This window comes from Emys orbicularis, chromosome 2, assembly GCF_028017835.1.
Source record: "Emys orbicularis isolate rEmyOrb1 chromosome 2, rEmyOrb1.hap1, whole genome shotgun sequence".
Lineage (NCBI taxonomy): Eukaryota > Metazoa > Chordata > Testudines > Emydidae > Emys > Emys orbicularis.
Window position 1 is genome coordinate 208,067,013 of NC_088684.1, and position 543,215 is coordinate 208,610,227.

A 543,215-nucleotide genomic window follows, 5' to 3' on the forward strand; every position below is an offset into this window, starting at 1 on the left:
CCAGGAGGTGTATGGTCTCTCCCTAGGAGTCCCCAGACTGGTTTGACCTGTTTCTCCCCACTGTTTAAAGGAAGAGCTAAATAGACTTCATTAGGAGCCTCTTTTGTTATTTTAAATACTCCATCACTGAGGCTACGTCTTCACTACAGGGGGTGGTCGATTTAAGATACGCAAATTCAGCTACGCGAATAGCGTAGCTGAATTCGACGTATCGCAGCCGACTTACCCCGCTGTAATGACGGTGGCAAAATCGACCTCCGCGGCTTCCCGTCGACGGCGCTTACTCCCACCTCCGCTGGTGGAGTAAGAGCGTCGATTCTGGGATCGATTGTCGCGTCCCGACGAGACGCGATAATTCGATCCCCGAGAGGTCGATTTCTACCCGCCGATTCAGGCGGGTAGTGTAGACCTAGCCTCAGAGCTGAAATCACCTGAGATGGGGCAGTGTCTCTGCCCAGCCTGCAAAGAGCTGACAATCAGTAAGAGACTGATGTGCAGAGGTCCCAGCAGAGAGGCAGATGGCATCAGAAGATGCCAACTGTCAGGCATCTGGCAGAGGCGGCTGGCAGAGAGGGGCAGCGGATGAGTGCCCGAGCAGTGGAGTGAGTGAGGTGCCTTCTTACCTCCACCCAGGGTGGGAGGTGAACTCTGCAGATGCATCTTTGAACTCTGGGTCTGCACTGACCAAGGACAGCAACTGTGAGTGGAGTGCAAAGAAGGGATGGGCACGCTAAAGGGACTTTTGGGTTGCTGGAGTGAAGAACCTGAGGGGAAAAGGACAGTGCCCAACTTACTCGGGGGTGGGTCTTTTGCTCATGGTTTATGTTTATGAACCCTGTTTGCGGTGTTTTCCCAAATTAACGCTGAGTTACTTCCCTCCTTTTATTAAAAGTTTATTTTCTACACTCAGACTCTGTGCTTGCGAGTGGGGAAGTATTGCCTCTCAGAGGTGCCCAGGGGTGGTGTGTAATTTTCCCAGGTTACTGGGTGGAGGCTCAAGCCAGTTCTATGTTGTATCGATGGAAAGGAACCCCTAGATATTGAATCCCACTTTGGGGCATTGCCCAGTGGCAGATCACTTCTACCTTACTACGGGATCTATGCGGACCCCCTTCAGGAGACATCATATATCTGAGAAACTCTGTGGTAGGTGGCTCAAAGATACATTTTTCTAGCTTTGCACATTGGCAGAGCCTTCTCAATACGTTGTGCACATGCTGTTCATGTGTGGACTGATCCTGGGAATAAATTAAGAGGTCATGTAGATAGGCTACCACAGCTGCAACAGATGTTTAGAACCAGCCAGCAGGTAGGATGGTGCCACTTCCTGAACACAATGCTCAGTCAAAGACTCAGTCAATGTTATTTATTAACAATTGAGTGCTGGGTGGCAAGGGTGAGGGGAAAGGACACGCAGGCAGAGAAACTGAAGGAAGTCTGGATCCATCACTCAAAATAAATAACTTTCTAATAACGATAAAGTGGCTGTTATTTGTTAGGTAATGATATACCCTGAATCTTATGCGTGATACAAGAATCAATCCTTAAGCATGCCAAGGACTGTTGAGAACATTTACTGGATTACGTAGGTGAGCCTGGTGCTAAATAAAGAGGGATGCTTCAGAGCATGTGTGCCTGAGGGGGAGGGGAGAGAATAAATGCTCCTATCTGATGATATTAAAATATGTATCACCAGAGACACAACTCCAGGCCTGCAGGTATTAAATAGGCAGAATGTATTCAGGAAAGAAAATACAGTTAAAAACACAAACGCTGTGTCAAAACAAGTGTGTAAAACCTGGAAATAAGATGTATTTTTAAAGGTCATGTACTCTTATGGACCAGCATGTGGACAGTCTGTCCTAGTAGTCAGAGCATGAGTCAGCCAGGGGTCAAGCCAGAGTCAGAAGTCAGAGGGCAGAGTGACAGACAGGACTGGTAATTGATGGTGGAAGTGAGGCGCAGAACTGAAGGAGAGGCAAGGATCGAGCATGGAGGAGGAGCATAGTGGGAACAGGAGCAAAGAGAGAGGTAAGGCAGGAGCCAGGAGCAGAGCCAGAGTCAGGAACAGGGCTGGTGCAGGAGGGAGGCACAAGCAGGGTCCAATGCAGCCACAAAACAGGAAACCACCTTGTTGCTCTGACAACTTCCTGTGCCTCCTTCTGGCTTAAATAGCATGGATGAACCAACTGCTGAAGCCTGGGCAATCCTCCAATCAGGGCTCCCATGGGTAGTACCTTGGCTGAGGCTGTAGTCCTTCTGGCTTCTCAGCCTACCAGGTTTCAGCAGACATTGGGTGGAGGCCAGGATTTAGTGGCTGTCTGGGTTCCCAGGCCCGAGTTCAAGACCTGAAACATCACATGTACAAAGCTGAGCAGTATATTACATAGGTTCAGCAAGGAGGAGGAACTGTATCAGAAAAGGAGGAGTCCGAATCCATTTAACAAAGCAAATTTGTGGTTACAAATCAATGGAGAGTGGCAAAGATGAGGGGTTCTTCAGAAGATGATTCTGGGAAAAGGCCATTCAGTAATGAGAACTCTAACAAGATTGTCTGCTGTTAATAAGTGAATCTATATCCATATTGTAAGATGTGCAATCTTAAAACGTACTCACCAGGGAAAACTGCAGTAATACTGAGCATTTACACAGAACTTTTCATCTTCAAAGTGCTTTACAAGCATTAGCTAATTCTTACAACATCCCTGAGAAGTAAGGATGACTGATGGTCCCCCTATGGATGATTGACTTGTGGGAAAAGACCCGGTATTCTCTCCTTCATTCATTTCCCATTGGCCAGCCACACATTTAAGGAGATGAAAATTGTCTAACATACTGTAAAACAACTGAATAAGTGTTTGCGCTCATGCAGATTTTTTTTTTTATAGGAAAGACAAATTCAAATAAAGAACTCAAATGCATGAAGACTGATTCATCAACTCAGACCATTTACCCATGCAAACAAGTCCCATTTTCTCTCTCAGAAAATTAACAAAGAGGTGAGCCCTAAATAGTCTCACTTTCTTGCTAATTAATTTATGTTGCACACTTTAAAAAAACATTACTTTAGAAAACATGATGTATTGGACAAATGAAACCCTCTCCAACTCTCCAAAAACTTAATTTCATTAAGTGCATAGGAAGATGAGGCCATTAATGGTGATGAAGTGGTTTTTTTTTAATTAGCTAGAAAACAAAATGAAAATCCTTTGGTAGACAGAGGGCAGCAAATGAATTAACATTGAAAGAGATTAAAGGCAAAAATTTCCTCTCAGATCCACACAGGGAATCTTGACTCCAATATTATTTTCTCCCTAATTGTATGGAACTCTCATGTTGATATCAACACACATAGAGGGAGCAGAGTATTGGAGACAAACCCATGATCTTTCTGGCACGTCTGACAAAATAATTTTGCCCTGCTGTAAGTGTCTCTCCATCTCTCTTCCTCTTGGCCATTCTTCTTCCCTAAGACACTTGCTGTTTTTCCCCCTGCCTAAAAGAGATGGGTAATATTGCCTAGTTTAGGCTTCTTATCAATTATATTTTGCAGACTTCAGCAAAACTATGTGCCAATACTTTAACCCCTTACCATACCAAATGAAGAGGTCTGCTTTTTGCTGTGAGAATGAGGTGAGGCCTGTTCAGAGAAAGAGGGGGGGCTTGATCTAGTGGCTATGAGCCTGGGACAAGGTGCCAGAAAATCCTGAGTTCCCATCTCCTTCCCTCTATCTTTAGGCAAATGTATCCTCCTCAGTTTCCACATCTGAAAATAAATCTAATACTTACAATGTTCTTAAGAGGGTTAATTAATTAGTTAATGTTTGTAAAACAATTTGAAGATAAGTGCAACATACATCCTCCCCCACCCAAACCAAAAAAAACCAGTTAAGAGGGAGTTAAAGTTGAGAGTACATATCAGTAACTTAAGGGTAAAAATCATGACAGGGATAATGCAGTTACCCCAAAACCAAGCATTACAAACTCAGGAAATTCAGTGTTAAGGTTACACTTAAAAGAAATTCAAACATTTCAAGGTGAGAAATACAGTTACTTCAACAACCTTATCGCTGCCCTATAGTGAAATCAGGCAATAACCATATGTTCATGATATAGAATTGTAGTGTTTGTGGTCCATATTAGATTTAACTGATTTTTAAAGACACATTAAACTTTTTTCCATTAATGCATCACTACAGGGCAGAGTTAAGGTTGTTTAAATGCCTTAACTGTGCCGGAGGGAACGTACACCCTAAATCTCAATGTATTTGTCTTTTAAAGGCTTCCCCTCCACTCTTTCTTCAGTTACCCCCAGCAGCGATACCTCAATGTTTACTGGAGTAGAGGTAGCAATAGCCCTGGGGAGCCTTTAAAGGACTGATCTTAAAGGGCAGTGACAGTAATCTCTCTTGAGATGTGCCCCAATCTCCCTTATGCCACAGAGTCATTACAAACAAAAGAATTGTTACATGGAAATTTGCTGTAGAGGAAGGGAAGTGGTTGACTGAGTTACCTCTGATGTTACAAAAGCCCCACTTAAGAGTTATCTAAACTGTTGACCAAGGCCCCTCTATAGCCTATATAATAATAACAATTAGATAAAAATAACTTAGCCTAATTACAAACATCGTTTCTTCAAATGCAGCCTATACACAAGATTTCAATTAACTTTAGATGGAAAGTTTGAAGTGTCTGTGTTATTATTTTGTTAAGGTCATTTGGGACAAGGAAAATACTGACATAGATGCTAAATTTCTTAAAGGACACAGTTTTTAACCACACTAATTAATGAATGTACCTGTAATTTTCAGGAATTAATTCTGTACTCAAAGAAAAAGTGCTCTAAATTGTATTTTTCATACAAAACAAAGAGGTGGAATCCCCTTTTTAAGTGCAAAACCGCACTAATCCTTAACTATGGAGTTGTGACTGTGGCTTCCATTATACTAAGTATTATTGTTAGTTTACGTCTTGTGATTTTTCACTATGACCCACATGAGAATGGGTGGGCAAGCAGATCTGGTGACTGAACTGGCAAATTCTAATGATAATATTGCAAGCCTGTCGTACACATTTTTATTTAGCTAATATAGTCAATATTCATATGTATGTTGTATGAAAAATGAATCATGTAAACTTTAGAAAGTCAGATCAAATACAGCTGAATGCATCTATCAAGAGGAAATTTTTCCACTATCTCACATATCCAAAAAATTGTAACTTGAAGGGAGGGTGCACCCCAGTGTAATAGGCCAGCACAAGGCCTATTAGCCACTTACATCCTATTTACACCCTCAAAATAGGGCTTTTTACTTTAGCTCTATTATAGTTATGTTATTTGTGATACAATAGTGCCTAGGCTCCCTAGCTGAGAGTGAAACCTCTTTGTGCTAGCTGCTGTACAAACACACAATAAGAGACAGACCCTTCCAAAGAGGGTTTGCAATCTAGGAGTACATCTGCACAGCAATTGGGAGGTATAATTTCCAGCTCAGGAAAATGGTCGTGTGGCTGTGGTAGCATGAGCTAGCCATCCGAATACCAAGGGTTTGAGCAGGATTGTACTCAGACAGCTAGCAGGAGCCACACTGCTACTTTTAGGTGCTAGCTCGAGCAGGGAACTGCACCTCCAAGCTGCTGTGTACGCATATCCTAAACCAATCAAGCAGACAAAGGGTGGGAGGAAGGATGTTCTATTATCCCCTTTGACAGGGACATTAAGTGATTTGCCTAAGGTTACACGGAAGTCTGTGGCAAAGCTGCGAACTGAACCCAGAGCTTCTAAATATCAGTCCAGTTCCTTAACTGCAAGAGCATCTTTCCTCTCTATACCCACCACTGTTCAGCAAAGCACTTAAGCAAATAGTTATCTAGGACCAATTGAGGACATGCTTAAAGGTATGCCTGTGCTTAAGTGATTTGCTGAATTGGAGCCAATATCTTTGTATTGACTTTGGCTTTTTATATGACAGCTACTGTGCTCTCTCTGTTCTTTTACCATTTTTATTTTAACAATTTAGTCAGCAGCCATGGGCTACATTTTTAATATAACTGACTTATATGGGGGAATAGGGAAACATACGTACCATAATAAGGCTTGTGTTGTAATCAGATTTGAAATTTCCTTCCAACACAGTGACTTACAGACTAACACAGAGATAACATGGTTTGCATCCACACCAAATTTAGTTATCAACTGTGTTCCAACTGAATGAAGAAAACATTGTATGGACTGCTTAGCGGTGAAAGGCTTTGCAGTGTGGTTTAAGGACCTGATCCAAAGCCCACTGAAGTCAATAGAAAGAATCCCATTGTTAAATAGCAAAGTTGCATTAAAAAACATACTGTCCACACTTGACATGGAAATCATGCTACAGTCAAGCTAACCTAGAATAACACTAACAGATTGTATTCACAAATGGTTGTCAAGCCTGGTGTAAAAGGATCAAGCCACAGTGCGGATAGGGCCTATATTTAAAACAGCTGACCAATTCTGCCCTGGAAAGCTCCTTTCATTACTTTTTTATCTAAAGGAAAAAATAAATGCAGACACGTTATTACAGTTTGTATAGTTTTTCTTCTGTAATGCACGAGATTAGTAATTAAATGTTGTTCTGCTGGTCTTGTGGCCATATGCCTACAATATGTAAAAATACATTTGCTTCCCCCTTTTAAAAAAAACATTCCTTTTGTTCCCACTACTGACTGGCTGTCAGAGTGAGCCCTCCAGATTCCTGTGCTGGTATCCATGGGCTCTTTCTTGCCAAGCTGCCAGTCTGGAGCGTCACACCTTACTGCCTTTAAAGATTGCCCTGCAGAGATAGAGGAAAATGGCAATTTTTACATGATGCAGTCTGGCGGCCCAGGAGATTTGAAGTCAGAACTGGTGCCAAGATTTACCCAGGAGAGCAAGCAGAGGCAAAACAGAGAACCTGGGCCAAAGGGAAAAAAATAAAGCAAAGGAACTGAGAGAGGAGGAAAACGTGGTAGAGTCTGAGAAAGATGCTGCTAAAAGGGCTGAACTAAGGGCTACTGAATGGACATTACATGTTGTTTGCATGTGTTTATTAGGAGGGTCAGGGTCCTAAAGAAAGTCAAAGGGAAGAGGTCGGCTTTTTTTGCATGGCCCAAATTGTAGTAGATTGCAGAATGTAAATGAGACAATTATTACACCAATGCTCATCAAGCTGTGCTGGAAAGACTTCAATAGCCTGATGAATATGCATGCAAATTTGTTAATTAAGTTAATTATTCTGCTGAAAATTCATTTGTCTTCCAAGGACATTTTCCCAATGATTTTAACATGCTTGTGCCATTAGTCATGCTCCATGCTATTTAACATTACTTTTTGCCCACTTTTTCTTTTTTTTCTTTCTTTCTTTCCTTTTTAAGTTCGAATATGAGATGATTGGTTCTCTTAGCTGACCCCTGCAATGCTGAAAGATGCTTATTGCCAGCTCCACAGAAATCTCCGAAACCACACTTCGTTTAAATATTTGCTTGATATATATATATATATAATGTCCCTGAAATGTCACATAGGAGAGGGGGTAAAAAACCTCAAACCTCTCTGGAATCATTAAAACTGGAATCTGAACTATTCCACGCAGTGACTCTAAGAGATAAATCTGTGCCTGCTAGAGGCTATTTCTCCAGTTGCAGGTTTTATTTGGCACAAGTAGTTACCTTGCTCTGAAAGGTGTGATCTTCTCAGACTTTTCTTCCCTACACTGTACAGCGATACACAGAAACATATGCGTTCAAACAGAACAAGGACTGAGATACTTTTCTGTCACCATGAGGGCCAAAACCTGTTACCATAGCAACAAAAGGGAATAGTGAGTTAAAATCATGTCTAAGTGGCAAAATGAGATACTTTAAAGAAACAGTGAATTTTTTTTATCTCTGCAAAAGAAAATCATGATATTGGTACAACTTCACATGATAAGCTCTCAAGATTGGAACATTTTACTCTCTGTTTTCAAATTCCCATAATCTGAAGATGTGTCAGAAGTGCATAATGCAGCATTTACATTTCTAATATATATAATTCTCTATATCTCTCCACAGTGTCTATCTATGTTGAGCTTCCTTAAGTTCACTTATTTTTATATACTGTTGCACATGAAAAATAAGCAATTTCCTCCTCAGCAAACGGGGAGAACCTCCCAGTATGGATGTGGAGTTACTTGTGCCTCTATACAACAAGGTCTATTCTGAGCAAAGCTGAGGGGAAAAGGATTATAAAGACGAGAAAATTGTGGATAATGGAGTTTAAGAAAATTAATTGGCAAGATTTCTCTTTTGTGCAGTCCTTAAACATTACACAGTCTGAATGGCACTGCAGTGTCACATAGATCGTAAACCAATTAGGATGATATTTTAAACCCTGTAATTTCTGTAATTCCATCTGCTTTAGATGGTTTAATTAGTGAAAGTTACAAAAGCCAAATATATTTGAATATTTTGAAAGCAAGCCCAAAGGCAAGAAATAAGAGTTACTGAAAACACTTGATGTGCATGTGTGCATATTGCATGAATGTATTAAAAAAAAAGGGATTGCTTTTTTAAATGGAAGATGGTCTAAAAAATACAAACGGTGAAATCCTGGCTTTATTGAAGTCAATGGCAAAAACTTCCATTGACTTCAGTGGGGCCAGGATTTCATCCCAAAAGAATTTGACTGTCAGTCCTCATCAGTTGTTGTTCTTGCAGACACATATTTCTCCTCTCATATGTAAGGACCTAATCCTGCTCCTATCGAAATCAATGGCAAACTCCTCAGCGGTGGTAATATTGGGCGCTTTTTTGTGTCTTTTAATTCGGGGACCCTCTGGTGCCATCAATATTAATGTGTTGATTTCAAAGGCTTGACTTTAATGGGGAGTTCTGCTTTAAAACTGATGGCTATATGTGGTCCCTATTTTGGTTGTTTTCAATCAAATTTCCAGTGCTCTGACCTGAAGCAATTCCCCGTGTACTGTTCTGAATCTGTAACCTTTGCCCAGTGGACTGATGAATACATTGCATAACAATCAAAAACAAGTTTCTTAAGTTCTCATTTTGCTGGATGATTAGGAACTATATTTCCCTGGTCTGAGATTTTAAAAAAAGGTTCATAGTAGAATTTATCATGAGAAATATGAAAATAGTATGTTATCAATGTATTTCCAAATTTGCTAGCAACAATCAAAGTGCATAACACTTAAGGCCCCAATCCTGCAATCCTTACTGGCAGGAGAACCCTGGGAGTGAATGGGACCAGTCACATGAATACGGACTACTTGCAGAAACAATCCCTGAAATTGCTTTAATAAATTGGAAAGCGAAATTCTGTCTAATATTTTAGGAAATTATCATCAGCTTTTTAAGACGTTAAAAACAAATCAAACCATTAGTGCTGTACCATGTTTGTTTAGTTATGGTACTACTTCTGCATAGCAGCTGTGCATTATTATGAACCTCAGATAGCTTCAGTCACCAATGACTGACAGCAGCATATTGAATATAGGATGTATGAGATTCTCTCATCATAATGTCTCTCTCACACCATGGTTGAGAGACAGTAGGTGTCCAGCTCTGTCCTGTCTTTTTCTGCTAGGTTTTTGAAACATAACAGAGTTTAATTATTTTTTAAAAAAATACTTGTCTTTTTAGTTAACGGGAATATGGTAAAAGTAATTAGTTATTAATTCACTCTATTCCCTACAGTTTGAACAAACTACTTTTGTTTTAGCTGTAGTGAGGAATGTCAAGTTGATGAAAATATCTAACATAGCAACAAAAATTGTCAAAGGATAATGATCAAAGAGAAGAAATAAATTAAAGCGACCCAATAATTACATGTAAGTGTTCAACAAACAGTGGCTATAGAGGGGCCTTGATACAAATATGTATCTTTATATGGCAGCAGCCCCTGCTAATATTTAATCTACCCCCTTTTTATATTCATGTCAGGAAAGGATTTACTAATGAAGAATAGGCACATATTACCCTTTCAGTTCAGTATCCATTCTAAAGGTAGTATTTTTATTTGATGTTGGAATAATTTAATACAAAATCTTTCAGCAATCTCAAATTGACCCATCTGGTCTAATAAAAATGAACTGAACTTCATAGCTATGCAGGTTACAGAGAGAATTCAATTCGTATTACAACTGCCAGTTGCTCTTACAGATGTGCTTGTCCTTGCGGGTATTAAATACTATTTCATTCTAATACATTTAGCGTTTGGAGATTAGAAAACAAAAAAGGAAACATAGTATGATACCTACAAAACTGATTTTAAAAAGAAATTAATAGATTCATAGATATTAAAGCTAGGAGAGACCATTGTGATCATCTAACCTGACCTCCAGTATAAAGGCTACAGGACTTCCCTGTATTAATTCCTGCTTCAGGTTCAATATCTGTGCTATTTAAGAGAAAACTTCTTATTCAACTCTGATGTCCAGATCTAGCCAAGTTGCACTTGGAACAGCTGAGGAGGAGAAGACAAAGGTGGCTTTAAGCCATCTTCGTGTTCCCTTATTTTAGGATTGCTCAGGTGCAAGGCCAGTCCCCCACATAAAACAGAGCAGCCTCAAGCCTGCTCTACTTTACCCCAGTTGCCAATGGCATCCAAGAGCTCTTCTTGCAGTGAGGAATTACTGGATAACGTGAATGCCCTGGCCATGCTCCCTTTTCCCTACCTATACCCCCAATGTGGGAGGAGGCTGGCCTAGGAGCTGTTACAAAAGTTACTCTAGTGGCATAGTAACGGCTACAGTGGAATCCTCCAATGGTAGATCTGCCAGTTTTATGGTCACTTTGTGCCAGTGGAGCACAGCGCGGCCGAGAACCTGGACTCTGCCTGCCAATAGTCCAAGAACCAACCTTAGATCAGGCAGAGTTATTGAGCCCAGTCCAGTAAGCGAGGCCCATGGGGAAAGCCAATAACAGCACTGGTAAATTAGAAAAGATGAATGACAACAATATAATCTTATACGTGTGTAGCCCCCCTCCTGGGTCATCCCAAAGGTGGTAAAGTCCCATATTCCTCCTCAAGACCCACTTTGGGCCCCTATGTTCTGTGTGCTCAGTGCCTACACCTTGGCTAGTAACTAATAGACAACCCTTATGAACGCTAGGCTATTACAGATAATTACAGGAAATCAAGGAGCAGCAGTTAAAGATAAAGAAACATTTGTTCCAAGAAAAGATGGGAGTAAAATAAAGAGGAGGAAAGGGCAGGAACTAGGGACAAAGGGAAAAGCAGGGGAATCAGGGATAACAAACAAATGAGTGACTAACCAATCACATAGCAACAATTTAACACTTAAGATACCACAAGTATGGAACAACAAGAAGAATGCCCCCAAAGTCTCCCCCAAGCCTCAGCTGGCTGGTGGAGCTGGAGATCAATGAGAGGCATGATGCCCTGCACTGGAAAGCCACTCTCTCTCCCTCCTAGTTGGAGAGGGACCCCAGGATGTCTCAAGCCCCCGTTGTCCCCTCGCTCCCAGTGCAGAGGTGGCCTACTGGGCTTAGCTAGCAGTCAGTCTTCACATGTAGAGCAGAGTATTGGGGATCAGTATCCCCGTTATGGAGCTGGGAGCTCTGGGTCGTCACAAGCCCTCAGGTCAAGAGAGAGAAAATTGCATCTCTCGCCTCCTGCTGCAGGAAGCAACACCTCGGCTGTATCCCTTCCAACCGCTCTAACCCAACTCCTTGGAGACAGCTCTCTCCACAAACACTACCCACATGGGGGAGTTGTCCCGGCCACATGCAAGCTCTCCAGGGCTGCAGTTGGTCAACCAGGCATGTCAATCAGGCTGTGGCCCAGTAACAACAACTTTTCCCAAACATGGTGTCTGTCCAGGCTCAGTTCACATACCTGGGCAGTCCCAAGCTATATGCTGGGCCCTGCCCTGATTGTCAGCTGAGCTCCTGGTCTGGTCTCCACAAGCAATTTGTGCCTATCAAGGCTCAAGCACAAACGAGGCAGGTAGTTTCAATTCCCCCAGTGTCTACTGCTGTCTATGTGAGCTGTTGGGATCCATGTTTCTCGAGCCACCAAATTGGCATGGAGACTACACCTGCAATAATGTTTACATTTGCCACGAGTTATGTAAATACATTGCTCAAGAATAACTGCATTGACTTCAATAGACTTACTTTTGATTTTTCACCAGTATCACAGAGCAGAATTTAACCTTGTTATATTTTTTACTAGGGTGACCAGACAGCAAATGTGAAAAATCGGGACAGAGGGTGGGGGGGGGGGGGTAATAGGAGCCTATATAAGAAAAAGACCCAAAAATCGGGACTGTCCCTATAAAATCAGGACATCTGGTCACCTTATTTTACTCAAATCAACATGGTAAAAAAAAAAAAAAAAGGAGGGGAGGAGGAAGGAAATGGTACTATTATTAAGTGAGTGAGTCATGGTAGAGTTTGGTTTTGGTAGGACTGGCAATACTACAAAACTAAATCTAATCCTATTACTGTCTTAAAATTAATCTCGTTGCCCATTCTCTATTGCTATGCCATAGGGCACGCAGGGGAGCCTCCCTCTGTGGGGAATGTTGCATTGCACTCATACACCACGCCAATTATGGCATGTATGTTCGGAATGCTTTTTGGGATTATCATGTGAAATGCACTAACAATACACCAATGGGAAAATGAACCTCCCACCCCGACCCCCTTTGAGGTACACCACCAAGATAGGCTCTGAAGTTTGCTAATGCTCTGTCACTCTAAATATTTCACATTTGTAATTATACAAGAAGAAGTGAGGAGCTCTGAAACCAGAGTAGTCACCATTCAAAAGTCAACAACTGCCAGTGGATACCACATAGTCACTCCATTCACATCTGACACCAAGGCCAGGTCTATACTACAGATTTGTTGCTGGGATAGGTACAGTGGGCAGGATGTGATAGCTGACTGACATAGCTGTGCTGGCAAAAGCTCCCAGTGCACACACAGTTATACTGCACAAAACTGCATTTCTACCTGTATAGCTTGTTTTGTTTGGGGCGGGGGAGGGTGTGTGTGTGTGTGTGTGTGTGTGTTTGTAAAATAAGGCCAACCAGCAAAAGCACAGCTTTGTGATACAAGTTGCCGTCCCACCAAGAGTGCTTTGCCACTATAGGATATAGCTATACTGGCAAAATGCTCCTAGTGTAGACCTCGCCTAAGCATAGGGAAAAGCTGTTAATTTCAGCTAGCACTATGTGGCAGCTGTTGGCAAATGCTGGTCCCCTCTACCGTTTATTAAAAAACAGTGTAAATTTACTTACCACTGAACATAAAATGTATCCCACCATATGTTTTGTGCAGCGGTGGCTCCAGGCACCAGCGCTCCAAGCGCGTACCTGGGGCGGCAAGCCGCGGGGCGAGGCCTGCCGGTCCCTGCGAGGGCGGCCGTCAGGCTGCCTTCGGCGGCATGCCTGCGGGAGGTCCGCCGGTCCCGTGGATTCGGCAGCAATTCGGCAGCAGGTACGCCGAATCCGCTGGACCAGGGACCTCCCGCAGGCATGCCACCGAAGGCAGCCTGCCTGCCATGCTTGGGGCGGCAAAAAAACTAGAGCCGCCCCTGGTTTTGTGATCATTGTTTGGTACTTGACCCAAAATTTCCAAGGACTGTAAGGGAAAGCTCTGTTCATTTCACGGACTGAGGTAAAAAAACAAACTTTTAACTAAGATTTTTACCTCACATAACCCTGGAATCACCACCAGTTTTCCTTATAGTGAGTAAACATCATAAGCCTGGTCTCATCTACTCCCAGTTTCCCTCTCAGGTCTGTTAGGTGAAGAGACAGGATTGCCAGCTTTCATGATTTTATTGTTAGTTTTGCCATATTTGGTGTTTCTCTTAAAGCCCCACCTCAGGGAGTCATTGGATTATATGAGTATCTCAGCTTTCATTTTAAAAAAAAGTAAGTTTTTATTCCTCATGGTTACAGACTGGAGCTGGTTCTGAGCATGCCCTAAATCTCAAAAAATAGAAGGCAAATGAAAAGAACTGCAAACTTTAGTATTTTTTTTAAAATCTCATGATTTTTAGGCCAATCAGTTAATTTGGGGGACCTGACTCATGATTTTTGAATAATTAGGTTTGGAAATATTATAAATAATACCCCTTTATGCATTGCTTTCTACCCTGTTGCTTTCTCATGTATTTTTACATATACTAGAATTTTTAAAGATATTTCTTCAAGAGCATTAAAAGGAATTGCATGATGGCCAAAACAACTTAGATTATTTTTTAAATTTCTGTTACAGTGGCTGAGCATCTCAAGTTTAATGCAAGTTGAGTGAATATCAGGTTCATAAAATAAATAAATAAATTAATGGAGATATCCTATCTCCTAGAACTGGAAGGGACCTTGAAAGGTCATTGAGTCTCTAGCCCCCTGCCTTCACTAGCAGGACCAAGTACTAATTTTGCCCCAGATCCCTAAGTGGCCCCCTCAAGGATTGAACTCACAACCTTGGGTTTAGCAGGCTAATGCTCAAACCACTGAGCTATCCCCCCCCCTTCCATCACCTACAAATGCCTAGTTGTTATGGGCCTGTATGTTATTGCACAGCAAATTCAGGTTTAGACGATAAAGGATTAACTATTGAAGCATACTACACATAGAAAGATTTCCAGCCTAACTCATGGCTTCCCAGAACTGCCTGTACTCTTACAGAAGCAGGGGGGAGCACACCAGAAAGGCACAGAGAGGTGAAGCTCTAAAGGAGATAGACAAACAGCACATGCAAATATACTTTAATTGCATGCAATTGCAAGGGGCTCAGCAGCATTTGTAAATGATCATATTATTAGAGAAATACAATGGAAAAAATTAAGCATAACCATGTTGGGATTTCTCTGACTTGAATTCAAACCTTTCATTGCAGCTATTGATCTGAATCTCCTTGGCTAGAAAACCAAGGATATTTATGGTGGATTTCATGGCTTTGTTCTTAGAGAGAGAGACACTGAGACTGTATCACATTTGACATGCACTGGTGATATAATGCCAGTTAAAAATAACAATTTGTTGGAAGGAGATATTCTCATGTATTAGATTTTATATCACGTGAATTATCCTATTTTTATTTCCATTTAAACCTGAAATGGCGTAGACTTAGAGAAATATGAGATCCTTCGTAAAAGTAAACAGAGAACAAATGGTTTGAGCCTTTCCTCTGCCTTCCCCACATTCCCAGCTTACAATTTCAGATGTGTTACTGATTATCAGAAAATGTGCAAACCATGTAGTGTGGATGGTTAATATTCTATTTAGACTAAGATCTTCAACCTTGAGCTTGTGAATGTTGCTGTGAGCTCTGGTGGTTAAAGACAGAGGTTTCCAATTATAGCAGCGCAAGAGCTTAATGTGTGCATCTGTTCTGCAAAAAGGCTAAACGTCTTTAAAATTTTAACACAAGTGCATTGACATTGCAAAAGGAAAATCAAATGTCATTGAGAACCGAATGGTTAAAAAGGTTGCACAGGCTCTGATTTGCATTTTTTGGATGGCTAATTAGGTCACAAGGGTTAATATGTTAAAGAATGGTCTGTCTATTATTATGTTGGCTGTCAGAGCCTATCTCAATCAAGCATAACTACAGATTACCAGGCAGCTGTCTTTGATCAAAATATGAGTCCTTGTTTAGTCTTGGTTCAAAATGAAGACCCCAATAGCTCATATTTTAAAAGATTTTTGGATTATATATTCTGTAGTGGGTAAAAGTTCAGTTAATGAAAACAAAAGCTTTTGTGAAAAAGCACTAAACTGCTTAGGACTTTATGATTTTGAGCAGTCATTCTGCTCTATTCCAGAGTCAGAAATGGTGTCATTGGCACCATTTTTCCTCTGCAAACAAATCCAAACTAATCCAGCACAACCCTGTTTTTGGGACTTCCACAATATGGGGAATGTTTCCGGAAGGCTTGTCCTTTCAGTGTATTTAAATGGAACAAAACCACTATTACAGGGGGTATATTCCCCTGTTATAGTGAACAATTACTTGGCAGAATAGGTTATTTTAATGGACATATCACTTTAAACTAAGCTTTCGCATCTGTTCTGCCCTCTAATTACAAGTGCAAAAAGAACATAATTCACAATTGCATCATAAAAAAAGGAATCTGTAAGTGATTTAAATGCATGTGTATGTTCTTTAGTCAACACAACATGCAATCTGCTATGTTTTTCCCATGTACTGGGCACAAATCAGATGAAAACCTAATGTACCAAGTTTAGATTTTTTTTTACCCCATTAGAAGGAATTTTTCACTGTCTGCAGAAAGAGGTAAACAAATAAAGGCACTGAGTAGATTCTCCTCATCTAGTTCTTATAGGGTGGGGATTGAATGAAGCTGAGAATGTAATTCATAGCTCTTAACAAATGTAGTGTCTTTTTTTGTCTATGAGCAATTTAATATTTTCTAGGGGGGAAAATTCATTACATTTTTTCCCCATTTTTGGTCAAAATCACCAATTCTTTGAAATTTTCTATGTCTGTTATTTTCTCAAGTGTATTTGATATTCAAAATAGTTTGCTGAATAATTTCTACAAATAATTCTCAGACTGTACATTGGTCACAAGCCATTTGACACAAATATTCACTATGCCAAATTTGAGCAACATTGCACAGCATTTCTTGAACACAAAGGTCACCTGGTAATATTGCTTTACTTTGATTCAATTAAATTGACTCTCAGAATCAATCAAAAAATGGAACTGACTCCAATGAATGTTCCTGTTGACATATTTTAAATTCACTTTCTATGAATATTTTCTTCAGATTCACTGTTTCTATAAACATGCCTGCCAGTAACTTTGTGTATGTATTATATGTATACTTGGGTACTTATTGCCAGCTGGATAATAATCATCAAAGCAAACTTTTAAAGTTTTTAAAAGGGTAAATAACCAGTTCGATCATTCAGATAAAACGATTAATATGTTAACTGCACTTTAATTTGGAAATAATTCCACCAAGAGTATTGCTATACTGTTTATTTGTCAGTAGCAGCTGTGCATTGGTCAGCCATCACTATGATTTCCACAGTGACTTCTACAATTCTGCTTAACATGCTATATGTTAGTGGACTGTGGGATTTCCTGTCCTCGCTGGGTCAGTTCCATAACATTGAGTTCCAGTACAAAGGACTGTAAGTTCTTAAGGGATCCTATATGTTCCCAGGCCACCAAAGTATATGAGAAGATTCATTTATGTTTGCTATTATGTCTTGCCATACACTTATCCAGTAAAATCAAGCTAATTACAAACCATTGTAGCCCAGTGGACAGGGAAATCTGTTGCCAGTCTTGTCTTTTTCTGTCACTGCACCCCTTTAAAAATGGAGGGGGCTGAACAAATGTTTTAGCTTAATGGTGAAACACTGTGAGCCAGTGCCTACATGTGTGTGTTTGTGAGACTTTCACTGAAGCCTCACTACGGCACAACTTGGACCGTTGTTTGGGAAACTCTGGGTTAAGGATATGTACTTCACTCAACATGTACAGTACACATATCCCCCAGGGCTGAGGTCAATCTCATTTACATTAGTGCCATCCCATGAAGTCAGTGGGACTTAAAGTACCCAAATGAAGTTGATGGGCTTTCTCTGGGGTAACCGAGAGCTGATTTTGGCCCACTGACATTAATACATTTCTCTGGGAGGAGACTACACTCATAATCCTTTCGATTATTGCTAATCCTAGCAATTAGGGTGACCAGATGTCCCGATTTTATAGGGACAGTCCCAATTTTTGGGTCTTTTTCTTTTATAGGCTCCTATTACCCCCCATCCCGTCCCGATTTTTCACACTGGCTGTCTGGTCACACTAGTAGCAACGTACAGTGCATACAGACCCCCAGGACAGCCAGCCAGTAGGGTGACCAGACATCCCGATAAAATCGGAACGGTCCTGATATTTCGGGGTGTGTCCCGACCAATCTTTGGTCGGGACGCAAATTGTCCCGATATTCGATTTTTTCTTTCCCTCATCTGGTCACCCTACCAGCCAGCCACCTGTATGTTGAACATACACAAAGCACTCTTGGACTCTGTCACAGGTCACTATCTAACTACAGCTCTACCTCAATATAACGCTGTCCTCAGGGGCCAAAAAATCTTACTGTGTTATAGGTGAAACCGCGTTATATTGAACTTGCTTTGATCCACCGGCATGCGCAGCCGCAGCCCCCCAGAGCACTGCTTTACCGCGTTATATCCGAATTCGTGTTATATCGGGTCGTGTTATATCGAGGTAGCGGTGTAATAATTTGGTTAGAACCAAAACCTAGAAACCTCAGGCCTGATTTTGATCTCACACTGACATAACTCCATTGAAGTCAATGTAAAACCAGTAAATGAGGGGAGACTCTGGCCCATTTCCTTATCTGCACTGTAGTCCAGGATAATAAGAGAGCCTGGCTTGCCTAACTGGTGTTTCCCACCTCAACACGGGATGGACACAGGGTCAGATTTTGTTTGGAATCAATACTGGAGATGGAACGTCTCTGGATACAGTACATAAACAGAAGGTAAAACAGGTTGATAACCATTTGCAGTAACAATGAACAGTAAGTTATGGTGGGCAAAAACAAAGGATATACATTTAGCACTAATCCCACAGACTCTACCCATGATATGATAAGTCTGCGCCATGCAACAAGGAAAAATAACACTCTTGAGGGTTCAGGTGGTGCACACAATGGAGCTGTCTTGGAAGGAAATGCTACTATTAGTTTCCTCAGCCAGTTTCTGTCCATCTACCTATCACTAATTATAAGCCAGACGGATAAGCCACACCAAATAGGCTCTCACCCTTCTTTTGCAACAAAAACAGCAGCTGTCCCAGGAGCTGCCATGCTGTTGTTGTTGTTGTTTTTTTCCCATTCACCTCTCAGTGGTTGCAAGGAAGCCATATTTTTCTTGAGGCAGGGGCTGGATGCCCACTCTCTGATAGGCTGAGTGCAATGACACGCAGGAGTGCTAGTAAAAAAGCAGTTCTGGTAAGTGTCACTCATCTGGCGTGACACATGCATTTCCCTTTGGTACTGTCAGTCTATCCCACACAATAGCTGTGATCTCCCAGCTGTGGAAGAGAGTATGGTATCAAAGGCGAATGATTACTAATCCTTTTAGGGGATAAGTAGGGACGAAGATGGTGAGGAGCTGTTACCCTAAATCCCCTTCCTATGCTGTCTTCTGAGGCTGACCAGCTAGGCTGCCCCAAAAGCCCATCTTACACTTTTGTAGGCTTTCATTGCTCCCAAGAGAAACTTCATCTTCGAGGCCCCTGCCTTTCCTGTTAGACCAGCCCATTTATTGAGCTGAGCCCACTGAGCACTAGGTCCTGTCTTCTAAAACACTAGTGGAGTGTGGGCATGGCAAACTCCTGCCACTGGACGGAGCGGCCACTCCAGGCTAAGCTTCAGGTCCCTCTCCTCCCTGGACATAGATCCTGTGGGGAGACATTCCTCCCCTTCACAACTTTGTTTGCTGTCCGGGGAGGCAGGGGGATGAGCTGATCCCCTTCCCCTGACCTCTCCCCCTGACCTACAGGGGTGAGCCCAGCCTCAGGGTCGTTTGAGGTTCTGCCTTGTCAATTAGCTGTCCATTGCCCTGCTGATTTGGCTCAAAGCAGCCAACCTGCCCCCTACAGTCTCTGACATCACCACCTCCTCCAATCCTCTGCGTCTTTGCGCCTCCTCAGAGCTCCCTGTCTCCCACAGCTACTGCTGTTCCTCCTGATAAGTGAAGAACCTGTGCCCTCTGCTATAGTGCCCCTCCCCAACTGAGGGTCTCTCCACACACAGGGGACAGCAGGAACATGGCAAAAGCAGGAAGGCACCAAATGATGTAGGGGGAAGCACTTATTGTTTCTGGGTGGGAGGAGTTAATTGCAGTTGACTTTTTCTGGGATTGAGTCTTGCAGAGGCTCTTGGAATGCTCTTGGAGATAGCCAATGGTCTCCTGCCATTCAAAATGTTGTTGCTTTCCCATAGCTCCTCACTTCTGTTTGGATGCTACAGGCCTGCCTGGGGGTGGTTTGACCTATATGGACAGGGGAGGAGTTTTGTACCTCTCCACATGCGACCTCACTGGTAAGAAAAGTCACATATGGAGCTGTACCAAACTTGCCAGCTCGGCGAAGCTGCCCTTTAGTTCCCAGCCATCATATGTCATGAGTCAGGGTTACAAAAAGTGACACCACTGTCCAAGGAAACAACAGTGCAATGGGTTTCCCTTCTCCCACTAGCTGGGTCGCAGGCAGTGTGGGTTGAGGGAGATCGGGCAATGGAAAGAGAAGCATAGTGGTCTTGGAAATGGTGTGGTTTGGAGGGATCACAAACACTACTATGTAAAGGGCACTGGCTGTGTTAAAGAACTGCTGGATTTTTAAAACTATGTGGTCTTGCCTCCTTCATTTAGATACCCTTGATACTACCATGTCAACCAGAAGTAATGCTGCCAATTAATAAAAACCATGTTACTTATTAGAGTGAGGAGTCTGTCACACAATGCAGCCCAGCCCAGAAGGGGAAATAGCTTTCAATACCTAACAGAGGATAGGGACATTTGCTACCGAGTAGTCTTCCCATGGCTCTCTAGTAGTTGCCCACCGGAACAGGACTACAGTTATATTTGTAGGACTGCAAATGTTTTTGCTTATGTAACAACAAAATATTAAATATATGATACTGAAAACACAAAAGAGAAAATAGTTCTATCCGGTCAGAGATTCTATTATATATATATTTATATATATATGTCTATTTACTGGGATGGCACCCTCAAATTTAAAAAAAAATTCAATTAAATTGATATGACGCCATCTAACATTTAGGTAAGGTTACTGACACATACAGCGTTAAGCATGCCAAGAGTTTCATTGTCCTCAATAAGACTAGTCAAACGTGTACATTTAGGAAGATGCTTAAGTATCTTGCTGAAGGAGGCCCTAAATCATCAGTCAATAGAAAAAAAATCTCAAGTTTTTACATTATTTCCTTTCTTCTTAGAATAAACAACAAAAGGCATCCACAGCTGTCCATTAGTCCATATGTTTCTCCTTTCTGAAGCAAACTCTCTCACATTCTCATGGCAAATATCTATTCAAATCTATTTGGGGCCTGCAAAGCTGATATCAGCGATACCCCCTACCACCCAACTAATCTGGGGGAATTTATTTAAAAATAATGCACTGTTTATAGTGGGCATTTCTTCCACTTTCCATGCAACAACCACACACATTACAGTACATCTATTTCACATTAGTGTGATATTATACCACAGATATTTAGTCATATGGCTTGTGGCAATTGAATGCCTATAATTTCTGCATTTTGCAATATAACATTATCCAATTTTCTTTAAATAACTGGGCACATCAACAACATATGAACAAAGCTTCTTTATTGCTACAGTTCTGTTGAACCTGGTCCAAATAGGGAAATCAAGCGACAAAGAGGTTAAGTGACTTGCCAGAGTATATACTATGAGTCCGTGGCAAAGCCAGACATAAATCCTCAGGAGTCCTGTCAGGTTTCTGCTCTAACCACTAGACATGCTCCAAAACAAGGCATATCAATGGAAGATTAAAATTGGAATAAATAGTATCAATAGCTAAGGCCATGTCTACACTTACCAGTAGATCTCTATTCAGCGGGTGTCAATTTAGCAAGCATGGTGAGCTCTCTCCCATTGATTTGTGTACTCCACCTCCCGGAGAAGAGTAAGGGAAGTTGGCATGAGAACAACTCCTGGCGCAGTGTAGACACTGCAGTAAGTCGACCTAAGCTACGTCGACTTCAGTTACGTTATTCATGTAACAGAAATAGTGTAACTTAGGTTGATTTACCCTGGTAGTGTAGACCAGCGTTAAGACTATTAAAAAGATTTCACTTCAGATTAAAAGGCTACGGTTCAAGTAAGGTGAAATATAATAGGTTTCTCAAGAAAGGCTTGTGGCTATTGGTGCCACAATGGTTCAGCAACTGGCTAAGCATACACTTCTGACTATGCTAATAAGTCAGAGTGGAATCAAGGTTGACATGTTTAACTACTTTTAATCTCTTTTCTAATAGGATTAAATCCATTATTCATTGACATTTGCATATTTTGCACTATGATGCTAAAATGTGATACTGTTATCCTCAGTTAAAACTGATGTCATAGAGAGAGGACTATAGCCTACCCAGATACATTTCTATACCTGCCCCCATGGCAGGATATTCTTCATGTTTAAACTGCGTCCATTATAACAGGCTGTTCCTGGATGAGATTACAGGGAATTTCTATCATCTTTATTATAAATATAAGTATGCACTATAAAGCAGAATTTACTCAGGCAAATTGCAATGAATACATATGTGAATTTTCAGTACTCACTAAGAGCTAGAGCATGATCAGAGCAAATCAGAAAATGGAATTTCTGTTTCCAAGAAATTCCAACATTGTGAAATTTGTTTTCATCCCAGATCGGGAAAAAAAGTTGAAATTTTCCACAAAACAGAAATTTAAAAAAAAAAAATCACTTCAGAAATGTTGAAATGCTTCATTTCCATATTTTCAATCAAAATGAAACATTTCAGCATCCCCAAAATAGAAATGTTTTGTTGAATTGACCCATAACACTTTGTCCTGAGTGTTTTAAAAAATAAACTGTATTTTGCTATCCCTATTCTCTCCAGGGTCCCCACCCTGACTACATCTCCCATAATGCAGTGAAAGTCATGTGACTTTCATGATGCACCATGCAGCTCATTTCCGATGTTGCATTATGGGAGATGTAAGAGATACTGACCCATAGTGGGAAATGTGGCCCAGAACTACAGCTTTCATAAGGCAACATGCACATGATAGGGAAATGTTGAAATTACTTGAAACAAAGCATTCTGGGTAATTTCAACAAACCAAAATATTCTGATTCAGATAATTTTCCTGGTGGAAAATTGAAAATTTTCAGCAAAATCAAAATGTTGCCACAGAAAATTTTGATATTTGCAGAAACTGCATTTTCCATCAAAAAATCATCCCCGTGAAAAATTCCCGCCCAGCTTTAATCGTGACATTATGATCTAGCTCCAAGCCAGGAGCAGCCCATTGTTGAGCTGCCTCTAGAGTAGCCTGGAAGGGAGAATGTGAATCCAGGAGTCACAATCTTCCTCCTGAAACCTCTGATGCTTCAGAGAAGGAATAGGATGCAACAAGTCTATATCTGGTGAAGTGTGCACTCCCCATCATGCTGGCATGACTCTACTGCTAGGTGTATGGTGAGTGTGTGGCTGAAAATTAGGTCACTGGGGTACATGGAACTTGCCTGATCTAACCTCCCAAGCTTGGAGAGCTTTATCGCCAAGACCTGCACTCATTACATCTTTCATAATGTCTATATCTTGATAAGTGTCTTGTCCTTGCGAACGAAACTTATTACTATATATTATTGTTATTGTTTATAGTACAGTAGCACCTAAAGACCCCAATTCAAATTGGGTCCCCATTGTGCTAGGCTCTGTAAATACACACAGTAAGAGGTAGTCTCTGCACTAAAGACCTTACACTGGTAATAGACAAGACAAACAAAGGGAGGGAGGAGAAATGGAGACATGTTGTAAACTTGTCAAAGGTCACACAACTGGTCAGTAGCAAAGCTAGGAATAGAACGCAGGTCTCCTGACTCGCAGGCCAGAGTTCTATGCGCTAGTTCAGACTGTCTTCCCAGCCAACAGGTGCGGCTCTGGGTTACTAGCTGTCACAGACAGCATCACACAGCAAGTACAACAGGAATTGAACCCAGGTCCTTCAACCAAAACATGTCCTCTTGCCACTTGAGCTAAAGGAATAATTCTATCAGCTGATTGTAGTAGCGTATCTGGGCCCAGTTCAAGTTAGCGGTGAACTATTTTGAAAGCCAATGTCAAAGAGGAAGTCAGGAACTGTGAATTCACACAAAGCAAAAATGTGTTTGCACGCCCCCTTGCAAAGCTGCACACTACTTTCATGCAGCTCTGCTTACAAAATATGCAATCTAAAGGAAGAACTTTGAGTTTCATGGAAACCAAAAATGTAGACTGGATCCAAGGAGTTTATTTTACGTTAACCGTAGGGTAACAGCACGTAGTGTCAGAAGATTAGGCCAAATGCAATCTAAGCTGTGCAAGGCTAATCAAATAGGATAAAACTCACACCTAAAGTGCATTAGAAGGGTGTGATGTCTAGAGTGTGCGAACGTGCTTTGTTATAACTGCTCTGTGTAGAACCTGCTGGCATGAACTAAAAGGTAATGCAAACCAAGTAGCTTTTAGTTTGCACCAGCGAGGTCTATATGGGGCAGTGAGAGCAGCAAATTAGAGCGCTTCACAAATCATATCCCTCTAATATACTTTACTGCGCCTTGTAGACAAGCCCTTAGAGAGAGGGGGCCAGTACAGGGCCAGGCATCATTTGAGCCCTCAAGGTCCTCAGCACAGAGGTGAATTTGACACATAATGAAAAATAGTTAACTATTATTAAAATAACTTGGAAATATCATGTCTTCTTCAGTTTTAGAATTGTAAAAATAAATGAAAAACAACAAACGAAACCCAGAAGAAGAGCTTTGTGTAAGCGCAAAAGCTTGTCTCTCGCACCTACAGAAGTTGGTCCAATAAAATATATTACCACACCCACCTTGTCTCTCTAATACCCTGGGACCAACACGACTATGACATCACTGCATAAAACAAAGCCCTTAGTCCTTTAAAAAACAGAAGGTTAAACTACCTGCTGGTACCCAGTTGTAAGCTTGACGAGTGAGAGGCAGAGAAAGGAATTATATTGAAGTTATGAAATACCTGCAGATTTTACACCCAGATCAAGCCTGCAGGAAGTCACATTGTTCTTATGAATGTTCCATATATAAACCTCATTGTGTGCCATGGAGGAGTCATTAAAATCCCTGGATCATAGTGACCTCTAGGGGCAGCCTGAACATCTGCAGGATTTTCCTTTTTCCGGATGAAAAGCATTATTCTGCACAAAAAGAACCTTGTGAGGATTCCATTTGGGCCCATCCAAAAATCCTGCTCTCACATGCAGTCATGGAAATGCCAAGATTCATTTTTTACTTACTATTCATCTCCCCTATTATTTACCTTTGTCAGGTACCTCAAGCTCTGAATATGTATTTCCAAATATGAACTTGACACAAAGAGGTTGTTTCCCAGCAAAATGGATTCATATAATAAATAGCATAAGGGCATAAAAACCTATGACTCAAATTCTCTTAGTACTCTGTAATCAATCTTGTTTCCATTGACCTCAGTGGCAAAACATCAATTCAGTTCAATGAAAGAAGGAGCCAGCCACTGGGCAGTTAAATCTATTACTCCCAAAACGAAATCTAGCAATAGCCTTCTAATTAAAAATAAGTCTTTTAAAAGGAAAACAGCAACACAGCATTAAGACTTCTGGTACCTAAGATTAAATCATTCACAAGTATTGTTCTGAGTCAACGTGACTCCTTTTTTGGCTTTAAAATATAGTAAGAGCCTGATTCCCATTTACTCTAAAGCCCCTTTACATTGCCAGAGCAATGTAAATGGACCATAAAGTGGTGAAATATAAACACTTACATGGGTTAAGTTTTAGTGCACGCTGCAATGCATGAGGAATTAGAAGTTCAGTTGCTATTATTTGTAGAAGTTGTGTAGTTAATTTGCACCATGTACTAAAATCTCCTGGGAGCTGGAAAAGGTTAATGAGTAAATGAGTTATTTTTGGACCAAACTCCATCCAAATTCTTAAAGAATGGGCAGGGGACAATAAATGGAATTTTATAACATCCTCCAGCTCCAGTCTCTCCAACTGTCAGCAGGTTCCAGTCTATGGCTTATAGTTTTCAATAGGCTTCTCCACAGAGGTCTGGCCTGCACTTGAATTTCAGTAATCATCATCCTTATGGATTTCACCCCAGGCAGTCTAATCCTACCTAAACAACAGAAAGTATGCAGTAAAGAACAAATCTCCTGTCTCTTCAAGGGGTGTGGAGGGCTTTCTGCCAGTAGCACCAGTGCAATTTAGCTGCCAATGTGGGACAGGATTTGGAGAGGCAAGTTCTGCGTGGTCTCACTGCATGAAGGTGCATGGGCCTATATAAAGGGGTTCCCAGGCATGAAGAGGTTTGGCCATGAGGATAGGGGATTTGATGCTACTACACAGTTCTTCCCCTTGCAGAGGTAACATCATAAACCCAAGGAGACTACTCTAGACAGTTGAACTCAGTAAAATATCGCTGCTGCCTCTCCAGGACCTTGTTGGGGAGGCTCATTGCACTTTGTCCCACATGAAGAGAGCCCCAGTGCCCAGTCAGGATATGTGGGCTACTCACAGAGATAGGGATGTGTCCCCAAATTGTTTCACTGGTACTGAAATTTCAGCAAATATGAACACTTTACAGGAAAGCGATCACTAAAAAAACAGCAACCTGTTAGCTAGGTAATATAACCAGATTTATTGGTCACCAGACCAGACACAGGAAAATGCTGCTTTGTATAGAAGTGGCCCATTGCTTCTTTAAGCAGGGGAGAATCAGAGCAAAGCAGCCTTGAAAATCAGTCATCCATTACAAACCAGAACATATTGACATCCCAGTCTCTATCCACTCAGGATGGAGGCAACATATCCTGATGCCAGTATTGCTCCAGGCATTCGGAGACATCTGGTCATTTGACTGAAAGGTAAAGACTCTTAATAGAAATGAATATACATGAAAATTAATTTAAAAGAGCGGGGAAAAACCTCTTGCTAATGCTCCTGGTATGATTTCAGAAAACAGTCAGTGAAATACTATACTTTGACTATGCACCAGACAACAGGAAAAAATGTAACTCCACTTGCTGGTATTGCTTCAGACAGTAAAGCCAGGATAGTGGCTCGAAACCAATTCAGTTGCATTTCCATAGCTCAATGGTAACTGCATAGAAGAAACCAATAATACAGGTAGTAATTTTCCCAGACAACACTAGAGGTCACCCTAGAACAGGATTACTAGCATTCAGAGCTCCTGTTAATCCATCTGGGTAACAGAGTTGCTTGGGGCAAATTTACCCTGATGCAATGAAGTTACACCAGCATGAATTTTGCCTTCTGTCCCTTAGTGCCTAACATTTCACACTCGTACCCATTATTTTCATCCATTTAAAGTTTAATATATTATTCTTCCTTGACACGGGTAGAAATAACTTCATTAAAGTCAATGAAGCTACCCCAGTGTAGAACTAAATGGTGTAAGTGGAAAGTGGAGCATGTTCATGATTATTTTCATTCACTCTGATTACTTGTGGCAGGGGTTCTCAGACTTTTGTACTGGTGACCCCTTTCACACAGCAAGCATCTGAGTGTGACCCCCCTTATACATTAAAAACACTTTTTTATATATTTAACATCATTATAAATGCTGGAGGCAAAGCGGAGTTTGGGGTGGAGGCTGACAGCTCACGACCCCCCATGTAATAACCTCATGACCCCCTGAGGGGTCCCGACCCCCAGTTTGAGAACCCCTGTCTTATGGTATTCACACATATAAGCCAAGCAGCCACACTGCAAATAGTGCATTTCAATCACCTAACAAATCATGGAAAATGGAGAGTGGATGAATAATGCCAAAAATAAATAAATCCAGAAATAGGGCCTTATACCTAAGCCTACTGTCAGTGAGAGTCTTTTCATTGACTTCAATGAGCTTTGAATCAGACCGTATTGAGTTGCCTTTTTAAATGAATTCTCTTCAGTTACATTTGGCTCCTTTTACATTTGATTCCTATGAACATTTGAGCGATCAAGTCATTGGCATAGCTCTATTCTAGTCAATGAAGCTCTGCTGTTTGACTCCCACTGGGGATCTGGCACTCAGAACTTCCCTAAAATTCGGGAGGCTATTCAACATATGACGAACTTTCTTTGAAGCCATTATTGTTTTGTTTGTAAAATTCACACTTGTTAATATGCTCACAGGGGCTTGAAAATCAGCTGCAAAGAAAAATCAAAATCCGTTTGTCCTAGCTGGTGGAACTGCTACTGGCGCATATTTACTGTGGTATAATCTAATAATGGCCTGTGGTCCTGAGTACAAGTTTCTGCAGTACTTCTGGCTTCATGCTGGATCTATGTGGGCTTGTGATGTCACGTGCTATACTAAAAACGTGGGCTGAAATTGGGGCCCCATATTAGTATTGGTTTTATGTGGATCTAGTCTCTCCCTTTCCTAAATTAATACTTCTTTGTGAGGGGGCCTCCATCAATACAGGGGTAACTGGATGAAAGTTAATGGCCTCTGATATACAGGAGGTCAGACTAGGAGATCTAATGATCCCTTCTGACCTGAAACTCTATAAATAATCCCACCGGCATAATTTTCATTTTCATCAAAAATTTTCATGTGGAAAAAATATAGGTATATTCAGACCAGCCCTAATTCAGCCCTACATGCCATTAGATTTATCTTTTTCCTGTTCAGTTTGCAGGCCCAATTTTATTCCAAGGTATTTTGGGAATAGAATTTTTTAAAGATAAACAAAGATTTAATAGAATATCCACTGATAAAAATAAAAGCAAAGCAAGGAACAATAAAAGTCCAGAAAGCAGTAGAAAATGTCTCTTGATGAAACATAACATGGGGGAAGAAATGTCAGGAATGTCATGTTTTTAAAAGGTGGCCACTCTTCAGCTAATATTCATTTAATATTAAGGAGAAAATCTGGCTTGTAAACTCTTCAGGACAGGGATCATCAGTGAAATTCTGGACCCAATGACTTGAGGGTCCTGGTAATATCTTGGTCCCATTGATTTCGCCCCAGGTCGTCATATATTTTTATACAGCACCTAGCACAATAGACCCTAGATGGGGAGCTGTGAGCACTACCATAATAACAAGAACAGCAACGACAATCTAAGATGATCTGGGCACAGTTCAGTTTGTTCATCAGTCTTAGTTCTGCTACATTCAGGTGGCGTCCACTTTTCCCCGCTGTTTATTCAGATACATTAGAAAGTATTTCTGAGCGGTGTTATTCAATAACAACAATGATTAATTTTACATGGACTTGAGAAGTGTCCCTAGGTAAGCTACAGAGAATAGTGCAGGGAGTCTTTTGTAATTTTATGGAGTACTTTAGCTGGAACCCTGGGTGGAAGACAAGAGATATTTCTTTGTAGTATTTAACTGCATGGAAAAATTTGGCAGCAATAAAAGACATTTCTTACTGAAGACTTTAAAAACATCAGAAAAAGTACAGCACTTCAACCACCTTAGGTTTCTGTAATACTCTTTTTGAAGTCTGCACAAAGACAATAAATGCATGAAATGTGTAATCAATCCAAAACCACTGTTGTTGCCAGCTAAGAAGTCCTTCGGAGGCTTTTGCCTGTGGCCTCAAGTGTTAAGGCCAAACCAATTTATATAACAGAGATTACTACTAGTGAACATGGTAAAGTAGCATCCAGAAACCTAATAAAGATCAGACACCAGTCCTGAGGTTATAGTATGACAAACTATCATGACAGATCTAAATCAGAAGAGTGGGTGTGGAAGGAAGAAAGTATTGAACTTACTTGTTTTTGGAGTGCTTTTCTGCTCAGAAACATGAGTTAATAAAGAATAACCTGTTTATATAGTAGTCAACCTATAAGGAAAATTGGATCACTAAGTCCATGTTCTTAAATCTTCTTTTCTATCTCTAATAGCTTTCTTGGATAGACTCTTAGCCTCTTATATAATTTCTGTACACTGCTAACAGGGCATTTCTACTTTTTAATGGTAAATTGGCACAGGAGGCATGAAATAAAACAGTAACTATAATATTCTGTCTATTGCTGAAGATTTGCTCAATAGCAGTGAGTTGTTTTTATAGCCATATAAATTTGGCTTTTCTGAGTTTATATGGTTTGAATTTTACTTCCAGTGTTTCATTTGGCATGTAGTGCTTGACAGCACTAGCATTGGACTGTAAGGTAGACAAATAAAGTTTTGTGGGAAGAAAATGTTCGCTCAGAGATTCCAGTGCTGAATATTGCGAAAAACTAGGCAAGGAATGTTTACAGCAAGCCAGTGGGCAATCCTCATTCCTTTCCACTTCCAAAATCATTTCCAATTTCTTTCTTTCTCCAGATATTTTAATTCCCAATAAAAAATTAAATTAAATACCTTTATTTCCTAATATATTTTATGTAAAAATTTCACCAAGGTCTCTTTAAGTGCAATTGGCTAAAGCAGAACAGCTAATCTTTACAACCATTAGGGAAGAATTGGTCTGATCACTAAGTCCTGTCTTCATTATCCTGCAGGTTTTCTTTGGCAGGCTGCTCCAGTCCCTATGCTTATGATGATAATGAATTGGATTGGTTGTGAGCTATATGAGCTTTACAGGTAGTGGGCTTAATTCTGCTCTCAATTACATTCATGCACTTCATAGCTTTATTCATTACACTCAGGCACATTATTCATTACATTCATGCACTTTATAGCTAGTGGGCTATATTCTGCTCACATTTAAGGCTCTGTTGAAAGTAACTGCACTTATGTTAAAGAAAAAGGTGACAGATTAGATGACGACTTTCAAAGTCAATGAGAAAATGTCAAGTTTCTAACATCACCTTTCTGTTCATGATTCAGTGTGGAGACTGAGAGCCAATGATTGCATCTGCAGCATCACATTTATTGCAATCCCTGCCCTGAATCTCCATAGTCATAAACACTAGGTGGATAAAACAAACATGAACAGATGGGGTTGAAGAAGGGAGCCCAAGGAAACAATCAGAAGATACTGGACAGCCCACTAAGCAGCTGTTGCAGCACACCATTGTCAGTATGCATCACAGAAAAGTTTTGAGGAGGGATTTGAAAGGTGGACAATGAGGTGGCTTTGTAGAAATTTATAGGGAGCTCCTCCAAGGATAAGAGGCAGCATTCTACCTTGATTTGTTGTATAATAGAAGATGCAGCCATTAAAGTTTCCATGATACTTTCACCAAAATAAGGATGCACATGCCAATGTCTAGGTCAGATTCCAGCTTGGTTAATTACATTCTGCCTCTGGAAAATTCCTAAATTGTAAGTTACATTGGATACATACTCTTCACCTTTGATCCTAAGCTGATGCATAGCACGGCTGTACATGCTTCTAAATAAATAAACAAATAAATGCAGGATTTTATCCCACAGGTGACTGCATTTCAATGGTAATTTAAGTGCTCGCTCTCTCAATAAATGTTTAACACAGCAAATTTATTAACATGAGTAATCTTTACTCACACAAGTAGTTCCACTAATTTTGTCCTGTCCTCATCCATCTTCTTTAATGTGCTGAGGCACACACCTGAAGATCTGTACCCCCATTTCTTTCTCCTTAACCCTTTCTTTACTTTACAGTCTGCCCTTGGTTTTCTATAATCCATTTTAATCTACCTGCATGAAATTTACAATTGTCCATATCTTATTTCAGGATATGGCATCATTTGGGATTCAGTGAACTGGGCAATAATTAACCACATAGCACTTTACATGGCTGAATATCAGTACTGAAATCATTCACAAAAATTAAGAACCTGGGTAGTTCAAGAACGAGACCTAGTAGAGGTCTTGATCCTACCAAGTGCTGAATAGCCTGTCCCCAATGGAGCACATCACTAGCATGTGCTCAAAGGACTTCAGTTGGACTACTCACACACTTAAAGTGAAGCATGGCATATCTGCTTTGCTCTACACCTTGTAGGCTCTATCATACAATGAATTAATATACTTAGAAAGGTCAGACTAAATGGAAGTGCTCCTCCTCTAGTTCATGAAGCCAAATTACAGCAGGATACATATTTACGGCCAACCTTACTGTTTCTATTGCAGCACAGACCTGGCTATCTGAGAAGGTTTTAGGGATGTATCAGAAACATTTCCAGGAATGAGGTTTGGGATGAATGGGGAAATTTTACATTGGAAGGCATAACCCACATTTCTGTTAATCAGATTCTCATTCAATGGAATTATATTGCACCACTATGGGAAAAGTGAGGACTTTCAAGTAGACTCTTCTTTGCAAGGCTAAAAGAGCTTGTTCAGTACTCCAGCTGTGTCTATTAAAATCTGAATTCAAAGTTAAAGAATGGCTCGTGTCAACTGATGTCAAACCTTTATATTAATCTGTCATTTAAAGTATGTAGTTAAAGTAGATTGAGATGGATGCAGCAGTGTCAAAACTTATGTCGTACAATACAATAGGCATTTTTTAAAAATCATGGAACTAACCGTACTTTTGCCAATCACCATGATTTTCAGTTTGCTTGTATGTTACATTCCTTTCCCCACCCTTTGTCTGTTTTGTGTGTTTAAGCCTCGATTCTGAAGTTTACAATGACTGGCAAACTGGTGCACACACACACAAAGCCCTAATGAAATCAGCAGGACTCCATGCAGGTGCACCAGGCTCCCTCCATGTTGAACACTGCAGGATCAGGGCTTTAGATTGCATTTTTTCTAGCACGATCCTCCTTGAGACCTCTAGGTGCAGTTGTTATTAATATAAACAAACAGTAATAACAACAATGGTGGCTCGGGAGATTAGTACTAGAATATGGAGTCATTCATCTGTAAATTATCCATTTAAATTGGCCAAGATCTGTAGTTACTAAAAGTTAATTCCATGTAATGACTCTTTGGTGACCTATCTGAAATGATCTCAGTCCAGTTCCTAGTGGACAATGGTCACATTACAAAAGTCACCGTTATAACTGTCTCCTTGTGGGCACACACATTAAAGAAGCCAAGAATTCAGGTCCCAATCCTGCAAACCCGTACGTACAGTCTTACCTTTGTAGTCCTACTGAGACCATGCAACTTCTCACAATAGTAAGTTAAGCACATTTGTAAGTGGTTTGGGGATCAAAGCCTAAACGGGGATGGAGACTGATCTGTCTTCCCATTCCCAGAGGGGCCTTGCTTCACATCACAACTGAGGCACTTGACATGGGGCAATATGGGGGAAGCTTGTACTGCTGTTGCCTTTGCTGTACCTGCTCTGTGTATAAAATAGTGGAGTTCACTTAAAGGCAGGGCCGCCCAGAGGTGGGGGCAAGTGGGGCAATTTGCCCCAGGCCCTGGGCCCCACAGGGGCCCCCACGAGTATGTTGGAGGCTCCCCCGCCTCCATCTTCCCCCATCCCCCGGCGTCTCAGCCGGTAAGGGGGCGGGGCTGCAAGCTGCAGCCGAGCGGCAGGAGCTCAGGCCCCACTGGAGACACCACGCCGCTGCAGCACTGGACGCGGCGCGCTGAGGCTCTGGGAGAGGGGTAAGCGGCATGGTAAGGGGCCGGGGCCGGGCACCCCCCTGACCCCATCCCCCCGCCCAGCCCCTCTGAGCCAGACACCCCCCTGACCCCATCTCCTCACAGCTCTGAGTCCAGCCCCTGTGAGCCGGGCACCCCCCAACCCAGAGCCCAGCTCCCCATCCACCCCCAGGCAGAGACAGCCCATTGGCACCAACCATCACCATCACCCAGCGACAGCCCATTATGTAATTGCAAATGTATACATACCATTAAAGCATTTAATGTTTTTAAATAATGTATTTAGTGTATTTTCAAATTATTACAAATTAATTTTTGAATGTACTTCACTGGTTATTTTTTACATTTCCAAATACATGTTACTATAGTATTGCAACTTTTTTTTATGGAAGGGGCCCCCGAAATTGCTTTGCCCCAGGCCCCCTGAATCCTCTGGGCGGCCCTGCTTAACAGAGCCACCAGCCTGGCATCTTTCACCAGAACTAAGTATTCTTTGGAAACAGTAAACATTAGAAAGGAAAAACAAAGTATAAATACTTATTCGAGCCTCGCATTACACTGGATGGTTAAACACAAAGACCTGGGAGAAACAGTCGTTCCCTGCTATTTCATGGATCATTCTGAAATTAAAGTTCTTAAATGTCCCTTAGGAGGATAACTTTAACTTTCAAACACTCATGTCACTCACTAGCCTTTAGAAGCTCCTTAGCTTTCAAGATGAGCTAAGCAAAACACATTGCATCTCTTTGTTGTTGTTAACATTGTTGATTGGCATCTGAAGGACAAGTTTCCTCTGGGAATATCTGAAATGTTCTGCTGGAGTAACATATGTTCAATAAGGGGGGGGGGGCAGAAATGACCTGTGTTTTCTGCTATATGATGGGAGAACACTACACAGTAAAACAAAATACTAAGAGCTATGCCAAAAGGAACAAGAAACATTAAATCATTAAAAACATTCCTACCAAAATGACCAGAGAATATTTTAAGGGGGGAAATACCTTAAAAGGAGAGTTTTAAGAAGGCACGTGAAAAAGTTGGGATCTATCATAGTTTTTAGTTTGTAGTATTTATTTTATTCCAAAATAATTTTGGAAAGAGAAGTGTTATTAAAAATATTAGAATGTGTCCATTAAAATAAAATAAAGACCCTAAGGCCAAGATTTTCAAACATGAGGGCCTAAAGCTGGGCTCGTCAATCCTTATAATTTTTACAATTATCACACCCATACCATAAAGTGAAATAAAATAGAGGGATGAAATTGCCTTTGAAGATAAGCTTCACATTGAGAGGGCCAATTAGAGCTGGTTGAAAATGTGAAAATCTATTTTCAAGAAAAAAAATCAAAATTATTTTAAGAACATAAAAGCTGCCAGACCGGGTCAGAGCAATGGTCCATCTAGCCCAATATCCAGACTCCAACAGTGGCCAGTACCAGAGCTTCATGGGGAGTGTACAGAACAGAGCAATTTGGAGAGATCCACCCTTAACATAAGAACAACATAAGAATGGCCATACTGGGTCAGACTAAACGTCCATCTAGCCCAGTATCCTGTCTACCGACAGTGGCCAATGTCAGGTGCCCCAGAGGGAAAGAACAGAACAGGCAATCATCAAGTGATCCATATCCCCTGTTGCTAGGGTGACCAGATGTCCCGATAAAATCAGGACTGTCCTGATATTTAACCCTTTGTCCCGCATCCCGATCAATGTACATTCGGGACGCCTTATTCAGGTAAGGAGGCAAGCAGGAGGGAGGTGTTGAACCCGTGGAGCACCCACGGGGGAAAATTGCAGCCAAGCTCCCCCCTCCTCGCCTCCTTCTCCCCCGCCCCAGCGTGCCGCATCCCCGCTCCTCCTCCCCCCCAGCGCTTCCTGCTGCCTTACACCTGTTTGGTGGCACTTAGCACTTTCCAGGAGGGAGGGGGAAGAGCGGATACGCGGTGCGCTCAGGGAGGAGGCGGAGAAGAGCCAGGCAGGGGCGGGGACTTGGGGGAAGGGGGTGGAATGGGGGCGGAGTGAGGGTGGTGCAGGGGCGGGAAGAGGCGGAGGGTGGGCGAGCACCCACCCAGCAGAGAGGAAGTCAGTTTCGTAGGGGTGAGTGGCGGGCGGGCGGGGGGTGAAGAGGCGAGCGGCAGGTGGGCGAGAGAGTGGGCGGGGAGGCGAGCGGTGGGTGGGGGACTGAGGAGGGACGCAGCAAGCCAGCGGCAGGCCGGGGGATGAGGAAGGGCTCAGTGGGGGGGCCGAGCGGGGAGGGGGCGGGACCTGGGGCAGAGTGGGGGCAGTTTTCCCAGTACTGAAGTCAGGCTTACCAGCCTGTAATAGCCAGGGTCTCCTCTGGAGCCCTTTTTAAAAATTGTCATTGTGACGGGTTGGATCACAGAAACCCCCTTGGGAGCTGCCACCCAATGTGCCAAGACTACTCCTGCTTCTGTTTTCCCTGCCAGCTCAGGACTCCAGCACCCCGTCTCGCTGAGCCAGACACTCCTGTCTGCTCTAACAAAGACTCAGGGTCTGAATCACTTGTCCCAAAGCTGCAAGTTTACCTGAAAACCAGCTCACAGGAGTGTGCTTGTCTTTAGCACTCAGATGCCCAACTCCCAATGGGGTCTAAACCCAGATAAATCCGTTTTGCCCTGCATAAAGCTTATGCAGAGTAAACTCATAAATTGTTCGCCCTCTATAACACTGATAGAGAGATATGCACAGTTGTTTGCTCCCCCAGGTATTAATACATACTCTGAGTAAATTACTAAATAAAAAGTGATTTTATTAAATACAGACAGTAAGATTTAAGTGGTTCAAAGTAGTAACAGACAGAACAAAGTAAGTCACAAGCAAAATAAAATAAAATGCGCAAATCTATGCCTAATCAAACTAAATACAGATAATCTCACCCTCAGAGATGCTTCAGTAAGTTTTTCTCAGACTGGACACCTTCCAGGCCTGGGCACAATTCTTTCCCCTGGTACAGCTTTTGTTCCAGCTTAGGTGTTATCTAGGGGATTCTCCATGATGGCTCCTCCCCCTCTCTGTTCTCTTCCACCCCTTTATATATCTTTTGCATAAGGCGGGAACCCTTTGTCTCTCTCAGTTTCCACCCCCCCTCACTGGAAAAGCACCAGGTTAAAGATGGATTCCAGTTCAGGTGACATGATCACATGTCACTGCAAGACTTCATTACTCACTTGCCAGCACACACATATACAGGGAGACTCACAGGTAAACAGCCATCTGCAGACAATGGGAGTCATCAAGATTCCAAACCATCATTAATGGCCCACACTTTACATAATTACAATAGGCCCTCAGAGTTACATTTTATATTTCTAGTTTTAGATACAAGAGTGGTACATTTATACAAATCAGATGATCATACTCAGTAGATTATAAGCTTTGTAATGATACCTTACAAGAGACCTTTTGCATGAAGCATATCCCAGTTACATTATACTCACTTATATTTTTATAAAACCATATAGACTGCACAACGTCACACCCTCCTCCTGAACTTACTGCCAGAGACTTGGACACTGACCATGGCGGAGGCAGTATACCTAAAATTCGTTTTTGGGCTCCCCTATGGGGCAGACACTCCTGTGTCCCCCAAAAGGGAAAGAGACCCTGATCCAGCTGTAGGCTCACAGCTACCAGCTATGAGAGACCTTTCGCTGGCCAGCAAAATCCCCCCCCTTTCACTCAGGTTGGGTTTGCTTCCAGCTAGAGTCCTTGGGGTTTGTTCCCACCGCAGCAGTCACCAGGACCCCAACTTCCAGCTCCAGGATACATGTCTCTGTGCACCTCTTCCACTCCATTACAGCCAGGTCATGCTTCTGGGTCTTACTTGCTTTGTCTCTTAAGTCCAGGCTGGTGGGCAGCCTTTTCTTTTTCCAGGTCAGCCTTTTTCCAGGCAAATTGTACATCAATTTCCATTTGTTTTCCCTTGAGACCATCACTTGATGAGCTGGGATACCACAGAGAACACCCTCCTGCCAGAACAGGCACCCCTCCCCTCCTGTCTTGCTAGGTTAGACACTCCAGTCAGCTTCAGCACAGACAGAGGTTGGGCCACACCCATCTGCAGTTCACTGAAACTGAGATGCTCTCAGCTCAGGGGCTTCTTAGTTAACAGAGACATCCCCAGCGCCCATTGTTCAGTCTTTCTGGGCAATTTGCAACTTGTGTAGTTTTAGCTTCTTTTGATCTTCATTCTTACTTATTTTGCTTCCTTTTCTGTCCCTAATTTCCTTTCCCGAAATAAGCAAACAGAAAATAACAAACCAGTAACTACTTTGTCTGTTCTCCAGCCACCACACTTAAAACTTACTTAAAATCACTACCAGTATCTCAAAGCAATCAGCTGTGCACAGATCCTGCTCGACTACGCCACTGTGACGGGTTGGATCACAGAAACCCCCTTGGGAGCTGCCACCCAATGTGCCAAGACTACTCCTGCTTCTGTTTTCCCTGCCAGCTCAGGACTCCAGCACCCCGTCTCGCTGAGCCAGACACTCCTGTCTGCTCTAACAAAGACTCAGGGTCTGAATCACTTGTCCCAAAGCTGCAAGTTTACCTGAAAACCAGCTCACAGGAGTGTGCTTGTCTTTAGCACTCAGATGCCCAACTCCCAATGGGGTCTAAACCCAGATAAATCCGTTTTGCCCTGCATAAAGCTTATGCAGAGTAAACTCATAAATTGTTCGCCCTCTATAACACTGATAGAGAGATATGCACAGTTGTTTGCTCCCCCAGGTATTAATACATACTCTGAGTAAATTACTAAATAAAAAGTGATTTTATTAAATACAGACAGTAAGATTTAAGTGGTTCAAAGTAGTAACAGACAGAACAAAGTAAGTCACAAGCAAAATAAAATAAAATGCGCAAATCTATGCCTAATCAAACTAAATACAGATAATCTCACCCTCAGAGATGCTTCAGTAAGTTTTTCTCAGACTGGACACCTTCCAGGCCTGGGCACAATTCTTTCCCCTGGTACAGCTTTTGTTCCAGCTTAGGTGTTATCTAGGGGATTCTCCATGATGGCTCCTCCCCCTCTCTGTTCTCTTCCACCCCTTTATATATCTTTTGCATAAGGCGGGAACCCTTTGTCTCTCTCAGTTTCCACCCCCCCTCACTGGAAAAGCACCAGGTTAAAGATGGATTCCAGTTCAGGTGACATGATCACATGTCACTGCAAGACTTCATTACTCACTTGCCAGCACACACATATACAGGGAGACTCACAGGTAAACAGCCATCTGCAGACAATGGGAGTCATCAAGATTCCAAACCATCATTAATGGCCCACACTTTACATAATTACAATAGGCCCTCAGAGTTACATTTTATATTTCTAGTTTTAGATACAAGAGTGGTACATTTATACAAATCAGATGATCATACTCAGTAGATTATAAGCTTTGTAATGATACCTTACAAGAGACCTTTTGCATGAAGCATATCCCAGTTACATTATACTCACTTATATTTTTATAAAACCATATAGACTGCACAACGTCACAGTCATCACTTAGGTTCTCCGCAATGGCCTTATTGTCTTTGAGTGCTCCTTTATCATCTCGATCATCCAGTGGCCCCACTGGTTATTTAGCGGGCTTCCTGCTTCTGATGCACTTAAAAAAAAATTTTGCTATTACTTTTTGAGTCTTTGGCTAGCTGTTCTTCAAATTCTTTTTTGGCCTTCCTAATTATATATTTATACTTCATTTGCCAGAGTTTATGCTCCTTTCTATTTTCCTCATTAGGATTTAACTTCCACTTTTTAAAGGATGCTTTTTTGCCTCTCACTGCTTCTTTTACTTTGTTGTTTAGCCACGTGGCTCTTTTTTGGTTCTCTATGTTTTTAAATTTGGGGTATACATTTAAGTTGAGCCTCTATTATGGTGTCTTTAAAAAGTTTCTATGCATCTTGCATGGATTTTTTTTTCTGCTGTACCTTTTAATTTCTTTTTAAATAACTTCCTCATTTTTGTGTAGTTCCTGTTTCTGAAATTAAATGGTACAGTGTTAGGCCGCTGTGGCATTTTCTGCAGTACAGGGATGTTAAATTTAATTATATTATGGTCACTATTACCAAGTGGTCTAGCTATAGTCACCTCTTGGACCTTGTGACATTATTGACATGAACTGTGACCGTATAGATCATTGTTGCAATCAGGGTCCTATGGTTGCACCAGGTCTTGTATGGAGAAGGTGAAATGGGGTGTCTATGGAAAGGTTGTAGTTTGCTGATTATGATTATGCTGTCTGTATGTGTGTATCATTTTTGTATTTGAAGTTATGAATATTGGCTATGTACTTGTATCTGAATGTGTTTGATTCTAAGTAGCCTCAGTGAAGCATTTGGTCAGCATCTTGAGAAAGGACTATTCTCAGTAAGTGCCCAGTCAAGAAACACTTAACTGACAATGGACCTCGGGAGATGCTAATCCACATCTGAGCTTTCCTGGGAACGTTCAGACTAACATGTAAACAATGGCGTCGGCCTGCAAAAAGCTGAATCAGTCATGGTCATATGACTTGCCCAGGTGGCTACAAACTCCATCTTGTTGCTGTGATTTTGCACAGAAGAACAAAGAGGTTTCCACCCACGAGAGAGAATATAAAAGGCCCTGGAAGCCCCTCCATTTTGTCTTCAGCTGGCTTAAGAGATGGCCTCTCCACCCCCAAGAGATGCCTGAAAGAAACTAGAACAAAGGACAGTAACTACGGGGGTGTGAGTGATTGCTGGACTCAGACTAGGAAGGAGTCCAGGCTGTGAAAGAAGTGTATTGGAACATCTCTAAGGGTGAGATTTACCTGTATGCAGTTTCTTAATGGATTAGGCTTAGACTTGCGTGTTTTGTTTCATTTTGCTTGGTAACTTACTTTTTTCTCTGTCTGTTATTACTTGGAACCACTTAAGACCTACTTTTTATATTTAATAAAATCACTTTTGCTTATTAATTAACCCAGAGTAAGTAATTAATACCTGAGGGAGCAAACAGCTGTGCATACCTCTCTATATCAGTGTTATAGAGGGCAGACAATTTATGAGTTTACCCTGTCTAAACTTTATACAGAGTAAAACAGATTTATTTGGGGTTTAGACCCCATTGGGAACTAGGTATCTGCGGCTGGAGACAGTACTGCTAAGTGGTTTTCAATTAAAGCCTGCAGTTTGGGGGACGTAGTTCAGACCTGGGTCTGTGTTTGCAGCAGGCTAGTGTGTCTGGCTCAACAAGGCAGAGTTCTGAAGTCCCAAGCTGGCAGGGAAAACAGGCTCAGAGGTAGTCTCAGCACATCAGGTGGCAGTCCCAAGGGGGTCTCTGTGACCAAACCTGTCACAGACCTAATCCTGTGCTCCACTTAGGACAAAATCAAGAATTGCCTCTCCTCGTATGGGTTCCAGGACTAGCTGCTCCAAGAAGCAGTGATTTAAGGTGTCAAGAAACTTTATCTCTGCATCCTGTCCTGAGGTGATATATACCCAGTCAATATGGGGATATTTGAAAACCCCCATTATTATTGAGTTTTTTATTTTAATAGCCTCTCTAATCTCCCTGAGCATTTCACAGTCACTATCACCATCCTGGTCAGATGGTCAGTAGAATATCCCTACCATTATATTCTTATTATTCAAGCATGGAATTACTATCCATAGAGATGGGGTCTAAATTAGCTGTAACCACTCAAGAAAGAGATATTGGAGTTATTGTGGATAGTTCTCTGAAAACATCCATTCAATGTGCAGCAGCAGCCAAAAAAGTGAACAGAATTTTAGGAATCATTAAGAAAGGGGTAGATAATAAGGCAGAAAATATCATATTGCCTCTATATAAATCCATGGTATGCCCACATCTTGAATACTGTGTGCAGATGTGGTCGCCCCATCTCACAAAAAATATATTGGACTTGGAAAAGATTCAGAAAAGGGCAATAAAAATGATTAGGGGTATGAGGAGAGGTTAATAAGACTGGGACTTTTCAGTTTGGAAAAGAGACGACTAAGGGGGGATATGATAGAGGTCTATAAAATCATGAATGGTGTGGAGAAAGTAAATAAGGAAGTGTTATTTACTCCTTTTCATAACACAAGAACTAGGGGCCACCAGTTGAACTTAACAGGCAGCAGGTTTAAAACAAACAAAAGGAAGTATTTTTTTCACACAACACACAGTCATCCTGTGGAACTCCTTGCCAGAGGATGTTGTGAATGCCGAGACTATAACAAGGTTAAAAAAAGAACTAGATAAATTCATGGAGGATAGGTCCATCAATGGCTATTAGCCAGGATGGACAGGGATGGTGTCCCTAGCCTCTGTTTGCCAGAAGCTGGGAATGGGCGACAGGGGGTGGATCACTTGATGATTGCCTGTTCTGTTCTTTCCCTCTGGAGCACCTGGCATTAGCCACAATAGGAAGACAGGATACTGGGCTAGATGGATCTTTGGTCTGACCCAGTAGTGCTGTTCTTATGATGCCATCTCTTCACAAGGCAGACGTGCAGTCTGATCACAATCCATGAGAAAGCCTCAGAAAGAAGTAACTGCTGAGTGCCCCCAACTGACTACAACACATGTTTTTGAGACTCCACTGCTCTGAGATGGGGATAAAATTCTTCCCACGGCAGCCACTACCGGTGGCAAATACAGTGATCAGTTCATGCATTCCAGAGTACAATGCAGGTGGCTCTGTGGAAAAGGAGACAGTCTGTCAACATGCTATGATACCTTCACATCTCCAATGGGAGGCTCCTGCCCGTCTGACAGAGCACTGAATAGGATGGGTGGCTACAAGCAGTAAAAAGATACATCACAAGGAGCAAATGTCTCAGCAGGTTACCTCTACTACCAAGTGAGGGATGAGCTGTGTGTACAAGACAGGATTTTGTTTCAAAGGAACTAGGCAGTAATCACAATCACAACAGATTTAAGAGCAGACATCAGGAGATGGATACACACATCACACCCAGGGATAGAGGCATGCCTGAGATGAGCCAGGGAGCTTATCTACTGGCCATGAATGAATGCCCATTGAAAGAGTACCTGGAACAGTGCGAGAAGTGCAAATTGTATAGTGAGGAACAATGGGACACACTGCCGACATATGAAATCTCAGCCCAATGCTGGGTAAAGGATTAAAAACACCTGATCACTTTTAATGACAGGCACTACATGGTCACAGTAAATTACTACTCTAATTTGTGGGAGGAGGACTGTTTGGAGGACACTCAGGCAAGGTCTGTGATCTGGAAACTGAAGGCACATTTTGCAAGGTATGGCATACCTGACACACTATGCACAGACAATGGGCCACAGTACACTACAGCTAAGGGTTGGGGGAAAGTCGACAGGTGCAAAGGAGCACATGGGTCAGGCAGAGACATCCCCTACGGATGAATTTATTTAAGAGGGAACTATATCCTAGTACAGAGGATAGGAAATAAGTTGGTAAAGTACAGGTAGGAGCTAGTGAGGAACAGTTAAACATAAGACTCATTTAACCATAATACATGAAGGAAAGCAACTAAATACTGACAAAATGTACAAGTCCTTATATACTGATGCTAGAAGTCTAAAGACTAAGATGGGTGAACTAGAGTGCGTGGCATTAAATGAGGACATTTTAGGCATGGCAGAAACTTGGTGGAATGTGGATAATCAATGGGACACAGTAATATCAGGGTACAAAATATATAGGAATGACAGAGGTGGCCATGCTGGTTGGGGAATAGCAGTTTATGTTAAAAAAAGCATAGAGTCAAATAAAGTGAAAATCTGAAATGAATCAAACTGTGTCAGAGAGTCTCAATGGATAGATATTCCATGCTATAAGAGTATAGCAGTAGAAATAAATTATCGACCATCTGACCATGATGGTGGCAGTGATCGTGAAATGCTAAGGCAGGGCAGAGATGATACAAAACCAGGTGATTTCAACTATCCTCATATGGACTGGGTAAATATCACCTATGGGTGTGATGCAGAGATAAAATGTGTAGATACCCTAAATCGGGGGTTCTCAGCCTTTTTCTTTCTGAGCCCCCACCCCAACCCCACCCCACCATGCCATAAAAACTCCACAGCCCACAGCTACTGTTTTTCTGCATATAAAAGCCAGGGCCAGCATTAGGGGGTAGCAAGCAGGGCAGTTGCCTGAGGCCCCATGCCACAGGGGATCCTGCAAAGCTAAATTGTTCAGGCTCCGGCTTCAGCCCCGGGTGGCGGGGCTTGGGTCACCAGGCTTCAGCCCCATGCGGTGGGGCTTTGGCTTTCTGCCTTTGGCCCCAACAAGTCAAATGCAGCCCTGCTTGACGGGCCCCCCCTGAAACCTGCTCACGGCCCCCTAGGGGGCCCCGGACCCCTGGTTGAGAATCACTGCCCTAAATGACTGCTTCTTAGAGCAGCTAGTCCTGGAACCCACAAGGTCAGAGGCAATTCTTGATTTAGTCCTAAATGGAGCACAGGATTTAGTCCAAAGAGTAACTCTAGCTTAACTGCTCTGTAATAGTGACCATAAAGTAATTAAATTTACATCTTTGTAGGAGGGAAAATACCAAAAAACCCACCATGGTAACATTTAACTTTAAAAAGAAGAAATACACAAGAATGAGGATGGTGGTTAGACACAAATTAAAAAGAGCACTCACAAGGGTGAAATGCCTTCAAGCAGCATGGAGACCACTTAAAATACAGTAAAGATGCTCAGACTAAATGGATACCCCAAATCAAAAAAGACAAGAAGAGGACCAAAAGAATGCAACCATGGCTTAACAGCAGAGGCCATTAGAGGCAAAAAGGCATCCTTTACAAATCCAAATCATAACAAGGAAAATAGGAAGGAGCACAAACTCTGGAAAGTAAAATGTAAAAGTATAATGAGGCAGGCCAAGAAAGCAGTTGGGGGGAGGGATAGCTCAGTGGTTTGAGCATTGGCCTGCTAAACCTAGGGTTGTGAGTTCAATCTTTGAGGGGGCCACTTAGGGATCTGGGGCAAAATCAGTACTTGGTCCTGCTAGTGAAGGCAGGGGGCTGGACTCGATGACCTTCAAGGTCCCTTCCAGTTCTAGGAGATAGGATATCTCCATTAAAAAAAAAATTGTTTTATAGTATATCAGAAGTCATATGCACCGACTCCGTGGTGAGAAAAGTTAGTGGGTGCTCAGCACCCACCAGAAGCAAAGCTCCCCCCCTTCTGGCCCCCAGAGCCTCTCCCCCACTGGCAGCCCCGCTGATCAGTCCTCCCCCTACTTCCCAGCATCTCCTGCCTGCCATGAAACAGCTGTTTCACGGTGTGCAGGTCGGCTCTGGGAGGGACGGGGAGGAGCGGGGACGCAGTGCGCTCGGGGGCGGAAAGAGGAAGGGAAGCGGAGCAGGGAGGAAGAGATGGGTCAGGGGCTTGGGGGAAGGGGTGGAATGGGGACAGGGCTGGGCAGAGCCGGGGGCGGGGGTTTGAGCACCCCCCAGGTAGAGGGGAAGTCGGCACCTATGTCAGAAGTATGAAACCTGCCAAACAGGAAATGGGGCCACTGGACTACAAAGGTGTTCAAGGAGCACTCAAGGAAGACAACGCCATTGCAGAGAAGCTAAATTAATTCTTTGCATCGGTCTTCACTGAGAGCCATTCTTTTGTGGTGACAAACCTGAAAGACTGTCTTAAACTGATGTGTCAATAGAAGAGATTTTAGGACAAATTGATAAACTAAACAGTAATAAGTCTCCGGACCAGATGGCATTCACTCAAGAGTTCTGAAGGAACTCAGATATGAAATTGCAGAACTACTAACTGTAGTATGTTACCTATCATTGAAATCAGCCAGTGTATCAGATGACTGGAAGGTACCTAATATAACACTGATTTTTAAAAAGGGCTCCAGAGGCAACCTTGGCAATTACAGGCCAGTGAGCCTAACATTAGGAACAGGCAAATAGGTAGAAACTATAGTACAGAACAGAATTATCAGACACATAGATAAACATGATTTGCTGGGGAAGAGTCAAGGGAAGTCATGCCTCACCAATCTATTAGAATTCATTGAGAGAGTCAACAAGCATGTGGATGAGGGTGATTCACTTGATATAGCATACTTAGATTTTCAGAAAGCCTTTGAAAAAATCCCTCACCAGAGGCTCTTAAGGAAATTAAGTCGCCATGGGATAAAAAGGAAGGTCCTCTCATGGATCAGTAACTCGTTGGAAGATAAGAAACAGAGGGTAGGAATAAACGTTCAGTTTTCACAGTGGAGAGAGGTGAACAGCAGGGTTCATCAAGATCTGAACTGGGACCTGTGCTGTTCTATGTGTTAATTAATTGATCTGGAAAAGGGGGTAAACAGTGAGGTGGCAAAGTTTGCAGACAATACAAAATTATTCAAGATAGTTAACTCCTTGCAGTCTGCTTTTGACTTATACAGGGCTCTCACAAAACTGGGTGACTGGGCAAAATGCAGATGAAATTCAGCGTTGATAAGTGAAAAGTAACGCACATTGGGGGGAAAAATCCCAACTGTACATATAGAATGAGGGGGGCAGTGTTAGCTATTTTCACTCAAGAAAGATCTTGGATAGTTTTCTGAACATTTCCAATCAATGTGCAGTAGCAGTCAAAAAGGCTAACAGAATGTTTGGAGCTATTAGGAAAGGGATAGGAAAATCAGACAGAAAATATCATAATACCACTATATAAATCCATGGTGCATGCACACCTTGAATACTGTGTCCAGTTCTGGTCAGCCAGTCTCAGAAAGGACATAGTAGAACTGGAAAAGACTCAGAGAAGGTGATCAAGAGCATGGAATGGCTTTCATATGAAGAAAGACTAAAAAGATTGGAGCTGTTCAGCTTAGAAAAACAAACAACTAAATGGGAACATGATAGAGGTCTATAAAATCATGAATGGTAAGGAACAAGTGAATAGAGACGTGCTATTTATCCTTTCTCACAATACAAAACCCCAGGGTCACCCAATGAAATAAATAGGCATCAGCTTTAATGTAAACAAGAGGAAGTATTTTTTCACGTAACACACCATTAACCTGTGGAACTCATTGCCATGGGATGTTGTAAAGGCCAAAAGTATAACTGTGTTTAAAGATGATCGAGAATACAACCCCATGCTTGGAGCAACCCTAAACTTCTGACTACCAGAAGCCAGGAATGGAAGCCGGGGGTGGATCACACCACAATTACCCTGTTTTGTACACTCCGCCTTGACCTCAGGTACAGGCCACTGTTGGAGACAGGATACTGGGCAAGATGGACCATGGTCTGACCTTGCTCTTATGTTCTAACTCAAATGATTCAGAGCCTAATGGGAATTAGAGCACAAGACTTCTTCCCATAAAGCAATGGGAAGGCAGAGTTGGCAGTAAAGCCAGCCAAGAGACTAATGGCAAAGGCAAAACAGAGAGGAAGGGAACCCTACAGGGAAATGTTAGACCATCCCCATCCATCCTCCCAGGGATTGGACAGTAGCCCAGCACAGGGACCAATGGCCTGGAGAACCAAGACTCTGCGTCCCATGAGGGATAGTCTGGTGCAGCCCAGTGGAGGAATGAAAGTACGCAGAAGCAGTTAAGAGTATGCTGTGCTAGGCAGACAGCCTGCTACAACAAAGACACGACGCCACTATGCACAAGTGAACAGGTCTGAGTCCAAACAACAAACAGCCACGCAAAGTAATGGCAAAAGGCAATAATCCAAACTGCTGTAGGAACCAGATAATATGAGGTAGCTACAGACTCAGGACAGTGGTACAGACAAAACTGAAGACAACTGCAGAGTAACAACATAGCCATGGCCAGGACTTGGAGGATTTACAAAGAGCCTCAGCCATCAGCTGGCCTGACATAGGATAGTCAGAAAGAAGGTATATGAGCAACACAGAAGACCCACAGGATACCACCCAACAGAATGAAGACAGCAACAGGATGCAAGCAAGGCCCCCACGAACAGCAATAGCCAAACAATAAGGAGGAGACTGGTTCAAAAACCAGCACACTTGAAGGACTATGAGGCCTACCAGGCCTCAATGGGCTGGTGGTAACAGCCAGGTCTCTGCTGTGGTCTATGTATTAGTAACCAGCTCTGGCCCCAGCAAGTCAGCATGCACACAATACCCAACCACACAAATTATTAAAAGGAAGGATGCAGCAGCCTGCATAGAACTTGGAAGAAGGAGCACAGGTTGCAGGAAGAATTTGGAAGAGGCACGAAGAAGTTAGTCCATATGCAAATGACCTGAATGCTAGCAGTAGGTGCAACACCTCTGTATATTGTTCACTTAATAAAGAGACTTTTAGTTTTATAAGCCTGGAATGCTTTCATATTATCACCCAGCACATGGTACATGAGACTCCCAGAATCTCCAGACAGCTTGCTGCCGTCTGGTACCTAACAAGCATCTCCTAGCCCCAGACCCAAGGCTGGAATGCCCCCTACACCAGGGTTCACAAGGGAATCTCAGGAGGCAACCTTAAAGTTGTCTTCCATAGCACCTGCACTGTGACAATTCTCTCCTGGCTGGATACGGGGCTTTTAGGGCTGCTTTACACTGATCTGGCCCATTTATCTTGCTTAAAAGGGCCAGAACAGAGCTAGGAGCTTACCTCCCCACCTTCCCCCCCCCATGACTGCATTTAAAGGCCTAGCAGTAATTAATAGTATCCCTTTCAAAGTTTAAATTAGCCTCAGTCACCTGTCACTTGGGCCTGGTCTACACTATGAGTTTAATTCAAATTTAGCAGCGTTAAATCGAATTACCCCTGCACCCGTCCACACAACGAAGCCATTTATTTCGAAATAAAGGGCTCTTAAAATCGATTTCTGTACTCCTCCCCGACGAGCGGAGTAGCACCAAAATCGATATTGCCATTTCGAATTAGGATTAGTGTGGCCACAATTCGATGGTATTGACCTCCGGGAGCTATCCCACAGTGCACCATTGTGACCGCTCTGGACAGCAATCTGAACTTGGATGCACTGGCCAGGTAGACAGGAGAAGCCCCACGAACATTTGAATTTTATTTCCTGTTTGCCCAGCGTGGAGAGCACAGGTGACCACAGAGAGCTCATCAGCACAGGTAACCATGCAGGCCGATAATCGAAAAGGAGCACCAGCATGGACCGTACGGGAGGTACTGGATCTGATCACTATATGGGGAGAGGATTCAGTGCTAGCAGAACTTCGTTCGAAAAGACGAAATGCCAAAACTTTTGAAAAAATCTCCAAGGGCATGATGGAGAGAGGCCACAATAGGGATTCAGATCAGTGCCGCGTGAAAGTCAAGGAGCTCAGACAAGCCTATCAAAAAACAAAGGAGGCAAATGGTCGCTCCGGGTCAGAGCCATGGACATGCCACTTCTACGCCGAGCTGCATGCAATTCTAGGGGGGGCTGCCACCACTACCCCACCTCTGACCGTGGATTCCGAGGCGGGGGTAATCTCATCAGCCACACCTGAGGATTCTGCGGACAGGGAAGAGGAGGAGGAGGAGGAGGACGAGCTTGCGGAGAGCACACAGCACTCCGTTCTCCCCAACAGCCAGGATCTTTTTCTCAGCCTGGCTGAAGTACCCTCCCAAGCCAGTATCCAAGACCATGACCCCATGGAAGGGACCTCAGGTGAGTTTACCTTTTAAAATATAAAACATGGTTTAAAAGCAAGCGTTTTTTAATGATTACTTTGCCCTGAGGACTTGGGATGCATTCGCGGCCAGTACAGCTACTGGAAAAGTCTGTGAACGTGTCTGGGGATGGAACGGAAATCCTCCAGGGACATCTCCATGAAGCTCTCCTGGAGGTACTCCAAAAGCCTTTCCACAAGGTTTCTGGGCAGTGCAGCCTTATTCCGTCCTCCATGGTAGGATACTTGACCACGCCATGCTAGTAGCAAGTAATTTGGTATCATTGCATGACAAAGCCTAGCAGCGTATGGTCCTGGTGTTTGCTGGCATTCAAGCAACATCCGTTCTTTATCTCGCTGTGTAATCCTCAGGAGAGTGATAACGCTCATGGTAACCTGGTTGAAATACGGGAATTTAATTAAGGGGACAGAGGTGGCCGTTCCCACTGGGCTGTTTGCCTGTGGCTGAAAAGAAATCCTTCCCTGCAGTTAGCCAAGCGCGGGGGGGGGGGGGGGAATTGGCCCTGAGCTTTTTGTGTTTGGCTAGCAGGGATCTTCCCTGATACCAGCCACGCGGTGGGGGGAGGGGTAAAGCGATCATCCAGAGAATTGGATGGGGGGGGTTAGTTTGTTTTCTGCAGCTGAAGGTTAACAGGAAAACCGCAGCACTCAACGGGCTTTGCTTGGTATGTGGGAAAGGAGGGCGCAGAAGCCGAAAGACAATGGCTTACCATGGCCGCATGCAAGCCGAATTCTGTTGCCCGGACCTGTGTCTGTGATCTCTAGCAGCAAAGCCACAGGCACTCAATATTAAGAGGCAAAATGCAACCTTGCACAGAAATCACGTGCTATGTAATGTGAATAGTGTTTTTTACTGTGAAAGAGTATAAGCATTGTTCTGTAAAATGTATCTTTTTAAAAAATTCTCTCCTTTTTCCCCTCCCTCCAGCAGCTGCAAATTTTTCAAGCCTCCCTCCTCCGTCCCGAAGGCTATCTCAGATAAGGCGTCGGAAAAAGAGGACGCGAGACGAGATGTTCGCGGAAATCATGGAATCCACCCGCAGTGAAAGAGCTCATCTGAATGAGTGGAAGGACACGGTTTCAAAGTATAGGAAAGATGCCAGTGAATGTGAGGACAGGAGGGACCAACGTGAGGAGAGGAGAGACGCTCGAGATGAGAGGTGGCGGCAGGAAGATCAGAGGAGGCAGAATGCAACGCTGGGGCTGCTGCGTGAGCAAACAGACATGCTCCGGCATCTGGTGGAGCTTCAGGAACGGCAGCAGGATCACAGACTGGCGCTACAGCCCCTGTATAACCCCCCTCCCCATGTTCCATAGCCTCCTCACCCAGACGTGTAAGAACGCGGGGGGAGGGGGGGAGGCTCCGTGCACCCGCCCATTCCACCCCAGTGGACAGCCCAAGCAAAAGGCTGTCATTTTTTTAACCTTTTTTTAGTGACCTTTTCCTTCCCGCCAATCCTCATCCCAAACCCCACCCGGGTTCTCTCCCTCTTTTTATAATCAATTAATAAAGAATAAATGATTTTTAAATGATAGTGACTTTATTTCCCTTGAAAGCAAGCTGTGATTGAAGGGGGAGGGTGGGTTCCTTACAGAGAATGAGTCAATAAAGGGGGCGGGTTTTCATCAAGGAGAAACAAACAGAAATTTCACACTGTAGCCTGGCCAGTCATGAAACTGGTTTTCAAAGCTTCTCTGATATGCAGCGCTTCCTGGTGTGCTCTTCTAATCGCCCTGGTGTCTGGCTGCGCGTAATCAGCAGCCAGGCGATTTGCCTCAGTCTCCCACCCCGCCATAAAGGTCTCCCCCTTACTTTCACAGAGATTGTGGAGCACACAGCAAGCAGCAATAACAATGGGGATATTGGTTTGGCTAAGGTCTGACCGAGTCAGTAACGATCGCCAGCGACCTTTTAAACGTCCAAATGCACATTCTACCACCATTCTGCACTTGCTCAGCCTGTAGTTGAACAGCTCCTGACTCCTGTCCAGGCTGCCTGTGTATGGCTTCATGAGCCATGGCATTAAGGGGTAGGCTGGGTCCCCAAGGATAACTATTGGCATTTCAACATCCCCAATGGTTATTTTCTGGTCCGGGAAGTAAGTCCCTTGCTGCAGCCGTTTAAACAGAGTAGTGTTCCTGAAGATGCGAGCATCATGAACCCTTCCCGGCCAGCCCACGTTGATGTTGGTGAAACGTCCCTTGTGATCCACTAGTGCTTGCAGCACCATTGAAAAGTACCTCTTGCGGTTTATGTATTGGGTACCCTGGTGCTCCGGTGCCAAGATAGGGATATGGGTTCCATCTATCGCCCCACCACAGTTCGGGAATCCCATTGCAGTAAAGCCATCCACTATGACCTGCACATTTCCCAGAGTCACTACCTTCGTAGCAGCAGCTCAGTGATTGCTTTGCTACTTGCATCACAGCAGCCCCCACAGTAGATTTGCCCACTCCAAATTGATTCCCGACTGACCGGTAGCTGTCTGGCGTTGCAAGCTTCCACAGGGCTATCGCCACTCGCTTCTCAACTGTGAGGGCTGCTCTCATCTTGGTATTCTGGCACTTCAGGGCAGGGGACAGCAAGTCACAAAGTTCCATGAAAGTGCCCTTACGCATGCGAAAGTTTCGCAGCCACTGGGAATCATCCCACACCTGCAACACTATGCGGTCCCACCAGTCTGTGCTTGTTTCCCGGGCCCAGAATCAGCGTTCCATGGATAGAACCTGCCCCATTAACAACATGATCTCCAAAGCACCGGGGCCCGCGGTTTGAGAGAATTCTGTGTCCATGTCCATGTCCTCATCACTCTTGTCGCTGTGCTGCCGTCGCCACCTCCTCCTCGCCTAGTTTTTCTGGTCCTGGTTCAGCATAAACTGCACGAGAATACGCGAGGTGTTTACAATGTTCATGACTGCTGTCTTGAGCTGAGCGGGCTCCATGCTTGCCGTGGTATGGCGTCTGCAGTGTTCACCCAGGAAAAAAGGCGCGAAACGGGTGTCTGCCGTTGCTTTCATGGAGGGATGGGTGAGGCTGTACCCAGAACCACCTGCGACAATGTTTTTTGCCCCATCAGGCACTGGGATCTCAACCCAGAATTCCAATGGGCGGGGGAGACTGCGGGAACTATGGGATAGCTATGGGATAACTACCCACAGTGCAACGCTCTGAAAATCGACGCTAGCCCCGGTACATGGACGCACACCGCCGAATTAATGTGCTTAGTGTGGCCGCATACATTCGACTTTATACAATCTGTTTCCAAAATTCGAATTCTGTAAATTCGGATTAATCCCGTAGTGTAGACATACCCTTGAACAATGCGTTAGTTTAAAAAATGGTCACACGGCCTATGAACCTGTTGAAAGAGTTCATTTTGTGTGGGGTACACCAGGACTCAGAAATATACTGCACCTCTGCCAAATCAGATAATTAACAAAATAAAACCGTCAAAATTCAAGGTACAGGGCATATGAAGGCAAATCAGCTCTGCAGTCATAGGGACATAGATGGGCTGCCAGAGAAACAGATCTGTTAAATAAATACATTCTTCATATGCTAACCCCAAACCTATTACATAAAAATAGAGCCCTCTTAACTGAATACCTGCTAAAGGAGTGGATGTGTTTTTGGCATACCAGAGTTGTATATTTAATAGGTTTTGCAGTGCCTGGAAACCTTCTAACCTACCTACCTGATTACGTACCACCAGACACACAACATCTGGGCAGGTATTTATCTTGTTAAATTGAACATGCACCTGGCCCCTTAATTATCAGCGATAATTGACAACTTCATCATCTCAGAGCACTCCTCTGCCCATGCCACGCTGGTATAGGTAATTAGGTAATAATTAATGTTGCTTTAAGTGCATTTGTTCCTAGGAGCTCAGTTTTTCCATACTTATGTTAAAAATGTTTGTTTTATCACATGAAAGACTGAGCATGAATGAAGACCAGCCTAGTTTGTCACAAATGTCTCAGAGCACAACATTGTCCAAGAGCTAACACTGAACTGGTATAAGTTTAATTTTAAAGGCACAAGCCCATAGGCAGGCATCTTGGGCCAGGTTATATACTACAGACAGCAACACAAAAAGCAGAAAGCAAAATTCCCAGCCTATGGGCCACAGTACAAGGTCAGGGAGGGGAACGACATTCCTCGACCAAGTCCAACTTTCATGCGGTACTTCCCTCAACTCCCCAACTTTCAACTCTGTGGAGGAGGAAGAGGGGAGAAGGCATCTGATGGACAGGAGAGCAGCAGTGCCCAGTGGTGTATCCTGCAGTGCTTAATCTCTGCACTCTCCCTCCCTGAAGTCAATCAGCAACTACTGGGCTGCTGTTTTTATTAGGGTTAAACGTTTGTTTGTTTGTTTAAAAAAAAGGTGTCATATCCCACAGCCTGACTAACCCCTTTTGAAGCTCTGGTGTCGACAAAGCAAGTTGTATTTTAGCATAACCTCCTCCCTCAATAAAGCTCACAGTCATGGAGTCACAGTGCCTGGGTATAAGGGATATAAGATCCTTTATTTTAACTTGAGTTCCTTCTGTTTTATGTGCCACTTAATCTTGGCCTCCCAAAGGACTGTAATTTCTTATGTTTTAAAATTAAAATTTCTTTTTCTTGATAATTTTTTTCCTGTTGAAAATCAGAAGGGAGGGAAACATTTTAGCCCTGCTTTTAACTATCTTTCAGCAATCTCTCAAATAAAATATATATACAAACTTTAAATTGCTGCAGTCTTCTTACTGAATTTAAAACTTGTATTCTGATCCCAGCTAATATCCGAGCATTTCATTTTTATTCAGCTTTCTATTGTCTGCTGTCATCATAAAAATAACATAGTAAATAACACCTAAATATCCATCAGGATTAAAAACAAATCCACATTGCACAGTCATGATTATTCAATTTAGATAAACATTGGGATAACACCTCCTGATCTCTTTACACATGCCACGCACAGCCACCAGTTTGGTGTAAGGCACACAGTATTTGGCCTTTGGTGGCAAAGCACTATATAAAGGAGGTCAGTATCATCATCTCCCTTTTACAGATGGGGAAACTGAGGCACAGAGAGGGGACATGACTTGTCCAAGGTCACCCAGCAGCGGAAGTGGGAATAGAACCCAGCTCTCCTGAGTCCTAGCTGGGTGTTCTATCCACTACACCACACTACCTCCCATTGAAGTCAGGGAAATTGTACCAGTTTATGTTAATATGATGGTTCTTCAGCCCTGTGAAGACTCTTCAAGGTCACCAATTCATCAGGTATGAAATATTCTTCATGATACCTGAATTGCTGGCTAACTTTTAAAAAAATTGCACATGTAGAGGTTGCTGATTTTCAAATGATACAACCTACATTAAAACGGAGGGAGATATGAAATTCCAGTGAAAGATAGGGCTATAAGTTAATTCCTTCAGACACACATGGGTAATTATAGTATGGCTAGGTCATTACAACTGTACACGTAATTTCCATTGCCCTTTTGTAAAACAATTCATTTCTCTGCCTTCAAGATTTACTTCCACTAAAACAGTTCTCAGATGAAAACCTCCATTCATACCTAGGTTTAAAATGTTAAAACCTTGGAAGTGAAAATATGAGCAGATATAGGCCATGAAATCCACTTGTGCATTTGAATATGACACCAATCCTTTGAAAAACAGATGCCATCTAGTGCATTGTAATTCTGGCACCAAGCTGCCTGAAAGTACAGCAGTTAGCTAAGGGGCCCAAAAATCGCAATAGTCAGATATCAGCACATTTCAAAACTGCATTTAAACTTTTTCCAACAAGCAGTTATGACCTAAAGTACATTTAAAAAAAATTGCAAATAAAACATTAGTAATATGAGCTTCCCACTTGAAAAAATTTAAAACCTAGTGGTGCAGATTCTCAGCTGGTGTAAATCTACACCTACTGAGACTGGACAAGGATCTTGGCCCCTTAAGGTACATCTACACTGCTCGTTTCTTTTGATGGCATGTGGAGTACACACCTGCATAGCCCCCTCACCCCCTGGGGGTATAAATAGCAGTGTTGCCTGCAAGCCACAGCTTAGGCAAATAGAGTGAAGACGCATCCTATGGGTGTGGGTATATACTCAAGTACAGACCCAACACAGCTCTATGCTCATTCAAGCTGCACCTCCCCATTTGCACTGCTATTTGTAGCAGTGTAGTATCCTGCTGCCTCCCTGCTACTGGAGCCTTTTCCTGCAGCACGAAAAGACTCCCACAGCAGGGAAAGGCACTGGCATGGAAGAAGCAGTGGGGAAATGCACAGGCTGCTCCACACTGCGGAGCCTTCCTTTCCCCACTGCCTCTCTGCTGCCAGAGCTTTTCCTTGCAGTAGGGAAAGGCTCTGGCAGCAGGGAGTACCACTGGGAAAGACTCTGGCAGCGGGAAAATTCTCTGCCAGCTCTCCATTGCTGAAGCGTTTCCCCACAGCAGGGAAAGACTGGCAGGTGGGGAAAGCTCAGCCTTCCTCTGTTGCCTGCCCTCTGCCAGAGCCTTTCACTGACGTGTAGCTGCACGCTGCAGTGTAGTCACAGTATGCTTTTCACTGCGGTGTGTAGCTACAAGTGCACTACCTGCTGCTGCCAGTCTGTAGTGTAGACATCGTCTTAGAGAGGCCTGACAGTCTGAGGTCTGGAAGAGCTGTTCATAAAGCAAATAATGTAATTATTTTAGACTGTGGGCTAGTTTGTTCCTTTTGCATCCTCAGGTGCATTGCAATTCCTCCCCAGGAGGAGTTCAGTCTGGCTTAGACAGAATTCCATCCTGAGGCTCCTGGACTGTTCACACCAATGTGGCCATTGAATCAGACTTGGAGAAGTTACAGCATTCAGTCAACTCCACACCCAGCCAATTTTGCTCGCCAGGGTAGAAGGTGGGGCAGGGAAGATGGGCCTTGAGTTGACCCTGTCCTCTTAATCATCCACACCCCTTTCAGGTAGCCTACACTCATATAGATTCTAGGAGGAAGCAGGAATTAAACCACTCCCATCTCCCTTTCTCTCTGAGCTAGCTTTAATCCAGTTTGTACGGGTGACAATAGCAATGAAGACAGCAGCGCTGGCTTCAGAGATGGCTAGCGAACCAAGTATGTATCCAAGGTCCATGTGGGTTTGTACTAGTCATGCTGAAGCCTACACTGCACTGTCTCCCTGCTATTGTTACTCGCACCAGTTGGATTTAAGGTAGCTTGGGAAGGCTAGCCCATGTACAGCTTTTGTGACTGACCCCCCAAGTAGCAGTGCAAGATCTCTTTAGGTATTTCATGGCTTCTTTCACTGTGTCCTCTCCTCAAACACTATGGCATTAACCATACTGACAGTTACATGTGCTTAAAATTTTGATCAGAAAAAAACAGAACCACTCAGAGCAGTATGCACCACACCCAGTGCTGAGTGTTTGCAAGACCAGGCCCAAAAGGTGTGGTTAAAAGCACCACACTTTATTCATTGTTCTTTACCCATTGTTGTTCTGTGCTTTGCTTTTTTTAAAAAAAGAACTAGAGTGACCCCCAGAGGGCAGTATCAAATCATCAATTTGCATTCTTGGGACAGGAAATCCATTGCTAGGTCCTATAAATAAACACATTCACACAATAACAAGAGAGATATTAGGAGACCCAAATGTTTTTGGTTATTATTTTAGCTGCTGCTTCACTTAAAGCTTTTACTAATCCTCAAAAGCAAAATGTTTGCTGAATTCCTGTTCTGCAGGAGCGTCATCATACCCTGCTTTGCTTACAGAATGTTTTCTTTCCCCTGGAGAAAGCTTTCCTGGTGGAGAACATTTGTTTTTACTTTCAAGGGTGATAGCTACATGTCATGGCCCAGACCTACTTTGAGTATTCATATCTCCTTTGGCCTTGCACTACATAAAGCAATGGTCTTTCTCCAGTAAAAAATGTGCTTTGATTCAGAGTTCAGATACTAACTAAACTCAGTCTGTCCTTTTTTATTTACCTGATAGTTTTCCCTTTTATAAACCACAGGTGCTTGAAGGTTCCTGTATAATTTGAGATAATTTTAAACATTCACACAGAGGGCTAAAACCCAAAGCATCTTTTCCTGTTACTCCTGTTTGTATTATCTTTAACCATTCACACTTGTTTTCAGCTAGCCATTTTCAATTGATTGTTATAGTTCTACACTACAGCTATAAAATGCGTTGGAGAATCAGCTTATAGAACCAGATGGCATGATACTGCATGCCACCGAGCACCTTCAACTCCCATTCAAATCAATGGGCCTGTCACGGTCCTCATTGGAGCTGGGAGGGAGGGGAGAGAAAGTTTTCCCATCCTGTGAGAATTTGAGATTTAAAAAAAAATCTGACCTGAATTAGGACAAAAATTTGAAACCTCAAAAATTTTCACAAAGTGAAAGTCTGATAAAAATGCAGATCGGATCTGAATTATTGAAATGTTTCATGGCAATATTTTGAAGTGTTGCATTTTTGACCTTTTCAATTTTTGGACTTTTTATTATAAATGAACTTTACATTTCAAACTGAAAAGTCGGTTCAACCTGAAAAGCGGAACGTTTTCATTTAAAAAATGTCCCATTTTGACCATTTCAAAACAGGACATTTGTTAAAAATAACCCTTTTCCGCAGTCTCAGTTTTGACAAATCAGCAAACTCCCATTATTTTTTTTATGTCTAAGTGTACCACTCCCACTATGTGAGGCAACTGTCTGCCACTTTGTCACAGCTTGCAGGAGTTTTGGATTGGTTCATTATTTGCATTAGAACCACGACATTTTACGTGAGAAAGGACAACTATCGATTTTTTATTTATTTTTCTATAAACTTTGATTCTCTCCTGTTGCCCGTGAGTTAATGACATAATGATAGCAAAAACTATCTAAGCCCTTCATTTCGTGGGTACAATGGACTAAACCCTGGGGTCCAATTCAGTCTTACTCCTTATTCAGGCTAACTCATGACTGGCAGTCTTATAGACAGCAGCAAATACCGTACACCATATTTGGTCTCTTATGTCAATATTAAAATATGGTTGCCTAAAACTAGCCTCCTAAACCCATATTTAGGCTCCCTAGCCCAGCAAATTCCATGGAAGTCATAAGCCTTTGCAGGACTGCAACCTTACTGCTTCCTCAGGAGCTACGTGGCTCACGTACCTAAACATTTTAAATGCATCTTGCTTCAGGTGCTGTTAGTACAGTGCTTTGATTTCCATCCCTCCACCATTAGAGGCATGTTCTGTGACGTCTCACTTTCACCCACTCGGTTACGTTCTCTACTGCCATTGAAAAAGCAATGTGGATCCTCAATATATGCAGAGTTCAATGAACATGTCCTTGACCTCAGAACTAATGCTCTCACATTTTCATTCCTTAGCCTGAAAATGTCATGATTTCTAACATGCTAGCTCTTGCTCTGCTCTAAATTTGTAGTTGCTGAGCCTCATTCTCCTTCCCCCTTAAACCAGTTTTAGACTGGTATAACTCCATTAGCGCCAGTCGAGTTAATCCTGATTTATACCAGTGCAAGAGCAGGGTCACACAGAGGTTTTTTGGGCCAAATCCTGAAACTGATCACATATCCCCAAAACTGAGACCCCAAAGGAAGGGGATGGTTGGAGAGACAGCCCACCCAGCACTCACCTCACAGCTGCAGCTCTTGTCCCATGGGGCTGGGCCTGGCTTCCCATTCAGGCATTTGCAACCTGGTGCACATAATCACAGCACCATTCAGGTTTGGCTGGACTGCCTCTCCATCATGATGGAGGGGCATCCATGCCAAATTTGAGTGAGTGGTTTTGCAGCACAAGGGGATCTCAGCACTAAGTCACTTAGCTTCTCTTTTCCTCAGTTATCCATCTGTAAAATGGGGAGAATAGTATTTCCCTATCATATAGGGTGATGTGAGGATAAATACATTAAAGATTGTGAGGTGCTCAGAAACTTCAGCACAGAGACCATGTAAGTATCTTAGCTAGATAGAAATATCTGAAAGTCAAAACAATCTAAATATATATTTAATGGAACATTGTTAGGAAATTTGGGCCCTAAATTTAGGTTCTGTGGAAAAGAAAGAAAGAAAGAAAGAAAGAAAGAAAGAAAGAAAGAAAAGGAGGGGGGAGAAAAAAGAAAGGAAAGAAAAGGAGGTTGCAAACCTTTTTTATTAATAGAAATATGTTCTTGATTTTTTAATCTTTTATAGGTTTTTTTTATTTAAACATTCTCCACTGAAGTGTTGGGACCCCAATCATAACAGCATTGATTGGTGATACTACCGGAAGAGCAAAAGCAACTAAAAACAGAAAGTAAAACTTAAATTAACTGTCAAAGCAGAGTAAACAAAGTAAATAAAATAAGTGCCAAATGTCAACAAACAGCATCAACACTGAAAAGTAAATACAATTGTTAAAGTTTTACTATTTTGGGGAGGATTCAGAAGTGCTCTGAATCCTAGTGGTGGGCCAAGTTATTGGTTGTAGCATACGATTCCTGAACACCACATTGGACCCAGTTAAATGCCTGATATGTAAGAGTAGGGAGCTGGGCGCATAACGCCCTTCCCAGGGTTAAAGTAGTAAAGTTGCAGTCAGGCACTTAAAATCCAGCCCATGTGTCTGTTATTCATTTGCCTGCATGTCCTGATCGCTTGGTTAAAGTTTTACTATATTGAGCCCTAATCCTGTGAGCCCTGTGCTTGCATGAATGTCGGTGCAAGATCAGAGCCCCGATATTTAATTGTAAAATGAGCAAGGGAATGTTATCTCTATTTCATCTTTCTCAAAGATAATGGCTTTACAAATATACTATGTATAAATAGGTAAAATTACAGGACATTATTACATATTTATGGATGAATTAATGTTATTAGTTAAGATTAACTTCGATTATCATTATTAAATAAAAAAGATGTGCCATGAAAATATTAGTAAGCTATATTAGCTATACTTTTAAGTATAAGATCAAGAAGCTGATAGTAGGCACATGTTAGAAACTGAATAACAATCTATGGAAGTCTAAATTGCATTTTTCATTCATAAATGTAGGGTCTGTACTTTTGGAATAGTGTCATTAGGTTATTAAAAAAACAGGAAGAAAAACATAGGGGAAAAAGAACTGTGATGACATCTTTTATTTAAAATGTACAGTGTCAATCATTACAAATATAGCTTGACAGAGATTGTACATCACAGCCCATGGCCCTTTTCTCTACAGTAGTATTGCTCATTGTACAGTAACCATAATATCTAGGCTAGACAGTGTTCCTTAATGCATTCTATAATGAGCCTGTTTTGGGGCTAGCGCTTTTAATGAGTATATTAGGACTAATTGTTGCACACCGAGGTATATGCAGTGCAACCTAGTGGTCAGAACAGGGGACTGGCCAAGTGACTGAAGTACAATCAGAGGGCAGAGCCAGAGTCATACTCAGGAGACTACTCAATGGCCAAAGCCAGGAGTCAGAACAGAACCAAAGAGCAGAGCTGGAGTCGTGGGCAGGAGACAAGGCAGGGGTCAGAGCCAAGGGCTAGAAATTAGAGGTTCAGAGATAGGCAGAGACTAGGGCGGCAGAGGAACAAGCAAGGAGTAGAGAAAGGGCCAATACAGGAAGCAGGTCTGGCACAGCTGCTCACATGGAATACACTTAGCATCCACTGTGCTGCTGTTGCTATGAGGCTTAAATATGGATCTGTTGGTCCTTCTGTCCAATCAGAGAGCACAGTCACTTAGTGAGGGTTTGTTGGGCCAAGAGATCATTGGGTTACTAGGCAACTGCACCCAGGGGCAGCTGAGTTCCTGACAGTACCCCGCCGAGGGCTCCTCCTATTCTCAGAATATTTTTGGTGGAATTCCTTCAGGAGATCAAGAGCGTGAACATTTTCTTCTGGGTCCCAGGATTGCTCCTCTGGCCCATACCCCCTCTAGTCATGGGGTTTTCAAACTTCATTGCACTGCGACCCCCTTCTGATAACAAAAATTACTACAGGACCCCAGGAGGGGGGACCAAAGCCTGAGTCCACCCAAGCCCCGCAGCCTTGCATGGCGGGGTGGGGGGGCAAATCCTGAGCCCCACAGGGGCAAAACTGAAGCCCAAAGGTTTCAACCCCAGGCAGGGGGCCTGTAACCCCGCCACCCAGGGCTGGGGCTGAAGTCCTTGAGTTTCAGCTTTGACCCTGAGCGGTGGGGCTCGGACTTCAGCCCCGGGCCCCAGCAAGTCTATGCCACCCCTGGCAACCCCATAAAAATGGGGTTGTGACACACTTTGGGATCCCGAACCACAGTTTGAGAACTGCTGCTCTAGTCTATCAGATACTGGAGCTTCCCTCTGACTCGCTGGGAGTTGAGGACCTATGGACTTTGTATTCCTCCTGTCCATGGACAATTACTGGGGATGGAGGAAGGGCTACCCAGTCAGGAAAAAGATTGTCGATGAATGGCTTGAGGAAAGAAACATGAAAGATGAGGTGAATCTTGAGGGATTCTGGGAGTTGAAGCTTGAAGGCCACTGGATTTGTTTGCTCGATGATCTGAAAAGGACCCAAGTTTTGATGGTCAAGCTTGGTGGAAGGACAGTCTGTTCTCAGGTTCCAAGTAGCGAGCCAAACCTTTCCCCCTACTGCAATGCTTAGAAGTTACTTCTTTAGTAGCAAGTAAGTGCTCCTTAAGTTCCTGGTGTGTTTTCTGGAGGTGAAGGACCAGGTCTGTGGTTGCAGGGATGGCAGAGCTTTCAGGTAGGTCTGGATGGAATCAGGAGTGAAAACCAAAATTTGCAAAGAATAGGGTCTGGTGGGTTAAAGGGTGGGAGCCAATCAACCTCATGGAAATTCAGAAAACAGTTTACACACTGCTCCAGGTTCTTGTTGACTCTTTCAGTTTGACCATCAGTTTGCAGATGGTAGGCTGTAGAGGTTAGGGGCTTGGTGCCAAAAAGGTGAAGACATTCCTATCAGAATTGAGAAATAACTAGAGAGCCTGGATCTGAAATGATGCATGTCAGTATGCCATAGTACTAAAAAACCTGCTCCAGGAAAGCTTGCACAGTTTCACAGGCAGATGGCACGGTGTGGCAGGGAATAAAATGGACCATCTTGATAGGGAGGTCCACTACAGTCAGGATAACTGAGTACCCTTAGGAGCATGGTAACTCCACTCTAAGTCCATTGAGAGGGTGGACCCAGGCCACGGAGGGGTAGGGAGAAGTGGAAGGAGGCCCACAGATTTGGCTTGCAGGTTCTTCATATGGGTGCAGCGGTCACAGGACCTAACAGTTTTTAACATTTAATATTTACAAATATTTAACAGTGAGGGGTTCAGAGGTAGGCAGGGACTAGGGCTGGAGCACAGCAGGCAAGGAGTGGAGCAAGGGCTGGACAGGAAGCAAGTTTGGCGCAAATGCAAGGGTGGAACGCATTGAGCAGCCACTGTGTTGCTGTTGCTGCCAGGCTTAAATAGGGATCTCTTTGCTCTTCTGTCTAATCAGGGAGCACAGTCACTTAGTGACGGTCTATTGGACCCAGCCGAGCTCACTGGATTGCTAGAAGACCACACCGGGAGCCAGATGAGTTCCTGCACTAGCAGTAATGAACAAATCTAAAGAAATTTTCAGATTCAGCTGAGGTTATTGTCTATAAATGTAGATGCTTAGTCTAATTGCATTAGTCTGGAATTTTTGGCTAGACCAGGCACTCATGAGATTTCCAGGACTTTCTGGTTGTGTCTGCAAGCACAGTATTGGTCACAGAATGCTGGTATTTCTCTTTTGTCTTCTGTTTACAGAATCATTGGATTTCATAGAGCTCCTGTCATCCAAGGCTTTCAAAGTGTGTTGCAAAAGAGAGATATTATCCCAGCTTAACAGATGTGCAGACTCCTGATCCTAATCCCCTGCTCCAACCACTAGACATGCTGCCTTCTGTAAAACAGGGATTTTTTTTTTCCTGGGAGGAACTTTTGGGACATTACAGTTTTAGGTTCAGTTCAAAGATTTTTCATTTTGTTTTTGTCTTTTTAAATGAAGATTAAGGCCAGTTTTTATTTTATTAAATAGATTTCACTCCTTGAAATTATTAGAAACAAAACCCAGAGAAAGAAAAGTAACAGTACTAGAAAGGAAAAACAGGGCAACCAAATGAATAAACTGGCTTGATAAGCCAGACAAAAACAGTTTTTACTCATATACTATGCCATTGAAGGGAGAAGGGTAGATTGAGCTAAAGAAAATTTTGCTTTTAGATTCACTGTTTTCCTAAATCTGGACTAAGGTACAAGTCTTGACAAGCAAACTACAATCATTTTAAAATTTGATCCAAGTTCATACTTGACTAAAATATTGCTCCAATGCCTTGCATCATTTGACAGAGTTGTCCTTTCTGAACAGCCAGAATACAGCATGTTCTCCAGTATGAGTTTGGTTTGATGAAGCTAATGTGATATTATCAAACATAAAATTAATGGCAATGGGCATTATCATTTCATTGGACTTACCATAACGTAGTCAAATTCCCAGTTTTTCATCAAATAAATATAGAAGATTACCTTAAATTTAAGTGTCAACAGTTATTGTCTTAACAGTAATACAAAACATTCAAACTTTGAACCCAATCCTGCAAACACTTGTGCCTGTGGCTTGCTTAACTTCACTACCCTGAGTACCCTACTCAGGGTAGTAAAATTAAGTATATAAGTGTTTACAAGATCAGAGCCCAATCTTGATTTGTAAAACATGCATAGACTTCAATAAAAGGCTACCATTATCAAAAATAAATAAATAAGTACACAATTCCTTCAAACCACAAAATGGAAATGTTTTTAACTAATCAAAAGCAAAATATTTGAGTTGGACAAAAGTGATAAAAATAGTCATGTTATTCGAATAATTTTGTAGCCACTTTTTATTCCAAAAAAAAAAGTTGTAGTTTTGTAAACCTGACATTTCCAAAACAGTGCAAGTGAATCAGAATACAGGTGCACACATAGCTTCTAAATACAGGTGACATTGATAATAGTGAGACACGTTCTTCCACCAAAAATTCACAACATTTTTTACAATTTTGCAATACACAAAGAGTGAAATTTTAAGAAGAAAAAAAAAAAAAGAGTGAAAATGGTGCAGGTACCCTGCTGTATATGCAATTTCATGCTCCAAAGCAGTTACACTCTTTATGCCAGTTTAATCAATGTACAATGTGAGCCAATTCCTACCCTCATTTACATCCGAGCAATCCCACTGAGTGTATGAATTTAAATGAAGGCAGAAGTTAGGTCTATGATTCCCTTAAATCCTTTAGTGAAAACAACATATATATTCCCATGTCACATAGATAATATCATGCAGGAAAATTGTGCAAGATTCCAAAACGTGCCCATAAACAGAAGACATTCAAAGAAAGATGGCACTAAGCATTATCAAATGCAGCCTTTGCACTTTGAGTCATTGCTGCTTTTGTCAATTCAATTTACCTGAACATTCTTGATTTCAAAGAGGGTTCTTCACTATTTGTTGACATTTCAAAGTGTAAGGATTTTGTTACCCTTTATATTGGGTGCCATTCCTGCAGCGTTTAAGAAATCATCTCTTCCCCCATCACCCTTGCCCTAAGGCAAGACCTATGCACTCTATCACTTATTCGCTCAAGATAGGGATTCAGTAGGTATTAAGCAGTGCATAGGCCCCACACTAACCCTCTGCACAGAGGTGAATTTTATTCACTGAGTTTTGTCTCAAATCTTTCTCTGACTGTAAAGGAGAGTCGAGGGTGCTTGGGGGGGGCACCCTGAACATGGCAGAAACAGCCGTAAGTGATTTATATCTTTGTGCTCCCTTGTGAAAAAAACAGCACACCTTTAGCACACATCTACTTTATATACATATTTGAAGTGTACTACATTTTCATAAGGGTTTGGTTTTCTTATCAGAAGTTGATTAAAACCAACTGATACTTGATCAAAACCTGTAGGTTTAATGCAATTTGAATTTACTATTTTTAAATGTGCTCTGTCCTAGTGTATTTCATGATTAAATCTTACCATCCTAAGTGGAACTAGGGAGCAGTCACAGTGGACCGTGCCAAGAAACTGATAGGGAAATTCATGATGAGCTCATATAGAAAAACTAAACCTTTTGTGACATCTGAACCACAAAATATCTAACACCACACAGCAGCTGAGATCCTCTATGATTTTATTGAGTATTTATGGTATATTGTCACTAATCTAGCCAAACAACGTCATTTTGTATGAGTCAAGACACATATTAAATATCTTTATTATTAAATAAGGATCTCTCTCCTTTCCTCCATATCTTGACTTGAGCTAGGCAATCCCTTATACTGCACCTATTCTCTCTCTTTTATCCAGTCCCTTACAACAAAACACCTTTCACAGTCTGTAGCCTTCTTCAGTACTTTAACAGTACAAACAGACACACTGAGCCAAATACACTCCTGGCAAAAGTACTTTGAAGTCAGTGGAATTATACCAGGGATGAATTTGGCTCAAGTCTAGGATGCTAAATAGTGCAATAGGAGACAATTATCCTTTGGCTTTGTGCTCATTAAAAATAATGTGTAGCTTGTTATACCTGATTATAGCAATGTTCTTGATTACTGGATCCTTTCATGTTCTGGCTATGTGGTCATTTGCTACACCGAGGCTTGGTCTACATTACCAACGTGTGTCAGTATAACTACGTCACCGGAGCGACGTAGTTATCCTGACCTAACCCCCTGGTGTAGACACCTCTTGGGGAGGTGGAGTATCTCAGTGCTGTTGAGCTGCTGCAGTGCTGTAAGGGTAGACAAGACCTAAATCTGTCCTATTTATACTTCTGTCATCATTTTGGGAAAGGCAGCTGACCATGCTTCCAATCCGACATAGATAAGAAGGCCCTTCAGTGACAAATTTTGAGTGGATACAACATTATCTCGGTCTCCTTTCCTACAGGTTAAGATAGATACAGTTGCTACATAAAGTATCAACCTGCATCCAAATAATAAGGGGTACATAAAAAATGCACGAGTATGGACACAATTCATATTTGTAGTTGGAAATGATAGAGAATTTGCAAAGAAAATGCCTCTTCACAAGTGTAAGGATCAGGCAAGTACTCATGCAGATTTCTTGTTTATTCTTTGCATTCAAGTCTTCAGTGTTCCTGCAGTACTCTTTCATCGTGCCGCAGTATGACACCAGTTATGATCTTGCTCCTTTTTCATCTCCTTCTAACACATGGGGCTTGATTCTTCTCTCCCTTACATTGATTTTATACCAGCATATCAGGGCCGGCTCCAGCGTTTTTGCCGCCCCAAGCTTCATTCTTCGGCAGCAATTCGGCGGCAGGTCCTTTCCTCCGAGAGGGACTGAGGGACCAGCCGCCGAATTGCTGCCGAAGAGCCGGACGTGCTGTCCCTTTCCATTGGCTGCCCCAAGCACCTGCTTGCAGCGCTGGTGCCTGGAGCTGGCCCTGCAGCATATCAATGTAATTACTCCTGATGTACGCTGCTGAAATGTAAGAGCAGAAGCAGACCAATAACGTCTATAAACAAGTGGTGTACCAGTAGCACTATTTCTAGTCAGATACCAAACAGCTCTTTCTATGAACATTAGCACAAAGTTTCTTCCAGCCCAGTAAGAAATCTGCTAAAGAATTATTTGAGAGTGTGGGTCTGCATTTTAGCAAGGCCTGTGCCAGAATTCAACTCAGTTTTTAATACTAGATGAAGGATGATAGCTAGTATTAAAAGCATCCAAATATGAAACCTCAAGATTTAGAAAAACATCTAATTTGCTCATCTATCTAATACAGCCATTATTCTAAAGATTATCATGTAAACAATCTTGTAACTTGGATGTATAAAATTTAGATGGCAGGCATAATGGTCAGACCGCGTAGCTATGTATCACTAGTTTGGACAGCAACATGTGAAACAGATTATGACCATTAACAATACCAAAGACCATCTTTTATATCATGAATTTTGATATAATTAATTCCATTTTTAACCCAAAGTAATTAGTTGATGCCTAAGTGGTGGCCCAATTATATCCTTGCAGTATCTTGTTGCCCATTGTCAAAGGATTACAGCTTGTGGGAGACAGAGTTGGCCAAAGGAAGACATTCTTCACTGCTTTCTTCAGTGCAATATGCCCTGTGATCAAAAGGTTATATTCCTGAAATACAAGAGGCAATGTGGAACTATAATTCTTGTTACTTGGCTGTGAGTAATTGTTTCCCACAACTCAGATTAGTAACGGATAAATTCAAATGCAGAAAATCATATGTGAGTAATACTTTAGGTTCTTTAGCTCATAACTCAAAAATCAACTTCAGCTTAAAAAATGTGAAAAGACTTTGGCTTATTGCCATTCAATGGTCTATATACATTACCAAGCCTTGCGGATTTGCCATGTGAGGTTTTTCAGCTAGTTTCATCTGAAAGTCTTTTTTTTTTTTTTGCATTGAAGTTCAAAAGTACAATAAGATTTATATATAATATATGTATTTCCAAGGTTTTAGCCAGATATCAGTGCTTGAGTGAACTATATAGCTATTCAATAGAAACAATAAAACATTGATACAAATATAAAGACATAATCAGTATAAAAAGCTTATATTTATAAAAATACTTTTAGGTATCAGTCTTCCCCTGAGGGTATACCACATATGTTGGATTCATAAATATTGCTCTGCACTGCAGCTTGGTTACCAAAGTTCAAAGTTCAACTCTTACAGGAAATGTAAATCGCTCCAGTCACCGGACATGGCTGCAGTGGTTGCCTCAGGATATGTTCCCTAGCTTGTTAGGATGATGAAGAACACAGCATCAACAGGGCCTCCGAAAAATCTGGAGAAGATTCCTTCTTCCACATATGGAAGATACAAGAGCAGGACCAATAGGCTAGCAAGTGTGTGTCACATGACCCTTTTTTCTGGCAGTTCATTGATTTTTCTGGACCCAGTCCCAACTATCTTCATTCTCCTTCCTGTTCTTCTCAGCCTCAATGATTTCTTTGTATCTCCTGCGAAAGAAGCCCAGCTGCAAATTGAAAAGAAATATCATTATAAATAATGATGTCATGAATTAAAATCTATCCTGGTTTTGATAAACAATTTGGCTCTGATTCTAATCTCATTGGTGTAAAACTGGAAAGGTTATTGAAGTCAATAGAGTTGCGCCTGATTTACATTAATGTAAATGAGATCAGTATCAGGTCCAAGTTTTCATGAGTTCTCGGCTTCCTTTTATCTTAACTACTTTTGACAGAAGACTCCACTTATATAAAACACAATTTTAAAAAAAAGCAGTTAAAATATTTTCAGAAAACAAAAAATACTAGAAGTGGGCTGAAGAGGCAGTATTCAGATCCAGAACCAGGTCAGAACTGGACTAGAATCTGGGTATGAGTCTAAATCAGAGAGATTTTGGCAAACCCTAGCATGAACTGTCCTTGGTGATTCTGGGCCAAAATGGCACAAATCTTGTGAGATCAGATGACCTTGCATTAATTTGATCCTCTTATGTGATGGAAGTCTCACAAGATCAACTACTTTCACAAGCTTCCATTTGTATCCAAACCAGAAAATAAGCCTTTTGGGGCCTGGGTCAGACACGGAAATCAGAATCTTAAGTGGTTCTGTTTCCAGATTCTGGAATCAGTCCAGATCTAATACCTATGTATAAAAATATAGTTTTGTCAATATTTATTGCTGAATTTGTCAGCAGTAGAGGCTTTCCTGGGTAAATATGGTAATCCCTGCCCATTTTGAGTCAGGTAGTTAATTACCCTGTGATCCTAGCTTACTGAACAGCTACTCAACGCAAGGCATACACATTTATACATGCACACCAGTGGATGCTGTTGACTGCTGGAAGTGGGGAAGCAAACCTGACACATGGCATTTTCAGAACCAGTTTACAGCATAATCCTGTTCTGAATATGTCACGTGTCAGTTTTGCTGCCCCACTTCCAAGGTCACCAGCCTCCACTGGTGTGCATGTATTAATGTATACTCCTTGAGTTGACAGCTGTATTCTCAACTCCTGCAGGGTAAAAATGATGCTCGTCAGTTATTAACATCCTCTATTCACAAACTAACTTAAGAACATTTTGCACTATTATGTCACGGCTACATTTCTGTTAAATGTAGCTTTCTAGTTCAAATTCTTACTAAACTGTATTTTCTACAAATATATTTTAACCCCTGGGATCTGGAAGTCTCACACCCCCAACCCCCACACACAATAGACAGACAGGTGGATAAATTGATATTATCCCAGTTTTACAGATAAAGTAACTGAGATAGATCAGTAAAGTGACTTCCCCAAGGCCACATGGAGATTTACAGTTCGAGCTGGAATTAGAACTCAAAAGTTCCTACCTCCTAGCCTTGTGCACAGTGCACTAGATCTCACCTTCCCTTCAGTCATCATCAGCAAAGTGTTAGGTCTTGTGCTCAGTAAGACGAATCAACTTACATTCATTAAAAGAAAATCCACCCATTCATATTTCTGGAGGGGTTCTCTGAAGGCTTATTTTACAAGTGTGGTTCGATTCTGAAAAATGACTCCATAAAAATGGCATTGTGGGTGTTTCTTGTCTCTTACGGTCTTCCAGGTTAAAACAAAACAAAACAAAAACATCCACAACTTTTTTTCTTAACTCCCTGTCCTTCAAACTCATTCTATGGACCTGAAAGTCAAGCTGAGTTCTTTCCTTTTCGCACATCATTGCCAGTAATAAAGGTTTTGCAATTATGCTTTCATCTACACTAGTCACTAGTGTAACCACATTGAGAGCACAGCTTGAAGACCGTGACAACAGTGCAAACCCAGTGAAATCTTCCCACAGATATCAATGATCTTTGGATCAGGCCCTAATTGGAATCAATGGCAAAGCTCCCATTGACTTAAATGGTGCAGGATCAGGGCCCTAATGAACATTTTTGTTGATAATGCACAAAAAAGAAGAGAATCCACTTTCCTCTCTCTCAGCTGTGCTGGCTCTGCAGAGTTAACAAGAGTTAGCAGTAAGGGTACTTTTTTTGGTCACAAGTCAGTAGATATACCAAGGAGTCGATGTGTTGAGTAAGAGGGTGCCATTTTTATATAGTTAGTTATCAGCGCAGACCTACACATTCAGCACTTTAGAACTTCTAGAAGAGAAAATTGCCACGGGATTGGTTTTCCTAACATTAACAAGGACAGTTCAATTTATAGCTTTTAAAAACAGGTTTTAAACCCTAAAGGTTTCAATCCTTCATACAACCACATCACTGGAACAATAAAATCCACACTTGAAGTTATAATCAAAATTATAGAAAGGCTTTTTAATTTCCTCCAGGGCCAAACAAACAAAAGCAAACTCTTTCCCACTGTTATTTTAATAAAAGTTGTCTGTTTGTGAACATCTGCTTCAGGAATTATCTTTAAAAGTTGTGATAGTTCTGGTATTTTATTATTTCATTACTGCATAAGGAACATTTTTGTAAGTCTTTCCAGCAGGAATAGAATGAGTTGAAAACCTTAATAAATATTAACAAAGCATGAAACCCAGAATCCACAGGTTATCCTGCTACGAAATCAGGAGTGCTGGAATAATTTGTATAGTGGGGTGCTGAGAGGCATTGAACCAAACTGTAAACCCTGGATATGATGGAAACCACTTCACACCAGGGGGTGCAGCAGCTCCCCAGCATCCCTAGTTCCAGCACCTATGTATGAAATTGTATATATATCATTTGCTGTAAGTCTATGTGACTGCTCCAAAATCATGGGAGGAAAATGAATTAAAACAAAGGGAAACACATTGGGAGAAAAAAGAAAAGCTTGGATGTGCAGACTGGATGTGACCATTTTTTAAAAAGACTTGGGTTAGGGATTGGCTAAGTATGACATCCCCTAAAGGGTAAAGAAATACCAAGTTATGGGACAATATATGCTAATGCCCACATATCGCTGTCAGTAGAAACATGCTAACACTCCACATCATCACAAGGAAGTTTCTTCTGCCTCATGTTAAAACCTCAGCAACATTGGCCAACATTCATGGTTGACATATGTGTATAGGTTAGGTATGTGATAAGTTATTCAGAGAGTGTGAGTTCATAATGGTTGGGTGGGAGAAGTATGGGGAAAAGGAAGGAGAAGTAAAGGATCCAGGTGAGAGGGCAAAGTGGGGAAGGGCAGAGAGGTGATAACAGTCAAAGTCATTGGCAGCTGCTAGTGGAAACACTGGGAGATCTAATGTTCTGCTGGCTCTTGTGTCACTAGGGCAGAAGAGACAGACAAGATGGGTAAGGTAACATCTTTTATTGAACCAACTTTTGTTGGTGAAAGAGACAAGCTTTCGAGCTCCACAGAGCTCTTCTTCAACTGGTCTCTCACAAACAGAAGTTGGTCCAATGAAAGATATTACCTCACCTACCTTGTGCGTCTCATATTGTGGGACAAACATGGCTACAACCTGCAAACAACATAGGGCAGAAGAGCTTGTCTTCTGAAGGTGCTGCCTCTCTTTTGCTTTCTGCGGCTGCTCCTGGGCCTCCAGAAGAGTTCAGAAAGCCCTGTGCAGGAGGAAGATTCTATGAGAGAGCACTGCTGGGACCAAGAGTAAAGGTTGTGCCTGGGTCTCATGTGGAAGCAGGAGAGCGATCAGACTGTTTTATATATATTGCTCCAGTTCAGTTTGACGGGAACTGTTTGTTTAGGATATACAGTCCATGAGGCTGAGATGGAAGAGAGGAGTGGTGGGGAGGAGAACAGATTCTGGGAATAATATAGGGGAATGTAAAGAAGAGGAAAACACATTGTGAGAGGAGAAAAGGGGAAACAAATTATGGGGAAAGAATACAGGAGAGGAATACAGTGGACAGGGAGGGGGGGCAGCTGAAGGGTCACAATGGTAAGAGAGAGGTCGAACGACGAGAGAACAATCACCAATGACTGTACAGGAAAATGAAAATCCAGAGCCCAAGTTTCAGAGTGGAGTGAATGTGATATGAGGAATCCGTGAAGGTCCTTCTGAGTCCAGTGCTCTGGGTCCGTCCCTTTGGGTCAAGTGGGGTGGCCGGAAGGCCCAGACAACTTTCAGAGCCTTCAGCTGGTGGGTGCTTAGGAAAAAGAACCCCAAAGGTCTGGGGCTTCTCAGGCTCCATCTTCTGGCAGCTGCTAGGGAGAGTAAAGGGAGGCTGCATGGCCCAGTGCAATAGGCTGTCTCCTCTAAAGATACATCGACACTGAATGCTTCTTTTGGTGCCACGTAGAACTCATACATGCGTTGAATAGAGTAAAGACACACCTACAGGGCATGGGTATGTACACTAGTACATACCCTACAAAGCTGTCTACTCAGCCAAGTCAGCCTCCCTGTTTACACTGCTATTTTTAGCCTTGTCGTGTCTCGCTACCTCCTTGCTGCTGGAGCCTTTCCCCATGCAGGAAAAAACTCCGGCAGTGGAGAAAGACTCTGGAGGGGGATGGGGAGGGCAGCAGGGAAAGGCTCCAGGAGCTCCCCACTGCTGAAGCCCTTCCCTGCCACAAGGAAAGACTCCAGCAGTGGGGAAAGTCTCTAGCGGTGGTGGCAATAGGTAAAGCCTTTCTCTGCTGCCTCCCCATGCCAGATCCTTTCACCGATGTATAGCTACACACTGCAGTGTGGATGTAGATTGCATTTCATGCCAGCATCAGTAATGTGCAGTATAGTCTTCGTCCAGTGTGGTGGAGAAAGAGGGTGACTTGAAGAATTTGACAATCATGGCGTAATCCAAAAGTTTCCCCATATTGCAAATCTCACTAGCAATAGGTGCAGCCACCCTCCCAACAGAAGGAGCAGATATCGCTCTCTTATCTCTTCTTGAAGGTTCTGTGAACCGACCAGTATCATCTCTGCCGTATACGGACTGAGGGTCAGCCAACTTGTTCTCATCCAACTCCCAGACAATTCCAGAGAAAATAAAAAATGCTGAGCCAGGCTTTCCCAGCATGGAATAATGACGACACTGCAGTCCAATCCATCCCACTTTCTTCCCTAGCAGCTTCCCATACATCCTGGAACTGAAGCTTGCATAAATCTGGTGCTTGGGTTTTTCAGTCTGAGATTGTCAACACTTTTTCCAATGCAAAGTCTATTTAGTTACTGGAGTATGTTTCTTGTCTTCTGTAGTCATGCTGCCCTCTACAGCATTTCCTGAGCAGAAACTTGAATGTACCTTGTGGAAATAAAACTTTAATTTTCCATTTAAAGCAATACAGAATCAATGCTCTCTACAGGCTGGGGAATTACACAAGTTAATTCTTAACTTTATTCATGTCGCTCCACTGCACTGTCAAATTGTTAACATCATCTGCAATTCTGAGGTTTGTCTTTCACTAAAGTGCATTGCTCCAGCTTGTTGTCAAGTCAGGCTTGTGTTCCTTTTAGAAAAACACAGACAACTCATATCTGGCAAGATTTGCTTAAAGATCCATTTTGACATGGATTTCCTACGTGAGCATGGAGACACTCAGAAAAGAGCAATGAAAGCTGTTCCTGTGAGTTAAAATGATAAATTGCTACCTTCTTTCTGCTGCTTGATTCTGTTCTCACTTCTGCTATTTCCCAAGAACAGAAAAGGTCAAATCATTGACCTATTGCAACTCAGTATTTGTCTAACAGTAAACACAAATGTTTAAATGGTATCTCCTATGGTATCATCCTGTGGTTATCCTATTACGAAGCCAGTGGCAAGCATGTTTGGATAGCAAGTAAATTATAAAATGTGAATGAAGCTTTCTCTCACACTTGAAAAAATAGAGTTAATACGGCTAGCAATAGGTGACATTGTGATATTTACTGCAAAGTAACCTTATATAGAGTTTCTTTGATCACCAACTAGACTTGATCTCAACAAAATAAAAAAATGCAATTTTGGTCATTATCAAATAAGGTACTGATTAATGTAGTTCTAGAAAAAATGGACTGTTTTTTCCAATGAATCACATATTAGTAGAAGTCCAGCAAAAAAAAGTAATATAGATATAGACAGGTAGGCACTGATATAAAAACTATTATGGCTTATATTACAGTACCCACAGAGATAGGGACCTGTTGTGATAACAGGACCAACACATTTTTCCTAATTATAAGCTCAACTGTAAAAAATGAGTGAAAGTTCATAAATTGTCACAATTGCTTGTTAGATAAAATTGTTCAAGAAAAGATGTAAGGAAGAGACAGGAGGACTGAATTAATTTAAACAGACAGGGGTTTACTGATACCACTCAAGGACCGTGTTAAGATTATGACTGGTAAATAAGAAAAGTAGAGGACCGGAAACTAATGAACCAAAACTGATGTGCTGACAATTAGGTCCATTGGTGGACAAAATAATGAGAAGATGGACTATTTTACTCAACACTCACTTTTGGACTTCTTAAAAATATTTTTGGGAAAAATTAACAGAAGCAGCAACTGTCTGCCAACAACTGCTGCAGTATCCTTTATCATCCTGGCTGCCACCCTTACCATTTCCTGGGACCCCAGGCCTTCCTTGTCCTAATCCTGATTCCTGAGAGATGTCCTGACCAGACCAGGAGAGAGAGAGGGACCCAGATGACACCACCACCTCCACTGGCTCCAGCTAAATCTCAAACATCACCTGGAATGGGAGACTTCCCCATCCCTCCCCTGTGCTTTTCCTTCCCATCTTATTTCTTTTCTTTCCTCTCTCTCTCCTTTTGCCTTCTGTTTAATAAGAATCCTACTTAGTTGGCTAGAGTATACTGCTGTGATCCTGTGACTAGAGAGGCAACTAAAAGCAATTACCTAATGCTGATGCTGGTACAAGTTTGCTCGGAATGGCTGATAAGAATCATAGAATCATAGAAGATTAGGGTTGGAAGAGAACTCTTGAAGTCATCTAGTCCAACACCCTGCTCAAAGCAGGACCAACCCCAACTAAATCATGCCAGCCAGGGCTTTTTTAAGCTAGGCCTTAAAAACCTCTAAGGATGGAAATTCCACCACCTCCCTAGGTAACCCATTCCGGTGCTTCACCCTCTCCTCCCCCCCCAGTGAAATAGTTTTTCCTAATATCCAACCTAGACCTCCACAACTGCAACTTGAAATGATCACTCCTTGCTTTGTCCTCTGCTACCACAGAGAACAGCCTAACTCCATCCTCTTTGGAACCCCCTTCAGGTAGCTGAAGGCTGCTATCAAATCCCCCCTCACACTTCTCTTCTGCGTAGACTGTCAGTCCTTCATCAGTTAAGATTGAGCCGATCACAACACGTCTTCCAATCATCTCTCGCTGCAGACTAAATAAACCCAGTTCCCTCAGCCTCTCCTCCTAAGTCATGTGCCCCAGCCCCCTAATCATTTTTGCTGTCCTCCACTGTAGTCTCTCCAATTTGTTCACATCCTTTCTGTATGGGGGATCCAAATCTGGACGCAATACTCCAGATGTGGCCTTACCAGTGCTGAACAGAGGGGAATAAACACTTCCCTCCATCTGCTGGCAATGCTCCTACTAATGCAGCCCAATATGCCATTAGTCTTCTTGGCAACAAGGGCACACTGCTGACTCATATTCAGCTTCTCATACACTGTAATCCCCAGGTCCTTTTCTGCAGAACTGCCGCTTAGCCAGTTGGTCCCCAGCCTGTAGCAGTGCATGGGATTCTTCCGTCCTAAGTGCAGGACTCTGCACTTGTCCTTGTTGAACCTCATCAGATTTCTTTTGACCAATCCTCCAATTTGTCTAGGTCACTCTGGACCCTATCCCTACCCTCCAGCGTATCTACCTCTCCCCCCAGCTTAGTATCATCTGTGAACTTGCTGAGGATGCAATTCATCCCATCATCCAGATCATTAATGAAGATGTTGAACAAAACCGGCCCCAGGACCGACCCCTGGGCACTCCGCTTGATATCGACTGTCAACTAGACATCAAGCCGTTGATCACCACCCATTGAGCCCAACGATCTAGCCAGCTTTCTATCCACCTTATAGTCCATTCATCCAATCCATAGTGCTGTGATTGTGTTTTTCCAGCAGTGAGGTTGCAAGTGAAAGTCAACACCAGAGACAGAAGCTTTATTTTTCTATTTTTTTGTTCTTTTCTTTCCCCTTTTGTGTGTATTTGTCTTGTTTGCCATCTTAGAAGACGGGATTGGACTTTAACAGCAGCAGCAATGACAGCTCCAGACCATCTCAACTAACTTCTCTTTTCTCCAGAAAGGACAATTGCCACCATTTTCGATACCATCTAAAAAACTATCAAATAAGGGGAGTTTTCCTTCGGAAAACTTTCTCTAGTTAAAGAGAAAGGGAACAAGGCATGTTGTTCAAATGACAGTTTTATTTTACACTTTACATTTCAAAAGCTTCAACTGTTTTTACTTCTTTTCTTTATCTTTAATAAAAGATTCAATGGATATTTAATGGTGTGCTTGCCATGGTACTAAGCAGGCTAACGTCTCTGTATACCCAACCCCAAATCTTTTTTAAAACTGTTTAATGTTGGACAGTTTCAGAATCATGTTCACAGCTTTAACTCTTTGGGCCCTTTAGTCCATCTAAATTAATACAACGTACCCCATGGTGCCAGACACAGTTCAAACACATAGCAAGAGACAGTACCTGTTCCAAAAAGCATACAAGCTAAATAGACAAGAGAGATGAAGGAAGTATTATCATGCCCATTTTACAGATGCAGAATTGAGGCACAAAGAAATTAAATAAGTTGCCCATGGTCAGACATGAGCTGCGAACCGAGCCCATATCTCCTAAATCCCCATCCAGTGGCTTAGCCACAAAAGGTCATCTTTCCTCAAAAACAGAATTTCTCTATTAGCGATAGCCAATATACAGCCGTTGTTTCTAGAGTTGGCGAACTGCTGTGGTCTAGGTTCATGTACTTCATGAAACCTTTATTGTCACATCACTTTGATCTTTTTTGCAGTTTTGAAATCAAATTCAGATATTGCAGTATCAAATTTATCTGTGGCAGCCAGGCAGACTGCCAATACGTGGGCCTCTCTGTAAGGACAGAAGCATGTTTGGAAAGTATACATGTGGCTATACTTAATAGAGAAATTGTATATTTGGGAGAAGGATGATATTGTGCTTAAGGCGCTGGATGGGAACTCCAGAGATCTGACTTCACTTACTGGGTCTGCCACAGACTTTCTGTGTGTCTTTGGGCAAGTCACTTCTCTGTGCCCCAGTTCCTCATCTATATATTTCTCATGTTGCAGATGAAGAACTGAGGCACACAGAAGTTAAGTGGTGACTACAGAAGAATTCCAACATTCATGTATATTGGGTGGAATTCACCTCCACGGGAAAGACAATGACAAGACCTGTGCACAATGTCAGACCTGGGGTAATTATTGATTAGTTAGCCTAACTTTCATACCTGGACAAATACTGGAAAAAATTATTAAACAATCAATTTTTAGGCATTTAGAGGATAATAGGGTTATAAATAATTGCCAATATGGATTTGTCAAGAACAAATCATGCCAAATCAATCTAATTTCCTACTTTGAAAGGGTTATGGGCCTAGTGGGTAGGGGGAAAGCAGTAGATATGATTTATCTTAATTCTAGCAAATCTTTTGTCACTGTCCCATATGACATTCTCATAAGCCATCTAGGGATATGTCATCTAGATTAAATTACTATAAGGTGGTTACATAACTAGTTGAAAGCCCATACTCAAAAAGTAGTTATCAATGGTTTGCTGTCAAACTGGGAGGCGATATCTAGGAGTCTGTCTGGGTCTGGTACTATTCAATATTTTCATTAATGTATTGGATAATGGAGTGGATAGTATGCTTATAAAACTGGTAGATGACACTAAGATGGGAAGGGTTGCAAGCATTTTGGAGGACAAGATTAGAATTCAAAAGGACCTTGACAAACTGGAAAAATGAAATAAACAAAATGAAATTCAATAAAGAAAAGAACAAAGTACTTCACTTAGTAAGAAAAAATCAAAATGCACATCTGCAAAATGGGGAACAACTGCCTAGGCAGTAGTAGTGCTGAAAGTGATCTAGCGGTTATAGTGGATCACAAATTGAATGGGTCAACAGTGTGATGCAGTTACTAAAAAGGCGAATATCATACTGGGGTGGATCAACAGGAATGTCATATATTAGACACAGGAGGTAATTGTCTCATTCTACTTGGCATGGTGGAGGCCTAAGCTGCAGTCCTGTTTCCAATTCTGGGAAACAGTGATAAAAAAAGCTTTAGAAAACCTGCCCTATGAGGAAGGATTAAAAAACTGGGTATGTTAATCTTGGACAAAGACGACTGAAAGGAAATATGTTAAGGGCTGACAGTGATCAGTTGTTGTTCATGTCTCCATGTCCACTGAAGGTAGGGATAAGAAGTAATGAGCTTAATTTGCAGCAAGGGAGATTTTGGTTAGATATTAGGAAAATCGTTCTAATTATAAGGCTAGTTAAGCATTGGAATAGGCTTCCGAGAGGGGCTGTGGAATCCCAGTCATTGGAGATTTTTAAGCACTAGTTAGACAAACACCTGTCAGGGATGGTCTAGGCATATTTAGTCTTGTCTCATCATAGGGGCTGGACTAGATGATCTTTCAAGGCCCTTCCAGCCCTACATTTTTATGATTGTATGTTGGACATGGGCCTTGTGCTAGCTTTTTCAAGGGGGTGACATTAAAGAGCCTGCTCTTCAATCCTTACTCATACAAGGAGTCCTTACTCACGTGGGTAGTACCATTGACTTCAATGGACCTATTTGCATATAAGTGTCAGTGAAGCGAGTAAACTTTGAAGGATCAGGATCATATTTTGGAAAGTCTCTGCCAGAAAAGAGTTAATTGCCTCAAATGGAAGTGATATGAAACTAGAATTCACTTCACCTAGGCCTGCACAATAGATTACCTCCTACATTATAACCTATATGCTTAGGAAATGATGAGAATTGTAATCAATAACTAAGCACTGGCAGAATCTTAACTGACAAGCAACAAGTTGACTGTTCTGATAATCTGAGTGTAATGAAGAAATGAACTCAAGACTGAGTTACTTAAGATTCTTGTGTAGAGTAATTTACCTAAAACATTACATATTAAAACACTATAATTTGAATCAAAAAGTCTAATTATCAATATCAAATATTGTAAATCTTGAATACTTCAGAGGTTGGGTTTTCTATTATATAATACTAGCAAGTAGTTTATAATTTAAAAACTACTAAAATGAATGTGGTCAACAACATGAAGAGTTCATCTCATTTTCCCATTCTCAGAAAAGGAAAAGAATAGACTGTATACTTACTGCCAATATGTTTGGATAACCTGCTACTATATTCAGATTTCTTAAATCTCAGTAGGAACACAATAGTAGCTAAATGCTATATCTTTCCTGAAAGAGGGATTTATTTAAGATGCATCTCAATCCACATCTCCTCTCTCAAGGGAAAAGAAAAACTCAAGAAAGATTTTTAGCTTTGTTTTAAACCCAAACCCTGGCTAAACTTTAAAGACTGTTGCTGGATTCAATAAAAAGTAACTATACAATTGTATTTTGATATACTTGACCTGCCAAAAATATTTGACTGAAAGTTGTATTATTTCCTTAATTATCAGCATAAGTTACATGCTTAGTTGAACCAGTAAGAAAAGGCTTTGATTGGTGCAAGTCATTACATAGCATTTCCCCTTGTGACACCAAGCTAAGAATGAGAATGTAGACTAAACAAGGTATATTCTCCCTATTTTCAAGCATTTGATTCTGAGGGATGACCATGATTTCCAATAAATGTGCATGTTCCCTTTCTGGTATCTAGGAATTTTGGAATCAGACATATTTATTTGCAACTTCTAAGTCTACACATCCATGTGTTTCTAGTTTGGGCTCTGAAGAATGATGATTGTTTTTCTTGTTGTTAAAGAGACTTTATGAACCACAAAAGGACTTTTCTCTTGCCAGGGGATTAAATTTGTTGATAGGTGCCAGGATGAAATCTACAGAGCTTTAATGGTTCTGACATACAGAAATGCCTTGGCAAGCGCAGGTCTCCTTTCGAGGACCCTGAAGTCAGCGAAACAGTCACGCGCAATATTATTACATTATATTTATATTGTGCATTTTATCCCCAAAGATAAAAATTGCATTTCATAAGCTCTATGTATATACCACCCCTGAAATGCACCCTAGGTAGAGGATTGTAGAAAAATAGTACACCTCACCCAGAACAGTATTAGGGAAAGGGGAACTTTTGGCCAGGACATTAGAACTAACCTTTAACTTGTATAAAAAGTGCCACAAAGTCCACAACTAATCTGGTTTCTAGGGTCTTATCATACACACAGTATATAGTATATGCTGCATGCCACCCAAATGATCCAGGATGCCAGAATATGAACCTGTGGTTTCAGGAAGTCAAAGTTTTGCTAACACTGGGTGAAACTCACTATTCTAAGGGCTAAAAAGTGGAATTCAAGTGGTGCACAGGCCTTGTGCTGGGACAAGTTTCATTCTTGACCCCTAAAAACAACCACTCCAATGGTGCCATCCCTAAAAGGTCTAAGATACCCATACATAATGTCAAACAACATTTTATCAAGTCAAACTGGCGGAAATTCAGGTTCAAATAATAGGGTTTGCATTTTTAATTTTAAAAGTTAATCAGCTCTCAACTACATTATTAATTATTATTATTACTACACTAGCTCTTAGGAAGCCCGATCAAGGCCCATTGTGCCAACAAAGAAGACAATCCCTGCCTCAGAGAGCTCACAGTCAATGTCAGATGGGATATAATATATGGACTAAATAGACAAATGGGGTAAGAGTGAGTGAGAGGATAATGTAACAAAACGAATAGAGTTTAACAGAAAAATACACGTCACAGCTTGTCACTTGTCTAACCATTGCCAGGCGGGTGGCAATTTTTAGGCATATAGCAGAGGTGGGATTTAAAAGGGGACCAGGTGGCAGCTTTTGCAAACCGATGAAGGGTTTTACTCATCTACAGTGGATAGCCTGGGAGAAAGCAGAGAAGTACTTGATGGAGAGGAGGTCAAGCAGGCAATTGAGGCTGCCATCGCTGGTAGAGTAAAGGCAGATGGTAGCTTCATATATTAGCTGATCTGATGGGGATAGAACAGCTAAATGTTGAAGGGACTTGAAAGCAAGGAGCTTGTGTTTGATGTGGAGGAAGAGGGAGGGAATATTTTAGGTTGTTTAAAAATGGAGAGAGACTCCACTGAAGCAAAATGGAAAATTCTCTATATGAAATCAGAGGCAGATTTCTCCGATGGGTAGGTATGTTTACATCTATATGGAATTAAATCTTTATATGTGCTTTGATATCTGTGCTCCCAGTCATGAGACCCTGACCAGAGACTTTGAAGCTTGTTAGGTCAACTCCCCTGTTTATCTAAACCCCAATTATTCCAGTGTCACCATAGATCTTTCAATGACCTTTAATTTTGAAGCACTGCCATCATAACTATTGTTTTGTTCTTGAAATGATGTGAAAACAGGTAAGCTGGGGATTGACATGGCAAGTTTGTCAAAAGTATGAAATGTCAATGAATCTAAATAGGCTTGTCTACCTCTGCTACGGGAGCTGTAAATTTAAAGGACAATTCCTGTGATTCCTGCTTGGAAGAATTTGCTATTTAGTTGGAGAAATCTCATGCATGAAAGGTTATGTAAGAAGGGCTATTTTTAACCCGTATAGAAAAGTATGGCCTCTGCCACGTACTGAGATCCTAACTGGTCTTTGTGCCATGCTTATATGTACCCTTGTTCCTCTGCAAGGGACTGGCAATTCTATTCCTTTGCGGGGCAAATATTCTTAAAACAGACATTCAGGAGAGGATGTTGGTATAAGGACTTGCCAGGAAATGGCAGTTAGCATCCCACTTCCCTGAGGTGCCTCAGCTGCAGATAAAAGAGGGAGAGAGAATGTTTTCTGGAGTTGTAACACAGGATACAAAGCAACCACTGGCAAAGAATAAGCGCAGAGTTTTGTTTTGTTTTTCCTTCTGGCAACCGGTGAGCTGTGTGTTTTGGCCCATTGTATAAAGACGACTTATACTGTATGAGGCCCTAAATAAGGGAGAGTCTCTTCCCAAAAGGGGAAGCCAATGTTTACAATGAGTCTCCACTACCTAGGTGAATTTCAAGTTGGCTTTGTCCTTAGACAGTTTAAGACATTTTCTGAATGCTCAAATAAGATGTAAAGTATTTATAGATACTGCACAAGAATATTTAAACATTCTTCTAAATAGGATTATACAGTCACAGCAAGAAGACATAAGGCCTGTGTTTCTCCAAACAATATAGCCATGCACACATTTAAAATATCCAATTTGTTTAATTTTTTTAAAGGAACTTCATATTTCAAAGTTTGTCCTTTAGCACAGGACTGGCAAGATACTGTAATCCCTCAATACGACGTTTAGATTATAGCCCGCTGCACAAGCAAACATTTAATGTGTCTGACATTTTTATTTGGATTTAATCTGTATCTGAATAAGCCTCTGTCACTGAGGCAGTTCAAAGGCAGGATTTATTGATACAATGATCAGCTCAGCAGCCTAAGATGATACCCTCTTAGAAGAAAACCTAAGATGATATCATCTCCTGGATGAAAACCACTATACCCTCCTAGAAGTCAAAGGAGGGTTCTCAAACACTCATCTGATGACAAAGAGGGGAAATTGACCCTAGTACAGATAGAAAACTAGGACTTCCCTGCCTGATCAGAGACACTATTCTGCTAAAAGGCTTTTCTTTGCAATCCTGTCAAAGATCCAAGTTATAGAAAGAGGAGTGTATTACTGTAAAAGGAACATTCACAATGTTTAGAGCCCATTCCAATGTATCAAGAATACACAGACTATAAAAGAGTAACAGTAACCGTATTTATACATAAATTGGCACATGAATACCATGGTGATAGGCTCACTTTAGAAACACCCTGGCTCATATTAGACAGAAAACTGTTTACATGTAAAATGCATTCCTGAGAAACTAAATAGTGTAATCATGATTAATTTTACACCTGTATTTTACAAATCACTCCTTGTGTAAATCAACACAGCGCCAGTCTATGAAACTTCTCTTATATCCTCAGCTGAGCATAAAGCCCTTTGATTTTATGTTGCTTGGGGCTTTGTTTGCTTTTAACTTTTATCAGTTCAACAATGAATCATCTAAATCCCTCAATCCACAGCATTTTAAAACATTATTATAAATTTGATTATGATTATGATTATTAAAGGACACTATACAGAGGTACAGAATATGGACCAACTTGACTCTTTCAATCTATTATTTCTCAATGATGGCATAATCCAGGTAGGTAGCACCCAAAAAAATCCAGTTTCGGTGTGTGTCTACCTCCCTGCCCTGCTGCTGAATCAGCAACGCCGTACTAGCACAGCAGTGCAACTGATAGTATGCCAGTACTGTAGCAGAAACTCGTTCCTCCCCTCCCTCCCAGCCCCAAGCAGCTGGCAGCCTCTCAGCAGGTGTCATGGGAGTGGAATTGCTGCCCTTTCTCTGCAATTGAGAAGCACAATGTGATGTTATGAGCAATAATATGACAGTAGCTCCCAGGTGGCCCTGCATAACAAAGATCATCAGGCTGTATGTGGCCAAGGAAAGAACTCAATGTGTATATATGGAGGTAGCAGGGGATAAGTAGTGGCACTATGAAGTAGACCTGCTGGAAGCAGGAGACGACGTGGTAAATAGGGCAGAGGGTTCCAGCATGGGTGAACAGGGGCATACCAAACTTGGAAGAGGGAGTCAGAGTAGGGCTTAGATAGCTATTTAACTAAATCTTTACAAACAAAGGGGCACATCCTGCTCATCTGCCTTACACAAGAAGCCCCCTTGAACTACTCTACTCTCATGAGTAAAGGGAGGAGGATCTGGCCTAATCCTGAACAGAATGAGATCAGTGCCCTAAATCAGTACTTCTCAACCATGGGTACACCTATCCCTGGGGGTACGTAGAGGTCTTCCAGGGAGTGCACCAACTCATCTAGATATTTGCTTAGATTACAATAGGCTACATAAAAAGCACTAGCAAAGTCAGTACAAACTAAGATTTCACACAGACAATGATTTGTTTATAAAGCTCTATATACTATACGCTGAAATGTAAGTATAATATTTATATTCCAATTGATTTATTTTATAATTAGATGGTAAAAATGAGAAAGTAAGCCATTTGTCAGCAATAGTGTGCTGTGACACTTTTGTATTTTTATATCTGATTTTGTAAGCAAGTAGTTTTTCTGAGGTGTAACTTGGCGGTACAGAAGACAAATCAGACTCCTGAAAGGGGTACAGTTGTCTGAAAAGATTGAGAACCACTGGCCTAAATCATTAGAGCAGCAGCCATGTTCAGGGACATATTCATCACAATGTAAGCAGGCACCACTCTAAGAACTTCCATGGAGTTGTACTCACTTAGGCCAGAGGTGAATTTGACCCACGGAGTATAAACCAAATACTAAAACAATGATCAGAGAAGCAAATCCAGACTGGCTGATCTCATGCTATAAAGTTTATTATGTCTGTAAAAACATCTTAATGCTCTTGCACAATTGTAAAAATAGTTTTTATTCTGAGTGAAATAGGCAGTCATAACAGTCCAAACAATGACACTGACTTTTAAAGCACCCAAATCTTTGACTCACATTTGGGCCAAAACATATTGTTATAACTATTACTTCACTCCAAGCTTTAAAAAAAAAAAAAAACTTGATATAAATCTATTTGGATTTTTAATGTATAAAATTCAGGAATTACTTTAGGGTGTGCCAAGCCAATTTTAGCTAATAAATCTTTACAATCAGGCAATTAAGATTCCCTTCAAAGGAATGCAATTTTCCCATGTCAGTTTTATCTCACAGCACTTTAATATTGCCAGTCACTTTTCACTCTCTACTTGCTATGAATATTAAAATATTTAATACTGGATTATTGTTTCAAAGCAGAATTAAAAGCCAGCTACAGACTGCATCAATGTTTTTTTAGTCACATTTTTCTACAACAAAACCCCAAATTATCTGTAGCTTTAATAATCCATATTCCCTAGTGGACCAACTATTAAACTGGGACTCTAGACACCTGGGTTCTAGTCCTGGCTCTGCCCATGGTCTGCTGTTTGACCTTTGGCAGGCAACTTCATCTTTCTGTGCATTAGTTTCCCCTTCTATAAAATACAGACCTCTTTTATAAAGTGCTTTGATATCTCTGGATGAAAAGGGCTAGGTATTATTATTATGACTTGTTGCTGTCATTTGGGACATTGTTCCTCAAAGCATCAAATGACAAAATGGCAACTTCTGTGCATGCATTTGATTGGCTAACAAATCTCATTTTTTTACAAGGTTCAGAGAGCTTGATTCTCAATTTTAAGCAAGGGAGTGCTAATTGGTAGGTACTCTAAGGTAAAAAATGGCACCGGAGAGTGCTGAAAAAACATTGTGAAAGTTGCTATCCCTAGTAACGAAGATACCTTCACTTTCGGGTCTCTAACTACATGAAACCAGTCTTATAGATATAACTATATGCAGCAATGGTCCTTATTTCAAAGTTATGTATCACCAGAATCAAGCCATAGGCCTTTCCTACCAGATACCTCTATATTTTGATGATTATTCTGCCATCTCAATCATAGAGATTTTTAAACATTCTGTGCCAAGGCGGGCAAAAATACTTCAGATGTACCCCAAATTGGGCATAAAGAAAGATTTCAGATTACAGCCAATCATTGCTTTTCAAACTAAAAAAATAGCCACAAGATAATCCTTGTGTGGCCATTTTTAACATGGAATTGCAAGTCACATTTTGGGCCTAGCAACACACAGTGATGTGTCCTTTTAGACCACTATACAGCTGTAGCCCCAGAACCCTGCTATAGCTGGTAGAATGCATCTGTAGCACACACACACTGTTAAACTGTGTGAATCAGGTGACTGGAGCTCTCTCACCTCCAGTAAAATAATGTTGGGCCTGTTCCTGTGTGTGTTCCCCACCCACTGATAGGCTTGGCAGTGGCCTTTACATTTCTGGATTTTAAGAGGAAATCAGAATAAAAGGTTCAAGTTCCTCATGCTTCAGATGTATCACGTAGAGCGGCCATCCTTCAAATGTCAACATCTTGACCACCCTTACTACATTATAATGTCTGAGACACAACAGGTGTTTCCTATTTTAAGGAGGGTAAATGCTGACCTTTGACTACCACCACTGGATTTTGCTTTGGGACACCAAGTAATTTTGTTCTTGCCACCTCGAAAAACATATTGGAGGGAAGGTCCTTAAGAATTCAAGCTTGGTTGGCCCTCATCCTCTCTTCTTTCCTTGCCTTTGCCTCCCCCAAAAGAATAAGCACCTACTGGTTTCTGTTAGGTACATACTGAATCCGTTGCCTCAATAAGCAAAATTAGCCTGATTTTTAGGGGAGCACCCTGCAGCTCCCATTGAAATCAGTGAGCACCGTGCTTTTGTAAAAATCCGGGGAAAGTACCTCAAACTTAAATGCGAGCTAGTGATGAGTATAAGGAAGGACTCTCTTCTGTCAGGAATCACTATTACAGCTTTCAATATTTAATGTCCTTCAGTGAAGATGCCAATTTTCTATTTCATCTCCCCTGATGAAAACTCTTTTGATGTTTAATGGCTTTTTAGGTGTAGATGGCTGTTTAGTTATTAAAGTAAATGGATACTAAATGAACAGACAATCAGGATGCAGGAAGACAGATGTACAATTTATGCCAAGGTCAGGGGCTAACCTTGGTGTTTGTGTTGTGTCTGACTGATGTCTTACCTTCCATAACAGCACAGCCAAGAACAGGAAGATGAGAATTCCCACCAGCAAACTAATAGCAATGATCCATCCCACAACATAACCACGAGCCTCTATCTTGTGCAAGGCCTCAAAGACCACCTACAAAGCAATTAGAAAAGATGGTTTACAACTGGAAGCTGTATAGTTTTCCTTGATACTCATCTTATTAAATACACAGCAGTTTAGTTTCACTGATCATATTTCTAATGTAAACAAATGTTGAGATGAAATGTACATAATTGTTTAAAATGAGAAGCATGGAATGTGTCCTCAATTTTGTGCTTTCAGACTATTTTTCGCAAAGATTTCCTTAAAAATTGGATTTGAATCTCAGTAAATATCATTCAACAAATACCTGCTTTGTCATTTACCCCCAGATACTGATCTTGCTCCAGTACCTGCCTTCAAAAGTGAACAGAGGTTTGCAAAGAACACTTTATCCTCCTGTTGGTACAAATTCCCATGACAGTGAAAACATTTTGCACTTCATTCATCAATTTTTCAGTGGTGCCAAACTCCCAGACACTTCATATGGAAAACCGCATATGCTGAATGAATAAACTGTTTTCACTGGAAGCAGAACGTTCCTCCTTGCTTCATTCACTGCCCCACTTCACGAGATATGCAGTTCGAGTGAAGCTAGGGTTTCAGTGGGGTCCTCCTCATTCCAGACCCATTCCCTGTGCACTTTAACAGGTGCACAGTGAATGAGGAAAGGACTCCTGAGGATCCCTGACTTCATTCACTGTGCACTTTTCTCTACATATACTTCTCTGTGTTGCAATGTCAACCATGCACATGTCCCATGTATGGCCTTGCTTAGCTGTGCGTTTAGGTGAGCAAAACGTACTCCTCTTACACTGTGTGTGAATTTCAAAATCTTATAATTCAGTCAACTCAAAACCAATTTTCACTGGAAAACTCAGAAGTGGTTCTCTTCAAGGGAGGCTATTTCATCACATTAACCTCAACCTCAAACAGCTAAGACTGTTTTTTAAAACGGGGAAAGAGAATGTTCCTCCTCCAACCCAGGCTTACCCATTTTTGCGCAAACTTTTTCAAAAATTCACATTTGGTTAGGAATTGACTGGAACATTTTAGCCAGAAAGGACATTTTTGGAAATTATAAGTGACTGAAAACAGGGGGTTAGAATTAATAACCATCGCAACTTTAAGATATTTCTGTGGGAAGAGAATATAAATGACATGCATCCACCAGTGAAATATTCATGGGTTGGGCAAAGTGGTGCTTTTCCAACTCCTCCTTTCCCTCCCGTCCGTCTGCTGCTAGTCATTGAAACAGCACCATTTATGACCCAGCAATGGTATATGTGTGTGTGGGGGGGGGGGTGGGGGGGTGATATCATACAAATGTACATACATGGCTAAAGAAATTATCTGTAGAAATTAGATACACAAGTAAAAGAAAGCTAAAATTTGGGGCCTTCCACCTTTGATAGTGCCGTGCTAAATAACTCCTCATTTCAGCACTCCAGCATTCCACAGGCTGATATTAATGAGACTGGACCATACCATTTGTGGAAGAATGAGACGAATACAGCAAAACTTACACACATTTCATGCAAACAGTTTTTGTACCAGTTGGTAATTCTATCTATCCACCAGATCAGGGGTAGGCAACCTATGGCACGCGTGCCGAAGGGGCACACGAGCTGATTTTCAGTGGCACTCACACTGCCCAGGTCCTGGCCACCGGTCCGGGGGGCTCTGCATTTTAATTTAATATTAAATGAAGCTTCTTAAACATTTAAAAAACTTTATTTACTTTACATACAACAATAGTTTAGTTATATATTATAGACTTATAGAAAGAGACCTTCTAAAAACGTTAAAATGTATCACTGGCACGCGAAACCTTAAATTAGAGTGAATAAATGAAGACTCGGCACACCACTTCTGAAAGGTTGCCGACCCCTGCACCAGATGTTTGATCTGAATGTAGCATGAACAGCAGCAAATGTGTAAGGGAAGCTGAAACATATTAATCGGTGGCTGCCATTTTCAAAATATTTTCCCACAGCCAATTGCACCAGAACCCACACAGAGTTCTGTAACCATCAGCAAGGCCCATTTCCCCCCCTCTCTGCACTGTTCAAACAGCAGTTCAAGGCTACACCTTTCTTCAGCAGGCAATTGCACTGGGAAGAGAATTCAAGTACAGTCTGGAACTTAGATCCATGAAACCATACATCTCTCTACTGCATACACAAGGCAAGCAAAACGCAGACCTGTTATTTTAAATACAGTTTGCTCTGTGAGAATGTGGGGGAAGTAGGTTTGACTAACTGATTCTCTCTAAATCTGAGATTCCTTATTTTTCATGGATTAAAAAGGAAACAACCAAATGAGCAACAGAATAAAATCAACAACACATAAATGCCACTTTGTATTTAAAAAACTCCAAGCTACTAATATCTTCTTGAAGTGAGAGGTTCCTCTAATGCAGAGGTGGGCAAACTATGGCCCAAGGGACCCTCCTGCCCAGACCCTGAGCTCCTGGCCCGGGAGGCTAGCCCCCGGCCCCTCCCCTGCTGTCTCCCCCACCCCCGCAGCCTCAGCTCACTGCGCCGCCGGCACAATGGTCTGGGCGGCAGCACAGCTGCAGAGCCACAGCTTGACCCAGTGCTCTGTGCTGCGCGGTGGCATGGCTGGCTCCAGCCGGGTGGCGAGGCTGCCTGTCCTGGTGCTCTGGGCGGTGCGGCTCTAGCGCCGCCAGCCACCGATGCTCCAGGCAGCGTGGTAAGGGGGCAGGGAGCAGGGGGGGGTTGGATAGAGGGCAGGGGAGTTCGGGGTGGTGGTCAGGGGGCGGAAGTGTGGATAGAGTTAGGGTTAGGGGTCGGGGCAGTCAGAGGGCGGGGAACAGGGGGGTTGAATGGGGGCAGTCAGGAAGGAGAGGGGGGTTGGATGGGGCAGTGGGGGGCAGTCAGGGGTAGGGGTTCCGGGGGCAGTCGGGGACAGGGAGAAGGGGTGGTTGGATGGGGCAGGGGTCCGGGGGGCGGGGAGGGGAGAAGAGTCAGGAAGGAGAGGGGGGGTTGGATGGGGCGGCGGGGGCAGTCAGGGGTAGGGGTTCTGGGGGCAGTCGGGGACAGGGAGAAGGGGTGGTTGGATGGGGCAGGGTTCCCGGGGGGGGAGGGAAGAGTCAGGAATGAGAGAAGGGGTTGGATGGGGCAGTGTGGGGCAGTCAGGGGTGGGGGGAGCAGTCAGGAGTGGGAGTCCCAGGGGGACATCGGGGGCAGGGGGGGTTGGATGGGGCAGGAGTCCCTGGGGGCATCAGGGGGTGAGAAGCAGGGGGGGTTGGATGGGGGTGGGGGCCAGGCCACGCCTGGCTGTTTGGGGAGGCACAGCCTCCCTTAACTGGCCCTCCCTACAATTTTGGAAACCCGGTGTGGCCCTCAGGCCAAAAAGTTTGCCCGCCCCTGCTCTAATGCCAGTCATCTTGGAGAGAAGCAGTGGTTACATTTACAATTCTTTGTGGTTTCTTTCATATATTGCAGAAATTTTAGTGAACTGTTAACTTCTTTAGGCTTACAGAGGATATGGTAGAATATTTTACTTTAGCAAAAAAATTAATCCAAATTCAAGAAAATGTTTCCTTTAAAGGAAAATAAATCAATGTGAACCAGCAGATATCATACACTGTTCCTCCCTCCTTTGGGAAGAGCATCAGAATAGCTGGTCCCAAGTTTAAAGTTTCAAATGTAGAACCTGGATCTGATCGTGTGTGGTTATGAGTTTGAATTCTCAGAATAACCCCTGAAGGATGAATTACCCCAAGCACTTCTTTTTGCTAAGCACAGAACTACTGGAAAAGATTTAAAGATGTTCTAAGCTGATCACCTCCTAAGTAATACCCTCCCCGTCTCCCAGCAAACATCATGGTACTAACATGACATTTGCCACAATCGCATTGTTCAGCCTTCATCTGTCTGACACTCTGTAGCTGTCTTGTGTTATTTCCTTGTACTCTGTCTACGGCAATCTGTTTTCTCTTGTCTCATACTTTGATTGTAAGCTATTTGGGGCAGGGACTGTCTTTTTTGTTCTGTTTTTGTACAGCAACTAGCACAATGGAGTCCTGGTCCGTGGCTGGGGCTCCTATGTGCTACAGTAACACAAATAATAAATTATAATAATAATGAGATGTCCGTGCTCTGTCGTAATTACCTTTCACCTCAGAGGTAGATAAGCTTTAGCGTTAAACATTAGCACAAAGTGTGTGTAAAGTACTTTGAGATGTCTGGATGGATGGAGAGTTTCCTGTCGAGTTTGGGCTGTATGTGTTAGGAAAATGCCACCTTGAGAAACCAAACATTTTATTTTTAATCTTCCTTGTATCATTGTGCCAGTTTGGAAAGATGATACAATGTGTCGGAAGCAGCTGGTTTCTAGTGGTGGCTACAATGTGCTTCTGTCCTCTAGCAATATAAACCAGCTGACTGTTGCTCAAAAAACCGATACCACAGTTATTTCCCATTGTAACTATAGGGAAAAAAACTTTACTATCTCATATGCTGTTGGGCAGGAACTTTGGCAAATGCTGACTTTTCAGTGGTGGCTGTCTGCAAAATTAGGTGGTGTTCTCTAGCCCCTTCATAGTGTACAAATGTCCATGTCCCAAAAATCACTGTCAGAATAGGCCTTTTGTCAACGGATAGAGACCAAGGACTTAATGGAGATGGAGAATGGACTATATGATCACCTCTCTGGAGATAAAACTCTTTAGTTCAGGTTTGAGGCTGGGATAATTGGGAGAAGCCTTCACAGTCACAGCTCAAACTATGCTTGCTCAGTGGGTGGGGGGATAAGAACTGTTCTATTCATTATCTGGTGTCTTCTGGCACTAAATCAACTGTAAATACTAAAAATAAAAACTTATGACTATCTTCTTTATGGTTTTGTGGTTTGGAGAGGAGTGAGGAAGTTGTATATCTTAATTTACTTATCCCTCTGAAGCCCTCAAATACTAACCACAACCAATCTATAGGCACAACAATGATCAAGCCTACAATTATCGTATTCATGGCCATGAGAGTTCTAGTGAAGAAAAAACAAAAACAAATAATCAATACATCATACGTCAGAATCCTTATCAGCAAGAGGACATAAAACTGAACTGTGGGAAGCTGGGAGAAAAAGAAGCAATTCATCTCTATAGAGAGTTTGGAGGCAGGCAATGACTTTACTGTGCCAACCTGCCTCCCTGGTTTGAAATGCTTACAACTGAAAACTCTGTCAGAGAACAAATCTTGGACTTCCCATTCCTGTCCAGCTTGATAGCACAATTTCTTTAGGACAGCTATCATGAAGAGTAATGTAATGCTGTCTCAAATCTGACAAACTTCCCACACAGTCTTGAAGCATACATTATTTGTACAGGAGACAAGGGTGTGTTGGGGGTGGGGGCAGACTTGATCTGAAAAGAACATGAAACCGTCATAAAATATGGAGTAAATTAAAGGTTTACTTTTGAGCTCTGAACAAATGCCAAGGAAATGCAGTGAAAAACTAGGTTCTCTCTAGAATATCAGGACTTCAATCTTTATATTTCTCTTTTAAATTTCACACTATGCTTATGGATTCTCAAAGTGGCACTTTAAATGATGAGAGGGGGGAAACGTCTAAGCTGAAATGCCCTTTTTCATTGTCCATACTGTATGTTGAACCCAGTGTGCACGGATGCCATGCAGAAAGTGCTCTTGTTCCTTAAGAGCAATTTCATCTTCATCCTTTACAGTAATGCGGAATTGCACAATTTCATTGCTCTCTGAAATTTTGAACTCTTCTGACCAAGGACATTTTTATCAGCTCAACATTTTGCTTTACCAAATTAGTGTTTTATGTTTCTGACCATCTTTGTGAACAAAAAGGGGACTACAGAAATCAGTTGCTCTTAAAAAGCTTATTCTTTACCACCGCAATTCAGCAAAGTATTTTAACATGTTCTTACTTCCTATAGGTTTTAATGGTACTTAAGCATGTGCTTGAAATTAAGCTTGTACTTAAATTCTTTGCTGAATAGGGATGGACTATTGAATCAGGACATAGAAGAATGAGGAAGATAATCCAATGAAAACTGATTTCAAATGCATAATTGTCAAATTTTCAGTAGTCCTGCCTCGACTGCATTCCTTTTTACCCATATTCCTAACAGAGAAGCACAATACATTCTGGGTACCATACACTGTTCTACATTTGGGGATACACACATTATTAAAAATAATATTGTATTCTTCAGTAAACACCTGTGAGAGGTAATGTTTTGAACCACTGCATACTTATTTAAAATAACAGTACTAACAAATTGAATAACTTGTTTTTTCGAGTACCATTTTAGGGGAGTTCCAGGAGAGATGTCATACACACAGGAGGTTTAAGTATCAGACACTGAGATACCCATATGAAAGCTTGAATGTACATGAGACACTTATGGGCAGTGCTTGGGGTGAGATATTTCACTACCTGTTAACCTCCATGGGATTTGCCAATTTCTTTCTCAAGACAAACCCTACTTTTGGGGGTGCTTTGCAGCAGAAGCTTCAGGCATATCAGTTTGAGTTCTCCTTCATCCACCCAGCTAGGTGGGCTCTCACTTTCTCCTGAGAGGGGCTGACAATTATTGGATTGGTCTGAGTGAGATGAAATTCAGCCTATCCTTCCCTCCATCCAGATTCTGAGCAGCGTTTCTTCTTGCTTTACTGATACATTTTATATTTCAACTGCTTGACCACGCTTTGGTTCATTACGAAATATAGTGAAGCAACCAAATAACCAATATCAGTCAGGTTTATTGCTCTAAGCCAATAATAATATCGTGCTGGAAAACGGTTCAATATGACACCAGTCTCTGGGAAGCCATCTCATGCACAGGTGTGCTCCCAAAGTTACTCCCCTAAATCCATCTTTTTATCCCTTTCCCGTTTATAAGTAAAAGTTACAGTGTATGCCATCTGAATCTAGATTTAATTAATCAACTATCTGGTTTTTCACGGTGTGCCCCCTTATATCTTTGTTCATAACACACCCACTCCAGGTCCCAAGAGCACGAAGACACTTCTTTGGTTTGCATCGGACTAGAATATTTTTATGTCTTAATCCTGACAGTTTCCTAATCTACTTAAACCAAAGCTGACTTCAACAAATGCCAGGTGTTATGGGATACTTAGCATAAGTGAACAGGATTACAGTAAAGATAATGGAATTCCTTCTCCTGTACAGAAGCAGTTGCATGAGGCTGTCACTAGATCTAACAAGTCAATCACTACAGTCTTCTAGGACTAAAATTATTGTTCTGTGAGACACTTCCAGAGGAGAAGAGAGTCTCAGCTACATGCACCATATGGCCTCAAAGACTGCAAGACTCACCTCTGTGAAACTACTAGTTATAAACATCAGTTTCAACCACTATGAAATTATGTGAGTCTTATCATTGCAGGCACTAAGCCAAATCCAAATCCTGATCACCTTATTCACATGATTGGACAGGGCTATTTGCGTGAACAAAGTGAGCAGGATTTGACCCATTCACATCGGAGCGAGAACACATTGGAGGAAGCCAACAAACAGGACTTTGGAGCTCTGCTCCGGCTCCGCTCCAGCTCCAGGCAAAAACCTGCAGCTCCACTGCTCCAGAGCTGCTCCGCGCTCCAGCTCCGGGCTCCGCTCCAAAGCCCTGCCAACAAAACTCAGAAAAACTCCTGATACAGCCTTTAAAATTGATATCTACTAATTAATGCAACTGTTCTAAAAAAAGGGATATCCCATCCATTCAGTAATATTTTCCAAAGAGGAGCCTCTTGGCCTTTATTTAGGGTTTAGCACGTCTCTTGCAGAGAATCTATGAGAGTTTGGGAAACGAATGAAACCACATTAATGGACTTGTTATCATAGGCCTGGTCTACACTATGAGTTTAGGTCGACTTTAGCTGCGTTAAGTCGACTTAAGCCTGGACACGTTTACACGACGAAGCCCTTTCTTTCGACTTAAAGGGCCCTTTAAACCGGTTTCTTTACACCACCTCGACGAGGGGATTAGCGATAAAATCGGCCTTATGGGGGTCGGAATTGGGTAGTGAGGACGGAATTCGACATTAGTGGCCTCCGGGAGCTATCCCACAGTGCTTCATTGTGACCGCTCTGGACAGCACTCTCATCTCAGATGCACTGGCCAGGTAGACAGGAAAAGCCCCGCGAACGTTTGAATTTCATTTCCTGTTTGCTCAGCGTGGAGAGCACAGGTGACCATGCAGAGCTCATCAGCACAGGTAACCGTGATGGAGTCCCAGTCCCAGTCCCAGGATCGCAAAAGAGCTCCAGCCTGGACCGAACGGGAGGTACGGGATCTGATCGCCATCTGGGGAGATGAAGCAGTGCTGGCCGAACTCCGAAACAGTAAAAGAAATGGCAAAACATTAGAAAAGATCTCCAAGGCCATGAAGGACAGAGGCCATAACAGGGACGCACAGCAGTGCCGCGTGAAAATTAAGGAGCTAAGGCAAGCCTACCACAAAGCCAGAGACGCAAACGGAAGGTCCGGGGCTGAGCCGCAAACATGCCGCTACTACGAGGAGCTGCATGCCATTCTAGGGGGTGCAGCCACCAGTAGCCCAAGCGTGTGCTATCAGTCCCTCTCTGGAGACAGGGAAGCGGGTTCGGCGGACGAGGAAGATGAGGATGGAGAGAACATCATAGATAGCTCACAGCAGCAAGGAAGCAGAGAAACCAGTTTCCCCAACAGCCAGGATATGTTTGTCACCCTGGACCTGGAACCAGTAACCCCCGAACTCACCCAAGACCCTGTGGGCACACAGGGGACCTCTGGTGAGTGTACCTTTGTAAATATTACACATGGTTTAAAAACAAGCGTGTTTAATGATTAATGATTAATTTGCCCTGGCAATCGCGGCCAGTACAGCTACTGGAAAAGTCTGTTAACGTGTATGGGGATGGAGCGGAAATCCTCCAGGGACATCTCCAGAAAGCTCTCCTTCATGTACTCCCAAAGCCTTTGCAAAAGGTTTCTGGGGAGGGCTGCCTTATCCCGTCCGCCATGGTAGGACACTTTACCACGCCAGGCCAGTAGCACGTAGTCTGGAATCATTGCATAACAAAGCATGGCAGCGTATGGTCCCGGTGTTTGCTGGCATGCAGACAACATCCATTCCTTATCGCTCTTTGTTATCCTCAGGAGAGTGATATCATTCACGGTCACCTGGTTGAAATGGGGCGATTTTATTAAGGGGACATTCAGAGGTGCCCCTTCCTGCTCTGCTGAACAGAAATATTCCCCGCTGTTAACCACGCGGTGGGGGGGAGGGGTGAAGTGACCATCCCAGAGAATTGGGTGTGGGGGGGAGGGTAGTTAGTTGGGTTTGTGCTGCATGTTAAACCTGAAACCGCAGCCCCTCCTTTTACATTGCAAACCCATTTTAAATGGCCAACCCAACGGGTGCTTGGTATGGTTAATGAGAGCAGTACTGTTTTAAACCATCCCCACTTGTTAACAAGGTTAAAAAAGCCAAAAGACTGTGTCTTACCATGGCTGCCTGCAAGCTGAAATCTGTGGCCTGGCACTGCGTGAGTGATCTCTCACACCAAACCGGCAGGCCAAGAGGAAAAATGCGACCTTGTAACGAAAGCACATGTGCTGTGTGATGTGAACAGCAAAATCTAACGTGAAAGAGTGTACCCATTGTTCTCAAAAATGTATCTTTTTTAAACAACTCTCCCTTCTCCTCCACCAGCTGCAAATGTTTCACCTTCACAGAGGCTAGTGAATATTCGAAGAAGGAAGCGAAGGACGCGTGACGAAATGTTCACTGAACTACAGACTGCCTCCCACGCTGACAGAGCACAGCAGAATGCGTGGAGGCAGTCAATGACTGATTTTAAAAAAGCCCAATATGAGCGAGAGGAGAGGTGGCGGGCTGAAGAGGAGAAGTCGCGGGCTGAAGAGCAGAGGTTGCGTGCTGAAACGCGGGCTGAAGAGCAGAAGTGGCGTCAACTTGTACTCATAAAGCAAGAGTCGATGCTCCGGCTGCTGGAGCATCAAAGTGATATGCTCCTGCGTATGGTTGAGCTGCAGGAAAGGCAGCAGGAGCAGAGACCGTCGCTACAGCCCCTCTGTAACCAACAGCAGGAGCAGAGACCGCCGCTACAGCCCCTCTGTAACCAACAGCAGGAGCAGAGACCACCGCTACAGCCCCTCTGTAACCACCAGCCCTCCTCCCCAAGTCCCATTGCCTCCTCACCCAGACGCCCAAGAACACGGTGGGGGGGCCTCCGGCCACCCAATCACTCCACCCTAGATGATTTCCACAGCAATAAGTTTTAAAGTTTTAAAGTTTTAAAGTGCAGTGTGTCCTTTTCCTTCCCTCCTCCCCCACCCATCCCGGGCTACCTTTGCAATTATCCCCCTAGTTGTGTGCTGCTTCCCTCCTCCCCCACCCATCCCGGGCGACCTTTGCAATTATCCCCCTAGTTGTGTGCTCAATTAATAAAGAATGCATGAATGTGAAGTAACAATGACTTTATTGCCTCTGCAAGTGGTGCTTGAAGAGGGGAGGGTAGGGGAGGTTGGGGTGCTTGGTTTACAGGGTAGTAGAGTTAACCGGGTGCGTGGGGGGGGCTGCGATTTCATCAAGGAGAAACAAACAGAAGTTTCACACCAAATCCTGCCCAGTCACAAAACTAGTTTTCAAAGCCTCTCTGATGCGCACCGCGCCCTGCTGTGCTGCTCTAACCGACCTGGTGTCTGGCTGCGCGTAATCAGCGGCCAGGCGATTTGCCTCTACCTCCCACCCCGCCATAAATGTCTCCCCCTTACTCTCACAGATATTGTGGAGCGCACAGCAAGTAGCAATAACAATGGGGATATTCTTTTCGCTGAGGTCACAGCGAGTCAGTAAGCTGCGCCAGCGCGCTTTTAAACGCCCAAATGCACATTCCACCACCATTCGGCACTTGCTCAGCCTGTAGTTGAACAGGTCCTGACTCCTGTCCAGGCTGCCTGTGTATGGCTTCATGAGCCATGGCATTAAGGGGTAGGCTGGGTCCCCAAGGATCACGATAGGCATTTCAACATCCCCAATGGTTATTTTCTGGTCCGGGAAGAAAGTCCCTTCCTCCAGCTTTCGAAACAGAAGAGAGTGCCTGAAGACGCGAGCATCATGTACCCTTCCCGGCCAGCCCACGTTGATGTCGGTGAAACGTCCCTTGTGATCCACCAGGGCTTGCAGCAGCATTGAAAAGTACCCCTTGCGGTTTATGTACTCGGTGGCTTGGTGCGCCGGTGCCAAGATAGGGATATGGGTTCCGTCTATCGCCCCACCACAGTTTGGGAATCCCATTGCAGCAAAGCCATCCACTATGTCCTGCACGTTTCCCAGAGTCACTACCCTTGATATCACCAGGCCTCTCATTGCCCTGGCAACTTGGATCACAGCAGCCCCCACAGTAGATTTGCCCACTCCAAATTGATTCCCGACTGACCGGTAGCTGTCTGGCGTTGCAAGCTTCCACAGGGCTATTGCCACTCGCTTCTCAACTGTGAGGGCTGCTCTCATCTTGGTATTCTGGCGCTTCAGGGCAGGGGAAAGCAAGTCACAAAGTTCCATGAAAGTGCCCTTACGCATGCGAAAGTTTCGCAGCCACTGGGAATCGTCCCAGACCTGCAACACGATGCGGTCCCACCAGTCTGTGCTTGTTTCCCGGGCCCAGAATCAGCGTTCCATGGCATGAACCTGCCCCAGTAACACCATGATTTCCACATTGCTGGGGCCTGTGCCTTGTGAGAGGTCCATGTCAATTTCCTCATCACTATCGTCGCCGCGCTGCAATCGCCTCCTCCTCCTCAGCTGGTCCTCCTGGTTTTGCTTTGGCATGTCCAGGCTCTGCATATATTCCAGGACAATGCGCGTGGTGTTCATAGTGCTCATAATTGCCGCGGTGATCTGAGCGGGCTCCATGATCCCAGTGCTAGCTATGGCGTCTGGTCTGAAAAAAGGCGCGAAACTAGTATCTAAAGACCAGGGGAAGAAGGGAGGGAGGGAGGGAGGGAGGGGCGGGCGAGTGACGACATGGCGTACAGGTACAGGGAATTAAAATCAAGAAAGGTGGCTGTGCATCAGGGAGAAATACAAACAACTGTCACACAGAATGCCCCCCAGAGATTGAACTCCTAAGCCTGGGTTTAGCGGGCCGTTGATTTGACGGAGGGAGGGGGGAAGGAAATGAATAAAACACAAATCTATTTTTTACATCTTAAGACGACAGTGCAGCATGACTGATAGCCCTCGGCATTTTCTGGGTGCTTGGCAGCCAATACTTGGCAGCAAATAGTATACTACGACTGGTAACCATCATTGTCCAACGAGGACGGTTAAAGGCAAGGGGTTGCTGCTGTGTAGCAATGTAGCCCCACGTGTGCCAGCCACATGTCTGCCAGCACCCAGATCGCCCTCGGCCTTTTCTGGGTGCTTAGCAGACAATACTTGGCAGCAAATAGTATACTACGACTGGTAACCATCATTGTCCAACGAGGACGGTTAAAGGCAAGGGGTTGCTGCTGTACAGTAGCCAGAAGGATCGGTAAAGGCGCTCAGGCTACAATAATCTATGAGCATTTCAGGCAACCTCTAAATTTACTTGCTTTCAGACCTGAGGAAAGCTCTTCTTGCAGATCTGCTGAGCACCCAGATCGCCCTCGGCCTCTTCTGGATGCTCAGCAGACAATACTGACAGGACGGTTACCAGTCGTAATAAACCATCTACTGCCAAAAGGCAAGGGGCTGGTGCAATGCAGCCCTACGGCTGCCAGCCCCACAGCTACCAGCATCCCGAGCGCCGATGAAGGCTACTACTCATGCTGCACCGTCTACCGCCAAAAGGCAGTAATCTGCTGCTGCTGTTTAGCAATGCAGTCCCACGTTTGCCGGCACCCGGAAGACATATGGTGACGGTGAGCTGAGCTGAGCGGGCTCCATGCTTGGCGTGGTATGTTGTCTGCACAGGTAACCCAGGTAAAAAGGCGCGAATCTATTGTCTGCCGTTGCTGTGACGGCGGGGGAGGGGCGTGACGCAATGTACCCAGAACCCCCCGCGGCACTGCTTTGCATCATTCGGGCATTGCGATCTCAACCCATAATTCCAATGGGCGCCGGAGACTCCGGGAACTGTGGGATAGGTACCCATAGGCACCCATAGTGCAATGCGCCGGAAGTCGACGCTAGCCTCGGTACTGTGGATGCGGTCCGCCGACTTCATGCACTTAGAGCATTTTATGTGGGGACACACACAGTCGGCTGCATAAAACCGGTTTCTATAAAACCGGCTTCTATAAATCCGACCTAATTTTGTAGTGTAGACAAGCCCTTAAGTATTTAGTACACTAATTTGGAACCCTCTCACTTCCTGTTTCATAGTGTTCCTGTTTAAAATTGTTTGAGCTGTGAAACTGGGTGCTAAACTGCAAAAAAAAACAACAATGAAATCAGGACAGCAAGTCAGCAGGGCTGTCTAAATCAGTCTTAGCTAACAAGTCTTATTGGCTTTACGGAAATTAGCGTGATAGTGTGTCTGAGGAAATTCTGCTTTCACTGCTAGATACCAACTCTGTCAGCTGACTCAAAGGGCTGGTCTACACTAGGGGGGGTGTTACCGAAATGTCGGGTCCGCCTAGCTGAGAGCCAATAACAGCCAGACAGGGATAAGGAAAAGGTTGCTTTATTCTGCAGAAGAAAGGAGAGCTTTGCACCTTGGTTCAAAAACTCTGTCTTATACAAATTTCACAGATCTTTTTATACACACTCAGACAAAGACCCTTGCCGTGTTAACACTTGATTGGTGGTTGCCAGACCCCGTACTTCTGCTATCTGGTCAGTGAAAACCGGTTTGGAGCCAGTCTCCTCTGCCTCAAGGCAGGGGAGACAAGACAGTTCAAAAGTTCAGGCTAGCTGTGTACGTGAGGCGCCTGCTACCCCTAATGGCCGTTGGTAGCCATAACGGCTGCTAGATTGTTAAGGGGGGGGTCACTGCTGACTGTCACAGGGGGATCGATCTAAGATACGCAACTTCAGCTACGCTATTTGCTGAAGTCAAAGTATCTTAGTTCGACTTACCTGGCCGTCCTCACGGCGGCAAGTCGACCGCCGCGACTCCCCCGTCGACTCCGCTTACTCCTCCTGCTGAGGTGGAGTACGGGCGTCGATTCGGGGATCGATTTATTGCGTCTAGACGAGATGCGATAAATCGATCCCCGATAGATCGATTACTACCCGCCAATCCGGCGGGTAGTGTAGACGTGGCCAAAGCATGTCAATGAACAGCAGCTCAGATGGAGCCAGTGGCCAAATGGATATGGTACAGCATTCAGTGGTCAACAACAACAACAGAAAGAGAGAGAGAGAAAGGGATTTTTTAAAAGAAGGGAGTGAGAGGAATGGACAAAGAAATTATATCCCCCCCACCCCGTTTCTGGTTACAACTAAATAACTGTGGTTTGCAAGAAGTATTGTTCTCAGCTGCATTCCACCAGAAGAAGGAGAAGGGAAGAAAAAATATGAATACCTTGAGCCAAACCACATGTCTTAAATTTTTCTCTCAACACGACCCTATCCAAAACATACTACAGTGGAGAAACCAACAGACATATGGAAATAGCATAAGGAAGACAGAAAATAGCATTCACATTAGAAAATACTGAAATCACAAATTGATTTACACTACTAAAATATGCCAAGCATGCTCCCCTTCCGTTTCATCTTCTCAGAAACCAGCAGCAACCTTTTGTTTAAAGATTCACGTCTTTTCAGAGCATGTACGATGAACTCTATAATCACTGCAACCCAAGGCCTTCCAGGGACAGGAAAAGGACAGTATTTTTTCCAAGCATTTGATAAGAATGAAATACAGCAGACCTCACATTGTGATTAAATCATGTCTAAATTTTGAGCACTAAATAATAACAACCCCCTACAGTTCACAAAGTGCCAGTCATTGGGAAGGATCACCAAAACCTTTACAGATTGTAACATATAGGGGTGAAATCCTGGTCCCATAAGTTTCAATGGGGCTAGGATTTCGTCTCAAGTACAGCACCACTAATCAATTAAATGCAGCCACAGAAGTGCAAGAATCACTCAGTGCCACCCAACTGAATTAAAGAGAGACCTAGAGGTAGGCCAATAGGCAGTGCTGCAGGCCAGTTATGGCGGTGCATTGGCAAAGAGGTTTGGGGAAACGTGACTGACTAACCAACGGTATGAGCCCTATTTTTATACAGCTAAATCTTGAAGTCCTTATTCAGACAAAATTCCCATTGAGCCACGAGGAGTTTTGTTTGGATAAGGACTGATAGGTAAAAATTGAGTAATTACCTCATGATTTAACCCATGCAATAAGTACTGAGATACTCTACAGAAACAGAATATTTCCTTTTCTTTCCCATTTCTAACCAAACGTCTATTTCTGTTCTCTGAAATATTTCCTAAGTTTAGTTCATTTGGGGGCAGGAACGGTCTTCTTCTGTGTTTGTACAGCACCTAGCGCAGTGGGGGCAGGGTCCACAACTGGGTTCCTTGGTGCTACACCAATACAAGTAATAATAAATAATAATTGTGTACAATTTTCAGAAAACCCAATTATGCTTCAAGGACAAAAGAAATCACTTTCATGCTGACTGGTATAGATGTAAGAAAAATACATGGTATGTGTAAGATACATGCTTGCAATAGGTCAGATTCTGCATGATGAGTGGAATTTTGTTTTAGAAGAATTCAGGTGCAATGAAAGGTCCAAAATCCTGGTCTGTAAGGCCTGAATATGTCAATGGGACTACTTGCCTTGTTGAATCCAGGTCTAAAAGAATAACTGTTGTACAGCATTAAATCCACATCTTTCTGCTAATGACCATATTGCAGCCCTCCACCACGCTCAGTATATATTATGTATATAATTGGTAAGGGGTCTGCAGATGAGAGGTGTTATATAAATGTAAAAATAATATTACTCTTTCTAATTGGGACATATTGAATTAGGATGACTGCTATATAGGAGGGTGCCCTGGAGACTGATTTAGCCTAATGATAATGAAGAACAACTGCTGCTTAATCAGAACAGTATTAGCATATTCTGCGTAATAGGTATGCACCTGCAAAAACCTGGTCTGAAGCCTGGCTATACATTTGGGCCTAGCTACTTTATGTACATGGTATATTAAACATTAAGGCTGAGGTTTACAAAGCTGCCTTTGGGGACTTAGATGCACAACTCCCATTAAAAATAATGGGAATTAAGTGTCTAAATCCACTAGGAGGATTTGAAAATCTCAGCCTAAAGGCTTTTTTATGGTCATTAACCCAATATTAAGCAAATTAGAAAAAGCTGTAAACAATCTTTAAACACAGGGCTCCCAGACTGCTTGTATCATGAACATGGATAGTTTTTAAGCAAGATGGAACCATTAGAATTAGGCTCAGTAGCATCAGTGATAATTAAATACTCTGGATGGGATTTTCAAAAGCACGTAAGTGTTTTAGGAACACAAGTGCCTGCAACTTTCAATTGAAAGTATACTCCTACGTCACTTAAGTACTTTGAAAATCCTACCATCTATTTTCAAATACTGTACAATTAAAATTTCTTCCTGTTAAGGAGGGCTTCTCTGAAGATGCAAACTTTCAGGTTGCTGGGGCTAAACAAAAAGGGAGCAGTAGTCCTCTCTCACCATCAAGGGCTGATATAAAACGAGTGAATTTACAGTCCTTGTATTGTATGCACATTGAAATAACTAGACATAAAAGATGGAGCTAAAGAAAAGGTGGTGGTCTTGTCTATTAATTTTATTCCTTTTTGGTTATTGTCTTTGACCCCAAATTATTATTAAAACATTTACATATTTCAAAATGTCATATCTGATAAGATTTTGCTGAGGAAAAACCCCATTGGAGTTTCAAGGAAAATCTGAATCAGTTTAAAGCTGACATCAACCTCACAGTGAGAAGCCTAACTTAATGCTGGCAAAGGTATCACAGCAAGTCAAACCACAGAAACACTATGAAGTACTGCTGCTAGTGAATTCAAAGGAAGTCAGACTCGCTCATTTTTGTTGGCCAAACCCCCAAATTCCACTTGCCTAACTCCCCTAATGGATTCCATACTAATGGGACATGGGAACCTTTCTTTTCAGACTCAGTCACTTACTCTTGCATCTTTAATCTTCCCATTAGACACTTCCACAATCCTGAGTGTTGTGTCCACCCTCACCTTCGCCCTTGTCACAAACTGGATGACCGATGAACTGTCCTGAGAATTAAAAACAAAAGTAGTTAAACAACCTTTTTCAATTTAATAACATTATATTCTATTCTTATGCTCCAGGGCAGCTAGATTGGCAATTGAGTGCTACACTGATTAATACTGCCTGAAATCACATGCACCTTGAACTGGGGACATGGATGGACAAAGTACAGTGCATTATCTCAGACTGAAATTAAACCCATCCCACAAAACTTTGGACTTTTCTTTTTTTAATTTGGATTTGGGCTGTTTTTAAGGCTACCCCAACCTCACAACAGAAAAACACAGCACACTGCCAACCAACATAGACAAGCTCAATCTTAACCACAATGGTTCCCAAGTAGTTAGAAACGGATATTTGGAAGCTGGGATAGACTTATATATGGTATATGATAAAATTGTTTAATTATTTAAAATAATTCCAGACACAGCACACTGCATAAAGCTTAAATATTTGATTTATATTTCCATTAGTGACAGTGACTTTGCCTTGTATTTTATACAGAACGTTTAAACACAAATTTTCCAACCAGTTGCCTTTTTAAACACATTGTTTACTCTTATACAGTAGATGTTTATGTAAGGTTGCTTTTGATTTAGGACTAGATTGCGGCATCACCGTGTTCTGAGGATAATGCACAGCCATCTTGCCCAGGTGGAAAACTGAGGGGCATCAGGCACCCACCCCCAATATAGGCAGCCCTCTCTGCTGGGGGGGTGAGGAACCACTGCTCCACCTAAACCCCGCCCCCTTTCTGGCAAGTTGATCCCAAGGATGTAGCCTCCGCCTTCCTCCCAAGCATCAGGGCTGTCCAAGTGTGAAGGGCTACTCTTAACTCCCTCCCTTCTCAGTTTGCACCCACATAAGGTAAGGGAAAAATCTGGCCCTTAGTGAATAAATAGAGTGGTGTATTCTCATAATTACAGCTCAAATGAGTTTAATGAACTCTTTACCACACTAGCATCAACATTGCAAGAATAAACTGGTGGTTGGGGACACGAGTATCCATTTAAATGTGAAGTTCACTATTCTATGTGGGTGACACCATGACAGATACGACAATTTCCTGCACTTTCTTGGACAATTTTTCTTGAATTAATGTGTATGTGTTATTGTGGGATTGTATGTAACTACTCTAGCAGACATGGATAATGTAAACCTTGGGACGCATTGGGAGCTTCAAAGGACTATACTGAACAACAGACCAGTCAAGAATAAATTTTTGGGACAAACAAACTTAAAACGGGTTTCCTAGAAAATAGCTGGGAGGAGGGCAATGAAAATTACCCAGCTCCAGACCTATCCTTTAGAAACTAGGCCTTAAGGAGAAACCAGTTGTCTGGCTGATTACCTGTTCATCGTCTCTGCAAAAGCACAGACCCAAACTAGATAAAACAGTGACTCACAGATTCATGGGTGTGCTTGTTCTGAGCCATAGCTATTATGAACTTGTGACCACAGGGAAAAAACCTTCAGTGGGGTCTGAAGGACTGGTCACCTGGCAGCCTTTGTTGGGGTGACCTTAGGTAAGCTTATTAGTATGCATGTAGATTTTTTTATTGTTTTTCATATTTTTTCTCTGTAATGCTTTTACCTTAAGAATAAATGTGCTTAGCTGTGTGGTAACTTAACTGTGGCAATCAGGCTCTCTATAGCCTCTAAAGAAGAAAGGCAAAGCAGCCTGCTGAGACAGTCTGCATTCTGGGGGAATTCACAGTACAGGCAGGGAACTATGCAGAATGGGAAAAAACCCCTATCAGAAGGGAGACCCATGTCTCCATTCAAGAGAGGCGACAGCTGGGGAGTTGGAAGCCTGAGAATGGGTGCACTTGGGGATCATAGAGGAGGAAATACAGGTGCAGTTGCCCTGAACTGTGACAGATACGTGTGCAGAGGATCTGCACCGGAAATCCCGTGGGCCTGGTGCAGACCTTCTGAACACAGCTGAATTTGACAGTATACACAAATGCATGTTTAGTGTACTCAGTTACCTGCTTGCACATGTGGGTGTATTGTATGTGAGCACAACTTAAACATTTGGCTCCATCTATGTGCTCTTTCTTCAAACATGGACAAACAGCAGCATGCAAGGTGATTTCAGCTGGAAAGACCATGAAGACATCAACTGGTGTCTACCTAATCTTTAGGAAAAGACCTCTCCATTTTTGTTTTTAATCTAGTAGCTGTCACCAACAGATTTATCTAACAGATTTATTTTATTATCCTCCTAGTCTGATTATTTTACAATATCATGATCTGACAAACCTTGCTGTACCTAAATTGTAAGCTAAAAGAATATCCAAAAAAAAAAAGCTCATCTACAAAATAAGTGGAAATGCAGTAAATCTTCTTAAAATTTACAAATCCTGTTATTTCATTCATTGACACAACAGAACATTGCTTAGCCTGCTATCATGTTTCTCACCATGAATGTCATGTTTATTCTTATCTTGAGCCTTCTTATGATGGCTATGATGTTTTCTCTTTGTATAACAAATATTTGAAGTAACAGATTAAAAAAAAATTATCAGGCTTCTACCCTTGTATCTCAATTACAAACAGATAAAGATAAATACACGGATCACAGTTTATGCACACTTACTCTGCTCGTTATCTGAATGTTTTAAAAACCTCATAACTTTAACACTGCACATATGGCTGTTTTTGTTTGATTTTATTTCTAAATGTATTAATTTCTAAATGTAATTATTTCTTTTTCTTTTTTTAATGTACTTAAGAAAAGTCAGCAAAATCTAGGATTACACCTCCAGATCTACTGTTCACAAAGCTTAAAGTCTTATTTTATAATTGTTTATAACACACAGGTGATTTGATTTAAGGTCAGATCCTGCAATATGATGAGCGCTTCCCATGAAGGGGTGAGCATCCTCAGCTCCCATTGAATTTAGTGGGAGTTGAGGCCTCAGAGCACCCTCCAGGATTGACATCTTTCAGTTACCTTCTTCTGGAACTTTCCAGCCACTGCCATTGCAACTGAACTTTTACATTAAGTAATGTGTTTCCAAGTGTGCCAGAGTTCCCAAAATGAGTTAATTTCTAAATATCAGCATTTTGGCAATAATAATTGAAAATTTACAGTGATCCAGATTTAAAAAAAAAGTATAAAGGCCTTAGATAAGAGTTTCCAGGAACTATCCATGAATCCTGCGCATTCCCCCCTGACTCCACCTGCGCATATGCACACACATACATAGACCCCATTCTTCTGAAATGAGGGAAAGAGCTTTTTCAAGTATAAAAACGTCTCCACTGTCATTTGAATCCCAGCTCAGACTAAAAGGCTTCTCATATGCTTCTCTATGAAATTCTTATTCATTCACAGTATAGGATGACGTGTCCAGTAAAGCCATCTTATAGTGAGATATACAGCAATTAGAGTGGTTGAAAAGTGCCAGCTGTTTTTCATAGGATATTTAGAATAAAAACTACTTTTTTCTAAAATTCTTGCCATTTTTATTTATTTTTTCAATGAAAAACCAAAACCTGAAACAATTTAAGTTTTCAAAACTCACTTCAGTAAATAATTGTGGGCTTCAGTAAAAAGTATTGGTTTTTGAAAAACCAAAAACTGAACATTTTTACCAAAATCTGAAATTTTTAAAAACACAAATAATGTCCAATTTATGGTTTCTACAAAAACAATTAGAAAATTTTGACCACAATGAAAATTTCAAATGGAAATTTTTATTGATGAACTTAAAACTTTTCAGTGAAAAAATTTAGACTAGTTGTACTAGACACAGACGGAGGCAATATTCAATGCTTCATGTATATTTCAATATATACGTATATTTAAATTAGATTTAGCATATGAGCTAGAAAGAGGCAGAAGCACTTACCTTCTTTAATATCTCTGTATTAAGCAGCATGTAAACATCTATATTGCGGGATTCTGCTTTTGCTAGTGAGCTTAAGTTACAGCGTACAATTAAGCAGGATCTGCCTGGTTTTTCACAGTCCTAAGGGAAATAAGTAAAAGGCTGTAAGATGTATTAGGAAGGGAGGAAATCATTCATTTTACAACTAACTAGCAATACTAAACATTCCTACTGATTGAATGAATACAGTCATTTCATGAATCAATAAAACTGATTGTACACCTCCCTTATACAAAACAGTGTCTGTTTTCAGAATCTGCAGAATCATAATCATTCCAGAACTTCATAAAAACGTGTCAGAGGAAATTCATCCCTGAACTGAGGTCAGTGCACTTAAGCTGAAATTGAACACAGAATATGCATTGTACTGGGCCTCTCTACACAGGGATAAATTTCAGCCATGGCAAGTAAACCCTGCTATCTATTACTCCTGGTCAGAATACCTCCACTGAGATAAAAGGAGTAGAGAAAAATGTATTGCAGAAAAACATTTTCAACAAGAATCTATGTATTTCTATTGTATATACATTACATTGCTCCAAGTCTAGCTGCAAATACGCGTTGAAGTTCTGCACTTAGCACTGATGCAAAGTGCAAAGAAAACAATGGAAAGACTCCCAATGACATCAATGGGCTTTGCATCAGCTCATTAGCTGGTTACGTTGATTTTATATAATTTTTCACCCACTGCATTTCTTCAAACTGAATCAGTCTTTTTTCTTTTAGTATCAGGAGATATTATGCAACTTTTAATACTTGTGTTATTTTTTATTATCTGTACTTTGGTAGAATCAAAGCTTTCAGTGAGGGAGTGAGATCTCTGAGGACTACCGCAACACAAATAAAATATAATTCTTATTTTAGATTACATGAAAGTTACTCTGAAAAGAAAAAATTAGTTGACTTCTTCACATTCCTCTTACAAACACATTTATAATATATGACCCTTTTAAATTTCAGTCATATATGGAATTTCTTACCAGTACTTTTCTGCCAGACTTGGTAAAAAAAGCAAAGATCGTATGAAAAATATTGTCATTTTCTTGAGGGATGACACATGGGTTAGGGTTTTTCTGAAAAGAGCAGTTTCCTTTCTCCTGAGCAACCTGAAAGCACAATGAAGATCATCAAGACATGTGAAGAGTCAATTTACAGCACTTACAAAATTGCGTAATATGTGTCTATGAACCTTAGAACACTTCAAGAGCCAACTTGCACAGGGTTCACTGTTCTATAACAGCAATTCCTATCAGGCCTGACAAACTCACCACACCTAACACACCACTTTCAGGGTTCTTATCCATAAATAGTGTCTTGTACAGTATCAAATGAAAGCCAGTGATCCCATCCTGCTTGTTCTATCTCCGCTTTTTAAATTTCACACAGATAAAACATAGTGTGCACTTGGGAAAATCTGCCAGAGGAGAAGTAATCAAAAAGAGAAAAAGGAAAGATCTGGCATGATTGGGGCTTGATTGCGCCCAGAGATAACAGGGGTACGAAGTACACATTCATTTATATCTTATAAAGTGTGATCAAGTGTTTGCACATACAAGTCACATAACAATGTAACTTGACATGGTTTGATATCCAAAGCAATATAAAAGTCCAATCCTTCCTTCTCTAAAATATCAGGAAAAGTGGATGTCTACTTTAAACCCAGAAATTGCTATACTGGAACAGGCCAATGGATCCTCTCATTTGAAAGCCTGTATCAGACAGAGGCCAATACTAGATGCTTCATAATAAGGTGTAAAATCCCCATCCTTTTCCTAATTGTGCGATACATTTGTCTGGCATACTTTGCGAGCATGGAGTGCACAGCAATTGCCATGTATTCAATCATATTCATTCTTTAGCGTGTGTTACATGCAGCTGGGAGGGGGTGTGGCAGTGCAGGCTGAGTAGCATGTTTTTGAGAACTGGTTTATCACGAGGTTGTGCAGAGCCACAGAACCAGTAGCAAAAACCTGCCAACAGGTACCTTATACTAAGCTACTCCAAATGGTTTCTTCCAATGATTGCTCTGTCCTGATTGCAGTTTGGCATGAGTCCTGCAAACCACTCTATGCCCTCATACAATGCCATACAACACAGGGGAGCTTCTCCCTCTGTTGCCTAACTCCCGCTTCCCCCCATCCTCCCTAAAGGGTCTGGAGGACCACTGTAAATCATAATGACCTTCAATACATTTGGGTGGCAGTGCTGAGAAAGGCAAGTACCTGTAACTTATAGGTAGGGCCCTACCAAATTCACGGTCCATTTTGGTCAATTTCACAGTCACAGGATTTTAAAAATAGTAAATTTCATGATTTCAGCTATTTAAATCTTCAATGTCACGGTGTTGTAATTGTGGGGGTCCTGACCCAAAGAGGAATTGTGGAGGGGTCACAAGTTTATTGTGGGGGGGTTGCGGTACTGCTAGCCTTACTTCTGCACTGCTGCTGGTGGTGGCTCTGCCTTCAGAGCTGGGCAGCTGGAGAGCGGTGGCTGCTGGCCGGGAGCCCAGCTCTGAAGGCAGAGCCACTGTCAGCAGTAGCGCAGAAGTAAGGATGGCACGGTATGGTATTGCCACCCTTACTTCTACGCTGCTGCGTGCAGAGATGGGCCCTCAGTCAGCAGCTGCCACTCTCCAGCCACCCAGCTCTGAAGGCAGCAGTGCAGAAATAAGGGTGGCATGATATGGTATTGCCACCTTTACTTTTGTGCTGCTGCTGGTGGGGCGCTGCCTTCAGAGCTGGGTGCCTGGCAAACTGCCGCCGCTCTCCGGATGCCCAGCTCTGAATGCAGCACAGAAGTATGGGTGGCAATACCATGACCCCCCTAAAATAACTTTGCGACCCCCCTGCAACTTCCTTTTGGGCCAGGGCCCCCAATTTGAGAAACACTGGTCTCCCCCATTAAATCTGTATAGTATAAGGTAAAAGCACACAAAAGACCAGATTTCATGGGGGGGGGGGGGAGACCAGATTTCATGGTCCATGATGCAGTTTTCATGGCCGTGAATTTGGTAGGGCCCTACTTATAGGATATGTATTGATGTTTTTCATAGTTTCCATGAGCCAGAGTCTGCAGTACTTGTTGGGAAGGGGAGGTATGAAGAGGCTGGACATTGGGGACCAATTTTATAAAGTGAACTAATGGGTTTATCATCTTTCTTCTGTTTCTCTCTAGAATACAGGGACTGTTTTGTAACGAGAAAGGGGCTGCAGGGAACAGGTAACTGCTGGTTGAGTCCAAGAACAGTCAAGTGATACCCTGGCTGCTCTCCTGACTGCCAGAGCCTTGCCACATTCAAAATCATTATTAAGGCCCCTGTGCCAAAAAATACATCTAAAATTTGTATCTGCACAGACCTTACGTGCACTTTGGACAAGTTTAATTTTCAACTCAAAGAACTTTGAAAAATAGGCATCATTCTGAAGACAGAGAAAAAGCACAAGCTGACATATCCCATGCACACTATCAAAGGGCTCTTTGAACATTTTATTCTAAGTGAATTATTATAATCATAAATTCATAGAATGGTCTTATTTCTACAGAGACAAATTGTTCTTGAATATAAAACAATCCTGGCCATTTCAAATTCCTTCATGGCTAGACACGGTTTCTTGCCCCAGGGTTTCTTACCCTGCAAGGTGAATTGCATGGCATAACACCGTGTTCCTGTAAAATTTTCTACAAGATGAAAATTTTAGAGGGATAGTGATGCATGTTCTCTCTATTTTTTATTTCAGCAGCTATATGTGATCGTCTACAGTGACAGACAAATGGAAGAATTATGAAACCTTCAATTTAGAACTGCACACATTCCTGCTACCCAGCAGTATTAGGTGCGGTTGGAAAAAAAATTGTTAATTTTTTTTTTTTTTTTTTTTTTGGTGAAATGGAAATTTTCACAAAATTTCCAGCTCTGGGTTTTCAGTTTTAAACTGATTTTTTGTGGGGGGAGGGGTGTTGTTTTTCTAATTAAAACCTGAAAAAAATTGAGGAAAATTTTCAACAGCTAAAACTTATTTGCATCAAAAAATTTTAAGGGAAAAAGAAATGATTGTCCAACCAGCTCTACTTATCTGATTTAGCACAATGGCCATTTCTTTCAAAATGAGACAGACACCAAGAACAAAGCAACATTTTCTCCAACAAGATCCAAAATCTTATGAGGTTTATTGCTGGACTATTCTGACAGAAGAGTGATAGCTAACCATTAGAAAAACATTTTCCTAAACTGCAAACTTGAACTATGACTAATGCAATGTGTCTGTTATTCTTTCCCAATTTTACTTGCAAATGGACTTTTAAGTTTACACAGTTATAAGGTGAAGGGTGAATGCACCAGAGTGATGAAAACTATTACAAATTTTGTTCATCTCTCACTGGCATTCTTCAATGCGCATGCATGCCTCTTCAAGATTTTCAAGAGTGAGTAGTGCCCAACTTAATACACATTAATGAGGCCTGATTTTCAAAGAGTGGGCACTCAACACTTTCTGAAAATCATCCCCTTTAAAGGGTCTCAGCTTCTCAACTTGGGCACCCACAAACTGAAGCATCCAAAATCACTAGGGAGGATGTGTGTATACATTGGGGGAGGGATAGCTCAGTGGTTTGAGCATTGGCCTGCTGAACCCAGGGTTGTGAGTTCAGTCCTTGCGGGGGACACTTAGGGATCTGGGGCAAAATCAGTACTTGGTCCTGCTAGTGAAGGCAGGTGGCTGGACTTGATGACCTTTCAGGGCCCCTTCCAGTTCTATGAGATAGGTATATCTCCATATATTTATTTTTTGTACATATATTACTATATACATGGACATACTCATATATATGAATATGTATACAGATGTGAACATGTATATGACAAGAACTCTATCAGACTTTAAATAGTGCCAAGCATTATTCTGGTCCTCGATTGGAGCCTCAAGGCACTGCCACAATAGTTCTATTACTACTAATAATGAATAAGCAGCTAGAAAAGCCAAGCATCCCCTATTCCAGCACTTCCATTTATAAATGGCATACATTGAATGACAGGTCAGTCTCTAGCTTTGTAAATTTATTAGAACTGGTTGCTCCATTAAAGAGCCCATAAACATGTTTGATAGACAACATTTAAATGACAGCTTTTTCGGTGGGTATTTCTGCCAGCATTTTGTTGTCAGCACAAACCACAAAGCTCCTCAGAGACAGGATGTAACCATGGAAGAAAAAATGTGGATTACTTCATTCTTCAAGAATGCTGTATTTGCAACAGAGGAAGAAATTCCCATAGGATTTCTTTAATAGTCTTTGCATACTTGAACAGTCTCATGGAGCAGGGGGCAAAGGCATAAAGTAGCAATGTATGTTAGTCATATCAAATTGCACCATCCTTAACAAAAATAAAGTCACTTATGGGGTCAAACAGTTCTGGATGTAACCGCTCAGATACACTGCATATACACAACATATGCTTCAAAAATATGTAGGATATTTAATAACATTGTGTGGAACTGGTGCACTGATTTAATTTCTTAAATGGGGCTCATCCTTTCCAAGTTTTCCACACATGTTGGGGATTATGAAAGCGCTTGGAATGGTAGAAGATGGTACCAGTGAAATGTGAATGTTATTCCCCATCTAGTAAAGCAAGAATGGGTAACAGAGACAACGAAATTAGAGTTTGAACTGCTACTGCAGTCCAGACATTTAAAATAAGTAGCACCTATATCAGTGGGTCTCAAACTTTTTCACTGGCGACCCCTTTCACATCACAAGCCTCTGAGTGCGACCCTACCTATAAATTAAAAACACTTTTTTATATATTTAACACCATTATAAATGCTGGAGGTAAGAGGGGTTTGGGGTGGAGGTTGACAGCTTGCGACCCCCCACGTAATGACCTCACGACCCCCTGAGGGGTCCCGACCCCCAGTTTGAGAACTCCTGTCCTATATGAAAAGAGCCGGTTTCTAATCTGGGTCTAACCCAGGGTTTGCCTAGGAGAAGTAAAATATGTGACACCTCATCAGGCACCCCCCACCTCAGAGTACCCAAAACATCCACCTCTGCCTATCTGTGACTCCTCCCCCACCCCCCAGATGCAGTAATTCTTCCCCTCACCTGTTGTTGGCCTTGCCTAGATAAGGATTTTAAGGTGTGATGTTAGCATGTGTTAGCTAACACGTGCTAACTGACAATTTAAAAGTCCAGGCTGCACTGACTTTAACGCATGCTAAACTGGTCATTTTAAAGCTCGTATCCCTTCTAGACTTTAAGTTGGACAGTTTAGCATGCTTTAAAAGCCGTATGAGGTTTCACGTTATCAAGACCACCTTGCATGGGCTGGCACACTAGGAGGTGGAGGTGATGTGCAACTTTCCAAGGAGGGAGCTGGGGAGATCAACTAGGGACCACAGGTAGGGAAGCAGGAATGATGCTCTGGCTTGGGCGTGGGGGCTCAAGTGTATGCATATGGGGAAAGGCCCATGGGGGAATGGGACAGAGGAAAAAGGCTGCCACCATTTCCAACCCAACATAAGTCTGATCTCCCTGCTAGAAATAAGCAGCTCAGTACTAATACCACGCTTAGTGCACACATGTTACAAACGAAACCTGGCAAGCAAATACAGATCTCCAGCCCATTTTTTTATCCTGGGAACAGCCTCCAGTCCCTGTAAAGAAATTCATCATTATATCAAACCTAAGGGGTAAAGCAAAAATCCCAGGTCCCTTCCAGAAGCCTGATTCCCCTCTGAGGCTAGGTCTACACTACCCGCCTGAATCGGCGGGTAGAAATCGACCTCTCGGGGATCGATTGATTGTGTCCCGTCAGGACGCGACAATCGATCCCCGAATCGACGCTCTTACTCCACCAGCGAAGGTTGGAGTAAGAGCCGTCGACGGGAAGCCGCGGAGGTCGATGTTGCCGCCGTCCTCACAGCGGGGTAAGTCGGCTGCGATACGTCGAATTCAGCTACGCTATTCGCGTAGCTGAATTTGCGTATCTTAAATCGACCCCCCCCTGTAGTGAAGACGTACCCTGACTTACACTGATGGCAAACAGAAGCAGCTTCATTGCGCTCAGGGTACGTCTATACTTACCCGCTGGTTCGGCGGCAAGCAATCGATCTTCTGGGACCGATTTATCGCATCTTGTCTAGACGCGATAAATCGATCCCGGAAGTGCTCGCCGTCGACGCCGGTAATCCTGCTCCGTGAGAGGAGTAGGCGGAGTCGACGGGGGAGCCTGCCTGCCGCGTGTGGACCCGCGGTAAGTACCTTTAAGTTCGAACTAAGATACTTCGACTTCAGCTACGTTATTCATGTAGCTGAAGTTGCGTATCTTAGTTCGAACTAGGGGCTTAGTGTGGACCAGCCCTCAAAGATAAAAAGGAGAATCGGGCCTTGAATGTCTATGATGGAACCAAATCCACATTTGAGTGATTGTGGGGGAATATAGTTCAGCAAGTTCAGGGAAACATCAAGAGTCATAAAATTTTCTGAATGACAAATTATAAAGGTTCGGAAAACACACTTGTGGTCTGAACATAGGTCAGTTGTTTCACAAAATTGTTAATACTGTTCATCCCTAAAATGGATGCTTTCCTCATAAGTCCCAGAGTATCCTGGCTCCAGTAACTATGGCCAAACCTTCCCTCTTGAAATTGCTGCCAGATAGCTTCTATGTATCTTTATTTTTTACCATTTTAAGTGACTTTATGTATGTGTGCGTAACAAATGGTTGAAGTCTGCAAATTAAATAAGAAATAACAGATCCCCTTTCATTTGTCTGAAATGTAAAGCAGAATTTGTATATGTTAGTATCGGGGAAAATTGTTTCATGGAAGTGACCCAACTCATTCATAATTTGTGTTAATTTTATATAGACAAACTGATATGAGTAGTTAATTGAAAAAGTCATACATGTTCAGATCTAAAGAGTATAAAAAAATTCCAGGCCAGGTCAGGCTATATATAGTAGAAAAATAAGCTATGTAAGCATGTTATCTTAGCACTTGTTGTACTTGCCAAAAATGTTTAATATTCATAGATAATGAAATATGTTTGAATCAGAACAGTCTGTTGATTCTGGCAATAAATTAAGAACCTCTGAAACAACAGAAAAGGATAAAAAAATTAACCCTGGAAGAATTCAACCAACACAATAACAGCGATGTTGCTAAAGACAAAGGGGTAATCTAAGAACTCAAACATTGTCCTTAAATAGTGATTAAAAGTTGCAAAGTTAAATTACTATATGGAGATTCTACAAACACACAATGAATTCTGATAGTAAAATTCTATTGTAGGTTTGTGTACTACTTATTCAGCTAATAGTTAAAGGGCCAAATCCACAGATGGCATAAACTGGCACTGAATTCAATGGAGTTATGCTGATCTACATCAGCTGGCTCAAACTGCATGCAAATAAACCTTTCTGACCACCGGTCAGAGAGATGAATCCTTAAGACTCATCCATTCCACCACACATCGCCAAAAGTAATGTGGCCCAATCCTCAGCTTAAGTCAATGGAGCTTCATCAAATTATATTACCTGGCCATTATTTTTATGGTCTAACTATTGAAGTGTGTATAACAGGTTATAAGATTTGAAATAAGAGCCAATGTAGTCTATTATTACATTCCACTGATATACCTTGCCCCTTCTCCCCGACCCCACACAATGAAATGTTCCTGCAGTTTTAGTCACTTTACTGGTTAATAACTGGCTAAACAAATGGATACTGGCAATCAACCTCCTTTAACCATACCACAATCACCCTTCTTTTTGAGGTAAATCCACCCATCTTCTGTTCTAGGGTTCCAGGAAGTGGGAAGAGGAAGAAAGACTGACAGAGGATCCTGTTCATCCTCTGTAAACGTTAGAATTAGATCTGAGCAAAACTTTTCTGTGTGTGTGTGTGTGTGTGTGTGTGTGTGTCCATCCCCCAATGACTATTAAAGTATTTTATGCAAAGCAGAACAGCTTCAACAGGAAAGACTGAGACCCACCACAGACTACCTTATAGCACAGGGGTTGGGACTCTCTCCTACAATGTGGGAGACCCACGTTCAAATCCCTTCCCCACATTAGGCAGAGGGAGAACTGAACCCACATCTCCCACATCCCAGGGGAGTGCCCTAACCAATGCGCTACTACTGGAAGGTGGGCATCACCACCTGCTCCTCAAGATGTTTTGTGAATACAACCCTTCATTTCCTCTTATGTCAACAAGTGTCCTGACACTAAATGGGTTGATGAACAAAATGTTTCGTTTGACCCAAAAGTGAAGTGCTGTTGACATTTTTGGTTCACTGAAATTTTTCAGAGGTATCAGAGGTTCAAGCGGAACCTACTTTTTCTTCCCTGAACTGACAGCAAACCTAAAAACCAGTCATTTGCCCAGCCCTAATTAGAACAGACGCAGTTGGTAGTGCGTAAAACGTGCTAAGAGGTGGGCCTTGCTATCACATTGGTCTTGTGGGTTAAGAAGCAAGTCCAGCCATCCCCAGCTAACTAATGGGCATGTCACTGTCAAGCAGCAAGTGCTTGCTTGGGACACGTTCGCTCCTGCTCAGAGAGGCAATTAAGTGCACACCTGGACTTCTGTTCCCTCAACCCACTTTGAGGAATCCTGTAGCAGCTGAGGCACTGGGCAGCTTTTCTGCTGCCTCTCACTGCTCTGGCCAGGGCAGGATTTGGCCCTGACATTTGCTTGCAAATACTAAGCAGCCACCCACAGAAGTATTTAATCCAAGAACTGGCGCCACATGTCTAGTTGAGCAAGAATAGCAAAAATATTCAGATTTAAAGTCCGTGACTCTCACAAGAGAAAGGTTCCCTACTGAGACAGAGGGCACCATTACATAAACAGAGAGAAGAAACAGCAAGCATTACTTTGATTTATTTTTAATGCCCACACGAAGTTTAGGCCTACAACTGAGCAATGCCATACATGGCAACCAAAAGGACAGTTTACACCTAACATTCACATGCTGTATATATACACACGAGTCTTTAGCCGCTGAAATCCAGGAGGAAAGCACTGACATTTATGTTCTTCCTTCCTCTTATGTACTGTAAGAAGCCCAATCACGATATCATGTTGAACAAAGTTTAAGGTATATTTCTTTTAGAGAGCTTCTTCTATAACCTGCAAGCTAGGAGCTGACCCTTCTCTGATACCCTCCCCTTCATCCCAGCTCCTACCCAACTCGAATCAATCCCTTTCCTAGATGGCATAAAAGCCCATGGTGTTTTTTAAACCTGCTGTGTTAATGTTATTACTTGGCTGGGTGATCAGCAAAAGGCTCTGAAAACAAAGCAGAAAAATTGGTTTCCTTATGGAGTCTGAAAAGGTCACTTCTAGGGCACATTCAGAACTCTCAATCTGCCAGGGTTTAGAGCACCTCACAATGTTTCCAAGCACCACCGGGCAACTTTTAGCAGTGCTGTGAAAGGAGAGATCAATATCTGATAAACTGGAGGAACTTTGCAAGAACCAAGAGAGTCTCTATTGTACAGCTTTCCTGATTTCAGAGCAGCTGACCCAAATGTTGCTGAGTTATATTTAAACAGGTGTTTGGTTTTCCCTGAAAGACTTAGAAAACTACCAATAGCATTTTCATGCAACAAAGAGATGAGACAGGCCTCCATGGTAAGGACTCTATTTAGGCTACAGGACAGAGGGTAAGACCCTGTAATTCTCCCCTGGCTCTCTAGTTTTCGGACTAAGTGGCATAGTCTATGGTGCCTACTATCACCATACAGAGCTTCTTTATGTCCTGGCTTGGACTCAGAATTCATGGAATTAATAACTCACTACGCTATCTTTCTGCCTAGATTAAACAAAAAACTGATCCTTCTTAACCTGCAATGTTTTTAAATTCTTATTTCTTGCTGTCAGAAAGAGAGAGAGAACCCCCTAAAACTTCCACCTTATACGTCAGGATTGTTCAACACTACCTGATAATGGTTTCATTTTATGGACTCAGGAACATTCTCACAAGGTTGGATTTCAACAGTTAGGACAGCCATCTAACATGACCCTCTTGTTCCTATTCAGGCATAGGCGTTTAACCCTATCCAGCCAAACAAGGAGGCACTTTATTTACACAATCACAATCATCTTATGATCCACTTCCCTACTTTTAGTTGCAGAACGTACATCCGTCCCAAATCTCGTCAAACTAGATGCTACTATAGCAAATTATTTACAATCAAAAGGCTGACTCATAAATCAAAACTTACAGGAAACTTTTATGTTAAAATAATTAATCATTCATTTCAAGTTTTCTTCCCTACTATTTTTGGCATGTTAAAGCTCCACCAATGGGAGAATGGGGAAAAGGATATTATTCTCACACTCCCTGAAACAAACAAAAAATGCTGACTCTGTCCTCCTGTGATTCAGTAATTCTTCAGGGGTGAATTCCCTGGCCAGGAAGCTTACAAAAAGTCTATTGTACGTTCTTCACCAGGCCTCAGTAAAACTCCTGATTGCCATGATATATTCACAGCCTTCTGTTTCCTTCATGCATCCGAGAAAGGCTGGTGCATACATCTAGCTCAACTGATAAGACTTCTTGCTTCCTTCTGAGTGAAATCTAAATCCACACATAGGAAGAAGCAAATCAGCTCCCTTTACCAAGGCTCTGGGATTCCATATATTTCTACAGCCATGAAGGTGCCGTTCTCTCCAGAGAGAAAACAGCCACAGTGTAACTGACCCAAGGTGTTAATCAGAATACCAAACTACCTCAATATCTTCAGGTCATGAGTAAAGTCTGTTGAAAAAATTGTAGTGATTGACAAATGTCACTTCTTTTTCTGTCTACAAACTGACCAATAGCAGTTTGAAGGTTTGTTGTGAATATTCAATACTCACAATTTGAACTTTGGTGATGTGTTTTGATTGAATACATAGGTCCAGTTCCTTGCTTGGATAAGCATGACTCACAGTAATCAGTCTTTTTGGTGTAAGTACTTATATTTATAAATTCAAAATGTATTTTCCACACAAAAATTCTTTAGCCAATATTCACTTAAAATGTGCTGCCTCCACGAATATTCTGTCAGCACTCTCATTCACTAGAGTGTTTGGACAAAATGAACAACAAGAGTAGGAAATGCATTCAAAGGGATTTCATTTAAAAATTAAAACTAATAGTCATGGAGAACTTTTTTAAGCAAACATCCATCTCCACTCTCTAATGAAAGCACTACCGAGCACTGTATGCAAGAGTTGTTTTCTGCATCAGTACATGCAAATCTGACCAACATTGTATGGTGGTAAACAACTATTCAGATTCTCCCAGTAAACCAAAATGTCAAGAAATATTTCTGGACAAATGCACCATGAAACCAGCGATAGTTCTACCTGAGTTAAATCAATGATATTTTCATCCTATGAACAGACTATCTAAACTCCCTCATAGATTTCCACCACTATTTCAACAACCACCACCCAGCCATCAAATTCTCTGTACAACTCTCCCACACCAGCATCAACTTCCTAGACACCACAATCAGCTTTACAATGGAACCTTACAGACAACTATCTGCAAGAAACCCATGAATCACCACATCTACCTTCACAGATCCAGTAATCACCTCAAACACTCCAAGAAATCTGTTATCTACATCCAGGCACTCAGATATCACAGAAGATGCTCCAAGGCGAAAGTTCAGAATACACATTTTAGCACACTTAAAACTGCCTTCACCAAACAAGGGCACTCCACCAGAGAAGTAGATCTCATCAGGGAATGGGCCACCCAAATCCCCTGAGAAAACCTGCTTCAATACTGACACATGCTTCTGCTCTTCATGCTGATGGTAGGAACACACTCCTAGGAGATCTTTGAGAGTTACCTTTGGGATCCTCCTCCCTAGCACATAAGGGCCAGGCTCAGAGGAAGACATAATATGCCTGTCTTGTGGGATGACTATAAAAGCAGCATACACTCACAGAACCCCTCCTGGCCGGTCTAGAACAGGCTATACAGGGCAGGCATGCTATACTCCTCCACTAGATTAAAGGGTACCGAGGCAAAGGGAGATTCAAAAGATGATGTGGGGTGGCTCCAGAAAGGAAAAGATTTCCAACTGCCTTCTGTCTCCAAAAAAATTAAATTAAATTAGGCAAGAGGGTCAACAAACTATTGTCCAATATACTCCCTTGAGTGAATAACCTCTTCCATTATGGACATAGACCCCTGTGATTTCGAGGAACCAGAGAGGAAGGACAAATGCCAAACAAATGTGCATGTGCAGCAGTCATTGCAATAAGCTAGATGCTGAAGAGATGATCAGCACAATGGACCAAATTAATCCTTGGTGTAACTCTGGAATTTCCATATACAAATCTCATCTCAATGGTGGCCAGTAGCTTTAGAGTAAATAGCTGTCATGATGACAATGAGCTACCCAGAGTATTATCAGTGACATTTATGTCCTGGCATTCTCTCGCTGTGTGCATATAGCGAGAGCCAAGTCTTGAAACTTTGAAGAAAAGAAACTAAACAAATCTTCAATTGGCTGCCAACAAACAAGAGGTTTTCTGCATGGGGATCATATGAGAGAGTTCTGTTACTCTATGAAGGTGTGGTGTCCAGTAACATATCCTAACAGTCTATTCATATTCCTAATGCAGCTTTCAGATATGCACAACCACTTTAAGTTAAGATGCTCTAATATTCTCCTATCACTTGAGATTTTGAACATCTGCAGTGAGGTTGCCAAACCTTAGATCCTTGACACAGAATGGGAGCAAGTCCAAGATCAACACCAGAGACCATGACTATGTTTAAGTTTCTAGAATTCTAAAATTTCTTTTCACAGGGTAAATGAAGAAAAGTCTGAACCTGCTTTGGACTCTTCATAGGATGAGTGAATAAATTTAACTCCTCCCTTTCGAGTGTTCTGGGCCTTGCCTGACTTATGCCTTGATAAATGCAAGGAAGCAAACAATATACTGTACAAAAGGGATTTTAAAAAGTAACCTGGCATCAACCAGCAAAGACGTGTGACCCTGGCATTTATTCCACTTGAGTTTTTGTGTTTCACTCTTCTCATGAAGAGAGTAATGCTGAAATGAACATTTTTGTTGCTAAATTAATATGCTATCTTGGAATACAATATCTGTTTGTTTCCCTTTTGCTATTTATTAATTTCTTCCACAATTAATTTGTTCTATTTTTTTAACCCTAAATACATCCATTTTCTTCTAATGGTATGATACAGATTTCACCTAATCACAGAACACCAAAAACTTCTGTGAAATGAAGTTGCAACCATGGGGAAACCCCTCAAAGGTTTTTTGTAATTTTGCCTTTTGTTCTTTTAATCAGTATGGGCTTTTTATCTGTTCCTGTTGAAGGGCAAAGGGAACTGCATATCAGAAAGGAATAAGGAACTCGAGAGGAAGAACAATCTTGCAGTTAAACCACTGGACCAAGACTCAGGAGAACTGGGTTCGGTTCATTTGGGTAAATCATTTAATCTCTCTGTATCTCAGTTCCTTATTTGCATACTGGGGATCATAGTCATTTCTTTTTCTCACCCTTTGTCTTGTCTATTTAGATTACAAGCTCTTTGGGCAGGGACTGTCTCTTACTATATGCATGTTTAACACCTAGCTGGGCCTCAATCTGAGTAATAACAATAATAGTACTTTTCATAGTCATAATTTTAGTCCAACCAAACAGGCTCTTTAAATACATGATTTTGTTGGCCTGCATGTTGCTCATAACAGTTAGCTCTTCCCAGAAATCCAAAAACATACATACAGCTCACTCCAGTTTAAAACAATTCTGCTTTGATTCTAGGAATCACTTGAATGGAGACTGAAAAATCTGGCAATCCTACAAAGCATGGTCCCTCTGGATGAAGGTTCTGCCTGCACCAGATTTGGCTTCCAGTTTAAACAGACAAACTCATTTTCCAACTGTTAGTCTCTTGACTTTCATAAGCATACATACTTTCCCTAAAAATAAAATAAATATGAAACGAGCAATATGATCCAACTCCATAGAGCCGCCTGATCAGAGTAATCCAGGACTGTTAATTTAACAATAGCTTCAGGAAATCCCATGGTTAATTTGGTACAGATGCCCATGTGACAATCCATACAGATGGAGGCTTGTTGGTTGACAAGTCAAACTAGCTCTCTATTCCACTCCTACAAATTTGTTGGAAGCTCTTTATTACTTCAGTTTAAAACCAAAAGCCACACGTTTATTAAGCAATGTTTTCTTTTGTAGGAAAGTATCTAAGCTAGTGGCTATAGCTGGGGCCTGGGAGTCAAAATTCCAGAGTTCTGTTAACTGTAACCCTAATCTGCATGATTTGGGACAAGCTATTCTTTATCTGTGTGTAGCCACCTGTATGATACATACGCACTCTCGCAGGGGAGTTGAGACACTTAATGTTTGTAAGTTATTTTGAGATCTTTGAAAGCCAGGTGCTACATAAGTACAAAGTATTATTAAATATGTTTTCTATTTATCTACCTTAGGGCTGATACTAACATCCATCACTGTAGTATCTGAGCACCTTCCACACAAAGTCAATAGCAAGAATAATGTCCCAAATGGACTTCATGGGAATCTTTGGCACGTCTCCCTTTTTGGGGTAAAAACTCTGCTCAGTTAGAATTCAAGGCTTTGATATTTTACATTTAGTATAATTCTAATTTTGGTTTTGGCTTTATTGTTTAGGTTGATTTATTTCAGGCTGATTGATTGGGGTTTTAGGAGTAGGAATATTGTGAGTTCCATTCTAGTGGTGGTAAAGCCTTTTGGAAGAGGAAGGTTTTTCAGAATTTCCTAAAGATGGACAGACTCTGGAATTTTCTTATTGTATTCATCTTAGTCTTTTTGTGCAGTCAGGCAATACAATATAAGCTGCATAAATGTTTGCCTAAGATGAATTCTCCTGCAACCCATTCATTAGTGAATCTCTGTCTGTGGTTATATAGTAGTCTCAAACAAACTATGCAAAAGTCTATTTGTTTTATCAGCAATAATCCTCCAGCTTGGTGACCACATGGGAGAGCAGACACAGTTTCCTAACAAACATTTGACTTCTGCACAAATGCTTCTTCACTGCGCAGAAGACTTGGCTTATGACCTTTGGACAACCTTTTGTTATGGTAACTGGAAATCAAGATATATTTAGCACAGTCTGGTGTGGGGAAATTAACATCTCTAAAATGGACAGACTAGTTATGATGACCAACCGATCTGCCTCTTCAAGAAACACAAGAACAGTATCAGAGGGGTAGCCGTGTTAGTCTGGATCTGTAAAAAGCAACAGAGAGTCCTGTGGCACCTTTAAGACTAACTAGGGTTACCATACGTCCGGGTTTCCCCGGACACGTCTGGCTTTTGGGTCTTTAAATAGCCGTCTGGGGGAAATCCCGGACATTTTTAGCTTTTTACAAATTCCCCCCGGACAGCTATTTAAAGATCCAAAAGCGGCTGACAGGGCAGCCGCGCCGGCAGAAAGCGGTACTGGGAGCAGCATGGAGCGGCCACAAGAGGTGGGTGCGGGCGACCCGGCTCCCCCTGCCAGGGGCTCCCCTCGCCCGCCGGGGGGCGCGGGCTCCTTCTCTGCAGCACTGCCCGCCGCGGGGCTGGGGCTCTCCCGGGGCTCTGCCCTGCACGTGCCCAGCACCCCCAGGGCTGCTCCTGCCTCCCTGGACTGGCCCCAGATCCCCTCTCCCGGGGGGCTGGGGTCCTGCTGCGGCTTGCGCCCCTCTGCCTCCTCCGCGGGGCAGGCAGCCCCAGGGGGTTGAGGCCATGCCACCCCTTCCCAAGCTTCCCCCCTCCAGCAGCCCCCTGCCGGGCCTGTTCAGCCCTCGGCCCCCACCGGGTCCTGCCCTGCCTCATGCAACCTGCCCCTACCGTGCGGCGGCCCGGCCCGGGAGGACTGGGGGAGCCGCAGCAAAGCCTCGCCCGGAGCTGGTGCAGGAGACGAGCCTGGCTCTCAGCCCAGGCTCTGGCATCAGCCTGCAGCCGGGAGCGGAGCGACCCCCCGCCGGCTCTGCTCAGCCCAGCCCCGCTCTTAAAGTGACAGGGACCCCACCGCGGCTTGGCCCGGCCTGGGGCACGTGTGGGTGTCACCTCTCCCCCCGCCTGGGGGGCCCGGCGAGGGGGGTGCTCGGCACCATAGCAGCGCAGAGGGGAGGCCAGCGATGCACCTTACTCTCTCCTGCACTGCCAGCCACGGTCTTGCCTCCTTTCCCCAGCTCTGTGAGGCACTGTACACCTCAGAGCAGCAAATGGTAGCAGATTCTGCTGTCTCCAAGCAGAGTCTAGCCCTGAGTGTTTATTTCCGCAGCAATGAGTTTTCAGTTCGGTGCATTCACTCCTGATCTCCCTGGTAAAGTGTAACAAAAGCCCTTGGCATTCATTTTCTCAGTGTTTCTGGGAATACCCTTTTCAGTTTCATAGATTGATCTGGGATCTTTCTTTTGCTGTTTCCGGAGAGAACTGTTGACAGCAGGGAGATATGTCCCTGACTAGAGGGCAGGAAGCAAATTTGACTAGACCAGTTGTGACTTCCTTTTTATTTGTTACTATAAAATGTATTACACACAAATAGATTGCTAATGAACTTCCACCTTTGGGTTTCTGGAAAACAACTCACTCTAATACTTGGAAGATGCAGGGACCTTTGGTCTTAAAAAATGAAACATCAGACTCATTAATTTGGGGGAAGTGCAGTGGTCCATTTATGAAATTTCTTAAAAACATGATTCAAAAAATCCTTCTGAGACTGTATTTTAATGCTGATATCCCAATAGCCTTACTATAGAAACAGAAAGTAAAACAAAGACATTCTTGATCCAGGTCAATTAGAGCAGTGGTTGTCAATGTTTCCAGACTACTGTACCTCCTTCAGGAGGCTGATTTGTCTTGAGTACCCCTCACTTAAAAACTACTTGCTTACAAAATCAGACATAAAAATACAAGTATCACACCACAGTATTACTGGAAAATTGCTTATTTTCTCATTTTTACCATATAAATTATCAAATAAATCACGACTCCCAGATTGAGAAACACTGGTATAGTATATAGAGCAGTATAAACAAGTCACTGTCTACGATGATGGTTGCATATGCTTCGATAATTAGTTTGGCAAGGCCTTCTATATCAAAGTTACACACATTTTTACACAATATCAGGCAAACCAGCTTGGATCTCTCACTATTCATGTCTCTGTACTAATTGTGCTCTGCATCATTTCACAAAAAAGTTATTTAACTGAGCTTGAAATTTGTCATTATACTGAGATTTCTAAAAATACCCTTCTAGAAAAACTTCCATTTGGCTTCCCAGTAAAGAAAAGGACTTTATATAGCTTGTTTGTTTGAACTTCGAGGCCATACAGTCCCTGAAATGACACTGCCTTGGTTAGTGTTGTGCCCCATTTCTCACAGTACTCATGATGGGTTGGATTGTCACAGCCCAGCTCAGCCACACAAGGGAGTAAATATTATCTTTTCCAAGTAGACCCCGCTGATATGGGGATGCCCCTTTAAAGGAAGGCCCCGAGATAGGTATGGACAGGGGAGTCCCTCCAGTGGAGGGAGAGGTGAGTGTCAGAGGTAGGGTTACCATACGTCCGGATTTTTCCAGACATGTCCGGCTTTTTGGTCCTCAAAATCCCTGTCCGGGAGGAATTTCCAAAAAGCCGAACATATCCGGGAAAATAGGGTGGCATGGTAAGGGGACCGCCTCCTCCCCGGGCTCCAACTTTCCCGGCTCCTGCCGCTCTCCACCGCGGCAGGGGCCGAAGCAACTTCCCCAGCACAGCAGCAGCCGGGGGGCAGGAGGGAGGAGGGGGAATGTGGGGTGCTCAGGGGAGGGGGCGGAGTTGGGGTGGGGAAGGGGTGGAGTTGGGGCGGGGAAGGGGTGGAGTTGGGTGGGGGCGGGGTCCCGTGGAGTGTCCTCTTTTTGCACTATTGAAATATGGTAACCCTAAGACTAACAGATGTATTGGAGCATAAGCTTTCGTGGGTGAATGCCCACTTCGTCGGATGAAGTGGGCATTCACCCACGAAAGCTTATGCTCCAATACATCTGTTAGTCTTAAAGGTGTCACAGGACTCTATGTTGCTAAGAACAGTATGTAATGCAGGCTCCTTTCCTTCCCCTCTGCTTATTGCTGTATTTGCTTCTCCAAACTGTAATTAACCCGCTGATGAGGAAGGAAGAACTTACCAGCACTTCCTTGCTGGGTGGGAGGGGAAAAGAGGACAATGGAGGGGGTCAAGGATAAACAAGTAGTGTTATTTGGGTGATTTGGGAAGTAAAAGGCAGAGAGCTGCAGCAAGCATTCTAGCCTTTGGTATCTGAGATCATTACTGCATTGCTGGGAAATAAAATCTTTTAGAAGAGTTTCTGCAATAAAGCAAAAAGCTCAGAGCAACAGACAGGAGAAACATGCTATCAGTTTTAAAGGGAGTGAGATAATCTTGTCTACAAATGCCTCCAGTAGACACAAACAGTTCTAATGGGCTGTATCCAACTCTCTTCGTATTATTTTTGTGACTGAATTATGGAACAAGAACCCAATCCACACAATATAGAACGATTGGCTCATGGTACAATATAGATCAGTGGTCTCCAAAGTGGGGTGCACGCAAGGGGATCCTTCGGGGTGCGCGGCAGGAGGAGCGCCACCGGAGCAGCGCCACTTTTTCCCCCCCCTTCGGCAGTTCGGACGGGAGTCTGAGTGGCTTTTTTTTTTTGCTTCGAGAGTTTGGCCGGGAGCACCAAATTTTTTAGCGGGGTGCGTGCTAAAAAATTTTTTACTAATGGGGTGCACGATCAAAAAAGTTTGGAGACCATGGATATAGATTACGCTGTACTCTATATGAATACTGAACACAAATGTGCATTATAGTTACTCTAGGTGCTTGCATCCATAAACTGCAATGCTGTAGTGTACATTAAATGGGTCAAATCAACTTTGACAGGCAGGCACAAGTATTAAATGGCTTTCAGAAAAATTTGTTATGCCATCAAAACTTAAGATGCCGATGAAATGAATTTTAAGAGTAAATCCTGGCAATTAACCACCGATTATTCACATTCACAGGGGGAGGGATAGCTCAGTGGTTTGAGCATTGGCCTGCTAAACCCAGGGTTGTGAGTTCAATCCTTGAGGGGGCCATTTAGGGATCTGGGGCAAAAATCTGTCTGGGGCTTGGTCCTGCTTTGAGCAGGGGGTTGGACTAGATGATCTCCTGAGGTCCCTTCCAACCCTAATAGTCTATGATTCTATGATTGTTTATGCAACTTTATAAACATTCTTATTATAATTGCAACTTCATCCATTTTGAAAGGTCTGATCATGTTGACTTTAGGGTGACCAGACGTCCCGATAAAATCGGGACCGTCCCGATTTTGGGCTGTTTGTCCTGCGTCCTGACCGATCTCTGGTCGGGACACAATTTTTGTCCCAATATTTTGTGCCGGCTTTTTTTTTTTTTTTTTTTTTTTTTTTCTCTCGGCCGGCCGGCAGCACTCGGCTTTTTTCTTTTTTCTTTTGCTCTCAGCCGGCCGGCAACACTCGGCTTCCCCCCTCCCCCCCTTCCCTTCCCCCTCCCGGTGTCCCGATATTTTCTTCATCTCATCTGGTCACCCTAGTTGACTTCTAAGAATGTGAAAGCAAAAGAATAACTTTCGGGTAACTTTGCTATGCATTGTTCTGAAAGGGACACTATTCCTCTGCACAACTGCATCAGCTGATGTTTGTGCTACGGGAAGTACAGACTGATCAGAAACATGGGAATCGTTAGTAAATGTGCTTACAAAAGTCTTTTTGCAAAGCGGCTACTTCTGACCCATTTTCCAGAGTTCATTCCAGTCTGCTGCTTTTGGATATAATTTGTTTTTTAAAAGGATGTTTGTTCTGCACTATGATGCCTCAAAAGTTCAATGGCTTAATTTCCCCTTTTCAGTCAATAAAACCTCGGCAAGGAGGTAGGGTGGTCTTGTGCTTAAGGCACTAGACACAGACTTAGGAGACAGATTCAATGCCCAGCTCTGACACACACTTCCTGCGTGACCTCAGGCAAATCACTTAATCTCTCTGTGCTTCAACTCCTCATCTGTAAAACACTTCCCTACCTCCCCGAGAGTTTGTGAGGATAAATTCATTAATGCTTATGAGAAGCTCAAATACTACATGGGGGCCCTATACCATAATCTTCTTAGACAGATAGATAGAGAATAGCAGTATCAGTGAAAACATGCCACACAATCCCACAAGAGGACATTGCTAGACAGCTGGGGAAAGTGAATGTTAGTGTTAAACAAGTGCCTACATTTCCAACACATCACGGGGCCTAATCCTAAGAAGCCTAAGTTTGGAACTTTGTTCTAAAAGACTTTCATGACCTTACCATCTGCCCTAACACCCATAACTCAGTCCCTTGGGGAGCAAGTATTAAAGTTTATGGGCATAAACCTGTAAATGCCAAAAGACAAATGCCACATTGCATAGAGTGAGCAACGTGACACTGAGTCTGGACTGTCTTCTGCATTTTAAACTAGGCTGAACAAAGCATTAAAAAGGCCTGGGAGGTAAAAAATCCTGCAAGGGCTGGAGGATGGGCTCAATCTGAGCAACTCTGGCAGGTAACATGATGCTGGTTCTTCCCTCCCTGTTTCTAGATGCTTCTACAAATATCTAAACTCTTCCAGGCAAAAAGCCCTGGGAAGGGGCACAAGCAAAGCAGCAATGCAAGGTGGGCTTTTCTACCTGCTATTGTTTTGCACCAGCCACAGACTGATTGGCATGAACAGGGATGTCGGTTATGTGCGAAAGAAGAGGTCATTGGATATACATTTGCCTGGTTCCAGTGACATAAACACCTGCATTTGGGGCGTATAACAGCTGCAGCTACTTTTCCAGCCAAAAGGCTAGAAAAGCAGCCACAAATGCAGCCTCCCAACTTACCTGTGAGTTGGGGTGTTGGGTTGTACCTTTTCTGCACAGTTTCCCACACACATCCAATTACTATGAATTTGTAAAGGGGAGGAGTGAATCAGCTCCCTAGCCAACTCTTCCTTTCAACATCTCATCAATACAAAACATATTTTAACATATTAACCCAAACTTAAAAAAACCCAAAACCCCAAAAGTGAATCCTATGTCAGAACACCTGCATGGGATGGTTTTCTTGGTGGTATACTGAGATTTCTAAAAATACCTTTCTAGAAAAACTTCCATTTGGCTTCCCAGTAAAGAAAAGGACTTTATATAGCTTGTTTGTTTGAACTTCGAGGCCATACAGTCCCTGAAATGACACTGCCTTGGTTAGTGTTGTGCCCCATTTCTCACAGTACTCATGATGGGTTGGATTTTAATCGTTTTTTAATCGTTAGGCTACTAACATTTGTAAGCAACCAGTCAAAAACCCTGTTTGTGTTAATGATGAGGTATAATATGATATAAATGTTATATTCAGTTTTAAGTTTCCTATTTAAAAGGTGATTGTACAGAAAACTGATGTAAATGAACATGGATTGGCTTTATATCAGACTCCACTAGACAGCAAACTATTTAATCAGAATACAGTTAACGTTGGATCTTACTTAAGTGAGAAAAACGGAGAGTTTCACCACTTGAGGAAACATTACAAAGTACTCACCATCATCTGCTGAATGTGAAAAGTTTCAGCCCCACTGGCAGAGAGGCGGTTAGGAAACAAAATGTCAACAAAAGATTCGGGGAGTGTGCTTGGTCCAGTGTTGTAAACCTTGAAGTGTGAAAATACGTATAAATACAAGTACATATATAAAAGATCATGAATATGAAATTATTGCAGAACTGTAATTCTCTTCATTGACATTACACAGTTACTCAGAGTGAACATGGATTACAGATATATTTCCAAATTTCACTCATGTCCCTAATTTTTTCAGTCTCCACTAAGAACTGTTATATAAAAGCATGGGATACAGCAGCAGGGGTTAGTTTAATTTTTGCATTTTTGACATTTAGTATTTTCACCCACAGTGTGCACTATACAGTGAACAGCATTGACATACAATGGCAAGTAATTAAAAAGCCAGTTACCAAAATAAATTACATGTGGCTTTTGTCCATTCTGTGGACACACGGTCAATGACTACATTTTGAATGCTTCAATAATGCTGTCCAGAAGAATGAAAAGAGCATTGCTTTTCCTATCAATGTTGTTCTTTTCCATTATGGTAACCATTGCATTATATTTTGTGTGTGTTTTTCTTAAAGAGCACAAACCAAAATGGAATGATGAACATGACTACTGGAATTCTGGGTTTATTGACTGTGTTGATAGGAAATGCACTTGAGCAACCTTAATTCAGTTCAAGATTTGGGGGGTTTCAACAGAACAAGATTTTTCATGGAAACACGTTGACTTTTCATTGTAAAACCAAAGAGTTTCCAGCCCCAAACTGAAAAGTTTCAGGCGTAAAATGCAAAATTTTTTATCCATGAAACTTTCAGATATCCATGAAAAATTTCAGTTTTTAAAATATTTTGTTTACATTTTTCATAGGGAGGGAAAAAACATTTTCTGACCATTGCTAATACATACACATATATAAATGTTTATATAATCAAAATATTAAACAATCCAATTAAAAACATTCAGCTATGTTGAGATTTCTTTGTCTAAATATATAGTGATCCACACCAGCATTGTTGTGAGTCAAAGGGACTATAAATATTAAAATATCAAGTCTTCTTTCTTGAGGCATTGTATATAGTTTGAGGAATGCATGAATGATAAAGGGGACTGGTGCAGAATGCCAAGTCTTTACAAAAGCCCTGAGGCACAAGAAAGGAGAGGAGGCTCCAACTACAATGGAGCAGAACAAATACTGCATGAAATGTGAGCCTAATGTAACAAATTAGAAATTTAAAAAATGGATAATTCCACCATGATAAGGAAAAACAGTTCATGAATAAGAGGTATTTGGATTACACAACACATTATTCACAACAAAACATTTGACTCAATGCAGAGTTTCACATACAAAAATCGCCCCAAACCCTATGTATTTTTAGCAATTCATCTTTTTTCTGTTGAGAAAATGTTACTTTTCTCCATCTGGAGAAGTTTAATAAATAGCGGGAAAATCATTAAAAACAATTAAACAAATTGTGATACAAACCATGCTTTACCCATTATGAAACCCTACCCTACCCTGGGTGTGTGTGTGTGTGTGTGTGTGTGTGTGAGTGTGAGTGTGAGTGTGAGAGAGAGAGAGAGAGAGAGAGAGAGAGAGAGAGAGTGTCCGAGGTTTACCACTTTACTGGAGGGCAGATCTGTGACTTGTTATAGTATCATTTTCAATTTCTATATGAAAACTCTCTTACATTGCAACTTGTGTTTGCGTGAGAGAGATCAGAAGGGAGGGAGGGATATATTATCAATGTATAAATTCTATCCCTATACTTTATATAATTTTCTTTTATTGAAAGTAATCATCTAGTCAAAACATCAGTACATCTGGTCTTTATCTGTTTTCGAACCAATAAATGACTATGGAAAAACTGCAAATCCTCAAGAATAAATTCAGAGTCACAGGAACTAGAAGTCTGGTTCACAAGAGCTTTAACATCCTGAAATCCCAGTTTGAACACCCGGCTTTTACTCCTTTTTAATAAATAGCTACGGGCAGTGCATGACAGGAGGGGCTTAACTGCTCTGGACTATAGCCTGCCCCTAGATGGAGACATGTGTTACCCATTATGAGTTAAGTGGCATCATGCCTAGGAGAACAGGGGAAAGAAGGGAAAATGAAAAGCTATTGTTTACAATATTCTATAAATGATCCCCCACCCTCCCACGTATGTATGATTTGTCATCCCCTACTCCCATCTAGTGGTCAAAAAGGATTTGTAAAGATAACTATGAAACACAGTGACAGTAGTGAGATGAGTGCCTTTTGGTCCCATCAAAAGATCTTGTTTTAACATGCATCCCACATGTTACACTGCACCAGGAAGCTATGGCTACGTCTACACTACCCGCCTGAATCGGCGGGTAGAAATCGATCTCTCAGGGATCGAATTATCGCGTCTCGTCGGGACGCGACATTCGATCCCCGAATCGACGCTTGTACTCCACCAGCGGAGGTAGGAGTAAGCGCCGTCGACGGGGGAGCCATGGAGGTCGATTTGCCGCCATCCTCACAGCGGGGTAAGTCGGCTCCGATACGTCAAGATATGTGTATCTTAAATCGACCCCCCCCCCCCGCCAGTGAGGACGTAGCCTATGTCATCCACATGAAAAGGATGATCCCATAGACCTGCACAGGTAATTTTGAGATCCTGTGTGACGTATTTAAAACGAACCCTTCTCACCTCTACCCTTTGCTGTTAAACTCCCACATTAGGGTGACCAGATAGCAAAGGTGAAAAATCGGGACGGGGGTGGGGCATAATAGGCACCTATATAAGACAAAGCCCCAAATATCGGGACTGTGCCTATAAAATCGGGACATCTGGTCACACTATCCCACACAGACACAAACAAGCTGCACAGTTCTGGCCCATTCTTTGCACTATTCTGTAGTAGGGAGCACTGTGTACACTGTAGTGTTGACATTTACATGCAGCAAGCCTTGATTCTTTTGAGAGGGCACTTGCTCGGTCTCATGAATGAACGCTGCCTATCCTTCTGTTTAACCGTAATGCCGCTGAAAATAATGTCTCTTCCCTTTGGAAACTTGGGACTGAATCTGAGATGTGACACTTGAATGAACAGAGCTGTTCACTCTGCATGTGATGAAAGGGAAAAAAGACCAGACCAAACAATGGCAGCTCCCTGCCCATGAAACTGTGATGCCCTGTTTCTAAATCGTTTAATAATATATTAAGATAAGGAAAAACACCATCCCTGGAGACTATTGTAGTCCACTGTGAATACAGCAGCCTAAAATGTATGTCTGACACACTGTTCTGAGATAAGGAAATGTGCACCAATCTCCCCACAAAAAAATGGGCTGTCAAGAGAAGAAGCTGTAAAGGTGGATCAACTTTACCTGAAGAGTGAAGTTGAGAGGCTGAAAAAGACATTCATAATTCTCCAGCTGAACAAAACTGGATCTTTCCACAGACCCTCCATACAAAAAGGAAGTCGGGGAGACAGTTCTGAAAGGTTAAGACATGAATTCAGTCATCGCCATCTGTCTTCAATGTGAGATACATTTGTGGATTGAAAGTGTAGTGCAGAGTTCATTCAGCTGGGTACAGAGATTTAGGAGAGGTGACTCAAGGGAGCCCTTTCCTTCCCATCCTATTGTCTATACTTTGTTTTATTCTCAGCAGTAGGTCAGACAAATACAACCTTAATGGATCCTGAACTGGGTCTTTTTTCTGCTATTCCCAGTCATAATGTGAGATGTTTTTAACATCATATCTAAAATCTGTCCCTTCTTCCCCAGGCCTACGACAAAACTTCTTGTCCATGCCCTGGTCCTCTCATGTTGGGAACTGAAATCTTTCTTTCCAGACTCTCAGAGCTCTAAGCATGCAACTTGCTCTTGAAAAATGTTCCATTGGAAAGACTTCCACTGACTTCTGTGAGAGTTGGATCTACTCTAAATGCACATGCCCCATTCTGTGTTCATTTTTGGTAACCATTTATATAATCAAGTTTTACAGGTAGCAATGTTTGCAGAAAGCTAACTTCAAAGCCACCTGAGTTTCTGTGGACATCAAAATCTGTTCACACAAGTTTTCATATCAGAAATGCTCATCCACTGAGGAAAGTAAAACTAATACCAACTGACTTATCTGACCAATCACAACTCACCCACATAGCTGGAATGTCAAATACTTTTTGCATTTGGCCCACAAAGATTTAAAAAAAAAAAAAACAATAGGCCTGATCTTCCGCTGACATAAAGCAGCATAACTCCTTGGACTACAGTAGAGCTATACTGCTCTCCAACAGTTGAGAGGATCTGTCCTAATCAGCATAATTTTGGAGAGAAAAAATTAATTCACAGAAGAAATTAAAGGAATTGTTCCTGCATAGTTTGCAACAGAAAAAGACTCCAGTTTTATGCCAGTGTACCTTCACTGAGGACCTAAAATTGTCTGATCAATTACTGGTTATGAATTACTCAGTCAGCTCTATTTATCAACATTTAATACAACTAGTATTTATTGTTAAAATGGCAACAAAAGACTTAGGTAAAAATGTCACTTGCTATTGTCCCAGTCCTGCAGAACTTTCTAATTCTTTGCTGAAAACAAGGCAAGTTTTCCTTGACTAGGTTTGCAGGGGGTGGGTCATTGATAACATTAAATTAATCTGAGAAAGCTGTTTTAATAACAGTAATAATTTTCACTTACATATGGATTTCTGTCTATGGTTTCCACAGCACTTTATGAACATTAATTAATTACACTTTTCAACAACTATGGGGTTGTAATCTCCATTTTGCAGACCATGAGACTGAGGCACAGGAAAGATGTAGTGACTTGCCCATGGTCACACAGCAAGTCAGTGGCAGAGCTAGGAATAGAAGCCAGGACTCCTGAATGTCAGTCTCTCATCACTCATCACAGTGTAAAACACAACACTGTTTTACCAGCAGGACTACGAGGCACAGCACAAAACTCACAACCCCGGGGGGAGATGGGGCTAATCCTCCCAAAATGCCCTCCTAATCCTGGGATGTTCCAGGGGCAAAAAAGGCTCCCCGTGTAATTTAAGACAGCCCTGGGAACCTAAGTTACAGCAGTCTCCTCAGGTTACCATATAGGTGGCAGTGGTACTCAGAATTTCCAAAGAGCTGCATCTGACATGCCCCTCCTGCCCCAGCATGCCTCCTATGCTGGGGCTCATGAGAGGGTCTTCAGAAGGCAGCCTTACTGCTGTCTTCTACAGTGCCCGTGCAAGGAGAGTCCTCTCCCAGCTGGATACTGAGCTTTTAGGGCCTATTTATGCCACTCCATCCCTTTACATAGCCTAGGAGCAGGGCTAAGGATCTCTATCGTGGACTCAGATCCTTAATAATAAATGAAAATATTCTTTTAAAATATGGTGTCCAAAATAGAGCATCACTAATGTTATCATGCCTCAGAACTTTATCTCCTCTGATGAAACCATCAGTAAACTCAGTCCTGGTAACCAGATAAGGTGTTGTCATGCTCTGGAGTTAGCTACACCTAATGTATTTGAATGAAGAAAGTAATCCATAAAATCAGTTAGGCGGGGTTTTCAAGACTTGTCTTTTAAATGAGATATTATGAAGAGAAGGAAAGAAGCCCAAGTTGCGTCAAACTTTTTGGAATTTTTAGGATCTTCGTTCACTAACAGGGAGAATACAGCAGTCCTAGAATAATAGATGAAACTTTTCTGTGCTTGAGAATCATCAGTTTCATCAAGGAGCAAGGGATTGACTGGATTAAAGTTTAAATGTAGACTGATTTCCATGCAGACATATTTGACTCCATTATTTAAATACAAGGGTTTTTTTCAGTACTGCTAAGTATTGTATTTTCAGTATCTGGAAATTTTTGTACTTGTTAGTCATGGGCAAACCTTAACAAGTTCAGAGGATCAGGTCAAATAAACACACATCCGAACTACTGGGGTCTGCAAAACCTGGGCCAGAAACGTGGTGAGAACAGGCTCTCTCTTAAAATTTCCAGCATGTCGTGCTTCCCACAGGGACAGAAATACTATGGGGACAGTCTTTCTTGTAGTATTTTGGCACAAAATCCGGTTTGGAGCCTGTAAGTGCAGACATGTTAAAAAATTTAAATGAATGAAAAAGGTTAGCCAGACTTTTTCACGCCTCAAAAGAGGTTGAGATTTACGTTGAGGTTTGATGGCATTCTTCTTTTGTCTGAGTAGGCTCACCCACATCTTCCACATGCATGACAACTCTGTGCGCTAATGGGAGTTATGTGACTTTATTCCTGTGTAGTGTGACAGGAATACAGGCCTAAATGGTCAAACTGAGACTTGGCCATGAATCTAAAGGTTTACCCACATCCTCTGCTAACTCACACATTGAATTCAAATAAGCACAGGAATCTATTTTCTCAACTTTAACAGTGGCTAAGTGTGTCCTTTACTAATGGTATAGTAGTGCCGTGGCCCTTAGCTCAGGCAGTAGATGCTCATGCTGCATGGATTCAGTCACCACAAAGGATCCATTCAGGAGGTTGTTACAAATGGTGGCTAGTACAGGGCTTGAAGTTCTGCAGACCTCTGATGCTCAGGGTGTGCTTCCCCAAGTGGGCAGTACATGTAAACCACATTAGCCCAGCATACGTCATTATTCCTCTTCGGTGTCTGGATCACCTAATTCTGAGTCAGTTACTGCCTCGGTCGCCTGCTGGGATTGAACGTGGAATCTCTGGATCTAAAAGGTTCAGCCTCAAATGGCAGAGCTAAAGCTCCAGGTCTATTAGTTTATAGACAATAGCTCTTTATGAGGTCCAGCCAGTAGAGAGGGACATAAGAACATAAGAACGGCCATACTGGGTCAGACCAAAGGTCCATCTAGCCCAGTAGCCTGTCTTCCAAAGTGGCCAATGCCAGGTGCCCCCGAGGGAACGAACAGAACAGGAAATCATCAAGTGATCCATCCCCTGTCGCCCACTCTCAGCTTCTGGCAAACAGGCTAGGGACACCATCCCTGCCCATCCTGGCTAATAGCCATTGATGGACCTATCCTCCATGAATTTATCTACAGAGACACAGTTGTCCAGTATATTACAAGTATTTCAGCCTTGATAGTGATGTGGAGCTCTCTATTTTTATTTGAACTCCTTTCATACCAGGGAGAATGGGGGTTAAAATATAAACACAAGTTAGTTCTGACTATGAAATTAAACAGAAAGGCAAATAGTTAGATCTCACCATTATTCCAAGAATTCCAGAACATTTGACCCTAACCTTTGGCCTGGCAATTCTCAGCCATATCTTTAGACACATCCTCTGGAATGAGATTTGATTAATTTAGTCTTCCCCCCTCCCCCCCCCCCCCTTTTTTTTTTTAAAGGTCCATCACATTCACAGAAATACAGCAACTTAAATCAATGACTAAAATATCTAATGTTACTGGCTGGGGGAGGATGGGGTGCAATAAATACATCCCAGATAATGAATGACGATGTCCTGTTTTCAAAGTCTGGGAAACAAGTCTAGAAGAAAGCAGCTTTCTGGCCACATGTAAACAAAGAGAAGAATGTAATTTTCCGTTGGATGAAATTCACATGTTCTTGCTAGGATTTTATTTGTATTTTTTGTCATTTGATAATTGGTCACTTACCCAGTGATAGATGAGTCCACTTCATGCATCAAGGGCACAGACAGGGTGAGAGTGTTGTCATGTAGCGATTCAGAGTGCTCTAGGTTTCCACTGTGTCAGAAAGGAAAAATAAGCATGCTGTAAACTTACAGGCTTTGCACTGAATTACACGGGTGCAGTCAGCAGCTACTATCTCATATCGGCCTTTTACTCTGAACCTGTGTTTGAGTGATGGCTCATTACAGAGACTTTTAAAGATCAAGGGTTACATTTGTAAATTGTGCCCTGGAGGGGACCTACACACAAAGCTTGTCTTCTGCGGACTGCCTTTGTGCATGTACTGTATGGGTAAGTCTACACAGCAGCTGGGAGCATGCTTCCCAGGGCAGGTATACAGACTTGCGCTAGCTCTACATGCTAAAATAGCAGTGTAGCCGGTGTAGCACAGGTGCCATCTTGGGCTAGCCACCAGAAGAGGGTCCAGCAGGGCTTGTACTCAGGCAGCTGCCCGGCTATCCCGGCTACACTATTTTTAGTGCACTAGCATGAGTGCACTGGGAAGCACGTCCCCAGCTGCAGTGCAGACATACACTATAAGAGAGATGCTGAAAATGTACCCCTAAGATGAGAATCCATCTAAATTCACTTGACATGGAAAACTACTGTAGTAAAATAATGACAAGTCTCCAGCTTACATCCCAGACATAATCAAAATAATTTACAATCAATAATTTAAAACCACTCATTATCTGCCAGATTGTACCTCTCTTTTGCAGGAGCTTAGAACAGTTTTGTGGTCCGACTGGTCTCAAATCCGTAAACGAGGGTGTAGCTAAGCAGCTCCAAATAGAATTACCGGGAACTAGGTGCCTAAAAACCCTGCACACTGACTGAGGCGTGTCCTCTACAGCAGCCCATATCACAGTTAGTCACTTTTCAAAATGAAAGAGAGAGAGGTTTTTATTAGGTGCTATTACATGGCCTGGCAAAAGTCCAAAATATGGAGCAAAAAAAGATGAGTATTCACCTCTCATTCACTTACACAACCATGTCCATTTATTTCAATGGGCTATATAGAGATGGATTGTTTTTGGAAATCTCTCTGATCTCCCAAATTTAGAGGTGGTGGATAATAAAACCCTCGAGTAGAAATGTGACACCATGTTCAGTTTTCGCCAAACATTTCAAAGCTAGTTCAGTAGATAGCCCTACTTCAGATTACCTCTTCTTGACATAAGAAAATGACAGTCAAGAAGCTTCAGTCACAGGTTTTATCAATAAGAAATGTATCACCAACTATATTTCCTTGGGCTGTGAACTCATCAGCTCTCATAAGCTAAATGGAGTTGAGCAAAGCTGTGGATCTAAAAATCTTTGATTTCTGAGAAAGTTTGAATCTGAATCCAAATTTTGTGGCCATATCACTAACCCCAAGATGGGCCAAACCAAAGCTGAGACTCTAAATGCCCCCAAAACCCTTTCCTCTCACACAGGTTTGAAGATGACTCCAAATCAGTACCACTGACTTCATGTCATGCCGTGAGAAACATGTCATTTACTGAAATTTCAAGTGGTGTGGATGAGCATCTGAAAATGGACAAAGTTGCCACAAAGGGTACTTTTGGAACAGCTCAGATCTAGATCCAAATTTTAAGAATCTGGCCTGTTTCCACAGTTTGCGAATAGCACTTTTCCCTCTAAGTAAGAAAAAAGCCAATGCTCCTGATAGCAGGGAACACTGTGCTGCTGTCTTTTGAATGACACAAACACGGAGGTCTTTCTGCTTATTTCAGGTCACTGAAGGTCCCATGGTACATTTCCCATGAGTAAGGGCCTCAAATGTGGCCAATTTCCAACATCAATCATTGCTTTCCTAAATTCCCCATTGCTTTAAACCAACACGTAATTCTTCATGTCCTATCCCCCCAGTGTGGAATGTTGCTCGTGCCATCAAAAAATAGCTGTGACATTCCACTCAAGAGGTGGGTAAAATGATGGCTATATATATACAGTTTATGATTCTGTAGTACGCTTTAAAGCTTGTAGGCGGTGCTGTATTAATCAATACTAGTATATATAATGACTCTCTCCACAAACGATGCCTGCATATTTAAAGTATTATATTATGCCTTTGTGGAGAATGCTGTATTCTGAGCAAACCCATGCAGGTCAAAATTGCAAAGATACTTAATCTGATGGTGAGCCTGAATGCCACCAAAAGATGGAAAAATAATCCTGTTCTACCTTTTTAAAGTATTATTTCAGATTTCAGCAATGTAACCTAAGGGACCAGTTTTGGCTTTCTGCTATGAAGCTACTAGATTCATTCACGAACCTTAACGTTTGACCAAACAAACCCCTCTGACTTTTGAGCAGTGTTATTGAGGCTATAACAGGCAGCCTTGGGACTCCCTGTATAAAGTGCTAAGCTGGCTTTGCAGGTGGCTACGTTTGTTCAATAGGACTGTGAAAAAACAGGCATACAGCACAGCCTTCTGTAATTGGCTCCTTTGATGTGACTGCCAATAAACAAAAGCATGCGGCAGAAGAGTATTCCAAATACCCCACCGCACCCACCAAACACTTTGCAGTAGCCTTTCCTCTTGCACGGGTTTTAAGTCTCCAAAACTGTCATTTTGTAGCACGTCACAAATACCAAGGGAGATGCAGTGCCTGCAAGTGGAACTAGTCATCTGTGACCAAGTGGAATTCAAAGGGGTACATGTGTGTGTCTAGCCCTCTGAAAAAGGAAGAACATTTCTGTCAGCAAAGGGTACGACAGGAGACTAAGGCTAGCGACCCATGTTGCTTCCCCCAAAAGTGCATGTTTTTGTACAATAAATATTAGACTATCCAACTGTCAGGGCCGGCTCCAGGCACCAGCCGACCAAGCACGTGCTTGGGGTGGCACCTTGGGGCAGGGCGGCGCTCGATTTTTTTTTTTTTTTTGGGATTCGGCGGCACGGCGCTCGGAGGGGGGGGGGGGGGCTTCGGGCGGAGTGGTGCTCGGAGGGGGGCGGGGGCTTCAGGCAGTGCTCGGGGGGCGGGACTTCGGGCGGCGTGGTGCTTGGAGGGGGGGCGGGGGCTTCAGGCGGTGCTCGGGCGGCGGGGCTTCGGGCGGCGTGGTGCTCGGAGGGGGGGGCGGGGGCTTCGGGCGGCGGGGCTTTGGGCGGCGTGGTGCTCGGGGGGCGGGGTCTTGGGGGGGCGGGGGCCGGCGTGGCGCTTGGGGGGGCGGGGCTTCGGGGGGCGTGGTGCTGGGGGGGCAGGGATTTCGGCGGCGCTCGTGGGGGGGGGTACGGCAGGGCGGCTCTCTTCTTTTTTGCCTGGGGCGGCAAAAAAGTTAGAGCCGGCCCTGCCAATTGTTACGCTGTTTCAGACTATGCTGCCCAACTTGCAGCTGCAATGAGCCCACTGGGGGCCCCCTACTACCAGGGACAGGTTTAACTGCTATAGAGATATGTACTTCCTACACTTTCAGCACTGTGGGAAGCAGGGCCACCCAGAGGATTCAGGGGGCCTGGGGCAAAGCAATTTCGGGGGCCCCTTCCATAAAAAAAGGTTGCAATACTATAGAATACTATATTCTTGTGGGGGTCCCTGTGGAGCCCGGGGCAAATTGCCCCACTTGCCCCCCCCCTCCCGGGCGGCCCTGGTGGGAAGTAAGGAAGAACTGTTCTGTGCTAAGACAGTGCTACAGTACTGGCTTGAGAACCCTGTGAATACAGGATGTCCCTCTTCATCTCAGCCTGACTAGGGCACATCACAGGTTTCCCCTCTTATTTTCTTTACTCGTTGGCTTTTCTATAGCTTTCACTATTGTAGCATATAAGTGCCTAAAAAACACCCTCTGTGAGGCAGAGAAGTATTATTATCCTCTTTTTCTAGATGGGGACCTAGGACTTGCTGGTTAAGTTACTTAACTTCTCCATCACATATATAAAATGAGAGAAACAGGATATGAACCCAGACCTCCCAAGACTCAGTCCAAGTCCTTAGCCACAAGACTCCTTTCTGTCCTCCTTTATATAAAAAACCTCCTTCTAATTACCCTGTTCTAGATACTATCTACATGCACACACATCCAAGTTCTTGATGCACTATAGATTTCTCCCACCCCAGAGGGACTGACAACCCCTTACATCTACACCACAACCTATGCTTTGTAGCGAAGGAGGACAAGGGTTTCCTTGAGCCAGCCCTGCATATTCCCCCTTTCACAAACACAAAGTGAAAACTAACTTGGAGAACATGTTAGGCTCCTTATATGTTGTACAACAATGTGGAGTATTGAATGCATGATTTAATGGGAGGCTCTTCATAGGTTATGTTAGGTTCCTCGTAAAATAAGGGTAGGTACCAAGGAAAATTTACTAAAGCATATTGATGGATCTGACCCCAAGGGAAAAAGTTATATGTATATTCCTCTTCATTATGCCTTATAAGTTCTGGAAAACACAGACTGAGTGAAATTAAAGCAGCCTCCATGGAACTAAGCTCATGCAACAACTATGACTTACACATAAGATCACTATAGGGTGGATGAACTGCTCTTCACGGATAATAAAATTTCTCTAATGTATTAGACACAAACAGTCTTGACCCTCTGATGTGGAGGGCTCTCTTACAGTATTTCATAGCAGCAGCACATGGTACAGGATCTTGTTCCACACACCTGTCATTTTGGGGGGATTACTCTTTACGAGAACAAAGTCACTGAGCAACTGCTAGTGTTCATCTCTCATCTCCAACAGTTCTGTGGGGGGGTTCATCATGAAAGTGGGGATGGGAGGATTAAGACTGATTATGTCCATCTTGACATGGAAGGATCCAAAATGGGCCTCTTAATGCATCTGCAGTCACACCCAACAGCACAGCGAAAGCCCCAGCTAATCACATTTAAGCAGTGGCAGCATTAGGAGCACAGGGTAATAAAGCCGCACTATCATCAATTCCTATATGAATCCAGAGAGTTCCTGTGACCTAATCACAGTTATATTTTGTTTCTTTATGGCAGATCATCTTAGAAAGCAGACAGGGCATGTTATGGTTTTCACTGATTCTAAGATCAAATCCCTATGGACACATTTCTAAGAATTCTGTATTCAAAGTGATATTCAGCCTAACTCACTTCATAGCAAGTTTCACAATGTTTTGTGGGCAGAACACTGCTCAGCTGTCTCATACATCCAGCCACACCACACAAAAGATCAGAAGGAGAAAAAAATGTGTGCTCAACTTTTCAACAGGTTAGAGAAGAGCCCTGGCCATCTATCATCTAATGAATGCAGATTGCTTTTTGACTTGGGTCCAATCACTTATTTCACTCAAGCACTGGAACAAATGCTCAGATGCAGCTGAGTTGCGCTAGGTGCAAGACTCAAAGGGATGAGTGGTGAAAGATGGATTCATGCCACATTATGATCCCCTGATCCTGGAGTCAGCTATGGGCTGGTCTGCCCTCCAATACAATTTAAAGCACACTAAGAGCGGCTCTAAGGCCTGGTCTACACTACACCTTTAATTCGGATTTAGTGGCTTTAATTCGAATTAACTCTGGAACCGTCCACACAACGAAGCCATTTAATTCGAATTAAAGGGCCCTTTAATTCGATTTCTGTACTCCACCCCGACGAGCGGAGTAGCGCCAAAATCGAATTTGTCAATTCGAATTAGCGTTAGTGTGGCCGCAATTCGATGTTATTGGCCTCCAGGAGCTATCCCACAGTGCACCATTGTGACCGCTCTGGCCAGCAATCTGAACTCGCATGCACTGGCCAGGTGGACAGGAAAAGCCCCGGGAACATTTGAATTTCATTTCCTGTTTGCACAGCGTGGAGAGCACAGGTGACCACAGAGAGCTCATCAGCACAGGTAACCATGCAGGCTGATAATCGAAAAAGAGCACCAGCATGGACCGTACAGGAGGTACTGGATTTGATCTCTATATGGGGAGAGGATTCAGTGCTAGCTGAACTGCGTTCGAAAAGACGAAATGCCAAAACTTATGAAAAAATTTCCAAGGGCATGATGGAGAGAGGCCACAATAGGGACACAGATCAGTGCCGCGTGAAAGTCAAGGAGCTCAGACAAGCCTATCAAAAAGCAAAGGAGGCAAACGGTCGCTCCGGGTCAGAGCCGCGGACATGCCGCTTCTACGCTGAGCTAAATGCATTTCTAGGGGGGGCCGCCACCACTACCCCACCTCTGACTGTGGATTCCGAGCTGGGGATAATCTCATCAGGTACACCTGATGATTCCATGGAAGGGGAAGAGGAGGAGGAGGAGGACGAGCTGGCAGAGAGCACCCAGCTCTCCGTTCTCCCCAACAGCCAGGAACTGTTTCTCACCCTGACTGAAGTACCCTCCCAAGCCTCCCAAGCCAGCACCCAAGACCATGACCCCATGGAAGGGACCTCAGGTGAGTTTACCTTTTAAAATATAAAACATGGTTTAAAAGCAAGCATTTTTAATGATTAATTTGCCCTGAGCACTTGGGATGCATTCGCAGCCAGTACAGCTACTGGAAAAGTCTGTTAACATGTCTGGGGATGGAGCGGAAATCCTCCAGGGACATCTCCATGAAGCTCTCCTGGAGGTACTCCAAAAGCCTTGCCACAAGGTTTCTGGGCAGTGCAGCCTTATTCCGTCCTCCATGGTAGGACACTTGACCACGCCATGCTAGTAGCAAGTAATCTGGTATCATTGCCTGACAGAGCCTGGCAGCGTATGGTCCCGGTGTTTGCTGGCATTCAAGCAACATCCGTTCTTTATCTTGCTGTGTAATCCTCAGGAGAGTGATATCGCTTAGGGTAACCTGGTTGAAATAAGGGAATTTAATTAAGGGGACTGAGGTGGCCGTTCCTACTGGGCTGTTTGCCTGTGGCTGAAAAGAAATCCTTCCCTGCATTTAGCCAAGTGCAAGGGGGGGGGGAGGATTGGCCCAGAGTTTTTCGCGTTTTGCTAGCAGGGATCTTCCCTGATACCAGCCACGCGGTGGGGGGAGGGATAAAGCACTCATCCCAGAGAATTCATGGCGGGTGGGGGGGGGGGGTGTTAGTTTGGTTCCTGCAGGGATCTTCCCTGATACCAGCCACGCGGTGGGGGGAGGGATAAAGCACTCATCCCAGAGAATTCATGGCGGGTGGGGGGGGGGGTGTTAGTTTGGTTCCTGCAGGGATCTTCCCTGATACCAGCCACGCGGTGGGGGGAGGGATAAAGCACTCATCCCAGAGAATTCATGGCGGGTGGGGGGGGGGGGTGTTAGTTTGGTTCCTGCAGGGATCTTCCCTGATACCAGCCACGCGGTGGGGGGAGGGATAAAGCACTCATCCCAGAGAATTCATGGCGGGTGGGGGGGGGGGGTGTTAGTTTGGTTCCTGCAGGGATCTTCCCTGATACCAGCCACGCGGTGGGGGGAGGGATAAAGCACTCATCCCAGAGAATTGGATGGGGGGGGGGTGTTAACCTTCAGCAGCAGAAAACAAGCTAACAGGAAAACTGCAGCACAACGGGCTTTGCTTGGTATGTGGGAAAGCAGGGCGCAGAAGCCTAAAGACAGTGGCTTACCATGGCAGCATGCAAGGTGAATTCTGTTGCCCCGACCTGCGTCTGTGATCTCTAGCAGCAAAGCCACAGGCACTCAATATTAAGAGGCAAAATGCGACCTTGCACAGAAATCACATGTGCTATGTAATGTGAATAGTATACACCGTGAAAGAGTATAAGCATTGTTCTGAAAAATGTATCTTTTAAAAAAATTCTCTCCTTTTTTCACTCCCTCCAGCAGGTGCAAATGTTTCAAGCCTCCCTCCTCCTTCCCGAAGGCTATCCCAGATAAGGCGTCGTAAAAAAAAAACGAGAGAAGAGATGTTTTCCGAAATCATGCAATCCACCAGGAATGAAAGAGCTCATCTGAATGAGTGGAAGGAGACGGTTTGCAAGTATAGGAAAGAAGCCAGTGACCGTGAGGACAGGAGGGACCAACGTGAGGACATGAGGGACCAACGTGAGGACAGAAGGGACCAACGTGAGGAGAGGAGAGACGCTCGAGATGAGAGGTGGCGGCAGGAAGATCAGAGGAGTCGGGAAGCAACGCTGGGGCTGCTGCGTGAGCAAACAGACATGCTCCGGCGTCTGGTGGAGCTTCAGGAACGGCTGCTGGAGAACCGAGTGCCGCTACAGCCCCTGTATAACCCCCCTACCTCCTCACCATGTTCCATAGCCTCCACACCCAGACGTGTAAGAACACGGGGGGGGAGGCTCCATACACCCTCCCATTCCACCCCAGTGGACAGCCCAAGCAAAAGGCTGCCATTTTTTTAACCTTTTTTTACTGGGCTTTTCCTTCCCGCAGATCCTCCTCCCAAACCCCACTCAGGTTCTGTGCCGCTACAGCCCCTGTATAACCCCCCTACCTCCTCACCATTTTCCATAGCCTCCACACCCAGATGTGTAAGAACACGGGGGGGGAGGCTCCGTACACCCTCCCATTCCACCCCAGTGGACAGCCCAAGCAAAAGGCTGCCATTTTCTTAACCTTTTTTTACTGGGCTTTTCCTTCCCGCTGATCCTCCTCCCAAACCCCACTCAGGTTCTCTCCCTCTTTTTCTAATCAATTCATAAAGAATAAATGATTTTTAAACAATGGTGACTTTATTTCCTTTGAAAGCAAGCTGGGGGAAGGGGGAGGGTGGGTTCCTTACAGAGAATGAGTCAATAAAGGGGGCGGGTTTTCAGGAAGGATAAACAAACATAAATTTCACACTGTAGCCTGGCCAGTCATGAAACTGGTTTTCAAAGCTTCCCTAATGCGCAGCGCTTCATCGTGTGCTCTTCTAATCGCCCTGGTGTCTGGCTGCGAGTAATCAGCAGCCAGGCGATTTGCCTCAGCCTCCCACCCTGCCATAAAGGTCTCCCCCTTGCTCTCACAGAGATTGTGAAGCACACAGCAAGCAGTAATAACAATGGGGATATTGGTTTGGCTGAGGTCTGAGCGAGTCAATAAGGATCGCCAGCGACCTTTTAAACGGCCAAATGCACATTCTACCACCATTCTGCACTTGCTCAGCCTGTAGTTGAACAACTCCTGACTCCTGTCCAGGCTGCCTGTGTATGGCTTCATGAGCCATGGCATTAAGGGGTAGGCTGGGTCCCCAAGAATAACAATTGGCATTTCAACATCCCCCACGGTTATTTTCTGGTCCGGAAAGTAAGTCCCTTGCTGCAGCCGTTTAAACAGATTGGTGTTCCTGAAGACGCGAGCGTCATGAACCCTTCCCGGCCAGCCCACATGGATGTTGGTGAAACGTCCCTTGTGATCCACAAGTGCTTGCAGCACCATTGAGAAGTACCCCTTGCGGTTTATGTACTGGGTACCCTGGTGCTCCGGTGCCAAGATAGGAATATGGGTTCCATCTATCGCCCCACCACAGTTAGGGAATCCCATTGCAGCAAAGCCATCCACTATGACCTGCACATTTCCCAGAGTCACTACCTTTCGTAGCAGCACCTCCGTGATTGCTTTGGCTACTTGCATCACAGCAGCCCCCACAGTAGATTTGCCCACTCCAAATTGATTCCCGACTGACCGGTAGCTGTCTGGCGTTGCAAGCTTCCACAGGGCTATCGCCACTCGCTTCTCAACTGTGAGGGCTGCTCTCATCTTGGTATTCTGGCGCTTCAGGGCAGGGGAAAGCAAGTCACAAAGTTCCATGAAAGTGCCCTTACGCATGCGAAAGTTTCTCAGCCACTGGGAATCGTCCCACACCTGCAACACTATGCGGTCCCACCAGTCTGTGCTTGTTTCCCGGGCCCAGAATCGGCGTTCAAAGCCTATAACCTGGCCCATTAACATCATAATCTCCAAAGCACCGGGGCCCGCGGTCTCAGAGAATTCTGTGTCCGTGTCCATGTCCTCATCACGCTGGTCGCTGCGCTGCAATCGCCGCCTCCTCCTCCTCCTCGCCTCTTTTTTCTGGTCCTGTGTAAGCATAAACTCCACGAGAAAGCGCGAGGTGTTTATAATGTTCAAGACTGCGTTCTGGAGCACAACGGGATCCATGCTTGATGCAGAATGGAGTCTGCAGAGTTCACTCAGGAAAAAAGGCGCGAAATGGTTGTCTGCCGTTGCTTTCAGGGAGGGAGGGGGAGGCTGTACCCAGAACTACCTGCGACAATGTTTTTGGCCCCATCATGCACTGGGGTCTCAACCCAGAATTCCAAGGGGGGTGGAGACTGCGGGAACTATGGGATAGCTATGTAAAAGCTACCCACAATGCAACGCTCTGGAAATCGATGCTACTATGGTAGCTTGGACGCAAACCACCGAATTAATGGTGCCTAGTGTGGCCGAATACATTCGATTTTACAAAATCGGTTTCCTAAATTCGAATTATATAAATTCGAATTAATCCTGTAGTGTAGACATACCCTAATTTGCACCCATCTGGCAGCAAGAGTGCAAAGACAATCCTAACACACCTCCTTGTATCAGGCTTAACCACTTGGTATGCTGGTTAAGCTGGCTTTGTGGTCCCTTTATGCCACCAGAATATATTAATTTGGTCCTAATAATTAAATTTCAGTTATTTATTATACATCATGCAACATGTGTATTTCATAGCATATATTTCATATGGCCAAGAGTCTGCACTTTCCACCAAGAAATATGGCCAGATGAGGGACCCTTACCTTTGGGCCGTGACAAGGAATGTAAGAAACTCCTCTTCCCCAGACAAATGGCTTGTATCAAAGATCACACTGAACTCATACTATGGAAAGAAAAAGTGGCATTTAGTGAGTATTATAGATTGCGTTCCCTAATCTAGAATTTCATGTCCATCCCCCCCTCCACTTGAGCTACATACTGTATCTATCCATGCAGAAATATTCTATTTTTATATATTTAATATTAGTTGCCATACATTTGTCAGTGTATTAAGGAGGCCCTAACCTATTAGGGCATTAGCCAATAGTCATAGGGTCAGATATTCCCCAGATGAGACAGCTTTCACCATTCTGTCCATTCCGTGAGCAATAAAACTGTAAGCTAAGTTTTGACTGCAATCTTTTTTTGTTGGCGATGTCAGAGCAGAAAGAACACAACTGGATTTTCAGATCCCAGTTTGTCTTCTGACCCACCGGCTAATTGAGCAAAATTCTATTTAGCTGTCACTGAGAGACAATATGGAAATTCATGATCTCATTTTTGTAGGCACTGATCTAAACATAGCTGCACTTAAATGTACTTTTCATAGCATGAGAAGACACAAAATAAAAACAAAGCCGTGCAATAAAAACAGACTGGGTGGAGAGCCCTCTTCTAACTTTCTGCTGAGGAAGCATTACACAATCATTTTCTGGCAGCTGCAAAGCACCAGTTAACTTCCATTAGTACTGCACGCATGTTACAATGGGCATAGCACTGCTGCTGACTTTGTTCAGTGGGAACAAAGAGCCCAACCTTACAGCAATTATGAAAGGCAGCCACAGCATCCCTATGGGAGAGCTGTGAAAACTCAGTGGTGTCACAGAGCCATAATGCCTTTCCCCTGCAGGTCTACTCCTGCCTCTTCCCTTGACACAGAGGGGTTCATGAGCTATCCTCCTTAAAGTGAAAGTCAGTCAGCACATTACCTTGGACTTCGATCTCATGAAAGGAAATCCCACGCTGCACTTGAGGAAGTCTGACTCCAGCAGCTCACAAGCAATACCCAGCTCTTCCTGAAGGAAGGGGGGGAAAAACATGTGGATGAAAGGGTGGTGGTGGAAAGAGGTGACAGATTACAAGGAACAATCCTGATGAAAAGAAACAATACACAGGGAATGTGGGACCTTTGCCACCCCTAGCTGCACAGTTCCCAGAAGGTTAACAGTCAAGTCAAAAGGAAATATACAGCACTGCACGTCATAATAGTGTCTGTGAACCTCAGATACTGTTAATAAGTGCAAGAAAAAATAACAATCTTACAATTCCTTATGAAGAAAGACAAAGGAGAAACTCCATATTCCAGAGAAGGAAACATATTAGAGTCAGGGGACTATCAGCAGCCAAAAGTGTTCAGATCGTCCAGCCTTCAAACCTTGCCAACCTCATGATCAGAAGCAAGCTCCCCACAGACCAACTCTAAGCGGGCACCAGACTCTGCCAGAACTCAAATGCAAAACCTGTAGACATACTGCCAATGCTATTCTGATCAACACTCCCCCTTCCCCCCCCCCCCGCACACACACACCATGTGCCTATCACACGTGCTCCTACACATGCCTATCACAACATGTGGTGTACTTTAACTAATGCATCAAATGCCCCAACAACAACTATGTGGGTAAAACCAGACATGCACTATGCTCGCAAATGAACTCACACAGAAAAGTGATAAAAGAAACACACCACATCACCTGTGGGAGAACGCTTTTCAAAAAGCGATCACTCTATATCCGACCTCTCAGTCCTCATCCTCAAAGGAAACCGGCACAACTCCTTCAAAAGATGAGCCTGGGAACTTAAATCGATAACTCTGCTGGACGTTAAAAACCATGGCCTTAACAGAGTCACTAGTTTTATGGCTCAATAGTATTACAACAATTTATAAACACACCTTACTGCCTACTACCTTCCTTTGTCCTAGGACTGCAAAAATGTTAATTGCCCACTTTATTTTAAGTGCTCTCCTACAACATATGTGAACCCTTTATGCTTAACAATCTGTCCCACCTGGCATTTAGTCGTCACACTCTGGTTATCTTCCCAAGACCTGAGGAAGAGCTCTGTGAAGCTCAAAAGATAGCCCCTTCCACCAACAGAAGTCGGCCCAATAGAAGATATTCTCTTTAGTGATCAGACAGAACTACAGGAAAATTAGCACCTCCCAGCACCTCCCACCCGCCGGCAGACCCCACGGATCAGCCCCTACCCCCTCCTCCCCCTGCCTCCTGCCCGCGGCAATCAGCTGGCTTGCGGCATTTTGGAGTCAGGAGGAAGGGGGGAGGAGCGAGGACTCGGCGCGCAGGCTCCCCCTCCCTCCCCTGCCTCCCGAACGCCGCAAGCCAGCTGATTGCCCTGGGCAGGAGGGAGGAGCGAGGACTCGGCATGCCTCCCCCCTCCCTCCCGAATGCGGCAATCAGCTGGCTTGCGGCGTTTAGAAGGGAGGGGAGGGAGGAGGAGCCAGGATGCAGCATGCGAAGTAAAGGAGGAGGAGGTGGGGGGGGGAGAAGCGGGTCAAGGGTGGGGACTTGGGGGAAGGGGTGGAGTGGGCGGGCTGAGGTTGAGCCCCCCCACCCATGGTGCTTGCAGAGTAGGGGAAGCTGCCCTGGAATCTAACCCCCCCACCCCCATTTACATTAATTTTTATTGGGAAATTGGATTCGCTTAACATCGTTTCACTTAAAGTCGCATTTTTCAGGAACATAACTACAACGTTAAGTGAGGAGTTACTGTAGTCCGACTGATTTCAGTTGACACAGCTTAAACACGTGTTTAAGGGTTTTGCTGGATTGGTGCTTAAGTTCTTTTCTGAATTGGGGCCTTAAATTGTAAATTCCTCTGAGAAGGGATCACGTCTTGAGCGGAGTACATGATCAGTGCTCAAGAATCATCATTATCGTCACTATCAATCTGACACCATACAGACTGTTAACTCTTCAGCTGTTTCTTGTGATAATTGAAGGTCAGATCATCATCTCTGGTATCACAGACACAGCAAAATATGCCAATACAAAATAATACCCAAACAGGCAAAAATATTATCTTTCTTGTCGAGATGACTCAGAAACTCACCATCACTGATTTCACAGAAAAGGAAACACTGGAATACTTCTGAGATGTCTTAATATCACTGGAATTACTCCAGAATTACATCAGTGAAATTTACGTCAAAACTGTGCCCTCAAGGTTAATTTTTTAACTGATTGTTTTACTTGTAATTCTTACTATGTATCGATTCCCATGAACGCTATGTAGCACAGCGGATGAACTACTACCTACCTTACATTGTGCAAAGGCAGCATGCTCAGAAGCAGAGGCAGATTAGGGGTTTATGGGGCCCTGGGCCACAGCAACCCTTCCACGTGCAGTCCGCCCCTCCCCCCCCCCCCCGGAAATGGGGTCGGGGCACAGGGGCTTCCCCTTTCCCGGTGCCCCGCCCAGCACTCTGCCGGGAAGCGGGGTCTGGGGCTTCCCCTGCTCCGTGGCAGGAGCACCGAGTAGGTGGAGTGGGGCAAGCCCCTGCACCCCAACCCCACTCCCCAGCAGGAGCACTGAGCAGGCAGAATGGGTCAGGGCGTGGGGATGCCCATTTTTCAAGGGGCCCCCAATTGACCAGGGCCCAGTTGACCCAGTGGCTAATCCACCACTGCTCAGATGCTGTGTCAAATTTAACTACTATATTTAACTATTTATTACCAGAACACTTACAGCACAGGTAGTTTTAGTGAAGCATTCCTTCCATTCATCAACATTTGGAGGCTGGGAAGTTGTGTGAATAATCTGAAGTTTGTTAGTGATCAAAAGAATGCAAGCAAAAAAACCAAACAGCTGGATAACCAAGAGAAAATTTCAGACATTTCAGCTGGGAAATTTTCATTTCTGTGTTGTTGGAACTTCACTTGCTATCTAACTGTATTAACATATAAACTCCCTTAATCTGCCACCCTCCAGTGGCTAAAGGAAGACTTTTATTTACATAGCTGTCTGCTGGTGACAGTGCACAGATAGACCTGAGAGGCTGCCTTTTCTCCTCAAATATTACTTCAGAGGCCTTATCACTAGAGACCTCAAAAACAAGATAACCAAGAGGACTCCATGATCTGATAATGGCAAAAATCCAGTCACCTCTTTGCCTTTCTAGCTGGCTGCGGCCTATTCTTCCAGACCTTTTGTTTATTGACAACTAGTGTCCAGATCCCAGTTGTTTAGAGTAGCCTGTTAAGGAAATGATGAATTATGTTGCACTGGCAAATTTTTGTTTTGTTTAAAACTCTTTCAGTATATGTTGCATATTTTGATTTGGAAGACACCTTAACTTAATCAGCACGCCACTCTATTTAATATTGCACATAAAAACACTACGTTAAAAGAACATTATTTAGGTCACAAAGTAATGTACTCAGAAGTTAGAAAATGCCAGAATGATGGTTGTCTGTGCAACCTTCATTCAGCTCCCTTGTGTGTATGCATTAAGGCATAGTCTTTAATTACATGATCACATACTATTTTTCCACATGACCTCTGCCTAATTCAGTGCACAGGACGGATGATCCTCACTTCACGAGCAGCTGTTCAACATTTTGTTTTCTCATCATTCTTCAATGGGTGGCCCCAGACCTTTTTTACTGCACACTATTCAAATCGAGCTGTGAAGATGGAATTATTAATTTCCTCATGGGCTTTTCTATGGTCTTCCTCATTACTGTGTCTGAGTGCTTCAAAAAACATTAATTTATCTTCTTAACACTCCTTGCAGGTGAGGGAATGGCATTATCCCCATATTACAGATGAGTAACTGAGGCACACAGTGATTAAGATCAAGCTTTCATTAATTTTGGGTCCCCCATTCGAGGTGACTAGGACCTGGTTTTTCAGAGTACTTAGCCTTATATAGCACTTTATATTCAAAGCCTGGCTCCACTGCCTTCAGTTGCAGGTGTGGGTGCTCTGCACTTCTGTAAATCAGACTCCAGGGTATCAAGTTGGGCACCCAGAAAATAAGGAACACACAGTTAGTGACCACCTGTGAAACGTTGGGTTTAAGTGACTTGCCCAGCAGCACCTAGGAGTTCTGTGGCAGAGGCAAGGATAGAATCCATTTATCCAGGGCAGCATTCCACTGCCTGAATCATGTGACCGTTCCTTTTCCTGCTGTCCCCTGCTTCGTTTGCTACACCCCTTTCAACTTCGGCAACAAACACGGCAAAGATCCTACAGACAACAGCTTTTGTCACTACTCAACCCTGATTAAGTCGCAGGGCAGGTCCATGAATTGAAGGTACTCACCATTTCTGAAAATCAGGTTACTTGCGCTTCAGTGTTTAATTATGGGTGTTGGTGGCTAACATTAAGCATTCACATTTGAAAATTTTGGCCCACGTGCACAATACACAATACAGGGTGTTACCTCTTACGCCTTAATATTTGGGAATAATGCCACTTGCTTACAATTGCAGTAGGAAGCATAATTTTAAATTACCTGATATTTATGGATTTTAAAAATCTCAAACTCTATGCATTACTCAGATAATTATTTTGCATTTAATTCTGTATACATTTTGGAAAGGGTTGTTAAACAAAAAATAGAAAACAGTGAAGACCCTGATTACCTGTATATTCAAACAAACATGCTGGGCCAGGTAAAGGGGCACAGCTCCATTGACTTCAATGAAGCTATGACAATTTACACCCGCTAAGAATCCAGCCCATTCCATGAGACGATGTTGTAGAGTTGTTGGGGTTGCTTAAAATGTATAGCCTAACACGACTGAAGTTTTCAGTCCAGTTGGATGGTGAAGGAGCTTAGGCTGGAAAACGTTGCTTTCCTTCGAAAATGCTCCATGGCAAGTCATATTCCTGGGACAGCAAGGCAGACAAATCTCTCTTCTATTATTATGCAATGTGCAGTGCTTGCTGGGAGAAACACTGTTCTCAGGTTGGCTCACAACTGGATAGGCCCTGTTTCCAGAGTGTTATTTTTCACTAGGTGAAGTCAGCATTTTTTTTTTTAAAGCATCAAAAAAATTGCTGACAACAGTTACAGAATCAATGTAATGGCTGGGTCTGGGCCCTAGCCTGACAGTGTGCGCTTGTTTTGGAAGTGCAGCAACTAATGAGTTGCTTTAGCTCAGTGGCTTTCAACCTCTGGTCCATGGACCCCTAGGGGTCTGCAGACTATGTCCATTCGAGTTTTTTTAGGGGTCCACAAATGAAAAAAAGTTGAAAACTGCTGCTTAGCTGATCCAGTAATTCAGATAACCACCTTAACATAATACAACAAAGGAAGTTATCGGAGGATGTTGTGTTGCCTAGTGAAGGCTTGAGAAGGGAGGAAAATGTCACAAGTTACACTCATGCTCTTCCCTAATCTACCCGTCTTTTTCCTACTCTTGGAACCTATTCCTCTTGGCAAACGCTACAGGCTGGTGGGGGTCCATGGTCCATCTCTTCCTCACACCATTTTGGGTAGTATGTGCCCCCATGGGCAGTGAAAGGGAATGGCTGCTGACTGTCAGAACTGTAACAGTGCAATTTCCTGCAAGGCCCTTGAAAACCCCTATTGAATTACATTTAAGTATCTTTGGAGTCCCTTGTATTAAATGCAAAGTTTATATATTATTGTGGGATTGTATCTAACTTCTGTGAGGTGAGGAGGAAGACATGACTAGTGTAAACCTTGGGAAGAGCTAGGGAACGTCAAAGGACTATTTTAAACAATGTGCCAGACAAGAAGGACCTTTTGGGACAAAATTAAGTGCATTTCCTAGGAAACACCTGCAGGGGGAGGCAAATGCAAATTCCCACCTCCAGACCCAATCTTTTGAAGCTACACTCTGAGGAAAGAATGTTTATCTGCTAGTCTCCTGTTACATGAGAACAAGATAAAAGGCCCAGGCTGTATAAAGGAAAAAATGATTTTTGGTTGTTATTGTTCTGAGCAAAACCTATTATGAAATTGTCATCACAGGAAAAAGCCTTTGGTGAGGTTTGAAAGACTGATCACCTACCAGAGCCCTTGTAGGAGGTAATCTCCGGTAAGTTTATTAACGTGCGTGTAGGTTCTTGTTTTTAATATGCTTTCACCTTAAGAATAAATGTGTTTGCTTAGAAAGAGCTGTGTGGTAACTTAACTGTCGACAATTTTACTGTTTATAGCCTCTGGAAAGAAAAATGCAGACACTGCTGCTTGCTAGGAATAACACAGTGTAGGCAGAGAACTGTGCAGCCTCTCTCACATTCAGGAGGGAGAGAGGTGCAGGTCCCAAGAGAGGTGATGACTAAGAAGCCAGGAGCTTAAAGGGAGTTCCCTAGCATGACCACAGAGAGGGAATACGGGCGCATTTTCCCTGAACTTTCACAGTGACTATACCCTGGCTTCCATGCAGAGGGGGTAGGGTGGGGAGGTAAAAGCTCCTTCCCCCACTCCTACAGAGGCACAAATTAGCTTTTACTGCTCCTAACAACTCAGGATCAGTACCAGAGGAGACTAGGTTAGAGTGCAACAGTTAGTTGCTATAAACTACCCTACCACATACAATGTACACACATGCCGTTTGTTGGGTTTATAGTGAATTTCAGTATGGAAACAGCTCGTTTTAACTATAGCTGAATTATACAGGAAAAGGCGGTGTCGGCTTGTGGAATTATTACCTGCCATGCCACACTAGAGGTTTGGGAGGAAGTAATGGAAGAACATTAGAGCAATATTGTTTTGCTGACTACACTCAAGTCATCATCCAGGGATACAGACAGAACAATTCCAATTTTGTTCTTTCCCAGTCAAAGTGAACCATAACTGAACTGCAGTAGAACAGCAGGGTTTTCAGGCAATATAAAGTAGGTTAGCATTAAGAAAATTGCTGTCCAGCATTACAGCAGGTCACACCAAATCAGCCACTCACCGCACAGATTTTGGCACTTGGAAAGTATGTCTTCCCCTTTATAGTACTTAGTGGACACGCTCTGGTGATATGAAATTGGAGCAGTGCCATGTGAATCACTGTGCTGATATATATTAGGTAGATGTTGGAGGACATCATTACTAGAAAAAACCCTGCACAAAGAGCTCCGATTTGCCCTCCCTCCTCTGAAATATATGTCAGTTATAAAATGATCTTTTCTCTCTCTCTTCCCCCCTACGCCCATTATAGGGATAATTTTCAATTTAGTTTACACCCAAAACTTAGATCGTGGGGGGGGGGGGGAAGGGAGGACGACTAAGGAAAGAAATGAAGGTAAAGTCCGTAGGAGACGAAAGAGTGGCAATCTGGACCTACATGAAGGACAGTGCCATGTTAAGCTCAGTCAGAAGACAAGGGGGAAAACCATGTGTGCATTTTATCCCAGCAAGGCTCCATGTCTGCACCAAACACTTGTTGAAGAAAAGCAATGGTGTTGACTGCCTTGCACACCTCATCTGATATTGCCCCAAAAGATGTTTTGATGCAGACCAAAGTCATTCTTAAGGCGAACACTGGACACAACCATTGTCCATCATCATCCTTGTCATACACCCACACATCCTACTGATGGACCACTGCTCTGAGCTGTGTTCATGTTTGAGAACGTCAGCTGTAATGCACTCAGCAGAAGGTGGAAATATGACACTCTTTGCTTGATTTCTGATTGATGCAGCACCATATGGGAAGTTAATACAATGGGCAATATTGTACATGTGTAGGAATTAGAATTACTCATATGACACTGTGGTATAGTCTGCACTCAGAAATATAGCCAAGCTATCCTCCGCTTCTATTTGTGCCCTGCTGGCTCTCTCCTTTTCAAAGAGAACAGCTACTAGAAGACACACACCTTTTAGATTTTTCAGGAAGCCGAACATGGGCAATACATGGGTTTTAGGTTCTGGTATAGTGAGGTGCTGGATAGGGCTCTTAGGGACTCCTTGTTAATATTACACCACCAAATCGAAGGGAGAGTTTGGCTCATTTCCTCACCTCTGATGAAATTCACCACCTCTCTGGATACTAGTAAATTGTCCCTGGCAGGGATGACTTAACCCTCTTAAAAATTCTTCTGATGAGCAAATATTTTATCTTTTGAATTGATCAAACTGTACCAAACATAAGGTATTTTGAAAAAGATCCCATGGGAGGGAGATGCCTGAATATCCCTATGAAGTTTTTATTCCACTGACTCACACATACAGATACACAGCCTTCAAATTACACAAACTGAGGACTGTACTGTACTAGCAATATGCTCAGTTTATTTTTCAGGAACAAAATACGAACATTTCTAGAAAGTGCACTTAACAAAAGTTTGTTTGTCCCGTGGTGCTGTCTCCTTCTTTGATTATGGTTAAGTAAAACATTTTTGTTTAGATGGAAAAAAAACGAATTAATAGATTCCCAGTCTCTCTCTCACACAGACATGCACACCCCTTGGCACAGAGGGAAAAAAATTGTGGAACCCCCTTGACCAAATATTGGCAGAACCTCATGGCTTGGGTGATGTTTAGAGGTTGTTTAACTTGTTAGGCTTTATGATAATGCTCCACTCCTTCCAAAATGTACAAAAGGACAGCGACTGAAGCAACATGTCAAAAGATCTGGCACACATTACCAGAATGTACAGTTTTGTTGCTTTGCTGGTCATGTGGCATCTATTGTTTGAGCGTACCAGAAAACAATCTGAATATAATTCACAGATATGTGTGCTTGATTTTTTTTTTAAATCAACAATACCCCTCCTGTGTAGTGTCGTGAACCCAAACACAACAGCACCATACTTCTGCATGCAAACCAGAAAGTAAGACTGGGCAGAAACAACAGTGAACTTGTTTAGCCCACTTTTATTGTCCAAACTGGGGAAAAGCAGTTGATGTTTTAATATTCTTTCAGTTTTAATAAGCTAGGCCCTGATCCTGCAACCTTTAACACATGGGCCACTGGCTACGCCCATATCCCTACCAAAGACATTGCAGCTTAGAACGGACACTGTAGTCCCGGGTGGGCAAACTACAGCCCGGGGGCCGCATCCGGCCCTTCAGATGTTTTAATTCAGCCCTCGAGCTCTGACCGGGAAGTTGGGTCCAGGGCTTGCCCCGCTCCCACGCTCCACCTGGGGAGCGGGGTCGGGGGCTTGCCCCACTCCACGCGCGGCTCCCAGAAGCAGCGGCACGACCACCCCCTGGCTCCTATGCGTAGGGGAAGCCAAGGGGCTCTGCACGCTGCCCCCACCCCAAGTGCTGGCCCCGCAGCTCCCATTAGCTGGGAACCATGGCCAATGGGAGCTGCAAGGGCAGTGCCTGCGGATGGGGCAGGGCACAGAGCCGCCTGGCCGTGCCTCCGTGTAGGAGCCGGAGTGGGGACATGCCGCTGCTTCCCGGAGCTGCTTGAGGAAAGCGCCGCCCGGAGCCTGCACCCCTGACCCCCTTTCACGCCCCAACCCCCTGCCCCAGCCCCGATCCTCTTCCCACCCTCCCACCCTCCAAATCCCTCAGTCCCAGCCTGGAACACCCTCCTGCACCCCCAACCCCTCATCCCCAACCCCACCCCAGAGCCCGCACCCCCCAGCCGGAGCCCTCCGCCTCCCCACCCCAACCCCCAATTTTGTGAGCATTCATGGCCTGCCATACAATTTCCATACCCAGATGTGGCCCTTGAGCCAAAAAATTTGCCTCCCACCACTGTAGTCCATCCACCTTGTGGGATTGGGTCCCTAAAACACTATTTATAAAACGAACACAAGGTAAGGAAATGAACAACTATAATCTTCTTTTTGAAGTTTTGTTTCTGAGAAGTCACTTTAAAGTCCTGATCCTGCAATCACTTAGGGCTCGTCTGCTCTAGAGGAGTGTAAATTCTAGTGCACACTAGTGTGTTGCTCACTAACTGGCCCGACTAGACCCTTCAGGCAAAAGTTCCTTAATGTGCACTGATGTAGTCCTGTATTAAACAGTACTATACAGAGAACTTTTAGTGCATGCCAGCTGGCTCCACACAGGCCAGTTAGTGTGCATCACACTAATCCGCACTAGAATTTGCACCCCTCTTGTGTAGACAAACCCTTATACATATGCCTAAGTGCTTGCAGGACTGAGGCCCAGGTTAGTAACCATACTTTGATCATGGAGGATACAAGAAAAAGTAGGGACTAAAAAACCAAAAAACTGTAGCATCTAATCTGAAATATTTTTTTCAACTCTTTAACGGTTATTATAATAAACTGTTTCATAAATAATTGCTTCATTATTACATTGTAGGTGTATTTTACATTCCTGATTGACTATATCTGATAAACTACAAACTCTGTTGATTAATTCTTTTGGAAGAACTGTATTAGAAAAAAAATCACAGTTGAGAAAAATGGGTTCTCAAGGTAGATTAACTATGGGCCTATGTGAAATGCAGTGTGTTTTTGGCCTCAAACCAATTCCCGCTGAACAGGTCCACCCCCACATAGCACAACAATCCTTCAGAATTGGCACCAGTTGGGACCTTGGTTCGATTCTCACCATAGAAGCCATGGCTGGACATACTAAGGAAAATAATAGTAAGCGTTAATTGCTATATTTGTACATTATGGTCCTGATTCAGGACAGCACTTAGATATATGGTACATGCTTAACTTTAAACATGTGCTTAATCTCCATTGTCTTCAACGTATGCTGTGCTGAATAGGGATGTTACCCTGACCCAGGGCCTACATGAACACATTTCTCCAACAACCAGGACAATTATTTAGATCTGTAATTAATATTAATAGCCTCGGCCTTCTGTGCAGTATCCCTGAAAATGTATCTGTTCACAGCTAGTGAAACAGTTTGCTAAGCCCTTAGCCACTATACACGTGGGCTAGGCAAGTGCCTCTCGTTACCCTACCTTAAAAGAGAGTCTCAACTCTGATGATATTTGAGGGTTTTGGTTTTTTTTAATTATTTTCTACTCTTGCCTTGGCTTTCCAACCATGCTGATCGACAGCCTCCCTAACTGTGGTTTTCCTAGGATTTTAAGGGGATGATTTTTGCTTTAATTCCATCTTTAACTCTCATCACCCCACACTCTTCATAATGTTTTCATTTAAATGTCTTGGATGTTAGCAGTTTCAAGTTCATTTAATATGGCTTACAGACACCACCAGGGAATATTATCTGGCTTTCTTCCATGTAACACCAAACAAAAGTCACTGAAGAACTTCAGTCACTGTAACTCACACTTTACATAGAGAGAAAGAGAGCAATTGAAAATGCTGTAGTTCTTCAAAGCTTTTATAAGTCGACCAATCTGGGCTGAGTATCTACACGCAGAGCAAGTGCAGCACAGAGTTATTTAATCTGAGAGGTCCCTTCTCAGGCACCAAACAGAACTATTTTCAGTGCACAATTACGGTACCTGGGTTTTACATTTTTGTGCAGTATGGGATTAAAAAACAAAAAACAAACAAAAAAAACCCTGCAAGAATTAAGAGATATTTGGCAGTATTTATATATGAGAATTCCTGTCTGCACTGTACAATAATCCAACTTGAAATTATTTAAGTATTGATTCTAATCATCTTAAAGTGCATCTTCAATGTTGTCTAGTTTGTCACCCTGAATGCTGTTCTCTTTCTCTCTTCTCTACTTACAATTTGGAAGCTGAATGTCTGCTTTTTTCCTCCCCCATCAACAGCATTGTTTAGTTTCTGGACTGATAGTTAATATTTCCTTTATGTCCACAGGCCTGATCATGCCAGCTGCTGATTTCCCTCAACTCCTTTTGATTTCATTGGAATTTGAGAGCATTCAGCAAGTAGCTCATGGGAGGGGCTCAGCACCCCACAGGATGAGGGCCCATAGTCCTGATAAAGTAAGTTTTGCATTCTTAAATCAAGAAACAGGTGAGTGAGAAAAGTACTTACACCCAAGCTTTTTGTACTGTCAACATCCAATTTTCTATTCCACCCAGGGCCGGCTCCAGCTTCTTTGCCGCCCCAAGCGGCGAAGGGGGGGGGGGGGGAGAGGGGAAGATAAAGCCGATAAGCGGTAATTTGGCGGCAACTCAATCGTGCCACTTCATTCTTTGGAAGCAATTCGGCAGCGAGTCTTTCGCTCCCTCTCTTCCTCTTCGGCGGCAGCTCAAAGAGGAAGAGAGGGACTGAGGGACCCGCCACCGAAGACCCGAACATGCCAGCCTTTTCCATTGGCCGCCCCAAGCACCTGCTTCCTTCGCTGGTGCCTGGAGCCGGCCCTGATTCCACTCCCATCTAATCACAAGATTCTTTCACGAAGCCACAGTTGCTGACATTACAGGAGGTATGCAGAACATACTGGCAACATGAGAGGACATAGGATGAATCTCTTGCTTCTAATATATAGAGTGGACTGGGAGAAACAAGGAATCTTCTTACCAATAGGCTGGTCCATTTACAGTTGCAGCTGGTCATAACTTTAAAAGCAATGCAAGGTCCAAGAAAAATTCTCATATGCATTTCAATGAATTTTGGTAAAACTAGATGTGGACTTCTAGTCTGAGCAGACAACTGGAAGCAAAGATCACCTCCATTCTAATCCACTCTCTGACACCAAGTTTACTCAGTAGCCTCAAGAAACACTGCTTTTGTTTCACCGTTTGGAAACAATGTGCCCAGTTCTCAATCTGCCAAGATCAAAATGCATGACAAAGACCCAGGATGAGGGACACAAAATTACCCATGCAGGAAACTTAAAACGAGAAGGTCTTGGTTTCCGTAAGTGTAAAAACGCTTTCTATAACCTCAACTTCATGATTCTTATGCTAGTGTAAATAATTTCCAACAATAAAAGTGAGGGGACACCAAATTTGTGTGGAATATAGGTAACCACAGGCACATCTACACTGGGGGAAAAAAACAAATACGCAGCAGTGGGGCTAAAAATAGCAGAGTAGACATTCCTGCTCAGGCAGGAGCCTGAGCTCTGAGACCCCTCCCCTCCACCCCCGATTTCAGAGCCTGACCAGAGCCACTTTTAGCTCCTCAAGTTGACCCAGGCTCAGACTCACTGCAGTATAGACATACCTCAAGGGACTAAGATGAGGGACATGAGTGATATAATAACGAGAATGCCCACTGTTGTGAGTATAAATTACTGAAAGTGTGCAAATTGACCTGTTAAGCATAACTCAGTAGGAGAAATATTACCAGAGGGAAATACCCGCAGATAAGGACTTGCACAATTAGATGGTTTTAGAGGGACCTAGACAAATTAGAGGATTGGGTCAAAAGAAATCTGATGAGGTTCAACAAGGACAAGTGCAGAGTCCTGCATTTAGGATGGAAGAATCCCATGCACTGCTACAGACTAGGGACCGAGTGGCTAGGCAGCAGTTCTGCAGAAAAGGACCTAGGGGTTATAGTGGACGAGAAGCTGGATATGAGTCAACAGTGTGCCCTTGTTGCCAAGAAGGCTAACAGCATTTTGGGCTGTATAAGGAGGGGCATTGCCAGCAGATCGAGGGACGTGATCATTCCCCTCTATTCGGCACTGGTGAGGCCTCATCTGGAGTACTGTGTCCAGTTTTGGGCCCCACACTACAAGAAGGATGTGAAAAAATTGGAGAGTCCAGCAGAGGGCAACAAAAATGATTAGGGGGCTGGAGCACATGATTTATGAGGAGAGACTGAGGGAACTGGGATTATTTAGTCTGCAGAAGTGAAGAATGAGGGCGGATTTGATAGCTGCTTTCAACTACCTGAAAGGGGGTTCCAAAGAGGCTGGATCTAGACTGTTCTCAGTGGTACCAGATGACAGAACAAGGAGTAATGGTCTCAAGTTGCAGTGGGGGAGGTTTAGGTTGGATATTAGGAAAAACTTTTTCACTAGGAGGGTGGTGAAGCACTGGAATGGGTTACCTAGGGAGATAGTGGAATCTCCTTCCTTAGAGGTTTTTAAGATCAGGCCTGACAAAGCCCTGGCTGGGATGATTTAGTTGGGGATTGGTCCTGCTTTGAGCAGGGGGTTGGACTAGATGACCTCCTGAGGTCCCTTCCAACCCCGATACTCTATGATTCTATGATGTTTTCATGATTAAAGTTTCAATATCTACTTATGTTTTTTGGTGCAGTTGGACTGAAGACTATTTTCTACTTGGGAATCAAATCAAGTAGTAAATTTAAAGAACAGTGGGATGTAATACATAGACTTTTGGCTTAGAGAAGTTTTTTTTTTTTTTTTTTTTAAAGGATGTTTAGGGAACTGGCATTGTCCCTTTACTCATTAGAGACAAACATTTCCACAACCAATTGAAACCAGTTCATAGTTGTATTGTAAATGATAAATTCTTCTGCTCAAAAAGTGAGTGTTTAACAAGATCCCAATCCTAAAAACATGCTCATGCACTAGTAACTTTACACACGTATGTTCACATGCATGAAATTATTTATACATGTAAATATCTGCAGGATCACACCTGAATGAATCTGTCCTTCTCTTTTCTATTTAAAAGTATGTTGGAGGAAAAAAATCTCAACAGTTGTTTTATAAAGAAAAAAAAGTTTTCTTTGGCATTAGACACAGATTTCATGTCCTATTCCATGATCTCATTAGTAAATGTTGTGGACACACCCCACCCCCAACTTCCAGTAATCCTGGCTCCACAGCTTGGATTCTCTGCTTATTTTGGGAAAGTGACTATTTCTATGTCATTAATTAAATTTTCTCCCTCCTCCCTAATTGAGGCTATTTATGGATCATGAGATCACAGATCCTGACCTACACAGGAAGTCTCTGAGTGAAGAGGGAGAGAAATATATATTAAAAAACAGCCCTCTATATATTGGATGTTTAAATCTTTCTTATTCTTCCCCTCTCTCTTCTGTAAGTGTATTTTTAACTGCGGCAATTCCATATTCAAATACAGCAACTAAGAAAACCTAAATGTTGATGGAGAGAGAGTTAAAACATCTTTAAAAAAGTATTAGCATTTGATCCAAACCAAGAGTTTCAGGAACAGGCTTACAAAACATGACAGCTTTTCTGTAACTCTCTCTTTCAAGATACAAGTGTGTGGGAGTGGGTGTAGCGTGAGGGAGGGGAGGGAGGCACTTCTGTTATTTAAACCAAAGCACTCCCATTCTGAGAAAGTTTAACTGCTTTGCTACCAGACCTCGTCTTCTCCTCCTTTGCCCCCATTTTAGCTGAACAAACCAATTAGATTTACTTCTGCTTGATTTTTGTCTTTAAAATATTAGATATGGCAAGTCTTCACCTTCCCTGTGTTTGCTGGAGGAGTGGAGAACTGGTGGTGATGGTGGGGAGGAAATGTTAGCCCACAAACTGAAGGGACAGGGGTATTCATTATTTTATTAAGTCAGCATTTCTCCCAGCAGGAGTTTGAGTTAAACAGGTGTTAATTTTTTTTAACTAATAAAAATCCTCTCCCCACTCAGTTGCTCAAGATTCAGTGTTTTGTCATAATCTCACTTGGTCTTCGGCTCAGATTATTTGTGGCATCACTAACATACCCAAGAAAAGTAAGGGTTTCTGCCTATTTCACTATACGCAGTAGTTTGAAAGTTCACAGGATGAGAAACACTTCTTGCCATATATAAACTGAAACTTTGTTTTGGAATAAAGCTTTTAATTACAGTTGGCATTTATAAGGCACCTGCTGGTAGTGATTAGCATCTGAAAAGTGACATCATTTGCGACACCATCAGTGTGGGAGCTCTGTGTCAGAGATCACACACCAACCAGTTCCTAAACCCCCAACCTGTGTTAATACTGGTTCAACAATCAAAAGGAGACGAGGTAATATAGCAAATTATTTTGTTTATTCACTAAGGGCCAAAACGTGGCCCAGCCCTGTGTGGACTACACATAGGGGAACTCAAACCAGTCAGAATAATAGCCGACTCTTGAATTGCTGTCTAAATCTTGACCAGAACCAAAAACCAAACTTTTTTTTAAGTGTCAAAAAGTTCAAATGACTTTTTCCCTTCCTTCATTTCCTTGCACGTCTACCACTTCCTAGTTCCAGTTGGGTCTGGAATCAAATGCTACAAGAGAGGCTTGCATGAGAAATATCTCCCGCCTGACTGGAAGCAGGAAGTACTGGAAATTTCAAAAGGAAGCCTGTTCTCATGCAATTTCCAGACCAATTTTGCAAATCTAAGGCTTTGGATAATGTCTGGATAATCATCCGAATGTCTGAAAACTTATCTGAACCAAACTACCAAAGCCTTCCAACGTTCGCTCATCACTATTTAAATGTCTTTAGCAATCATGCTGGGGTGACCTCTGGAGTTCCATTTGCCTACATCTTGGAGAAGAAAGCTCTGGGAAATGTTGAAGTAAGATTATCATCAGCACAAATGTCAGTTCATTCATTTTCTACCAAAAAAGGAAAAGACTGTTCCCCTTCACAGGAAAGGTTGAGCTGGAATCCTCTAGCCGTCATGGTATTTTAACAGAGACTCTCTTAAGCAGGTCCTGGCAGAAAGCACTGCTTGCACTTGGATTCGTTTTTATTCTCTCTCTTTTGAGATCCATTTTGGCTGTCTTTTTTTTTTTTTTTTAAGAATCCCAAACTATGAAAAAAATAATGTTAATGGGATGACATCATTAAAATAAGGTCAAGTTGTACTTCCTTTTATAAGGTTGCACTTATTGTTCACTGTGTTATCGTATCATCTTTAATGAATAGATGAGAGCATGGACTATTTAGATGCTTGCTTGTAACAAAGCAGTGAGGGGCAGTGCACGTTTTTTGTTTTTTGTCTTTCAGTCAAAGTACCAAAATAAATTGTTGAAAACTTGAAGGAGAGTTACCCTAACTTCCGCTAGTGTAAACCTGATCTAAAAATACAGGACAGTCTCATAAGCTTTATTTACTTGTTGAATGGCGAAATATCATCAGGGAGTGACACTACCAAAAGATAAATAAATCTTTCTCAACCTGTATAATCAGGCTATCTATTAAAAATGTCCAGCGATTTTTTTGCGCACAGCTTTAACTTGTCCTTTATAAAGCTCACTCATTAAATACTCTGGCTCAACTTCATTAAGGCGCTTTACAAACATCTTGCATGTTGCAAGTACTTCTTGACATAGAAGAGTTATTATAGGCTAGAATGGACCCATACAGAGAAAAAGAAAGCAAGCCAAAACAATAAACAGGCCCATTGTTCAGAGTTGTGCTTTGCATCCAGCATTTCAAAATCCTTCACATGCAAAAAACTATGTGCAGTTTGAACAGTCTGAACAAAATAAAACTAAGTTTCATTTGAGGTCTAGTACTTATCCCTCTGTACACGCTGTTCTCTGGGTGAGTTAGGGTGCCAACAGTACCCTGGGTTTTTACGGAGTAAGGCACTGGCTCACTTCATAACCTTGACCAAATAACTTTTATTGCCTTGTACTTCAGTCAGCATAGCTGAGAAACAGGTAAAAACTACATCATGACTGGAAATGAGATGCTGAGATTTCCTAGGTAAAGGAATTTAAATATCACACATACAGAATGTACACTCTTTGTATAGTCACGTGTATAGAGCAATCTGTTCATCCTGGATACTTCCAAAACATCTGTCACCTTCACATCTAAACTCACTGGCCTATAAACATAAATCAGAAGGTATGCGTGTTTCTTAGGAAAATATTGATGAAAAAAATCAAGATTAATTTCAAACAGCATGCATTGGTTTACTGGCTTATAAATTAACCCAAGAACTAAGATTTTTCTCCCTACTCAGGGAACTAAGGTGACTGGGGAGATTAGTGGTCTGATTTTCAGAGATGCTGAGCACCCATAAGTATCCTATTGACTTCAATGGAAGAACATTTACGCCGTTATTTTTGGCTTAATCCAATTGTATTCTCTCTCCTCTTTCAAGTATTCTGCTCTGCTACCCAGCAATCTTACACAAACTTCCTTCCAGCCAGGAGCTAATTACCGATCTATAGGAGGATATTGATAATGCCACCCAGCTTAGCCTGTTGTTTCTGTGATGTGCACTGCAGTCACCACTATTGTGTAGACAGAGATGCATCAGTCTTGTTGTTGCAAGCCTCAGGACCACAGAGAAATTCATACATTGCTACCTTCATTACTCCTTTGCCACCTAACTGAATGGTACGCAAAAGTATTAATGGACACATCAAAAGAGATTAACAAAATGATCTCCTTTCACTTTCATGTAAGGAAACAGCAGTTAGAATAAACTTCCATCAGTAGAAAGAATGGTTATGGACAACAAGGACATTTTAGTTCGTTGTCAATCGGGAGGGAGATTTTATATTGTACATCTATTCATATTGGGGTTATTTTAGAACATATTCAACCCCTTTGCTACACACACACACACACACACACACACACACACAGAAAGAGAGAGAGAGAGAGACAGCGCCCCCCATTCATTAGTGAGCCAAAATAAAAAGACAACTGTGTACTTGCAGCCAAGCAAAAGAAACCTCATTTCCTAGAGCCAAAACTAATATCTCTCACATGCTGCAAATGGCCAGAATACAGCCCCTTTACTGCAGGTACTTTGTGGGATGCAGGTTATAACCACTACTGAATATTAAAGTCCAGGGAAAAAGCCAGCCATGTGCACATTTCACTCTTGACAAAAGTGGAACTACATTTGCTGAGTCTGTTTATAAGTTTGATCATAACAATTCACTTTAGTACAATTTTCCCCTCTAAGTATGGAAAGGGACTGTACCATAGTTCCTAAGGTGAACTCTAATCTCAGTGTTGTTTCTACCACCACATTCTTTTACAAAATAAAAATAAATTAACTTAATAGTGAATGTAATCAAAATTGGTAAATGTCTGTAGGGCCTTGTTAAATTAGCGTATACTGTACAAAACTATTTTAAGATTCATTCGTTTGTAGAAGTTATTCACCATTAATGAAATGTTTTTCAGGTGTTCAAAAACCCTTTGGAATTTAACATGTGGAATAAGATATCTAACTTCAGGAGCCAGACAGAGCTGTAGACAGATGGCGGGAAAATGTGTTGCATATCTGAGGCCAAGTCTACACTACAAATTTACATTGGTAGAACTACGGCACTCAGGGTCTAACCTTCAGTGCAGACAGCACTACGTCAGTGGGAGGGCTTCTCCTATCAACATAGCTACCGCCTCTCGCAGAAGTGGATTAACTACGCCGACGGGAGAGGCTCTCCTGTCAGCGTACGGACACTCCCCGACTTACGCAAGCGTTCCATTCCAGAACGCCTTGCGTAACTCGAATTTTGCGTAAGTCGGGAACGTATACCCGACCATTAAGCAAAAAAAGAAAAACCAAAAAACCCACCACTTTCTAGCTTATGGAACTTATGGAACTTTTCACGTAAGTGCAGATTTGCGTAAGTCAGGTTTGCATAACCCAGGGAGCGTCTGTATTAGCGTCTTCACTGAAGCACTACAGCAGCACAGCTGCACCGGTGCAACTGTGCCGCTGCAGGGTTTTAAGTGTAGACCTTCCCCCAGTCCAGTTAGAAGGCTTTCTGGCTCCTTTTCCCAATGGCTCCATTAACTGCCCACATAAGAAAACATACTCTTGGCTAGAACCACTTGAACTGTGCTTCTGCATTTCCTGCAAGGAATCCAGAGACTTTTTTCAGAGCTCATATTAGCAGTCCTTAGAAGTCTCCTGGGGTCATGTGGGTAGCAAACACAGGTACCTGGCCAGGAAGCAGTCTCCAGGTAGCAGGATCACCATAGCTGGGGAGAAAAGCAGGCCAGGCAATCACACTAACTGCTCACCACCTTCCAGACACACCAGAGACCTGTTTCAGGGCACTAGGGTCCAGTGTCCTCCTCTCTAGCACCGAAGCCCAATCACCAATCTCTAGAGGAGTTACTGGATGCAGTTGGAAATTTCACAGAATCAGTTGGACTTGTAAGATTTTTGCCATTCTCTGAAGAGCAGCTCACAAGATTTTATTGCTACTGAATGCAAAGCCTTGCTATGCTTAAACAAAGCACATAAGATCTTTTTATAGGGGAAAAGGTAACATGCCGCATTTATTGAGAATATAGCAATTAGCATACCCTTAGCCCTGTCCAGATCTGCAGGTCACCTCCTCCACATACACCTCTACCCCGATATAACGCTGTCCTGGGGAGCCAAAAAAAATCTTACCACGTTATAGGTGAAACCGAGTTCTCGAACTTGCTTTGATCCGCCAGAGTGCGCAGCCCCCCCCCCCCCCCCCCCGGAGCACTGCTTTACCGCGTTATATCCGAATTAGCGTTATATCGGGTCGTGTTATATCGGGGTAGAGGTGTATCTCTAAAGTTCGTACTAACCCTCAACCTTTTTCTTACAGATCAAGCTGCTCTGCAAGACAGCACACACCCCACTCATAAATGATCTAAAGCAGTAGTTCTCAACCTTTCCAGACTATTACCCCTGAGGGAATTCTGTGCCAAAAAATTAAATATTCTGCAGCAAAAAATTAAATATTCTGTGCACAATATTTTAAAATTCTACATATTTTATTTGTCAAAATAACACAATATAATCACACCATTTTCAATTATTTGCTGACAAGTATTTTGAAATCAATTACCAAAATAATTGAAAATGGTGTGATTATATTGTTATTGTGTTTCTGTGTTATTTTGACAATTAAAATATGCAGAACTTTGCAGAACTTTAATTTTTTAAATTTTTCAGTGCAGAATTCTCTCAAGAGTACCAGGGTTCTGTGTGACGCAATTTGGTGTGGGCAGCTCGGTAGGCAGTTTGGGTGCAGGGCGGAATTTGCATGCACAGCGGCTGGGTGCAGGGTTCTGGGTCCAGGGGGAATGGGACTCTGCAATGGGGGGGGTGAGGTGAAGGTGGTTAAGGCTTAGTGGAGGGGGAGTGGGCTTGGTGGGTCCAGGTATGGGGGGCTCCTGTTGTAGGAAGCTCCTGATATGGAGGGGGCTTGGCGGGGGTGATTCCAGATGTGTGGGTGGGGGGTCACTGTACAGGGAGCTGCTCCCCCTGTCTGCCCAGCCCCTGTGCATCCGTCCCCCTCAACCATACCCCTCGCCCGCTGAGCCTCACCCACCCCTGCACCCAGACACCCTTCCCTCCCCCCGTGGTGCAAAGCTTCCTACAGCAAGGGGAAGTTTCTGGGGCTTGATCTGACCCAGCCCCAGCTGCTCTGTGCAGGGCAGGGGGAACTCCGTCTCCCTCCTCCTCCGCACCTTAAGTCTAGATGATCCAGGACTGTGGACCCACTTGAGCAGTAGCCTGAGGGACTTCCTTGTACTGCATGGGCCACAGCAAGTGAAAAACTTCATGTTCCCCAAAGACAATGAAAATAGAAGTTTCCATCCAACACATTACTGGTGTGAAATCCCCAATGGTGACAAAGTGGAGAGGCCATTGCTTATGTACTCAAAAACCCAGAATGCTGCATACTGGTTTTATTGCAAACTCTTCCCTCTAATGTTCCAGCCACATTGGGATCTACAGGAACAAAGGACTGGAAAAATCTCGCTAGAAATTGGGCATGCCATGAGAAGGCAACAAATCACCAGAGAGCATTCCAGAGGTGGAAAGAGCTTGAGATGAGACTAAGGTTAAAGGCCACTGTGACGTTGTGCAGTCTACATGGTTTTATAAAAACATGATAATAAGTGAATATAATGTAACTGGGATAGTTTTATAAAAAATTTGATAATAAGTGACTATAATGCAAATGGGATATGCTTTGTGCAAAAGGACAGGTTTCAGAGTAGCAGCCGTGTTAGTCTGTATCCGCAAAAATAACAGGAGTACTTGTGGCACCTTAGAGACTAACAAATTTATTAGAGCATAAGCTTTCGTGGGCTACAACCCACTTCTTCGGATGCATATGTTATGGATGTTATGCATCCGAAGAAGTGGGTTGTAGCCCACGAAAGCTTATGCTCTAATAAATTTGTTAGTCTCTAAGGTGCCACAAGTACTCCTGTTATTTTTGTGCAAAAGGTCTCTTGTAAGGTATCATTACAAAGCTCATAATCTACTGAGTGTGATCATCCTATTTGTAGAAATGTACCACTCTTGTATCTAAAACTAGAAATATAAAATGTAACTCTGAGGGCCTATTGTAATTATGTAAAGTGTGGGCCATTAATGATGGTTTGGAATCTTGATGACTCCCATTGTCTGCAGATGGCTGTTTACCTGTGAGTCTCCCTGTATATGTGTGTGCTGGCAAGTGAGTAATGAAGTCTTGCAGTGACATGTGATCATGTCACCTGAACTGGAATCCATCTTTAACCTGGTGCTTTTCCAGTGAGGGGAGGGGGTGGAAACCCAGAGAGACAAAGGGTTCCCGCCTTATGCAAAAGATATATAAAGGGGTGGAAGAGAACAGAGGGGGAGAGGAGCCATCATGGAGAATCCCCTAGATAACACCTAAGCTGGAACAAAAGCTGTACCAGGGGAAAGAATTGTGCCCAGGCCTGGAAGGTGTCCAGTCTGAGAAAAACTTACTGAAGCATCTCTGAGGGTGAGATTATCTGTATTTAGTTTGATTAGGCATAGATTTGCGCATTTTATTTTATTTTGCTTGTGACTTACTTTGTTCTGTCTGTTACTACTTTGAACCACTTAAATCCTACGGTCTGTATTTAATAAAATCACTTTTTATTTAGTAATTTACTCAGAGTATGTATTAATACCTGGGGGAGCAAACAACTGTGCATATCTCTCTATCAGTGTTATAGAGGGCGAACAATTTATGAGTTTGCCTTGCATAAGCTTTATGCAGGGTAAAACGGATTTATCTGGGTTTAGACCCCATTGGGAGTTGGGCATCTGAGTGCTAAAGACAAGCACACTCCTGTGAGCTGGTTTCTGGTAAACTTGCAGCTTTGGGACTAGTGATTCAGACCCTGAGTCTTTGTTAGAGCAGACTGGAGTGTCTGGCTCAGCAAGACAGGGTGCTGGAATCCTGAGCTGGCAGGGAAAACAGAAGCAGGGGTAGTCTTGGTACATTGGGTGGCAGCTCCCAAGGGGGTTTCTGTGATCCAACCCATCACAGCCACCATAGATGATCAGCATCAAGAGAAGATTGCATCAGTGTCTCTTTACTGGCAAAATGTTCTGAACAGGCTCATTGCCATTGTGAGAATGCTTGCTACCCAAAACCTAGCTCTGTGTGGCACTTCAGATCAGCTGTATGTGCCAAACAATGGAAACTTCCTTAAAATTGTGGAGCTGATGGCCGAGTTTGATGCTGTACTCCAGGAGCATCTAAAAAGAGTCACCACCCAAGAAATGTACACACACCACTACCTTGGAAAAACAATTAAAAATGGCAACAAAAGTCAAACAGAAGATTGTGGCAGATCTGAAGTCAGCAAGATATTACTCTGTTATTCTGGACTGCACACCTGACATCAGCCATACGGAACAAATGACTTTAATAGTGCGTTTTGTAACAACAACAGAACCTAGTGAAAATGTCCCTGCAATGGTGACTGTCAGAGAGCATTTTCTAGAATTTATTGACATTGATGATACTATAGGAGCCGGTATGACAAATGTGCTTCTTAAAAAGCTGGAAGATACGGCAATTGCGATAGCTGACATGAGAGGTCAGGGCTACAATAATGTTGCCAACATGAGAGGAAAAAACAGAGGAGTGCAGACACCGATCCGAGAGTTAAACCCTCGAGCTTTTTTTGTCCCATGCAGTTCTCATTCATTGAACTTGATGGTCAGTGATGCAGCATCAGCTTCTAGTGAGGCTACTGAATTTTTTAATGCAATTCAAAGCATCTATGTATTTTTCTCTGCATCAACTCATAGAAAAAAATTTTGAAGCAACATCTGGGAACATCCTCTCAGACACTGGAACCACTGAGTACCACATGATGGGAAAGTCGAGTGGAGGCGATAAAGCCTATCAAACACCAAATTGGGAAGATAGATGATGCCATAGTTGCCATTATAGAGGATAATGCTATGACAGGAACTGTTCATGGGAGAACAGTGGCCGAGGGAAATGGAATCACCAGAAACATACATAACTTCAAATTTCTGTGTGGCTTAGTGTTGTGGCATGACATACTGTTTGAAATAAATGTTGTAAGCAAGAGACTCCAAGGTGTTGACCTTGTTATATGTGGAGCAATGGAACAACTGTACAAAGCAAAGTCATACCTACAGTCTTACCGGCCAGATGAGGGATTTCAAAACGTTCTGAAGAGTGCACAGAAGTTGGCAGAGGAACTTCACACTGAAGCTATTTTCCCACCCATTCAAGAATACAAGAGTCACCGAAGAAGACATTTTGATTACGAGGCACAGGATAATCCCATAAGAGACCTCAAACAAAAATTCAAAGTTGAATTCTTTAACCAGGTGCTAGATTGTGCAATACAGTCAGTTGAAGAACGTTTCATGCAGCTCAAGGAACACGGCAGTATATTTGGGATGTTGTATGATATTCCAAAACTCCTCACTATACCTGAAGAAGACCTACTCCAGCAATGCAGGGCACTAGAGACAGTGTTGACACATGATGACATGCGCGATATTGACGCGAGTGATTTAGGTGATGAACTGAAAGCCCTTTCAAGATACATTTCAGCAGGATCAACTCCAAAGACTGTTCTGGAATATATGTACACAAATAAAACGACCACCCTCTTTCCAAATGCTTTTGTTGCTCTGCGTATACTTCTAACACTTCCTGTAACAGCTGCCAGTGGAGAACGCAGCTTCTCCAAGCTGAAGTTAATAAAAACACATCTACACTCCACAATGACACAGGAGAGGCTGGTCGGCCTTGCAACCATCTCAATAGAGCATGAGCTGGCCCAGACTGTGAACCTTCAGGAAGCCGTTCAAATCTTTGCAACCAAGAAGGCACGGAAAGCACTACTTTGATTATTCAAACAGATAAAAATGCCAGTGTTTACTATGCAGACAAGAAAAGTTACATTTGCTGTTCAGGCGTTTGAAAGTTAAGCGTTACTTAAAATTTTTGAACAAGACATTTTAAGTTGTTAGTTCTCCTTTATTGGGGTAGGTAGCAGAGCAGTAGCATAAGAGGAGTAGAGCAGGAAGAAGGCAGAATTGAGACTTTTCAAAGTTTTGGCCCAAGTGAGGGGGCGTGGGAGCGTCATTTGAGCTCCCCGTCTCAGGTGCCAAAATGTTGTGGGCCGGCCCTGTTAGATTAACAGTTTGTACAGCAAAATCATGCGTGACTAAATTTCCCTCCCCCCACAAACTGTACACCCTCCAGCTTTGTGCATTGATGCTTTCCAATATGTTTTGTAATAATAATTAAAATAATACATCCATGTGATGAAGAGGAGAAACTGCCCACCAGCACGGCAGAGTTAAGGAGAGCCTTTGGGCCCAGCTAGCCCCACCCCATTATACCTGTAGCCAATGCCAGGCCTGGAGAGGAAAGAAAAGGAGAGAGCTGACTGGCAAAGAGGGAGGAGCTAGCTACCATCCTACCTGAAGGGAAGCCTGCCAGCCAAGGCAGCCACTAGTGAGCACCAGAGCACTGTCTCTCAGCCAAGGGAGACTGTGGAAGAGACCTTGGAGCCTCTAGCAACCAAGGTAACTAGGTGACTGCAGCCCAGAGACATTGTGGGGTTCAGCTTCACCAAACTTACAGCTGTCCCGCCTGAAGGAACCTGGGACCATGCCACCAAAGATCCATGAGAGGGTGCCATGGGAGGCAGAACACTCCAGCAAATTGGACTATAAGGGCCATACTCCAAACGGAAGGGGCACTGATAGGCAATAGCCCAGAGCAGCGGATTTAGACCATGTCTACACTAGCACTTATGTCAGCAAAACTTTTGTCACTCAGGGTGTGAAAAAAACATCCCCCCTGGGCGACATAAGTTTTGCCAGCATAAGGGCTCATGTGCACAGTGCTATGTCATTGGGAGATGCTCTCCCGCCAACATAGCTACCACCATTCCTTGAACTGGTTTTATTATGACAACAGGAGAGCTCTCCCCTGACAACATAATGCAGCTACATGAGTGTTCTTACAGCAGCACAGCTGTATCAGTGCCGCTGTAAGCTTGTAAGTAGAGACATGCCTTTAGACTTCCTGCTCAGCGTGCCCCCTATTCAGGGGTCAACTCACAGAGGACCCTGGGCTGGGACCTGGTGGAATGGGAGGCCCGGGTCCCCGGGCCCCTCCTGCCTGAAAGACTAAGGCTCCTGGACCAGAGAAACAAGGAGCCACCACAAAAGTTGTTTTTAAAAATTAAAAGCAGAAAAAAATTCAAAATGACAAAAATAAAATGCAAGAATCAGTATTAATTTCATAAAGGAATAACAAAAAAGATGTTAATTTTCCACTGTGTTTTCATACTGTAAACTGACCAAACGTACACACAAGAGTGATTCATGAACACTAACAATATGGTATTCAAACTTTATTTAAACACCGCCATTCACCGCTGCTTAATTTTATAAGGAAGATATTAAATACCATAAGCAAATATAGTTGGTATCAGTTCTTACATGTACTGCAAAATAATCTAATAGAAAACCCTGTAACTGAAAAACCTTTTAAAAGATTAACTGGATGCAGAAAATGTGATAGAAAATAGCCAGAAAAAAGCCCCCAAAGGTAATTTTTAAAGTGTAAAAAATAATATTTAGCTTATAATAGCAATAATGACTTTGGCACAGTGCATTTCCTGGGGATTAATTAATTTTAAGACAACCTAGAGCCAAATCCCTCCAAGTCAATTATTAATCTCCAGGAAATGCCTTTTAGAGCCACATTCATTTACTTCAGCTCCTTCATCTACAGAATCCTGAACTCAAGACACGTTAACAGGTTTTGCACAGCAACAATTGAGGACATGGTCAATCCCTAAAACAGTGCAGGGAGAGAGCATAGTATGTAATGAAAACTGCATAAACTAATGGTAATGTTGAAGTCTAAATATATAATCCATTACTTATTGAATTGGTATCTTGAAACAGGTTTGATTTTTTTTAAATAAAAGCTTAGCAGTTCACTTGTAAGGCTTTATTTTTAAGAGGTGCTGCCTTGTTTTATGTAAGAGCTTTGTAGCGCAGGCTCTCTTTTCCCGCTGCTAAGTGGAAATTATTCAATTACTATTCTGCAGATGGTTGTAGTCAAATTCATACAGTTTCCTGCACTCCTCCCACAGTAAGGTTGCTCTGCAAAACTTCTGTGGACCAGGAATCAGCCTGGTTTAAAACTTCACACAGCTTGGTTGTTATGGGTCTGTTGACATTACTATGAGAGGAATGTTGCTTACTCACAACTATCAATTCAGAATCATGCACTGGAAAAAAAACAACCAACCTAACACCCCATTTGAATGGAGTTATGTTTTGAAACTTTCATCTCTATGCTTCGCTCCTCCATGCATTATGAAATGTCACAAGAAGTGTTTTCTCGTGCTCCTGCTCTTTTCTGTACTGAAAGAACAGATTACCAGCCTTATGCAGTGTTGTCAGCCTGTCGGAAACCTCCTTTGTGTCAGAGAGAAGCATACCTAGCTCTGATAACATGAATTTACCTGGACCCTGTTTGAACCCCTTCTGAAGGTGAAAGGTTACTGCAGAGGGACGGGGAGGGAGAGAAAAGAGTTGTGCATTACTTAATTTCCAAGAAAAATTAAGGCACCTTTGAGAGCATTTCATTTTACTCTCAAAGGAAGGGAGGAGAGTCTGAGTAACACAGAACAGAGGAGGGAGAAAGAAACAAACATTCTGGAGCCAAGCATAGTGAAGTTTTTCTCACACTGGCACTAGTCAGGAAGTTCAAGACAGCATCATCAATGCCCTGGTGCACCGGAATAAAACAAAGGAAAGCAAATCATTTACAGTATTCTGAATAACACTAGCCCCTGCTTTTTCAACTTGCACCTAAAAGCTCACTTTTGTACTCAATACAGGTAACTGGGTGAACGTTAAGGGCTAGTGATATAAAAGAAGTCAGACTAGATGATCTAATTTTTCCTTCTCACCTTAAACTCTATGAATCTATATATTTCTGAAAGCTCTTTGCAATATTCAGAACATCTTTACATGGTGTTTACCCTGGTCCTTCAGCCCTTATGCAGACAAAACACCCATTGACTTCGGAGTTTTGCTTGCAAAAGGACTGTGGGAGCATGCCCTATGTTAATAAAAAAAATTAAACGAGTGGGATTCAGTTTTATTTATAGATCCTATTAACACCACAGGAGATATTTGAGCAAGTAGATGAAAGCAAACAATTACCATCAGTTCCTGCCATAGAGCAGTGATATACAAAGTGCCACAGGGCAAGCACCACTTAAACAAATATAAGGTTACAATCCTATTGGAATTTCGGTTCAGGATGCCATTTATCTCCTGGCACCATCTTGAGCCGCCTGTCTTAAAAGTGAGCAAAAGAAACTCCTAAGAGAACGGAACTGACCTTTTGGAGCAAAGGCTGATAAACTTCTAGATTCAAGTTACAAGTAAAACAAGCGAAGAACCAACTGCCTGGTGCTATAAAGAATAAGCCATTTAAAGCTGACTGTTCCTTAATGGCCTCTAGAAAGGTCATTAAGCTGGGTTTAATTTGGTATTTAAACCGCACTCCTAAAAGAGACAGGGGACATGTTTTGTTCCAAAAGGTTTGTCACTCTGAATGCTATTATATTATTGCTAAACCTCAGTGTTAAAAGCAGTGCTAGCTAAGAGTAGAACCAGGAATTTAAGTTGGTGGGGGGGAGGAGATATTACTTAAGCATTTTGCGAAATAAATGTATATTTGCTCACAAAAGAAAAAGCTGTAATGATCTTAGTTGATCCTCTTCCTCTCACTTTAACCATTTCTGTGTCTTTACAGGCCTATTATGATATTTGAAGACCCATGAAATGTATAACCTTAAAGCCATCTAAACTGCCCATACTGAACTTATGCTGTTTACAAGGCACTTAATGAATGGGGTACTGGGAGAAGAGACCTAGAAAAACATTGTTTAATCAATGCAAGAAAAAGAATTAGAAGAAATAGGAGTAAATTGCTCCCCACAAAGACAGGGCAGAATGATCTGTCCTCTGGAGGACTGACTATGTAAAAACAACTGTGATCAAGTGTAATGAGCTTATAATACATTGAGAACTACTCTCTTCAGTGGATATGCACTGGATTCAATGTTACATGTCAGCACTGGCCAATGGGAGGAAAACATTTTTCTAAAAGTAATGGGAAAAAATATATATAGGTGAAATTCACCTCTGTGTAGGGGGCCAGTAGATAGCCTATGCCCTACTTAAACCCCAGTTAGGTGGGGTTTAAATTTCAAGTTAAACTCAGATATAAAAAGTAACAAAACTTTACATTGGACATTTATTAAATTGTTTTTAAGAGGATACGTAGAATCGGGACTACAGAGAGCTTTTCTAATGGCAGAGATCTACTATTTGTATACATTTGGGGTGAAGTTAACTAAAAATCAGATGCAAATGAGAAGTGGTGGTTTAAAAGAAAATAATTTGCAGAATTAAACCTGGTGGCACAGGCGCCAACTCCGTGGGTGCTCTGGGGCTGGAACACCCACGGAAAAAATTGGGTGCCAGCCACCCGCTGATCAGCTGTTTGGCAGGCGGAAGGCGCTAGGGGGAGGGGTGGAGTGGGGGAAGGAAGAGGCAGAACGAGGGCGGGGTGCACTAGGAGAGGGGGCGGAGTGGGGGTGGAGCACCCACCCAGAAAAAGTGAAAGTCGGTGCCTGTGCCTGGTGGTTAGGGTGACCAGACAGCAAGTGTGAAAAATCGAGACAGGGGGTGGGGAGTAATAGGCACCTATATAAGAAAGCCCCAAATATCGGGACTGTCCCTATAAAATCGGGACATCTGGACACCCTACTGGTTGTTTAAAGTTTGATAACAAACTGGAGATTTGCATTTGATAACCAACAGTTGTGTCTTTAAGCAACAGATAGTCTACTTTCATTTCAGCCTCTGGCTAATAAGTGAATGATAAATTTGAAGCCCCCAGAACTGCTCTCTGGCTACTGCTAAGGAAAAGGATTTCTCTCTTTCCCTCGCTCCAGATTACTCCCCCACATTCCTTTATCCCAGTCTCCCCTTCTTATGCCCTCCTCCCTCCTGAATAGCTCTCATTCCCTGCTTTTGCTGCTCAGAGTTTTTCCCAAATAGCAGCAAAGTGGAATTGACCTGATTCCTGTCAATTTAACTGCTGCCTACATAGTGTGAATAGCGGCCATGAAACAGATCAGAGTAAACCTAGGAAATTAACACAAGAACATTTCCACCAATACTGAAATAATTTGATTTACCAATCTCTGCTCCCCTTTTGTGTTCTCATTCCATACACCTGGGAGAAATCAAATTTACTGCCACTAATGTTCATAGAGAGAGAATTTCAGTGTTCACATCAGAAATGTTTGGGCTCTCAGCTAACCAGGGAACAGAAACAATATCATGTAACTTATCTGACCAATCAGAACTAAGAAACATGGCTTGAATTTAGAATATTCACAATCAGTGTAAAAAAATTAGAAACCTGTTCACTAAATGAATATGAATAATGAAGAAATCATGGCCTTCTTGTGGAAAAAACAGGCTAAACTTCTCAAATACATGATTCACAATGTATTCGCTCTGCTCTAGGACCGAGGCTTGTTAATTTCACTCAGCTGTTGCTTGGGAAAACTATGAGAAGCAACAGAGGCATTAGAGGTGGCTGATTATGGCCTCATGGGGTCTGCCTAAAATGAAGAAATGACCCATAGTGGGAAATGATTGTCAGCAATGGGCTTCCCCAACCTCTTCTCCCCACATCTAGTGTTGCAAACAGTTTAGGTGCCTAGATTCCTACCTCTCATTAAAACACTGAGATCTGAGGGTGCTATGTAAGAATGAAGCATTATTATTATTATTACTACTTTTGAGTGCGTTTCCAACACTGCTAGAGAAAGTATGGCATGGTGCCTCCAGATTCTGTCACTCTTACTGTACCATTGTTGAAAACATTTTTATCTTGTCTACATCAGCAGCTAAACGTTTTCAACACCAGCTGAGGAATGGTTAGGGAAATGCTTGCTGCTGACAACCATCGTCAGCAAATGTCATTCTCCTCTTGTGGACAGATTCAAGGAGCACACTGCATCAGTTACATGAAAGTTAAATTATGCAGAAATTGATGGTTCAGTGTTCTGTCCCATACACATATGTGCCAGCAAAAGCTTTCTGATCATCACTGTTAAGGGGATTTTTCAACCTCTGAATAATAACGTTTTCTCTGAAACATAATTAAGAGCACTGGATAATAAACTATAGATCTTCTAATTCCCTACTTTTAGTTTTATGAAAATGGAAGTTTAGTTCATGATCTGAAGTGACAGAGAAAAGGGGTCAAAGAAATTTCTTTGTCAAAAACAGTAACAAATACCATTCTTAATCAAGAGGTGAGATTTTTTTTTTTATGAAGACAACAAGTTTAATCCTCACACTGAATCATTTCATCAGTTGATGCATTTTAATATATATGATTTATTCATCAATGTGAAAACATGCTCTCTCACACCCGTACACAGCTGTAAAGCTGTATTGTCTCATGCATCAGAGAGCCAGGATTCCGGAGTTCTATTCCTTGTTCTACCTCTTACACATTAGGGTAGCTTTGAACAAGCTCTTTAACCCTTCTGGGCCTCAGTTCTCCCATCTGTAAAATAACTTTCACACAGGGGTGGTGTGAGGTTTAATGAGTTAATGTGCTTCCACACACTTGGAGGAAAGAGGTTAGTCTTGTGGTCAAGGCACTGGAGTAGGACTCAGGAGATCTGAGTTAAATTCCCACGGTACTGCCATAGATATCATGTGTGACCTTGAGCAAGTCACTTAATCTCTGTGCCTCACTTCCCCATCTATAAAATGGGGATAATCATGCTTCCTTTCACCCACCCTATGTGTTGTCTATTTAGATTGTAATTCTTCCAGACAGGAGCTGTCTCTTATTGTGCATGTGCACTGCCCAGCACAAGGTAAGGCCTACAGGTGCCACCATAATGAAAATGAATAATAAGCATGAGTCACTATTCCATTGCACAGGTCTCTCTGGGTGATCACAGCTGCCCTTCACACCTTACTCAGGATTTAGGAGCAAAAACTTCAATCTAATCCTTAGAGAGTGAACACCTTGGGGCAGGAGAGTTATTTACCTATGAAGGGCCATGCTATGCATCCTTGTGGGATTGTATAAACAATAATATCCTTATGTATAACCTTGAGATCCTGGATAAAAGGTGCTATAAATACATTAGGTATTATCATGAGTGATAATTTCCTGTTTTCGAATGGGCTATCGCTAAATGATCGCTTGCCTCTGAAATTTCAGTATAGGTGGGGTTGGAAGCTCCAACTATTATTAAGGTTGCCTGCCTTTTCTCATTATAAGACCCAGTTTTCAGTTGCTTATAACTTAGCCAAACTTTAATTGTTTGGACTGAAATCTTACATGCCAGGTGTCTGCCTCATAGTGTATGTCTACACAGCAATGTAAGCCCGGGCTTGTGCCTAAGCTCAACTCTAATGCCCCTTGCATCCACATACCAATTGTGCTAACCTAGGGCTCAGACCTAGTGTCTTAGGACGCTGCAGAGCTGAAGGGGTCCAGCCCTACTGCTTTCCTGTGTGCACATGGCTCCAAGTGTGCACTTGGGTCCCAGAAGTCCTGCAGTTGTATCCCAGAGCTCCTGACAGAGGAGCCATTCTGCAGGCAGCCAGCACAGTGACTGGAAGCACCGTTACTGCCTGGCCAAATGCTCCGGCTCCTCCTCGCTGCTGTGTAGAGCTTGCTCAGAGCAGGGAGCAAACCTGAGAGGTGTGAGGGCAGCTCCCAGTTGCCAGCATGTTGGGAATCATCCCTCCTCTGGCTGTGCTGAGCGGGGAGCTCTGCCGCTCCCCTTCCCTACAGGGCAGCTGCTTGTTCCTGCTCTGCTCTCTGTCCCTTGCTCCTGGGCTCCCCTGCCCTCCCCTGGGGCTGTGTGCGCAGAGGCACCCAGACAGCATGCACTGTGAGGGCGGTGAGTGGGAGCCAGCCCCCAACTTCCCCTCTGCCTCCCAGGGATCCCTTATCCCTGCCTCCTGGGCTGCCATAGGGGCGGAGATAAGGGATCCCCAGGGGGCGCTGGAGCACACTGCACCCCACGTCCTGGGGATGCACGTCACCAGAGGCAGCTGGGCTGGTGGGGGGGGGGTTCCTCTGAAACCTGCATTTTATGTCAAACTTCAAAACACAGACAAAAATAAATAAAAAACCAACCAACCAAAAACACCTTCATTGAACCTTCCAGTTTAAAAATTCAGAATTGCAAAGTTTCATTTTAAAAGCCCTGGAGACTGATGTCCTAATTATCCTCAGAACAGGTTCACATGGGCAATGTCTTGCCAATGTAACTCAGCCTAGAGGTGGTGAGCCCATGTCCCAGATTAGATGGCTGAACCCTTTTGGCTGAAATTTTCCTACAATATTCAGTTTGAGACAGATAACTAGAATGAAAAATTTCAGCCCAAATGGTTAAAATTTAGCAAAGCTATAAGCAACTGAAACCAGGGTTTTATCATGAGAAGGATCAGACAACCTTAACAGGGAGTGATATAGAGACGAATTTTAAAAAATTCTGTTAAATCAAATATAAAAAAATATATATAAAATATATTAAAAAATCTGTTATTAGCAGTTATATAATATCTATGTAACTTTATATTTTTATTTTATTTGTTTTGCATACTGTGACTACGGTCTATGTTTGAACATTTTCCATATTTTAAAAAAAGGGTGTGTCAAGTGATCAGCAATGCTGACACACAGTGTTGAGTCTGTTTAATAATGGTGAGAAGCAACGGGTTCGAGATACAGTAAAATAATAAGTAAGTGTACAGGCTTGAAAAGCCAACCCCTTATAGTAGCCTCTGCTTAATGTGTCTCCCATTTAAAAGGGCTGACTGTCAGAAGCTACGGAAAGAAAACTTTGGGCTTTCATCCATGGCACGGAGGACAACTGGCTGTCGAGCAAAAAGGAAAAAACAAACAGGGGAATAAATGAGGTCTTTTCAATATCAGTCAGTGTACCCTTTTTCACACCATGAGAAGCAACAGTAGCTCCGCCAAGTAATGTCACTGTCATAGTTCATACATGCTCAGCTTCCACACAAAAAAAAGGCAGCAACAATAACACATTTGTTTAAGTAAATGTTACTTTAATAATTACGGAGTTAGGCCAACATTTTCCTTAAGCCATAATCTTAGGCATTCTGTCTCAATGTCCCTTATACACCAATTTTGTTTTGTCTAAGATGGCGGCTGTTTTAAAGTCTCAAACTATTGTCCTCTCACTTGTAGTTATAACCACCATATGCAAGTTCATTGTATTTAAATCTATGAGGCATTACTCTGGAGACACATTGAAAACAAACCGGAGAGACACTTAACAGTACATCAAGAAGAATACCAGAGGAAGATTATTAAAGCCCATCATGCTAGCCATGTGTTTTTTACCCTAAAGTTCCCCTCTGCTGAGAAAGAATATCATGGAGTTGGTCCCTCTCCACTTGGGTGATATTCATTAAACGGCAGTTGTTGCTAAAAGTTTCTGTGCAACAATAGATTCTTTCACTCAAAAACGGCTCCACTAGGGGGATTCTTGTGAGTCATCATTTTTATTTGGTATTTTATGTCTGGATTTTTGCCTGGGCAATTTTCAACCAGGAACAAAATATGTATTTTTTTTTAAAGTATTACAATGTGTACTGAGTATAGATGTCAGAAGATGGGAGTGGACCATGGAATTTGTGATTAAGAATATTTCAGACAAATTCTATCCACAGAGGTAAGTGAGTAAGTAACATTGGTACTGATGCAGTCTCTGCACAGCTATAATCCAGTTCCCATCTGGATAAACTATGAGGCCAAATGCAGAGTATTTTATGCTCATGAGTGAGTTGAGTGAAAGAGACTGTTGTAGAGTAAAACTGCACAACAGCACTCCTGTCACTCTATCATTTTTAAATGAGACTCTACAAAGTAGTTAGTTGTTTAAAGAGAGAGAGAGAGAGAGAGAGAGAGAGAGAGAGAGAACGAACTGTAGGCGCATCAAAAAAAAGAGCAGAGGTTACACGGCAACCAGTATAGCAAAGGGATTTTGAAAATGTAAAACTATATGCTCACTTGATCTGTGGTGCACATTTTCTTAACAATTGCTAATTTATATTAGAAAGATTCACTAAAGAGTGAGGTAAACCTTAAAGCAATCTCTCATTTGCTTCCAGAAATTGCTTCCTCACATCTACCTCCGGCCTGCGTAAGACATGGGTGCAAGCTAGATCATTGATGGCAACAGAGTATCATCTTTAGCTTGTTCCCAGACAGTACTTGCCAAAAGGAACAAATGAGGTGCCTCTAGTAGTCTAATTATTTGATGTGTAAAAGACATTCAACCCTAGCTACAGAACGAAACTATATAACTGTTCAAAGCACATCTATTGAGTCCTGGTCCTGTTCCCACTGAAGTCAATGGAAACACTCCAATGGACAATCCCTAGAAATCTACATGTAAAACTCCCGTTAACATCACAGTGTGTACTGGCAGCTGTCATTTCTGTTTGTTTAGACAAAGAGCTACAGCATACATGTAATGTACGTTGTCTGATGTGGAGCATTACAATACAGAACTCTTGCTCTGAAGTTTGTAAAAGTAACTGAAATGGAATATAATGCTCAAAACTGAAGGCTAAGAGAAATCCTGTCCATTAGAAGTGTTTCCCCACCTTCCCACCCTAGAGTGGAAGAGTTTTCCTTATAACCAAAAACTATCTGTCTTTAAAATATATGGGTGAAATCCTGGCCCCAAGACTTCAATGGGGCCAGGATTTCACCCATATATTTTTGCCCCACCTGTGCTGTAGCTTTTAACTTCTCTATGTTAGCTCAGCGTGACCAATTGACGTGACCAATAAGCAATAGCAGAGCTTCAGCAAAGAGGGAACAATTGTGAAAGTCATTTGGTATAAAAGTAAATAATAAAAATTCCCCTTATATTTTACAGTCTCTGCTCTTCACAATTTCTTTAACATGTGTTACTTCCATTCAGAACCATCTCTGGCACACCTCTATGTTAAAAGATGATTTAAATGATGATTTTTAAAGAACTTAGTTCCTACATCAAATTATGCCCATGAGAAAAAGGCGTAAATCTAAACATGAAGAAATCAAAACTCAGACTCTTTTTGTTTTTCAATCCCATACATTCTACTGTGAATTCTAAAACAACCAACCTCTTTCTAAACAACCACCTTTCTTTTTCATTCCCATAGCCATCTCAGCACCAGCAACACATCAGTCCGATATGATGTGTAGAAATACAAAGTCCATTATCAACACCGATTAAACTCACAAAACAAATAGCTTAAGTAAAGATCTAAGATAAGCGGGTACAACCTCTTAGAGTTCCTTGGAGATGTGGGTATTTAACAGTGGGTCCCAATTTGTCCCCAGATCCATTAGGTATGTTAGCAGTAACATTATAAATCCTGTCCTCAGGGAGATTGTCCTTTCTTACCTTTTGCCACATTTTGATAAAGAAGAGCTCCCTGGAAAAGTTGAAGAACACGTTGGTATCATAGGCATCGTCCCCAATGTTAGAGATGGAGATATTAAGTGAAATGTTCTTTACTGCTCCCAATGCCAGATAGGGGGTTTTCTCATCAACACTGTAATCAGAAGTGAGAACACAAGTTAGTGCCTTTCTTTCTTCCTTCCACCTTCAATTGTTTATGAGACCAAAATCAATATTAAAATGCATATCACATGTGAGATGTGCACATAATGGTACCAGTATAGGACTGGGTGCCAGTAATGTCTGAATTCTAATCTTTGCTCTGACACGGGCTATCTTGCTGACCCTAGGCAAGTTACTTAACCCCTCTTTGTAAAACTGAGATACTTATTTTAACCTACTGTACCATCACAGAGCTATTGTGAGGATTAAATAGTTATGGCTTATACAGTGCTTTGACAATAAAGCGCTACATAGGGGCTAAGTATTGTTATAGTAATATTCAAAGATAAATGCTCTTCTATTTTGTTTCCTAAAAATGGAAAGTTATTTTAACATTATAGTAACTTTCTGAAAATCCTCTTACTTTGAACTCCTCTGGTGAAAAGGACAAAACCAAAGAGGGCTAGTCAACATCTAGAAATCAACTATATGCTGAAAAGGAACGTTAAGACGTTATAACCATCCACTGAATAATAATCAGATTGGAAGTTCTTTGGGGCAGGGATTGTCTTTTTGGTCTGTGTTTTAGAAAGAACTAGCAGGATATGGGGCTCCTAGGTGCTAACACAAAGCAAATACATCTATCCCACATTATTTTCTCTCTCTCACACCCACACACCACGTCACTAGGTATTTGCAGTACATTTAGGCAGTGGCCAGTCTAGAACCAGAAAAGTTCCTAAATAAGCATAAGATGAAGTGTTAATACACCCAAAAACATAGTACTAGGAGTTAAATGGAGGTAATGGAGTGAAGTAAAAGGTTGTATGATGAATGTAAGTTAGAAAATAAACAGAGGTGCCAAAGCAGCCTAAACATAACCAATCTGGATTTGATCATTAGTGTAAAAGGAATCCAGTTCCACTTAGGCCTGGTCTACTCTTAAAATGTAGGTCAACATAGCTACATGGCTCAGGTGTATGAAACATCCACACCCTTGAGTGATGTAGCTAGGCTGATTTAACCCCAGCATAGAGACAGCTAAGTCGATCAAAGAATGCTTCCATTAACCTAGCTACTGTTGCTGGGGAGGTGGTGTGCCTACATCGACAGAAAAACCCCATCCATCAGCATAGGCTGTCACACTATAGGCAGTGGCAGATTAATGATTTTGCCGACCCTAGGCCCTGAAATAATTGTCGCCCCGCCCACCCTGGCCCCGCCCTCATTCCAACCCCTTCCCCGCCCCCATATTCCAACCCCTTCCCCAAAGTCCCCGCCCCAACTCCGCCCCCTTCCTGCCCCTATTGAATCCCTTCCCCAAATCCCCGCCCTGGCCCCGCCTCTTCCCCCAGTGCATCGTGTTTCCCCTCCTCCCCCCTCCCTCGCGAAACAGCTGTTTCGCGGCGCAAGCGCTGGGAGGGAGGGGAGAGAAACAGGACGCGGAGGCGTGCTCGCGGAAGAGGCGGAGGCGAACTGGAGTGGGGGGGGGGGGCGGGGAGGGGATCTTCTCCGTGGGTGCTCAAATTTGCCGCCCCTGCAAATTTGCCATCCTAGGCCTAGGCCTTGTGGGCCTAGGCGATATTACGCCGCTGACTACAGTATTATGCCTTCATAGCTATGGCACTGTAGCTATGCTGCTATAGTCCCTATAGTGTAGCCATACCTTTAGTTACCATGGAAAAGATGGAGGATGTCACTGGGAAGGAGTTGTGTGGTGGCTCAGAAAAGAGCCTTCTAGTGGCATGTCAGGGGAAAGCACCAATAAGGAATTTCAGATGAGGTGCAAGCAGCAAAGTCAAAAACATCCTTTAATTACCATTAATTTAACATGCACCCACACCATGGTAGGTATCACCAACGCCTGCAGCAGCATGCACACACACACGGTATCGTCGGGAAGTCTGCTGTCTGACCAAGCAGCGTTTCAACACTGAAAATAGTTTAAATGATAAGAACTCCTATGGAGTCTACTAGGATTTCTACCAAGGAACCACTGTGCCTGGGACTTACATGGGTCTTATGTTTATACATTCTGCTTTACTCAATCCCAACTCAGAAGGAAACCTTCGAAAAATACTAATTTACATGAGTGGGCTTATCTAATGTGTGGGCTTATCTAATGTGATTTTGCATCTTCACTTCTGACTTTAGCTTACCTCTGTCCAATCTTTTCAATGTAGTCCACAGAGCCCACCTGCCCACCTTGAGGTCCACAGAGCCCACCTGCTGACCTCAAGTTGATTTCCACACATGATGAGCTTATAGGAACAAGTGTCAGAGGGGTAGCTGTGTTAATCTGGATCTGAATCTGGATCTGTGACATCTTATAGACTAACAGACATATTGGAGCATAAGCTTTCGTGGGTGAATACCCACTTCGTCAGACGAATGTGGTGGAAATTTCCAGAGGCAGGTATAAATATGCAGGCCAGAATCAGTCTGGAGATAACGAGGTCAGTTCAATCAGGGAGGATGAGGCCCTCTTCTAGCAGTTGAGATGTGAAAACCAAGGGAGAAAAAACTACAAAAGCAGTTTCTCCAATAACATCTGTTAGTCTATAAAGTGCCACAGGACTCTTTGTTGCTTCTTATAGGAACAGGCTCTCTTGGTAAATGGTATTGAAGTGGTAACACAAACTAACACGAGAAAAGACACTCTATGCTTCACACATCTGCAGCTAAAGAAGATTCTAGAATCTGGTATCCATAGTTATATCACAAGTTCCCCAAATTGGTTTGGGGAACTTGTGATTGAGCAGTAAATTTGGGGTAAAATATCCTAGACACCTTCTTGAAAGTTGATCCTTATGAATTCATCATTGTAAATTCTGCAGGACTTGTCCACAAAATAAAGAGGTATTTCTAGTGCATTTATCTTCTTAGCCCATTTTATTTATAATCTTTATTTGCTCACCACATTCTAAAATTGCTCATCATATTTCAAATGACAGCTTCTCACTGTTTCGGTACAAACTGCAAAAATTGTGCCTGCATTTTTATGGCTGCAGTTAATTGCAAGCACTAATCCCACCACTGAGATGGCTGAGTAACAGATTTGCAGGTACATAACCTTATAAATGGTATGATTTGCTCTCACAATTATGGATGCAAACAAATGAAGGTGCAATTTTTGCCCTGGCTGGGACCCCACTAAAAATTTGAAACTAAAATGTCAAAACAATTAGAGTAAAATCTTGCGATTTTTACATCAGTAAAACTCCCACTGAAGTCAATGGGACTTCTGCCCAAGTAGGCACTGAATTCAAGAGACCAAATGCTTCAATCTTAAACATTTACGATTGAAAGGCAAACAAATTCTCCTACCAAGACATAAATGGCAAACTACCAGGATCATCTAGTAATCACAAGTACACAGAAAAAAATCTGGATGTATGTGTTGCTTTAGCAAGTGATGAAAACTAACAAAGGATTCATCAAGTGAAGGACATGCTAGCTGCAATGCTCTCTAATCATTAATGTCTAGAAGTTGCCATTATTTGAGAGGGAGAGTGGTTAGGACTGACTCCATGTCCTATCAACAACTTACTTTTATTTCTGCTCATGCAAACAATAGGAAAAAGATTCCTCTGATTTTGTAGCATTTACAGATTTAACACAGTCACAATCAAAGAATGCGGTCATTTAACTCTGAATAGTAGAACAATTGTTCCGAATGATTTTTTAATAAAAAATTAAAGACACAGGCAGTAACAATAAATAAGTACTGGACGTCAGTATAATGTTACTACTTTCCACAATGCCATTATCTGTTACAGTGAGTTATATCTGAAGGAAGGCATTTGTGGCGATGTTAAATTAGCCACAAGTCTTTCACAATATATTCCTCCATAGAAGAGGAAAACCTGATTTTTAAGATAGCACTAATTGATCACTGATTACAGCACCAACATCAAATTCACAGCCTTACTGAACTTTGCGAAAACCCCCAGTGGTTCGAAGCTGACAGGAATTCAGAACTTCATCAGAAATGGAACAGAAGATTGTGTTTAAGTCTCATTTTAAGAGACTAGTTTCCTGAATCATTAAATCTGAGTACATCTGGAATGAATCAGGTACACTTTCAGCAAGAAATGGATTAAGAAAAAGAATCTGTCTATTGGCAGGGGAGCTCCCGAGCCCTGTTTACTGCTCTGGGGCATGATGTCATTGAGCATGGAATGCCTGCTGTGATGTATGAACTGTACTACCAATATGATGCCATCCTTCTCCAGCATCTGCTGAACATTAAACAGGCTAGCTGCAGAGTCAAAATATGTCAGTAAAGCTGTGTTGTCACCCTATCGAAACAAGAAAACAAACTAAGCCATTCTTCATTACGACAAGCTAAGACAATCTAAGGAACAAAAATCAAACAACAGCTTTTGTTTTATTTTTCATTTAATGAAAAATTTTAAAGTGGCTAATCTTTTTCCCCAGATACGTGGGTCAAGTCAAGACAGATCATATAAAAATAAGAAAGCATAGATCTAAACCTAAACATCAACGAGCAATCACTAAGCAAATTTTAAAACAAGAATAGAATGTAATTATGCAACACAGTATGTATAAGTGGAGAGCTGGGTAAAAGTTGTATGAAAGACTCAGAGGTGCTGAATACCTGCAGACCCATTGATTTAAAGAGGATGGGATGTGTGTTGGTCAGCCCTTCAGAAAAGATCAGGCTCCAACCCTTTTCTAGGGATCAGGTTTAGATTAATTAACTAAAACCTTCCCCTGACTCTTAATTCATTGGCTCTAGCACAAAGTATATAAAGGAAATATTTTTCTTTTCCCCCCTAAAGTTATTAACAAAAGGAAACAATTCTAAAATGTCAGGACATGACAGGTGTCTCTTTTAACCTGCTCTCATCTTCTGTCCCAATCCTTGATCCCTTTTGCATTGCCTTCACACAGTTATGCTGCAATCATCTGGGAAAGAAAGACTGGAAGGGATAGAAATACCAGAAAAGATCTACAACTTTCATTCCCTCACCCCCCAAGATGATGGTGTTTTAGTTACTGTGCATCTGGGGAGACATAATCTACATTCCAAAAAAGGTAAGCCTGGACTCATCCCCCAATTTCCTTTAGTAGTCAGTAAAAAACACATATTGTGCTTAACCTCCCTAACCTTTGCAGATTACTCACAAGGCAGGGAAGGAATGCAACAGGACTTTCTCCTACCAAATGTGTCACCATTTCCCCCTTTGACATTCCAAGTCTTATATCCCTCACACAGTAGAAGCTGTAGTGCAGACAGGATCAACTGAACAGGATCAGACAACACATGGGTACAAATGCCTAAACCCATCTGAGTCCTAACTTCCATAGGTGGAGCTGCACCAATGGAGAATTAAAGGGCCCATTTTTGCTAATGCCGAGAAGGCATAGGTGAGTAAACCGCATTTGTCCTGCAACAGGCAAAAAGCAGAGCGCTTCCAAGCATGCAATGCCACCGTTCAGCCTCACTCATAACAAGGCCCTGAATATTAACTACAGCTGTAGGAAATGATTGCAACAAACCCCCTAACTATGCAAAATTCATCCCGTTTGGGATTTCGTTACCAACTCTAAACTCAGACAAGACTCTCTAGAGAAATTTGCAAAGCCTTTGAGCAAACCACGGCCAACTTATGGTTTTGCACTGAAAGCTGACGAAACTCGCTGCTTCACCTGGCTTTGACAGGAAAACATATGAAGATCGGCAGTTTAGATTGTGTTTGATTTGGGGGGAATTGCAAAGTTTAGGGGTAGCAGACTCATAACAAATCCAAACCAAAAAAAAAATGTTCACACAAACCCACATGAAGCAAAACCACTGGATGTTGCATAGCTCTGTTATTGCCCCTTTCATTCCCACAAGCACTCGAAGTCACTTCTCACAGTCCAAAAGTCAATTTGGACTAAAGCTGGGGTGTCTGCTTGGAGGAGCTACTGATTGGTCCTTTGTTAACATAATTTAGGGGGGCCAAAATCCTGCTGTCTCCTCAGCAGCCCCCCGCACACACGCCCCACTGGTGGGATCTGCTCCAGAAAGGAAGGAGACAGCACTTGGAGACTCTGAGCTACAGAATCTGTGGACCATAGAGCTCTGCAGGACTTCCTGTGTCCCAGGGAAGAGGGTTTCAGTGTACAGGGTATGCTAGGGAAGAATGGTGGCTAGCTGATTATCAAACCATTCTCCAGATGAAGGAGCAGCACTTTTTGCATGGGGGCTATATTACTACAGTTGCATGATGAGGAAGAGGAGAGGGGGATTCTTTACTCCCCTGATCCCTATGGAAAGAATCCTGTCACACAGGCTAGTTACTCTGTACACACACTGGGGTCCAGGATTAGGTCACAGAAAGTGAAAGTCTGATCCAATTTTTCCATGTCCACTTTTTAAAAAAAAAACAAGAACACAGTTTAATGGTCCAGGAGAAGAAGGCACAAAAGATTACATACTGTCTGGCTGACGTCCCTGTTCATTACTGGGGGATTGCAACAAAGGAGAGGTTACTGCTGTGGGATTAAGGAAAATGGTTACAGCTAGTTACTGTGTTCTCAGCCCTTCTCTGGGAATGCCAAATAGATCCTCTTTCCCAAATTCAGGTTCTTCAGATAAATCTCACATCATCCCAACTAACATGCCAGTGTTCAGCAACATACACTTTCAATTTTACATTTTAAATTACATGTGCAGTGTATGAGCAAATCCATGTGAAAGATGCCGTCCCCCGTCCCACCCCTCGCTCTAGTTACACTCTTCAAAAAACAGGTAACTTTCTTATATTACTTCTGATTTCTACAGAGCCACAGATATGTGTAAGCTTTTACAGGCAGAAATAAAAAGGGTAAAGGGGGCCTGATTCTTATCTCACTCATGCTGGCTTTACATCAGTGGGATTCTCTTGATTTCCGTGGAGTTACTGCTGATTAAGAACAGGGTAAGTGAAAGGAGAATTAGGCACAACATCCCTGTCGAATCTATAATCAAAAGCCCTGATTCTGCGCACACATCCTGGGGTAACTTTATTCTCATAAGCAGGCTCACTGAAGTCAATGGGATTGCACACGAGTTAAGTTTTTCACGTGGGTGTGTGCAGGATCAGGCCCTAAAATGAGAACAGAGATAGAGGAAACTGATCACAGATAGCAGTAAATAAGAGGATGGAATAATTACTCCCACTGAACAAGAGGTAGGTGCTACATGCAATGTGGATCCCACACTGGTTACTTTAAAAAAAAAAGCTGCTTATTATTATTTTAAAAGGTCAAAGGAATGAGTTATGTTGCAATGGTGGATTAGCATAGATAGGCCTAGTAGAAGTACTGTAATACATTTTGAGGAGAAATTTAGTACTTTGTGGCATGAAATTTCTATGGATTAAATCTTTAACAATGACAGCATGCAATACACATTTCCTGAGGAAAAATGAATCTTTTAGCAACTGAACTCCAAGTGAAATCTGACAAAACAGGTTGGATTTTGTTTTCTCTTCCTGGAATGCAGGAGCAAAATATGGAATCAATTAGTGTGCTCGGTTGAGCACAGAAAAAGGAAAAGGGGACAAAAAGTCCTGTACACCAGTCGTTTATAGATCACAACCAATGGGTATTTAACCAAGGAGGAAAACTCATAAAAATGTATGGAATTTGTTGCAACAGGGAATTTGTTACACAGTAGCAGGTGATTTATGTCAAGAATAAAATATGCCAAATTAAGATATTTTTAACTGAGAAACGAATCAATATGGAACTCAGCACAGACAACATTATCACCAGCAACTCCTCCGTTTCAAGCGTTTTGCTACTCTCAGCAAACAAAGCAACTCAATGGCTGATCTCAGCTTTATTGGATTTTGTAAACTGCAGTAAAAAAGAAAATTTGTCTAGCTGCTGTCAATCTGTGCAGTATCTGTTGAGCTTCGATTTCTCAATGGCAGCTAAAACAACACGACAATATTGCAGTAGTTCAATCCTTCTCTTTGCTTAGCCTGACATAATTGGTTATTAGACCAAGAAACAGTACTCTGCCCTACAACCTCTTTGGTGAATGGGCTACCAATGCAGAGGTGTCCATGAAGAATGCAGGGTTTTATATTAGTTCAGTAGTCACTTCAAAAGGGAACTAGCCACATATCTTGAAAGCCCTGCTGTAATCAAATTTTCATGACAGTCATATTCCAGTGGACGTATCCTGGTGATTATTACAGAACAAAGTTGTGTTAAGTCTCATTTGTACACAGTCCCTAACTGGAAGAGAACAGCCCATTGCAAAGAGAGAGTAGGAATCCATATTCTTTTATTGCCACTGGATTTTTGAGCTCTGTAATCACTCATTACTCGTTGGTTCCATTACCATCTGGAGTGCTTCAATCACTGTACGCTCAGCAGGCACGGGACTGGCCATTGCAATCGATGTTTTCGCGTGTGATAGATTTATGATGCTCTGAGTGCCACTGGCCAGATGGAAACCAAGGAACTATTCCTTCATCCCAATGCACACTCAACATTGGAAAACATTCAGCTAGTTCCCTAAGATGATGCTACTGCAACTTACATTATGTTCAGATTAATCACTGGCTCTGCTGGTAGTCCTTTCCGGAAACTGCAAATCAGATCCTTGATGTGATGCAACAAAATTATCCATAAATACAATATGCACCTCATTAGCAACAGATTATAGCTAAGAATAGAGCTAGGCTAAGAATAAAAAGACTGCTTCTTTGAAACAATGAACTATGAATATTTAGTTATATATATACTACGATATTTGAAATGTACTTCACACACAAGTACAAAAATATTATAGTAGGCATTTTCATTTTATTCCTTATGTTACACCAAATTGCTTTAGAATGACAGTCAGTTATTCTACAATAAAATAATTCTAAGCTATGAAGTTGTTCTTATTACAGTGTGGTGTCGCAGCATGATTTTGAGAGACATCATAGAGAAAATTATAAATCCCCGCATGTCCCACATTTACCCTTCTTCTTCTAACTGGAAAGACAAAGGAGCCTCTTAAATCTTAATACTGTCCTAGGATATTCCTAGGAACTGACCACAGACTCTATGTGTCCTTTGACCCAATAAATTACTATCATATTGGAACATGTATTTCATGTGACAGCACCTACTTCAATGGACTTTGGATCAGACCCCAAGAGCACTGATCCTTCCTTTCTAATACTGAGATTGATAAAATTCCAGAGTGCACGAATTTTTCTTTAGGTTTCTGTAAAGCAGATAATTTGGCAAGTTCTCTTGCTCTGAATAAACTGACTAGGATAAACAGAGTATAAAAATATTGATTAAGGAAGTTTTTGTTTAAGGCATGATAAAATAAATGGAATAAAAACCCTTTGTGACGGTGCCACCCATAAGGCTTTATGGAAATATGCTTATGAATGTGTATATTATATATATATATATATATATATTTTATATATATATAATATATATAAAACATAACTAGAATGTGTTTTATGCTACATATACCAGGCAACATATCTCTGTAAAGATCATGATCTACTGAATCTATTAATCCTATTTGTATGCATGTATCATTTTTTGTATTCGAAGTTATGAATACTGGCTGCATACTTGTTTGATCCTAAGTAGGCTGTAGTGAAGCAGTTGGTCAGCTTTCTGAGAAAAGACTATTCTCAGTAAGTGCCCCATCAAGAAACACTTAAGACAACAATGAACTTGGAGACACCAATCCACATCTGGACTTTTCCAGGAATGGGCTTGGCTGGTAAGGAACTCAGTCATGCATGGACATGTGACTTGCCCGGGTGACTCCAAAACTCCATTTTGTAGCTGGACTTTGCATAGGAGAGAGGAGGGGGTCTCCACCCACAAGAGAAAGTCTATTTAAGCCCAGGGGAGACCCCTCCATTTGGTCTTCAGCTGGCTAAAGAGAGATCCTCTCCACCCCCAAAGATACCTGAAAGAAACTGGAACAAAGGACAGTGACTGCAAGGGGTGTGAGTGATTGCTGGGCCCAGACTAAAAGGAGATTAGTCTGTAAAAGGAAGCATTCTGGAACTGATGAGGATCTTATCTGTATTCAGTTTCTTACTGTATTAGACATAGACTGGCGTGTTTTATTTTTTTTACTTGGTAATTCACTTTGTTCTGTCTGTTACTACCTGGAACCACTTAAATCCTACTTTCTGTATTTAATAAAATCACTTTTTACTTATTAACCCAGAGTATGTATTCATACTTGGGGGGGGGGAGCAAACAGCTGTGCATATCTCTCTATCAGTGTTATAGAGGGCGAACAATTTATGAGTTTACCCTGTTTAAGCTTTATACAGGGTAAAACAGATTTATTTGGGTTTAGACCCCATTGGGAGTTGGACATCTGAGTGTTAAAGCCAAGAACACTTCTGTTAGCTGCTTTCAGGTAAGCCTACAGCTGTTAGGGGACGTGGTTCAGACGTGGGTCTGGGTTTGCAGCAGGTTAGCGAGTCTGGCTCAAACCAGGCAGGGAACTGAAGTCCTAAGCTGACTGGGCAGGAAAGCAGGGTCAGGTAGTCTTGGCACATCAGATGGCAGCTCCCAAGGGGGGTTCTGTGATCTAACCCGTCACACCCCTCATCTGCTATGAAGGCCTACAGAGCAAGAAAAAATAGATCCTATCAGAACAAGTAATTAAGCTCCAAATGAAAGGATATTTTTTTCCTCATCACCACTGTTTTGCTAAGACACTGTGTAGGGGCAGAAAACCACAAAGCGCAGGCCATGAAACATGAGGCCTCACTGAAAACCAATTCCTGTTGTCTGATCAAAGCAAGATAAGCTCTGTACCATGAGCTCAGTCAAATTTATGAAACATGTTACTTCCTACACTAAGCCACAAGCTTGCTGCTTTTCTCTGCCGGTTTACAAAATCTGACCAATGTAAAAACCTTTTTTAAAAAAATCACAATAATTATAGTTAAAGGCTATGGACTCTAACTAATAAAAGTGGTTGATCTTCAAAATATTGTTTGTTCTTTTTGGGGGGCTCATCCGGTATCTGTATTCTTAAAATATTTAACTACTTTCTATGCTATTTCCCTGTTATTGGTGAAAAGGAAATGTACGTCATAACACACATTTATCTGCTACTTCTGGATTCTCTCAGCCCAGGATCTGTAACAGTTGGACGGGTTGTAGTGAAACTATCAGCGCTACATTTTTAAGCACAGGTTCCTGCACCAGTTGAAACAAAGGGAATTTTACAGTTGACTTTAATGGGAGCAGAAGCATGTCCATAAGTTGCATTTACAGTTTGTACCCACAAAACTCTCAAATGATTGTGGGATTAAGCACCTATAAGAAATTACTCTTTTCACTGGTGCAAGTGAAATGCATACGAATTTGAGAGTTGATCAAACGCCCATGGAAGTCTTACCTTTGTCTTTAGTGGGAACAGAATTAGGCTTTTTCTGGCCACATCCTAGCCGCTCAAATTGACATAGAAAACATTTCTATAGAAATTTTTTTATTTTCTATGCAGTTGGTTGAAAATTTTTTCTATTGGAAACTAAAATTTCCTAGAAATCAAAACATTTTGCCAAAAAGTATCAAATTCAATTAAGTTTTCAATGGAAAGGCTTCTGAGGTCCCAGGTAGAGTCTCTGATCCTTTCCGGAGATAAGAGACACACAAATCAAAACCTGACCTTTACAATTTGAAAACAGACTTTTCAACAAAATTGCATTTTGCAAAAACTTTTGAAAGATTCTGTTTTCATTCAGTGAGGAACGAAAACAAAATTTCAAAACCTTGAAATTCTTCATATAACAGGACTATCATTCCCCAAACATCTCCGGTGTTCTACACGTTTCATTTCACAATTCTGTATTTCCAATGTAAATAATTTACAGTACTAAAGAGTGAGAACAACAGGTTTGTGTGGGAGGGAGGTAAATTTGGGTCTGTAATAAGAGCAGCAGATTGGGTATAAGCCAACATGAAAATAGCTTTGTTTCATTCTCCAAACAGTTTGGTCTTGAGGGCAGATATATAACTAGAAATATTCTAGCTGGTGAGCAATTCTAGTTCTAATGACAGATGAAGTGTAACTTTATGTCACAGAATTATATGGGACACAAGCTGCCTCTGAAATTTTCTTATGAATAATAATTATTTATATAGCATTTTTTTATCCAAGGATTCTTGTAGTCCTCTGTCTTTCCAAAACTGATTTCCAAACTATAAATATGAGTCAATTCAACCACCACCAGTGGGTAATGCAGCTGCCATATGACAAGCCACAGCAACACTATTTTGTTTTATAAATAGTAATGCTACTATGTTTCCTATGGTACACAGATTGCCATTACATTTACACAGCCATGCAGGATTTCCTCTCTAGCTGCATCTCTTAAGGAAGGCACCAGTCTATTCTGCTCTATGAATAGACTTTTGTTTATTCCTTCCTCCAAACTTCTGTTTGTTTGTTTTTCATGGGACAGCCTATTTTTTTCCAAACGCCATTTCTGATACACAAGCAAAAGCAAATATTCTCCATGACTTTAGATCCGTTTCCATTACTTATCAGGCTCTATTTAGAACGTATCATTACATTTGCTGAAAAGACACCTGAGTGCCAGCAGCACTAAGCTAGCTCCCAAACAGTAGCCTGAGAGAGAAGACAATCTTGATATTAAAACCAGCCTACATGGTCAGAAGGATTTGCTGATTCAACACACGCCGATCATGGCTCACATACTGGGACAGGTGCATGAAAGCTCCAATGCCTGCAACACATGCTAGACAGCATTTTCACATGGATTCATGCACTCTTTTTTCAATGGGATTCCTAGACATGTTGTCTTTAGGTTTGCCCCGTTGAATTCTGCTAAGCCTCAATATTGAACAAGGGAAGATAATCTGTACCCAAAGCATCTTAGTCAATAAAAAGCTACAAAGAAATTCAGAGCAGACCTGCTATTTTTGTTTCTTGTTACCTAGTTCAATATGCTTGCTAAGTGTATGCCATCCAGGGGTACATTTCCAAAGCACTGGATGACGTTTTTACTATGTAGTTCTCACTGGGTCAAATTCATTCCTTGTGTAACCCCAGAACAGAGTTGCTATGCGGTACCTAACGTTATAATTGTGATCACTGCAATTAATTCTCATGATGGTAACCTAATCTTTGAGAGTTAGATGTTCTGCTTAGAAAATTTGCATTATATGATGTGATACAAAACAATGTACTGTAAAGCATATAGCACTGTGTATACCTGATGACTCTGAAGTGCTGAGATAACTGAAAAGCATATAAACCAGAAAAATTTACAATGAGAAACTAATGGACTTCCACTTATATCAATTTTTTACATTGATGGAACTGTATAGGCATCAATGGAGCAATTTTTCCAGTGTACATGAGAACAGAATCAGGTCCAATATATTTGTCTAGTACAAAAATGTAATGATCCTGTAAATACTTCAATTCATTCTGGTGTATAAGCATTGGAAATGACTGAAGGTTTGTAACACTTCTGTTACATAGACAGGAAGAATTACAAAAAAAAATGCTTATATACAATCTTTCAGCACATGGCATTGTGTGTATGAGAAATTAGTCATACTATACAGGATAGGCACCTTTCCCACCTATACAAAACCAGAAACCAGAGTAGCCTTTCTATTTTAAACAGGCAATAATAATACATATTCTAATTTCTTTAGATTGAAGAATGTTATAGGTGTTTTCTAAAAACAGAAACAGACAGTCTCGGAGATTAAAAACAACAGCAAATCAACAGAATATGTTATCTATTTGAAGACATCTTGTATATTTCAAATAGTAACTCAGAGATGGACTAAAATGAAGAACTGAGTGCTTTGATCAGCACTTGCTGTATCAATGTTGTATTGTATTAGAAAACCCTACACTCATTCTACAGTCATGATTTTTATTTTGTTTAGGTGAAATCAACAGCTTATTTTTCGAGTAAAAAAAAAATCAGGCTTAAATCTAAACAGCTGAAGGAGCTAGTAGTCCCCCAAACACTACTAACTGTATTGCTTACTGCCATGACTTCAGAAGATTAACTCATAGCAAGTAAGTGTCTTCAGGATTTGTCCCCTAGTTTTCTGGATTATCTCTGGTCTGAAGAATAGGGGGGAAAAAACAGTTCTCCAGTTTTGCTCCATTGTGCATTTTGTACACCTCTAACATTCTGTATAAGGTAACAAGTCCAGGTTTGGGGGGTGAGGGGGAGAAAGGCAAATTGCAAGCTTGGAATCCATAGCTTGAGAACCCAATCCAACTCCCAGTTAATCAATGGAAAGACTCCTGTTTACTTCAATGGGAGCTGGACATAGTTTCTCAAAGTTTGCTTTTAGGGTTTTGGTTCAGGCCCATCTGTAGTTACAACTATAAAACACTGTAGAGTTGTGCAAAATGCATTTATATCTGCTGACTTTACTGTTTTTGACGTATTCTTTCCTGGCCTGAAAGCTACGGATTTCACAGACAGCATCTGCATCAAACAGCAAAACACCTGAAACATGGTTAAATATTTCAGATCAGCATTTCACTCCCTAAAAGCGTGCTAAAAATGATAGGGAAAAGGAAACAGAAGTGATACATAAAGTTCACCTTTAACCTGAAAAAATCCAGAAATGAAATTAGCACATCCTGACCAAGCAATATAATATGCCTCTTTCTTGGATCATAAGCCAAATGAGACAAAACAAAAACCTCACATCAGTGCCACTTGGCAAGTTTTACCATGTGAGATGAAAAGTGAAGCTAAAAGGAAATACTATCTAAATATTGACAAAATGATTGTGAAACTGACAAATGAAGACAAATAATTCCGCAGAGACTACGAATTTATGAAATTAAAGGGGAGTAGGATAAAATTTAACACCACAAAGGATTTTATGACAATATTTTGAGATTTTTTCACATTTTTATTAAGGAAAATGGAGAAGCTTCATGCAGCTTTACTTTGTCAACACCTTCTTTGAGAGGCGGCATGGTCTAGTGGAGATGGCATTGGACAGAAAACTTATGCTTTGACACTGACCTACTGTGGGACTTAGAACAAGTCACTTCATATTTCTGTGCTTCTAATTCCCCTTCCCTCCTTTGTCTGTTCAGATTGTAAGCTCTCTCGGGCAGTGACTGTCCTGTGCATGCATAATACCTAGCATAACAGGGGCCTGATATCAGTCTCTCTAGGTACTATCATAATATCATTAATAATAATCAGCATGTCATGCAAGAAGTTGCATATACAAGGTGAGGATCTCTATTTTGGGTTTTCGCTGTGCCCTTAATTAAAATCAATTATATACTAATATGTAGAAGTAAGAACATGACAAAAGTTTAATTCACTCACCTAGACAGCAATAATTTACCCTGAAGTTTCAAATCAGCAGCACAATCATCTGATTGACAATTCCTCTCAAAAACAGTCTGTGAAAAACAGAGGAGAAAGCTGTTATAGTGGGGGACTTCGGTATAATCAGACTCCTCTTCCCAAAGCAATGTGTTTCAGTAAAATTAAGAACACTTGAAGGTCATGATACAAAGTACTGAGGAGCGAAGTTCAAGCGATTCAGAGGCAGTCAAATCTTCTCTTTATCTAGACCTTTTATACTCTGTCAGACTGAACTGGAAAGCTCACCAGAAACAGACTCTCATGGCTTTTCTTCAGTGCATTCCTGTTTCTGGTCAGGCTATAATGACCTCCTACCCCATATTTTTGGCACTCCTGTTTCTGGTTCCAAATAGTATGAATGAAAAAAAAAAAGATATATGTGGGAAATAATTGAACTAAACTCTTTCATAACCCTGGAAAAGACTTGGGTCTGTGTAGAGTTTCAGGTACCAGGACATATACATTAAACCTCTTCACTCATCTATAAACAAAGTAAAATTTTACCCATTTGTCATCATGTTGTTTATACTAGGAAAATACACCATTCCTTTAAGCAAAGCATGCAATTCTGACTTTCAAATTACTGAGCATTAAAATAATCCCAGAATAACAGAACTACAATCAAACCTCTTGAACGTTTGTAAAACCCACTGGGAGTTGACAATGCAGTTATCAAATTAAATGGATCGGTGAAATGAAGAGAGGAAAAAGGCCAAGATTCTACAGCACTGTGCATGGGCACACAAAGCTTCAGTGGCAATGGGGATGGCACCTTTCCACAACGTAATGGCAGAGGGGGCAGGCAGGAGAGGGTACCTGCTTAAGAATGCCACATTCCCCTAAGTGTGGCCAAGTACAGCTTGCTGGCAATTCTCCACATCTAAATGTGGAAGACAGTGGTGGGTGTGTTGTGGATATGATAGGAGCATGTCCACAGTGTCCGACAACAGCATGGATCCATTGAGCCTGTATCCTGTTAAAGAGATTGGGAGAACATGATGACTATTTCTCCCATTGCTTGGAACAGAGACCACTGCCCAATTGCACAGATGACCAGGCCATTTGGGGGAAAGGATTCCATCTCCCTGCACTTTACACATCTCTCAACCTGCCAACCACTTAAAGACAAAGACCCAAAAAGAGGGACTCAAAAAATTATTCATGCAGGACACTTAAAATGCTGTGGATTCTTTCCGTTAGCGTAAACAACATTTTCTGGTACCTCAATCCCATGATATATTATTTCTGAAGTAAATAATTTTCAACAACAAATGTAAGGGTACACGGGATCTGTGTGGAAAGTACGGAATTATGGGACTAAGATGAGCTGTGTCCCTCAAAATGAGGTATAGTTGACAGGCATGTCCCTCTTATCCTCAGAGAAAAAACATTTTCCATGGGTTTTGTTCCTCTGCTCAGAATTTGGTCCTAACTGCTGATGTGTCTAAGTACATTAAAGACGGTTTGAGCTCTCAAGGAAAAAGGAGCATTAACTGTAAAATCATCTCACCCTGCAGTTTATTTTTTGTATATTGTATCTCTGTAAAATTCAGTAACTTACTAAAAACATGCAGCATGTCCAAAGATATCAAGTGTATTTTAAAAATATAGCATTTTAAGTGAATTTAAGGAACTGGGTAACAATCCTGGACTTTTGTTATTACATCTATTGGCTTGGTTCTTCAAGTCAAAAGAGCAGATACTAAGTTTCCTACAATTATTGATCAGATAAATAGTTGCCCATCTAAACCACTCAAACCTAAAACATATCAGATGCCTAACTACCTTGCAAACATTAGTAACATTTTCTTATGCCAGAGAAACTCAAGCCAGCAGGAGTTAAATGCCAGGCGCATCTTCACAGGTATTGTAGCACTGAGGAGGGAGAAGGAAAGATGGTCCAAGCTCCCCAACATAGAACTGTGCAGAGGTGACCTCCTTCTCCTTGGGGGGTGGGGACACTAAGACCTATGCAGCACCTTCCCCGCAAGTCACGATGGATTGGGAGGGAAAAGTTTCCAGTGAGAAACCAGCCATGTGAGTTCAGGAACATTTTCAAGCTGAAACAGACAGAAGCAGTCTCGGCAGGTTGCGGTTGCTGAGGATCTGGGTGGTTTTTGTGGAAATCTCACTGAAATTGACATGTTCCCACAGAATGTATCAATTTCAACAAATTGGCATTTCCTAGCAGAAAAACACTCCACCGGAAAATTTCCAACCAGTTCTAGTATTTCTCCTCATAACACCCCTCTGAGGTAGGGCAGTGCTGTTATCTCCATTTTACAGATGGGGAACTGAGGCAAAGAGTGATTTGCGCCCAAGGCCTCACAGGAAATCTGTGGAGGAGCAGGGAAATGAGCCCAGCTCTCCCAAGTCCCAGACTAGTGCCCTAACCAAACTCCATGTCATTTTCAAAAAACAGAATAAGTACTTAACCTTGGAGTCCTGACCAATATTCCAGTTCATATAAGCAGTGTGCGGTAGTTAGGGATAAACCAACGAAGTTGGATAAAAACAAGGATGGACTCAAACCTTGAGCTAGCCAAATTTTTGTTTAGAAGTTGGAGAAAGTTTGCGCTCTTTCCCCTCTTCCCTTCCCCAGTTACTTAGCATTTCTGCATATTCCTCTATACTTCCTAGTTCTACAAACGGAAGTGGAACAACTAAAATATAGCACCATGAGAAAGTCTGTGTTTGTAGTATTTCTGGCCAAACCTGAAAACGAAAATACCACAAATCTTGCAACAAATAAAAACGTAAAATAAATGAATTCTTGTGAGATCTTCAACCCCCAAGAAATTCAGAGAAGCATCTGGAAATCTGGGGCCTTCTCCAAAATAAGCCCCAAGCCCTTAAAGTGCTTGGTGTTAGGTTTCAGAAAGAGCTGTGTCCTTCCTTCCTTCCACAGCAAGAGGGCAAGTGGAAGTTAACTTGGGAGTCTTGAGGAGATTGGGGAGAAACAAACAGGAGTAACTCCTCAAAACCCAACCTTTTCATTTGGTTTGGATCGGACAATGGTAAATTCATTCAGAACCAGATTCTGCTACCTTTACACACTTTGAGCCAACACACCTTGTTCCACACGTAGTCCCATGATGCTACTCAAGATGAGTAAAGGTAGCAGAATCCAACCTTCGGTGACTGCAAATTCAATCTGGATTTTTAAAAATCAGGCCATGCATGTAGGTGCCGAAACGTGGCCCTTACAAGCTTAATTTTAGGCCTTAATTTTTTTAAATCTTAGCTGTACGTTTTCAAATTGCCCTTAAAAGCGAAGCTATTAGATTGAAATATCTACTGATCACAAGGTAAACTAGTAGTTATTGAAACCTCCCAGCCACCCTCCGCTTCACCAGACTATTTGTAAAAAGAACAGGAGTACTTGTGGCACCTTAGAGACTAACAAATTTATTAGAGCATAAGCTTTCGTGGGCTACTATTTGTGGAACTTTGGCAGTCTGATTCTTGCTCACATGCTCAGGGTCTAACTGACTGCCATATGTAAGGTTGGGAAGGAATTCAGCCCCCCCCCCCCCCCCCCCCCAATGTCCGATTGGCAGTGACCTGGGTTTTTTTTCCCACCTTCCCTCTCTGCAGCATGGGATGCAGGTTGTTTGCCAGGACCATCTGGCTATGTCCCACCTGATCATTTCCCTGTCATTGAAGGAACTTTAGGCATTGGTGCACCTCAGTTCCTCCTATTTTCTACCTGTGGCACATAATAGTTTAATTTCCTGAGGACTGTAAGAGTTTGGTCTAATTTTGGTTGTTGGGTTTGTGTGTGAGTGCTCAGTGGTGTTGGTGGCCTGTGATATGCAGGAGGTCAGACTGATATGGTCCCTTCTGGCCTTAAACTCTATGTCCCTATGATAAACTTGTCTATTAAATCAAATATCCCATAGAGCCAGGTGCAAACGCCTGAATTCAATTCCCTCAAGAAAAGCAATTAACGTTCCTGAAAGCCTTCCAGGATTTAATTACATACACTGGCTAAAATAAGAACAAATTATTTAGAGAATATGTCTAGGAAATATTCAAGCAAATTCAATCCAGGGGAGTGAACTCCACAGGGGCTATAAATGATCAGAAGAATCCTGCTATTAAACAAAACAGCCAAGTCAGAACAGCGTGGGCGGTGGGTGCGGGGAGGGGTGAAATCAGCTAGGGAGCTCACCCGGGGCTCCAGGTGTTCCCATGAAGAAGTGTTACACAAAGAAAAGAGCTTCACATTTACAATGGGTTAGCATAGGAAAATGGGGGGGGGGGGGGAATGGCCAGCAATAATTATTTTATTAAACTAAAGCACATAAGAACTTCTCTAATTGGAGAAAGGTGGAGGGAAAGTTCTGTACCTAAGGCTCAGTACTAATATACTACCATTTATCATATCATCTAAGCCAAACGCAATCATTTCTCCTTTCCACAAAAGCTGGCTTTAGATTTCAGCAGGGCCCTGCTTTGTTTCCTTTGATGAAGCAATAATATATTAAACATGGACATATCTACCTAACAGCAACAAGAAAAAGATAGAAAACTGGACAAACAAGAGGAAGAGGTGCTCCCCAAGGAAATCAGCTGTCTGGAAAAAGCTCCCTAAACAAAGTTGCCATCTAGCAACTGAAAACTAATAAGCATAAATGTATGTGTCATGTTCTTCTGGACCAAATATGGACTGGTCACAGAGCTTGCTTATGCACACCAGATAGGTTGATCATAAATAAGGTTAAGATTTTGACACAGTTATTTTTAGTAAAAAAAGGTCACGGACAGGTCACGGACAATAAACAAAAATTCACGGAAGCCTGTGACCTGTCCCTGACTTTTACTAAAAATAACTGACACAAAATGGGGTTGACAGGGGGAGGACTGAAGCCCGAGCAGGGGAGGGGGGGGAAAGAGGTCTAGCACCCGCCCAAGGAGCTCCAGGGTCCCGCCCATTAGCTGACATCTCCGTCCCACCACCCCAGTGCTGGAAAATGTCACGGAGGTCTCTGAAAGTCATGGGATCAGTGACTTCCATGAGCTCCATGCCATAATCTTACCCTTAATTATAAGATCCTTTAATGATCTGCCAGGTATGGCTGAAGTTCATTTAAATAAGGTATTTTATGCACAGTGACACCTAGTGGTTGAGCATTTTGCTACAGTTTTGCATTCCATCTCCCCTTTAATTTCTATATTCCTACCATTTACAATGTTTACACTATCACATGGTCTTTGAAGCACCGTACATATCAGTCTGTTAAGCAGTTCTGTATCATACTAGTTTTCCAATTACACAACCCGAACGTGTAACAACTTGGTCATTTGGCTGACCATTAGGTGCAATGACTGGCTGTGGTTGGCTTGGAATACTTGAGTCGTCGTTTTATTGTTCTGCATCTGCCATCTATAGAGTTTGCTCTGCTGATTGTAGTTTCCGAGAAGCATAGTGTAGATGTCAACGATTTCTGCTGAACTCTCCACTGTCGTTCTCAATCACATATGATCTGGGTACCACATTCTTTTTCTTTATGACAGCAGGAGTTGTCCATCCTCTTTCTCTATCCAATTTGACATGAACCCAGTCATTGGTTCTAGACCTAGCAAGTCTCTAACTGAGTGATAACTGTTGTAAAAGTATTTGTAAGCTCTTTTAATCTTATCATCTGATTTGGTTACTTTGGAGACAGGTTCTTTTGCAAAGTTGGATCAGTCATTCTGAGCTGTCTTCCCATCAGGAGTTCTGCTGAACTATATCCATTAGCCGCTCTTGGTGTTGATCTGCTGCAGGAAGTTCTTGGCTGCCCGTACAGCTCTCTCAGCCTCTCCATTGACTTGTGGATAATGTGAGCTGTTAGTAATATGATCAAAATCATATTTCATTTGGAATCATTTGAATTCTGCTGAAGTAAATTGTGGTCTATTATCCATTACTAGTTGTTCTGGAATACCAAAGTGAGCAAAAGTGTATTTAAGTTTCTCAATAGCACTGCAACATGTTATGTCTTTCAAGTACATTATTTCTACATACCTAGAAAAATAGTCCACGACAACAAGGTAATGATATACCTGGAATCTGCATAAATCTGCAGCTAGTTTCTTCCAAGGTGCCTCAGGTAGAGGTGTTTGAACATTGTATGGTACAGCATTGTCTCAAGTTGATTTGTACTGCATCTCTTCTCAAAAGTCCAATATCATCAAATCCTCTGTCAAGTTGTTCCATCTTTCTCACTAGGCCCATCATGGCTGCCATGATGAGGCTGAGAAGGTTGTCTGTCTCCAATCCTTTGATCACATGCATTCTGAATGCAAAGGTTTTGTCCTTGTAAGAGGTTTCTGTGATGAACTGGCCCATGCTGTTCTGAATACCTCCAGGGCTAGCCCCTGGGTGTAGTTTGGAGGAATGTTGGGGGGGCATTGCCCACCAAACAGAGCGGAGGTGTGTGGGGGGAGGAGGTCATGCAGGGTCATGTGCCACTTCCCCCTACCCCATTTCTGCGAGCAGTGAGCTGCCCTGCAGGGCTTGCTCTGCTCGGCCTGCCAGGAAGGGGGGCTCTGTCCTTCCCACGCTGTGCCTCCCCTCCGCCTAGTTTCAGAGGAGCATGACAGAGCAGCTTTTTCTCTGTGCTCCGGGCCACTGCTTCAGCAGCTGGACGCTGCCTTCTGCGTCCTAGTGCCTGCCTGTTTACTGTACAATGGTGAGTGCCCATGGGGGGGAGGGGCTGGGGGAAGAAGGATGGGGAGAAAAGACAGTGGGATAGGGCAGGAGGAAGAGACGGGGATGGGATGGGGTAGCGGACAGTGAGCAGAGGAAGGAGGATGGGTAGTGGACAATGGGAAAAGGAATGGGGAGGGAATGGGGAAGAGAAGCATGTGGCGTCCCCTCGGCAGCAGTAGCAGCCTCAGCAGGGAGGTGCCCACAGCAGCACCAGAGCAGCGACATCGCTGCAGCAGCCAGTGCTGGAGTGGCCACCAGCAGCAGCTGTGTCTTCCTCGTTAAGCCAGCCCATCCCCCATAGCACAGGTAGCCCAGGTACCCACTTCAGGTGGGGAGAGAGATCGCCAGTGAGCCAAGGCAGGGACACCAGAACCGGGGGTGGGGGGAGGCCAAGGGGCCATGTCCCTCCCACTTTTTACCGGTTGTAAGGGCAAGCGATGGGGGGAGGGGCAGAAAGGAGCAAGCGGGGGGCGGGGTCTTGGAGGGAAGAGGTGGTGCAGCGGTGGGGCCTTGGGTTGAAGGGGCAGCATGAGGTGGGGGCTCGGGAAGAAGGGATGGCGTGAGGGCAGGGGCCGGTGGGGGGCAGTGCAGCATGGGGGGTGGAGCCATGGTTCAGGCACCTGTGAACCCCCAACTTTCAAGGCGCTTCTGCAGCTCCTGAGCCAAGGAAACTGGCTTCAGCATGCACGTGTGAGCATGTGTGTGTGCACGTGTGCTCTGCCCCTCCCAAATACAGCAGTCAAACTAGCCAGAGCTGTGTCAGGTGACTTCAGCTCTGGAAGGGGTGGAAGGTGATTGTATGTCCCTTCTGAGATGACTGTGATGTAAGCTCCTGAGCCAATAGTCTTGCCACGAATATTCAGTTTCTCTCTCCAGGCAGGTTCTACGTCATCACAAGTGATAGATCCCAGAAACAATGGCTCTTGACTGTCTGCAATATGAGTCAACTCCCCGACTGCTTTGGTGTGGCAAACAGCTGCAAAATGTCCCTATTTCCTGCATTACACACTGTATACCTCTAGCTGGACATGCATCATCTCTTGGGATATGACTTTTTCCACACCTATATATGTAGGCTGGACTTTGCCCCTCTTAGTCTAGGAGTTCTCTCCCTGCCTCAGGGATTATGTGCTAATGACTTTTAATACTCAAGTGTCTGTTCACAGTTTCTAAGCTAGTTTCAGGTTTTTTGAAATTGCTCCTGCCTTTTGTTCTGTTTGACTAATTCGGACTGCTTTGCTATCGGTATAGCTGTGGCTAGGGTTAAATTTCTCTGCAGCTGTAGTTGTTGTGAAAGGTTATAATCTGTTAACCCAATAACCAGCCTGCCTCTGATATATTCATGTTTTGCATTCCTAAAATCAGTTTTCAGCCAATGTATGCAGAGCTCTTGTAAAACATTCAACATTTTCCCCTGGTTCTTGAATTTTCTGGAAAAAACATGCTTCTTCATAAACCACAGTTCTCTGAAGTATAAAGTTTACATCAAACATAATCAGAACCCTTTCATTGTTATCTTTATGGCTTGTCTTTAGTAAAGCCAAAGGATTTAAAGATATGCTCTCCTTGTTTCCTCGTAACACAAATTAAAGAAAATACCTTTGTGGAGTTTGAGTGCAGTGTGAAATCTGGGACAATATTGTTTCTAGTCTGTCCATTCTGAAGGCTTGTCAAAGCTGAAATTTTCTGAGGCATTGAAGAGTGGCATGTTGAAGAGATCCTGCAACCTTTGTTGCTTTCTTCCTTCTGTTTCTGTTCTTAGTTACCCCAGTCAGAGGTGCAGGAGTTATTTCCAGACTGCACAGTTCCTTGCTTATACTGTGATATCCCCAGCAAAAGACATTCTGCCTAAGCAGGCCTGCTGTGAGTCTCTCCTCAGAGAGGGTACATAGTGTAATTGCCATAGTTAAGTTACCACACGTCTTTCTAAACAAGCACATTTAATTCTTAAGGTAAAATCATAACAGAGAAAACATATTAAAAACAATAAAAGAATCTGCACACGTTGATAAGGTTACCAGAGATCACCCCCTTACTCAAAACAAGGGCTCTGGCCAATGAACTATCCTTCAAACTCCACCCCCAGGGCCGCAAGTAGGCCAAATTCCTTCCAACCCTTCCCAAAGGATCCCCCCCCCCTTATAAATCACCTCATAAATCCTCATAGTAAAAATCTTTAGCTACCCAGATAAGGTTCAGCTGATTCTTCCCACGATGCCCTGGAAAAATTGTAAAGCTCTAGGTGATTTAAATCCTGTACCCTAATATGATGAGATCATGTTTTTGTCTCCCTGCATACACACATAGTATTGCTGAGCATGAAGGCTATTGTGCTTGGTCTAGCCCAGTGGTTCCCAACTTGTGGCCCAATCAGCCCAATGCTGTGGCCCATATGACATCCTCAGGGCCATACAGGTAGTATTGGATGTGGCCCACAATGGTAAATAGGTTGAGAACTACGGGTCTAGCCCATGACTGTTCAACCTGGGGGTCATGAACAGGCTGGATCATGGGATCTCAAGCATGCTGCCCTTTTTATATTGATAAATGGGAGGAGGGCCCAACAATGGAAAACCACTGGCCTTGCCCATCATTACATGAGAATAAGATTACCAAAATATGCATGTCATGCACTGCAGTCAGTGGCCTCCACTAATTATTATTTAAGTTCGTTAACTAATGGCAGATATTTCAAAGTTACAATACAACTGGACACCTGCTGGTCAAATTCAGCTTTGAACTGGAATCTTTCCCTTTTTTTCCATTCAGAAAAGAACAGGCCAATTCAATCTCAGCCTGAGCCAGTACATACTCAGGGTGGAGTCCTTTTTAGTTTTCCTGGCATGGACAGTGCCCAGTCACTGCCAGTTTAAGGTGGATACTGACCACTGAAACCCATGTCTATAGAACAGTGCAAAGTCAGATAATTAGAGGTGGGTGGGACTGATTGCTTTAGGAATCCCACCCAACCAAGGGGAAAATATTTTTAATTGAGCAAGGGGAGAGGCTCCTGGAGCAAAAGGAACCTTTGATTGAGAGCTCTACAACAATAAGAGTGGAACAGAGTTCTGCAGCATGTATAGTGAGGAAGGATGCTGAGGGTATTAGCCTGGAACTCAGATGACCAGTCCCTATTCAAGTCCCTATTCTGCCACAGACTTCCTGGGAGACCTTGGACCAGTCACTGAGTCTCTCTGTGTCTCAATTTCCCATCTGCAAAATGGACACAAGAGTACTTCTCGCCTTCCTTGACGGGGAGTTGCAGATACATGAGTATCTGAGTGCCTCACAATCTTAATTTATAGTAATGCAGGCCACATAAGTACCCAACATAGATCCTTCTAGTCTCAGGCATGACCCACTCTTTAAGCATTAAACAGTTGGACTCCCAAAAGTTGGGGAACCCAAAGTCACAAGTTCCTTTGAAAAAGTAGGTCCTTTCATTAGATTAGTTTGATATTACCCTTACTATTATCCTACTTGGTTTTCAAAGATCATTTGTAATTGGGACATGATACAATTTTTTTAAGTTACACTGCTATTCCTAGAGGCTATTCAGCAGGATTTTATCACTGAAACTGACATAGCAGATCTGAAACTCAGCCCCATTTATCAGCTGAGATCACTCTAACTTCAAATCTTTGTCTTCCTCAATTAAGAGGTCCAACATCTGGAAGGCACATGAGAAGGGACTGCTAAACTAGCTCTTTCTTCCCCCATCCAATTTGCAGCAGAAAACAAGTTAGGAAAATTCTCAAAATATTTTCTTTCTGTGCTTCATAATCTCTATATCTAGCTATTTTAATACTGATCTGACACTACATCCCAGCCCCCTCCCACCCGGGTTAGACCTGACCTTCCCATGTTAAATACAGGTTTAAAAAAAATGTAACTGTGGAAGCAGAGTAAGGCCTGACAGGAATTGGAAGGAAATTTCAAATTCAAACAGTCTTTGTTAGCAAGAGTCAGGCTAACTGTAACCCTAATAACGCGAGATTTGTAGAAGCGAGAATTGTGTAAGGCGAGTGGGAAAGAACTGTGTAAGAAGTTGTTGCGACCTTGTGTAGATAATGTGTAGCCAACATGGTAGACTAAAGTCTAAATAAGTAAGAAAAATAAAATATCAAGATGACCTATGTATAAACAAAATGCAGCTGTTGCTTATTATTGTCTGTAACAAAAGGTATAAATGCTTGCTGTAATTGTTTACCTGATGAGAGACCTGCCTAGGAGGGGGAGACCCTGTGTCCTAGTGCACTCTCTCCCTTTACGCAATTGCTTAAGAGAATAAAGTATCTGACTTTGCTGTACCCAACCAAAAAAGTAAGAACTGTGTTTTTCTCCGACATAACTTAAATAAAGGATTCAGTTTTCAGCCCTACTGTATGTGTAAGAGCTCTCCACTATGCAACTAATTCCCACCTTATATCTGCAAGAATACAATATGCATATATTGGCCACGCAAAGCCCCTTTAGAAAAATATTTCTAAATAATGTTGGATTTAATTCAATTTTTTTAAATTAACTTTTCAAAGTAAAATGCACCTATCTGAATACTGCATATCCATAAATACAAGCGCTAAAGGCGAAATGGAAGATAAAGTCAAAACACACATTTATGTGTACTAAAGAATGTATCTTGGAATATTTTAGTTTCAGTTAACTTTTAGTTGAATGCCTTTCAACTCAGGGGCCTGTAGATTTGAGCACCATGAAAACTTCAAAAACATATCACCATTATTATTAGTTAGAAGGAAACATTATGCATGACAATGCATCGCTGAATATATAGTTTGTGATAAACTTTCCAACACAGGTTAAAGCCAGATCTGACAATCCATTGTTAAATGTCTAGAATGCTGAGAGGCTTCCTGATAAAACAAATGCTTTACATTCATGATAAATGCCAGATCATTCAGAGTATAACTATATGAAGATGTATTTAAAGGATCTTAGCTGTCTAAAGAAAGAGTATTTGAAAACTAAGGGGCTTCTCTTGTTCCCAGTGAGGCTAATGTAAAAAGTCCAGTTGCACCGAATGGGAGAAGGATTGGGCCCTACCAATATATGGCTACACGTGACTTTTTCTGAAGGAAGTCCCACCATTGTCAAACCAATGCAGCACAGGTAGGGATAGTTGTGGGGAGCAAATAGTGGCTGCCAGTGTTCTATGCACCACAGAGGCGATATGGTGCTGCTCCTCCAGCAGGTACAGCACAGAACACACAGTCCAAGGGGAGAGGGCCTACAGCAGCTTTAAATGATCTTTGCCCCCTCCCAATCCCCGGCTGCTTTGAGGGCTGAAGATCCCCCCGGCAAAACTTAGACAGCTCTGAAGTTGTGTCTAAATTACAGCCTCCCTGGAATCTCCTGACAGGGCTGCCACATGCAGCCTCACTCCAGACACGCCCCTCAACTCTTAGGGCTTGTTAGGGGGTTTTCAGAGAGCAGCCTTACAGCTGTCTTCTGTGCTGCCTGTGAAAGGGTGGAAATTCTCCCCTGGCAGGAACCAGGGCTTTTAGAGCCCCTTTTCACCATTCCATCTCTTTTACGCAGCATGAAGGGGCTGGAATGGGGGCAGGTTACCTAAAGTCACTCAGAGCAGGTCTACACAACATGGTAGAGCTGCCCTGATACTAGCAACACTAGGACATTAAAAAAATAAAAAAATAAAAAGACCGTAGCATGGACAAATGTCTCTCCGGCAGCATACACTTACCCAGCACAACCTAAAATCTGAATGATTTGGGCAATAAGAAAAGCTTTGACAACAGTAACACTTCTAGATCAGCGATCACTTCCTATGTTTAATTCTGTTGCCAATTCAGAATAGATAACATCTCTTTCCTTTACTTGGAACAGAGTCATGGCAAAGGGGGGGGAGGGGAGAACCATCAAGGCCTGACCTGATTTCTCTGCGCTATCTTCTCTCCCTTCTTCCAGCGGAGAATGGGCTTAAGAGCAGGTAGTTCCTTCTCCTCCTTTCCCATCACATGTTCCCCCAGACTGTATGCCGCTTCAAACACAATTGGGGATATCACATCTTTGACTCGTCTCTGTAAAAGTAAATGAACAAGAGAATTATTTGCCTGTGACCATCTCAATAACGCATATGTGCACAGGTAAGTAGCAAGAAAGAGAACAGCACATTCAGAACTTATATTAAGATGATGCTGGGAAAGGTAGCTGGCATCTACAGGCAACCCATTCTTTTCATTGCCAAAAATTAATTGATACATTCTACCAGAATTAGGTGGAGGATCAAAACAGTTATAAAGCTATGAAATAGGGCTTCATGGTCTAAATCCTTGTTCTACTGAAACCTACAGAGAGTTTGCTACTAACTTCAATGGAATCAAAATTTGCACTTAAGAAAATAAATCAATCAGGCCATTTGGGTGGAATCTAAGGACCTGACATTAACAATGAAACATATGGAACCAAACCATAAATTCTGTGATATTCAGGGGCTTTCAGATCCAGGGCTTTGGGTCTGGGTCATCTCTATTTGAAACCTGTCAGATGCAGAGGCAGCACATCTGTAATGCTGACCCCTCCCATCAAAAAGAGAAAACTTTGTTTTGGTCATGCTGGGAAAATAAGTGGACAGACAGGGCTACAAATGTGAAGACTTCGCAAGTGCAGTGCTGGAAATTTCATCTTTCACACACTGCCCTGAAATCGACCTTAGCCTGGCAGAAAAACCACCTCTGGAAAGAGAGGGGGGTGATTCAACTTCCTTAACCACCAAGTTCTTTGGCTTTACTACAAAAAAGACTTGCCAGTTGTACTAAACTGTGCCACACTACTTATATTTGGAGGGACAGCTCCTTAATATGGATTGCTTTCCCTTCGGCATTAAACCAAGGCTACCAAATTCACACCACCTTGACACAGATCATATGGAGCCTGAATTCTGTTTTCTGTGAAAAGGTAGGACTAAACACTCTTTACCGTACTATTTAATATAGTTTTCTGAAACCAGACTTCTGAATATGTGTATGTAAAGAAATGGCAAACATTCCAGATTTTCATAAACATTCAAGAGAAATATTTGTCTATCTAATTAAAATATTAGTTATGAATTTGATGCATATGAAATTGAGAAAATAAATACACTCCCTTGAGCACATGCAAGCAAAGCTTAGAGACAGGCCAAGTTTCCAGTCCTGACCAGCAAGTGGCAAGAGGTCTTTTCTGAATAGGGGCTGCCAATAATGACAAATTATGTAGCTATGTGATGCAATTAGTTCTCCAGAGGTGAAGAGTCAGTGCACCAACCCAGCATTCCAAGTAGCCTATTCAAGTCGGTTTCAAGGCAAGCATTAGTGCTTTGTAAATCCTTTGACTGGAACCCAGAAACCTCCTAAAAATCAGTCAGAGTTTAGACTCTAGCCAAGCTAACAAAATATCAGCTCATATCCACAACCATTAGGGACCTGGGTGGATGGGCATTCATACAGCATACTCTACTGTACAGCCAAACCTCCAATAAGATCTGCAACGATTGGTTCACTACCAACCCCGACAAGTATCCCCTGCAGAGTCCAGTTACAGTACCCTAAGCTGAGGCTGTAAGCTCTTTGAGGCAGGGACCATTCCTTTACTTTTTCTGTAGATCACCATGAATGCCTATGGTGCTATAGTGTATACAAAATGTTAAATAATAAGAGTGCCCAAACCTGCATAGCTAATGGAGTTTTAATAAACACCACATATATAATATCTCTTAAAACAATATTGCATGAACATACAGGCACACTGTATACACATCTAAGAAAGTAAAAGGAGACTATACGGAATAAATCCATATTATAACAGCAAAACACAAATTCCCAGCCAAATCATCAATCTTACTAAAATGTACCCAACCACCTGTGTAAACACATACCAATTAACAGCACAGGTAATGGGATAAAACCTATATTTCTTCCAGCCCTACTAATGCAATATGGAAAAATCAAGTTCTTAATTACTTCAAAACATTAACATGAACCTTGAGGATCCAATCCAATGCCCTTTGAAGTCACTGGAAATATTTCCAGTGACTTCAGTGGATGTTGAAGTGTGCCCTTATTGTTCATTGAGGTCTCTTTCTGCTTTCTTTCAGTGATGAAATTGTGACTTCCAGCAGCCAGATTAATTATGTGTGTGGATATAATTATGTGTGGATATTCCCTCAGCATAGCCCGAGGGAAATATATTTCACATACCCACTTGTCTTTAATTAAAGCTGATAGAGTGAATCCTGCCCAGCTATTAATTACACCACATGTTCTCCTCTTTCTACTCATATTCTTACAGAGACACTAAAAAGATCTCCTAGAGGATACTTACATTCAAAACACAGCAAGAAAGCAATTCTCTCTTCAGATACCACATGTATTTTTCTGGGACATAACTACGTAATGATGCTTTGAAAAATGTGCCCAAGTACATTAGAAAGATTACTGTTCTCGGATATGCATCCGACGAAGTGGGCATTCACCACGAAAGCTTATGCTCCAATACATCTGTTAGTCTTAAAGGTGCCACAGGACTCTCTGTTGCTTTTTACAGATCCAGACTAACACGGCTACCCCTCTGATACTGTTCTCGGATATAATCTCACTTTGCTCCTCCACTTTGGTCCAGCTGAACATTTCATTCCTGGCACTTGAATCATACACTCATGGCACATGCCTCAGGTTCCCATTAAACCCCAAGTGATTCTGATTTCTAAAAGGAAACTTGGAAATTTTGATGACAGCCAGATTCGAGGAAAACGCTCCAAAGCCCTTAAGTCAAATCAGCTTCATTTATGTTACTCTTTTAATCACTTGTACAGCTCTAATTTCAATTATTTGTTAACAAAAATCAGGGCCACAAGCAGCTCTGTGGCTTTACCATTTTTCACCATGACACATCTATGCGGAGAAAGTATCAAAAGGCACAGCCATTTTTGCATCTTGAAAAGAACTGCTGACAAATCACAGCCTATAAAAAAATCCAAAAAGTTTCAGTGGACATCAAAACCACAGTGATAAACAGGGTTTCAACTGTGTAACTGGGATTCAGAGAAGAAGAAGAAGAAGAAGAAATAACTAGGACTTCTGGTTTTTTGGTGTTTATTAATTTAATTTTTCAGAGTTTATTTTTGAGTTGTATGTAGATGTCCAAAAAATGGGGGGATTCAGGGCTCCGTCTTTGTTTATACTGTAATGAGCAATGTATATTATAGCACGTATTACAATATATACTGCAATGAGTAATCTCTTTGTAATATTCCTTAGTGCGCTTTAACATAGTACTGTTTCAAACAGCACTGAATTAAAGCACACTAGGGATTTTTTTGTGCACACAAGTAGTGTATATGAACCAATTAATGCGCAACATGTCAGTGTGCTTTAGAAATCACAACCCCATAGTCCACATTACTGCTCAGTATAGACAAATAACCATTTTTGTTGTTTATTGGATAAACACCAATTTCATTGTTCTAAAATCAATGGGGTTTTATCAGTGTTTATCAGTTAAAAACGTAATCACAATCACAAACCCTCTAGTTAACAATACTTAGTGCATACATGCGCACACAAATGGTATGTACAAAACCACTTGGAATCCTGGGTAAATATGGATGTGGCTAGCCCATGCTGAAGCCAACACTGCCATGGTTTTACTGCTACTGGTATCCAAGAGAGCTAGATTAAAGTTAGCTCAGGTATGTCTATATGACCTTCCATAATACACCATGATTGCAGTATAGACATACCCACAGTTAGATTGTAAACTTTTGGGGACAAGGACCATCTCTTCATTATATGTTTGTACAGTGCCAAGCACAACGGGGCTCTGTCACTACTACTAATAGCTCTACATTACTCTGCTTACTGATACAGCACTGAATATTTAAAGGTCTATACCTTTAAAACCCTAAAAACAAAGCTAGGTCTGTATCTTTAGTTATATTTGTGGATGGGGCACGGGAGAGGTGAACTGATTGGCCCAAGATCACACAGCAAATTCAGATTACAAAAATCCCAATTCCTAGCTTTTGCTCTTTCCTGCAAGCCAGGCTGCCTCCTCTGTGGACATCCCCATATTTGGATAAAGAGGAGGTTCAGTTAGACTGGGTGTGGACAAGCACTGTTCTACAGCATATTGTATGGTGCACATGGATTTATTCCTAGTACGCATTAGCTCACTGATGAGAACTTTCAAAGAAGCATAGCCTGGTTTTCAGAGCATTTAGGAATGTAGCAAGTACGTAGTTTCAAAATAACATTATGTTCCTGAAAGCTCATACTAACGAAAAGCAGACTGCTCTTTCCTCTCCCAAAACAGCTACCTCAGGGAAATATAAAAATGGTGAGATAAGATCTGAAATCTGGCACTATCATATATTTCTACATTATTTTTTCTGGTTTAGCAGGAGAAAGCAAGTGAATTACACACACACACACACACACACACACACACACACACACACCCTCATTTTCATAGCTGAAACTTTCATTGGCTTCAATACATCATTTGTATGGGGAAAGTCACTAAAGCTGGAACGCAACTGCAACTCGATGATCACACTGTGACTGTGAACACATAACTTTTGATTTCAACACATTCCCCAGTAGCTGTAATTTCATTAATATATTTTTAAAAAATTCCCTCTCTAGGGCAGCAGGTGGTGGCTAGAAGGGATTACTCTTTCTGAGCCTTTCACATGCACAGCCTGACACCTCAGGCAGCATAAATAAAGGAACACACTCCACTTTCTGCAGAAACACTGCCTTCTATTGCATCTGCTTCCTTCTCAAAACTAAAGTCACTGCCCCAAAAAGCACACATATATTGACATCCCAGACAAATCCACATGGAACGGGCCACAGTTTTATTTAAAGAACAGGATTTACACTCTCACAATCAGATAATTCATGGTAAGAGCAGTTGCCAAGGCATATAATTCCAAATTCTTTTAGCTCACTGCCACAGTACAATTAGGGGATTGTATACGAGACTAATCAATCGTCATAGCTAATCCACACTCTGCTATACCCGCTCCTCCTTAATGTGAAAGTCTTCAGCAGGAGTACTGGAGAACACCAAATTCCATTTTTAATTACAACCCATGGGCTGGGGTGTAAATTTACGGTTATATACCCCCCCTCAATCTACAAGGGGACTCCCACAATGATCAAGGATAGAATATGACTCTTAAATAATAACAAAATCTTTTGTTAAAATTAAGTCACTTTCAGCATCATTCTGCAGGAAAATATATTCACTGTTAGGACCACTGCTATTTCTGCCTTTTGTTCCTCTTCCTTCCTCAAGTTCTTTCTCAGTTTCTTTCCCCTTTCCCTATCTTTGTGATGCTCCAGGCTCTCTTCCTTCTGCATTTCCTTCCCTGCAACAACTCCCAATTTCCTCTGTGGCTTTCAGACCTTCCCCAAACCTGTAGATCCCACTGGAATTTTTGCTTACTCTCCGCTTCTGAAAAGTGCCCTTCTGATTTAGGTGCATAAATAAGAGCCTAATTTTAAAACACAACTCTGAAATGTTTATTTGCCTTTTATTGCCTTTTATCTCTAAAAAAGCACCTATCCTTCTACAATAAAGCATTGCACTGAATATTCCCACATTACATCTGATCATTTATGATAATTTATAATGAATGATCATTACCATTCAGCCTGCCCCAAAATTCTCTATATCCAGATGCCATTTGGGACCTAAGCCTGTTCCAATTACAAAATTCAGTAGAGCAAATGGAGCAATAGAATAAATGTTTATTCCTCCTTCAAGCAGCTGGTTAAATAAAATGAATAAATGGTTAAATAACTTGGTTGCCCTGGTGAATGCAACACTCCCCGTGATTGTGTATGTCACTCAGTGCCAAGCCCCATCTTAAACCCTTGGCATGTCACTCACTCCCAGGAGCTTTTACTTTGACACTTACACACATACAAGTCTCTGCTCCCCACAATCTATCCATTCCACTCTCCTGGGCCACCTCCCTTATCTACTAGCCAGTTTTCCCTCCCACTTCCACCTGACCTATTTGGTGGGAGTCTGTAACACCAGTCTAGGTGCCCTGGCCCTCTCCCTACAGAATTCTCTTTTGAAAAATGGAATTCTAGGATGCCAGCTCCAGCTTTGTCGCATCTATACTGCTGTGCCTCCCACTCTAAGTTCAGGAGGCCACTTAGATGCCCAGCAGAGGACACCTGAAATCAGGCATCTCTCAAGCAAATGGAAGATGTAACAGGTTTATACACATTCCTCAGAAACGATGTGGTCTTCATTGTAGCTGTAAGCTATTCTTTTCATATAGTGTACAGTAGACACTGGCATAGCAAGGAGAGAAAAAAAGACATACTGCTCCAAGGGTGAAGTAGAACTTAAAAGGCTAATACAGTAGGCTAAATCACAGTTAGTATACTTTTGGCTACTTTGTGTGTAATTAATAGCATCTGAATTCAATCAAGAGGCCTAATGTTCCAATAATACTCACTTCTGTTTTCTTTTAGGATCTTGTGATGCTTAACAAAGTCAAAGTACACAAACATTTCTTTGTTGCTACACTTTAATCATTATACATACTGTGAAGAATTCTGAAGTTTAAAATAGCAAATGAAAAGTGAACTTATAGGAATCCTATCCCCAAAAGCTGTTCGGAGTTGCAGTTTGGAAAAGCAGAATGCTTCCTATTCTCTTCCCAGACTGTGGAAGTCTTTCACACAGATGTTTCCATTAGGGCAGCAACTTATCCTTACAAATGTGGGTATGGGCATCATTGGGGGAAAAAAAGGGAGAAGCTGAAGGAGAATCTTGTATTACACATACAACTGAAACCAAAGGGTAACATCATAAGCACTGGGCCATGTTACACTTTGGAAGAAAAAGCACATGGAGAGTTGAGAAGTTCTGAGTAGAGCTGGCTGGAAAATGGAAATCCTTTCCTGTGAAAAATGTCATGGTTGGGGGAGGGGGGGGGAAGTCATCCCAAACACAGGACAAAATGGCAAAAATGCAACATTTTTCACAGGAAGGGTTTTCAAGAAAAAAATCTGATTTGGAAAAACCAAAACAGAATTGTTTGGCTTCCCAGCTGTGCACCAGAAAGGCTCTGGTCACTTTCAGCCTCCCTGGCCCCAAGCAGCTCTGGGAGCTGGAGAGTAGAGAGCTCAGGCACTCAAGCCTTCCGGCCTCCACCCCAACTCTGGGAACTGGAGAGGCAGACAGCTGGGACGCTGGGCGCTCTGTCTGGGGAAGCACAGTGTCAAGGCTCTCTGCCTTGGCAGAGCTCCAGGACAGCTTTTGTCAGTCTCACCGGCAAGAAGTTAAATTGACAAGAGCCTGCCAGGCAAGCAGCCAGGGAGGAAATTTTCAGTTTTGTGAACAAAGCATTTTTCATTAGACTATCACTTTGATGAAAAATTTCAACCAGTTCTAGTTCTGAGTTCTAATCCCAGTTGTGTTATAGACTTACTCCGTGAACTTGGGCAAGTCGCTTCACCCTTTGCCTCAGATTCCCAATCAGCTAATTGGGGATGATAATGATAATATTTACATATTTGCCTCCCAGTAGAGTTGAGAGGAAGAGTTAGTTATTGTTATAACATGTAAAGCATTACTAATACTTGGCAATTGCATATCACTGAAAGTTCTTAAAGAATGATCAATAAGGAGAAAACTCAGTGAGCCAAATATGCCCCAAATACAACTCTGCTGATGTCAATGCAGGTAGATTTTGGTTTTTAGTGACTATTAATTTTTGCTATTAGTTAGTGCATTCATTATGACTTTTACTTTACAGTTCATTATTGAAGACTTTGTGATTAAATTCTGGATGCTGCTCGCGTCGTTTTTCAATGTTCCTACCTGTAATTTCTTTGAATGCCAGGTCTCTTCAGTGCGCAAATTTCTTTTTAGCAAGTTTTTTGTCATCCCTACCTTTTCCCCGTTTTGTAGCCCACTTGGTGAGAGAATGCTTCTTTTTTAAAATAAATAAATAAATAAGGTAGCAAGGAAAGGGAACATCTCCTGACCTCGAGGTTTTGAAACTTTTCAGTCTTTTCTGGAGAAGCTGCCTTTCAGAGCTCAAGCTGGTTTTGGTAGCAATACCAGGTGCATTGTACAGTTTGCCCTCTCCTACCTATGTAGACAGATAGATCCTTTGTTAGGTTGGTTCTGTATGAGAGTCTGAAAGGTGATAAGCACTTGTCAAAATCAGGCCTGAACTTGGGAAAAATATAAAGGAAGAGACTCCAGGAATGAACACAGATAGTACAATATTTATTTTAAGCCCTTTCTTAAGCTTTCACAAATTCTGATTAGGGCTGGAAGCCTCTGTTGAGATAAGACAATTAAATCAGAATCTGCCTGTGTTAACATGTATACTTACTTTTTCAGGGAAGTTACCACATTTAATATACTGCTAATAAAAGATTCTCTATAGACCCACCAATCTCTCTTTATATAGTATATCTTTAATGTTGTTTAAAAATAATACCAAATGCTGTATTATACACCTATTTATAATCTAACTACATATCTCTTTGTAAACTACCTTTCCTTCCAAAAAACTGATGAAATATATAATCTACACATCAAAGGGGTAGCCGTGTTAGTCTGGATCTGTAAAAGCAGCAAAGAGTCCTGTGGCACCTTATAGACTAACAGACGTATAGGAGCATGAGCTTTCGTGGGTGAATACCCACTTCTTCGGATGCATGCATGAAGAAGTGGGTATTCACCCACGAAAGCTCATGCTCCTATACGTCTGTTAGTCTATAAGATGCCACAGACTCTTTGCTGCTTTTACATAATCTACACAAACAGTCCTGATTATACAAAGCCAGTAATAAGGAGTCTCACATCCTTGGCTCTTCGGTCATTCTGTATAATGACAGATTTGGTACAAGATCAGGATGTATAATGCAAACAGTGCTGTTTTCCAAAATAGCATAGCAACCTTTAGTGTTAATATACTGCCTGGTCTCTATCTTGCTCTCTGCCTATATTTATATGTATATTAAATGAGTCATTACAAATAGAGAGACATATCCAGCAGGTCACTGGACTGACATACAGTAAAATCAGTAGATTAAACCCACATGGACCAAGCAAGATCAACCTGTCTCCCCCGTTTGCAACATGTGAAAAACATGAGTTCATAATTTTTGGAGGCAGTTTACGTATCCAAACACTGATACTACAAATGTTCCAGAGATAGTCTGAGGTAGATGAAGATATGGTTGAAATCTGAAAAAAGGCAAAAATCTAGACTGCTAGGAAACACAACTAAAGCATTTTGAATACTGCTTTACTTTAAAATAAGACCCAGATCTGGATCCTTGACAATACCCAGTTGATGACCTCTACAACACTGCTGTGTTAAAAAGCCTCCCATCAATACTGCTTTACTAAAAACACATGTACAGGGCAAATATAAGGGTTCTGTTTAATCCCAATGTCATAAATAAAACAGCTGAATGAAAAAAAAAAAGTTTTACATAGCTCTGAGTCAGGAATAAGAGCCAGGAGAACAATCTACAGGACAGGAGGATATGCACGGGTGAAGAGATGGCAACCATGACATCGTCACCAATCCTATTTTAATTCAGTTTAGCAGCTGACAATAAAGCCCTTGGAAATCTTATACAGAAAGCGATGTGCAAAGAAAGAGTTTATTGATGAAGTGTGTTTCTATGAATGTAATTGAGATAAAGAGAGTCTGACTACTTCAGAAGGATGGCATTTATCATCTCCCATTGGCATGCTTCCAAAAGGAAGAAAGATTATTTTTTGAAATTACCACTATTGAAATGATCTACATGCAAAAATATTGCTCCTTCCTTCAGCCATGGGAGTAGAGACACCTAACAAACTCTGGAATGGAGGTGAGAGGGGGAAAGAGATACCATGTGTCTTTTCTTCCACTATTAAATGGAGGTGGCGGATATTTATTATCATAATTTATTTTGGTAATGGAATTTGAAAAATATATAGCTAGAGTTAGATAGTACAAGGGTCTTTCTGCCGTTTATATTTTAAAAGCCATTGCATTTGCCCATGAGAGCTATTTCCATGCCAAATATCAACATTCAAACCCCACCTGGGTGGTACAGCTGTTCAGAAAAAGATAAAATATTTTCTTTTTCTTTTTCCTTTTTTTTTTTTAATAATAGTTACGATTTATTAGTCACTCTCCTCTCATCCGAAAATGGCTGTGCTTTTTCGCCCTCAAACTATATGCAAGGAAATCAGCTTTGGTTAGAAAATAAACCCAAAAGGTGAAACTTTTTTGAAAGTTCTGAATTATTAGATCCAAATGAATAGCAGGGGGAAAATATTCATGAATGTTTCAGCAGATTAGAAATAAATTTTCATGTTCACAATGTGAAAAGTTTTGCTCATACTAAATGTGCACGGATAACAAATTTCAAGTCCGTAGCCAACATCTGCTTAGCCAACATCCTGATTTTCCCAGTCAACTTTCCCAAGGAGAATATTTATCTGCAGCAGATCACCATGGTGTGCCAGCAAAAGTGCCTCATTGCAACAGTGAAGCTGTGAACGTGGGTCCTTATATTAGGACTGTCCCCTGGATTTTGCACAGGGTCTAAAATCAATGCTGCTTCACTTGTTCACTGTGTGCTGATGCCGAGTAAAAGGCAGCTAAAAATAGAGCAATTCTACATAATGCAACAAAGCAACAATCTGACAAAATGTTCCCCAGACTTCAGAGTCAGAGTCCTGATGAACGGCTTTCATGGGGATCCAGCCACACCCTCTCAACTAGGACTGGGAGCGCACATTCACACCACAGGTATTGTGTGCCAGTCACTGTGGTGAACGCTGACAGTAAACTAGAGACCAGTCAATAAAAACAAAATAGCCTGGGTATATACGAACTATTGTTCTATACAAGAAACTTCATAACACAGCACAAGAACTGACCAGAGCCATGACAATGAGGGAGTAAGAGGAATTGTACGTTTACACTCATGCCACAATTATTAATTTGTTTGTGACAATGACTCCAGTGAACGGTGATAAAAAAATTAGAGACTAGTATATTTAATAAATAACTTTGGTAGATATATGAAAATATTGCTGTACAACCAATATAGTGCCCATGGGGAAAACCTTAGGTCAAAGACCATAAAGCCCTAGGCCAAAGACCCATTGCTAACCAGTTAAATGGGATTAAAAAGGTATGAGATTGGACTCTTCACACACAGAATCATGCAAAGCCTCCGGACAGAGCTTTGGTACAGAGCTATAAAATTAGACACACAAAAACCTTGCTGTGGACTACACCCCCACACTTCGTTTCAATGCACTCAGAGTATTCATTTTAAATCTGTCTCTAACCCACTGCATAGACTATCTATCTACTAGTGATGTTTCAGGCAAGGCCTGACCCAAGTGGCCAAAAAAGGAAAAAAGTTTAAGAACTCTTCACGTTTATCTAAACCAGCCAACCTGGCTTCTATCTCCACAAACGACTCTCCCCTCCCCAGAGAGAATCAAAGGCCCAGTGACATGATCATGACTCCCCACTCCGTTTTAGTTACACTCAAACAATCAAAGAAGAGAAGCAACATATCAAGTTACCCTATCACCAACAGCGGACACAGGCAGTAATCCAAATTCTCAACCCATCGACAGGCTGAAATTTTGGTAGATGAAGGTATTTGAATAAATTTAGAACAATGAAGCAATTCATAAAAATCAAAGCCCGTCAGCAGACAAGGCAGCATTTGTCAGTAATTTGCTTACTACAAACAGTTTGTTCATTTATATGAGCAAATGATAATAGGTTAAAGCCTTAAACATAGAGATCCCACCTAGAAACTCACTATATACATACTTCAGTTCCAGAATTATGAAAGGCTGTGTTTGTAAGAAGGATGTGTTAATTTTGAGGCTGCATTTTGACCATAGTGATAAATTCATGCTGTTAAAATTGGATTGGGAAGGGAGTCTGATTGTTTAGATGTGATTTTTAAAAGGCCTGGATATTTAAAGCGTACAGCACATCCAGAACAATGATAGATCTAATCACATCATACGCAATTAAATGCTCAAGGCTAAATGAAACCTTATGAGGGGAACACAGTGCAAATATACAGAGGGCGCCTTTTATCCTCAGTGAGAGGTACTGAGCTTTTCACCTCCACCATGAACTGCTCGTTCTCTTGCATTGTGGTTTTACTATGTGCCTATGACTCAGGACAGTGGAAGGGAGGGCAAACCATCTAGCATTTGAAATGACTGATCTCTAAAGTGACAATCCTCATTCACTATTTTGTAATCCTACCTGCCAGGTAATAATGCTGGGAAGAGAAATGTAAATAAGAACAAAAGGAAATGTATCTGTCGTGTATGGTGTAGAACATTCTTCACAGATTACTGCAAGGACTAGGTACTGTACATAGCTTAGTCCCTGTATACTGATCAACACCTCATCAACATTCTGCACTACTACTCCTGCCTCCTTTTGCCTTCCATTCTGCTTCTTCTGTTTCCTAATTGTCGCAAGAGTCACATGGTCATGTTTTTCTCACTACAGCCTCTTAATTCTATCATATGCTTCAAACCAACACAAAATCTAACTGAAAATAGACCACTGTTAAAATGAATCAAAATACCTTTCAGAAACTTTATGAACTATCTAACGTTTAAGGCCTGCAAAGCCTCAGAGTGAAATCCTGGCCGCGCTGAAGTCAAAGGAAGTTTTGCCATTGAGTTCAAAAGGGTTAAGATTTTTCCTTTAGTTCGCAGGACTGCTCTCTGTACACCCACGAAGGGACAATCATGAAGAGAGACATCCTGTAATATTCTCTTGCTCCACAGCCTTATAACCGGAATAGTCGGACTGGGTTTTTGAGATGTTTGGGTTAGGAGGACATAGTATGATATGACAAAGAGTAATTGGTTCAAAAAGTTGAAGGGAACAGGAAGAATGGGTGTTTCTCAGTGGGAACAGGAGAAAAACAAAACAGCTTTCCCTTAAAATTCCAATGACTTTAAAAATAAACCAGACAGAAACTTCAACAAATAAGCACTAATAAAACAGTCACACTGTTTTATCAGACCAGAGTGTAACTCTAGAAGGCTGTAATTCTGTAGAGTGAAATGGTACTATAAAATTACTATACCATTATTACTGAAATAAGGTATTCTAGGTAGTGATGCTGTTTGATTTCCAATTTACACGTTTAAACTTGAAATTTGGTTGGTTTCGGGTACTTATGCACAATCCAGTGAAACAGGGATTCTCATCTTAGAAACACTGTCTCGTGGACATGTCCTCTCGCATTTATGGACTCATAATATCCCTGCGATAATATTTACACAGAAAAGTAACCAAAAAAGCAGTTAATTTCCTTTAATGTAAACTGGTGGCTAGAATGCTTTTTAGAGTAGGTGAGTTCTCAGAAGTTTTAAGAGGGAGCTGGCATGGCCTACGCTAAATCATAGGTCTATCTTGTGATGTAGTGATAAAAAAAGAAATGGGTAACCTAACCTAGGCTAAACTCCCATATTCCCCAAATGAGAAGTCTAAAAATGTTTATAGATATCTAGAGAAAGCGAAAGAAAAAAAACGTTGCAGAAAGCTTTGATGGACAAATTGCTGATACAAACAGAGTTTTAATTAACTGGTGACGGATCACTAATGCATGGCAAACTCAAACCAAGATTTATTTAAAGTTTTCTCAAGGTTCACATCAAACGTGCAAGGCTATCACAGGGTCAGCCGTTTCCTGAGCCCTTCCTGAGCACTCCCTCATGGCCAGAGGTCACTCTGCAGCACCCTGCCTCTGTTTCCCATTCTTGAGGGCCCCTTAACAACTGCACACACAAGTTTCTCTCTGGGTTACCACCGCCTCTGCCTGGGGCTGGTTTAGTAGCAAAAATAGTTCTTAACAGCCCTTAGGGTCAAAAATAAAGTCCATCACCACACAGAAGTCCCTACTTAGCTCTGGTGTCTTCTCTCACAGCCAGCGCTCTTTTTCTGTCGCAATCTATTCTCACAGCCCGTCCTCTCAGCTCTTCCTAGCTGGAGCTCAGCCTTCTGGCACTGGCATTGAGTGCCTGGTATTTTCTCCCGGTGAAGGTACTTGTACATCATAAATCAAGTCACCACTGAATCTTCTTTTTGAGAAGCTAAACAAATTAAACATTTCAAGTCTCTCACTGTAGGGCATTTTTTCCAGCCCTCAATTTATTTTTGTGGCTTTTCTCTGCACCCTCCCCAATTATTCAATATTCTTTTTTAAAATGTAGACCACATAACCGTACATAATATTCCAGCGTTGTTCTCACAATGCTGTATACAAAGGTCAACTCCCCACCCCTACTCACCACTCCACTGTTTATACATCCAAGTAATACACTAGACCTTTTAACCACAGTATCACGCCGGGAGGTCATGTTGAGTGGCCTGTCCACTATGATGCCCATACCCTTTCAGAGACTCTGCTTTCCAGGATACGTTCCCTATTCTGTAGGTTTGATCTGCATTCCTTGGTCCCAGATGTCCTTGAATTTGGCTGTGTTAAGACACATTTTGTTTGAATGGGCCCAGTTTATAAGGAATCCAAACTGCTCTGTATGACTGCTGTGTCCTCCTCATTATTTATCACTCTCCTAATCTTTGTTTCATCCACAAATGTTATCAACTCTGATTTTATATTTACTTCCAGATCCTTGATGAAAATGTTGAACAGCACTGGGACTAGTACTGATCCATGCGGAACTCCTGTAGAAACATCCCCACATTCAATGACGATTCCCCACTGGCAACTACTTTTTGAGATGTCAGACAGTTATTAATCTGTTTAATGGGTGGTTTATTGATATTGCATAGTGCTAACTTTTAATCTGAATGTCATGCAGTACTAAAGTCAAAATATATTATTACATCTATGCAGTTACCTTTATCAAAATTGTAATCTCAAAGAATGAAATCAGTTTGTTTAAAAAGACAAGTACCATAAAACCACATTGACTGGCATTAATAGTCTTCCTAGCCTTTAATTCTTCAATTGCATCCTGTATCAGCTTTTACATTAATTTTGCCTGAGATTGATATCAGGCTAAATAGCCGATAGTTACCCAAGTCATCACACCTGCCTTTTTTTAATATTAGAACAATATTAGCACTCTTCCAGTCTTTTGGAATTTCCTAGGTATTCCAAGATTTACGAAATAGTAACATCCGCAAGTCAGAGATCTCTTTGGTCAACTCTTGGGTACAAGTTATCCACCCTGCTGATTTTAAAATGTTTATTGCTAGACGTTGTTGTTGAACATCCTCCTTAATTATTAATGGACTGGAAAGTCCTTCATTATCCTCATGTGATACAAGTACATTATTCTGGGATTTTTTTCAAGTTCAGAAAAGAAATATTTATTGAATACTTCTGCATTTTCTGCATCATTAATAAATTTTACCATCTCCATCTAGGAATGGACCTGTACCATTGCTAGGATCTCTTTTGCTCCTAAATACAATAGGCCATTGCAGAGGCTAATATCACACAGAAATGTTTCCCATAGCAAATTCTGAACCCTAAAAATAGGACTGCTACACCATGAATGATGCTGCTCTGGTTGAAGAGATATGGACTAATGAGGGACACTAACAACTTACATTTCAGGAGCATTTGGCCAAACTTAGGAGGAATAGTATATAAACCAAAGTCAGTAGAGACAATCCTCTGGAAATGCACTGCACCAGCACCTTGTCTGCAAAGTGAACTGGACATGTAAGAACAATCTCTCCTTCGGTTCACTCCAATTCAAGACTGATTTCATATGTGGTTTAAAATTTGAACTTCTAATTCAACTTTCTCCCAATATGAACTCATGAAATAACCATAACTAAAATATGTCCTGTTCTCATAAAACACACTATAAAAAACTCACAATATTGGTAACTGCCTAAAGGTGTATATATGTCCTGAACTTAATGCTATGGTGAGGTTCAATAAAAAAGAAGCTTTTTACTGGAATGGAAAAATGTCTTTAAAAAACTCAGATGCAACATGGTTGGCGTTGAGTCTTGACTGCAAAAATGATTTACACCGCCCACAGGTGAGCTGTCTCCTTTTGGAAAGACCTCAGCCAGGCTACTGAGAAATAAAATGAGACCTCTTAAGTTACTGGATGAAAAAACAAGCAGCTTATTTACCTCTTCCTATTACGTTAAAAATATAGAAAGATTTAAAAAAAAAAAAAAAAGAAGTGGGTGGAATTCTTTTCCACAAGGAAACTGGCTTTTACCACTATCCCTCAGTAAAGAAGAGTTTTCTCTCCGCATATGACATTTGAAAAGGAAACAAAAGGGAAAAATACAGATCAGATTACGCTGGTAGGTGTCCACCTCCAGCGAGTTTTTCCAAAGCCTGTGCAAGGAAAACCCTTTCCGTTATGTAGAAATAGCCTCAATTGACTTTTCCATTCCTTTAACTGCCGTTCTACAGCACATATAATCTCCAAGGTCTACCGTCAGAGCTGACCAAATTAACGATTGCATCTCTTCTTTGAAAAGGACATTTAAAAAAAGACAAAAATACTTTAAAGGTCACCTCAAAGATTCTGAGAAGCAGATTTTCAGTGCAGGCATTTTACAGTTTATTCCATCTCAGTGAATTATTGTAATAAAACTAACTAATCAAGTAAAAAAGTGATACATATTTATGCACACTGGTTGCTGTTAAAATCTTTGCAGCTGTTTTTGCAAGTAACTAGTTGAGGTATTTGTGGTATTCCACATATGAAATACCACATACACTACGGTAATGTTATCTACTTGCAAAAGCAAAATTACACAGGTTTTAATAGCGAATCTACCGAGAATTTTAAATGGAGATCTACGATTCAGAAGAGGGTATTGTTGCTGTAGGTGAACATTGCAGCTATTCAGACTAATAGTTACAACCTGAGACTTAATCCCTTTGTTGGAAGCAGTACTTTAGAACAGCAACCTGAAGAGAGGGTTGGAAGGTCCAAAATGCAGGGCACAATTCCTAATGGAAACAAGCAAAGAAAGAAATGAAAGCCTGCTGCACAGTGCAATCAACCGTGGCCATTTACCAGGCTGAGCTATGAGGCCCACACTGGCCTATGTGTCAGTGGGACCCTTCACAACAATACACCAATGAATCTATCCAGTTAAACAGACTTTCCATTCCTGTGCCACTATTATCCACTCATGTCAACCCTGAATGTCCTCCGGGGATTTCTATATTTTACAAAAAATTCATTTCAGTTCATTCCCAAAACCCATTTTTAAACCACCAAGTCACCAAAAGACAAACATTTTGTTGCCGTCTCTAATGTATTTGCTTTTATTGAGTACAGCTTTTGAATAGCCTGAGTGTTGACTATGGGGGTCAAAAATAGACGCACAAAGAAGGGAGTTTCAAAGGAGCTTCAAAGAGTTGTCAAATTCAAGCTGTCGAGCTCAGTTGTCAAACGTAGGCTTCTCTGAAAATCTCTGCCCAAATTGCATCTGCACAATATGTACATTGTGCAAGAGCATAAGTATGCATGCAAAATATGCAGCTTCACATGCAAAGTAGACAATTACCTATGCAACTGATGAGATATGGAATTATTATTTTATGTCTACATGTATGCATTTTGCAGCCCTTGGACAGTAATTTTCCATTGTTTCAGCTAGTGCTAAACAAAGGAGCATGTAATTGTTCCCTCCTTTAGCCTGCATAGAAGGTAGTTATTACACCCACTAGTTTCAACAAGATGGTGTGCCAAATGCCCAGCATAACAATACAGAGCATACAGCATAACAACACAAACAAAATGTCAGAGAGACGTTAAGAGATGATTTCCAACCACCCCTCAACCTTTCCATTCTAAGGGCTTGTCTTCACAACGGGGATACGTCTACCTAAGTTACACTACTCCAGCTACGTGAATGACTAGGTTGATGGGAGACACTCTCTGGTCGACTTCTCTTACTCTTCTCGGAGAGCGGGGTCCATTGGAGAGCGCTCTGCCATCGCTTTAATGGGTCTTCACGAGACCCACTAAATCGACCCCTGTTGCAGCAGCATCAATCTCCCCATAGTGAAGACCAGCCCTTAGTCAGCTAATGTCTTGTAAGCATCCCTGTAAAGATGGTATCCAGGAGGGAAGTGAATGCAAAGGGGCCTTGAGAAGCACCTCAGGAAAGGCATTCCACGCACTGAGAGCCATGGGAGAAACCACAGAGACAGCTGTGGGAGAAGCAGACAAACGGCACGTTGCATTAAATCTTCCACAGCACTTCTTGTTTAATGAAAGCACTTAGCCTTTGGTCAGTCTAAAGAGCACCTTTACAGCAATTTAACACGGAGCGCTCAGGCATTGTTTATGCATAAAACACTTGTAGATACACTGGGCACGCAACGTAAACGACAAAGGGGGAGAAAACTTTCTGGTTTTAAAAGTTATTTTTAAATACTCCTAATACTATTTTAAACTGTCCTTAATCTCTACTTTAACTACTCTACCAATCTGCAATGTCATAGGATATTCAGGGTTTATTTTTAACATGTAAGAGGAAATAAAACGGTCTAGAATTATATCCCCACTTCTGGACTGCTCTATATGCAAATCCAGCTCTACTTTCTGAAACTACTTTTTCCTTTCATATTGTGCAAGTATCTGAATATCTGGGTCAAAAATAAATATAATCCTTTTTTATTTCTGAAGTGCAATAAGGGAGGTAAGTTTTTTGGAGAGAAATGGGGGTGGGAATAAAGCATAATTACAGGATGAAAAGAGCATGAGCACCAGGTGATTTATACATAATTCCTAAAAGCAACACAGTTTCATACAGTAGAACTTTAGAGTTACGAACACCAGAGTTATGAACTGACCAGTCAACCATACACCTCATTTGGAACTGGAAGTACACAATCAGTTAGCAGCAGAGACCCCCCCAAAAAGAAGCAAATGTAGTACAGTACTGTGTTAAACATAAACTACTAAAAAGATAAAGGGAAAGTTTAAAAAAGGTTTGACAGGATAAAGAAACTGTTTCTGTGCTTCTTTCATTTAAATTAAGATGGTTAAAAGCAGCATTTTAGTTCTGCATAGTAAAGTTTCAAATCTGTATTAAGTCAATGTTCAGTTGTAAACTTTTGAAAGAATAACCAGACTTCAGAGTTACGAACAACCTCCATTCCCAAGGTGTTCGTAACTCTGAGGTTCTACTGATCAATTCTGCAGAGTATGCTACAAACCAAGTTTTGTCTTAGATTTGGAATATTTTTTTCATATTTTCTAAACACTACCTATCTTCCCTCTTCTCCAGTCACTTTTATTATTATAATTAATAATAATAAATAACAACAACAATACCACCACCACCTAGCTCTTATATACTGCTTTTCATCAGTATCTCTCAAGGTAACTGGTCCCTGATTCCAATGCACAAATTATTCTGCACACTTCTTTGTAGACCTTTAGGGTCTCATTTCACAAAGTGATGCCCACATCCATGCCTACTCCTTGCGCCTGCATTTACCATATCTGTACCCACAAATCATGGATTTTGGGGTACACACATGACTAAAACAGATGCCTATCTATCCATGTGCACACACAAATCTTCCCCCTGCCCATTCTGTGCATGAACATGTGCAAAAACAGACAGACAAGTGGGACTCTACTTTTCACAATCATGCCCTTAATAATTACCTTGCACTGCTCTGCTCTCCTATTTGTCATGGTTACAGAGTTCACCATTCCACATTAGTTTATACGAGTCCTCTGACTCAGCCCACGACATCTGGGAGAAAAATATTTGGTAGGCTTTCCAAGCTGTAATCAATATCCTCATCAGATAATAACCTAACATAGTTTAGGATTCCAACATCTTCACATTAAGCCTTTGTGCTGCAAAACAATTAAGCATATGTTATTTGCCATAAATTTGTCAAGCAACTGTGAAAAGAGACAGATTTGGATTCAATCTTTTGTATTTGTCTCCAGCTATCAGTCAGAATCTCATCCACATTTGGATTGCTATGGGAAGTTTGATCTTTACTCCTTTTCATTAGCTTCACAGCCAATTCTAATCTTATTGAGGATATATTTAAAGACCCCAGTGTCTTCAAAAAACAATTACAGGCACTTCTAGCCATGCTCTATCACTTTTGTAGTGATTTTAAGCAAATCTCATAAAAATCTACCAGAGGCCCAATAAAAATTCATGTGCATTACCATATGCTTTTTGTATTTCCTGATTAGACCCACAGAAGAAGCGTTGAGCATTTGACTTTCAGCTCTAGCATTGAACGAATTAGGATAATGCACATAGCCTTTGGGCCTGATTTGAATGAGGTGTGGTATTCCTGTGGTCTAGCACCACAACGTCTTTTATCCCCATTTCATCAGCCTTGCTTATCGACTTGGCAAAACCTAAATCCTTTAGTAAGACAATAGATCCTTCGGCACATTACTGAATGGCTAAAAACCTTATTCAAGAACACCTTGATGGTAATTACACATTTTGACGGCAGCCAGAAATCAGATTGATCATCTAACAGGGGTGCTGGACCATTTGTATAGTGGGGGTGCTGATGATGGAAACCACGGAAACCATGTATTTGATGTTTGTTATTACTACTTCAAGCCAAGGGATGTGGGAGCACCTCCAGATAGGATTGCCAACCCTCCAGGATTGTCCTGGAGTCTCCAGGAATTAACGATTAATCTTTAACTAAAGATTATGTCATTTGATGAAACCTCCAGGAATACATCCAAACAAAACTGGCAACCCTACGGACCTCTGGTTCCTCCACATGACGCGTGGCTAGAAAGGGTTAAATATCCTGCAAAATAAATAACCCACAGAAGACATGTGGGGAGATAATGTTTGTGGTTTTGTGTATTTACATATGTATGAGTAGGGTCAACAATGTAATCAACCATCCCTGTCTATGCTTTATTCTGATATCATTTAAATTAATTGTAAACACGCGATATCTCAGTATTCATCTCTCTTTGAAATGTACTGTGAATGGTGGAGGAAAAAGCAATTGGATTTATGTTAATTCGTATAGCTAAGTACCGGTGATGGACCTCCTTCAAAGTCATCCTAATTACCTTTTGCTCCACAAAGAAATTCCAACTTGTCAAAGAGGACATGAAATTGTATAAAAGATCCTGGGGTCCTGATTCTGTTATCTCAGATCTGCTTACGCTTCATCAGGGGAAGTTTGAGTCGCAAGACTGAGGTCCCAGTTATGCTGGTACGCCCTGAATATGAGATTTGGACATTGGACTATAATCTATTAACTGAATTCTAAAGGAACTCTTTGCAACTACAAAGCTCACCATCTCTGCTGTGAATCTGAACCTCAATGAATTGAACTCATGTCTGTATGTATCTTGATCTTTTAACCAGACTCTCTCTCTCCTATTTTTTAATAAACGTTAGTTTCGTTAATAAGAATTGGCTGTAGCGCATACTTGGGTGAGATCTGAAACATTCATTAACCTGGGAGGTAATGTGTCCGATCCTTTGGGATTGGTAGAACCTTTTCTTTTATATGATGAAATAAGATTTACAGAAATTTTCATCATATTTGACGTGGGTACCTGGATGGAGGCCTGAGGCTGGATCACTTTAAGGGAACTGTCTTGTTTGGACTTCTGAGTAACCAGCAAGGTAATAAAGAAGCTGTTTTATGCTGGCTTGGTGAATCTAAGTATTGGAATACCCACCAGTTTTGTGGGGATTGTCTGCCCCATTCTTTGCAGTTCACCCTAATTGAGTGACCCCAGTCACAGTTGCGTAGTCGTGCTTGGATACACATTACCACAGGTTAATTGGGTTTTTGGATCAGAATCACACACTTGTCAAAATTTAATATTGATATTGGAGAGTTTAAGAGTTAAAAACCAGTTACAGTGAGTGACCCATGATCAAGATCATGACCAAAAAAGCCTGGAAGAATTGTGCTTACAGAGAGGGTTGTATTTTAAGCAAAAGTCCCCAGAGCAGGAACTGAAAAATCTGTTAATTGCCCGTGATAAGGAAGCAGACCCAGTGAAAATGCTTTGCAGTGTGAAACCAGCAGCTAGAACGTGAACAAAAGCAAAAAATAGCTGATATGGAAGGAGAAGCTGCTGAAAGAGAATGGTTGTGTTTTGAACATGAGCAAAAAATGGCATATATTCGATTGCAGGAACTACAAGCTAAGACAAAAATGGACGGACTTAAGCTCCAACTCAAGAGAATAAAGGAACAACAGGAACTGTATCATCCTGAAAAAACAGTTCCTCTCAACAACAAAGATGGGGATAGAATCTATCCAGTTTGTAATAATGTTGGTATGTTGTTTGACTAAGCAGTTGTCTGTGTGTAACCAAGTTTACCCCAACGTTGCCACCTTTTATGTAAATGCTTTTATACTGTGAGCTCAGGTGAAGGTAACCCCATAACTTGTGCAGAGAATGTAGAAAGTCAATGCTAAAAGTTGTTTAGGGCAAATTACAGCTTCTAACATCACTCTTGTTAAAACAGATTTTCTCAAAGAGTAAGATTATTTACCAAATCAGAGTGTAAATATTGTAATTCTCTATGAGTTTACTGTAAGTGTGCCTTTAGCCAGAATCCATCGTGAATGGAATGGTATTAAACATGAAGTTATAGCTGGTGTAAGGAAGTTATTGCCTAGGGATCTTTTGATTGGGGATGATATTAAAACTTTGTTCAGTCAAGTTGATGACATAAACCAGTCATAGGTTTTGCCTGTTAAAGGGTAAAGCAGACAGAAGAAGCCTGCCAGCCTATGATGGCTGAAATTTATCAGCTGACCCAGAGTTGATTCTGGATATAACTAAAGCCCAGGAAGGAAGTGGTCCTGAATTTGTGTCTGCTAGGGATGATATTGTAACTAGGTTGCATCCAGTTAATATCATAAATAGCTCCCAAAGACCAAGTGATTCTGGTGCTTCTATTTTGCCTGTTGCTAGTGTATTGCTGGGTAAAGATATGACAACTTTGTCTGATCGGTGTGATATCATAGCCAGGGCACAAGGACAGCATGAAGATAATTTGACTATGTTACGTGCTAACAGTGTGGAAACTTGTAACAAGGAAGAGAAAGCTTCTACTCTTGTGACTATGAAGTCTAACAGTTTACCTGAAAGGAGGTTGTATGAAAATCCTCCTGAAGGGCCAGTGGTGATTCTGGATGTATGTAAAACTCAGAAGGAGTTTGGTGATCTGTCTGTTGTGCCAAAGTTGGTTCTGGACATAAATAAAGCTCAGAAAGAACCTGTTGCAATGCATGATATTGCAGAAGGAAAGGGAACTGTGTTGTTTGGACTTCTGACTAACCAGTAAGTTAGTCAGAAGCTGTTTTATGCTGGTTTAGTAAATCTAAGTATTGGAATATCCACCAGCTTTATGGGGATTGTCTGCCCCATTCTTTGCAGTTCACCCTAATTGAGTGACCACAGCTGGCTCCCCACTAGGACCCTGGTCACAGCAGCCCTATGGACCTTTAGTTACTCGCCTAATCTTACAAAACAGCTGTACCAACTGTCTCCTACTATACACTTTACTATAACCTTTACAATGTACGTTTAGAAGACTGTCCTTCCAAGACTTCCTCCTATTCCCATACAGCTTTTCAGGGCCTCATCCTGGAAGGTACAGAGTTCTACATCTCCTACCAATTTCACAAAGTCAGGTGCTACATATGAGAGGATCACAATTCAACTCTCCACTGTGATTGATCTCTAAATCCAAGCAAACTCCATAAAAACAAGAGACAGGAGAAAATTCTAGACATGAAAAAATTATGATCCTGAAATTTTAGGCTTTCTCCAGAGTTTTTGAAGGCTTCTGCTTAATTTTGTGAGGTCCAAGTTTTTCCTTCACATTTGTTGTTAGTCATACATCTGTTTAAACTTGTAGGACTTTTCCATATGGGCAGAACTGAATGGCAGCATGAAAATATTACCAAAGGCAGGAACCATTATGGAAGGCCCTTAAAATACTGTGGAATCTTCATATTTTACTTCTCACTGATATCCTCCACTTCCTGACATAAAGGCAGCTTTCTGCCTTTGTTTCAATGAGAGATTTACAATCTGTCACTCGCAAACTGTCCCCACAGCATCATGAGAGCACTTTCCACTACACATGCTAGGTGTCTAGCCAAGTCATACAGGGACAATGTATACTGTGATGTCACAAGACATGCAGGGCTTCATTAGGCTCTGCTAAAAAACTTTAGCTGCTGCCTATCAGTTGCTTATTAGCCTACCATAATTTTAAAACATGGTCATAAGGGTACTTCCTCAATGAAAGCTATTTCCTTGTCAGATTTCAGGTCTATACATTCAGCTATTAGTGGGTTATCTATGTAGAAATAGAAAAGAATGTCATTTTCTTTTTTAATTCGGAAAAGTTTTTTTCTTCCAACCTGACGGAACTCAAACACTATTGAAGGGATTTTACTCATACTTCCCACAGAGGCACCAAGCATGGAAAATTTCATCACCAAAAGGTCAATTTTCTGCAAAGTTATGATAGTGTGAAAACAGGGTGCTATAACTGGAATTCTTTTGCAACTTTAATTATAGCAGTTGCCACCAGGTAAACCCTATAATTTTCACAAGCCAAACTAAAGGGAAAGAAACAACGGTACTGCAATTGTTTTGGAAAATTATGAGGGAGGTTATTTTCTCTAACCAAGACAATGTAGGGCACAATCAGAATGCCCTCCTATATGTGAACGTTACACTAATATACATTGCGGGGGCTTTTCAGTACTCCAACAAATCAAGCCACTATGAGAATATTTGTGATTCATGGGAAATACTAACACTGTTGTGTCCCTGTTCTTCCCAGTTAAATAATGAATCAAATGGGCTTTTCAATACAAAGGAAATACCCCAATCCTGCAATGAGCTCTGCATGGGTTATATTGCTATGCCTACACAGAGCCCCAATGACTTTCATGGGGTTCCGCAGGAGTGCAGTGACCTGCAAACCTCAGAAGGTTCCAGGTTTGGATGTGTTTGGGATATACACCCAAAAGTTTGGGTTGTTATGAAAAGCTTGTCGTGATTAGCTGAACACTTAAGGTCCAGCAAACCTCCTCTCTCGATTCTGTAAAATTCCCTTTTTCCACGAGGCCTCATGACTCTGTTGCTTCTAACATGCCCTAGTTTTTTCCTTTTCTACTATATGGACTCCTTGAGGCCTGGTAGATAACCTTGCTGCTGAAGGAGATAGTTAGGAGCCTGTTAATGATACTTGTGCCTCCTATTCAGAATGAAAGCAGGGAGCCTAGTTTCCTACTCTAGGTCTCTAGTGGGTGACAGGTTGGCAGCCCTCTCTCCCAGTCCACATAAGTCACTTTCCATGGCCAAACTAGCACCCTATGCCCTCTTCTGGGTATGTGGAATCTAGTGACTATTCCACAGGGGTCTGCTTATCTAAGTTGAGGATTACAAGGTACTCTGAAGCTAAGGTGACCCTATTTTTAATATAAAAACCCAAGACACTTTTGTTGCGATGTTTTTAAGGTTACAAAATCATGCACAGGACACAAGAACATTTCTTAAAAAATGTGTGCTGTTTCTCTGCTGCCAGGTTCTGACTCAACAATGACATATGCATATTTCTCAGAGTGGGTTTCTTTTTCCAGGGACTTAGTTTATGAATGAGTTTATCATGAAACACTGACGAACGAGCGTTATTAACATTCACTTTGAGCAAAGGAGCAGCTTTGATAATTTCTACACTTTCAGCTTTTCTCTTTTCTCCAAACACCATTCATCATGCAGAATACTCATGCACTGAACTATCTGTTCCTGATAAACCCAGAGCAAATTCCATTGAGTACATACATGTTTTGATTGATTAAATGAAAAAACAGGATATTTCAGGAGTCCTGAAGGAAGTTTCTGGAGATTAAATCCCAGAGGGCTTTATGCTATTGTGAAATTCCTCCTTCTGAATCCTTGAAAGTTGACCAAAAACAAGTTCAGTTCTTATTTAATGACCCCAAATTGTCCAACCAAAGCCAGTTTTTACCGAAATCAATTTCTAATGGGAAAACTTTCCTTACACAGAATATATTCTACCTATAAAACTAGTTACCTACATCTGTCAAGACATCAGCAGATAGAACCTATTGTTTTTAAAAGCTCATTCAACCATACAAATGTCTGCATGCTAAAAACAGTTGCATATTCTTGACCAGAAAGTAGCAATCACTGCATACATCATGCACAGCAATATCAGAAACAGCACTATTTTCTTGTCTGCCCAACTAATCATCATGGAATACTGCTTCCACATTTTGAAATGCTTTATGCTTTCCTCCAAAGGCAGTGCTCAGAAGCACCACCACCGTTATCCTGAAATAAATCATGCTGGATTTACTGAGTCATCGATCAATCTGAATGACAAGAACTCTCAAAATTCATTCCAAGTATATCACAGAGGTTTTGGAATGGAAAGCTCTGCAGACAACACTCATGGGATAGCTTCTGGTCTGCTCTAGGACCTACACAAAGAGATTAGGTTTATTTCTTGTGGGTTCCTCACTGGCAGTGGCCTTGAGCAAGAAGAACATTGTTTGAAGCCTTGTGACTAGGGCATACCTTGGTACTGTAAGCAGAAAAAAAACCAAAATAGAGAGAGAAAAAAACAAGTCTGAAAAAAAATGTTTTAACACAACTCAAGCTTACTAAGTATACTGGTCACTAGAGTAACTATATTATATACAGTGTTATACGCAAAGCTGAAAGAGAGAACTGCTCTGGAATTGAACCAGGTTCCAAAGACAGTCGCGGGGAGTAAGAAGAACTGAGGTGGGGCAAGGGGCAGCTTTGCCTGTTATACCTGCACGCATGGCACTGGAGGAGCTCGAGTCACCCAATGGGTACCGCTGAGGGGGAAAGTTTCCAAAGGCTGTGTGCACAGACAAGAAACATGGAATGCACACGTACAATTGCGCAAAGAAGAACTTGTCTAACTGCCATAATAGTTCAATGGAAGTACCTGGGTACTGTCCAGTCCTCTGGAGCTGGGGATACCAATAGAGTTATACCAGGGATGATTTTGACCCATCCCATCATGGATGAAGCTCCACATGCAGATATGGGTGAGTGGAATTGTGGGAAACTGGTTTTGCTAAAATGGAAAAAAGTGTATTTAAATGTTATCTGGAGCAGCTCCAGGCATGCTCTGCCTTACATGGAAACAATACTTAAGTCCAAGTCCCCTCACTAAAAGGTTGTTTTAATGACAGGCCTCACCTACAGCATCATAACTAAAGAACCAAAACCCAGCTTGATATGTTCACAGTGTCACATATTTTCAAGCCTTGCTAGAGAATTGTGCACAAAACCTCCAATTGCCCAAAAAGGAATGGAGGGTTTTATTGTGTCAATGGGGGGGGGGGAGGAGGGCGGAAAGACCAGTGTAGGATGTCACAGGCTTTTTGGTTTATAAACTAATCTAAATACTTATTTCTCCACTTTGTTTAGAAGTGAGAGCGTTCCCTAAAATACAGTACCATTTGTCCTCGCTCAATTGGACTCTGGTTCACAGCACTCGGTCATGAACGGCTGCTCTCTCCCAAACATACATTCTCTCCAAGGAATGATCATTTGTTGAGCAACGGGAAATCTGATGAACTCAAGTAATGAACTTTTTGTTGATGCTGCATGGAACGACTTTCCAGCAGCACATGCCGAGGGAGGATTTTGACGAAGTCAGCTGTGCTTTAACTTTACCCATGCCTCCCTGCCTAATTTATTACTGTGGATTGTCCATGCCTAAACCATACCAGGATCTTTAGTTCATTGTGTATGATTTGGGGCCAGTCTAGGGGAACTGCAATTCCAGGGTAGTGTCAGGTTTTGGCTACAGGGATGACAGTGTTTTTATTTCAACAACTCGAGTATTTTACAATGATGGTTCAAACCTCTACAGTTTCCACCATATTATTGCAGCCATTACTGGGAATCATGTTATATTCTTCCAGGTGGCAGTAAGGAAAAGGAGACCGCACTATATCTGTTAGTTCATCTGCCTGTCTGACATACCCAATAGTCTGCAACAGCAACCAGGCCAAGGCTGTATCCCTGTTTGTGTACAGTAGAAAGGGATACATTACTTGGTTTTGACTTGATGAGTGAATAAAGTAGTGCTGCTTTGAAAAGGTGCCTAGCATTCTGTCAGAGCTATACAAATAAATACAGTGTAGCAATGAATAAAAAAATAAGATCTTTTAATTACTTTGTGATCCACGGTGAGCCAAATTCATCTCTGGTATAACTCCTGAGGTGTCGAGGTACCCCCATAAGGTGTAACATGGGAATGCCTACAAACAAAGTTGGCACCTTGTATGTCTATAAGGACCTTTTTGATTAGATAAATCCTAAGGCTGAGATTTTAAAAAATAAGTGCCTAAAGTTAGGCTTGTAAATCCATATTTATGCATCTAAATAAGTGGCCTGTTTTTCAAAAGTGCTGAGCACCCAGCAGTTCCCACTGGAGTCAACTGGAAAATTCTCATGGACTTCAAGAAGAGTGGGATCCAGCCCTGAAAATTGCAGCCAGATACTTCAGACTGAGTTACAGCACTCACTGTGAAACCACTGTTAATACCTCAATGGACATGTTAGGAGCTAATTTTAACAAAGAAATCACCAAGATCTTAACAAAATCCAATGGTTTAAATGTTTTTTCTTGTAAGGGTAGGGCATCATTTTTAGTGCAGAACTAATAGTGCTTGAACGAGGGAGTGGAGAATAGCTTTTATGTACTTGGGGACAGAACATCTGACTTCAGAAGTAGAATCAATGTGTTGCAGGCATCCCATATTTAAGAGAAACAAAGTCACAGCTTCTATGTACAATACAAGTAGCTCGTTGTCTTTTTTGAGGAGGGGGGGGTTGTTCTTTTCCGCAAGCTGTGGTTTCTCCACCAGTCCACAAAAGAAATGAGAAAATTGAGGAGAAATCATCTCCCTGCTTTTAAAAAATTAATATAATCAAGAGCTGTGGTCTACCCTCAAGGTTACTAACCTCCAGGCTACAGCTGAAATAAACAAACAGGAAAATTCTCCAGCAGACAAATTCCGACATTAGACTAACAAACATTTAAAACAAATAAATATCTTTGGTTTTCCACACAGAAATGGCCTGGGGGGAGAAAATCTATCTACCAACAGCAATGAGTTTCTAGGAGAGGTGAAAACGAGCATAAAAAGAGGCCTACACAGTTGATTCCAGTGTCCATGTCCAGCTAGTTATCCTGAAGGACACTACCTGAACGCAGTAGCTACATGGGACACCACAATAAGATCACTCCTGGTTGGGCTGTGGCTTCATTTTCAAATCACAAAGAGCCATAGATTAAGGCTTTTGGCTTCCTTCTTACTCTTGCATTTTGCTGAAATTAACAACCCATCTATCTCTGAGGTGAGGATCTCTCTCTGCTGGTTTTGGGTTTACTGATCTGCATATAGGGCCAGGAGCCACAAACTATTGAATTCTAATCCCAGCTTAGACAGTGATTTTCTTTGTGACTTTGAGCAAATCATTTCATCTTGCTGTCTCATCTTCCCATTTGTAAAATAGGGATAATATTTACTTATTTCACAGGGACATTGTGAGGATTAATTAGTTTATGCCTGTAAGGTGCTTTGCAGAAAAAAATGCTATACAAATGCTGGAGTATTATCATAATTTAAATCAAATTCCTAAAGCTTCCCTGTGTATTAACTAGAGAAAAATATCTGAGCTAAAATGGGCATTAGACTAAAGTATCTTTTGAGGCACCAAGAAATATTAAACTGTCTCTGGTATTATAAAAATCACTGCACATCATTTAGCACATATATCACACAGCTAGTCAACGTCCAGAATAAACCAGTAGCTGAACCAATTTGAACACGATACTACGAGAAGATGTGCCATTTGCTGTTTAAAAATACTCAGATGGTAACCCCCACAATGTGAAGAAAATCCAAATTCTAAACATGTCCATTTATTGGCTCAAAGAAATGTTCAAAACCATTCAATGACGCACTTGCTCAACCCACTTACTTATCTGCCATAGTACTGGGCATGGCTATCATGTCAGTTCTGTCTTCCTGGCCCCTTAGAAATTTGTGTAAAAATGTAGGTGGAGTAGAATACGAAAGCAACAATGTGGTGCGCTTTGATGATAAAGGCCTTGCCCTCGTGCAGTTTAAGGATGTCAATTGTGGATGAATGGACAAAGCAAACACATCGTAGGGAGGGTATGTTGAAGGAACAGTTCAAATGATGAGTGCAGTAATATGGATTAAAGATAAAATGGGAGCAGGACTGACTATGATTTCCAGGGCCCTGAGCTGATAAAGGAGGAAGATCAAGAATGAGTTGCCTTCCTGTTCCCACCACCAAAAGGAGATAACGAGTTTGCCTAATGAATTTGTGAAGCGTAAATGCAGCCCCAAACACTTCAGAATACAAAGCCTAGAACAAGAGTGCCGGTCTATGACTAAGGCTTCTACGTGGGAGGGATAGCTCAGTGGTTTGAACATTAACCTACTAAACCCAGGGTAGTGAGTTCAATCCTTGAGGGGGGCATTTAGGGGACTTGGGGTAAAAATCTGTCGGGGGATTGGTCCTGCTTTGAGCAGGGGGTTGAACTAGATGACCTCCTGAGGTCCCGTCCAACCCTGATATTCTATGATTCTATTAATAAATAAATAATAATAAACAACAATAAGGGAGTCAAGCGATCACTTGCACTGCTGCCACTTAAGACTAACTCTGATTGGAAACAGAAATGTTACCATATCCCCATCCTATGTGAGCTCAAATTTTTTTTTCAGCACTTCAGTGAATAGTAAAGCTTCTCCTCCTGAGTCACTCAGAGAATAGAAGCACTCCAGTGTATGCACTTTTGCCTTAATGTAGTGGGCACATGGAGAAAAATTCTATAGCTATGGTTGTCTCCAGTTCAGATGGACTGGGGAAGTCAATTAAGAAAGAATGGAAATTACCAGGCATCCACTGACTGCAAGCTTCAGATGAATAACAATGCAATGAAATTAATGTGATTGCTACTTGTCCCAGCAGTGGATAGTAAAACCTCACTGGAAAAACCTCCTACCTGGAAACAGTGATAGTTTTAGAACTACCCCATTAAAACAAGATGCATATCAATTTCTCAGCCCAATGAGATAAAAGTGGAAGTATTGACTACGACCAATAAAGTAGCTTACTTCCTGCATGGACTAAGGGCCTGTCGACAAAATTGTGTATGCACCTATCACAAATGGTGAAGACAGATATAGCTTGTACATTTAATACTTCCTGTCTCTCACAGCTCATGAAGCTGGTAATAGGACATGGAGGATTTCTTCTCCACTGCATGTTATTTCAAATTGAGCCAAGGTTGGTGTTGACCAAAGATTGCTCCCATCTGAAAGCTGCTGGTGCCCTCAGTCCACTGAACTGCTACATGACCTTGGACAAGCCACTTCCTCTGCCTGTGCCTCAGTTTCCCCATTGGTAAAATGGGCATAATGCTACTGACCCTCCTTTGTGAAGCACTTTGAGATCTATGGATGAAAAGCTCTAGATAAGAGCTAGGTATTACTTTGAAGATCATCTACAGGGTTTCTCCAAGACCAAGTAGTAACCATAGTACCATGGAACATTGTTAGCAAACCAAAACAAACAGCTGTGAAATCCCTAGAGGATGATCTACTTCAATTGTAAAGTTTTCCCACTGGAATTTTTGGAACAATTTAATCAATCATGTCCTTTTGTGTAGAAGTAGTGGCTGAGTCATCTAGTGTAGGAGTAACTATAAATACCTAATGCCAAGTTTTCAGCGCAAGAGCTACAGTATTTGATATACAGTATTTTGGAGACACCAGAACCCTGGAGAAAGAGTACAGCATGTCCTTTTTAGGAAGGAACATCTGTTGCACTTTCCAAAGAGCAACTGGTGTGACCTCCCATCTCCTAAATATGTCAACTGCACAGTGATGCCTTTTACAAGCTGCAATGCAGGATCTTCTCACAGTTAGAAAAAATAGTGTTTGCATGGAAAAAAACAAAAAGCCAGAAAGTATGTTAAGCCACTGAAAACTCTATTCCTTTCAGCATAGCTTATGCATTTGCAGAAGATGAAATACAGGCCTTTTAAACTATTGCAAATGATGCATATACTGTACCTCCTTCTTTTAACCTTCCTCCACTAAACTTTATGGTTAATGTCAATGTACAAAATTAGTCTGTTCCCAAACTAGCAGTCTCTACACTGAATTCTCACTCTCCCTTGATATTTTCCTGAACTAGATACTTTTAGTGACTGAAAAACATAAAAGCAAGTATTTTAGCACAGTGTGAGCAATACAAATATATGAGTTTGAGTTTAATTCAGCATAAAGCTCTCTCTCCCAGAGACAGGTCTGAACCAAAAATCCTAGACCCCAACATCCCCACGCTTTGGGGAAGTTCCATAAGTTTTGCAATTTAGGCTTGCTTAACTCTGCCACTAAGTTGTTGAGCTCCCACCATATAGCAATGTTTAGCATTACTTTTTTTTTTAAGCTAATAATTCAGCTATGTGTAAGTAGGAATCATGTACATGAGTTCCACGGTCTGGTTCAACAGGATTCTGCTGTGTTTCATTGCTGGTTTAATGAGGTTAATATTTATAACTTCTGCAGTGACGGTTTGAACACTTCATACCTCCTGTGGATGAAGGGAGACAATCTGCTCTGAAATCCCCTGCCAGATACTATAAACAGTCACATTTCATACCTGTAACGTCAACAATGTTGAAATAGGACTTTACTCTCCCCTCGCATACATGCCCGCACACTTCTTTTCTTCCTCTTCTCGTGCACACTTTTTTGGTCCATAAAACAAAATGTGGACTAACCTGTTACTTTATTTTAGTTAACTTTTTCATTTTAAAAGCTGACTGGGGAGCTTTTGTGACACATTTATAATTTTTAAACAAAGAAGAAAAGACGTCTGCACTCTAGCACTTTGTACTGTGATCCTCTCAGACTTCTCAAGCTAAGCAAGATCAGATCAGTAATTGGCTAGGAGATCTTCAAGGGTCAATTAGATGCTATTGAACAATAGGTGGAACTCTTTCTTGGGTCACTAATGAATCATTGTCCATTAAGTTAGGAGGATACCATGCCATGATGTCTTTCAGGTGAGTCAGAAAACCAAGATCTTGACCACTGTGTTCATTAAAATCTTATGACAATTAGACCATTAGTCCTAGCATTCTGTCCAAATTCCAGCTGGGCTAGTTAAATTCTACCTACCTGCATTTCCACCTGGTTATTATGGCATCCTTCCTGTTCTCCGTCATTGCAATGCAAACTTGCAGTGTTGATGTGCACTGTTCAAGAGCTGGCACTTTTCAATGAAGAGGTACCTGTATTTCAGTGTTGGGTGAGTATATAGTTTTTTATGTCCTTTGGACTCAAACACTCTACAATACATATATACACACACATGCTAGATAACATCCTCATTGTACCAGAGGGAAGTTTATTTTGGGATGTGCAACTTACAGTGCAAAGAAGGACATAGTAATACTGAGCTGAATTCAAGGGGCAAATTGTTTACTCTAAACTTTGCATTATTCTCTTCCTCTCCATTTCCGCTCTCGCTCCCCTGCTATTTTTTCTTTCAAACGACCTTTTCAGGAGGATTCATGATACTTCACACATTCATCACACACTCTTCATTGCAGATTGACTGAACAAAATCAAAACAGTTTTCTTCCTTTGCTTTCCTCAACATTTGTGTCTGCACAAAATGCTTTTCCCTCTAACTTCAACAAGGACCAGAATCCTCAGACGTGGATTTGCAGAGTTCTGACTCTCTATTTATCATCCTATTGCAGGAACTAATGAATGTTCTGGGCAGGAACTGATGGCAGTCAATGGATGAAAATCCTCATAAAGCATTCGGAATCCCTGAGCTGCTCTGCAGATTGTCTTCAGTACTCCTGTGTACACCAGAAAAAAAAAAATCCCCTTCTTCTCCAACATAATCCAAGGGAGCCAGATGGGCTGAGATGTTTAAGCATTGCCAGTTGTCACTATTTCTTTCTTCTTTCCTTCTGAGAATTAGAGGCACGCATACACACACAGCCATCAGCTGGACTTGCTCTATGCCATCCAATGTAAAATAAGAATTCTTTTCTGGCATATCTTTCAACTGCTTGAAACACTACCGCTGTTTAATGATATTGTCTGAAATCATGCTATTCTCTCATCCTGCTGAACCCAGGGGAATGACATTTCCCCCTCATTTTTAAAGCACTACATGTTCAAATAGAGAAAGGTTTCCAGATTTCGACCAGCCCCTATTTGGAAGTGTATTTTCCCTTTTATCAAAAGAGACAAGTGCTTTTAGAACCAGTGAAATAAAATAATTTGTTTAGCCTGTCAGGGAACCTGTTGACCGGACACAAACACAGCTGTATTTCTGCTATTTTTAAAACCTCCAAAAAAAAAAAAAAGGTCACAGAAACAACTTACATTTTTTTAACATTCTTTCATTAAATTGCCAAGAGGTTTGTCCAGAGTCTCTGCAACAATAATTTGAGAGGGAGGAAGGAAATTTTAAGCATGGGGGAGTAAGTGGTTTTAAGAACAGCCTTTCTTTCATCCAGGCAATGAAGCTTGTAACTTCGTGAAGCATTTGCTTCCTACATTGTCAATAAGAGAGGCTTCCTCTGACTTCTCCCAGCTGTATATGGAAACAGGAAACTGCAAAAAGCTGATTTCTTAAAAGCAAATAGTGATAAAAACGTATGATTGTTTGATAACAATGCACTCACTATAGTGCTTTTTCTCACGTCGTTAGACAAGCGCTCACATACACCTCTCACACACACCCCCAGGATACTTAAGAAGTTTTCCCAAGTCTTACTTTTAACTAAATGAGATATTAGAAGATTGGCTAGGAAAATGTACTTTTAAATGGCCCATTGTTTTAGTCCAACCCCACTGGATTCTCATTCATTCCCACATCCAGTTCAAAATTACTTTCTTTGTCTTTAAAGCCTTCTAGTGCTTGCGTCAGGTTATAGCACAGATTTAGTCTTCTCCCCTCCACCCCCCATGTCCATTTTCACATAGCTTTTTCTCTGCCTCCTCACACAAGCTGACCCTTTTTCATGCAAGGGACTTTTCTTCTGCAGCTCCTACTGCCCAGAACAGCTTTCTACCTAAAATTTGGGGTTTGAGCCTATATGAAAGACAGTGTACACAAAATAAAATTGTACTGTATCTCAAAATAGAGCTCTGGGTAACAGCCTGTCAGTTATTTGCGGCTCCAAAGGCTAGAACTAAGTTTGGCAGAATTCAACTTCTATTTTTTTAATCATTTCAGTGGATAACATCAGTGTTTATTTTTATCGACTTACATGTTCACAGCTGTAGGAAGTAACGCGGGGCTCAGGAAATAATTAATGACAGTAGATGTTGAGATTCAAAAAGTTAAAGCTTTATAATTGTTAAAACACAAATTGTCAACACCACGTCAACATATACAAAGTAAATATCCTTAAATCAAACACTAGTGAGTTCTCATTTTTCTCGCTTTGCTTATCTGTAAACTTCAGTTATTGATGGAATTTTTGTTGTTGTTGAGGGGCCTATACGGGTAAATCGATGTTTAACAACAATTACAGATAAAAATCTAATCTTTCCCAGCCTATCTATTACCCAGTCTCAGACTGAAACATGGGCAGGTATGTTAAAATAATTAAATCCACCTGCAGAATCTCCTGTGACCAGATATTTGGGTCAAAAATAACTAAGTACTAAGCTTGGTAGAAACAAGTAATTTCAACCAGGTACACTCAGCCCTGCTAAGTTAATAAGCTCACATGATCATGCAGCAGACCTCAGAGCCCATTGTTCATTGGAAGTCTATCACAGCCAGGAAGAACACCCAGATATCACTTCTCCCAGCCCAGTGTTTCAGCCAAAAGACCAGCTCTTCCTCCCTTGCAGCTCTCAGGGACTAAGCTGGTGCCAGAAGCTGTGGGGGAGAGATTGTGAGTGAAATCCTGGCTCCATTGAAGTCAGTGGGAGTTCTGCTATTGGCTTTAATGGAGCCAGGATTTCACCATGTGTGTGTCAATATCTGCACCTACAAAACTTCAAAAACAAATTCTACTAAACCTGAAACAAAAAATTCAACAGCTTTGTATATATATTTTAGTTAGTTTTTGAAACCTCAGTTTCATGGCAGTAATAATTCTTCTTCCCTAGTAGCAACAGCACTATGAGACAAGCAGAGCAAGTGAATCAAACATTCAGTTTATAGGATATTGTAGGAAAGGCTCTTCCTAAAAAAAATTAAGATGTGCTTTAGAACATCCTTCTCAAAGGGGCAATCTCTCCTTTTTAGTTATCCTGGTATTGCTGTTTAATTATCAGAGGTGAAGATAAGCAAAGATTTTAGAAACAGGAAAGCTTAGCAGTACAATTAATTAAAAGATTCTTCCTTATTCCTGAACTGAGCAAGCATCATAGATATTCCCATACCTAACAAAACCTATTTCCTAAAATCTTCTCACTGATGACTGACCTCTAATTAGAATGATCTTGAGCCTAGATTTTCAAAAGTGATTAGTGGTTTTGAGAGCTCAATTTGAGACATCTTTTCAGAGGGTGGCTGTTCGAGAATTTCTGAAAGTTCAGTTCTTTAAGTTCTTTAATTTGGGGCATCCCAAAATTGAGGCACCCAGAATCACAAGTCACCTCTGAAAATCTTGGCCCTTCTTTGATTGTAAATTCTTTGGGGGGCAGAGACTGTGTTTCTGTTTGTACAGCATCTCGCACAGTGGGGTGCTGATCCATGCCTGGGGCTTCTAGGTGCTATGCCAAAATATATAATGTATATTGGTCATCCAGAAAGATCCCAACGCCCCTTGTAAGCCCCCACATATATAGGAATTACTTCAACCAGCATTTAAGTTTAGCCACTCTTTGGGAGAGACACAGCAGCTGAAAAAACAATGCAATATTTTAGGGCAGGAAGTGAATAGTACCTCAGGTATTAGAAACTGCAAAGGGAATATAGGTAGAATGAGTGTATGAACTCAAACTGGAATGTAGCCAGGACATGGGGGTTAACAAACACCATCCCTCTCCCTTTAACACATGGAGAGAAAAAAAGCCAGGGGGATTTATGAACACCAAAGCCCTTAGTTTTGTGTTTCATTTGAAACAAGCACCTACAGCAGTACAGCACTCCCTATCATCATACTGGGACACCAGCTCATTATGGACTCAGGGCCTGTACACACTAGCGCTTACTTCGGTATAACTCAAGTCACTCCAGGTCATGGCAATGCTACCCCCTGAGTGATGTAAGTTACACTGACCTAAGCGGCGGTGTGGGCAGCGCTATGTCGGCGGGAGAAGCTCTCTCCCCTCGGCAGAGAGCGTCTGCATTAGCAGCACTACACTGGCACAGCTATATCGGTACAGCTGCGCCGCTGAAGCGATTCGAGTATAGACTAGCTCTTAGATAGAGGGAAGAATGGAAATAAACAAAACACTGATACCACTTGTCTGCAGCTCTGGGATTTTCCCTGTTAAGTCTCCCATGCAAGTGTTGATCCAGCCTGCCTGACCATGCTTTTCTTATGAAATCTGACAAGATCACAGCTTGAAGTGTTATAGCTTCAGTCTCATGGTGCATTTTTTGGTATCAATGAGCCAAATAAATATTTGCTCTGCTGATGCTGTAAAATAGTGATTGACCTTTATAATGGAGGGCAGGAGGTTTTTGCCCTAACAGGGGATGGCTCTAAAATGGACATGGCTGGAGCAGCTCAACACACAGGGTCCCAGAGAGAAAATGTTGTTGAATGTATTGTTCAAAAAGTGTTTATGGAATGACGCTGATATATTCCAGCTGGCAGAGTGGGCACATACCAAAAAAAGAAAATCACGTGGAAGAATTTTAAAACAAACTATCAATTCCTGGAGTGCTCAGTCCGTTACGGCACCATTGGCAGTTGTGAGGAAGCAATCTGTACACTTTCACCAAGTCCTTTGCATGCTGAAGGGTGCATGCTGAATGAGATTGCTAATGCTTGTGTTTGCCAAAATGCCTTAAGGGCAGGGAGAAATACAGTATAAAGAAACAGTGTAAATTAACTTATCATTAAATTAAATTAAAATTAAATTAATGGAGATATCCTATCTCCTAGAACTGGAAGGGACCTTGAAAGGTCATCGAGTCCAGCCCCCTGCCTTCACTAGCAGGACCAAGTTCTGATTTTGCCCCAGATCCCTAAGTGGCCCCCTCAAGGATTGAACTCACAACCCTGGGTTTAACAGGCCAATGCTCAAACCACTGAGCTATCCCTCCCCCATGCAGAACTACCCAAAACACACTAGGCTGGATTCAGCATATTATGATGATTATTATTTGTATTACAGTAGCACCTAGAAGCTTCACCCAAAATAGAGGTTAGGCTGCAAGCACATACTACAAAAAGCTTACAGTGTCAATAGATAAGACAGACAAAGGATGGGAGAAGGTATGCATTGTTATTCCCATTTTAAAGATGGGGAACTGAAGCACAAAATTTAAATGACTTTCCAAGATCTCACTACAAACCTGTGTCAGAACTGGGAACTGAACCCAGATCTCCTCAGTACCAATCCACTGCCTGAAGCATCAGACGATACTGCCTCTCAGAAAAAAACATGTCAAGTCAAAATAAACTCATTCCAAGGTGCTGGCTTTGTGGGTTCTCTTTTGTTTTTTTAATTTTTTGGATTAAACAACAAGGCCCATCTCAGTTCTTTAAAACAAGGTTTTTCCAACATTTCCAAGAGAATTTTTTAAAAAATGGAATATTGTTAAGAGAGAAGGAAGAGAAAGATTTGAAATCAACCAGTCTTTACTAAGTGCTCCTTTTGGCAAGAAAATACTTTAAGGTCCAACACGTTAATGACTTTTTACTAATTTTTTTTCTGTTGCCTTCTGACTGATTCATTCACTGCTTTTAATTTTCTATGAAGACTAATTCCTGGTGAAGGGCTATTGTTTCTGTGTGTTTTCATCTCACTGTGTCCACCCTCCAGCCTCTCTTTCTCACATCATCTGGTTTCCCAATGTGGTTCATAAGTTTTCCATTAGTGGTGTAATATGTGGAGAGTTAGAAGTCAGTTTTCAACATGGCAAATTGTTAACAGTGCACTGCACCAAGACTCTGAATTCAGACCCATGTTTAATATAAATTATCTGAAAAAGGATGAGCAGTGAGGTGGTAAAATGTGCAAATGACACAAATTTACTTGGGTTAGTCAAAACCAGAGCATAAGAAAGCTAAATGAATGGAAAGCAAGTGGCAGATGAAATTTAGTGTTGTCAAATCCAAGGTAATGTACATTTGTGAGGAATAATTTGGTACACATTGCTGGATTCTAAATAACTTAACCACTCAGGAAAAAGACTGGGGTGTCATTGTGGACAGCTCAGAGGAAACCCTCTCCTTAATGTGCAGAGTGGTCAAAAAAGGAAACAGGCTGCTAGGATATATAAAGAGTGGGACAGAAATTAACACTGAAGCCTACAGGGAAAGATACATATTATACCTCTACCCCGATATAACACGACCCAATATAACACGAATTCGGATATAACGCAGTAAAGCAGCACTCTGGCGGATCAAAGCAAGTTCAGTATAATGCGGTTTCACCTATAACGCAGTACGATTTTTTGGCTCCCGAGAACAGCGTTATATTGGGGTAGAGGTGTATTTGCTACTTGTTTCACAAGATCAGAAAGAATTCTAAAAACAACAATATATTTGCTTATTTCTAGTAGTGACACCAACACTTCAACTACCCTGACCTTTACTAATATGGTAAAAACAAGATCAGAGTGACAGTTGTTTACCCTCTATCCATATGGAAACTTTATTTTTATTTACATCTTTAAAAAAAGATACAAAATGAATAACCCAATAACTGAAACCTACAGTAAGATCAGCTCCTCTTTAATCTATAATGTACTAAGAAGGACCAGGCTAAAACTAACTGTGCACTAGGGTGACCAGATGTTCTGATTTTATAGGGACAGTCCCGATTTTTGGGTCTTGTATAGGCTCCTATTACCCCCCACCCCCGTCCCGATTTTTCACATTTGCTGTCTGGTCACCCTACTGTACACTCTTGATATTCATACCCTATCAGCAAATCCTGCTTCAAATAAGAGACTTTCTTCAAGGCAGAGATGGTGATGCAGAATACGTTTACTTCAGCAGAGTTCCTGTCATGCGTGAAAGCACAGCGACCTTTAAGAATGTGAACCAGTTGTCTCTACTTTGGTAATGAATTTCTCACTGTGTCTGTGTTTTATTTTGTGACTTTGGCTAAAGTAAAGTTTTCCAAGTAAAGAACTGGCAGAATCTGTCCTACTCAATGCTATGATCTAGATTTTGTACTGGAAAAGATTTGGCTATGAATTACCTCAAAGTTCAGTGGGTTGTGGTCCAGGGTTTTGGTTTAGGACTATCTTCAGAGGACTTTGCTGCATTACTCAGATAGCATAGTAAGATTTTAAGACCCTGACCGTGGCTTCACTGGCTCTGCCACAGGCTCATTAACATTTTGTAACAGTGGATCCCATAACTAGAGAAGAAAATTCAACTGGAGATACATTTGGACAGATTCGTTCAAAACTTTAAAAACTATAGTACATATTTCTTTATTAAGTTACCGAAAATGTATTTTTAAAAAAAATCATTAAAAATAGGCTCTCTGGGCTGTATAACATAGTGGATTCAAGTACTGGCATTTCACTTTAGGAGGCCTCTGTTCAACCTGCTTTAGGATACTAGCAGAAATGAGTATAACGATCTTGATCAAGTTCTTAGTTTGGTTCACAAACATGGCACAGTTATTAGTCTCTACGGGAATTAGAATAGCAAAGGCACCATGAGTTGGAAATTGCATTGACAGAGGAGATGGAGGAAGCTTGCATAGTAGTTGCAGGCAGTATGCCAGATGACAGCAAGTGCTTTTAGTCCCTCCCTTCCACAAATACTAAAAATACAATCACCAAACCCTCCTTCTCTGTGATGAGAAATCTCATCAACTCAAAAGATTTGAAGAGAAATTCCAGGCAGAATGATGACAAACTTTATATATTTTCATTGTTAACAAGTACATTGAGAATAGGAATATGAACAAATACATAGATAAGGATCTAAAACTGTTTTTGCAATGTGACTACCTGTATTTTTTAATGAGCTTCAGGGTTAGTTTGATGGAAGACTTCTACACTGAGCACATTATGTGTCAGCTAAGTAAATAAATACAATACAATGTAGATAAGCCTTCGCTTATTTGACCGACTACACAGGAAATCTGCAGCAGAGCCAAGTGAACCTGGCTATTTTGAGTCTGGGGTGTTAACCACAATACCATCCTGCCTCATGATTTTCACCCAAGACTCCCATTTGACTTCAATGGAAATTCCACATACAGCTTGATGGCAGGATACGGCTCATGATGAACCTCTCTGTCACATAGCATCCCTGTGAAAGGATATTGCACTCTGGCTGCCATTCTACACTTTGTCTACATACACAACTTGCTATTGCATGTAAAGTTAAGACTCTCAAGAGCAACTCTAGGGGCAGGGGGATGGAACACTACAAATACTGTAGTTTAGATACAAAATTGTATCACTGATGCAACACAAGAGACTCACTGACCCACATTCAACAACAACTCCGTAATCACAGCTTTAGTTTAGGAATATATCCTATGAATGCTAAATAAATTAATCCAAAAGTATTCTATTCAGAAAGGAGCAATGCCTTACTGATTTAATATTTCCATGCTCAACGGTTGTCCCGCATCTCTTTTAACTTTCTGTTTCCTTGTGTATCTTTTCCTTTTGGAAAATGTTCCCAGGCTGAACTTTTCTTGACCCACCCAGACACTTCAGTGAGATTGAAATCTTTGCTAATTGAATAGGATGTCTAATTTAGTTTCCTTTTAGTGGGGTCTTCTTCCAGTAACTATTTTTAAAGAGAGGTGTAATAAAATGTTACATTGCTATGTAGAAAACCACATTATTGACAGAATTTAAATAAAAGCCAAAGTTGACTATGAGAGCGAGGGTTTAGATCTGCAGCCCTGCACAGTTCAAATCAGAGGCCCACACCACAGAAAGACACACCCAGGTTGTCTGCTTTTCAGAAAAAAATAATCTTTTACGAAAGGAAATCATGTTAGTATAAAATTAACTGAAATTGTTGAGTGGTCAGTGTTAACTGCAACTTCAGACTGAGTGGCCTGAGTCATGCTGTTTGTATTGTATTGAAGTTTGCTATAATATAATTGTATGCCTGCTTTGCCCATGGGATCCCCAGTAAAATGAGCTGAGTGATTAACATTGGGAATCCTCTTCACTTGGAAGTCCCAGCAGAAAGTACTTTGTTGAGAAATGAGAATCAAAGATCAATAGCATGCTTTGCCACTGATGTTGCAGGACATCAATAGGATTAGATCATTAAGCTGGATAGTTACTGCTCACATGCAAAGGGATAAACTATTCACCAAATTTGGGAATGCCCAGATATTTTCCTTATAGTACACTGGCAGGGACAAGGAACCTTGAGCAGGGCACTGAGCAGGGATCAGCTACCAGGATTAAATGGGAGTATGGCACACAACAGAGTGTGGGTAGGGAGGAAAGAAATGAAAAGAGATTGGTTGACTTTGTCTTACGTTTCCCATTATTTACTACACACAAAAGACGAGGCTACAGGTAATATGGGTAACAAAAAGGGGAAAGGGTTCTTAGCTAGAAAAGGTATTCTTGTCTGTCAAAAAATGCCTAGTATTTATCTTTTAATAAATCTGCCAAAAACATTATTTTCAATCCTTTTCAACAGAAGTATTAGAGACTGCTCTTCAGTGCAGGGGCTAATATCTTATTCTATGATTTGTAAAGAGCCATGTACATTATGTGCTAGATGTTTATTAATATCAATGAGAATGCAATGTGTCGGAGAAAAACAGTTCTCACTCTTTTGGTTGGGTGCAACAAAGTCAGATACTTTATTATCTCTAGCAATTGCGTGGAGGGAGAGAGTGCACTAGGACACAGGGTTTCCCCCTCCTACTTCCACAAATGGTTTCCCATAGCTCTACACTCATCACTGCAAGGCATTCCAGGATTCCAAGGAAAATCAATTAGTTTATTATTTGTATTCATTTAATGCCCAGAGGCTCCAATCAGGACTGAGAACCCACTCGGGCAGGCATAAGGCTACTATTCTATGGTATTGCAGGCGATGCACCTTACATGGCTGCTATACGTATATGAAATCAGGGGCATTTTAAAGGAAAATACATATTTGCACACTAGGCTGGCAGACCAAAGGTTGAGCTGCATGGCTGTAACAGGGCACTTGTAATATGGGTGTGTGGCCCTTAAAGGAGACTGCTGGCCTAGTGCTGGTTCAGCCACAAAAAAAGGCATTCTGGGCAAGGTAGTCTAGAGGGACGGCTGGAGCTGTAGACATGGCAGCAATGCGTGCTAGGAAAGGAGCAGGAATGTAAAAAATGTGAGAGAAAGACCAGACCCCTATTGTGGATCTCTCCAGAGGGGAAGGAAAGCTCTGGAGTGGCTCACACAGTTGGAAAGGCCTAGGAGGAGGCCTGTGAAGGGTCAGGGAGAAGGCAGCATAAAGCTTTAGAGCTACAATGTAAGCAAGAGAAGGATGAGGATAGGATGAGGTGAGAATAGCAGTGTGGGCTTAAGGTGGGGTATGTGCACACTCCACTCCTATTTAGAGGTCCCAAGCTGGGGCTTTCCTCCCACCATATTAGGACCAGGCCACAATCAGGTACAGTACATTCAGGCATCCCAGATGGTGCAAATCACCTCAGAGTGGATGAGGGGAGAGGTAGATGTTCCCCTCTGCTCTGCCCAGCAGAGCTGGCTGAGCACAGAGAGGGGAGTGTGCTGCACTATCCTAATGAATACAGCCTGTTCAACTCCCCCTGAGTTTTCATGGATATGAGAGTTTATATCTGAGCTTCCTGCTCTTGCACAGTTTCCCTCACATTTTGATTGATGTGACTGTGATGCCTAGAATAACATCCATGAGAATTTGAAGGATCTTTGATTACACTGCTATAAAATAATCTTCACCATGACAATGTGATCTGTTTGGTAGGGGATCATTGGGTCCAATTTTGCTCACTTTAGTAAACGGGGGCCTGTCTTCACAGTGACAACATTCATCTTCCATCAGCCAGTCTATGTTCTATGGCTACTGACTACTGTTATGAGGATTGTATGGCTTAGATTATTAATTACTAGGATACTAAATCTTCCACATTTAATTCACTGGCTCAAACTGGTCCCATCTGGCAGTGAAAAAAGGTCACTGCCACCCAAACTGTGCCCCTATAGCTCATGCAAATTTAGTTTGAGGCCTTGGTCCAGCCCACAATTGACAAGTATTCATATAACAAAAGCCATCATCAGAATGGACACCAATTCCTCTAATACAGGGTTGAGGGACACTAGGGGGACAATTCAGAGAAGCTTGCACTGTTCTATGGACAAAAGGAGGGCTTCACTTTCACCAGCACAAAACTATCAGTCACTTGGCCTAAGAGGCAAAATTCTTGCTTGTTCATGGAAGTTTCCCAACTAGCTAAAATCAACAACTCATTCATACTGGATCTGTCACTACCCTAGTAGCCATCTCATTCGGAGCTGCTCAGGTGAGCATAACACAAAACCAAAGGCCGGGCTTAAACTGCAGACATGCAAACTGAACTTTCACCCATTGCTTAGAACTGAACTCAAGCAAACATTTGTAAAGGTGCTTAAATGTCCTCCCCCCCTCCCCCGCATTTTTGTGCTCCCCTGGCATTTTCCAGGGTCCTGCTCAGACTATTACCAGAAGTGCTGATTCTCTCAGTATTTCTGGCCAAGCATTAGCAGTGAAAATCTTGAAAGCAAGCTGTTCTCCTAAACAGGGAGGAAGTAAAGTCTTGTGGGGTGGATACAGAAGTGGGACTCAAGAGATCTGACTTCCATTTCAGGTTTGCCAGAGACTTCCTGTATGAACTCATTTAATGTGAGCCTCAGTTTCCTCATTTTCAGCCCAGATGTGTAGACTCAATGGGTTTTGGTAATGCAAATTGACATCTGAACATCACTTAAGCTCCAAACTTTTTGAAGTTCACCTTTTTTTCTAAAAATACCAGAAATGGCCAATACAAGAGGAGAACTGCCTCTCCTCCACACATTGTGGAGATGGGGAGTGTAACAGAATAATAATAGTGTCCTAGAAGAAACATTGCTGTTGGCTTTGGGGAATGAACCAATTATTCTTTATTTAATCAGGATATCTTCCAAGTCCTGATCGTACTTGAGTTAAAATGGTGTGAAGACATTTCTAAAACAAAAAGTTCTGAGCATTTTTTTTAAGTTTAGTTTTAAAAGATGCCTACTGTAAAAAAACAACAGAGAGTAAAAATAAACTTTCAAAATCTCTAATAAACATAAAATGAGAATTTTACATCCATGTGAGTCATTTTCCATATTCTTTATGAAAATATGCTTATGATATGAACATGACATAACTGAGATGTACTTTATGCAAGATGGGTCTTGTAAGATATCATTGGAAAGGTTATAATTTACTGAATGTGATTATCCAATTTGTATGCATGTATTATTTCTGTATCTAAAGTTAGGAATATGGACTATGTAACAATTACAACTGGGTATGTATTGGCAAGACACCCACCAGATGACTGGCCATCAAATATGATGAGCCATCAGGAAGGAACAACAAAACCATGAAGATACTAATCTCTCTCCCTCCTGGGAGGCATCCGGGAACGTAACTGTGACACTACTAGGCCAGATGGCCTTGTCACCTGATACTAAACATTACCTGGGACTTCTTGTAACTTTCCACTGTAAGGGAAGGGGGGGTTAAGTTTGGGAAACAAAGGATCCCCACCTTATGTAAATCCTATTTAACAGCAGAGAGGAAGGCAAAAAGGACTCCTCCTCTCCATGGCCTGTCTGCCCAAGAGGAAAGACTGCTAACGGAGAGTCCAGACTGAGACAGGGGTCCAGTCTGAAAAGAAATATAACTGGAACTCAGAACCACAGAAACTTTGCAACCTACCTAAAATAACATTTAGGGTAAGAAATTGTATTTTGTAACCTGCTTCTTAAGTATATTGAGCTTAGCTTGCATACTTTGGTTTATTTGCCCAGTAATCTGCTTTGTTCTGTCTGTTATCTCTTGTATTCACTTAACATTCACCTTTTGTAGTTAATAAATTTATTTCTTGTTTATAACATAATCAATTGAGTGTACAATTCACAATTGGGAGGGAGAAGGGGGTAAGAGGCTGTGCATACCTTCCTCCACATTGAGGGAGGAGGCGGATTTCAGCCATCTTTGGGTCTATACCCCAAGGGAGGTGGACACATGAGTGCTGGGGGCAAGTCCCTTAAGCTGAGCCTTCACAGAACTGATCTCAGTGTGTTTCATTCTGCAGTTTGGTGTGGCCCTGTGTGTGTGCTGGAGGAGGCTTAACAGAATTGCTTGGCTCAGCAAGACAGGTAAAAAGGGTACCCAGGCTAGTATAATAGACAGGCTCAGTGGTATCTCAGCAAATCAGGTGGCATCCTAAGAAGGGCAACCTGTCACACCATGATTGTGTGGAGACAGCTTTTCTCTCTCCTTTTCCTATTTTTTTCTTGCTTAGCAAAGTGAAAATAAACAACCTTCACTGAGATTAACTTTTCCACTCTTGAGATGGCAAATTAGATTCAAGCACATAGTACTGAGCATATGAATATATTTTATGGCCAAAAAGTCTTGTCAAACACCAAGTGGTACACAGAGAAATAGGAATGTTGTTTAACAACTCTGTTTGATCCTTCACAGTCCATGCACACACAATCCCGTCAGTGAAGGCACTGAAAATTAAAATGTTCTTGCAATGAAAAGCAAACTACCCAGTTTTCCTGATTGCTGCCACAATCCTAGCATCTCTGATTATTCCCTTTGATCTTTTCTTTGCTGTTCTTTTAAATCAGGAAGTATGATATGAACTCAATAGAAGCTACAGCCAAAAATGGGGAGGAAAGTTACATTTCATCATAGAAGCTGAAGTGTTACACACGTGAAAATGAAAAGTGCCATCATGTTCCTTTGAAACACTGATTTACAGTCAGAAATTTATTTTTTATCATGACAGCCTGGCTGGTGAGAAGCTGGCACAGAACTACAGAACTCGCTATATGTCTGGACAGTCTCAGTCTCTCTCTGCACATCCAAAACTTTTAAAACCAGCATTGGCTGGAAATCAGAAAACAAAAACAAAGAGAATATGTTTTTAACAACTTCCTTACCATAAAATTAGGAAGTTAAAAAAACCAAGCATATGGCAAATGGACTTGCTTTGTCTGGAGAAGTACATGAAACTTTTCAGACTCACTGGCCTAGCTCATTCAACCATGGAACAAATATAATGCAATAAAGCCAATCTCTGGGTCAAGACAACTTCTGCCAATTGTTGATCAAAGAAGAATGCTGGGGGCTTGTGGTGAAATGCAGGGAATTGCTTAAGCACAACTTGAGCAGCAAAAACTGAACAAGTCAGCAAAGCAATGTCACTCATTGTGAACTGATATTTTTAACAATCATAATGATGTATTATTGTTCATACCCCTTTTCAAGCAACAGTTTCTTGCTGCAGTATATAGGGCCCGATCCAAAGCCCATTGAAATCAATGCAAGTCTTTCCATTGACTTCAACGAGCTTTGTCCCAAGTCTGTAGTGAACTGAACCTAACAGCTATACAGAGAAAAGAGCTAGAAATTAGAGTGTCTCCCAATGCAACCCAACATGCCTCGTTGTCTTCACCTGTATTATCAGCATGCCACAACCCTTGCGTAAACATTTTAATATGTAGTTTCTCATTGATTTATATAAAGAGGTCAATGGCTCAATTGACCTCCCAGTTTTACCCACCTCCCAGTGAACGTAGCAACGATTATACTTCCTCAAACTGTCCTTTCCAGGACCAGAAAAGAACAGTTGGGCCAGTTCTCCAGCTATACCAACTTAATGTAGAAGGAATGTCCAGGGGGAAAGCGGATTACCTCTCGAGGACCCTCAAAGACCATCACATTGACATTGTGGCCCCCCAAGAAACACACGTGAAAGAAGATAAAGCTGCCAGACATAAAATCTATGGCTTTACCAAAATCACTGCTGTCAACCATCCAAAATGTGAGCTAGCAATGTACATGCGAAATGGATTAGAGGATGTGGAAGTTTTGGAAGAAGCATCAACCAGTGGAAGAGAGATGGTTAGAATTAGGGACATCATTACAGTAAACATATACAAAGCCAGCTAACATCATGTGGCCTGGTCCCATCTTACCTTACCTTCTTCATCCGGCCATCTACATAGGTGACTTTAACAACCATCATGAAGACTGGAGATACTGCTCAAATGACACAGCCTGGGAGCAGATCACAGAATGGGCCTCCCTTGAAGACCTTCACCTACTCTATGATCTGAAGCAATATGGATCTTTTCGGTCTGCAAGGTGGACAATGGGTCACAACCCTGACCTGTGTTTTGTGACCTGTAATAGTGCAGGTGTCCCACTGGCCACAACAAGAACCATCCTGGGTCACTTCCTGCATAGCCAACATCGTCCAATCATCCTCCAGATTGGCCTGGAAGTGCCTCTTCTGCAGTCTGTGCCAAAGCCGCGTTGGAATTTCCGCAAGGCTGACTGGCCCGCCTACACTTCAGAAACAGAATCTCGGATCCCAAGGCTCGAAACAATACCTAGAAACTTCAGTCATTTTACAAACAGCCTAAAATCGACCACTGAGAAGTACATCCTGCGTGGTCACCGCAAAGCTTTCACCCCATGCTGGACAAAAGAATCCAAATCTCTCCTGAGGGAATGTGAAAAGAGCAGAAACCCAGATAAAGCCACTGTGCTGCTTGAGTCCTTGAATTTGGCATGTCTGGAAAGGTGGAAAGAAACGGTTGAAAGCCTTGATTTCACCCATTCGAGCCATAAGGCATGGGCTCTTTTGCAGCCGTAATGCAACATTTAGCAAAGGTGACCGCAAATGCTGTTGCCTTTCATCTTCTTTCTAACAGCAAGACACCATCAGACAAGATTACATGCCAGAAGGTCCAGCAAGAACTCTGCAGAAACCTCCAACAATGCCCGGAGGAATCCCCACTCTCTTTCCCATATTCTGTCGAGGAGATCAATGTTGCGCTGTTGGAAACCACAAGCTGGAAAGCCACAGGGGTTGATGGCATTCCTCCGGAGTTTCTCAAGAATCTGGGGGAGACGGGGACGAAAATGGCTGGCGGCACTTTTTACCACCGTGCATAGAACCAGAGAAGTGCCAACAAGCTGGCAACAGGAGTTGCCCTACTGAAGCCTGGGAAACCCCCAGAGGACACAGCCAGCTACCGCCCCTTCTCTCTCCTCTCAACCACCAGCAAGCTCATGGAATGGGTGCTGCTCCACTGTCTGTCTGATATTATTGAAGACATCCTCCCAGTGGAGCAGGCAGGATTTTGCCCGAAGAGGTACTGCTGTGACCAAGTAGCTTCGCTTACCAGCCACACTGAGGCAGGATTCCAACGCCGTTGAAGACAGGAATTACCCTTGTTGATCAGTCCTCAGTGTATGACACTGTCTGGAGACAAGGCCTCTTCCTCAAGGTCTCCCTCGTCATTCACTGCCGGTGAACAATCCGCCTCTTGGCAGCAATGACTGGAGACTGCTGCTTTAAGGAACACCTTAATGACCAGATCAGTAGACCAAAAACTCTTAACTCGGGCATCCCTCAGGGCTCTGTCCTGACCCCAATACTTTTTAATCTATACACCGCAGATATACCAGTGACGGAGTCAAGGAAATTCATGTATGAAGATGATATTTCTCTAGCTGTTCGGCATACAAGCCTCTATACCATCAGCTGCACCCTAACCCGAGATCTTAGCACAATGGCTGATTATTGCCAATGCTGGAAACTTAGGCCTAGCCTTTTGGGGGCAGGGATCGAGTCTTTTTATTATTTGTTTTCAAGTGCATCTCGCCTACTATTGGATATTAAAACAATCAATAGTAACCAGAGCGGGTTGGAAAGTTTCATCAGAAAATGTTTTCAATCAAAAAATGGGGGGAAATACTATGAAAATTTCTACAGAACATGTTTCATGTTTGTCAACCAGCTCTAATAACTATCCAAAGCACACCTAATTATTCAGTACTATACCTTAAGGGACAATTCCTTCCTGACCCAATCTGGTGATCAGTTTATGCTCTGAACTATGAGCATTGATAGGCCTACCATTTTTCTCCTAAACCATCTATTGTACAGAGGCCTGTAGTTTAAGTCATCCAAGGTAACAAAAACCCAGCTCATCCTGTCACAAAGTTGTTTATGAAAATTGGCAAAAGTTGGAAACAAATAGCTGGTACAAACTGGAGTGTTTAGGTTAGAAGAACTGATATGGGGTCTTTTTTAGCTCCTGATAAAGTCATGGGTTGGCATGACAAAAAGGCTAGAAATGGGCAGAATGTGTTTTGATTGGTTTAATGTTAATGGGATCAGGTTACCACTCCTTTCTGGCCTGGGCAACTTTACCACCATGACTGCCAACCCTACCATCTCCTGGGGTTCTGGGATCCACCACAACATTACTGGGTCTTCACCTGATCCTGAAAGGTGTCCTGACTAGACTGGGCCAAAGAGGGAACCAGTGAAATTGCCACTTTCAACCGTTTCAGCTAAAGCTTGATCACCTGCTGTCAACCCCTCCTTTGTGTATTATTTTCCTTCTCCACCTCATTTCTCCTCTTCCCTCTCTCTCTCTCGGTTTGTCTTCAATCTAATCAGAGTCTGACTTAGCTGGCAAAGACAACTCCATCTTTTGCAACACTGCTGCGAGACTGACCAAAGATGGACCGTTTTAGGGGTTACTTTTAGTTCCAAGACTGGGAAGTTTGTCAAGTCGTGAAGTGGCAGATCATTCCAGGTGCTGAGTCTGTCTCTCTCCAGCAGCAAGGTTCAAAGTGAGTCAGCACCAGAGACACAAGCTGCATTTTCTATCTTTGCTGTTCTTTTCTCTCCCCTTCTGGGTGTGTATTTGTTTTGTCTGAAGTCAAACAGGATCAGGCTTCAAGAGCAGCAACAATAACAGCTCCAGACTATCTCAACTAACTTTTTCTCTTTTCATTCTGCCTTGCAATGTGCATAGCCTGGTGAGTAAGAACACTGTCTTAATGGGGGAGACCCAGGTTCAAGTCCTGCTCTACTGGATTCAGAGCAGAATTTTTATTCCCAAATCCCTCTGAATCAGGCATAGCAGGGACTTGAACATGGGTCTTTCAAATCCCAAGCTACCATAGGCACGGGAACTAGGGGTACAGGGGCTGCCGGCCCCGTGGCTTTGCTCCTGGCCTCAGCTCTTGGGGGAGGGGGGAGAGTAAGAGGATGGACGGGTAAAGAGGCTGGCTTTCAGCAGCCCCACGATTAAAAATGTTCCAGCACCACTGCAAGCCAGTGCCCAAACCACCAGGCTGTAAAGAGTGAGAGAATCTCTTTTGAAGACCTTTTAAATGTAAATGCCATATTTCATTTAGTTGACAAATGTTTTAACTGGCTTTAGTCAATACCATCTAAAAGACTGACAAACAGTGAGTTCGAGTTCTCCCTATAAAAATAATTCGAGGCAGATAAAGTGATACAGGAGCAAGAGGTATTGTTAAAATGAAAGGCTTAACACATTACATTTAATGCTTTAACTATTTTTCCTTTTTTCTGTGTCTTTACGAGAAGAATAAAAATATTTTTAATTGTGACTGTTACGATGGGAGAAAGCCAGTGATAAATTGCAAGAAACCCTGGACCATGTTTAACTCTTTAATGCTGAACACAGTAAATAAGGCTTTCATTAACACCTTAGTCCTTGTTCAGCCAGAGACATCCCCCTTTTCCAAACACAACTGGTGCCTAGAAAGTATAATGCAACTTTCTGAAGGTGTTGCTGTCCACAAAGCACAGGGCCCAAGCGAAAATCTATTCTTTGAGACACTAGAGACTCAAAGTCATCAGATAGAAAAAAAATGCATAAGGTATTACACACTATCTAATGATCATGTTTAAAATTCCACATCAATAGTAAGTAATCAATACATCCACACTTACAGCATCCTAAGAAACGAGAGCGAGAAAAGAGTTTTAACATTCGAGAAAAGGAAATCTACTCCTCCCTACCAACATATGAGTACCTAATAATTCTTAGACTAGAGTAGAGCTAGTGCATGAATTTATTGTGTCAACTAACCCTGGAGCCTTATGGGTTGTTTTGTTGTTGTTGTTGTTGTTTTAACCCCAACTGTTTAATGCAACTGTGGAGACTCTTAACAAGAAGAAACTTCCAGCACTTCATCCTGGCAAAGTCCAAATATAAATCTCAGCTGGTCCTTTGCATTAAACTCCATGTTGTATAATCACCTTTCTAAACTTCACAATGTATGGTCTCCAAACTGTTAAGTGATGACAAAAAGAACATAATGGCCTACACTTACTGTACGGATGTACAAAGCTGGTCTAAAGATCAGGTTTTACCCTTTTGCCCTCTTGATTTTCAGGAGATAAGGTGTAAAATATGACTGGCCCCAAATGCTGGGTGACTTTGCAGTCACTTCCAACATGAAACACAAGTACAGCATATCAATGCTACCACTCCACTCTTCAGCAACAGTAATATAAGCTGTTTAAAGCCATTCAGTTAATCTATTCCACAGCTGTTGGGCTGCTCACGTGGGGTCTGACCCAAAGCCCACTGAAATCAATAGAAAGATCACCATTGACGCCAACTGCTTTGGATCAGGCCCCTACTGCTCACCAGCTGCCATTTTAAATGCGACACCCAGATGCACACATTACATTCTGCCAGGCTGGAGGAGCACAGCTTTTCTGAATGTGGTCAACCAGCATGCCAAGTTTCACTAAGGCCAAGGAAAGTTCCAGTCTTTGCTTGAATTAGAGTTGTATCTCTTTGCTAGCACAGAATCAGAATATTGAGAAAGGTAGGAGGACAGTGAAGAGGTTTTCCTGCTTTAGGTTTAATTTGTTTAGGTTGTAACTAACAAAAATTTGTATGCCTCATGTTGAGTTTTATGGCTGGAAAGCCTGATGTTTTTCTGTTCAGTTGACAGTGAAGGCGAAAGGTCATTTTCTGATTGTATCGCTACATTCATCAAACCTTTGTTTCAGTTCTTAACTAAAATCCAAGATAATTTACTTAATAAATGGAATATTAAGATAGATTCAATGCATTTTTATCAATGCACATTTTTTTCTTTCAAATTTCAGTTGACGTCAGATTGCACTGGAGCGAATTGTGTTTATCAGCCTCATTTGCACTGATATCACTGTATTTCTCTCAGCATTGAACATCATCAGCACCAGCTTCCAGAAAAAACAAACAAATTTCTCATGTATTAGTATTTTTTTTTCCTATTAAGCAGAACCTCACGCATCAATGCATGCTGATGCAGTGCATGCGGCATCTCAGTGCTGCATGCACTGTTCTTTGCCAACACTCCATCTGCAAGGTTACCATAGAATCATGATGACTGAGCTGGAATAAAGGAGATTCAGTGTCATATAGTCTAAGTCCTCTGCATCAATCAGGAAAAAAAAAAAAGACTACACTAAAAAGGGGAAGAGTTTTATATATAACCTCAGTTCAAATGCCTTCATTGTATCGTGTACATGAACTCTGCATAGACAAACTGTTCTCATGATGACTCTTGCGATGACTGTCATTCTTTAACTCCTGGGTTTTAGTTTTATAATCCAAAATAAATAGCCCTTCTCTCTCCTTAGATCACCACCACTTTCATTCTGGACAACACTGATTAGAAATAACTTGAACTTTGGTTCACACACATGTCCAGATGTTTTAGACGTGGTTCGCATTCTTTCATTTCTCTGCTTGCTTTAGTCATTTAGCCACAACTCCCACTCACCCCTCATAATGCTTAATATATTTAAACTGAATATGAAAACAATAGTTAGTGGCAAAATGCTGTAAGGAGTTCAACAATTGCACAGTCCACGGCCATAGTGCAAATCTCCTGGGTAGAGCTGGTCAGGAAATGTATTTTGATTTCTATGAAAAACATAGAAAAAATGAAATTGAAACAATTGTTTTCTTGAAAATTTTCACAGGTTTTTCCATAAAAAAATAAAAGATATATACCGATCCTCTCCCCCGAAAAAAATGTTTTTCCCCTCTGAAATAAAAAAATTGGTTTTCAGTTCAACAAAAGCATTAAAATGTTCAATGGATACAGAATTTTCTTTCAAAAAAAAAAAAAAAAAAAAAAAAAAAGCCACCAAAAAGGCATTTTTCATATTTTAAAAATGGGCAAAAAAGATTCAACCAAATATAGTCCTGGCCTTGAATGACAGTTTGGGTCACCTGTGAAGGTCATTTGGATTATGCAAGTCAGGAGTAGAGAATGTTTAGAAATTGCTGATCTGAAAGTCCCAAGTAAATGGTTGTGCTGGATTTCTTTGCCCACTAAAAAAAAAAAAAAAAAATACATCCACATATTTTATCTAGCAGACACAGCTGTTGAGATGCATCCAACAACTTTCCTCATTCAGGTCTTTGCCACAGGTCAGTGGTTATGATGTACTAGTAACATTCTCACCACCACCACCACTACCACCGCACAAAAGACTGACTGCACAGCCACCTCATCCTTGAGATGCTAAAGGCTGCAGATATTCCTCCCGACCACCACCCTTGTGGTTATATCCACCATACCCATGGCTGGAATGAGGGCGACTGCTCAACCTGGGAAGATTCTCATATGTGCCACTTTGTGTGCAAAAGTTACAGCCACCTCACATTCATATCTGTGGTAGGTTTCTCTGTGTGTGGTTACCTAGAGCGAATACCAATTGAAATTCTGACAGACAGGGAGGGTACATGTAAATTCTGTGGGGGTAAGGACTGATTCTATCTCTACGCTTGTAAAGTGCCTGTCAAAATAAGGCCCAAGGCCTAATTTGGGCTACTGGATGCTAGTGTAATATAAATATTAAATAATACTCACTATACCCCCTTTTCTCATGGCATATGTTCTGAGAGCTCACTTATAAACAATGACTCAAAAGTTGTTTGGAATGGTAGGTAAGTTTTGCACAGGGAGGGCTACTGTAAACCACACACACACACACACACACAGGATTCCCCCAAAACATTAACAATCAAGGACAAAAAATCAAAACAGGCAATAGTGACTCTGTTGGTCAGATGTCTAGAATTTGTTCCTACTCATGACTCAGAAGCATATGAATTAGTGGATAATCTCAAAACACATGCTGAAGAAATAGTAAATAAAGATTAGTTTTCTACAGATCCTTTGTGTTTCTAAAAAATGCCTCGGGGTCAATCTATGAAGGAAAAAAGTAACATTTGTATACTTCTAGTTAGTAGTTAGCAATAAACTATTTCCTTCCTAATAGGTTGCCAACTTTCTAATCACACAAAACCGAACACTCCTGCCCTGAGGCTCTGCCCCCACCCCTTCTTCAAGTCCCCTCCCCCGCTCGCTCTATCCCCCCTTCCTCCGTCGCTCGCTCTCCCCCAATCTCACTCACTTTCACTGGGCTGGGGGTTGGGATGCGGGAGGGGGTGAGGGCTCTGTCTGGAGGTGGGGGCTCTGGGGTGAGCCCAGGGATGAGGGATTTGGGTGCGGGAGAAGGCTCCCAGGCTGGGGCAAGGGGTTGGGGTGCAGGAAGGGGCTCCGTTCTGGGGCTGAGGGGTTTGAAGTGTGGGAGGGGGTGCGGGCTCTGGTTGTGGCCGGAGATCAGGGGTATGGGGTGCAGGAGAGGACTCCGGGCTGGGGCAGGGGTGAGGGCTCCGGCTGGGGGTGAGGGCAGGGGGGTGGGGCCAGAAACAAGGGGCTTGGGTGCAGGAGGGGTCTCAGGGCTGGGGCTGAGAGTTGGAATGCGGGGGGGGTGTTGGGCTGAGGGGTCCCAGCGGTGCTTACCGCGGCTCCCAGGAAGTGGCCACCAGGTCCCTGCAGCCCCTAGGCTAGGGACCGCAAAGACTAGGCAGCCGCTTCTGGGAGCCACACAGAGCTAGGGCAGGCAGGGAGCCTGCCTGAGCCCCAGGCCCCCGCTGTGCTGCGGACAGGACTTTTAACGGCCCGGTCAGCAGTGCTGACTGGAGCCGCCAGGGTCCCTTTTCAATCGGGCATTCAGTCGAAAGCCTGGCAACCCTATTCCTATATCTTTCTTGTAGAAGTCTCAAGGATCACAGTTTTTTTCCAACACTTATCTATATTCAGTGTGTTCATAAAATAATCCCTTCTTTCTTTGTTTTGCTCCCAGATTTCATTACTATACATTAATAAAATCACCTTACAGGGTCCTAAAGTGTTTTGCAAAATACAAATAAGAACTTTACCCACCATGCAGCCACCTCTGAAGATAGAAAACAGCAGCTTTTTAAACAGTGCACAGGACAATATTTTAGAACCAAAAAAAAAAAAAAAAAAAATGAGGTAGAAAAATCGAGGCAGTTCCAGCATGGACCAATGGGCTCTTTTGATAGTGTGATAAATCTGACAGCGTGCTGTCTGGCAACCAAAGCCAACTTTCATACCATGGCTTTTTGTCATTGAGGGAACATAAATCCAGGTATCTGTCTATAATGCTGAGCCATCCCTGCATTGTCCGTTAACATGGGATTGCTGATGTACAACACTCACCTCATTGCCTATCCTTATCATGTGGGCTGGCCCCAAAGGGATGATGTATTTAGCAGAAAAGAAAAGATTTTTTTTAAAGTGGTAAAACTTACACTCCATACAAAAGCAATTTAGTTGTGGAGGAGTAAAGGCTTTTAAATAATTATCTTGATATTCTATTTTCTAGAAGTAGTCCTTAAAGACATAATGTAGAAGAGAACCAGCACTTGCACTGCAGAATTAAGTTGCTTGGCATCTCAAGTATAGCACAAGCATCTTTAGACAGTCCTTCCACCCTAAAACACCTCATCATAAATCCTTGAGAGACAGAAAAGAAATCAAGGATAAAAAGGGAAGAAAGTTTAACCAATTAAATTAAAGACATACCAGCAGATTTTAAACTCATATTTTTAAAAAAATCCTTACCTATTAAAAAGGAAAGAATTGTAATAATCCAATTTCCTCTTTATCACTGATGCTCTTTGTTTCCATTTCATGCTTTGCTCAACTTGTACAGTTAAACAGACCAGTCAGTTTCAGTTCCTGGTTCTCTGGAGAGCAAAAACTGCAGGGGGACAGCTAACTAAATCCAAAAAAACAAACCCAGACCAAGATTTTCCCAAAACTCTGACTGAGCATCTTTTTAGTTTCAAACAAAACAACTTTTTATTTATTATATTTGACTGCACTTCCTGGTTCCAGCTGGTCCTGAAAGGAAGAACACATATACCTCAAGAAAGTTATTTACACGCATGCTGGAAGCAAGAAGTACCAAGAGTGCCTCCAGAAAAGTCTTCTCTCGTGGGATCTCCAACCTAGTTTTGCATTCTCAAAAGATTTAGACCGTTTGGATATACTTTGGATCATTTTTAGAGGTTTATTTAAAAAACCAGAACTGGATATATAGATAAATAGAGGTAAGGGAGACAGATAATACTAATGGCAGATGTGTTTGCAAGCGGTCAAAGTAGTAGTCAACTAGCAGCCTGACCAATACAGTAGGCATCATGGCCGAGGTAAGTTAACTAGTCAGCTTCTGTTCATGTCTTTTTGCATGAAAAATGCATTAGAGAACTGGGTGGGGTTAGTGCTCATGAGAGAGGGACTGATAGTAACAAACACACAGGCAAGTATTATGCCAGGTGTCCAATGCATAGTTCTGCCCAACCAAACCCATTGTCAATCCTTTCCAGATACATACATACACACACACACACACACACACAGGACTCCTGAGGATTGCTACAGTATGTGTTAACACTGGGAGGAAAAAAGTGTGTCCTGATTATGCAATCAGAAAAAAAATTAGATTACAGGAGGCTCTCTCAATATGTTTTCTTGTGAACATATTATCTGTACATTAACTGAAGCGTGTGTCAATTCTTGCTGGGAACAAACTAACCACCGAATGACTTGTGTATATCATATCATTTTTCTACAAAGGGACAGAGACAGGACTGAAGTTAAATAAAAACATTAGAAATAACATAGGACAAATTCAGTGTGTTCCCAAAATAAGAAGAAAAGTAATTCAAGCCAACACAAATATTTAAAATTGGTTATATAAAGTTTAAAAATAAATCCTGGCATGCCTTCAGTTCTTTAAAGAGACAAATAAACAGCAGCCATCTCTCCGTCCTTTGGATAATATTTATTGCTTGTGATGGCTACAGTGTCAAAGCAACTTTTAAGTAGTAGCTCCATTTCACTAGAATACATTCCAGTTCATTTTGGCAGATCTGAGTAAGTGTGCATCATAGATATCTCAGTGTCATTAGCAGCTCTCCAAAGATGAGGCGTCTGAGCCTGATCTGAACCAACTTGAACATTCACCCATCAATCAAACCAAAAATATTTTTCAGATTCAGGAACGTTCCACTAACACTGAGACGTTCTCTCAAACCTTTTGGGGTTCCCCCATCACTGACAGAGATTGGAGTCATTTGCCCAATTTGTGATGCAGGCTCTGCAATCATCTTAATTTGTCAGGTTCTTGAATTTTACCAAGATATGAAATTAATGTTTCCTTCGATGGCACGTAACCAAAAGAATAATTCAGAACACTACCCAGTGACCTCCTCCAGCATGACTTAAAAAGGAGTAGCTTTAGTTTAGTTTTAGTTTATAGCTAAATGAAAGCACCTGTTTTCTCTGGGTAAAAAATAAAATCTTTTAAGACAAATGACATTTAAAATTTTTCAGCTTTACAATTTTTAGTTCTGGTCTCTTGGAGCTTTTGCACATGAAAGAGAGAGTGGAGCTTGAAATGGGAATTCTTAAAGCTTTCTGGTTTTGCATTCAAATCCTAGTACTGTATTTTAGAGCTGGTCAGAATTTTTTTGTCTAAATCTTTTTCAATGAAAAATTACTTTTAAATCTAAATTTTTGAACATGTTGATTGTTTTATGTTTTGCTAAATTAAACTTCATCCAAGTGTTTTGATAGCGTTGAAATGCTCAGTTTCAACATTTTGAAAGGGAGCATTTTGGATTTTTTTCCCAAAAAAATCTTTTCAAAACAGAATTTTATATGAAAAACTTTTTTTTTTTTAAGTTAAAAAGGTAAAAAACTGAATTTCATTTCCTGGGAAATTTCTAAAAAAAAAAAAGGGGGGGGGGGAAGGGGGCGGGAGGTTTATTCCATTCCAAAATAGAAAACAAATTCCCCATAAAACAGAAAATTCTGCTCCCGCCCAGCTGCAGTGTATTTACAAAAAGCAGTTAACGTGAGTTTCCTTGCGCCCCCCTCCCTACTAATAGCTTTAGTACTGCCTAGCACATTAAAACCATCTTAAGGCCTACCCCAAGTGCATTATATGTTCTAAGTGAAGTATCAACATTCCAATGGATACTACAGTGAAAACGATAAATGATAAAGAGTGGAACCTTGGATATATTAATGGCCAAACTTTTTATTTCTTCAAGTGCATGAAGATCAACTTGTGTTTTCATACTATGACAGATCCACAAAGCTGAGCATCTCTGTCACTCTGAGCACTTGCAAAGCAATTCCTGAACAGTGGAAAGTTATAGAATATTCAATTTGATTTTCTTTTTCCCTTTGGTGTCTTGACTTCTACATACCTCCTGGAGACCTGTGGATCTCTTGCATGCAAAGGGGCCAGAAGGTGTAAGGAGCTATAAATTCACATAGCAAATGGCCAGTTTTAATTTACATCTTCATACATCTTTCTGTTAGCTGCTTTTCTTACTACCCTCCTCTCTTCTGGAACCCCAGGTGTGAGTTACACCAACGTAGGCTTCCTTAAATCTATACTAAAATTAGAAGGGATGTGTAACTGAGTGCAGCGAGTATACATTACTCATCAGTAAGTAGGAGCAAGTCTAAGCAAGTGCATTTTTCTAAGTCAGTCTATGGGATTCTAGAATTATGCAATGTACAGGCTGAGGGAAGAAGGTATAAACTTCAATGTAGATTCCCCATGTCTTGTCTTCTTTTCTTCCCCATCTGCAGTAGTGAGCTGGAGCCGGTTCGCGTGAACCGGTTGTTAAATTTAGAAGCCGGTTTAGAACCGGTTGTTAAAGGGCTGGGCAAACTCTGGGCCGCGGGCCATATCCGGCCCGCAGGACCATCCTGTCCGGCCCGCCTGAGCTCCCGGCTGGGGAGGCTCCCCCGGCCCCTCCCCTGCCTTCCCCCCTCTCGCAGAGCCCGGCGCCAGCGCTCTGGACCGCTCCTGGGCAGCTCTGCAGCTCCTGTCGCTTTCAGTGCCATGGTAAGGGGGTGGGGCTGCGAGCTCCCCCGGGCCGCAGGGCATCCATACACGCTGCCCTGAGCAGCATGGTAAGGGGGCTGGGCCGGGGCTGGGAGGAGGGGTAGCGGGGCTCCGGGGGCTATTTAAAGGGCCAGGGCTCCTGCTGCCTCTACTGCCCTGGGCCCTTTAAATAGCCGACCGAGCTCCGGCGCCACTACTCCAGGGCTCCGGGGGCTATTTAAAGGGCTGGGGCAGTAGAAGCAGGGGAGTCCTGGACCCTTTAAATAGCCCCGGAGCCCTGGAGTAGCGGCGGGGCTCCGAGGGCTATTTAAAGGGCCCGGGGCTCCCCTTGCCTCTACGGCCCCGGCCCTTTAAATAGCCGCCGGAGCCTTGGAGTAGCAGCAGCAGCTGGGGGCTCCAGCAGAGGTTTAAAGGGCCCAGGGCGGTAGCAGCGGCCGAGTCCTGGGTTCTTTAAACTGCTGCCGGAGCCCCCGGCTGCCACTGCTACCCTGGCGGGGGAGGGGGAGGGCACTTACCGGTACAGGGTGGGCCGGGGCTGGCTCTGACCCCCCCATCCCTGCCCCTTCTGCCCGAGGCCCCGTCCCTTCTGGGGGCCAGAGCTGGCCCCAACCCAGCCCCATACCGGTAAGTCCCTATTTCTACTTTCACCCCTGCGGTCGGGGCAGTCAGGGGACAGGGAGCGGGACGAGTGGAGTAGGGGGTGGGGCCCTGGGGGGCAGTTAGGGTGGGGGGTCTCGGGCTTGTACTCACCGGGCGGCGCTTAATAACAGGTTCCCTACTGGGTCGATGGCGGCAGTTCGGCGGCGGGTCGTTCACTCGCTCCAGGTCTTCGGCGGCACTGAAGGACCCGCCGCCAAAGTTCCACCAAAAACCCAGAGCGAGTGAGGACCCACCGCTGAAGTGCCGCCGAAGACCCGGTAGGGAACTGGTTGTTAACATTCTGGCAGCTCATCACTGCCCATCTGTATTAGACTGAAAACACTTGTGGGCCTGAAACTTGTGGTATTCGAAGGCCCTGCTCCTGCTATGGTTGCCAACCCTCCAAATTTGTCCTGGAGTCTCCAGGAATTAAAGATCAATCTTTAATTAAAGATTATGTCATATGATGAAACCTCCAGGAATACCAACTGAAATTGGCAACCCTAGCTCCTGCAAATTGTTCCACAGGAGTGGAGCCCTGAACCATAATGGAGCCCCATTGACATGGCCTCTATATGGGCACGGGCATCCAAATCACGTGGATCAACTTGCAGGATCAGGATTTAGAGTACTAACCACCCTCTAAAGAGGATGAGGCTCTGGGAAGGTGCAGGGAGCCGTCCATGTGGAACAGCTTGCAGAAGTGAGGTTTGTTTGCAGAGTGACATTTAAAATTATTTTTAATAAATAGTTACCACACCAATTGTAATTACCCCATCTCTCTCTGGGAATGAAGGAAGGCTGTGTTTTTCTGTACCTGGTCAAACATTACTGAATCGCAAAAGTTTGAATTTGATTTAGTGCTAAGGAAAGGGTGATAGTTCAAGGTGTATGTGGAGGGAGAGAGCATTTTCTATCGCATCAGTTCATCCCTAGCTGAAATACATTACAAATACAATCCTTCAGACACATTACCAGGTTCATACTTACACTATGAACTAAAGCACTGGCTTAGAATTACCTGTTCGCCATCCAAAACAAACCAAATACAGTCCACACATAACTTCCCCAGCAGATTTCAGGAGTCTGCCGACAATTGAAAGGTTATAGTTTTGGAATAAACCCAGTGGCCACATCCTTCACAAACTAATTGTTTTCTTTTTCACATAGACAGGAGTCTTACGCTGGAAGTTGTCTCTAATGTTTCCTGTTAAAGTGCTTTGCTCATTCCTTCCAAAGGATAACAAAATAAAAGGGTGATAATTTTAGGCACTCCCCAGTTTGGACTGGATAAGCAAGCTGTTGGTCCACAATCACCACATTGACTGATATTCCTCCTTGTGTTGTAAACAGGAAAACCACAGAGACAAACAAGCTGCAAGGAGAGAATCTAAACAAGTGGTGGGCAACCTGCGGCCCATGGGCCGCACGTGCCCTGTCAGGTTAATTCTCTGGTGGACCGCGAGACAGTTTGTTGACATTGACCGTCCGCAGGCACAGCCGCCCACGGCTCCCAGTGGCCGTGGTTCGCCGTTTCCCGGCCAATGGGAGTTGCGGCCCGCGCCACTTCCCGCAGCTCCCATTGGCCAGGAATGGTGAATCGCGACCACTGGGAGCTGCGGACGGTCAATGTAAACAAACTGTCTTGTGGCCCGACAACAGATTACCCTGACGGGCAGCATGCGGCCCGCGGGCCACAGATTGCCCACCACTGATCTAAACTGAGACTAAAGGAGAACACATGGTCCCCCTCAACCTTTCGTTACTATATGGTTTTGTAGGAAGAGTTTGGGATTCAGTTGGGATGGGTATAGTACTCCTGAGTGGCAAAATCAAGTGTGAATTATGTACGTCCACCCCCAAACAAGTGCTGATCTACCTTTAAAGCACAATATGCCATCATATGTTTAGTTTACACTACCTGACACAAAAAACTAGTTTAGGAATGGTTTACAGAGTTTCTAAAATCCAGATAGGGTAGTGTAGTGGATAGAGCACTGGACTGGACTCAGGAGACATTGGTTCTACTCCCAGCTCTGCCAGTGGCCTGCTGAGTGACCTTGGGCAACTCACTTCCCCTCTGTGCCTCAGTTTCCCCATCTGTAAAAAGGGGATAATGATACTGAACTTTCTAAACACATTGAGAGCTACTGATTATTTGTATTCTTCAACCCGTAAAGCTGAGTGCCTTAGTTACACCATGAGTCCCAGAAGAGAAAAATCAAAAATAATAAATGCAAAACACTCCTTGACCCTAATCCCCTCTTAAAATAGCCTGTCAACATAAAAATATACATTGTTCAAATCTCTCATCTCCAGTCCTTCCATTGCTAGGAGGAAATCTTGTATGGCCCATTGAGAAATGTTATATATCCTACTGGGATAAAGGTCACATTTCTAGCCCTGCAGGATCATGAGAGAAGAGATAAAGTCTGAAAAACTGCCATAGGCCCACAACTGACTCAACCCGTCCTGTAAATCCCAAACCATAGCATATGAGCACCTGTGCAAATAAGTCTGGGCAAGATTCATATTCATGGATTCACAGATTCGGAGGCCAGAAGTGAACATTATCTAGTCTGACCACTTGTCCAAAACAGGTCATAGAGCTTCCCAAAAATAATTCCTAGAGCAGATCTGTGAGGGGGGAAAACTCCACTTGATCTTAAAATTACCAGTGATGGAGAATCCACCACCACCCTTGGTAAATTGTTCCAATGGTTAATCACCTTCACTGTTTAAAATTTATAGCCTATTTCCAATCTGAATTTATTTAGCTTCAATTTCCAGTAATTGGATCGTGTCATACCTTTCTCTGCTACCTTGTAGAGCACAATATCAAATATTTGTTCCCCATGTAGGTACTTACAGACTGTAATCAAGTCATCCCTTAACGCTCTCGGTTAAGCTAAATAAATTGAACTCCTTGAGTCTATCACTACAGAGCATGTTTTCTAATCATTCTTGTGGCTCTTTTCTGGACCCTCTCCAATTTATCAATGATTTGGTGGCTCATAGCAGATGTGCATGATGGATGGATGAGTAGACAGGTAATATGGTAGTAGACACTGAACTGACCAGGCATGTGCATGTCTTTTCTATTTATCACACGGATACATAGTCTCTTACATGTGCTATACAGGTTTTCTATTTAAAACAACCATTTATAACTTGGTTAAAATATACACAAACACGTGCATGTAGAAAGCCTCTTTGGAAAAATTGCATTTCCCTACAACTGTAGAGCAAATCTCTAGAGGAACCAGATAATTAGTCAAAAGGGGGCCAGGAGTAAATCAAAGGGCTTAAGGTACAAATCTGGCGCAACAGATTCCATTTATGGTTTACTAGGGATTATAGTTGATGAAATTGGCAGGAAAAATGAAGAAGCAACCTCAGCAGCCAAAGCATTGGGCACTCTGCTGGGTGGGCCTTCTTCAAGCCAACATTTGTTTTCTTTTGAGACAAATGGGCTTCGACTACAGACGGGAAGGAATAAACCCAGGGTTGCTCTGGCAGGATCCCTCCTAGCAGTCCCTCTGGAGCAATAGTATTTCTTCCTGCACTATAAATAACCCACATTGCCTTGTGCATATATGTCACCAGTGGTGAAGCCTGCCTGCAGGTTAATACGTAACGTTAATTATTTTGATACCAAGAGCCATCGTTTGAAAGGAACATCCAGTGCTTTTAGCAGAATTTATGAGACCCATATTGTACATTCATTTCATGGAACATATAGTATATATCCTGATGACCTCAGGGAGGTTAAGCAATATTAAAAAAATATATTTACGAATACATTCAAGCAAAAAAAAAAAAAAAAAAAATCATGTGCTGCATAATTCCTATGTGGATTTGCAGTATTCCATTCCCCTCCCCTCCCCTCCCCCCCCACACAAACACACCATTAAATGTATGTGGTTAAATGCTAACCTGCTCATGTCAATTTGGTTTTATTGATGAGTAGAGAAGTTTGGAAATTAAAAAGCATTCTATTTTCATGGTGGGTTCTAAGGCCTCCTTTAACCTAAAGGTAAAATTTTACTACACAGTTGTGCCATGATGCAATCACCAGGAGTCCCCTTCCCCACCACAGAGATACGCAGAGTTTGAACTTCTACAGCCAAGTCATAAATCAGTACGAGGGAAAACGTGATAATTTCCTCGAGAGTTAGAAAGATTGGCAGAGATGGGAACCTATAAACGTTCTCTCCCTTAAACTGAGAGAGCGCACAGGCATGGATGAATGTTCAACTTAAATAAGCATGAAAGACTCAGCCCTGTGGAGGTTTCTAGAGTCTCTCATTGTCTTTAATGGCAGCAGGAGGTGGGGGAAGGAAGAGGACACTAGAATTTAGGTAGCACCTAGTTCCCAAGCCAGACTTGGGTCAGGCTCCAGAGACAAAGTAAAAAGGCTCCCCATTGACTTAATGGGCTTTGGATCAGATCTTTGGCAAATAGCAAAACCTCTTCAAAAGCAAAGGAAACCCAAAAACAAATAAACAACGGTTAATAGTGTTTGGATCTCTGGCAAACCACACATTTAGCTCAAACGTCTTCCTCCCCGGCAACACATTCCTAACCTTCCCTTTTTAAACGCAGCTAAATCCCTGTTTAAGAGAAACATTGAAGAGGAACCCTGTACTGCGCTGCAGTTCATAATGGAGCACAGCACAGCACAACTAAGCACCGTGCGCCTCTCAGACTGTCAGAGGAGCTTCCCACAATGCACAGTCATGCCTGGCCAGTGCGTATCCAAGGGGACAAGGCTGAACTCTTCACATCAGAGTGAGGCAATGGAAAATGTTAGGTACAATAGTCTCCTAGCATGTTTCACACACTGTTCTGGCCAGCAGCGATACACAAGATTGTCCAAAGCAGTACATTTATACAAATAAAGCTTTGCTTTATAAATCGGCCCACCCACCCACCAGCCTCAGAGACAGAACATGTGATGCGACTGAGCCTGGCTCATTCTGACACTCACTAGTTGGCTCAGCAAGGACAATGAAAGAAACAAACCCAAAAATATAAGCCCCGCCATGGGCCTGTAGCTCTGATTCTCACTGCAGTCGTCACTCTTAGCAAAGCTGCACAGAGCCTTTGGTCTTACATACAGTACTTGTAAACTTCCTGCTGACCAGTGCACTAGGTCATTGCTCTCTGTCTACCCCGTGGTCCAAATCCACTGACATTCTTGGCATCTGTGACTGATTTTCATAGCTGCTGCAGCTCTGAAATCAGCCTCTGCACTAATGCACAAAAGCACACCAAAACCATCCAGAGCCACTCACTCCAATCAGGCTATGAGGGTGGGAGAACAGTCAAAGCCAATGGGAGATTGATTCTATGGGTACGTCTATACTACCCGCTGGATCGGCGGGTAGTGTTCGATGTATCGGGGATCGATTTATCACGTCTCGTCTGGACGTGATAAATCGATCCACGAATCGACGCCCGTACTCCACCTCAGCAGGAAGAGTAAACGGAGTTGACAGGGGAGCTGCGGCAGTCGACTCACCGCCGTGAGGTCAGCCAGGTAAGTCGAACTAAGATACTTCGACTTCAGCTACGCGAATAGCGTAGCTGAAGTTGCGTATCTTAGTTCGAACCCCCCCGCTAGTGTAGCCCAGGCCTAAGAGAAGTAGGGGGGGAGGGATTCAATGGAGCAGTTAACCCTTCTAAGGCTGGAGTGGTCAGCTGCATGACTCACGTTTCATCAGCCAAAGTGTTAGGTTCTCAGAACTGGTTCCCAGACCACTGTGGACAAGCAGGCTCAATCCTGAGCAATCCAGCTACAGCTATTTAACAAGGCCAGACAACAGCAACCTAGTATAAAGGAAGTCAGCTTTTGCTGCTTTTTTGTTGGTGGTGAAGAACCATGAAAAATGTGATCCTTGAAACAGAGTGTTGGTGATTCTTCATTTCCAAAAAAATTTTGTAGACAAATGCATAACAAGTCCAGGCACAAAGGATTTCTTTTCTTCCCCCAAAGTGATAAACTTTTGTAAAGGTTTGGAGAGGCGTATAATGGAAATGCTTATACATCCTTAAACACAAGCAAACATAAGCACAAATGCAATACTTCAATAATACTGTGAGGTATCAAGAAGAGGAGAACATCTACAATAATGGGGAACAGGATTAGGCAATGAATTTCTGTCAGTGACCAGAAAGCCCATAAACTCATGGGAATCAGAATTTCAAATCAGTTGTGAAGGTCATTCATTCTTTCAAAGGAGAAAACAATGAAAGGCAGCCAACTGCTGGATTTTAGAAGTGATATGAGCAGCAGTGGTTTCTGCCAAACTCTATTTTATTGTTACCTCGTCCTCTCAACCCACCTGCAATCTATTTTGTCTACCTGTTGTGTCCTGTCTGACACAAAGATTGTGAGTTCTCTGAGACCAGGACTGTCTTTTATTACTAGACTGAACAGACACAAACACCGTGGGGCCATGGCCCATGACTGGGATTCCTAGAAACTATTGTAATATTACTAACCATAGCCAACACCTGTTTCCACTAGAATATCTTTAATAAATATAAAAGGGAGGAGTTGTCTCAAGGATGAGCAAGCCTGTTTATGTATTATCAATGCCTATAACATCTTTGCAACATCATCCATGAAGGTGAGGCTGTTAAGGCCCTGGCTTTGAACAGCGACAGCAGTGATTGATAGCAATAGCTAGCTCAGTTGACCAGCCTTTAGCTGGATACAAACCCACACGGGTCACCTATAACAAACACAGGGATCATATGAGGGGTTATCATCATCATCATCATCATGGTCTTGTGAAAATAAGATGAAGAAAAGATCTGACCTAACAAATGTGCAGCACTATACTGTTTGCTCTCAGTTTCAAATTCAGGTTGGTGGATTTTCCTGTCCCATCCTCTCACATTTTTCTAAATGAGGGAAATTCAGAAAAGGAGGAAGTAACAGCAGCCACAACCTGGAAACAAAATCCTATAAGGGGTTCAATGGTGTAAAACTGCCCTGGTCAGAATGCACGTTAAACACATTATGGGTCCATCTGTGGGATTTGCCGAGTACCTTCAACTCACATGGTCTCTAAGTAGAGGTGAGGACAAGTAGAACATTATAGTATACAGCCCAATCAAGATTAAGATTAGAGAAATATAGAAGAAAATATCTAACTTTTTTTCTTTTCAATTTTTGGAGCCTCTCTCTTTACTCTTGCTTCTCTCTTTCCTGTCACGTTCCTATTTCTCTAATTTTTGTGTTTGCTGCGCATACTACTGAAAATGATGCACATATATTAGAAAATAAACAAACTGGCTTAAAAATTCTTTTGGCTTCCTCTAATCCAGTAACACTGATGGAGGCTCGCAGGGTAAAAGTAGATGTATTTTGTTACTGATTCTGACAAGCTCGCAGAAGGAAGACAGTGGTGGCCTTTAAAATAATTAAACAACCTAGAAAAACATTTTGTGAAGGGATTTGAAGCACTGACCTGTAGTTTGATTACAAGAATTGTAAAGTGGTGTCTTAATAGCTTGATGCCAGCTGGCGTTAGTTAGAACTTAAAAAAAAATTCTAGTGGGAGCCTGCAGATGCTGAGCTGAGATAGTGGAGAATGAAGCAATAATTGATCTTTTCTGACTCTCTCAAAATGATCAGCTTTGTACAATCTTTGATAATTTCCTGCATAATTTCTATGAGCCAGGGGCCTGATTCCACAAGGGGCTAATTGCCCTCAGCTCCCACTGAAGTCAATGGATATTGAGTATACTCAACATTTTCAGAAGGTGCTAAGCAGTTTTCAGAACCGTACCCCAGAACCCCATAGCAAGGTATGCTGGGAAAGGTTCCCACAGGTGGACAATCCTACACTTGTGAGAGTCAACAATGACCAGACTATCATAAAGAAAGTTACTTCTATTGAAGGAGCCGAATTCCCACCTTTCTGAGGACCAGGGATTTGGCCAAAAAAATCACAAGGTTTTGAAAACCGGAGCAAGGTATTTGAAATAGATATGGCATTCTGTTTTCCTCTGATGCTATGTCTTCAAATAAGAACTGAGATGCTTTTTGGACATCAGCTGGTATGCCAACACTATATAAGATATGGTACAAGAAGTGACATCACTAGATATTCCATGAAGCAACCAATTACAAATTGTGACAAGTTTTGCAATCTCTGCATAGCCACAGTGGTGACAAAGATGACAATATGCATCGCCAGGAAGTTTGCTCCTTGGCAACAACTAAGAGACAGTGCATCCTCAGAATAAGGAAATGGAAAATTAATGGCCCCACAATTAGTACAAGAAGTTCTGTTGTTGACACAAGACCTGCAATTACTGTAATAATAATTTAAAGCAGAATCTCCATAATGTACTGAGAGTCCCACTGCAAAAAATCTCTGCATTTGCAAGTAGGAGACTATAAAATTATAGTCATTTGCATTCTAAAATAGATTAGTTAATTTACTGTGAAAAGATGTAGTTGAGTTATTATTTATGACAATGCTTCATTATATGCTAGTAAACACAATTCAGTGTATTTTGTAGTTTTACAAGTATGAGACCTTATCACAAAATCTGGTATTAAATCTTCGCTGAGAAGCGAGATGTGGCTGGTGGGTTTTTATTGTGGGATCTGTGGATTAGTGACATGAAACCCAATGATAGTCTACTATAGGTCAAGTATCAGAGGGGTAGCCGTGTTAGTCTGGATCGGTAAAACGCAACAAAGAGTCCTGTGGCACCGTATAGACTAACAAATGTATTGGAACATAAGTTTTCGTGGGTGAATACCCACTTTGTCAGACGCATGTAATGGAAATTTCCAGAGGCAGGTATAAATATGGAGGCAAAAATCAGTCTAGAGATAACGAGGTTAGTTCAATCAGGGAGGATGAGGCCCTCTTCTAGCAGTTGAAGTGTGAACACCGCCAGACGTGTACCCAGAAGCCTCCTGTTGCAAGACAAGCCCAAGAAAGAAACCAACAGAACTCCACTGGCCATCACCTACAGTCCTCAGCTTAAACCTCTCCAACGCATCATCAGTGATCTACAACCCATCCTGGAAAATGATCCCTCGCTTTCACAGACCTTGGGAGGCAGGCCAGTCCTCGCCCACAGACAACCCGCCAACCTTAAGCATATTCTCACCAGCAACCACACACCGCACCATAGTAACTCTAACTCGGGAACCAATCCATGCAACAAACCTCGATGCCAACTCTGCCCACATGTCTACACCAGCGACACCATCACAGGACCTAACCAGATCAGCTACAATATCACCCGTTCATTCACCTGCACGTCCACCAATGTTATATACGCCATCATGTGCCAGCAATGCCCCTCTGCTATGTACATCGGCCAAACTGAACAGTCCCTACGTAAAAGGATAAATGGACACAAGTCAGATATTAGGAATGGCAATATACAAAAACCCGTAGGAGAACACTTCAACCTCCCTGGACACACAATAGCAGATTTACAGGTAGCCATCCTACAGCAAAAAAACTTCAGGACCAGACTTCAAAGAGAAACTTCTGAGCTTCAGTTCATTTGCAAATTTGACACCATCAGCTCAGGATTAAACAAAGACTGTGAATGGCTAGCCAACTACAAAAGCAGTTTCTCCTCCCTTGGTGAGAGAACACCTCAACTGCTAGAAGAGGGCCTCATCCTCCCTGATTGAACTAACCTCGTTATCTCTAGACTGATTCTTGCCTGCATATTTATACCTGCCTCTGGAAATTTCTATTACATGCGTCTGACGAAGTGGGTATTCACCCATGAAAGCTTATGCTCCAATACATTTGTTAGTCTATAAGGTGCCACAGGACTCTGTTGTTTTTTTACTATAGGTCAGTTTATTTCTAGTGTTACCCATGCTGTTATGTTCAGTGTCACATGAGGAATTGTCCAGCAGTAGAGCACCTCTCAATGAAGAGCACGGCATCAATGCTAAACACTAACCTGAGAAGTTCAAGAGTGTCACTGGTTGTCACAATCAGAGCTCAACTGTACCTGCGGTCTCCCAATTCTCTACTGAGCAAAAGAATTTTAAAACTCCAAGAGCTGCTTAACTAAAAAGAACTTTAGGTTTTGCGGCAGATGATCGTTTACGTATCATGGCGAACAGCGTATCACCTGGGGTCCCTCTGATTCCAAATACCGCAGGGTCACCTAACCAGAAACGGCAGCAGTCTCTCTCCCCACCTAACTTTAGAACCACACTCACATCAGTCCATGGCTCTGCAACAGTTTCATTCTGCTTTCCACCATGGACTGAAAACAGAATTCTTTCAGGAGTTTCATGAGATTTCAAACATAATTATGTAGCCACGAGAGATTCAATGAGTTTGAATAATATTCATCTGAGATTACAAACTTCTAAAGCCTTGTCCGGACCAAACACAAACTCCAAACCTTTTGAGAGTCACTCACCATCCGTAACTCGGTTACTTAAAAAGCCAGAGAATTTTATACAGGCTCAGAGTCAATAATAGAAATAAGAGGGATAGCTCATGCTCAGATTAATGGAGGAGTCATCCGACTAGTGAATGCTCTCTCTCAGCAACAGTGTAATGAAGTGTAAATTGTAATGAATGCATCTAAGGGCCAGGGGGCCTGGGGCCAGCCAGCTCTGTTTGGAGACAAAGCCTCTTCAGAACAGGTGTTTGGGCCTGAGGGAAGAGATTATCACAGCCAGCTGGGAAGGGGTCAAGTGATTCCTGTAAAGGGATGAAAGCTCAGCTGAAGAGTGCAGCTGTAGGAAGCAGGGTGAATCCTGTGGCAGGCACTGGAGCAGGGAGAAGAGAGAGAGACAAGGGGAAAGGCCTCTGGACCCGTGCTGCCTGCTTTGGCCAGGGGAATAGCTTTGTTTTGGTGTTATTTTGTGAGTTTTGTGTCTGAAGAATAAACTGGGCCCTGAAGGAAGGGCCTGAACAGATGCTGAGTGTGGCACTAGTGCTTCCTGGGGATCCAGGCCAGCAGCCCTACAGTATGTTTTAGTGGAGTGGCTGTCTCCAAAAGCCATGGCTTATCCACTATACAATGAAACAGAGAAATCCCAGCTAGACAAATTAGAAATATACTGTCATTTGAACAACGTAACCCGCAGTTCTTCTGGCTGCCAGTGGGTTCAGGTAGCTTGTTTACCCACCAGGATTGGGTGACCCATCTCAGGTGTTAATACATCAATTCATTTGGTCTTCCTAAGCACTTATCTCTACATCGTGACCACACATACTCCACACAAACTGCAGTTGCAAAAAGAAACGCTGCTACATTAAGACTTCTGTTACAGAAGATTGAAATGAATGGTAATAAAGTGAATGGGTTAGGGACAGTCTCAAACACCACAGTGCGAAAAGTGGGTAATTTCATAGAGCACCCGGTACAAAGGGGAGGGAAAGGAAAACTAAAAGCAAAGAATATTTGATAAATCATTCCAGTGCAAACCTTAAAACCCAGATCTCATCACCAGCTATCTCACAAAACTATGTAATCAAAGAACTTTAATTTTTACTAGCTTTCTACTCAAGGACTGAGAACAATAAAGGATCATGACCTCCATTTCCACTCCTCCAAAGTCTGCAAGACTCTTTGATGTTTCCAATGTCATTCTCTATGGATCATATCACCTCCTCCCATGAGGGCACAGACTACCACGGATCATCATTCCTTACTACTTTGCATCCTTCCTTATGCAAACTAATGACCTTTCCTGCAGTTTCCCCAACTGGAAAAAAAACCTTGGCCTTGCTTCTATACTATAAACAACTAAATTCTATTTGTTAAACAGCTGTTTCACTTTACTAATAAACAGCTGCTGGTAAATGTAAATGTGTTTATATATTTCCTTTACATAAGCAATTACAATTCCCAAGTGTTTTGCAGGCAAATAGTTTCTCTTTGAAAACATTTTGTACCCCAAGCCTTAGCTAACAATAATTATAACAAATACAATAGCTTTCCAGACATGTGTTTCCCCCTAGTGAATTCTATCCATCACCCAAAAACCACAATAGGGCTAGTATGAAATTAAGTATTTCTTAATGCAAGACCTAAGGAATAAAGGAGCATATTCCCTGAACTGTTTTAATCACAAGAATTCCGTAATATTATATACTAAAGCCTGATCATACATGCTGCTTTGAGCAAGGCCAGAATTATTAAACATGCATTGAGATATTCCAGTTAATGGTAAACTAATTTGCTTACATTTTCTGTAATGAGCTTTTCCCACAGCAGAAACCGGGAGCTGCACCATAAGCAGAAAACCTTGGAAGACGTAGTCTACATCCAGGGACACAAGCAACTTAATAGCATATGGTTGCTTTCTTGGTGGTCACTATGTTTGTTTTCAATTATGTCAGCAACCTTGCACAAAAATGCTAATAACGTCAAGGATTAATTTCATCTCCCAGGCTCAGGGTCTTTAGGTACAAAGCAGCTTCCTGAAAGAGTTCCTTCTTATGAGAATTATTGGCTACACTGGCTTGTCAGTGGAAATGTAAAGATAACATGGAGTTTAAAAACAGGGACTGTCTCAGTATCTGCCATGTGAAGCAAAGTGAATTTAGGTCAGTTTAATTTATGGAGAAGTGTCCTTGAAACAAGAGGCCAGTTGCATCACCAGGCCAGTCATATCATCTCAGCATACTGCTCCACAGATTTGCATCATGATGCTTTACACATTAAAACACAAAAGTCATGTATACAATTTAAAAAAATAATTCCTTACTACATGGATTATTTTTAACCATCTCTAGACTTCTATAAACAGAATTATAATTCTCTATTGCTTTTTTATTTACTTCTCAACTAGGAGGACACCTAGGGGACATTTCTTCAGTAACAGCTGTAGACCAAAGATCATTAGCATTTCCTACCAACTCATTGGTCGCGTACTCTGTCAAAGGAACAATATCATCCCTCCAAAAACATGGCTGGAGACACACATCCCCAATCTTGAATAAAGGAGGTAACAATCAATCCATGACATGGATAAAAATTCCAATCTCAACCCAAAATGAAGTCAAGAGTGTGCCCCAGAACTGAAAGTTGAGCCAGCAGCCACCTGGGAGACTCCCATAGTCATCATGGCAATGTAAGCAAATGATTTGGAAAGTGCCCACTGCTTAGACACGAAAACATACATATGAAATAAAGCTATCCAACTACTGCTGTTCCGCCATAGTAACTTAGCATCCATATTTGGGGGAAATATAACAGCCAAAACAAAAACACAATCCATCCAATTAATATTTCTTGCATTGTGTGCTGAAGGCCATCAAATCCATATCTGCCTCCTAGGGCAGATCCCTGGGGGGGAGAGGCGGGGGCGAGTTCAAAACCTTCCACTGAGAAGGCCCTTCCATTGATCCAGGAAAGCTCAACCACAGGAACTGAAAAGCAAAAGCATCCCAAACCAAGTCAAACATAACTGCTTTGACGGCTTATAGAATAAATACTTAAAGCAACAGATGGAACTGCAAAAAGGTGAATGCCAGAGAAGAGATGGAATGTACTGACCTTCACGTAGGCTAGGTAGTGATCACACTTTTCCCTCATGTACGACAGCTGTAACTGCTCCACAACCTGTCCCATTGTTTCTCCAGAAGACACAAAGTAAACCCTGGGCTGTTGGCCTTTTTCTTTCTTTGCCACATCTGCAGTCAAGATATAATTCAAACCTGCCAAAAAAAGAAAACAAGAAGATTCCATGACTGTTAGCCCAAGGTGGTTCTTTTCTAGCAGCCTTTCAGTTTGTCTTGTTATATCTTCTGGCAGGTTTACTTAGGCTAGGTCTACACTGCAGCGGGGGTCCGACCTAAGATACGCAACTTCAGCTACGTGAATACCGTAGCTGAAGTTGCGTATTTTAGGTCGGCTTACCTAGCGGTGAGGACGCGGGAAAGTCGACCGCTGCCGCGCTGCCGCCGCCTCCGCTGCCGCCTCCTGCCGAGGTGGATTTCCGGAGTCGACGGCAGAGCGATCAGGGATCGATTTTACCGCGTCTTCACTAGACGCGGTAAGTCGATCCCCGAAAAACCGATTGCTACCCGCCGGATCGGCGGGTAGTGAAGACAAAGCCTTAGAGGATGTTCAGCACCTTGGATGAGGAGGCCCTTTACCAGGAATGTGAGAAAGCACTAGTAAAAAATAATTCAAAAAATTCTAGAGATATTTTACTCACCCTGTTGAAAGAAAAACATGCTTTGTTTTCCCTCCACATCACCATAAACTAAGAACCAGATGTCAACAAGAACTTGTCATTTCCTGGTTGAATTATAATCTCATTAGCATTTAGAATTTAACTAGAGGACGTTGTTTGTATTTCATTTCCCTTTATGAATATTATTCCCCTGAAAACTACAGAACATGCGCTCATAGACCAATAAACTATCACCAGGGGGTCTTCTTTCATTCTTTTCTATCTGGTGCGTAGTTTAGTAAAGTTTGCTGTTTTGTATTTTGATACTATTGTGCCCTTGACAAGGCTTCTTATCTGTTTACTCAACAATTTGTTTACTGGTTGAATAATCCAGATGGATTCTACCTGCCGTACAAGTGAATGCAACAATGTCTGTGGTCCTGAACCAGCAATGAAATCAGCTTTTTTCTTTTAGTGGATGCCTGTACCACTAAAGTCAGTGGGACTCTACACAAAGCACAGAGGCCCGTACGTTAGTGGATCCTATTGCAGGATGTGGTCCTTAGTGATTTCAGCTGAATGTTAATACAATAAAGGGAACATCAGTAGATGACCAGCAACACAGGGCTTAATTAGTCTGCATGTGATGTACGTCACAGTTAGCTCATGTCTGTTTCTGTGCATTATTACATAATTAGGCCAAACACTGATTATCTGAGCAGAATTTTAATGATTTCCTTAAAAGTGTATACATCTGTTTTGTTTTTTAAATCAATTTTGATTTAAACCAGCTAACTGTTACTGCTACCTCTAAACGACAATCTTTTTAGAAGACTTTAAAATTGTTACAAGTTTTCAATCCAAGAAGAAATTAGGGTATGTGAATTTTTTTTTTAAATAGGAGAACATTCTGGGCTCTTTAAAACACAATTGTTGTCATTGGCCTCACTTAGGCCTTGTCTATACACAGTAGTTGGATCGGTTTAACTTAAATCGTTTTTCAAACTGATGCAAAAGGCTCTGTGGGCATTCTTATTTCAATTTAAATCAGACTGATTTCAGTTTGGCTTAAATTAATTCCTAAACGATTGAAACTAAACCAAAATAAGCCTGATCTACACCAAAATAAGAGTGTGTCCCTCCAACCCTCTGTATCACTTTAAAAAAACAGTTCGCGTAAAAGGATCTGATCCTGCGAGGCACTGAGCACTCCAATTCCCACTATAGCTGATGGGAGTTGTGTGTGCCCAACACAACTCAGAATCAGACCTAAACTGAGGTCAAGCATGACACAAATTTTGGCCTATTTTTAAAGACAAAAAAATCCATTTTTGATTTTAGGTTGTACACCCAATCCTGTCTCCTCTTTCTGTTTCCTAGGAGACCCTCCCCTCCTACCGTTGCTGAGACTACACCTATGATATCAACTGCAGGAACAACTGTTGCTGCAAAAGACAAGAAAATCTGTGGGCAAATGCAAGAGCAGTGCAAGCAGAACACACGGCACTGCAGACACTCGTCACCAGCCTCAGGGGCCAGGACAAGCTCCCTAGACCCCAAATGATGTAAAGCTGGATAAGAATGGCTACCTAATTCACTGAGGTGTTGGGAAGTTCAATTCATGAGTGTTTCCTAAACCTTTTAAAATTCTTAAGTAGAAATGCAACATTTAGCAGCTCTTGTCTAGATGAACAGCATAATAAGCAACCCAAATACTAATAAGAACACTGCACAGAGCCTCTAAACAAAACCATTCCAGTTACCATCCTTCTATAGCAACCATGTATGTTTTTGATTAATACATTTTAAATAGCACATTTCACATCTTTTTCCCTTTTCTTTTGGCAACTTATTCCTATGCTACATCCAATGATGTCACATCAGTGGAAAAGCTGAAATACCACGAATAAGATTTTTTTCTTTGTTGCTTCAAAACAAAAAAGGAACCAGGGTGGGAGAGTTTATTCCCATTCGCTCTGAGTATTGGGTAGCAAGTTTTTGCTACTAAATTAACTCTCACTAGTAACCTTTCAGAGTCTGCCAGGGGTACTCAAACACATGCATCCTCTTAAATGTTTATGGGATTTGGCCTTTGACTTCAGAAGTGAATAAAAATTTGGCATGCATGCAATCAGTTTAGATTAAACTTTGAAATGACCAATTCTCTGCCCAGAATTCAAACTAAATCTTTATAAAGGTTTGCTAAAACTGCATTCAGAAGTATATTTTGTTCATTTGCAAACAAGGGCATTCACCATTACAGCAGACTAGATGTGCCAATTAATGCCATAGTAAGATACTTGCTGAAAAAGGAGTAGCAGACACACCACATGATTTTCATTCTCAAGTGTCACATACCCACTTACACACTGCAGTAGGTGGGGGGCATGGATCAGCATTCACGTCGCACTCCCCGTCAGCACCTGGCCCAAGCCGGGATAGCTCATGATCCAACCAACGGACCAAATTCAGTGATCAATCCCGGTCACATTGCACATACGCTAAGAAGAACTGCATTAGGTACCCCTGCTCCAGTTTGTTATGTTTCAATACACAAGCAGCAAAACACCTACTTTCAGCGTAACATCACGTATTTTAGATTAAGGGTATTAAGGGTATCTTAAACCCTGGTGGCTTATCCAAACTGAAGAGAAACTCTGAACCACCTGAAGTGCACCAATTACGAGTTCAAACAAAGTGTAGTTCCACCCACAAAACCACTCTACAATTGGGCACAATCAGCTGCGTCTACCTAGGGAATTCTCTTGCAGTGGACTAGACTGAGGTGATGCAGGGGAGAAGTCAAGTGCATTGACTGAGCTGTGTGAAGAAGCTTCCGCAGCATCTGCGTACACAATGCCTAGCTCCAGCCAGCCCTATAACCTGTCATTTTTAGAAGCACTGAAAATCATCCAATTCACACAAAAGCATTTTTTTTAAATTAAATTGTAGCTTGGTATTTTTTTAATCTGTATAAATAAATTATCCCGTCTGCGAGCATAGCAAGTTTCCTTTCATTTGCCAGTGGCTAGGCGAGTAGTACAGTGCCCTGAAATATGGGAGACCCAAGCAGCCTCCATTTTCCTGTTCTGGGCCTTCAGCTCGGAAAGGGGTATTGTTTGGAAGCATGCTGACAAGGTATTGTGCTCAGACCTGTGGATTATGCAGGGAAAGGCCAGGAACAGTGCTCCAGCCTAAGCTGCAATTCAACCTGGTAACATCAAGCTAGAATTATTACCCTGTCTCACTAGGAATCATAGTTTAAAGGTCAGGCTTATCTAGCTTACATTAGCTAGGGGCTTGAATTCACATACAGCACTACAGCGTAGTTAATCCGCCTCCTGTCTACATAGCACTTTCTATACTGGGGGGGGGTTAGATCGGTATAACTACATTGCTCAGGGCTGTGGATTTTTCACACCCCTGAGGGACGTAGTTATAGCAATATAGGTCTGTAGTGTAAACCTGCCCTAGGTAGGACCTAAACTCAACCTTTTTCTAGACTAGACAAGGCAAAGCCAAAGAGGGGGAATCAGATATTATCTGTCAATTCTTTACGCTCCTCCCCTTTTTACAATGTATGCAGTAATATTGCCCTTAGTTCTCAAAGAAAACTGTTCCCTTGCTCTGTCACCTAGGGAATAAGCAAGGCAAAGGTAGCTACTATCGAATGAGGGATTGCTCAGGACTATATAGAAAAAATGAAGGCCCCAAAACGCACTGGAAGATGGAACACCAAAGCCATGCCTGAAGCAGCTTTCTGGTCACAAACCAGGGAAGCAAGGAACAGCCTAAGCCAGACGCTGGGATTTATGAAAAATAACTAACTAAAAATAAGTTTCCTATTTCTGACACATCCAAAACCCTGTGAGGTAATGCTCTGTCTGGATATAAAATACAACCAACCACCTAGCCTTCTAGCGCATGCTGCAGCAAAGAGAAAGGTCAGACAATGACTGCCACACCGTGCAAAGCAACACATTTTGCTATCCTATGCCTCTTTAACTCAGCCCTAACTATTTCAGCTGAAAAAGACGCTGAAGATTTCAGTCTGCACAAAGTGCCTATAAAATGGATAGGATTTGTACTTTGCAAATGACACAGTACATTGTGAAAATAAACACTGGTCTACAAATAGCTGTGAAAGTACTAGTAGTACTGCAGATAGTGCTGGGCAAAAAATGGGAGAAAAAGGTCCATCTTTAAAATGTGTTTGATCAACCCAATTAAGTTGGAGACAGATTTTCTTTATGGGTCGCTGAATTAAATAGCAATACATGAAAATAAACATTTTAGATACGAGTTTATAATAGAAAGAATAGGGTAGTGACTGCATGTTCGGTACAGACTTGTAAAACTTGCATGCAGATGTGATGCTGGAAAACCAAGTGCCAGCTCTGGCCAAGGTTATAGGCATTAGCTAAGAACTGACAAACTCATCGCTGGAAACCAAACCAGCTCACCAATATAGTTAGTCTTATAAGAATGCATTTAGTGTTTAGACTATGAAATGCTTGAAAACTGCTGCATGCATTAATCTCACTTGTAACATCGGTATTCCATGCTAAAAGGAAATATGCTTTATAACTTTGAAAATGTTTGTTCTGAATTTGTGAACCCAAGCCTGGGAATCACCCCACTCACTCAGGAGAGCTATCAAAAATTAAGTGGGCCATAAGACAAACACTTTGTTAATTGCCCCATCCACCCACGGAGAAGTACGTGCAGGAGGCCTTGTCCCATCGATCTGAATGCTGGAAGAGGGAAATAAAAGTAGTTGACATGTAGATTTTTCATCTCTTTGGTGTCTGAACTCTCACAGGGCCAGAGACATTAAATGAAGGCAGAGATCCCCACGGGCTACCCCTGGGTCTGCCCTGAAATATATTTTTGAATTGACAGATTACCATATCTCTGTCATCTGTAGGAATCAGAGATGGTAACTCATTTGTGTGTATGTATTTTTGCTTTAACTTGTGACTAACTAATTTTTCCTAGTTAATAAACCTTTAGATAGTTTCTTACGGGATTGGCTACAGGCATTGTCTTTGGTGTAAGGTCTAGGGTACCAATTGATCTGGGGTAAGTGACTGACCTCTTGGGACTGGAAGCAACCTAAATATTTTGTGATTTTTGATGTAAATGACCATTTATCACTAAGTCCAACTTGCCTGAGATAGTCTTAGACAGTCCCCTTACACTCTCCAGGCTGGTATAGTGGTCCAGGAGTTCACATTTGATACTGGCTTGGTGAAATTTAATGATGGAACACACCACCAGTTTGCGGTGTCTGCCTTGTTTTTGACCGTGTGCCCTGAAGTAGGCACTCATGGGCGTGAGCCACTCTAGACAGCATGAGATAAGTACAACGGCCACAATTTTCAAAACAGACTAGTGACTCTGAGTGCCCAACTTCAGATGTCCTACAGGGGCCTGACTTTCAAAAAGTGCTGAGCACCAACTTCCTGCATATCGGGCCCCTTCAAGGCATCTAAAATGGAGACACCCCAAAATCATTAGCCCCTTTTGAAAACCTTGGCCATGAGGCTCCGATACATAATATAATTATTTCCTATCTGTATAACCACAGCGCTTAGGAACGCTAGTCATAGACCCGGACCCCATCGTGTTAGGTGCTGTACACATTAACTCATCTCCCATACATATGTTTTAATGCATAAATTGGGTCGAAAGACTTTTGAATCTAAACATATTTAGCTGAAGCAGTTTTTGGTATTAATAACCCGTTCCCTAAGATTTAACCAGTTATGTGAGAGGTGTCACATTACCACTACCCCCCCCCCCCAAAATATTGTTACTATGAAACCTGAAAGAAATTAAAATGCATTGTTTTGTATAATCCAAATTAAATGCTTATTTGAGGCACTGTGTCCAAATTGTATCCCAAAAAGTTTTTACACAGTTACATAATGCTGGCTATGTTCTTCTAACAAATTGCTTTGATTAGCTGCATTGTATAAAAAGACAATGTCTGAGAGTTATATCATTATCTACTTAACAAAGAACTCTTTACTAGGGGATGGGTAACATTTGCCAAAAGTATTCAAATGTTCTTTTAACTGCAGTAAGTTACAAAAGGGTATAGTTTGTATCATAATTCATTGAAATTAAACTGGCTCTCATCTGTGGTATGCTGCAAGAAGATTAGTTCCCTCCAGAAATATGAGAATGCACTTGAATGAGAAAGGAAAGTGTGTTTCTTAACACCCTGTAGAGCTATACAAAATGAGAGCGAGGGTAAAATATTCAAAAGGGCCAAAGTCCTATTTTCAAAAGTGATCTTTGGCACTTAGGAGGCTAAGAAAGCCAATGAGATTTAGGCCACAAAGTGCTTACAGTCACTTTTGAAAATGGGACTTAGGCCCTTTAAAAAATTGTATCCTAAAACAGTGATGGGAATTAACATTTTTGGATGAACCAGAGTTATCCTATCTGGATAAAAGTGCTTTGCTGAACTATACATTCCTCTGTGGGATTTTGCAAGAACTCCTAAGAAAGGAAAGGTACAGCCATACAAATCCTGGCCTAGAATGTGTATATGTCTTAGAACCCCAAAAGAGATTAAGCTTTGAGCAATTTTGTTCTCTTTGAGAAGTTTAACTATCCCAGACTCAGGTGATAATGATGTAGATCCTACCTAGTCCTAGTGGCTAACAGCTGCTTCTTACTTGTGCACAGTACAGGGGAGGGAATAAAGAGTCTGTCCGCCCCTTGTGTGGCCCACATAAGGTCCAAGAAGAATTTCATTCTGTACAGTCAGGGGAGCACAGGCACTGCCTCTAATTATATCCATGGCACCCCAAAGGTGCCTGGCCATGGCTTGCCCCCTCTTCCTGCTGGCTGGGCACATAGGAGAATATGCGACAAATATGAATATGCCCTATAAAAGTTGCTCCCTCTGGAGCAGCGCAGCTCCACACCACTTCCGGTGCTAGACTGTGCCAAAATGGCATGATCGAATCCAAACTTTACACCACATCATTATATTATTTATGCACACACACAAATATACTCACATGCACATTAAGCATTATGTGTACCTATAACATAATAGATATATGTAATATTTCAACATGATCATAATACTGCTTTGTACTCACACAGTTCCTTTCATTCAAGATTTTCAAAGCTCTTTATAAATATTAAAGAAGCTTGAAAATATCCTTGTTAGTAGAGTAAGAATTTTTATTTTATACCCATTGCATAGATGAATAAACTGAGGCACTGTAAAGTATTTGCCCAAAGCAGCAATTGGTATCAGCAATTAAACTGAAGAATCCTTTAAGCATGTCTCATGAATCACTAAAACCCAGCCTCCTCTAGAGTTACATATGGCATGAGAATCATTTTATGGATGCACATTACCTATTTCTCCTGGAACACGTTTGCCGTTAAAACGAAAGCAGACTGTGACATTGAGGCAGTTCACCTGCTGCAAGCCATCATGGCACTGGGGAGCTGTGATATTGATGGAAGCTGGCAGGAAAATGGAGATGTCCATTGTAATGACAGGTCTAGATCTGGAGACCAATAAAGAAGTATAATTTAGTTTGGCTTTAGAGGGATGTTTCTCAACCAGATGAAAATAAAGCAAAATTGGAAATACTTGGTATCAAGTAGACATTAAAAAACAACATTGTGAACGTTAGAACAGATTTGGCATTCTTCTAGCCCTTCTCTCAGCCAGCGAGGGAGACCCATATCCTACTACATCAGTGGCTGAAGTGAGATATCATCAGATTTATGTTAATAAACTGTACTCTCAATATCTGAGCACATCATGCATGACCAGATGTGACCAATAATAAATAATCTCTAGTCAAAGGTGTATAGAGACTTCATGATGAGTGGGGAGGGTAATGAGATTAGCGCATTAGAGACCGAAGACAATAACCTCACTTATGCATGTTCACTGGCTAGGGAGCTCAAAAGAGAAAAAGGCCTGCGGCCATGAGGAAAGGGTAAGTGAACACTAATGTTCCATATAATGCTCTAGCAGCAGCATTCATTAAGCTAAACTTTAGGAAAAACAAAGGTGGGGTAATTTTTCATAGTAGTGCCAGATGCATTAGGTGCATTACACTGCTATCATTTAGGATGGGGAAATGTTCAGCTAATTCCCCCATGCCATGCACTGACAATTTACAGTACTCCTTTGACTTCACCGAATTAAGTTCTGACAGTTCCCCCTGTGTGTTACGAATGACAGCTTTCCATTTTTGCAGCCTGTGGCCTGGGCTGTTGCTATGGTTATTTCAGGTTGAAGAAGAGTTCAGCCAGAGTCACGTCGCAATCACAGGGCCATGAGGGCGAGGTATTGGTTTTCTGTGCCACATGACACAGTAAGTGCAGAAGGCTTGGAGCTAGGGTTACCATATTCAAACATTTTAAAAAAGAGGACACTCCATGGGGCCCCGCCCCCGGCCCTGGCCCCGCCCCCATTCCAACCCCTTCCCCAAAGTCCCTGCCCCCAACTCTGCCCCCTCCTCTGAGCACCCCGCATTCCTCCTCCTCCCTCCTGCTCTGATCTTGGTTGGGGGTTGCTAAGTGCTTCCCTGCTCCCCACTCACCCTGCAGCCCCTGCGCCCCCCCTGCCCCTGCAGCCTCTGTGCCCCCTGCGCCCCCCTGCCCCTGCAGCCTCTATGCCCCTGCCTGCCCTGCTCCTCCTCGCCCTGCAGCCTCTGCACCCCCCCACCTGCCCTGCCCCTGCACCTCCCTGCCCAGCAGTCTCTATGCCCCTTCCTGCCCTGCTCCTCCTCGCCCTGCAGCCCCTGCACCCCCCCGCCCCTGCAGCCTCTGTGCCCCCTGCTCCCCACTCACCCTGCAGCCTCTGCGTCCCCCGCATGCCCTGCCCCTGCAGCCTCTATGCCCCTGCCTGCCCTGCTCCTCCTCGCCCTGCAGCCTCTGCACCCCCCCGCCTGCCCTGCTCCCCCGCTCCCCCGGCAGAGGGAGAGCTGCGGGCTCCACGTGGACCCAAACACTGTTCCGCGCTGCTCTGCGGGGGAGGAGGGATTCATAGATTCATAGATTCTAGGACTGGAAGGGACCTCGAGAGGTCATCAAGTCCAGTCCCCTGCCTGTGTAAGCGGGGGAATGGTCCCGCTATTGTGGGGAACTTTCCTGGCTTCTGCACTACCCCGGTGAAGTGGGCTAACGAAAGGATCCGAGTCCTCGCTCCCACTTCCTTTACCCAGAGGCTTCCCTGCCCTTGAGGACTCCCCTTCCACTCTCCTGTCTGGCAGAGTCCTCGTAAACCCCGACAAGGCTGGGCCCAGGATTCCTGGGGGGCTTGACCCCCAACCCTGCTGTGGTCACCTAGGACAGGGGCTAGGGTGTCCCCACTCCAGGGTACTCTCTTTGCACTGGGCACCTCCCTGACCCACTGATCATTTTATACAATTTAAAGCAAATACAAGTTATTTAATTAACAATTACTTTTAAAAAAGAATAAGGAAAAATGGAAAAGGTTAAAGGAAACACATCACCCTGCTCTGAGGCAGGGAATATCACAAGCAGTGTCTCTGGAACGTCAGGGCAGTTCACAGTCTGTTCCTTGTAGGTCCCGGGCCTCCTTCTCAGGCCCTGGCTGTGCTGCAGGGACGCTGTGGGTTGGACACTTGTTCTGGCGGTGGCCACACGCTCTCAGGCTCTAGGTGGCAGGACCCTTCTTCCCAGCGTCGCCCCCGCCCTGTCAGGGTTACGATCCCCCTCCAAGTCTGGCCTGCAAGGCCTCTTGGCTGAGGTATCTCCCTGCGCTGGGCCCACTGCCAGGGTCCCCCTCACTCTCCCCAGCTGCTCACCGCACCCAGCTCCGGACTGCTCCAGCCCCAGCTCCACTCTGCCTCAGCACGGCTGCTGCTGCTGCTCTGCCTCCAGCTCCCTGGGCTGCTTCTCTGGCCCCTCTGGCTCTGGTTGCTGCAGCTCTGCCCCCAGGACAGGTCTGCTCTGCAGGCTGCTTCTGTAACTCTGCTTTGGGGCTGCAGCTCTGCTCCCAGCAACTTAGCTCAGGCCCCTGCTCTCTCCTGGCTGTGCTCTGGCTTTGGGGCTGCAGCTCTGCTCCCAGCAACTTAGCTCAGGCCCCTGCTCTCTCCTGGCTGTGCTCTGGCTTTGGGGCTGCAGCTCTGCTCCCAGCAACTTAGCTCAGGCCCCTGCTCTCTCCTGGCTGTGCTCTGGCTTTGGGGCTGCAGCTCTGCTCCCAGCTCAGGATCTGCTCTCCCTGGGCTTTGTCTCTGGCTCTGTGGCTGCGCCTCTGGCCCCTCTGGATCTGGCACGGTTCTGCTCTCCAGCTCAGCTTGGGCCCCTGCTTTCTCCTTAGCTCGGCCCCACTCAGTCTGACCCAGGCAATTCCAGCTCACACAGAGGACGGGACCTCCCTCGCCTCCTGACCCTCTGATTAGCCTGCCCGCCCTGTCAATCAGGCTGATCTGGAGCATTGGCCTCTCCCCATTGTTCCTGGGGACTGTCAGTCTCAGGCTCCTGATTTGCCATCGACCCTTCCCCTTTTAGTACTGGGAGCAAGCCAATCAAAACACCCCCACTGAATGTTAGTAAGGGGGCAACAGTCCCCTTACACCTGCATGGCAGGACCAAATACTGTCTAGACCATCCCTGATAGACATTTATCTAACCTACTCTTAAATATCTCCAGAGATGGAGATTCCACAACCTCCCTAGGCAATTTATTCCAGTGTTTAACCACCCTGACAGTTAGGAACTTTTTCCTAATGTCCAACCTAGACCTCCCTTGCTGCAGTTTAAGCCCATTGCTTCTTGTTCTATCCTTAGAGGCTAAGGTGAACAAGTTTTCTCCCTCCTCCTTATGACACCCTTTTAGATACCTGAAAACTGCTATCATGTCCCCTCTCAGTCTTCTCTTTTCCAAACTAAACAAACCCAAAGGAGGGAGCGGGGGAGGGGGAGGGACTCTGGCTGCTAGAGGCCCCAGTGGCGGCGAGCGACTTTCAATCAGGCCCAGCCGTCCAATCAGCCGCGCCACACTCTGCATGAGGGGAGGGGGGAAATCCCGGACATTTCTACTTTATTAGAAATCCCCCCGGACGGCCATTTAAAGCTGAAAAAGCCGGACATGTCTGGGGAAACCCGGACGGATGGTAACCCTATTGGAGCAAGTGGTTAAGAAATCAAGGCCCCAGTCCTGCAATGAGAACCAGTCTCAATGCAGGATCAGAGCCCAAGAATGCATGAACTGTTATTCTTAGTGCTTTCAGTTCTGCAGATCTTAAGTATGAATATTCCAAAGGTAACTCAAGTAACAAACCTCCCACACACTCAAAAAATGTGCAGCAAACAGCAGATTCAGTTCTAAGGTGGGCTAAGGAGCCATGCAGTGCATAGAGCAGACCACATTAGGAGTCCCTCCACAAGCCATTTACATCTGGGGCTGTGGCTTGTGGCAGTGGTTATAGGCACTTAACTGGAGCAAGATCAACAACAGTCTCGGATGGCAACTCAGTCTCTCTTAACAGTATCTAAAACTAACAATGGGAGTTTGATATTCATAGAAAAGAGGAGGAAAGAGCAAACTTCCCAGGATCATCTCACATCATGGAAGTGCCTGCACTCAGATGCTTGGGGAGGGAGTAAAATAGATTAACTTGTATATTTACCTAAACATACTATTTTGCAAGCTATGTGCTGCATGATATCTTTAAAATTAGCCTATTTAATGGGTATATATCAAGTTGCAATGCACACACAGAGGCACCATCATCAGCCCCAAATCAAAGTGGCTTCCACAAAAGCTTTTTAATATCATTTGGCAAGACGTATATTGTTTTTGGCCAAAAGATTTTACAAGAACTATTGGGAAAAAAAGAGTATTTTCCTTTACCCTAATCTGAATCCAAACAGCAAGCATGGCACACTCCCTGACCGGCAGTAGCTGCAATTAATTAGCCTAGACACATGATTAGTCCATAATGCACTAATCTCTAAAGAAATAAACAGGCATTGATTTAGTGATTGGATTCAGGTTGCTACACTGTGTGTATTTTCTTGCTGATGTCACAAGAAACCTTCCACCATCGGGACCGCCTCATGTGTGGCCTGTGGGCATGGAGTGAGTTGCTCAGTATTCGGTCTGAAGGTCAGAGATCAATCTGGGGCCAGGCCAGGTCAAAACTACAAACTCAGAGTCTGTTACCAAATTGAGAACATGAGGCAGGAATTGGGGATGGGCCAGGCCAGCGCCTTTCACCAGAGTCAGCAACAGTCTTAAACCAGAGATAGTAAACCAAGATTAGGGTTGGGAGCTCAGCCTAGGCCAAGAGCCAGGAGTCTGGAATCAAGCCAAGACACAGAAAGTGACATCTAAGGCAGAGGCACACTAGAGGTCTGCATTGTTCAGGCAACGCCCTGAAATGGTTTATATGTGGAGTGCCAGCCAATCAAGAGAATCACAGAGGGCTATTGCACGTGCCCCTTAGAGTAGAACTTCCTGCAGGGCTTAGTCTCTCGGTTCCTCTTGATGGCAACCATGCCCAGACCTGTGGTGGTGACAAGGAAGCGGCACCTGCCTTAAAACCTGCAGTCCCTGGTTCTAGGCCCATGTGTTCATACATCCAGTTTATCTCTTTACAACAACACTAAAGCAGCATAAGTGTTTGCACCTTTATTTCCTTTTCAAGCTATTTCTGAGGAACAGAGCTCAGAGATTTCATCTGTTGATATTTCACAACATTTGATGGAAAAGCTACTGGCTTCCTCTGTTTGTCTGAGTAATAATAGAATATTAATGGTTCTCAAAGTACACAGCACCTGCACCATGGAGTTTTTCTACTGACTTCAATGGGAACAGAAACAGTATCTAACAGGACACATAGGGGGATAGACTCATTCCACAACTCTTAATTATTTCCCCAGCCCCATATTTCTTCTATTAAAATGACCATTCCACAAAATCTTCAAATGACTGTTCCATCTAGTTCTTGACACTGTTGTTTTATTAAACATTCGAGTGTTTATTCAGAATGTAGTTGTTGGCAAAAATAGCCCAAAATATAAATCAGCATAAAAATAAAAACAACACTTTCCTCTTCCAAGGGCGCCTTTCATCTGAGAAAGTCAAAGTACTTTGCAAAAAAATTAATTAAGCTGCACTACATCCCCGCGAGGTACTGTATGCAAGTATCATGAACCCCATTTATAGATGGGAAAACAGACATGAAAGTTCAGGTGAGCGGCCCAAGGTCACACAGCAAGTCAGTATCAGAAGTAGTAACAGAACCCAGAGCTCTCAAGGGCAGCCCCAAGAAGAGTAAATTGCAGCAATCTAAACTCTTGATGTAGCCTCTTGATTTCTTTTCTAATGCCGTGTTACAGGTATCATATTCCATATTTAGTAACATGATTTTGGAGATTTGATAGACACCTATGTTAGCAGCACTCAACATTGTACCACATGAGCTTTAACCATTGCACAAGTCATCTATCATATTGACTACAACCCCACCACCTCGTCCTCCTCTGTGGCTGCCTGATATTTACATGGTGCCCCTCAAAGTCTACCCAACGAAATGCAGAAAAAAACCATCTTCCTCACCTGTCTCTCTGACCGCTTCAACACCCTCCTTGAGTCCTTGCAGTGACTTCCAGTCTCCTGCCACATAAAGTTCAAATTCCTCATCCTTCCCTTCAAAGCTCTACCCTGCCTATGCCTCAGTTCTAGCCCCACTACATCCCCTTCACTCTTCCAATTTGTCAGACCTTGTAGCTTCCCTGGTCTCCACCTCCAACAAGTAACTCCATGGCACCTGCACACCTCAAAATAGTTGTCCAGATCCTGCATGCATTGCAACGTCACTCTCCTTCAAATCCTTCCAGGCTCACTTCTTTCACTCCAACTTTCCAACACTGAGCTACAGTCCTACACCATCCACTGCTGCCCTCTTGCCCAATTTTGTTTCCTTAAATCAAACGATATTTTATATAGCTAAAAACAAAAAAAGAGCCACACAAATTCAAGTGACTATATAAACAACTTTATCTTTCCATAAAGGAATCTCAATCTGTTACTTCTATAACCCACACTCTCCCCATGTTCCCAACACCCATCTTTTTATTTGGCATCCCATGGTGTGTGTCTAAATTAGATAATAAGTTCTTTGGGGTTGGGTCCCTTTTATTTATTCTGTAAGGTACCATGCACCCCTATTGGGTACAGTGTACAAAATAATCTAACTTGTTTCTTCTGACCATAATGAAGAGAAAATAAAAACTATTGGAGGAAGACTGAGAAACCACATAACCAATAAACAGGAGCCAGAAAAACATCATAAAAAAAGGAAGAAATTGTTCTTACCTTAGAAGCACCACATTGTCTGACATGAAGGCCCCAATGGTCACATCTGAAAACAAAGTTTCATAACTTTTACTGTTACAATGGCATTTGAAGGACACAGAAACCAAACCCTTGTAGTCTGTTTATTCATAACAATTTTTCAGTAGAAAAATATGTACTAATAAATAAAATATTTCCCCATTCGCAACTTAGTTCTGCCGATCAATACATCACAATGTTTGTTTTGCCTCCACTGGAACTGCAAAATTGGGTTCTTCAGGTCACTTCAGTTCTCTCTTTTTGTATCATCATCATCTCAGCTCAATTTTTTTCCATTAAATAGAAACTACCCTCTAGAAAGTAACTACCTTCCTAGGAAGCAAAAATTCTCAACTTTGTTTCTCAGTCCTGTACCATAGGTTCTAAACCCAGACAACTGAACCTGGGGTGTCTATGAGATAGACTAATCATGTCAGCAGCTTTCACTGAGCGAGGAAAAAGGCAGACACCTACACTTCACACTGTAAGCTTTCCTGTTACTGATTTGAAGGCTCTTTAGTAAGCAATATGGAAACTACTTGATATACTATATTTATCTGCTGCTTTTTTTATTGTTGTTATAATTGTAGTAAACATACCTGGATAACCATTTCCATCCATATCAACTCCTCCTGATATGGACTGGCCAAACATCCGCAGCGTTGGGTTTATAGTTTGCCCAGACAGTTTCTGCAACAGATAGTATAGAAGTGGAATCAACGAAAGGAATCAAAATTAATATAAAGCACCACATGGCTCTTCTCTCAAGGCCAGATCCTCATGTACACTGAGGCCTCTTTTTACTGCCAGAGCACTATTGGAACCTGACCTTGCAAACCATAATCCTGCAAATCCTATTCATATGTGTAAGTCCCATGATCTCTTATGTGAGAAAGTGTTTTCTGGTCTTGACTTGAGTTAAAAGTTAGTGTTGATTAAAATAATACAAATACACACACACACACACAAAATGAACAGCATATCAAATATATTCTTTATAGAAGACAGGGTCTAATTTTGTATTCCACAAAACCTTTTCCATCACCTGCACTCACACGATTAAGAGTTTTATGGAGCATCACTCAAAAAAATGGTTAATTTAATTGAAACATCAAATCCAACATGACCACTTACTCTAAAAAAAGTTTGTCAATATGTTCAAGGTCAAAACGAGGGAGATTCATTGCCATAGCCAGTTGGAAATTCTGTTTTTCCATCAGCTATCATACAGTATTTTGTACCAGTGCTGATGCCATATCTCATTTCTGTCTCCCAAACCCAAAGGGCTTCTTAAAAATCACTAACACATAGGAACTTTCCTTAAATAGTTAAAAAGGCAAATGTTTTATCTGGAACAAATCAAGATATTAAAACCTCATCTTCCAAGCCAGCCACATGGCCCACAGGCTCCTGTGTATGCAAAAGAAAGGAGATCTGAGTTCAAAAAGGGATCCGACCACAGAAGTTAAATGGAAAAGACCTATTACAGGGTTGCTAGTGGTGCTTCACAGCCTTTTCCAGGCTACAATACTTCCTTGTCCAGCCCATACAAGAACGTTAATAGTAGCCAAAATGTCACACAAGAAATTCATTGAAAGAGAAAATTCAAAACCAATACAGTAGTGGGGGGGGAAAAAGAGATCCTTAAAACTAACCTGTGATCCTAACAGCCAGTTCTAAAGGGGAAACTATGCTTTAAAACAACAGAGTTAAACTTTCCCAATCAAGGGCAGTTAACATTAGGCAATTGGAAGAAACTTGCTCCTCACATTACATTTACATCATAGAACAGGATTAAGTTTTTGGGGGGTCCCTAATAGGGTGGTAAGTTCTGCCTACAGATATCCCACAGACATCTGCAGGCTATTATGGTATAAATGCTGAGGTATAATGCTGTTCTCCTTTAAGTGCCATGAATGAAAACAGCAAGCCATGAAGCTTAGACAGACTATTTATTTAGCACATGCATTACGTTGCAAGCCAATTAAGCTGCTTTAGCTCAGAGCCATCACTAAAGTTGCTGTAGGGGAGTGAGGCACGGATATAGAGAACGATTTAAAGTAGAAAAGGGAACGAAAAGGGTGAAAATGTATATGATGAGGGGCCGCTTCCTCTCAGAGCTTGTTTAAAAGAGGAAATCCAGGGCATCTGGATGGCTCAGGGGCATGGTAATAGGATACACAAAGCCTTTCACCTCAAGGTGGCGGGTTCAAATCCAGGCCAGGTAGGTAAGGAACAAAAGTTATAAGCATTTAATGGCTGTTTGGTGGCATATGAAAAATGAATTGGTGGCTTCAGTCTAATCCCTTTGGAATAGGTACTAGGATACATTGTAAAAATAGTGCCACAATTGGTATCCTGGATGGCCAAGGAAGGAAAAGGGCACCAAGACAGAACAATGGGTGTCCTTTAATTGTCTAGAAGTGGTCTCTCCCAGGAATGAGGGGCAGGTGTATTGCATTTGCCCACTTTGCTGTGGGAGGGGAGGAACAAGAACTTTAATCTGCAGCACTGTCAATGTGTCTAATGCACTAAATTTCCTCGAAAATGAAAAACAAAAACTCCAATCTGGACATGCAGGAGCTTAGAAGTCCAGAGTCGTCTACCAAATGAGAAGATCCCCACTTCCAGCAACTATTTCTGAGAAGAGAGTGCAGAGCTGAGCCATACATATGCTACAAATTATCGCATTTTAGAAGTATCATAAAATGGTTTTAACTTTCTTTGTAAAAACCAATGCATACTGTACATACAGTAAAAGGCAGAAGGACTAATCCCTTACAGTCTATTAAAGAGTCTCCACTATAACCACTAAATCCTTTATTCTGCTTAAAGTGATTTACTATGTAGGATCTCTCCCAGCAACCAAAAATATTTAGATCAGACCTTCAAACAGCCAGAGGAGGGGGTGTGAAATCTGCCTTTGCAAAAGCTTGCTAGACAAATATTAGAGACTATGGGGCATGTTTTAATGGGATGTATGGGATTTTATCTTCTTAATTCCCAAGATGCAAAGACTAAATTACCCTGGAATTATATTCAATGCTTCAGTGCCTGTATGGCATACGTAAGCAGTTTTTACTTCATGGTGGTTTGATAAAGTGGAATCTCAAGACTGCTCTCCTGACACCTTCTCCTACTGGGAGGAGGAGCACCTCAAAGTAGTCAAGTGTGCTTCTGCAGAAGGAGTCCCTAGAATCTTTTCCTTCTCACTATGTCTGGTCCTGCTGGGAAGAGAGCAGTGCCAGATTCCGCCCCCGCCCGCCCCTGTCCCCTGCAAAAGTCTGCTTTGCCATTCCAGCGCCTGTGCTTGTCCTTTTCAAGGTCTGCTGTCACTGAAATACCCCCTCCCCAAGACTTCATCTACATGGGAAAGGAAGCTACATCTGAGAACTGTATTAAAACATGGTTTAAAAAAAAATTGCTCACACTAACCCATTCTGGAATTGTTTGCCTGGCCAGAGAGGATGGGGCCAAACGTCATTAGAAACTATGCGCAAAATAGAACACTGAAGTCTCAGCTCCTAACTAGGCTCAGGTACGGAGTCTGAATTGATGCAGACTGCACATACAGAGACACACCAGCTACAGAAGAAGAGGGAATCAAACGGTGTGGTGAGGAGAGAGATTACTGCTTCCTGTCACAATGCTTTACCCATACGTATGGCGCATTTCTGCGAGACGTGACAGAGTGACTCAAACAACAAGTTACCATAGAATACTGCGGAACAATGCCACCTGCGTCTCCATGGTAGATATACACCGCTCCTACGTAGTCATCCTCCTTTGGGGACCCAATGGCAACATCTGCATATGTAAAAGAATGTGAATTGAAAACATGTCACAGTCCTTTCCCTTTCCACTCTTCCCGTGTCATCCTTTTACAGAAGCCCACTGCCCCAGGCTGAAACAATTCATCATGAGAAAAAGGATCATGCTATTACTGGTGCCCACTTAGCTACAAATAGTTATCCAGTTTAATGAACAGCTCATTAAATTCCTTTTTAATTTATACCTATTTTGGCATCTAATAAGAAGCATGTCTCTTAGTTATAAAAATGTGTTTATTCCCACCAGCCTGCTCAAAAAGCCATTTAACAGTCCTTTCATCTGACCAACCCAGGGTGGATCAGCCTTGCGCATCAAGACACCACTGGCTCGAAGTACAAGCCACCCACTCTGCACTGTGACAACCGTGTTTGAAATGCCAAGTTTCCAAAGTCAAGTTAGGTCAAGTGGGTTGTTTTTCAAACATATAGGGGAACGAAAGGGCTGCTGAGTTGCTTTGAGGATGTATATTCAGACACATATGCTAAGCCAACCAGTCCTTTTGAAGTCCTCAATCTGCCAGAAATCACTGCAGCAAACTTGCTGGTGTCAACACTTCATTCTCACCTATTGGTATCACAGTGTACGTCCTTGTACAAGACAGCCCATGAAAGAAACTGGACTGTAGGTTACACGGGCAAGTGACAATAAATAGAATATACAATAGGAGGCAGTAAGAGCTACATGTTAAATGTACTTTCTGATAAGAAGCCCCAGTTACGCCAATAAATGGGATATGGGAATAGCCCTGATACAGAAGATGCCAAATGTTACACAAAATATGATGTCGTTTTCTTTTTGTTTAGGGACAACCTAAGAGTCATTAGTAAGACATATACAATAGGATAAAAAAAAAAAAAAGCAGAAAGGAAATAGACCAAATGCCCAACTTTGCCCTGAGTTACCCAGGTATAACTCATATTGAAATCAATGGGATTTACACCCATGTTAGGTGTAATTAGTAAAAACATCTTTACCAGAAAGTGGCATCTAGAGCTTGATTCACCACAGTATTATTCCAGTCTTAAGAAGAGATAATTTCCAAAGGAGTAATGCTGTGGCAAATCAGGCCATCTATTTGAAAGGTTTTCCGATGTGGACTAGAATGATGTTTCCACCTCTATTTTGAAATAGGATTTGATGGTAAAGTCCCTGTAATAACATTTTAAAAAGCCAGACTTGGCTAGAAACAGAACATGGCAGAATGGAAATGCACCGACCTGAGTATCCATCATCATCAATATCTCCTAGGGAGGCCATACTTTCCCCAAAGTGTGCATTGTAGGCATTGTCGCCGTTCAGAACAAGCTGCTCTTCCAGGACTCCCTAGCAAACAGGAAAAAGGACAGGCTAAGAAAAACAGAGTGAGTGCTGAAAGCTACAGGGCCTCCCTGCCAGAACACACGAAACTCAGGAAACACCTGGGGCAGAGCTGCAGTGTGACTTCTGCACTGCTATCGAAGCCCCAGTGAATGCAGCTTGCCTAGATATATAAAACAAAAGGGTTAAACACAATCAATCTAATTGACCCCAAAAGTGATTTGAACTACACAGGACACACCACAGGCCAAACTCCTTAGTCATATATCATAATTCAAGAAACTATGTTCTACAGGAACACCCACATATGTGAGTTCACGTGAAGAGCCCTGGATTTTTCATGACTAGGGTAGAACAGGCACCAATTAAGTGCCTAGCTGATAACTACTCCTCTGAATTTAAAACTGAAGTCAGAAAGAAGAGAATGCTTTTAAGAACACAGAAACACCACATATTAATTAATTCTCTATGCTCCAAAAATCCCCCAGTGATGATCTTACCTCATCTCTTTCAAGAACAAGGTTAGGAATTCTGTGTGGTATTTTCAAAAGCGCTCAGTCTTGGTCTAAATCTGCTCCCTTGGAACTCAATGGAAGCAGGGTTAGACTATACTGACTGTTTTTGAGAATCCCAATTTTTTTCTCTTTATACCCAGGAGAAAGGACTAAGATGAATGATGTAATCAATATGCCAAAGCCAGAGGACTTGTTTGGCTCACTGAGTTTATCCATACATTAAACACCACTATTCAGTTCTTGTCCTGTTGGCATGCTGTATCCAAAGAATGCAGTCTCTAATCAGCATTTACTCAGCCAAAGCTCCCACTGAATTTAGCAGAGGTTTCCCTGGGCAGAGACTGCAGGATTTGTGTCACAAGATTTGAAAACTCCTAAGCTATGCCTACCATGCTTGCAGTGGTGCACATCACTATAGCACTGCTAGTGCAGACACTCTAAGCCGATAGGAGAGAGCTCTCCCATCGATTTAATTACTCCATCCCCCATGAGTGGCAGTAGCTGTGCCAGCGGGAGATCCTCTCCCGCTGACACAGCGCTGTTCACTCCAGCGCTTAGGTCGGTGTAACATATGTCGCTCAGGGGGGTGGTTCATTCATACCCCTGAACGACATAAGTTACACCAAAGTGGTAGTGTGTAGATAGTCCTAGACTTTGCATGTTAGAGAGCAAGGCAAAGAATGGTCGAATGTAAAATGAAGAATAAAGGATAGCTAGAGTTAATATGAGAGAGAGAGAGAAAGCCCAGAACAAACTGACTTTTGCATTCACATGCCAACAGATGGCAACTCATGCCCACCCACTTTCTAGCCAACCTCATTTGAGTGAGCTTTAATTTCTTGCAATGAACCCTCAAGAGGAAAGGAACACTTCCACAAGAAAAAAAAAACTTAATTACTCAAGCCAACCTCAAGAGCTCACCTCAAGTGTTCAGATTTTTTTATTCCCCACTTTGTGAATGAGGGCAGCACATGTAATACAGTCTTTTTCCTGGCTGCAGGGAGCTGCCGACATTAAAATAATCCTACATGAAGAAGTTGGGACACAGAGTATGGGCGGGGGAGGGGAAAGCATACAGTCCTGTATGTGTTACTTGTTTCTTTAGAGCACACACTGCCAGTGATTAAATATCAGTGTATCAAATCTATCATAATGCCGTATGTGCATGCTATAAAGTAATACGCTACATGCCATCAGGGTTATCTCTTATGGTGTACGTGTCATGTGAGTGGTGTGGGTGAGATAACTGAAATGAAGTGGAGTTGTTCTGGCATCCATATCACAAAAATCCCAATCCTACAAATAGTTATTCATGTTACTTTACTTCACACGGGAAGCCCCAATGAAGTCAAGGTTGAAAGAAGGAGAAACTGCTACTAGAACCTCAAGTTGTTTTATTTAATACATCATTTACAGACACAAATAATTCACCTTTTCACCATGAGCTCTTTGGGGCAGGGATTGTCATTTACTCTAGGTTTGACATCACCTAGCACAATGGGATCCCAAAGCGGTTGACCTCTCGGCAGTACTGCAATCAAACATTGAATAAGCAGCAGATCAAAGTGGGGGGGGGGAGGGAAATCAGGGCTCATTTCAAGGATTGTTAATTGACAACTGAATTAACCCAAATGCAAGTCTGGTTTCTTTCATGCACAGTCTGTAGGACTTGTAGGTAAATTTTATTTCCAGCAAAAATATATTATTAAAGTTATAAAAAGAAAGTTAATGTGAATCCAATAGTGCTACTGTTGAATCCAATGAAAAATCTCCCATTGACTTAAAGGGAGGAGAATTGGGACCTATATATAAAAAAATACAGCTCAATTCTTAGAGTCAGTTTAAAAAGGCACTTTCACAAACACATTTCCCTGAAAATATATATATGCCTTATTTTTCTTTAAACACTGTGTACTAATCATCTTCTTTGCTACTCCGGGAAGTCAAAGTTCAGAATATCCCAAGACTACAGTTGTGCAATGTGAAATTCAGTGGTTTCAGTCGAAAGGGCTTTCCACTGTAGACTTTCGATAAATAGCATCAAGTAATAATACAAATCTATTCATTAGTTTCTCTTCAAATCCCTAGTGTTTTGTTTTGAGTTGTGGGTTTGAACAACCATCCAAAACACAAAGAATAACTCTGGTCAAAGCAGCTGATTTTCAGTTGGTTTTGACATCAAAAGCATGGAAATCCACCAATACCACCAAGTTTCAACATAAAACCAGAAATTTTTCCAGGCTTCCTCAAAAGATTCACATTTTCATGACTAGACTCCTGAGTTTGTAAAAAAAACCATGATACCACATGATTTTTGACTGGCTTCATGTTTTGTTGGAAACACGCACACACACATCCCGTGTATGTAAGACACCAAATTTCATGGTAAACCGCAGCTGGACTGACCCTCCCGCCACATGCTCATCCACTTTGCATACTCACATTTCCTCTGTTGATATAGACTGTGACTTGACCCTCATCCCTGATCTCAGAAAACATGGGTGCTCCAACCAGCAGGTCTGAAAGTCCATCCGAGTTCAGATCAACTGCACATAAGGAGGAGCCAAAGTAAGAGCCCATCTGTAACCAAGCCGAGTCACAACAAAGCATTCAGTATCTGCCCACACAGGAGGAAATCATTTATGTTTTTTTAACATCAACTGATGACTTGCTGCTTTATCTCACACTAGCAGCCCTAAGGAGAAACCTTAGGGAATTTTTTGGCAAGAATTAGGCACTTTATTATAACTGTGCATCAGCTCAGACAGTTTGTAGAAGGAATAAAACTCACACTCCAAGACATACTTAAAAGAGGCACTAAACGGCCTTACTTTAGAACAGCTTTTGCTTGGCAAATATCTAAAATGAGGAAGAGGAGAATTAGCAGCCTGGGCCAAGATTTTCAGAAGTGACTAGTGATTTTTGAGGCCTAATGTCACACAACTGAATGGGACCTGATTTTCAGAGGGTGGTGCTCAGCACTTGCTAAAATCATGCCACTTTTCAAGCTGGAGTCCCCCAAAAATAGAGGCACCCAAAATCACTAGTCATTCTTGAAAATCTTTTTCCTGGTCTTTTTAAATTTCTCACCATCAACCAGAAAGAAAAGTAGTGGGCTGACTACAGGATTTTGTCCATGCTAAGCAGCTATATTTGCATCAGGAGGTTACTTCCAGTTCATGAGACGTGAGGGGCAAATTTTGGAACTGACGGGCTGGGAAGCACAGCCCGAGAGGATTGTAGGATAGCATTGGCAGACTCCCCAGACCAGAGTCTGGCACCCCAGATTTGAGCTGCATCCACACTGCAAAATACCTGGGCTCTGTCCCACATTACAGAAGGACTCAGACTCTCTGACTCACCCCTCCAGCATGGGCCACTGACCTAAGTCAAGAGGGGTTACTAGCCTAAGTCAGACTAATTTCTGTGTGGAAGGAAGACGGGCTTGGGTTTGAACCTGAGTCTGAGCCTGGGCTTGGTGTGCTGTGTGGACATACCTATACAGGCTCCGACTGTAAGCTAATCAGCCTAAGGCCCTAAGTCTGCAATCCCTACTACACAGAACTCCCATTGGTTTCAGTGGGAGTTTCATGCCCAGAACTTGCAGAATCAAGCCCTAAATGTGTAGTCAATTTCTATCTACAATGAAAGATATCAGGCTGAGATATTTAGGAAAGAGAATGAAAGACTTAGATGTATTATCAGATTTATTTCAAATAACTATTATTGTAGAACATTAAATACTAACCACCCACCCAAATTTACCCTTAAACCCACAGGCGTGCGCACGGGGTATGCCTGGGTGCTCGGCCCAGGCACACCCTAATGCAGGGGTGGGCAAATAGCTCCACTCCCCGGCGCGGCAAGCCGTGGGGTCCACGCTCCCGGGCCAGAGTGCCCGGCCGAGCGCAGCAAGCCGCCGGCCCCTCCCCTGCCTTCCTCCCTCCCCTGGAACCATTCTGCCGCACGCGCAGCGCTCTGGGGGCCAGGGCTGCACACTCCCGCAGGGCAGCGTTTGGCTCCATGGTGAGGCAGACATGCTCCCCCCTCCCCTGGAGCAATGCCGCCTCGCACAGTGCTCTGGGGGCCGGGGCTGCGCGCTCCCGCGGGGCAGTGTTTGGCTCCGCAGGGAGGCTAGCAGCCTCATCTCATGTTAAGGGGTCCGGGGCCAGGGGTTTGGATAAGGGGTGGGGGCAGTCAGGGGACAGGGTGGGTTGGATAGGGGGTGGGATCCCGGGGGGGGGTGGTTAGGGGCGAGGGGTCTCTGGAGGGGGCAGTCAGGGAGCAGGGGGGATTGGATGGGGCATGGGAGTCCCGGGGTCTCTCAGGGGGCGGGGGGGTGGATAGGGGTCAGGGCAGTCAGGGGACAGGGAGCAAGGAGGGCCCTGGGGGGGGTGTCTCTGGAGGGGGTGGTCAGGGGACAAGGAGCTGGGAGGGGTTGGATGAGTCAGGAGTTCTGGGGGGGGCAGTCAGGAGGCAGGGGTGTGGAGAGGGGTTGGGGGAGGCAGGGAGCGGGGGGGTTGTATGGGTTGGGAGTTCTGGGGGGTCCTGTCAGGGGGTGGGGAGCAGTTGAATAGGCGTGGGAGTCCCGGGGGTCTGTCTAGGGGCGGGGGTGTGGATAAGGGTTGGGGCAGTCAGGGGACAGGTAGGGGGTAAGGTCCTAGGGGGGCAAGTCAGGGGACAAGGAGCAGGGAGGCTTAGGTAGGGGGTGCAGTCCTGGGGGGCAGTTAGGGGCAGGGGTCCCAGGAGGGGGTAGTCGGGGGGGACAAGGAGCAGGGGGGTTGGGGGTTCTGAGGGGGAAGTCAGGGGGCGGGAAGTAGGAGGGAGTGGATGGGGGCGGGACTAGGGCAGGGGCGGGGCTAGGGCGGGGCTCCCTGGGTGCACACCCTAATGAAATAGGCTGCGCACGCCTATGCTTAAACCACACTTGAGGTTTGATTTTAAATACAAGTAAGAAAATTGAAGGCAAAACTGGACACGGTCTTTAATTCCCCCCACTGGCCAAGATATACCAGTGCATACTTCATAGGGCATAGTTACAGCTCATCTACTAGCACATGCTACTGCTATAGCTACCAAGATGCTCACCAATGACTTTGTCTGCCCAATCTGCTCACGAGCAAAGCGTGACACTTTGGACTTCAGAGTCATTCCAGAATCCACAAAAAGACAGAGCATGAACATGTCATTGGCAAACCGATGGACTACACACACACTAACGCATAGCTCTCAAATGTCTCATTTCGACGGACATCACACATTTTAGCCCAAAAGCCATCTGCTGTCCACATTAATCTGGTCACTTCTCGCTTTTATTGTTGACATTTGTTTACATCAGAAATGGAGAAGCATGAAACTGAGATTACAAAGTTACTTAAACTTTTTTTTTTAATTACGACTCTCACAGCATATTACATTTGCTACATACATCATGATTTTAGGGTCTCATTTTGGGTTTTTATCACACACGGAGTCCCGCATTTGGGCCTTGACAGATTACTGTGTATGAAACAGAGCTCTGGCCAACCTATTAGGGTATATCCATACTGCTGTTGGGAGCTTGCTTCCCAGCACAGATACCCAGTCTCGTGCTAGCACTGCTCAAGCTAGCATGCTAAAAACAGCAGCAATGATGATGGTGGCAAGGGAGGTGACTCAGGCTAGCTGCCTAATTACAAAACCCGCCCAAACTGCAGCAGCCACACTGCTCTTTTTAGCACATTAGTTTGAGCAGACCTAGCACGTGCCTGTCTACCTGCGCTGGGAAGCATGCTCCCAGCGGCCATGTAGATATACCCATAGGCATTATGAGAAACAGGCAACAGCCACTCTGATGTTCAAGTTGAGAATGTAACATTACATCTACAAGATTCCGTGAACTGTTTGGAAGCTGTAAGGACAGCGGGGTGAGCTAAGGATAGCGTTTCAGCATGTAACTCTGATTTTTGTGTCTATTTGGGTTTAAGGTCAGACCTTTAACATTATCTGACTCTCTAGTTATTTTGTAGTGGAATTCCCCTGGTGGATTTTTTTGGTTTATTTTTTTAAAATCCAGTAATGTTTTAAAACAAAATTCTCATGGGCAGTGAGTTAGAGTTATGAAAAACATTTCACTATGTATTCAGGCAGCTTTAAGGAAAAGGGGTTATTTACCCAACTGTGCAGTGTGGGTGAGTTCATGTTACTGTGAGAACCTTACATTTCTTCCTGTGTTTTTATTTGTAACCACAGGATTGCATTAACTCTTTTCCATATTTGATTTCCCAACCTTTTCCGCCTTACAAAAAGAGAGGAGGGAAAAACTGCCTGTGCATTATGTCAAGTGTGCATGGGACATGAGAGGCATGAACCCATACCTTTGTTGCTAAAACAGTGTTTGGTTTGATTTCGTTTCCAGCAATACTCATTAAGTGAGCATTGCACATCAAATTACATTTCACTATGGAAAAAGACAGGCAGGTATTTGTTTATTTTTTAATAAATTATAGCTCCGATTTTACAGGAAATGGAAGGATGGGACACATGACAATCTACAAATACTTGAAGGATATAAACACGAAAGAGGTGCACAATTATTAATGGTATTTATAAATGGGAATAGTGAGATTAAATTAAGAAAGGAAAAGTTTTGGCTGAGTAGCCAGAACACTTCCCGATAGTTCTGTGTGTTAAGCTCAGGAATAGTTTTTCAAGAGAACTGATGGAAGCATCATCACTCAGGGCATTTAAAAGCAGACTAGAAGAAACACAAGAAAATGCACTACAGGAAACAATCAGGCACCAGCAGGGAGATATACTGGATGAACTGATAGCATCACAGAAATTTGAGATGAAAAAGACCTATCGGTGCAAAACAAAATAGTGGAGACCTAAAAAACGTAATCACTTCATCCACCACCTATTCATCCTGGGGATTTTCTCCTGTCCCCAGTGTTTAAACAACTTTCTATAAAATGTGCTTATGATTCATTGAGACTTTGGCAAAGTGTCCCAATGACAGGCTGATAATCGCATCACCTAGTATAGCCAAATTTAATTAGTACTGTATACTGTTCAAGGTCTTCATCTCTTTTAGAGCCTGACTGCACAGCCAGAGCACAGAGTGAGAATACAAGCGGTTCCTTCTGGGCAGCCATGAGCTAGGCAGACAGTCTCTTCCTCAGAGATTTATCCCTAAATAAAGCACATTCCTGTTGTTCCCTAAAGCTGGATCTGCTATGTATTTGTTTTCCTGAGGACATAACACCTATCACCACCAAGGCTCCTGGTCAAGGAGAAGGTGTACTTCTCCCTACCCCAGCATGACCTCACACAGGGAAGTGGAGTTTGACTAGGTACTGCTAGAATATTAAAACAAAGGACCAATGGTTAGCTCTAAGGAACGAATCCTTAAACCAGCACCCAGGGTAGATGCATGGAGGGAAGAGGGAAACAATCCTTCCTCAACGTAATGGAGCTGCTCCACAGCCCGCTACTATAACTCTAATGTACCCGCCTCCTCCTCAGAGGGATAGGGAGAGAAGCTCTGGACGTATGAGAATCAGTTGCTATACAGGATCTACCTCTTTCCTAGTTTGTCCTCCACAGCTGAGCTTTGTGGGGCACCCCAAACCTTGCACTTTGGCATAGTGAACTCTCTGCTGTGACGGAGGCAGGAACAGGATTTCCCTTAAAGAGCTTGTCTACACAGCAAGTTATGCATAGCAAGCCAGGGTGTGATTCTACAGTACACCGCCTTGCTGCACAGCAACCTCCCATATGAACCCTGCTACAGTGCAGTCAAAGTCCCAGAGTGCGACAAGCTGGTACACGGCAGATTCACACCCTGCTTTGCTGAGGAGTAACTCGCCATGCAAACAAAGTAAGTTTTTATCAGCTCTAACAGGAATTTTAATTGCAAATATTACCAGACCTTTTACTCCACAATTCCAGCACTGAGCAGATGCTACCACTATGATAGAAAAGGTGGTTGATCTAAATGATGGCTTTAGGACTTCTGGGGATTTTTACACCTAAATCAGACACTTAAGAAGCTATTAATTCAAAATAATACCAATTGAAATAGCCACATCATTTTTTGTCAAGAATCGCTCACCTTTTTACCCGATGCCTGAAAAATCTTTATTAAGGAGCCTGATCGCCTGTCTGTTCTGAAAATATAAACCTATCAAATGGAAACAAAAACAAAAGCAGTTACAAACACTGACCACCAGGAGAAGTAGTTTATAATGTTATGAATTCATCAGTGCAGTCTGGGTATATATGTACTTTACTCATTGTAATAAAGTGATCATTAATATTTGCCAAACTCCGAATTCAAGGTGATCCCCCTGCCTTTTCTAAAACAAAAGATGAAATTCCTATTTTAGTACCAGATGTTAGAGGTCTCTTGTCATTTCAAGTACTTAAATAGTATCTTAATGCTGGTGTGTGTGTGTGTGTGTGTGTGTGTGTGTGTGTGTGTGTGTGTGTGTGTGTAAAAAGACCCACTGCACAAAAGCCATAATCTCAAACAAATGTCTCTTGGAAAGGAATAGCAAAGTGCCCCAGAGTAACTAGGGCTGAGAATCTGACTGGTTATCGGGATCTTCCCACCCCTACCTTCTGTGCCAATTCCAACACACTCCTCCCCGCCCCCCCTCCGCCTCAAAAATGTGTGCAGCCTAGGTAGCAAGACAAATGTCAAGCTGTTTTAGCAAAGGTCAGGGTAAAAACTGAAATCACACCAGTAAATGTGTTAGCACCTTATCAGTCAATTTTTTTTCAAATGTTACAAAATTACAATGTATAGCAGCAGCACTAACTTGTGTTCATACAAGTTACTCTTCGAATACCCTTTTTAATATGTCCTGGACTGCATGCGCTTACATAGTGAGTCAGCCTCCACGTTGATGCTTTCTGACATTGGTCCTTTTCTCTCCATTGTTTTTCATGTAGATTAATTTTCATATTGTTTACAGTTACTCATTCAGAAAGTACACTTTTGAATGAGAATCTTGTTTAAAAATGGCTCCCATTTCATTCACATTGTTGTTATGTCACATTCAGGATGTTATGACTGATTCATACAAGATGGCAAACAAGCCACAATGAGCAACCTTGAGGGTAGATAGCTGGGTCATTAAACCAGTAGAAAGTGTGGAAGATTGAATGAAATGAAAAATCTTCCTTGAAGTAAATATAGAGATATTTGTATCATAATAAACATTATACCTTCCTCATTGTGGACAAAATAGACAAGGCTAGTAGCAGTGGAGAGTCATTATAACGTAGTGATTTGGACATACTCAAATATAAGCCACTTATTGGTTGTTTTTGACTGTCTAATTGATTTGGTTGTAATACAGGTAAATACAGCAATGCAAGATCAAAAAAGCTACTAAAGACTTAGATCTTCTGCTCCTCAGGAGGCCAATACACTCCTGGCACAATGTAGGGTATTAGTACTGTCCTACTGTCCCAGAGCAGTACTGCAGCTCATTAATATTTAGCATTTAGGACCAGAAAGAGTAAAGAACCTAACATTTAATAAAATCCCCATTTGCTTGCAACGAGGAACAAGTCTCCACCGAAGCCTTGAGTCACTTGTTAGCTCAGAGCAGCAGCAACAGCAAAATCTGAAGTCAATTCATCCATTTCTGACCAGCAGGTGTCAGTGTAGTTAATAGGACCGGGCATCCCTTCATCTGTAAAGCTGATCATCGGAGCCAAGGACTTGATGTATTAAATTACATAGTGAATTATTAATGGACACTTAATAGCTGCGTGCACATGGAGCTTTAAGGTGCTGTATATTTCTCTGAAGCAAATCAAGTACTGTACCTTATTGCGAACGTTACCCTTGGACATGGGGGGGAAGGGGAGCAGGGGAAAGAGATTAATCTAGATACAATGACATGAAGACAGAGATTACCTTGGGTTTCACAATGGCCTGGTCCAGAGGAGATGAGGAGCCAAGGGTTCTGAGTATTAAACTCCAATTTTGCTGCTGACTTGAATTTTGTAATTTTGGACAAGTCACTTAAGCCCCTCAGCCTTAGTTACCCCATCAGCAAAATGGGGATAATTATAATTCCTGTCATAGGGAAGTCGTCATCATGGCAAATCCCAAAAGCACTACCCAGCTCAACCTCTGGCCAGGTGCTCTGGCTGTGTTTTCAATTTATATCCATCACTGGCAATCTTATCGAGCCACCAACACTTTTGGTGTCTGCATGATCACCAGCCATGCAGTGGCACTTGTTCATACACAGCTTCACAATTCGTTGGTCTTCCCTTCTGATAACTCCATACCAACAAGGCCACCAAAACCAAACTAGTTCTATTTTAAGCAAAATAGGTTTAAAAAAAACTTCAGACAGAAGAGTGATTTTTGAATTAACAATGTCTCTTTAAAAAAATGATTTTAAAAATGGGGGCGGGGTAGGAGGGAGCACCACAAGGGGCAGATAGGGTAAATTTGAGGACCTCATCAAATTTCCTCACCTCTTCCAGGCAAGTGCTCAAAAATTAATCTTCAAACAAAATCTCTTGGTTCATTAAGTTTACAGGAACTAAGTCAATATATTTTACCCAGTCACATCTGACTGTATCATTGTTTGACTAAAAGCCACACCTTTCCGATGCCTCCATCCTGGGGAGCTCCTCCTGCGACGTCTGTGGTAGTTGGCTGGGAGAAATGACCTGCTGTCACTGCGTATCCTGTGCAGGAGGTTGGGTGGGGTGATGGGGAAGAGAAAGGAAAAAAACGAAAAAGGAAAAACGTGAGAAACAGGTCAGCCATCTGGATCACACTAATCAGGTTCCACAGTTCCTCTTGGAGTATAAATATCCCAGCGTCATGCAAAAAGCAGCAGGCACTCACTTTATACAGGAACTCGCCAACATTCAGTTCAAGTGTACATCACAGCAGGAAATTACAGTAAGCACTCAATTGTTTTTCCAAAAGCCAAGAAGGTGAAGGTGTGGGTGGGAGCCCGGTGAAGGATAGGCAAAGGTAGGAGGGACAATAAGTTAAGAATCCAGATGTGAGAAGAATGAGAAGCAGTAAAAACAGAAACCTGCACACAGACAGTCAAGTGACCATATCATCAGAAAGAAACAGCTTTCATGCTAGGGCGCTAGCATTTGGGAGGCGGCATTTCGGGTCCTTCGGCGGCGACCGGATCTTCGGCCACCCCAGTCGTCGTCGGCATTTAGGCGGAGGGAGCTGGGGTGGGGGGACGCGGGGAGGGCCGCCTGCAGCAAGTAAGGGGGGGGGGGGCGGCAAGCAGGGGAACTCCCCGCCCCAGCTCACCTCTGCTCCGCCTCCTCCCCTGAGCACGCTGTTTCGCTCTGCTTCTCTCCCTCCCAGGCTTGCGGCACCAAACAGCTGATTGGCGCCGCAAGCCTGGGAGGCGGGAGAAGTGGAGCGGCGACGGCGTGCTCGGGGAGGAGGCGGAGCAGAGGTGAGCTGGGGCGGGGAGCTGCCGCATGGCTCCCCGGGCCGGGGGAGCTGCCGCAGGGGGGGCAGAGAGCTGCCACAGGGCTCGGGGGGGGGGGGCGCAAGGTGGAAGTTTCGCCTAGGGCACGAAACATCCTTGCACCCGCCCTGTTTATGCCTGTGAATGACAGTCTCATGTATGCCAAAGAGAATAATACTCCCAAAGAGAATAATACTCCATCATGGCATGGAAAAATCAAGTGCCTTTTCAGTTCATAGGGAAAAAAACAAAACATTAGATGAAGAGGTCAACAAAGTTAATGCTTGAAAAAGAAAAAACAGGAGTGAATTTGAAACAGTATATAAAGAAAGTGTATTTGAAACAGGTAGATCAAAGTTTTATCTTGTTTGCTAAATTAAAAATGATATATAATAAGTTTAAAGGAGTCTAAGGAGAGAACTGGGTTTCTTTTCCTTTTAAGGATGTTTTGCATTCAGCTCGCCCCTCCATTGTGAATTATGGTTCTCCCATCCACATGCTAAACACTGTAATTCAGGTCTAATCAGTGGGAAAATCTATATATGACTTTACATATATACACACACTGTTCATTTAACTATCCTTGAGTGGCACCTGCTAAATTATATTTATAAAAGACTGCAGGTTAAGGAAAATCAGCCTGAGTCTTTAGTCAAACAGCATTAGACTGTTGCCTGTTGAGTTTTCCAAGTCTTGACACTCCAAAACACTGGGGATTAGGTGGAAGCCTTTAAATTAATTTCACTTGTGACATCAGTTGATTTTAAAGCAAGGCCTCTAGAAGTTAAAGCCTAGTCTGTTAAACACCTACAAAATCTGCTCCACTCCCTAGCCCATCCCTCGATAGTCTCTTACTAATAAATCATTTATATAGTGCTTTGTTTCTTCAAATAAACTAATCATTCTACAGATACAGAGGAGCCGCTTAGTCCAAACCACACAATAAGTTATGGCATGGCCACAACTAGAACTCTGGCATTCCTGGCTTCCTGTCTGTTACTTAGTCTACTAGACCATACAGTCTCACAATGCAAACCTGTTTTCTATATTCCAACAGCTATAATGTTGGGGGGGGGGGGGGGGGGAGGAAATGAACTAGTGAAAATCTTTCACTGCTTTTTTCCTATATATTTTGTCAGGTAACCCACCAGCCACTCAAACCATTTTAAGCTAGCCACTTATTCTTTTACTTTACACCAACAAAACATTATTTCCACTGAAAAACAATTGCACCATTATTTTAACCTATTTCCAGCCTGACATCGGGGTCCGAGCAGCTACTTGCCTAAGTATGTGTACCGCCTGGCTATCACAGCATCATCATTCAGTTTGAAATAGGTGTTGTCAGTGAGGTTCAACACTTTGATAGTTCCCGTCCAGTAAAAAGACCCTGGTGCTCCCATGATGACCAGCTCCTATGAGAGAAAAGAAAACAGAGATGGACAGGAACCAGAAAAAAATATGAAAGAATTAATCGCAGCAAGCAATCGTTATGTTTTATAGGGCATGGGGAGATTTAAATCAAGGCTTCATGCATGAATCTGCCCACAGAAAAGAATCAGAATTATTCCTATGTTTATACAGTACTTTTCATCCCAAACATCCCCCTAAGCAAGTTTTTGCCAATACTGGAGGCACTTCACCCCACTATTAAAATACCTAAGCTCTCCTCCAACCCTTGCCCTTCACACAGATACCTGGAATCAATACACCTCTGTTGAACCCTCCTGCTACCTCTACAAGAAGCATCCCCAATCAATCTCACAAGCTATTGAACATGCCTACAAACATGCTCTTCCAACAACTGTTCCTCCCAGCTGCTTCGTCCTCCTGCTACCCCCAAGAAGCATCAAAACTGAGCTACAGAATCCATCCACTTGTTCAACAAGCACCCTCGATCTACCTCCCAGCCTGCTGCCGACGGCTCACAGCTTCCAGGTGACATTGTAGACAAAAAGTCTATGGTTCAAAACAGGCTGAAGGACCAGATCCTCAGCTGCTGTAAGTCAATTGATCCTTACATCAACTGAGGATTTGGACCTATGTATTTAAGAGAAATTGATTATATGAGGACCTTAACAATGTAGATTGTCCCCGTGCGTTTAAGGCTGTGTTTTGAGGGTGGAACTGTGCAAAACTCAGACCAGAGTCATGTACTTCAGCGGAGTTTCAAAGGGACAATTTATAGTTTCAGGTGGAAACTACTAGGCACCTGATGGTTATACTTTGTTTTGATCTGAAATCAGGAAAAATGTGATGGTATTAACATTTCAGCTGAGTTTTGCTTTGAGTTTCTTGGACTTGACATTCAAAGCAAAACTCAGGCTGAACAAAGTCTTGTGAACTAAAATCAAAGAAAGATTCAAATGGACCCGTGCAAGTGGAAGCCACTGAGTTTCCCATCATTCCATTTGAGAGAAGGGGAGCCTTCTAATTATCAATGAGAACCACAAACATGTAATATACAGTGGTAGTGGTGGAAAAGAAAAACAAAAACAAAACAAGCTGAGCTCAGAGTGAAATCATATAGATGGTGATCCCTGGCTGAAAGCCAAGCCCAGCTGAAAAAACTAGTGTCACATTTGAAGGATTTGATTTAGCTGAACTAGGAAAGGGTAGAATAGGAGTTAATATTAGGGTTACCATATTTCAGCAAGCAAAAAAGAGGACGGGAGGAGCCCCGCCCTAGCCCCGCCCCCGTCCTGCCCTAGTCCCGCCCCTGCCCCTCCAACTTCCCGCCCCCCTCAGAACCCCCAACCCTCCCCCCCGCTCCTTGTCCCCTGACTGCCCCCTCCTGGGACCCCTGCCCCTAACTGCCCCCCAGGACTCCACCCCCTACCTAAGCCTCCCTGCCTCTTGTCCCCCGACTGCCCCCTCCTGAGACCCTCCCCCCATCCTAACTGGCCCCCTAGGACCCTACCCCCTACCTGTACCCTGACTGCTCCAACCCTTATCCACACCCCCACCCCCAGACAGACCCCTGGGACTCCCACGCCCCATCCAACCACTCCCCACCCCAACAGCCCCCCCCAGAACTCCCGACCCATCTAAACCCCTCTGCTCCCTGTCCCATTGACTGCTCCGATCCCTCTCCCCACTCCTGCCCCCTGACAGCCCCCCCCAGAACTCCCAACCCCCCCCCCCGTCGCTCCTTGTCCCCTGACTGCCCCCTCCTGGGACCCCTGCTCCTAACTGCCCTCCAGAACCCCACCCCCTATCTAAGCCTCCCTGTTCCTTATCCCCTAACTGCCCCCTCCTAAGACCCCCCCCCAACTGCCCCCCAGGACCCTACCCCCTACCTGTACCCTGACTGCCCAAAACCTTATCCACACCCTCCCCCAGAAAGCCCCCCCCCGAACTCCCGACCCCCCCCCCCGTCTCTTGACTGCCCCATCCAAAACCTCCCTGCCCCTTCTCCGACCCCCTGGCCCCCTTGTTGTTGGCCTTCGCCTAATGTCTCTGTGAACTTGCTCAGGAACGGCCTGAGCCGTTCGTCCCGGCACGCTTGTCCCGGCAGGCTGGCTGGCAGGGGAGGAGGAGCGGGGGAGGAGCTCCAGACTGCCGGAGGCGATCTGCGAATGCAGGGAGGGAGGGAGTGATCTCAGCTGCAGGGGAGAGGAGGAGGGGCTCTCTCTGGCTGTCAGAGCCTCATGTAAGTGGCACCATCCGGCCGGCTGCCCTGTTAGCCGCGCGCGCTCTGCATGGGGGGGTGGGGGGGAGAGGGAAGTCCGGACATTTACAAATTCCCCCCGGACGCTATTTTTAGCTCAAAAAACCGGACATGTCCGGAGGAATCCGGACGAATGGTAACCCTAGTTAATATAAGCTCATCATAAGAACTGGACAGTCTCTGATGTAAGAGAACTGAGTGAAAACTGGCTTCTATTTTCCTCACCCCTCAATAGTGTATGAGGCATTCAAACTCATTGCTGGTGAGAGAGACTACCCTTGCTGTATTCCACAGGTACTGGGGAAAACCACACTCTTTCCTTTTACCTAGGCACAAGGTATGAATCGTGGTCATCATGCAAACTGTACAAGTCTTGGAATTGACTAAGTTACAATGTCACTGTTTCTGCTGGTTTGCCAGAGGAGCACAATAGGGAAAGGGAGGAACCAACTTTTTTTCCCCCATTTAAGACCTACGCCTATATGAAGCTTGCCTTGTTCTGAGGAGTTTATCAAAGTTTGATCAAAGTGTAGGAATATCACTACTACAACAACATGAATGTTGTTCCTAAAAGGAAAAAACTATGTCTAAGTGCTTCAGACCACCCTAAAGTGAAGCCTCTGTATAAATGTGCCTCTGTAGAAACAAATTGGTACAGGAGGCAGACTGGGGGCCGGGGGAAAGGAGGGAAGCTGCAAGGCAAAGTAAAGGGATTTAAAGAGTGACACTTCTGGGAAAAGTGCCAGAGTCTAGGCCCAGTTTTCAAACATTGGATTCTACATGGACATGCAAACCCCAGATTAGGATGCTCTTAGAATATAAAATAGGCATTTCTGAGCACAGCAGATTGAAAAAATGATGCACTGACCTGTAGCTTTTTATGTGCATCTTTTAATTAAAATCTAAACAGTTGTGTTTCTGTTGCTTGTATGACGGAAGACCACCTCAGGATGGTGAAATGGAAGATCATTTCTTTTCTCAGGCGACCATATATAATGATGAGGCAGAATCCCACCTGGGATTCTTATATCATGTGCTGTCATTTGAAAGCCCTTCATCCAGGATTTTTTTTAAATGTATGTTTTGGTCACTGAAGATCTGTTGTGTACAATGTGAAATAAGGCAGCTAGAGCTTTTGGAAGGAAATCCCATACTCAGTTCCCTAAATCCAGAGAGACTTTACTCCAAACCACAGGGCGTTGGAGGGAATTCTCTGCCACATCAATGATGAACGTAATAAGCATTATTCTCAGCTCTGACCAGACAGAGCAGCACAGCCATGAATTATTGCTGTACAATTGTGCAAATGTATATGTAAATCTGTGCCTCATGGAACTATACTAATGAAATCCAGGAAGCCTGTGGTACAGAGTTTCCTTGTTTCTTTTCATTGTGCTGACAGACAGCTGGTTTTCTTCACCTGTTTTTTATAAAAAAAGGTCACAGGAAATTGTAACCCAGCAATCATGCCAGTAACACAGCCCCCCATTACCAGAAGAGTGGTGATAAACTCCTGTGCTAGAGAGTTCCAGTCCAGCAGAGCCTAAATACGGGCATTTCATGATGATACACAAGGACATAGATTGCAATACGCAGCTAAATAGAGGGGTGTGCTAAGCTACAGGGTTTTTTTCTTGGGAGTGGCTATGCCCTTGAGAACAATGGATTTTCCCTGGGCAGAAACAACTAGCATCAGCAGGACTGAGTGCACGAGTGTACAGTAGGGGCTTCCCTGTTTGACCCAGAAGTCGTTTATCTACATTTCCTGCTCAGGCTGAAGCTCCATAAGGCAGGAGCACTAAAAGTTCAAAGACATCTTTTGAACTAGGCTGGTGAGGGAGGTTTACAGCATGGAAAAAGAAACAGCCTTGATAGTACAGACAAGCCAGGAAACAGCTGTTGCTGACAAGTCTCCTGTTACCAGACATACTGCCATTGTCATAAGGGTTGCCACCCATTCCCAGTATACTTGGGAATATCTCATTCCAGTTTTTCATGCAGCGTACCCTAATTCTGTTTAGATCAACCAAGACAATAAACCCTCTGGGCCAAATCTGATGGTGGTGTGTAAATTAGATCCCTCTCACATTACCTTGAACTCCTCGCACTAATTACACCCACTCTGCTGACGTCTAGGAGAGCTCTACCTTCCGTACCAGAAGGCATAAAGAGACTCGTTTAAATTCCACCTCCCTGGCACATAAGTTCTACTAGCTTAGACTCCAATAGCCTAAGAACCCGAGAAGAACGTAAGCAACTCCAAGGGAGTCTAACTCAGTGTAAGGGGCTCTAACTTACACATCACCTCCAAGTCTGACCCTCTGCATCTATGGGAATCTAAATAAATAAGTCAAAGTGAGTCTAACTGCATGTTAAGGATGGCTAAGTTTATATGATATATACACTCAGGGGACAGGAAGAAAATGTTACACCAGAGTTTGTCTACACAGCAGGCAATGCGCACTATGTGGGTGTGGTTTCTAAAGCGCACTGATATACACCTCTACCCCGATATAACGCAACCCGATATAACACGAATTCGGATATAACACGGTAAAGCAGCACTCCGGGGGGACGGGGCTGCGCACTCCGGCGGATCAAAGCAAGTTCGATATAACATCTACAGTGTTTCACTAAATGAACCATTAATAATCATGCTATCCTCCACCTTTCAGTGCATCAGCAGAAGTCACAGACATCTCACCATTGGATTAAACAGTGGAACTTCAGGAAAGTTTCATCTTAGGTCTGAATTTCGCAGCTCAGGCCCATCTCTGATATTGTATCAATGTAAAGTCATCATCATTAGTCACAAAGGCCAGGATTTTCAAACATGCGTAGAGATGTTACATGCCCAGCTTAGGACAACTTGAAGGGATCTGATATGCAGAATGTGTTGGGCATCCACTCTCTGCACCTCAGGCCTCTTTTTCAAAAAACTCTCAAATTGGGAACCCAAAAATCACTAGTCACTATTGAAAAATGTTGGCCTAATATTTGTTTTTATCTTTCTAAACATACAGCAAACAATATTCTAGACCATGAGACAGGTAAAAATCTATTTTGATGCCTTAAACATTGATCATGTAACGTTTGCTCAAACAAGTAGTCCCACTAATAGTAAAGGAGCTACCCTCATGAGTAAGAATTGCTCAAGTGAGTAAGGGTTATAGGACTCAGCCCTTACCGAATCACATATGAAGAGAGAAACAGACTCTTTCCTCCATGGTATCTTTGGCTTTAAAAACTAACAGGAAAAAAATGAAGAAATTCTGAAAAGAGATGAGTGTACCATTAGGAGAAGGTAGTTTGTGTTTGATATGAATGCTGAGAAATTTAGGGTAAAATGTTCTAAATTTTTGGAAGTTCAAAAACAAAATTTCACTGCAGAAATAATGAACCCTAATGTCATTGAAGTGAGATCAATGATGTTACATCAGGGATTAATTTGACCCAGCATTTATGTAACTGCCCAGCCACGTCTCTGAAAAACATATTCCACAATACCAGTTTGAGACAGCAAGAATGGATAAGGCATCAGAAAACGGTGTGTTTTCTAAATTTAAGGACTATTAAAAATCATTTCATTCATGGGGGGGAAATTTTAAAACAAAATTTAAGAGAATAAATAAAGTGTAAATCCTGAGACAGAAACTGAGGGACCTATATGGTTAAAATATTCCCTCAGGATAGTCTTCAAAGTTCATTAATTCTTCCCTGGGGGTACTCAAGCATAAATCCATTCATGTGGTTCATATGTATTATGTAATGTATGAGACTTCACAGTGACGCATTTCCAGAACTGTGGGAGGAGAGACAATGTAAAAGGTGGGGGTTTGTTTGCTGCGTTATTGAAGTCAGAACATTATAAAAGGAAATATGCCAAGTGCATTGAATGCAGCTAACGGCGCGTTTCTGTTTCCACACTCCTTCCCAGTGTACATGGCAAAACAAGCAGGAAAATGCATCCACAAACTTGAACTTTTCATCAAAACAAACCATTACCCACCTCAGTGAAGAAGCCCGCTATTCCAGCCTGACACGAGCCATGCTCTTCCCCGTATTTCTTCTTATACTCTAGATTGGAGGGGGAGGAAGAAAACAAACCACAGTCATGTCATTCCGTGCCAGCTGTGCGCAGCTCACAGTTCGCTGAGCTCCCTGCTTCATTCCACATGTACTGCTGAGTGCTGAGCCACAAAAAAGATTAACTGGAGCCAAAGGAGGAAAAACTCAGGAATTCAGTGAGCCTCAGAAATTTAGGCCTCTCTTCCGCTGTACATGTATATTGCCAAAATGTACAGTTGACCAGTCTTTGCTGAAGAGGAACAGCAGCAACAAAAAAATCCCATTTGTGATCATATATGGCTACAAACTTTCAGTGACAGGACAGGAATAGCAGGACAATAGCAAGAAGGCAAGAAAGCAGACCCAGGAATTGTAGGTCTCAGTGGTATATACCAGCAGCAACAATATTGCCTATTAAATTATAATTGTGTAGTTTAAGGCAATACACTCTTCTGTTCCCAGCTGAGCTGTCCAGCCACATTGCTGTAAATGTTGGCTAAAAGTTACAAAAGGGAGTAGGACCCCTGGATTCTCTCTCCAGATCTGTCATTCACTTGCTGTGTGGCCTTAGGCAAGTCACTTAACCTCTCCTGTGCATCAGATTTTCCATCTGTAAAATAGGTATAGTAATACTCAACTATAACATAGCGGTGTAGTTTTATGCAACATGGTGTGGTGAAGCTTAGTATTTATAAAGTGCTTTGAGCACCACGGGTAAGAGGTACTATATAAAAGAACAAAGTATTACAATACTGGTGTATTCAACAAACCAAACTAATCACAACCACCCTCATCTCAATCTTATTAGCAAATAAAAATCTAGGTCTAGTGGCAGGACACTCCATCCACCCAAAACAATAAAAGAATGCTGAGAGGAAAGACCTGTGCATTCATTCCCACTTTCATATTGCCTACAATGCAATTGATAACACACTTCATCCCTTCATAAGGTTTCCTTTCCAACTCTAAGAGATACCAAAAAACATATACCTCAAATTCATCAAACTTGCATTCCAATGCAAAACCTTAACATTGACTTCATATGCTTCTGGATTAACAGGTCAATCATACATCACACTGACTGTCACAGGTTCACACAGCTGAGGAGTTATTCTGCTGTAACACTGCTAAGCAGGGCCAGATTAACTTTTTGTGGGCCCAGCACCAAACATATTTGTGGGCCCTCACTGGGGAAATAGGGCATGTGATGGGGGGTGGTCCACAGAGCGAGAGGCCGGTTGGGGGCAATGAGGTGCAGCTCAGCGGGAGTGACCCCACTCATCCCAGCACAAGGACACAGTTTACAACCCATAACTGCTAGACACATACTGGTCCGCCCAGCCCCGCGCTGCCAGCGTGCCCCTTCCACACTGCCCCCCTGCCCAGGGCCCTGCCCTTATGCCCAGCACCCCCTCACCCAGAGACTTCCCCCACAGATTTTTATGCCCAATGCTCCCGGTCCCACTATGCCCAGCACCGCCTGCCCAGAGACCCCTCCCGCTGACCTCCCACCACAACTGAACAGCACCCTGCATACCATACCCTCAGCCCAGCTCCCCCACCTACAGATCCCCTACTGTCCAGCACCCCCTTCACAGTCCCACCAGCACAGCTGTACAGCACCCTGCATACCATACCCCCTTCCCAGCTCCCCCACCTACAGATCCCCTACTGTCCAGCACCCCCTTCACAGTCCCACCAGCACAGCTGTACAGCGCCCCATATTCCTGAGGGAATTTCGCATCAAATTCTGTGCATAATATTTTAAATTCTGCAATTTTTTTTTTTTTTTACAATAAATAAATGTGGAAGCTCCGCCATGGCAGTGGGGAGCACAGGCCACTGAGGTGGGAGAATACCCTGCAGCCTCCCCCGCCCCCTGGGACAGGGACTTGGCAGTGAGGCTGAACCTGACCCTGACACAGCACAAGGGCCAGGCCTGCCACAGAAACACCCTGGGGCCCTGCTCTTTGTGCGCCAGGCACACCAGATGTGGGCAGGGAGGCTCAGCCTGGCAGTAGGATCCAAGTGCAGAGGGACTTAGTGTGGGGGGATCCAGATGGGGTTAAGAGGGTTCTGTGGGGGCAGTCTGGGGGCAGGCAGCTCAGTGGGGGATCTGGATGCACAGGGAGGTTCCAGGTGCAGGGGCAATGGGAGTCTGCAGGGGGACCAAGTGAAAGTGGTTGGAGCTCAGCCGGGGGGTGGGGGGGAGGGCTGGGTGCAGGGGAGGTGGGGGTCCAAGTGTAGGTGGTTGGGGCTCAGTGGGGAGGGTGTCGGGGGGGCTCATCAGGGTGGTACAGATGCAGGGGAGGTGGGGCTTGTCAGGGTGAGGGTGTGATGGGCCTGCTTAACAGGGGAGCCCCAGCTGCTGCCAAGGGGATCTGCATGCTGGGCCCTCGCTTCCCCTATCCCCTTCTCTTTCCCATCCCATCATAGGTGCGGACTTCTGGTTTTGCCAGTGGGTAGTTAAGACACAGGCCTGGGGGCCAGGTGTTCTGGGTTTGGTTCTCTGCTCTGCCACAGACTCCCTGCTTAGCCTTGTGAAAGTCACTTCACCTCCGGGTGCCTTAGATCCCACCTGCCAAATGGGGCTAATGCTGACCCTGCCTCCTAGGCTAAATCCATTCATGGCTGTGTCATGATGGGGGAAATGAACATACCCAGGTTGGTTGATTTGGGCTGAATTTCTTCACAGCCTGAGAATGAGAGCCAGCTCCACATAGAGGGAAACAGGAGAGAGAGGGGCTCAGGCCAGCTCCGCACAGAGGGGGGTCAGGGCTTCAGCCCTGCATCTTCTGCACTAGGGCAGCTGGGGGCTTCAGCGCTGCATCTCCTGCCGGGGTCAGGATTCCTCCTCCTCCCTCACCCCTTCCCCCCCCCCCAGCGCAGCTCCTGCCGGGGTCAGGGCTCCTCCTCCCCCTAAATCGCCACTGTACCCACCAGCCCTAGGCTAGCTGGGCTCCCTTGGGTCACCTGATGGCTGCTGTAGCCGGAGTGGAGCCTGAAACCCTACAGGTGGACGCCATGGCCACCAGCCCAAGAGGTGCAGGGCGGTTCCCGTTGCAGTGGCGGGGCGGGGGCAGAGCAGGGGCGGGGGCTTTGGGGAAGAGGCGGGGTGGGGGCAGAGCGGGGGCGGGGGCAGTTTTCCTGGCCAGCTGAGCCGGCCAGGGGATCTGGCTGGCCGGGACCCCTTCTAACTCTGGGCCTGGCGCCATGGTAAACCCAGTACTGCTGCTAAGGTCATTGTCAAGGTTTAAACGGAACTCTGTAATGGTTTAGGAACCTTAACTATGGTGCAGCTATCATTGCATGCAAGCTACATGTACTTGGCCTCTACCCTTCTTGGAAGAAATGGAATGTAAAATGGCTGCCTGTTTGAGCTTCAGAGCCGAAATTGCTCAGATCATCTGTAAAGTGTGGGACAACTCCAAAGGAAGCAGTGCTGCCCACACAATAAACCAATCAACTGCATGGGTGGCCAGATAAAAATTTCTCCTCTCTACTACTACTACTTATTACCATTCAGTCTTTGAATCAGAAGCAGGACCCCTGAAGTGTACAGAGTGCTTCTTCAATCTGTACAAGTTCTTCAGCCCTTATCTTTGAGTTCCTCTCTCCACACTGCCAACTCCCTCCCACGAGCTCCAGCTTGAACACCAAAACTCCTCGCTCTCCACCTGGGCCAGAGGAAGTATTTATTGCTGTACCAAGGCCTCTTATTGCTAAAAATCAATCTGTCCCCTTTTTATTCAAAACACTCTCCAGTTATTTTCTAGAGACAAACAGGAACCATACCTCCTAAAACAAACACCCCCAAACTCTCAAAATCTGAACCAGAATCTTCAAAATGGGCCAAATCAAAACCTGGCATCCAAAACACCCTGAACTTTGGAGTGTTTAAAACCCAGATCTGAATCCAAATTTTGACACATGGGCCCATCTCAGTTTTCTGAGCTTTATTTTCCAAGCTTTACCAAACGAATGAATGTGCAATTGCAACATATTGCCACTTCCTGCATATTACAACATCTTCCCCTGGATAAAGGGGGCTCCAGGGAAACAGAGTAATTGAGTTTCTAAAAACATTGACCATATAGCCTGGTAACACTTCACAATAAGTAACCATTAACTCCTTGCTAAATTACAAAGGAATTTACAAGGAATTGCTTGGCATGTTACCCCTTTAGAACCAAATCAGTTCCTCATGGTGTGTGTTATTCTACTGAAGACCAAAAGAACTTAATAAACCATTGGTTTCTTCATGGAAACCATTTTTAAAACATGTACTAAAGGAAACAGTGACAGGACTAACAAGTAATTACTTTAGCATTTCACACTAGTAAAAACACCTAAGGTCTAAACAGTTGAGTAGGGAAATGAATGACATTTTGTCACAGCTGAGGGCTCTCTCAATTTTTCAGAATCTGCTAAAATTGCAGATAGTGCTGAGAGTGACAGGTCTGATGGCATAATCAATTCAAAGTACAGCCTTGATCCTCATGGTGCAACACATGTATAGATAACCCCTGGATCCACACAGTGGGGTTCTATGTGGGCTCAGGGTCCACCAGCATGATGCATCTTTCAGGTTCAGAGTTTAAGGCAGCAACTCCACTAGGAACATATGAAAATGTACTTTAAAACAAGTTCTCAGGGCAGTTCACCTGTATCCCCACCACTTTATTACTAGCCCTGTACAGACAGTCATTTGTGGAGTTAGCCTCTCCTTGTAAGGGAGAATTTTGTATTTGTTTATTTAAAAGTGATCTTTTATGTGATGAGGACCAACAGTCATGGCTTTTTCTTTCTAGAATTACTTTTCTGGGATGATGCCAGGCAGGCAGGAATGTCACAGGAGCCCTTCTTTGTTAGAGTCTGTCTTTCATCCTTAAATAGGTCTGTGCCAATGTCTGTCACATATTCTTGATCTGTCCAACTCGAACCCTTTGATTCCCACCACAGTAACGTATTTTTATTTAAATGGGACATGCTCATCCTGGGGAAATTCTCTCCTCACCCTGACTCTGTACCTGAAAAGTTGCCCTGTAATCTTTCATGGTCACCCACTTATGGTCTAATTCCATATCCTATACATCTGGCTCCCAGGAAGTGTCAATTTTCCAAGACTTCAACAGCTTTGCATAGGCTTTTGCAATGTAGACACCTAACCCTTTTGAGAAGAAGATAGCTGTCTTCTTTATTATTTTAAAATATAGCTTCTTTTGCTGATGAAAGGTACCAGATAGGTAGCCCTGGAAAATGATCTCTGTTGTTTATCCACAGGACAGATGCAGCTCATGTAGGGAACGCAAAATTCCCCATGCTAGTGCCTCGGCTCTAATCTAGAGGGATCACGTCTATGAGGGAGAAGTTATTTCATCATCTCAACTCACTGACTCCTTGGCCTGCTGAGATTGCTAAAATGGATCACCCAGGTGCTTAGCTAGAGTAAGTCAGGCTAGCTCCACTGAGCACAACAGAACTACACCGATTTATACCCGGTGAAGACCTGGCCCAATGCCAGTGTGCTCATAACTGGAGTGAGACCATCATTTCATTGTGCACACAGGCCACCAATCATTCACTAGGCAAGTAACAGCTTTCAGGCACTACCAACTTTACCAGGACCAGTGACTTGGAGATGAAACACTAATCACTTATTAATAGAGATGGTCAGGAAATTTTCAACAAAATGATTTTTGCCAGAAATGCCAATATATTGAAACAAACTTTTTGTGGGAACATATCGGTTTCGATGAACTTTTGTTGGGATAGGTTTTCAGGTCAGGTCAGGTGAGAGAGAGAGAGAGAGCGCACACCACCCATTCCAGAATAGCCAATAGCCCAGTTGTTAGGGTACTAACCTTAGATGTCAAGAGATACAAGGACTTGTTCCTGAATCTCCCACATCACCAGTGAAGGCCCTAACCACCCGGCTATAGAGTCAGTCATTCCCTCTGACCCAATGAATATTTAATTATTGACACCAAGGGGAACAGCTCCTATAGGAGAGATTAAGATCCACTGCAGAATAGCTAATAGCCCAATGGTTACAGAACTGACCTGGGATGTAGGAGATGTAGGTTTACATTGCCGCTCTTCCTCTTTCACACCAGAGACTTGACTTTCGCTCTCCCACATCCCAAGTGAGGGTCCTATCTAGAGTCACTCTCTTTTTCATTTACATTTTTTGGACGTCTCAGTTCTATCTTGATGAACATGAAAATTTTGAAATCTTAAAAACATTCATGACAGGAACACCATTTCCCACCCCACTCTATTCATTAAACAATCTTCTCCAAGCCTCAGACTTTTAAAAATTGGTTTAGCCCTTCATTTAGGAGAGCAGATGAAAAAAAAATTTTTTTTTTAAAAACACAGCCAACCTCCATGTCTTCCTGTTAAGGAGCTAGAACAATTGCTGCATGCCAGTCCTGTTGACATTTTGATAAACAAATGTTTTATTTCACTATAAAACTAATAGAGCTGGCTCATGGTTTAGTTGAACATGTTCTTCAAGAAAGTCACTGTACAATTCAGCTTTCAAAAACCAAACATTGCCAAATGTTCACAAAATTAAATTAGAAGATTTCAGGCAGATAAGGATATGAATTAGTCCCAATAGCACAGCAAAGGATGAAAGTCAATTAAAACATAATATTTCCAGTTCTAATATTTTCTCCTTTTTCTGCTTCTTCTCAGTTATGTCCAGATTGCACCGATACCTTTCAACACAATCTGTCATGGGTTTAAAAATGTTATTGCTCTTTATTATTTATAAAGCACCCAAAAGCATGCTCCCACTGATTTCAAAGGAATTTGCATCAGACCGTATAGGACAAATAAAAAGACGAAAGGTGAAATCCTGCACCCACTGAAATCATGGGAGTTTTACCATTGACTTCAATGGGGCCAGGATTTCACCCACAGTTGCCACACCAAAGAGCTTAAGGCCGAATCCTGCAAACACCTACAGACATAAGTGATTTTATCCACAAAAGTAGTGCCATTGGGTTCAAGGGGACGTGTACTCACTTGCATAAGTGTTTGCAAGATCAAGTCCTAACTGCAAATGAGGGACCACAAACAAATGTAAAACAAGAGAAAGATGAGGAAGGATAAAGGCTTTAGCAATAGGTGTGTGGGGTCACTCAGGTTTGGCATACATACCTCTAGATGTTTCCAGAAAGATTTTTGGGCACAGTGCAACTGTGCTGGTTCAAGTGACTAACCATCCAAAGTATGATCTAGGTATGGACTCAGGCGACTAGGCCGACTCACGCCACCATGGCTACATTTCTATTTTTAGCGCGCTAGCATGGCTATGTCTACTTGAGCTGGAAATTACAACTTCTGGCTCCAGTGTAGACATACCCCCAGTCGCCTGTTGAAGGTGTTCTGCTGTGTATAAATATTATATATTCACTGGGCCAGAGAGAATGATTCTATTGTTCAGTGGGTAGGGCACTTCCCTGGGCTGTGGGAAACCCAGTCTCATTGCTCTAATGACTATTTATATATAAAGTGGAACATCTTCAAAAGGAGAGTGAGTGACTACACGCCACCCAAGAACATCCCATAGCCCAGAGGTTAAGGCACTCTTACTAGAGGGGGAAGAATCAAGTTCACATCCTTTCTCCACATCAAGCAGAGTGGGGAATTGAACTCGGGTCTCCCACAACCCACGGGAGTGTCCTAACCACTGGACTAATGTTTATAAAGGAAGTGATGGCACCTCCTCCTCCTTTTTTGTCAATGGCACCCAAGTGCCAGGAAAAACATTGGCCAAAAACTATTTGTCGAATGTGTGTCAAATTCATGAATAGTTTCAGATCAGCCAAACTGCACTTTTCAGCAAATAAACTTAGTTTTGTCCAGCTTTAGTTGAAAATCCGTTGAAGTCAATGGAGCTGCAGGGCTGACTTTGGCCTGCAATGTACCTTTTTAAACATTCAAAAAAATATACTTCAATATACAGCATTAGGGGAGAAATGAAGAACCTATTATTGTTTGAATGAACTGAAAACATAAAATTAATTCTAAGTTAACAGTGGGTAGGATTTGTTGATTGACATAATTTTGCAACACGTTGGACTGCGTCCACTGAGGCTTACATTTTAATAGAACGCACTGTACAGCTTTATGTGATGCGCAGAGTTCAGTGTTTCCAACTCACTTATATGGCCAATACTGTCTGTTCCAAGCAGTAAGCCTATATTTCACACAAATAACTGGTTATGCTCTCCTTACATCAGTGGGCACTGGGGAACTCATCTAGTCAAGTAATTTCTGAATTTGTATATAACCACAGCAGGCTGTTACACTGCCTATTGTCAATGAAAGGGGGCATTAAAGCAGTTGAATTTGAATGAGTACTACATACATCTCTGACAATATAACATGGAAAAAATAAAGTGGGTTCAAAACCAGACTGATTTGGACCATTTCATAAGAGTAGCCTTGCAGTGCACAGAGCCGTGTCCTCTCTTCTACCTACCGCCATACTTGTATCGTGCCCCCACACCCTCGTGTTATCTTAGCACTTTCATATGTGTAGCTCAACTTATCCTCACAGTCCCCTGTGAAATAAGGTGGTATTAGCCACATTTGACAGAAGGGTAACTGAAGCATGGAGACTTTAAGGTATGTCTACACCGCAGCTGGGAGCAGGCCTCCCATAGCTCATAGACAGACATGCACTAGCTCCATTGGAGCTAAAATTAGCAGTGTGGACATGGTGGAACAAGAAGCAGAATGGGCTACCCACCCAAGCTCAGGCAGGCTTGTACTCAGGAGATTAGCCCATGCTTCTGCTCGGACCACACCATCCACACTGCTCTTTTTAATGCTCTAGCTCAAGCAGAGCTAGCACATGTATCTACCCAGGCTGGGGGAGACACTCCCAGCTGTAGCGTAGACATATCCTATATGGCGTCTACAGTACGAGTGTGTGTAAGTCAGTGGCAGACCTGAGACTAGCACCCAGGTCTCCCACTTTCCAGCCCAATGCCTTTACCCCAAAGCCATTCTTCTGCAGGTCACCCTTCCCCCATCACATCTCATCTGCAATTGCTGCCTGTCGCCACCTGTGAAGCACTGTTAGTAAATGCAACTGCCTTGATATCACTGTAACTGAAACCCTCGTAGAAGCCTTCATCTCCTCTTCCCTCGACCATTGAAACTGCCTTCTCTCTGGTCCCCACACACCCAAATTCTCAGACTCTAGCACGTGCAGAACGCTGCGGCCTGCCTCCTCACAAACAGAGAGGCTCAGTCATAATACCCTTATCCTCAGAAAGCTCCAATGCCTCACCATTTCATCCAGAATCTAGCTCAACATTTCTTTCCTGTATTCACAGATCTTGTCTCTCTGCTTCCCTGCTCCCTCTGCTTATCTAGCATTGGCCTCCCTTGTTCTCTCCACAAGATCTTGCTACTGCTGGTTCAAGATTTTAAAAGACGTTGACAGTTACAATATAATGCCATTTTTAATGTCTGACAAAGTTGATGTGATGGGGGTGCTTTCCCTCACCTCAATGCATGCTTGTCACTACAGCTGGGTGAAAGGTTTCAGACAAATAGTTTATTTGCTTAAAAATGCAATTTTGGGTCAACCTGAAACTTCTAGTGACTATGACATGAATTCACTGGATTGTTTTGAACAAAAAAATGTGTGTGACTTAAGTACCATTCAGAAAACCAGAGGAGAACACACTGGTGGCTCCCCCCTTATACTCGAATGATTAGGGCACTTACCTAGGATATCAGAGACCTGGGTTCAAATCCCCACTTGGCCTGATTCAGAGCAGGGATTTGATCTTGGGTCTCCCACATTGCAGGCAAATGTCCTAATCAGTGGACTAGACAGTATTCTGGGCAGAGTTTCTCTCACTCTCGCCTGTTGAAGTTGTTCCACTTTCTATAAATAATTAAATAGTCATTGGGCTACAAAACGTGAGAACAATCCCATAGCCGGGAGGTTGGGGGATAACTTGGTTCCAACCCCTGCTCCTGTGTCTTCCTAGTCACATGAAGTAATAACTGTTGGCAGGATTAGACCTTCGGTTGTAAGCACCTACAGGCTTCTCATTCATCTGTAAAGCACTGTGCACCCTTATAGTGCTACAGAATTAATCAATATTTGCAGAGCAGCTTGCTCAATGCATTATTCACTAAGGGGGAGATAGTCAAAAGGCACAAAGGAGAGTATTAGGCTGATTTTCAATAGGAGTCGGGTACCTAAGCCCCCTTTGAAAAGCCTCCATCCCCCTCCTGCCAATCAATAAACTTACAAGATAAAACAACAAAAGAAAAGATAAACCCTGACCTGTTTGCTGCGCATCAGAAAGCCAGGAGGAGGACTCTTAAATCACAACCAGAAAAAGAGCTGGATGAGGAACTGACCCCCTCCTGCCCCAAACCAAATGAAACAAAGTATTGCTTAAAAGCATTAGCTCCCCCTCACCAAAAAAAACCACACAATAGGAATTTAAAGCAACACAGAGAGCTGTGACATGTCCTCAGTCATTTGCACTGGGAGCCAAAGACAACATATTTAATCCCAACCTCTTCTTTCCTGTGTTTCAGCATTTCACCACATTGGGTGGAAATGCTAGTTGTCTTTATGGCCTAACACCCTGGTATTGAGTTTATACCACAAAGCCAGGGGGATCAGAGTATGGATCTCAGAAAACTGGTAATAGATAACTGGCCATTCTATGTCCTGGAGGGGAAATCTCTCTATTCCTTTGGATGGACTGAGTGGGGGTGAGTACTGTTCCTATATTCTTTAGCCACCAGAAATTATTGTTTAAGTTTCCCACCTCTCTCCTCCCCTCCCTCTGATCCTTACACCTAGGGTTACCATACGTCCGGATTTCCCCGGACATGTCCGGCTTTTTGGTACTCAAATCCCCGTCCGGGGGGAATTGCCAAAAAGCTGGACATGTCCGGGGAAATAGGGAGGCAGCATAAGCCAGGATCCGCCTGGCCCCAGCACGACCCGCCGGGTCCGCAGTGCAGCCCAGCCGCCCGGCTACATTGTAGCGAGCTCGGGCGGGGAAGGGGGGGCGCAGCCGCAGAAGGCAGCGAAGGGGCCGCTGCTGCCCCCGGAGGCCGGGCGGACCGCGCGCCCCAGCCGAGCCCGCAGGACCACGGGGAGGCCGGGCCCAGCCAACGGCTCGGGCTTCCCTCACGGGCGGGGACTCCCCGGCCACTGGGGGACCCTTCTTGTGGCGCGGGGCAGGGAGTGCGGCGTGTGCCGGGGCTGCAGGGACCCGCGCTGCCCCGGTCGCCGCTGAGCATCCGAAGCCCCTGCCAGGCACAGGCTGCCGGGGGAGCGGGGGAGCTGGGCAGGTGCGGGGGTGCAGAGGCTGCAGGGCGAGGAGGAACAGGGCAGGCAGGGGGGCACAGGGGCAGGGCAGATGGGGGCGCAGAGGCTGCAGGGTGAGTGGGGAGCAGGGGGCACAGGGTCTGCAGGGCGAGGAGGAGCAGGGCAGGCAGGGGCATAGAGGCTGCAGGGGCAGGTGGGTGCAGGGGAAAGGCAGGTGGGGGGCGCAGAGGCTGCAGGGGTGGGGGGGGATGCAGGGCCAGTGGGGAGCAGGGGGCACAGAGGCTGCAGGGGGGGTGCAGGGCGAGTGGGGAGCAGGCAAGCACTTAGCAACCCCCAACCAAGATCAGAGCGGGAGGGAGGAGGGGGAATGTGGGGTGCTCAGAAGAGGGGGCAGAGTTGGGGCAGGGACTTTGGGGAAAGGGTTGGAATGGGGGTGGGGAAGGGGTGGAGTTGGGCGGGGCCAGGGTGGGGCCAGGGGCAGGGAAGGGGCGGGGAAGGGGCGAGGCTGGGGGCAGGACCGGGGCCCCGTGGAGTGTCCTCTTTTTTAAATGTTTGAATATGGTAACCCTACTTACACCACAGAACTAGGAAACCATCTCATCTGTCAGTCCCCACCTGTGTTAAATTGTCTCTTATAGCAGCAGCAGCCCTTTATCTCTACCCATTAAGTGAGTCAGGGGACAGGATGGCTGGGTTCCTAATTTCCTTGTAGGCCACATTTGGCAGCCATTAAAAGCAAGGACAATCAAGTCAGAGTATAGCTTGGAAGGCCTTAGCTTTGTGCCCCACAAAGCACTTCAGTTCATACAAATCAGATTAGCTCCTAGCCAGAAAGATTCCACTTAACTAGCAGGCCTTCTGCTGCTCTCATTAGCTCTCAATAGCTTCCAGACTTCTGTCAGCTGTTTCAGGGAGACTGGAGAAGAATAAGACACATCGAGACTACTATCTTGTTTCATGACTGCCCTCCAGTAAGGAAGTTTCCATTTCCTCTTTTGTTTTTAATTATTGAATCTGTATTATATGGCGAATCATTACTAAATACATAGCATACGTTAACAATACGTCTGCTCCATGTACAGCGGTTAGATGCCTCTCATTATAGCTTATGTGGCAAATACTGCACTGCCTATATAATTGTATCTTATACTGTTCCAATTATAGATAACTGAAGTCCCAGGGCTTGATCTTGCAAACGCATCTTATAACTTGGAATGCTGCTTGTGAGCATGAGTATTCCTGTTGGCTTCAAGCACTGCCCCTAACAGCAAGTGTTTGTGGGAAGAGGCTCTTATTCTCCAAATACCTTAATTACATTGTGCATATATTATTTCTACCACATTCTTTATTTCTTTCCTTCAGTTTGGCTGTGCTGTTCACTAAAAGGAGGATTTTTTCCTTTACTTTCTGAAGGGCTAAGGGGGAAAACACTAAGACCATAGGAAGGGAGGGTTCCAGTTAATCCTTTCAATGACTGATCACAGCAGTACCTTGTGTTTGAAGAATAAGCCAAATTACTTTATAGAAACCTGAAAGTCACAGAGGTAAACAAGAAGCAAACTCAGTCACCCTTGGTGATACTGTGTGACTTGATGCCTAACAGTGGAACGAACAAATCAATCCCAAACCTCCCATTTTCGTTCTAGCATGCAATGAAATTAAACCAATAGCATAGTGCACCAAAACTGCCAATTTTCCACTGGCCGCTTCACAGATACTGGGCCCACACATTTCTATTTCCTAGCAATTCCTGGCAAATAGCCTGTCAGACTAGCAGCCGTTTCACTCTGAAGCCATGATGCACAGAGAAACACGAGCGATTGTCTCTTCCAGGAGCTGCCTCTCTCCAATTATTTCAGACTGACAGTTTTTAAAAGAACACCCAGGTGGTGAAAAGGACTCAGAGGAAATGTTGGAAGTGATTCTGCGTGTGGAGTGGAGGAGGAAAAGGGGGGTAATAAAAGTTAATATTGCAGGATAAACAATGCATTGCTTAAGTATAGTCTTGGCCTGATCCTGCCAACAGGAAGACAAGCAAACGAAAGAGGACAGTATTCAGGATAGGAGGATTTTATGGCTTCCTCACATTTTGTTATAGATCAAGTGAAGCGGTGGGTTTAAATATGGAATCAAAACCATACACGTTTCAGATGAATATTTTTGGGACCTTCTACTGATGCTCAAAGCACAAATGTTTGCTGTCTCCAGATGGGCACAGATTTTTTGAGATTGGTTACATGGGTTTCCAATGCAGCCTATGGGAGCTGGGCACACGGTGGGTAAACAATTCTCCAGACACGCACTGTAATATATAGTTTATCTAAGTTTGCCAGTTTTGTTATGAGCTTTGTCTTCAATGTACTGGGTCTGAACAATCTCTAGGCTTGGAGCAAAACCTAAAGCAGCAAGAGACACACCCATTAGCAATTGAGGAATTGACAAACATCTACTGTGTTAACTCTCCCCCACTTACTAATGTCAGCAGCCAGCCTGTCACTGACTGCTCCTGACATTGGAAATCAAAGGCAGTGAAGTCTTGCCCACATCAAACTCCATCAAACCCATGTGCTTTTTCAGTCCTTGAAGAGGGAGGGAGGATTAGTGTAGACCAGTGGTTCTCAAACTTATTTGATTGGGCCTCCCTTCTTTGTGTCTGTAGTCATTTACACACAGAGTACCCTTACCGCCACCCAGCTCTGAAGGCAGAGCAGAGAGCAGCAGCAGCTGCTGGTTGGGCGCCCAGCTCTGAAGGCTGCACCACGCCAGCAGCAGCTCAGAAGTAAGGGTGGCAAAGTGATATTTGTCAATATCACTTTTCACAGCAGATTTAGTGCCCCATTGGCACCATTACTTCTGCACTGCTGCTGCCACCCTGGGACTGACAGTCAGAGCCCCGCTGCCTCCCAGTGAGGGATTGGGATGGGCGTGGGGGGAAAAGAGTAGGAGAACCAAGCCTGGGCTGCCTCCCAAGTGAGGGATTGGGCTGGGTCGGGGGTGGGGAGAAGGAGCTCAGGCTATCCCCTTTATCTCTGCCTCCCAGGCATGCACCGCCCTTCTGCACGAGCCCCAGCTCTTAAAAAAAAAAAAAAAAAAAAAAAAAAAGCACGCAGCTCACGCCTCCCTTGACACATACCTGTGCCTCTCTTGGAACTGGGAGGCCCGCCCATAGTTTGAGAACTACTAGCGTAGATGCATAAGACCAACCTAGGAAACCCAAGCAGCTGTTTTCCCTGAATATTTCTCAAAGGGCTTATTGCAAAAGCTTGGACATACCCCATCTTCCCTAATGACATACCTGTGCATTTTGGATTGGTTAATTGCTTTGGGTTCAGGAAAGGCTGTCTTTTGGAGTTTTTGAAGAATGAAATTGGATATAAATTCACATACAAAACACACAAGGGAAGACTATTCTTTTTATAAACCGGAAAATTAAAGCACCCAGGACTTGGAGCGCAAACAATGAGCAAAGTTGTCTATTGTTCAAAATTCTGAAACAAGTCCTCTCACTCTCAATGCCATTCCAGATCTATTTTGAACGACAGCAATATTTTGAGAGGCACTGAAAAAAATCATCAGGCGCTGCTGGACATTTTGAAAGTAGCAGCAATTGAAAGAGGCAACTTTATTCTAATTTGTTACACTGGTATCCTAAAATCTAGGCTTTAAGCAATAATTCTCCCCTCCTATAAATGACAGTGTCAGACTGAAAATATTTCTTAAACATGGGTGCGATCATTTCCTATTAATCAATAATGCCGAACAGGCAAACAAGTAAGAGTGGCTGTACTCATGTCACATGCCTGGTGACATCCGGATAAGGAAGTTGATTGTTTTCTTATGATACTGTTCCAAAAAAGTTTATTATTCTATCAGTTAAGCATAGCCACACACAGTTACTCATGGAAACCAATTATCTTCTTGACCCCCTTTTTTAAATTCAAGATCATCCGTCTGCCAAATTATGCCTGAGTCAGCAGTACTTTTTTTAATGTATTAATGAAGGTTTATCGTAGATATTTTTGGAGACAACAGGAAAACCTACTCGGTCATAATGACAGAGAAATAACACCTTACCTTCATAGCAGGGCAATAATTTTCGACCATTGGAATGGAGGTTGGGTGGGATGATATTGCAGAAACCATGGGGGAGGACGTACTCTGTCTCATAGTAGATGTTTTTCCAGCGATGGGCACAGGCCTGAATGGATCATATCACATGTGTTACTGAAACGTGAGGCAGCAGGACACCTCTTTGTATCAAAAATACCCACCCCAATCTTTCTCCCACCTAACTCTTCCACCTTTCCTTAGTTCTCTGAACCCTACCTTTGCTACAAAAAGGATACTCCAATTGCCATGTTCCTCCACTGCTAAGACTTGACATTGCCAATGTTGGCACCACAAATTCCAAATTTTGAGGCTCCTCCTAGCCACCCATGTCAGAGATGTGTGTTCCTTGGAGCAAGGGCAGCTCAGACAGCAGATCTCAATACCTTTATCACTTTAGGTGCCAGGCAATGTGTCAAGTAGAACCTCGTGGTGATGGGAGGTGACACCAGGAGAACCTTTTCTAAGCAAAGGTAGACTGGGTAGAATCTAGTGGAAGAAAAGAAAGCGGGGTGGGGAGCGGAATAAGATGGGAGTGAGGGGAGAAGGAGGTAGAGGGAATGCTAAGACTGGAAGGATGACAGGCACAAAATTAACATTTAATTTTCCCCCCTCTATCTTCCCATCCGCCTCCCCTTCCTGGTGAAAAACACAATCACCCCTCCACAACGAGAGCCAAGACAGTCAACCCAGGACGCTGCACTCCTCTCAATCTCAGCATGAGAGCATGCAAACACCTGGCTTACACATCCCCAGCTCCCCTTCACTCCCAGAATTACCATTGCCTCGCCACCAGACAGACCACCAATCTCCTCACCCCCAAAGAGTTCAGACGAATCAAAGGAAATGAAATGGGAAACAGCAAGAGCTTTGAATTTGAACTTGTATCTCCAGCTGGTGTAAGTCAGCATAGCTCCACTGCAGGCAGCGCAGACACATCCCTTTATACTGATCACAAACGTGGCCTACTCATTCTCATGGAGTCTCTTTTGTGTCTGTTAGAACCAACGGACGCCCCTCACTGCACTGTCAGCCTCACATCCCAGTCACAGCCCTTCCAGTCAAGGAGGACAAGACAGCACTTCCTTTGGGAGGCCAGCACTTGCCTGGAGAGCATAATGTTGAAGGGTGCAAAACACTCTATCCCGATCCCCATCTTACCACCTCAGTGCTGAGCACATTGCCTCTGGGAGCCTCTGAACGCTCCTAGGAACGCATTATAAAACAAGCACAGGCGCATCATTCTGTCCAACTACCGGGGAATGGATAGAGCAAAACTCAATCTGGACCAGAGTCAAGACCGTTTCTTACCCGTAGAAAAGCACTAAAAATCACCACTGCTTTCTTTTCGTTTTAATGGAATGGACCACCACCAACAGTGAGCTCTGCCGAATCATCAGCTTGAAGTGATATTTATTGCTGTTCTAATCTTCAGTACTCAACCAAATGCATGTATTTACTGGATAAGATAGTTAACACAGAGGCATAATGAAGCACTCAAGGAGCTTTGGAAAGCTCTGTACTACATTTTATGTTACAGAGAGACGTGCATTATATGAAGGCTGTTTATAATGGCACTCTGACAGCCAGATGTATGTTAGTAGGCTCATAAGGAAGAGCTTATTGAACTTAATTACTGGCTCTTTTAAGCAAACTTGGTTGTGATTTTAATCTCCGGGCACTCTTCAGTCAGCATTCTTTAAAAATGCATAATATTTACTTTCAGAGTGATCAGGAAATTGTTTCTCTTCTGAAACATTTGCACTAGGAGTGCAAAAACGCACCCATATACATTTGCATAGAGTGTGTCATACAGACACAGCTCTAGGCTGACATTCAAGTTGAGCTATGAAACCAGAGAACAGAATGTCATGGAAAAGAATGGATTTGAAAAACAAAAAAGTTATTCCGGATATAAATTGTGGAGGAAAAAAATGAATGTGTTTTTTAAGCTATAGAAAGATAAATAAAGGGTTGTGATATTATAAATTCTGTTATTTTTTTACCTCCCGAAAGCTGCTCTCGCATATATTAACCCACTAATCTCTTCCAAAGCAGCACAAATGATTGAAAATTGGGGAAAGCAGCAGCAGGTCTTGCTCAGGAATGAGCCAAGGTGAAATGCTGAGGGCAGGAAAGAGGGAGAGATCAAGAAAGTGAGCTGCCGCTTAACATGGATATTTAAAACAGACTCAGGGCTGAAAGCTTTGCAAAGCTATGAGCATTTCACATGAATGAATGAAAACAAAAAAGAACAAACATCACTCTGTTCACTGGTATATATGGGTTGCTTCAGCCTTTTCCAGTGCTCCACCCTATGTTTCTATTGGAGAATTTAACCCTTCTATAAAATCACAGGCCCTGTGTATTCAGCCATGGCAGAATTTGTCCCATACCACAATTCTGCTCCAGAATCTCAGCTTTCCATTCTTTAAATTTGAGTTTATGGGTATGAAGCAAACTGTTAAAACATGAGCTGAGTGTAAGCGATGCAGTGTTGCCTGCCTGAGTCTGCAGAGAGACTGAAACAATAGCTCTAAGAGGCCTGGTCTACCCCATTCATCTCAGACTACTCAATTTTGTGGCTGTAGAAGTTGGCATTTTTCCAAGATGCCATGGAATTGGCATTTTTGTTAAGGAATCTGCCATTTTTCATTTGTGGCCTCCTGCCATACCAGGACCTTCCTCTAGCTGCTTCTTGCACTTCTGCTTGCCCCTCCAAAGGGAGTTAATTTGATTACAGTGCATGCTCCCTGCATGGTGCAGTGTAGCTGAGGCCTGGGAAGCCAGAAAGATGAGCCACTGAAGCTGGCTACAAGCTCCCCACTTCACTGGCCCATGGATGGGAAAGGAATTCCAAGCCAGAGAGCCTAAGCATCTCAGGAGCTGAGTCCTGTGAGTTGAGATGGATCAGCTGGAGATCACAGTGAAAAATCCACCCTGGAAAATCACCATGACAAATTTCATATCAATGAGTGTTTTTAGCTATGAGCTAGAGGCTGAGGGAATAGCAATAGAATGAACATTGTTGTGGAATTCAAGAGTTGCGGTCACACATTTTGGTCTCATTGCACTATGAAATTTGTGGGGACCTGCATAATACAAAGGAAAAGTGGTGCAGCCATGAACCACGATAAAAATGCAAAACAAGTAGAGCATATGAATGCAACCTTGCCTTATTGTTTATTAAATGCCAGCTTGGTGTGGTAGAAAATACAGCAGGAAATACAAGTCTTGCCTGAAGGAGTTTACAAAATAAGACACTGATCCTGCAAACAGTCCTGCATGAAGTCAATAGGGTTCTGTGGAGTTCACTGCAGGACTGGAGCCCAGCAGGCGACTTTTTAAGTGCACAAATAACTGACTGAAATCCCTCCCGCCATTTACCATGTGGGCTTTAGCTTCAGTGCATGTATTTTATTTTCCATACTGCAGGATTCAAAGTCATCAGTGAGTTGGCTACTTAAAATGAAAAAAATGGCAACACTTTGGAGAAAAACGATACACATGATAAATGGGGCAGGTATTTGGGAAGAGTGAGATTAAGGGACATGGCTTATCTCCAAGCTTTAATGCACTGTCCCTGGTTCCTTTCCCAATGAGAGAAAGAGAACGCATTTTACAGTTTAAGTATGAAAAGAACTGGCAACCCAAGTTGTATTGTCGTAACTCTCCGATTATTGAAAACGTTGACTCATGATGAGATCCAAGGTCAGGAGGATGTATGCCGGGCCACTTTGCACTTTAGTCTAGCTACAGTCTATAGATTATTTTTGTTTAGGGTGACCATGTGTCTTTTTTTGGCCAGGATAGTCCCCTTTTTTAAGCCCTGTCCCAACTTTTCTGGCAAAAGCGGGCATTTGTCCCGTTTGCTCTTGGCAACTCGATCAGTTGGCAAAAGCAAATGGGACAAATACCCACTTTTGTCAAAAAAGCGGGGTGGGGAGAAATGGTGGGGGGCAGCTTGAGGAAGCAGCAATGCCAGACCCAGCCTTTGGGAAATATGGTCACCCTATCTAGTATGTGCATCGCTGCTCACAGGAGCCCTGCCTTCCCCCTGTGTGGGGAGAGGAGCAAGGGTGAGCGGCTCAGGCCACGCTCAGGGTGGGGAGGGGGTTTACAGTGTCCCATTTAGGAAATAGGTTCGTCATATCTTTTTATAAAAGACTTTTCTATTTAGTCTTCATGTCCTAAACAGAGAGTTACCTTTGGTCCAATAGGAGAGTGGTTCTTTGCGGGGCTGATACTGCACACACTGAAGTCAGTGCCACAGTTTCCGTTGACTTCAATGTGCGGTACAAAATCCTGCCTATGGGGATTTAGGTCCCAATTTAGCAAGATACTGATATACTTCCTGCAAAGGACTGTACCATCCTCCATTCCTATTGGCTTGCACAGGTGTGGACCATGCTCATCACCACGCAGTGGCATGATACAGAATATTGGTATTAACTTTCCTGTCTTAAAAGTTGATTTGATATGTATTTATTTTGAAATATATCTACTTTTGAGGACTCCTTACCTATCTGCTATTACAAATAGTCTTACTTGGCTCATATGCCCGTGATTACAGCAGAATAATCTGTAACAATTTATTCTATCAATTTCAGGTTTTTCTGTTCACAAGCTGCCCACAAATTGATTGTGATTTGCTTAAAGTAACTGGCTGAATAGTGCAAAAAAAAAAAAAAATCTGTAAATATTTGTTGACAATGTGTTCCATATACTCAGTATTCCAAATTGGATTGGAAACATAGGTCACATGATAGGTTACTGTTTTCTGATTGGATTAGTTTAGAAAAGGTTTCTGTTGGAGATTCTCAAGTACAATCTTGAAATTCATTTTTCACAAATATTCTGCAATATTTTCTCAAATCTTGCTATTTCAGTGAACATATCATTTCAGTGAGGTTGCTAGACTACTCACCAAGAGCAAACCCAAGGGAGGAGCAAACACAGTAACCAAAGTCATTTTAAAATGTCAATAAATATTTACAGATTTTTTTTTTGCAGTATTTGCCCAGCTTTCTCTGTGATTTATTTGAAGGTTCACATGATTTGAAACATTGTCCTGTGAAGATAAATTCCACATCCTTAGGATCAAATTTTGCCCTTTAACAAACATGCACATCAACTCCCATGGCCCTCAGTATTTGCCTGTTGACTGTACCACAAAGATGAACAAACGAGCGACTTTGATTCCCATCTCTGCTACCTCATTAATGGAAGATTCATGCACACATCCAAGACCAGAATTTAGCTGCATATCTAAATCTGACATTTTTTACAAGTTCTGACACAACACACACACACTATATTCATTGACTTATGCCCCACTCCCCACACACACAATCTGTAAAACAAATGAACTAGCAGACGCATTCAGAGAAAAACAAAGTTCCATTCATTCTGTTCAAAAGACCTAAACACTCAGAAATTTAAGAGGAAGCCCCTTAGGTGACAAGTCAGGTGCTACTGCTTTGAAGTCTTCTTTCTCTCAATACCAATTTCTGGTTGGGGTTCATTTTCTATCCGCTTCAAGGAAGGGACTACAGAGTTCGCTGCTCATAAACCTGGACTCTGTCAGTCACTAGTGAAGACATTAATCCCAACATGTTCATCATTAGTGTCAGCACAGCAGTGATCACTCTACTGAGCTCAAGGGAAAAGGTGGACTTACCAGCACACTTCCGTCAGCCTTGGGCTGCCTAGCCAGGCTTACGCCCATCCATTCATCATCTCTATCCTCCTTACAGGTCTTTCCACAGAGCGTGCCCAGAGTATTGCCTTAAAAGAGAGAGGGACAGGTGAGGAGGATGCATTTAGTTTTTTAAATATCTATAATGTGCCCTTGTAAGAGATATGCTAGCTGATCAAACCGCTCTTTCCCATCTCTCACTATTATTTCTCACACATATTAGGATAGTGCCCAGGATGACAGCCCCCTTGTGCTGGGTTCATGCTGTACAAACACACTGTAAAAGACAGTCCCTTTTCCAAAGAGTTTAAAATCTAAGGGCTCAAGCCAGTGAACCTTTCAGCATGTACATTAACTTCAGACACATGATCAGTCCCACTGAAGACCATGGGGAAAGCACTGTGGTGTTGGCAGAGTAACATTTTCACAAGTGCTTAATTCACTTTAGAAAATGGGACTTCGGCATTTTTTAAAAAAGTTGGCTCCACTCTTTCTTTCTATGATCTGTCATTACATCCATTAACTCATCTTACTGTAGTGTCGAGGAGTGGGGCGGGGGGATAAGTGTTTCTTTTAGCAAAACTAAATATATAGACAGATATTTGCGAACACTTACATGTAGAATTAAGTAGAATTTTATTGATAAAAACAAAACATAACTGGCCAAAAACCCTCTTTCACTAAGGCCTTGTCTACACTTGCGTCAGCGTGTATGGTGCATGTAACTATACGTTGCAGTATAAAGCAGGTTGCATCCACACTGCAGTGGGCTGCTACACTCAACAGTAAAAGGCTCTGACACAGAGGAGGCAGCGGGGAAAGGCTCCAGCAGCAGGGAGGCAGTGGGATATTACAGTACTAAAAATAGCAGTGTAGACATGGGAGGCACTGCTTGGGCATGTAGAGAGCAGTGTAGGGTACATACTCTAGGGTTCTGGTCTACCTCATGTCTACACTGCTAGGGTGGCACGCAGTGTATGTACTCTGCACACCGCCATCAGCATAGAAATAGCCTAAATATTAACTTACGATGGAGCACTCTCTGGTTCCGATGTCAGGAAAAAGTTCATACAGTGATGTTAAAATAAAACATGTTAACAAAAACACAGCAATATTACTATGAACTCTTTTTCACCAACAGAGATCAAATATGTTTCATTCTTCATAAGGACCCATTCACAAGGATTAGATCACAGGATCAGGGCGTTAGCCTGGGAGCCCTGGAAGGGAAGGGGACCATGTCTCGACATGTGTTTGACCAGCATCTTGTACAACCTTAGTCCTGATCATATGCAACAACATACTACTCTCATTGATGTGTTTTTGTTTTCTTTCGCATAAGAAGCAAGTAGGATAAATCAAAGTTATTATTCCATTAGCAAACACACAGATTACTCTGTTTATAACACAGTATATAATTCACCCTTCAAATGGAAGGGGAAGAAAAAAAATCACACAAAATCAATGCAGAACTGCTCAACATGAGCAGCAATTCTAACCATCCCTCTCCAGAAACTAAAGAAACCAAAGCAGGTAAAGGAAAAGACAACAGCCTGGTTTACATTCATTTGGCAAAAGCTTGGCCAAAAAGATTAGCCTGACATGGTGGCCCAGAGAGAGCACCAATCAGAGACCTCCATCAAGAAGATATTGCTTCCAGTCCTCAGGTAGGACATAATCGTGAACCATTTGGAGTAAATGGGAGCTTTGCCACTGGACTTCAATGGGATCAAGTTCCTAGTGCTATACCTGTGTGCCCTAGAGCCCTGATCTAAAGCCCACTGAAGTTGATGGGAGTCTTTCCAATTATTTCAAGGGACATTGGATCAGGCCCTAAGATATTTGCTAGAACTTTCAGTCACCGGTAAGTAAAAAAAGTGTTAGATTTACCCACCTCGACCCATATCCAGCTCTGTGCACCTCCTCTCAGGATTGGTGTGGACTCGACATTTAAAGACAGCTCCTGGGGACTTAACAGAGGCGCTGTATTTAGAATCTGCCTTTGGAGCACCAACCAGGACCCTGGAAACCAAAAGCAAAGTAGCAAGTAGTTAATTTCAGGAGGGGGGAAAAAAACAACAACACACTCACATTGCCAGTACACCTTTGGCAAGAGGACTTCTTCTGATGGCCTGGTAAAACAACACCAATGATGCACAAAATGAAAACAGACACAGTAAAGGCATTTTCCTTCAAGGAATCCAGGAATTCTTTGAATGAGCTAAATTTCCATTTGAAGCATAACACATTTAAAGCAATTCTTCACCCCCAAATAAGCAATTTAGGAAAGTTTTAGGACAGAGAACAGCAGCTGCATTCAATTTCTTTAGGTTCTAACCACAATCCTGTCAACTCCAAATCCACAATAGCCCAAAATGGATGGCCATAAAGGGAAGAAAGCTATGTTCTGTCCATCAAAACAAAGTTCAATAAGGTTGATCAGAACCTGAAGGCATCCTAATCCCTGAAGCTCAAGGCATCTTATCATATGAATGTTCCTTCAGAAATCCAGAATTATTGCATGATGTGTTGCCACACCAACAGTTTAGAGACAAGGCTGCAAAGACTGGATCTATATTATTGATACGGTGTGAGAGAAACTAACATCTTGGGGAAGTACCAAATCAACAGCTGTGATTGTAGGTATGAACTCCTTCCTGAAAGAAAGTGATCAAACCATATTAATACAATGCTCCAATTTAATGATCCAAATGATTCACGAGGACCACAGTTTAGCTGACAATTTTATATTGTTATCAATAGGTGACATGAAAAAAATGGGCCACCTGCCATCATGAGTGGGAAGAGTACAGGGAGGGGATGTTTTGGCAGGAATCAGGTGACTATGAGAGTGTCTGTAACATGAGCCCACTCCATCATTTCCTCATTCAAGCAACCGTCCTTCCAACTTCTTCCTTCCCATCTTGTAAATTTGAACACATGTGCCAGGGAGGAGGGCTGATCTACACTACATTCCTATATCGGTATAACTACATTGTTCAGGGATGAGAAAAACCCGCACCCCTGAGCAATGTAGTTATACCAACCTAATCCCCCATGTAGATAGCGCTATGTTGGCGAGAGAGCGTCTCCTCCCAACATAGCTAACGCCTCTCAGGGAGGTGGATTAACAAGAGAGTTCTCTCCTATTGGTTTAGAGTGTCTTCACTGAAGTGCTGCAGCTGCACCAATGCAGCGTTTTAAGTGTAGACATATCCCAAGTTGAGCGGAATGTGAGAGACCACCTCTCTGGTGGTTGGGGGGGAGGGACTACCAAAGCGCGAACACCTGTCCTCACAAGGTATGGCACATGCACCTAGTCAATTTGCTATCAGTTTGCTATCCGCTGGCCCTTGCAAAGGCCAGTCCGCAGTGGGATACAAAATCCAGACAAAATCACTGGCTTTTGTATGCAACAATGTCCCTGTGCAGGAGGTCTGTGGGTATTGAACCCAAGACCACTGATTCTAAAAGCATGGGCTTCTATTGCTTGAGCTAACAAATCTGGTCCATTATCTTAGAGGCGGTAGGAGTCTATTCATAGTCCAGTCATTAGAAAGGGCAAAAACGCTACACTGTGTTAAGTGTGGGTCACATCATGTAAAAATGGACAGAGATCTCAATACAGGCCTAGAAAACAGGGATATTGCTGGTTTTCAGTGACTTTTGTTCATCCTACTTACCAGCCTCTACATCCCATCGCCACCTACTCCCCACCAGACTCAGTTTAAGAACATGGAGGAAAAACCATTGAAATCTCAATTCCACCTATGTGGGAAGGAGAAGCAGAGAGTGTTATTGTGTTATCAGAGGGAGCTATAATCAGGAATCTATGCTGTTCTAAGAAATGACTTGGGCAGTTAAGTTTTCCTCATAGCTTTAACATGTGCTCCGTTGGCTGATGTGACAAAAACGAATTTAGGGGGAGAGAAATCCATATTAAAGGATCATTTTCTCCCCAATATCATGGGCTAAGCTGTAGTATCACAGGAGTTTGGCAGGGGGCTGCACTCTATAATGCAAGTCATATTTTCACAAGTGAGAAAAATTAATGCCTGAAATACCTAAATTGCTGAAAGCTACAAAGCCTACACACGTTGGGGAGCAAGCACAGGGGAGCCTGAAATAATAGCTCCAAATGGAAATCTCTACAGACAGGCAGGCAGTCTGAAATCAGAATGCCAATCATCTCATTTACACAGGCGATGAATAAATGTCATTCACTTATTGACATTCATGAGGTCTAACAAAATAAACAAAGGGGGGAATATTGCTAGCTTAAGGAGAAATGGTTTAAATTGCAAGTGTCAAGAAAGTGTTTTTAAAACCAGCTATTACAATAAGCTACAGTAAACCACATTCAGCTCTGGTTTAAGCGGTGCAACTCCAGTGGAGCTGTGCCCATCTTACAACAGAGGTGAATTTGACTCAATAATGCTCAAAAAGCTCTAATGATATCTCAGAATGAGAGATGGAAAATAAGGAGCTTAATTTATAAAGAATCATTAATCTCTCTTTAAAAAGCTCAGGGGGGGGGAAATAATATTGAACTGTGTGAGCAGGATTCCATGCACTGATTCTATGTTCAAATTGATCGTAAGAAAATACGCTTTCATCAGCTATGTTTTTGAAAGACATCATATCTCCAAGAACACAACTAGATACTAAATCTATTTGATGGGGGAAAACCAGGCAGGAAGCAAACACACCATGTGATGCATGTCAGTAATTAATTCAGTTAAGTTATTACTAGGACTGCTGAAAGTTCCCTAAACTCACAATAAAATGCTTGAAAGTTTCTCCCAAAGTGTACTGTACATATGGAAATTTTTCCAGAGGTAAAATGTGGTAATCTAGCATTTCAGTACTATGAATTCCTTCATCCTGCCCCAGCCTAAACATAGTGAATATGTAAACAGCCCATAAAAGAATAACTTTGTTCATTTCTTTGCTATAGCTAGGCAGCCTTCCAACATCGCCCAACCAATTTAAACAACTTGGGTTTAAATAGTCTAATTTTGTGGCATAGCATGATTTTGCAGCACAGTTTGGATTTTAAGCAGCGCAGTTCCATTCCCCAAGCCGAAACAGTCACAATGTGGTCAGATTTTTGCAAAGAGCTACCCATTTGCATGGGCTCTCATCACAACCACAACATTCTGCAGGAAGTTTCTGGGATCCCTCTGACTGACTGCACAAAGGTACATTGGAAAGTGAAGCCCAGCGAGGGAAAGGAACGACTCTACTTTTACAGTTGCCTTTGAGTCTGAGTCAATATTTTGTGACAGCCTCAATATTAGTACAGGAATTCAACAAGGTAGATGTAACAGAAAAGAGGAGAAAACAAAGGGAAGGATTAAAAGCCTTCAGTTGTTGGGCTCTATCGATTTAGGCATTACAACTACACCTCACCAGAGCACCGTACCTGAATCTCGAACAGACACACATCAGTTCTCAAGTTCTCTCCCACCACCCCTGTTAAAGGGATTTTGTTTTAATCTTGTTGTAGGAAAGCAAGGTTGAAGTAGCATGTTTTGGTTTCATTAAGGGGGAGGTGAGGTTCCTGGTCTTGGTGGTGGCTTCTCGGAATGAATTTACTATTCCTACAAGAATCAGAATCCACCCGTGAAAGGTTTATGGGAGCCTGTGGAGTCTTGCCCATTACTACGCGGTATTCATGTTGGAGCCCAAAGGAACTTCCCCATTGCTCCTTTCAAACAAAGCTTCAGGACAGTCTATCACAGCCACCTCTGACCGAGATGAACACAAATCTCTTAGAGCCTACCAACCCTTTACTGGCTATGCCTGGAGGAATCAGATGGGAGATCTTCTCTTATTGGAGATGCCAGTTTCCAGAATGACAGTGTGGAGAACTAGCCAGTAGGCAATGAGGCTATATATCCTTCTTTTCATGATCTCACCCTCATTTGCACCTGAGTTATGTTTACCTCCCACAGGGAGTAACCACCACCTTGCTGCTGAATGGCCCTAAGGATAAACAGTTTCAGAAATCAAAGCGCTGTATCTAGCTGGAAGTACAATGCACAAAGAAGCATTGAGTGGTCCCAATGGCACGGAAAGATGCCAAACACATTAGAATCTGTCTACAGCGTGCCAGCACCAATTAGACAGCCATAACTCAAACGCTGCAGGTCCTCTGCACCTCACAGCAATTTTAAGTGGCAGAGATGAAACATCCTATATCACAATAGATTAAAATAAGCAGCAGCAACAGGGCACATACTGCTCCGATGCATCCAAGGATTCCAGTTTGATTCCTTCTGGTCAAAGGCTTCCTTCCCTAAATGTACTGGGGGGGGGGGGGGGGGGAAATATTCAATTGGTTCATCTATTCAATAGGTAAATCCACTGAATGCAGGGTCTTAAGTGACAGGGCAGTAATTCAGAAGCCACTGCTGGACAACCTATAACTATAGCACCAAATCAGTACTGCCTTTCCAGAGCACCAACAGCAGCTCTCAGTTCAGTGTTTGTGGTCTGTCCAGGCAATACACCAAGACAAACAGGACACTCTTCCTTCATGTGGGTCTCCTCCCCTATTTCATTCTGGATCACATAAAAAGAGTCTCGGGATACCAAGTCATGTACTAACAACAATATATCAAATCAACCATCAGATGTAACACCACCCTGCATGTTTCAGATAACCACAGTCTGCGGCTAAGAGCAGGAAGCAACAAATGAAATAAAAGCACAAAAATAGAGGGTCATTCCAGTGATAAGAGCTCTCAGTCAGTAGCCATGGAACTATACTGCCTACGTGTGCCCGGCCATGCTGCCACGAAGGATGAGGCTATTACACCACGTTAAACTGTCAGAGAGAGAAAGGAAGAGGAGGAAGGGGGAGAGAAAGGAATTATAAAAGGATTTTTAAAATAAAAAGAATTGGCTAGTGATTCATGTTAGATCATTAAAATTCTTGTAAGGGTCAAGTTATTATTTCTTGTAATAATTTCTCCAAAAACTAAAAAAAAAAAAAATCAGGAAAAATAAGTATTTTATCGCTATTTGCTGAGATTTATTCAAAGCTTCAAAACTATAGCTAAAGGCTAGGAGCATACGTGCTTGTTTAGGCTCCAAATGAAAGCAGCAGCTAACCACCTGGTTCCTTGCTCAGTTGAGAACAGTAATGAGGAGGAACTGTGTAAATCTTTCAAGGCTTATACTCAAAAAAATCCTCTTAAGAAAGCAAAACAAGAGACGTCATCAGAAAATACGATAACCTGAGAACATGTGATGAAGACAAATTCTTCTCCATCTTGAAATCATGTAAAAATAACTCCAAAGTGGAAATCTCAGTACAATCAACAAGTGCGTTCCTTTTACTGCAAAGACATTTTTCATACCATTCTAGTGAAGGTTGCATAGCCAAATTCCATTGCAAAAGTGTGTGTGTGTGTGTGTGTGTGTGTGTGTGTGTGTATTAGAGAGAGAGAGAGAGAGAAAAAACTTAGTCATACATGTTTGCTCTGGGTTCACATTTGGTGCACAAAATTTTAATCCAAGCTATTTTCCTAAATTTGATCTTGTTTAATACTTATATATATGAATGATACTTTAGATCAGTGGTTCTCAACTTATTTAATGTGGCCCCCCTTCTTTGTGTCTGTTGTGATTTACGCCCCCACCCCTCGCCAGCCCCCTCTGAAGGCAGAAGGGAGAGCAGAGGCTGCTGGCCCGGGTGCCCAGCTCTGAAGGCAGTGCCATGCCAGCAGCAGCACAAAAGTAATGGGGGCAATGTGAAAAGTGATATTTATCAATATCACTTTTCACAGCAGACTTAGTGCCCCTTGCTGCTGCCACCCCAGGGCTGACAGCAGGAGCTCCACCACTTCCAGGTGAGGGATTGGGGTGGAGGGGAAGGAGAGCCCAAGCCTAGGCTGCCTTCCAGTGAGGGATTGGGGGTGGACGGGAGGGAGAGCCCAAGCGGCGGAGCTCCGGATGTCCCATTTATCCCTGTCTCCTGGGTGTACATGGCCCTTCTGCACAAGCCCCATCCACTGGGGCTGACAGTCAGAGCTCTTAAAAAAAGAAAAACGCACACAGCTTGTGCCTCCCTTGACATGTTCCCGCACCTCTCTTGGGAGGCCTGCCCCATAGTTTGAGAACTGTTGCTTTCAATCATATTTTAGAATGATACATGAATGCTACTTTAGTTGATTAAGACAATGTTTCAGGTTTTGACTCATGAATCTAAATGTCCTTTACCGATAACATGCAGGGACTTAATACAGACTGGTGTTTTGTGTTATATGAAAATGAATGACCAACACGGAGGTTTACGAATTGGCAAAAATGTATAAAGATATTAGCACATGGGGGAAAGCCTCACAGGTGTAATACACTTCATTAAAGGGACTTTTATGATCAGGACCAAATTAAGGGAATATGGGACCACCAGGCCATAGAGATTGAAGCATACAAATGTCCTGACAACCATATCTAATGTGTGATGGTATATTAAATATTACAAGAGGCCATAGCCCCATCAACCCGGATTAGGACCTCATTTGAAAGACAATTCTTGAGTGTAATTCTATTATTCTTGAAATATCTAGTAGCTGATATCATTTAGCACTATTTTAAGAAAATATAAAACTGCCCACATATCTTGAACATGCCTGACTGGTACACACACATGGGTCTTTGGCAAAGCTGGAAAAGATTTAATATACACTGCGAGAAAAGAAATTTGGCATTTGCTCCTGGACCTTTATAATTAATACATATGTTAAGATCATGGTGTTACATGTATTAAGCTGGATTCAGCAAAGATGATGCAGGAAAGTTACCACCACTATCCTCCATACGGCTTATAGGCACCTTGAAAATCTTATGGAGTTGCACTTGTAGGAGCTGCATCTCCAGCCTCTGTGCGCTTTTTGTCATCCTCTCTCCACCTTTTGGGCTGCTGTTGCTTCTCACATGCTACTGTCCCCACCAAGGAAAAGTTGCAGCCACCCCGCAACCCACACCGCCCAATGCAAATCCCACCACCAGGGTTTATATTGGCTTAAACCCCTACTGATTCCGGTCAAGTGTATCACTGTTTGTAGTGCTTCTTTTGTTATGACTAAGATTTTCAAAAGCAGCTAGTGGTTTGGGACACCCTCATTTTTGGGTGCTCAAGTTGAGACACCAAAAGGGCTCCCCCCCCCCATTTTCAAAAAGTGGGAGTGAAGCACTTGCTGAAATTCAGGCCCCCTTGAAATGTCCAGCTGGATGCCCAAAAATGAAACCACCCCAAATCACTAGAGACTTTTTAAAATTTTGTTCATGTGTCATATATGATTACCTCCAATGAGCTGTCCCTTCTCTGACCCCAGTTGTTATTAAATAGTTTGAACTGAAAAGGATAGAGTCAGTTTAGTTCAGGATAAAAATGAGTTCTGTAAAATAAAACAGGGAGTTACAAGGCCCTATTATTATTATGACTTGTATCATGGTAGTGACAAGGAGTCCCAGTCATGGCCCAGGACCTCATTGTGTTCGGTGCTGTACAAACAGAACAAAAGACCTACACAAAAAGTCTGCAGGAAACTTTTACTTTAAATTATTATTTTTTCTGTAGACCCACAGCCCTCTGCAGTGTTATTAACCAAACCTACCAGTATTTTGTTAGTGCAGGAGAAGCAGGAAGTGAAACTGACCAGCCTTGCTTCATTCCCCAAGCAGAGTGAAATGCCAAAACACTTTTAACCATGTATAATGTTTGTTTATATCAGTTTTCATAATCTGAGCCACTGTTACCCACACTCAAGCAAGAAATTATATTATTTCATCTCAACAGCATTCCTTTAGATTGGCACTTCATTCCAGTTATTGTGTGTTCCCCATCAATGCGTGTTAAGGAGAATGAGTAATTTTCAGTTTTGCTTTTCCTATCTTTTGTTGGTTTGTGTGATAAGATTAGCATTGTTTTAAAGTGAGGGGTTTCTTTTATTTGCAAAGCACTTGCTTCTTTTTTGATACTTACTGATAACTCCTTAATAAGGAATGCTCCATGAAAGTCACCGGGCACGGCGGGCAGAAAGGGAAAGCAAACAAGTATTTGTGAAGCAAAGAGTGTGAAAGAACTTTATTTTAAGGGACTAAAACCAAGGCTGAATACATTTATTTAATGCACAGTGTGCTACAGTTACAAATTCAACCGCTAAGTAATCTGTCCATATCTAAGAGATGGAGATAAAGAGACGCTTTGTGGACTGTTTACTGGCATTTACTGTTCCTATGCACATTAAAAGTGACATCAGCTAGGTCAACTTAAAAGAACCCTGTTTAATTCTAACAGAACCCCTGATGCAAATAGAGAGACAGAACAATAGAAAAGAAGTAAACTAGTCAGTTTACATAGTTTTATGAGATGCATACAGATGTGCTATGTTTATTTATCATTCAAAATGCACCACCCTTCCCTCTAAACATTCTGTATAGACATAGAAGACACACACACACCTGCAATCTGCAAACTGCTTTAATCATTCAGAACATATGCCTCACTTCTATATGGAATGCAGACAACTCCTCTTTACAAACAGATCAAACCTATCAATGCTCTATTGTTCACACCATGGAGACACTGCTACTAAAAGTTTTCCCATTTAACACATCATAACCTATCATATTTCATATCACATGAATTTGCTGTCAAGAAGATGAGCTGTTAAATATTTCCTGCAAAGAAGGGGATTATATAAAGGACTAAACAAAACACAACTGGCAGTTTTGCACTGCAGAAAAGGGATACATGCCAGGGGCTATGGCGCAACCCCCCAACTTCTCATAAGCCTTATATGCTCCATTGTGTCTTCTACTCCCCCCATCCCCAGACTTTGCAGGATAAAATATCATCACACAATGTTCTATATGCTGACCCAACTTTGACCATCCCTTCCCCCCTTGAATTTTTCTGAAGTGATGCCCCTAGTACATGGTGTCCCCCAATTACCTAATAAGTTCAGAATGTCACCAGGACCGGCAACAACTGTATATCAGTATAAAAAGGCACTAATTGATTATGGTTTTAGCAGTTGCAGTTAATCCCCATGGATGCTGGGTTTCTTAAGAATGCACCTGCAGGGATGAAGTGCTAATTCAACACCCCACACACATTTCATTCACTTCTCCAAGTACATATCCTGCATGTTCCAGCAGCAACTGTTCACTAGCATAACCACCAGTCTGAAGCACTTCCTTTGTGGACTACAGTATGATAGAATCCCAATCTGCGGCTTGTGGAAACAGAGACTCACAGGGCTGCATTTCCTCTTTTCGTGGCAGCATTTGAACTCAGGGCAACAGATGAACTTAATAAATAGATTCTATGGGAAGAGATCTTTCTTCAGTGTCCTATACCTGTAACTGAATTGAAACCACAGAGAACATCACCTTGGACTACTTAGAAACTAATACCTGGCTAGAAGATTTGGTTACATTGAATGGCCCTTCTGAAGTTCAAACCTTGCTTATTTTTAAATGGTGCCTGGTAGTTTGTGCCTCTGTTGCTTTTCCAGGAAGTACACAAACTTCTTCCATCAGACTGCATCCAAGGCAGAGCAAAATTACTTTATTACCATAATACATTCTAAGTACACATTAGCTGGCCTCAGTTATACTGGAGATTTAAACAATAATGTCAGCTCCTGTGCTGTTCCCAAACCACAGTCAGAGGCAGCATTTCTGCAATTAAAGAAAAGAACTTAAAGCCAGGATTCAATGTTCCTCCTCATTGCTGTGAAAACAAAAAAATCACTGCCTGCTTACTTAGTACCCGCTGAAAGGTACTGAAGGTGCTGACAGATTCTGTGTGCTGTCCTGTTGTACAGATTACTCAGCAAGGGTTGAAATGCAGACGTAAACGTGTCCAGTTACAACTTTTTTAAAACACTAATTTTTAATTTAAAAACTCCTCCTCTAGAATGTGTCTAAGACGACAACAGTCTATTATTCTGATTCTCTAAAGATCATGTTGGCTGACACTAGAAGCCTTAAATCAGTGGGTGTGGTGGAATCAGAAAATCTGATCCTGCAGTACTCTCCCAATTTCCAGCAACAGGCAGTGGAAAAGCTACTGGCAGTAATAAACACACCCTCGACAGCAGCAACTTCAGTTTAGCTCCATTTTTTCTGCGTCAATCCAATTGCAGGGAGGAACAAAGTAAAGTTCAATGCCAAAAGAAGGATGCTCCCTCTTACTGTAGCATGGGATTTTAAACCGGTGTCTTAGCTGAAACATGATATTTGGAGACTGGACATTGTCCTCTCTGAAGCCAGAGGGTCTCTAAATATTTAGGGTGAAATCCTGGCCCCACTGAAGCCCATGGGACTTTTGACTTCAAAAGCCAGAAGTTCACCTTGAACTTCTATCCCACCATTAATCTTTAGCAGTAAGATAGTCCATGCCAAGTTAAATCAGCCTTCACTACTTCTCTAGTCCCCCACCACCGCTGTCAATTGGTCCTCAGAAGAAGGCCCCCCCACACACACACAAACTTATGCACTAGTGACTGTGCTCTAAGAAGAAATACAGCATATCCCAGTCCAGTCATGTTCTGACTAGGCATAGCAGCTACAGTGTCTGCAGGAAAGCAATATATTTAACTGAAAATTACTAGTAATCTTCTTACTGAGCGAGAGTTTAGCCTCCATGGTGAGTTGAGGTGACACTTCACACTTGGGAAATGGAGGAGAAGACTATTTAAAGGCCAATATCCCACAAACCAACCACAGGACCATTTTACTATAGGAGAGGTTCCCCCTGCAGCAGTCTCCTCTGGATGCTGCCGGGAAAGAGAAACTCCCGTCCTCAGAGTGATAAAGGCCTCCAGACCTGCCAAGGCACACTGTTTTGGGGAAGGCAGCCCCTCCTGCAGGGCATTAGACTCATAGACTTTAAGGCCAGAAGGGACCATCGTGATCATCTAGTCTGACCGCCTGCACATTGCAGGCCACTGAATCTCACCCACCCACTCCTGCAATAGACACCTAACCTCTGGCTGAGTTACTGGAGTCCTCAAATCATGGGTTAAAGATACTGTGATGTCTCTCCCTTCTCGCCACCAAGGATTTTGCTGCCCTGTTTCAACCAGGCAGTTAAAATCTCCCTCATTCGAGTGGTCACAGATATACCTTGAGACAGCTGCAATATCCTGAGCTATCTACCGGGGAGCGGGGAGAGAAGAAATGGACTCCACCTGGCTTGGAGCCGGGGAATCTAAAAAGGTGGGGGGATGAGGCCGGAGGGGAGGGGGCTGAGAGGTGCCAGCGCCACTTCCAAGTGGCACATTCACGTGCAACGAAAGCAGCAGCAGCTCCCCGCCACAGAGCCAGTCTCTCTGCCCTACTCACCAGCGGGTATTATCGTAGTAATGCTCCAGCACCGAGTATCCAAAGAAGGAGCCATTGGGCCCCTGGTAGACCACCGGGTGATCCAGGTCCACGTTGTAGGAATAAGCCAAGGCCACTGCTATCAAACCCACCAGCACTTTAAACCAACTCCGCTTGGCCTTCCACTGGGGTCCAGGCATCCTGCGGGGCAGGGCAGGGAGCGCGTGTGCGGGGGAGCGCCTCTGTCCTGGGGAAATCCAGCGCCTGCCCTCCTCACTGCAGGCAGCCCGGGGTGCGGGGTGTTAAGCTGGAGTTGAAACGAGCATACAACAAACAATCCAGCCCCAGCCCGTGGAGTCCCAGGAGCTCCGGAAAGCGCCGCGCAGCCCGCCCGGTCCGGCTGAAGCCTGCAGCAGAGGGGGCTGGGTGGGCTGCAGCCAGGGATTCTGACTCAGTCCTGGAGCAGCCAGGGACTTTTGTGGCCGCCTCGCGGAGAAGCTCCAGTTCGCTCCAATCCCCGGGGCGCAGGGAGTGGAGGCAGCGCTCCCCTGCCTGGGACAGCGCCGGCCCCAAAACTACAGCGGCGGCGCCCTCTAGCGGCCGCAGCCTCGGCTCGTTCCCTCAGCAACGCAGCACCTTCGCTACCTAAGGGGATGGATCCCCTTGGTGAGGGGACCCACGGAAATTCTCTCCCTCTCCTTCCATTTCCCTTTTTACTCACACACACACACACACACACACACACACACACCACACACACACACTCTCTCTCTCTCTCTTCCCTGATGCTCGAAAGCTTCCCCTTCAGGGAATGATTTCACACTGCTCCTTCTGTATTTCTGGAGTTTGCATTATCACTTGTTCTGTACATCAAGGTGCACTATTTACTTCAGCCCTCAGCGTCCAAAACATGTTGTAGTTCCCCTAATCGAGGAATTACACTCAACAGCCCGTTTTCTTCCTCCCTCTCTCAATTGTTTCATTAACAACAATACTTCGCAATTCTAAAGCGTGTTTAATCTTCAGAAAGACCTATGAGCTCAAATAGCTCAACATTCCTGTGAGGTGGGCACATTCACCCCGATTTACAAATGGGGGAACTGAAGCAACAAGCAGTTAGGTGACTTGCAAAGACAATTGAGGGAATCAGTGGCAAAGCTGGGATTCAAAAAATCAGAATTCCTGGGTTCCATTCCTGTGCCAAGCCCACTGCCAGCGGTACTTCAGTAGCAGCAGCATTCATTCTGCAGCAGTTTATTTGTAGAAGGAAGCCATGGAAAAACCGCCTCCCTCTTAATTATCGGCTCCCCGATTGTACATGTTTAATAGCTTCCCGGCCAGACAATGTGGCCCTCTTCTTTAGATATTATGCTATTTGCATTGGCAAACCTCTGGCATAGTATACCATGTTTATATCAATTCTGTCCAGATCCTTACACCTGCACGCCAATCTGCTTGACTTCCCCTTCATGCTCAAGTCAGTCACTTCATCTGTGTCCTGTCTTCACCTCATATACCTTTTCCCACTGCTCATTTTACACTCAAGCTTACAACTATCAATCACCCACACACAGCTGGACTGATCCCATGAAGAACTGTGAAGAATTGATATGAGAAAGAAAGAGTGAGTCAGAAAACTGAGGGCCTAAAAATGTTTTAAAAAATTAGTCCTGCCTCATTTTAAACTTCCCCCACTGTTCCTTGCATCCTTCATTGGGGGGCATTAGCTGCACTGAGAGAGGCAGGCTTCATTTTGTGAGGCTTGATCCAAGTCTCATTGAATAGAATGCGATTCTTGCCCATTCAATGGCAGATCAAGCAGGCCCTCATTAATTATGTATTTATCACTGTTCCTTTATTATGATGTATGACCATTTAATATATTATGTTCATAGATACAAATATTTTGTATTCCATGTATATAAAGACAAAGATATGACAGACAATGAATGTTTTCTAAGATTGTTTGAGAGTAGCATAATGCTTAACAAATAGGGTGGAGAGAACACTTTTCCACACCTCTAGTCTTTAGCATATGATCAAACCTCTGTTTTTAAAAGCTTATTAAAAATGTTAGAGGAAAAAAGTTTATTTTTCAGTAAAAAACATGTTCATTTAGATCATATTAACTATATTCAAACCTTAAATGAATGAACTTAATGAAAAGATTGTCACAGGACTTTCAGAACTGTGCGACCAGTATGGATAAAAGTAATCTGGTTGAGGAGGAAAGTCAATATACACTGATCAGGCAAATTCCACAGACGACATGCAATCCCATTAATAACACCAAGCCAAATTCTTTGCATTTTGAAGCAGGAAAGCAACAGGGCTTTCCAATTAATTATCCGATTACTGAACAAGGCTAAACAGCTCTCCAATCAAATTAGAGGAAATGGGAGCTGACACACTAATACTGTGGAGAGAATGTTGGACATCTCCATTTTCATGGGGAAGAGAGAAGCTACATGGCTGGATTAGGTGAATAAAACATTGGCCTGTCACCATGTAGAGCTCACAGGAGAGCTTGTGCTTCTAAAAATGGCATGATTGGAGGTGTGTCAGTCCATAAAAGAGATCAGCTCCCATTGCATGGCAAGGAAACCTATTCAGAACATGGTCTAGACACTTGACTTCCAGCCACCTCTTTTTTGGGGGGCACTGTGATTTTGCATGGCTGGGGCCTGATCCTGCAACATCTAAATTGATACGAGTTTTGCCATTGGTTTCAGTGGGAGTATGATCAGAATCAGTGTCTCCAAGTCAGGACATTTTCTTAAAGGAGATGGGAAAACTCATATTGTAGGTTAGTCTGAAAAAAAATCGGTCATGAATTTAAACATTAACTACTGCAGGCACACCTAATATATGGTCACTGAATGGGTAGAACTAAAAATGAGGACTAAGAAAAAAGGTATACATATTTTAACACCTTGAGCGCATGTGCCAAATCTTTATCATGAAACTAGTAGAGCTGGCTTTAACTATCTTTATCTATATCCATCTGGACCTATTCTGTCTGCAAACTTTCTTGTTTATAGATCTCTAAGTACCTACTTAACTTCCATATACATATGGATAGATACAAAAGCAGATTAGGTAAATCATACCTGTAAATCAAGGCTATAATTATAACCTTGTGGTGACTCCATGAATCACAAAAGGAGAACTAGTGTTATTACTCTGTATTACACTTTTGCTTTAATTCTACCACAAGTCATTGAGCTAGATGCATCTTCTTTAGGAAAGCATCCAATCCTGATCTAAACACTCCAAGTGAAGTATGATTTAGTATATGGAGATTTACCTTACCAGTCTGTTCAATGGTTAGTCATATCCTTCTGTTCAACTCTACTAAACATTTCCAATTCAACTTCCAGTTACTGGACCTTGTTATGCCTATGTCTGCTAGATTAATGAATGCCTTATTACCAGATATCTACTACTCCCTTGGAGGGGTGATTATAAATTGTGATCGACTCACCCCTTAAACCTTTGCTTTACATGGATCTCCTTTAGCCTAAGGCACATTTTCCAGACCAGGCTCAGCTCAAGCCAGTGTACTAAAAATAGGAGGTTTGATGTTATGGCACTGGCGGTGGCTCATGCTAGCTGTCCAAGCCTACACCCATCCAACCTCCTGGGCCCAAGCGTGGATAACTGGCCCGAGCCACTACCAAACACTGCAGTGTCCACACTACTAGTTTTAGCACACTAGGTCGAGCTGAGCTCACAAGTCGGTCTACCCGGGCTGGGAATCACACCTCCCAGCCACAGGTAGACATATGCTAAGGTAAGTGGGGATGACAACTGTGTTTGCAGAGTCATTCCTACCATGTCAATCAGAGAGCTAGGGTGCTAGTCACATATAAACTCTGATCATGGTCTTCCCTCCAGCATCCTACTCACCAAGCAGAAAATCATTATCAGAACCTTGGTGTGCTCTGTCACTAACAGAGATATTCAGATCTCTAGAGTCAGTGCACCACAGCAGTCAAGTGACTAACACCTTCACAAATTGTCCCCATTGGTCTACAGGGGCCTCCTCATTTTTCATATTGCAGGGGTATAAAATCAATTGTTTTAGATAATTAAGGAATTCAGGTTTCAATACCATACATTTAATGGGGTGCCTGCATTAACCTTTCTAGAGCCAGAAATAAATGCATAATATTATTAACTTGGTGGTTGTTGTTCCATTTGGCTGCAGCTAATTCTCTGGAGCAAACGTGAGAGTAAGAAACTATCACATTATTGGTACTGTTACTTCCTGATGTTCGCTCTTTTGACTGCTTGCCCTTATCTTCCTTGAATAGCTCTACCACAGATTTTCCCATGTGGATTTTGAATCCGAAAAGCTTTTTCTAAGTTCAAGAGAGGGTCAAGACAAACCTTTAGCCAGCATAGGAGGCAGTAATTTAAGCAAACCACTCTTCCTCAAAGTTCTTCAATAAAAAACAACCTCTGGCAGTTCAGCAATATTTTCAAAGCCTCGATTTTCATAGGTGAAAATCAATTGTCCCTTTTAAGCATCTGATAATTGTTATTCTAAACTGTCTTGCTTCTGCAGCATCAGCTCCAGTTTATGAGCCAGGTATATTATTCTTCAATTGTTCTTGAAAATTCTTTATTTAAGTGGGACTTAAGTAGTGGATAGGCCTTGCACTGGCCTTCAGCATAGGGGTGAGTTTGATCCACTGTGACTTGGGGCCCACTTCTGCCCCAAAGAAACTTGTAAAGGGGTAGCTGCCACCCAAGCACCCCCTTGTGGGCGGGGATGCCTCTGCAGTGCCCTGCCTCTAGTAGCCTCCCTCTGAATGGCCCTGTAAGCATGCCAAAGGACTCTGACTGTATTTAGTATTAAACCAGCCCCACAAAGGGATGCAGTAAGCGCTGAGAAAGTCCCAAACTGTATTCTCTACCTGAAGCCATCGGTTCCCAGCTCTCGCTCAGCCCTCTTGCCCTGCCTCAGTTCTCTCAATCAGCCACACTCCTGCCTCTTCCTGCTGCTGTTTATATTAAATCGCTCGTTTTCCTTTTTTTGAAGGTGCTCCTCTTGTAATCAGAGCTGGCTCAGCCCCAGGCCAGCCACCCTGTTACATAATTGTATAATTAAAATATTACACATTATACTATATAGCATATTGTTATACACATTTACCCCAATATAACGTGACCCGATATAACACGAATTCGAATATAACGCAGTAAAGCAGTGCTCGGGGGGGGGGAGGGCGCTGCGTGCTCCAGCGGATCAAAGCAAGTTCGATATAACGCGGTTTCACCTATAACGCGGTAAGATTTTTTGGCTCCTGAGGACAGCGTTATATCGGGGTAGAGGTGTATTTCTAAAATGTTTGTTATCATCCACACATCGGTAAGACCCAAAACTCGGCTGGAACGAAGTAGAAAAAGATCTCCCAATCAGGTATTATTTTCCTTTGATAGAGCTTTCTTCAGTGAATCCAGATCCTGCATTTCAGCACTCACTTAATAGACCTTGATTCAGCAGTCCATCCTTACTCAAGGTGCTTAATCAAGCACCTACTTAACTTGCTTAAGTCTCATTGACTTTAGTGGGACTTCAGGGTATGCCTAAAGATAAGCATGTGCTTAAAATACTTTAATGAACTGGGAACCATAGTACCTGTGTATACTCCATGGGTTGCTAATGGAATATAACTCCTGGAACTCAAATTGATTCCTAACAACATGGGTCGGTTTATTTTATGATAAACAACACACAGAGTACATTTTCACACATCATACTGGAAATACAAAATGTGTATAATGTAGTAAATATAGTAGTAATATAAAAATAAAATGGGAGAAATATTTATCTATATCAAATTGCTCTTCTGTTTACTAGCAGTGGTTTCAGTAGTAATGCTAACTAGAAGAGCCCATTTTGATTTCACATTGACATCAGTGGTATCAGATACTTAGGCACTCAAAGCTGACTGAATCTCATTACCACAGCACATGGATCAATTGATCAAAAAGCTTTTATCATTACAATCTGAGTAGACATTTTTTATTTGGTAATATACTGTAATAAAACCCTTTATTTTTTATTTATATTATTTAAGTGTCTATCCCAGGCTCTACAGATAAAATCTATATAAAAAAAACAAACCACCCAGCAATGTATTCCAAAAATACATGTAAAAAAAAAAAAAAATCAGCTAGCCTGTAGTTCAGCATTGCCTTCTCAGAGACACCCCCTACCCAATCTGTCATTAACTCAGCCCTCCCCAGAGGCACGAACAAATGGGCCTGCTTTAGTGCATGCCCTGAAAGTCAACAGCTTTGGGATATATTAAACCAAAGTGGGAGAGAGTTAATTCCCAAATCAATGACACGCCAGCAGATGCATCTCTTTTTAAACTGGAGTGGGAACGAGGGGAATCTAGTTCTACCACCTCCACTGATCCTGACTGCAGTTGTACTGCACAAGGAGACAGGCTGTAACTCAAGTACGCAGGTCTGAAATCAGTCTGGTCTTGTTAGGTCAAAACCAAGACCTCAAAACTCTGCCTGGAAACCAATAAGCAACCAGTGCAGATCCTGATGAACTGGTGTCATGTGATCCCAGAAAGATACTTGGCTCAGCAAACAAATTGCCACATTCGGCACCAGTTTCAGTTTCCAAAATGACTTAAGGTACAGCTCCATGAAGATCATGTCATAGCTGTTTAATCTGGAAGTGACAAAGGCATGGATCATGGTAGCAAAAATCTGTATCCAAGAAGAAAGCTAGCAAACTTCTGATCCAGTGCAGATGAAAAAAAAGCCATCCTGATCACAGATAGTATATGATAATCAAAAAGCAACCGGCAATCTAACAACCACCCCAAACTGCTAACTTATGTAATAAATATCACACACACACATACAGTCAAAATGGCTGATTGAATATTTAGCAAATTCATTTGCTATCATTATCTCAATCTCGCTTGGCCAGATTTGGTAAGATAACTAGCTAGCTCTCATCCATGTCTCAGTTTTAAACAGACACTGGGTAAGGTCTGTTGAATGTATCATCTGTATCACAGGAGATGGAGACAGAGCTGCGTGTCATCAGCATACAGAAGGCACCATTAACCCATTACCTCTTCACCAGAAATGGGCAAATTGTTCGAGCAAATTTCCCTCCCCCCCAAAAAAATGCAGGTTCAGGTCAACTGAAACATTTCATGAAATTTGTATCAAATTCACAAAGTTGTTTTGATTAACTTTTTTTTCCTAATTAGAAAAAGCTGGGAGGGTTTGTTTTAACATTGAAATATTTTATTGTGACTAATTTTCTATTCAAAATTACTTTGATTTGAAGCTTACTTCACTTCTATGAAAAAAATAATAAGTAAAAGTCCTCAAATTAAATTAAGTGTTTTGTTCAATCAGAATTACATTCTTTTTGGTTTGCTGAAAAATGAAAAGAAAAAAAGAAAAGTGTTTCAGCATGACCAAAAACAATTTTAAAAAAGTTTTGGTACAGCTAGTGAACCAAAAAAATCCGTTATTCGCACAGCTCTATGCTTACTAACCCTTTTAACAGTCTCGTACACATTCTGAATGAAGAGATGAACCGAGTAGCACCCCACATGAGAGAGCCTCCAGGTTAGAGGAACAGCTGCCTAGTACTACCCTATGGGACCTCACAGAGAGAAAAGAACAAAGCCATCTGAAAGCAACCCCATCCACACACACCAGTGGAGAGTCAACACCTAATGACCAATGGGACCAAAGACAGCTGATAAATCTAGTATCACTATGGACAACTGTTCTTCATCCATTGCCAGGAGGGGATCAGCCAAAACCACAAAAAGCGTGTTTTCCATACCAACCCCAGACTGACAAGGATTCGAGTCGCTGAGACATCCAGGTATTGGGAGTTCTTGCCACAACCTTCTTAATCATTTTAACCCAAACGGAACCTCCCTGTCCACAACTGTTGTCTCCTTTGCTCTCTGCAGACAGCTGCTTCCTCCCCTCCCCAACAATCCCTGGGACAATAGGCAATTTTGGAAGGAAAACAAATTTCAGCCTGTAAACTAAGGGTGAAATCCTAACTCCCATTGACTTTGTTCTGTTTTGTTATGTGCAGGCAGAGTAGACCACATTGCAACCCTCTCCGTGACTCATCCAATATCTCTGTAGTGCTACCATAGGAATCTATAGAACTGCTAGTTACAAAAAACTAATCCATCCCACTATCTGAGCTATTGTTCTATTCCAAGTCCTGCATGTGACTCTGACACGATGACACCCACTATCAGAGATCGTAAACCATTTCCTACCCTGTTCTAACAAGAGAGATAGGAGCCCTATTCTGTAATTAAGTGGACATTTAAAATATTACCATGTCACAGGGTGCTCCACTCACCGCTGGTCTGGCACCTCCTCCTGGTCACTCCAGGGATTACCTCTCAAGGCTGACATCTCCATCTGCAGTTTGCACACCGTCACTCTGACTCTGGTCTGCAGCACCTCTCACTCCAGGACCAACAGCGTCCTCTTCGTGCCTTAGTCCTCCAGGGTTCAGTGCATCAACAGTCCCAGGCAGTCCTCCCATTCACTGCCCAAGTCATGGGTGGAGGGTGAAGCTTCCCTTTGCCACGCTTCTTCCAGCCAAGGCCCCACCTCTGCTCTCAGCACCCCCCATAGCCCTGGCCCTAGCTGGGGGGAGAACTCTCTGCCCTGACCAGAGCTCCGAGCCCCTCCCCTGTTCTGCCCCTTCTGCCTGCAGCCCTGCATATGGCCCCACCCCCTTTCCCCATGGCCCCACCCCATTCCACCCACAGCCCTGCCCCCATTCTGCCCTCACTTCCCTCAGCCCTGCCCCCACTCTGCTTCTTCCCACATACCCCAGGCCCCGGCCCCACTCCACTGTGGCCTTGAGACCAGAAAAGGTCTGTGTCCCTGTGGCAGCTCCAGGACCACGGCAGGGAGCAAGAGCTCCTCTAGCCCCGGGGCTATGGTGGGGGGAGATTTTTCTAGGGGGGCCCAAATCCACCACTGCACCCCCAGTGGCATGAGACTTGGGGAGGCTTATCCTCCCCTCCCCTCCATTACACGCCACCCATGACCCCATTGCCACTTCCTCAGGCCCACCCTCTATGCCGAGGTGAAGTCTAAGGACCCTCAACTTAGTAGTTCTGGGCTTCCTCTCTTTACCCTCGCTGCTCCTTCCCACCACTCTGGTTCCCCTTCTCTCCCTGGGAGTACCAGCTCCAAAAACCCCTCCTCCCTTTTCCCAAGGAGTGACTAGTGACTGGACCCTTTCCAAGGAGCCCTCAAACACTCCTCTCTCTCCCCAGAGAGTGACTACCCTTTCTCAGCAGCCCCCAGTCTGTAGCCCCCTACCTGGCTTTATAGGCTCTGCCTGTTCCTGCACAGTTGAGCCTGTTCCTAATCAATCTCCTGCTCCAGGTGCAGCCTCTGGAGTTAATTGGCCTACTCCATTCAGTCCTGTGTGGGGTGGACACCCCATCACATACTGCTTGTATTCTTCTTACACAGCTTTTAAGCTGATACATCACATGGCTTTCTGTAACAGTAGATGTGGGCTACAGCTTAAGACAAAAGCTAGTTGATTTATGTTTTTAAAAGGAAAAAGTTGACTTCTAAAATTCATTCTAGTTTAAATCATGAAAGCTAAAAAGTATTTAACTCTAAAGGGCCTGATCCAATTCTGTTGAAGCTGAAATAAAGGATTCCACAAGACTTCAGTGGCAGTTGGATTGTTCAGGGCCTTAGTCATTAAGCAGTGTTTGATTCCAAACTTGTTTATTTTATTCCAGTACACCACAGCAAAAGGATAACAAGTAAGGGGCAATCACTACACAGATACATATATAGAATACAGAAAGCTTGTGAAATACAGATTATATGGTGGATCCTGTTATCATACCATTTTGCAATCACCCTGGGTATTACCTAACTTCATTGATTCATAATCCAACCAGAGCCTCTATTTTCCCAGCTAACTTCTAATTCTAACTTAATTACCCAGAGACAGTGTTGATCACATGACAAGTTTGGGCCACTTGTCCAAAGATCCAATTTACAACACAGCTTTCAAACATTTTGCAGGGAATTTGTATCACATCTGCTTTTTATTAACTAGCCATGCAATGTTTATTATTTCACATGTTAACTATCATACAATACTTGTGTGAAAAGTTCAGACGAACAATAACCTATTTATCAAGTCTGAAACAGCCAAACCAGTTCACCAAAAAAATGACACATTTTGCAGTTTTTGTGCATGTGCACACTAAGCTTGATTCCTTAACTAAGTAATTTGGGACATACAGGATCCTGTTGTGACCCATTTATTCCTAAATTGCCTATTATGTTATGTCTAAATTGTGGTATGTTACACATATACAGTAGTTCAGAAACTGTAAGACTCTATAGGATTTATTATTGCCAGCATGTGGAAAAGGTATTGCCAAGAGAGGCATTGTTACCAGGCTTAGGAAGGAGATTGAATTTGAGAGTCTGGATGATGGGAAGACAGTGCTATCAGTGGCAAAGAAAACCTCCAGAGGCAAATTCCCTCGTGGTGTAAATCCACTAAAGTCAATGAGGTTATGCCAGCACAGAATACCCTATTCACCATACCCATGATAAAATACATACAGGCAAAGAGTGTGAGGGGAACTAGGAAAAGTGCAAAACATATAATCGACTATAATTTAAGAGGGATGTTGTCACACCGCTGGCAGTGTGAAATATAGATCCTAGGATCGATTCTGAGATCCAACCATTTTGCAATTTCTCTGGGGTATTACCTAACTGCATTGATTATAATCCAATTGTAGCATCTATTTTCCCAGCTCACCTCCAATTTTAATTCATTTACCCAGAGAGTCAAGCAATGTTCTGGGAGGAAACAACAATGACTAGCTTAGTGGTGCAAGAAAATTACAAATATTTTTGGGTAAAGGTAGCAATTTTGTGTGCCCAGACATTTTGTCTTTTGTGAAACTTTCATATAATGTCCGGTTTCACACAGAAATTAAAACTGCATTTTTACATTATGCTGGGGAAATTTGTCTTAAATCTGAACAAAATTTTGAAATCTGAGTTCAGAAAATGCCTGGGTTTTCTACATAGAATAGAAGATGGGATTGTGCACTAATGGGCCAAAAAGTGCAAAGTGAAAATGAACAGTACTGTCTGCCTGTTTCAAGTGACATGTTTTTAGCACCACTATTCCAAACACAGCTGAACCTCCTCTGATCCTCCACTTGCTTCTGTGAAGATTTCCCAAATGGCAGCTCCAAAGGTAGGTTTTTTGAAGCAAAGGTTTCAAAATGCAGCCACTGACTATCACACCAAGGTGCAGGGAACAACAAATGGCTCAAACTCCAGCCCAATCACTGACTCTATAGCAAACCAGAAACTTTACAGTTTAGACAAATGATGTGCCTGCAATCAATCCCTCCTCCTTGTGTGTGGTTAATAAAGTTGCATATTCCAGACTATGGCATGGTAGCCACACGCCACGCTTCCACCTTCAGTGAAAGGGAGGGACCCTCTGCACAGAACAGCTCATATGATCAGGGCCACAGTTAGTAACAACGTTCATGAAGCTATTTTCAGGGGATTCATTTAATTACTTCACTGGCAAAATGAAAAATTGGTTTAGGCTCACGTCCATCCCAACATGTGATATTAAACAAACTTTGCCACGCTCATAATTAGCTGGCAACAGCATTGACATGACAAGTTAATTCTCACCTTGTCAAAAGAGCATGAACAGGAGTTATTTTTACCTCCTTTTGTCTACCGAGTTTATTCAGTTCCTTAACTATAATTCCATTCCTGAAACTGCAAGGGGCTGGCTGGAAACCATCAAGCTCCCACAGCCACAGAAGGATGTATATAACAATACATACATTGAATTCTGCTAGTAGTCAATAGAAAAGCTTATCTAAAGTAAAGACCAACTTCAGCTTCCTCCTAGTCAGCATCTCTCCCAAACCTTTACATTAAACCTAAAACTCAGTCAATAATGTCTTAATGCATTTCCCCTCTTTAGCAGTCTCTCCCCACTATATGAAGCACCCAGCAGTGCAGCTGTGTTTTGTGGCTTTTATGCATACCATCCTCTCCTCGGGCAACTGCTTGTTCCAGTGTGATGATGACACAAACACTGGGAACAGTCAAAGAGGAGAAAGAGCAAAGAACATTTAATATAAAACAATAGACACCTGAATTTCAAATGGTGTTTAAAATACCAACTGACATGACTATGTTATTGTCACGGAATCACTGGGAGATGCTCTGGAACTACTCCATATGAAGCCAGTCAGGACTCTGGGGGAGCATTCCTCCTCTCTCTGAGCATACTGTCGCCAGGGCAAGAAGCTTACACAGCTTCGACCTTCCTGAGTCTGACCTCGGACCATTCAGCATCGCCGTCTACACCGTGCTCTTCCCACAGCAAGTCCGCCCGGGCTCCTGGGAAAGCCAGAGGGTCCTGCACCCACATTCCGCAGTCAGATGTGACTCTTAGCCAGCCGGTAAAACAGGTTTATTAGTCAACAGGAACACAGCGTAGGACAGAACTTGTTAGCACAGAAATCAGTGATTTTCAGCCAAATCCATCTTGGGGAGCCCTGGGCCAGAAGCCCTGGACTCCCCCTCTTCCAGTCCCCCTAAGCAGACTGCCAGCTTCCAGCAACCCAACCTCAGACATCCCCATTGCTCCTCCTCCTTGTCTTTGTCTCGCTTCCCGGGGAAAGAGTCACCTGGTTGCACCCCCCCTCAGGGTCTCAGGTTATGAAAGGCACCGGTCATAGCACATCTGCAGGCAGCTGGAGCAGCCTCACCTGCCCCAGAGGTCTCAGCCAAAATCACACACCCCTATTCCTACCACCGAGGTATTGGTGCAGCACACAGGGAAACCGAGGCACACACAGTATTCATGCAAAACAGTAAAACTCACATAGGCTCAACAGTAAGGCTCACATACAACATAACAAGGGAAAATCCCCACTTCGTCACATCTCTCCCCTCTTTGAGACCGAACGGAGTGGGGTCGCTTTAGCCAGTGGCCTGGGGAAGTTCAGTCCCCCCTCTCCGGGACAAAGCATTAGCTATAACATTTGCACTCCCCTTAACATGGACCACCTCCATCTCATACTCCTGGAGGGACAGAGTCCACCTCAGGAGCTTGACACCGGCAGCTTGCATCTGGTGCAGCCACAGCAGGGCGAGTGGTCAGTGCACACAGCGAAGTGGCACCCAAATAGATCCAGCTGCAGCCTTTTAAGAGCCCACCCCAGGGCCAGGCATTCTTTCTCTATGGCTGCATAGCTCTGCTCAGGTATATGATGGGGTGTTTCTCCTGCTTTGCATCAGTGTGCATCTGCACCACGCCCAGCCCAGTGTCTGAGGCATGGGTGAACACCATAAATGGCTTGTCAAAGTCTGGGTTTCCCAGCACTGGGCCCTTGACCAGATCCTCCTTCAGCATGCAGAGAGCCCTCTGGCACTGCCCAGTCCAGACCAGCTTGTCTGGCTTACCCTTCTTGCATAGCTCAGTGATGGGAGCTGACACAGAGCTAAAGCGGGGCACAAACCTCCGGTAGTGCCTTGCCATCCCAATAAAGGCCTGGGCCTGTTTCTCAGTCTGGGGAGCAGGCCAGTCTCTGATCGCCTCCATCTTGGCCGGCTCTGGCTTTAGGCAGCTGCTCCCCACCTTGTGGCCCAAGTACGACACCTCTGCCATCCCCCCCTTGCACTTTCCAGCTTTTACAGTCAGCCCTGCATCCTGGAGGCGACTCAGCCCCCTCTTCACCTGGGACACATGGTCCTCCCAGGTCTGGCTAATGACCTGTAAAATTCTCCATCCCCCTCAGTAACTGATCGACCTGGTGCTAGCAGGTGACCAGCAGCTCCTTGAGGCCGAAAGGTAGGACCAGGAATTTGTACAGCCCCAAAGGGGTGACAAAAGCAGGTTTCAATCTGGCATCTGGATCCAAAGGGACCCGCCAGTAGCCTTTGGTGAGATCCCTGGTCGTGGGGTACCGGAGTCACCCCCAACTTGTCTAGGATCTCATCAGGCCTAGGCATGGGGCAGGCACCAGACACGGTGATGGCATTGAGCTTCCGATAGGCCACACAGAATCGGATCAACCCATCTTTCTTGGGAACAAGCACCACGGGAGAAGCCCCGGGATTGGTGGATGGCTGGATCACCCCTAAAGCCAGTATGTCTCTGACCTCTCCCTCCAGGGCCTGGGCAGTGTTTCCTGTTATCCTGAATGGGGAACACCTGATGGGAGGGCCAGCTCCCGTCTTCACCCAGTGGACAGCTCAGTTAGTGAGCCAAGGTTGGAAAACAGCTGTTGGTCTGAATGCAGCACCTCTCACAGAAATCAGTGACTTTCAGCCAAGTCCATCTTGGGGAGTGCTGGGCCAGAAACCCTGGACTCTCCCTCTTCCAGTCCCCCCAAGCAGACTGCCAGCTTCCAGCAACCCAACCTCAGACATCCCCATTGCTCCTCCTCCTTGTCTTTGTCTCGCTTCCCGGGCAAAGAGTCACCTGGTGGTCACCTGGTTGCATCCCCCTCCTGGGTCTCAGCCAAAGTCAGCCCTATTCCCATCACTGAGGTATTGGTGCAGCACACAGGGAAACTGAGGCACACACAGTATTCATGCAAAACAGTAAAGACTCACATACAACATAACAAGGGAAAATCCACACTTTGTCACAGTTATCTATAAATGCATGCAGAATGGAAAGTCAATTGTCACCCAACGAATGCCTGGGGCTGCAGTGCCCTCACTGAGAGGAGACCATTTGGGTCCCAAGGGAGAATTCTAGAATGACCACTAGTTCCTCAGAGACTCTGCACCACCATGCAGGAGGTTTAAGTTCAATTTCCTGCTCCCAGAAATGGAAGGCTGTGTCTTTTCAGAGTTTTTCTTAAAGTTTCTCACCTTTGCGACTCCACTAGTGGTAACAATGGTAGGAGTCCTAGAGAAGACAAGGAGTTGGCGTTTTTGACAACCATGTTATCTAACTCCACTCAAAGCCTAAATGATATAGTGGTAGAACACTAGTGGCCACCGGTACCTTCTCTATAGTAGAAATTACAGTAATGCTACCCCTCCAGTGGAGCTGAGCAGTTGGTTCTGCAATAGAAGAATACTTAAAGACAAAAGTCAGTATAGATAAGGCCAAAGAGACTAGCACTGCAGCAGGTGAGCTTCCCATTGATAAGTATCTCCTCTGCCTGGAAAAGGACAGCTTTAAAAGGCTCCAAAGGGAGTGCAGTGAAATCCTACTTGGTGTCCTGTAGTTTGAGGAAAGGGACAGACCATCCAGAGTTTCCACTAGAAACTATTCCTCCCTCAATTTCTTAGATCTATTCAAACCCTGGGCAGATCTTACATTTAGAGGGGATGTGAGACTCTCTGAAGCAGCGGAAGCAGCTTGCATGTCTATCACTGCAGGGAAAGACCTATGGCACGTCTGGCAGGGATTGAAGCCTAGTGTCTTGGGCATAACTTGTGCTCAAGACCAGGGATCAAAAGCCTCAATCAGGCAAAAGGAAGGTCGGGGATGGGATGCGGGAGAACCTATTCAAAAGCACAAATTATGCTAAACAAAAATACTGAGAAAATAAAGACATTGTAGTGGTGAGGCTAGCTAGTGAACACTGCGACACACTGTTGCAAGCCATAGGCAGCTGAGAAGGAACTGGAGTGGAGGCAGGTCCACCCGTCCCTGTATGCCCTAGTACCAGAGCATGACGGTGTCTAGGGTGCAGGTGTGGACCTATGGACATTGCTGCCAAAAATCTCCCTTCAAGACTGCCTGGGCACACTCACATCCTAACATGGAGCACCCACAGGGACACTACTCGAAGAAGACCTTTCTACATAGCAATTCCAATACACTCCCCTCTTGCACTCTCCATTTAGCGCCACCTTTGGTCTCTGAGCCCAGCCTTCACTATGGGGAGGGCCGTTCTTCCATTCTCTTAAGGGCATGTTACTACACATGTGACGCACTAAGCACCCACAATGACAGTATATACTATTGCAGATATTGTATATACTGTGCTGGGTGGTATACTTCCTCCTGTGCTTGCTTAGGAACAATATCTGCATCTACTTAATTGCTCTAATTCAGTAAGGTATCACAAATCCTAGGGACAGTTCTATTTGAAGTGAAAAGAGGAATTTTATATCAAGATGTAAGGGAAAGAGTCCTTGATTTTAATCTCATAATTAATCTGCGGAATTTGCCACAAGACATCACCGACAGCAAGAATTTGGTAGGATTCAAAAAGAGGATTAGACATGTAAACAGACCAAAGTACCAACAATTACATTAGATAGGATACTATTTTTAATAACTCACTTCTGGGCATAAACCAGACTGGAAGGAATTGGGAGGAATCTTCCCCGAGAGGTTGCTTATTTTATAATTGCACGCTGCAAGATTTCTTGCACCTTCCACTGATGCACCTAGTAACAGCCATTGTCAGAGTCAGGCTATTAGAATGGATAGACCACTGGTCTGATCCAATATGGCAATATTTCAGTCCGTGTGGGAAGAAATTTTTCTGCATAGTACCTTTATAGATCAGCCATGATATGAACCTTTTATCCTGACTTCTATTTCCCTTTGTACATACTTCCTACTTAGCCAATTCATTTCTTCCCCATTCAAATCCTCATTTTTCAATTTTAAAATTTCAGCACAGCTTCTCCATGAATTATTGTATTCCAGAAACAGCAGATCGATGTGAGAAAGATCAGCAAGTTCAATAAAAAGCTGCAGAAAATTTCTTCAGGTCATTAACTGCAAGTTTTTAATCATAAATGTATGCTAACTTTGGTGCATAGAAAATGACTTTTATAAGCTTCTAAATACTGCTTGCTTGACTGTTTTGATTACTCTGTAAAAGATATACTGCCTGGCTCTAGTGAAAAAAAACAACCTTTAAGTGCTTCTGTTCAAAGCTGGGCAAGGAATAATACCTTCAATGCAACAGCTATTTTTCTTGAAGACAATGGGTAGAAATTCTAGATGTGATAACACAGGGCTAAGACCTTTCTAGTGCTAATAAAGCTGCCATCATATAACCAGTGGTAAATATGGTATATGCTGCCCTGTTTGCCCCCTTTTTATTTTAGTGAATTTAAATGCTTGTGAAAAGCACTTGAGAATAAAGTCACGTAGCCACAAAGAGCGATATTGGTCCAACAGTGAAGGTTTTTCCAAAACAGCCCTGCCAACATGCTTCAACCCTAGCCTATAGGGGGAGGACAAGAGAGATGGAGGTAGCTCAGTCTCCATGCTCATTCAAGTCTTGGTCTCTCTGCTGAGATCATTAGCCTCCCTCCCCCCCATTGGTTATGAGTGTAAGTGTAGTGGTGGCTTTTGTGATGGGGACATCAGCTGAGTAGGAATTGAACAGAGACTTTCAACTCATTTCATACTTCACAGCCAGGTAGTGATTTTTGGTCTCAACTGACCTGGTCTGGTCTGGTTTGGAACCTGTAACCCAGAGAGGAAAGTCTTCATACCCTACCACCATCATCCATTATCCCAAGGTAATTTATATCTACATTGGCATTACTAGCAGTGTTTTAGTATGCTCTAAGAAATACAAACGCCACCACATTTAAGGTGAAACACTCAAGGCAGCACCTTTTCCACACTCATGCTCCGTATACATTTTTCTTTTTTAAATTCTAAAATAATTGCATGTTTATACATTCTTTTATAAAGTTCTGAAATTAATTTTCTTGAGTTTTATTATAAACTCAAACTGTATCAGAGTCCTGTGCTTAACACCATTTCTATTACCATTATGCTAAGAAATAGCTGTCTGATGAGTGAAGAATTATAGAACTTTTTTTAAGCTTTTCAAAAATAGTGTATTTTGGGAGCATTTTTGTTTCCTCTGTAAATAATTGAGAGTTGGATGGTAACTATGTAATACGTAATATGTAATTAAAAAAAAAAAAAAGATCACTTAAGATGTGATAGCAACAGAGGTTAGAAAAAAAGAATTAATGTATTTGCTCCAAGCTGTAGTAATTTTGTTTCAATTGTATATTGACTATCAATTTCAGGTCAGTTCACTGCACTCGAGTCATGGTTGACAAATAACTGCCCTGATGTAGTATCTTGTGAGAAAGGGGGGGGAAATGTGATCAAAGCCTCCTGAAAAATGTCCAGATGGTGAAGAATGAGACAAGACACTGGAAAATACAAGTGGTTATAAACTTCAGTGTCAGGGTAATAGGCTGTTAATGCATTTAATTTCCCATGGCATAAGATGTATACCTTATATGGAAACCTAAGCTTGAATTGTGTATTTTAAACTTTTTGTAATGGTATTGATAGCAAAATTATACAAACCCCTAGAAGGCCAGCCAAGAAAGAATAGAACATACATTGTACAGATCCACACGTACAAATCTGAAACCTGTTCAAAGTTGCTGATGAGCATCAGCCAATATTCTGGAGGACAAGATTCCCATACACAATACAGAACATACAGTAGAGAAAGCTAAAAAAGACTCTTAAAAGAGAAACTACTAAAATGAATATTTCTGTGAGAAAGTATCAAGCATATCATGTACAGTCAAAGAAGGAAAAGCTTATAAAGAACAAAGGGAAGCAGCAGTGTAGTAGTCAGAGAGTCTATTGGTAACAGAAGAGTTGGAGATATTTGACTTTGGGTGTTTGAGTATCAGAGATTTACCACAGCAAGCAACATGGAAATACTCTTCTATTCATGTCATGTTTGATTGTTCAGGATCAAAAGAGAAGGATTCAAGATCTCTTCTGGACACCACTAGCTATCTAAGCATGTATAATAGTGAACATTATGGAATGATCTCTGCTGTTTTCCTAATTGCACTAGGGTACAAAATTTTGAAGATGAACTGAATGCAAAGTGCATTTCTTGCAACTAAACACCGCATAACAGGGTCTCCTTCTACCTGCAAACATTTTGCCATCGATTTCTTTAGTTGAATAAGAATCCTCAGTAATATCTTTCAAGGCTATTAAAAGGACTACTCAACTCCAGAAAACACTGCGAGGATGTTTTTAAATGTTTTGTTTAACCCTGAAAATCACTTGTCAAAACCAAACCAATGAGGGACTGATCTCCTCTCCCCTTCATTTGTTTGTAATGTAGAAATGTGTCTGTGTATTCTAGGTTTTTATTTCATAGGTAGGGTATGCATCTATGTTTCTAAAGTCAGACTCTCAGATGAGATTAAAACAGGTCCTCTGACAACTTGAGGTCATTAAAGATCTCATAGTATTTTCCCACAGATTTAATATTCAAAGGATTTTGGCTTAATTCCAACTGTGGGTAATCACATTCTGCCCTACAAAAATGCCCCCAAGGTGAAAAAAGCCACTTTTCATTTTCTCTCCTAAACTACTGCACTATGTTGTTTATGTTGGAAAGCATGCACTGAGTCCCACCATGTGCGTGAGAATTACACATTTTCCGCATGACTCATGAACAATGAAGCTACGAGACCACCCCAAACTGATGCCATTAAAATCCTCCTTCTACCCCATCATTTATTCTGTATGTTATTTCTATTATGGTAGTGCCAAGGACAAGGCTGGCTCTAACTTTTTTGCTGCCCCAAGCAGCAAAAAAAAGCGCCGCCCCCCGAGCCCCCCCTGCCGAGCGCCGTGCCGCCGGAACCCCCCCCCCGAGCGCCGCGCCCCGCGCTGCCCCCCCGCTGAGCGCCACGCCGCTGGACCCCCCCCCCGAGCGCCACGCCCCGCGCCGCCCCCCTGGAGCCGGCCCTGGCCAAGGAGCCCTAGCCATGGACCAGGACCCACAGTGGTAGGTGCTGTATGATGTGTTTCACAGAAATATTTTAGAAATGTTTTAGGCAATATGCAAAATTATTGGTTTACTCTACGTGTAAAATCAGAATTCTTTAATTACTGTGTGTCCAGCTATACAAGCCTTGAAGTGAAAGTAAAAAACGAAGTTTTTAGAAAATAACTTTTCCTTATATAAAGTCTAATATGTCAGTCTAACAGGGCTTCCAACGTGCATCTTGTATTGCTGGCATTCTATATGGCAGCTGTCAAGTATGATTTAAATCTCTTTTTTTGTAGTCTTGATGCATCACAAGCAATCAGCTCTTACCCATTGTTGGTACAGGACTGAGGAGTGTCCCATCTTGGGCCATGGTGCAAATACTGCTCTAGCAAGTAAAATGGTATGTATCTTATAATGATGGTGAGCTAAAAAACAAATAAAAATCTGAAGTTACCTACATGCATGGAATGTTAGAGGTAATCCTGGCAGAGAGAAACTAATTGGCACAGTACAGATGAGAATTATTCCCACAACTATAAACACTTGGGATGGGGAACTGGGGGTGTAAGTTTCACCTTCATCCGGATCTACAGTACTGTGCCTGATACCCCTATAAATAGAGGACAATTGATCTTTACCCATATGGGGATACTTGGATGTGGGTTTAGAGGATCAAGACCCTTTTTGCATTCCAATAACCATATGGGTATAACAAAATATACCAAGTGACTCCCTCGCTTTCCAGTTCATCATGTTTTCTATGTCGGTCATTGAGGCTATGATCCTCCAAAGATTTATGCATTGGAGTGGCCCCATTAACTACTTACATGCCTGAAGTTAAATGAGTCTTCGCAGGATCATGGCCTTAGATTGTAAAGATTCCAAGCAAACGTTGCCTTATGGTCTTTTCGGTGGTCAAGTACAAAGTTGCTCCTCCTCATAAAAATATGTATAATATAAAAAAAATACACGCAATTCCAAAACTGTATAGTAAATAAAACTTTATTTCATCTCAGCTCCTGCCAGATTAGCATTGCCAGTCACAGATCAGCATATGATACAGTTATGTATTAATTATTTACAATTTACAGTAGTGTATTTCTTCTCCAGAAAATATAAGTACAAAAGCTAAGAGTAAATAAATGAGGTACTAAAATTTGGATTTATTGTAAGCAAAAGCTTAAAGAAATAGCCTTTAGCAAACAATCAAAAGATCAAATTGGAAGAAAATATTCAAACAAATTGCCTAATTCACCAGGAATCACCCACTAACTGCTACCCACCCAAAAATGTATTGCACAATTCATTCAGTCAAGAAATCAAAAATAAATAGAAGATACAAACCGTTAAGTTCAACTCTTAAAAACACCCAGTGAAACCTGTACTGAGATACAAGAGTGGGGCGAAGTCTTTCTAGGTTACAGTCTTTTTTCTCCCCTTTAAAAAAATAACCTTTAACACAAAATAGAAGACAGTATTCAATATGAGGAGAAAAAAGACTCCTCACCAGATAACCACTGATTAGCATCTCTTCTCAAGGCAGTTTTAACTATATTCACGGTCCAAAGTGTGTGTTGATTTTTTCTGTCTTGCTGCTCCATCTGGGACCCTGAATAATAGTTTTTCCTCTTGTCCATTCTCAACGGAGAACAGAGATATGAATGTATTTCTAAGCAGCATTGTCATAAGACCTTACTATCACAATTTCTTCAAGATGGTCGTAGCCATGACTAGGGAGGGGGAAAAAAAAAAGGCTAGTAAATGAATGTTACCTTGTGAAGAGAAAATTACAAGCACTTTTAGCTTAAAATTACAAGCACTTAATTTAAATAAATCAGTCAGGAGAGCAATTGAATCTGATTGCTGGAGAAAAGCAATAGGAGACAGAAAGAACTTGGATTTGAGGTCAGGCTGAATGACTTGACTTATTCTGTGATCTTGGGCAAGTAATTCAATTTCTATATTTTTCAGACAACACAACTGAAGCTGGGTAAAACAGTAAGATCTCACTGGAAACTACATACTGCATCTGAGCATCATGCCTAGTTAAGTAAAATACAAAACTGAATTTTAGAATGAGACAAAATGTTATTCCCCCTTCTTTCCTATCAAGGCCTCTAGTTAAAATGACAGGAAAGTAACAATACCCCACCTCAAAACAATTCCTGCCTTGGCCAATCATGGACATAAATCCCTTGTACCTAATCAAGAAGCGTATACCTCACATTTGCAATGCAGTCAGCATCAGCTTGATCATAAGTTGCTTGGAGGCAAGAATGTCATATTTGAGGTCAATAAACTGCCATAATCCACTAAAGCTTTGAAAAACTAGGACAGCACAATTTACTCTTGCAACGAGATTTTACTAGATTATACAAGATTTACATGCACAGGCCTCATTTACGTTAGTAAAATGACCTGTTGCTGACACCATGGTCAGCATCAAGCCCCTTCTTTGCTCCTCCTAAATGATGCTGAAAACTGTTTTACTGATAGAAAGGACAAAACCTTTTTTCAATAGGGCCACAGAAAGAGTAACAGGGATTACATCTCAATCATACTTTCTATAATGGTGTTGAAAGTAGTTTCACCTTGTCGATACTGACACTTCAACCATTTTCAGCCATGGCAAAGGAAAAGTCTGTTGACGCTAATATCCCAGAAAAGTAAGGACCAGAGGACAGACATTCCAGATATTGGGCTTAGAATGCAACATTTAAGAGAGTATGAAATAAGGATAAGAGTAGAAACTTTAAGGACTGGTAGAGAGGAACAGATTTCCCTCTTTATAGAACTCAGATATATTTTGCATCCAAGTTTTGTCTGGTTTTAGTTTTAAGGGAGAAAAAAAATTAAGGCAAGCTCAACATGTCCCACAGAATTTGTTTTGAAATATTATACATTTTAAATCAGAGTGCTAATCACATTAGATTATGTAGAATGTTGTGACTATTTACTTCCATGTCCTATTACTGTGGATCATTATTGTTTTAATTTTTACCTTGACTGGTCTGATGCAGCCTTTTCATTGTAAGCCAACCCAGCCACTTGGTCTCTAACACTAGAGTTATTTGTGCACAGGTTCATTAATGAAGCCAAACTAATTTGTAACAAATTGTGTAATAACAAATATTGTGACGTCCCCAATCAAAAAGGTCTTTCCTCCCCATCTCTGCTTTGTCATCTTGTTACCACCAACCCATGACCCTGAACCAGCAAAATATTAAAGCATGTGCTGAACTTTCAGTAGGTTTGAAGTCTAATTTGAAGCCAACTTGAAGTTAAGCGCTTGCATAAGTGCCTTACTGGATCAGGGCCCATGTATGCAATATTTCATTTTAAGTATTTTATTAAATTAGGATCCCTTTTGATTTTTATATGGCATTAGGATCCATTTTAAGCATGAAAGTAAGTGAGCATATTCCAGTAATTTGACTTACCTATTTGCTTATTCAAATAAGAAGCACAAATAGAATAAAGCCAAGTTAAATATATTTTGTATTACAGGCTATTTGATTAAGAATCTTTTTCTACTCCCTTTTGACATATCTGAGGTTTGTACAGCTCTGAATCAGTATTTGAAAAGATGCAAACTGTCCTCGGATCAGAAAATAAATTAATCTTGAAACTGAGGCTTACTTCTTACAAACTTAGCTTTGTAAAGCAAAATAAGATAAACAGTTAGTTTAGGGGTATATTACAAGCTTGTCTTGCAAAGAGCATTCAGTAATTATGAACAAAACCAGGGAGGAGAGAAAGAAAAATCTAGCAGAAGGAAAATTAAGTGCATGCTATAGATTTGACCTTCAAATAAAACACAATACACATATTAGGCTTCACTCACCCACATGCTAACTAAGCACAGACTGATGGAATATTCAGAAGATACCACTGCGAGGTGAGGTAAACTACAAAGCCAGGAAGAAAACACCTTATTGGAATATTTTATTAATAGCACAAATTTGAGCTCAGTGGACATTGTGTGCTTATATATGAGGCTGAGAGGATTAGACAGAAACAACACTCTGAAGTAAATACTAATATACCAAGTCGATATCCCAAGTCAATTTATCTGTGATTTGTTTTTAAACTTTCAAGAGAAACTCTTAGATATATGCCCATTGTATAGGTAAGGGAAAGATTGGGCACTAAAATGGTAAATAAAACTGACAAGTATCCTTAATTTACTACAATGTAAATGTGTTTTATTTCAGTAGCAAAACAAGTTGACAATTTATACTTTTATAATCTGTAAATATTTCAGGCAAAAGTTAATAGGAATATCAGATTGTTCCTTATCAGACTAATCAACGCATTCCTGACTTGTTTAAAAAAATATATAAATTTATGCTTTAATTTAGACAATTTATACCACTAGAAAGGAAATTTAAGTGTTTAATAAATGTTTTTCAAATACCACCATCACTCTATTATGAAATAGGGAGAAGCCCTACATCAACTGATTATTAATATAATATGCTTGGATAGTTTAGTCTAATCCCAGCAGCCTAAATCTGTTTATCTCTTACACACAAGTACATCAAAAAGTTTAGTAAACATCTAAATAGGTGCTACTCCAGGCAGAGTAATAAGCTAATAAAAAGAATAACAAACTGGTTAGAAATGTTTAATTTTGAAGGCTTGGGAGGTGGTTAAAAAGGTAATGGTTATTTCTTTTAATATCTGATTAAATTACCTTTGAAGACAAGCATGGTGCTAATCATTTCAGAGAACAGAGTGCAGATACTTTCAGTGCAAGGACTGCTTAGCTGGGACAGGAAGTTACACTCTTTTTGTTTTACGAGTTTAAATAAATATTTGGAGATTGGGATGGACTGGCCAAGAGCCTGGACTGGAATAGAATACTTATCAATACCAATGTTGCTTTTACAGTATAGTTTCCTTCAAACAAAATACCTTCAACACCCCTTATAACAAAAATCTATAATTTTGCTTGTTGTGTTCAACTCTATGTTAACAGTAACTGAAGATTTTTTAAAAGTTTGCTTCAAAGAGATCAATGTGTTTGTGTGGTTTCGTAAAGTGAAACATACAACTACCTAAAATAATAATCTTATCTGCCTCTAAAATGATCAGAGATAGCCAAGACCAGTAGGGAGGGAAGGAGAGAAGAAACAAGACCAATAGGGGAAGTACAAGCTACAATAAACTCTTAACTATTTTATTTTACTGGCCCACAAAAACATGAATAATCCTACTGAGTTCAGGTATTGTGTTTCACAGCCTTTCAACTAATAAAATGCCTTTTACACTTATAAAATAATGATCGTGCAAAGAGTGCTTTTTCTGATTAGCACTGTATCTTGCTTCCCTGAGAGCATAAAGTACTCTGCTCCTGGTCTTGCATTTCATCTACTTGGAAATCTTTTTGTAAAGCAAAGCACCCCTCAATTCCTTAAATAACTGAAAATCTAGCCCTGAGGAACTATTAAAGACACTAGTATAGTATGAGTTCCTTTCTGTCCCTCCCAAAATCTAGACTTCTGTATGCTCACATGACATATCCAATATTGGGAGAGCTGAGCAGGCTTTCAATATTTGTTGTCAATTTAAAAAAGGCATTCTACTCTACATACCAGCTATACTGGCTATATTCAGCACTCTTCCCCTCTGTTGTTCTAGGGGAAAGCTCTATCAGCAGAACTGCTATTGTACACACTAAGCAAAGCCGAGTAGGCACAGGAGTGGTTACCATTTTTGCTTTTAGTAAGGATAGATGGCACAGTGGCAAAAATGCCTGCACATTGGCTACAGTGCTCCCATTGTCAATACCACCAGTGGAACTGCTCCAGTACTAGACCAATGGTGGGACATATTAGTGGAGACAAAGCCCTTACTTTTTTCTTTTGTCATAAACTCAAGCCTACTTCTACAATGGGAAATTCTCCTGAGGAAGGGAGGGACATTAAACAACCAAGTTTCACCCACCTATGTCTAGCAGCCCATATTCATATATCCAGTCTACTTATAAGGCTTACCAATGGTCGAGCATCTTCTCGTTCTAAGATCTTCTGCGTTTGGTCGGCTGGGAACTTCAGCACTGTGGTTATAACCTTTGCCATTGTCTAAAGAAAAAAAGTTAATGGTCTGTAAGTAACTTAACATGCATAAGAAAAGATTAAACTGCTGTTTAACAGTTACAAATGTGTTCATTTATCAAAGTTCTGTATGGTTTTAGTAATGTCAATGGAAGCCATTGCAAAAAAACTCAGACATGCACATTAGTTTCACATCTCATTTGCTTGACAGATGGCATGTTATGTGAATTTTATGGAAGATTCTTCAGTTTATATTATCACAAACTGCAATATAAGCTCTATAGTTAGCACAAAGCTCAAACACATTAACCTCTTTCATAAAATGGCGCTACTGACTACTGTTGCAAAAGATTCAACCCTTCCTGAGATTTCTTCCTATAAACAATCTAATCTGTATGTCACTACAAGATACATTTTTTTAGTCACATGAAATAATGCTCTACAGCTCAACTGCATTCACATCAGCCTGACATCTTGTAAAACAAATCCAGACAAATAAGCTACTGCACTAGCAGGTTCCAAGATTAACAGCAGAACTTCATTTGTGGAAACATTATTGACAGGTGTGTAGTATGCTGCACTGATACAGCAAAGTGCTCTGACATCCTCTTATGAAAGGAGTCCTAAGTAGAAAGCATGATTATTATTATTGTTAATTTAACCTATAACAACATCTGTATGAGGTACGTAAGAATTACCTCTATTTTGTATGTGGAAAACAAAACAGAAAAGGTCATATCAATAGTTACACATTAGGTGGCAGAGCCAGGATTACAACTCTCATTTGAATGTTTTAGCCACCAACATGCTCCCACCTGAAACAGGACCAACGCTTCCATTTTCATTTTGGTCAGCAACAATAGAAGGTAAGGGGGAAGAAGGTGCAGTAACATGGATGAATATAGGTGGTCAGGTGGTTGCGCAGGAAACCTCAGGTGCTTTCCCACATGCTGCAACAGCTGTAGGTACAGCTCTAACAGAATATGCTATAAGAGTCATACTTGCAGCTCTCACACAATGCAGTGGTGACAAGATTGCTGCCCATCTACTGCTATTGTTTCCCACTAGCTCCACTCAGATCACTGAGTGAAGAGGAGACAGCAGGAACAATAAGGAAGCAACTGGAGGACAGAATTGACCACAACCATCATAAAGGTGAAAGGGTAGTCCAGATTAATTCATCTCATGTATATTTAGATATAGCTTCTACCTGGCTATAAAGCTGAAAGAATTCCCCTTGCTAACTGTTCTGTTCAATCAGCTTAATTTAAGCTATTTACTGTTCATGATTCAAACTCAGAGGTTCTCAAACTTCATTGCACCACAACCCCCTTCTGACAACAAAAATTACTACACGACCCCACGAGGGGGGACCGAAGCCTGAGCCTGCCCAGCCCCGCCACCCTGGGCAGAGGGTCCAAAGCCCGAGCTACACTGCCCTGGGTGGGCCCCAAAGCTGAAGCCCAAGAGCTTCAGCCCCAGGGGGAGAGCTTGTAACCTGAGCCCTGCCACTCACGGCTGAAGCCCTTGGGCTTTGGGGCTCGGGCTTCAGCTTTGGCTCAGGCCCCAGTAAGTCTAATGCCAGTCTTGGCGACCCCATTAAAATAGGGTCGTGGCCCACTTTGGGGTCCCAACCCAGTTTGAGAACTGCTGAAAGATATTGAGGAACATCTCTGATAACACAAATCAGCACCAAACTTTTCTAATTTCTCTTGTCAAACCCCTCATTCACCACTTAGGACTGAAAGATCACAAAGCAATGAACTCGGAACGTACACCCACACTTACAGGACAGCTACCTCTGAAGCCCTCACTATTAATTTCAACAGGACACAATGGTATGCACAAGTAAGTTAAAAATATATACATGCATTGCAAATACATATATGTATTTTCATGTAGTATGTGCCAACTCAAACAAACATTCTTAAAACCTTCTTTCTTGAAAATGTATGTTTTGTAATTTATCACTAGCATTGCCTTGAAATTCTTCAAGTTCTTGCAGTCACAAGGGAGATTTAGAAATAAAATTATTTCAGGTCCAAATGATTGCAAATAACGTGAAAAACTTACAAGCATTTTGGAATTTAAGACTATATGCTTTACAAAGTGTTTACCTGATTATGCCTTTATTATCTTGATTATAATTTTCTAGAAAAATCCAGGTGAAGCATAATAATAATCCCTACCTTTCATATACCCACATACACAGTAATAAGTTCTAATAAAAGAGCTGATCGTTTACATTCCTACTTACTGCCAATTCTTTCAAGGAGTATAGATATTTCTTAAAGATATCAAGGCACTCTATAATTTGAACAATATTGCTGCTCACAAGCAGAACCCACAAATTTCACCGCAAAGCTGCATATAACTGTCCCATGCTGTCACACAATTCACTATTTGTTACTACATGATTCAGTATGATTGTCAAGGCTATCCACCTCCCATGCTTAAGTGTACAAGCCAGTAACAGCGAAAAATATGTCTAGGTTCCCTGAGAGCTCTGCATACATTTAACTAATTCAGAAATATAGGCTGGAAATCAACAAAATCTGGAATTATTATGACAGACCACCCTTCCATTTCAATATTTGCAAAGCAGCCTATGTAACCAACACATGAACTGCACACATCAGAGGCAGACAAACAACACACAGATTGGCAATTTGACTCTAGAACAGACTCCAAATTGTATAATGGAATTGTGAGTCTCAGCATGTGTAAAAGCAATGCCCTAGATCAGTGGTTTTCAAACTGTGGGTCGCGACTCAGTACTGGGTCATGGAATGTAAGGCACTGGGTCACGGCGGCTCTGGTCAGCATTGGCAGTGCTGCCCAGCTAAGGCAAGTTAGTCCCTACCTGTTCTGACACCGCGCTGCACCCCGGAAGTGGCCATCAGCAGGTCCGGCTTCTAGGAGGGGGGAGGGCATGGGGCTCCGTGCGCTGCCCTGAGCACCGGCTCCACACTCCCATTCGCCGGTTCCCAGCCAACGCAAGCTGGGGGTGGGGGTGACTGGTGTCTGCGGGCAAGAGCCGTGCACAGCCGCTTGCGTGCCTCCGTGTAGGAGCCGGATCTGCTGCTGGCTGCTTCCAGGGAGGGCCAGCTCCAGGGTTTTGGCCGCCCCAAGCAGCCCAAAAAAAAAAAAAAAAAAAAAAAAAAAGCCGATCGCGATCCGTGGCGGCAATTCGGCGGGATGTCCTTCGCTCCGAGCAGGAGTGAGGGACCGTCCGCCGAATTGCCGCTGAACAGCTGGACGTGCCACCCCTCTCCGAAGTGGCCACCCCAAGCACCTGCTTGGTAAGCTGGTGCCTGGAGCCGGCCCTGCTTCCAGGGAGCAGCGCGGTCCGTGGTGCCAGGACAGGCGGGAAGCCTGCCTCTGCACCCCGGCTGTGCTGCTGACCGGGAGCCGCCGGAGGTAAGCCCGCACCCCAATCCCCTGCCCGGAGCACCCTCCTGCACCCCAAACCCCTCATCCCTGGCCCCGCCCCAGAGCCTGCACCCCCCACCCCAGAGCCTCCTCCCATACCCTGAACCCCTCATTCCTGGCCTCACCCCAGAGCCTGCACCCCCCACCCCAGAGCCTCCTCCCATACCCTGAACCCCTCATTCCTGGCCTCACCCCCGCACCCCAACCCTATGCCCCTGCCCAGAGCCCCTCCCACAACCCAAACCTCATCCCCAGCTCCGTTGGGTCGTGGGCGTCAATTTTCTTCAACTGGGTCACCAGAAAAAAAAAGTTTTAAAACCACTGCTCTAGATTTCTGTAAGAACTGGGCTTTTACCGTGCTTGACAAACAAAACGTCAACACAATGGCCTAAAGATGCAGTATAAGAATACTTGGTAAATTCAGCAAAAAGAACGAGGAGTACTTGTGGCACCTTAAAAACTAACAAATTTATTTGGGCATAAGCTTTCGTGGGCTAAAACCCACTTCATCGGGTTTTAGACCACGAAAGCTTATGCCCAAATAAATTTGTTAGTCTCTATGGTCCCACAAGTACTCCTGGTTCTTTTTGGTTAATTCAGTTATTCACATGGTGGTTAAGAACGTTATTTTACTGCACCATAGAGTGTGCTATGCATCTCACAGTACAAATAAACTTAACAAGGTGTGTTCCCAGAAAAACGTACACTGTAATTTCACATGACACAGTAAAGAGGCACCAGATTAAGTAGGGTAGGAAGACAGTTAAATTACATTAGTTACTCAAAGGTGTGTGTAGTGTGACTGAACAATTTTTTTTTTTGTAGTTTTGAACAAGTGCCGTATAAGCCCATTCATTTATAAGCCGACACCCCTCCTCCCCCAAGATGGATAAGTAAAAATAGAAAATTTTTTATAACCCGTTCATAAGCCGACCCTACAATTCAGGGGTCAGCAAACTTTGGCTCCCGGGCCATCAGGATAAGCCGCTGGTAGGCCGAGATGGTTTGTTTACCTGGAACGTCCGCAGGCACGGAGGTAAACCTAAGTAAACAAAGTGTCCCGGCGCGGGTTGGGACAGCAATTGGTGGGGAAATTTTTTTGTGGGGAGAAGCTGGGAGTCAGAGGAATAACCCCGGTGACCACCCCCCACATGACCCCACCCCTATCCTGGGACCCCCACACTCTCCCCATCCCATCCCTTCCCACCTTATGTGGGGAGGGCCAGGGGAGGATGTCTCTGGCCTGGCTGGAGCTGCTCCGGCAGGCTGGGCAGTGCGGCCGCAGCCTGCTCCGGCGGGCCAAACGAGGCAGCGCGGCCGCAGCATGTTCCAGCGGGCTAGGCCGGGTGGCACGGCCGCAGCGTGCTCCGGCGGACTGGGCAGCACGGCCACAGCCTGCTCTGGGGCACAGGGCCGAGCGGCACGGCTGCAGCCTGCCAGCCCCAGAGCTGCAGCTGCTTCGGAGGCTTGCGGGAGAGCAACATGGCCAGAAGTGGAGAGACCCTGGCCCCGCCTCTTCCCTTCTGGCTCTGCCGGCTGTGCTGCCTTTCCTTGCTCCCTCTGTTGGGGGGAGGGGCTGTGTCCCACCTCTCCCTCTCTATACCCGTTCATAAGCCGACCCCCTTCTCTGGTGCTTCCCTTTTTTACTAAAAAAATTCGGCTTATGAACGAGTATATACGGTACTTATAAATATGAAATACACATTATTAAGTATACATATATGATATATACATTTATTTATATGAAATAAAATGTCTTAGATAATTCACTTAAGATCCATTTCTATGTTGGTGTTCACAAGGTGGGATTTGAGTAGTGGCTTGGCAAACCACTTAGTGGAAGGCATTCCACATAAAGGGATGATATGCAAAAGGTGCATAGGTGGTTATGAGCAAGGTGAGCAACTTGGACACTGGGTATCATTAGCAAAGTGGTAGTAGGATGCAATGTGGTAAAAGACTAGGCTAATTAAGTAGGCAGGGGGTGTTATGTAGCGCTATGAAAGTAAGCACAATTTGAATGTGAAGCAATGCATAAATTCAAATTAGGGGTGAGCATGATCATATCAATAGGCCAAGAAGATCTTAGCTGCTGCATTATATTTGGGGGGTGGGGAAATGATGGAGGTGGCAAACACATCAGAGGAAGAGGAGGTTGCAGTAAATAAGATAGGGGATGTCTAGGGCCTGGATGACATTTTGCTGTCTGGATACATATAAAAGATTAGATCTTAGAGATGTTGCAGATGAAAGGGAGGTAGGAATTGGATACTGCCTGATGTGAAGAGCAGATCAGTCAAAGATGATTCCTGGGTTGCAAGCCTGGGTGACAGGGAGGATGTGATGTTATCAATGGTAACAGAAAATGTGAGGAGTGGATTTTGGAGGGAAAGAAAAATTAAATGCTTGGCCATGTTAAATTGCCTGCAAGCCATCCAGAAGCAGCGTTCAAAGAAACCAGGCTGAGACATGGGTTTAGATGGAGAGAAGCCACGCAGGAGTGGGAGAGAGACTTTTATCAGGATCGAGTTCATGATTGATGCAAACTGAGTAGATGAGATTTCCTTGCAAACTACATGTACTTTCTGAAGCACAAGGAGGAGACAACTAGAACGTTGCTATGTTTAATGAGAATGTCAGGTTTCATTTGATTTTTACCTTAACAGTCTAATTTTCATGGTTAGCTTTCAAACGCATAAAATAAATCAACCCCATTACTACTGTGATCTGAATTGTTAATGAGGAAAGCATGGGCTGTCCCAGAAATTTATCACTTCTTTAAATGTTGTGTATGTTCTGTTAGTCCTGCTACCTTGATTCTTTGGTGCTAACAGACAACCAAATAACTATGAATACTAAAGAAAGAGCACAATCAGACACTTGCAAAAAGTTGCATTAAAAGGACTCTACAATTTCCCATTACCTATCAAATCTAAAAGTAGCTACCAAATCTTTAAAACCTTTGAAAATGTCTCTTTCCATTCATTTATTTGAATTGAATAAAATGCCTCTCTCCATTAAAATAAAAATAATACCTTTTAAAGCAAGTTTAAGAGCTAGACATCTGTCTTTACTTCAGTGCAATTTATTTTCATTTTGGATATGTATACAATCTTAGAAAACCACCTCCAAGATTGGCTTCTAACTCTGTCTTTGGTTGAGAGAGGATGCAACTTTCAGAAGTTTTTTTTTTTTTTTTTTTTTTAAATGAAGCAACTTGCCCCCTGGATGGAAGCCAGACCCTTAAAGTCAATCTACTTTAATGTCTATATAGTAATGCAGATTGCATGTCACATGAGAATGTTGTTCTTACTTCAGATCACAAGCAATATATATGGTTATTCACTTTTACACCCACAACTTCTGTGGCTTCTTTTCTTCCTAGTAAGACTGCTGAAACTAAGCTTAGCTTTAATGCAGTGGTTCTCAAATTTTTGTACTGGTGACCCCTTTCACATAGCAAGCCTTTGAGTGTGACCCCCCTTATAAATTAAAAACATGTTTTTATATATTTAACACCATTATAAATTCTGGAGGCAAAGTGGAATTTGGGGTGGAGGCTGACAGCTCACGACCCCCCATGTAATAGCCTTGAGACTCCCCAGTTTGAGAACCCCAGCTTTAATGTGTTACTACTACCAAACTACTCACATTTGCAATTTCAAAGTCCCAATTTAAGTATAGTGATATTTTGGACACTTAACAAGAAACCGTTTTAATCCGTAACACAGAACTGGAGCCTTACTAAATATACAGCAACAGAGGGTCCTGTGGCACCTTTAAGACTAACAGAAGTATTGGGAGCATAAGCTTTCGTGGGTAAGAACCTCACTTCTTCAGATGCAAGTAATGGAAATCTCCAGAGGCAGGTATAAATCAGTGTGGAGATAACGAGGTTAGTTCAATCAGGGAGGGTGAGGTGCTCTGCTAGCAGTAGAGGTGTGAACACCAAGGGAGGAGAAACTGCTTCTGTAGTTGGATAGCCATTCACAGTCTTTGTTTAATCCTGATCTGATGGTGTCAAATTTGCAAATGAACTGGAGCGCAGCAGTTTCTCTTTGGAGTCTGGTCCTGAAGTTTTTTTGCTGTAAGATGGCTACCTTAACATCTGCTATTGTGTGGCCAGGGAGGTTAAAGTGTTCTCCTACAGGTTTTTGTATATTGCCATTCCTGATATCTGACTTGTGTCCATTTATCCTCTTGCGTAGTGACTGTCCAGTTTGGCCAATGTACATAGCAGAGGGGCATTGCTGGCACATGATGGCATATATAACATTGGTGGACGTGCAGGTGAATGAGCCGGTGATGTTGTAGCTGATCTGGTTAGGTCCTGTGATAGTGCTGCTGGTGTAGATATGTGGGCAGAGTTGGCATCGAGGTTTGTTGCATGGGTTGGTTCCTGAGTTAGAGTTGTTATGGTGCGGTGCGTGGTTGCTGGTGAGAATATGCTTAAGGTTGGCGGGTTGTCTGTGGGCGAGGACTGGCCTGCCTCCCAAGGTCTGTGAAAGTGAGGGATCATTGTCCAGGATGGGTTGTAGATCACTGATGATGCGTTGGAGAGGTTTAAGCTGAGGGCTGTAGGTGATGGCCAGTGGAGTTCTGTTGGTTTCTTTTTTGGGCCTGTCTGGTAGCAGGAGGCTTCTGGGTACAGGTCTGGCTCTGTTGATTTGTTCCTTTATTTCCTTGTGTGGGTATCGTAGTTTTGAGAATGCTTGGTGAAGATCTTGTAGGTGTTGGTCTCTGTCTGAGGGGTTGGAGCAGATGCGGTTGTACCTCAGTGCTTGGCTGTAGACGATGGATCGTGTGGTGTGTCCGGGGTGGAAGCTGGAGGCATGAAGGTAGGCATAGCGGTCAGTGGGTTTTCGGTATAGGGTGGTGTTAACATGGCCATTGCTTAAGAAACCAACAGAACTCCACTGGCCATCACCTACAGCCCTCAGCTTAAACCTCTCCAACGCATCATCAGTGATCTACAACCCATCCTGGACAATGATCCCTCACTTTCACAGACCTTGGGAGGCAGGCCAGTCCTCGCCCACAGACAACCCGCCAACCTTAAGCATATTCTCACCAGCAACCACGCACCGCACCATAACAACTCTAACTCAGGAACCAACCCATGCAACAAACCTCGATGCCAACTCTGCCCACATATCTACACCAGCAGCACTATCACAGGACCTAACCAGATCAGCTACAACATCACCAGCTCATTCACCTGCACGTCCACCAATGTTATATATGCCATCATGTGCCAGCAATGCCTCTCTGCTATGTACATTGGCCAAACTGGACAGTCACTACGCAAGAGGATAAATAGACACAAGTCAGATATCAGGAATGGCAATATACAAAAACCTGTAGGAGAACACTTTAACCTCCCTGGCCACACAATAGCAGATGTTAAGGTAGCCATCTTACAGCAAAAAAAACTTCAGGACCAGACTCCAAAGAGAAACTGCTGAGCTCCAGTTCATTTGCAAATTTGACACCATCAGATCAGGATTAAACAAAGACTGTGAATGGCTATCCAACTACAGAAGCAGTTTCTCCTCCCTTGGTGTTCACACTTCTACTGCTAGCAGAGCACCTCACCCTCCCTGATTGAACTAACCTCGTTATCTCCACACTGATTTATACCTGCCTCTGGAGATTTCCATTACTTGCATCTGAAGAAGTGAGGTTCTTACCCACGAAAGCTTATGCTCCCAATACTTCTGTTAGTCTTAAAGGTGCCACAGGACCCTCTGTTGCTTTTTACAGATTCAGACTAACACGGCTACCCGTCTGATACTTACTAAATATAGTTTAACATTAAAATTAGTCTAGAGATGTTTCAAATTAGACTTCATTGAATGCAGACATGTTACTCAAATTGCAGGATTTTTGTCTGGTGCTGTCTCAAAGCTAGGCTGTGCTTGTTTGTTACATGTCATAACCACGCCCATTACATCCAACAATAAACTTTAGAACAAATACGATTCATTTAGAATTCTAATGAAATACTGAGAGCTGTAGTGCTTAACATTAGCCGCATTTGAAAGATGTAACTGGAAGAGTGGAAGTATTATAGATAGGTGTATTTTGCCCTAAGAAGGAAATATTTTCATCTAAATAACACAAACATCTTGCTTAGATGATAAACCTCATTATGACATTATCTCTTTCAAACCAGACCAATTTCTACATATAGCTACTCAGACTAGTTATTTAGAATTCCAACTGAAAAAGGATTTCACTAACTGACATTCTACACTGACAAAGTTGGCTTTCAGTCATTCTCTTCTATTACTCAAAATACATCAAAAAAATAAAACCACCCCCCAGAAAAGATACATGCCCTAGTGAAATAGGATACTTGGGGTTTTGGGGAAGATGTTTCTGAACCTTCAGACCTAGTCACAAGATATAGTTCAATACAATTGTTATTGCTGGAATTTGGTGTCAAAACAATGTCATAGGTTCACGAGAAGAAAAAAAAAAAGACAACAAAGATCTATCATTCAAACTCTGAACAGGACTGAAACCCCGTTCTTTACACACTATCAGCTACCGTCACAGCATTCCATCAATAGCAAATACATAGTGCTCAAATCCTACACAGCAAGAATGAGAAATTCAATTCTAATCCAAACCACATGTCAAATCACAGCATATAGCATTCCATACCTTTGTCTCTCGGCCCATCATATATTCAAACAGCACCTTCCGCAAGTATTCAAACTCAGTAGGCTCTCCAAAGAGAGAGACATCAGCATGGCAGAGATTCCCATCTGTGTAAACAAAAATAAGACTATATTTATACTGACAGTCACTCATATAATCCAAAATTATTCTTGCTTAGAAAATGACTGGAATAAAATATAGTCAAGTAGAGAAACATTTTATTAATCTGAACAATTGTGTCAAATGCCTAAAATTTAATTGTAACCGAATGTACAATATTCCAGAACAACTATATAGAAGATATTCACTTCTCAAGTTGTTTTTTGAATACATTCCTTGATCTTTTTTCTACACCAACATACAGCAATAGATACATTTAAAACAGAATTTGCTTGATTGCTGCTGCTACCTTCCTCCCTTCCAATTAAATTCAGAAGCTTGTGTCAGCTCATCTGAATCAAGAAACTATACCAGTTTAGTTGCTTACTTAAAAATCTGAATAAATTAGTCTAACTAGGATTCTTAATCTTAAAGGTCTCAAACAAGCTTTTGTAGTTCTGATCTTACTGGGAGTTGGGTTAGTCAGTACCTCACAAGATCAGACCTCTATATGCAAAGATTTTATTTAGGGCTGTCAATTAATCGCAGTTAACTCACGCAATTAACTCAAAAAAATTAATCACAAATTAAAAAATTAATCACGATTAAGTGCAGTTTTAATCACAATGTTAAACAATAGAATACCAATTGAAATTTATTACATATGTTTGGATGTTTTTCTACATTTTCAAATATATTGATTTCAATTACAACACAGAATACAAAGTGTACAGTGCTCACTTTATATTTTTATTACAAATATTTGCACTGTAAAAATGATAAAAGAAATACTACTTTTCAGTTCACTTCATATAAGTACTGTAGTGCAATCTCTTTATCGTGTAAATGCAACTTACAAATGTAGATTTTTTTCCCTTACATAACTGCACTCAAAAATAAAACAATGCAAAACTTTAGAGTCTACAAATCCACTCAGTCCTACTTCTTGTTCAGCCAATCGCTAAGACAAACAAGTTTGTTTACATTTACGGGAGATAATGCTACCCACTTCTTATTTACAATGTCACCAGAAAGTGAGAATAGGAGCTTGCATGGGACTTTTGTAACCGGCACTGCAAGGTATTTACGTGCCAGATATGCTAAACATTCGTATGCCCCTTCATGTTTCAGCCACCATTCCCAGTGGACATACTTCCATGCTGATGACGCTCATTAAAAAAATAATGTGTTAATTAAATTTGTGACTGAACTCCTTGGGGGAGAATTGTATGAAGCATGAAGGGACATATGACTCTTTAGCGCATCTGGCACTTAAATATCTTGCAATGCCCGCTACAACAGTGCCATGTGAATGCCTCTCTCACTTTCAGGTGACATTGCAAACAAGAAGTGGGCAGCATTATCTCCTGCAAATATAAACCAACTTGTTTGTCTGAGCAATTGGCTGAACAAGAAGTAGGACTGAGTAGGATCTAAAGTTTTACATTGTTTTATTTTTGAGGGCAGTTTTTTTTTTGTACATAATTCTACATTTGTAAGTTCAACTTTCATGATAAAGAGATTGCACTACAGTACTTGTATTAGGTGAATTGAAAAATACTATGTATTTTGTTTTTTACAGTGCAAATATTTCTAATAAAAATAATAATATAAATGAGCACTGTACACTTTGTATTCTGTGTTGTAATTGAAATCAATACATTTGAAAATGTAGAAAACATCCAAAAATATTTAAATAAATGGTATTCTATTATTGTTTAACAGTGCGATTAATTGCGATTAATTTTTTAATCGCTTGACAGCCCAAGTTTTATTTCATACAGATGATATAGTAAAATTGTGTAATTTAAAAGGGCGAGCAAACAGGCTGAGGAAGTGGAGGTGATGGGGTGGTTAAATAAAATAAATAAATTAATGAAGATAACCTATCTCCTAGAACTGGAAGGGACCTTGAAAGGTCATTGAGTCCAGCCCCCTGCCTTCACTAGCAGAACCAAGTACTGATTTTGCCCCAGATCCCTAAGTGGCCCTCTCAAAGATTGAACTCTCAACCCTGGGTTTAGTAGGTCAATGCTCAAACCACTGAGCTATCCCTCCCCCCCAGGCAGACAGAATATATCTCCAGTTTTTAATATTCTTTCCAATTACATCTCCCTCCCTACAAGCGCCAATCATGGATCTCACTGTGCTAGGTGCTGTACAAACAAATTAAAAAGATCATCCCTGCTCCAAAGAGCTTACAACGTAAGTATAAGATAAGAGACAACAGATGGATACAGATAAATCAATAGGGGAGTACAAGGAAACAAGAAGACAATATTGGTCAGTGTGAAAGACAGTGGTGTCTGGAAGCCAGCAGCCTAACCACTGTCAAGTTTTTTGTAGGCATCATGGCAAAGGAGAGTTATAAGGAGGGATTTGAAGGAGGATAACAAGGTTGCTTTGTGGATGTTTATGGAGAGCACCTCCCCAGCACGAGGAGCATGCAAGAGAGCACGAAGGTGCTCATTTGAAAATTTAATAATTGGTAATGGAGGCTGATATTATTGACTGATGGAGATGGGAGCCAACATCTCAACAGTGAATGACAGTGGATAGGTAGTGAAGGGCCTTGAAAACGAAGACAAGCACCTTATGTTTGATGCAATAGAGAAAGAGGAGCCAATAGACAGATGCAAAGATACAGGCTAGGAGAATAATCTTTGCAGCAACATTCTGAATGGATATGAGTGGAGGAAAGAATGCATTTGTCAAGACCAGAGACGAGCATGTTGCAGTAATTGAGATACGAGACAATGAGAGCCTGGATAACAGTTTTAGCTGTGTGGATGGATTGGAAATGCCATATCTTAGAGATGTTATACAAAAAGAATCTGCAAGATTTAGACATAGAATAGATGTGAAGACCTAGACAGAGACCCAAGGTGAAGAGGATGCCCAGGTTATGAGTTTCAGAGTAGCAGTGGTTAGTCTGTATCTGCAAATAGAATAGGAGTACTTGTGGTACCTTAGGGCTGGTCCACACTACCCGCCTGATTCGGCGGGTAGCGATCGATCGATTTATCGCGTCTCATCTGGACGCGATAGATCGATCCCAGAAGTGCTCCCCCGTCGACTGCGGAACTCCTGCTCGCCGAGAGGAGGAAGCGCTGTCGACGGGGGAGCCTGCCTGCGCCGCGTGGACCCGAAGTAAGTAAATTTAGTTCGATCTAGGAAACGTCGACTTCAGCTACGCTATTCTCGTAGCTGAAGCTGCGTTTCCTAGATCGATCCCCCGCCCCAGTGTGGACCTGCCCTTAGAGACTAACAAATTTATTTGAGCATAAGCTTTCGTGGGATACAGTCAAGATCTTGTGCAGAGAAAGAAGTAGAGGCAGGATAAAATAAGGGTTGAGGAGCAAGTCAAATGTATCAAAAAGGCAGCTGGGACTGAGGACATGGGATTCAAGTTAGTTGTGAGAAGTAGAATTGTTTGGCTAGGAAGATGGCAGAATTGAAAGAGGACAGAATGAATCTGTAGCAGAGGAAATCGGCCTGGTCACAGAATTTCCATCAAAGAAGCTCTTCAGCGTGACCACAGGAGCAAAGGAAACTGCTGTTGGGGGTCGGGGGAATAGGGGGAGCCAAGGAAGGGTGAACTTTGTGATTAAAGAGTGGGGCAAAAGACTCAAGGGTGGAGGAGAATGAAGAACAGAGAGCATTAACAACCATATCAACGGAAGAAAGGGAGGAGAGGGCTAAGAGCAGACAAGGAGACATCAGTGTTGATGAACTGAAAATCACAAAAAGGCCAAGTGACAAGGTGTGAGGAAGGGGGCTGATGAGCGATGCTGAAAGACACCAGATGATGTTTGGCGAGAAAGAACTCAGCAACAGATATCAAAGAGAGAGCAGTGCTTGGTAAAGACCAAGTCTCTAGAACAGCCCTTTAGGTGAATGATAAAAGTTGAACCAGACTGCAGGTAGGCTGAAGAGATGAGGGTGAGCAGATGTGCAGCTAAAGAGTCAGAGGGGTCCTCCACATGAAAGATGAAGTCACAGAGGATGAGCGCTGGAGACTGTGAGTAGAGGAAGAGAGAACTTGAAGTCAAAATCAGAGGAAGGCTGATGGGGAGGAGTTGGGTGGACAGTAGATGAAAGCAACATGGAGTGGGAAAGGAGAGAAGAGTCTGATGCAGTGATGTTTGAAAGAGTGGGAAGAGAAAAGCGGGCAGAGGGTCGAAGCAGCTAGAATGGAAGAAAGCCCAATAAGCCCAAGCATGGTCTGATCCAGGGCAGTACCACTGTAAGATAGGCCAGCTGCAGAAGCAGTGTCAGATGAAGGGATCTGTGAGAGCCAGGAGTGGGAGGCAGCAAGATATGAAGAGGATCACAGATCTTTTTAGATATGGAGTAGGTGTTCCAGAGACAGCAAAAGAAGGGGAAGGTGCTGGGGGGCAGGGAAGGAGATGGGCATGAGATTAGGAATGGTGGTGAGAGATGGCAGATGTGATGGGAGGTGGAGAGGTGGGGATAGGGGAGGGCTGAGGCACATGTCACCAGAGGTGAGGAGGAAGATACAGATGTAGGAGCTACATCTGTGCTGATGGAAGGAGGGGGGGAAGATTGGGTGGAGAAGGGAAGAGGAGCAGGTAGAGCTGGTTGAAACTGTAGAGGGGCAACGGTAGCCAGGAAGGGGAAAATGGAGTGGGGGAAACAGGGGGATGATGGCATATGTTATGATGCAGAAGAGGGGTGTGGCAAAAGCCATTGGAGGGTGGCAGATAGGTGATAACTTCCTTAGTCCAAATTTATTAATTGTGTACACATGGTCACCTATGAATTCCTCATAAGATTACTGTAATACTTTCATTTTCCATATGCTCACCATCCATAAGGAATAAGGAAACCATTTTTAGCAACTCAAAATACTGATCAAAATTAAAAAGAAGTCTTTATTTAAAACAGCTGTTCAGTGGTTTCCCGTCACTGTAGATCTGTCAAAATTCTCTATCCAAGAGATGAAAGCTTCTCCCCTGATTAGAAATAGTATAGTGACTAACTGCTCAACTACTGTTTAAGTGTCACCAGACCTATAGGCTTTGGTTTTTACTGGAGCCTCAGGGAGATCACCTTACCCATATCCTATTGGTCTGTATTTAGAATCAACTGCAGACCTTATATGTTGGCAGCATCTTCATCTTCTCATTACAGATATAAAATATTCCTGTCTACACCTATAAATCACTTTGCTTTCAGATGTTTCCCAAATCAAGTTTAAGTTGCTGCATTAGTGGTAGAAGTTCTCAATCTCAGTGTGGTTACATGCATTGGCAGTATTTTCATATTCCTTCTCTACTCAAAATTTGCTTTCTACTTAGAGTACTTTTCTTCTCCAATGTAATAGTTTCCTGGCTTTAATCAAATACAGAGCAAGTTACTTATAATGAAAGGAAAGATATGTGCCAGATTGTCTGGATTGTGCCTTTTCAAGCACCATCATCTGACAATTAATCTGACTCAGCATTTTTAAAGTATTACTTCATTTGGAGTGAATCCAAAATGTACAACAGCAAAATCCATTCAATTACAGTAACACAATTACCAGTTATGTGTGTTTATCACAGTTTATGCCATACTGGTATAATCACCATTAAAATCAAGTATGTTCAAAGTACGTTATCTTTCTACACCGTGTTGGGGTTCACATTGTGTTACAAACTTCACCTACTAATCGGTAAATCTTTAAAATCTAGATATACTCGTTTCCCTTAAATCTTTTAATAACAAAAATCTATACCAAGAAAGATAAAAGACTAGAAAATAAAACTATAATGTATTGTAGACTGAGGATTAGTCTAACTAAGATATATCAATATAAGCACTTTTACACCGGCATACTTGCATCCAAGTTTGGATGTTTTATTGCTTTAACTATATCGATTTCTAATCCGATATAGTAATAACAAAGGTGTGCTTAGACCAGACCTAATTCTAGACACATGCAAGGCCTTCCTTTGGAAATGCCACTCTTATTCAGCTTGTTTCTTAACTTTTTTCAGCACTTTCCCAAATGCTCAACAGAATGGACATTTCAGAAAAAGTAGCTTCATAGAGCCACAAGGAAAGGAGCAACTTCCACAAAGTGTACCCACTAGAAATCATTGATCTCCGTATCTAGGACAAAGGAAAAAAACTACATTCTTGAAGAATAATCATTCTTGTCTAGTTACATATCCAAGTTTAATGAGCAGCTCTCAGGAAACCCACAAACAGTTGTGCATTTACCCAAAATGTGAAAATATATTTTACAACTTTCCAAAAAGCTAATTACTTCAGATGTATAAAAAATAAGTGTGTATTTTTAGTATTATTTCCAATTTAATTGTAAGGAGGTTTTTTTAAATTTTAAAACAAATCCAAAAGGAAGCAGCCAATGCGAAGAACAAGATGTTTATCACAACAATCATTATCATATTAAGACAAAAGAATGCCGAAGTCTATTACTTTATACTTCTAGCCTTTGTGTTTGTTCTTAAATTTTGATACAGGAACGGGCCACCACATTACCACAAAATCAGTGTAACTATTTAAAATCTAATCTGAAGGATGCTTTTTTTGATAATAGAATGTATGAGCCATGCTGTAGCATGTCTTCATTAGCTCATCCACATGAAACAAAGTTTAGTATATTTTTCTCATTATGTCACCAATATAGTTTTAGCTAGCACAGCTGAGTTTGACAATTCTTTGAATTATTTTCAATGTTTTTTAAATAAAGAAAACATTTTATGGAAAATGATAGAACATATTAAATTATCTAATGGTGGTTCTCCTCTTCTCCTGACTCCTGATCATATCACTCCCTGCAAGTCTTTTTCCTGGCGTGCCTTCTGCAAGAAATTCAAACTTCTTGCCTCTACTCTCAAGGCTTGACACAGATCTCCTACCACCTATATTTCAGCACTTGGCCTTAGAAGGCTTAAATTTTGCCCATTTTTGTGTCTCTAGTATTCCTGAACAGGATGTGACTATTACTTCTCACACACTCGAGAAAGTGCTAAGTACTGATCTTTTTCATACCACCCTCATTTCTTGGGAAGAGTCGTCCCTCTAAAAATTCTCCTTTTCTTCTTTTGTTTAGCCTTTAGTTACTGTCCCCCTATTTGTCTGCTCCCACTCTCCTGACCTTTTCTTTGTCATGGTTCCTGAGTTTTTTAAGACCCCTATTAGTCTTGAGTGCATCCGTCAGGTGACAGGCTTGGCTTCCTACACTTTATGACGGTTCTATTACTAGAGCTCTGGGCTGCAGCTCCCCTCTTTACCAACTATGTTAATTTAACAGGCCCAACTGTGTTTGGCACCTATAAGCCTTTTTCTTCAGAAACCTGTGACAGCAGCTAATTAAAGTGACTCAGAACCAACTTCTTCAAAATAAAGTAGCATTTAATTACCAAAAGGAACACAGCATTTAGGAAAATCGGTTAACACATGGCCTTACCTAAACTTAACCTCTCTATCCATAGTTCACGTAGGTCCAGCCTAATCCCAGCTCTCTCTTGGGAAACCCAGTCTGCTTGCTACAGTCTCCCTGTCTCTCGGTCAATGTGTTTTTCTTGCCCAAGTGTCAGCCCTCACTGACACTCCCTGGCAGTCTGTGGCTATCCAATCCCCAGCCTTTTCTAGACCTAGGGACCTCTAACATTTCTGTGTTCCCTCTGATATCTCTTCCCAGCCTTGGCAAAACAGCTGTCACCTGGCTGGGGCCAAACAGTCACCTCTTCACCACTATAAACCTGGCTATTATATCTGAGTATTAGTTGGGATGCTCCATACCTAGACCATTATTTTACCTTTCCTGCTTGGTTACTTTAACAACCTCATAGTAAGTAACAACACAAACACAAAGACATGCACCATATTCATTCAAAACAACAGATATTTCCCTGTTCACCTCAGTATTTTATCTGTCCAAAGTAACCTACAAGATTCCTGAGGCACGGCTATGGTTTACTGATTGCACTGCATCATGCATGTGTATAGGGCTATATAATAAAATGCCACCCCATAATCAGACCATAGATTTACAATCACATACTTTCAACTTTGTGTTTCACTGATTGCTGTGCTTTTTTGTTCTGTTTATTCCTGACTGTAGAGAGAAATAAAGCTCTCAAAAGCTCTGGTAGAGAGGTTACAAAGCTCTTATAGTGGTGACACAATAAATATAACTATCACAAAATGTTCATGGAATCATGTGACAGCTCTATTAAGCTCTAATAGGACAAAATATGAGCAAGATTCCATAGTAAATCTCACAGGATCTTGCACAGCCATTATGCAGTTACTGAATGTCACATTAGACAAAAAGATTAATATAACATTTTCAAACTATGTGAAGTGTGACCATTTCCTTTGAAGGACTGTTTTATTTACTATGTGGGGAAATAAGTTTTCCTTACCTCTGTATGGTGATCCAACAGCTGTGACATACACGTTTTTCTCATAATTTTTCAACTGGTCTTTCAGTATATGAATCTAAACAGTCACAAAAGGACGAGTGATGAATATAAACAATTAAAATTAAACATAACTGTTTTCAGATATGCAACATGAACATCTCAACCATCCATGTAAGTGGGACGCTTTGTTTGTATAGAAAGAAAACACTAAAAACTGTTTCCATACGGGACTATTCAGAGGTTAAAGAGTACAAAACTATGAAAATTACATTTTAAGGCTAGCTGTTAAACAGCATTTAGCTCTACTGTGGGAGGGGGGAAAAAAAAAAGAATAAATTGCCATGGCTTGAGATGGGACACTAGATGGGCTGGGCAAGTACTCTGAGGTTCTTCCAAGCATTCCCTCTCAAATGTTTATCTGACTGGTTCCTGCTCAGGGTACAAATTATCACCATATGTGGGGTCGGGAAGGAATTTTCCCCAGGTCAGATTGGCAGTGACTTTGGAGGGGTATGGGGTTCACCTTTCTCTGATGCACTGTGTGTGGGTCACTTGCCAGACTTATCTGAGTTCTTATTTAATCAATTCCCTGCCACTACAGGGGCATCAAGCAGCGGTGCACCGCAGTCCCCACTACTGTCTGCCTGGGGCACCTGCTGCAGGCTATACTACTTTGGTTTAATGTGGGTTGTTGGGTTTAGTGCATGTGTGGCGCTGGTGCTAGCTGTGATGTACAGGAGGTCAGTCTGAATGATCTGGTGGTCCCTTCTGGGCTTAAACTCTATGACTTTATGAACACTATTTCTTCTTATTCAGACAAGACCCCTACCTGCTCTATGAACTCCTGCTCTTTCAACTTTGAATCATTGACAAGAGTGGTCTTCTGTGCTAGCTGTATCTGAAAGAAAAGCCACATATGGGATTCATCAATCAAGTATTGTACATACACGGCACATTTTTGCATTGCAAGTACATTTTTTTCTTGTTAAACATTTCCCCCCCCCCTTTTCATCAGTTAATATATGCAATCCTAAAAACACCACTTCTAATCACAAGACACTGAGGAGCACAATTAAACATCTAGATAGCACTATAAACCAATGAAATTCAAACCTTACCTGAAGCTCTGTTATTGTTACCTAGAACAAAAAAGACACAATTAAACACAATGTTTTTCATTTGCATCTTTAGATATAAAATATAAAACTACCACAATATCTTTCTAAAAGAATTCATGCCAGCATGGAGAATTACACTGGACAAGAATACACAGACGTTAAGAGATAGTAGCAGTCGATTAAGGATTAATCAGTCACCTAATCAGGGTTCTTTGTGTTTGTGACTGATGACAGTAATAGGGATCAAAATCACAAAATTACATGTATACTCAAATTTAAAAATAAAAACCTGTAAATGTACTTCATCACTCTTACATGTATCTAGAATGAGTAATGCAAGTTACGCTTTGAATAACATTGGAAGGAGTATAACCAATTTATTCAGCTATGGCCAATTAACTTAATTTTAATGTAAAGGCGAAGAAACTAATGTGTCCAATCTCTACAAAACAGATACTGTGTAATAATGGTAACTGAATGCTCATAGAATACAGTTCAAAGAAATTCTAATTGCTGTTAACCTTACTGGGAATACTATATACTTTATACACACATGCTATTGATATATTTATATCTAATTATGTAAATTAAACTATGTCTTTTAGCTCAGAGTTACTCAGGGTGTTACTAGAAACGTGTAAGGTAAATTTTCATATGACAATAGCTTCCTTAGCCAAAATATTGTTACCTTTGAGAGTCGTACATTTATGTAGATATGCAAATTACCTGAGCTGGTTACTTCCAATCTTTTTAAATGCTTAGGGTTTTTTTAAAATTGATAATGCTGTATTCATAGATTCATAGATTCTAGGACTGGAAGGGACCTCGAGAGATCATCGAGTCCAGTCCCCTGCCCGCATGGCAGGACCAAATACTGTCTAGACCATCCCTGATAGACATTTATCTAACCTACTCTTAAATATCTCCAGAGATGGAGATTCCACAACCTCCCTAGGCAATTTATTCCAGTGTTTAACCACCCTGACAGTTAGGAACTTTTTCCTAATGTCCAACCTAGACCTCCCTTGCTGCAGTTTAAGCCCATTGCTTCTTGTTCTATCCTTAGAGGCTAAGGTGAACAAATTTTCTCCCTCCTCCTTATGACACCCTTTTAGATACCTGAAAACTGCTATCATGTCCCCTTCTCAATCTTCTCTTTTCCAAACTAAACAAACCCAATTCTTTCAGCCTTCCTTCATAGGTCATGTTCTCAAGACCTTTAATCATTCTTGTTGCTCTTCTCTGGACCCTTTCCAATTTCTCCACATCTTTCTTGAAATGCGGTGCCCAGAACTGGACACAATACTCCAGCTGAGGCCTAACCAGAGCAGAGTAGAGCGGAAGAATGACTTCTCGTGTCTTGCTAACAACACACCTGTTAATACATCCCAGAATCATGTTTGCTTTTTTTGCAACAGCATCACTCTGTTGACTCATATTTAGCTTGTGGTCCACTATAACCCCTAGATCCCTTTCTGCCGTACTCCTTCCTAGACAGTCTCTTCCTATTCTGTATGTGTGAAACTGATTTTTTCTTCCTAAGTGGAGCACTTTGCATTTGTCTTTGTTAAACTTCATCCTGTTTAACTCAGACCATTTCTCCAATTTGTCCATTAGTTATACATTTTGCATATTGGGTTATATTAAATGTCAGTGACCTTAACTGGGTGTCAACACGTGTGTGAAATTTATTGTAATTTTTAAAATACAGATCTTGAAAGCGTAAATCATGGCAATATAGGAAAACAAAGGTTGGTTATTTGTAACTGGAGTTCTTCAAGATGCATATTCACACTCTCAGGGGATGTGCCAGCCTGTGCAGCTGAGAGGATGAAACCTTCTGGTAGCAGTGTCCATCAGAGTGCCCCGGTGTCCCTCTGACCACCCACCCGCACTGTTCGAGCACGTTCTGAGGGGATGTACACTCACTGCTACTTCAGTTCTTTCCACTGTTAAAGTGGAATTCCAAGTAATACCAAAATTAGGACTCCGCAAGAGTGAGGAAGGCAGGCAGGGAGTGCAAATACTCATACAAATAAATAGCCTTGGTTTCTTCTCCAAGGGCCCCCTCTGCATATTCCTACTCTTAGGAAGTTTGGCAAGCAGTACATAAGATGGATGCAGGGAGAATCAGTCCTTATTAAAGAATGACGAGAGCACCACTGCCAAACGGTGTGCCAGATCTGGCTGCCAAATCCAATGCATAATGCTTCGTAAAACTGTGAACCAAACTCGACATAGCAGCTTTCCATGTTTCAGTAAGGGAATATGTTTAATGCATGCTACAGACGCAGCAATCACTCTAATAGAACGGGCTCTAAGACGAACAAGAGGAGAGAGTAAAGTCTCTCTATAACACTCTTCAAACACTGTCTAACCCATCCAGAAAAAGACTGTGCTGAAATGGCTTGAACTTCAGAGTTACTCACATGAGATATATAACTCAGGAGAGAAACTGAAGTTTTTAGTTGTAGCCAGATAATGTAAGAGTGCTCTCTCTGTACCTAAGGAATGTAACCTACAGGTGTATGAGGTTTTGGAAAGAATACTGGTAAATTAATACTTTGATTTACATGAAACTCCAATATCACTTTAGGACGGAATCTGGGATGCAGTGTAAGAATCATCATTTCCTTATAAAAAGCAGTATAATGTGGGTCTGCCATTAAGGTACGTAAACCACTAACCCTTCTAGCACAAGTGATTGCTATCATAAGAGCTGTCTTCATAGAAGATGTAACAAAGAGCAGCTCACTAGAGATTCAAACGGGGGAAACATAAGTTGCATTAAAATTCAAAGTTCAAATTTCATGGAAGTAGACTGTCCCATACCGGCAGATACAAATTCAACATGTGCGGAAAATGGATTTTCCATTAATGGGAGTGTGAAACTCTGCTATTGTGGCTAAGTGGATCTTAATGGAGGAGACAGACAAACCCAGTGCTTTCAAGCATAGTAAATATTCTAAAATAAGTTGCATGGAGGCTGAACATGGGTCAATATTCTTATCTGACATCCATATAACAAATCTTTTCCACTTAAAATTGTATTTTTTCAGCTCTCCTCTCCTTTTCAGATCCCTTGGAACTATTGGATCCTCTTGTAAAAGAAGGACTTGAAGTCAATTTTGTCATTCGTTTTGGCCTAAGGAGTAAATGTGCTGCAGATAGCACAGTGTGCCAGGGAATGACTCTCACCTTGTCATTTCAGACACCAAACATGCACACCAGATGGCCTGAAAGACAGCCTGGCATGACACACACCTCTTAAACCCATGCTGCTTTGCACTGGGATCCACCAAAAAGAACTAGTAAGTATTCCTATTCCAAGATAAAACCCTAATCTAAAACTATCCTACCTATAAAACTTTTTAACAATAACTAATCTAAAAAGGCACTTATATTACTATGGATCTGCAAGATCTGGTGAGATTCATGTCCTTTCACTGCTGCAAGTGAAAGCAACTAGGGCAGCAATAGGCACCACATCCTCTTTTATAGCCATGCTGTCAGAATGTGCGCAAACACTGACGGTGAGGGTGGGAGGGGCGCATGAGTGCTGTAAGGGCTTGTTTACACTAGCACTTTACAGCGCTGCAACTTTCTCGCTCAGGTGAAAAAACATCTCCCCCCTCTCCCCCGAGTGCAGCAAGTTTCAGCACTGTAAAGCGCCAGTGTAAACAGTGCACCAGTGCTGGGAGCCACATTCCCAGCGCAGGTAGCTACGCCTCTCATGGAGGTGGTTTTTTAGAGAACCATGACTACGCAAGCCACTTTAGCATTGCCAATGTAGACTAGCCCTAAAAGGCACTTCTACCAGAAGGTTTCAATGTCTCAGCTCCACTTATCAGTACATCCCCGAAGAGTAGGAATATACAGAGGACACTAGATGACCCTTACATAATAAGTACATAAGGTTTTCAACTGTGCCCCAGGATGGAATGCAGAAGGGAAACAACTGCTTTCATGGGCCCTTCAGGTCAGCAAGACAAGATTCCTTAACATTCAGATTGCAGGTGAGAAGTTCCCCTTCTGCATTCCATAAAAGATGTGCTTTTGGGGAATGTGTGATCCCTGTGGAGCTCAAACTCAACAGGAGCAGGAGCCTGCCTGAACAAGCACCATCTCTTTTCTGTTAGAGTTCATTTCTAAAAGTTTCAAACACCCCAGTTGAAAATTTTAGATGTTGGCATTTGGTGAATAATTATTTTATCTGTCATGTCAGAGAATAAAAACAAATGTTATGGCAAAAATATTATACTTACTTTAAAACTAATTATACTATGTGCAAGCTTTGGCTTAGATCTACATTTACCTAGTGTAGGAAGTGTTACAAGAAAGCCAACAGAACAACAGCTAACAAATATTAATTCCTAATAAGGAGTAGTTTTAACTTACTTGAACCTGAAGACTGAACAGTTTTATCAACTTAGCAGAAAAATTAGCAAAAAGAAAAATGGAATAAAGAATATGGATAAGGACAGAAAGAGCAAGAGAAAATGAAGGGTAGTAAGGGTCATAAAATATTTTACTCATACAGGTTCCATTTATTCTAAATGCATCATGGGGGAGTATAAAGCTGACAAAAAGTCCACTTAAATTTATGCAAATATGTACACAATTCATGTGAATTTATATACATATATATGGCCCACTGGCGCTGCACAATTTGCTTACCCAACCCCTCAATGTTGCAAAGGTACACCATTACATTAGGTAAACAGCAAAGCTAGTTTCACAGGAAAGCAACTCCAAAGTGAAAGAGGCTGGGAAGAACAACAAAGGGCAATAGCAAAACAACTTTTAAACCAAATAGGGGGAAAAATCACTCCCCCAACATACACCTCACAGCCACACCACTCTTTGGGTCAGGGAGTGAAAGAATGGTGTCCTAATAACTATACATCTGCAAAATAAATGGAGCTCCATTTACACAAGGTCAAAAGGAAGGCATTACAAATATTAATATGACACATGAAAACAAAAATTAAACATCAGTGACCTTAAAATGTCTTCATCTGAATAGATCATCATCAAGTGTTGTCTGTACAAACAATTGTAGCATTTCTCCATCAGGATAACAACTATGTAACGAAGGTTCATTCTCAATGCATCAGCAAATAACTTATGAATGAACAAATATGTACCAATATGTACGTAAATAAAAAGTTCGTATGTCATCAGCTTGGAGAGATGAACATGAAGTTTGTATACATATTGTCAGAAAAGAATTCAGCTGGGGTTTTCAAAAGAGCATAGGGGAGTTAGGTGCCCAGACTCCATTGAAATTCAGTGGAATTAGGGCACTTAACTACCTCAGGCTCCTTTAAAAATCCTATCCTTATTCTGCAAGTAAACTTAGATACAATGATTGTATTTACACAGGCACTTTGAAAAAGACCCAGACTATTGTTCCTATGGACACATTACTATTTATTGGTTAAACAACAAGGCTATTTACCAGCAACTGGAGTTCTCCTAATTGGTTTATTTCCTCCACAGATGGGACAACTCCTTTGAGTTTCTCCAAGGCTTGCCGTGGAAACTCCAAGGAGTGAGGAACTGTGGAGGAGATTCCAAAGAGAGAGAAAATTAGTAGTTTACCATGTTGCTCTTTTTTAAACTCTAAGTGGGTATATCTTTATGTAGAGACAATTCGCAACAAAATAGATTTTACATCTCTATGCCATCTTTGCACTTCTGTGGAAAGTTAAATGTATAAATGTAAGTAAAAAAGCACAGTTGCTGGCACATGGATTTGATATAATCTGCATGATCTGTAAATTAACATGACGACATATGCTGTTTAGCAGTGGTTCTCAAAGCCAGTCCACCGCTTGTTCAGGGAAAGCCCCTGGCGGGCCGGGCTGGTTTGTTTACCTGCTGTGTCCGCAGGTTCAGCCGATCGCGGCTGCCACTGGCCCTGGTTCGCCGCTCCAAGCCAATGGGGGCTGTGGGAAGGGCGGCCACCACATCCCTCGGCCCGCGCTGCTTCCCGCAGCCCCCATTGGCCGAACCTGCGGATGCGGCAGGTAAACAAACCGGCCCAGCCCGCCAGGGGCTTTCCCTGAACAAGCAGCAGGCCGGCTTTGAGAACCACTGCTATATAGGATTAAATGACTGCTTATTTACAGAATATTTGTGTGACGTTTAAATCATTGGATTAAATGAACAAAATCATGAGACCTAGAGATACATTTTTTCTGTTGTGTCTCAATACTTTAGGGCTTTCTAAAGAGTGTATTAAAAAAAAAAAATCACGGTATCTGGCATATTACTATAAATAGGTGCAATAGGGCTGGTTTACAATAGTTTAATTCAAGGCCTTTTGCTTTTTATACTATTTTTGTAAATTAATTTAAGGGGAAAGAAAAAATTAAAATGTATTTTATCTTCCAGTCAAAATCACACAAAGTCATTTTAATAACATCACTGATGTAATTTATGATGCTCTGTCTGAGGTATCAAATACTTCTAATGCCTCCCATTGGTTCACAGGCAAAATGAGCATTTTTTGTCAGATGAAAAAAATAAAAATTGTCCCTCTCAATAATTTGTATTTTTCCCTATTAAGTGTAATACTAGTTTTAATACTTATATTCTATAACTCAACTACATTTTGATCCTGTTAATCTGCCTTTATGAAGTGTATATCCATCTTTCCATGAACAAAAATTGCTTAATATCAGCCCCTATTTGAGGTAGAGAAACATTTTTATGTCCTTTTGAATTCCAATTCCAAATTTCATATAATCAAAATGGGCTATTTTGCATCCTCTTGAACAAGTTACAAGTGCTTCCAGTGTAAAGTCAATGTTTAAAAACAAAGGAGCAGAGGGAAAAAACAACCAATAAGCAAACTATTAAAACAAGATCAAATTAAATATTGCACAACTTGTAGAAAACAGACTGGTCAAAGAATTCAGAATCGCACAAGAAAGCCAAGACCTGATATAGAAATAGAACCCACGTCAATTAACAGCTACTACAGGGTCTCATGAAAACTGTGAAACTAATGCCTAAAGTTACAAGTATAAATATTAATGTCAGCTCACTTCTTCCCTGCGCCTATTCTCCTCATCTGCCAGCTTTTGTTTGTATTCCTTCTGCAGCTGTGTTTGCAGCTCATTTACTTTTGCTGTCATTTCTTCTTCACGAGCCTTCAGAATGAAAAATAAGTGCATTAATTTACATAATACACAGTTAATGTCTAAACACTTAAAACCTTCTCAGTGGATTAGACAAAAAGCACTTAAAATATAGCTCAGCTTCATACAGAGAGGAAAATAATCAACTTGAAATGCGAAGGCTCTCACTGAAAGTTTAGGACTATTCAATTTATATTACCATGAAAATGAGGAATGACATTTAGGGACTTACCAGATAATACTGGCAAAACTTCAATTGTCAAACACAAAAACAATTACTGTATATACTCGTTCATTAGCCCGTTCATTTATAAGCTGACACCCCCCCCCCCCAATGGATAGGTAAAAATAGCAAAAACTGTATGACCCTTTCATAAGCCGACCCTATATTTCAGCGGTTGGAAAACTTTGTCTCCCGGCCTGTCAGGGTAAGCCGCTGGCGGGTTGGGACGTTCTGTTTACCTGGAGTGTTCACAGGCATGGAGCCACTCAGCTCCCAGTGGCCGTGGTTTGCCATTCCCAATGGGAGCAGCGGGAAGTGGCGCCACTTCCCACAGCTCCCATTGGCTGGGAACGGCAAACCGCGGCCACTGGGACTTGAGGGGCTTTGTGCCTGCAGACGCTCCAGGTAAACAAAACAACAATGTATTAGATATTCAATTCAATGATTCCATAGAGTTTAAAATCATCAAATTTTGGTGTAGACCCGTTTATAAGCCGACCCCTGCTCTTTGATGCGTCACTTTTTAACCAAAAATATTCGGCTTATGAACGAGTATATAATATGGTAGTTAGCTTTTTGAAAATTTTTAGTAAGGATTATACATCTTTAATGTGTACAAAAAAAGGCATTCAAATGATATTCAATATTTCTAGAAGGTGTACAGTAGGTAGATCAATGTAAGCAAATAGATATTTTGTGAAAGTGACATGTCATGCAAACAAAATTTTCTATACTCTATCTCCAATTTATTGGCAAAGACTGGGGCTTAATCACGTCTTGTCTCAAACATTTTAATTCTCTCTACGGTTGTACTAAATCTCTGTTCTTGGAACTTCGCTGAGGCCCTAACGCTGTGGTCAAGCCATTTTTGATTCAGGAAGTTAGACCATCTGACCTCTTTTGGAGACAAACTGGAAACCAGAGAGACAGGTTATAGTAATCTAGACAAGAGATAACCAAGGAGTGGACTAAGCATTAGCTGCAGAGATGGAAAGGAAAGAATGTATTTTAGAGATGTTACCAACAAAAACAAACAAACAAACAAAAACAGACAGGATTTGGCAATAGTTTGTATATGGGAGAAAAATGAGAGCAAAGATTCAATTATAACAATTTACCAAGAGAAGACACTAGGCAAGATTGCAATATTGTGTATCATAAACTATGATGTACACTTTGTGGCTATGTCTCTGCATACCAGTAAATACATTTTGCCTGAGCTCTGCCCTCCATTTTTTCCTCACATTCCAAAGCAACTTGTCTTCTCTGATGAAAGGAGCATCTCCATATTTAAAAGAATTAGTAGTATGGCACTGGAAAGTTCAGAGTTGCTCCTAGCAACATAAAGTTGAGAGCATAGGCCAGGAAAAAATGAACACCACTACCCCGATATAATGCGACCCGATATAACACGAATTCGGATATAACACGGTAAAGCAGTGCTCCAGGGGACGGGGCTGCGCACTCCGGTGGATCAAAGCAAGTTTGATATAACACGGTTTCACCTATAATGTGGTAAGATTTTTGGGCTCCCAAGGACAGTGTTATATCGAGGTAGAGGTGTATTAGGATCAGAGAAATTGTATGACTGAAAGAAACTGAGGTTGGGATGGAGTGATAGTGGCTTTTTAGCATGGCTAAATGTTTTCACAGTATCTTCTCTTTCAAAAAAAGAGATAAAATAGAGCACACTGGATCTACCTTAATTCTAAAATTGCAACTAGCAGCAGTGATTAGAAATTTCTGGAGGGGGAAAAGAGATACTGCAAATATTTAAGCCTATTTTATTTAGTAAAGGGCAATGATCAAGTTTACATCTCCAATTTTATCTACTCTCACATAACTATAATCTCCTTGAGTCTGTGCACCAGACTTAAAAAACAAAAACCAACAACTCCCCTGCCCCTCCCCCCCCCCAAAAAAACTATATAAACTAGCCTTCTGCTGCTGAAAGTTATAAAACACATACCTCACTGAATAGCTACTGCTTATGCATACCCTTACAATATTTTTTCTGAGTACTGCTAATAACACAGCAGAGTAGAACAAAGTCAATGCTGCCCCTCCCCCACAACTCTGAGCTGTGCTTTTACTGATTAATCTAAAGTCACTGGATTCACCATAGATCCAGATACATTAACTGATATAGTCTTTGTTTCATACTGAATTTGTATTCATATAAACAGTACACGAAGCAATACTAAGGGTCCTGAAACCAAATTTACAGAAAACATATTACAACCCATGTTAATAAACTCTGAAAAATTGGGTTGAATAGTATACCTGAAAACTATGAAATTTTATCCATCCCCAGAAGTACCTAATAAAGTAGCATTGAAGAGATGCTAAAGCAGGAGCCAAGAGCTTCTTTGGGGACAGACTGAGGATTTGCCTACAGAGGGAAACTGACCAGCACAGCTAAAGTGGAATAATGTATTCAGCTACACCTATGCCAGTATAACTCCCTCATGTGGACACTATTCCAGAATAAAAATGACTTTATTCCAGAAAAATTAATGGAGCAATTATTACAGAATAAAGTCACTTTTATTCCACAATAGAGAGCGTCCACACAGGGGAGTTAAAACAGAATAGCTATAATGATTATTCTACAATAGCCGGTCAGTTTCCACATGTAGACAAGCCCAAAGAAGAGTGGAGGACAAAGGTACACAATGAGGAAGAGTGCAAAGATGAGGAGGGATAAGCAACGAGGAAGAAAATGGAGGGCTAGAGCAGGGATCTGGGCCTCAGACCCCTGTAGACTATCACATGAAGAAACGGTTTTAAGAACATCTATTTCACAAAACTCTGTTTAAATCTCGTGCCGTGCCTCCCCGCCAGTTCTCGGATGACCAATGGCTAAGAAAATCCTGACCAAATCTGCTGCAGAAAAAGCAGCAGGAAGTTGGCACTACAATTCAGCTCTGCTCTCTGGCATCTCCTACAGCTGCACTGGCTTTCAAATGTCTTGGTGTTCCAAACCTTTGGGCCCAGTCAGTACCACCAAGAGGGGGACTTTGGTTCTAATGCATGCCACACAGCCTACACTGTAGTCTCACTGTTCTGTAAAGCACCAGCTGTAATTTGGCAATATATAAACCAAATTCTATTCCGATTTCATAATGATGATAGATGAAGACATCAATAAAATTGTAATTTCCCAAATCTTAACCACAAAGCCTGCACTGCATGCACATGGGAGGCATTATGACAAATGAAAGATTACACACGTTAAACAAGATCCTTCATTTTTAACTCTCACATAAATCTAGATTAACCTAACTGTAGTGCAACATTCAATTTTTCCTCTAATGAGATATTTTAGTTTGTGTTTTGAAGATCACAGAACACAAATTATAGACTACCATTGACTTGTAAATCCTCGCATTTGGGGGACTTTCATAAACCTTTATCACACAGTATTTCTCATTAAAGATAAGGAGACACCTGTTGAAAAATGCCAGAATAAAAAGTAAATAAAATCACAAAGTTTAGTAGACTGATCTATTTCTTTGTTGTCCAGATGTCAAATTACAATCTTTACTGAGATTACTAAATTTCTCTAACTAGTTTTAAAAAGGTAATCACAGATTTATATAGGCAGAAGCATACATAATAGTTCTACAGTATACAATGTAATTTATTTAGTCTTTATACCATAACATGTATAGCTGTTAAAGAACACTGCACATTTTTATACTGCAAGAAAGTTGATATGAAATGTATTGCTCAAATCATGATTTAATAAAGGGGTACATGGATGGGCAATAATGGATAGCCATTTTCTCCCTATTATAAAGTTAATTAGATAGCCATATTTCCTATTCCAAGAAGAGATCTTAGAGTTGACACATTCCCCACCTAATATTCTGCTGATCTATGATTACTTTTTAAAAAGTGATCTAAGAAGCAAGATAGAACCAATGAATAAAGTGTTTGCTAACAAAGTAATGTAAGCTAACTTTCAAGCGCTAAATACAGCAAAACCATGCTGCCTGGAAGTGAGGGTGTTAAGATCTGGAACACATAGAGACAAACAGTTTTTTGTAGTTTTCTCGAACATCTGCTCTGTTATATACACTAGTGGTACCCATCATTTCTATGAAATTCATGAAAAAGAAGAGATGGATATGTAAAATTAATGTTTGCAGTGTTGTAGCTGTGTTGGTCCCAGGATATTAAAGAGACAAGATGGGTGAGTTAATATCTTTTACTGGACCAACTTCTGTTGGTGAAAGAGAAAAGCTTTCAAGCTACACAAAGCTCTTCATATTTTTCATTTATTTCAATTGCACAGCAATCAAAATAGTGTAAATACCAAAACATGATAGGAACAATGCATGTCAGAAACCTGAGAGAAATTTTAACAAAAGGAATTTTAAAAACATTGAGGAAGCTCTACGCAGATTTTGAAAGTAGAGCCCTATTCACAAAAAGTTATATAAAAACATAGGGTTAGAAGGGACCGCAAGGGTCATCTAGTCTAACCCCCTGCCAAAATGCAGGATTTGTTGTGTCTAAACCATACAAGAGAGTGGATGAAAAAAAGGTGGGAATACTCCCAAAACACAAAAATTAGAATTATGACACAAAGGGATTAACTTTATTGTTATAAATTAGAAAATGAAATCAGGGAAAGTGATTCTGGGCCAAATTCTACCCTGCCTTACACACTTGGCCCGTCCACTGAACTCTTCAGGATGCATGAGGTATAAAATCAGAATATGGTCCTCTGCCCTTAGATTTCTTTCTATTTTTAAAATAGAACATAGTCCTCTTAACTTTGCCTGATATGCAGTCCTTCACATTGGTCACTGAAGGAACACTAACAGGACAAAACCATTTACGTTTTTTAATTGCTACTATGCAACCAACACAACCTTTGGTTATTAAACTTGAATCCTTTTAAAACCTCACACTACTTCATGCTATTTGTTTACTTTCTGAATTTCACTTTGGAAACTGCTCTTACACTCAGATGTGTGTGCAGACCTTTAAACCTAAAGTATAGGCCTGGCTTGACATGAGTAAGTAAACATAGGTAGGCCTCATTTTTTGGTAGACAGAATTAGGGAGGGGACTAGATCAGAAAGCTGAAAACAGAATGTTTGTGCCAAGATAAGTAAATAGGTCACTAAGCTAACAGACAATGTCTGAGCTAGCTAAGATGGGAGGGAGGAGGGGAAGAGACACCCAGGGAACCATTTACTAAGTCCAAGAACATGACAGCAAGTGGACAGAGTATGTTGTATAGGGATTGGTTCCTTTAAAATAACCAAACCAGTCCCAAAACATGTAATGCAATGTATAGTGAATGTGAGTGTAATGTGTATATAAATGAAGGGGATTTCTGTGTAACCTTGGATGTGTATTATGTCTGGTACCCATCCACTATGCTTGAGCCTGTTCAACTCAAGAGTAGCTTGATTGTATGCCAATAAAGAAACCTCAGTGACAAGTTCGGAGTTGAGCTGAGTGGATAAGCTGTCAGAAGCCACCCCAACACTAAGCAGAGCCCTGATTAACTTACTCGAGCTCCGGAGTTTATGGACTTTGCTGCCGGATTAAGATCTCAGTTGAGCACTAAAAGTAAACTAGCCTTATTTTTGTGTCTAGCCAGGTTTATCTTGGGATTCTCACCGACTAGCAAAATGCAGAAAGATTTTAAATGCAAACAATGCAGAGGAATATTTAGATCTAAACAAAAAAATTTAATCTGAAATATTAAACCCGTAAAAAGCATTTATATAATTATGTGTTTTTAAAAATCTCCTATAAAAAGATTAAAATTTTTGCCTAAAAGGACCCATTGGGAAGTTTAAAAAACAGAATTATACTGTACTGAACCAGATCACTCAAGAAAGATACCTCAAGGATTTCTTCATACTTTTTTACAGTCCTTTTTAGATCGTCATCTTTTTCAGCAATTTTTCTATGCAACTGTGTTGTCTCTGCATGATGGGTTTCTATCAGTTCAGTTTCCACATCCTGGGCTTTACCTGTTTTTTTAAAAAAGTCAAGGAATATCACAACTGATTAGGTAGCTATATTTTAACAAATAAAAAACATCATCACATTATGAACAGGATTAAAAAGTAAGATTTGAAGACACTTCTATAAAGGTGTCTGAGAAAAAAAAAATCTTTCAAGAGGCAAAAATCAAGGAAGTCAAACAATTCATGCTATACATGATCTAAAAAGTAGTGGTGTCTCTCTTTTTCAGCCTGAGGGCCGAACAGATTTCAAGAAGGTGAAAGGTCACAATACTTAGCAGGAGATTCAATGCTACCATACTATGTAGGTTTTTATTCCATGCACACGAACATAGTAACTGACTGCCTTCCAGTTGTGCATTAAGCAACGTGACTAATATCTGCTGCATGTTTGTTCTCTCATCCCTGGAGTGTTTGTTTTGATAGAGGATTTTTTTTTTAAAATATATACATGTATTTATGTTAGAGAAGGCAAAGTCAAAGAAGTGTGCTTTGCATTTCAATCAAAAGGCAGTGAGGTCTGTGATGGTTCTCAGGAAGTTCATTCCACAGTCCAGGACTGGCCCCGAGAAAGTTGTCTCACACAGATGAATTTTACCTTTGTTAAAGAGTTCCTCTGTTCCAGGGAATGAATTGTTGACATGCTCTTCATCCCAGGGCTTTAGGTGGTCTCCCAGGACCCAGCCGTGGAGAGTCTTGAAGATAAGGACTGAGACCTTGAACTTGACTTGATATTCTATGGGAAGTCAGCATAGAGAGCAGAGGACAGGTTTGTTGTGCTCGCAGTAGCCTGTATTGCTGAGGAGAAGCGCTGCAGTATTCTGTACTAGTTGGTAGTGTCCTAAGCACTGTAGTCTTTGTGCCCAGGTATATCCGATTGTTCTAGTTAGCCAAGAGGTGAAGAAGGCAAGAATAACTGAGGCCAGGTCTTTATCCACCAGGATGGAACAGATTTTCCTAGCCAACCAGAGACGGTCAAAAGTGTTACCCACGAATGCTGCTATACAAGACCTTACCATCAGCAAAGAATCCAGAAGCACTCCTAAACTAAAGACTCAGTTGACCAATTGTGAGTGTGTACCTTCAACCAAAGGAGACTGCACCGTAGCTGCAAACTCTTCAAAATACTCTTCAAACTCTTCAAAATACCAGCCTCACTGAGGTCTTGCTTGGATTCAGCTTGAGCCAGTTGTTCTACATTCATGAGCTATCTTGTCCAAACACTGGATCATCTTGGTGGTGAAGGATAGATAGAGCTGCATGACCCACCTACAGAGTGCTGGCATTTGAGTCCACTTTGTATGACCAGTTCAACTTGTGGGTGCATGTAGATGTTGAAAAGGACTAGAGAGACAACTGATCCTTCTGAGCCTCCATAAGTGAATGGTCTAGTGATGGAGATGGAGTTTCCCATCATTACTTGTTGGGTGTGTCCCTCTAGGGATACACCCAACCATTTTAGCATATTACCCTGGACCCTTGCCACCTCTCTTGGATAGGACAGCAGTATCTCACGGTCAACAGTGCTGAATACTAGAGAGACGTACAAGACGATAAGAACAGATGTCTGCCCTCTATCCATTGACAGGATATCATCCATGAGAGCCACTGTAGCAGTTTTAGTTCCATGTCCTGGCCTGAATCTAGATGCCTTATTCTGCCAGCATGAGGGAGCAGAAAACACCTGCAATTCCCTGTCTCAATTCCCCAGGTACAAGGGCATCTCTAGCAAGCACAGAGCCAGAATAGCCAGTTCCTATGCTTCCCCCTTCCCTCACAGTTTTAGGCACAGGGGCAGGCAAGGTGTAGATGAAGAAGCATGTTGTGCTCCAGCTATTCCCAGCTGGCATATGATCTTTTTGGGACCATTTTCAGCTGGCACAAGTTAGACTGACTCTCAGCGCTAAAAGCTGCAGGGTGAATTTCCAATTCATAATCAAATATACATTTTCTTAAACAATTGCCATCAAAGGCTACAGTCAGACACCCTGGTCTAATGCTTGTTATAAGTTTGTTGTGCTGAGAACACAAGTTTTAAAATGCAAACTCAACAATCAAATACAATTACTGTACTTTGACTTTCGTCTCATTTAACAGGATACAAATCATCTCACATACCTACAATTTACCTGTAGAAATTCCTAAAAAGCTAGTTAACTATGCACAAGTCAGGTGTCTTATACATTGGCAGGTGCAGAAGTCCACAGCAACAGCTAGGGAACCCAATCTCTGGGTATAAGAAAGAACAGCTGCAAAAGTACAAAGTTTCCAGTGTACATCTTATAAGCTTTCCAATTGCTCCCTAGGCAAGAATAATATTCGCCACTGCAGAAGCAGGTTTTTTTCCTGACCTGGTTTTCAGCTCTCTAGGCAGGCCTAACTTCACACAACAATGGCTACTACTCAGATCTGTGACTCTTCCTCCTCTATGATACCCATATGAAACTGACCCTACGAAAGTTAACCTTAAATTTTGAAAATTTTTATTTGTAACAGACAACAAAACAACAAATCCAGATTACAACAACATTTCACTTACTGATTGTTTCATGTACAGCTGTTTCCAATTCCCTTTCCTTTTGAGCCAGCTGAGTATTAAACTCCCTCATCAACTGCTTTAAGGTGGAGTTGTGCTTTAGTTCAATATCTTCCTGTTCAATTCTGTACAACAGAACAAAAAAAGTCAAGAAATTCATTACTGATCTGAGGCATATAAAGGAAAGACCAAAAGTAGTTTAGAGTTTCTCCAAGACTCTTACTTAAGCATGGTTTTGCATTGAGGGGAAGGTTGGCACTGGGATTAATTCCCTGGGGCCCAGGGAGGCTATTTGCTCCTTTCCTATAGGATGCACCTGGAAGGCCCAGGTGTTTTGCCAAGATGGAAGAGACCAACAAAAATGAGTCCTGGGACTTTTGCTCAGGGAAGATCAAGACAGGAATGCTCTGCATGTAGACAGCGTTATTAGACAAAACCTGGGTTGAGAAACTGTTAGCGCTCTCAACAGTATATCATGTTTTTATGACACACAAGTGCACACACACAAACAGAAGTTTTGGGGTTTTTTTTTAAATCAGCTTGTACCTCTTTCTTTGAAGTGCACTGCCTGAATTTTCAACTGGATTTTGGGTACAACCTGAGGCACCTTAAAGGTGGGCAACCTTTCAGAAGGTAGATGAAGCATCCAAAAATCACATTACTTTTGCAAATTTAGGCCCATAGTTGTACTCTGCCTAAATCTTCTTAAGTATCATGTTTTCTTAATATCCTTTCCCCATTCTCCATTTTGAGGAAATTAAAACTGTGTGTATATTTCAAGCTGTGTATTGAGAGGCACTTGTTACTCCTGGGGGAATTCTGCACTACTGCACGCATGCATAATTAATGAGCCCTGCAGATTTCTATTTTTGTGTGCAGAAAAAAACTTCTGCCAAAATGTTGGTGTAGTTCCACCTTTTTCCCACCAGAGGGCGATGTGGTGATAGAGCAAAGCTGCAGCTCCCCACCAGCGAGGGAAGAGAGAGAGCTGCCTTTGCAGGAGACAGGGGCTATGGGGAGACAGACAGTGTGGGGCTGCTGGGAGGGCCAGACAGGGGGCTCATAAAGGCTAGTGGGGGAGGACAGACTGGGGCAGGGGCTGAATGGGAGTTGAGGCACAGGGCCACAGGGGGAAGGGAGGTGCAGAGACACATGGGGACGAGGCTGCAGAGCTACACAGCAACAGGGAGTGGCTGGGTGGGAGCACAGAGACACCTGGTGATGGGGAAGGGGATGCAGAGCTACATAGGGATAGGGGAGTGGCTGGGTGAGGGCACATGGGGACAGGGGCAGATGTGCCTGACTGAATGGGAGAGGCTAGGGGTCAGCCAAGGTCTGCATGGGGGAAGCTCCCTAACAATCCCTCCCCACCCCCCCCAAAAAACCTGTTCCATACTTTTCCCACCGACACCCAACAACCCTCCAAGTTCACACCCAGGCTCCTTCCTAGCAATTTACTTCCCTCTCCCTCAGCTCCTCCACTACCCCTGACTCTCCCAAGCCTTTGCACTGCTTCTGAGGAGTGCAAGAAATACAGTTCTGTATTGTAGTTTAAATTAATTATTACTCGTAGTTCTGTATTAATATGCCTAGTAGGGAATCTATTTGTCAAAAAACATTTCCTGAATCTTTTTTGTTGTCTATATTGTTACAGACATACTTGCTGACAGGTATTTTGAAATAAATGACCAAAAATAACTGAAACTGGTGTAATTATATTGTGTTATTTTGACAAAATAAAATATGCAGAATTTTAAAATACTGTGTGCAGAATTTTTATTTTTTTGTTGGAGAATTCCACCAGGAGTAAGTTGTATAGGAAAGCTGCAAAAAACATCACTGAGCCCAAACCAAGAGTGATATATATTGTTTTGCAAAATACTGTACTTTTCTTTGGTTTACGAACTAAAACTTATTTTTCACTTGTTTGTGAAGGATTACTTTCAAGTGCTTTATTTTTTTTTAAATAAATCCTTAGTAAAATATTAATCTCTATTTTACTGGTATAAAATAAGCTTAAAAATATATGTATTCATCTTCAGGTTAAAGTGACTAAAGATCACTTTTTAAAAAAAAAATAGTTTAATGGACTAAGGAATATAGAAGACACCTGATTTTCTGTTCCATTTCTTCTAAAGATTCCTTCTTCATTATATCTAGTTCCTGCTGATGCTCCTTCCGCAAAGTACGCAAATCCTTCTGCACCTTGCTTATTTCTTTGCGCAGTTTTTGCTTCTCTCTCTCAGCCTCCTCCAGTTTAGCTTGCAAGTCCTTTTGCTGAGTCTGCATATCACCAAGTAATTTCTGCAGCTCCAAATCAGATTTAGTCTTTTCTTCTGCATTTTCTTCAAAAACTTTCAGCTGGCTATTTCTTTCATCCAACTGCTGCTGGAGCCCTTGCAATTTTTCTTCATATTTCAAAGTTACCTCTGCCATCTCAACCTTCCATGCTTCTTTCTTCTTTATTATATCATCCTCCAACTCTCTTATCTTCTGCTCCAAAGACTGACTCACTTTATCCTTTTCTTGAAACTGTTTCTGGAAGTCCCCAATCACATTTTCCATATCATGATATTTTTGTACTTGGGCTTTTAATTCTTCTCTGATACTTGCTATGTCATCACCATCTTTTGTGTGTTGATCCAGCAACAAAGAATATTTCTTATTTTTTTCCTCTATTTCTTTCTGGAGCCTTTCAATCACAGCTTGTTCTTCTTTTAGATTTTTCTCAGTACATTCCAATTTTTTAAAGAGTTCCTCCTGTTGGCTTTTCATTTTTAGCTTAGAGTCATTACTTTCTTGTTGCTCGTTCTCATATTTCTGCAATAATCCATCCTTATCTATTAAGTCTTTTTGTATTACACTTATTTTCTCTTCATACATCTGTCGTACGTTCTCTAGCACACTGGCTTTTTCTTGCTCTATGGAAGCTTTTACATTTTCTACTTTTTGCATCATTTCTCTTTCCAAGTCTGCTGAATCTCTTATTAATCTATTTTTTTCTTCTAAATCCATAATTTTGGCCTCTTTTTCCTGCATTTTTTGTTCTAAATCTTTTAACTGATTTTCCATAGCTAGCTTAAACTGTTGTTCCTTTTCTTCCATTTGAGAGGTAAACTGCTTCTTAACAGAAGCTATTTTTTGTTCTGCCTTTTTTTTCAGGTCTGCTAATTTAGTAGTGTTTTCTGCAATCATCCTATCTTCCAGCATCTTCAACTCCTCTTCTTTGCTTTTCATCACTGCAGTTTTCATTTGTTCAAATTCTCTCTGCTTTGTATCGAGTTCAGCTTTCATTGAATCCATTTGCTTTTCAAGACTTAGCACTTTTTCTTCAGCCTCCTTGAACCTGTTGTCCTTTTCGACAACTACAACCTCAGCCTGCTGAAGTTGCAGAACAAGCTCTTTTTGCTCAGTCTCTCTTCGTTGGTTGTGCCTTTTAAGTTCTTCCATTAAAGAATCATTTTCCGCTGTTTTCCGAGCAATGTGTTCCTCTAGCTCAGCAATTCTCGCTGTTTGGATTTTTAACTCTGCAGTTAATTTTCCTTCTTGCTTTTCCCTTCTCCTCTGCTTTTGTTCCATTACATCTTTCAAACTATCTAAATTCCTGCTTTGCTTATCCAGCTCCTCCTTAAGTTGATTTATCTCTTCATCCTTTCCACCAACTTGGATATTATTTAATTCAAGCTTGCTTTGTAATTCTTTAATAGTATTGTGATTCTGGGTAAACCTTAACTGTGCTTTTTTCTTCCATTCTGACAGTTTGTTCATCCAGTGGTCTACCTGCTCCAAAGCTGATGCTTTTTCTTGACTCAGTGACTCAACCCTGGAAGATAATTCCTGCACCTGATTCAATAATTGCAGTTGATCCTCTTGGTGTTGCTTGCTTAACAAAGATATGGCTGCTTCTTTTTCTGTTAAACCTATGCTGTTTTCAAGTTTGACATTTAGTTCATTCACAAGCTTGTTGAGAGCACAGATCTCAGATTCTTTTTCCTTAAGCTCCTCTCTCATTGAAGTGACGACATTAATATTTTCAGATAACTCTTTCCGTAACTGTGTGATACAAGTTTCCTTCTCTGTTGCAGCCTGTTGCTGATGCCCGCCTTCTTTTTGTAACAGCTCCTTTTCTGTTACAAGTCTTTCAATGTCAGCTTTCATGAGTATAATTACATTTTCCTTATCTTGTAACTGTTGTGTTGACTCCTGCAAAGAGCTACTTACTGTAGTATGATGTTCTGTTATTTGTCTAAGCTGTGTTTCTAGTTCAGGAATTTTACAGTTTTTAATTAATATTGCTTTTTTAATTTTTGTAGTTTGATGTTGACAATGTGCAATTCTGGAGATTACTAAATTAATTTTTTCAGTACATTTTTCAATTACTTCATTGGTTTTAGTTTTCAATAAAGTGTCAGCTTCCTTCCAGTAAATATCCAGCTGTGCTGCTAGTTCGCTTGACAACCTCTCAAATTCAATTTGTTTTTGCTGACTCGCCAAATGTTTATCCTCTAGTTTTTTCTCATAATCCTCACGTTCTTTACAATGTGAGGATTCCAGAATTTGGAGTTTTTCATCAGATGTTTTCAACATATCTGTCAGTTCCGTAACTTTTATCTTGTGTTTTTCTTCCATTATTTTCTGCTCCCTGAGCTGTTCCTGTAATACAGCCTGGTCCTTCAGAGACTGACTGAGGTCATCTTCTAGTTTTTCAAGTTGTGCTTTGAGATCAGTTTCACTTTGTGACAAGGTGTTCACCTGTGCCAATAACTGCTTTAGTTGTTCTTGCAATTCATTCCAAGATTCGTCTCTCTTCACTTGTTCTTCCTTCAGCCGGGTGATCTCTATGTTAGTCCCCTCTTTCTCAGCACTGAAGGTGGCTAGCTTCTGCTTCAGGTCTTCAACTTCCTTCTCTTTTTTATGTAGTTCCATTTCGTGCTTTTCCTTGAGCTCTTCAACCTGCTGATCGAGTTTTTTCCCCCATATTTGTTCAACTTCTTCTAGTTCCCGCCTATGAACTTCTGCAAGACTTTCCAACTGCTCCTTCTGATTCATTTCCAGTTTTGACACGGCATCATTTATTCCAGCTGAGCTGGCATGTGCCATTTCCAACATTTTTGCATTGAAATGTTTCTCTTTCTGACTGAACTCCAACTGCTTGTTTTCAAATTCTTTTTTCAGTTTAGCTTCTTGTTCTGAAAGTTTCTTCTTGAACATTTCTTGCATCTCTTTTGCTTTTTGTTTGATTTTTTCCATCTTTATTCCTTGATGTTTTAAACTATTTTCATATTCAACTTGTAAAGCACTAATTCTCTCCTCTTTGACTGATAATTTCTGTTTGAGCTCTTCCACTTGTTGATTCTGCTGCTTTTTTAGTTGTTCAAGTTGATTCTCCTTCTCAACCACATCTCTCTTTGCCTGATCAGTCTCTGTACCGAGATCTTTCAGTTGAGATTCATACTGTTGCTTTAGAGAGGTTATTTTCTGCATATTTTCACTGCTCTGCTCTTCTAGCTGCTGCCTCAAGTCACGTACCTGGGATATGTAAGAGTCTAATTCAGTCCTAACTTCATTCAGCTGTGATTCAGCTCTTACAATCTGTTCTTTAAGATGTGATTTTTCAGCTTCCATATTTGTCAACTTTTGTTGCAGCTCTGTTAACTGTCCTTCATAAACCCTTGCCTGCTCACTGGAGTTATTTTGGTGTGACTGGCAAAGGTCTCCTAGTTTAGCAGACACTTGCTTAAGTTCAGCTTCAGATATTTCAAGTGATTCCTTTAGTTTATGTTCTTGTGCTTTTAATTCCTCCAGATGTTTTTCTTTTTCTTCCAACTGTACCTTGAGTTGGTTAGTTTCTTCTGTGCGTGCCTTCTCAATTCCTTGGACAGATATGTCATGCTCTTTAACCATCATGTCAATTTTTTCCTGGTACTGGTTTCTCTGTTGTTCCAGTTTTGCCTCAGACTCCTGCTTTATTTTATCTACACCATCTTTCAATACAAAGTGCTCTTGTTCTAGGTCATGACGTATTTTTAGTGTTTCTGATAACTCGAAAGATAATGCTTCTAGCTCTGTTTGTTTCACATCAAGCTTTTCTAATGTTTTTGCATTCATCTCTTCTATGTGTGCACGGAAAACTGTCTCTTTTTCTTTCAACATTATATCCATTTCTTGCTCATGTTTCTCTCTCAATTTCTCTATTGTGGACTGTTGCTGTTGCTTTAAGATTTGAAGTTTTTCTGTCCAAAGTGCTTCCTCCTGCTGCTTCATGTTTTCTAGCTCTTCCCTGTGCTTTTCAACCATTACAGTGATTTCTTTATTATACTTGTTTTTTTCAGACTCTATCAAAGTACTTAGTTCCTCCAATTGTCTTTTGTCATCTTGTGAATACTTTGCAAGGGAACTTTCCAATTCAAGAATTCTCTGTTGAAAGAAGATTTTTAAAAGTGGTATGAATAAACAATTTTTAATATAAAGAATTGTAATGCCGGCTTAATTATTTATCAGATTCAAATTCTACAAATTCCAACTGTAGCCCACTTAAAATAATAATAATAATAATCAACAAGACACTAAAACAAACAGAATCAATTTGTTTTATGTAAGCCATTTATTGTATTGTCATTTGTTATTAATTTTGTTTCCACTAAGTTATATGGTAATAATAAAATAAAAGAAGACCTTCTATTTCACTTCTATTAAAAATGTACATGTGATAACTTCTTTGAAAGGTTTTAAAATAATTTAATAAATACATGAGGTAATTCATCAGAACTGCTCTGAGCTTCAGAGGCTGATGGCTCTGGTTCCAGTAGTTTGAGTGTTGGCAGGTGCGCAGTAGTCTTCGCACACATCTGCTAACGTACCTTATTCCTGGCCTTTACACTGTTGATATTGTAATCCTAGACCTGATTTGAGCAGAAACCCCCAATCTAGAAAAATTCTGTAGTGGTTTAGTAATGTATAAAATATCCATTAGGTAACAAGTACACCTCTACCCCGATATAACGCGACCCGGTAAAACACGAATTCGGATATAACATGGTAAAGCAGCACTCCGGGGGGGGGGGGGGGGGGGGAGGGGGCTGCGCACTCCGGAGGATCAAAGCAAGTTCAATATAACGCGGTTTCACCTATAACGTGGTAAGATTTTTTGGCTCCCGAGGACAGCGTTAGAGGTGTAGATAAAATTGTTTTACTTGTGACCTAAAGGGTCAGATCCTTCAAACTCTCACTCAAGCAAAGTCTTATTCACTTGAGCATTATTTATTGTTAACATTTATATCATGGTACCACCAAGAGGCCAAAAAGATTGACCTCTTTGTGCTAGGCAACGTATGCAAAAATTCTGCATGGGGAATACAAGTACATGCCCTAGGCCTGAACATGAAAAAAGTATATTTCCATGTTCTGCCATTTAACGCTCCACAAAATTATAAACTGCAGCACAACATGGTAACAAAAATATATGTTTTAAGTGTGACAGTCTTTCATCATAGCAGTTCACACATGTCAACCATGTCTACTAGCATGAAGCTGTTAATATGCAGAAAAGTGGTTAGTTAACATTTTGAAAATTTTACTCACAGTTCTAGATGTCTGTATTTCTTGCTGCATGTCCTGAAGTTTCTTCTCACACTCCGATTGTATTGCTTTTTTCTGCAGTTCTAATTCTTCTAATGCCAGAGATTCCTGTTGCTCTTTTTCTTGTACTGTCTGTAAACACTCGCTTTGACTTTTTTCCTGTGTCAAAAATTATGAATAAAACAATATTGTACAAAAGAAACCTCCAATAAGTAACTCTTTTTACATCATGAGATGGTTCTACAAAGCAATTAGCAAGAGAAAAGGAAAATCACATTTCAAATGATTATATAACTACATTTTCTACCCACAATCGACTTTGTTTATCATAGCAACATAAACATAACATTTTGTTAAAGATCTTTTGCAAAATCCCCACACCAGCAGTAAATAGAAAGTTTTTCCAGGTAAATAGCCACAAGTGAACATACTTATCTTCTGCATAATCTATACTTTAAAATAAAAATTAAGCTTCTAATCTTTATGATTGAGAAAACAATCTTAAAAATGTGAACTGAGTGTTAATGCAGTGTAATTGTATCCGTGTCGGTCCCAGGATATTAGAGAGACATGGTAGGTGAGGTAATATCTTTTGTTGGACCAACTTCTGACCTGAAGAAGGGTTCTGTGTGGCTCAAAAGCTTAGAACATAAGAACGGCCACACTGGGTCAAACCAAAGGTCCTTCTAGCCCAGTATCCTGTCTTCCGACAGAGGCCAATGCCAGGTGCCCCAGAGGGAATGAACCGAACAGGTAATCATCAAGTGATCCACCCCCCTGTCGCCCATTCCCAGCTTCTGGCAAACAGAGGCTAGGGACACCATCCCTGCCCATCCTGGCTAATAGCCATTGATGGATCTATCCTCCATGAATTTATCTAGTTCTTTTTTTAACCCTATTATAGTCTTGGCCTTCATAACATCCTCTGGCAAGGAGTTCCACAGGTTGACTGTGTTTTGTGTTCTTTTGTTTGTTTTAAACCTGCTGCCTATTAATTTCATTTGGTGACCCCTAGTTCTTGTGTTATGAGAAGAAGTAACAATAGGGATTACTGAAAGATGGTGAAGTTTAGGGGATGAGACATGGGTTTGCCATACAGACAGACTTCTGTTCCCACCCAGCTCTGCCAGAAGTAACCTTGTACATTTTAGGGATGCTTACAAGAGCTGCCCTCATCTTCTCCTGGAACTCCTTTTCTTGAGCCTGTAATCTCTCATTTAGCTCCTGCTCTTTGGTAGCCAGTTCTCTTTTATGCAATTTCACTAGTTTAGCAACACGCTCTTCTGAAGACTTCTGTAAATTCAAGTCAGAGAAATTACTGATTTTTCAATAAACAAACATCCCCTGCATTATTTCTCATACAGTGGAGGAACAATGCTAGTGTGAGTTACAAAGGGAATTGTCTAATTGCTTCTCTTTAATAGGCAGCATGTTACTCAACATGCATAAGTAAAAATTACATGTTAAAAGAATAATCCCAATAAGAAGTTATTTTAAAGTTTCCGAAATGCTTTTCCGTGCTCTCTCACCTCTGTGCTAGTCACAGAATAACAAAAACTCTGAGGTCTCTCCCAACAATGCTCCCAAATCCATTTACGGCTTTAATTTTGTTTTAAATTGGAGAAAATTTTCTCACGGCTTTACGATATAAGCTACTGTTTGTAGCTCCCTTTCTATGCTCAGTAAGTCAGTTTCATGAGCCAACATATAGGACAAAGCTCAACTGGTGAAATCATCGTAAGAGATACTGTTTAGTCAAATTCGAAGGCCTACACAGGTAGGTAAATTATTTATGTAAACAAGTTTATAAATCCTCCCCCAGCAACAAACCACATTCACCTAAAACACTATATTAGAACTATAGTGTGGCAATCTATTACCACAGCAAAGTTAATAACGTAACAAATAAACACAAGAAATTGTTGTTCAAATTGAAAATTATTAGAAGAATAAGATGGAGGAACACAGATTCATATCCGAATACAGTGGATGGAATGAGAGCACATTCTACAAAAGCACACACTGTGGCAGACTTTTAAAATCTTCAGACTTGTTAAGACTAAAACTGCTAAATAAAAAGTACTTATTTTAAAAATCATAACCATAATAGAGACAAGAAGAACTGATATGTTAATCATACTTAGTTTTCCTTTGTCACAAATAGCACTGGAATATTTTAAGAAGCCAGTAGAAAAGAGGTGTCTATTGTGACTATTTCAGGTGCATGGCCAGAGACACTGATTAAACAATATCAGAGGGGTAGCCGTGTTAGTCTGGATCTGTAAAAAGCAACAAAGAGTCTCGTGGCACCTTACAGACTAACAGATGTATTGGAGCATAAGCTTTCGTGGGTGAATACCCACTTTGTCAGACGCATGCTTATGCTCCAATACATCTGTTAGTCTATAAGGTGCCACGGGACTCTTCGTTGATGATTAAACAGTGTGCAACCATGAGGTCAGTTCTGAGCAGTTTGTGTGCATTTCCTTTAACATACTATTTTAAGCTTCCACAGGCTGCCAGAGAAAAGGACAGATGAATTTTGAAAGGTTTAAACTACTGTAGTACTTTATTACTGAAAACATTTTTCCTTAAATTTATTTTTTTCTATTAAATAGTGAGGAGTTTGAAAACAAGCCCGGATATGTTAACACATTTTACAGCCAAACCTTTGTTAAATTAAAGCGTTAATTTAAAAACAAATGAGACATACTCGGCCTTAACTTTTACCTTCATAATCTCAACCACCTCCTGCTTCACCCTGGTTAACTCTTGTTGAAGATTTACACGTTCTTCCTCACTTGTTTTTTCTATTGCTTTGATTTTTTCATCCATCTCTGCTTGCAGCTTTTTCCGTGCTTCCTCTACCTTTTGGGCTGTACTCAGAGCCTTCTCAAGCTCTTCAAATGCTGCAAGAAAGAAAACAAAGATATTTGATATTCCAGAAATAATTATTTTCCTTGACATGTATACAGGGCTCCCACTAACTACAAGTTACACACCAGACAGAAGAATCTGGCCCTAACAATCCACCGTATGCTCACATGGGCTCATTAATCGGGAAGGGGAAGAGAACAGAACAGTAGTTGCTACTTCCTAGACCAGTACTGCATTTAGGTTACTATATATTTTGCTCACCCAGAATCAGAATGAAGTGCACCAACTATAAACATATAAAACCACAGCTCTTCCTCTAGCTTCATATCCTGACTAACTGAAGCTGAAAAAGACTGAAGAATGCTCCATGAAGAAAAGGTAATTTATCACCAGTTTATTTTAAAGAAATCTTCCACTAAAATTATTGGTAGAATAAATAGAAAGCCAGGAATGACTGGAATGTATATCCACTTTTATTTAACCATAGAAAGAGTTCTGTCCTATTAGAATACGGAAGAACAATTCTGGTACATTTCATTTATCACAGAGTTTTTGTCAGTTTATCAACAGATATCTGTGGTAAAATTGAAATATTTTTAAACTTTGCAAATTAAATATCAGAGTAAAACATTACTTTTAACTGATGTTTTACCTCCAAAAAACTGAGATTATACTAAAAATATGCCCACAATGGACATCCAGCACAGAATATTGAAATACAATAGTTATTTAAATTTGTACATGTTAATTGATTCTCAGGAACAAATTCTGAATCTGTTATATAGTCCAAATACAGAGAGTGGTCACGATTTAAAAAATAAACATTTGCCAACTGTTAAGGCACAGAAGTATCAGAGATGTCACAGTTATTTCCTTCATACATAATAATTTAAACATACCCAGAAGTCATATTTTTGTGTTAAAATGCTACAATAGTACTGAATAATCACAACCAGTTATGCCGAGGATTCCTTTCAAATCAAGTAAATTAAACCAACTCACTGGGACTAGGATTTGGCCCTTACTGGGGAATCCCTGTTTCTGACTGTGGTAATGAGTATGGGGCTCTCTCTGCTGCAAAGGCAAATAAAAAGGAAAACCCATTTTTAAAATGGGTTCATATATAGCTAATTGTTGGTACAGATTAGTAGAACCTTCTTTTCAGCACTTTTGTAAAACTCAACTCCAAGGTGAAAATCTCAGAAATTTCTAATCCAAAATACCTAAAAAAAAAAGCCTATAGCTCAACTACAAGCTTGGCTAAATACTTGGATACTGTTTTTGAAACAAAGAGATAATGATTTTCAAAAAATTCAGAGTTCTAGCTTCTCTTCCTCTTAATAGTAATTTCCTTTCAACAGGGCCGGAGCTCTCCAGGTTTCTTTGGTTCACCCTTAATCTACTCTGGTTCAGACTGATCATTACAATGCCTCTTATTCTGCGACAACACAAACGATTACATATTGTTAAGTAGTTATAATTCTTATGCACTTATGGTTACATATTTTTATTATGTATTAAAAACCCTCCAGGTGTTTTACTTGCCCATGAGTTAGAAAGGTGGAAGACACTTTGCATTTATGGTGTTTGAATTACATTTAAAAATAAAGCTTTTAACTATAATCTGAGCCTACTCCTGCATTTTCAGGAGACTTATTTTCTTAAAATAATTATGTTCACCCAAATTATGACTTTTTGGGGTTAATTTCTCGAGGAAGCTTTTTCGTGGGTCCTCACAATGGGAACTAGTGATATTTTTTCTGACTGTAGCAAAACACTGACTCAGGTTTTTTTTTAAAACCTCCCTCCTGCTTTAATGATCAGAAGAACTGAAGTGTTTAAATACATTATAAACGTTAAAAACACTGGAGATGTTTTTTGTGCGTTTTTTATATTTAGTAAACCAATATAAAACAGAGTGGAAACGTACACTCTGCTCAGTCAGCGCTGCTAAAAAAAGGTACGCAGTGCTCTACGACAAACAGCTCTGCTAGTGCACAACCCCGCAGCCCACCCAGACATGCACCTTCTGGGGTCAGCAGTAATCCATATCCCCTATTCCACATTTGCCAGTGCCTATAAATCATGGATTAGGGTTGCGACCTTTCTAGCTGCTGGTAAATGGACCCCCCGAGGCCCTGCCCCCTACCCCGTCTCTTCCCCTAAAGCCCTTCCCCAGCTCCACCTCTTCCCTTGAGGCCATGGCCCCTTCTTTGCCTCTTCCCCCAAGACCCCACCCCACCTTGCCCCATTGCGTGCTCCTTCGCCCCCTCCCTCGCCGTCGCTTCCTGGATCATCTCTGCCTCCCTCCTCACCCCCCACCCCACGCGCTGGGCTCCCTCTGCTCCAGGGCTGGGACAGGAGCTGCTGCAGCCTGATAAGGAGCCTGCCTGCAGGTAGGAGGCGGCCCGGCTGAGCAGGGGCTGGTGCAGGCTAATGACCCAGCGCTTCCCCCTGCCCCACGGTAAACCTACTTTTGGTATCCGATCAGTACATCTGACCCAGACACTGCCAGGTCCCCTTTTCAACCGGACTTTCTGGTTAAAAAAACCGGGCACCTGGCGAACCCTAGTATGGATACAGCCTTCACTCGTGCACTTGCAGGGGCTAGAGTGATCTCCCTCACTTTCTCCTGCAAACCTATGTATAGCCGGCTATAGTTTGTCCGTAAGTACTTTACACAGAGTATCCACACTGCCAGTGTCACAAATTACTTTTTTAAAAACATAACAGCTTTTACCAGAAGTAGATTCAGAAATAAAAACTGCCGTTAAAAATTTCAAATTTATTTAACTCTTTATTCATAGGAGCGTCTCACACTTTCAACGCTTGGGCTGAGTAATATACGCTGCAATTTCATGTAAGCAATTTGTTAATTAATGGGGGGAAAAGTGCATTTGCCATAGCCTGCAGATCCATCAAATAAAAGATTTCAAGTTCACACTAGGACTGACTACTAAAATGTAGCAGTTTAGCAACATGCAGTAGGCCAGCTCCATCACCGTAAGCACAAGCACAATGCTGAGGGGAAAGTTAGATAAGCTGCTGGATAAAAGGTCAAGAGTACATGATAGCCCAAAGAAGCAACACTTCACAGGAAGACATTCTGTTCTCTAAAAGTGAAATTATATGCATCTCAGGCACTTTTGGTATTTAAGCAAGAACCTAATATTTTTGTTCAAGGTAGTTAATTCTAGTGTAATATGACACTCAAGTGATAATTTCAAACCAGCAGGAGGTTAAACTAGCATCCTTCCAGTTAAACAAAACTGACTAATTTTGCATCTATCAGGACTTTATGAGGCTATAAAACTGTAATAATAAGCCTTGTTTGTTCATTAAAACATCTCTAGGCTGAACCCAGAAACTAGGTTATCTTTGTCCTTCTCTCCACTAGCAAAGTGACTGCTAAAACAGACATGTTAAAATACAAACATTTGGAATAATGTTAAAGTTAATCTTCTCTAACGTATCTTGGCAAAACAAAAATCCAAGAAATATAGCAAACAATACTATAATCTAGCCTTGCAAAATCCAATTCATCTGCTCACCCTGGTCAAATAGGAATCTTTTCTGTCCAGTATGACTAAAGCCATCAATGCTGCCATCAAGGTTAGAGGAAAAGTAGGGTACTTTTATTATTTTTACCACCACCACGCCTTGCACTGGCAAGTTCTTGACAATTTTTTAAACACTGCTCTACAACAGTTAGTACACATGGTAAAAATATCTAATTTTTTAAAATTTCATTTAATGTCAGTCTGTATTGTGAAGGGTTCCTGATAACCAATATCTCAAGAGTACTGATGGGGTAATCGTCAACTAGAATACCACCAAGTGGTGAAAACGAGGGAATACAGCACTGAGTATGGATATGAAACAGACTGGGGAAATATAAATTTCATCTGTTTCAACCAACTCACAAAATGCAACTGTAGAGAAGAGGCAACTCAAATAAGCAATATGACAGTTAAGCTCGATATACTTATAGTGGTTGTTTTGTGCATTTAACCTGATATTAAGAAATGCATATACTAGAATTCTTATTAAGCATGCTCTTGCTCTCTGTAAACCATGAAGGGTAAATTAAAGAAGAATTATTTAAGTTGTCAAAATGAATACCAGCATGGCCTACAAAGAGATGGCAAAATAAAACACAATATAATTTGCCTAATAAAGGCAGAAATAATTGCATTATTCTACTTGGTACTAAAATAGATTACCGTCTTTAACATTAAATGAATATCTATAGTGTTCAAAATGTTGAAAAGTGAGGATTTATGCCAAGTATTTAATAATATGTAAGAGCCTGAGGTTTTCAAGTGCAAGTTTACAAACACCCTGGCTACTTTTGATAAATTGTAACTTGATAGCCAAATATTGCAAGGATTTAGAAAGTTAGTTACAATTCATTTAGGTAAAAGGACTGAAGTTAGACATTGCCTGAGAAGCACAGAATTTACTTTGTAGAGCCTGGTTCAAGCACCCATTGTGTGATGTAAGAAAAAGAGAGCCCTTACCCCAGTCCTGTTCATACAAGGCTTGGGAAAGGCACCATGATTCACTTATTGGCATGTGTGGATGCACAAAAATAAGATGCTTTGTGAGATTTCAATATAATGCACCCTGACTACAAAAAGTTGAACTGTAATTATCAAATAGGGAGATTTACATACTTGTGATTTTATGTAATATTTATTTACAAAATAAGCTTGTATATCATGTTGCTACATAACCATACATAATAGTGAATATTCACCAGTTTAAGTTATTTGTATCAAATGAAATAATGGCCCATTTCATCAAGCTCACCTAATTAAAATGATGGTTTAAGTATAAAGGAAAAGCTACAAAGGAAAGAAAGTGAACAGATTTATGATTCCAGGTAAGTTAAAAATACAGCCTGACATATTATAACATGCTGTATTTAAACAGATAAAACGTCATTATGAATGATACAGTATCTATACAAGTGTAATGAAAGTAAGCTTGCACATATCTTAGCCATAACTTACTTAACATAAAACAAATTTTCTTTCCATAAATATTCACTTTCACGTTCCCTTCTGGTAAAGTAACAATACTTTGTGAAGATAAACAAGTGTAGGAATACGGACATTCACCAAAATTGGTGACATGGTGAAAAGAGTAAGATATGGGTTTAGTGTACTAAACAAAATGTACAGGCCTGTGATAAATGAATGTAACAGTAATATTACAGTCATTACAGCAGAGGGCTGTGGCCTAAAAGCCATGTCAATTGCTCTATTACAATTAGTAATAAAGCAGTTTTACAACTGACAATTATAGTAATTTAATGCTGCTGAATCAAACTATATTTTAAATATGTGTGACACTTTCATCTTAAACTGAAGCTATATCTCGACATGACTGATTTTAGTCTTCATTCTGAATGATTTTCTAGAATGCACAAAGCCAGGCAGTAGTAAGGAAAACTGAATAAAGGGGAAAAGCACAGAAACATCTCTCAGAGCTACTAACAGAAATTTTCTGTACTCTAATTTGATCACTAACTTTCTATCACTGAAAACTAGGATCCAATATGACACAGCAAATGGTCCAGAAGCCAAAACCATTCTTATTTTAATAGCATGTTCAACAGTGTAGAACACTATGCCCTCAAACCCATAGAAAGGTCACTATAGTGGGTGCATATACTGTACTTAGATGCTGACAGGACTGATACATCAAAGTGGTTTGTGGGTGTGGTGTTGGTGTGGTTTTTTTGGTTGTTGCTGTTTTGGTTAAAAAGAGATTTGGGGTGGAAATCTCGACTTCCCAAAACGTGATGGTCAGCATAACACACCCCGTAAGTCAAATTGTGTGTATCACCACAATAGTTAATTTTGCAAAGTACAAAGGGAATCATCTCTATTCTGTTTTGAAGCGCTAAGTAAGCCAAAAGAAGAAGTTATTTATGGACTATTCTCCATGCTACAAGACATGCAACTGGTTTCGATTGCTTCAATGTTCTATTTCAGATAGCTAAGGTAAAATACTTCATACCTACAGGTGTACTAATTAAAGCACATTTTTCCTGCTAAGAGAAGTTAAAATACTAACAACTAACCTGTATGCACTTATTTTTAAAGAAACATTATTGAAAGCAAATACTACAAATTAAACATTACAGTCTCTGAAAAACATTACCAGAGGCTAATTTTATAAAACCCTGAAGCTAATATTTGCTTAGTTTTGAAATCTGGTTTTTATAAAGCTAAAAATAAAAAAAAACTTAACAACTGGAAAACTGGATTTTCTAAGCCAGATGTTTGGTGTTTTCACAAGTTTTCCAAAGGTTTGCTAATAGACCATCTATGGAATTATATTTCTTTTCTATTTACCTTTTCTGGCTTTAGATGCTCAGTCAGTTTCTTTGCATCATTCAGAACGTACATGATTTACTCATGTTGTAAATCCATCTTTATAGTGTAAAGTTCTGTTTTAATTTTACCTAGATATAAAGTGAACTGCAATAAAATTTCTGAATCTGAACTTCTCATTAGATCTTAGCAACAGAATACATTTGTAATGTGCATTTTATGCAAATTAAACTATTCATTTTTTATTAGCTGCATTAAATGCAACTTTCAGGTGAGGTTTCTCAAAATGATTATGAAAGCAAATTGAATGCAAATAAAACTAAACATTCTATAAGTTATGCTGTACAAGGTCGCATTTTGTTTTCCAAGGAATATAGTTTGGCCTGTTAAATTAGTACTACATTAGCACACACATTTAGTAGGTTACCCATTTTCTTATAAAGAAAACTGATATGTGTATTTATATAACAAAACAGTTTAAAGCCTGGAACAAATAAATTATGCTTTGTGTTTATGTTCAGCTAGAAATAAATTAGTGGATGTTTCTGATACTAATACTTTGAGGCACAGTCATAGGTTTTCCCCTAAAAATGTAAAAGCCTAACTTGTTTCATCCTCTTCCCCACTCCACTCCCATATGTACATTCTCTCCTACGGTTGAGGTTACAGAAAATATGAACTACACTTCTGACAAAAATGCACTAATATTTTTCCCCTCAAATTTTCTCTGCTGAAAACTATACAAACCCACCAAATCACAGCAATCTTTCCTCGTGCAGAAAGGGATAGGTATGGTTGTCGTTCAGCAACATTTCATCACTGGATTAGTGAATGTGGATATTAAAGAAAACAATATAAAATGTTCTCAATCTCTAGTTATCTGGGGAGGCAGAGACCAAATTGAACTTTCTTCCCCTACATAGCAGTGATGTTAGTAGGAAGCAGTAGAGGAACACTAGCAGGACAGGGAATTGTTTTAATACCAAGATGAGATGACTGATGAGAGAGTGCAGATAGACCATGCCGAAGCTTTTTCCCATTCAAACATAAAAGCCAATAACCTCCAGAATTTCTTACCAGCTTTTTCAGATTTTTCTTTCTGTTCTCGTAACTCCTCGCCTTGGGTAGTCATCTGCTTGATATGAGCACGCAGCTGAGCAATTTCCTCTTCCTTCATTTCCATTGTTTCATGCATTTGTCGTTTTGTCTCTGCTATTACCATGCCCTAGGCAAGAAATGCTTCAGGTGAGACTAATACATAAATACATAGCATGTGCCAAAAACAACTATACACCAGGTCACAATCCTGGATCATCACAAACCTCACCACCTTCCATTCTTAGATCTTGTATTCTCTAATCAACATATAGCAGAGCATGTGTGTGTATGTGCATGTGTGTGTTTATATATATATATATATATAAATAAAAACCCAAAGCACTCCACTGCATACATCTTCCTCAGATATTAAGTCACAATGCTTAATACACTACTGGAAGGCACTCCGATACTAACGTGATGAGTGCAGTATAAGAACCTATATAAAATAGAAGCTCTTAAAACTCTTCCTATCTCAAACACATGATGGGTATTACTTCTTCACTGATCACTTTTTACCATATATGTACATTTCCAAATTACATTTTAGATACTATTTTTCTCATAACCTAGTATTATAACTATTAGTTAGAAATTCACCTAGACTACTAATCACTACGCTGTCTTTTAAAAACATGTCCCAATCAGCTCTAAATATTCTTGCAACATCACATCTGAACTACTAGTCAACCATACCAAAGCATTTACAAAATACAGCCTTCTAACAACAGGTTAACTTTTAACAAGCAAACAAAACACTATGAATCTGGAATGTAAAATAAAACCAAACCACTACTAAAAGCAGTTGTAATAGAACTAGAAATAGAGGTCAGACAGTTTGAGCTTGTACAAATTTTATCCCAAAATCGTGTGCTAGCCATACTGAAAGTTTAAAGAAAAAACACTGCCTTATTTACCTTATCTTGCTCTAGCTGCTCAATCAAATTCTTTGCATCGCGCAATTGAGTAATCAGTTTTGTTTTCTCAGCCATGTGAAGTTCCTGAAAAACCACAAGAGATGAAAAAGAGCTAAAGCATTCCCAACAATAAGAAAAAGTTTCCTCTTTTTCAAGTCTGGATAATGTAAGCAAAAGTCCCTAAATGTGAGGCAGAGAAGAAACGAGATTTTGTGCTGTGTTTCTAAGTAGTCCATCATACAACTCACAAGCCAGGGCAAGGTACTTGCCAGTCCCTGTTGTAGTTTTAACATCTCTGAGGGGTGGTCTAAAATGATGGTAGCCTCCTGAGGCTATCCTGTGGGTGGCAGTGTTGCCCAGAATATCTGCAGAGCCACATGATGCAAACCCATCCCAGACACGCCAGCCCCACCCCCATCCCAAAGCTCTTAAGTGGGTCTGAAGAAGGCAACATTACAGCTGCCTTCCACAGTTCTTGTCCTGGGAGAATCCTTTCCTATGCACAAAAGCCAGTTTACGTTGCTCCAGCCCTTTTACTTGGTATAAGCCAGGGTGAGGATAAGAATCTCACCCAAGAAATGGAAACAAGATTCAAATGCTCATCGCCCTGAAACAAAATAGGCAAACTAGTATGAACACATTCTGCACTTATTAAGAAATCCCATGTTTATTTTGATATCTTTAAAAAATTTGAATACAGGAACTTTATATCTATCCATTTTTTTCTTCATACAAGCTAGCTTTATGTGAGAAGTTCCCTTCATTATACTAAGCCTCAAAATATTTCTTAATACATCACTGTGTTCTTGCTGTTAGTGAACTACTAAAAACACTTGTTTTATATCTTGATATGTTCTTTCAGACATGTATGAGTAGGTTTTTATTTTTTCGGTTTTTTGTAGTATTCTATCCCAACTACCACAGATGTCTAGCTTTTCCAGTGACACAATTGTTTAAACATTAAAATAGGGGAACTTTCAGCCAAATATTACAGTGATTAAACTTCTGACTTACAAGGAAAATTTCTGAGTCTGTATGTTACAAAGTTACATCTTTGTTTCCTGTGGCCGCTTGGCACAGCGGCCACACAGTATTTTGTATTAATCAGTTTAATGACCCACGCCATATCAGAACAGGTGTGTAAATTAATTAAACGATACCAGAACTCTTGCACTACATTAGCGGATATCTATCAAGCGTTAGGGATTTCGCCATACCTTCATTTTCTCTAGTTCCTGAAGTCTTTCTTCTAGTTGTTCCTGCAGTGCTTCTTTCTCGTTGGTTAGCTGTGCAGAGCGTTCCTTGTGCGATCGAATCATCTCTTTACACCGCTGAAGCAAGTTCTCTTGACGTTTCACTCTCTTAATCAGAGTTTCTAGTGTTTTTGCAGAATCTCCATCACCCTCTACAGACAACATAACCCCATTACTACAAGCACTACTTTTTCAAAATACAGATCTTTTATCATACCCTCATGTCAAGACTCCTTGTAATAATACTAAAATGACTGACTACCTAGATAGAAGTTTTGGATACAAACAGACAACAGGGAAAGCCACTGAAGCAGCATAATGCACCTAAAAGCGGCAACAGTGATTTTTAACTATAAATAGAAATTAAACTGTTTATTCCTCTGGGAGTGTCAGAGGAGAGTACATTTTCAAAAAAAACCCAAATCAGCAACATTACAATTGAATTTAGAGTTACTTTTAGCCATCTACAAAACCTGAATGCTTTCAAGATCCAACCGTAAATGTGCATATAGATACAAAATGGCAAACAGGCTTTTCCTCAAAGCTCTTTTCCAGTTTTCCACTTGACAATGAGGACTAATTCTGGATCAGACAAATGTGAAGATTCTTTCATTGACTGTAATAAGCGCACAGAGTCAAGCTGAATGAACCTTCATTACATAGAGTGAGCCATCAATGCACTGCATTCATAATTAAACCACATATTTATTTCTAAAGCAGCCCTCCACAAAGGCTCCTGAGACCTTAACATAATAAAAATATTTTAAAATAATATGAAATAATTAACTTTTAACGAGATGTTTTTAAACAATTAACTAATTTGAGAGGTATGATTCACCAAAAATGGAGGAAAAAGGAACAACAATGCTCTTGAGACCACAAGGCTCATTGAGACCACCTCTGTCACATTTTGATTTTTAAGGGTGCAAACCTTACACAAGTTGCACAGTTCAAAAAATATTTGTGCCACATCCAACAAGATTTGCCGTGCAAATGGTGTGATTGAATGACACCAAGATTCTTAATCTGGCCTGTTGCCTCAAGTAGAATATCCTCAACACACACAGATATAAATGAGAAGCAAACCACTTCACGTGGTGGACTTCTCTCTAGCTCCAACCAACCAGACTCCTGTTTTCTCAGGGTGGAGTATGATGTAGCTCAAAAGTATCTAGCTGGCAGTATTACTCAAGGGAATTTTTAAAGAAAATAAAAACCAAAATAGCAAATAAAAACCAGTCTTTTGGTCACAAAAATTACAAGCCAGTGGCAATCATTTCAAAAGCAGATGAGAAGTTCAGAAAAACCAAATCAGGAGATCGTTCATGAACCTAGGCAGCAAGATAAATCCATATAATTTTTCACCTTCTTCAGGAAGTGGAGAAATGACACAGGGTAGTAACTGGCAACCATTCCAGAATCCCAGAAAGGGTTCCTTGATGGATTCCAGAAAGAAGACCTCAACACAATAAGGATGGGCAGCACTCTCCCCCTGCTAACAACGGCCTGTCAATAATGTTTTAAGAAGCCAAGATGGATCAGGAACTTAAGGAAACTGTACAACCATTGACACACTCCTCAAAAGCAGGTCAAATGCAACCCAGGGGAAGCAGTCCCTTCTGAAGTCAAAAGGCCAAGAAAGAAAAGCCTGGGGCCAAACTTATCCAAGAACAATACCATAAAAATCACAGTAAACCAAATGGATGAAGTACTATGGTATGAGGCAGTTTCTACTATGGTATGAGGCAGTTTGGATTAATCGGGCTACACATGACTTCAGCTGTACAGTTTCTCAAAGTTTCTATGACTGACAAGTAACATGTCTGAACTTGATACTTTACTCCTCTGTACTCCCTCAAGCTTCTTAGCTGCCATATTTTGAGGCATACTATCTTCCTCTGGAAAGCATTTTTTTTTTTATTACATTAGCCTAAGTTGCACCTGCTGATACGCTGTCATAACTGCATCATCCTTTTGGTCCCACCCTCTCCAAAATTTCTCTGAAAAACACCTACCAGTACTTCCTGGCTCCAAAACATTTTCTGCACTGATTTCTTTTGCTGGACTTTGTGGTTCAGTTTCAGTATTTGTCTCAGGTAATTCAGTGCTTATCTGGCCATTCTGTAATCGCTGTTTCAGCAAAGATACCTAAATAAAATATCAATTTTGTTAAAAATGAAGCAATATTATGATACATATACATTCTTACATGTTTTTCTTTCAAAATGGAAAGAAGCTTTAATCAAATTGGTATCTCCGTACCATAGAAAGGCAAACTTTCTTTGATAGGATTTCACAATAATCATTGTTTTTTCTCCACTCATATAAACACTATCATTCTTATAGGTGGTGAAGCAAAATGGGACATTTTTCCAATATCATCTTTGCGTAAGCGTTGTGAAAACTTACCAGCCCTAAAAGACGGTTACTCACCTTTGTAACTGTTGTTCTTCGAGATGTGTTGCTCATGTCCATTCCAATTAGGTGTATGCGCGCCACGTGCACGATCGTCGGAGAATTTTTACCCTAGCAACACCCGGTGGGTCGGCTGTGGAGCCCCCTGGAGTGGCGCCTTTACGGCGCCAGATATATACCCCAGCCTACCCAGCGCCCCCTCAGTTCCTTCTTGCCGGCTACTCCAACAGAGGGGAAGGGGGGGCGGGTTTGGAATGGATAGGAGCAACACATCTCGAAGAACAACAGTTACAAAGGTGAGTAACCGTCTTTTCTTCTTCGAGTGCTTGCTCATATCAATTCCAATTAGGTGACTCCCAAGCCTTACCTAGGCGGTGGGGTCGGAGTAAGATGTCGCGGAATGCAGAACTGCTGAGCCAAATGCAGCGTCACCCCTTGACTGCTGGACTATTGCATAGTGGGTAACAAAGGTATGCACCGATGACCAAGTTGCTGCCCTACATATGTCCTGTATGGGTACATGAGCCAGGAAAGCTGAGGGTGAAGCTTGAGCCCGAGTGGAGTTGGCAGCAAGGTGTGTAGTTGGGACACCAGCTGAGGATGAAGTTTGAGCCTGAGCGGAGTGAGCAGTAAGGTGCGTAGTTGGGACACCAGCCAAGTCATAGCACGCATGGATGCATGATGTGATCCAGGACGAGATGCGCTGGGTGGAGACCGGAAGGCCCTTCATCCGGTCTGCCACAGCTACGAACAGCTGGGTTGTCTTCTTAAAAGGTTTTATTCGTTTGATGTAAAAGGCGAGGGCCCTGCGAATGTCTAGGGAGTGCAGCTGTTGGTCCCGTCGAGAAGCGTGCAGCTTCGGATAGAAGACCGGGAGGAAGATGTCTTGGTTGACATGGAAGGCAGACACCATCTTAGGAAGGAAGGCAGGGTGTGGTCGCAATTGTATCTTTTCCTTATGGAACACTGTATACGTGGTTCCGACATGAGGGCTCTAAGCTCGGACACACGCCTCGCCGAGGTGATAGCTACGAGGAAGGCTGTCTTCCAGGAAAGGTACAGAAGCAAGCAGGTGGCCATCGGCTCCAACGGGGCACCCATGCGTCTGGATAGGACCAGGCTGAGGTTCCACGGAGGGGCCGGATGCCAAATTGGCGGGTACAGACTTTCTAATCCCTTGAGGAACCTGCTGACCATGGGATTGGAGAAGACCAAGCGCCCATTTTCACCCGGGTGGAAGGCCGAAATCGCTGCTAGGTGTACTCTGATGGATGAAACTGCCAGGCCCTGCTGTTTCAAGGACAAGAGGTAGTCTAAGATGGTAGGTACTGGCGCCTCCAGGGGGCAGTATTGCTCAGAGCACACCAGCAGGAAAAACACTTCCACTTGGCCAAATACATGGACCTGGTAGAGGGCTTTCTGCTACCCAAAAGGACCTGCTGTACCGAGCGGGAGCAACGTAGCTCAGATTGAGTTAGCCATGCAGCATCCAAGCTGTGAGGTGGAGGGATTGCAGGTTGGGATGGCAGAGTCATCCGTGTTCCTGAGTGATCAGGTCCGGCCACAACAGAAGGGGAATTGGAGTGATCACCGACAAATCTAGGAGAGTGGTATACCAGTCTTGCCTGGGCCACGCTGGGGCAACCAAAATTAAGTGGGCTCTGTCCCTGCGCAACTTGAGCCGGACCCTGTGGACTAATGGGAATGGAGGACAGGTGTAATACAGGTGGTGTTTCCACGGTATTAGGAAGGCGTCCGACAGGGAACCTGGGGAGCGTCCCTGGAGAGAGCAGAACACCTGGCACTTCTGATTCTTGCGAGAGGCGAATAGGTCTATCTGGGGAAACCCCCACTTCCAGAAGACAGAGTGGATGACGTCCAGGCGACTCGACCACTCGTGAGCCTGGAAGGATCTGCTGAGGTGGTCCGCTAAGGTGTTCCGTACTCCTGGGAGAAATGACGCCACCAGGTGGATCGAGTGGGCTACGCAGAATTCCCACAGGTGAATGGCTTCCTGACAGAGTGGGAACGATCGCGCTCCCCCTTGTTTGTTGATATAAAACATGGCCTTTGTGTTGTCTGTGAAAACTGCAACACAATGGCCCTGAAGGAGCTTGTGGAACACTTAACAAGCCAGGCGCACTGCTCTCAGCTCCCGTACATTGATGTGCAGGGATCTCTCTTGTGTGGACCAAAGGCCCCGTGTGCGAAGGTCCGCAAGGTGAGCGTCCCAACCCAAAGATGATGCATCTGTAGTTAGGGCCAGGGAGGGTTGTGGGGCATGGAATGGTACCCCTTTGCATACTGAGTTGGGGTTCAGCCACCAGTCCAGGGAGGTTAAAACTTCCGGCAATACCGTGACCACTGTGCCCATGCTGTCCTGGCCTGGGTGGTATACGGTTGAGAGCCAGGCCTGAAGTGGACGGAGGCGCAGTCTGGCGTGTCTGGTCACGAAGGTACAAAACGCCATGTGTCCCAGGAGACCCAGGCACGTCCGTACTGTCGGGAAGCCTCGGAGGCCGTGGATGATGCTCACCAAAGACTGAAAGTGCGCGTGCGGTAGAGACGCATGGGCGAGTCTCGAATCTAGAACTGCTCCGATGAAGTCTATTCTTTGGGTCGGCTCCAAAGTGGACTTCCCGAGATTGAGCAGCAGGCCCAGCTGTCTGAACAAGCTCATGGTGAATGGAACATGAGATTTCACCTGGTCCCTGGAGCGGCTCCGAATGAGCCAGTCGTCGAGGTACGGAAACACTTGGATCCGATGTCGACGGAGTGAGGCAGCTATGACGGCCATATACTTTGTAAAGACCGTTGGTGCCATGGATAGACCAAAGGGAAGGACGGTAAACTGGAAGTGCTGTTGGTTGACCACAAATCGAAGGAAACGCCTGTGCGGCGGGTAAATCGCTATGTGGAAGTACGCGTCCTTTATGTCAAGGGCGGCGTACCAGTCTCCAGGATCCAGGGAAGGAATAATGGTCCCCAGGGAAACCATGCGGAACTTCAACCTTACCATGAATTTGTTGAGTCCGCGCAGGTCCAGGATGGGCCGTAGCCCTCCCTTTGCCTTGGGGATTAGGAAATAAAGCAAGTTAAACCCCCTGCCCCTCAGTTCCCTTGGAACCTCCTCTATAGCTCTGATAGCTAGGAGCGTTCGCACCTCCTGTAGAAGGAGTTGCTCGTGAGAGGGGTCCCTGAAGAGGGACGGTGCGGTGGGGGGGAACAAATTGAAGGCGGTATCCACTTTCCACCGTACGTAAGACCCAGCGGTCTGATGTGATACGGGACCACGCACGGAGTAAACAGGAGAGGCGGTTGTTGAAAGGCGGGGAAGGATCCTGGAAGGAGACTGGTGCTTCGCCCTCAGGCGCATCCTCAAAAATTTTGTTTGGGCCCTGCCGATGGTTTGGGGGGACCCTGGTTCTGGCCTGTCTGCGGACCAGACTGTCTCCGCCTACCACCCCGGCCGCGTCTTCTAGAGAAGTCCTGTCTCGGCCGGGGGTTAGGGTAGGTGCGCTGCAGTTGGGGTTGGAAGGGCCTACGTTGCGTCACCGGGGTATGCATGCCCAGTGAACGCATGGTGGCTCGGTTGTCCTTCAGACTCTGAAGCCTGGAGTCCGTCTTCTCTGAAAACGGACCCTGGCCATCAAAGGGTAGGTCCTGTATAGTCTGCTGGAGTTCCGGTGGGAGACCGGAGACCTGTAGCCACGAGATGCGGCACATAGCGGCACACCCGAGGCTAGAGTCCTAGCTGCCGAGTCTGCCACATCTATTGAGGCTTGTAAAGATGTCCTGGCTACCTTCTTGCCCTCCTCTAGTAGAGCCCCAAACTCCTCCCTGGACTCCTGAGGAATAAGCTCTTTGAACTTCTGCATCGAGTTCCAGGTATTATAATTGTATCGGCTCAAGAGGGCCTGCTGGTTAGCCACTCTGAGCTGCAAGCCGCCAGTGGAATAAATTTTGCGCCCAAATAAATCCAGGCGTCTAGCGTCCTTGGATTTAGGAGTGGGAGCTTGCTGGCCGTGTCTTTCCCTCTCGGACTGTACAACTAGGGAGCACGGCTGGGGGTGAGTAAACAAGTATTCGTAGTCTTTGGAGGGGACCAAATACTTCCTCTCTACCCGTTTGGCAGTAGGAGGAATAGAGGCCGGATCGTATTGGCATTAGCCTGAATAGTCCAGATGAAGGGCAAGGCTATTCTGGTCGCTGTGTCGACAAACAGAATGTCCACTACCGGATCCTCTACCTCCACCACCTCCTCCACCTGGAGGCTCATGTTTTGTGCCACCCTGCGGAGTAACTCCTGGTGGGCATGGAGGTCTATAGGTGGGGGGCCAGAGGAGGAAGTACCTGCTACTGCCTCGTTGGGTGAAGACGAGGAGGATACTCCCGGGGCTAACGGGTCCTGGGGAAGGTCTTGCTGGGGAGGGTACAGCTGCCCTAGGTCCACCATGCTAGGAGCATGGGCCTGAACTGGGGCCAGAGCCGTCGCCTCCGAGCCATCCAGGGGAGGGTGACTCACAGTGGCCTCTGGTACCCAGGGCTCCAAGTGGGCAGAGCGAAAAGCCCCTGAGGGGACACCCTGGGCCTGATGGTAAGCCCAAGGGGCCAAAAGGACCATTGCGGAGGTCCATGACCAGGATCCTGGCCCTCATCCTGCCATTGACTAGCACTGTCCACATCTTAGTCCTGGACATGGTAGCCACTTCCTGCTTGGGACGACCTCGAGGCGGAGAGGGACAGCCAAGGTGGAGCCGAACACGTTTGCTATGTCGCCTTGTCGTGCGGTACCGCCCTGCGCCGTGGAGATGGAGATCGGCGCCATGGTCTCGAGTGGTACCGCGATCCCGACCGGTACCAGTGGCCATATCGGTGCTGGGAGCCGGATCTGGACCTCGACGAACATCTATGGGTGGAACGGTGCCGGGATCGACTCCGAGTAGATCGGCGCTCAGACAGGCGTCAGGATTGGTGCCGGGAGCTGGACCGGTACCGACCGTACCGAGACGTAGATCTTCGTGAGGCAGAGCGGCGCCGAGATGGTGATTGGTGCCGGGACTGCGAGCGGTGCCGTGAACGAGACCAGCGTCTGGATCAGGACTGTGACCGGGATCGGTGCCGTCCTATCTCACTCTGCGACGGAGGGCGCAGCATAGAGGGCTTTCCTTTTGAGGGACCAGCCTGTACCGGCGGTATCGAAAGCTGCTATGGTCGCGGCTCGGTGAGCGCAATCAGGTCGCGCGCCGTGGGGAATGTCTCCAGGGTGGACGCAGCGCGAGCTCGACCACGGTATGCACCGGGGAGCTTACGTGCACCGGACTCGACGGCCCTTGGGGCGCCGGAGTCAATGGTACCGGGGTTGGTGCCTTTGCCAGACGCTCCAACACGGGACGCGGCTCCGAGGAAGGCACAGGTGGCGCCGGCGACTACAAGGGGACAGCAGATTGCTTGTGCTGCTTCTTCGGTCCCGGAGACAGGGAACAACGCCGCGTTGGTAGGGGTGCAGAAGACGTCCGGTGCCGAGAGTCTTTGCCGGTGTCCGGACGTGGCGCTGACCCTTCCGGTGCCGCAGGCGCGCTCCGAACCGACGAAGTCAGCGCCGGGTCTCGGCACGGGGCCATCAGGCTAAGTGCTGCTTCCATAAAGAGCTGCTTCAGGTGAAAGTCCCGCTCCTTTTTAGTCCGAGGCTTGAATACCTTACAAATGCGGCACTTGTCAGATTGATGGGATTCCCCCAGGCACTTCAAACAGGAGTCGTGGGGGTCTCCCGTAGGCATTGGTTTAAGGCAGGCTGAGCACGGTTTGAAACCCGGAGACCTCGGCATCAGCCCGGGTACCAGGAGGGAGAGGAGGGGAGAAGCCCCTTACCCCCAACTACTATTTACACTAAGAACAATAACTATTAACTACTACTACTACAGAAGTAATAACAACTACTTAAAACTATTGACAACTATAAACGAGTGCTACAGTAGAAGCTAGGGAGGTGGAGCTCAGCTAAGCTGCGCTCCACAGTTCCAACGACCGTCATGGGCAGTAAGAAGGAACTGAGAGGGCGTTGGGTCGGCTGGGGTATATATCCGGCGCACACACCTAATTGGAATCGATATGAGCAAGCACTCAAAGAACATCTGCTCACACCAGGCCCATAATGATGGTTCTGATATTTTACTTGCCATTAGAAAACAAATGCATTTCTTGTGTGAATGATTTTGCAAAACTGTTCTTGATCACCTGTAGTATACATCCTTAAGTATTATTTCTTCAATACCACATGTGTACAAGAAGCTTTACAGACCACAAACATAACAAACATTATTTGTTATAAAAGACACTGACATGTGGAGCTAAATGCTACCATTAAAGAAATGAACCCATGCCATTTCTTTATAAAACCTTGTATACTACAGTATTCGGAAAGAGGGCGATCATTTCTCTTTTGTTCCCTCAACTGATTCAAGAGCCTCTTTCTTAGATCAGTGATGTTACCTGAGTCTGCAGGACGCTGATAAGCTGATCCTTTTCTTCTAAAGATGCATCAAATTCTTCCTGGAGATGTTTCTTAGCTTGTTGATCCATTTGGAGTTCCTATGGAACACAGAGAAAAGTTTTCAATGCAAAATGAAAAGTTTGTTTAAAAGTTAAATTAAAATGTTATGATGAAATAATCTCAATACAATGTTTAAAGATGTACTAATGTTTTTGTTGATTTAAATTTGACTGCAATTTTGTGTCCAGAATATGAATCAAAGTTAACAGTTATTACAGTACAGCATGTATGTAAAATATTCAGCATATCTGCTTGCACATACAGTACCACCCTTCAAAATTAACAAAAGAGACAAGATCTGATGTAAGAGCATGGTTTTTCCCTCTCTTTAAAGTTAAGTGAGTTAATGCTTGTGATGGGATCACTTCAGGGCCACTCCTGAAAGCTGCCACACACTTTCAGTTCCTTTGGAGTTGAGAACACACGGCCCTCACAAGACTAGGCCTCATGAGGCTAAAATCCTTAATTTATCCATAGATTAAATCAAGTTTCCCTCACTGCTCAAACAATTTGCTTCTACTTTGACCAGAGAACTACCACTTCTAATGCAGATGGTAGTCAGTCTCCACTCCTATGACTCCCTAATGAGAAGGCTAACAGAGTACCAACTAATTTTAATTATGACAGTGCCTTTGTCAACATTTGGCCACTAAAAACTATATTGGTACTACCTATTCACTTCCCTGAATGGACATAAGATAATGGACTACTAACCTACACTAAATGTTGTGGAAGCAGAGAAAGAACTGACAGGAAGGGGATTGCAATGCATGACAGTTTGTTAGCAAGAGTCAGACTAACTGTAACCCTAATAACGCGAGATTTGTAAAAGTGAGGATTGTGTGAGGCGAGTGGGAAAGAACTGTGTGAGAAGTTGTTGCGACCTTGTGTAGATAATGTGCAGACAATATGGAATGTAGACTAAGAGTCTACATAAGTGAGAAAAACAAGATATCAGAATGACCAATGTATAAACAAAATGCAGCTGTTGCTTTTCATTGTCTGTAAAAAAAAGGTATAAATGCTTGCTGTAATTGTTTACCTGTTGAGAGACCTGAATAGGAGGGGGAGACCCTGTGTCCTAGTGCACTCTCTCCTTCTATGCAATTGATAGAGAGAGAATCAAGTATCTGATTTTGCTGTACCCAAACAAAGAGTGAGAACTGTGTTATTCTCCGACAATGTTAATCAGTGATCCTGCACCAAAGAGTTATGTACATCACTACCAATTCCCTGAGCCATCATGTCTCTCTTGGTTTCTTTTTATTCTCCTCTGAAAGGAGTAAATATTCCTAAACGCTTCAAGATCTATATTACAGAGCAGCAACTACAGTACAACAGTGCTCAAAGTGCGGAAGGGTACATCTGTAAACCTCTTTAAGTGGTCAATTGCTAAACAGTTCTACTGGAGCAAGACTTAATAGATATTCTGTTGACTGTAAGAAATGAATGCATTTAAACATGCATCCATTGAAAATCATTTCCTAGGACTTTAGTTTTTAAAAACTTACTTTCATCAACATTTATGCCCCCAATGATATACAATGATATATAGACATTTTTAAAGTAAGTTTACCAGGTAGAGCTAGTGGACCGAATCTAATTACTACCATTTCACAGGTGCCTATTTTGAGAAAAGCATTTACCTATAAGAGAACTGCACCTGTAAGTCTGGGTTTGTGCAAGCCATGCAGAGACAGAAGGAGACAAAGCAAGACAGCTGGGGCAAGACCTTGGACACTGACTGCTCACTCTCCTCTTTATTCCCATTTGACACTGTTAACCTCACTTTTAGGCTCTAAGTCTTACTGCTTACCCCTTACCTTCATGGATGAGTTCCAGATGTCATAACTGAACCCTCCCTCCCTGATGTCATCTTTGAGAACAGCAACTGCCTATAAAGAATAGCATCTTTGTGAGCTTACCATACGAGCCATGCAGAGACAGGAGGATTGTGTTTAAGAGGAGAGTTCCAAGACACAGACTGCTCCTTTCACTTCCCATTCAACTGAGTTCACTTTTTTAGCCTCGCTTTGCTTTACATTTCTCACTATCTATTGATTACCCTGTTTCCTGCATTGAGAGTCTCACCTGCAATACTTTCAAGCTGGCAAAGACAAAAAAAGCTCAGGGTGACAACAAATGCCAAAGAATTCTACTGCTACAGATGTAAGTTACAGATGATAAAATGTTCCTCTGCTGTATCTGCAAGCCCTGAAATTATTATTGGTAAAGAACAGAAAAGGCAGGCAGGGAAGTGTTCATTTACAGGGCATTATTATGTTGTGGACTTATCCTCAGAAGAGACTCAATTTAACCTCCATTTCTACAGTAAGGGGCAACTCTTTCTAAGAAAGAACACTTATTTAAAACAAATTTTGTTTACAAGAAATATATCTAGATTACTAGTAGCACCTTTGATTATTTTTTGGAAAGTTAGGAATCAAACTCTACCGAAGTGGATGGCTTAGAGCATGGGAGGTCAATAGGCAGACTGCGGGCCAAATACGGACCGCCAGACTCTTTTGAACGGACTCCAAAATCTTTTTATTTACTTATCATTATTGGGGTTTTTTTTAAATTATTTTCTTCTCTGGCCCTTGACTATATCTTGACCAAGAAATTGGGACCTCGACAAAAAAATAATTGACCATCACTGGCTTAGACCAACAGACTGCTTCCTATTAATTTTTGACTTTTTCAAGATCTGGTTTTAGACAATCTTTTCCAGAGCTGCAAATGTAATTTGATGCAGATTAGGGAAACACTGAATAAATTCAATATTACATAATTAGTAACCCTTCTGTAAGGTTATCATCAGTCTTAAGCTATGCATATGACTATGGTTTTCAGTAAAGATGTACTCAGATTTAGAGTAAATTATCTTTACAAAAAGCATGATAAGAATCAAAGTATCTTTTAAGGAAAGATCTGTCTAAATTTCTCAGTAGAGACCCAACTCCTGAACCATTGCACAGGGAGTTTTGTTACTTCCATAGGAAAAGGGTCATGCCCAAATGAGGATGTTTCATTTCAGATAGTTATAAGATGACTGTCATGGAAATTTAACTTAAAATTTTTAATAAGGGAAGGGGGTAGCTAATTTGTCACCTCCCTTTAACTTTTGTAAAAACATTATAATTTGCTATACAATACAGAATGTGATCATGAGTCAAAATTACTGAGAGTTACAATTAAAATTCTACAAACTGTGCTCACCTGAATTAGACCCCACATTGTTGAGGAACAGCACTTTGTGATTACAGACCAAAAAATAGTTTAAAAGAAGGTTGGCACACAAGGAAACCTGTGAGCCCCTTCTTGCCAATGAATGTGAAATACGGCCACTTTATTTTAGTGAGATTATGCCTGAGAAACTCCTTTTATCTTTATTAAATAATCTTCTAGATCATTTGTTTGGCAAAAAACATAGGAGTTTAACCACCTAAAATCTCCTAAATCAGAATGATGATACAATGACATTTTAAAGATCTTAGCAACAGTGTTGAGAGCTATAGCAACAAGTGAGAATATGATGAAAGCAGTGTGTGGAACCCAGTTACATCAGAATGGCAGTTAAGGAGAAGGTGTTTGGTTTTGAATGAGGGGGGGGGGCAGATTTCTGTGGGAGCTTGTTATGAAGAGTTAGGAACATGTATAAATTGAAGACTAATGTTTCTGTGTGAAAGCAGAGTTGACATTTCACTCTGGTACCCAATACCTGTGTGGTAAGTCGCTTCAATTTCTGATTGCATTTCATTAGGGATCTTTACCTTGGTTTTGTAAAACAGTCAGTATACCTTGCTCTCTCTCTCTAACAGGTTGCAGATATTTGTTAAACTTGTGACATGATTCCTATACACTTTGTAAATACCATGCAAGTTAAATTAAAAGGAGGCATACCTGCCAATGAACTTACCTAACATGCTACTTAACTATATACAGCATAGGTTCACAATTTCAAATGGACAGGACTGTTTTAATTTGATCAGTTTATCATATTTATGTCCACTCATCCTGATTTTAATTATATTGTATGTTACATGATAAAAATATTTTTGTAAATAAGAAATAACTCAAAACCCTGGCATGGTTTTAAAGAATAGAGTCGTATATGGTAGAAATTAAAGCAAGATAATGCCTCTTCATGAACTGGGTTCTGCTCATTGTTTGGTTTTGCTCAATACCAAAGGCAGGATAATAAACGAGTACAAATTAAAGTAAATGACTTTTCAAAAATCATCAAGGTGGGAAAGACACTTTATGAGAAAGTTATGAAATTCAACTCAGTTTTTTACAATAACTTAGTATTTTTCTATTGTCTGCTTAAAGGTGATTTTAGGTATTTCTATAGTGCTTATGCCTGTAGTAACTAAGCACAGTGAGTCTAAAACAGATAGGAATCTGCAAATCTTGTCACAAAATTCTCTGAAATTATTTGCAGATCATCTTTGGAAAATGTATACTAAAATGATGTGCAATCCCATTTCCAACCACTGAAGCAGTCACAAATTTCATATCCTCATCCACTGTTAGGCCTCATCTAAGCTGCAAGAAGAACCACATGCTAGCCTCAGTTTTCTGTCACAGTTGGGGGTATTCATGTTATAACTCATTTGGGGCAGGGACAAGAGGAACAGTGTAAACAGGCAAACACAGTTCTATCACAATGTTATGGAACTGTGCTTTATCCTAGATCAAGACAGCAGTGGCTGATGTGGAAATAAGCAAGATAGGAAAAGAACATAATACAAAAAAAGGTGGACAGAAATGATGAAGGGAATTCCAGGTTTATGGCAGTGGTATTATAGAATTTGTTAATTACTACAAACTAAAAAAACTGCACATCAAAGGATAAATCATCAGTGTATTTTGTATGAATTTAAAAATATTCAACCATCAATTGAAGTTACCTCTCGTAGTTCTCCAATTCTACGAAGTGCTTTATCCTGGCTCTGGCTCAATATACCCTTAATAAAAAAGAAAAAGCAGAATATGTTTAAGTAAATTCAAATTTTTACTTAAAGTATTCACACTGAAGCTACAGATACTTAACTTTAGTATAGGGTACTTATGTTCTGCATCTCTCTTCCAAATCAATCTGCCTGATTACCTTGCCTTGTCAAAGTATTAGTACAAAAGGGATTACTAGCAAATTATAAAACAGAGCATTAAAATCCCCATGCCCTGATCCTGGCTGCGGCTGCTAAAAAAACCAAAACAAACCAACCAACCACACAGAAGTGTAGCAAGCATCCCCAACTGAAGAGTCACAATTGAAAATACACAGCCTCTTTTTATTCCCCTATAACCTGTGGTTTCTATTTTTTTTTATTATTACTTGAATTTAACTTTTAACCTTGCAGTATGATATTTTCTCATTTGATTCCCTAGCTTTTCAGAATGCTCACTTACTTTATGTCCCCTGAGGAACACTGGCCTCTCATTTTTCCACTTTCTGTATGTTTTCTTACCCTTTTTTACATCCTCTGAGTCTTTCTCCAAAGGATTTCTTTAAGTTTACTGTTTGTCTAAGTTGTTTTTTTCAAATTACTGTTCCATGTGTTTAGCCACCCCTACACCTTCATAAGAGCATTTTTCACCCATAGGACACAATGGCTTTTCATTTCCCCCCTGCTTTTCTTGTACCTGCTATATGGGTTTCAAAAAGCTGTGAATGCTACTTCATATGCAAGCAACAAAGGGGCTTGTAGAACCCATATACCTGGTATTCCTTTGCTATATCAAATATAAGTGTGTGAAATGATTACTGTGTCCCTTCACACAGAAAATTATGGCAATACTAAATTAGAGTAATGAAATGGATAGTAAATTTTTGGATTTCATTGAAATCATTCTGGAAAGATTTTGCAATGTGTTAACACTAGCACGGAATTTAGCAACAGGAGATTGCAGAAATCAGGGGGTTATGAAAGACTTTAGATCCAATGTAGCACACAGTACACAAGCACTCTGCCTACAACACTTTAAAGAAAAGGTGGTGGTGGTATATGTGATAGTGAAAGGAAAACTACAAAATTAAGTGATTCTGGAATCTATACTGCATATAAGATGCACACAAGTACCACCTTATATAGAAAATGTATTCAATTTATTTAGCATGAGCTATTTTTTGCCTTTTTTAAAGTAAAGAAGAAAATACATTTCAAACTGTTACAGAAGAAAAGATTGAACCACAAAAAAATCCCTAATCTGAAATTTTAGTATTAAAAATATTTTAGTGCTAGTGTGACTTATTTTTAAGATGCCAAAAGAAAAAGGAAAGTTACCTTTAAAATAAAGCGATTCAGCTGCTTGGCTTCTTTTTCTTTAATTACTAGTACATCACTTACATATTTTACTATGCAAGAGAAGAACATTTTAAAATTCAGAAATATGCTCGGGCAATACAGGAAAAATTGTACCTCTTCTTACCTGTAGCTTTTTCTTCTCTCTCTGGACAGTCTGATAGGCAGTGACCAGCTAAAAATATACAAAGCAAACATATTGGTTAATTAAGTCCAGCTCTATCCAGAATTTTCTAATTTGAAGTTAACTTGCTTAAACTATAAAGTTTTAACTAAATTCTCAAACTCCTCACTTCACCAGGCAGGCCCCTACAGATACCTTTTTCATGAACATTCCTCCTTTGGGTAGTACATACCAAAGCTCAGCAGGGGAATGTTTTCTAATAAAATATTTTCCCAATACCAAATGTGTTTAGGTTTCAAAGTCTGAATGGCAAAAACAAAACAGGAAGGTTACTCAGCATGCCATGTACCATTTGTCCCCTCAGAGAAAAGCCTTTAAGCACAGGTGATAAAATAAGTTTCATGCCGGCAGTCAAGAGAATAAGGAGTATGGCTGAAAAGCTACACACCTGAAAAACGACCCTGTGCTTCTATGTACGCCTCTAAACCCCAGATAGACTAAACTTCATTTTATAATATGAGGATGTACAAGACAGAATGTATATAACCCTTATAAAGAGAGGCTCCTGAAGCACTGAACTTCTTCCCATTCGCCTCACATCCACCCAGCAGAATTGGTGGACAAAAAGATTGTAAATGGACAAAGTTTCTCATTGTAAATTGACAAAGACTTAATGAATAATAGCACAACTCAGTTTAATTAAACTTCGGGGATGTTCCCCTACCATTTGCAAAGCTGGCAGGCCTACAATATCATAATGGCACTCGGGTGCCAGAGCATAAACTTTTGAAACTGGTTAAGCAGTACTCTGTTTAGCCAAAACTTTGTGTGCATCCAGAGATCTGAGATGCCACATGAAATCCTAATATACTATGCTGGAGAAAATGTGGGGCAATTAGCAATTTTAAGCACACGTGATAGTCCTGTCTAGGGGGGAAAAAAAAAAACAACCTCTTGGGACAGAAGAAAACAATCGATAATATTTTAAAAGCACATTTCGTTATGACAACAGCCATTCAAGGATTTTGTGGGAATACGTAGCCCACGAAGCCAACTCCCCTTTTAAATTATTTATTATTAGAAGCACAAAAATAATGATTGTAGCTGTATGGAAATCCCAATGTACATGCCTGAACAACAAAACAGTTTCAGGAAGAAAAGGAAATCTGTTCCATAGAATAAACTAACAGATTTTTAGAGAGAATTAGGAACTAATTAATAGACCATACTCAAAATCAGGACACTGAAGAAAACCACCTCTTTAGTAGCACTTTCTTTAGAGTTATACAAAGATCACTGGGTTTACATAGGTAGGGTTTAGTTTATTGTATATTAACACAGTTGATACTGCAGTGACCAGCTAGAAAACACTGAAAAGTATATAATTGTGCCTTCAGATTCTTAGTGAAAGGAGAGAAAATGAATTTGTCAGATTTGTTTTGTTCATTCTAATTGTAATCTATTTGATCAATAAGGTTGAGAGACTAGGATGTCTCCCTGCACACACACATGAAACAATAAAAATAAAGATATGCACCTATTTTTACTCCCTTCATTGTCACATCAGGAGCCAGATTTGCATAGGAATTTCTATATTCACAGGCAGAGTATATTCAGAGAACCATAAAGACTTTTGCAATGTTCAATTCTGAGTAAAAAAATGTATTTAAAGAAAAAATGGGGAGGGATGGCTTTTCAGATCAACATTAGAAAATGAAGGTGATCAATTTTCATTGAAAACTGTGAAATCTATGGTCCTTGAATATAAACAAGGAAAATTTTGTTTGCTTTTAAGTAGAAATTTGTGGGTTGTGATTTAAAATGAAAGACCAATGGAGGCAAAACAGAAACAAACATTTGTATGTTGTACATGGAATACATCAATCAGAACATGTAAACATACATTTTTGTACTTTGCCTCTGAATGCTCTCCTTGAGAAGTACAATCTACTGCCATGCAACTGCATCCCATGCTAAACTCACTGTGAAACACTATTACAATTGCAGATTTGAGCAATATTTCAATTATATTCAACATGATCTTTAGCTCAGGAAACCTTTCACAAGTATGTTTTTCATATAACTCAAGAGACCCCAACTAATCCAACTCAGTTGGTGGTAATATGGTTTTGTTTATAAACAAGAGAAGTTAAATATTTCAATGTTCTACAGATTACCAAAATCAAAAAAATTCATCTAGAAATACAAATTCATCTAGAAATAAAAAAAAACTAAGTTTCAAGTTACTAGCCACTAATTAATACCCTGGTCCCAAATACACAGCTATTGAATAGCGAACTGATAAATTTCTTCCACTTTTTCAGCCTGTCACTCCTGCCTCCTCCTCAGCCTCTTTTCTTCCCTCCCACTTTTAGGAAAGTCAATAAACATTTACTTACCTCAGAATATTTTCCTCTGTAGTTGCCTAAACTACGTTCCATTCTACGCAATCGTTGTAAAAGCTGTTCTTTGCTGAGGCTGTCCATGTTTCCCAGTGACTCTTCTGCCTCACTTTCAACATCAGATGGTGGATCAAATGTGGGACCAGGTGTGTCAAAGTCCAGTCGATTTAATGACTCCCTTGAAGAAGTTCGTACCAGGGACTCTTTAGAAGAAGAGCGGAACAGGGATTCTTTTACTGGACTTCGAAACAAAGATTCCATTGAAGGAACCCGGAGTTGGAGTTTCTGTGCAAAAGTCTGAGTGTCACTTAACTGCAAAAATATAAGGGAATTGATTACTTTGGCACTTCAATAAATAAGATCAATTAAAAATACAGGTACATATACACACTAAAATACTATCTTCATAGTGATTTTTCTTTTTCTTTGAAACAAAACTACTTATCTAGTGAAACAGTTTGAAATAAGCCTCTGTACTGAACTCTATGGTAAAGAATTTAAATTAATAGCATCCTAGCAATAATTTAAACAGGTTTTTAAATGATCGTTACTTTGTTTTTTTAAAAAGCAGCTAACAACAAAAATCTAATAGTTACATAAATATCATATTTGCTCTTAAGTTACAAAAGAAGTCAAACAGATATTGTTAAACAGAAGCCAATATTTTACAACAGATTTATAAGTCATTAAACATATCTCAAAGATATTGAAGTATGTTTCCTATGACCTATATAGTAAGTTTATTATACAAGTACTTCTACAGTAAATAAGCGTAGTGTTTACTCCAGGGGTTCTCAAACTGGGGGTCGGGACCCCTCAGGGGGTCGCGAGGTTTTTACATGGGGGGGGGAGGGGTCATGAGCTGCCAACCTCCATCCCAACCCCGCTTTGCCTCCAGCATTTTTAATGTTGTTAAATATATTTTAAAATGTTTTTAATTTATATGGGGGGGTTGCACTCAGAGGCTTGCTATGTGAAAGAGGACACCAGTAAAAAAGTTTGAGAACCACTCTCAAACTCTCTGATGGTCTTAGTTCTTTATACTCACTTCAGATACTTAGTTCTAATATAGAACTTTCCACTGCAAAAGAGTATAGTTACTGAATTATACAAATGAAGTTCTATAATGGTACTAAACATATCCTGCACACTCAGTCAGTACTCTACCACAATTCTTTTTAACCCTACCAAAACTTTTTCTTCCAGTAGAAACTCACTTTGCATCCATGCAACACAATCTGTTTTACAAAAGCCTGAAAGTAATACCCAGCTACACTGAACTAGCCATGCTATTTGGGGTAAGACTGGGGGCCTACCTACATGTCACCACGTTTTATTAAAATGGCCCATTGGAAAAGAAAGAGAGGTTTATGCAGCTTCACACATCTAAATCTCCATTTCCCACAAAACTACCATTTATTAATAGCAATCCAACGGTTTAAGCTGCCCAGTCTTAACGGGCAATCACTGAACTGTGCAACTTACACATCAAAGTATTTGGCCACCTCTACTCTAATATTGAGTCACGTGAATGTATCAATATAGGCTAAATTAGTCAACAGCATTTTTAATGAAATTAAAATGCTACAGAAAGAAGTACCTGAGGGGAAGGTGGTTCACTTCCATTTTTGTCTGTGGATTTGGGGGTTGTTTGTTTAGATACATTCTATGTGGAAGAAAATAAAAATATTACAAGAAAAGGAACACATTATAAAGCACAAAGAAACCCACTTGTTACAAACAGCATCCCTGTTCTGTGGCTTTGTAAATGTTTTTAGTAAATATAATTAGTACTTTTTCTTTTTTTAAATGCCTTCATGCAAACTGCAACTAGTATGTTAAGTTTTGAAAAAACAAATTGTTGCAATATATAGAACTACAAAGCTGCTGTGGGTGCATTGATTAATGCACTGAGAACTTCAAATGCCAACATCTCTTCTTAAATTACTCACAGGGATTACATTTGTAATATTTATTCATTAACAAAGGTACCAAAAACAAATGGAAATGATAGCAGGAAAAGTGTGATTGACTGGTAACAAGTATTACACTATTACCACATGGATTGTAAGCAAATACCCATATTACCATCCCTCATATCTATACACTCAGAAGTTTATGACTAAGTACAGAGAAAGAAATGACACTTTCAGAAAAGTTATGGTATGCAAAACTTTTTAAAATAAACATTCCTCCTCCACTACCAAATGAAAAGTCAACAGAAAGCAATTTTTTAAAATTTTTTATTAAGAGATGATTTCCTTTCCTTCCCTCTCTGTTTACATGAGTTCAGCAGCTTCTTGCCCTGAATAAATTCAAATACTTCATTGGTATTCAACCCAATGCAGGTTGAAGTGGTAAACATGCTAAAACCTGGAAGTGAGGATCTTTCAGGCTAAGAACTGCAATGTATCTAAACTGAGCCAAAAAATAAGAATTACATTATAATGGAAACTTTAAAATTATATAAAAGGGATTTTTAAATCAAGGTATGGCAGATTAATTTAACACAAACATTTGTACGTAAGCCATCACATGCAAGACATGTGCAGTTAAAGTATACAGATATTACTATAATTGCAAATGTGTTGGGTTTAACACAATATGTCTACAATGAAATTATATTGTATATATTTACTGTAAAAACTAAAAGGAGGAGCACGGGAAAGAGGAAGTGTACTCCTATAAGCTAAAAAGGGCTTCCGATGGATTCAGAAGGGATGGATGGACTCAGGGTGCCAAGGAAGAAGGGAATCCAGAACAGACAAGGAAGCCTGAGAGCGATACACATTGTACATCCAAACTGACACTGAGTGAAATGAGCAATAAAAGAAGCCACATAGAAAGTCTGTTTAGTTTTGAAAGTTGTATTCTGTCTACATTGAGCACAAAATCTGTGCACTCCTTAAGAGGACTGTACCGCTAAAGGAAATACCAAGTTTCTTGGGACAACTGTTGCTTCCCTACAGTCCCTATGTATTCCACTTATGGGGCTGTCATAGCTTTCAATAGGTTTTACTCACAACTGCCCCCCAGCTCTCAGTTTTCACTTTCTAGCTTAGAAAGCTAGTAATTAGGGAGACCTAAATAAAAATATAAACTTCTGATTCATCATTTGTGCAGTACCAATACTATGCTCAGACAATCCCTGCTGCAATGAGTTTACAGGCTTAGGGCTTGTCTGCATTTGACACATTAAAATGGCACAGCTGCAGCCGTGCTGCTGTATTGCTTCAGTGTGGACACTACAGAGATGGGAGGGGTTCCCCTGTCGACATAGTTAATCCACCTCCCTGAGAAGCAGTAGCTAGGTTGATGGAAGAATTCTTGTGTCAACCTAGCATTATCTACGCTGTGGGTTAGGTCATCTTAACTATATCACTTCGGGGTGTGGACTTTTCACACCCATGATCAACATAGCTGGGTCAACTTAAGTTTTGAGTGTAGACCTGGCCTAAGTAAGCAACACACATCAGATACAAGATGCACCTGGTGGCCATATCATGGATTTAGCACAGAGCTGTGAAGGTTTTATATGTCTGTTTCATAAACAAGTATGTTAACATTTTTTAGACTGAAGCAACAGTATTTACTAGTTTCAATCAGGTATTTATATTTATTAAAAACATATGAACTGACACGAGAACGGCATCTATAAAGATTATTGTGAAATGTAGTTTCAAAGTTGAAACCAAAATACACCACCACTGTGACCCTAAGAGCACCCCAATGCCAGAGGGGAAAGGGCTCACTGCTATCTGGCACAGAGGCTCAGCTGGCCTGACTAAGGCCTGGTCTACACTTACCCCCCAAGTCGAAGTAAGGTACGCAAATTCAGCTACGTGAATAACGTAGCTGAATTCGACATACCTTACTTCGAACTTACCGCGGTTCAGACGCGGTCCACACGCGGCAGACAGGCTCCCCCGTCGACTTCGCGGTACTCCTCTCGCCGAGCTGGAGTACCGCAGTCGACGGGGATCACTTCCTGGTTCGATTTATCGCGTCCACACCAGACGCGATAAATCGAACTCGGAACTTCGATCCGCAGCCGTCGAACTACCGGGTAAGTGTAGACTAGCCCTAACTCAGCATACCCCAACCCACTGCTGTCATAATCTGTATCTAAAAGATGTCATGTAAGGTATCACATGCGAACTTGTAACACACCAGTCATTAATATTATGAGTGGTGTATTTACATGTGATATGAAAGATTATAACTATATACTGAAAATACGTTCTTAAAACGTATTTGGCAGGTGGGGCTTAAATCACCTCTCAATAAACAAAGGAATGTGGTTCTGCCCACTTGAATGTGTCTCCAATGTAAATTGGGCAAGGAGAGACAATAAAAGTACATACTAGGTAAACAAAGCCATCAAACTAGCAAGTGGGAGAGACAACCACTTAATTATCACAACAGGAAAACTACAAAATTTAACATGACATCAGCTCTTTGGTGGGCAGCAAGCTGAGCTCCCAGGAGGTCTTTCTGACTTTGAAACCAAAGAAATTTTAAAAATAGAAACAGAGAAATCTATTTGGGCATCCTTCACCTGAGGAGACAAAGAAACCATGTGCTTTGGGCTCTGTGGTGGAGCCTGACTAAGGACTGGCCAGCCATGCTGGAAGAATGACTGTGGTGAGAAAACAAAAGACTCTAGTTTGTTAAATTAGGTTTTAGTCTTAGATGCATATTTTTATTTGTAACCCCATGTCTATCCCAATTTCTTCTATTTGGTTTCACTTAATTATCTGTTCTTTGTTAATAAACTTAATCATGTTTTATTACAAAACCATCTCAGTGCAGCGTTTCAAACTGAAGAATAAAATCCTCAGCCAAACCAACAGGCTGGTGCTGTGTACTGTCTTTTTAAAGAAGCAGTGAACTTCATACGGCTTTGTGAATGCTAAAGTGGGAGGGGTGGAGCACTGCAAAGGATATAGTTTTGGGAAGACTCGGGACTGCAAGGGCTATTGGTATCACCCTGCAAGGAGAAACCAGGCTGGCAGAAGCCAAGGTGTACTGTAAGCAGGCTGCTGGTGCCAGGGCTGAGCCAAAGCTGTCGAGCATAGAACCACCCCCGGTGTTAGGTGAACCCCAGAAGCATCACAACCGGCTATCCCCCATTACAGTATACAATTAACAATTTAATCTTAATTCTGTTAACCTTTTTGTAGGTTGTTCTAATGTACACACACAGCCCTCAAAGAATATACACCAAATTATTGTTTTGTAGTAGTGAATGGAAATAACGGTTTAATTTTATGTACCACCTAAGGACAAAAAATGGACCACTACACACAGTGCCATGTTACATAGGGTTACCATATTTCAACAATCAAAAAAGAGGACATGGGGTGCCACCCTAGCCCCGCCCCAGCCCCGCCCCCTCCCACTTCCTGCCCCCCTCAGAATCCCCCTACCCCCTACCTGTCCCCCCCCACCCTAACTGCCCCCAGGACCCCACCCCTATCTAAGTCTCCCTGCTCCCTGTCCCCTGCCTGCCCCAACCGCTCTCTACACCCCCTTCTCCCGACAGCCCCCCCAGCACCCCGAGCAATCTAACCCCCCCGTTCCCTGTCCCCTGCCTGCCCCAACCGCTCTCTACACCCCCTTCTCCTGACAGCCCCCCCCAGAACCCCTGACCAATCTAACCCCCCCGTTCCCTGTCCCTTGCCTGCCCCAACCGCTCTCTACACCCCCTTCTCCTGACAGCCCCCCCCCGAACACCCGACCAATCTAACCCCCCCGTTCCCTGTCCCTTGCCTGCCCCCCCCCACCAGGCCGAGGGAGAGCTGCGAGCTCCACGTGCAGCCAAACAAATAAGGCGCTGCTCTGCGGGGGAGGAGGGAGCAGGGGAGGGGGAGGGACTCTGGCTGCTAGAGGCCCCAGTGGCTGCGAGCGGCTTTCAATCAGGCACAGCCGTCCAATCAGCCGCGCCGCATTCTGCATGAGGGGAAGGGGGAAATCCCGGACATTTCTACCTTATTAGAAATCCCCCCCGGACGGCCATTTAAAGCTAAAAAAGCCGGACATGTCCGGGGAAACCTGGACGGATGGTAACCCTAATGTTACAGTAATTTAAATCCATTATGTTCTGAGGGTCATATCTTAATATCTGTAAAGTGCATTGCGATCCTTGGATGGAAGGTGCTATGTCAAAACTTTGCTCTTTGGTAAGTCACAAGCTTAACATTCTTTAATGCTAGTGAATTTCAACACTTTAGGTTTATTAAAACTAGAACCAAGCAGGCTCTGCTGACATTTCTATAGGCTTGAACTTAGTGCAGGTGAGGTGAGGCTTTCTGCAGGCCACTGGAGAAGCACCACACCACTCCCTGGACTTCTAGCACTGACTGAAGCTCTGAATCAAGATTACTTTGATTACCGCTACTGCTGCTTCAGGCTCTGATAGCAAATAATCCCAGCTCCCCTCACATTATTTACTCCTATGGTGACTCAAACACAATCAGGCAGGAGCAAAGAAACCCTGACCCATGCATCTTCAGGCAAGTAACACCAGCAGAATACAAGGAACCTATAAGCAGCAGTAATAATGCAAGTAGCCTGTCTCAGCACTTAATATGCCAGGGCTCTCTCCCACTGATCCATAGCAAGCATGACATCACCAAACCAAGCTCTGTGTGCAGACCTCATTAACCCACAAATGAGGTCATCTTTATTAGTGCAGATTAGTCAGGCTCCACTGTATATAAATGAGGGGTCAGATTGATCGGATATATCCTAATGGAACTTCTCTGGTGGCCCCAACCCAATCAGGTTTCCCTCCATGCACACAGAAAAAATAAATTCTCGGTTTCTCTCTAAGTTTCTTTATGTTTACAAAGATAATGTCCTGAGTGTGATCTGATGCACCGCAGCCTGCCTGAGTCCACAGACAGCCTGAAAATATAGCTCTGAGAGGTGTGAACTGATCCATATACCTCAATGGAGGGGTAAATCTGAAAGTTTAGGTAGTTTAAGTGTCTAAATTGTTAACTATCTTATTACCAGTCATTTTTCAGAAAAATCCAGCTATTTGGGGATTGTGTGCAAATTTTGAAATTGAGGGAGTAGTGTAGGAAGCGGTTAGTGTACATTTCCCCCCCACAATCTGACTTCTCATACATACAAGAATTCCACCTGAGAATAATATTTCACCTTGAACAGCCTTCTCAGAATCAACAGAACACAAGGAATAAAAGAATTCTCTCTAATTCAGAGCTACCAGACTTTCACAGCTTCCCCACTATACTCCAGTTTTCTATATCAGATGCACCCTTTAAATAGCCTTAAAAAATCCAAACAACACTCTCCTTTCATTTTTAATTTAACCTAGGAAGTTGAGCTCTAATGTAACATTTAGTTTCCAGTGTCCTGAACTCATCTAAATAAATATTTCTTATTTAAACCTGTTAATTTTGTCCCTACCGTTCCCTATATCAAAGGGAGTGAAGAAAAACTGTTCTCATGATCACCTTCTCTCCCTCTATTCTTGCCCCCCAAGGGCACACTGTATTATTTTTAGAAAAGGATTAAGTAAAAAGTGGCAGAGCCACAGATGAAGCATTATTAAAAACACTGGCAATACCCATTAATGCTAAACCTCACATGATCTTTTTTTGAGGGGGAGAGAGGGGTATTTGTGCAGCTAGGGGTCCCAGGGAGGGCATGTACAGCCATCACTTCAGCATACACAGAAATATATGCTCCAAAATGAAGCCCATCTAGGATACTACATAGTGTGCTGTTTTTCAGTGCACAACATTCTATGGCTGGAAGCACAAATGAATACAGAATCTAATTATAACTGCAGGGAGAGTTTAGGTATGCAGAAAGTATCTAAACTGGAACATGGCCCAGAGCTGAACATGGCCAGGAGAGTGAGGTACTGATCAAGTTCCATGGGATCTCTAATGTTAGTTGGTTAGCATCTCTAGTTTATATCTCAGCAGAAACAGGGCACCACTCCAGCATCTCACTGTCCTCTTAGCACCATAGTAAAGGACTAATTTAGTACTAACACTGAGGGAACTACTCCACATACTAAATCAACATAGCACTCAAATATCCGTGAAGCTTCCAAGGACCACCTCCAGTCCAGTCCTGCTTAACTTGCAAGATAGGATCAAAAGCACAAAGTGGTATGGCTGCAGGTCACATCCCAATTCTTTTCCTATACTTTATTCACCCCTAACATTTTCTGTGACTTCTCATATTTCTTTTCCCCTCTATATGGGGAACAAAAAGCAGCCATTTCAGTGGATGCCAAGTGTAAATACTGAAGAATGGGGAGACCAGAGCCCCTTGAAAATGTTATATTTTCCAGTCACTATGTATCCAGAAATGTCATAACACTAGAGCATAGAAGGCAGCCATTCTTCTGATTCTGAGGGAATAGAAGTACGTGAAACGGTCAAAAGAAGAGGGATGTGTTAAAGGAAACCTTGGTTCAGGTTGGAAATAGCATTCCTTGGTGTGTTTGTTCTTCCTCCTCCACTCTTCTTGTTCTTGCTTTTCACCCAGCTCCAAGACTGGAAACATTGCTTTTACAATGCACAAGACAAGGGAATATACATTTGAAAAAGTATGAGTTAAGTGTATTTGCCCGAGTGATAGCACACTATTGCACTAACAGTCATGCCACCAGTTAGGCATGGCTGAATTTGTATGTAAGAAAACAGTTTTCTGCTACCATTATACTGTATATACTTGATCATAAGCTGGTTCGTTTATAAGTCGACCCCCCCCCCCAAGATGGATAAGTAAAAATGGAAAAAAATGTATAACCCGTTCATAAGCTGACCCTATAATTCAGGGGTCAGCAAACTTTGGCTCCCAGGCCATCAGGATAAGCCGCTGGTGGGCCAAGATGATTTGATTACCTTGAGCGTCCGCAGGCACGGAGGTAAACCTAAGTAAACAAAAGTGTCCCGGCGCGCCAGCTGCTTACCCTGACGAGCTGGGACAGCAATTGGTGGGGAAACTTTTTTGGGGGAGGGGAGAGAAGCTGGGAGTTAGGGGAGTAACCCCTGTGACCACCCCCCACATGACCCCACCCCTAGCACAGGATCACCACACTCTCCCCATCCCATCCCTTCCCACCTTATGTGGGGAGGGCCAGGGGAGGATGTCTCTGGCCTGGCTGGAGCTGCTCTGGCAGGCTGGGCAGTGCGGCCGCAGCCTGCTCCGGCGGGTCAGACCAGGCAGCATGGCCGCAGTGTGCTCCGGGGGGCCGGGCGGCACGGCTGGAGCCTGCTCTGGGGGGCAGGGCCAAGCGACACGGCTGCAGCCTGCCAGCCCCGGAGCTACAGCTGCTTCGGAGCCTTGGGGGAGAGCAGCATGGCCAGAAGCGGAGAGACTCTGGCCCCCCCTCTTCCCTTCTGGCTCTGCTTGCTGTGCTGCCTCTCCTTGCTCCCTCTGTTGGGGAAAGGGGCTGTGTCCCACCTCTCCCTCTCTATACCCATTCATAAGCTAACCCCCTTCTCTGGTGCTTCCCTTTTTTATTAAAAATTTCGGCTTATGAACGAGTACATAAGCTATATAGCAATATATGCTGCAAATAGCATACTTTTAAAAGTTCTTTTTCAGAAAAAGCACTACCATCAATGTTTATCATACCCATTTTCCTTCAAATATCCAAAGACAGACATTAAAAACTAGCAGAATGACTTACAGCAGCATTTATGGATTGTAGGCAAGGAACCTACGAACCTATGTGGCGATTGTTTGTTGAAAGTTTGGGAAGAATGCATTTTCCTGTATAACAGAACAAGGTTAATTTTCTGTGTTAAAATAAGTTCACATCATACAGAACACCAGCCATGAGCTATCAGGTATTACCCCTGAATTTTAGTGCAGGGTTAGCAAGAGGGTAGTCAAGATGCCTTTGTGAGACTATAAGCCATAAGCAGCACTAGTTTTGCCTTCTAGAATTAACAGTATTCTCCTCCCCCTGCTAAAGGCATCACTGAAAAGGGCAGGAGGACTCACCACACTGTCACTCTGTGGTTTAGGTCGTTTGGGATCCAAAGCAAAGACAGTATACTCAGAGAGAAAAGCAGGCTCTGCTATCATCCCGGCTAGCAGCTGTGTCATTCAATGCAAAAAGCAGGGAGATGAAAAACACAAGTAATGAGAAAGGGAAAAAAAATCAGAGAATGTTGCAAACGTTTATCTCACCATCTCAATTTCTGCACAGTGCTAAAAGGGTCTACAAAAAGATACAATATGGTAAACGTAACCCACTGAGGAATACAAAGCAAGAACAGAAATATATTAGATCATTCATTGTCATAACAGCCAAGATCTATTATATTGATTATTTGGAGGGGAAAGAAAGTGGTAGCAAAAGTGTGCCTTAATTTAGCCTTGCATGAGCAAGTACTATTTTGCATTGACACTATAGTTTTATTTATAAACATCTACAAAACAAGCATCTTGTCCTGATATGTTAATTTGCTTATGACATAATATATTTATATTGAAAAGTAACATCGGTACTTTTATATCTACTCTAATACAACTATTAAAATAAACTATGTACTTCTGAATATTTATCTTTCCACTAATATTTATTAATTAGATTGTAAAAAGTTCTTAAACCCTGGAATGCTAAATTATGTAGGGTGTGCTCAAAACTGTACTTTAGCTATCACCTCCACACATAATGACTGGAATCATTAGGAGTTACAAAATGATACAAGAAATTGCTAACTCAACTGGTAGTGTTTACATTTAAAATATTTGAATCAGCTTAGGAGATGAGTTTGTAAACTCACAGAAAGTAAAAGCATCCATGAAGAGAGACTGTGGAATAACAATTCAAATCCATTATTATGAATTCAAGTGTGTTTTATTATTTAATGTTGTTAGAATGGTATAACATGTTTCAATATATTGCTATAATTAATATATACGTGTTAATATATTTCAGGCTTTTTCTGACATTCAGAAACCAAAGCCCGGGCTATCTTATCGCCTAACATGTTGATCAATTCAGAAATTCTAGACTTGAGTAATCTTCTGAGTGAATCACTTAAAGGGCTTTTCATTTGCGACTGGTTCAGAAGGAAACCATTTCTCGATTTCAAGGTCCTAAGTATTATTTCTAGGGAGAGACACCATTGCAAAATGATTAGGTTCCTGATCTTTTTTAAATGGATACATAAAGCTTCCTGTTACTATGTTTATAACTGAAATTAGGACACAATTTGATCTATGGGAAGATTTAGAATAACACATACATAAACATAATGATTTATAATTACTGTTTATTACAGAAAATGGATGACGTGCTTACTATTGTATTAATAAGTACATCTAGTGGTCTCTGGATATTACAACATGAATCAGGGCTAGGAAAATAATAATTTCAAGAGGCTTAGTTCTTATTCCTTCCCATCCCTTGGATCTGTTATTTAAGGCAAACATTTGCAACAGAAATATAAACGAGAGCCTCAACAGATTCCAGCATGTGCATGTCTGAGTTAGTACATGCCTATTTCATCATAAAGATCAGCAACCAGACTATTTGCTGGAGAATTCCTCCAGAAATTGAGGCAGGGAGGGAGGAAGAGAAGAATCCTTAACCCTGCCCTGAGGCCACTCTTCAACACCAGAACCACTACCTAAATCTCTTTGTTGGAGTAGTCTCCATGCTCTCATGGCTCCCATTAAGCAAGAGGAATAGCCAACGGATCTGCTTCAGTGAAGCTGGACTCTGCAACATGTGCCCATCCGCTTTATTAGCTCCCCAAATCTTCTCTTGTAATGTATCCATGTTTTGGAGACAGAAATCACACACAAATCTGAGGAGCTGAGCCTTGAATGCTGGTCCTCCAAAAAACCCTAAAGCTAAAGAAGATTCCTCCCATCCAGTAGATGAACTACCCTCTCAAAAAGAACAGGAGTACTTGTAAGTATTTTCACACTTGCTTCTTATCAAACTGTCTGTACTGAGCTATCTTGATTATCACTTCAAAAGTTTTTTTTCCTCTTACTTAATTGGCCTCTCAGAGTTGGTAAGACAACTCCCACCTGTTCATGCTCTCTGTATGTGTGTATATATATATCTCCTCAATATATGTTTCACTCTATATGCATCCGAAGAAGTGGGTTGTAGCCCACGAAAGCTTATGCTCTAATAAATTTGTTAGTCTCTAAGGTGCCACAAGTACTCCTGTTCTTTTTGCGGATACAGACTAACACGGCTGCTACTCTGAAACTACCCTCTCAGTACATCAGTCAATAGAGAGGGGGAAAAAATCACACATATAGTTCACTATACCACCCTCTATATAGCAGAACCTCACTGGTTCTACTATAAGATCTTCTGCAGCCAGGGAGGGGAGACCAGGACTCAGCACTTAGAAAATTGTGAATTGCTGCTATGACCAATGCCTCAGTGGGATTTCATTCTGAAACCAATATGTTGCTTAGTTTTACTTCTCAGAACTATGCTGTAAATGTTTAACTTCAGTAAAGGCTTCAACTGTCCCAATGTTGGTCACACTTGAGATGTAATTCAAGCACGGTAGAATATAGGATAAATATTATCTCTAGCAACCTACTGGATGATTTATCAAGGGCTGTCTTGGACATGAGACACCCTTATTTCAAAATTCACATGCTGAAAACAGTAAATTACAGGGCAAAGACTCTCAAAGTGTACAGTATTTACAGTAGCAGGGCCAGGAGGACACAAACAATTGTAAGCACAGTCTAATACCTATTCATTCAGCTAAATACACTTTTGCATTTGAGAGAGTTGCTAGTGGACACTTTCAAATGTAAACTTATTCAAGTGTGAAAAATCCAAGGAAGCGTCTCTTTCATCTCTTTTTTTTTGTTCATCTTCCCTTTCTAGGGGAGGAGAAAAGGGTACATTAAATGAAAACGTTCATGAGTGAGATTTTACACAAGCAAAAAGCATAAAATTCTAAGTTACAATTCCCACAGCCCTCATAACTTTGGTGATAATTCTTCTGGTTTAACATATATGTGCAAAAAGACCAATGGCAAACATTACATATGCACAAGTGGCCAACTTACAATAGCTGTGGGAACCATAACATTGAGTTTCACGGTTTCATGACTTTGGGGTGTGTAAAATCTCAACCATCAATGTTTCACTAACAGGTTTTTATTTATTTATTTGTATAAATAACCAGCAGAGCTAAAACTATCAAAGAGAAAAGTGACTTTACACTAGTTCTCTTTTGTGCTTATACAAGATCAGCTAAGACAATGAAATGCAAATTGTAAAACTTGTAAGTAGAAAGCAATAACTGCCAATAATTAAAGATTTATGAAGATTTCCAAAATGAAATGTATATTAACTGTAGCTCAGTTGATTCAGTATATTTTAAAATGTGATTAGTTTGATTTTACATTGTCAAGAATTTCAGGAATCAGATAGTTCTAAATAATGACTGCACAGTAGTGGTATATTAGGTGTTTGTTTCTCACAATACTAAATAGTTAAATTCAACCAAGGCATTATTTGAGTAATCTATTTCCACAGAATCACAGAACCATAGGGTTAGAAAGGACCACAGGGATCATCAAATCTAACTCCCTGCTAAGATGCAGGATTTGTTGAGTCAACTATTCAAGACAAATAGCTATAGGGTGACCAGAAGTCCCGATAAAAGATCGGTCGGGACGCATTTTGTCCCGATATCCGCCGGCAGCACTGTTTGTTTGGTCTTTTTGCTCAGCCAGGGCAGGACTCGGCTTTTTTTTTTTGCTCTGCCGCCCCCCCATGTGTCCCGAAATTTTCTTCCCCTCATCTGGTCACCCTAGATAGCTATCCAGCCTTTTTTGAAAACCTCCAGTGAAGGAGCTTCCATGACTTCCCTAGACAGTTTGTTTCATTGTCCTACTGTTCTTAGTTAGGAAATTTTTCCTGAGATTTAATCTAAATCTTGTATGCTGTAGTTTGAACCCATTGCCTCTTGTATTGCCCCCTGTGGTAAGAGAGAACAATTTTACTGTCTTTTTTATGGCAACCTTTCAAGTATTTGAAGACCGCTATCATGTCCCCCCTTAATCTCCTCTTTTCCAAATTAAACATACCCAGCTCCTTCAGCCTTTGCTCATATGGCTTGCAATCCATCCCTTTGATCATCTTTGTCCCTTACCAGTGGATTTTTTACAGTTTCTCTAAATCTTTTCTATACAGCAGTGACCAAAACTGGACACAGTACTCCAGCTGAGGCCTAACCAGCGCCGAGTTGAGCGGTACTATTACCTTCCATGACTTGCATGCTATGCCTCTGTTAGTGCAACTCAAAAATGCCTTTAGGTTTTTTTGCAACAGCATCGCATTGTTGACTCACATGGCTGTGAGCCACCATTACTCCCAGACCCTTCTCAGCAGTGCTGCTGCCAACCCAGTTATCTCCCATTCTGTATTTGTGCATTTGTTTTTTCTTCCCTGAGCGTAGCACCTTACATTTGCCTTTGTTGAATTTAATTTTGTCATCTATATCAGTTGTTTTCAAACTGTGGGTCACGACCCAGTACTGGGTCGCGGAACATAAGGCACTGGGTCACGCCGGCTCTGGTCAGCACCGCTGACCGGGCTGTTAAAAGTCCCATTGGTGGTGCTGCCCGGTTAAGGCAGGCTAGTTCCTACCTCTTCTGACATCACGCTGCGCCCCGGAAGTGGCCAGCAGCATGTCCGGCTCCTAGGCGGAGGGGCCTCGGGGCTCTGCGCACTGCCCTTGCTCCAAGCTGGGGTGGGGCGGTGCCTGCAAGTGAGAGCTGCATGGAGTTGCTTGCATGCCTCCGCCTAGGAGCCAGACCTACTGCCTTAGCACCCCCGCTGCGCCGCTGACCGGGAGCCAGAAAAGGAAGGCTGCTAAGCACAAGGAAATCACAATTTCTAGTCTGTGCTCTTTCACTGACATTAATAATTCTGTGCACACTTCATTGTTATTACCAACCAAGGCCACTTTAGAAGACAGGGTAATTAAGAGGTTGAACACAGTCATTTCTGTCAGAGCTAACAATAGAATCCAGGGACCACAAATTGTGCTGCACCTCTCAGAAAGTGCGGCACAGAAAGTATAGTCATAGGGGGTATGCAAAGATGGTTTTAAGCCAACTTTCTATCACCCACATTCTAGGCTGATCCAGGGGCTGGTGCAGCCCTACAGGCTGCTCTAACTTACTAAAGCCTTACCTGCACCCTGTAGTCTTCTCTGAATACCAGAAATGCTGGAGTGTAGAGCATCTTGGCCAACACCCATCCTGCCCCTGACATGCCATGCCCATAGCACTCCTTATGCCAGGGCTGTGAGGAGGGGTACCACAGGGTCATGTACACCAGCTCTATGCTACCCCTGCACTGGGGTAATTCCCTATGGGGCTATGCCTTTTTACGCTGTTCCAGCAGCATAAAGGGGAATCAGATTAGAAACGGACTTAAATTCCACTTACCCACACTGCCTTTCAGAATGTGCCAAATATATGTGCTTGATGTCTAATCACTAGACCACACCCCCAACAAAAACAAGAACAGAACTCAAGATTCCTGATTACCTGCATTCCTCTGCTGTCTAGCAAATAGTTGTGTAAATCACCAGTATATTGTGTGTCATGTACTTATTTATATTGTGGTAGCGCTTAAAGGCCCTTGTCATGGATTAGGAAACGAATGTGCTAGACACTATACAAACAGAACAAAGAGACAGAAGGGCTTACAGTCTAAGGCTATGTCTACACTAGACAGCTTACAGTGGCGCAACTGTACCAATGCTGATGGAGAGAGCTCTCCCATTGACATAGTTAATCCATCCCCAACAAGTGGCAGTAGCTATGTTGGTGGAAGAAGCTCTCCCACAGACAGCGCTGTCCACACCAGCACTTATGTTGGTATAACTTGTGTCGCTCAGGGGGGTGTTTTATTCATATCTGTGAGCACCATAAGTTATATCAACGTAAGTGGTAGTGTAGACATAGCCTAAGTATAAGATATCTTCTTATAGTAGCTGATCCACAAAGAGACAAGAGCTGACTACTGCTATTAGTTCCTCCTTTACTTCAAGTGGTAGAGATGTCAGCTGTGAATCTAAGGTTTAGGGTTACAATGATGATGATGGATCCATGGAGGATGTTAATATGATTCTACATTAAAAAATGTGTTCACTTATCTTTTTACAAAAGCAAGGAAATTAAATACAAAAAGCTATGTTAAAAGAATGTTAAGGTCATAAAGTCAATTACTCAATAGTTAGGAAATGCCAGAAATAAGGCTGCACAGGTGAACCATAATTCGGTCACTATATATATATATATATATATCCCCCCAACCCGGCAGGGCGCATCATATATATATATGTATGTATGTATGTATTATGAAAAAGTTTTTAATAACATGATTGTGTATTATTTTTTCCCCACCAGACCCCTGCCATTCAGTACATAGAATGATACTGAAAAAGAGGTTTGCAAGAAAAGGGACAAATGTGATAGATTAGTGAATGTCTGTATGCCTCTATATCAAACTACAAAACTCCATTTTGTTTTGTGAGTACCATTTTGATTGTAAAACTGCACTATACCTTCATTGTCGTCTTTTTACTTCCATCGTGGACTAGAATTCCAGGAAGAATTGGCAGAGGACTAACAATGCAGAGCAAACAAGGGTGTTACATTTAGGTAATCCTCCATTTAAATGGAAACACACTTGGAGAATGAGCTGACTGCAGCCTAGGTGAACTAATTCCCTCAGGTAGGCTGGTACCCAAGCAATGGGCCACCTGACAAGGGACTTGATGTCAGTCAGGGAGGCCACCTGACCTTGGGGCGGGGGCAAGAAAGAGAGAGAGACTGGATCTCACTGGGTGGTGGTTGTTTTTTTGAGAGAGAGCGAGAGACACATACACACACACAGACGAGAACCAGAAGACAAGGCTGTGCTGGAGAAGGAGGAGGAAGATCCCGGGATTCTGCAAGGACACTGACTAAATCCTAAGAGGCTCTCAGAGAAGTGAGGAAATGGATGCAGGGATTTGCATACAGGTTTTGTTGTTTTCCTTGGACCTGTATCTCTACGGTGACCAGATGTCCCGTTTTTAAAGGGACAGTCTCATATTTAAGCCCTCCTACAGGTGTCCGGACTTGTTCTTAAAAATGGGCAAATTGTCCCATATTTTCTGTCTCTCCCTCCCATCAGTACTGGCAGGTCCTGCTGCTGGCCGGATCCCTGCTCACCAGCCGCCCGCCTACCAGCAGTGAGTGGGCGGGGGGGGGGGGGGGGGGGCGCCAAGTAGTCAACAATGAGGGTGGGTGGTGGGGCAAAGCTGCAACATGCAGGGCCGGCCGCTCCCCCTGCTGGTCCATCAGTGCAGCCCCCGCTGTGTGCCATCTCTCGGCCAGCAGGACCCCACCCCCGTCCCATTTCCAGCGAGCACTGGCTGTGCACTGTGAACTGCGGTGGCTGGTGAGTGCAGGCAGGCACCAAGCGGGGTGTCGCTTCTGCTACCCACCCACTGGCCCTTTACGTGGTCTCCCTCTTGCTGTCCTCTCCCTGCTTAGCCCCTCCCATCCCTCCTCCAGCTCCACTGCTCCTCATCCCCCCCAACCCGGCAGGGCGCATCCTGCTCCCAGCTCTGTGTGGGGAACCAGACCCCGGTAGGAGTGCTCAGCTCACCAACAGCCTGGCTGGCAGGCTCCTTCCTTCTCTCACTGCCTCTGGCTAGGCCAGCGCCCCAGGAAACCCCACGACCCTCTGGCCCAGGGCGCTGGCCAGGAGGAACTGAGCCCTTCATGTGCCAATGCCCCACAGATCGCTGGCACAGGGAAGCCTCTCTGCCCCTCAGCTAAGCTCTGGAGTGGCGGCAAGGGAAGCGATTTCCAGCCTGTCTGCGCCCCGACCCTGCAGGCTTCACAACAGCCCCTCGGGCATGGGCTTTGCACCCTCTTCACCCCCCACGTCCCTGCCCTGGGTCCTGCTCCCAGAGAACGTGGGGCTGCTCCATCCCCTAGGCACCCTCCCCTGCTGAGCCACCTCTGGCTGGGTTCGCTGAAGCCCCTGCAGTCAAGTTCTCTGGGCCATGGTGCACAATGCATCCTTAGGGCTTAACCCCTTCCTGCATGCGCTGCAGCTGGGGGACAGGAGGCAGCTGGGTTATGTTGGTGGCTAGCAGCAGCCTGGAGATGTTAGCTGCCTTTCAACACTGTGCAGGCAGGAAGGGACAAGCTGCTTCCAGCCACAGGGGAGCGGGGGAAGGGGGAAAGAGAGCCAGGTCATTCCCTCCCCCTCCCTACCCCCAATGGCTGGAAGCAGCTCCAATCCCTTCCCTCCTGCACAGCGACAAAAGGCTGCTGCTGGCCCCATTCTGGTGTGAACCCTGCCAGAAATCTGGGGAGGGGAGGCATGTGACCCTGGCGTGCGTCTCTCCCCCCCGGATGTGTTGCCTCGGGAAAATGTGGCACTAGGTGCCAGGAGAGGTGGGTCCATCCTGGGGGCCCAGCCAGGCATGGAGGGCGGAGACCACGGGGTTGGTTGGTCACCCTCCCTCCCCCCTCCGTGAGAGAAGTGTACGGGAGTGTGTGTGTGACCTCTCCCTATATAAACCCTAAAGCCTTAAAGATAAGATAAATAAAAAGAATCTAACTACACAGTATTTCTTTTAAACAGGGGCTCAGTCAACTTGATGTTAATTTGAACATTTGTACTGCAGAGTTCTGATTGATTGCCGTTGAACTTGCTTCAATATGAGTAATTTTACTAGGTGTCCCATATTCAGCACAGGGAAGTTTGGTCACCCTATGTATCTCTCTTGTTTTTTGTATGCGAGTAAAGTGTGATCAGTTTACAAATTCCATTGTACAGTCTATGTGTTACTTTCTTTCACTGTCACATAGTCCCTTTGTGTACTGGAAGCTCCACAGCTTTGGTGGAACTCTGAGAGCATGCAAGGGCTATGGGGAGGCTTGAGAGAGCTGGCTCTAGTTTCTGGGCCTAGGTAGTTGGTCTGAGGAGTCCCCATGTCCAAGAGGGGTGTCAAACACTGGCTCTGCACTTGGCAGTGAGCAAGTGCCTAAACTGTGCACAGAAAGCTTAAGAGCATGTGGATACAGCAGGTGGATCCATGTTCAGCGACCTCGTTAGTGACTACTAGATGGAACTCATTCAGGGTTATAACAATGTTTACTTGTGTTTGAGGCACTGGACTAGGACCCAGGATAGCTAGGTTCTGTTCCTGGCTCTACCACAGGTGTGTAGGAAATGCAGATAAACTATCATAACACACACTCATACACACGAGCCAAATTAAGTTTTGCATGGGGAGCTTTAATTCCAGCATTTTCTAACTTGCTGATGCTTGACTTAGCAACTTTAATGTTCTTAATTCTAAGGTTCTTGACTCAGTTTTCGTATGTAATCTACTATACAAATTAATACAACCCCTTTCTTCATATTGGTCACAATTACACCATTAAGCCTTACACTGGAAATTCACTGTAGTTTAGTATCAAAATACTGTAATAAAAATCAGTGCTGAAGAAAAAAATTAAGAAAACAATTAGACATTACTATTATGATAGATGCTTTTGAAAACCACTGTTAATGACAATGGTTTTGTTTGCTTTCTATATAAATCAGGTAAAAGTCATGTTTGAAGTACAGCCCAAAGGAAAAATGTCCAATTTCTAATTATATGTAGTACTCCTGTAGGGACTAAAAAAATTCAAAAAACTAAATTACAAAACCATTTTCTGAAGGAAAACCTCTAATGAGTAGAGATTTAAAAATTAAAATAACTAAAGAGTAGATAGTAAGAGTGACACGTTAACTGCTAACAATGAACTTCAAAAATAATATTTTGAAATATTAGCAGTGGGCTTAAACGTAAAGATCTAACGTTAACAATAGCACATCAAGTGTTTTGATTGTCATATTTATGGCCTAACTGTAGGATAGGAATCGATCTGGCATACCTTCAAACAAAGCAATAACATTACAGATAAAACCTTTTAAAGGCAAGCCACAAAAGGGAAAACAAATGACATAATTAGTAAGAACTGCTTCCCACCAGACACATTTTCTCATTGAGACATAGCTCCAAGACATAAGTGCCCTCCAGCTAACATATACAGAGACAACTCTTGAGCTTGTTGGAAATATAAAAAGCAAGTTGTCAAGCAAGTCAAGATCTATACATCGAGGGTTTCTTCTGCAATAAAACAGAAGGGTGTATATTTGTTTTGCATTCTATTTCAGAAAGAGTAAACATCTGTATCAAGAACAGCCTTTTTCTGGTTTGTTGTTTCTGCTATAGCAGGGGTCAGCAACCTTTCATAGGTGGTGTGCCGAGTCTTCATTTAGTCACTCTAATTTAAGGTTTTGCGTGCCAGTAATACATTGTAACGTTTTTAGAAGGTCTTTTTCTATAAGTCTATAATATATAACTAAACTATTGTTGTATGTAAAGTAAATAAGGTTTTAAAAATGTTTAAGAAGCTTCATTTAAAATTAAATTAAAATGCAGAGCCCCCCGGACGGGTGGCCAGGACCCAGGCAGTGTGAGTGCCACTGAAAATCAGCTCGCTTGCCACCTTCGGCACACGTGCCATAGGTTGCCTACCCCTGTGCTATAGTGTGCAATCTAAGCATGTCTGTATAAGTATGCATAACTGCCAAAAGTATACATTGCTAGGTTTCAAACAAATACCAGGTTACATATCCTTCAACATTTTCAGATATTTTACTTGCCCATTTGACAGGAAAAACAGTTATATATGAGCATCTAGTATCCATGCATGACAATGTCTATTAGAAGCACTTCAGATGAAGCAGAGCACGAATGAACTGAAGTAGCAGCATTAGCAAGAGTATTAAGATGAAGTGTCTTTGTTAGACTGGAAAGGCCAGTTTCATTTGTCTTACTTTCTTATTAGACCACCCTGGAAAGATTGCAGTTAATCTAAAACCTATTATAATATTAAAAAATTATATGCCAACATAAACATCTTGCAACTCTAAAATAAAATGCACAAGCACAGGTGTGGTGGCTTAGCTTTATTTCTACACTCTACAAGAAACTTGCAAGATTCTTTGGCTGGGAGAAAAAGGGACATCACTTACTTCCAAAACACATCCTGAAAGCCAGGCTGAGACCCTTAGACCATCAAACTGCTCTGCAATGATGACTGTATCCATAGTGAGCCAATTCTTCCCTCTAACCCAGTCGTTTTCAACCTTTTTCCATTTGTGGACCCCTAAAAAATTTCAAATGGCGGAGCGGACTCCCTTGAAAATCAGCCTGCAGACGCCCAGACCACAGGTTGAAAACCACTACTCTAACGAAATGGGAGGCTGAAAAGGAAAGGGAAACTAACCACCAGAAGGTAAAAATCTCTCCAAAAATGTGTGGTTGGTCAAGTATGCAAGTCTTTCAAAATTTCAAAACATTATCTCAGACTTAAAATCCTTTCAAACTAAGTGGAATGTAAGAGTCCAATATTAAAGAACGCTTTATATAAATGTATCATTTGTTACAAAGGGACTATCTACATTTCTCTCAACATTTAAGATATTTCTTCAAAAGAAGTTGTCACAAAACCTATGAACATTGGAAATATTTCCATGATTCCAAAAATTTGAAGTTTTAAATAAAAACATTCCCATGCACGGTTTGCAAGTTGAACACTGCAGCACTGAGAACCTGTAAGTTAAACTGACTAGAAATACAACAACACTGCAAACAATTTTAACTGTGCTGGTCCCAGGATATCAGAGAGACAAGGTGGGTGAAATAACACTGACACTTAATTCACTGATTTTCATTTTTAAATCAGAGAAATGCAAAACAAAGAATGACCATAGTGAACAATATATTAAAATGTAGACAATTCCCAATAATCTAAGATATTAGTAATATATTTTAAGACCCATGTATTGCAGAGAGATTTTTTAGCTGACAATGTTCCTTTAAAGTAATCTCCAGATGTTACTATATGTATTTTGACCTATTATATTTAGCTACAATAACACTCCACTGACAATTCTTTTCTAAAGAGAAGCACCCAATTTGGCCAAACTAAAATGTTGCTTGAAAAACATGCCAAGGCAGGCATGTGTATTCAAAAACCAATTGTACAATTTGGTCTAATTCTTCAGTCATGTAATTAAGAATAAAAGCTACTACACTTAAACTGTATTCTATGAATATCTGGTCCAATTACACTTAAAATGAAAATAAATATACAAGCTTGTTTTGTTGTTAATCTGTTTAATAAAAATGAATATTTAAATGAATGTTAATGTCTTAATTGAGATAACTTCTTTAATGTACATTATTACAGAGAAACTTATTTACATGTAATATTAAGAAGAATGGTTCTAAATAAATCTGGGAGATTTACTATCTCTTTTCAACTGTTCTACTTTCTGCATTTCTAATTACAGAATATGCTTCACAACAGAATTGCTATGAGAATTTCTAGGCTGAGAGATAATCGTATACCTGAGCCCCCTTATAGGCCTCTTTGTTTCCCGTCCCTTTGTCCTATTTCCCCTTCTCCCCCTCCCTGCCTAAAAAAACACAGAAAAATAGCGTAACTTGCTTCTGTGCCTCTTCCCAGCCTTAACCACTGTATTTAGAGCATGGGTAATGCAACTTGGCACATCCTGTGGGCTGCCTTTGATTCTCCTATTTGTCTGTAGAGTGTGTGTGTTACTGTGCAGACTGGAGAAAAATAAAGGTCAAAGGCAACATTGATTAAATGAAGTACAGCAAGATGGACTCTATGGCAATGAAAAGCACTAAGGACAATCTCAATGCTGCAAGTAGCATTGAAATGAATCAGAGAACACATTACAAGCCAGACAGTGTATGTATATTTTTAAAAATAACTTTTCTATAAGGAGGCTTTCATTTTCAATTATTTTTAAGAGATGGGCTCAAGATGCAAAATTTGGACATATACCTGAACATCAGTTCTAAGTTTTGGTTTAGGCCCATCTTTATTTTTTAAATTGTCATGGCACTGTACACAACATTGTACAATGTGCAGAATGTGTCAAATAAGTGAGTCCCAGCTCCAGAGAACTGCTGTATAAAAAAAAGTGTACAGATATGTAATAACACAACACAAAACAGATTAGACCCAAAGTGGGCTACAGGTTTTTACAAGCAAGGCCGATTCAAGGAAGAAATTTGTCTTAAGAATTTTTCTAAAGGAAAGGTAGGATGGCTGGTGAACATTAACTGGATACTGTTCCAAGCATAAAGAGCAGCCTAACAGAAGACATGAAGTCAAAGGTGGGCAAAAAAGACAAGGTAGCAGTTAACTGAAGGTATGTGTATACTGCAATTAAATACCCGCGGCTGGCCCATATCAGTCAACTTGGGCTTCGAGACTCAGGCTGCGGGGCAGTAAAATTGCAGTGTAGACTTATGAGCTCGGGCTGGATCCCAAGCTCTGGGACTCTTCCTCCTTATGAAGTCCAAAACCTCTACACCGCAATTTTACAGCCCTGTGATCCCGAGTCTACTAACACAGGCCAGCTGTGGGTGTTTAACTGCAGTGTAGACATAAGCTTCTTTGGATGCGAGTAATGTATAGTAGAGAAGGTGCTGTAGGAGATGGGTACAGATGGAGGCAGAGAAATAGTTGTGCAGAGCCTAAAGAGTGACGGATGAAGAGCATGAATTTGAGATAGGAAGAGGGTTCAAGCCAGTAAAGGGATTAACTTTGATTAATCTTCAATTTTTGTTGATTTTTTTAACTTAATTTCTAACTTCAGTAAAGCAACAAGGTGTTATTTCTTAGAAAGGTTATTCAACTTTCATCCACATTCTTCTCTCCATTGTACAGAGATGTTAGAAGAAAGGGGAACAAGAATTCAGCAGTGCTACAGAATAAGATAAATAACATCAGGGAAATAACTTCAAGGTGTTGAAAAATTACAGGGCTCCTTGAAAGTCTTTATTTTCAGTTTAGAATACATAATATATCCTAGGGATTATCCCTATCTTTGGATGCCCAACATCCCCACTTTGGCTGCCCCATCATTAATAGGTTTCTGATAGTTCTACTGAAGAGGGCTTACTTGTTTATAAAGCTGTGCCACAAGTAAACAAGAAAATTAGAGGTATTACAAGAACCATATAAAATTGTCAAAGACTGGAAAATTAGTAAGCTGGTCACACAAATAAATAACATCACCACAACTAATGCCTTATGCTTTCACTCTTTCATACACATATACTGTCAAGCTCCTATTAAGAAACTGCCTGAAAACGGGTGTCAGTCATTCAAAGCTGCTGAGTAATGAAATTCATTAATAAAAAGTCAGCCAACAGATTCTCTACTTTTTGCACTGGTCATTGATGACATGGGTTCCAGTTGCCAACAATTCCTCTTTCATGTAGGAGTGAGGTGGCTCTCACGAGGTAATGTGCTACTTGAACAGTCTGCATTAAGAGCAAAAGTACAGTTTTCCCTGAATGATTACAAAACTCCCCTTGATATCTTTAATAATTTAGCTTGGATGGCACTGGTTGCTGACATTTTGGAGCACATATGAACTGAAATTCTCTCTAGGGGCAGCAGTGGATTGTTCTGTCTATATTCAGTAAGGTAAACAAACTAATCGGAAAACTTTTAAATTAGTCTTTCCAAGCACAAAGGAAACTTGCAGTAATTTCCTCTTGTTTCAGGCTTCATTGAGGGAACCAAGGAATCAGGCAGGAACCATCAGAAACTTGTAAGTCAGCATCTTTTAGGGAAACATCAGATTTAGCTGTGGGACTATTTTCTTGATGATCTAATGATGCAAATAAGGTGGCAACAACCCCTCCAACTCAAGAACCTATGGACTCAGCAGCACTGACTAGGCCATTTTCCTCCATGTACCATTAAGCCAGGTTTCTCTTTGGTGGTTGTGATAAAAATGAAATATTGCAATTGTCCACTGATCAAAACTGACAGATTATTTCCCCAATTCAACCTCATCAGCAAGACCAGCTCAATTCAGTGTGATGGATGAGTGTATATAAAAATGCATTTCCTTCACAATTACAGCTCACTTTTTGAAATTTCAGTTACTTCATTTATAGTTACAAAACCTCACCTGCTTATGGTTAGAAGTCATGGAAAAGGTCACAACATTTCTCAGCCTTGAAGTATTACCAGCTTGAAAAGTTTAGGAAGCCCTGCTTTACTGATATTAAAAATGCAGAGTTTAATTTGTATATACAGATGAGGTGTTGAGAATACTAATAAAGAGTTCTTAATATATATTTTTTTTAATAAATGGAGATATACCTATCTCCTAGAACTGGAAGGGACCCTGAAGGGTCATTGAGTCCAACCCCCTGCCTTCACTAGCAGGACCAAGTACTGATTTTGCCCCAGATCCCTAAGTGGCCCCCTCAAGGATTGAACTCACAACCCTGGGTTTAGCAGGCCAATGCTCAAACCACTGAGCTATCCCTCCCCCTTCTTAGATGAAAAGGTATTGTGTAAAGTGATAAATGTGATTATACACTTAGATATTTTGTAATATGCTACAGATAAAAAGTTTATGAAAAGAAAAACAGCTCTGAACTGACCTCTTTGTCTGGTGTTAAAGTGCCTTCATCAGATTGTTCTGTAAGTGAAGATGTTCTGCTCCTGTTGCCTGGTGGTGGTGGGGAAGATTTGGAGTGAGTCTGCATGGAGAAAGTGCAGAAATCAGCAAGTAGTTTGAACTAATTTCACACACAATTCTCCAGTGTTGTAATATTTCAAATGACAACTATTAACTACAGTGCTCAATATAGCTTTGCTAAAGCATTCCATAAGATTTTCTTAAAAGGAAAAACACAGCTCTCCCAAGCGCCTACATGACAGATCTTATCTTGACTCAAAGCCTATACCACAGAAAAGGCCACAATTCACAGGAATGGTCATACTGGGTAAGACCAATGGTCCATCTAGCCCAGAAAACTGACTTCCAACAGTGGCCAATGCCAGCTGCTTCAGAGGAAATTAATAGAACAGGGCAATCATCAAGTGATCCATCCCCAGTCATCCATCTACACCCAGCTTCTGGCAGCTAGATGCTTAGGACACCCAGAACATAGGGTTGCATCCCTGATCATCTTGGTTAACAGCCATTGATGGACCTATACGCCATGATTTTACCTAATTCTTTTTTTAACCTAGTTATAGTTTTGGCCTTCGCATCATGCCCCAGAAACAAATTCCACAGGTTGACTGTGCACTGTGTGAAGTAGTACTTCCTATTGTTTATTTTAAACATGATGCCCAATAATTTCATCGGGTGATTCCTAGTTTCTGTGTAATGTGAAGGTGTAAATAAGAAAGTGCTAGTCACTTTCTCCGCACCATTCATAATTTTATAGGCCTCTATAATACCCCCCCCCTTAGTTCTCTCTTTTCCAAGTTCCACAGTCCCAGTCTTTTTAATCTCCCCCTCATATGTAAGCCATTCCATACCCCTAATCATGTTTGTTGCTCTTCTCCATACCTTTCCCAATTCTAATATATCTTTTTTGAGATAGGGCGAGCAAAACAGCATGCAGTATTCATGGTGTGGGTGTGCCATGGATTTATATAGTGGCATTATATTTTCTGTCTTAATACCTCTCTCTTTCCTAATGATTCCTAACATTGTTACCTTTTTTGACAGCTGCTGCATGCTGAGCAGATGTTTTCAGAGCACTATCCACAATGACTCCAAGATTTCTTTCTTGAGTGGTAACAACTAAATTAGATCCCATCATTTTGTATATATAGTTGGGATTATGTTGCCCAAAGTGCATTAATCAACATTGAATTTCATCAGCCATTTTGTTGGCTAGTCACCCTGTTTTGTGAGATCCCTTTGTAACTCTGCAGTCTGCTTTGGACTTCTCTGTCTTGAGTAATTTTGTATCATCTGCAAATTTTGCCATCCCTTTTTCCAGATCATTTACGAATATTTTGAACAGCCCTGGTCCCAGTACAGCTCCCTAGGGGACACCACTATTTACCTCTCTCCATTCTGAAAACTGAGCATTTATTCCTACCCTTTATTTCCTGTCTTTTAACCAGTTACTGATCCATGCAAGGGCCTTTCCCTCTTATCCCATGACTGCATACTTTGCTTATTTGCCTTTGGTAAGGGGCCTAGTCATAGTCTTTCTGAAAGTCCAAGTACATTATATCACTTTTTTCCACATGTTTGTTGACCTCCTCAAAGAATTCTAATAGGTTGGTGAGGCATGACTTCCCTTTACAAAAGTCATGTTGACTCTTCCCCAACAAATCATGTTAATCTATGAGTCTGATAATTCTGTTCTTTAATACAGTTTCAACAAATTTGCCTGGTACTGTGAAGTTAAGCTTACTGGCCTGTAATTGCCAGGATTGCCTCTGAAACTTTTTTAAAAATTGGCATCACATTAGTTATTCTCCAGTCATCTAATACAGAAGCTGATTTAAGTGTTAGGTTACATACCACGCTTAAGTAGCTGTGCAATTTCATACTGGAGTTCCTTCAGCACTCTTGGGTGAATACCTCCGGTCCTGGTGACTTATTACTGTTTAATGTATTAGTTTGTTTCAAAACCACCTGTACTGACACCTCAATATGAGACAGTTCCTCAGATTTGCCACCTAAAAATAATAGCTCATGTGTCAGAATCTCTCTCACATCCCCTATAGTGAAGACAGATGCAAAGAATTCATTTAGCTTCTCTGCAACAGCCTGGTCTTCCTTGAGTGCTCCTTTAGCACCTCAATCATCCAGTGGCCCCACTGATTGTTTGGCAACTTTCCTGCTTCTGAAGTACTTAAAAAAAAAATTGCTGCTAGTTTTTGAGTCTTTGCCTAGTTGCTCTTCAAATTCTTTTTTGGCCTGCCTAATTATACTTTGACACTTGACTTGCCAGAGTTTATGCTCCTTTCTATTTTCCTCAGTAGGATTTGACTTCCAGTTTTTCAAGGATGCCTTTTTGCCTCTAACCACTTCTTTTACTCTGTTGTTCAGTCATGGTGGAACTGTTTTGGTCCTCTTACTATGTTTTTTTAATTTGGGGTATATATTTAATTTGAGTCTCTATGACGGTATTTTTAAAAAAGTTTTTATGCAGCTTGCAGGCATTTCATTCTTGTGACTGTACCTTTTCTCTTCCGTTTAACCAGCATCCTAATTTTTAAGTAGTTACCCTTCTGAAGTTAAATGCTAGTGTGATGGACTTCTTTGATATTTTCCCTCCCAGAAGGATGTTAAATTTAATTATATTATGGTCACAATTATCAAGCAGTTCAGCTATATTCACTTCTGGGACCAGATCATGTGTTCCACTTAGGATCAAAAATTGCCTCTCTCTTTGTGGGTTTCAGGACTAGCTGCTCCATGAAGCAGTCATTAATGGTGTCTAGAATCTCAGCATCCTGTCCTAAAATGACATGTACCCGGTCAATATGGGAATAGCTGAAATCCCGCAAAATTATTGAGTTTTCTATTCTTATAGCCTTCCTAATCTCCCAGAGCATTTCACACCACCACCATCCTAGTCAGGGGGTTGGTAGTATATTCTTACTGATATACTCTTAGCATGGAATTTCTATCCATAGAGATTCTATGGTACAGTTTGATTCATTTAAGATTTTTATTATATTTGACTCTATGCATTCTTTCACATATAGTGCCACCCACCACCCCCACCAGCACAAACTATTCTGTCATTCCTATATATACTGTACCCTGGTATTACAGGGTCCCATTGATCATCATCATATTACCAAGTTTCTGAGATGCCTATATCAATATCCTCACTGAATACCGGGCACTCAAGTTCACCCTTCTCCAGTCAATCCCAAGAACTTGCAGTGAGGCTACATTAGCTATTTTAATAATTTATAACCACGGTTCACACTTAGTACTACAGATCTGAGGCCTGACAAATAGAGATATATATACACAAACCTTTAAACCTAAAACTACTTTTATATATATATACCCCGATATAACGCGACCCGATATAACATGAATTCGGATATAATGCGGTAAAGCAGCGCTCTGGGGGGCGGGGCTGTGCACTCCGGTGGATCAAAGCAAGTTCGATATAACGCGGTTTCACCTATAACGCAGTAAGATTCTTTGGCTCCCTAGGACAGCGTTATATCGGGGTAGAGGTATGTGTATATATTTATTCATTTAATCATTTTGATGGGTAGCGTCTTCTGGTTCCCTTAACTTATGCGTTTAAAGGATCACAAATACAAGTGGTACAGAAACTCTCTTTAAACTTGAATGAACATAGTTTTTAAAGGCAACTCATACTTTTTCTGGATTTCATCTTTTAAGAAATATAAAAAAGTCTATTTTCCTCTCAATGTATATTTTTCCCCATTAACGTTAATTAAGGCTGTGATATGAGATATTTATCATTTTGGAGGTTTTTATTGGGATGTACTATTAATTTTCTGCAGACTGAGATAACTTTGTTAGCTGAGTAACCCATCACATTATATGTTTAATATTCTACATGTGTAAATATATGCAAAAGTCAGGAAAGTACGCTGTCATGTGGCTAACGACTCCAGAGAGCTGCAAGTGCTGTAAAATTACTGAAATGTACACTAATTCTAAGTAGCAAAGAAATCTTAAATTTCATGTGTAAATTAAACAAACTTTTTGGTTTAGGCAATTATTAACTTTTGCCAACACAGTCAAAAATGAGTGGCTCAAAAGGAAATTTCAGGGCTGGGGATGGGGATGACAAGGAAATAATTAAACAAGAACGTTTACAAAAAGCAAGAGAAAAATAGAAGCTGCACAAGGAAAAGTGAGCAGAAGAATTTAAGACAGTTTTTATGAAGTCAACAAAGCAAACAAACTTTATTGCACTGAATGGCTATAATCAAAAGACAAATTTCACAACTTTTTCTGAGTCCTCTCTATACCATAACCAACTCAGATGTAGTTTATTAGTCTCATCACGCTCAAATATAAAATATCACTATGAACTAATTAAAATATTAAAATACCAAAAGCTCTATGCTATAGATAAAACTGATTAACAAGATCTCATTGTACATGTCTAACTACTGTTGACAATATACCAAGAATGTACAATTACTTTTGTCGCAAATTTACAGTTTGACTTCCAGAAACATGTGATGATAGCAGCAGCATCTTGCTTTCAATACCTCTCTATATTTTCCAAATGGATGGCTCAGAAGAATCAGGTATTGAGTATTTGATGTTCTATGACATGGATAGTAGACTATCTACTCACTGAAAAGAAATAGTTATGTTCCCAGTAAAATCAGTCATTTTTAGAAAGCGGAAGGAGTTTAATGTTTTGTATGTATAAAGACCTGGCACAATTCTAGTCTAATCCTGTAGTATGATGGGAAAGAATAATAACTAATTGTACTCTGCCTACCAGTTGCCTGAGAACAACTAATATAAAAGAGCTGATAGATAATAGCCAACACGTGAAATATCAAACGAAATACAATGGATTATTCCAATTTCTGGCACAGCCATGAGTACCGCCATTACCAAATAAGTAGGATATTCTCAGCCCAGAATAAAAACTGCTGGAAAGTCAAACACCTCATTTAGTATCAAATGACCATGCAACCATGGAGGCAATATATGTTGCTGAGAAACTGAGCTCCAAAGACTTTGATATTTACTTTTCATAGAGAATGAAAAATCTACTCACCCATTGCAAATATAAAGTTTCCCCAAGCTAGTGCAAAAAAAAAAAAAAAATAAAGAAAAAGTTTTCTGGTCCTTATGAATGCAAAAAATAATCTTTTAAACACGAACCAAGTGTTATCTGATGCAGTGCCATCTTACTAGTCTACAGACAATACTCCAGCATCCCCACTGCTTCTAATAAGTTTCTCAAGTTTCAGAAGACTGTAACTAACCAAAGTCTGGTCAGTTTTTGCTGCTGTGTTCAGAACCATGGTCAGTTTCATTCTAGTGCTGCTCTTGAAAACTAGAAGGAGCAGCAGCAGAGGAAGGTACTGAAGCTAGTCACTAGACAGGAGGATCCTCAGGCTTGGGAAGGAGCAGAATATGGAGACCAGCAGCGGGGTCTGGAAAGGGAAGAGGAACAGCAAGAGCATGTTCCTTCTCCCTTTATACAGCCAGAGAGTCTGGGGGGGAGGGAGGGGGACTTGGGGAGCAGAGGAAATTTGGGGTCTCCAAGTTGAGACACCTGACACCTACCAGCTAGCAACTCTTACAAAAGATGAAGCTGCAAAGCAAGGCCCAGGAACAGTAATAGGTTCTTACCTAGTCATTGTACCTGAATAAGTGGCACCAGCCTATCAATCAATCTTGGTCCAGAACATTTAGTCCTCTAGCTTCTAGTGACTGGTAAAATCACCAAGCCTTATCTGCAAGGTGAGAAGATGTGTGTGCAGTGGGAGAGTAAATGGAGTGGAGACAGACTGGAGAAAGATTACATAGTGTAAGAGGTAAAGACAATATACCAAAAAAGAAAGAGCAGACAGTGAAGACAGCCCAAGAAAAGATGCACCATGACAGGATATAAGAAAAGAGTGAAAGTGAGTGAAGCCATGAAGGGAAAGAAAATCTAAAGCAACAGATGTTGTAAGTTTCTTTTTTTTTTAAATTGTCTTGAATCGAAAATTGATTGACATTATAATATAATCCAATTAACTGCTTGCAGTTATTTTATTACTTTAAATTACAAGGAGAGTGGGGGAGGAAAAAATACACTGCTACCTCGATATAACGTGACCAGATATAACACGAATTCGGATATAACGCGGTAAAGCAGTGCTCCGGGGGGGGGGGGGGGGGGCCTGCGCACTCCGGTGGATCAAAGCAAGTTCAATATAACGCGGTTTCACCTATAATGTGGTAAGATGTTTTGACTCCCGAGGACAGCGTTATATTGAGGTAGAGGTGTACTTTTCACTCTGACTGGGAGATCTTGTGTAAATTTTTTGAGGGCGGATGCCATTTCTTTTGATTTATGTCATTTGCTTTCATTGTCCAAGTTGTATGAAATGTAGAGTTAGCAGATTAGTCAATTCCAGTTTTATTCAAAGTCAAATTTCACTCTGATTTCACACACTAACACAGTGGTGCAATTTTGGAGTTGTCAGCGTTGCAGGATAATGGTTAAAACTAAACATTCTGTTTTCATTGTGGGGTTTTGGGTTTTTAATTCGTTTCAAAGTGACAATATAGTATATCAGATCACTGACAGATCAGAAACTGACAGTATGATGGAACAAATAAAGTATTATTTAACTTACTTTAAACTGTTTGATTCAGTTTCACAAGATTTGCCAATGAATATTTCAACAGAGAAATAAAGCCAGACTGTACATTATGCTAGTGAAAAAATCACCACACTCAGGCACAAATTTATCCACAACATTGATTCACAATAAGTACTGATTCCTCAATACATACTGACTGTCCCAAACTAAATGGGATAAAATTTTCAGTGTGATGCACAATGATTTAGCTGAAATGTCTCCTTAAAATTAAACTGAAGTCTTATAGCTAAATCACTCTATAATTTATTGAAAACATGCATACAAATATATTGCCTCAGATCTATCGCTGATGAAAGCAATCCTTTACCACTACAAAAGTGTGAAGAGACCCATAACTAATGGCATATGAAAGAATTTAAAATGAAATGTGATAATTCACTATACAACCTTATAAAGATCTTGTTTACAACTCTCAACAAAAAGATCACTCCCTACTTGAAGAATCAGCATCTTGGATGAAATTGAGTGTAAATATTCATACCCAAAATACTTAGTTGCTCATTCTGCACAGCCTATCATGTACTTAATGATTTTTTTAGTTTTGCCCTTTGAGTTACTGCCGTCTGTGACAAGTATACATTCTATATTATTATAATTTACAAATTGCTGTTGCATGCAATCTTTAAAATCCTATAATAACTTTACCTTTACTGAAGTACATATTGGACAAAAAAAAGTCAAGTTGTTTAATCTGCAAGAGAATGTAATAAATGTCCACAGACTCCAGATATTCTATATGTAAAAATTCAAGTATAATCCAATAATATTTTTAAATCTTAGTAATATTAACAGCAACTTAAATAACCAAGAAGTACCAATTTCTAAGATTAAGTAACCAAATGGTCTCTGAAGTGCAGGTGTTTTTTTGTGTTTTTTTTTTCTTAATTTCTTTAAAGTTAAAAGCAGCATGGGAGAAGAGTAGGGCGACCAGATAGCAAGTGAGAAAAATCAGGACGGGAGTGGGGGGTAATAGATTCCTATGTAAGAGAAAGCCCTGAATATCGGGACTGTCCCTATAAAATCAGGACATCTGGTCACCCTAGCGAAGAGAGACTTCCAGGAATACATGGGGACAGGAAAAAAAAAAAAAACAGACCCACAAAGCCTGAAGTTTAAGGTTTGGTAGGGGATGAAGACATTAATTTTTAAATAGTTAATGATTCCTTAATTTATCAAATATTGTTCAACATTAAGATGCAGTCACACAAAAGTAATTCACTGTATAGTTTAGATGTCATTAGCAGCTTATATTGAAATTTAATCACCTCTAACGATGGTTATTGGCAGAATATACTATTATATTATAGGTGTGACAAAGATAACCAATGACCGCAATGCTGAACTGTGAGATCTGATGTAAACTAAAATGTTATCATATGAAATTCTTTAAACGCTAAAAAGTCAATAGCTTCATCACCCACATTATTCTCACTAACCTAACAACCAAAAAGATTTCGTATGAATACTGAACGAGATTACTTCTAGAAACTGAGTTAACATGAAAATCAGTTCTCAGCAGTCTCTAGAAGACTTGAGGAGGATCGCACAATTTAGCATAATTCAGCATGACTGGCACTCCCTATTTAAGGCTATAACAACAGCAGATGTTGTATGTTGGGGGAGGGGGGGATTTTTCACTGTGCCTACCTTGCATGGTGCCCAAGTAAAGATGTTGGTGTCTCACTTTCAAAAGCACCAAGTTCATAAACTTTTATTTTTAAAGCACACTGCACATCTTTCCTGGGAAATAACTGATTTGTCTGGGGGCAGCAGTTTGCTCACTTTGTAAGAGGAAAAAACAGTGCACAACGGTTAATGTGCTATATATAGAGCTCTATATAATTTCTCAGGACTTCAATAGGAGTCCTGCCTGAATAAGAACTAGTTTCTGTTTCTGACAGCCAAAGCACAACTTGTATAGTATCAAGGGGAGCCCTGTTAGTCTGTATCTACACAAACAACAAGGAGTCTGGTGGCACCTTGAAGACTAACAGATTTATTTGGGCATAAGCTTTCGTGGGTAAAAACCTCACTTCTTCAGATGTAACTGTAACTTGTATAGTGACTTTGTGCTTTATCTGATTTCTCTTTTAATCCAAGATACAAAATCATACCAAGAAGTAGAGATCTGGGTATTTTATGTCCTACATTAAAGCCGGGACAGAGCGGGCAAGACATAAAGTTAGAGAAGAAGTGCCCTGTCCCCTGAAGCGCTGCAGGAAGTTATAACACGTCTTTGTGATAATAAATGGGAGCTTCCAACCAGGGAAAGGAACTAATGAGGGAGTGGGGGTGGGGGAGGTGTCACTGATGTAAAAGGAGTCAGTCGTGAGCACGCAGCTCTGACAGACCCACAGCGCGATGCCGGGACTGCCTCCTCCAGAGGTTGCAGAAAAACTGGGACTGGAGCACCCCGCCCCACTGCCTGCAGGTGACGAGTGACACCCGGACAGCAGCGGGGTTATCACCGCACCGGCACTGCACAGCGAGGGGAGCTGAGCCCCGCTGCTTTATCCCCTTCCGAGCCCCCTGGGCCCGCGGGGGGGGGGGGGAGGGGAGTGAGGAGGCGCAGGGCCCCGGCGCGCGGTACCTGCGGCTGCTGGGGCGCCCGCCCCCCAGGGCTCCGCGGCTGTGTTTGCTCCTCGACGATTTTCTGCCTCAGTTTCTTGAACATGGCGGCGGCCCCCCAGCGCCCCGGGGAGGAGGGGGCGGCAAGGGGAACACGGGGAGCCGCTGCCGGTCCCCGCTCCGGGACGGGGCGTCAGTCTCCCTCCCCCGTCCCCTCTCCCGGCAGCCTGGGGCTCAGGGATGGTTGGGAGCCGAGCTCCTCCCGCGAGCGCCGGTAACTCCGCTCCCCGGATCAGCCACCGCCGCTTCACCTCCGCTCCTTCCTGGATCCCCCCTCCCCAGCAGGTGAACAGAAGAGCCACTGCGCCTGCGCGGCCAACGTGGAGCTGAGGCGACGGGACGCTACGGCGAGTAGCGAGGGACAAACCGCCTGGGGGCATTCCCCGTGCCCCAGCCCTGCTAGTGTCATTCCCAAAGGGGCGGGCGCGCTGTGCCCAGCAATGACCGGGTGAAGGGTAGAGGCAGCCGCTCTGCGGCTCAGTCCCCACTTCCCTCTGCCCTGAGCAACGCCCTAGGAAATGCCCTGTAGGGAACGGTTCTACCGGAGCCCCTTGGAGAAGAGAATCTGAACTAGATGGGATTTAATCGGCTTTTTTTATTTTTTTTCCACTTTCAGTTTCTAGGACAATGGGCAACACCCTCCCCGCGGACGCCTCCAATCCACCCGCATAGATAGCTGAGCAGCCCCACCCTTCCTGACAGCTGACCGTCCCTTCAGCTCATAAGGGCCCTGCATTCCACGTGCAGGTGGCGTCCCCTCTGTTTTATTGTTGAAAAGGAGAAATAGGCAGGAAACTGATGTTCTAGAAATAGTTACACCAAAAGAATCGGCTCCGCAGCCCTTGACTTTTCCTTTGTTGATAATTGTGAGTGTCACTCATCTTGGATCTTTATCACACAGGTTTTGGGTAGAATGAGCGCAATCCATCCACCCACCCAGTTACTCTCTATTTCCTGTATTTGGTGCCTAAATGTCCCAAGCCTTATGCCTAGTTGATACAAGAAACACTTTGTCTCCCCTCTGTCAGCAATGATCAGATGCTGATGCAACCATGCAATTTTATGCCCACTCCAAACTTTGTGGTGTGCTCTTTTAAAAATAAGCTTTGCATTATATGTTTTCACGCAGTTATCTCTATATTTCCTGGAAATGTAGCTGGTCACACTTCTCATTCCTCAACCACAAATGGACTTCCAAAAATGTCTGCAGAAATCTTGATGCTTCTGCCAGGTTACAAACTGCTGTCATTTTTAACTAATCAAAACAGAAAAAACTGATGGGAAACGGTTATTGTTTTCTATGTATTTCATCTGAGAAGCTAGGCAAGAGAGGCTTGCAGCCTACAGGCAGTACCGGCCAGTGGCGCCATGGAGCCGGGCCCATGCTCAGCAGGGGCCCCAGCCTGCTCTGCTTGCACTGCACCCCGAGACCCTGCCCATCATTTGCTCCTCTTGGCTTGCCAGCAGGCTGAGGGCTCCTCTCTGCCCCCTAGCCAACCCCCAGTGCACCTCCAGCTCTGGGCAGTCTCTGATTCCTGCCACTTGTGGGGCTGTGCCTGTCTCCCCGGAGCTGAGCCACCTGGGACTAGTGCAGAAGCCTGGCCAGTCTCTGGCAATCACGGGGGGACAACAGTGTGGGGGGCTTGGCTGGACCACTCCTGGCAAGTGGGTCCTGAGGCAGCCTGGCGGGGGCAGACCCTGGCCTGGCTAATCACACCACTCCTGAGGGGCCGTAGTGATTCCGTGCCTTGTGACCAGCCACGGCTGCGCTGCCGGCCCAGCAGACACAGTTGCCTCCCAGCAGGGCCAGTGAGTGCAGCCAGAAGGCAGGGAGTGGGTCTCTGGGGAGGAGGGGCATCTGGGAGGGATGCTGGGCTGTGAGAGGTAGGAAAGATCTGTGTGTGTTGGGGCAGTAGTGGGGCTGTGGGCAAGGGGGTGCTGTGCAGGGGTGATATTGTGCAGGGCGCTGTGCATTTGTAGGAGGGTCTGGGGGTGGGCGCTGGCCACAGGGAGTCAGGAGCAGGTGTTGGGCGGGGGAGCTGTGTGGCGCGGCATGGGCCCACCCCCGACAGGAAGGGGCATGCTGGCAGCACAGGGTAGGCAGGACACTGAATCTGGCAACTGCCGGTTTGTAAATAGTGCCCTGGCACTGGGCTGGGTGGAACGGGGCCGCCCCTGTCATGCCCCTGGACATCCCCCTCGCTCTGGGGACTGATCTCCCCACACCATGCTCCATTGCCCTCATAGGGGCCCACAAATATTTTTGGCACCAGGCTCACAGAAGGCTAATCCAGGCCCTGCCTCTTCCCCCGCCTCCTGCCCTGAGCACACTACATTCCTGCTCCTCCTGCCTCCCTCCGAGAGCTTGCTACAGCTGTTTGGCGGTGGCAAGCGCTGGGAGGTAGGCGGAGGAGCTGGGACGTGGTGCGCTCAGGGGAGGCGGCGGAGGTGAGGTGAGGTGGGGCGGGGAGCTTGGCTGCCGATGGGCGCAGAGTACCCACTAATTTTTCCCCGTGTGTGCTCCAGCACCAGGGCACCCACAGAGTCGGCGCCTATGGAGCCAGGAAGCTGGTTTACAATGCCCAGCATTGCCTGCTGCAGACCATAGCAAGCACCCAATTATTTACTTCAGCCAGATAGTCTCTCTTTCCTATGAATCTTATATACACGAGCAAGGTACAATACAATTCAAAGTAACTTTTCGTAAGCAAGAAAGGTCTTGTGGTAGCACATGGAACACTCTGGTGGACTCTCTAAGAACCACATCCTTACTCCCCAAGAAATTGGTAGCTTTCATCTTTGTGTTCCATTAATGGTACAAGCTCAAGTTCTCTTGTATCCTCAAGAATCTGCATACATTCCAATATATAATCTAACTAATAAATGCAGTATGTGAGTTTGATACTTAGACATGAACTGAAAGGAATACAGATCCCAGAGGTATCAAATGAAAGTGTGGAGTTTGCAGCTGTCTCCTCTCTTTCAGAGCATTGTCCTCAGAGCTGTCCTTAGGCATAGGCAACATATGCAGCTGCATAGGGCACCTCAAAATTTGGGGCACCACTAGGTCTTAGTGTCCACCCTCCTGACTTTCCTATCCCTTTCCTGCAGGCTCCCACAGCTGGCTGCTGCATCCTGGTGAGTCTTCCTCAGGAGAGGATCTAGTAGTTAAAAGTGAAAAAGCGTTCCAGCCTGCCAAACCTATTAGCACAACATTGAAACTATTAAAGAGCCATTCAAGGGGTAATGAAGCCATTTAACAGGCATTTGCCAAACCCCAGGTATATACTGTCAGTTTCTGAATTTACTGACAAAAACAGTTGTGCATTACTGTAATATTTACTCAGAACATGTCAGTCTACAGGACCTTTGTTTAAAATTTGCTTTAAAAATATTTAATTAGTGTGTTGGTGAAGATTATAAAATCACATCTCTAAAAAATCCTTGCATAGATTTTTAGATGCACAATCATCTTTAGCCTTAAATGCTTGGATCTTCAGACATAATAGTTTTTTAAATAAATCCTTCAAAAGACCACCCTTATCTAAAATACACATTTTAATTACTATAGTAAAAAAAAACTTGCTTCCAAAGTCTTCCTGTCCTTTCTGTCCATCCCTTTCTTCCTTCACCCCCTTTCTCCCTTCACCCCCTCTTACCCTCCCGCCGCCACTGAAGAGAGCCCTTAAAGAGACAACACCCCTTTCCTTCCAGATAGCTGGACAAAGAGTTTCCCTTTCTTCTGACTCTCTGATGAACTAGTTTTAAGAGAACCCTCCAGCAAAATCAGTACCTTAATAAGATATAAAATCCTTTGTTATGCCTAAAATCTTTGGAAACATATTTTTTAAAGTTGGTGAAATTTCATAAACATGTCTATTGTTATGGAGATCACACAAAGTAAATTAGTGTTCCCTTTTTCTAAAAGCAATGAACATTGCTATGAACACACTAAACCTCTGTGACTGATTAATTTAAAATAATGTCTTTGTTTTGGTGAATTAAATATGTAGTAATATGGAATGATTACTTTATGAAGGCTTAAGAGTATATTTAAAATATAAAATCAGCTTAGAAATACTGATTAAGAAAATGTAAAACAGAGAAGAGCTGCATCATGTATTCCCTAATATTTAATGTTGTATTCAGCAAGACAGCTGACTCACTCTTACTACAAAGTTTTTGCAAATAAATGTCTGACAAACTTCAGGGCATACCAAAAAACCTGTGACTGACATTTTTTATTCCCAAGTTTAGTGCTTTTAATTAGGTACTGTTGGGATTTTGTAAAAAGAACAGGAGTACTTGTGGCACCTTAGAGACTAACAAATTTATTAGAGCATAAGCTTTCGTGGGCTACAACCCACTTCTTCGGATGCTCTAATAAATTTGTTAGTCTCTAAGGTGCCACAAGTACTCCTGTTCTTTTTGCGGATACAGACTAACACGGCTGCTACTCTGAAACTTGGGATTTTGTGGTTCCCAATAATAACCAAATGAGTCAGAGGCCGGGGAGAATCAAAGGTCTTCGATTCAATTCAATCCAATTCATCAAGACTTTATTCAATGTGCACAAAGGGAGAGCCCCGGTACAAAAATCAGCCAGAGTCCCTCCAGCAAGGAGCCCCTTCCATTGTTATTTTATAGCACATGGCAGTTACATAATAAGTTACATAACACAAACCTCTAATCTAACCAATCATATTTAACCTTTCCATACATGGATTTGTTCATCACATGCTTATACTTCTCCACTCCACATGTTGAGCTCACCCACCTCCCCTTGGCCTTTTCTAGAATGTTCCTAGGGTGGTGAGCCACAGCATGCTTCTTTATGCATAAGCAGTGGTGAGCTGGAGCCGGTTCCCACCGGTTCGCAGGAACCGGTTGTTAAATTTAGAAGCCCTTTTAGAACCGGTTGTTCCGGGACAACCGGTTCTAAAAGGGCTTTTAAATTTAACAAAAGCTCTGACAGCTGTCCACCCAGCCCCAGCTCACTTACCCCTCCTCCCCTGAACGCTCCCGCTCTGCCCCCCTTCTCCTCCCCCTGCCCCCCACGAATCAGCTGTTTGCGGGAAGCCTGAAACAAGCAGCAGGCAGATAAGTTGGGGCGGGGGCGTGAGGAGGGCTCCAGGGAGGCGCGGCGCAGCCCAGGTACACCAGGTGAATTAAAATTGATATTTAAAATCAATCTGCTTAAACCAATTCAAACTGAAATAAACTAAATTGACATAAGCAAGTTTTAAACTGATATAAGTGTATCTATACTAGGGGTTTGCAGTGGTTTCACTAGATCCATTTCATAATTAATTTAGTTAAACCAGTGAAATTTTCTAATCTAGACAAGGCCTGGGTTTCCACTCTGCAGCACATATCTTTATTAGCTTCCAGTGTTTGGTAAATATATACAGAGTATTTAAAGATGCCTGGTATTTTACATATTGTAAAACGTAAGGAAAACTGGTAAAATTAATCTTTTTTTACATCACCTTTTGTTTGACTGACAGCTAGTCGTGCCTCTACCACCTTTGGTTTCCTTATAGACAGACTGACAAAGGCAGCATCAAAACTAAAATGCACAAGTCAGTAATATGAGGTGGTAACTCCCATACCACCATAATTCCATTGACATTTATGGACATGGTTAACTTTAAGCCTGTGAGGTGTCCCATGCACGCCAGTGGGACTACTCATGTGAGTATAATTTCTGCATGTGCATAAATGTATAACATGATCAGAGCCTTATTCCTCAAGCACAGAACAGGACAAATGCAAAAGTAAACTTAAACTTGTACCTACTACAGTTACAAGTAACATCTATAATTATTAAAACTGAAGAACTTAGCAAAAAAAAAACTCTTTACCTTCCAGTTTATTTATTTTGTGCATTTGACAGCATTTTGCGTACAGTCAGTTTCACTGTTTCCCCTCATTGTCTGCCAATTTCTCATGAAAAGCCTCTTATAAACATTAACAACAAGGAGTCCGGTGGCACCTTAAAGACTAACAGATTTATTTGGGCATAAGCTTTCGTGGGTAAAAAACCCACTTCTTCAGATGCATGGAGTGAAAATTACAGATGCAGGCATTATTATACTGATACATGAAGAGAAGGGAGTTACCTCACAAGTGGAGAACCAGCGTTGACAGGGTCAATTCAATCAGGGTGGATGTAGTCCACTCCCAATAATTGATGAGGAGGTGTCAATTCCAGGAGAGGGAAAGTTGATTTGTAGTGAGCCAGCCACTCCCAGTCCCACACACTGATTGAATTGGCCCTGTCAACACTGGTTCTCCACTTGTGAGGTAACTCCCTTCTTTTCATGTGTCAGTATAATAATGCCTACATCTGTAATTTTCACTCCATGCATCTGAAGAAGTGGGTTTTTTACCCACGAAAGCTTATGCCCAAATAAATCTGTTAGTCTTTAAGGTGCCACTGGACTCCTTGTTGTTTTTGTGGAAACAGACTAACACGGCTACCCGCTGATACTTATGAACATTGTCAGGGGCAGAAAAAATAACTTCATATTTTAAAAAAAAAGAAATTTCAAGATGTGTTATTTAAAGTGTGTGTTCTATTATAAACTGGATTTTTTTTCAAAATCAGTCAGTTAAAAAACATTCAAGTTGGCAGTTTCCCTTTAAATCAAGAAACAGATAAATTTATTGTCAGAAGTACATAAGAACGGCCATACTGGGTCAGACCAAAGATCCATCTAGCCCAGTATCCTGTCCTCCGACAGTGGCCAATGCCAGGTGCCCCAGAGGGAATGAACTGAACAGGTAATCATCAAGTGATCCATCCCTGTTGCCCGTTCCCAGCTTCTAGCAAACAGAGGCTAGGGACACCATACCTGCCCATCCTGGCTAATAGCCATTGATGGACTATCCTCCATGAATTTATCTAGTTCTTTTTTGAACCCTGTTATAGTTTTGGCCTTCATAACATCCTCTAGCAAGGAGTTCCACAGGTTGACTGTGTGTTGTGTTCTTTTGTTTGTTTTAAACCTGCTGCCTATTAATTTCATTTGGTGACCCCTAGTTCTTGTGTTATGAGAAGAAATAAATAACACTTCCTTATTTATTTTCTCCACACCAATCATGATTTTATAGACCTTTATCATATTCACCCTTAGGTCATCTCTTTTCCAATCCGAAAAGTCCTAGTCTTATTAATCTCTCCTCATATGGAAGCTGTTCCATACCCTTAATAATTTTTGTTGCCCTTTTCTGAACCTTTTCCAGTTCCAATATATCTTTTTTGAGATGGAGCAACCACATCTACACGCAGTATTCAAGATGTGGGCATACCATGGATTTATATAGAGGCAATATGATATTTTCTGTCTTATTATCAATCCCTTTTTTAATGATTCCCAACGTTCTGTTAGCTTTTTTGAGTGCCGCTGAACAGTGAGTGGATGTTTTCAGATAACAATTTACAATGACTCCAAGATCTCATTCTTGAGTGGTAACAACTAATTTAGACCCCATCATTTTATATGTATAGTTCAGATTATGTTTTACACTGTGCATTACTTTGCATTTATCAACATTGAATTTCACCTGCCATTTTGTTGCCCAGTCACTCAGTTTTGTGAGATCCCTTTGTAACTCTTCACAGTCTGCTTTGGACTTAACTATCTTGAGTAGTTTTGTATCATCTGCAAATTTTGCCACTTCACTGTTTACCCCCTTTCCCAGATCATTTATGAATACTGTATGTTGAATAGTACTGGTCCCAGTACAGACGCCTGGGGGATACCAATATTTACCTCTCTCCATTCTGAAAACTGACCATTTATTCCTACCCTTGGTTTCCTATCTTATAACCAGTTACCAATCCATGACAGGACCTTCCCTCTTATCCCATGACAGCTTACTTTGCGTAAGAGCCTTTCGTGATGGACCCTGTCAAAGGCTTTCTGAAAATCTAAGTACACTATATCCATTGAATCCACCTTGTCCTCATGCTTGTTGACCCCATCAAAGAATTCTAATAGATTGGTGAGGCATGATTTCCCTTTACAAAAACCATGTTGACTCTTCCCCAACAAATTATGTTCATCTATGTGTCTGACAATTTTGTTCTTTACTATAGTTTCAACCAGTTTGCCCAGTACTGAAGTCAGGCTTAACAGCCTGTAATTGCCGGGATCCCCTCTGGAGCCTTTTTAAAAAATTGGCATCCCCCTATTATCTGGTACAGAAGTTGATTTAAATGATAGATTACATACCACAGATCGTGGTTCTGCAATTTCACATTTGAGTTCCTTCAGAACTCTTGGATGAATACCATCTAGTCCTGGTGACTTATTACTGTTTATCAATTTGTTCCAAAACCTCCTCTAATGACCCCTCAATCTGGGACAGTTCCTCAGTGTTGTCACCTAAAAAGAATGGCTCAGGTTCGGGAATCTCCCTCACATCCTCAGCCGTGAAGACCGATGCAAGGAATTTGCCCACAATGGCCTTGTCGTCTTTGAGTGCTCTTTTAGCATCTGATCACCCAGTGGCCTCTCTGGTTGTTTAGTAGGGTTCAAAAAAAAATTGTTGTTATTTTTTGAGTCTTTGGCTAGCTGTTCTTCAAATTCTTCTTTGGCCTACCTAATTATATTTTTACACTTCATTTGCCAGAGTTTATGCTCCTTTCTATTTTCTTCTATAAGATTTAACTTCCATTTTTTAAAGGATGACTTTTTGCCTTTTTTACTTTGTTGTTTAACCATGGTGGCACTTTAAAAAAAATTATTACTATGTTTTTTAACTTGTAATTTAATTTTTTAAGTAATGGGAACAGAACATGGCCCCATCCTGCATTTACAACTGTGTTTAACTTTACTACCATGAGTAGTACTATTTAAATCACAGGGACTATAAATGATAGCATGCAGTGTTGTAGCCTTGTCAGTCCCAGGATACTGGTAATATCTTTTATTGGACCGACTTCTGTTGGTGAGAGAGACAAGCTTTTGAGCTACACACAGAGCTCTTCTTCAGGTCTGGGAAACAAGTGTTACTGCTATGTTAATGGGCCACCTCACTTTGAATGGTCCTTTGAAATATGTGTTAACTTTTTATGCTAAACAATCTGTTCTATCTTATTCAGCTGTGATACTCTGAGTACATTTCCCAGACCAGAAGAAGAGCTCTGTGCAAGCTGTGTAAGTCTCTTATTGGATCAGCTTCTGTTGGTGACAAAGATATAACATCACCCAACTTGTCTCTCTAATATTCATGGACGTGAAGATAAGGGGGTGTGCTTGCAGAATTGGGGCCTAGATGTGCAGTTGCAGGTTTCATAATTGTCCTACTACTGCTGATAAGCTCACAACCGCAGCATTCTTCTCATTTGTATAGGGTTGAGAGGTAATCAATTTTTACAAGGAAAACAAACAAATTTGGAAATTTTAAGTCTAAACAAATACTGTTACTGATTTGGAATCTTAGGGTAAAATTTTCAAAAGTGCCTAATTGATTTAGGAGGCCACATCCCATTTTCAAAAGTCACTGTGGCCCATATCCTAGAAGGTATTTAGATTTAAATCAATGGGAGTTAGGCACTTAAATCACTGAGGCACTTCTCAAAATGTTACCCTTGAACTTTAGGAAACTGGCTAATTCCCAATTCCCTGGGAACAAGTTAATTTCCAGGATTGTGGATGCAGGGTGGCAGGAAGGTTTCCTAATTCCAGTGGAGTGCATTCCGACTTGGCTTATCTTCCTGCTTCTAGAATCACAGCCTCCCTTCCCTGGCTTTTGCTCCAATTGCAGCCCATCTCCACTTGCTGCTGAGTACCCACCCTGGCCTTAGAAATCTGTAGGTTGTGTTGGAAACTCAGGGTGGGGATAGATAAAGAACTGGGATGGGAGCCAGCAGCAGGGTGAGGTAAGTAGGGAGCATGAGGCTGACACGTACAAGTTAGGAAAGGACATATCAGGGAGGTGAAAGAGGTCTCTTTTGCTTAGGAGAGGGAAATGAGACCCCTGTTCACTTGTAACTCATTAAGAATGTGACTTGTGCATACAAATTAGAGAAATTCACAAAGATATTAGTCGACCTTTAAATTGTGCTGTTGAGTATGGATACTGCAACCTACATATTTTAGGTGTAAATTATACTGCAGTCTATATTAAGTGTAGCCTCTATACAGTGTAGCTTATGTTGCAACTTATATTTTAACATAGTCAGGCTGGAACAGTCCAGATTGGTGCTCCGATAGTTCGTCTGCATGTGCTTGTGTGTGTATTGGAGCTAGAGGGTCTGGGGGAAAATAGTGCTTCAAATTTCCCCATGTGTAGATAATGCTCTTCATTCTTCTCCAATGCCATGGGGCCAGCTCCTTTAGATTGGCATTTCTATCTCTACACTGCTATGGAGAACATGGAGAGCAGGGAACAGAATATCAGTTACAAGGAGGACAGCAAAAGCTGACCTAGTGTCTTTAAAGCGGCATGATGAATACTCCTAATACTACTGGCAGAATCATGAGTTATTGCTCTCTCCTGTATAAGATATCCTAAATGTTTAGAAGATTTGGGGGATTTTGGAGGTAGAGGGTGGATTTAGTAGGATTGAAGGTTACAGAACAGAGAGCAAGAAGAATGAGATACTAAGAGCAAATGGAGAACAAGAAGTTATTTTCTGTATTGAGAAACTTGTTGCTGCAAAAAGTAGCACGGTGATTCATTGAAAGAAACTGTTTCTGAGTCAGTGTTGTACTGCTGCCCCAGTATTGTGATACAGTGGTTATTAAAATATATTCTATAGCACTTTTCACAGGAGTAGGTATATTATCTCGCCATATTCCAGTTTGGATAATTACCTCCTATTATTTCAACTGGATAGGGTAGCCATCATTTTCTGTTCTTAATTGGAGTGTTCCTGTACACAGCTGAAGAGCTGCTACGTTCCATGACAGAGAGGTTGCGTATGAGTGAAGGGTGAAGTAATCCCTGTACACTGCCTTGGATTAAAGATACTACATAAATGCATTCAATATTATAATTACTGTACTCTGAAGTTAGTATAAAATGTTTTATTATACACAGCAACATGTCTAGTGTGTTACTTGAGCAATATAAAGTAATCCCACATAAAGCAATGATGTATAAAATATCTGAAAATATTCTACATTTGTGAAAAATGATACATATTGTCATGTCAATAGTCTTTCACGTAAAAGGCAGTACATTCTGCAGTGCCTGACTTACCGGTAGTTAAAAGATACTGCACTATGCACTAATAAAGGACTTGCTCCAACTCCTACTGAAGTCAACAGGGAGTTAGCTCAGGCCAAATTCAGTATTTTCATGCTTTTCTAGGAGTTAGATTGTGAGTTCCTTACCTCACTTCACAAATAGCTCCATTGAAATTACACTATTTAATGTGGGCAAGGAGTTCACAATAAGTTTGTATCTCTCTCATCTACAGTATTTAACAGAGTTAATGTAGGCCATTACAGCAGCATTTATATTTGCCTTAAAATAGCTCTAATAAAGGCAAATACAGCTTTTACATTTATTGCTTCATCTGTGAAGGATAAATTAAAAAATCTCTGCAAGCAGTACTGCTCATGTCAGCTAATTAAGGATACAATTCTGGTCCCATTTAAATGAGTCACAATTTGCCATGTACTTCAGTGGGAGCAGAATTGGACCACTAATGTACAAGTGACTCTCTTACTTTGGGCTACATTGGAAAGTATGGTCCTAGTTCAGCAATGTACTTAAGTATTTGCCACACTTTAACACTATAATCCTATTTTGGGATACTCCTGTGCTTAAAGTTAGCATGTGCTAACGTTAGTCTCAAGCTACACTTGCCTTTCTATAGCTGAATACTGAAAGAATTACTATTTCACTTACTACCTTGGCAAGTAATGTAGGCAAAGTATTCACACATGTGGCTTCCTGCCAGTCTAATTTGATTTTAAAAACACTATCTTGAACTTGAAACAACTTTCTGGAAGTCACAGGAAAGCCACTCATTGGGAGATTGATATAAATTATTAATATGGCTTTCAGCACTGCTTTCCAAACCCACAACTCCAATTACTTTGTGAAAAATGTATGAGTTTGCTAAAGGCTAGATCTTTCAAACCAATCTTCTGTTGCAAATATGAAGTGACATAAGAAAAAGCAACACAGAATATGCAGCATTTCTGATAATTTTTTTATGTTATGAAAGTTTTTGGAGAATATTTGCCATCAATAATATTTTAATTTTCATATCTCTTATTCTGAGTGTTGTCAAAATAACTTCATCTCTTACAAAGTATCTCTAGTTTTCCTGCTGGATAATATTAAAAATTGAAGCAATTACTCCAGAAAAGAGGGAAAAAATGACAGTCCAAGAAAACAAAAATAGAAACTGAATACTATAGTAGACTGTCCTAACAAAAAACAAACATTAACCAAATAAGATAGACTGTTGACACCTCGCTTATATTGCAATCAATATTTTTTTCACACTTTGATAACTACAGTTCATGGAATGTTATACTTATTCTATACTCACAGTTCTAACTCCTGCTGTGCAAAATCAGACAGAGTCATGTAGCTATTAAAACTGGGTTAGTGTACCATATGTACATGCACAGAGGAGACAGCTACTTTCTGTTATTTTATAGGGGCACTTTCTGCTTAGTAATATTATACTTTGATGTGGTGGTGTTCATCAGAAACAACTGCTTAGAATGTCTTATTTCTATTATAAAATAGAATTTCTAGAAACAAGGAAAACCTGCGTATTTACAGGGCTTCATCAGCATGCAGATGACAATTAAGTCAATAGCAAAACTCTGTGTTTACAAGTGTGACTTGTTACACCAAGCAACTAGTAAACAAAAGTGACGAATTTGAGAATGAGGGAAGGAATTTGAATCTTAGATTAGGTGGTATTTAGGAAAAAGACAGTTTGGTTAAATAGAACATTTCCTTGCTGAGTAGGTTGTGGATCCTCTGGTCCTGAATCTTCACCACTTTCCAGTTTGTGTAGTCCTTTACATCTGTGTAAGTGAGTACAAAGTGAACATAGAACACTACACTTCTGACTTGGCAGTATTTAACTCCTCTTCAAAAAGGGATAAATGACCATGCAAGCTGCAAGGCTGTGGAAAATCAGACCCTCTGCGTTCCAATCATTTGGAAAGTAATTTGGTTTTTACTTCATCATGAAGGCTATGTATGGCAAAATGAATTCTAACACTGAAATTAAAACAGTTAAGGCACTAATTGAACAGAAAGCACACAAAATGAGAAACAGAATAGCAAGGAAATTGGGGTTCTGATGGGAGAAATTGGGGAATTTCTTTTTTATAATACTGTGGCTCAAAGACACATGCAAGCAAGATATGAAGGAATTTCGAATCCATCCTGACCGATGGGAAATTTTGGCAAGTGACCGTAACAAGTGGTGCCATTTTCTCCATCAGGGCATCAAAGTCCATAACAGGAGCTGGCTCCTACAACTTGAAGAGAAAAGAGCTGTAGGAAGCAAGCAGCTCCCAACCAAGATACATACATTTGCAATTCAGTCACATGAGACATTGCAAACTATCTACATCATAGGCTGCAATTCCCACTGTCTCTCACAGAGGAAAGGATGCCAACACCTCGTGGTGGCTGAAAAAGCCTTACTACTTCAAAACAAAAGGGACTTTTATCATCAAAGCTAAAAGAAGACAGAATTTGTGTTTTATTTGGCATACTTTCCATTTTTAATATTATATCTAGGTGTTGTGACTGTAAACTACCACCAGATGCTGGTGTTTTAGAAGAATGTAATTGTCTTACCTTGTCACTATTATAAATGCAAAATTATGTCAATGGCAACATGAGAGAGAATTTAAATATACTAATGGCATGAACTGTAAAAATATAGTAATTCAGCTCCCTCGTGAGTGTATATAGTGTGCACTGCTATCATATAATATTTAGCAATAACCTACAGCATACATTTCTGTACAATATGGCTGACAATGTTTGCTGTGGAAACCACACCTTTACAATTTCATACTATATATTTAAATTCTCACCCACAGTGCTGCATTAACACAGACTTGGGAAAGTGGGGGGCGGATTTGCAGTGAATTCCCTTTTTAAAAAAAAGGAAAAAACAAAGAACAAAAAGGCTTAATTAATAGCCATTTAAATAAAGGTCAGTAAGGGACCTGTGAGGAAAAAAGAGGGCTGTATTTGTGAAGATGTTCAAAGAACACCAAGATCTAAAAAGAATAGTGGAAGTTGCTAAGCATGCTGGAGATGATCCTAAGAACTGCAAGGATATAGGCACCATCACTGGTTGCAAAGTAGATTGAAACGGGAGAAGAACTGTCAGGGAATTGCTCCCCCAAACTGGAGAGGCAGGGGAGCTGTGTGCAAGTTAAAGTAAGAGTGTGTAGGAAAGCTAAAAGCAACTTACAACTCCCTCACATTTCTCTGACTTGGATAAATGGTGTACCCACTGTGACGGGTTAGATCACAGAAACCCCCTTGGGAGCTGCCACCCGACGTGCAAAGACTACCTCTGCTCCTGTTTTCCCTGCCAGTTCAGGGCTCCTGTTTTCCCTGCCAGTTCACGACTCCAGCACCCTGTCTTGCCGAGCCAGACACTCCAGTCTGCTGCAACACAGACCCAGGGTCTGAATCACTTGCCCCAAAGATGCAAGTTTACCTGAAAACAGCTCACAGAAGTGTGCTTGTCTTTAGCACTCAGATGCCCAACTCCCAATGGGGTCTAAACCCAAATAAATCCGTTTTACCCTGCATAAAGCTTATGCAGAGCAAACTTATAAATTGTTCGCCCTCTATAACACTGATAGAGAGATATGCACAGTTGTTTGCTCCCCCAGGTATTAATACATACTCTGAGTAAATTACTAAATAGAAAGTGATTTTATTAAATACAGACAGTAGGATTTAAGTGGTTCCAAGTAGTAACAGACAGAACAAAGTAAGTCACCAAGTAAAATAAAATAAAATGCGCAAATCTATGTCTAATCAAACTAAATACAGATAATCTCACCCTCAGAGATGCTTCAGTAAGTTTTTCTCAGACTGGACACCTTCCAGGCCTGGGCACAATTCTTTCCCCTGGTACAGCTCTTGTTGCAGCTCAGGTGATAGCTAGGGGATTCTTCATGATGGCTCCTCTCTCTCCTTTGTTCTCTTCCACCCCTTTATATATCTTTTGCATAAGGCGGGAACCCTTTGTCCCTCTGGGTTTCCACCCCCCCCCCACTGGAAAAGCACCAGGTTAAAGATGGATTCCAGTTCAGGTGACATGATCACGTCACTGCAAGGCTTCATTACTCACTTGCCAACACACACATATACAGGAAGACTCACAGGTAAACACAGCCATCTGCAGACAATGGGAGTCATCAAGATTCCAAACCATCATTAATGGCCCACACTTTACATAATTACAATAGGCCCTCAGAGTTATATTTTATATTTCTAGTTTTAGATACAAGAGTGGTACATTTATACAAATCAGATGATCACACTCAGTAGATTATAAGTTTTGTAATGATACCTTACAAGAGACCTTTTGCATGAAGCATATCCCAGTTACGTTATATTCACTTTTTACCATATTTTTCTAAAACTATCCCAGTTAAATTATATTCACTTATCATGTTTTTATAAAACCATGTAGACTGCACAACGTCACACCCACCTCTCCTTGATTAGTGCAGTTAGGACTCCTCTCTCCTGTTTCAATCTACTTTAATCACTGGAGCTGCATGTAGGAACTGAGGTCTGGTTGGTCAGGCCTAATGGTTACAGTCAGGGGGCCTGGAACCATGGTCAATTAGATGACAAACCAAAGGTCAAAGCTAGAGACAGAGTCAGGTGCCAAACCAGAATCAGCGTCAGGGGTAGGGTGTAGGAGCAAGGACCTAGAGCGAGGCAGGAAAGCAGGAACTGGGAACAGACAGGGGAAAGGACAGGGACAAGCTGGGAGGCAGGGCTCAGGAGTCAGGGTCCATAAGAGCAGCAAGCCAGGGTTTCCTCTAGTTCCTCTAGTCAAACTACTTCCTGTGCCTCTTTTTGGTTTCAGTAAAGCTTCTCAGCCAGTCAGTAGGGCTGGATGTCTCACCCACTCAGGAACTTCATGGGCAGCCCCTTTACAAGCTAGAGCTTTGCTGCCCCTCTTCTCCAGTCATACAGGTATGCTGATGGGTGGCGGCTGTGGTCAGAGCACTGACTGTGGGGCTGGGTTGGAGGCCTGTGATGCCTCACACTGCACTGTCCCCCCGGCACTTTCTTTGACCCTGGGCCACCACCATAAAGAACAAAGCATATGGTGCCATAAGGCACGCACATCCTTTACTTCTGCAATGAAGTTAGCCAGTAATTAGATTCTACCTTAAGCTAATAGCGAGGGTCTCTTGAGCAACTTTAGTTGCCAATATCTAATAGTTATGTATGTCTAAAGGGGTAAGCAAGGGACCTGAGTCCAAAAGGACAAAGAACTTGTTGAATGGGTACAGCCAGTGGGATTAGAATAGGTGGAGCTACACCAATGCCTAGAGATAATGAGCTTTGTACACAGAGATAGTAGTTTTTTCCTGTTGGGATGAGCTAGGAGACATTAAGTGAGTCCAAGGGGTGACTCAATGTAACTAAAGGGGTAATTCACTTAAAATGCCATTAGCACTCAGAGAGGACCGGGGCACTACCTGACTCTTAGCAAACAAGAGATGCACTTTTAACTCAGCTTCCCTATCTTCTTGCACAGGTGTTCAGGGAATGGACACAGGAATGGATGCTTCGGAGAATGCCTTTGGGAAGGTTGGGTCTCCATAGGGTCACAGCATCAGGTAGAACCCCAAGCTGGGAGTTATTCTTGTTAGTTTCTGATTATGTTGACTTCTTTTTATTCCTTGCTATAAATACTATCTCTTTAAAAGAAGACCTTACTGTGACCTTTTTTCTATTAAGTTATTCCATGCTGACTTATTCCATTCATTTAAACATCCCAATTGGTGAAGCTACAAAAGTATACTAACTGCTAGAGATAGTGAGCTCAGTACAGTTGGGAGGAGCTAAGAAACTATCTTAGCCAAAGGAATTGTACAAATTAAATTAAAGGATAGTACATTTAAAACCACATCAGAGAAAATGCCAGTCTAAGCAGAATTCACTGCTGCAGAAAGTCAGAGTCATACTATGGCTGGATTTTAAAAAGATGGATATTTTTATGACAACAACATATGTAACTATTCAACTAAAATATGAGTAATCAAACTTTACATTTCAGGGTATAAAATTATCAATGGCGGGGGGGGGGGACAGGAAGTATTTCCCCCCCTTATATCATTGTACAATTAGGAAGGTGCATTAAGGAGGATTTTCACCTTCCTTTGAAGCATCAAGTATGAGACAGTGATGGATGCAGACTAGATGAATGAATGATTTAGTGATATAACCCTATTTTCCTATATGTTGCAGTGTACAGAATCTATTGTTGCCATAGAGAACAAAAGCTTTTTGAAGAAAAACCATCTTATTCTGTAGGTACACTGAAACCATACAAGCACAAATATATGAAAGCTCATGTTCCTAAAACTTTTAACTAGTACTTTAAGGCAGGATGTCAGAAGGCTATGACTGTAATGGAGTCTGGCATATTGTTTGGGGAGTTTCAGATTAGGAAGGTGTCAGCATTCAATATGATATCCTGATTATCTGATATTGCAGTCTGGAAATTACCAATCATGCAAATTACTTGGTACTCTTAATTTTAAAAATGTGTTTTTGACTGGAGACTCTTATTATTGTTTTATCCTCTGTCATCCCTCTTGCTGGCTTCAGGTATTTACTACAAATTTGTCCACTATCATTACCATCTTCCTGGGTGGGGTGAAATATCTAGCTGGATACATCCAAAGGTTTTAAGGCTGAAATTCCTTTCATTTATGATCTATTCCTGGGTGACAGGTCCACAGGATACTCCTGCATAAAATGTAGGGTTACCTATATTGCAGCTAAATATAGTTTATATTATATGCTGCAGAGCCACTGGAAGATAAGGGGCCACAGCCCAACTGCTTTTTGGCCAGGCCAAACCTGAGCAGTGCTGCTATCCCACATCCAGGTTGCAATGCCACTCCCTCAAATTTGGCCCAGCTGCCCATCTGTCATGGCAGATGGGCTGGGCCAAACCTCAGTGGCGTTGCAATCCTGCACACCAAGTCAAAACACCACTCACTCAAGTTGGACTGGCCGTGCTCTGTCATGACAGAGGGAGAGCTGAGCCAAATCTGAATGATGCTACAACCCCATGTGCCAGGTCACAACGCCACTCGTTCAAATTTGGAGGAGGTGGGTATAGGGGTCCTGGGCCAGGACAGGCAGGCTCCTGGTGGTGGGGTAAAGAGGAGGGTCAGGTGTGGGGTAAATCTATCTCCTACTCTTTAAATGTTTCTTTAGAGCCCCTGGTTTATATTGTATGGCTTCTGCTGACCTGTTACAGGAGCAGTATTGTAAAAATAATAATAAGTTAAAATTGTGCTTATTATCTGATCATCTTAAAGTTCTTTATAAACACAAGTTAATTAGGGCTCATAACACTTTTGTGAAATAAATAGTACACCTATTTTACAGATGGATAAACTGAGCACAGAGTTTAAGGCTCAGATCAAGGTACTTAGGTGCCTAAACCCCAGAGTTAGGTACCCAAGGCCCAGTTTTGGCTCCAAATCCACAAAACTCTTGCTGAACCTGGTAGGCGCCTAAACTCTCTCAGTGCCTAAGTTTTCAGGGTACAAGTTTCCTAGGCACCTATGTTTCTACCTCTGGGCATGTGCACTGCTGCTTCCCTCTAGACGTTTGGATGCCTACGTCCCGCCTAAACTCCAGAGCAATCCATGAATGTCAGGAAGATAAGCATTCAGCTGCCTAAGTCGTGTGTGCTCAATCCAGTAGTGTGCTTGGAGGCCACTTACCGGATTGGGTCTCATTCAGAATCTCACTGGAGGAGGTGTTCACCTTGTAACTTTTTTAGCCCCCAGATAGAGCACTCACCTGGAATGTGCAAGATGCAGGTTCATTTCCCCTCTTTTTGCCAGAGGCGGAGAAAAGATTTGAACAGCTAGTCTCCCACCTCTCAGGAGCATGCTCAAACCACTGAGCTATGGGACATTCTGATGAAGGGTGTTCTCAGTCTCCCCTATTGAAGCTGTTCCCCTGTGGATAAATAATGAAAGCACGATTGGTGCAGGGGGACAGGACCCAGGTCTCCCACCTCCCAGAAAGGTACCCTAATGACCAGGCAACAGAATCATTCTCTCAAAGTATGTGTGTGCACTGCATACAAACAAGTAGAGGCCAGGATCAGAAAATCCAGACTGTGACAATACTTTCTTAGAATTATACTGACAATTTCACCAGTTTCAATTTAGGGCTACAGCATTTAAAACATACTGTAAACTAACTTGGCATAAAAAAGCAAATGAATTTTTGCTTTATTTATACTATATGTGGCTAAAACACACAACTGGGCTTTCAGGCAGTTTAATACTATTCCCAGCTCGGCCAAGGCTTCCTGTGAAACAAGGGGCCAGATTCTGAGCCCTTTACTTCCACTAGTGAGCAGCTACTTATGTAAGTAGTGCCACTGAAGTCAAAGGAAATAATGGTGCAAGTCACTTAGTCACTGCTCACTAGAGGGTTTACAATCTGGCCAGGGCTGGCTCCAGGGTTTTGGCCGCCCCAAGCAGCAAAAAAAAAAAAAAAAAAAAAGCCGCGATCGCCATCTGCGGCGGCAATTCGGCGGAAGGTCCTTCGCTCCGAGCGGGAGTGAGGGACCGTCCGCCGAATTGCCACCGAATAGCTGGACCTGCCACCCCTCTCCAGAGTGGCTGCCCCAAGCACCTGCTTGCCAAGCTGGTGCCTGGAGCCAGCCCTGAATCTGGCCCTTTAACTCTCTGCACATCTCTCATATTTACCCATCTGTAAAATACTTAGCTAGTAGGGGTCCTACAATGTTAAGGGCCTCGATCCTGCACTGAGCTCCAAGTATGAGAACTGTGGCAGATGCAACCCCCCCCCCCCCCCCGCCCCGGCAGATGCTTGGATCCACCGATGTGGAGCTCACTACAGGATTGGGACATAATTCACTAATGTTTGTAGTGTGCTTTGAGATGGTAGGTGTTATAAAAAGCATAAAATATTATTAATAAGCAAATAACTAATGGATACCCTGAAATTGTGATGCTGGGTAACTGTACCTGTAGTCCCCCTCCATGGTCCACCCAAGGCAGCCACTTTTGGCTCACAGCCACCATCTCTCCTGGACCAAGAGCCACATCTCACTCACTCCTGACCAAGGTTTTCCTAGGGTGCACAGCTCCTGCCTTACACTGTGATATCCCCAGCAAGCCAGACTGCCTAAAAAGGCCAGCATCTGCACTTTGGTCATTGCCCTCAGAGAGAAAGCAATGTATTACCTGCAGTTATAAGTTACCACACAGCCCTTTCTAAGCAAGCATATTTATTCGTAAAGTAAAAGCATTACAGAGAAAACACACAGAATGCTTACCAGATGTCCCTGCAACTCCAGCTTCAGGTTCTGGTGCGTGTCACTCCTTCAAAACCCACAACTAGGTTTTCCCCTAGGTTACAAATTCATCCATTTTAGCTTCAGAACAGATTGCAAGTAGATCAGCTGTTTTTTATAAGCTTGGGCCCTTGATCTTGGCCTTCTGTGTCAGGTAATCAGCGGACAATGACCCTCTCCTCAGGGAATAGCTTAAAAGGCTGGGTTTTTGCATAACTGAAGTTGGGGAATTTGCATTAACCTCCCCCCAGGGATTCCCCAGAAAATCCACTTAACACTTATTGGCCTAAAAGTCCATACTTGTCTGGCACATTTTCAATATAGTCTTTTAAACTCCCAGGTCTCACATCTGTCACCTCTCCCTTCTAGAGGTTACATACAATAATACATAAACTTAATACAATAAGGTCTTTCAAGGATATTGCAGGAAATTGCCTCATCTCTCACACACAGCTCCCTAAATGATCTTAGCAGCCCTGTTTAGTATGGACTTGGTGAAGGGGAGGTGATATGGGTTCTAGAGATACCAGAGAGGAGCGAGGTCCTATTAGATCATTTCAGGACTACTACCTTGGTATCTTTTCACTTATCATGGACTGATTGCATAAGTTGTTCTCTGCTTATTCCAATCACAATGACAAAGTGGAGGAATAGTACCATACCCACATATGTACCCTACAAACACACGTAGCACTTGGGTTTGTTGGCGAGTTGCCCACCTAAGTAGATGGCTTTTAAATCTTCTGTTGCAATCCTCATTTTGGATATGTTGATTTCCCCGCCTTGATCTGCTCACCCTCCCTCCCTCACTCTCTACCCCCCTCCCTGCCACAAGACCAAGAGGAAATGTTGGTTGTTTTTATTTTAAGTGACATTTAGGGTAGGGCCTTACGTTAGCACTTGTACCCCCATTAAAACCACTATAAATCTCAAAACATTTTACACCAGTTGTAATGGTTATAATTTTGTACACTTCTGGGGATCTCTAATGCATCCATTTCAAACTGGCATGAGACACAGTATCAAGCTAGTCTTACAATTCCATTCCTATTTCATTTCTCATTAGTTACTAGCATACTGAGTGCAGAAAAAATAATGAAGGCCAGTGAAAAATGCTGCAACCAGTCAATATTTCATAATCACAGTACTATAAATATGCCTTTTATCACTTGTAAGGAGAGCACAACTTCCTTTTGGTTAAACTCAGATATATGAACAGAAAATGCTTTTCTAACTGTTAGTTTGAATATATAAGCTGTCCGCTGTCACACTGCTATACAAGAACTCAAATTCTTGATTTTAAGAATGTATTTTCTAACTTTCTATACTGAAAATGTTTAATGTAGTATTTTTCTTTTCCTGATTGCCTTCCCCATGAGTGGTCTCACTGAGCAAAATTTGGCCCTTTATGCATTCATTCCTTTTATTATTCAGAAATCGATACTTAATTGTATAGAGGCCCTCTCAGAGGTCCAGAGAGGCCCAGGCCACTTCCAGCTTTTGAGGCCCCTAGCCATAATTAAAAAAAAAAATGATGACACGTTAAAACAAAATAAGGCACCAAAAAAAGAGTGAGACATAACTTGCATATTTTTTTACTTAACAAATGCTTTTCTAGCCTTTTTCTGTGCAAATGCACTAATTATTGAGGAAAAAAATCTAGCTTTCGTGCAATGTCACTGTTGATATTAAGCATGGCGAGCCCATTCAGACAGCACTCTTGACCCATAGTTGAACGATGATAGTTCTTTACCTGCTTCAACACATTGAAGGTGCATTCACCTGAAGCCACTGATGCAGGCAAACTGACAAAAATTTGAGCCCCACTTTGAGCTTGAGGCCCAGGCCAAATGGCCCTTCTGGCCCTCCTCTGATTGTATAGTTAAGTAGCACATGTTCAGCATCAGCGAAACAGGCACTTTTTTTTAGAACATAAAGAAAAGTAGTATTGGAAAATTACTCTTCTTTACAAGGTGCTTGAGATAACATATATAGGGCCAAATAATGCCCTCAGACACATTAACATCAATGCAAGTCACATGTATGCATGTGAGGACATAATTTAGTCCTTAGAATATTATGTGCAGTATTCGAGAGCCAGCATAAATAATTTAAAGACAGATTCTCCATTCCCTATATCTCATATCATCATTTACACCTTGGCTAAATTAGTGCAAAGAATGAGAAATAACTAAATAAGATGGAAGGCAGCGAGGGTCAGGGCCTTGGATTCTGGAAATGGTGCCAAGTAAGGCAATGAATTTTAGTAAAAACCTAGATAAAATAAGGAACAACTAAAAGGAAGGGTGATCTGGTGGGGATCCCTTAGGCAAAGCCATAAGAACATAAGAATAAACTTACTCAGACTCCATTGATGTAAAATTATGAACAGTCATGACTGGAATTTAAAAAGCACTCTCAGCTCCGTCTTGAATTCAAAGGGACTTTTGATATTCACTTTGATGGGAGCAGCAGCAGACTCAAATCAGCAAGAGTTTAGGGTGCTCAAAACCTACTCAAATCAGTCCAAAAGAAAGGAAAGTCTTAGGCCTGCCTCCACAAAGCACTGGAATGCCTAACTTTTAGGCACCTAGGAAATCACTGAAACAGCAATGTAATTAAAAGAGACTGAATTAGGTAACTAGGGTCCCTATATAATGAATGGGGAGAGATAAGTCCCTTAGAATGACAGGCACAAAAACAAGCATGCAAGATGAACAGGAGTACTTGTGGCACCTTAGAGACTAACAAATTTATTTGAGCATAAGCTTTCGTGGGCTACAGCCTACTTCATCGGATGCATGTAGTGGAAAATACAGTAGGAAGATATATACACAGAGAACATGAAACAATGGGTGTTACTATACACACTATAAGGAGAGTGATCAATTAAGGTGAGCTTTTATCAGCAGGAAAGAAAAAAAACTGTTTGTAGTGGTAATGAAAATGGCCCATTTCCAGCAATTGACAAGGAGATATGAGGAACTGGGGGGGGGGGGGGGGGAGATAAGCATGGGGAAATAGTTTTACTTTGTGTAATGGCCCATCCACTCCCAGTCTTTGTTCAAGCCTAATTTAATGGTGTCCAATTTGCAAATTAATTCCAATTCAGTAGTCTCTCATTGGAGTCTGTTTTTGAAGTTTTTTTATTGTAATATTGTGACTTTTAGGTCTGTAATCGAGTGGCCAGGGAGACTGAAGTGTTCTCCAACTGGTTTTTGAATGTTATAATTCTTGACGTCTGATTTGTGTCCATTTATTCTTTTACGTAGAGACTGTCCGGTTTGGCCAGTGTACATGGCAGAGGGGCATTGCTGGATGAGGAGCTGCTTAAGCTAGCCTCTGGGAGAGACTAATAAGGGGTATGTCCTAACCCTTACCCCTCTCACTGAGTTAGGCACCTAAGTCCAGGCTGCAGGAAGGTGCCCATCTCTGTTTGTGATCCATAAACAGGAACCCCTCTCTTGGAGTCAGACAGCTTAGCTGCCTAAGGCATTTCTTGTAACGGGTGTGTGTGTGTGGGGGGGGGGGGGGCATGGGTTTATCCATCTAATAATTTTTAGCCCAGTGGTTAGAGTATTCACGTGGGATGAGACCCAGCTTCAATTCTCTTGGAAAGGGGTCTCCCCACCTCACAGGAGAGTGGTCTAAACTCTGAGTTAAGGGATATTCTGATGTGAGGATGGGCTCCCTCAGTTTCATCTGCTGAAGTTGTTCCACTGTGGCTTAATAATTAAAAAGTCATTGGGCCAGAGAGCAAGTGCAAGAAAGATTCTGTAGCTTGATGGTGAGGTCATCCACCTGGGAGATGGACAATCTGGGGTCCAGTCCCCCTGCTCCAATGACTAGACTATTTAATTATTTCCACACCATGGAAGTGCTTCAGTAGGAGAGATTGAGGGAGGCCTCATAGCTCAGGAGTTATAGCACTCTCCTAACAAACATCAGTGTCCCCTGTTTAAATACTTTCTCGCTCTCTACCTAAGAGAGGAATTGCACCTGGATTTCCCACATTCTGGGGGGGTGGGCAGGCTTACCACCAGGCTGAAAGTTGGGCGGGGGAGAGGGGTGCTGCTGCTCCCAGCTCCTCCTCCAGACAGATTCTGAATGGAACCCATTCTGGTAGATTGCCTCTGAGCATGCCTATTGGATCACACCCCACAGGCAAGATAGGTGTTCACCTGCCTATCTTTCCCTGGTTTGTGGATCACACTGGGGCTTAGGCAGGAGATAGGAGTCTGGACACCTAGAGTGAGGTAGCACTGCACATTTCCAGATGCACAAACTTAGGCACCTCAGGAACTTTTACTCTGAAAATGTAGATGTCAAGGGAGTTTAGGCTCCTACAGGGTTCAGCAGCAGCCAAGCAAGAGTTTTGTGGATCAAAGTGTAGCCTTAAACTGGGACTTAGGTGCCAACGTCTAGAGGGTATGTACCTAAGTATTTTTGTGGCTCTGGCCCATAGGATGGATATCAGCAAGGAGTTTTCCCCTCAAACATTTATTTAATATGGCAATAGTTTTCCAAAAGAATATAGAAACAAGTAGAATAAATGTATATAAGAAAAGCTGAAATGTATCTAAAGCTATTTGTGTCATCTAATAATATATCATCAGCTGATTAGTAGTTTAGAAAAAGGATCTTCCTTTGTAGCTACTTGGTCCCTATTAATCCTCTCAACTTCAGGGTTGTCCTTCTTACAGGAACTTTCTCCCAGCATGCCTTTCTGGGGATTGGCCCTTTAAAGCTGGCAGACACAAGCAGCTGCATCCCTAAAGTGGCTATTTTGCAACTAGCTGCGCCTTACTGCATTTCCCCTTTCTTTCAACTGGCATTTTTAACTCTAATTATGTTTTCCTTTTTGTATTTCTGAGGAGAGATCACATTCTCATAGCTATGAGTGAACCACTGATTCTCTCCATCCACCCTGTCCTACACAGAGTGTCCCTAATCTCAGTTCAAATGTTGAAAATATGGATATTTATGATCATAAATATATTGGAGTAGAGTAATAGAAATGAATGGAGCACAGTTAACAGTTATGGCAGCCATATTGTAACATACATGTACTTAATAGCCATCTTAAGTCAATCTGCTCCCAGAGCTCTCATATTTAAAGCAGGAATTACTGCCTGTTTTTTAAGTTGCTATGTTGGGATCCTATTTTAGAAGCAACCCAGCCAAACGGCCTCTCCACAACATGCAAAAGTAGGAAACACACAACAGCAGGCTTGGTTGTTCTAAAAATGAACCTAGATGTCTCTTGTTATCAGGAGTTGGCAACTCTGGCATTACCTCCAGGAAATGAGGCAACATTTGAACAGGCAGCCTTCATCTTACTTATGTTGATCAGTTGACAATTCAATTTATTTATAGCAGATTTTGAAACAAGGAAAGCAGTAATGGGTAGTCAATGGAATACTGTCACATCTTCAAAGAGTGAGTAACCACAGAGAGTGTACGCATAATTGCTTAAAACATTGTTTGTCACTAGACATTAAGCCTCTTTTAAAAATGTTTTTAGTATTTAAGATTTAGATGCTCTGTTTATTTAAATACTTAGGGATTATTTTTGCTACTTTGAAAGATGCCTTAAATCAGTGATAGTTTAACCTTTTTTGGGTGATCTGGAGCAAAGACTAAAAATATTGCTCTCAACCCTACTTAAAGTTCAGATTCTCAGTTGGTGTAAATCAACATAGCAACATTCAAAATAGTAAAGCCATGCTGATATATGACAAATGAGGATCTGGCTCAAAGTGTAGTTCTATTCTGAAAACTGACTGTAAAAATAGCATTGTAGGGCTCTATGTTTAGTGTGTCTCAATTGTTTTTATATCAGATGTGTTCTGTTTACAAGTAAAAAACTGTTTTTACAGCTGCCAGCCCTTTAAAAATCAGACTGGGCGCTGAGTCAAGCAGGGTTCTTTCCTTTTCATGCATCATCACCTGTAATAAAGGTTCTGCAGACCAAAATATGTCCTAATTACACCTGTGTGTTCTCTTTGTTTAAAAATTATGGCTTCAATGACAGATGTGCAACTCCATTGCCATCAACAGAGTTGCGTAAGTGACCAAATAGGCTTTTAATTGGAAGTTGATAAACAAATCTACACCAGAAATATAATCCAACTCATTCTCTTAGTTGTGCTGGTTCTGCAGTGCTAACCAGAGTAAAAAGCATTAAAAATGTATCACTAAAGTTAGCTCTTTGAACAAGAAAGCAAGTTTGAATAAGTGTCATTTTTGCATAGCCACTTTTCAGAGCAGAATCATACTAAACATAGTAAAACCTCACTGTATATGCTGAGTCAGATCCGCTGACTTGCGTTGGCTTTAAGAATAAAAATCAGTAAAAATATTGTCACACAACTAAAAAAACCCTAAGCTCCTTTTTCTTGCACCATCAGACTTTTTTACTAAAAGTTTCAATCAGTTACACATATGCAACTTCAATGAAGGCAATGGAATTGCATAGGTGTCAGTGAGGCCATAGATTTTAAAACAATGGTAATACATGCATGTAATTTAGCACATAATTTGGCCTACAGAACTCTTATTAATGCTGATGCATGAGATGGAAAAAATGCACTTTACCACTCAAAACCCAGATTCTGTTTACATGGCTGGCACTTAGAAAAAACATCTTACAGACTAAACATTTGATACATGAATAATTGAGAAGGTAGACATGCAACCCCACATGCAATTTAAATAAATCATTCTTTAGAGTAAAACTATACTTTAAGCGAGGAATGTAAAAACTTGCCCTCACACTTTTTATACTTTCCAGTTTAGGGGTGGAGAATTCTACAAACAGATACAACTTGAAATAAACACACAAATTCATTGGATACAAAAGTTCAAGTAATCTGTTACTGGGGCACTATAATTCAATACTCAGTTGAGTTAAAGGGAAACTGTTAACTTGAAAGCTAGTCAATAAAAATTGCTTAAAGTATTTTCAGGTACTAGACATGTTTTTGAATCCCTTTACCAAAACTTCTTGTATTTTGATTATACTTTCCTAGTTTTCTAAAAATTCTTCTCTTCCCTGTAGTTGGGGGAAGCCCCTCAATAAACAGTGAAAATGACTATGCATATTTCACAACAATGTAAACAAATTGAAAAAATAAATGTTTTTTCTTTTGTTTACCATTATAGATTAACATATTATAGGTTAACATATCATATTAACTTCAGTAGGTAAAATTTTACAGAGAAATTTATCTTAAGTTGAAAGTCCCTTTAAATATAAATGGAATGGGGAAAAGTGTTAGGAATAATCATATGTATGACTTTTTTTTCTCTTGATCTCTAAATGCTGACATTTGTTTACTGTTACAATAGTGACAATCCTTAGCATTCAGAAATCAAGGTTCAGGCTCCCAAAATCAAGAGACTAGATAAAAAATAGTGAGATCATAAAGTAACTATTTTGGGGTCTTCTTATTTGACTTCTGGTGTTTGAGTCTTTAGGGTTCATGTTTTCCAGCAATTCTCTGAAAGCATGAAGGACAGAAACATCCTAATTAAAAAAAAAGTTGCAATTCTTAGCTTCACATAATTTCAAGAGCTGGGACTTTCAGAAAATACCAAATGTTGCAGGACATGTATTAAAATAATGGGTTGACAATACTGCTGTTGTCTTAGACCTTGGCCTATGTACCCTATTAGTAACTTTTACCTTCTAAAGCCCCTGTCTTGCAAGTACTTTAACACATGCTTAACTTCTAACATGTGAGTAGTCCAGTTGAAATCAACAGAATTACTCACATGCTTAAACTCCTACATACCTCTTAGTAGGAATGGGGCATTAAATTGTAATGACCTGATTTTTCAAGTGAGCTGAGTTTTCACAGTTTCAGTTGGCTTTATTGATCATGTGAAAATCAGTCCCATAAGCATTTGAACCTGTGCCAATGGTTATAGCATGAAGAATGGCAAAGAGTGTTAGGAAGATGAAACCGATTTAGCCTCTGGGAGTTTTCAGCTTTTAATATTTCTCACAAGGGAAATGCATTTCAATCCCTGACAAATTTAAAATTAAAATATTTTACTGTAGCCTTGCTCCTATAATTTAACACCAAATGTATAAATGAAGTATCTACCTTACCTCCAGGGAATCTGCTGTAAATTAATGTCAGATATATGTAGTGTGAAAAGGAGACAACGCACAGATGACAAGAAACAACATGTAGCAGTCAGGTTGAGTAACCTGGACAATATATTTAATGGGAAACCAACATATCCTCTTGTCTACGGTGAGTTTTACACCTTTAAAAATTATTTGATTTATTTTGTTTTTAAAGTAAAATACATTAGACAACCAGATTCACTGCTGGAGTATGTGAGGGAAGCTCCACTGAAATCAAAGGGCAGTAAATTAAGTTGGTTGAGAGTATTTTGTTAAGCAAAGTGTGTGCATTTCAGACTTATTTCTTGAGGAGAATTGTACAGCAGTAGTCCATTTGTAAGCTACAAAAAGGAGGGATTAAAGAAACAGTAGATCTATCTTACGTGTGTGCTGATTATTAGTTTATTTACGAGTGCTCTTCTATCACTGGGTGGAAGTAATTTATATTATTTGGGCTTATATAATATTATAAGACTAAAATATAGTCATTATATTACACTGGGCTTACATTCATTTATGGGGCTAGGCTATCTCTAATAACAAGATCCACTAGACTTTCAATACATTCTAAAACCCACTTGTATTGAGAAGCCAGGTTAAACTGTGTTGTAATAAAATTCCTACATAAGTGTGATTATGGTCTGAAAAACAACTATGAAATAAAAATCGTGTACATACTCAAAAGATCTGTGTGTTTAGACAAGTCTGCTTCATTCTGAGAAAAAAAATAAGCTGTTACTGCTTTTCACTCCTGCTAGTCCTGCAGACTCATTTGAGACTTATTCCTTAAAGAGATTTGTTATGGAACAGTAAGCTGGATTCTACTTTGACTCATGTATCATCAATAAAATTGTCAACCAAGTAGCAATTACAAAATCTCTTACTGTTGACACACAACGTAGAAAGAACAGCTTTTGACTTTCAGATACCAGGCTGCATGCTTCTTCCAATATTTGGTCTATGATTTTATGTTATATCTACAATATCTTGATCACAGCTTTTCACCTTGTGTGTAATCACCTCCAACAGTTACTTCATACTCTCCAATGATTAGGGCCCTACCAAATTCACAGTCCATTTTGTTCAATTTCACAGTCATAGGGTTTTAAAAAATAGAAAATTTCTTTATTACAGCTATTTAAATCTGAATTGTCAGGGTGTTGTAATTGTAGGGGTCCTAACCCAAAGAGGAGTTGGAGGGTGGGGGTGGGGAGTGTCACAAGGTTATTGTAGTGGGGGTTGTGGTACTGCTAGCCTTACTTCTGCGCTGCTGCTGGAATTGGCGCTGCCTTCAGACCTGGGCAGCTGGAGAGCGGCAGCTGCTGGCTGGGATCCCAGCTCTGAAGTCAGAGCCGCTGCCAGCAGCATCACAGAGGTAAGGATGGCATGGTATGGTATTGCGTCCCTTACTTCTGCACTGCTGCCTGCAGAGCTGGGCTCTCAGTAAGCAGCCGCCACTCTCCAGCCTCCCAACTGTGAAGGCAGCACAGAATAAGGGTAGCAATACCGTGACACCCCCTCCTGCCCCAAAATAACTTGCGACCCCCCCTGCAACTCCCATTTTGATCAGAATCCCCAATTTGAGAAATGCTGGTCTTCCCTGTGAAATCTGTATAATATAGGGTAAAAATACACAAAAGACCAGATTTCACAGTCCATGACGTGTTTTTCATGGCTGTGAATTTGGTAGGGCCCTACCAATGATCTATCCAGAAGGTTTCAGTAAGAATGTACTCTCCTGTCTGTATCCATCTGTTGTATCTTGTCTTAGATATAAGCTCTTTGGGGGAAGGACTGTCTTTTTCTCTGTTTGTACAGCACATAGCACAATAGGGTCTTGGTCTATGACTAGGCCTCCTAGGCAATATGATAAGAGATTTTCAACACACTCCTCCATGATAGTCAGTGTGACTGCTATGCTATACCAGATCATATTTTTATTAAAATAATCTCAGCCCTGAGGAATTTCCAATGTAAAAGGTAATATAGATCAAATGTGCTGGGAGACCCAAGGGAGAGAGCAAACTCTGTATTTTACTATTCCCCCTTCCTTATTGCTTCCCTTGTTTTACTCATGTAATGTTGTTTGAAAAGGCATTTGATGTGGCTTACTGTTTGTGGGTGGGTATGATGGAATAAGTGTTTAGAAGAGTTAAAATGAAAAGAAAAGGAGGCCTGACAGACTGGATTGTAAGTTTGTTTCATGCATAGGGGAAGAAGAAGGCAGAGACGAGTGGGAGGACACACAAGGGGGAAATGAATGGAGTTACATCAGGGATGAATTTAGCCAATAATAGTGAATGTGTGACATCACAATAACTTTCTCATCAATAAATTATAACATCAGAACTCAGAGCTAAAGCTTCACTGCAAGAAGAGAAATGCCAAAGTGAGGGGGACAGAGAACCCTCATCCAAAATCAAGTATTTTGATTAATAGCAAACCAACCCCAGGCAAATGTATTTCTTTGTATGTTCTCTCTATTCAAAATTGCTTCACTGTGAAAGTCTCTTTTTAAAATTATATACATGGGATCAGAACTTTATTGCAGGAAGCAGACACCAAGTCATAACTGAAACTGATCCCACTAATCAAATTACAAGATTCCTACAGGATACGTTTCCCAGTGTGATCTTCTGTTTAAGCAGAATGCAGATTTCACCCTTTAAATGCTTAAACAGAACAAAGCAGTTCAGTATAGCTTCCTCCCAAAGGCAGTTCTTAGGGTCACAGCTAGGCTCTTCACATATATGTAGTGGTAGAAGTGCATATGGATGTTTTTGTTCCAAATGTATTTTTAGCTGTTTTTACATTAGCTTTTTTAAACTTAAAATTTCTCCACTGGCAGTAGCAAAAGTGAGATTGCTAGTGTAGATGAGCCACCACTGTGTTATCTGGTGCTGTTCAGAACAGGCCTAGATGATGTGATAGTTCAAAACACCAGCAGCAGTTGGTCTACATTCAAATTCTCCCCAGTGGAGATGAAACAATGGTATATACAGTAAGAAATTTCAAGAAAAAATGTTTAGTGTAGACAAGGCCTTAATTGGACATGTGTTCACCTTGAAAATCTCTAATTAAAAAAAAGGGGGGGGGAATTGATATGGTGTTTGACCTGTGCGTTTATTTCCAGTCTTTCTTTCTTGAGTTTTTTACTAAATGAGATGACAAAAGAAACTTAGAATTCCAGACACTGGAAGGATTTTTTTGAGAGAGTGTGCTATATTCTTTCTGTGAAAAAGTCAACATATTTTAGAAAGTGTTCAGAATTTTGCTGAATCCCATTTCTCCTGTTTGGAACCAGGGGGTCATACGGCTCCTTATCCCTATCTCTCCAGAGATCCACCTTTCAAATTACCACAAGAATTACAGGCAGTATTAAACACAACATACAATTAAGCATGAGCATCCAGCAGTTTTTAGTGGGGGAAAAGTGATAATTCAATAACACTGGAAGCTACTTCAGTGGCAATTTGAGAAGTTTTACAGACTCAAAGACCATTCTCTGTACAGTATTTTCAGCCTTTTCAAAACAGAGATTCAAACATGATCTTTTCATTTGCATGCTTCTAATTAAATGTTTGTTAGAAAAGTGGCTATTCAGCCACCTATCAGTGAGATTGTATTATGAATTGGTATTGTTGCATGTCATACCGCTACAGAATGTTTGCATATGATACTGTGTATTGCTTCTCAGAAAAGTAAACTATTGCCCCTTTTAAACCACAAAAATGCATGTCTGCTCTCAAGTGGACACACTTTTGACTGCATCATTAAAGAAAAATGTGCTGCCTATGATATGAAGAGAACAACATTACGCAAATACCAATACTTCATCATAAAAAAATGTACAAACAAAAATGAAAACTTTTTTACTACATCTAGCAGTACATCGCCAGAGAAGCCATCCCACACAGAGCTAGAACATTTCAGAAGATTCCACATAGCCAGCCTAAACAGACCTGGGAAGAACTCATATTAAAAAGGATATTATAGAAGTTAGAAGGTTGCTCTCACCAGCTAAACCAAACCAAAATGCTCTTAATATTTTTATGAAGACTCCCACTAAACAATCAATTCCACAAAATCGGTAGGTGAATTTTTTTTACAGGAATCAACTCAAAAAAAAAAAAAAAAGAGATTACGTATCATTTTCAAGACCAGTCACTTTCTCTCTTGCTTTTACTTTGTGTTTGAGATGGCCTTTTTCTCCATGCATCAACATTTCTGCTTCACCCTGCAGTGAGATCACCATCTATTATCACAAAAATTAACATATTACAAATAAAGCATGATGATTGCACTGCATGATCAAGTAAGGAAAGAGGGTGGGTCAGGATCATTTTTTCCTTAAAACTGAATATCTTTAATTATCAAAGAAAAAGTATGAAACATTAGTGAAACTTCTAAGGAGATTACTCTTTAAGTATGTGTGAAAATTGTCTTCTCTATAACAAAGTCTCACTTTCTGAATTAAGATCGTAACAGCTGATGGCAGATTTAAGGGTTGGCAAATATTGACTTTGTAACTGTCAAAGTTCCTTTACCCTGGCCCCTTCCTCATTCTACTCTTGTGTGTTGTTTTGTTTTTTTTCTAGTGGTACAGGATTATGTTTCTACTGAGGGCTTTAGAGGTATTTGTAACTGAGGCCGTATCATTAGGACTGCCACTTAATTTACTTACCCATTCCTCACTTTTTCACCCATGTCTTTTTTCCACACTGGCAAGGGCCAGTGAATTTTTTACACATGGAATGCCCTCGCTGAACTGATCCATTAGAGATCATTATCCTTTCTCCAGATCTCTCCTCACATCTGTCTGATGCCTATGAGAAATCGGCCAGTTAATGATAAGCTGAAGGGCAGATGAGGATAGTAGATACAAAGCTGTTTTTGTTATTGTAAATAGGTAAAGTAAGTGTGTATGGAGCTCATCTAAAGCGCATTAAAATGGATGGAAAGATTCCCATTAACTTCAAGGGGTGTTGGATCAGGCCCTATGTGTATATAAAAATGGTATATATTTGATTGTGTTCCTTTTCCTCCTACCATCTACATGTCATATTAGATAAGTAAACTCTTTGGAACTATGTTTGTATAGTACCTAGAACAATGGCGCTCCACTCTTGTCTGGGGCTTCTGCAAACTGTTATATGATGTAAATACAAATGAGGGACCTATACCCATATACCAGCACTGTGACCCAAGAACCTCTGGATGCCAACTGGCAGAGGGCAATGGGGTGTCTAACAGTATAGGAACCCCCTGGGTTCACTAAAAGAATGTCATGTAAGGTGTCTGCTGAAAACTTGTGTCATATAATCATAGTGAGATGTATTATGGAGAACATTAGAGGACTTATGTTTATATACTACAAATTATGTTCTCTAGGTGTGTACGTCAAAACAGTAGAGTGGCTTGAGTCCAACTCCTCCAGACAGAGGCTGGGGGACCAATAGGTCTCATGCTTTTAAATTTTGTTTGTTTGTTTTATAGTTAAATTCAAGTGCTGTGCCTAATACAGGAGCAGGGGTGTAAACTGTGATACGCTGTTCCTTTGAGAATAGAGGATTTGGAATTTTTGTGGGTATCAAGTGATCAGGAGCTATACACTCCAGGGAGCTACACTGAAGGGACTCGGGCCTGGGGTGCATCTTTTGTCAACCAGCAAGGCAAAATCAGGGCCTAGTCCATAGGAGAGTGCTTGACAGTCTGGTTGTGGTAGGGAGCTAATACTCAGCTAGCACAATTAAGATTCCCTCATGCTGGAGGCAGGTAGTAACAAGGTGACTCTCAGCACTGGGTGCCCTGAGAAATGTCACAAACATCCCCAAAACTGTCAGTGCTCTTGTGAAGGGCTGCTATTTAGAAGAAAAAGAATTCAAGGTTTGGGCAGTGAAATAGAGGGAAGTTGGTACTGAAAACACCAGGGCTGAATCAATTTTGCAGGGCGAGGTGAGGGGATAAAGCCTTGATTAAGGCTCGGGTACATTGTTCCCTGGGGGAAAGATTATGATAATCCAGATTACTTTATTCAACCTCGCATGACCTCCAAAGGCGGAAAAAATTTACGAACCTACCTCTGCCTGCCACAGTTTTGACTCACATAGTCTAGTGCTGATACTAATGAGTAAGTTGGCGCGGGGGGGCGGCGCAGCCTATCCCGGCATCTCCCGGGTCAGCTGGCATGTAACAGAGCCCTGCCGCTGGCGGCTCCTGCTGTCCCTTTCAGGGAGCGTGTGCAACCTCAGCTGGCTGAGTGGCGGTGACGAGAACATTTTGACAGACTGCTGCCATTAGTGTCACTCTCCTTCGTTACCCTGGGACAGGCGCGGAGGGAAAACACACAAAGCTGGCCCACGCTGGGTGTGCCTCCTCCTCCCAGAAACGCCGGTCTCCGCCCAGCACCCAGTTCTTCCCGTGCGGACTGGGCAAATGAAAAGGGAGATAAACGCGCCCCCTCCCCCATTGTATTTAACGGCAGATGACTGACTTGTCATAGAGGCCACAGCGATTCACGCTGCCAATAGTCTTCTCCACGGCTGAGCAGCAACACCTCAGCCGGCTCCTAGGGCACTCAGCAACCAACAGGAGCAGAGTCCGAGTTAGAAGCTGCGCCTCCTCCGCAATAGCAGCAAGCAGGATCTGCCCAGGCTCACTGCCCAGAAACCCTGCCTATTACGCAGCTGCGCCTGCAAAGCATGCCCCTCGCCCTGCTACTTGTGCGCATGCTCTGCGCCTTGTAGCCGTAGTGGCACCGCCCCGCCCCGCCCCTGTGGATAGTAGTGAGTGGAGCGCGGCGCGCATGCGCGCGGTGGGAGTTACAGAGCTCCTGCAGCTGCTACAGCGGCAGCGCCGGTGTTCTACTGCCGGCGCAGCCCCGTAACCGCCACCTCGCGCTCCCCCCGCCCATGGAACCCTGAGACCGATTTGAAAATAACCGCTGTTCCTGTGGCCTGGCGATGTGGCTGTAACCGCCGGCGCGGGGACCTGGGCATCGCTACTCTCTCTTGTCTCCTGCTCGGGAAGAGCAGCTCCTTGCCAGGGGCCTGGGGTGCCCCGCCCGGCAGCACCGCGCTCACCCAGGGCGGCTCCTCGGTGTGGGCTCCAGATCTCCCGCTTCCCCGGGCTCCTGTGGGCAATAGCCTGGGCTGGAGCCGGGACCAGCAAGGCGCTCGGCTCGCGGGGTGGGTGTCAGGCGGCCCTCGGTCATTTCTTCTCCCGGCGCTGGGGACCTGCAGTGGACTGTCCTAGGTAAGGGACCCGGAGCTCCTGACCCTGCCGGTCACGAGGAGGAATGCGGGGGGAGAGGAACCCGGAGCCCCCGCTCCTGTGGGGGAGGCGAAGGGATGGATGGGCGGGCAGAGGGACCCGGAGCCCCTGACCCTACGGGGGAAGAGGGGTGGTAATTGAAGACCCGAGAGGAAAAAGCAGGCAAATATTCAAGTACCCCCACTGCAACCTGCAATAAATTTGAATATTTATGTATTCTAGAGGTATATGGTATGTGTATTTATATCTGGGGTGTTGGTATATGTGTATACTGCATAGATCTCATGTACTTATGTGTATTTATTGTGTGGGATCCCCAAGTGCTATTCAGATGCCACATGCCCACTGATGGTTTCACAGGTGCGGTGGGAGGGGGCAATGCCCAGTCCATGAGATGCTGTCCTCAGTGTTGAGGTGCTGGGATTAAATTACTACTACTGTTTACATTTATTTCTCTCTCTCTAATAAACTGAATCTTTCTATGCAGCACCGCTGAGATGAGTATTTCAGTGCACTTTACCAACACACCCTGATTCATGGTTTCCCAAAGTGTTGAGTTTGCCCCCCTACGGAGGGCACAAAGGGCTATTGCAGGGGTTCAGAGAGTCTTCTCTGTTGTTCTTTGTGATTTCAGCTTTCATTTTTAAAAGTGTGCTGTTTAGCTGTTATGGAAAACCTTAAAAATGTGACCACAGTGTGACTGATGCAGTGTCTGCCTGTATTTGCAGAGAGCCTGGAATGAAAGGTCTGATGTAAGGCTACCCCATTGATTTAAATGATGATAGTTAGCATTGTTGACATTTCAAGTATTTCACTGAAGTTTGAGAGCAGATGAAGATATTGAAAGATTTACACAATCTAATCTGATTGCACAATTATTTTGGGTAGGTCTTTAACAGCACATGGTTGGGTTGAAGAGGGGCATATGAGTGACTTCATTTCCTAGGGGAGCAGGGCTTAGTTTCCAACATTTTGGGAGACTGTCTTAAATCTCTAACTCTCCTGTGAGGAGGTAAGTTAAATCACTTCCTAGCTGCTATTTTTATTTTTTACTGTCTACTATGCCTCTAAATAAAAAATTAAAATACCTTTTGAGCTAGCAGTTGAAGAGCAGTGGTAACAATATTGTCTCCCTAATGCTTCACTGGCTAGTTGCATGATGTCAGAACTGATTAAAGGTGCTATAGAAATACAAGGTATCACTTGGGCCTTGTATCATTGTTTCTTCATTTCAGAAAGAGAATGCAGAATTAACAGGAATTGAGAGAAGCTCACTGATAGTGCCAGGTCTGACAATGTTCCTGAGCCGGATCTGGGAGTAGTTAAGTATGAGGACTTAAGGAAGTTCTGTGAAAGGTGCAACAGGCAAAATAATGGTAGTGTCCATTCTAGAGCAATCTGGAATTGCTTCAAAGGAAAGAATTCATTTTCATCATGATTCTCTTTAGCCAATATATAGAAGATGACATAGTGTGTTAACATGTGGATTTTGGAAAATGTGATTCAGATAGGAAGCCAAGTCACTGAGTTTTGGGTATTACAAAGGTCTTAAAAATAAACAGCAAAAGCAGAACTCACAATTAATGTACAACTTGTTATCTGAACATTACTAGATACAGCCTCTTGAGAAACTTGTAATTTGATAGGACACATTGCTGAACAGGTATTTATTATAAGTAGAACCTATGGAGGAGGAGAAAAACAAAAAGGAGGTTTGATATAGTGGTTGATACTTGTAGTAAATGTTTAATGTGGTGCAATGTGTTAAATAATAGAGTGTCACAATTCAAGCTTTGGTTTCTGTTGCCAAGCCCAGGAAATTTTTGGGGAAAGTAATCTAGTTGATTAATTTGAAGAGTTTTGTGATTAGTGGTTACAAAATTACACTTTAATGACTCCTAAAGAAAGGAATTCATACCTCTATTGTACAGTATTTACTGCAACATATAGAAAATCCCCTTGAAACTAGATAACAGGTTAGTGTAAATGTATGTAATGGATAGTTAGTCTGTTTATAAGCCCTTTAAAAATATAGATAATCATGTGCATTCAGTGTGATAAAATATTTCATATTAGTAGTGGTGCCTAGGTACTAGAGTGATAGGTATATTTGAAATAACTTAGTTTTCGCTCTTGTGTATTAGGCATATATTGTATAATTAATGAAATAGTAGGGAAGTATGCGGGTGTGCTATACATACCAAACCCAAGATCCAACATTCTCTGTGTTAAAGGATGCTGACAAATTCAAGTTATACTATTTTACAAATATTTAATTTCCTAAGTGTCATTTTACAGAATGAACTACTTTGAGCTTGTTAAGTACTTCAGTTATCAAATGTTGAGGCTCTTAGTGTTTGTTTCTAATACATACTATTGTATAGTCACTGTTTCAAAATGTGAGCTGTTTACCATGGATTTTGTTTGTGGGTTTTTGTTTTTTGCTTTTTTAATTCATTAGACAATAGAGCCTTGGTCTGTAATAGCAATATGTATCTTCAGTGAATGAATCTTTCCCTTATGTCATTTGGTGAGAAGATAATTATTTTTAAAATGTGAGTGTGAAAAGATGGTGATGTTGTTATAATGCGGTTCACTTAGTTATGAAATAAAAATCTGATCTCTTATTAAATCTCACTTTGCTGTAAGAATGTAATTCTGTAGAATAATTTAATTTTTGGTTTGGTTTTATGCATTTGTTTCAGTTTTCCTGGTGCCTATCCCAAGCTCTAGTCTTGTCCATAATTTAATACACAAACCTGTTACCTTGAACTAAGTCTGGTGTTACTTTTAGAGTTTCAAAGCATTGGCAGTTCTGTTCTCCTGCATCTCCAGCATGTTTAGCTACTTTGGGTAGCACTGATTTTTGAAATTCCAGCTATTTTCTTCCCCTGCATCTCCCATCAAACCACAGATGCCTCAAATAGTGCCATGGTATGTTTTTTGGCTTGAGTGGCACGAACAGCTTCAGAGCTCCAGGAATAAATCTAAGAGCCCAAAGTAAAATATAAACTGTGATCTGCTGCTGTGTTAACACCTTATGGAGTATCGGTGCCCATAAAGTGCAACTCAGCAAGCCTCTCTCAAAGTATTTGTGCTTTGTAATCGCATCTTATTTTATAAAGGATTTCACTGGGTGAAGTGAGCCTCTGCACCTTGTCAGGCATGATAGTGGCCATCCAGGTACCAATTCTTTAAGACATCAATTTCTGTACACCTCTCAGCACAAGAATACATTACTGCTGCTGTAGCTATGCCAGCATATTCATGCCTTTGTGGAGCTGTAAGATAACTGGCACATCAGGTTTGCTAGTGCAGTTGGTGCTGTCAGCTGAGGGTGTCAAAGTACTAGCTAATCAGTAACTACAATTTAGAATCCAGCAGACAGCACCAATGGGAGCTGGAGTTTCATGTGTGGGCCGTGAATATTTTTAAGCCAGTTTTCCAGGTTGAGTTTTTTAGGTCAATGATGATAGATTCAACCTTATTCAGCCAAAAGCTCCATGTGTTAAACACCTTTGTAGTCTCAACACCTACTGACCAGTATTGTTGAGGCATTGTGACTTCCATACCCTCATTTAGACACCAGTCATTGGGCAAGCTTTAATCGGTGTATATCAGGTTTTATTAAGGCAACAAATCTACCACTATGAACATGTTGCATCTTGTCATTTGTTCTGTTATCCAGCACATACCAAGTATCCTTGGGTTCATGATCAGTATCCAAAGACTAGCCTTGTTTCTCAGAGACTGGCATAGTACAAGGAAGCACTGGTACATAAAACTGAGCACAGAGTCTTGTGGTAGGGAACATGATTTAGGACAAGTGGTCTCAGGACCAGTGAGAGTGATGTATTAGACCGTCTTCCAGTGGGGCACATTGAAAGTGAATTTCTTAGCCGTTGACTTGAACAATAGGCTGAGCCATCTTCTGCACTTTGTAACAAGAAAAGAAAGTATTAACAGGCGATGTTGTCTTCATCCTTTGTGGAAAAAGGCTCCGGTGGGCTTTTTACAGATACCTCTGGTAGCTAAGTCCTGGCAAAGCTCAGGCATGGTAAATGTTAAGTGATCCTCATAGCCCAATGCTAGCCCATAAAACAGATTTGTATTTGTGTGTGTTTGTTTTGTGTTTATAGCTAGCCATGCTTATACCATCATGCTGAGAATCTGGCTTTGGATCATCCCCAAAGTGTACCTCATTCTGTCCCAGTGCAGGAGCCCTCTCAGTAGCAGTTTGATTACTGACAGAGTTGAAATTATTAGGTCTGGCATATCCAGCCAGGTGGCTTGAGTCCTGGCTGCATGAAAGCAATCTAGCAGAAGGACATGCAGCTTCAAGTGGGGGGAAAAGTTGCAGTGTGGTACAAACAGCCCTCAGTGACCCCTTTATGTACCCCATTCTAAAGTTGTCTGACTCCATCTCTTCTTTTTGTCTTTTGCAAGGCACAGTAGCCAGCATTGTCGCTTGGAACGTGCACTGCTAGCACTGAGCACAAGACCAGTGTGCATGGATGCTGGCTTCCACCTCTCACAATTTCTCTAACAGTAGATACTGAGCTGTTTTCATTATTTCCACCTAGTATTTGGAATTGTTTTTTTTCCCCACAGAGCTCTAACCGTGTGACAAATCACAATTCCAAATTCCAACCATGTTCCATTAAAATCAAGGAAACTAATCAGAGTAAGGTATAGTACTACTCAATGTGAGTAAAGATATCGCATCTGTTCCTTTTGAGATTGCTGGATGAACAGCACTTTAGATATTGGGGGAAACCCTGATCCACCACAGATCAGTTACGACTCTCTGCTCCTACCCCGTCTTTTAATTATTTAACTTGTATTCATCCTGTTTAGATTGTAAACTCCACAGAACAGTTACTTGTCTGACAGGCCTTCTGTCAAGGCTGTATCCCCACTTTGAACTTTAGGGTACAAGAGTGGGGGCCTGCATGAGGACTTCTAAGCTTAACTACCAGCTTAGTTCTGGTCCGCTGCCACCATTCCCTACCCTGGGAAGCTTTTAGAAACCTCTCACCAATTCCCTGGTGAATACAGATCCAAACTCCTTGGATCTTAAAACAAGGAGAAATTGACCCTTCCCCCCTCCTTCCTTACACCAACTCCTGGTGAATACAGATCCAAACCCCCTTGGATCTTAAAACAAGGAGAAATCAATCAGGTTTTTAAAAAGAAGGCTTTTAATTAAAGAAAAAGGTAAAAATCATCTCTGTAAAATCAGTATGGAAAATAACTTTACAGGGTAATCAAACTTAAAGAGCTCAGAGGACCCCCCCTCTGTCTTAGGTTCAAAGTACAGCAAACAAAGATAAACACTCTAGTAAAAGGTACATTTACAAGTTGAGAAAACAAAGTAAATCTAAGACGCCTTGCCTGGCTTTTACTTACAATTTTGAAATAAAAGAGACTTGTTTAGAAAGATGGGGAGAACCTGGATTGATGTCTGGTCCCTCTCAGTCCCAAGAGCGAACAACCCCTTCAAACAAAGAGCACACACAAAAGCCTCCCCCCCCCCCCAAGATTTGAAAGTATCTTGTCCCCTTATTGGTCCTTTGGGTCAGGTGTCAGCCAGGTTACCCGAGCTTCTTAACCCTTTACAGGTAAAAGGATTTTGGATTCTCTGACCAGGAGGGATTTTAGTACTGTACACAGGAGAGCTGTTACCCTTCCCTTTATAGTTATGACACCTTCTGAGGCCGCCATGAAAACTTATAGCATGCTACAAGTAAAATATAATACTAGTAAAATGCACAGTATTGCAGCTCCACCACTTAAAAACAAGAATTAAATGTGAATCTGATTAATTTAATTGTGTATTTCTTTGTCACAGAATAAGCAAAGAGCTATTGTTGGTTTATTTAAAAAAGTCTCTAGGCTTGATATTCTTCCTCCCCCTCTCAAGCCAAACTCACTGTTAGCATATGTGGCTCGGACCTCACTGAAGTCAATAATTACACAGTTTACACCAGTGGGTGAATTTGGCCCTATTATCTGTCATGGTATCAGAATAGGATTTTTCCTTTTAATTTCCAAGTTATCCCCTCTCCCTCCCTGCAACAATGGCAATAGCATGTCTTATCTCCAGGAGGCTGTCTGTATACATAAACCAGAGTTACACTCTGATAAGCAACTTTGTATCTATATAGCATTTCCTATCTCCATTAGGGAAATACTACAAATTAACTCTGGTTTACCTCCATTGGGAGTAGCAACTTTGAGAATCCTAGTATAGATCAGCCACCAGATGACATCACATTTTAAGCACCGGAAGATTTAACCAAGCCCGGAGAAGGTCTAGTCAACAGGGTACTTGAAATGCGGTTAGCTGCCTACACAAGTTTCTCAATATTGTTGTCACTGGTAGAGCTAGACTAGTATAAGCAGTGGTGAGAAATCTTTGCAAAATTTCCCTGGTGTAGATCAGGCCAGAGAGTCAGTGGCAGAGTTGGGAACAGAACTCCACCAGTCCTGGCTCCCACACCTGTGTTTAAACTATATTCAACAGGATGGATAAAAATTGATTTTGTTTTTTGTTTAAAAGAAATTTTTTTTCTTTTTAAAAACTGTTTAAAATGAAATATGAATTTAATACAAACTATGTTATGGACTAAATTTATTATCTCTTAAAACTTTTAAATAAAAATAAATATGCTGAAACCATGAGCCTCTGTTAACAACTTTGAGTTAAAGGTTGCTTTTCTATATAAAGAAAGAATCAGGGGAAAATTTATTTTTTCAGGTTAAGCTTTATAAGGCATAATAGGTCAGCCTAAGTAATTTAAGAGGCTCTCATTTTCAAAAGAGCAGGAACTTAAGCTCCAGGCACTTTCACTTAAGCATATTTGACAATGTTCCTAGGCTGACTTGAAATCAGTTTAATTCCCTTACAGTTAATCCATCTGTTTAATAAATCATTGTTATAAATATGAAACGTATTTTAATCATGTTTTGTATCCAAAACATTTAAGGTTATTTTGTTTAATTCCAGTTAAATCCTAATGCAGCTTGACACAAATGAGCCAAAAGTTTTCTAGTAATTAGGCAATGTATCATTCACCATTTTCTAACATACTAAAAGTATACAGTTAATAAGAATCTGAAAATATTAAGCTATACAATTGCTTAAATAAACATATAATTATAGCGAACCGCCTAGGTAGCAAAAAGATTGACTAAATCTAGTGTAAAGGCTCTGTTTAGTTGTAAATCAACATGTTTTAATGATATCAACCAATAAGAATGCATCTTTCTTTAGAAAATAACTGAAGTACAAATGGAAAATTTGATTTAAATAGATTTAAATCAAGGCTTTCCACTTGGTGATTTAAATTGCTTGATTTAAATCAATCCACACTGTCTTGCTTAGTTTACTTGTTGCCCTGTTTGTTGTCACACTAGTTTGGAACATCCCACATACTAGTTATTCTGCAAGAGTGGAAAGCTGGTGCATATGGTATCTGCAGAGAGAGAAGGAAAATACTTGCCTTGTAATTCTGCTTCTTTAAAGCTATCACTGGAGTGTTACTCACCTTCTTCCCGTCATAGTTTAGGCATCTTCTTATGAGGTAATGTTCTTTTACTTTTATGTGTCATACAGCTAAATGTGAGGTCATACACCTAGAAGCAAAGAATGTAGGTCACATAGGATCAGGGGACTATATATTTGAAAGTAGTGATTCCAAGAGAAACGTTATGGGTCATGGTGGATAATCAACTGAACATGAGCTCCCTGTATGGTGGGGTGGCTAAGAGAGCAAATGTGATCCTTGGATTTATAAGTGAGGGGAATATCACAGAAGTAGGGAGATGCTCTTGCCACTAAATATTGCATTGGTGAGACCACTGCTGCAATACTGTGCCCATTTCTGGTGTTGACCCTTTAAAAATGATGACAACTGGAAAAAGTTCAGAAAAGACTGACAAGAACATTTGAGTCCTGGAAAACCTGCGCTGCAGTAATAGACTAAAGAAGGTCAGTCTGTTTAGTTGAACCAGAGAAAGGGGACTTGATCACAGTCTAAGTACATGGAGGAAGATTTCTGATGCTATAGGATCTTCAATTTAGTAGACAAAGTCATAACAAGATTCTGTGGCAGGAGGATGAAGCTAGATAAATTCAGATGGGGAATATGGCATACGTTTCTAATAGTGAGGGTAATTAACTATTGAAACTACTTAGGGATGTGGCGGGTTCTCTGGAGTTTTTAAATCAAGAATGAATGTCAAAAAGGCATGCTTTAGTGCAACCAAAAGTTATGGGTGTAAAGCAGGAATCACTTGGTGAAATTCTGTCAAAGCTGTTGTACAGGAGATGATTATAGTGGTTCCCTCTGGTCTTAAAATGTATGAATCTATGTATATAATTTTATTTTTTGTTTATCTACAGAGGTGCTTGGTTATACAGACTCTCTCCCTATACGTTCAAAACTAACGTGTCAATGTAGGTTTCATATGAACATGTCTTTCTCAAAAAACCAAAAACAAACCCAAAATAAAATCAACGCCACACCCAAACCTAGACAGGTGAAAGCATCAGTAGGCTGTACAGATCATGCACACCCTGTGGTTCAAATGTTCTGCTTCCTGTTGTGTGGAGAGGTTAGCAATTCAAACACTTCAACTGCTAGGCTTCGCTGGAAGGAAGTTTCATACTATGTGAAGAATGTGTAAATAGCACAGCTCTGCTCTCCAAGAATGAATGGTTCGACCTTTTTAAGATGCAAATTACTTTTTTGTGTCTTCTGCTTGGTACTTGAGATCCATATTGTTGCTGGTTGTTGTTATCCCAAAGCAAGAACTGTACTGACAATCCAGTGCTATATAGTGGGGTTTCTGACATTAAACAAAAATCACTCTGTTCAGATGGCATTTAAAGACCCTGGGGCATCCTTTGAAAAGAATTAAGGCAAGTGATGGTTTGTCTGTTTACAGAATGCTCTCACTATCTAAATGCCTTGCATGTATGTGGTACCAAATCTCTAGGCATAGATCCA

At 42.0% G+C, this 543,215-nt stretch overlaps 2 protein-coding genes across 3 annotated transcripts; both read right to left on the reverse strand.

Annotated features, from left to right (window-relative positions):
• Window positions 1–67,905: 67,905 nt before the first annotated feature.
• On the reverse strand, window positions 67,906–372,929 carry ITGA9 (integrin subunit alpha 9). 2 transcript variants are annotated; one of them, XM_065399121.1, is made up of 29 exons: window positions 372,910–372,929; window positions 363,915–364,061; window positions 352,441–352,568; window positions 350,529–350,635; window positions 344,816–344,939; window positions 329,351–329,418; window positions 322,957–323,086; window positions 320,825–320,910; window positions 318,305–318,373; window positions 312,652–312,789; window positions 309,595–309,700; window positions 308,259–308,353; window positions 305,146–305,236; window positions 304,529–304,574; window positions 297,574–297,728; window positions 289,566–289,726; window positions 214,668–214,817; window positions 202,020–202,096; window positions 186,508–186,658; window positions 149,938–150,024; window positions 148,993–149,072; window positions 138,325–138,414; window positions 134,071–134,179; window positions 130,683–130,790; window positions 109,011–109,136; window positions 107,992–108,111; window positions 104,035–104,136; window positions 86,797–86,916; window positions 67,906–68,004 (listed from the first exon to the last, which is right to left on the reverse strand). In XM_065399121.1, exons 1-29 carry the CDS (start codon window positions 372,927–372,929, stop codon window positions 67,906–67,908), a joined length of 3,090 nt encoding a protein of 1,029 aa, XP_065255193.1. The 2 variants fall into 2 exon arrangements, with proteins under 2 accessions (XP_065255193.1, XP_065255192.1); XM_065399120.1 differs by lacking the exon at window positions 372,910–372,929 and having other exon boundaries at window positions 363,915–364,093.
• A 12,469-nt stretch (window positions 372,930–385,398) lies between these two features.
• GOLGA4 (golgin A4) lies at window positions 385,399–463,564 on the reverse strand. The gene is made up of 22 exons (XM_065397853.1): window positions 463,286–463,564; window positions 460,890–460,937; window positions 459,368–459,424; window positions 454,394–454,492; window positions 447,508–447,634; window positions 445,451–445,638; window positions 444,234–444,317; window positions 443,296–443,443; window positions 435,728–435,906; window positions 434,159–434,290; window positions 433,001–433,156; window positions 427,530–431,836; window positions 425,423–425,544; window positions 422,759–422,889; window positions 416,572–416,676; window positions 409,517–409,537; window positions 409,228–409,296; window positions 408,399–408,474; window positions 399,901–400,004; window positions 389,740–389,826; window positions 387,585–387,648; window positions 385,399–385,470 (listed from the first exon to the last, which is right to left on the reverse strand). Exons 1-21 carry the CDS (start codon window positions 463,547–463,549, stop codon window positions 387,619–387,621), a joined length of 6,534 nt encoding a protein of 2,177 aa, XP_065253925.1. The 5' UTR covers window positions 463,550–463,564; the 3' UTR covers window positions 385,399–385,470; window positions 387,585–387,618.
• Window positions 463,565–543,215: the final 79,651 nt, after the last annotated feature.

Excerpts from the sequence above, each read along its gene's own strand:
- ITGA9 (XM_065399120.1), bottom strand. The coding sequence starts at position 364,093 with ATGCCTGGACCCCAGTGGAAGGCCAAGCGGAGTTGGTTTAAAGTGCTG. Across the intron at positions 309,701-312,651 it reads TCTATATCAACAGAGGAAAT|GGAGTCCTGGAAGAGCAGCT; the intron begins GTGAGTATGCAA and ends CCTGTTTGCTAG. Across the intron at positions 214,818-289,565 it reads ACTACCTAGCCTACGTGAAG|AGACGAGTCAAAGATGTGAT; the intron begins GTCAGTACATTC and ends TTACTTTTACAG.
- GOLGA4 (XM_065397853.1), bottom strand. The coding sequence starts at position 463,549 with ATGGAATCTTTGTTTCGAAGTCCAGTAAAAGAATCCCTGTTCCGCTCT. Across the intron at positions 459,425-460,889 it reads GAGAGAAGAAAAAGCTACAG|GGTATATTGAGCCAGAGCCA; the intron begins GTAAGAAGAGGT and ends TTTTTTATTAAG. Across the intron at positions 444,318-445,450 it reads AGGAACTAGAGAAAATGAAG|GAACTTCACATGGCTGAGAA; the intron begins GTATGGCGAAAT and ends GTGGTTTTTCAG.